The 576,716-nt window shown below is 41.2% G+C and overlaps 1 protein-coding gene, 1 long non-coding RNA gene and 1 pseudogene across 2 annotated transcripts; 2 read left to right on the plus strand and 1 right to left on the minus strand.

The window, feature by feature from the left end:
* The first annotated feature begins 10,417 nt into the window (after window positions 1-10,417).
* LOC122201110 lies at window positions 10,418-11,769 on the plus strand. Its single transcript, XR_006194082.1, has 3 exons — window positions 10,418-10,524; window positions 10,893-11,001; window positions 11,745-11,769. It is a non-coding gene; the product is annotated as an uncharacterized LOC122201110 (long non-coding RNA).
* A 5,563-nt stretch (window positions 11,770-17,332) lies between these two features.
* DDX10 (DEAD-box helicase 10) lies at window positions 17,333-290,326 on the plus strand. The gene is made up of 18 exons (XM_042907262.1): window positions 17,333-17,601; window positions 28,006-28,066; window positions 29,056-29,186; window positions 31,169-31,327; window positions 38,485-38,605; window positions 39,237-39,426; window positions 43,198-43,324; window positions 47,327-47,489; window positions 49,104-49,188; window positions 61,586-61,687; window positions 62,860-62,947; window positions 66,383-66,471; window positions 69,283-69,745; window positions 169,937-170,056; window positions 173,678-173,842; window positions 184,517-184,573; window positions 254,391-254,530; window positions 289,645-290,326. The coding sequence occupies exons 1-18, from the start codon at window positions 17,416-17,418 to the stop codon at window positions 289,820-289,822; spliced, it is 2,625 nt and encodes an 874-aa protein (XP_042763196.1). The 5' UTR covers window positions 17,333-17,415; the 3' UTR covers window positions 289,823-290,326.
* Window positions 267,979-284,282, minus strand: LOC122200210 (annotated as a pseudogene).
* Window positions 290,327-576,716: the final 286,390 nt, after the last annotated feature.

Consider the following 576,716-nt stretch of genomic DNA (forward strand, 5'->3'; position numbering starts at 1 on the left):
CTACAAACTTTTAGAATAAGAGCGTTCAGCAGGCTTATTGTATACACGGTTAGTATATACAATAGAGAAAAATATTCTTCATAACAGAATAAACCTTGTGAGGTGGGCAGCAACGAGGTGCATAGGGGCGTGACTGATACAGTAGGCTCTGAAGCTGGTCTGAGCAAGGGGTCAGTCTCTGATATTTCCCAGTCAGGCTTTGGTAGCTGCTGGTTTTCTAACTCAGACATATTAGCTTGGTTCCAGCCATAAAATTTTGTGTTTATGCTGAGGCAGTTCTGACTAAAGGCATCATCAGTTACCCTGATCTTGGGAAGGTTACGTTACTTTTCTTTTCTCTTTTCTTTTTTTTTTTATGTCTAGAGAAAGAGAGAGAGATGGGGGAGAGGATAAGAAAGAGAGAGAGAGAGAGAGAATCTTAAACACACTCCACATCCGGCTCAGAGCCCGATGTGGGGCTTGAACCCATGACCGTGAAATCATGACTTGAGCTGACGTCAAGAGTCTGACACTCAACCATCTGAGCCACCCAGGTGCTGCTTATCTTCCATTCTTAGCTATTTTCATCTCTAGTTTCATAAATTTGAAAAAGCTCTTTTTGAGCCACTTAGGTTTTCCCTCCCCCAGGATCTATATTTCGTTGACCACTGTCCACAATTATTTTTTATTGGTTTGTCTTTCCAAATACAGCATTTCTTATTCATCTTCAACATCTTAAGTTTCTTCACATATGAATGGAGATTCCAGTACAAAGTCACCCGTTCTATGTAAAGTACCATAATACTCATATTTTGCTTGTTCATAACATCTTTGAGGTAGGACAATGTGGTAGGGTCCCCTCCCTAAGGAATGGAAAAAAAAACCCCACAAGGCAACCTGGCTATACTCATATGTGACATCCCTCATGACCTTGTAACATGAGACCACTTAATCAGACTGCATGTTTGCGTGTTACCATATATGGGAGGCAAAGAAATAAAAAATGTATAAAAAAAACTACGCCACGTGGTGGTTCGGGACTCAGTTCTTCGGATGTGAACCCAAGTGAGCTGTGCCGGCACGAATAAAGTTGCTTCTTGGAAAGAAAACCTCGGTGTCATGATTCTGTGCAAGAATCCTGCTACAAGATTGATTCTTAGCTTGTTGACTTTCATTTTCTTCCCTCAGTTAAGGTGTCTGACCCCTTCTGTGTTCATTAACCTCAAGTACAAGCAGTATTTGTTTAATCCACTTGTTACGGTGACTCTTTAAAAGCGCATATTTGCTGAGCTGTTTAAACTAGTCTTCATTTCTCTGTTTTATAGCAGAAGATAAATTTTTACCGTTCAAGTGAACTGATGCAATGGGTGAATCAAGATACTAACATTATCAGTTAAAACTGTCATTTATATTCGCTGTTGTGGCTTTCATAGGGACCATTAATAAAAATGAAGCTGCGTCCGTTGATGCCTTTTGCATCAGGGCCCATAGGCTGTGAGGTGCCTACACAGCCATGTCCAAGGTGAACACTTTTCAACCATTACTCATCTTTTCAGTGTTCTTCCTGCCTCGGAGAGAGCATTCCCAGAGGAGACAATGAAGAGGTAAGGAGAAGGAGGGCCTAGGCCAGAAAATGGAAGCAAGGGAGAAGTCAAGCATTTAGAGCTTCGTGCTCTCCACAAACCTTCGTGTATCATCCTGTCTGTGATACGGGGGGACTCAGACTCTATTCGTCAGCAGCAGTGAATTTAAGGAAGGCCCTAATGAAACGTACAGAGCAGGGGAAGCAATTGTACATGGAAACATCATCTTTCTATTCCTTTGGTATTCTCAATCTCAGCATGGTGGGGGGAAAGTTTTCACATTCCTCTTCCTCTCTCTATCCCTCAATCCACCCCCCCCCCCCGGAAAAAAAAAAAACAAAAAACAGGGCACCTGGGCAGCTCAGTCAGTTAAGCGTCTGACTTGGGCTCAGGTCATGATCTCGTGATTCTTGAGTTCGAGCCCCAAATTGGGCTCTGTGCTGACAGCTCAGAGCCTGGAGCCTGCTTTGGATTCTGTGTCTCCTTCTCCCTCTGCCCCTCCACTGCTTGAACTCTGTCTCTCTCTCTCTTTCTCTCTTAAGAATAAATAAACAAACAAACAAAAAATAACAAAAGGAAACTCTTTGTAGCTTAATCAAACTAATTTCTCTTGATCTCAAAATAAAGGAGCTCTTTTAAAATTACATTCTAATATAATGTATTACATTAGACTTGGCCTAGGTGATTTTGACTGATTGATCTGATTTCTAGCACCTAAACCCCGTGAAGAAGTTTCTAGGGTTCCTATAAGACTCACAGAAGTCAAGTGCTTTAGCTAAGTTATACAAATATTGAACAAAAGAGGAAGAACTCAAATTTAGGTCATCTTCAAATGAAATTATATTAGTCTTAGTCTCTGAGTCCCAGGAGAACACTTTGGTAAGCTCCTAGAGTTGGTCTCTTCCAGGAATATGAGTGCCGTGGACATAGATTCCTACTAGTAGAAGCCGGTTCTTCCTCTGGGCTTTTGTATCATTGCTTGTGACAACAGAGAAGGTGTTATTGGGTGTGAGTCATTCTGCAAGCTGGTAGCACGTGCTGAGGCAACATTCTCAGAATTTTGAAAATATTCTAGGACATTTATATTTTGAAAATATAAATACCCTTTTGAAAATATTCTAGGACATGGGTTTTTATTTTTTGCTTTATAGATGCACATCAAATAGAATCCGTATCCATCGTGTATCCTTCATAACACTATTATAAATACTGCAGTGTCCCCCAGATCCACAGGTCTCTTGTCCTAGGCTCTCTGAATAAGAATCCAGCTCAAGACATCACGCCCATGTCAATAATCAAGTTAACTTGATGCCACATCATTTGAGCTGCTATGACAGCTCTTAGATGTGATTGTGTCTTGAGGTTACTCTTTCTCCTAAAGTATCTGTACCCTCATCCTTGATTCCAACATCAAAGCACTGAAATAAGAGTCCACAGCTCAAGCAGGATTTTACCCAAGGGATACAGGAGTGCTGATGCATAGGGGCACTTGTACCCCAACGTTTATAGCAGCACTTTCAACAATAGCCAAATTAGGGAAAGAGCCTAAATGTCCATCGACTGATGAATGGATAAAGAAAGTGTGGTTTATATACACAATGGAATACTACGTGGCAATGAGAAAGAATGCGATATGGCCTTTTGTAGCAACGTGGATGGAACTGGAGAGTGTGATGCTAAGTGAAATAAGTCATACAGAGAAAGACAGATACCATGTTTTCGCTCTTATGTGGATCCTGAGAAACTTGACAGAAGAACATGGAGGAGGGGAAGGAAAAAAAAAGTTAGAGAGGGAGGGAGCCAAACCATAAAAGACTCTTAAAAACTGAGAATAAACTGAGGGTAGATAGGGGGTGGGGGAGAGGGGAAAGTGGGTGATGGGCATTGAGGAAGGCACCTGTTGGGATGAGCATTGGGTGTTATATGGAAACCAATTTGACAATACATTTCATATTGTAAAAAAAAGATTTTTTTTTTTATTTTTAAGTCACCTGTATACCCAACGTGGGGCTTGAACTTACAACCCAGAGATCAAGAGTTGCATGTTCCACCAATTGAGACACACAGGTGCCCCCCAGGCAGAATTTTAAAGGATGTTTGGAATATCAGGGGTGAGCATTTCTCATGTTCTAGGAAGGCAGAGGAGTCAAGAGGGAGTCCTTGTCTGTCCATAGCCCCGAAAGCAGGAGGCAAGCCGGCAGTGCCATCATGGGTCTGGAATACCAGTGTCAGTGGCTCAACAAAATTCAAGTCTATTCAGTTCCCTTGCAGAAGATGCAACTGTTGATTTTAACATCTTTAGTATGTTCCTTCTGAGAATATAAACCGTCCCAATATCAGGCATTGATGGAATTTTATAAACTTAAGATTTAGAGGGAAAAGTGCCATTCAGGTAAATGGTTTGACCATAATAAAAGGAATTTAGGGAATTTGGGGAATCATAACCTTTCACTATAAGCTTGGAAATAATGAAAATGGAATAAAAAGCCATAGACGTAGTCTGATGAATGCCATATAGATATTGTGAAATCTTTGCTAGGTTCTGGGGGGTGAGCATGGGAATCAAACTTCTTGTGTGAAAGACAGCATTTAATAATGTTTTTAATGTTTATTTCTTTTTCAAAGAGCTGTCAGCGCACAGAGCCTGACATGGGGCTGGAGCTCATGAACTGTGAGATCATGACCTGAGCAGAAGTTGGGCGCTCAATTGACTGAGCCACCCAGGAGCCCCGAAAGACAGCGTTTAAAGACAGATGAGCTCTTGAAAGTTTTAGTCCCATAATTTCTCATTCTAACTGAGATCTCCTACACTTACAAAGACATTGTCTTTGGATTTCCTCAACGTATGTGTAATGTTCCTTTTCTGTTGCAGGACCCCATCTAGGGTACCACATTGCAATTGGTTGTCTTGGCTTTTTAAGTTCCTCTTGGCTGTAAAAGTGTCTCAGATTTTTCTTGTTTTTTGATGACCTGGACAGTTTTGAGGAGTACTGATCAAATATTTTCTAAACTGCTCCTCAGTTAGGATTTTACTGAGGTTTTCTTCATGATTGGACCGAGGCAATGCATTTTAGAAGAAAGAGCAGAGGAGTAAATTGCCATTCTCATCACGTCATATCAAGGATGCCTAGTATCAATGGGATTAGCCCTGTTGCTGTTAATTTTGACCACCTGGCCGGGGTAGCGTTTATCAGGGTTTCTTCACAGTGAAGTTACTCTTTTCTCTTCCGTCCCTACTGTACTCCTTGGATGAAAGTCACTATGCACAACCCAGGCTTACCAAGTGTGGAGTTATGGTGTACTCCTTAATGGTAAATATCTATATAAATTATTTAAAATCCTTCTGCATGGGACATTTCTCTATTCTCCCCTATTTATTTATTTACTTACTTATTTATTCAATCATTTATTTATATCAAAATGGACTCCTGGATATTTATTTTACACTTGGGGATACTATCCATTACTATTTTATTTTGTGGCTCAAAATTTTCCAGCTCTGGCTATTGGCAGCTCTTTCAGTTGGTTCCTGTATCTGTTTGATATTCCCCATCATTCTGGGGTTTTGCTTTGTTTTGTGTCTTGAGCTGTCACTTACTTGCTGCCCATAAAGATGCTCTAGGCTCCTCTAGTTTATTTCTTGGACCATGCCCAGAATCAGACATTTCTCCAATGAGCTTTGGTTACTTTTACTGGAAAAATTGTATTAGAGAAGAAGAACCAGGAGATGTGCTCCTGGAGGGTTACGGCTTCTAGGGCTTCTCAGCTGACAGAGCAAAGAAATATATTTGAACATTGACCCATGTATATGCTTATATCTATAATTATTTCTGTATCGATCTGTATCCATTTTAAAATAATCGAGTTCATACTGGTGTCTCCAATACTACTCAATTACTACTGGATCATTCTAACTTCCTTCTCTTGCTCGTCTGTAACTTCCCACTGCAACAGTGAGGAACTCAGCCTCCACCACCCACTAGAAATTCACTTAACTTTGCAATTCCAGTATATACGTATTGTGGTTTCAGAATCGTTACCTTCCTGGGGAACAGCTTTACCAACTGGAGAACAGTATTTATGTGTAGTTCCGTTTGCTTTGGGTTTTACAGACTCCACTCATTTCCAAAGTCACTGTGGTCAGAGCTTTCTCCTCCTTACCCATGCATACATTTGTGATACATTTAGATTCTTTTGTCATATTTTGCATTCTACTTGGGATCCCTCTGCCTCCCAAATGCTGGCTTTTTAAAAAAATGGTTTTTTAAATGTTTATTTAGTTTTGAGAGACAGAGCATGAGTGGGAGAGGGATAGAGAGAGAGGGACACCCAGAATCTGAAGCCGACTCCAGGCTCTGAGCTGTCAGCATAGAGCCCGATGCGGGGCTTGAACCCCTGAACTGTGAGATCATGACCTGAGGCTAAGTCGGACACTTAACCGACTAAGCCACCAAGGTGCCTCCCCAATTCTGGTTTTTAATTTACATTCTTTTGAGGTTTACTCTCGATTCTGTAAAGTTCTGTGGGTTTTGACAAATGCTTGATGTCCTGCATTCACCATTATAGTATCCTATAGGAGAAGTATTATCACACTAAAAAATCTCCTTTGCTTTATCTATTCAACTCTTCTCCTACCGCCCTCCCCAACCTTGGGTAACCACTGATCTATTAACTGTTTCTATAGTTTTGCCTTTACAGAATGTAATATAGTTGGGATCATTGAGTTACGTGGCTTTTTCACACTGCCTTCCTTCCCTTAGCAATATGCATTTAAGATTCACCGATGTATTGTTGTGGCTTGATAACTCACTTCTTTTTACTTTTGAGTAGTTTTCCATTGTATCAATGTGCCACAGTTTGTTTATTTGTTCATTCCGTGAAAGAATCTTGATTGCTTCCGGTTTGGGGGGCTATTATGAAAATCCCCTGTGTGCAGGGATTTGTGTGGACGTAAGTTTTCAAATCAGGTGAGTAAACACCTAGAACCACAATTGCTACATTATATGATAAGACTCTGTTTAGTTCTGTGAGAAACTTCCAAAATAGTTGTGCTGCTTTGCATTTCCACCAGCAATGAGAGCCCCCACGCTCTGCGTCCACCTCAACAGTGTTTCCAGACTTTTAGGTTTTAGCCATTTTAATAGGTAGGTAGTGATATCTCATTGTTGTTTTAATTTGCAATTCCTTAATGATAAATGATGCTGAACATCTTTTCAGGTCCTTTCTTGCATCTGTGTGCCTACTTTTATGAGATGTCTGTGCAGATCTTTTGACCCTTTAAAAAATTGGAACATTTTCTTATTTAAAGAGTTATTTATATATTTTTCATTTTTATATTATTTGATTTTTTTGAAAAGCACTTGTTAGCATTTTTAAAAGTATTTATTTATTTAGAGAGTGAGTGAGAGTGCAAGGAGGGGAGGGTCAGAGAGAGAGAGAGAGAGAGAGGGAGAGAGAGAATTCCAAGCAGGCTCCGTGCTGTCAGCTCAGAATGCGATATGGGGTCAATCTCACAAACCAGAGATCATGACCTGAGCTGAGATCAAGAGTCGGATGCTTAACCCACTGTGCCACCCAGGTGCCCCCTTGTTAACATTTAGTGAGCCTCCCTCCACGTGGCTTCAAGCTACTAGGACACGGTACTTCCGCACCCTTAATCTTCTCTCCGGCCCTTCTACTGAAGAATTCAGACTTCACAATGAGAGGCTGCTTAGAGAGCTTCTCCTTCCCCAAAACTTTGTAGTAGCCTGATTGCACCATGTCAGGGAAGATGCAGCTCCAGTCTTGTTTTTGGCAGCTTTTACCAGTGTCTGCTCACTGACCAAGGTCCACGGTCTATCAGTTGATTCTTCTTTAAGTGGCAATGCCTCATACCAACTTTTCCAAAGTAACGTGGGTGATATCTGTCGAGGTTGATCCTGTGGTGATACATGCCACCAGCACTACCCTGGTGTCCTAGATGTTTCCGGTACTTGCTAGTAATTACTCCTCCCCACACCCTGGCCAAAGCCACAAGGGCATTTTTTCAGATCTTCATCTCGAGAACCTGGTGGGGGTTCATCATCCCCCATCCCCCCAAACTGTGGCTCCCATTCATGCTGGTGTGTACTCAGCCTCTGGCAATGCATCAGAATTATGATTCAAGAGTTCCTATTGGGGGCGCCTGGGTGGCTCAGTCGGTTAAGCGTCGGACTTAGGCTCAGGTCACGATCTCGCGGTCCGTGAGTTCTAGCCCCGCGTCGGGCTCTGGGCTGATGGCTCAGAGCCTGGAGCCTGCTTCCGATTCTGTGTCTCCCTCTCTCTCTGCCCCTCCCCCACTCATGCTCTGTCTCTCTCTGTCTCAAAAATAAATAAACTTAAAAAAAAAATTAAAAAAAAAAAAAAGAGTTCCTATTAGCATATGGCTCCAGCAGCTTCTGTTCCTGGTAGGCAAATGTTGGCTGTGATTCTCTGGATTTGTTTCTTTTTCTGGATTTCAGGCTGGCAGTTAGCCCTGCAAAATCAGTTTTCTGGTGGGTCCAAGAAAAGTAATTGATTTTCACTTTGTCCAGGTTTTGTGTGTGTGTGTGTGTGTGTGTGTGTGTGGTAAAAATGGGAGTGGTAACATCCAAGCTCATTACATGTTAGAGGTGAACTGGCAATCTCCTGCTAAAGATGCAGAAATATATGGAAATAGCACATAAGTAGTGGACAATTAGATTTAAGATTATCTTAAATAACTGGGGCACCTGGGTGGCTCGGTCGGTTGAGCGACTGACTTCAGCTCAGGTCATGATCTCACGGTTTATGAGTTCGAGCCCCGTGTCGGGCTCTGTGCTGACAGCTCAGAGCCTGGAGCCTGTTTCAGATTCTGTGTCTCCCTCTCTCTCTGCCCCTCCCCCACTCACGCTCTGTCTCTCTCTGTCTCAGAAATAAATAAACATTAAAAAAAATTTTTTAAAGATTATCTTAAATAACCAAACTCAGTCTTATGTTAGAGATTAAAAAATTGACCCCAGTTGAAGATAAACTACAATTTTTGAAGATCCTAATTTTTCCTGGAATGGAATAGATGGAGGGTGTTCAGTGATAAAATAGATGAAAATTATAGATGTCTTGCAGTGCCACAAACTGGGATACGATACCTGGACAAATCATTTAATCTCTCGTAGCTTCAAGTTTTCTTATCTAAAAAATGGGTTGTATAAGGCTTAGAGATAATGTTTGTGATGAATCTAGCAATGCCTAGGACTTACTAGATGCTCAGTAAATGTTAGCAATTACTTTTAATTGAAAAAGAAGTGGTGGAAGAAATACTCCAAAAGTATTGCAGAGAATGTGAGGAGTATTAGTAAACCATGTTCTTAAAGCTCAACATTGTAAAGCAGATAAACTGACCAGGAAACCACCTGGTTGGTGGCTATAAAAACCCAGGCTGAAGTCTATCTAACCCCAAGGGAAAGCTAGCATATGATCCTAGACTGCCATCTGCTGGCCTATGATCAACTGAAAAGAACAATCTGGAAGTTCCAATTCCTCAAGTGGAAATAGTGATGACAGTTCAGTTTCTCTCAGACAAATGATTGGGGTATGAGTTTTGAGCTATTTTTACTGGTAGACCTCTTTATCAGAATCCTTGTGTGTGAGAGCCACAGTAATTTTTATTGATAACATTGGTAAGTAGAGATGATTTTGTTAGGGTTATGCTTACGAGTATTATCTATGGCTCAAATGTGAATCAAGGGCATATGGAGACTTTATTCACTACTATTTTCCCTTTACATGTTAATCTTTCATAGTTTTATTATGGTATAATTTTACTGGCATTAAACTGGAACTGATTCAAATATATAATAAATTGTAATCAGCTTCAACTGTTATGATTAATTATAATCTATTAGACCAGAGGTTCCCAAAAGGCAATCTGCAGACCAGCTGATCTGGCTGATTGCATCAGAATTGGCTCGCCTCTGTTTTATATTTGCAGAATCAGAATATTTTTGGGTAATGCTGAGAGAGTGCCATTTTAAAAAACACTCCTGATGTGATTCTCAGGAAGCTACCTTTAGAGACTATTCTACTAGATTATGAGCTCCTTGAGTCAGGGACAATTTCTTATCATTTTTGTATTTTTGAGGCTTAACAATATCAAGCACACTATAAGACACTTACAAAAACCTAGATAGGTGAATGAACACACGTGTGCATAGATAAACTAATGGATTTGTGACTCCACACAGCAGTTAGCAACACAGCAGTGGTGGTAGGATAGAACCTCTGGGCTTTCTAGTTTACCTGTGCTAGCCAATTAGGGAAGTATACTTTTGTTGTTCTTGTTCTTGACAATTTCAGAGAGGTTACACTCGGGGATTAAGGTGATTGCATGCTGGCCCTGCCAAGTTCTGGAGGGTATGAGTTGAAGAAGATCGAAATAATCAAAGCTGCAATCTCTAAAATTTCATGAAGGTATTGATTATATTCTAAGAATGATTTCAGACTGAATATAGTAATAAGGCAGAAAGAAACAAAGAGGAATCTTCTTATTTGAATAAACATATGCTTTGTTATATTATTAATTTTTTTCAATAAAAAAGTCAACAAATAGCTGAATTGATTTACCGAAAATTATTTGTCGTTTTTGCATGACAAGAGGACTTGGATGAGTCATGTTTTAGCTTCTTGAGGTCAAGTTATTCAGATCTTGCAGGATAAACAGTATTTAATTTCAGTAAAAATGTAAAGAGGCAGGTACAGGGTGGAGAGCTGAGAAACTTAAACAAAGAACTATTCATGAAGAGGTCTTTTGTGTGGCTGGGGAAAAAATGGACCCTGTAGAGGCAAAAAAAAATTTTCCTTTTTCACTCTAGGTTCTTGGGCTGATCTAATAATTAAATTGACACAAGACAGATTAACAAGAGAAAAACAAATTTAATTCTCACATATGAAAGTTTATAGAACTATGCGACTGGAAGAAGTCACCAAGGTAGGCAGCTTGTGTATCTTTCAGACAAAGAAACAATACATTTGTGAAGAATTGACAAGACATCTGGCTGATGTTACTAAATTAGTACAGAAGTAACAGGTTTTATTTACAAAGCCTTCTTAGCCTTGAATTCCCTTCTCTCTGGTGATAGGGATATCTGTCTCCTTTCTCCCTGGTACAAGAAGAGTGCCTTTCACGTGGGAGATTTATTTCCAGCTTTCAGGAACTCAAAGGACAGAGTGTTTTTATAATGGCTTTTTCTTAAGTAATTTCAATTTAAAATAATTAATATGCTAAAGTGGCCTATTTGGGGGTGTAGCAGGATTCTCGCACAGAAAGTCCTGACACCGAGGCTTTATAATTTCCAGGAAACAACTTTATTTGCAGCGGCACTGCTCAGTTGTGTTCCCACCCAAAGAACTGAGCACCGAACGTCACGTGGCAGAGTTTTTCTATTTCTTTGTCTCCCCATATATGGTAGGTAACACATTAACATGTAGTCTGATTAAGTAGTCTCCGTTTACAAGGTCATGAGGGATGTTGTCACGCAGGCGGATAGCCAGGTTACCTTGAAGTTTTCTCTCCCTTTTTTTCTCTCTCCTTAGGGAGGGGACCCTACCACAGGGGCAGCCTGCCCTGAATCCCATCAACCCATAACATTTAACTCTTAAAACATAACTTAGTAAATTGATCAGATTTGTTTAAAAAAAAAAAAAGGAAAGAAAAAAACCCCTCTGATTCTTCAGTCAAAACCAACAAGGTTCCAGAAGTGCATTACCTATCACAATAATTTAGCAATTTTAAGGTAATTATTTATTAATTACCTAATTCCTTGTTTTTATGCAATGTCATTAGGCAAAAATAACCACTGTTAAAATTTTAGCAGTTTTCTTATATGTATTCTTTTGTAAGGGTTAAATTGTAGTGTAGGGCTAACGCTTAGCTTGAAAAATAACAGCTTTGTGTTGATACTGAAGGTTAAGAGATAACAGCCTTGCTTTACTCTTGTAAACTACGCCTCATACTCTTGTAAATTAGGCTTCACCAATTAAGGAAACAAAAGTTCAAAGAAAAGAGCATCAGAGGCAGGGTCAAAGGAGATCCACTGGTTGCAACTTAGAGGCAGAAAGTCTAAAATAAACACATCATTAGGCAATTGTTTCTAACTCATCTGGCAACTATTTCTGACTCATCTGGAAACTTCTTTGTTCTATTCCCAGGTGATGATAAAACGATGTGATCGGCTATAAAAACTCTGTACCCCGGCTGTTCGGGGCCGCACTTTTATCAAGAGTGTTGGTCCCCTTCGGTCTGCCTTGCCTCTCATTGTAATAAACTTTGTTGTGACTGTCACTGGTGCCCGTAGCATTCTGTTTCAGGAGTGGTGTGGATGCAACACTTTCAAAGTTTTACAAAATTGGAGATAAAATACAAAGCTATTATATAATTTCTTAGTAGACATCAGAAAAATGATTTTAAAACTTAATGGAATCAGAAGACAAAACAGAAGATGTTACCATAGAGGGAAATGATATAATATTATTTGAATTGAATATATTTTTTTGGAGAAAATATAGGGAATATTAGAAAAAAAGATAGTGATTGCACAGAATGTAGAACTGAAAGGGGAAGTGTCAATCATGATGAATTTAAATAAAAACTGGAAGAGGAAAAAAAAATTGAATGTACATTTGTATCACATGTATTTTCTCCTAAATCAGGTACATGGTTGTATAACCTGAATATTAAAGAAGTCATTTTTGTTGGAAATTGCCTGTCATAAGCAAGAAGTCTAAATTAAAAAAACAAAACAAAACAGCACAAGTGGAAGCTTTGTGAACTTTGTTTTTACATAAACTCAAACAATGAAAAATTACCGGCTTTTACTGTACCTTGAGTGATTCTGTATTTTTTTTTAATACTGTCAATGAATGAAAAAAATCAGGTTTAAAATGCAAATGGGTGCAAAAAATGGCATTTATCATATATGCTCAGAAGCAGAAGAAAATGAAAAGTAACGTCACCCAACTGTTAAGCATTCAGAATTGAAATCTGATTTGAAAATTATTATGTATGTAACCGTTGGTGAGGTAGAATAAAGAGTATTTAAAGGGTAAAATATAGGGGCACCTGGTGGCTCAGTCGGTTGAGCATCCAATTCTTGATTTCAGCATGGGACATGATGCCAAGATCATGGGATTGAGCCCTGCATGGAGCCCTGAGTGGAATCCCCTGTCGGGCTTTGCACTGAGCATGGAGCTTGCTTGCTTAAGATTGTATTTCTTTCTCCCTCTGCCCCTCTGACCGTTTGTGCTCTCTATCTTTCAATTATAATCAAGAAAGGGTAAAATATAAAACCAAATAATTACACTATCATAGATGCACTGAATGAAATCATTTGAATAAGGCAAGATACACTAAGTATTGCTTAATTATCTTAGGTCTGATCTCCGTAAGCCCCAGGTAGAACAGTTAACATGAGATTTGTGGCTTTCTAAAGTCTAATATTTTTGCATATGAACATAGATATCATTCAGCAAATGACATAACTGAAAGAAGATGAGATCTACATATTTGGTAGACAATTTACAAACAGAACAGAATCCAAAATAATGTGAGGGGAAGAGATCTCTGTGACTTGGGAAGATGCTCTCTTCTTCTCATGACATCATGTTAGCACGTTGGCCAAAGCAAAAAGCAATAAAGGGTTTACTGAAGACTGAATTCAAAGTAAATGCTCAAAAAGCTTTTGACAGCAATGTAAAAAATTGTGGGGAAAAAAATGTAACCTGACTAACGTTTGAAATATGACAGTTTTGAGGTGAAGATGTTATGTCAAGTTGAGAATGGTATCTCCTCAAAAGAAAAAGGTATCTTGTTGTTCATAGATCTGGGAAACTTAAGTGTGCTTCCAATAATAATAATAATAGTAATAGTAATAGTAATATTATTATTAATATGATAGTACTAGTAGGTTTATCAACAATTAAAAGTCAGAGATATGACAGTGCCACGATTTTGAATGAAAAAAAATAATAGATTTTGATAGAAGATCATCAAAAGTAATTCTCAATCATTCCATATCCCATGTTATACATTCCTCAAACCTAATGGTAAAAAATATACCAAAAATCTGTTTTTTATACTTTTGAAATTTTAATTCCATCCAAGAACTATAAATCTACCTTTCAGTTAATTGAAACATGGAAGGGTTTTGAAATATTAATTTCATTTTTAAATAATTTTTAATTTTTTTAAAGTTTATTTATTTTGAGAGAGAGAGCACAAGTAGGGGAGGGGCAGAGAGAGAGGGAGAGAGACAGAACCCCAAGCAGGCTCTGCCCTGTCAGCACAGAGCCTAACGTGGGGCTTGAACCCACAAACCATGAGATCATGACCTGAGCTGAAACCAAGAGTCCGATGCTCAACAGACTGAGCCACCCAGGCTCTCTGAAATATTAATTTTGAAATCATTACAAAATATATAATATGAAAGTCCATTTGAAGCCATCCCATCACTAGTATTCACTTAGAGGCAGTAAGCAATGCTCTTTTATAAATTATTGATATTTTTACAGATAAATTACCTAGATAAAGGTTAGAATACTAGCCAAAGAAATTCTTTGAAAACACCTATATTTAAATTTATTTCCTCAGTACTAATTTACATGACTATTTTGGTGTGGACATTTCATATTTTAAACCATATTTATTGAAAATAGAACATACCTATAGAAAACTACATGAGTACAAGGCCGAATGAAATAGAAGTATTTAAGGCAAACATTCTTATAACAACTACCAACATCATCATTCTTTGAGCTCTTCTTTATTTTCTGGCACCTCGAGTTATTCTGTACTTTCTCTGGCCCAGGCCTGGAATTAGCTGTGTCTACAAAGATCTCTGGTTCATTTGATTGGGGAAAAATGGCATTTATAAACTGAGATTTGGGGGACGGTTGTGCTCATCACTACTGGAGTATTATTGCTTTCTCAAACAAGATAATCTTTTTTGAAAAAGTTTCAAAGTACAGAAAGAATATAATGGTCTCTCCACAGTTTTAGAGACATATGTAATTTGGAGAATTATGATGATGAACAATCACAACTATGTAAAAATTTACAGTAGAAAGTGATGAATAATATTAAGTAACTGATGAATAATATTAGGTAGATTTCGAGGTACAAGGAACAAATATTACACTTCACCACCCACCAAATTTTAGTATAGTTGCTCTCTGGACTGAAGTTTTGCCTATATTTGTAGTAGGAGTTACCAGGCACATTTCCAAAACTTTTTTTAGCTCTTCAGGAGCTTGCTGAATATTTGTTGGTATTGGAGAACATAGAGTGTCAATATTAATATGCTGTAAAAACTATTTAATGTCCTCAACGTCATAACTGAAAGCCTGCCCTGGACTCATTTCTACAGAAAACAAGGTATTGTAGCAAATAAGCATGGAAAACACCATGAAGGTGTCATTTTATGCAATCAAGATATGAGCTATTTGTATTACAAATTATTCCATCCTAATGACTTTGGAATGTGAGATTGAGTTCTTTATTGTGATTAGATTTTTAATTTTCTATTATTTTGTGTTAAAAAGTTGATTTACATAACAAAATGACTTCTATTAAGAGTTCTGTTTCACTCTCTGTACAGTTCTTGTTCTTGTTCACGGGTAACAACGCCTTATGTTTCCAAAAATGTTAATAATGATTTCTTTTGAAGATTTCTTTTTTTTTCTTTTGGTTTATTAGTTTTAGATTCCAACTTTTAAGTTAAAGGATTTCCTCAAACATTTGGTGGTCTTTGGTTATTCTTTCACATTTGAGTAAGGATGATTAGAAATGACAAGTGTGTAGAAGAAGTTATTAACTGGTGGGTTCACTGAAGACACAGGGGGAGCTTAGCAACCCACCATTGCTTTGGCGGCTGCCTAAATGCCATTACGTCCCGGTCTTTCTCTTAGGCCAGTTTTCCTAGAGATCTAGAGATGACCGTTCAGTTTTTTTTGCCTGAGGTGTATATGTAGCCGGTTGCTTTAGCTTTAGAAGAGTGACTGTGAGAGTTGGGACCCTCATTTGTTGTGTATAGACACTTAAAAGAAATTAAGAACAATTTTTAAAACTGTGATAAGATACAGGGGTGGCTGGGTGGCTCAGTCAGTTAAGCGACTGACTTCAGCTCAGGTAGTGACCTCATCCTTTGTGAGTTTGAGCCCCTTATTGGGTTCTCTGCTGTCAGTGAGGAGAACGCTTGGGATCCTCTGTCACACCACCCTCTCTGCCCCTCCCCTGCTTATTCTGTCCAGAAAGAAAGAAAGAAAGAAAGAAAGAAAAATTGTGGTAACATAAAAATAAAATTTGCCTCTTAAACCATTTCTGGGTGTATCACCGTTCTGTGGCATTAAGTACATTTGCATCATTGTGCTACTAGTCAGTCTCCCAGAGATGTTTTCATCTTACTAAACAGAAACTCTATACCCATTAAACAGGAACTCCCCATTTTCTCCTCACCCTGGCCTCTGGCACCTCTGATTTTGACTACCCTAAGTATCTCAGATAAATGGATTCATACGGGATTTTTTCTTTTGTGACTGTCTGATTTCACTTACCATAATGTCCTCCAACTTCATCCACATGGGAACATTGTCAGAATTCCCTTTGTTTTGAGGGCTCAGTATTATCCACTATTCCTGGATGGACACATGGGTGGTTTCCACCTTTTGGATATTAGGAATAATGTTGTTATGAATGTGGGTATGCAAACATCTCTTTCAGATGCTGCTTTCAACTCTTTCTTGCATATCCAGAAATAGAAGTATTGGATCATATGGTCATTCTATTTTGAATTTTTTGTGGATGTGTATGTATTTTTAAATAGCCTCCCTTTATAAAGCTTTACCCTCCACCATATCTAGTGACCTTGGGTTGGGGGAGGAGATTTTCCAGTTCACAGCCCCACTTCCCCAACCACTTTCTGTCTGGGGAGTGGGCATGTGTTGGGGGGTAGTCATCAGGCTACGCGGGTTTAAAAAATAATTTGAAGGTGCGAACACTCTACATGTCAGCTTTGAACCTACTGTTGTCCACGCTACAGCTGTGCCCCCACCACCATCCAGTGTATACCTATGCGCACTCTAGGTAAATGTGTCAAAAAACTAATTCACTGAAGGCCAATTCACTTAAAATGATTTATTGCAAATAACTTTGTTTTTAATTCTTTTAGTTTTCATTTTGCCTTCATAGCAAATTCAGTTCGACTATGCTTCAGCTCGCTGCTGCAGCAGCAACTGAGTCTGAAGGGCCGGAAAAAAGGGAAAACCTAGAGGGACAGTAGAATATAGAATAATCATTTTTTTATTCCTAGGTTGGTACTCTGCAGAGGAATATTTGATTTTTGGGCAAATCTTTCAGCTCCCTGGGCCGAAATACGCAAAAAGGGGGATCACAACTGTAACTCAGATTGAGCACGTGTGCCCGTGTGTGCGTGCCTACGCGCACGCTCGCTCACGCTTTGCCAAGGTAAACCCAGGGCAAGCGTGTATTAACAGCCAAAAAGTGTTAAGCGTGTGACGTCACCATAGTAACAGCAACCGTGCGCATGCGTCCATTTAAAGGGCCGGCGTGCTCCTGGCGCCGCTAGCCCCGCCTTCTTCCTCAGACCGCTCCGCCCTGCGGAATCCAAGTCGCCAATCACCGCCCACTTTTTCCTTGCAGTCCAAGGCGCGTGCCCCGGTTTCAAAAGCTCGGGGGCGGGCTCTGGGTTTCGCGCACGCGCCGTCTCCCTCTCCCCCACGCTGGTTCCGCGTCTCCTCAGAACCGTGCCTCCGCCTGGCCTGAGGTGTCTCGTGTCTGGGGGCGGTCTGGGCTGTCGCCGCCGCCGCGATGGGCAAAACTGCCGACTGTCGGGGCCCGGAAGGCCGGCCCGACCCGGTGCGGAGCTTCAACCGTTGGAAGAAGAAACACAGCCACAAGCAGAGCCAAAAGAAGCAGTTGAGGAAGCAGCTGAAGAAGCCCGAGTGGCAGGTGGAGCGCGAGAGTATCAGCCGCCTCATGCAGAACTACGAGAAGGTGGGGCGGGGGCGCGGGGTGGGCGGGCCGCGGGGCTGGGGGGTACCTGCGGCGGCCGGCCACCTATCCCGGGGGGCACGCCGTCGGTCCACGGGGCTGCAGAAGGGAGGCGGCGAGAGGGGCCCGGAGGAGGCCCCACGGGGGGTCACCTGGGTGCCGCAGACCCGGCCGGTGGACCGTCCGGGCCGCTCTTCTGCGCGTCACGCCGTTCCTGATGAAGTGATGGGAATGCACTTCGGAGTAAGGAGAGGAGTAGTGAAACAGTTACTCTAATACTCACAATAATACCCACCACGGTGGTGGGAATCATGACACCTAGATTTGGAGCCGCTAACCCATCCATAATAATACCAATTACTTACCTGGAACTGAGGTACGGGTCGTACTCCTGTCGTACAGATGAGAACAGTGAGGCTCTGAGGAGATAAGGAGTCTGGTTTTTTTTTTTTTTTTTTTTTAATTTAAAACAATTTTTTATTAAAACAATTTTTTAATGTCTATTTTTGAGAGAGAGAAAGAGAGGCACAGAGTGTGAGAGGGGGAGGGGCAGAGAGAGCCGGAGACCCAGAATCCGAAGCAGGCCCGGGGCTCTGAGCTGTCAGCACAGAGCCCGATGCGGGGCTCGAACCCACGGACTGTGAACCCGGAGATCATGACCTGAGCCCAAGTCAGAGGCTCAAGCGACTGAGCCCCCCAGGTACCTGGGTAAGGAACCTGTTTTAAGCTCCCATGTTAGTTGGTGGTGTGCGATTGGGACCTAGACCCATGTCTTTCCAGTTCTAGAGCTTTTCCTTTAAAAAAAAAAAAAAAATTTTTTTTTAACGTTTATTTATTTATTTATTTATTATTATTTTTTTTTTAAATTTTTTTTAACATTTATTTATTTTTGAGACAGAGAGAGACAGAACATGAACAGGGGAGGGTCAGAGAGAGGGAGACACAGAATCTGAAACAGGCTCCAGGCTCTGAGCCGTCAGCACAGAGACCGACGCGGGGCTCGAACTCACGGGCCGCAAGATCGTGACCTGAGCCGAAGTCGGACGCTTAACCGACTGAGCCACCCAGGCGCCCCTAACGTTTACTTATTTTTGAGACAGAGAGAGACAGAGCATGAACAGGGGAGGGGCAGAGAGGGAGACACAGAATCTGAAACAGGCTCCAGGCTCTGAGCTGTCAGCCCAGAGCCCGACGCGGGGCTCGAACTCACGGGCCGCGAGGTCATGACCTGAGCCCAAGTCAGAGGCTCAAGCGACTGAGCCCCCCAGGTACCTGGGTAAGGAACCTGTTTTAAGCTCCCATGTTAGTTGGTGGTGTGTGATTGGGACCTAGACCCATGTCTTTCCAGTTCCAGAGCTTTTCCTTTTTTTTAAAAAAAAAATTTTTTTTTAACATTTATTTATTTTTGAGACAGAGAGAGACAGAACATGAACAGGGGAGGGGAAGAGAGGGAGACACAGAATCTGAAACAGGCTCCAGGCCCTAAGCTGTCAGCCCAGAGCCCGACGCGGGGCTCGAACTCACGGGCCGTGAGATCGTGACCTGAGCCGAAGTCGGACGCTTAACCGACCGAGCCACCCAGGCGCCCCAGAGCTTTTCCTTTTAACCGTCATGCCAGGTCTGCATCCTGCATCATCGGTCTTCGTTCATCTCGTTTTCTCTCCTTAGGTTCGTGACCCCATCCAAGAATTGACTTAGGGAAAGTTGGATTCCGGGTCTGTTTCTGGCACCTGCTACCCCACATTGTTGTTGATGTCCCCAGATGAGTATCCCTGTAGTTCCCATTTTGACCTCTTGTCCTCACTGTGCCACCCCCCCCCCCCCCTGCACTGTCAGTACCCCTTCTTCTCTTCCCCACCCCTAAATCCCTTCTGTTGGCCTTCACCCGCCTCACTCACCCTCTCAGTGATTGCCCCCTTCTAGTGAGGTATAATCAGGGGTTTAATATGTGGGACCTTTCTGGAATCATGGTCATCAAGTGTCATGCTGGTATAGCTTTCCTTTAAGCGACCCTTAGGTCAACGGTAAGATTAGATAGATAAACTTTATCTTTGTCTGGGTTAAGGTAAATGGTGATTGGATCCTGGCTTTTGACGACCAGACGAGTGACTTTGGGCAGGTTACTTATTCTGTCAGCTTCCCTTTTCTTGTCTTTAGAAGGCATAGTAATATCTATAAGTTGTTGCGAGGAGTGAGTAAGAATGCGTGTGAAGTGTTCTGCCCGATGCCCGATACACATAAATGTATTCGCTGTTAAATTATTACTACTATTGCTGATGCACAGCACTTCAAGAAACCACTGTAAACTACCGTTAGATGGCATTTTAGAGTCTTGATCTAACTAGAATTGCTTAGGGGCTATATAGTCTCAGCCCTTCTTTATCCTCTTCCCTGCTGCGTAATCCCAAGGGTTATTCCTGGGGACTGGTGACTCCTTCTTGTATTCCATCCACAGTTCTTCTGAGTTCATATTCTTTTTTTCTGACCGTGCTGGATGTTTTTACCTGAGTGTCGTAGGATCCCTTAAAAACACAAGTCCAAAACTGAGCTCATTATCTTTTATTTCTAAATTCACAGTCCTGTGTATTTGTTCCCTATTTGCCACTCTAAGAAATTATTTTCTCATAGTTCTGGAAGCCATAAGTCTGAAATCTAGTTCACTGGCCTGAAATCAAGGTATCAGCAGGGCCATACTCCCTCTGGAGGCTCTCAGGGAAAATCCCACTTCTTCTTCTTCTTTTTTTTTTTTTTTTTTTTAATGTTCATTTATTTCTGAGATAGTTGGAGACAGAGTGTGAGTGGGGGAGGGGCAGAGAGAGAGAGGGAGACACAGAATCTGAAACAGGCTCTAGGCTCTGAGCTGTCAGCACGAAGCCTGACATAGGGCTTGAAGTCATGAACTGCAAGATCATGGCGTGAGCCGAAGTTGGACGCCCAAACAACTGGGCCACCCAGACGGCCCAGAAAATCCCACCTCTTGCTTCTAGTTTCTGGTGGCTGTTTGTATTCCTTGGCTTGTGGTTGCGTTCAGTCTGTGCTTTGGATAGCTTCCCTTCTGTCCTGTGTCAAATCTACTTCTAACCATTTTATTTTTATTTATTTAAAGTTTATTTATTTATTTTGAGAGAGAAAGGGAGTGATTGGGGGAGGGGCAGAGAGAGAGGGAGAGAAAATATCCCAGGCAGGCTTCACACACTGTCCCTGTGGAGCCCAACACCTTGTTCAGTCTTATGAACCATGAGATCATGACCTGAGTCGAAATCAAGAGTCAAGTGCTTAACCCACTGAGCCACCCAGGCGTCCCTTATTTATTATTTTTATTTTATTTTATTATTGTTCTTTAAAAAATATTTATTTTGAGAGAGCGAGAGAGCAAACATGAGTATGGGAGGGACAGAGAGAGAGGAGAGAGAGAGAGGAGAGAGAGAGAATCCCAAGCAGGCTCCGCACTGTCAGTGCAGAGCCGGACATGGGGCTCAGTCTCATGAGCCATGAGATCATGACCTGAGCCGAAACCAAGAGTCAGATGCTTAACCAACTAAGCTACCCAGGTGTCCCTGTTTTCATTTTATTTGAGAGAGAGAGAGAGAGAGCAAGCATGAGCTTGCACGTGAGCAGGGAAGAGGGACAGAGGGACGGAGACAGAATCTCGAGCAGCCTCCACACTGAGCACAGAACCCAACTCAGGGCTCGATCCCATGACCCTGGCTCATGGCTGAGCCAAGATCAAGAGTCAGATGCTCAACCGACTGAGCCATCCAGGCGCCTTGTACTTCTGCACTTTTTAAATAAGGATACTTCTGATTGTGTTTAGGGCCCACTCAGATAATTGAAGATAATTGCCCATCTCAAGGTCTTTAATAATGATGTGCAAAATCACTTTTGCCATCTAAGGTAATATTCACAGTTCTGGAGGTTAGCATATGGATATACTTGGGGGCTGTTGTTTAGCCCCCCACATCCTAGCCCCACCGTGTAAGCAGACTGTCAAGCTAGAGACCTAGGAGTAATCCTAGACACTTCCCTCTCACCACTTGTACTGACATCCAGTCAGTCACGCTGATAATTTCCTCTGCCTTTTAAATTTTTTAAACTGTTACTCTGTCCCACCTGCTATGTCTTAGTTCAGGCCCCATCATCTCTTGTCTGGGTTACTACAGTAGTTATTGCTTATCATAGGGATTAGGAAGCTTTTTCTGTAAAGGACAGGATAGTAAATGATTTCAACTCTGCATGTCAGAAGGGTGGAACCACTCAACCCTGCCATTGTAACATAGAAGCTGCCATGGAAATAGTTAAACAGATGGGTATCCTGCAAAACTTCAGTGAGGAAAACTGGCTCTTAGGCCTTATTCCCTTCTACTCTGTCCTCCGTATTGCTGACAGAATGATTCTTTCCAAGATGAAAATCCAGTCATCCTATTATTGATAAAAACCCTTCCTTGACTCACAATTACTTTCAGGAAAATGGTCAGATACTTTATTAAAACATTTTTTTTAATGTTTATTTTTTTTTTGAGAGAGACAGAGCATGAGTGGGGGAGGGGCAAAGAGAGAGGGAGACACAGAATCTGAAGCAGGCTCCAGGCTCCTAGCTTTGTCAGCACAGAGCCTGATGCGGGGCTTGAACCCACGAACTGCGAGATCATGACCTGAGCCGAAGTCGGACGCTTAACCGACTGAGCCACCCTGGTGCCCCAATGGTCAAATACTTTAATGTGTCAACATGTTCTTCCCTAGTGGAAGCATAAGTTATTTGTGGTCAGGCAGACCTGGCTTAAATCTCACTCAGTTTGGGTATTGACTAGCCAGTTTCTTAATATTCCTGAGTCTCAGTTTCTTTCATTAAGCAGAGATCACTAAATGTTACAAAGCTCAAATGATGTAGCCTGTGATAGGCATACGTGAAAGAACAATTTGTAGTTTTGTGAATTGGCCTTGGTCCTTGATGCTTCTTGTCCTGGTACTTGATGTTTCCACCGTTTGCAGTGAGCACCCCCATTCTCTCACTCTAGGAATACTTGCCAGGATTTAGGATTGAAACTTCTCTTCCCAACCTCCCCAGGTAGAGTTAGGGTTGCTGTCTGTAACATTTTGTATACACTTTTGTTATAGCATTTATCACCCGGCTGTGATGATTGGTTTCTTTAACTTCTTCGTTAACTCTCCCACTAGACCATGAACTTCAAGGTCAGAAACCATGGATACACTCACCTTTTCGCTTCCCAGACACTGGTAGCACAATGGTTATCCTGGAATAGGCGCTCAGTGTTGACATGTTGTTTGGTGCATGAGGACCTTTTCCAGATTGCTTTATTCTAGTTGGTAACATCAGTCTATTCTTTTTGGTCTTTTGTTTTAATTATAATTACTAACATTTATGAAGCTTTTTACATGTTATTTTGCCATATCGTCACAGTAGACAACATCATGAGACTATTTATGTTATATGGGTGAGAAGCTTTAAGGAAGAGCAAGATTAAATAATTTCTGTAAGGTTAAGTAGCTGGTAGTGAGAAACTTCTGACTCAGGTTAGTCTAGGACTGATGCCAGACTCCAAATCACTATACTTTACTGCATTGTACTGCATGGATGTTTAAATTCTAATCTTTTCACTAAATTGAAGGAGTAGATTTTTCCTGTAAGTATTGCCATGTTTTATTATTTTTTTTTACTCATAGAAATATTTTCTTAATATTTTGTCAAGAAGGAAATGCACTGTGAATCAAATACCAGGGCTAGCCGTACTAGAATACCAGCAAAGCAGATTGTTACTGTCCAGGTAACTAAGGTTCAGACCCTCGCTACAAGCTGCCTCAGATGATAACATTTGTGCATAAAACTTTTCTTACAGTGTGTTTACAATACAGGGGTGCTGCTAGGTAGCCTCTCTGGGAAAATACTGGACAATTTGATTCAGAAACATTTTGTAACAGTTTGACAAGGCACTTGTTGAGGCCTAGGTCGTAAAAGATGGGAAAAAATACATGTCTTTGTCTCTAGGGCAGAGAGTTGGTACCTATGTACAGTGCTGTGGAGTTAGAGTGGTGTAATTATGGGGACAGAAGTTGATTTATTCTGTCCCTGCCATTTCTGGCTAGGTGAATTACAAGAATATGTTTACTCTGGGCATGCTCCCCTTCCTCCACGTGGTTGCAGTCTCAGGCCTGGCTTGTGGAGCTGAGTGTGAGCTAGATTGCAGCCCCTATACCTCAGCCTTTGTAAATTTTTTTATTTTTTTATTTTTTTAAGTAGGCTTCATCCCCAGTGTGGAGCCCAACGTGGGGTCTGAACTTATGACCCTGAGATCAAGACTTGAGCTGAGATCAAGAGTCAGACACTTAACCGACTGAGCCACAGGTGCCCCTACATGCCTTTGTGTAGGGCGCGAACCGCCCAGCAGTTTGTGGTGGCCGTGAGTGGAGCAGCTTTGAATGATGTGTTCTCCAGATAGAAAAGATGGGCAAGAACATTGTAGGTCAAGGGAGCAACACAAGGATATACAAAAAGATGTGAAAATAAGTGATGTTCTCTGAGGGGGAGATTCTCCTTGAAGTGTGGTATGTGTTCCCAAGCTGGCTCCGGGAGAAGAGGGGCAGAGGTGGATTGACAATGGTTTTGGAGACTGTAGTAGTTAGAATAATGGCCTCCTAAAGATGTCTGTAGAAACTGGAAAAAGCAAGGATATGGATTCTTTCCAATAGTCACCAGAAAGAATGGAGCCCAGCCATATACTCTAATTTTAGCTGTGTGAGATCCATTTTGGACTTCTGACTTTCAGAGTTACAAGTTAATAAATTCACATTGGTTTAAGCCACTGTTAATGGTAATTTGTTTCAGCAACCATAGGAAGTACATACAGAGGCCATGTTTAGGGACTTTATTATTTTTTTTGTGTTTTATTTAAAAAATTTTTAAAAAAATGTTTATTTTTGAGACAGAGAGAGACAGAGCGCTAGCAGGGGATGGGCAGAGAGAGAGAGAGAGAGAGAGAGACAGAATCTGAAGCAGGCTCCAGGCTCAGAGCCATCAGCACAGAGCCTGATGTCAGGCTCGAACCCATGAACCATGAGATCATGACCTGAGCTGAAGTTGGATGCTTAACCGACTGAGCCACCAAGGCACCCCCATGTTTAGAGACTTTAACCAAAAATAGTAGGCAGTCTCTGGGGGCAAGTAGAGAGCATACCCAAAGGCTGTGGAGGCTGAGACCAGGTCGGAGACTTAGTATAGTGTAGGTCTTAGATCTTCTGACAGGCAAATGCCAAAGTGGGATTAAGTGAATTGGAGATTTTTTTTTTTTTAACATTTATTCATTTTTGAGAGACAGAGCGTGAGTGGGGGAGGGGCAGAGAGAGAGAGGGAGACACAGAATCTGAAGCAGGCTCCAGGCTCTGAGCTGTCAGCACAGAGCCTGATGCGGGGCTTGAACTCCTGGAACATGAGATCATGACCTGAACTGAAGTTGGACGCTTAACCGACTGAGCCACCCAGGTGCCCCAGTGAATCGGAGATTTATTGGGGGGAAGTGTCTGTGCAAGTGAAAGAGAAGGAACAGAAATAGGGAAAGGAGGGAGTTGGAGGAGCCATAGGAAGAGACTCAGGCTGCAGCACAGTCTAAGAAAGCTTCTGTTGATGGGGCGTCCTAGAGCCACCGTTGCCCATTAAGGGAATCTCCTGTCCTGCAGGAAGTCTCTGGTTGTCCTGCTGCTAGGGAAGAATGGTGCTATCACTGGTAGATCTGGAGGACCGACCGCTGCTGGGGAGTCAGGACTGAGTGGCTTATCCCTAAGGCCACCCTGTAGGGGTGTGTGTTGGGGGTTCTGAGGGAGAGTTGGGGATTGAAGCTTGTTGAGAGAGGTTGGAGATCTTTGTTTCAGTTCCCCTGTTGTCACTGCTGCTGAATGACTCCATCTGTGCACCTGGGATTCTTTTAGACTTGCTTTGAATCAGCTAGTGCTGTATAGGAACCCTGCATTCTAATGTAATTTCCCCCCTATAGTCAATTAGAATTTGGGCTGGCTTGAGGCGGATTGCTTTTCTTGTCGTGACTGCAGTGGGTGGAGCATTCCAGGATGTTCTTACACTTACTTTCTTCTCCGGCTTTGAGGATGTGGAAGCGTTATTTGCTTTTGTGAGAAACATGAGTAGTGAGAAGAGAGTTGCAAGAAGTATAGGAGGTAGTTGAGTGGTGTCCACCCTGCTTTTCCTTCCGCCCCCTCCAGCTTTCCCTGGAAAGCTGATGAGAAGTCTGGGACAAATACTGTCACTGGAAAATTGTTTTCTGATTTCAGAAGAGTGATACAGATTTCAGAGGGAGTGTGAACATTGGAAGACAGGAGTGATTTTTTAAGAAAAGAAATATCTGAAGGGAAGGGGAGAAAATGTTATTTTGTTTGTAGGACCCATAGCAGACTCTGTGACTTCTAATTATTCCTTGGATTGTAACAGAGTTTTCTTTTTAAAAAAATTTTTTTTAACGTTTATTTATTTCTGAGACAGAGAGAGACAGAGCGTGAGTGGGGGAGGGGCAGAGAGAGAGGGAGACACAGAATCTGGAACAGGCTCCAGGCTCTGAGCTGTCAGCACAGAGCCCGATGAGGGGCTCGAACTCACGGACCGTGAGATCATGACCTGAGCCGAAGTCGGACGCTTAACGACCAAGCCACCCAGGCGCCCCTAACAGAGAGTTTTCTAGAACAGACTTGACAACCGTTTTCTGTAAAGGGCCAGATAGTCAATATTAGGCTTTGTGGGCCACATGACCTGTGTCACAACGGCATAAGCAACACGTAAATGAGTGGTTGTAGCTGTGCTCCAGGTTAACTGTTTGCAAGAAGAAGCAGCAGGTGGATTGGGCCATAGTTTGACTCCTGTTCTAGTTCATGAGTTGAGTACAGATTTCCTTCTGTTTCTTTGACTTTTTTCTAAGAAAATGTTGTAAATGTTTATGGCTGATAAAGTGCTGGAACCGTTTTCATTTTTCCAGACTTTCCATTTAGGAGGGTTGACAGACTAGAGGGAGATGTGTAGCATTTCCTTGGAGTGGCCCGCTGTGCCCGGGCTGTGTCTCTGGTGGAGGATGAAGGTGTGTTGCCCGTCTGGCTCCTTCTGTAGGCATTCTGTTCTTTGTGAAAACAGCTTTTTAGCTGATTGTACCACAAGTGCACATGTGGACTTCACCTAATTTTAATGCTGTGTTTGGGAGATTGACCTTCTAATTGGGAGGTCAGTTGGCCTAATTTTAATGTTGTGTTTGGGAGATTGACCCCTTGATGGGACAAGATGTTCTAATGAACTTTTCTCTCTCTCATGTGAGTGTACTGATTACTCCTCTTTACTGTTCTCTGGAATGATTTGTGGGAATCAAGGCAATGTTTTAATGCTTGTGTTTGCAGCATGTGAGAACAGAGACTAACCATATCTGGGCTGCTTTAAGAATCTTGGAGAAGATGATGTGTAGACTGTAAAATGAAATAAAAGCTGTCATCCCTTTACTGCCTGGAGTATAATTTAAATAAATGAACCTTACAAATGCAACTTTTCCCTTTTGTGAATCATGAATAATTTGGCAGTGTATTCCCAGATCTGAACAGGAGTTCCTGCTTTCAGCATCTGTAATAAAATAATTCTCCTGAGTAACCGAAATGAAATTCAGAAAATTGGGTTTATGCTAATGAAGAACATCAGTAATGAACATTTAGATAATGTAAAGTTAAAGGGCAAAATGTTACTTATTGTGGCTTCAAAGCATGACAGAGACATTTCCTCTGGTTATTGTTAAATAATGCCCCCTCCTTTGCTATACCCCCGAATGAGGAGTTGTCTGGTTGGATTTTGCATGCCATTGACTTATGGTTAAAACTTGAAAAGGTTTGTGATAACAAGATACATTTCTCCAATTAAGTTCAATCATTTCTCCAAAGTGTGTAAGTAGAAATATTCTCATTGTGCTCTGTGGCATAGAGTCCCTTTGCTCCTTATTTCTTAAACTGATATTCCTTGAAGGATGGTCTGAAGGTAAAGTTTCTTCCTAAAATTGATGTGCTGTTGACCTACCATATTCTTAGAGGTGAAGGAGGGTGGTGGTGGTGGTGATGGTTGTGTGTGTGTGTGTGTGTGTGTGTGTGTGTGTGTGTGTTGAATGAATGAGGTGTTTTTATTTTTAAACCAATTTAAATTGTTACAAGTTTATATTTTTGATTCATGATAACTTCCTTATGGTGTATTTCCTTCTAGAAGGAACATTGGTTTTTAATTAGTAGTGATGATTGAATTCAATCCTGTAGTACCAAGAATTAGCTGGACAGCACAATGTAGACAAAAAATGGTTTTGTTGTAAGACAAATGAATTATATAGTATGTTATTTTACCTTAGCTGAACAGTCTCCTTGTTCTTTTTTCAGATAAATGTAAATGAAATTACAAGATTTTCAGATTTCCCTTTGTCCAAAAAAACATTAAAAGGTAGGAGGATGGTAATCTTGGGACATGTTGTTGGATTTCTTGATGTTTTTTATAAACAGAAAAATATTTATAGTATTTAACCTGAAAAAGATCATTTTGGCAAATAATTTTGATATCTTGAAGCTTTAACACCAGGAAACAATATTAATTCATTTGAGTTTTACTGATGTGTCATTCTCATCTCCTTTCTGGACTGGTTAAAGAGCAGTAGTGAAAAAACAAGATGCCATAGCCTGTCAGGAATTAAAATAAAATCCAATTATGTTAGTTAAAATGAACAAGAAAACAAAAGTGATGTCTTTTATATTAGTGTGTCAGGGCCACCAGAACAAAATCCCACAGACTGGGGGGCTTAGAAGAAATTAATATTCTCACAGTTATGGAGGCTGGAAGTCCAAAGATGGAGTTGTTGGCAGGTTTAGTTTCCTTTGAGAGCCATCGTGGAAGGGATTGTTCCAGAACTCTCTCCTTGGCTTGCAGATGATGACTCTCTTGTGCATCTTCATGTGGTTGTTCCTCTGGGCAGTCATACCATTGGTATCTCTTTTGTGTCCAGATTTCCCCTTGTGAGGACACCAGTCACATCAGATCAAGGCTCATTTGAACTTAATCATCACTTCAAAGGCCCTCTTTTTTTTTTTTTTTTTTTTTTAGTGTTTATTTTTGAGACAGAGAGACAGCATGAGCAGGGGAGGGGCAGAGAGAGAGGAAGACAGAATCTGAAGCAGGCTCCAGGCTCTGAGCTGTCAGCACAGAGCCTGACATGGGGCTCGAACTCACAAACTGCAAGATCATGACCTGAACAAAGTTGGACGCTTAACCGACTAAGCCATCCAGGCACCCCAAAGGGCCTCTTTCTGAATACGGTCACAGTCAAAGGTACTGGGTGTTAGGCTTCAATGTAGGAATTTTAGGGGGCGCCGTTCAGTCCGTACTACTGTTTTGTAGGAGTTTTCTACAGTATCACTTTCCTCCCTTCTACACGGCAGGTTTGCAAGAAGCCCAGTACCGTTTGGTAACTGAGATACAGAAGCAGACTATTGGATTGGCTTTGCAAGGGAAAGATGTTCTTGGAGCTGCCAAGACAGGATCTGGCAAGACTTTGGCTTTCCTTGTTCCAGTAAGTAGTTTATTCATACTGGGTCAGGTCCTCTATTACGTGATTTTATTTTACTTATTTTCTTATTTATTAATTTAAACAAATGTTTGTTTTTGAAAGAGAGAGAGACAGAGTGTGAGTAGAGGAGGGGGAGAGAGACAGGAAGATACAGTTGTTTTTTTTTTTTTTTAATTTTTTTTTTTTAACGTTTTATTTATTTTTGAGAGAGAGAGACAGAGCATGAACGGGGGAGGGGCAGAGAGAGAGAGAGAGAGACACAGAATCGGAAGCAGGCTCCAGGCTCTGAGCCATCAGCCCAGAGCCCAACGCGGGGCTCGAACTCACGGACCGCGAGATCGTGACCTGAGCTGAAGTCGGACGCTTAACCGACTGAGCCACCCAAGCGCCCCAGGGAGACACAGTTTTGAATCAGGCTCCAGGCTCTGAGCTGTCAGCACAGAGCCCAGTGCAGACCTTGAACCCACAGACCGTGAGATCATGACCTGATCGTGATCAAAGTTGGATGTTCAACTGACTGAGGCACCTAGGTGCCCCTAAACCTTTTTTTAATGTTTATTTATTTATTTTGAGAGAGAGAGAGTGCACACAAGCAGGGGAGGGGCACAGAGTGAGAGAGAGAATCTGCACTGACAGCACAGAGCCTGATGCAGGGCCTGAACCTGTGAACCTGAGATCGTGATCCAAGCTGAAATCAGGAGTTGGATGCTTAACTGACTGAGCCACCCAGGCACCCTGTTATTTATTTATTCTAAAAAAAAATGTTTATTTTGGGAGAGAGCATGTGCGTGAGCAGGGGTAGGGGCAGAGAGAGAGAGGGAGAGAGAGAATCCCAAGCACGCTCCACACGGTCAGCATGGAGCCCGATGTGGGGCTTGAGCCTGTGCGCTGAACCATGAGATCATGACCTGAGCCGAAACCAAGAGCCCGATCCCCAACCAACTGAACCACCTAAGTGCCTCTCTGTTATATGATTGTAAAGCATTCTTTGCCTAGGTACAAATCATTATGGAGAGAGTTGTTTCCTATTGGATTCCCCTGGCTAGAATGCCACTTTTATCAGACAGGGGCCCCCAGCTGTCCTGTTCTCCACCATATTCCCTCCATCCTAACGCGGTGCCTTGCACATGGTGGACGCTCAGTAACTTGAATGAATGAATTACCTTAACCAGCCTTTACATTCCTGAAGGATATGGATGTTCCTGGGTGGCAGGTTTGGATGGTTCTACCCTGTTGTAGGACCACGGAAAGGCCTCGGAGGCTATTTATGCGCTTATGCTTGTAAACCTGCCAGTTTCATTTATATTTGCCACTTGTTTAGGATAAAGCTGAAATATGCTCACTTAGATTGAATGACTCGTTGAAAAATTTTCCAGGACGTTGATATCTGTCCTTTTGAGCAGTAAAACTCGTAGGACTTTACTTCTATCTCAGTTGTGCTGTCGATCTCATAATTTAATTCTTACAAAATAATTGGCTTAGAAAAATCACATTTGAGTTTTTGTCCCAAGTATTGAAAAGTTGTTTTTATTTTTCTCTTAAATTCAATTTTTCCTAACAATGTCTGCCCACAACTAGAAAATTCAGTGACTATATAATTATAGTAACTACACGTATGAAAGTTTATTTTAATGTGGTTTCCGTTTAGAAAATGGTGACAGATATTTTTCCAAAGTGTGTTTGAATAGTTTGAGGGCTGTACATAGCTTTCATCGATTGCCATTCTTCTCTGGGCAGGGCTCTGGCAGCAGCTGAGCTGCCAGGGCCTGATTTTCCCTTCCCTCTATGACTTGAGGGATCTGGTGGCTGGAAGAAAAAGAAAAAAAAAAAGCAAAGAATTTCATTTTGCTGATTGGAAAGAACTTGTGACTGGTGTGTCTTCTGCTCAGAATGTGCCTTTGATTTGGAGGAGCACGGTTGGCTTAGGAATCAAGATGCCGCCTCCTGAAAGGACTTACTAAACATAATTTGCTGTCTTTTTTGAGGTGTTGGAAGCCTTATACCGTTTGCAGTGGACCTCAACAGACGGGCTGGGGGTTCTGATTATATCACCCACAAGAGAACTGGCCTATCAGACTTTTGAGGTTCTCCGAAAAGTAGGAAAGAATCATGACTTTTCGGCTGGTCTCATCATTGGTGGAAAGGTTTGTCCTTTGTCTTGTCCTTCTTTTTTCTGTAACGTATATTGGGGCACTGTTGGCAGTGGACAGGAAAGAGGTGGAGATTTCATCTAAACAGGTAAGCTGGCCTCCTGGTGTGGTGACTGTCATCTAGAGTTCTGGTTATCAAATTTGAAGGTTCAGAAAGTCCATTTTTTGAGGGTATCTGAGTGGATCAGATTCTCTGACACTAATACACTTTAAAAAACCTATAATTCTATTTGTTATTGTACCTGGGAAAGGTACCATTGGAGTATGTGGGCTAGTTCCTTTTAAGAAAATATTTAAGAGATTGAATAATTCAGAACATTGCTTGGTCAGCAGCAGAAAAAAGACAGGTTTACAAAATTTTTTAAAAAATTTTAATGAATTTTTTAATTGAAGTATAGTTAACACATAATTGTCTTAGTTTCAGGTTACAGCATACCATTTCAACAAGTCTGTACATTATGTGTGCTCACCACAAGTATAGCTAGCATCTGTCAGCATACATGCTATTGTAGTACTATTGACTATCTGTGACTTTCATCCCCATGACTTATCCATTTCATAACTGGAAGCCTATATCTCCCACTCCCTTTCACCCATTTTGCCCATCCTTCTTCCCTCTGGCAATCATCTGTTTGTTTTCTGTATTTATGGGTCTCTTTCCGCTTTTTTGTTTTTTGTTTTGTTTTGTTTTGTTTTGTTTTTTGATTTTACATGTAAGTGAAATTACATATGGTATTTGTCCTTCTCTGATTGATTTCACTGAGGATAATCTCTGGGTCTGCCATGTTGTTTGAGATGGCAAGATCTCATTCTTTTTTCATTTTTTCATTTTTTTAACGTTTATTTATTTTTGAGAGAGAGAGACTGAGTGTGATCAGTTGGGGAGGGCCAGAGAGAGGAGACAAAGAATCCGAAGCAGGCTCCAGTCTCTGAGCTGCCAGCACAGAGCCTGGTATGGGGCTCAAACTCATGAACCATGAGATCATGGCCTGAGCCAAGGTCAGATGCATAACCGACTGAGCCTCTCTCTCTCTCTCTCTCTCTCTGTGTCTGTCTCTGTCTCTGTCTCTGTCTCTGTCTCTCTCGCTCACATACACACACCACATCTTTACCCATTCATCTATTGATGGACATTTGGGTTGCTTTCAGTGTCTTGGCTGTTGTAATGCTATTGTGAACATAGGGATGCATAACTCTTCGAATTGGAGAGGGTTTTTTTTTTTTTTAATTTTTTTAATGTTGATTTATTATTGAGAGACAGAAAGAGATAGAGCATGAGCATGGGAGGTGCAGAGAGAGGAGGAGACACAGAATCTGAAGCAGGCTCCAGGCTCTGAGCTGTCAGCACAGAGCCCGACATGGGGCTCAAGCTCACAAACTGTGAGATCATGACCTGAGCCGAAGTCAGATGCTTAACCAACTGAGCCATCCAGGAGTCCCTGTTGACAGTTTTTATCGTGAATGGATGATGAATTTTGTCATGCTTTTCCTGCATCTATTGAGATCATATGATTTTAATCCTTTATTAATGTTGTCTATTGTGTTGATTTGCAGATGTTGAACTGTTCTTGCATCTGTGGAATAAATCCCACTTGATTGTGGTGTATGGTTTTTGAAATGTATTGTTGGATCTGATTTGCAAATATTTTTTAAATTATTTTTTTCCATAATAATAGTTGTACTCTTTAATCTCCATCCCGTTTCCCTCATCCTCCTATGTACCTTCCCTCTTGTAACTATCAGTTCCCTATAGTTAACAGTCTGTTTCTTGGTTTATCTCTTTTTTTCTTTGCTCATTTGTTGTTTCTTAAATTACACATATGAGTGACATATGGTATTTGTTTTTCTCTGACTATTTCTTTTAGCATATACTATATAGCTCCATCCATGTCATGCAAGTGGCAAGATTTCATTCTTTTTTATGGCTGGGTAATATTCCATTGTATATGTATACCACATCTTTTTTTTTTTTTAAGTTGATTTATTTTGAGAGAAAGAGTGTGAATGGGGGAGGGGCAGAGAGAGAGGGAGAGAGAGAATCACAAGCAGGCTCCATGCCATCAGCACAGAACTCATTGTGGGGCTCGATCCCACGACCCATTAGATCATGACCTGAGCCGAGGTCAAGAGTCGGGCGCTTAACTGACTGAGCCACTCAGGTGCCCCAAATCTATTTTATCTATTCTGTAATCGTTGGACACCTGGGTTGTTCCTATAATTTGGCTATTGGAAATAATGCTGCTATATAAACATCAGGGTGCATGAATCTTTTGGAATTAGTATTTTTTTATTCTTTGGGTAAAAACCCAGTAGTATGATTGCTGGATCATAGAGTAGTTTTATTTTGAATTTTCTGAGGAACCTCCATATTGTTCTCCAGAGTGGCTGTACCAGTTTGCATTCTAACCAACAATGCAAAAGTGTCCCCTTTTGTCCACATCCTCACCAGCACCTGTTGTTTCTTGTGTTGTTGCTTTTAGGCATTCTGACAGATGTGAGGTGATATCTTATCGTAGTTTTGACTTGAATTTCACTGATAACCAGGGATGTTAAGCATCTTTTCATGTGTCTGTTGTCCATTTGTTTGTTTTATTTGGGAAAATGCCTGTTCATGTCAATTGCCCATTTTGTAATTGGATTATTCATTGTTTGAGCATTGAGTTGTATCAGTTTTTATACATTTTGGATTCTAACATTTTATCAGATAATTTGCAAATTATTGGATAATTAGTCTTTTGCAAACATCTTCTCCCATTTCATAGGTTGTCTTTTAGTTTTGTTGATTGTTTCTTTCGCAGTGAAGAAACTTTTTATTTTGATGTAGTCCCCATAGTTTATCTTTGCTTTTATTTCTCTTGCCTCTGACATCTCTAGAAAAATGTTGCTATGGCTGATGCCAAGAGATTACTCCCTGCCAGGGTCCAGCCCCAGCAGGTCCAGGGGTTCCCGAAGGATGAACGGTGTTGGCGAAAATAACAAATGGACACAGACAACGGCAATGTGTTAGACTGGCCGCTTTATCGTGGCAAGTGTGGCATTATATTTGTTAGCAAATTTCTTATAGCGTGCGTCATCTATGTTTTCTGGCATTACCTAATTCTAAAAATGTTCCTTTGTGTAATCACCCATTAAGGAACAACATAGTTATTTTCTTGTAACGTTCCCTCCTGCCCTTTCAAGGTCATCTGGCTCTCAACACCTCAAGTAGAATGTTTACAGGGACGTGACTTCTTAGTTGTTCCTTTGGACCATTTGTGGCACAAGGAACAAAAGTGTTCGCTTTGGTCTGGGAGGGAGCCAAGAGGGCCCTGGGAACTCGCGCCTTATGCGCTCCCGGAGAGACAATGTATACCTAGGAACTAATGAACCATTCTGTACCTTAATCCCCCAGGTCCAGTTATCATCTGGAATGCCTCCTGGGGGCCAAGTGGGCCTAGGGGTTGGAGTAACTTGTATCCATAGATATGGTCCTTTGTTGCCGGAGTGGGGATTTCAAACCCATTTGTCCCCCTCCTTGGCTGGGAAATATATGGGGCTGTCCTTCCTTTAGGTAGAGGAGTCTTTATAGGGGGTGGCAAGGGCTGGATGCAGGGCCGCATAATTTCCCTACGGAATTTTATTTCTTTCCCCGATGGTTCTTTTCCCGGAGGGCCTGTCGTGGGCAATTCCCCAACCGACCAATCCCCAGGTACTTCATTGGTAGGGGGGCTGCCCTGACCAGCACTGAGGCCAAATTACATGACAGCAGGAGTACAAGAAGCTTCACTTTCGATGGGCCGCCATGCAGTCCCGATCCGCCCACCGCCTGGGCCCTGCCATCAGGCTGATTGGATAGCTTGGCTTCCTGCAACTCCCTGTGCTCTTTTCAATAATTTTCTAATTGATTTTGAGTTTATTTTTGTGTGTGGTGTAAGAAAGTGGTCCAGTTTCATTCTTTTGCATGTGGCTGCCCAACGGCATTTGTTGGAGAGGCTGTCTTTTTTCCATCGGATATTCTTTCTTACGTTGTCAAAGATTCATTGACTATATAGTTGTGGCTTGATTTCTGGGTTTTCTGTTCTATCCAGTTGATCTATGTGTGTTTTTATGCCAGTACCATACTGTTTTTTAATCACTGCTGCTTTGTGGTATAACTTGAAATCTGGAGTTGTGATACGTCTAGTTTGGTTTTTGTTTTTCAGGATTGCTTTGGCTGCTCAAGGTCTTCTGTGCTTCTGTACAAATTTTAGGATTTTTTGTTCTGGTTCTGTCAAAACTGCTGTTGGTATTTTGATAGGGATTGCATTAAATCTGGGTTTGCTAACATTTTGTTGAGGATTTTTGCATCTGTGTTTGTCGGTGATAGTAGCCTGTGGTTTTCTTTTTTTTAATGGTGTTATTGTCAGGTTTTGGTATCAGGGTAATGTTGGTTTTGGGAAATGAGTTTCGGAGTGTGCCTTCCTCTTCAATTTGGGGAACATTTTGAGGAAGATAGGTACTAGCTCTTCTTTAAGTGTTGGAATTCACCTGTGCAGCCGCCTGGTCCTGGACTTTTGATTTTTCAGAGTTTCAAAATTACCTATTCATGAGTGCCTGAGTGGTTCAGTCAGTTGAGTGTCTGACACTTGTCTTTTCTGCTCAGGTCATGATCCCATGGCTCAGGAGTTTGAGTCCCATATGGGGTTCCATGCTGACAATGCGGAGCCTGCTTGGGATTCTCTCTTTCTCCTCTCTGCCTCTTCCCCACTTGTGCGTGCATGCATGCTCTCTCTCAAAATAAATTAAAAAAAACTTTAAAAAATTATTTTTATTTATTTTAGTGTTTACTTTTGAGAAGGCACAAGTGGGGGAAGGGCAGAGAGAGAGGGAGACACAGAATCCGAAGCAGGCTCGAGGCTCTGAGCTGTCAGCACAGAACCTGATGCAGGGCTCAAACCCACGAACTGTGAGATTATGACCTGAGCTGAAGTCGGGTTGCTTAACCGACTGAGCCACCCAGGCACACCCCACCCCCCAAAAAAAATTATTGATTCAATTTCATTATTTATAATTAGTTTTTTCAGATTGTCTATTTCTTTGTGATTCAGTCTTGGAAGGTTGTGTGTTTCTAGGAGTTTATCCATTGTTATCTAGACTTTTCAACTTGTTGTAATGTAATTCCAGTTGTCTCTTATTATTCTTTGTATTTCTGTGTTGTTGGTTGTAATTTCATTTGTGATTTTTTTTTTGTGGGGAGTTTTCTCTCTCTTTTTTGCTTGATGAGCATGGTTAGCAGTTTTATCAGTCAAAAATAAATCTTTTCAGAGAACCAGTTTTTGTTCTGTTGATATTTTCTGTCTTTTTTTTTTGGAGACTCTATTTTATTTATTTAATTAATTAATTAATTAATTAATTTCTGATCTTTATTTTCTTCCAAGAACTTTGGGCTTTATTTATTCTTCTTCTGGTTCTTGTTGATGTAAAGTTTACATGTTTATTTTGGGTATTACAAATTTTTTTTTTCTAATGTTTATTTTTGAGAGAGAGAGAGAGAGAGTGAGTGAGTGAGCTGGGGAGGGGCAGAGAGAGGGAGACAGAATCTGAAGCAGGCTCCAGGCCCTGAGCTGTCAGCACAGAGCCCAATGCAGGGCTTGAACCCCCACTTGTGTGTGCATGCATGCTCTCTCTCAAAATAAATAAATAAATTGTGAAATCATGACCTGAGCTGAAGTCGGATGCTTAATCAACTGAGCCACCCAGGCACTCCCCCCACCCCCGTTTTCTTTTCTTTTCTTTTTTTTTTTTTTTTGTGGTAGGCCTGTATCACTATGATGGTTGATATGATTTCAGTCTTCAGTTTGAGACTTGTTTTGTGGCCTAGCATGTGATCTGTCTTGGAGAATGCTCCATTTTACACTTGGAATATATGTGTGTTTTGCAATTTTGGGATGAAATGTTTTGTATGTACCTGTTAAGTCTATGTGGTCTAATGTATTGTTTAAGTCCAATGTTTCCTCATTGATTTTCTGTGCCAATGATCTGTCCATTGATGTAAGCGAGGTATTAAAGTTTCCTACTAATATTGTATTGCTGTCAATTTCTCCCTTTATGTCTGTTGTTATTTTTTTTGTTTCACTGATTCTGTGTTTGGTGCATAAATATTTAAATGTGTGTTTTCTTCGATCAATCCACTTATCATATGTAATGCCCTTTTTTTCTCTTTTACTGTGTTTTATTTTTTTATTTTTTAAAGAGGTTTATTTTTGAGAGAGAGAGAGAAAGTGTGCATGGGTAAGGGGCAGAGAGAGAGAGAGAGAGAGAGAGAGAGAGAAAGAGAGAGAAAATCTCAAGCAGACTCTGCACATTTAGTGGAGAGCCTGATGTGGGGCTCGAACTCATGAACTGCGAGATCATGACCTAAGCAGAAATAAGAGTTGGACGCTTAACCGACTGAAGCCACCCAGGCACCCTCACAGTCTTTGTTTTAAAAATCAGTTTTGTATGACCTGAGTGAGGTCACTCCAGCTTTCTGGAGCAGAAGATAGTTTTGAGGAATGTTGATTTTAGGTGATAGTGGGGCCAGCTACTCAGCTTCTGCTCTACCTTCTGCTTCACTTGGACTGCTTGTTTGTGCTGGAGGCTCTTCTAGACTGTGAAGATAATACTTGGGTTCATATGCAAACATACATGAAGGAAGTGTAGCATCCATCCCAAACCCTCACGTACTGATGTACCTGTCACCCAGCTTTAATGACGAACATTCAAGGAGACACCTTCTAGAGTGTAGAGAGCTCAGCTTCCCTCGCCCTAGTCCACAAAGTGCAGTGTGAATGGTGTCAGAGAGTGCCTCTGGGTTCTGACTTAAATAATGACAACGATTCTACTTTAAGTCGGTTCTGGCCAATGTAAAGAGAAGTGAAGACTTGGAGCATTCATGGGAAATTTTTTCTTGGCCTCAGAATCCTGGGTATAATTAAGAATCTAGAGGCACTCTGAGTTCTTTAGGTCTTCACTGAGGACTTTTATTTGGCCCAGAAATTGGGATGTGCTGCAGAAATCGAAGGGGGAAATCCTATCTGTTTGTAGCATATCTACATTGCTGTGAGAAGTAGCATGCAGATGGCTTTTATAGTTTTGATACATGGGCTGCTCAGTAATGTGTCTGTGTAATCAGAAGAAACAACTGTTTTCAGGATCTGAAACATGAAGCTGAGAGGATCAATAACATAAATATACTTGTTTGTACTCCGGGTCGGCTTCTTCAACACATGGATGAAACAATATGTTTTCATGCTACCAATCTCCAAATGTTAGGTAAGTCTAATGAATTTCTAATGAAACAATCTCAGACTTAGGAGAGAAGCCTCATCAATTTTAATGTTAGACATTTTTAGTCTTAATATTTATTCAATAAAACATCTGAGAATAACTTGAAACAATTTTTTGGCATATGGGTTCTAAACCCAGAGAGTACAACTAGACTTTTTTTTTTTTTTTTTTTTAAACAAAATGGTCAGAAGAATATAAGTAGTTGTATATGAAATTAGATGCTTCTTTATCTGACACTGCTAGGAATTTATCTCTTAAGATACATCCGCTTCTGGTGATATTACCTAACGTGTGTATATATACTTTTAATCACGTCTTTATTTTGGAATAATTCTATATTTACAGTTACAGTGATAGTACAGAGAGTTGCTTTATACCCTTTCCCCAGTTTCCCCTAGTGTGACATCTTACATAACTGTGGCATGTAACCACATATTTCGTCAAAATGAAGATTAACATTGTTCCGTTATATAAATTCCAGACTTTTATTTGGATTTCACCGATTTTTCCGCTAATGCCCTTTTTCTCTTCTAGGATCCAGTCCTGAATACTACATTGCATTTAGCCTAATGTATATTTTAAATGTTGTAATTCACCTTGAATTTTCTTTTTTTAGTTCTTGATGAAGCAGATAGAATCTTGGATATGGGCTTTGCTGACACCATGAATGCTATTATTGAAAATCTTCCCAAGAAACGTCAGACTTTGCTTTTCTCAGCTACCCAAACCAAATCTGTAAAGGACCTTGCACGCTTGAGTTTGAAAAACCCTGAGTATGTCTGGGTTCATGAAAAAGCAAAATACAGGTATGTACTACTTGTAGCCATATTTGATTCAATTAAAAAAATCAGTGTTCTTTTTACTATAAGAATTTGGTATTTTAAATGAATACTACCTTTTTTAGGAAACTAGACGTCATTTTATGTGTTATAAAATATGAAAAGCATAGTAAAATATATTACAATTATTTAAATATTTGATGGACCTTTAAATGTGGGAATACTCTAGTGCAATATTTCTCATGTGGTCTGAGGAACACATATCTTTCTGTAAGATGTGAACAGGTGTTTGTTAACAACTACCCCTGCATAAAATGGGGGGTGGTGGGGTTGTATGGCTGTGTGGGAAATGGGTTGGGGGAAGTAGGTTTCAAAGTGTATTTTGATACAAGTGGAAGTTTGTGTTTGTATGTTTGGTATGAATCACTGTCGATTGTGGACATGCTTGACTTGCAGAAATGTTTTCTAGTGAACATAAGTAGATATGTGTTGAAGGTCTCCACATGGATTATCTCTATCTTCGATTTCTTGCTATGAAATCTTAGTCTGAGAAGGAATAGATTGGGGAAAATGGTGGATTATCCTCTTAGAAAGTTGTTAAATACTGGGAATATGGGCCTTGGGGCCCACCTTAATGTTGTTCAGCTAATAAATGTTTAGGATTAAAGAAAGCCCTAGAAGAGGCCAGACTCCATGCTTCCAGGCATTCTCAGTGGATGAACATGGTTCTCAAGAACTCGGGAGTGGCATAGCAAGAGATTCTTTATCTCCTCCTTAGCTTACTACGGAGTAGACAGTGGTTGCTGTTTGTAACGTTGTATTGAGGTAGCTATTGAAATTCTTGGTACAATTAATAATCTAAAGAGTCACTTTTTATTTTCTTTTTCTTCTTTGTCTTAAGTTTATTTATTTTATTTATTTATTTATGTAAAAAAAAATTTTTTTTTTACCGTTTTATTTATTTTTGAGACAGAGAGAGACAGATCATGAACAGGGGAGGGGCAGAAAGAGAGGGAGACACAGAATCGGAAGCAGGCTCCAGGCTCTGAGCCATCAGCCCCGAGCCCGACGTGGGGCTCAAACTCACGGACCGCGAGATCGTGACCTGAGCTGAAGTCGGACACTTAACCGACTGAGCCACCCAGGCGCCCCAAGTTTATTTATATTAAGAGAGAGAGCAGGGAAGGGGTAGAGAGAGAGCAAGAGAGAATCCCAAGCAAGCTCTGTGCTGTCAGTGTGCAACAAGACAGGATCAATCTCACAACCCTTGAGATCATGACCTGAGCCGAGATCAAGAGTCATACACTTAACCAGTTGAGCTACCCAGGCTCCCCTTGATTTTCTTCGTTTTTTTTTTTTTTTTTTTTTTTTTTTTTTTTTGGCTGTTTGCTTGCTGCCTATTTTCACAACTTTTTAGTGTCTTTACCAGATACAAATTTTTCAGTCATTAGGTAACATCTAAAAACTGCATGATTTAAGGTAATTGTACATAGATTTCTTGTTACCAATTTCTGTAGGTAACACTGGGTTATTATCTGTAGATCAGAGTTAGAAAAAAACAAATGCAAATACTGTTTATTTTATAAGTGATTTTTGAAATGCATCACTTAGAAGAAATGGGGTTTTCAGAAACCATGTCTCCAATGACAATTGACAGTTGCAGGTTATGTGATAATGACTGTAGTACTCTCTAACGTCCAGTTCACCAGAAGCACCACAGAAGGCAGATACTTTTGTGAATTTTGTCTCATATCATTATTGAAGTTTCTTCTCTAGCCATTAACTTGGTTAATACACCATGGGGAAATCACGGTCAAGAAAATTTTTAAGGTAGTATAGAATATCTACTCTAGAATCGTGCAGGACCAGAAAAATAATTTTAAAAAGTTAGATCTTTCTGAAGTTGTATATCAGAATGTACTTAGAAAAGGTATAATAGGGTGGTTTCTTTATGTTGCTGTTGCAGTGAAATTGCGCTTCTAATGATTTTTTTTTTTTTGAGAAAAAAATCGTTCTCTTTGAATCATTGTAATTTGCTGTGTTTTACAGTGAATATAAGTTGAATTCTGTGGTGAATTATGAAGCATTTCAAAATTGAAATGGCTATTCTGAGCTTATGTTGTTGCATGCAAAAGTAATTTTATATTTCCTGTTAGTGTCATTAATCATTATGAAATGTTCTTTATCTCTACTAATACTTTTTGCCTTGAAGTCTAGTTTGATATTAGTCTCCTTGTAGTAAATTTCTCTTGGTCTGTGTTTGCATGGTGAATCTTTCTCTGGCCATTTACTCCTTACATTATATACAGCCTTATATTTTAGATTTATTTGACTTTACAAGCAATGTGTGGTTCTCTTATCAGGTATGATCATTACTTTGTAACTGGAGGATTTAGTTCATTGACATTTACCTTACCCCATTATTTTAAGTTTCTTTACCCTTTTCCACTGTGTCTTCATCGTGAAGCATTTTAATTTCACACATTTTAAATTCCATAAACTGTTATTAATACTTTTTGAAACATCAGTATTTATTTAGATTTATCCAAATAGTTATTCTTTATTTCTTGTGTTCAAAAGAACTTTTTTTTTTTTTTTTTAGTTCAGGTTTACTAGTGGAAAAATTCTGTTTTGACTTTTCTGAGAACATCTCTTGTTCTTCCTCATTTTTGGAAGATATCTTGGCAGGTTTTTTTCTTTAAAGATACATTTCTGTTCTAACTACTATTGTATCAAAATTAGCCGATGTCAGAGTTAGCCGATGGTTTTCCTGTTCTTTTGAGGGTATTGTGTATCGTTTAAGATTTTCTTATTTTCGGTTCTTAGTGAAACCATGTCTGATGGTTTGTTTTTTTTTTTTTGTGGCAGATAGATGTGGTATGGACAGATGACCTTGATCTGGGCTATCCTGGCTTGTAGACTCTGGGGTTATTCTCTTTTTGTTTTGCCTGGAGTCATGAGATCTAGCCCTCTGGAAGTCTCAGCTGAAAGTCCTGGGTGTTTCCAGAGCCCTTCCCCTCTGGCAAGTTCTGAACCTCATAGCGCTGAGGCTGCCAGGGTCTCTGCTCAGCTCTCAGCTTCCTGGATGTTGCTTTTTGTTTGTTTTCAGTCATTTTGCTGTGTGTGTGTGTGTGTGTGTGTGTGTGTGTGTGTGTGTGTGTGTTGAGTTTAGGAGTTCGTCCCACTTTTCATGGGAAGATCCTGTGAAGAATTTAAGATTCAGTGTTTTATGGTTCCTGCTCTCAAGGATCTTGGGCTGAGGTGTGTAGGCCTCAGGGTTCTACTCCCAATTCTTATCTGTCTTGCAAATCAACAGATGCTTTGAGGGGAAGGTAGGGGTGAATATGGGGCTTGCCTCAGGGCATGTCTGTTTTCTTTTTTAGCACCTCAAGTCCTAGCTGCCTTGGTTGATCTCTGATGCCTTCAGTTTTTTTGATTTATATTTAATCCAGCTTTCATTGTTAGTGCTACAGGCCAAAGAATGAATCTGAATCAAACAATACCTTTATGACAGGAAGGATAGCTTTTTAATCTTAAAAGTTTTAGGAGCCAGTGATGATTATTCTCGATCCATGGTTTCATTAGGATTTGCAAAATTGTGATGATCCAATTCTAGTTCTGATTCCTAAGAAGTTCTCTTTTGGGGTATATGTATGTGTGTGTATGAGAAATTTGTTGGAGAGCCATGCTGTTGCTAATCATTTCTTTTTCTAATTTTTTTTTTTTGGTGGGGTCTGGATTTCAAAGTTAACCAATGTGGCATGTTTTTAACGTATTTCCTCCTCTTATTTTCATAAGCACCCCTGCCACTTTGGAACAGAACTACATAGTTTGCGAGCTGCAGCAAAAAATAAGTGTGTTGTATTCCTTTTTGAGAAGCCACCTGAAGAAGAAAAGTATTGTATTTTTCTCCAGTTGTAAAGAGGTACTGAATGATTAAGTAATTCTTGTTGAATCATCCCTTTTAAAATAGCAAATTTCAGTTAGATAAAAAGCAATTTCTTCTATTCTGATAAATACAGTGCTAGATGTGGTGAGGAACATGATCGATAAGCGTGGTGTCCATCTGTGAATATTGGCAGATCACGCCATTGAATAACTGGATGAACTGCAGGTGTTTATAATCTGACTCCCACCCTCTAGGAATTCTTACCTGAATGTGCCATTTATTTCCATGCCTCGGTGTCCTTGATCGTGGTGATCTCTGGAGTGCCCTGCCTGTACCCCTTTACACTAATGCTGAGGGAGTGTTGAATGTCCTTTAAGGCTAAGCTCAAATGTTACATCTGGAGGTCCCTCTCCAGTATTGCCAATCCCTGTGTTATAATCAGCTGTTTTCTCTCCTTTCCTTCTAGAGTGTTTATGTCTTTAATTCAGTTACACATTTCTTTAACATTAGTCACTTGCTATGAATAAAGGATTCAGTGATAAATAAGGAAACTTAGTCTCTTCCCTTAAAGAGGGAGGGACCTTGATTGATTTTTATGTTCCTTTCTTCTCTATATTTCAGATTAGCTAATGATATATAGTTGTTGGCATATAGTAGGTGGATTCTAGGTTTATAGTTTTTTGAGTGCTTAGCCTGATAAATATGCCAGTGAGTTTCTCTCCAGCTTACAGGGAAGTTAATAGTGGTCTGTCTGTTGTACTCTGTCCTTTTTTTGGTGCATACTCTTTTTAGGAAACCTCTTCAGTCCCATGGTTTTAAGTGCCATCTGTGTTCTAACAACTGCCGAATTGACATCTCAAGCTCTGACCGCTCTCCTGAGCCCCGGACTTGTATATCCACTTGAATACTAGAGATTTCCTGTTGAGTGTCTTGAGATTTCCTGTTGAGTATCTCAAGTTTAAAGTATGAAAAATGATTTAAGATTTCGTATCCTGAAGATCTTTTCCGTCCACCTCTTCCCCATCTCAGATGACTGAATCCTTAATTATCGCACGTCTTCATCTCATAGTCAATATATTGGTAACTCTCATTAGCTCGACCACCTCTCATTACACCTCAGGCCAAAACTAAATCTCATACACGCTTGACTTTCTCCTAATCCTGGCTGCTCTCTTCATTCTCGCACTTTCCTTGCTTATAGTTATCACACATTCTAGCCAGAGTGATCTTGGGAAGTCATCCACCTCACCGAGTTTTGTCAAGAGCAGGAATCCAAGGACAGTTTTGATTCAGGAGATGCAGACTGCAGCAAGTTTTCATGGACTCACTTGACACTTCCTGGGTGCATATGTACTTTTATGAGATTGGTTTGCCTGAGGGTGCGTCTGTCGTCCGCAGGTTCACGTTTCCCCTCTCCCCTTCTCATGGTGGCCCTTTTAAACCTGCAGAACAAAGCCATGAGTCCATCTGTCTGTACTCTTACTGGTGCATTGTCTCAGGCCATTAGAGCCTTCCTAGCACCAAGGGTTTCGCTGTTTGGAAAGTGAATGGCTCTGAGAACATGGTACCAAGTTGTTCTGCAGTTCACTGGCCTTACCATTCTTTGCTTTGTTGTTGTTGTTGTTTATTTATTTATTTTGAGAGCGTGAGAAAGAGAATCCCAAACGGGCTCCATGCTCGGTGCGGTGTCTGATGTAGGGTTCAATCTCATGATCTTAAGATCATGACCTGAGCCGATATCAAGAGTCGGACACTTAACCGACTGAGCCACCCAGATGCCCACCAACCATTCTTAACTTTTAACAAAATTTGTGAGGAGACTTAATGGACTTAATAGCTGATGGGATTGTTATAAATTTTATCTGTCATGGTTTTGACCTATTTTATAGGAGTTTAAAGAGTTAAGTTTCCTTCTAGTACATTTTCTTTTTTTCTTTAAAAAAATTTTTTTTATTTTACGTTTATTTTATTTTTGAGAGACAGAGCACAAATGGGGGAGGGGCAGAGAGAGAATGAGATACAATATATGAAGCAGGCTCTAGGCTCTGAGCTGCCTGCACAGAGCCCGACACGGGGCTTGAACTCATAAACTGTGAGATCATGACCTGAGCTGAAGTCGGACGTTTAACTGACTGAGCCACCTAGGTGCCCCTACATTTTCTTTTTTTAAATTTACTTTTTAAATTCCAGTGTAATTTACATATAGTGTTATATTAGTTTCAGGTTTATGACATAATTCTGTATATTACTCAGTGCTTACATGGTAAGTGTACTTAATCCCCCTTCGCCTATTTCACCTACCTCCCCTCTGGCAACCACTAGTTCTCTGTATTTAAGAGTGTTTTTTTTCTTTGTTTTTTTGTCTTTTGTTTGCTTGTTTTTTAGGTTTCACTTAAGTGAAATCATGGTACAAATCTTTCTGTGACTTATTTCACTTAGTATTGTTCCTTCCAGCTCCATCCATGTTGTGGCAAATGTCAAGATTTCATTTTTTATGGCCATGTAATATTTCATTGTGTGTGTGTATGTATGTGTATGTGTTTATCCATTCATCTTTGGATGGACACTGTGCAGCTTCCTTATCTTCGCTGTTGTAAACAGTGCTGCAGTAAACATAGGGGTGCGTATATCTTTTGGAGTTAGTGTTTTTGTTTTCTTCAGATAAATACCCAGAAGTAGAATTACTGGATCATATGGTAGTTCTATTTTTAATTTTTTGAGGAACCTCCATACTGTTCTCCACAGCGATTGCACCAGTCTGCATACCCACCAGCAGTGCACAAGCGTTCCTTCGAGTCCAATTTTCTGTAATTTCATGAAGGGATTTTCTTAATGTGCACATTAGAAAGAGAAAATAGGAATAAAATGATGCTTTACTCTGCCTCAGTCTACCATTCAAGTAGTATTCATTTATTAATATGTAAACTAAAGAGGAATAGAGCCAATAATCAGCTCCATTTATTTCCATTTATGAAGAGCTATAATAACTTCTAGTGTTGTATAACAAAATTATTGTGTCTATCAGTATTTCTTGTTTTGCTTTTTTTTAAATTCTAACATTTCTTGTCCTGGTCAGTTATATACTAATGTAGTAATAGCTTAGTCTGAGAATTTTTAATAGCTTTATGGCCACAGGAGATTAGAAATTAAAACTGATATTCAGTGTTTTATAGTAGAAAGTCATAAATATTGATAAGATAATCAAAAGACTTTGAAGCATAAAACTATTAAGATAAAATTCCGTGGGGTCAGGAAATTGCCATAAAAGTTCAAGAAGGAGAAGAAATGCAAAATTTCTTTCTCTTGAGGATTTTATTTTGTGTTCACTTTTTTTTAAAGACTTGATTTTTTTATAGCAGTTTGAGGGTCACAGCAAAGTTGAGGGGCCCTCTTTCACACAGGCATGGCCTTCGTAATCTTTACATATTTTAAAAATGATCGTAGGTATCAGATCGCTCTACTACTTAGAATCTACTGGATACATGTGTAAGAGGTTTGTTTTAAATTCTCCATATTTACGATATATCAGAAATTACATTTTTTGCAACTCATTACACTTGAAAAAATGTCAGCTGTCAAGTTGAAATGTAAGGGGAGCATTTTTTACAAAGTTTTTAAAATTTTTATTTATTTTGAAAGAGACATAGTGAGCAGGAGAGGGGCAGAGAGAGAGGGAGACAGAATCCAAAGCAGGCTCCGCGATGTCAGTGTCCAGAGCCCGATGTGACATGCTGGGCTCGACCTCACAAAGTGTGAGATCAAGAGCTGAGCCAAAGTCAAGGGTTGAATGCTTAACCGACTGAGCCACCCAGGCGCCCCTAAGGGCAGCATATTAAAAAAAAAATTCTTACAGGAAATAATGTGAACAAAAAGTGCTCGAAGACCACAACTCCAGACTGTGTTTCCCTTTCTCTGCCCTACATTTTTTCTTTGGTGAAACTTGTGCTCCTTAAAGCATGTTTGCTGCTAATCTCCCAAGTTTGCTTGACTGCTGCTGTTATCTGGAAGTACCAAACTCCTTTTTCTGTTACTGCCTAGGTCCAGTATCTGTACCGGGTGTTCTGTCGGCTACGTCCTGGGATCTCTATCCTTGCGCTGCACGGCCGGCAGCAGCAGATGAGAAGGATGGAGGTCTACAATGAATTCGTCCGCAAGAAGGCTGCAGTTCTCTTTGCTACTGACATTGCAGCCAGGGGGCTGGGTGAGAACTTAGAAGAAAAGATTTTGTGGTCATGGCGTATAGAATTTGCTTATAAATGGATGGATTTGGGGATTCCGTATAGTTATACTCAAATAATTGGGCCTTTTTTTCTTAGAAAAATAAGTAAATTGGTAACCAATATGATTAAGGATACATCAGTGAAAATTTTGGTTGTATTTTCACCTTCTGTGTTTATTGCTTATGGTAATAATCCTAGAATCCTGAGCAGCCCACAGAATCAAAGGCGGATTAAAGGTGTAAAGACACCTTTCTATGTTTCTTTGAAAATTGGAAACTTGATAAAATATTACAACTTACTTAACAAGAAAATTTGAAATCCCATTTTTTCACCAAATGTTTTTATTTTAAAAGCATACTTAATGTGTTTAAAGTTTCAGAAAGCCACTGTGATACCGTTTTACAGCTGGTGGCTTTGTGGTGGTGGGATGGGGTATGGAAGTAATTACAGGAAGTAGAGATCAGAACACATGACAAGAGATTAAGTAGGTGGTAATTTAAATTGTTCAGTGGCTTTGTTTTATGTTAATTACTGTGGTAGATTTTAAACATACATGAAGAATAGATCTCAGGTGCCATCAGGTATGTTACCCAGCTTTGACAACCATCCTTTCCATGATCCCCTTTTTCTTCCTGTCTCCTTGATTTTCTTGGAGTATTTGAAAGTGTATCTCAGACATTATATATGTTCACTCACATGTGACTGGAGGCAGTAGCCAAGTATACATGTTTTTAAAGCTCTCTGGCTTGTATTGTTGTTATACCATGACTTTTGGTAAAATCATCCTTTTGTATTTACCTTGTCTGGGCTGTGTGATTGTCTGTTGTGATTGTCTGTATGAGTTTTCTCGAATGTTCTAGCAGATGTCCCATACCTTCTTTGCTACCAGTTCAAACCCGGTCCATTTCTCTCTTCCCTTAGACCCTCCCCCTCTTGCAAGTTCCATCTCCAGCTCTTACCCACGCTGGTTGCTCCATAAACCTCATGCGTATTTGTCATCCTGACACTCTTCTTTCCAGATCTTTCTTCCTCTTCCTTGACTTATCAGCCCTTATCTCTATTAGGGAAATTGATCTAAAATTCTCACAGCAAAATCCACTAATGACTAAAAGTAGTTCTTTCAAGTAATTGAGAACAGGATATCTGGAAATGAGTGAAAACTTCTGTAGTCGGAAGTGAGAAAAGGGACTTAGAATCATTAATTTGAATGGAGATGGGAATAGCAAGAAAAGTAAAGTTTCCTTCCTTTAAATTGGGAAACCAGTTTTGTAGTTCACTAGGAGCCCATGAAAAGTGGGTTCTTTTAGGTTATTAAAATTTTATTATTTGTCTGACACGAAGCAATCTCTTCTGTTTCAGATAGAAAAGAATCTTTGTATTCAAACACTGTCATTGATTTTAGTTCACTCTGTCAATGGAGAATTGTTTATTATCTCTTGGTTCCTGTAGTTAATTTTATTTTTAATAAAGTTCACAGATGATATCTATCAGTTTGATGTGATGGAAAGTCCTAGTAAGTGATAATGTAAAATAAAAATAGTGTGGCATGGTAGATCTTGCAACTAGTTTCCTAACTTGATGCTCCTTCTGTTCAGATTTCCCAGCTGTGAATTGGGTTCTTCAGTTTGATTGTCCAGAGGATGCCAACACATACATTCACCGAGCAGGTAGAACTGCCAGGTAGGTGTGCTGGCTCTTTTCTTTGCTTTTGCAGTTGGGAGATGTTTGCTCGTGGTAGAATTTTAAATGTGAAGTATCTTTCTGGATAGCATGTGTTAATAATTACCAAAACTTTAGAGTTCTTCCTTTTGCCTCATGTTCCACATTTAAAAACTGATTTAAGAAAAGAGAGATGGGTAAAGTTACATAAAGATGTTCATCTCACTGACCTGTGTAATGGTTAGGAAATGGAAACAGTCCAAATAATCACAGCAGGGTTATAAGTGATTATGATTAGCCACAGACAGACTGTGTCTTTGGATTTACCTTGTACCATTTATTACCTTATCACAACTGGATGAATATAATGTGGTTGTTGGTGAGACATTGGTACTTGATGATGGAAGAGACACCAACTCTTGGTCTATCTGGGCAGCAGTTCTGCTTTTTATTAAAAAAATTTTTTTTTAATGTTTATTTATTTTTGAGAGAGACAGAGACAGAGACACAGTGTGAGTGGGGGAGGGGCAGAGAGAGAGAGGGAGACATAGAATCCAAAGCAGACTCCAGGCTCCTAGCTGTCAGCACAGAGCCCAGCGCAGGGCTTGAACTCAAGAACTGTGATCATGACCTGAGCCGAGGTCAGACATTTAAACTGACTGAGCCACCCAGGCGCCCCATGGAAGGATCTTTAGACCCAAGATTTAGACCATCTTCTAAGCAGTGATTTTCCTCCTCTTCTCCTTGCCCTGTGTCCCTTTCAGCAAACAGCCCCAAGTGGCCTCTCTCCCTCATTTGTCTAGTAAATCCCTTTGGCATGCACTGAAATTTCTTTGAATCCACAGTTTTGGACGGCTTTAAAGAAGTTTTTTTTTTTCTTTTTGGCTGTATCTGGTAGATTTTGTTGTATGTTTTAGCTGAAGTAAAGGTTTTTCATGTCCTTCTGCAGGTGCTGCTTGTCCTTCTGAGAAGTAGAGCCCTTCATTTTACTCATTAAAAAATTTTTGTAACATGTTTGATTGTTTAAACATTTTTGATTGATTCACATTTATCTTTAAATAAAGAGATATAGCCATTAAACATGGGCTATAATAAAAATGCACTCAAACGCATTTCTTTTGACCAGCATGGAGTGAATATTACAATAGTGAAAGATAAAGCTATTTAAAAATGGAATTTATGGGGGTGCCTGGGTGGCTCAGTTGGTTAAGCATCCAACTTTAGCTCAGGTCGTGATCTCACAGCTCGTGGATTTGAGCCCCACATCGGGCTCTGTGCTGACAGCTCGGAGCCTGGAGGCTACTTCTGATTCTGTGTCTCCCTCTATCTCTGCCCCTCCCCTGCTTGTGCTCTGTCTCTCTCTCTCTGTCTCTCTCTCTCTCAAAAATAAACAAACATTAAAAATAAAAATTTTTAAAATGGAATTTCTGTACTACAGGGTAAAAAGTAAGTCTTTTTATTGTAGTTAACAATATAATTTGAATAAACAGTGGAGTTAGAACTGGGTTCTATATATGGTGCTGTGGTGCTTTTAGACAAACTTGCCTGTAAAGTGGTTACATTTTGGTTTCTAATGGGGTCTAAGGAAAAAGGACCTGGGTAGATGAACAGGCTTGTTTTCCATTTTATAGGAAGATGGGTGCTGGTGTCAGTGATCTTTGTGTCGGGTACATGTTTGGGTTATCTTTCATAGCGAGATGTTCAGAAGTCGTAAGTAGTAGTGGTTGGCGGAATGAGAATTCCTCTGCTGTTTAACTCTTCTCAGTAAACGTGAGGCATGTATGAGTTTGTACTTGTACCCATGCACACATTTTCCATTTTAGAGAAAGTGGGATGTAGCCTTGCACACAGGCGTGTTAGTGTTAGTTGTGCCATTTCGTGTTGACATAGACAGGGGAAACGGATTTCTTTATGGAACACTTATAAATAGTATTTTAAAATTATTCTTCCTTAATGAAGATGATTGGACATCTCATTGCATCAGAAAACAGTTCACCGAAGAGGAATATTTCAGGGTTTTTCGTTCCCAGAGAGGTTGTTAAAAATCTTCTGTAGCTGAACATGCCAGGGTGAACACTAAATTGGTCCTAATGACTGGAGATGAAAAGGAGCTACAACAACATCATGATTGTATTTGAAAAGAAAATACTAATTTGAAAAACTGTTGTAATGCAATTTCTAATGTCATTAATTTTAAAAATACAAGTCTGTTTGATCCCTCATAACCAATTAAAAATGTTTTGAATCGACTCTTTTAGATGAGTAGTCAGTGGAAATGTTTAGGATACGCAATACTTATTTTTTCTTGGTCAGTTTAATAAAAAAATAATGAAATTGCAGTTTAAAAGTTGCCATTAATGGGCTTACAGATAATTAGAAAGTTTCTTGGGCCATGAGACTGAATAATTGAATTGAATAAAGGCTAAATTAGAATTTGAAACTAATTAAAATCCTGTGTTTATGCTGTAATTAAAACTGGGTTGCCAGATAGTGGTTACTTGTGGAAGTGAGCTATAATATATGAATATGGAAAAATGAATTCAGTGCTTTGTGGCAGAATAGCTAATGTTTGGGGAATCTTTTTTTTCCTTTCGAAGTGTTTTAGCTAAGTGAAAATAGTGATTTAGGCATTTGTCTTGAAGTACTTTGTTGTAATGTATTATTCACTTAAAATTCTCATGATCCTTAGTATTGGGAAAATTTTTGTCTATTTTCTTTAACCATCCACATCTCTTTTAACAAAATGATCTCCTTTAGAGACAGGAAGGCAAGGAATAGGAATATAATTTTATCAAGCTGTATTCTGTGGTGCATTACTTAAAAATGATTGTTTTTAGGGTTTGCAGTTTTGGGTACTCAAAAAACCAGGCTCTTCCATTTTCTTAGGAAAATGCCCATTTGAAAATAAAAAATTGGGGAATGGAGAGTAAGTAGGTATACATAGGATACTCCTCTTTTTTTGTTTTTTTTTTGAATGTTTTTATTTGGGGGGTAGGAGTCTGTGGATGGAAGATGTGAGTTATATGTAACTGTTCATATGTAAACATTTGGGAGTTTAAATATAAAAAGTGAGAGTCCAGGTGCCTGTAAGCTCAGTAGAGCATGAGACTCTTGATCTCTAGATTGTGAGTTCAAACCCCCCACTGTGACTAGAGCTTACTTTAAAACAAAAGGTGAGTTATATATCAGAGAGAGTGTGTGTATGTATATAATATAAAATATATAATAAAATATAATATATAATTATATTCCAGCTGAGTCTTGCCTGGCTGCATTTTGTAGCTCTCAGACTTTGTGAGTGATTTAGACAGCAGTGTGAGATTCCACTAGGGGGCAGCAGAGGCCAGTTCTTTGCGTTGCACACTCATGGCTGCCCTGTAGATCAACAGCAGCAAAGAGGATGCAAAGTAGTTAAAATTTTTGCTGTGATAACTTTGAAGAGTTTATGGTTTGTGGAAAATACTGGTACTTTATGGAAGAGATAATAGATTTTTTAAAAAGTATCCTTAATTGTTTTGTAAATTGAAATAATAAGAGTGAAAAGACAATTTCCATGAGCATTAATTTACTGAAGCTTACTCTGAATATCTTGGGAATGAGATAAGAGGAATCTTTTGCTAGTGAAAATTTGTGCTTCTTTAAAGCTAAGACTTGGTAAGATCCTAAATTTAGCCTGTTTCTTCTGGATGTACTGGTGCTGCTTTGTTTCTTTACATGACCGTCTGCCTTGGTCTGCTACTATTTAGAATTTAAAGTTTTTTTTTTTTTTTTAAAGGGAAAAACCAATTTTTTATTTTTTATTTAAAAAAAAATTTTTTTTAATGTTTATTTATTTTTGAGACAGAGAGAGACAGAGCATGAACAGGGGAGGGTCAGAGAGAGAGGGAGACACAGAATCTGAAACAGGTTCCGGGCTCTGAGCGGTCAGCACAGAGCCTGATGCGAGGCTCGAACTCACGGACTGCGAGATCATGACCTGAGCCGAAGTCGGCCGCTTAACCGACTGAGCCACCCAGGCACCCCCCAATTTTTTATTTTGTATCAAGAAGCAATGAGCTGGGGTAGTGTAGGGCCAAAATAGTTACAGAGGTAGGTAAGAGGACTGAGCCTTCTCAGTTGTGGGCTAGTTCTAGGCCCTTCCCCCTTGCCCTTCTGCTGTCGCTTCTCAGCACAGCAGGCAGAGTGATCCTTTTAAACACAAGTCAGATGATGTCAGTCCTCTCCGGGCTTCCTGTTCACTCAGAATAAAAGCCAATGACCTGATATTATTCAGTCCCCTCCAACCTTACTTTCTATTCCCTGCTTGTCCCTATATTTCACACTGGTCACACTGTTTCTCCTTTATGCCTACCATGTTCCCCCCGCCTCCCCCAGCCCCCCACCCCCAAGGCCTTTACGTTACTGTTTCTTTTGCTGGAATGGTTTTTCCTCAAGTATCTGCATGACTGTCTTTCTTAACCTGCCCCAACTACTCTTCCTAACCTCAGTCTGTATTTTCTTTTTTCCCCATAGCACTTAATACCTTCATGTATAGTAGAGCATTTCCTTATTACAGTGAATCTCTTTCTCTTCACTAGAATGTAGGCTCCATAAAGACTAGGGAAATATGTCTTCTTAATTGATATACCCTGAGTGCTTAGAACAGGCCTTGGCACAGAGTAGACAGCTGAGATAACACAGTGACTTTCTCAAATCAGACTCATGAATCAGAGCTTCCCTAAAATTAATTATCTCTTGCAGTATAACAGATTATCCCACAACTCAGTGTCTAAAAGCGAGAACTAGATGTTCTCTCCTGGTTTCCGTGGATCGGAAATGCAGGGGTGGCTCGTTCGGGTTCTCTGACTTCTCATCCGCATCCTTGCAGGTCTGGAGCCCAGGTCTGCGGTCGTGGTGTCACGTGGTCCTTGAAGGCTCCGCTGGGGCTGGATCCCCTTCCAAGCCCGTTCGTCTGCTTGTTGGTCAGAGGTGCCTCTTAGTTCCTTCCACACCTTTTTTCTTTTCTTGAGACTTTTCATAACAGAGCAGTTGGTTGGCTTCCTCAGAGAGAGCACGAGAGAGAGTAAGAGGGAGTAAGGTGGCGGCAGCGGTGTCTTTTGTGACTTAGAACTTGGAACCCAAACTCCATCTTACCGTAGCATCCTAGTGGTCGTACAGATCAGCCTGATTCTGTGTGGGGAGGACCACAAGGCTGTGGATGCCAGAAGGTCCGGATTTTGGGGAGCCGTTTTAGGAGCTGCCTACCACACCTGAAAGCAAGCTCTCCTGACAGTTTGAAAGATAAAGGACGGTAATGGCAAGGAATGTGCGAGGCAGGAAGAGGTCTGGGAACCCCGCTGTAGCTGCACAGGGCCATTCTCGTCACCTCAGGGTAGGCTCTGGCCAAGACTGACCTCTCAGTCACTAAGCAGTCACTAAGCCACGCGTGCCGTTTATCGCTTTCACCGTTGGGCCACCGCTAGGCTCACTCACGTGGCTGACTGCAGAGACCTGCCGCTTGAATCCACAGACTTCAGACAAACCTGGTACATCTGTTATTTAGCACCTCCTGCGTGAGGGCTCCCATGCTGGCACGCGGCGTGTTTGTTTCCTCGGAGGCCTGTCGTTAGTCTGTTTATGAGGAGATTTGACCGTGTCACTTTTTTTCAGCCGGAGGAGTCTCCGTGCCCTTCCCTGTCATTCCCACAGGGAGCGAGCGGGTTGTGACCTAACCGTTCACTTGGTAACTCTCAGGTCTCTGTTGAGTGAACAGATGGAAGAGCTCAGTCAGTCTTTATACCAGCCTGGTGGGAGAGGCCTTTTTGTCAGGAAACGACTTCTCAGGCTTGCGAGGTAAAATGTGTCTAAGATCCCTTGGGAAATACCAGGACTGGGATGTGTCCTCAGGTCTCTCTGACCCCGCAGCTCCTGTTCTTGCCAGTGTGCCCCAAAGCAGATGTTTTCAGTTAGTGAAATCTAGTGGCTGCTGCTCCCAGGCATGGTTTCCATAAGGCGAGAAAGCCAGGTGCTTGGAGAAGGAGGGTAGGTATCCTTATTTAGACTTGCTGTCATTTGTGATCATGAAGGCCAACTAAAAATGTATGCACTTTCCTTCTTTATTTGGATTATTAGAGGCAGATATCCCATAGTTGATCAACACTATCCTGGAAAGTCAAGAAATTTAGGTTTGGATCTAGCTCTGTCACCTGCTGGCTTTGTACCTTTTGATCAGTTCTTAATCTCTTTAAGCCTCGGTTTCTTCTCCTGGCATTAATCATCTCTTTCAGTAGTTTCCAGAAAGTAATTTCAGGTAGTATAATTTTTAGGTACCACTTTTATGGGTTTTCTTCTTGTTTTTAATGTATTAAAACTTAGTCTTGTTTTTAAGTTCTGGGGACAGAGTTGATAGAGTCTAATGATTTCTGCCTTTTCTGTGTGAACTCCCTAAATCCTTGTTCTTACTCAGTTTGCTAGAAGCTTTCCGTGCAACACATATTAGCCAACTTGGTTTTTTTTTTTTTTTTAATTTTTATGAACTTTGTCAAACTGTTGAGCCTATTATGGTGTACCTGTTTGTATTTCCAAAATCTTATGCTGCAGATGACTTTATTTTACCCAGAATATTTCCCGGTCTGTCCTTTTCTCTTTTAAATCTAGTGTAGAGTCTTTAGATAGGATTCTGTGAGTCAGAGATACCTCTTTTCCTGGAATAAGCTCTCCTCTGTACCACACTGTGCAGGAGGAACAGAACGTTTAAGTGTGATTCCTGTGGCCTGTCTGTATGCATCTGCTGGGCTGATGCCCTTTGGAACCTCAGTGACAGGTGCTCTTGGGGCTGGTTGCCACTGGTGAGGCTAAGGTGTAGGAGGACAGAAGGAGATACAGGGAGGAGGGAAAAGAAGGGCTGTGGAATAGCAGAGTGTGGCCAACAGTTGTCTTTCTCTCTCTCTTGATGATACTTCTATTGTGAACAAAGGCTAGTATGTTAAGAATCACAGGTATAGAACTTTAGGTTCTGAAGGAACCTGAATCATCTCATTCATCATCTAAGTGGCTCGGGTGGTTAAGTGTCCGACTCTGGCTCAGGTCATGATCTCGCGGTTCGTGAGTTTGAGCCCCGCATCAGGCTCTCCGCTGTCAGTGCAGAGCCCACTTTGGATCTTCTGTCTGCCCCCTCCATGCCGTGCACACCGTCTTTCTCTCTCTCTTTCAAAAATAAACATTTAATAAATTTTTAAAAAAAGTATATAATTTATAAATAAGAATGTAATATATGGTGATAAAATGACTCATTATCCAGGGTTGTAAAACTAATGAATAGTACAGCTAGGGCTTGAATTCAGTTCTTTAGACTCCAAATCCAGTGTTCTATCTGCTTACACAACTTCTGGTGGTTTTTTGCATCTGTTTACTCATCAGATATTTGGTGAGCAGCTTTTAGGTACAAATGTATGGTAGGTATGGAACATGCATTCATATATGTCCTCAAATTTACTAATCGAGGTAAGGAAGTACCCTAATATTAATAGTACTAAGATGTGTTAAATGAAGTAAGAATGACACAAAGATGTAGATTTTAAAAGCACATGTTTTCATTTTTTACTTCATAAGGACTTGTGTTTTGTTGTAAAAATATTGCTTATTCACTATATAGATTCTATCTTTTTTAATGTTTTATTTTGAGAGAGAGAGGAAGAGAGTGGGAGGGGCAGAGAGAGAGGGAGACACAGAATCTGAAGCAGGTTCGAGGCTCTGAGCTGTCAGCATAAAGCCTGATGTAGGGCTCTGACCTGAGCCAAAGTTGGACGCTTAACTGACTGAGCCGCCCAGGTGCCCCTCACTGTATAGATTCTAGACATTGGCAGAACCTACCAGCTACATCATACCACCTAGAGAAATTTTCATGTATGTTGTATATATATTTTTAAAATTACAAAAAGGGAATTATTCTAAATAGAATCTCTTACACCCTGCTCTATAACTTGGAGAACCAGACCGGGAGAACTGAGAATGGCCAGGCAGTTGTGAGCCCTGGCAGATCTTGCTGAATGGGCAAAATTTAAGGGACACTTAAAGTGTTAGCTAGAATGGAGTTTACGTGTTGGGGAGAAGGCATTGGAATAGCTGAGGACTAGTGGGTACTGGGTGGAACGCAAATTAGTGCCAGAACAGCAGGGCTTTTCCTCCTTCCTTTGGTCAGAGTTTGTTTTGAGGTTAAAATTACCAGTGGGACCCAGAAGTCAGTGGTCTGTCTCTCACGTTGAGCTAGAAATGCCAGTGAGCTGTATGTAGCATGTGAAGGCAGACAATCGTGATCAACCTATTAGGGGTCTGTATAGCTGATAGAGGTAATGAACTGCAAGTTTAAAGCCTCTGATACGCAATGATTAGCTGGAGATTTTTGTTTTTGTTTTGTATTTCTGTTTTTTTGTGGGTGTTTTTGGATAATTTCTTGGTCTTCCCAGAAATTTGCCTTCTCTACCAATTGCTTGTGTAAAAAAGATTGGCAAATTAATGTAAAATGAAGTTCTTCCTAAATTCTAAAGGGCTACGTAAATGTAACGTACTACTACAGATGGTGAAAATGAGATTTTTGTTGTTGTTGTGTTTCAGTTGCAGGGCTTTTATTTGGTGCCTACAATGTTTCTTATAATAACCTGTGTATTATGGAATTCCAAAATGTAGATCTTGTGAAGAACATTTATTTCTCTTTATATATATACTAAGCCTCAGTCCTTGGATATTGCTTTTGAAATATAAAAAGCTAGCTCATGGGTAAATAGACTCTCCTTGTAAGCATTTGAAAGAAAAAAAATGTGCTTCTGCCTTCTTTTCAAATGTGTATTTATTTTTAAAATGAAAGCTTACTGGAAATTCTTGGGTGTTGGTGTGTAGGAGATAATTTGTGCTTTCTGTATGTTGTTTTAGGGAAAAGATGTGTGTGATGTTCAATAGGTAAAGTGGCCAGTTATGATCTTTTCTGTAGATGCTTGCCTTATGGGGTTCGACTTTGGACATTTTTTTTCCATTTTCCTTTGGGAATTTTGTTCTTCTAAATTCCAGTGTTGTACTCTGTCTTAACCTTGTGCAGATCTATGTGTCTGTTGGCTATAGTTGTAAAAGGTTTGGATATGGCCCATGTGTGACTTGAATCCTGATCTGTTCTTCCAGATTATTCTTGGGTACCTGAAGGGGTAGACAAGATAGGTATAATGATTAGGCTTATTATTCTTGTTTATTCATCCGTCTGAAGATCCAAGGGCTTCAGGGAATGCTGTTTTGATACCTTAGAGATTTCTGTTAACCCCTTTGCCCCTGTTCTGGCGCACATTATGTAGGCCTGGTGGCATGTTTATTTTTTCTCTCCATCTCTGAATTTGGATATAGAATGTTAAAGAGATCGATTACCCTTTAAGCCACCCATACCCATCTCCCTTCTTCCTAATTGTTCCTCTCTGGGCCACATGAGATAAGCTTTCTTACTTCTGAAGATAATTGACCTCATCTCAAGAGTTTGGCTACCTTGAGGGCATTTTGATATAGTGCACAGCACGGTAGTCATTATTAACCGATATCTGTCCCCTTTGCCTTTAACCTGTTGTTGGTGAGATCTTGGAGCTTCAGAAGTTGAGATGTCTCTCAGATACCTTGTCTGCTCTGGGTTTTGCCTCACTACTTCATATAATAGTGATTCCTGCCTTCACAGATGGTTTAATACAGTACTGCTTAGGGGAATGCTTTTTCATGTTTCTTCATAGTAAATGATGTTGAAACATTTTGAATCGTAGTAGGTGTTGAAATACAGTGAGGAAGGTATTTGGTACTAGTTTCTCATTTATGAAACAGTAAAAGCTTTACTCTATCTCCTGTTAAATACCCATGCATTAGAAACCCTAGAAAAAGCTAATCAGCCTGAAGAAGACAAAACTATCCACTGGCCTCTCGTCAGATGCTGCCTTTTCTCCCTGGAAAACTGGATTCTCCCCTAATGTTTGACTAATTGCTAATTTTTTAGATCTCTGCTCTTAGAAGCCATTTGCCCAGGGCAGTTTTCTTGACACCTAGACAGCATTCAGTGGAGTTCTCTGTTACGGTTTTATAGCTTCCTGCACACCTACTAACACTCCTACCACTTTATTGTTATTTGATGTTTTGGTATCTGTCCCTAATAGTCTGTAAGCTCTGTAACAGCCACAACTATGTCAGTTTTGGTGCCTGGCATTTAGTGGCCCCTTAAATTTTTTTTTTTCATATATGAGTTAAAGATAAATTTTAGCACTTTGGATATGTTTTATTTCCTACTTTTCTGTGTGTGTGTACTCATAAAGGTGTATACATATATGTAGATATTTCTATAAAGATAGTACCCTGGAATTTCACCTTGCTTGTTGGAGTAGAGTTTTAAAATCAGCATGATGTGAAATTGCCCTTCCATGTTTATCGTACATACAATAAGTCAACACAATTTTCCCCTCCAGCGTTCATTGATAAAATTGTGTACAGTGGTATTCTGTCTCTCTATACACAGCCATCCAGAGTTCTCCAGAACCAGACTCTGATGTACCCATCTGGCAATCCTCCCTGCTGTCCACTTGGTTACCCTGGTTCGGTTGGGTTTCTCCTATCTTAAGTTAGCTAAGTTTGCCCTATGTTTTCTGGTTTCCACTCCTTAGTTCATGCCATTCTCCCGCTTTGGAAGACCCTATCTTTTCCCTTTCTGTTCACCTTCAAGGTCCTCCTCAAATTCTACCTGGCCCTGACCCACTCTGAGTGGTCTTTTTCCTCTTCTGAGTTTTTGCCATTTATTGCCCCTGGTCGTCCTTTGACATTTAGTGATGTTACCATCTTGGGGATGTTGTCTTGATTTTGTGTGTGTTTGTGTTTTCTAGTCAGCTAGATTGTTTGACCACTGAAGACAGAAATACTCTTCTTTTTTTTGTGTTCTTCACAGTTTAGGCCTGGCACAAGGTTTCTCACTAAATAATTTATTTGGTTTTAACTATAAAAAGTTGCTCCTCGAGGATGTGGAGAAACGGGAACCCTCTTGCACTGTTGGTGGGAATGCAAATTGGTGCAGCTGCTCTGGAAAGCAGTGTGGAGGTTCCTCAGAAAATTAAAAATAGACCTACCCTATGACCCAGCAATAGCACTGCTAGGAATTTCCCCAAGGGATACAGGAGTGCTGATGCATAGGGGCACTTGTACCCCGGTGTTTATAGCAGCACTCTCAACAATAGCCAAATTATGGAAAGAGCCTAAATGTCCATCAACTGATGAATGGATAAAGAAATTGTGGTTTATATACACAATGGAATACTACGTGGCAATGACAAAGAATGAAATATGGCCCTTTGTAGCAACGCGGATGGAACTGGAGAGTGTGATGCTAAGTGAAATAAGCCATACAGAGAAAGAAAGATACCATATGGTTTCACTCTTATGTGGATCCTGAGAAACTTAACAGAAACCCATGGGGGAGGGGAAGGAGGAAAAAAAAAAAAAAAAGAGGTTAGAGTGGGAGAGAGCCAAAGCATAAGAGACTCTTAAAAACTGAGAACAAACTGAGGGTTGATGGGGGGTGGGAGGGAAGGGAGGGTAGGGGATGGGTATTGAGGAGGGCACCTTTTGGGATGAGCACTGGGTGTTGTATGGAAACCAATTTGACAATAAATTTCATATATTGAAAAAAAAAAAAAAAGTTGCTCCTCACATTTGATAGCATGAACCTTGAATAGAGTACTTTGATGAGAATATTTTTCATTTTGTGTCTTTAAAAAACATTCTACGAATATCCAGTTCTGTTTTGTCTTACTGCTTGCACGTAGTGGCTGACCCTGAGTTACAGGGGAGTCTGTATGCAAGTAGCACAAGAGGTTTAGTAGCTGTGGGGGCATTGTGGCCCAGTTACGTTGAAATTTCTGGTGGTACAGCATGAAATAAGAACTTTACTAGGTGAAGGAAGAGAATGGATTGGAGGATAGCTTTTCACTTGAGCAGAGATCCATTTCTTAAAACTATAGCACTGTTTTCTGAAAACAGTGCTATTCCCAAGGTATAAAATCCCCAGAAAGATGATTTGATTCCTTAATACAGTGGGTGCCATGTTCTTACATGAGTAATTGTAACCTAATACTCTCGTGGCTTAAATGAGAAATTGCTACAGAGAACTATTTAAGAAATTCCTTTTAATTGATTTGTTTCTTAGGATCTGGCTCTCCTACCTTGGTATAGCCTAAAAGTCACTTGGAATTGTAACTAGTAGTGGAATGTTGAAAAAGATGCTCAGAGCCCTACTTGTCTGTCGTCACAGAAGTGAACAAAATGGCATTCCTAATATTTACTAATTAGGTGAACTTGCTTCTTTGTTACCTGTTTGTCAGACTGTTGAAATGTAAAATGCAGATTGCACTGATGTGGAAGAGATTATTTGTTTGTTTAGGTACAAAGAGGATGGTGAAGCTTTATTAATTTTACTTCCTTCCGAAGAAAAAGGGATGGTGCAGCAGCTTCTCCAGAAGAAAGTGCCTGTGAAGGAAATCAGGTAAGAACTGCTGGGTGTGTTGAAGTTACCGTCAGGAGAACGGAGGTGCAGAATCATCATGCTGAGTTATGTACACTTCATTCCCTCCTCCCTCTCGTCTTCCGCTGTCTGCTTTGTGACTTTTTTTGTTTGCTAGTGTTCTTCTAAACACGTTTTCTGGAAGACTGTTAATGCAGAAAATAAGATGAAATGGAGAACTTGTTAGCTTCAGCAGACATTGATTGTTGAAAAGATTATACATATTGGATAAAATTTGTAGGGTTGTATGTCCTTTTCAGAGGACTCTGCTGTCCATTGAAGATACTCAGATTGTCAGCAGATTTGATCAGGATCGGAGTTTCATCTGCACTGGGGTCCTTGAAACATCCTGGCTTTACTTGGAGGGAAGATTTGGAGGGTGTTTAGATGGGAAGTGGGGCAGGTGGGTTGGGTAAGGGTTTGATGGAACACGACTGAGTTGAAATTGTTGAGGCTAAGTGAAAGTTTTCTACCTTTTGTGTCTTTAATTTTATATATGATTTTATAATTAAAGTAAAAACCACCTCGTCCACCCCCATCTACTGCTACCCCAGCTTTGGAGGAGCAGAGTGGTTCGGTTTATAATCAGGGAAAAAAGTGGGATTTATTTTGTGAAACATAGACCCTTGTAAGAATTTCATTCTTTCCTGTAGCTTCCCTTGGTGGAGTTAAGTAGCAATTCTGTTACATTGTGCCTGATTTCCAGATAAGGAGACCATTATTTATATCTTTTGGCTCCTTGCTTATTATTTGAAATTGGCTTTATGATATTTGGCTGAAAATGGAAGTACTTACAACAATGACATTAACTTTCATTTATTCTATTGCATGGACCGATCTCCTGTTAGAGTATTTTCTAACATTATGGACCTAAGAAGCAACCAGTGATAATTGAATGTTAACCTTAGTATCTTTCACTTAGCATGGGGCATTTAGAGATGATTTCTGATCTTGATCTTTTTCCCCCCCTGCATTATGCAGAATACCTGAGAGTCAGGTTTATGTCTAGTGGAATTTCAGTCTAATCTGGCTCCTAGATGAGAAATAATGTTATAGGTTTAAAAATACTGAGGAAGATAGGAAAATGCTATATACTGTTTTCAGTTTCTAAAATTGAGATGTCTAAGTTTAACCTGTATTTTTTTGTTACAAAGAATTAATCCAGAAAAACTTATAGACGTCCAGAAAAAATTGGAATCATTTTTAGCACAAGATCAAGATTTAAAAGAAAGAGCTCAAAGGGTAAGTCGTTGGTAAATTGGATACCTTAGTTGGAATGGAGCATATAATAAAGTTAGAATTCATCATTTTCTACTACTTTACGTTTCATGGTTATGCTTCAGGTAGTCAAGTGGTGCAATTCACAGATAACCAGAACATTCTTTAACTTTTAAAAAGACTCTGTACCTCGAAGCGTCCGGGTGGCTCAGTCGGTTAAACGTCCAACTCTCGATTTTGGCTCAGGTCGTGATTTCACGGTTTTTAGGATTGATCCCCACATTGGGTTCTGTGCTGGTGGCATGGAGCCTGCTTGGGATTCTCTCTCTCTCTCTGCCCCTCCCTTGCTCACACTCTCTCTTTTTCTCTCAAAATAAATAAATTAACATTTTTAAAAAACTAAAAAAAAAAAGTATGTATTTCTTAGAACTGGGAAAATGTCAGCTTTGTGCTTCTTCAGCAAGCTTATTGTAATTTCTTATATTAGCTTAAATTTCTAGAAAGCATAGCACTTTTACTGAATCCTCTTTAAGAATGAAATTTTAATCTATAAATATGACTTAATGTTCCCAAATTACTTTTTTTTGACTTAGAAATCCTCTTGATTAGCAAATACAAAGAATTACCACTTTCAGTTAAACTTACTTTTCAGTTCCTAGAGTGCCTAGCAGTAGATGCTTTAGAAAAGGAAGAAGGGAAGTAATTTTGTGTTGTGCTAACAGCTTCCTAGTCTCTAAACGGACAAATATTTGAATCCCTGTTACAAAGCTCATCCTTTTCGCCACGCTCTTATGTACATGGAGGTTACCAGATCTACATATTATCTCTCTCTCTGCATCTCCCATAACATATCAGCAGTGAGTTAAGAGTGTCAGGATTCAGAGGTTGGATTCTGTGTCAGCAGAGAGATGAAATGAGAGGAAGGAAATAAGAGATGTGGAAAGAGCATCCTAAGTGGATAAGGAGCCTGAGCAGAGAAATGGTCAGTAGTAAGGCTTTTACGTTATGGTTTTGAAACTGGATATTCTTGGGAAAGAAGTTTTATTTAAAGAGCAGATTTTACGTTTCTGGTTAAAAATTAACTTCTGTTATATTTTATCAAGTTAGCCTCGCTCTGCTTAAAATACCATGAGTGATGAAAGCTGGAATTTAAATGCTTACTTTGTGTCAAGTGCTTAGTCATGATGTGACTTTGTTACATGGCAGTTTGATACGTGTTCTTTCTTCATCTTCCCAACAACCCAGGAGGGAGGCAATACTGATGTGACTTTACACAGGAGTAAATAGTAGATGGAGAAAATTAAAAATTGTCCAGGATCGGGGTGCCTGGGTGGCTCAGTCGGTTGAACGTCCGACTTCGGCTCAGGTCATGATCTCGCGGTTCGTGAGTTCAAGCCCCATGTCGGGCTCTGTGCTGTCAGCTCAGAGCCTGGAGCCTGTTTCAGATTCTGTGTCCCCTCCTCTCTCCGCCCCACCCCTGCTTGTTCTCTGTCTTTCAAAAATGAATAAACATAAAAAAAAAAATTAAAAAAAAATATTGTCCAGGATCACATAAGCTGTTAAGTAGCAGACCTGAGACTGATATCCACATTTGACTTTCTTCAGAAATTCCATGATACATCAGGAGGATTATAAGAAAACCAAATACTGAACTGTGCCAAGTTGGATTTCTCTAGTCTCACTTCACCTGAAATCTAATGAAAAAGACCTTTATAGGGGAGATTTTTTTTTTCCTTAATTTTTGGGTATGCAAACATTTGTGTGTGCAGATATCATCTAGCAGACATTGTTTAAATCTTTTAGAAAGTTTGGAAATAGTATGCACATTTAAAACTATTATACATGAATTCTGAGATGTCATGACTTACTGCATACCTAAGAGGTCATTCAATTATGAATCAGGAAATAAGGAACAATGGAAGGATGTTTCACTAGTTTGTGCATACAACAAATGAGCCTTCCAGAACAAAGATTATAGAATGCACATTGAAATAAATGATGTGATTTATTGGGTGTCACGCATGGTTTAGCAGAATGGCTAACTGTATTGCCAGCAGCAGCAAGCTATCTAGTTTCATAGAAGTGATTTTCTAGCCTTTGATTATAATCTGGAGAGAACAAAAACGATAGGCAACCGGGGTGATTTTTTTGTGTGTGTGAACAATTGTAGGGGAAAAATTATCCTTGAACTGGAGCCATTCATTGTTTTTCATGCCTCTGGAGACAGGGAAAATGGTTTGAAGAAAGGATTAGTATAAATTTATAACAAATATGAAGTTCAGGAAATACTGAAATGGGAATTAAATGGACTTACAAAAATTTTAAAATAAGAAACGCTTGCATAGATGTGTTTCATCATCTTTGTTGCCTGACTGTGTTACAGACTGATAAAGGATCAGGATCATGTTTAAATTTTGGTTTATATAGTTCTTGGTCTACAGATACCTTTTTTCTATATAAACACCAAAGAAAAATAACACAAGTTCATGATGACAAATTACTTGAAGTGATAATGTAAAAGGGAAGGCTTTAGGAGTAAACTTCATGTCATGATTTTATTAAGCTTCATTTAAATACAGTAACATTTTATTATGTTAGAAAAGGTATTCTTTTCTAAGAATAAATAAATAAAGAATACCTTTAACTAAATAACTAAATAAATACCTTTAACCAATAACTAAAATAATTATTACTAATAGCTAGTATTTATTGGTATTTACTATATTCCACAAGATACACCCTGGTACTCTAGATCCATTTTCTCGGTTAATTTCTCATAACATTTTAAATAGAAGGTGTTATGATCTCTGATAGATGAGGAAACTGACAGAGACACAAGAGGTTTGAGCAGCTAGTAAGATAAGGAGCTCAGATTGTCATCTGTATCATTACATATCCTACTTTTTCCCCCTGTTAGACTATACTGCAATGGACTGATACTAACTTGTAGAATAGCTTTCTGAGAAGGTGATGCTCTATGTTGAGTTGGCTTTATGAAACCAAATTTAAAGTCTTATCTAATATTACAGTTACAAAAAGGTAGTTTTTTTTTATGTAGAATGGAGATATGCTCAATTATTTTATTAAAATTTTTTTTATTTTAATGTTTACTTTTAAGAGAGAAAGTGAGAGACAGAGAGTGAGCGGGGGGGGGGGGGTGGGTGGGGGGATGGGGGGAGGGGGGTGCAGAGAGAGAGTGAGACACAGAATCCGAAGCAGGCTCCAGGCTCTGAGCTGTCAGTATAGAGCCAGACATGGGGCTCAAGCTCAGAGCCATGAGCCGAAGTCATCTGCCCAACTGACTGAACCACCCAGGTGCCCCTATATGCTCACTTATTTTTAAGATATTTCACTACTGTTGAATTTATCCCTTTGGTTAATTTTCTTTTATCTGAGTTTAAATTTATTTTCCGTTTCTGACCATTGTATGTGATACATGTAAACCTCTTACTTTTACAGTGTTTTGTCTCCTATATACGCTCAGTGTATCTGATGAAGGATAAAGAAATATTTGATGTGAGCAAGTTACCTATACCTGAATATGCCCTGTAAGTATTCATATTACACTTTTAGTTGTGAATCCTCAGAGGTAGAGGTCATTTGTCTGCAACCTGGTTCTCTGAGAGTCCTCATTGAAACTGCTCTGCCTTAACTTAAGAGAATCTGTTAAAGATCTGCAGAGAAAAAGATTACGTAAACTAGAAAACTAGGTGAGTGTCTAGTTCTTGTTGTTTAAAGAAGTTTCTTACTTGTAAGTGAAGATTTCTGAAAGTTTCACTGGCAGTTTCCTGTAGTTTCATCTTAAAGGAGGTGGAGAACGATTGGTAAGCGCTGTTTGAAATCTTTAAATGTCTGTAGTCCTCTAACGCTGGCTTGGAACACCATAGACCATTCTTTTTTATGCTTTTGACACAAGTCTCCTTGTCAGTTCTTCCTTTATTTTAGATTGATCCCTATAACTGCTTGCTTATTGCCTGAGTGTTCTTTGTGTCTTGGTGTTTCTTATAGGTACTCAGAGTTACCATGGCAAAATATCCCCGTTTAGTAACTGAGGTTACTATTACATAAAAAAGGAACTGTTGGTTTGTTTTGGCTCAGTATTTGAAGGACTTTTTTCCTAACCTTTTCAGCTATAAAGGAGGAATGCTCATTTTTTCAGTGGGGTTCTACCTGTGGGAAAAACATTGACAGAATTCTATAAAGCACCCTTGAGGTTAATCATAGGTTAAATATCAGCATAAAATTCCTAGTCAGTGATGACACATGTATTTTCAAGGCAAGGTCTGTGTATTTGCCTTGCTCTCCAGGAATTTGAATGTCTTTACCTTTAAATGGAGTCTGATAAAAACTTGTATCTGGGAGAGTTGCTGTTTTCTACTCTTCACATTAGATTGTGAGTTTAGTATAATAGGTAATTTGTCAGTTGTAACATTTTAGAATGATTGAAATTGCTAGATAACAGCATGAGGCTCCTGACTCTCTGTGTAGGTAATTGATGGAAAACTGCACACCATGGATATAACATGTTTTTGTCACTGAGCTGTTTATGTAGCAGTTACTAATTTCACCTTTTCTGAATATGATTCTTGGTTTCAGTTATTAGCTCCCTTTTAGTATTCCATGAAAAAGTTCTGTCGTGGTTTTCTGATTGACTTAGCTGAGATATTAGTAAACAGGAGAGGCACCGGGCTCTGACACTGCAGGGTCATATTAATGGGACATTTTGTTGCTATAAAAGCCAGTAAACCTCATCTGTTCCCAGTTGACAACCTTTGCTTTTTACTGGTGATGTCTAAGGAAGGCAGAAAGTTAACTTCTGAGCCTAAATTATTGGTATAGTTTAATTTGGTGGTGTTTAGATGTGTAAGTTCCTTGATCTATAAATTCCTTTAGAAGCCCTTTGTTACCTAAAGCAGTGTTATGTGTGCAGGATATAATAAATGTTTTTAGAAATTGTTTTCCTAAGGAAACATGTTTTGAATAGTATGTACAGTTCATTGTGCTCGATGTTAAAAAATTATAGATGTACGTACTCTTACCTTAAAAGGGCTCCAAGTTTTAGTAGCTGAGAAAGACACACAACTATAATTGTAATACACTGAGAGAATGCTCTGATGGATAGGAGTTTATGATCCCACCCTGTAGTCTCCATAATAGTAATAATGGGAGGTGCTCAGTAGTGGCTGCCTGTGTGCCAGGCCGTATGTTAAGTACATTGGATCTGTGAACTCATTTCACTCTTAAGACAACCCTAGGATATCAGCACTGATCATGCCGTTTCACAAATGAGAGAACTGAGGTATAGAGGTTCAGTAACATCCTTCAATCACACAGCTGGTGATGACAGTCAGGATTTGAACATCAGCAGTCCCATTTCTGAATCTGTGCTTTCCCACGTACCTCTGAGTTTTCTTGACTCATGTCTCATAGGAAAGAGGCAATGGAGCCATGTCATAATGTTAGCTGTTTATTGTAGCAGGCCCGGTTTCAGGAGTTTATTTCCCATCTGCGAGTAGGAACTTAGGAGCTGATCATAAAGTGAATCTTGATATTAGAAGGAGAAAATAATTTTTCTTTTCTTTTTTGGTCTCGTTTAGAAATCCTTTCTTTTTGGGGTGCTTGGGTGGCTCAATTGGTTAAGTGTCTGACTTTGGCTCAGGTCATGATCTCACGGTTCATGGGTTCAAGCCCTGCGTTGGGCTCTGTGCTGAATGCTTGCTCAGAGCCTGGAGACTCTTTTGGATTCTGTGTCTCCTTTTGTCTCTGCCCGTCCCCTACTCGTGCTCTGCTTCACTCTCTCTCTCAAAAATAAATAAATGTATTTTTGTAGAAGTGATTATGTCGTAGTAAAAGAGGAGAGGACAGTGGTAATTTGAGTTTGTTCTTTGCAGAGAGCTGTTTTGTCCTTTCTTGACCATGTCTTTTCCAGGTTTAGTATTGACATTTCACAAAGTGTTTTCATATAGTTAGCATGTCAGATTGTTACAACAGCTGTGAGGTGGGCCTGGTAGGTATCGATATCCTGTATTTGAGGGAGCCGAGGCTGAAAGAAGTAAACTGGAAATAGGCAGATTTAGTACTTGACCTGTTCCCTTGTTTCTGGTTTCATGCTCTTTATGTTATACCTTGTTAACCTCTTAATGAAAAGTGAGGTATCTTCAGTGTTTTCTGATGGGTATTTGGTATTTTTTGGCTTGCCTTTTGGATCATCTAATCTGTCAAGATTGAGTTGTATTTCAGAGGAGTGTTTTTTTTAAAAACTCCAAAAATAGATCTCCACTCTTGAGAAACTGTTGCATAATACCATAAGCACACCATCAGTGTGCTGAGATAACTGTTTTCGTTTGTTCATGTTTAAGATCTCTTGGTCTTGCTGTGGCACCTCGGGTAAGATTTCTTCAGAAAATGCAGAAACAACCCCCCAAAGAATTGGTGGTGAGCCAAGATCACAAACAAATTGAGCCAAGGGCTCCCTCCCTCACCAATGATGAAGTAGAAGAATTTAGAGCCTACTTCAATGAGAAAATGTCCATCCTTCAGAAAGGTGGGAAAAGACCAGAAGAGACAGAATACACACCGGGTAAGGGGACTAGTGATGAAGAGGAAGAAGAGAAGGAAGATGAGGAAGAAATGGAAGAGAAACTGGCAAAAGCAAAAGAGTCTTCACTTCAGTCTGTCCCTAGCACTGGGGAGTCCAAGGAAGCCCCTGGGCAGTTCTTAGACAGAGATGAGGACGAGGACGATGGACACGATGCTGATTTCTTTACAGTGAAGCGGCACAATGTGTTTGGGTTGGACCTTAAAGAGAATAAAACACCACAGGTAAGTTTATTCCCACTGGATGGTCTTCTGTTATTTCCCACCACTTCTTACTGTGTGTTGCTTGTGGCCTTTGGGGGCGAACTCTGGGGGCAGGAAGGACTAGGAGAAATGTGTAGAATGACATTCTTTGAAGTGAAGGCTCCCTCTTTCTCCATATTTAAAGATGGAATAAGTGCCAGAGAATTCTCCTTGTTCATAACCTAGGGAACTCTAAGAATGCTGACGAATTTAATCTCATTTGCTGCTCTTCTGAGGCATGTTTTAAAAGTAGCCACAGCCATGGTTATAACAGTAAGGAAGGCAGGTGATGGGGTTCTATGGTTTATAGCATGACGATCCTTCACTGTGATTATTAACATACTACTTTCTGATTTAAATCATTACAAATATCCCTTACAACAATTTAATCTCCCTAAGCATGGATTTAACTTGTAACGAGACATTTGCTTTGGGGCACCAACGCAGGGTCTTAAATAGAAAGCCAGCACTCCTTTTTAAAGGCCACTTATGAAGGTTTGTTAAAAGTTTCATGTAGATCCTTTGTTCCTCTATAGGTACCTGCTAGGAAAAATAAGAGAGAGAATTCAGATAAAGCATCTGTTTTCTGGAGTGTCTGTAGGTGCGCGGTTAATGTGTTTCTCCTCCCCTTCCTTGGTCCCCTTCTTATTTTGTATGCATTTATTCTTCATCATTTCTTTAAAGTGAATTGAATTAAAAACTGAAGCTGAGCTCTAATTTTTAATAAACTCTAAGACTCACAGTGGAAATTCTAAATTTTGAACTGTGAAACTCAGATGGTGTTTAAGTAACTAAATAAAAATCTTGGAAAGGTAGCAAACATCGTTATTGAGTACTTAATGTATAATTTGGTGTTTTCTGAACATTATCTCATTTGGTCCTTGAATAACCCTGTGAGGTAGGTACTGTCTCATTACACAGGTAAAGGGAAAAAACAACTGGGAGACAGAGACCGTAAGATAGTGACGTGCACTGTTTGTTGCTGGCATAGCTGGAAATTGAGCCTAGGTATTCTAATGTTTTTGGTTAAGTACATGGATAATGATCTGGTTTTTGAAGTGTGATTTATTACTCTTTGTTATAGAATTGATACACTTTGTGTTGTATCTGATAAGTCTGTGGTTAACCTAAGGCCACAAAGATTTCCTCCTATGTTTTCCCTGGGAGGTTTTATAGTTTTAGTGCTTAAATTTAGGGCTAAAGTTTATTTTAGCTTAATTTTTGTGTATGGTGTGAGGGAAGGGTTAAGGTTCTTTTATTTCTTTTCTTTTTTCTTTTTTTTTTTTTAATTTGGGTTCTAGTTGAACCAGTATCTTTGTTAAATAGTGCTTTCTCCATTCAGGAACCTTGTCCCCTTTGTCCAGGGTTGACCACGTATATGTAGGTCTCTTTGACTCTTGTCTCTGTTAGCCATCCTTTCTCCAGTAATACCCATCTTGATTAGTTTCATGGTAAATCTCAAATTAGGTAGTACAAGTCTTCGAACTTGATATTTAAAAAAATTTTGTTTTGGTTCTTTTTGGGCCACTGTATTTTCTTATAAGTTTTTGAACCAGCTAGTTAATTGGTACAAAAAAAAAAAAACCCTTATGTTATCTTCATTGAGATTTCATTGAAATCTTTAAATCTGTTTGGGGAGAATTGACATCTTGAGTTGTCTGATTCAACAATACAGCATATCTTTCCGTTTATTTAGGCTTTTACTGTGTTTTAGTGTGGTTTTATGATTTTAAGCATGTCTATCTTGCACATTTTTTTGTTAGATTCATCTTTATTTCATAGTTTTCAATACTATTATAAATTATACTGTTAAAATACACATTTCTAATCCTTTGTTTTCAGTATTTTTGTATGCTAGTCATTCTAAACTGACCCATTAGTTCTAGTGGCTTTATTTTGGGGGATTCTTTGGGATTTTCTCTGTAGATGGTAATGGGGTTTGTGAATAAAGATGGTTTTGTTTCTTCTTTCCAATCTGTGTACCTTTTATTTCGTTTTCTTAATTATATTTTATGTTGAATAGCACTGGTGAGAGTGGCCATCGTTGTTCTTTTCCTCGTCTGTGGGAGGGAAAACATTAGTCTTTTATGATTATACCTGATGTTAGCTTTAAGTTTTGTGTAAATGCTTTTTTCGGGGTGGGAAAGTTCCATTCCATTACTGGCTGGTTTAGTGCGTTTATCAAAATGGATGGTGAAAATTTTGTCACGTGCTTCCCCCCACCCCAGCTATTAAGGTGAATATATACTTGTTCTGTTAACATACTGATTTTTTTAATGTTGAACCAACATTGAATTCCTTTGATAACCTTCACTTAGTCACGATGTGTTTTATCTATTGCATGGTTTTGCTTTCTAATATTTTGTTAAGGATGTTTGTTTCTGTGTTCATGAGGGATATTGGCTTGTTTTCTTCTAATGACTTTGGGACTGTGACACATTTAAAAAACTTTTTATACATTTTGCCATACTATCCTATAGAGAGGTCACAGCCCTTGACCCTGGCCTTGTATGCCATTGCCCCTTTACTTACTCTAACAATGAATATTACCACGTTTTTACTATTTTGAAAAAGAATCAGTGAGAAATGACTTACCATTTGAGTTTATCTTTTATTGATTCTATTATTGAACATCATTTATTTCAGTTGTATAATTTCTGTGCTTGTCTTTTTCACTCCTTTTCCTGTGCTGTGATACTGGTCTTTTCTGTTGGTCTCCAAAAGTCCTTAAACATTAGTTGGTGTTCTTGGGTTTTTAAACTTTTTCTATTATCTTCTGTCACACAAAATTGTGTGTTGGCCTGCCTTCCTTACTGGATTCTGAATTCCTTGAAATTAATGTCTTACTGACCAGTATGTACTCAGGGCCTGGTACAGTGTCTAGCTCCTGTTGAATTTCAAAGATGTTCCATGAATGAATGAGTGATGTGCTGAATTTCTTATTCTTTCACTTTGATAATTTTATTTGCTGTGAATTAGATATAATTCATACCTGTGGGGTTTATTTTTGGAAACCTATATTTTGAAACTATAAGATTTTAAAAATATGATTTATCTGATTGGCTTAAAATGATTCAAAAGGTATTGTTTAATTTTCTATAAGCATGAGCATAAATAACTTTCTTTTTTTTACTCATTAAATTATATGCCTGTGTAGGCCAAGCTTTGTAATTTAGGTAGTAAATAAAAGTATCTAATAGTAATGATGTAAAGTTCTAACTTAAGAATACATTTTCATGGTGTACTATAGGAAGTTCTATTTTTAAAATACCTACATGATGTTTTTAAATGAAATAAATTGGAACTGTATGACGTATGCATCAAACGTGAGGAATAGTTTGGGACGGCAGGATTTTGAGAGGCTGGAAAAGGAATGTTTTTCTCTTTCTTCCTGCACATTCCCTAGTGCTGTATACAGCTACAGTTGAAATTACTGGTTCTTTGGGTGAAATAGAAAGGCTTACTGCCTCTTCCCCACCTAATCTTGCCAGCTTTACTTGTTATGTGCCTTAAGGCTTTCAGAGTCAATGTTTACTTGCTCTCAGATTGTTACCATCTTTCTGGTTCTTCATCTTGTTTTTAAGGCATTTTGTTTTGCGTGTGATTTTTGCATCAGCATTTGCAGTCAGGTTTCTATTTTAGCCTTTGTTCTTGCATGTTATATATTAGTATTGAGTTGTACTCACTGCAGGCTGCTTTCTTCCTCTATTACCTAATTTTAAGGATAGACCTGATAAAAGAATACCAACCAAACCATACTCACAATGGAAATAATACTATTATTTACACATAAACGCTGTATTCCCCTTGGGAGACTTAAGTACTTTTTCCAGACACGGTTGTCTTTGTTCACATATTTTTTGTTGCTCCTGTTTCATAATTGCTGTTAGGGACAACATACCAGACATGTAAGAGAACTGGTTTCATTCCTTCTATCACAGGCTATTCTTTGTCCCGATTATCTTTCTTTCCTTTCTTGCCCCCTTGGAAAGTGGAGGAGATTTGTTGAATCAGTTATAGCTTGGAGCATCGGAGGGGACACATTGGGTTGCAGATGACATGGGATTTGTTTAATAATCATTGTCATTGATAAAATAATTTATTTGGTGTTTTAACATATACCAGATGCTTACAAGTTCTCATTTTGTCCTCGTCACAGGAAAGGCAGATGATGATATTTAAATTTCACAAAGCCTTTTAAATGTCTTTTCCAAAGTTACAGTGGTGGAGTCAGTACTCAGAACCTATCTCTGATGCCAAATCACATTCTCCTGTCCTGTTGCCTACCATATGATTTGCATTTAGTTTACTTGATCTAAATGGGTGATGTCAGCATAACTGATAGCACGTTACATTTCTTTGTGCTACCCATTGTGTGCAGACACGTGGAATACAGAATTGGTACGTTTGCCTCTTTGGATCTGGGCATGAATGGAGAAGAGAGGTGCCGAGTGCAGGTGCAAGCAGTGTCTTCTGGAAGACTGCCCTGTCATAGTCCTTTTCTATTTGACAGGATGAAGGCATTGGCAGAGAAATAGATTTCCTTAGCACTGGGGAGCAAATCAAGAGTGACAGGGAGGTAGAGAGCGTAGTCAGGGTGATCACACACCAGGGCAGTTAAGAGAAGGTTGGCTGACCTCCTGTCATCGGGAAGAAATCTGTGTTTTGGCTGTTTTTTTTTGGTATTGGCAAGAAAGTTGACTCTAAGGAAACAGTGTTAGGAGTGTGAATATATAATTACAATGATGAATTTGAAAATGATTTTAAAACATTTCTTAAATATAAGAATGAAATCTCTAAGCATATACTTTTGTGTTTCTCATTTTATAATTGTTTAGGGAGGAGACTGATAGGTGGATTCCATTTTTAGCTCAGCATTTGTCCTTTTACAGCTATCTAAACAGTAAACCTAGGTCAGTCTTAAGATTTGAATGATACTCATAGATAAGTCTTTGTTTATAGTAGAATCTATATTACGTTTACTTGGAGTCTTACATTTTTGCACAGAAATTCTTGGTGTTGCAAGAACTCGCTGCTGGTAAAACATAGATTAGCTAATATTATTTTTTATAAGTATCCTCTTACAAAAATACCTAAAATTCCGAATCAAGATTCCTATATATGGAAGCTTGGTTTTTCTGCCTCTTGTCTCTGTCTTTTCTGTTTCCTCTTCCTCCTCCTTCCTACTTGTCTTTTTTCCCCTCTTTCTGGGAGCAGTTACTGAGTGCCTACCAGGTGCCAGGGACTGTGCTAGGTACTTAGTGAGTTTTAGAGGCTTATGACTTGAGTTAATGTAGCTGATTATTAAACTAGAATTTCAGTAGAGAATCCCAGCTTTCTCTTCCTTTATTCATTCATGCAACCAAATGTTTTAAAGCTCTCATATTGGCACTTGGGGGAGAAGATGGCCCCAGGGGCAATTGTACCTTAAATAACAGATAGGTGTTAATATGAGCTGGTAAAGCACTCTCAGCAAAGAGTACAGAGTGAGAAAAACCATGCCACAAGAAAGTATGTGTTTAGTTTGGGAAACTATTTCTGGCATGATGTTCTGTAGTTAAACTTTCTGAACCTTAGTGTGTGTCTGTAAAATGGGCCCAATAACAGTGTCTACTTTGCAGAGTTATGATTAGAAATAGAAAGCACCCAGCACAGTTGTGTATGTAGAAGAAGAGTGTGAACATTAGCTATGATTTCCAGCTGATAAAGTATAGTAGGAATGTACAGATAAGGGCGTGATACAGTTTTGCCAGTGCCATGGCCAGGCAGTGTCTGAGGGAGTTGCTGGGGAAAATAAGGCCTTTGTCTGAATCAGGACCAGTTGTAGAAAGAAAAAGTGATGCACTTCATTTACTTCAGGTGTTATATTAGGAAACCAGTTTGCTTTTATGATTATAGCCTAGTGGATAGAGCATTTTTAACATTCTCAGTCTTGTGCATTGATCTGGACAGTGCTAAACCCTACACTAATATCACAGGTGCAGTCAACATCACAGCCAAATATTTATGGAGAGTTTATAATTTGATATAATCAGACTATATTAGGCAGTGCCTCGTAGAAATGGATTTATTGCTTATAAATAGAACTAAAAGTGGTTTAACAGTAGGTATTTCATGTGTAATCATTAAATAAAATTATTGCATTAATTTCCTGGGTGGAGTTCTCTGTCCAGTTACCTGGCAGTATTCTTGTGGATATCAGTGTTGTGCAGTGTATTTCTAGAAGATACTATGTAGGCGATATTGGGATATGGATTTTACTTATATTTAAAGAATGCTGATTTAAATGGACATTAGAGGAAGTATTGTCGTTGTTTGGGGAATGATTGGGCATGCTGATGAACTGTTGCAGGAGAGTGCTGGTTTAGCTGTTTTTTATCCCCATAATTATTTGATTTAACATGGGAATGAACTATGGTAGCTTATTTCCTGAAATTTCTTGCAGACAACTCAGTTTTTGTAAAAGAAATGTCAGGAAGTGATGAGTATCTATTAGTTTTCTGTAATCTGTCATGCACTTTGATTATCGTGTATCATATACTAAACTCTTACCACAGTCTTATGCAGTATTGCCCCCATTTTGCAGGTTAAGAAACAGAGACTTTGAAAGGGTCAATTGCTTGCCCAGTGTTGCAGAATTAGTGAAGTGGCATAACTGGAATTTGTACCTATGCCCACCTGACACAAGCCTCAGTGTAATTGTGCTTTGTTTTGATTCTTGGCAGTTCTACATTTAGGAGTTTCTTTTAGAGTTCATTTTTACTGCCTACTAGCACTGCAGCTGTTCTTCTGCAGCCCATTACTGCCTCAGACTTGGCTTGGATAAGCCTCATAATTGGTCCCCACTGTTTTCCCATCATCTTCCTGCAGACCTCAGTCAGGTTAGTATTTTTTTCATGTGGTTGGCCTTCCATGCTTCCCTTAAGTTCATCCTTTCAACTGGGCTTCCTAAACTTGCCATGCCCCCCTCCCCCCTGCCCCCTGCCCCCCTGCCACACTGCACCACCAGCCCATTCTTTCCTGTGTGAGTTTCCACTCACACTGAAGACTCTGACCACTCCAGCATTTCACATCTTAGCTACTCTTCAGATTCATTGCTGATCATGCCTCTTCTTGAAGCGTGCCTTTACTTCTTCTTGTCGTGGACATCTGGATTCTGATTGTCTGGTTAACTAGTCTTTCTTTTTTTGGCATTTCATACTATACCTCCATGAATGTCCTAATTTCTATTTGTTCTGTACTGGGTGACCACTGAGGTTGCCATAACCTATGTGTGCAGGGGTCTTATATAATGCTTAGTCGAATGAGACAGAAGGGAGAGCTCTTTAAAACCTGAGAGTCAAGATTAATGTACCCTCACTTTTGATACCATGAAGTGGAACAGTGGTGGGATGACCTTCATTGTTGAGTAGTCTAGATAGAGTTGGTATATGTGTCTCTTGGCTTCCTACAGGTGCTTTTTCTTTGTCTTATTTCCTGTTTTTAATTCTTTAATTGCAATTCAAACTTCATTCCAATTCAAAAGGAATAGTTATTGTGTGACTTGAAAGTGAGATGTACATACTGAATTATATATATAAATACATATTTCCTTCCTTCCCTATTTGAGTTTTTTATGCATATGATTTCCTGAAGATGTAAATCGACAATGGAAAGCTAAAAGCTTTTGGCTTGATGTTTATTCTTTCACATGCGGAATCATTATTGTATCAAAATATTTTGACTTTTCCCTTCATTTCCTGCTTTTATACATCCTCAGTGTTTAAAGCATCTGCTGGCTACTGAATTTTCTAGTGAATTAATTTTATAGCCTAATTTTTAGAAACTTTATTTAATCAAGATATGTTTATCTTTGCTTTAAAGTGAAGGTAATGAAAGAAATGTGAAATAGGGCAGGCTATTTAAAAAATTTTTTATTTTAATGTTTTTATTTATTTTTGAAGGGAGAGAGAGCATGATCAGAGAGAGAAGGAGACATAGAATTTGAAGCAGGCTCCAGGCTCTAAGCTGTCAGCACAGAGCCCGATGCAGGGCTCGAAGTCACAAACTGTGAGATCATGACCTGAGCCAGAGTCGGACACTTAACCGATTGAGCCACCCAGGCGCCCCTAGGACAGGTTATTTTTAAGGGCCGTGTAAGTTGCCCTTGAGCTTGATTGTTAGGATAATCAGAAATAAGGAGCTTTTCAGTCATCAACACGTGCTTGTTTATACTTATAGCTCCAACAAATATAACTGAAGAGAATTTAGGCTAATATGGCAGGTATTCTGGTTATGAACAGGTTTCCAAATGCTGTTTGTAAGACCCTTTGTTCTTAAAGTCATAGTAATCAATATATGTCTACCTCCCTAAAGCTTTTTAACAGGAGGGCTGTGTTTGTGGAGGCACTGGATTGTACTCAACATACTATTCACCTCACAAATTTGTTGGAACAGATTTCCGTTTTACTTCGTTCTGTTCAATGTATGTTTTTGGAACAGCTTCAAAGGTACATGACAAATCTTAAGTCCAAGGCAGCAGCTGAAACAGTGCCATTTATTGGTGACAGGCAGAGTTAAATCACGTTTGCTTTGATGTGAAGCTTTGCCATGAAAGTTTACATTTCAGGTGAAATGGAGGCTTATTAAATGAACGCTTCATGGGTCTTTTAGGAAAAACTCACTCACCGAATACTTAATGAACACCTCCTAGTAAGCACCAGGTGTTGACAACATTAATAACATTCCTTGTCCTCATGGAGCTTCAATTGTAGTGGGGGAAGCTGCACAAAAAAATAAGTGCGTGTGTTGTGGGAAAAATGAAGCAGAGTAAGGGGGAGGCAGGGTTGGGGTGTGTGTGGAGTATTGCAGTTGAACATGTAATACCCAGAGGCCCCTCCCCGGGAGTACGTAGGGCACTCTTCTGCTATTGCTGGCTTAAGACCTTGATTGGTTTTTGAGCCCTGAAAATGTTGTTGTGCTCCCTCCATCCATGTGTAATTTGAAAGAAAAGTTGTACTAAATTTTAAAGCAGTGGAAGTCCTTAAGTTCTGATTTTTTCCATGTTGACTAGTTTATTGCTTTTGTTGAAATATATTATTTCATACACATCTTCAAGTACTCCAGCTTGGCTGGTGCCCTGAGCATGTGTGTAATTTGCTGGTTGGTTAATGGAGCCTGGGAGCTAGACTGGGTAAAGGGACTGTAAAGAGAATTCAGACCCTCTGGGAGCCCATGCTAGCAAGTTAATTGGCCAGAGCCAGTGACACTTCAGTAAAGTTCAGTGGGAACACGGATGCCTGTATGTTAAGAAAGGCCAGTTTTTTTCAGTGACAGTAAAATCTAAGTATAAACTGTATGTAGTTGACATTAGAAACCAAAACCAAAAGAGTCAGCCTTTTTACCAGCAAAATGAGTTTATTCAGGAATTTATTCAGATTATTGCAACTCAGGATAAACTATGATGAAGCGTAGGCAAATCCAGAGAGCAGGGGAGAGGGAAAGGAGGAAGCTGGGAGGGGCTGCTTTGAAGAGTTTCCAGGTGATGCTGGCTTCTCATTGGCCGAGTGTGTTGGTTTCTCATTGGCTGGGCTGTTGCTGGGCCAGGAGAACTTCTTCCTTCTTCCTGATTGGACATGTAAAATCAGCTTCCTCTGGTTGGGGGTGTGATTGGTGATGCTGGAGTGCTCCCCTTTCAGGGCTCCCTGACTCCTGTTCACAGCACTTCTGAGAGTGAGGTTGTCCTACCGACTTCATGATGGCTTACATTTTAAAAGTTTTCAGGGCACTGCTTCCCAAGCTATGTTTTCTCAAGGACTAGGCCTTTAATTTCCAATTCATCATACAATAATAATTTTACAAAACATTAAAGAAAAACTACTAGAGTAAGACGCACCTCTCTTTGTTTTCTGGCTCTAGCTCTACCATTTTTGCTGCCTTTTCTTTGGGTTGGATTGTTTTAATTTTGGAGCGTAGAGTATCCTGGTGTTTTTTTCTTTTTCTCCACCTTGTTGGAAAAGCTGTTTATACGGTCATCATAGAATGCTGTGGGGATATTTGTGTATGTGTGTAATGAATGATGCTTAGTGAATGGAACATAGAATTTGCCATTTAGAAAATTGTGCCGTTTCTCTTTAACCCTTCCCTGCCTTTTGGGTCCTTTTTGATGAGTGGAATTTGATCCTGTGAGGGACACTGCCACACCTGCAGTGTGAGGGTTCCTCAACCCTCTTTGGTGCTTAGTTCCCTGTTTAAATTGTGCGCTTACCCCTTCAAGGAAGGAAGGAAGGTTGAGAGGAAGAACCGGTAAGTAGGTTTTTGGTAGGCGCATTGACTGTAAAAGGAATGTGTAGCCAGATGAATCTCCTTGAGGGCAGGTTGCACTTTTTGCTTGTTGTTGCACCGTCTGCAGCATCTTTCATACGGCAGACACCTAGCACTTGTTGGTAGTTTAGGGTCATTTTCTTTCAGTGAGTCTCTCCTGCTGCATTCATCAACAGCACTTTCATTCCTAGTATCAAAATAAAGCAATAATATAGCTAGCTCTTCCTGAGTAAGTCATGATTGGAATCATCTACAATGAAGTTTTAGTAAATTGAATTTTGAAATTTTTATTTATTTTTAAAGTCAGGAGTGTTTGTTATAGGACAGAAAGTTTATCTCTGTTAAGCTAGTAGCAGATCATCAATCTCTGGACATTGCTACTCCCGGAAGGCTGTTGCTATTTTTGGTTTGTTTTCCTTTCTTTTCTTTTTGTTGCTTGCCTGCTGGCTGTTAGAATTAAGGTGACAGACGGTCCTGATACAGTGTTGGACAGAGAATCTGCTGGTTTTTGTTTGGCATTATAAATGATTGAAAACAGACTGACATTTTGTTACAGGTTAATAAAGCCAACACAGTAGTGATTATTACAGTGCATTAATTTTAAGCTCTAGAAACAAGTGCCTTAGTAAATGTTCCTGGAATATATGAAGAAAATCCTAAGCGTTTGGCACACGTAAGATAGGCATCACATATTGCAACTTTTCGGAGAGCACTTAAAGGATGCCGCTCCTGTTTTCGTGGATAATCTTTCTTGATGGAATTTTCATTACTGTTGGTCAGCTTCCTCCCCTTCCCTCACATTGGTGGAGCAAATGAATCACTTAATTTCTTAGTAGCAGTTACTATAAAGCCTACTTCCAAATAATTTCTAAGTTTGTTTTAAATTAAAAAGGCATATTTCCTGTTACATCTTTTGAGTATTTATGATTAGAATAATTCTGCCACCTGCACATATTTTCATATCTGCTGGTTTTTGTTATGGAGAGCAACAGAGTAGAGGAATGCTTTCTTCCTTGCTATGATTCCTAATTTTGGAAGGTACATTAATTTCAGAATGTTTGATATGGGAAATAGTTACAAAGTTCAAAACACTTAGTAAGAACTTGCTAGATAATGTTCTCTCCTGTGGTTTGGTTCAGCATTTTTTTATTTCCTTTGCATCTCCTGATCTATGGAGACTTTTTTCTAGCTGCTGACAACATGTCCATAAAGTAGAACTTTACACATCAAAGACTAGGTAAAGTTCTGTTAGGCTATCTCTACTCCCCACCCACATCTTCTGAGAATGACTTTTTTTTTTTTTTTTTTTTTTTTAAGAAATCTGAAAAGCTGGCTTTTAGTGACTCTTATTTCTCCTTAGTATTTTCTATTAAGCGTTGTTAGTTGACTCAATTTGAAGCACACTTAGTAATGTGTGTTAATAACTATTGATCCATTTCATTTAATACCTTGAACTAAGTATTGTTTTTTTAATGGGCATTTTTAGAAATAATACTCTATTTTTAACTTTTTCCCTTCCATGAAAAGGAGGGAGAAAGTATTTTATTGCCAAAAAATATGCTATCAGGCAGGCTTCAGGACACTATTTGGTTTCCAGCCTGAATACTAATACCATTTAGCCAACCAGATTTATAATGGGTTTATAATTATAGGATTAGATACGGGGTAGTGGGTTAATTCTCCTCTCTCCCTTTCCCCACCTCCCATTAACTAGCTCTCTTATGTGGTGGAAATTACAGATTCGTTTGGCTCTTATTTACTGAAGAGAGAAAAACAAGTTATTTCTAGGTTTCAAGAACTGTGGAGAGTCTGAAATGCCACTCTACTTGCAGATTAACAAGTAAGCTTGCCACATTTTGATTTATGTTGCTAGACAATTCATGGCACAGTCAGCTGTAGGAGCTTCAAGTTTGCTTTGGTTTTCTTGCTTTTAAATTCCATAGGGACCATGTGCATGTGGTGCCAGCTGAGTGCCATCCACAGAGTAGGTTTGTGTGAGAGCTAAGGAACTTCCGTCTTGGAAGAGGGCCGCTAGCAAACCTGCCTAGCCTTTGCCCACAGGAAACACTACTTCTATTAACCTGTCCTGGAACGAATCTGTTCACTGCCCTTGAGGGAAATATTGTTTTTATCTTCTAAGGCTGTCTGCTCTGTTGACATCCTTGAAAAGATAATCTGGAAGAGTAATGGATAGAAGATGGGCAGACACATGAGAGACCCATGGATGGTTGTCTCCTAAAGCTAGATAGCAGCAAAAAGTCAGAACTGTTTCTATCTGTCTTTTTGTTGTGGTCTGCTTTTCCCCAGTGCGAATGTAGAAAAACTACTCCCATTTAAATAATCAACATGAATTCCAGAGACACATAGATTCCTCCTTGTGAAAACTGTTAATTTTGTTTGATAAGGCCCTAAAATAGTGGGGAGTTACTTTTGCTGAAACTGAGTCAGTGCTCCAAAGTGTGCTTCCTCAGCAACCTGTGCTTACCACTGTCATACCACTGAACACTCTGCACTGTCATATTGTTTGTTTTTCCCACCTTACCATGTACCTTTAAGGAGGCAGAGAATGTATATCACTCATTTTTGTATCTGATCCATCAGGATTGCCTCTCACTACGATAGGTTCTCAGTAATTGTTGAATGAAATGTAAATGAGTAGAACTTTTTAAATTCAAATCTAGTTGGCCTTTTATCAGTTTATTCAGGTTCCTTACCCCAATTTGAGACTGTACCGTTTAATAGAAAAATGTGCTTGGAACATAAGTGGCCAGAAAATGGTTGTTGGCCAATTGGGTTAATTTTAGATAGGACCCTTGTATTGGAATTCAGAAACTGGGTTAGATAACAGTAAATATCTTGTGTGAAATCTTCCCTAAACCTCTCTTAACCATCCATCATCCTTTTCTCTTCATATTGGTTGTTTTGATCTCTGGATCTGCTTTCTTGATGTGGTCCTCTGTCTTCTCTAGTGGAAAAAATAAGTGAAATATTGGCCACCCACCTTCTTCTAAAGATGGTTGAGGAAGTCTTTAGAAAAACTAACTTCTTTTAAGGTGTCATAATTCTCAAGTATTTTTACATAGTGCATAGGTTACTTTAAAGTTTTGCTTAGTATTGACCCTTTATGAAATTGAATTGTATCTAAATGTGCTAGATCTCATTCTCTTTTCATACACATTGCCTTAGAAGGTATTAGTGTGCTCCATTAGTCTGAAAGCTCTCTACTGTAAGTGGAATGGCCCTGTGGTGTCACTGAGTAATTAGTCTCGCAGGCAGACTTTGAGACCAAGTGCAGTTTGCTTTTTGTTTAAAAGGCCAGTGTTGAAGCCCCTTTCCTTAGACACAGAGCAAGCCCCCACCTTCATTTCCATCTTATAGCACGAGCCACTTTACATATTCTGTTCTTTAGAGTTCGCGTTTCTTGTAATTGAAAACATCCTTAAATACTCAATAGCTTTTAAAATATTGTTATTTAAAATACTCCTTTATCCTAAAAATGTAATAAAATATTTTGTAAAGAAAAACTGACTTCTTACATTGAACCACTAGTAATTTATTTTACAGTGTGTTCACTTGTAGTGATCAGTTTGATCCTAACGTTATCCCATCAAAGGCTTGTTTTGTGTCTAAATGTGTATATGGTTCTGTGTAGACTTGATGAGTCTCTTCCCTCTAGTTGTGTACTTATTCAGCTGCAGATGGAGGCAGAAGCAAATGGAAGCAGTCTTCCTGTCTCTCACAGGAAGCACACAGCACACAGCACACAGCCTCCTCCACAGGGAGGCCCCTCAGGTTCTCTTGTCCCCACACTCAAGAAGCTTGCAGAAGCATTCTAAAAGCTGCTAGGTAGTAGTTGTGCTATCTCCTGAGTCATATGAGTAAGCATGATAATCAAAATTATCTAATTCTTTTCTACCAGAAATGAAAGAATTGTTTTGGCAGATCTGTGTGTTCACATTTGTGTTGGCTTTATATGTTCTTACCATGAGTATATTTTGTAGTATAGAGAAGAAAAATGATTCTTAAGCTTTTTCAAATTTGGATCTGCAACTACTTTATACTTAATTATATTGTCATTTATATCATTAATTTGAATGGCTTTAGATAGTTTTATAGAAATTCCTCAGATCAGAAGTTGAGGGCAAGAGTAGTTTCATCACAGTTGCGAAGCTTTTTTCCAGTAACATTCATTTGTTGACTTGTTGCACATTGTGTGAAATGTAAAGCCTTAGCAGATGCCACGGAATGATTGTTTGATGAGGCTATTTATGTCTCTGGTTTTCTCAGGTTGAAAGACCCTGCTGGACTACTTTGAACATAAGCTTCTTTCTTACTCTATTGAGATCTCTGTAAAAACGCCTGTAGGAACTTCAGGGACTCATTTATTCCTACTTTCACTGAAGCAGTTTATAGTACCCAGACTCAAAACCTACTGAGGAAAGAATGAAGATACTAAGCCTTTAAGCATCTGGGCTAGCCTGAGCATTTGGGATTGTGTCTGTTGACTTTAAATATTCTCTGCCATGTTTTCCCTCCTATAGTTAATCAAGTTTTTTTTTTTTTAATTTACATGATATGGACATGATACTGTACCAAATATGAATAACAGTTAGACTTGTCAGCCCTCAAGAAAGTTATATGGTTGAGGAGACAGGATATTGATATGGAAGCATTTGGTGAAATAACGATAGAAGTATAAGAAAATAATATAAATTGTTGAACTGTAGTAATAGAATGGTTTGAATTAGAACTAGAACTTTGGGCTTGAGTTCAGGGATCTTCCTGGAGTAGGTGGGACTTGATGAGTGTTGAAGGTTGCATCGGATTTGGTAGTTGGACTAAGGAGGGTAAAAGTATGAACAGATGGGGGAGCAGTAGTTGTGGTCTTTCACTTTTGGAATAATAGGAGAGCTCTGCAGGACGTGGTGAGGAGTAGTGAAGCAAGCGAAAGATAATATCTATTGATACGTTTTCATATTATCCAAGTTTATTACTGTGACCACTTATTTCAGCTTAAATATAAATCTGATCATAGTATCAAGTAAAGGAAACTTGGTACAGATTCATCTTAAAATATGACTTCTAGAAGTGAGAGTCCTTTTAAAAAATTGTAGAATACTTATCACTGAAAATATAATTGACATGGTATGTTATGTTAGTTTCAAGTGTACAACATATTGATTCAACCATTCGAGACATTACTAACTGCTCACTACAGTGTGTGTTGTCACCATCTGTCAATATTATTGACTATATTTCCTATGCTTTACTTCTCATCTCTGTGACTTATTTATTTTATAACTGGAATTTTGTACCTCTTAATCCCCTCATTTATTGCAACCATCCCCCACTTCCCCCTCTTGCAATCATCAGTTTGTTCACTGTGTTTAAGAGTCTGTTTGTTCTTTTGTTTTTTTAGATTATACACATAAGTGAAATCATTTGGTATTTGTTTTCTCTGACTTACTTCACTTAGCATAATACCTTCTGGGTCTATCCATGTTGTCACAGATGGCAAGATTCCATTCTTTTTTATGGATGAATAATATTCCACTGTGTGTGTGTGTGTGTGTGTGTGTGTGTGTGTGTGTGTGTGTATGTGTGTATCTACCACATTTTCTTTATTCATCTGTTGATGGACACTTGGGTTGCTTTCATATCTTGGCTATTGTATAATGCTGCAGTACATACAGGGGTGCGTATATCTTTTTGAATTAGTGTTTTCATTTTCTTTGGGCAAATAGCCAGTAGTGGAATTATTTGATCATATGGAGTTTCTGTTTTTAATTTTTTGAGGAAGCTCAGTACCGTTTTCCACGGTGGCTGCACCAGTTTACATTCCCACCAACAGTGCACCAGGGTTCCCTTTTCTCCGCATTCTTTTGAACACTTATTTCTTTTTGATACTAGGTATTCTGATGGGTGTGAGGTGATACCTCTCTATGGTTTTGATTTGCATTTGCCTGGTGATGACTGATGTTGAGTATCTTTTCATGGGTCTGTTGTCCATCTGTATGTTTTCTTTAGAAAAATTTCTGTTCATTGGATTGTGTTCTGGTTTTTTTGGTGTTGAGTTGTAGAAGATCTTTATTTTGGGTATTAAGTCCTTACCACATTTATCATTTGTAGATAGTCCCTTTCATTCCGTAGGTTGCCTCTTTGTTGATTGTTTCCTTCATAGCACAAAAACTGTTTATTTCCATGTAGTTTCAATAGTTTATTTTTTTCTTTAGTTTCCCTTGCCTGAGAAGACAGATCCATAAATATATTGCTAAGGCTGATGTCTAAGAGATGACTGCCTATGTTTTCTTCCAGTTTTATGGTTTCAGGTCTCACATTTAGGTCTTAAATCCATTTTTAGTTTATTTTTAAGAAGGTGGTTCAGGTTCAGTCTTTTGCGTATAATATAGTGGTCCAGTTTTCCTAACACCATTATTGAAGAGATCTTTTCTTTGTTGTTATCTTGCCTTCTTTGTAGTAGATTAATGGACATTATAGGTATGGGTTTATTTCTGGGCTCTTTCTCTTGTTTCATTCATCTATGTGTCTATTTTTATGCCAGTACCATCATGTTTTGATTTCTACAGCTTTGCAGTGTATCTTGAAACCTGGGATCATAATGCCTCCAGTTTTGTTCTTCTTTCTCAAGATGGCTTTGACTATTTGAAGTCTTTTGTGCAAATTCTAGGATTATTTGTTCTAGTTCTATGAAAAATGTTACTGTTTTTTTTTTTTAATAGAGATTGCATGGTTTCTATAGATTGCTTGGGTAGAATGGCCATTTCAACAATATTCCCTCCCCATCCATGAGCGTGGTATATCTTCCTGTTTGTGTCATCTTCCATTTCTTTCCTCAATCTCTTCTTGTTTTCAGAGTTAGGTCTTTCACCCCCTTGGTTTAATTTATTCCTAGGTATTTTATTCTTTTTTAGTGCATTTGTAAATAGGATTGCTTGGGAGTCTTTTTACAACTCTGTGAATAGTCTTAATTAAGAAACATTATAATTAGCATTAATAGTTGTGATTCTTAATCAGCAAGAAGACAGTAAAATACTCAGATATGGAACTGTTCTAGACCTTGAAGGCCTGATACAGGGTTAGATATGTTGAAAATTAATGCGTCATATTACTCCTTTCTCAGTGGGAGACTTTGAGCCCACTTCTCCACTCTCCCCACTCCCTTTTCTAATAACAGCTTTATTGAGATAAAATTCACATATCCTACATTTCATCCATTTAAAGTGCATAGTTCATTAGTTTTCAATGTGTTTGTGGGGTTGTCCAACCATTTTCTTTTTATACATATATATGTATACACATACATATACATATATATGTATAAATGTTTATTTTTGAGAGAGAGAGAGTGGGTGCAGGAGGGGCAGAGAGCGAGATACACACACACACACACACACACACACACACACACACACAGAATCCAAAGCAGGCTCGGGGCTCCGAGCTGTCAGCTCAGAGCCTGACACGGGGCTTGAACCCATGAACCCGTGAGATCATGACCTGAGCTGAAGTTGGACGCTTAACCAACTGAACCACGCTGGTGCCCCCAACCATTTTCACCATTATAGAATGTTTCATCACCTCCACAAGGAAGTTCCACGCCCTTGAGCTGTTACTCCTTAAACCCCCATTTTCTTTCCACCATAAGCAACTGGTAATTTATTTTCTATCTCTACAGGTTTGCTTATTTTGGATGTTTCATATAAGTGGTATTATATGTGGTCTCCTGTGACTGTTTTCACTAAGCATGTTTTAAAGCTTCATCCTTATTGTTACGTGTAGCAGTACTTCTTTTCTTTTTATGGTTGAATAATATTCTGTTGTATGGATATACCACATTTTGTTTATCCATTTATCAGCTAATGAGCATTTGAGTTCCTTCCATCTTTTGGCAGTTATGAATGATGCTGCTGTGAACACTCATATACAAATTTTTGTGTGCAAATAAGGATTCATTTCTTTTGGGTATATACAGTTGCTGGTCATATAACTCTAACTTGATGGGGACCTGCCACACTGTTTTACAGAGTAGCTGTACCATTTTGCATTTCCACTAGCAGTATTGAAAATTTCCATTCTTCTACACCTTCAGCACTTGTTACCATCTGTATTTTTGATTCTAGTTATCCTGCTGGGTGTGAAGTAGTATCTAATTGGGGATTTGATTAGCACTTCCCTGATGATCAATGAGATGCTTATACTCATGTTGTTTGTGGTTTGGTTGAGTATAGAGAACATAAGCATTAAATGATGGTAACAGTACCTGTTGGCTTAGGCATGTTATAGAAATGTTTTGGAGTGAGGCAGTGCAAAGCCCTGTGAGGATGGGACTTGAGTTGAAGACTTGAAGAAAGGAATTTAGCTAAGAATTGTGATCATAAGGGCTTTTTATAGCATAAACGGATTTGCAGATGAAAATGTACATGTCCGATTGTGAAGATATACATGAGGGAGTCATAGCTATATTTGGATAGTTGGGTTGTGCTAGATTAAGAGGCTCAGTATATGAAGTTGAGCCTAGATAGTGTAAATAGGGGAACTTAAAATGTGTTTGCTTAGTAGTATGATCATATCTAAAATTCTTTTCTGTAGGTCAGTCTGATTAAAATGTAAGTAAGGGATAGCAGATAGGTTTTCCGTTATGTGCTTACTGATCGGTTGGTGGTGGCAACCTGGATCTCTATACTGAAAAGGATATGTTCAGTTTGGCTCAGTTGGCCAGCGTGTGGTGATTCAATAGCAAGGCCCACTTGTAGCATAGTGTGGAAGAATTTTGACATGATCACTACTTTCTTCCCATTTCTGGAGGGTAGACTGAGGTGATAGGTGTGAATATAAGCAACATGGAGAGAAGAGGAAAGGGTGTACTATTTTTAGGCTGTGGGTTTTGTGAGCAGAATGTTGGTGACTTCTCCCCTGACATTCCTTTTGACTTCTGGAGAACTAACCTATTTACTTAACCTATGTACTTGTAATTGCTCTAGCTCACTCCCCATTTTCTTCATGCCTGCTGTTATCCTCTCCCTATTCTTTGCTTTGTACTGTTAAATTAGTCCTCTGATGTCCTTTCTCAAATCCATCCTGTAACATAGCCATCAGAATTATCTTAAATGCACATCTAATCAGTACTTTCACTGATCTTCTTTTTGAATATATTATGAGCCGAAAATTACTGTTTCATGGTATTTGTTTTACCAAACTTTCCATGGATTCTGACCTTTCTGAGATTTTTGGGTGTACTGGATTTATTATTAGGGTTCAGGCAGAAACACACACACACACACACACAGTAACTGTGAAAAAAGTTTGTCTGCATATGGGCTTCTATGGTACAGGTACAGTAAGTGTCTAATGGATTGACCATCCTGCAGGTAAGAATGGCAGGTTTTGGACAAAATATGAAACTTAAGGACTTGAGAGAACAAAAATAAGCAGGTTTTGGAGAAAGTCAAAATTCTCAAGAAAGGACTGGCATAGGGTAGATTTTCTTTTGTGGTAGTTTTGCCATAAGAATGGGCCACCATTCAAAAGTGGGAGAAAACTCACATAGGAACTATGCAGTCTTTCTGGTCCGACAAAAAGGGGATGGAGCTGGGGCAGTTTTGTCCCTCAGGGAGAGAGAATGCTGGAAGGCAGTCTGGGAAGAAGAACTCCTGAGCCTTTCATGGGACCTAACTCCTTTGTCAGCAAATGGTAGAGCAAGTAGATTCAGTACATCTATGAAGACATTGAGGACCTATCTGGCCAGCACTGTCAGCCCCTTCAGCCGAATTGTATTTTAGTACAGTACATCTGACAAGGGTGAAATAGTCATTCTTTTCCAGTTCACATGGTGTATTCATAATGCATCATATGTTAAGTCATAAAATAAGCTTCACTAGATTTAAAAGGGTTGAATTCATACACAGTATATACTTTGATTATAACTGAGTTAAAATAGGAATCAGTAAGACATCTAGGAAGACCCTAAATACTGGGAAAGCTAAATCTAATTAAGGTTTGAAGAAGTCCGTGTCCTTGCTTAGTTGTTATTTTTGACTTTCAGCTCTAATATTGTCATGGATATTAATTTTTAATAATGAGGTAAAAACATAGAGGAACATGGAATGAGTTGCATAAGAATTATTGAAGGCTATGTCTGAATTCCTCCTCCACCCCCACAGCTTTATTGAGATATAATCCTGTGGATATTATCAAAGGCCAGAGTGGTGATGAAATAGGACTCAGTTATTATACACAATTTGTGAAGTAGAGATTTGTGACAGGATACTGTACTTCTTCCAAATTGGCATGTACACTGTTACTGTTGAGAATCTTTATTCAAGGAACGGGGGGTTACTGCTATATGTATTTCACTCTTCAAGTTTGTTAGCTTATTGACAGGTTGCATGTTTTATCAGGTCAAAATTAAAGGTTCTCCTGATGCTTAAAGGTCAAAGAACTGATTTGCTTTTGTTATGCCCGAAAGAGAGAAACCATATAATCTTACTAAATGCTTGGGTTTCTCTTTTCACGCTTCTTGGAGGTGTCACTGCTATAATTTTTTTTTTCTGTAAATGTCAGTATATAGAGAGTATGTAAGGCATCATAAAGTAAACTGTAGCTGAATCACATTGAATATGTTGAGTTCTGTTAATAAAATTGAGTTATCATGAAAGAAATCATATCAGAAGTGTTTAATGATCATTTAAAGAGTGTAGGATTTCAAGCAGGTATTACTTTGGTTAAAGTAGAATTACTCGTACCTGCAAATGAATTATTAAACTAGTAATTTTCCCTTTTTGTTAACAAAGGTCTTTGTTTTGTTCCTAAGAAAATTAGGTTAAACCAAGCATTTAAGAATTGTATTTTACTAAAATCCTACATTGAATTTATTGGTTGGTAATATGATGGGCAATTCTGTAAGTACTCTGTAAAAATGATTTTTATTTTGAGCTTGTAATTTCTTTTTTCAGAGAAGAAACAATCATGATTGGTATAGTCAAAGCTAAAGTAAAATTGCAGAATCTGTATGAAGTACAGCTGTTACTTTGAATGTTGTAGTTGATGGAAATGAGAAGCCATATTAAGATTCTGATCTGAAAGATTCCACTTGAGAAATTGGCTGCCATTGTTTTCTTCTTCAGGAAACAATCAGAAAAGCTAACCTCAAGGGAATCTTTTGTTTTAGTATGTTTAGCAGTGGGTGATGTTATAACACTGCTGCTATCAGCTTGGTTTGTCCTTCATTTATTACTGACTAAGCAGATGTACTTTGGACTGAATATCAGTTACAGGGCTGGTTTAAACTTTAAGTTTCACTTGGCAAATGTGATAATAGAAAATGGGAGACCTGAATTGTAAGTTTTCTACTCAGAAGTTAAAGGATATTGAACTACTCATACAACTGTGCTGTAAATCCATCTCTCTTTAGGGTTTCTAACATCCTGTGTCTCTGTTACCCTCGTCCTCTCCTGCCATAGGCCCTTTTAGCAGTCCATTAATGCCTATAGACCCCTACTCCGAGTAATGTTTCAAACACATAAAATAAAATACATAGAATTACTTGATAAAAGTTCATGGACACCACCCTCTCCTTGACTTTTATCATGTATCAGCTGCAGATGAGTTAGATGGACTACTCTGCTTCTTAAAGTCTTTGATACTAAACTTGTGGAGAGTCTCCTTTGATGAAATATCTTACAGTAATGTAAAAATCCCTTACATTATAATTTATTGTGATTCTTTAGCTATCCTGTAACCTACCCATCTCAGTGCCCTTCAATATTTTATGTTGAATACATGGCCTGTTTATTTATTTATAAATGTTGAAACATGTGTAATAGACAGTGAATATATTAAACTCTTCTTTCAACATCCATTTGAGCAAAGCATAATGCTAGGAATATAAAGCAAAATAAAAGGTCCTTTCTGTCCTGGGACTTCAAACTGTAGTTAGGGGGATCTCTGCATCCTAAAACAACACCAAGTTTAAAGAGATTAAGAAACCAGTGAAAACACACATTTTTAAAAAAAATGTTTGTTTTTTTTGAGAGAGAGAGAGAGAGAGCGTGCCACAAGTAGGGGAGGGGTAGAGAGAGAAGGAGACAAAGAATCCGAAGCAGGCTCCAGGCTCTGAGCTGTCAGCACAGGGCCCGACATGGGTTGTGAACTCATGAACCACGAGATCATGACCAGAGCCAAAGTCAGTAGCTTAACCAACTGAGCCACCCAGGTGCCCTGAAAACATATTTTTGAGCCAGGATGTGCATCAGGAATATTTACTTAAAAGCTAAATAGAGTTATGTTCATAGTATAAAGCCTTTATATATGATATAGTATCCAGTGAGTGTTCTAGATTTCAAGCTTAAGATCTCTCTCAATGGGATGAGTTAGTGGCTGGGAAGACTTCCCAAAGTTAGCATTATATAGATTCTGAAGATTATGGCAAAGGGGGCACCTGGGTGACTCAGTTGGTTAAATATTGAACTCCTGATTTCGGCTCAGGTCATGATCTCATTGTGGAGCCTGCTTGGGATTCTCTCTCTCTTCCCTTCTCCCTGCTCACGTACACATTCATTCTCTCTCTCTCTCTCTCTCTCTCTCTCTCTTTCTCAAAACAAACATAAAAAAAAAAAAGAATGGGGCAGACGGTCAGAACAAGGGACTGGCATCATTGTTTTGAGGATGGTCAAAGTAGCTCAACTATAGTGACTAGTATTTTTTTTAGCTTTATTGAGATACAGTTGACAAATGAAATTATAAGGTATCTAAGGTATACAGGGTGATGATTTGATCTACGTGTATATTGTGGAAGGATATCTTTCTTTGAGAAATTCGTATTTATCACCTCACAGTTATCTTTTTTGGTGTGTATGAGAACATTTAAGTGCTGCTGTCTTAGCAAATTTCAGTTATACAGTACAGTGTTATCAATCGTACCGTTATCATGTTATACATTAGATCCTCAGCCCCTATTTCTCTTATAACTGAAAGTTTTTACCTTTTCTTGGGGGTGGGGGAGAGAGAGAAAGAGAGAGTATGTGCCTGTGCACGTGTGCGAGAGGGACAGAGAGAGAGGGAGAGGGAGAGAGAGAATCTTAAGCAGACTCCACGCCCCCTGCTGAGCCAGATGCCATCTCGATCTCACAGGCGTGTGATGATGACCTGAGCCAAAATCAAGAGTTTGACGCTTAACCAGCTCAGCGACTGAGCCACCCGGGCACCCCAAGTTACACCCTTTTAATCAACCTTTGCCTCTTTACTCCAGCCCCTTGCAACTATTTCTCTCCTTTTGTACAGTGACTGGTCTTTATGTTGAGGTGTTAGAGATACATTTGTGCGGGATTTGTTCAAGTTTAATCTGAGATTAAATGCTTCCTGCTCTTGTTATGCATACTTAACACAAGATAGAGAAAACCAGAAGAACTGTCCTAATACTGCGTTCAGCAAATCAGTTTTTTGGGGTATCTGCTACTTATTTCTGTTTTCTTTACTTTCTCTCCTGTGGGAAGAATTGGGTAGAGGTGACCCACTAATTAATTAATGTAGAGCCTTGATGAAATTCACAGATGTTATCACCGGATAGCATGAATGTCCGGAGGTGTTTTATCTGATGGCCACTGATGGGTATTTTGCATTACTGGATCCCTCTAGATGTACTTATGAGTGTTTGTTTTTAGTAGGTAGCTGATGAATGAATATCATGACTCAGTTGGAACACTTTTGTTGTTACTGTCTAACCACCTGATTGGATTGCCACATGCCACGTCATAGTCATTCAGTGTGGAGTGATCAAGAGTAGAGAAAACTTGTGTTTATTTGAAATGGTTTTGTATTTGTCATAGATGTGTTATGTATAACTTCTAAAGTTGAACTGGTAGAAAATTGCAAAACAAATGTGTTCCCAGCACCAAACAATGTAGCCTAACATTTTTGCCATTTTCATCATGTTAGTTTTTATATTGCCCAGGCAATTTAGTGTTTTTTGCTAGATTTTTAAGTCACTACTAGAATGTCACAAAAGTTCCACTTTTCTCCTTTGGGACCTGGCACACGAAAGGTGCTAAATAAGTGTTTGCTGGATTGAATTCGGGTAGCCAGTCTAGAATGTTGGGAAATGAACACACAGCTCTTTATCATAGACTAGAAATGTGTTTCATTTCTATTACCAGCAACTATTAGCAGTCTTTATTTCAGAAAGGAGAACTTTATAATGAATAATAATTAGTACAAACCAGATACATTTAATTGTCTGCAGATGGACTAATAATAGCAGGACTTGAGTGCTTATTAAAAATTTATAGCTTAATCATAAGGCACAAACCCTACGTAATTACTAAAGTGCTTATCCTTGGTTGGATAAAGACTATTTAAATAGAATCACTGATTTTTAATTTGCTATGTGCGTATTAAAAGATTAAAAGAAATAACAGGCATCTTAAAATATAGGTTCACAAATATACAAACCTACAAAATGTAGTCATCCACTGCAATGTGGATAAACATTACAAAAAGAAGCAGCAGCCTATATTATGTATGTACTGCCCTTCCAAGGATTTATGTATCAGTGAAAACATTTTGGTAAGTGTTAAAGGAACTCTCAAATGGCCAATCATGCCCCACGGATGAGTCAGATTTTCATTGGTTATACTTTTTATATACAGGAATAGCTTATTTTATTGGGCTTTGCAAATACTGTGTTTTTTTAAAGATTGAAAGTTTGTGGCAACGTTGTGTCTAGTAAGCCGGTTGATGGCCTTTCTTCCAACCTGTTTTTCCAACAACTTCAACTTCGTGTGTCTGTGTCACATTCTGGTAATTTGAAATATTGTAAACTTTTTCATTATTTGTTGTGGTGATCTGTGATGAGTGATTTTTGCTGTTACTATTGTAATTATTTCGGGGCACCAGGAACTGTGCCCACATAAAATGGTGAACTTGACTGATGAATGTTGTGTGTATTCTGACTTCTCGATTGACCTGCTCTTTTCCCGTCTCTCTCCCTCCTTCTGTCTCCCTCCTTCCAAGGCACAGTAATATTGAAATTGGGCCAGTTAACCCTGCATTGGCCTCTAAGTGTTCAATGAAAGGAAGAATCACACGTCTGTCACTTTAAATCAGTAGCTAGAGATGATTAAGCTCAGTGAGGAGGGCATATCACAAGCCAAGACGGGCCAAAAGCTAGGCTTCTTGCACAGTCAGCAGGTTGTGAATGGAAGGAAAAGTTCTTGAAGGAAATTAAAAGTGCTTCTACTCCAGTGAACACACGAATGATAAAAACCAACCAACCAACCAAACTGCCTCATTGCTGACATGGGGAAAGTTTTAGTGGTCTGGACAGGAGATAAAATCAGCCACATTTCCTTAAGCCAAAGACTACTTTAGAGCAGGGCCCTAACTCTTCAATTCTGTGATGGTGGAGAGAGGTGGGGAAGCTGCGTAAGAAAAGTTTCAGTCAACAGAGGCTGGTTCATCAGGTTTAAGGGAAGAAGCTGTCTGCATAGCATCAAAGTACAAAGGGAGCAGCAAGTGCTGATGTCGAGGCAAGTTATCCCTAAGATCTAGCTAAGAGAATTAATGGAAGTGGTGTTAACCTTAAAAACACAACTGCCAGTTATGTTACCAGCAAAAATGGTCTTATTTGCGAATAACAGAGAACTGCAATCTGGGACAAGCAAGCTAAGCCACAAACCGTAGGCAAGTCTGCAGAACAAAAGAGAAGAATGGTCTTTGTAAGAGAAAGGGGTAACTTCAGAAAGCTGTTAAAGACAAAAGTCCACTGGAGTAAACCGGTAGCTGGAAGTATGATGGCCTCTCATTGACTGGGCTGTTGCTGGGGGAACAGGAAAATCTTTCTTCCTTCTGTTGGGGTAAAGTAGTATACTATTAAGGTCCATCTATTCCTGTACAGTTAGTAACAAGTGGCAGGGTGTGAGAGCTCCGTCCTGACTCCATTTTAGTGAGGTTTTCTGTTACTAATTTTCTCAATGGTGGCACTAACTAAATTTTCATTGTAGATAAAACTGTCCTCTTTTGGAAGAAGATGCCATCTCAGACTTAGCTGGAGAGAACTCAGTGCCTGGATTCAGAGCTTGAAAGGACTGACTGATGCTCTTGTTACGGGCTAATGCAGCTAGTGACTTTAAGTTGAAGCCAGTATTCATTTACCATTTCTGAACATCTGTCAAGAATTATGCTAAATCTGTCTGTGCTTTATAAATCCCATTAGTTACCATTTACCATTTTGAAAATCCCTTAAAATTATGCCAAATCTCTCTGTGCTCTATAAATGGAACTACAGACCTGGATGACAGCACATCTGTTTACAACATGCTTTACTGAATATTGTAAGCCTACCCTTGAGACCTAACTGCTCACGTAAAGATTCCTTTCAAAACATTACTGTTCATTGACAATGCGTCCGCACCTAAAAGCTCTGATGGAGATGTACAGTGAGCCTGATGTTGTCATGCCTGTTCACACAGCATCCATTCTGCAGCCCATGGATCAAGGAGTTTTTTTTAAAAAAATTGTTTACTTTTATTAAAAAAATTTTTTTTAATGTTTATTCATTTTTGAGAAAAAGAGAAAGAGACAGAGTGTGAACGAGGGAGGTGTAGAGAGAGGGAGACACAGAATGTGAAGCAGGCTCCAGGCTCTGAGCTGTTAGCACAGAGCCCAACGTGGGGCTTGAACTCAAGAAACCTGAGGTCGTGACCTGAACTGAAGTTGGATGCTTAACCGACTAAGCTACCCAGGCGCCCCTCAAGGAGTAATTTTGTCTTTTAAGTCTTAATACTTAAGAAATACATTTTATAAGGATGTAGCTGCCATAGATAGTGATTCCTCTGGTGGATCTGGGCAGTTGAAAGCCTTCTGGCAGGGGGATTCACCATTCTAGATGCTTTTAAGAACATTCAGGATTCATGGGAATAGGTCAAAGTATCAATATTAACTGGAGTTTAGAGGTTGATTCTAGTCCTCATGGATGACTTTGAGATGTTCGAGACTTCACTGGAGGAGGTAACTGTAGATATAGAAACGGTAAGAGAACTAGAATTAGAAGTGGAGCCTGTAGATGCGAATGAATTGTTAAAATCTCATGATAAAACATCAGTGCATGAAGAGTTGCTTCTTATAGATGAGCAAAGAATGATTTCTCAAGATGAAATCTATTCTTGGTGAAGAGTTTATGAAGATAGTTGAAATGACAAAAGATTTAGAATATGACAAATTTAGTTGATCAAGCAGTGACAGAGTTTGAGAGAATTGGCTCCAATTTTGAGAATATTTTACCCACAGTAGAATTTCTTTCAAACAGCATCACATGGTATAGAGAAGGTGTTTGTGAAAGGAAGAGTCCATTGATACAGCAAACTTCAGTGCTGTCTTATTTTGGAAATTCCCACGGCCACCCTACCCTGTAGCAATCGCCACCCTGATCAGTCAGCAGCCATCAATACTGAGGCAAGACTCTCCGTTAGCAGAAAAGATTATAGCTTAATGAAAGCTCAGATGATGGTTATTATGTTTTTAGCAATGATGTATTTTTTAATTAAGGTGTGTTCATTTTCTTAGACCTACTGCTCTTGTACACTTAATAGACTCTAGTATAGTGAAAACATGCCTTTTATATGCACTGGGAAACCAGAAATTCATTTGACTTGTTTTATTGCAGTATTTGCTTTATTACAGTCGTCTGGAACCAAACCCACAGTATCGCCAAGGTATGCCTGTAACATGAGTGTGGCGGATTCTGTATGCACTTATTCCTATAAATACCTAGTTCAGAAGAAAATAGGAAGCTAGAGTCAGCATTTCAGATGGATAGTTCTTATGTTGTATTTTCATTTGGATATTGAAAAGCATCATGAGAAGTTGGAAGTATCGAATACATGACAAATAAAGCAAACGTATTCTCCTAGAATTAATTTGGAAATTTTTCGCAAATTTTTTTATTGACAAATTATGGAATGTGTGGGCTTCATTTTTAATTTAGTATTATTCTGAGCCACATGGTACTTGCTTCCTAGGAATAGGCTTTTCTTGAGATGCCTTCTGAATGTAAAATGCTGAATACAGAGTGGTTGTGTGTGTGTGTGTGTGGGGGGGTGTATAAAGTAACATATATTACATTTAATATTGGCTGCCTTCTCCCTTTAAAAGAAAGTCCAAGACAGTCCTTTCCCAATTTATCTTTTGTGTTGACAATTACTCTAAATCATTGAAGAATTTATTTGTAACAAATTTCGTTTTGATACTGGTTTATGTTGCAGTGAAGTCATGGACTCTCTGTAGCAGCCTATTTTTTTGCTCCGATTTGTTGCTGCTGTTTTTGCTGAAATGTATCACATCACTAAGTTGCTTACTGTTCCCGGGACACAGTATGACTATAAAGGCCCAGCCTTATGATTTTCCTGATGGGTTGTCCAACCTGGAAGAATCTTACTGTCCTTGGGGTTCTTACTGTATTTTATACATTGACATGTTCGAGTGTAGCATTCATTTTATCAGGATTATTTTGGTAGTGCCAAGTTTGGAAACTGTGGCCATAATCTGGTTTCCGAGCAGGATGTGCTTGATGGATGAGTCATTGGGATATATAGGAAGAAAATGTTTGAATTTGCATTTATATATCTTAACTCTTCATATTTTTCTTGTATATTTGATTTTAGATATTTTCACATATGTGTGTACACAAATTTCGTAAGTAATTAAAAGGATTTGGAAACCAAATAGATAATAGGTGGGTAAGAATCAAATTAGAGTGGTAGCATTGGGAATATGAGAAGAAGGTGAGTAATTGAAGACCTATTATGCATTTCGCTGTAGGTGACACAATGAAGTGAGCGATAGAAAGGTCAGAGTCCATTTTTGTTGTTGTTCATGTCTTCAGTTAGGCTGGGAGATCTATCAGAACAGAGGGCAAACCTTCTCTGTTCTGTCCCCTGGACCTAAGTGCGTGGGCAGCCAGGAGGATACCAGTTAAAGTCAGCATCAGAAAAGGTTGAGTTTTCAGATCAGTGCAGTCACATCTGTGTAATTTGTGTGTGCTAACTGAAGTGTGCTCTGAGATTTCGTTATACTTCACTGTTCTAGGAAGTCTGATTTTGGGGCTGAATGTCAAGGCCCCCACCCTAGCAGAGCAGATGGTTTTGATGGGGAGTAAATGTGGGCTGCAAGTAGACTGGCAGCAGCCCCAGTGCAAAGCCCTGTGGCTTTTTGAGACCTGTTCTTGGCAGGAGGCGCTGCTGCTTTCCCTGGGGATCCAGAAAACCCTAGAGGTGTCTGTGAGAGGCAGCTAAACTAAAGTGCATTAAAACGATGCATGTCAACTATAATTAAAAGTAAATTTCTTTTCCTGCAAATAAACCTGCTTTCCCTTGAGAAGGTCCTTGATGTTACTTCTTACATCTTGCGTGCAGATTCTTTCCTGTAACTGACTTATATAGGAGTCATGAATTTTATAATTTTTTGAAAATTTTTAATCTCCTGCTTATAAGCTAGCCTGGGTTTGGTAAACTATGGCCCCCAAGTCAAATCTGGCCCATTACCTGTGTTTGCAAATTGTTACTTTTTAAATTTTTATTGGAACACAGCTATGCTTATTTGCTTATTGTTGCTTTTTGGCTTCAGTAGCAGAGTTGAGTAGCTGTGGCAAGGACCACATGGGCCACAAAGTCCAAAATAATTATTTGGCCTTTTACAGAAAATGTTTCCCTATCCCTGAGTTCAACTCACAGATATTTGACAAAGAGTTGTTTTTTTTTTTTTCTCTTTGTTGGATGGGTTTTTGATGTTTACATGGAGAAGCTTACCTTTTATGAGGCCGTACATCAGAATGGTTAACAACATTGGTTCTGGAATAAAACCTTGTGAGTTCACATCTTGCCTCTGCTATTTGTCAATTTTGTGACTTGGGGAATGTTACTTCTCTTCCCTTTAATTTCCTTTCTGCAAAGTAGGGCCAGTAATAGTGCTCACTCAAAGGGTTGCTGTGGGAATCCAGTGAGCAGAGCATCTTGTGTATATGACACGTGCTCAATAAATAAATATTAGCTGTTTTCACTAGGTTTTATTCTTTGAAATCTGAAATGAAGGAAGAGGTAGAAGAAAGTCTTCCCAGTTCATGCATCATGTGGAAAGAAAGTGTGCCCTTACCCTCCTAACTGGCCTCTGGCTACACTGATTCTATTAGTGCTGCTGTTTTCTTCTTTAAAAATGTTTGCTGAAACCACAGGAAGGTTTGCAGTGAACTTAATTGAATGTGATTTTCTGTTGGTTAATCCATGTTTATTTTTCATATGTCAATGTAATGAAATTTAGCCTGAGGTTGTTCATTGGACAGGGTGATTCTTACATAGAGAATTTAGCAGCGCTGTGATGCCTCATGCACCTGGGTGTCAGACTTGCTGAGATCAGATTGCATTCTTTATCTGCTTTAATCAGATTGTAGGCATAATCAAGTTCAAATTTATAGTTGCTTTACGAATAAGTGAGACCACTGAATAGATTAGAGATTAATTGTTATTGACCCTATATTTTCACTCAGGTTAATTTACTGACTTCACGGAGTTGATTGTTTATTATTTAAAAAAAAATTTTTTTAAGCTTACTTGTTTTGAGAGATAGAGCTGAGGAGGGACAGAGAGAGAGGGAGAGAGAAAATCCCAGGCAGGCTCTGTGCTGTCAGTGTGGAGACTGATGTGGGACTCGAACTCATGAACCATGCGATCATGACCTGAGCTGAAACGAAGAGTCAGATGCTTCACCGACTGAGCTACCCAGGTACCCGTGAGCTGTTTATTTAGATTTTAGGCTGCTGCATGCCGTTGGATTTGTCTGTTGATTTAAGACACTGTGGAGTTTACCTTATGTTTAGTTTACATAGTACTGAACTTTGTTTTTGTAACATGGTTAGAGCTGTGAATAATTTTCTGCAGACTACAGGTTGGCTACTTTTGGAAGTCCCCTTCAGGATAGCCTGCCTGAAACCAGTAAGATAGTAAATATTCTCATGTTTTCAGAATGTCTATTTGTGCCTTCTTGATGGCTTGTAATGGCCGCTAGGCTTTTTTAGCTAAGCTACAGTGAGAAGGTATGTTCTTACATTTTAGTAAATTACAGTCAACAACCATCTAGTCATATCCTAATTTCAGATTATTTTGGTCTTAATTGAAGGAGAATAAATTGGAAAGTCATTAAGTGAAATTACCTCTCTTGGTAATTCCCCAAGCATCCTGACACACATTAATTCTCTTTCTTGACTTAGGAAAGATGTAAAACATAACAAGCAAACACAGAGCGTTTGATTTCAGCCTTGGTCTGCGTTGAGCTTCTCAGGGAAGTTGATTCTTGCCTGAGGTAGTTGGGGGCTGGGGTAAGGCCGTGGAGGGTCGGTGCTGTGCTGGGAGCCCAGTGACCTTCTGGAGCCTGTGGTCTCTGGCTTCAGTAGGGTATCTCAGGGGTAATTAACCAGCCCAGTCCCACACCTGTCCTGTGTTCTCCCTGCAAAGGATTCTCCAGATCAGCCTGTTTACATTCACCTTCATTTCTTCTTTCCTTCCTATTTCTGCCTCTAGGCCCAGCTCTGTGGAAGAAATGCTTGCTCTCCTTTCTGTGGTGCACGTTGCATATCACAATCACTTGATTTTTAAAATCTCACTTTGCACCTTTTGCGTACCTGCCTGTGTAACATAAGGTCTACCTATTATAAGTTTATGTAATTATCCAGTTAAAAATATTTACTGTATTTTTATGGTTTTTACAGTTTTGAAGATTTATTTATGGTATTTGGAGGCAGATGTGTGCACATGCCACTCTTTATTTATTATGATAACGTTCATACTTATCAAAGGTCCTAAGGCCAAATAGCCAAGACTTCTGTGGCCAAGAATACACCTGCCAAGGTGTTTTCTAAAAAATATTTCCTAAATATCCCTCTCAAGGGGTTTTCTTACCTTTCTTGGTGTCTACTTCAGGCAAGCTTCTTTTCAGTCTTGGGATTCTCTTGCCTAGATCTGAGCAAATTCTTTATTTCCTTCTGGAACCATCTGTTAGTTGCCCTCATGGAAGCCATCATACTCTCTAACCCTAATTTCTGAAATTCCCAGCCCTTATAATCTATGATCCTCCTTCCCCTTGTTTTCTGGCTTTTTCCTCATCTGCAGCCTTCCTGTCAGTTCGTTTTCTTACTACCTATCAGCCTCTGCTGCCTTTATCTCCTTCCTGTTTACTGTCTAATGTGTGATCCATTTCTTCAGCCTTTTTCTTTGTTTTCTTTTGTTCTTGTCAGTATGTTTGGTGCCATCGTTGCATTCTTGTCTCTCTACCTCATCTCGCCTTCAGACTTCACACCAAAATCCATCCAACTTCCGACTTCCACCTGCCTGAGCCTGGGCTGCCTGGTGGCCCTGCAAGGCCCAACCCTTCCTGCGTCCTCTTACCCAGATTGGCCACATCCAGTCCTCAGTGTTACTAAGCCCCCTAAGCAGTGACCGCCCTCCCCCTCTCCCGCCCCCCACCTTGTTCAGTGTTATTAAATGACTCCAGAGGGAAAGTAGCCACCATCTGGCAGAATCCCTGGTTCATAGTAGGGAGTGCGGATGGGGGCAAATGTATAACACACTTCTTGTATTCTCAACACCTCTCCTCTTGCAGGTTTGTGCACCATGGGTATTCGGGATGTTTGACAGCACTGTATCATTTATTTTAAAAATTTATACTCCTTTAGTCTATAAAGGATTTGATATAGCCCACAGGAAATGCATATTAAATAGTGAAATAAAAATGAAATGCTGGTTTGTAAAGTGACAGGGCAGAAGAAACATAGCATGGGGAAAAAGGAATAATACAGGGATTGTACCTGCTTTCTGTGGCTGCTCTAATAAATTACTACAAACTTCGTGGTTGAAAGTAGCACAGATTTATTACCTTATAGTTCTGTAGTTCCCAAGTCTTACAGGGGTCTCACTGCGTGAAAGGCAAGGTGTCAGCAGCGTGGTGTACCTTTCTGGAGGTTCTAGGGGTGCATCTGTGTCCTTATCTTTTTGGCTCTGTAGGTGCTGTCCACAATCCTTGGCTCCCTGCCTTCTTGCTGTTTTCAAAGCCAGAAACGGTGGATTGAGTTCTGACATCATATCACCGACCTCTTCTTTTGCCGCCTCCTCCCACTTGTACGGATCCTTGGGACCCTTACATTGGACCCACTTGGATAAGCCAGAGTAATCTCCCTACTTTAAGGTTGGCTGATGAGCAACTTTAATTTCCTTTTGCCATGTAACATAATAGATTCATAGGATGGATGGGTCCGTGGACGGTTTTTGAGGGTGGGTGGGATATTTCCCTGCCGACCACAGGGACTGACCATAAAGCCACTTGTTCTAGTTAGATCATAATTGTGTCTCTAAAATGCTTTTATGATAGCCAAATGGAGAATAGGAAATTGCTTGCTGTATGGTTTTTGTTGTTGTTGTTGTTGTTGTTGTTGTTGTTTTGTTTGGATTTTTTGAATTTTGGTTTTTTTTTTTTTTTTGTCTACACTAACAAATATGGCAGTTGTAGTAATGCTGTTGTTGTATAATTCCTATGATCTTTTTATTTAACCATGTTGAATTCTGTACCCTTGGAGGTTGGTACTAGTATGGTTAATACATGTAATTTAAAAACAGTAACAATGAGGGGCGCCTGGGTGACTCAGTTGATTAAGCATCCTGCTTTGGCTCAGGTCATGATCTTGTGGTCCATGGGTTTGAGCCCCTCGTTGGACTCTGTGCTAATAGCTCCGAGCCTGGAGCCTGCTTCAGATTCTGTGTCTCCCTTTCTCTTTGCCCCTCTTCTGCTCATGCTCTCTCTCTCTCAAAAATAAACATTAAAAATTTTTTTTAAATAAAAAAACAGTAACAATGATAATTGTTTATCTTTAAACTTTTTTTTTTATGTCTATTTTTGAGAAAGAGTGAACGAGGCAGGGGCAGAGAGAGAGGGAGACACAGAATTGGAAGCAGGCTCCAGGCAGGCTCTGAGCTGTCAGCACAGAGCCTGATGCAAGGCTCAAACCTATGAACCATGAGATCATGACCTGAGCCGAAGTTGATGCTTAACAGGCTGAGCTACCCAATAATTGTTTATCTTTTAAATGGTATATAATTGTCTTAAATTATTTGATTATAACTTAACACTGTGTCTAAGTTCCTCATACTTATAGCTCTCCTGTACCTCTAAAATAACAAAATAAAAAGCAAAACTAAAAACCAGTAAACTTTAAATAAACAGCATTCGTTTTGTGAGATTGATGATACTCTTTTAAGTACCTGCTAGTACCATGGTGGGTGAGGAGTCAGTTTCCTACTCTATTTGAAGTTTTCTAGCCTCTGCTGGTGAGTTTCCAGGGGGTCTGCCTGGTGCTAGTGTGGCAGTCAGTGCTCCACAGAACTCAGAATTTAGATGTGGTTGTAGGATGGTCCTCCACTAGATCCAGGGTGCAGACTGGTAAGGTTTATAGATTGTCACTGAAATGAAAATGCAAAATTATGTAAGTTCTTTTGGTGAATTTGTAGTTCATTGAGACCTCTGGACTCTCTTTCCCAGGGCCTTGAAGACTCCAAATTAGACAAACACTCAGCTAGGCAGAATTTGGTTTTGTTTCATCATCTTGCATCTTTTTTCTTCACTAGTTACAGCTCATGACCTAGATTTTCCATAAATTCCTTTAATTCAGTAGCTCAGATTAGGGTGTGGCAGTGAGACTTTTGTTGTTAAGATGGTGTCTACCCCAGATGTCATGTTTTACCAGGTGTCTTTACAAAATTATCAGGTAAGGAGGGAATTTTTTTAGGCATCCACACTGTGCCAAAGAAGGAGATATTTTTGTACGGGAGAGGTTTTTCTTACCCTTGTTCATTTTCACTGTGGCATTGAATTCATGTAGGAAAGAAACCGTTCTCATATGTTTAGAGAAGTTGCCTGCTCTGATTAATGTAAAAAAAAAAAAAAAGGGGATAACCAGCCTTAAATTGTGTGTGTGAGGGGAGGGTATATCTACCAATTCTTAAGTTTCTCATTGGTTGTTATTTTCTTTTTGAATCTGGAAATTTCGCTTTTTATCTTTCCTTTTTTGTTCATGTTTTCTGTGTTGTAGGTATATAGTTTGGGTTTTCTTAGCATTAAGTTTTACTTACATTTTAAGATTTTTTTTGTATATTGAACTGAATTTTGTTTGGGTTATGTGCATCTTTATAGGAAATTGACGTACCTCATTAGGTTACTTGGTGGGTTTGATTTGTGATCTGGTAGTGGTGGGTATGGGTGGGCACATGAAGGCTGAAGGAGGGTTAGGGAAGGATATGAGACATTAAAATGTTTCTACTCCTTTTATGTAACTTTGACAATAATTTCTGCATTTAATGTATTAAGAAAAAAGACCCCAAGCTTGTTCCAGTTCCTATATGCTTTCCTCTTAGTTCATATGAGAATGTTCTTACATTGACCTTTTAGAATTACAGGTAATTTATTTGGGCAGCATAGAAGCCTCATCATTGAAGGACTTTCCTTCATACTGTGTTTTTTTTAATGTAGTACATATAATAAAATTATCAAGTTTTTGTTTGGGCAACTAAGAGATTGTTATTGGGATTTGATTAGGACATGGTTTTACTAAAGTATAATATAGCATTTTTTGTTTAAAAAGAAATTAGAGGTTCAGGGTCTGTAATGGGAAAGATGGTTACCTTATCCTGTCTACAATCATTAGCTTACAGATGAATGATATGTTGAACCAGAAGGCTAGAGTTTAAGAACTGGGGGAAAACCTTCTTATATGCCGTTCTCAAAAGAGTTTTAAGTTTGATTTTCTTTTTTAGCTTTTGCTATTTTTTTTTTCTCATGGATTATCTTGATGGTGATTTTCTGTATTATTGGCAGAGCTATTTACCTAAATCTTCTTTGAAATGATGTGAAAAATCTTGGAGACTAGAAGATTGAATAAACAAAGTAATTCATTCACTTAAGCACATGCTGTTGGAATTCTAGCTATGTGACAAAACCGAGCTTATATGTAGTTTTTTACCAGGGCTTTTAGAAAAAAAAATGATACAAATACAGGGTATATAAAATGGAAACAATTTCCAGACTCTCATCACTTCAGAGACCTTTTATTTTGGATGGTGATAAGACTTCCAATGACTTGGTTGGTTTTCTGCTGCTTCTTCCCTAAATGTGGCAACATTATGAACATTGTTCAAGAATGAGAAAGTCGGTGGATCTCTTTTATGTTCTTTGGATTGCTCACTGCAGGGAGGTTGTGTAGGAAGCCTAACTCCATTTTGATTTTACATGAAAATCATTTTATTATGTCCTTCTGTTTTTCTTTTGAAGAACAGTCCCTCTCTTATATTTCCTTGACTTAGAATATTGTTTCTTCTGGCTTGGTGAGATTGCTATTTCCCTATTAGTGTGTTGTCTTCATTAATCAAGAAATTACCCTTTATAACTTCTTTGTTAATTGGAGATCTAAGAAAATATGCATGGACTTAACAGGGAGATAAGTGTTTTAGAGAAAGGGTCAAGTGTAAGTCCAGATGTTCTCCTTGTAAGACATTTTAGCAGCTGTAGTGGTGTTGTTTCTGCTCCACGTGGCATATCTTTTGGTTTCTTCCACTTGGAGGTGGAAAAAGAAAAGACTCTCAGATTGGGGAAGTATCTTGTAGGAGAGGTGAAACTTACTGGTAGCCTGGAGAGTTGTATGTTGTAGGAAATTTGAATATAATGTGGAAGCACACTGTGTTACCATGGAAGAGTTACTCAGAATGGAAGATAAGGTATAATTTGTAATAAATCATTAAGTAAATATATATAATATTTTTTGTAGTAATATAAGCGTGAAAAGTCAAAGTTTGACTTATTGCTCTCATTGAGAATGAGTATGATTGATGTTTATTGTTCACTGGAACTTCTCAAGCTCAGTTCTGGTAGTTGGGTTAGAATAATAACCCTTCTTTTTGGATCGAACCTGCTGTTCCTAATTTTCTTAAATTATTAAGAAGGAAGGCCTGCATATATTTAAAATGAAGAATTATGAGCGAGTCACAGCCAGCAGTACTTTTGACTATCCCAACAGTGTACATGGATAAAGGTTCATTTACTAAATCTGATTCATTTGTCAAATCTGATTATGTTGAGAACATTAATATTACTGCCTACCAGGTATGAATCAGAGGTAACTTTTCCTCAATTCCTTGTCCCAAACCCCTTCTGATTTGCCATAATCACTGTGTAGTGGGCACAGTAGAACTTCTGGTAGAGAGCAAACAACTTGACCTTATTTTAAGTATTAGTTGTATATAGCCAAAGTTGCCAAAAGGGACGTTTTGTGCCTTTAAAACATTTTCCTGTTGACTTCTATTGTAATTTAAGTGCTATGGCAATAAAAGATTTGTACCCGGTACATAATAAAAATCTGAAATAGAGTCAATTCAAAGGGCATTTAGCTTTTAATGAAATGGAATCTTGGGGCATTTAATTCTCCAGTAACATTTGCAAGAAGGTACTCAAATGGACAGAGTCTTTATGACCTTATTCTTAAAAAGGCTCAAATATGTCAAAATGACAGTTAATTTCTGTTAGTTTTTAGGGATTTCTATACTTATTACATAGTACGCTTTCAATCAGTTTCAACTGTCGTAAATATTTAAGCTTTTGGATTGATGCATTATTCCAGGAACTTGCTGTTTGCTAGATATGTGCCATACATGGATTTCTTTTCATCCCCTGCCCCCTTAATACCATTCACCTGTCTGTGCATCCCTCCACTTAAAACAATAAAGAGTTAATTCTGGCATCATTGAATTATATGCTGGCTTTTCAAGAGAATATTATAGATTGGTACATAAAATCCTGAATAATACTTGAAGATTTATGAAGAAGTGCTAGAAGTTAGAAGGACGGTATGTTATAGTAATTTTTTTTTTTTTTTTTTTTTTTTAAGTTAAGGTAGATTCTGGCACTGAAAACAAGCAACCTAGCCTTGATCTTTGGATATAATTCTAGAACTTAATAAATAGATGTAAGCAATACAGGGAAGAAAAGGGAATGAATTCTAGGAGGCCTTGTGGATTACTCACTTTCTTCATGGCTCATTTCATTTTCTGAGCAGGTCTGTTAGATTGACAAATATAGGGAATTCTTTAGATGTGTAGTGTGTTCTGCTTTTGACACATATTCTGAGCATCTTTGGTAGCAAGGTAAAGAAACTGGGAAACTCCAAAGAAATGTCTGTCTTATTCTAAAGCAGTACCACTCCAAGTATGATCTGCACACCAGTTTCAGTCCAGAAAGTATTTGTTACTGACCTTGATCCAGGTGCTGTGTTAAGTTTCTAACCTTAACCATTGATTTCTGTTTTCCTCATAGTGGACCTGAGAGAACTGGTCTCGACGATCTGTCAGCTCCCTTTCTTGCTCTAAATTTCTGATGCTTGGGGGTATTCTTACTGCTAATGATTCTATTTGGTGCACTTGTCACTGAGTGAAATGCTCAAATATATAAACAGATATGTGCTAGTGAAGTGGAAATAGACAAGCAGTCCCTATTTAGGTAACAAAACTCAACAGACTGGGTAGTTACTCCTCCTCGAGTTATGTTCCCATTTAGGAGGGCCATGTCGTCAGGCAGACTGTGTGGTTTGTATTAAGTGTGCTTGGGAAAACAAACAAGCACACAAATCAGGGACTACACGATAATAATTAGATCCCTTTTTGTTGCTGGTATCATTGTTATGATGGAAATTGGGCATTGTCAGTATAGATCAGTAGCCCAGACTTAAAACCTGGGGAACAAACATGAAAAAAGTAGGGAGGTAGGTGTTCCTGAAATCAGGATGTGACCTACTGGCCAACTAGAGGTTTTCTTTTGCACTACAAGGAACTTGATTAGTAAAGTAAAGACTTGCAGAGATGGAGGTTTTCAAAATACCTTTATATGGTTTCACTGCGTTGATGAGGCCGATCTTACTGGAGATAAGCATATTGTACCCAGTAAAATTAGGAAAGCAAAGTACTTTCTAGATCAGTGATCTCAGTTTTTTTGGCATTTATATAAAAATTATGTACATTTCTATCCTGATTTTACATATGAAGTATTTTTATACCACATACTCATGAAGAGCACTGTATTTAGCCAACAGCGAATGTTCCCTTCCTTTCCCCCTTTTTAGAACAATGTAATTCCTTAAAATGTCAAGAATAGGCTCTACTGTCTTTCTTGCCCTATATATAGAGTGACTTGATTGCCATTAGAATATTTTTTAATTTCTGTATCACATTTCAAAGAAATAAATTCTCCCAAAGCAACTGCGGTGAATGGGAATCCTTTTCTCCCTTCTCATGTTGCCACTTCTTGTGTTCTCATTGATTCTTGAACAGACTTGCACTAGAGTACATGCCTTCTTGAAGGGTGGAAGAAGCTGGTTATCCTTGGCATAAATCACCATGACTAGGCAGAGCAGGTACTCATTTAACAGATTCAGAGAAGGGCCTGGTGCTCTTCCTCCTCTGGTTTCAGTTCCTTTGCTGCCAGAGCAGACTGCACAGCAGCAGAAATATTGAGAAGTTGAAAGATCCTCTAAATGGATTCGGATGGCACCCATGTCTCGTTTCATGGGCTTTCCTGAAGGTCATCTTCACTTGGGCTTATTTTTACTTAGTGTCTCTTCCCTTGGTTTAAGTAGAATCCATAGTAACATAAATAGTTTTAAAAAATATCCAGGAAGCATTCTATTACCAGAAACAATGTGTTAATAACACATAAAACCAATACATCACCAGGTGAGAGATGTGGGGATACTTGACACTTGAGAATAAACATATTAAGGATTTACTGTACAAGTGAGCACCATGCTTTTTCCAGTGTTGCGTTTATTGGGCTTTCTTCTTAAATGGGTAGAAACCTTTGCATTTTTGAAATGTTTATAGTTGTGCTTTGATACAACCAGAGTGATTTGGTGAAAGGACAGTGCTTTTAAAATTGAATTTTAAATTGAGTTGTGAGTCATTGGATAGTACATTCTATTTTAATGGGGGAAATAAAGGGACCAGGTGGGGGAGAAAATATCTCGTTCTGCTAAAAATGTATGTACAGTGAAAAAACAATGGTTTTCTCCAGCTAGTCATGCTACATTAAACAGTTCAGGTTTAAAATTGTGTTTAAGAATAGCTGATATTTAAAGAAAACATGGTATGTTTTGTTTTCAAATATGCAGAAAATACAAATTGACAAGTGTTAACCATTCCAAATGTGGAGCATTTACTGTGTTGGGCAGGTAACAAAAGAAGAGTGAGCATTATGAGAATTGTGGTAACAGGCCATTTTTGTTTTGAAGTCAGAACATCTAAATCCTTTGGTAGATTTTAAATGACAAAAAACTTTCTCCATTTTTTATAACCCCAGACTTATGTTTGAGAACTGCCTTTGCAGGACCGTCTTTGTTGCATTAGATTAGCAGCAACAGAAAATTTGCCTCTTTCAGTTCCATGGGATAATTGAACACACCATTAAAGGAGTATAATCCTTTCTCGGAAATTTTTGGTTTTTTAGCCTAGTAGAACACCAGATGAAGAGCGGAATATGTTAACCAAGGGTTGTTAATTAGTTTTGGTGCAGGAGGGAAGTATCCTGAAGTTATTTTCTAGAAATGAAGTTCACTACTACGCAGATCACTTTGCCAACAGGCATTATGAATTAGGACATTCAAAGGGCAAAATGACATAACAAAACGAAGCTTGGGAAAAGAAAACACACGTGAAATGCTACCTTGATACAAAGTCTAATTTGAGATAGAATGAAATGGGGCATAGAATGCATTTGTTTTAGCATTATTTTCCTTGACTTTGTCTCTTAAAAATCTATAATGAGGGACTCCTGGGTGGCTCAGTCAGTTAATTAAGCATCAGACTCTTAATCTCAGCCCAGGTCTTGATCTTGTGGTTTGTGGGTTCAGGCCTGCATCAGGCTCTGCACTCTCCTCTCTACCCCTCCCCTCCTGTGTGCACACACTCTCTTTCTCTCTCTCAAAATAAATAAATAAACATTAAAAATGAAAAACAAGAATTAAGATCTATAATGATTTGAAAACTGTGCTACGGTGCATTTGTAATTGGATAAAATACCTTTTGAAGTATCATAACTATGGTGATTCTAGTATAAATTACAAAATGAAGTTAAAACTTCACATTCTATTTGCTTTGGTATAAAAAGCATGTTCTTTAAAAGCAAGTTCTTAGGACATGCAAATGTGAACACATCTACATGGACTGAAATTTAAAATTTAATACTCCTTTCTTTGTTTTTACATTGTGTATTAACATTCATGCAAGATTTTGATTGACCTTCAAAATAGGTAAAAATCTACTGAAGAAAACAGACCTGAAGGAGACAGAGAAATCTACAGTTTTAGTATTCTGCCAGTTCCCCACAGTGGATTTGTACTATGACTCTGAGGCAATGAATATAACAATCTATTACTTGCTTAAAATTGATGGAAGTGTCAAAACAGCTCTAGTGGTGCTGGGTTTAAAAACTAGGCTGCTTCTGGAGTTTTCTGCTATATCCTCATATTGTCCCTTCGTTGAATTTTTAAGCCTATGTAAGATTATAGTATTTGAATACAGGTAAGAAACATATCAGCATTCAAGTTTTAGTTACTGTGGTATTAGAAAATTATTTACAGCTCTTTCAGAAATGTTGCTTAGGACTGAATGACTAAATGACAAGGCGCTGTTAGTTTTTAAGTAAATTAGATGCTCTGTCTTTAATTTGGCCTAGAAAAATATTTGTAGCCATAGTTTCACTTCAGCTGCTGAGAGGAAATAAAATATTTTGACTGCAGTTTGAGAGATTTGACAGCCTCGTATTAAATCCAAGAGCTATTCTGTATTTAATACATGTCAGTTTACTTCTGCATTGCAAAATATGTTGCTAACCATGCTGTTCGACATGTGTTCATGCACCTTAGTTTTTCTGCGAGCATCACAAAATGACTTTTGATCTGTGTCTAAATAGATGAGGTTTTTTGAGTAAGTCAGATCTGCAGTGCAGTCAGTGAATTGCCCACTGTGTGCTTCGCATAGTACTTGCTGCAGCAAGAGGGTATTGAGTGAAGTGGAGATTGAGTTAGTGATGCTGTAACAGACTTTAAATTGCTGATGAATTTGAGCATGATTTGAGGAAATTGAAATAGCTGCTCATTAATATATTTGAGTCTTGAATCATAGGTGCTTACAAAATTGATGATTGTAAGTCACAGTTGTATTCCTAACCTCAGCAAAGCCTTATTTAAACTTAAGTGATGGCATATTGGCTTTAAAATATGATTTTGAATTCCTTTCCATGACTTATTTCCTTAGGTCTCTACATTTATAGTTCTCATTGTATTTTCATTTGTTTCTCTTAATTTTTGTATCTTCTTTCTTCCCCAGTAGATTATATGCTTATGAGGGCAGAATTGTTTTGCTTTTGTATCCCTCTTAGGACCCACCATTTTCAGAAAGAGGTAAATTAAGACATACCTACGTAATTGGTTTTGTACCATTGGTATGATGATATCCATTCTTTATTCTTCCTTCGTAATATCTGATCTGTAATTTCTTTTTAGGATGACCGTTAAAATGGAAACAAGTACATAATCCAGATAAAAGTGTCTTAAAAATTTTTTTTTAATGTTTATTTTTGAGAGAGAGAGACAGAGACAGAGTACTAGTGGAGGAGGTGCAGAGAGAGAGGGAGACACAGTATCGGAAGCAGGCTCCAGGCTCTGAGCTGTCAGCCCAGAGCCTGATGTGGGGCTTGAACTGACGAATTGAGATCATGACCTGAGTTGAAGTTGGATGGTCAATAGACTGAGCTACCCAGGTGCCCCTAGATAAAAGTAGCTTTTAACATACAGGTGACTTTGGACATTCTTCATTGAAAACCGTTGTAAACTAGTTATGTTTTTAGTTTTTTTTTAAATGATCATAATTGTTTTAATCAGACATTTCTTGAGTATCTGTATAAGATGTATACGTTTTCTCATCCCAGTTCCTTAGATTTGGAGCAAACTTAGAGTAACATGGGTGTGAGTCTTATATGAATTACTCAGAATTTTAACAAAACAATATGAAGGGAATCTTAGTTTAATGAAAGTCATGATTCTTAGATTAAATTGTAATGATCTAGGGAAGTACTATATCATATTGGGCAGACACCTTTGTTTTCATCACAAGAAACCACACTTCCTGCTACTCAGTTAATATTCACTGAGTATTTGAATGACTGACTGATTGAATAAATGTATAAACAAGCACATAACGGTTGCAGAAGGTTGGTAGAGTATTATTAACTGCTTAGGCTGGTGTACATCCATTAGGACTCGAGTTGTTTGATTAATAGCTCCAGTTTGATTTCAGGAGTATGGAAAACTTAATTACTTTGAGAACTCTTTATCAAGTAATGTGTGCTAATTGTCTGATGTCTATTAAATGTTTGTTGGGGCAAAGGAACCTTCCACTTTTGGGGTGCCAGCTGCTTTAGCCTTCACATTGGAGAGTGACAGAGAAAGCAAACATAGACTGTAAGTGATATGGGCTTCACGTATGTATTACCAGTAGTCTTTGGCATTCGTACAGGCCTTCAGCAGCCAGTGAACAGTTCACCTGTGGATTATCCTACTACTTGGTAGAAATCAGTCCCATGATTACTTATATTACACTGAAATGTTTTATGAGAAAAGGCAGTCCAAAAATGCATCTCTGTGATGGAAATTGATTTTATCCAATAAAGGGCAACTTAGATTTCATGTTCCTTTGAGACCAAACACTGAAACCCTGTCTACTTTCCAATTCAGGCATCTGAGACATATGGGGAGCATGGGACATAGATTACTATAAGGAGAGGAAGGTGGAAACAAGTCGACTGGGGTCCACCAGGAGTTTTATCTTCTACAGTGGGGATAAGGATGTCTCTTCTTGAATTTCAGTAGTGAATGCCAGGGAGATGAGGTTTGTACCCTAGCAGTTCAGAACTATAATTTCAGGCTGTGTTTTGTTTAGTTTTGTTTTGTTTTGTTACACAGACCATACTGTCTTATCCCTTTGACCTTTGCTCATCCTGTTATGTCTCTTGACAAACCTTTCACTCAACCCCTTCTTTGCCTAATTAATTCATGGTTCTCATAATGTCAGGGAGTATTTTATGTGGGGACTATATGGATTGACATGGCACTCTCATTGTTTCATGTGTCAAGTGACTCTTACAAACAGTATGAGAAATTCCCTGAGGAAGAGTGGGAGTTTGTAGGTCACAGAGGGATTTGTGTCTGTTTCCATACTGACTTGGCTTTCAGCACACTGCAGTTGCTATATTTCAGTTTGTTTTATGTATCTGGTTATCTTCGACATTCAAACTTTTTCATTACCCTGGATGTGATAAAAGCATACTTGATTTAAATCTAAAGTTAACCATTGTCTCTGCCCTCCTCTTGTACAATATGAGACCCTTGGACCACTTTTACTTTAGCTCCTTTCCAACCCAATGTTGTTGAGTATGTATGTTAGTTTCATGTATTTTTATGCCTCCAGCATTAATTGTTACCCTACCCCTTGGGCTGCAATGCTTCTTCTCTAAAAGTACTTCCACACATTTACTTATTAGTTGCTCAAATCTTGTGCCCCATTTTCTCATTTTTGATCAAGTTTTCTTCTCAAAATACCATTTTTTAGTAGCTCTTTCAGTAAGGCTGTGTTTAGTAGTAGATGCTTTGTTTTGGCTGACTGTGCTTGCCCTGTTAGATAGGTTGGGTGGTACAGCAGCTATCTTTGTTAGGTGAGGGTATCATCCCACTGTCTTCTAGCTTTTGCTATTGCTGGTGTTAGTTTGTCATCCTTTGTAGTAATTTGACTTTTTCTTTATGATTTTTCTCTGTGAGTTCATAGATGAGGGTTCGTAGTCCCTATATCTGAGGAAACTCCAACTGATAATATCTAGTATGTTGTCATTTTATTTAGTTCTCTGGGTCTTGTAATCTCTTCTTATATTCCATTCGTTTATCTCTCTGCTGCCTTCTGCTTAATCCCTCAAATTTATCTTCCAACTCATCTCTCTTCTCCTCATCTGTATCCAGTTTACTGTTTAGCTCAACCACAGAGGTTTAAATTTCAGTGCCCATTTTGATTCCTTTTTTTTTTTTTTTTTTTAAAGAGAGAGTATAAGTAGGGCAGAGGGGGAAGGGGGATGAGAGAGAGAGAGAGAAAGAGAGGGAGAGAAAGAGCGAGCGAGCATCGGAGAATCTTAAGCAGGTTCTATGCTTAGTGCAGAGTCCAGCACAGAGCTCGATCTCACGACCCTGGGATTGTGACCTGAGCTGAAATCAAGAGTCACATGCTCAGCTGGGAACCCTATTGTCCGCTCACCGCCCGTCTCCCCATTTTCATTCCAGTAAGTTATGTTTGATTTCTTTTCTAATCTGCCCTAAAAATAACTTATTCTGATGTTTATATCTTCTCTTAACACCTTTAATAATTTTTAAACTTAATTATTTGAGTCTCTACCACATAATTCTATTTACCTAAATATCTTGGGACTATAAACCCCTGTGTTTTGTGTTGGTTACTCTTTTTTATGATGGATTGTTTCCATGTGTCTTTCATAATTTTTGATTCTGAAGTTATCTCCAGTCTGCTTTTCCCTATGGAAATTCTGTAGAGTAGTTTATATATCTCCTCTTCCAAACCTGTTCTGTTTGTTTAGTATTTGAGGTATTCCAGACTTAGGGGAATCTTGGTTTAGGAGTTCTCTGACCAACCATGTACATAAACTTTCACCTGATATTGTTCATTTAATTTGTTGTGAGTTGGTGTTTTTACATATATACCCTTAATTTCAGTTTATTGAGATCTTGGAATTTGCAAGGAAGTGTTGGTAATGAAATTGTAATTCAGTCATGTTGTACTACGCTAATTGTGTGGAATAAGATTTGAACCCTCTATTGATTCTTTGTCACAGGAAGTTATTGAAACTGGGGGGAGGGGGGAGGTTTCTAGAAAAAGGAGTGAGGTTGTTTGGAAAAGTAGGAATGCTTAAGGCTAGTATTTCTCAAACTTTTTATGGTTGCAAGAACTCTTGACATTTGTAGACATTATTGAGGGCCCCAAAGAGCTTTTGTTTTTGTGGGTTGTATCTCTTGATATTTACTGTATTAGAAGCTAACACTGAGAAATTTTTGTAATAACTTAAAACAGCAAACTTAATCACGTTATCATAAAAATTTTTATGTAAAATAAACTTTTCCAAAAAAAAAAAATAGTGAAAGTGGCACTATTACATTTTTACAAATCTCTGACATCTAGCTAAATAGAATTATAGATAGTTGCATTCTAATAACAGGTTCTGAGTTCAGTCTGTTTGCATCGTGTTTCATTGAAGTATATGAAGAAAATGTGGCCTTCCACAGAATTCTACTTGGAAGAAGAGGAATCTTCGAATAACCTCTCATGTGATTGTGGATATCCTATGACACTGCACTGGAACTCACCACTGTTAATTTCTTACAGATTAGTTGTAATGAAGAATCTGAAACCACCTTATTGGCCTTTTGTTCTTTGTTACAATTCATTGGTCTGTTTTACAGTCTGAAAAGACCTTTTTCTCATGCATTATTTTTTAACTTCATGCTGTATGTGGAAAATACTTCTTCTCTGAGTTACACAGGTCTTCCAAATGGTGACCCAATTTATTTTATAATAAGACCCCCCCTACCCCACTGCCTACATTTGTTCATATCAGTGCCATTCTCAGTAAGAGAAGTGTTTAAGTATTGGGAAGCCATCTGGTGCATGAGAGATACAGGTTTCCTAAATTCCAAAATTTCTCTTGAAAGCCTGAATTTTATCATTGGCAGTACATGCTGGCAGTTGTTTTTGTTGAAGTAATAGGCTCACTTTGTTCATATTTGAAGAAATATTGCAAATGCCCAAGAGTCAAAAAACCATGGTCAGTGCTCTCTAGCCAGGCATCACCAGGAGTTCACCTGTAGTTCAACAAGTTGGGTTTATTACTTGTGTCAGCCAGAGAGAATATTCCCAGGAGAGGACCTTGGGGTGTCTCAGTAAGTATGTGTCAGAAAGGATTTATTATGGGACTTGGGTTTGTGTTAGACATTGCAAGAGAGGGTTAAAAGAAGGGGGCTTTGTGTTGGATTAGATGCTGTGGGTGAATGGGGTGATTCTGCAGTTGGGTATCTTAAATATCATGTGTAAGAAGGAATAAATGGTGAGGAAGCAGCAGTCACTCTTAGTAGCCAGTAGAGGGGGATGTTTGGCCATTTGTGGTTTGGATGATCGTATTTTTGTTTGGATTCATCATGGTCAGGGTGGCGTTATTTGATGTTGATGTTTAGTTATGTTTAACAGGAGAACATCAAGGCTTAGATGTGAGGGTCAGATTTTAGTCGCATCAAGGTCCTGCCGATAGTACCAGACAAGTTTCCATCTTTCAGGGCTGCTCTTGTTTTTGCACTGTAGCTTGTCAGTTGTTCTTTCAAGTAATAATGATGTGCGTGCAAAAGGTGTCTGGTTCTTTTTTGCAGCTCAACAGTCTCCCAAGTGCTTTTCCTCAAAATACCCGTTGTATTGCAATAGCCCTGGAAGTGCTTTATGCATGCCTCCCACTTGGTCACACACAATATCAAAGGCACTTGTTGGAATGGGCTGAATAATGGCGCCTCAAGAGATGTGTCCACATCCTCATTCCTGGAATCTCAGAATATTTCCTGGAAAAGGAGTCTTTGTAGATGTAATTAAGTTTTAAAGATCCTGAGATGAGGAGAGCATTTTGGATTATTCAATTGGATCTAGATCCAGTGAGAAGTATCCTTATGGGAGAGACACAGACAGAAGACACATTTGGAGAAGATGAGGAGGTGATGTGTGATCGTGGGACAGGGGGGAGAATAGTGTGGCTGTAAGCCAAGGAACACCTGAAACTGGAAGAGGTGAACAATGAATTCTCTCCTAGAATCTTTGGAGGGAATGTGGCTTTGCTGACATTTAAATACTATACTTCTGGTCTCCAGAACTCTGGGGGAATAAATGCCGATTTTAAGCCACCAAGTTTGCAGTTATTTGTTATGGCAGCCTCAGGAAAGGAGTATACTTGTACTTAAGGGTGGAGATGTAATGAAACCCATAATTTTTCGTGGTTTATGGAAAGGCATTTGTAGGTGCAACTCACATCTTTATAAGGAGGGTGTGGAGGTGGCCGATACAAAGATTGCTTGTTGCCAAAGCCTTGATTGGTGCTAATACACTAGCAGTTTTATCCATTGTTGCTTTTGACTGAAGTGTCAGTTGCATTTTGCCTGAAATCTGGGTATTATTATGCAGATAAGTTGGATCATGCAGACTTCCTAAAAGGGTGCGGTGGTGGGGTGTCTGTATACCACTTTGAGAACCACTGGCTAAGGAACTCTGCCTCAGTTGCAGAACCCAGATGGAACGTGAAGAACTTTGTTTGACTCTGTCTGTTAGGGCACACGGTATTGCGACCACTGTATTCTTTTCCACTACTGACGGACATGAACAGTAGCATCGTGCCTTGACACATAACGGTTCTGTTGAATTATAACTTGTTTACTGTGACGAACCTTACTGTACTAATGTAAATGAGCAGGTAAGAACAATTTATCTCCTTAGAAAGCACACCCTTGACTTGTGGTAGAAACTCAGCTCAACCCTAACTTTATCTTCTGCCCGCCAAAGATGATTGGCTGTTTTTGGAGATTTACCTGTCCTGGGAGCAGCACTTACTGTTGGTGTCTTGTGTTTTGATGAGGTCTGCCAGTCTGCCTGCCTTCTTTACATGCCATAGTCTTTGCTTTCCAAACTATAAAATGCTTGTTTTTTTAATACCAAATTGTATGTAGGAGCTCTCTGAGCCTTTTTTCTCTCCTGTGTGCTTTCTAAGCTGCGCACATGTGTGTATGCACATACACACACTAGAATGCACTTTGCACTTAGTTATCTAGTTGTTTCTCAGCTGTTCCCTGGAATCTCGTTTTGTCATTACAGTTACAGGTACTGATTTCCATAGATATTAAAGGTTTGGCATTAGTTTATTTACAGTGAAGCTGAGGAGGATGAAATACAGTGAGAGTAATTCATTTATATCATAGAGTTGCTTATAAAAAGGATTTTGAAGTTACTACGTGTTTAAAAACTCATAATATATTCTCATTTAATTGTTTTGGAATGTGTCACAGCAGTGAGATGGGAGATCTGGTCCTAAAACTCCTAGCTGGGAGCTTGAGTATTAGGCTCAGAGAAACATGAAAGAGGATATCTTGCTTATACTGAGAAGGGAGACAGCTGAGGAAGCACAAAGGAAATCACTTACTGGGTGAATGGGATAAAGGTGTTCTCATGAAAACCAGCACAACAAAAACACTAACTGTGTAAGCAGGTAAGGAAGGTCTGTGTAAGTACTTCATAATACTAGTTACTCCCCGCCCCCCCCCCCCCGCCCCACGCCAATGGCTTGGGACCAGTTGACAACCAGAAAGAGAAGTCTTAATTGTATCTAGTAGGAAGTCTAGTATCTAGTAGGAACTGATGCTGTAATTCAGTATGCAGTATGGGAGTGGATTTGCTTCAGTTTATTGCCCTTGGTGAGCTGAGAGCCATTTGTCTGCTGGCGTGAACAGGTTGGCATAGTGTGGGCATTTCCCTGTGCAGGCACTTTGATCACAGCTTTCTTCGCTGCTGACTTACCGTTGTTCATCCACCTCACATAATATTAAAATTTTGTCACTGCTTGCTGTCTACTGTTGTCTTCTCTTTCTCTTGTTCTTTGGGGGTTTATACTTTTCAAATGCTTTTAATTTATTCCTTTTTTGAGGAAGCAGAGGGTATACTCATTTCATTGTTTGCAACTGGAAATCTCTGCCTTGATTTATTACCAAGTCTTGAATTAAACCTTGGGCATTAGCTTTTTCTGCAATTCCTGGAACCCATACCTGTTTCGTATTCCTTTTCCCCCATGAACCCATGTCCCCTGTAGTTTTTCTTATACTGTTGTGTTTTTCCCCTAACCAAGAAGCTTTTTGAGCTTTGCTTTTTATAGTTTGTATTACAGAAAAATATAGGCACGTTAAATATGCTGTCTCATGCCGTTTCCTGGTATGTTTTGAGGAATGATTTAGATTTGGATCCCTTTCCTCTCCAGTGAAAATCACACATTGCTCACTGTTTAGAGATTACTACCTCTTCTGATCAGTGTCTGACTTGCTCTAGAGCCAGAAGGCACATCTGTTTATATAACTGGATGTTTGGCAGCTACTGACCCTTGGTAGTTTGTTTAAACTTTTCTTGCATGTTTGCTTTTAGTGAAAGAACTCAGTACCATGTAGCTTATGAGTGACACAGAACACAGTGAAATGTTTTCAAAGCCTGTTCACAATTGGATATCGCCTCATTTAAATGGTTGGTATTGCCGAATGCATCCAATTCTGAAGGAACTGAAATAAATGTGAAAGCTGTCTTTAGCTCATTAGTGAAATGAAGGAAACAGTGTGAATGTGAGGACGAGTTGTCATGGGAAATTAAATGGAAATGAAAAATGTTAATAATCTTAAATTGGTTTTGCTATGCATTCCGATTTTTAAATGTGTCAGGTTACACTGGCAGATGGATGCTCTGAAAACTTTGACCTTCACAAGGAAGCACACAGTTCATTTGACAATTGAATGAGTGTATCAACAAATAAATGAGTGAGATACAGTCTCTTTAATTCAGGAATTGATGCCTAGCTAACTGAAAAGAGTAGAAAGGAGAAATGTGAGCTGAGCCTTGGTACCTGGGTTGAGTCACAGAAATTCTACCATCTATCCAGTTAAGTTCAACATTTCAAAGCAATGCCTAACAATCTTGGTTTGCTCATGTTAACCGACTGTTCTAAGGAATGGATCGACTTTTTAAATTTCTCTGCCCAAACACTATTTAAAATATAAGCATATAACTGTGACATCAAAAAGACTGACATGTGCTCAAAATTACTCCTATGAATAATTCTGCGTACTTGTAGTTTTAGTGAAATACAGATTTTTTTATTTTACATTTTTAGAGGTATAATTTATATGCAGTACAGGCACATATTTTAAGCAAGTTCTCTTATGCCCTTTCCTGCCCCCTGTCCTCCTCTGGCACAACTGCTTTTTCATTCACCCAGCTTAGCTCTGTCCATCTTAGAACTTCAAATAAACATAATCCTACAGAATGTACTTTTCTGGTCTCTCTTGCTCAACATGTTTTAAAATTCATTCGTATTGTTGGACATATGAGTAGTTATTTCATTTTCAGTGCTGAGTTGTGTTCCATTATGTGAATATACTACAGTTGTTTATCTGTTTACTTCTTTGATGGATATTTGGGTTATTTTGGCTGGTATGAAGAAAATTATTGTAATCACTCATATACAGATCTTTTAATGACATTTGTGTGCAAGTCTTTTGGCTAAATGCCTAGGAATGGAATTGCTGGGTATATGTATGTGGGTGATTTTGCTGCCCTGGGGAAATTTGGCAGTGTCTGCAAACATTAAAAAACTTTTAAGTTTATTTATTTATTTTGAGAGAGACAGAGAGTGCACGGAAGGAGCAGAGAGAGAAAGAATCCCAAGTGGGCTCCACACTGTGACAGCGCAGAATCTGAGGAGGCAGAACCACAAACCGTGAGATCATGACCTGAGCCGAAATCAGAAGTCAGTTGCTCAACTGACTGAGCCATCTAGGCGCCCCTCTCTGGAAACATTTTTGATAATCACAGCTGGGTAGGAGTGGATAGAGATCCCGGCGGCTGCGACACCACATACAAGGCACAGCATAGCTCTGCTTGCAAATAATTCCTTGGTTCACAGTATCTGTGATGCTGAGCTTAGAATTTCTGCTTTGAACAAAACTGCCAAACAGTGTGCCCAAGTGGTTTGTATCATTGTAGCATATGGCAGTTTCCATTTGTTGCATGTACTCTATAAAATTTGATATTAATAGTATTAATTTTAGCCATTCCTATCAGGTATCCTATTTATGGTTTTAATTTGTATTTTCTTTATGACTAATGATGTTGAATATTTTTTCATATGCTTTTGACCATTTCTATATATTTCTTTTACCAGCTTTGAGATAACTGATACAACATGGCAAAAGTTTAGTGTGTAAGTTAGTGAACATTTTCATCACCTCCCATAGTTACTCCCTGCCTTTTGTGGTGAGAACCTTTAAGATCTAGACTCTTAGCAACTTTCAAGTATACAATACACTATTGTTAACCAATGTTTAGTATAGTTATTGTGCTTCATATTAGATGCTCAGAACATATTCATTGTAGAACTGGAAGTCTGTATCCTTTGACTACCAGCTCCCATCTCTACCCTATTCCCTGGATTCTAGTAACCACCAATCTACTATTTCTGTGAGTTTGACTTTTTAAGGTTCCACATGTAAATAAGATCATATGTGTTTTTTTTTTTTTGTCTGTCTGACTCATTTCACTTAGCATAATACACTCAAATTTGATCCATGTTGTCACAAATGGTAAAATTTCCTTTTTTTATGGCTGAATAATATTCCATTATACATGTATCTTCTGATTTCAAACTAAATTACAAAGCTATAGTAATCAAAACAGTATGGTGCTGGCTTAGGAACAGATACATGGAGTATGTATCTGTGAGGGGCACCTAGCTGGCTCAGTTGGTAGAGCATGTGACTCTTGATCCGGAGATCAAGTCATGGGTCATGAGTTCAAGCCCCACGTTGGGTGTAGAGATTACTTAAATAAGTAAATAAATCTTTTTTTTTTTTTTTTTTTTTTTTTAATTTTTAACGTTTATTTACTTAGAGAGCAGGGGAGGGGCAGAGACACACACACACACACACACAGAATCCAAAGCAGGCTCTAGGCTCTGAGCTTTCAGCACAGAGCCCGACATGGGGCTCAAACTCAGAGACCATGAGATCATGACCTGAGCCAAAGTCAGATGCTCAACTGACTGAGCCACCCAGGTGCCCCAGTAAGTAAATCTTAAAAAAAAAAAAAAAAAAAAAAGATACAGGAGCCAGTGTAACAGAATCAAGAGCCCAAGAATAAACCCATTCATATGGTTAACTAATATTTGACATGGGATTCAAAAAATGGTCAATGGGGGGAGGATAGTCTCTTGAACAAATGGTATTGCAAAAACTGGATAGCCATATGGAGAAGAATGAAACTGGACCACTCAAAAAAATTAAGTAAAAGTGCGTTAAAAGATAAATTTAAGACTTAAAACCATGAAACTCCTGGACGAAAACATAGGAAAAAAGCTCTGATACGGGTCTGGGCAATGATTTTTTTTTGATAGGAGAACACAGGCAAAAAACCCAAAAGTACACAGGTGGGGTTATATCAAACGTAAAAGCTTTTGCGTAGCAAAAAGCCAATCTCCTCATCCCTCTCAACAAGACCAGCAACAAAATGCAAAGGCATCTTATGGAATAGGAGAAAATATTTGTAAACCTTACTTCTGGTAAGTGGTTAACGTCCAAAATATTCAAGGAGCCCATACTACTAAATAACAACCCTCCCCCCCAAATTTGAATCCAATAATGGCAGAAGACTTGAACAGACATTTTCTTCAAAGAAGATATAAATGACCACCAACAGGTACATGAAAAGGAGCTCCATGTCACTAATCATCAGGGAAACGCAAGTAAGCCTCCCCTGAGATATCCCCTCACCCGGTAGAATGACTTACCAAAGACAAAAGATAAATGCTGACAAGGATATGGAGAAAAGGGAATCTTTGTGCACTGTTGGGGAACATAAATTGGTATAGCCACTCTGGAAGGCAATGTGGAGGATCCTTAAAACAACAACAACAACAACAAAAAACTACCATACGATCCAGCAATCCCACACTTTTGGGTATATATCTGAGGGACATGAAGTCATTACTTCAAAGAGATATCTGCACCCCCATGTTCATTGCAGCATTATTTACAACAGCCAAGACATGGAAATGACCTAAGTGTTCAAAATTTTTTGTGAAAGTTTCTGTTCGAGTCTTTTGCCAAATAGAAAAACTGGATTGTTTACACAATCTCATTAAATCATTTCCCCAAATATATGTCTCTTGCATATATCTTCTTTTGGTCTGTAGTTTTCCTTTCCATTTTCTTAATGGTAATTTTGGAAGTCCAGAAATTGTAATCTTTGGAGACCAGTTTGCATCTATTTCTTTTCTTTCTAATCTAGTGCTTAGTGTGCTCTATGAAGACTTTGGTTATACCAAGATATCATTAATACACTCTCTTTGGTTACTGTCTAGAAGCTTTGTATTTTTAGATTTTATATTCTATTGGAAAGGACTTTTTAAATACATGGAATGAGGTGGGGATCAAGATATGTTTACTTCCATCTGGATTTTCAGTTCTTATAGACCATTTTTCTTATTTTCCCGTAAATTACTTTGTCTACTGCCTAAACTCAATTGATCTATTTTGTGAGTCTGTTTTTGGACTTCCTATTCTCTGTTTGATCTATACCTGTCCTTATTGCCAATATGACACTTCTTTAGTTTTAGAGTAAGTCATGGAAACAGTCAGTATAAGCCCTTCGATTTTATTCTTTTTCAATATTTTGCCTATTTGAAGTCTTTTGAATTTCTATGTAAATTTTAGAATATACTTACCAGTTTCTACAAGAACCATGTTGGGATTTTAATTGTGATGGCATCGATCAGTTTGAGAATTGACAAATTAAGTCAATATTAACAATATTGAATCTTCTAGTTCTCAAATGTGGAATATGTAGTGGAATCTGACGTGGAATTTGACAGCATTGCTTTAGAATTTTCTGTTATAGGTCTTAGAGTTCTGTTGTGTTTTTTTTTGAAGCATTTTATGTATTTCTAAGATTTTAATTTTTAAGAGTAATTTTAGGTTCACAGCAAAATTGAGAGGAAGGTACAGAAATTTTCAGTATACCTCTTATGTCCCCACATGCATAGACTCCCACAGAGTGATACCTTTGTAGAAAGTGGCTTATGTTGACATCATAAATGCCCAAAGTCCATACTTTACATGGGGTGTTCTTTTGGTGTTGTACATTCTGTGGGTTTGGGCAAACGTATAATGACACTTATACACCATTATAGTATCATACAGAGTATTTTCACTCCCTTGAAAATCCTCTGTGCTTCGCCTATTATAAATTTCTTCCTATATATTTTAAGATTTTTCATAAAGTGTAACTGGTACTTGAAAAAAATTATTTTTCAGTTGCTAATGCAACAAACTCAATTGATGTTTATATTTTGATTTTGTTTCCTGAAACATTGGTAAATTTGTCCTATTAGGAGTTTTTCTTTTTTTTTTGATAGATTCTTTAGGATTTTTGCCGTGAACAATCCTGTATTCTTTTCTTTCTTTCTTTTTTTTTTTTTAAAGGTTTATTTTGAGGGGTGCCTGGGTGGCTCAGTTGGTTAAACGTCTGATTTCGGCTCGGGTCATGATCTCACAGTCTGTGAGTTCGAGCCCCGCGTCGGGCTCTGTGCTGACAGCTCAGAGCCTGGAGCCTGTTTCAGATTCTGTGTCTCCCTGTCTCTCTGACCCTCCCCCGTTCATGCTCTGTCTCTCTCTGTCTCAAAAATAAAATAAACGTTAAAAAATAAAAAATTTAAAAAAAAAAGGGTTATTTTGAGAGAAAGAGTACACACGTGAGCAGGGGAGGAGCAGGAGGGAGAGAATCCCAAGCAGGCTCTGCTCACGAACTGTGAGATCATGACCTGAGCTGAAACCAGGAGTCCGTAGCTTAACCACATGAGCCACCCAGGCACCCCTAACAACTCTGTCTTCTAAAAACAAAGACAGTTTTAATTTTTCTTTTTTGGTTTGTATGTGTTTATTCACTTTTCTTGCCTACTGCAGTGGCCAGGACCTCCAATAAAATATTAAATAGAAGTGGAGAGAGAGAGGACATTCTTGCTTTTTCCTTGATCTTTGGGGAAATGTATTTAATATTTAACTGTTAAGTATGATACAGAATTTAAATCTTTTATTCCATTTGGTCCACCCATGGTTTGTTTTGCATTCACCTAACATTTGGGTGGGGAAGAAAGACTATGATTACCATACTAGGCTTCAGAGCAGTCTCGCGTGTCCCTCTTCTTTGGGAGCCCTTCCTACATTCCATGGGTTAATCTTGCTCTTCCTTCCCTCCACCTTTCCAGCAATGGGTGTTTAGGTGCAAGGAGACAGTGGTGGGCGTGGGGGGGGGGGTGTCGTACTAGCTTAGAAGCTTCATGTTCCTTCAGAGGTATGGTCTCTTTTATAATAACTGCATAGGTATCTTTTCCATGGTCCCTGCAAGGGAAATGTCTATTATGAAGAAGCTTGGATTTATACTTTTTATCAGATTATTAGTTCTCCCAGTCTAGATGTAGTCTGCCAACCAGGGTCATTTTTTTTTTTTAATTTTTTAATGTTTATTTATTTTTGAGGAGAGAGAGCACGAGCAGGGGAGGAACAGAGAGAGAGAGGGAGACACAGAATTCGAAGCAGGCTCCAGGCTCTGAGCTGTCAGCACAGAGCCTGACACGGGGCTCAAACTCACGAACTGTAAGATCATGACCTGAGCTGAAGTTGGACACTTAAACAACTGAGCCAGCCAGGCACTGCTAGGGTCATTTTTATTGTAAGCATAAAGGGTATCTCTTACCTGGTAAAGGAGAGAGAGAGCTAGGAACTTACCCACATGTCTGTTTACCTGCATCATAGTTGTCTTTTGTCACATGGAGAAAGTTCTCTATTCCTAGTTTTGAGTGCTTTTCTTTTTAACATCATGAACGTGCATAATTTAGTCAAGTGCTTTTTATAACATCTATTAAGATGACACATAGTTTTTGTACTATATTTGGGCAGAGTGGTGGATTACATGATGGATTTTGCATTCCTGGGCTAGACCCAAATTGTAAGTTAACCTGTTTGAGCCTCATTTTCTTCTTCTGTGAAAAGGTAAGAAAATCTATCCTTCATGGTTGTTCAAAGATTAAATTATATGGTTTGTTGAAAGCCCTGGGAAAAGAGTGGATGCTTAATGTGGATGAGGAGATGAACATTATGGCCATAGCTGCAGATGTGTTTTGCCATCTTGCTTTCCAGAAGTAAAATGCCAATTTAGAGTTGATTGCTTTCTTTTAACAGGCCTTCTGTGTAAGTAGTGACTCAAAGAGGGGCAATTCTAAGTGCACACCACAGGTTAGGGTAGCAGAAGTTAAAGATTAAAGAACAAACTTTTACAATACTACCCTGTACATATTTGGTGCTGAATCGGATTTCCAAAAGATACAATTAATTGTCGTGTTCTCCCAAGTTTGTGCATCAAAAAGAAATCCTTTTGAGGTTACTAAAAGAGTGGTTTCTGGGCACTTGCCGCCGCCCCCCCCCCCCCCCCCCCCCCCCCAGTTTAGGACTACTGTTGTTTGTTTAGCTCAGCAGATTGTATTTTCTGGTTTGTTTCCAGGATAGCTGCCATTTGAATAGTCAAGAGTTCTAAAAAACCTTTATATTGGAGTCCTTTATCAAGTGCTAATTGGATTTGTAATTTTCCTAGTTTACCACATCCTCCATAAATATACTTGTCTCTGTGTCCCAAGGGATGCTATTTTGTTGCTACGCATTGAAATAACATATTTTTAGTATTCTACTCAAGTATTTTATTAATGTGGATGCTTGGGTTTATATTGTTGCAAAATGTTTCTCTTATTGACAACTTGCTCTGTTTCTATTCGGATGGGGCAGTAAATAAAGGTACTTAATTTACATAAGCCTATTAAATGAAATTCTCGAGAGGAGGGAAAATAATTTTAAATGCAGTTTACAATGTGGTGACAGCTGATCCACTTACATACACGCTCATTTAGTGGAATTGGATTGAATGAAAAAACTTTACCAGTTTTATAACATTGTTTGTGATACATATCAAATGGTGTTCATAGTATTAAGCTGTATGAGATTAGCTCCATTTCTGTTGACCCCTTCTCTTTTCCCTTCCTAACCCCCAGAGGTTAAAAAAGAGGAAGAAAGAGGGAATTTGTCTTGCCTTCAAAAATTATTCTGTCAATTTATAGTTGAAATGGCTTTCATTTAAAAGGGAGGTGAGAGAATCTGCACTGCAGTTATCAGAGGTTTGAAAGTGTAGTTCATACTGCACAGCCAAGAATCATCTCCCTTCCCTTGTTTCTTTTCTTTCTTGGATGAACAGTATGCAGACTCTTCTGATAGAAATAAAATTAGCAAGAGTCTATGCACAGGACAGCTGAGTTGTTCTGTTTTTAATATCTTTTTAAAAGTTTTTAAAAGCTGCTTCTGTAATATTTTAAGGACTTTTGGTTCCACTGGCCATTGGGAATTAAGAGCACAGCCATCAGAAGAGATTATTCTCACATATTTCTCTTTGACCTCTACAAAGGCGCATTTTCTCCTTGAGAAAGCCACTGGCAAATTCACCTAATACAGAACATGGAGTTCATTTGTTTAAAGGGCTGCAGCCTTAGGGCACAAATAGAACACATCGGCTCTTCCAATTAATTTCTGACAAGCTCAGGTGATGACTCTGATGTGTCAGATTGTGTATGGTGTGGATATGGGCTGTGGTTACCTTAGAAACCATCTTTTTTCTTAGGTTTCTGCCTAGGAATGTGATTTTTACAGGCAATTTTGCAGGACATTCTCAGATTTGAATTTGGATGTGGAAGACCCACCTGCATTCTTCAGAGAAAGCACAAGCCTAGAATTCTTGTCCCATTAATCCATTCTGCAGTTCTTGTTGAACGCCTTTTAGATCTGGTTAAAATTTATATGAGCAATTTTTCTCATCTGCAATTAAATTCCAGTTAGACTATTTCTAAATCACTTTAGATTTGCAGTTTAATTTCCCCCGGATCACTTTCTGCTTGCTTCTGTTCAATGCATTTTATTAATCTGCTGTGGTGTACTTTAGATCGCTATTCTTGCACCATATTATCCTTATAACTGCTATTTTTTTTGTATGTTAGTTTGTGCATTACTTTTATGAAAGCGGTTAATTTGGCTAATCCTGTGGAGAGAACTGAGTATTCCTTTGCTCGTCAGTACCGTCATTAAAGTTACACATGACACCTTTTTACTATGACCTGGTTTGCGTTGTCTGCTAGCTAGTAGTAGCCGCCATGGACCAGATCTTCAGAGAGCATGGAGAGTGTGCGGAGGATGAGGGCACCCTCTTGGGAATAGAAGCGGAATCCAACAAAAAGGGGGGGGAGGAGGGGCGGAGAGTATGAAGAAAGGGAAGAATGGCCACTGGGATCACACTCTGCCGGACAGGCTCATGGATTTCTCCTGGGCCCATCCCCTGCTTCCTGCTCACTGCTTCGGTATGAGTTTAGGTCATTTCTCTATTCTTTATGCACATATGCTCTGTTTGAAATAACCTTCTTTTACTGTCTGTGATGTTAAGAATTTCTGGGGCGCCTGGGTGGCTCAGTCGGTTAAGCGGCCGACTTCAGCTCAGGTCATGATCTCTCGGTCCGTGAGTTCAAGCCCCGCGTTGGGCTCTGTGCTGACAGCTCAGAGCCTGGAGCCTGTTTCAGATTCTGTGTCTCCCTCTCTCTGACCCTCCCCCATTCATGCTCAGTCTCTCTCTGTCTCAAAAATAAATAAACGTTAAAAAAAAAAAAAATTAAAAAAAAAAAGAATTTCTGTTAAACCTTTAAAACAGATTATTCACTGCTTCTTGGAAACCATTCTCTAGCTCAATTCCCTACGCTTTCCCCCCATCATGTATAGGCCACTGTCATTGAACTTATTTACCATGATTTACCATGTCCTGTGACTGTTTCTCTCATTAGACTCTGAGCTTTTTAAGATGGAGACTCTTTTTTTTTTTTATTTTATTTATTTTTTAATATATGAAATTTACTGTCAAATTGGTTTCCATACAACACCCAGTGCAAGATGGAGACTCTTTTAATCAACTTTGTACATCTAGTGCCTAACATATACTTTGGCTTTAATGGAAGCTTAAAAATAAGCAAAAAAGAAATAGACCTAAAAGAGGTCTTTCATTTTAGCTGTGAGGTAGTGATTGGTAACCTTTTCCCAGAGCAATTTTAATCCAGGAGGGAAGGTGGAAGCCGTTTCGAAGTGGGTGGAGAAATGAAGAGCTGGGTGGCCCACAATTCAAGAAGGTTGGCTGTGCAGGAGTGGGTGTTGTGGTTGTGGCTGGCAGGGAAAGGAGTATGTGCTGCAGGTTTTATTGGTTGTAAGAGCTGGGGGATGTGAACATATTTAAAGGCTTAAGGGAAGGAGCTCCTGAACCTCACTGAAGAGAGTGGGGAGTGGCAGGTTGAAGAGGAATAGGAAAGGTTGAATGCAGGGTAGGGAGGAGAGGTGAGCCTTGAAGTGCCAAGCTGTTCACACTGCTTGGAGAACAAAAGGAAGAAAGATGTAAATTGACTTAGAAGTGCATTTGGAGGCAGAATCCTTTATTTTTTTATTTATTTATTTTTTAACAGGCTTAGTTTTTATACAAGAAAGGTAAAGTAAATTCTGTGGTGACCATACTGCAGTCTGGGGTCTCTGCCTAGGAACTCTGGTATGGGTCTTTATGAGGTGGTTCCTGAATTCCTAATTAGCAGACTTGGTGACCGTTGTCTCTTTGCAGAGGTTGGTGTTGAGATGGCTCTAGGTCTTAGAGATGGCATCGAAAGTGGCCCTGATAAAGGTACCCATCAAGTGGTCTTGATGACAGTGCCGTCTGTGGCCAAGGTGTAGCCGTTGTCAGTACCCGCCATTGGCAACAGTTTACTGGGCACAGGAGCCTAGACGGTGCCAGTGCCACTGGGGGTGAGGGTGAGATACACCCCACGGAGCCTCAGTGACTAGTGACATTGAGAGGGACAGTGTAGGGCTTGCTGATCTTGTTTCTCCTGTAGCTTTGCTGCACAGGGTCGATGGAAAGCTTGTCCAGGATGATGGCTCTGTGGACACCAGTGGCTCCCTCCTTGCCTCCTTGCTTAACACGCAGACTGACAAGTTGGTTGTAGTCCCCATGGTGACAAATGCCTGGAACCTAGTTTGTGGCCCAATGTGGATCTGCCTTCAGATGGGCAGTCTTCAAAATCTTGGTCTTAAGGAACACCCCCAGGAAAAGTCAGTGACCTCAGATTGCTTGACCGGCAGGGAGAAGAGAGAAATTTCCTTTAGGGACTCAAGTTTCTTGTCTTGGACCAATGTTTCAGTTTGGTGATGGGGATCCATGCCTTGGCCTTGACTCCACATAAGCTGTCTCAGCCTCCTATTCAAGGACCCCTGGGGCTGCCTGGATGTCCCATAGCACTGGTGTCATCTGCTGTTTTGTATTTTCTTGGAGGGAAAAAAAAATTTTACATTCCTTTAAATCAGGTGCTTCCACCTTTTGTTGTACCTTAAATCAGAGCATCTACCAGTAGCATAAGATTGGTGGCAGTTGCTTTTTGTGCATTTAGATAATTTGGATTGAGGACAACAAAGAAGGAAATGTCATCTGTGTGTTGTTTCACTTTTTGAGACTGTCCTTATTTATTGCGGACTATTATAGGTCTGTCTGGGAGATAGTTCTTAACAACATTTGTGAAAGATATATGCACAAGATGGTACTGTCTTACAGACTGCTGCATCATTCAGTTTCCAAGAAGAACCTCTAGTTGTTTGGAGACGCAGTCAAGCACACACGCACCTCTCTGTTCGCATATTCTTAAGTTAGGTATTTTATAAGCGGTGGGAAAAGATCTTTTCATGTACAGTAAAATGACATTCTTTGCTGGCTTCTATAAAATTGGCTTGTCCTTTGTCAACAGAACGACTCTGTTTATAATACCAGACTTTTATCCTGAAAATTTTGTTGCCAGGTATACATACATGTAGGACACTTTTCACTGCAGGTAGCAGAAAAGCAGAATTGGCTTAAAGGAAGATAAAAATTTGTTAATTACATAATGAGAAACCTGATGAAAGATAGTTCTAATGTCACTTCAACAGCATTGTCAGGATCAGTGTTCTATCCATCTTGCTGTTCTGACAACCTTAGTTTCTGTTCAGCTGACTTTTGTCCTTAGAGTTGCCCCCTAATGATTAAAAGACATTCTTAATTCCTTTTTTTTTTTTTTAAGTTTGCTTATTTATTTTGAGAGAGACAGAGCACATGCACAGGACGGGGAGAGAGAGAGAGAGAGGAGAGAGAGTCCCAAGCACTGACAGTGTGGAGTCCGATGCGGGACTTGAACCCATGAACCTGAGCTGAAACCAAGAGACAGATGCCTCACAACAGAGCTCCCAGGTGCCTCTAAAAGATATTCTTAACTCCAGACTAGTTAAGTGAGAATTGCTCCTGCTGCGGATTGTGGGATGGGTGGAAGGTGGGGAGGGAGGGAGCCCTAGCATTGGTCTTTTAAAAGTTCCCAGATGAGTCTGGCATGGAGCTTGCAAAGACTGAGAACAGAGTTCTACCAAGTAAGATTCACTGTGAAGATTATATACCTAGTGCCCCGCTCATTTGACAGCTGAAGAAAGCAGGAGTTCTTTTCAGCAGGGAATAAGAAAAGATATACCCAATGCTGTCTACCCTGCTGCTGCTGATTTAAAGTAAAAAAACCCCACAAAACACTATGTTTTGAATTCATGTGTGATCACTGTTATCGCTTTAAAAAGAGCTATATAAGTTGTTCCTACCCTTTGTTTTAGAGAAAAATCTCCAGATAGGCAGTTTTATTGAACCCAGTTAACTATACAGAGAATGTTTTGGGTAGAATGGAAGTAAGAGTATTAAAGTACATTTTTTTAGCCATTTTATCTGGAGATAAATATCAATCATTTATATAAATATAAAGTAATGGTCATTGTTGCCTGGTCTCAGGATTGTAGCAGTTCTTGATTAGTTAGAATGGAGTCTGTCCTTCATGGATTGTATAAAATGTGCCCTGTGTTTTGGCTCTTGTCCTTTAAAATTTTCAGATGCATTCTACCTTCACTAGCATGTGCCAAAACAGAATTTATTATTGTCCTTACTAAACTTTGTGTCATTTAATGGCATCACCATCTTTCAGAGGTTTCCTGAATGTATTAATCATCAGGACATTTCACTGGCATATTGAAGGCATGTTTTCTCTTCATTCTTGCTCACAAACATGCCACCTGAGGGTCTGTTTCGCTTTTGACTCTTGAAATACTACCCTAATAATTCTTGTCTCCCCCTTCTTCCACCTACACATACCTTTTTGTCTCTCTATTTTAGTCTATTCCTAGTAGTGCTTTTGGAGTTATCACCCTAAAATACAGATGGGATCATGTTGTTTTGCATTCCCTTAGTAGACCTCTTGACCATGATTGTTTTTTGTGCTTGGTTCAATTTGCGAATATTTTGTTAAGGATTTTTACGTAAGTGTTTATGAGATTGATTGCTCGGAAGCTTGCTTTTTTGGTAATGTCTCTGTCTGGTTTGGGTATCCGGGTATTGCTTGACTCATAGAATGAATTCAACAGTGTTCCTTCTTTATTATTATACACAAGTTTGTGTGACATTGTTATTTCTTAGATGTTTGGTACAATTCCCAGTAAAGCCTGGGAATTTTGTCTGTGGGTAGGTTTTTAAACTATAAATTCTTTTCCTCTATTAAATGAAGGACAATTTGTTTATCAATTTTTTTTTCTTAAATGGCCGTCATTGGTTTGTACCTTTCAAGAAATTTTCCCATTCCATTTAAGTCAACCAAATTTGTTGACATGAAGTTGTTGGAATTTCCTTATTACCCCTTTAATATCTGTATGAACTGTAGTGATGTTGTCCCTCTCGTATCTGATATTATGAATTGTGGTTACTCTCTTTTCCTGATTTTCAGGAAAAAGGGCTTATGAATATACTGACTTTTCAAAGAGCCAGTTGATTTTCAATAAAAACATTGTTTTTATGTGTCTTGTTTTGTGATGGGAGAGCTATCCTTATTCCTCATGAACTTTATAGTACAGATCTCCTGTGTTCTAGTTGAGTTGTACTTGTGTTTTACCCCTTCCCCCCTCAGTGGACAGCATGCTTTTTTGGAACAACACCTGTTATTCATCTTTGTCTTTTTGTCTAGAGTCAAACTGGACTCAGGAATAGTAGATAAATATCACAGAAATTGGCATAAGTTGATTTATTCTTCTATTAACTGTCCGATATAGTATTCAGTAGTAAGTTAAAACAAAGAGGTATGGAGGCAATGCTCATCTTGGAAGGCACATTTAGCCTTTTTAATAAAAAAGTTGTTTGTCTCTGTAGTGTACAAATAAATTGTATTATGATTCACATTCTTGTTAATATGCTTTAGATGATTCTGGTTTCCCTTTCCTTTGGCATGTGAAAGGAGACTAGTACTTTTATCTGATTCAGGACTTTCTTTTAACCTCCCTCTAAGCTTTTCTCCCTAGCGGTAGTGGAGATAAACGCAAAGAAATCCGCATGAGGATATAGCAGATAAATGAATTCCGTTACAAAAGATCCACTCTGGGAGATAGAGCTCTATTTAGTAAATATGAGCTTACCTAGTACATTTAACATATTGACTGGAGTTATCACAATTTTATTGATATAATCTTTCAGAAGTGCACCTCTTATGTAACTTGTGAGGAGAGCTGTGTCATTATCATAGCAGTTCAAATTCTGGGAAGTATAAGTAGTCCCATTGTGTTTGGCCAAAAGCAAATAACAGAATAGATCTTTTAAGATGAGGAGAAGTATGAGTAAATAAAACACTTTTCTGATTCTTGATAAATGGCCTGGAGGCTGGGAGAGTAATAGAAAGGGCCTTATTCTGTATCTTGTACAGTTGACTGCCCCTTGATCTCCTTGCTCAGCCACTCCTACTAAATAATAATCCCAGGGGAGCAGACTTAGGCTGCCTCCTTTCTCTCACCAGGCTGAAAACCTTCACAACCATCTTTGAATTCTCTTATTTCTTGCAGTCTTTCTAAGCTATTTTCCTTGACTTCTTACTTCCATCTCTTGCTCCGTTCCATTTTTAATATATTGATGTCCTATTAATCTTGCTGAAATACATTTAATTAAATCACTGTTTTGGGCCCAGGTTTGGTTACAGATTGAAAGACTCTAAACTCCTCTAACTCTCCGAACATGGTTCTTTTGGTTGCACCTTCCTGGAACACGGATGCCTCCTCAGCTATTCACCATTTCAGTCTCAGTGAATTTATTAGAGATCTATTTTTATAAACATTTTATTTTTATAGTAATGTTTTAAAACTCACACAAGATGAATTTTCCCATCTTGACTGTTTTTAAGTGTACACTTTAGTATTGTTAAGAATATTCACATTGTTTTGCAGCCGGTCTCCAGAACTGCATCTCCAGCCTCCTGAATTGCAGAACTGAAACCCTGTACTCATTAAACATTAACATCCCATTCTCCCCTCCCGCCAGCCCTGGGCACTCACTAGTGTACTTTGTATGAATCGGACTGTGCTAGCTACCTCATGTAAGTAGAATCATACACTACCTGTCCTTTGAGGCTGGCTTCTTTCACTTAGCACAGTGCCCTTGAGATTCATCCTTGTTGTAGTGTGTGTGTGAATTTCCTTCCTTTTTCGGTCGAATCTCTTTTTAAGAGCAGGTTGTTTATGGGAAGAGGATCGGCAATGTTGGAATATTAACAAGTGAGAAGAATTACTGTAAGTTCATGGGTAGGGCTGGGGGAAAACAGATTCTGAGGTGTTTGAAGTTTCAGCTTGGCGTAGCTTTGCTTGTGTGGTGTACACAGTATGTGGCCACAGACGGTGCTGTGAGGCGTGAGGGTTATTTTGAGTTTAATGCACATAAATAACAGCAGCTGCAAGAAGGCCACTCTGACCTTCCTTTTTGTTCCTGAAGGCAAGAGGGGAACCTCATGTAAAAGGTGCCCTCCTGATACCCGGAGAAAGGAAGACATTGTTCTTAACACTAGAGATGGGAATAGAGGCTGAGAAAAATCAGGTTGTGCAAACAGGTTGTGCAAACAACCCTTATTAAACTAATCCTACCTTCCTGGTCACTTTTCCATGGTTATCTGCCCCAGCCCAACACCTCAACTTGTCACATCTTCACAGTTTGTGAAGCCTTTGTCCAGCCTAACGTATAAGCTTTTGGCCCTAATGGCTTCTTTGCGTCTTCCATTTTTCTGTGAAGGCTTCCAAGTACATAACAAATCTGTATGCTTTTCTCCTGTCACTGTGTCTTATGTCAGTTTAGTTGTTAGAGCTGGCTGGAGACCCTAAGAGGGTAGAGGAGAAATTTTCTCTCCCCTATACTTGTTTCGCTATTTACTTGTTTCGCTAAGTTATCTCTAAGTATCAATAGTGCCTGAGTTTTCATACTGTTTTTTATTTAAGTAAATTCCCAAGACCCAGTTTTTCTTTTTTTAAATGTGTATTTATTTATTTTGAGAAAGAGGCAGGGGGTGTGAGTGGAGGAGGGGCAGAGAGAGAGGGAGACACAGAATTTAAAGCAGGCTCCAGGCTCTGAGCTGTCAGCACAGAGCCTGACACGAGGCTTGAACCCACGAGACATGAGATCATAACGTGAGCTGAAGTTGGACGCTCAACTGACTGAGCCACCCAGGCGCCCCAAGACCAGTTTTTTTTTTCTAATTAATAAGCATACTGATTTAGTAACTGTATCTGTGATCTTAGGAATTACCTTTTCTTTGCAGTCTTTGTGGTATGTGTGTGTGTGTGAAATTGAAGAGCTGTGAAAACTAAGTATCTTTTTGGACTCATGATAATTCACATGGTCTGAACAATGTTTTTTTTTTTTTTTTTTTTTTTTTTTTTTTTTGGAGTTCTTTACATCACTGATAGGAGTGTGTGTGTGACCAAGTTTACTTGTTATATAATAAAACATTTTTCAAGTAGAAATGTTCATGTTCCAATTTGGATAGAACTTTCTGTCCTACTTGCTGTGTGGTAAATATGATAGTGTCCTAGAAAGTGTTGGTTCTTGGCCTCTCTGAACCACGCCCATCCTAATAAGCTCTTTGGGACGAATCCAGTTACTTTACAAGTGCACAGTATGCCCCTACCCTTTTCTGTACATTAACTATGAAGTCCTCAGCATGCTGTCGCAAGTGCTTTGCAGTGTGATGCACAACTAATTCCTGTTCTGTCTCTTGCCAGAGTCCAGTTCTGTCCCCACTCCCCTTCTTCCCTAGTTCCACCTCCACCAGATGACTAAGATTTCTCCAAACCTGGCTTACCCTCTCCTAGCAAATCAGATTCTCCCTGCCTGGGATATACTATGCTTGTTTCTGTGAAATCTGGTGATTTCTGTGAGATCTGGTGCAATCTCACTATTTGATTGAAGCCTCTGTCTGCCAGGTTCCTTATCTCAACTTCAGAACTCATTGATTTTAGTGACTTTTTCTGAATTTTTCCATGGATGATCTATGAATTATGATCCTATATGTATAAGAATGAAGGTAACTCATTACCTTCAATGTATGCATTAGGGCATTGTTTTTGGAGACCCCTCACTAAAAAAGGTCTAGTCTCACTTCACCCTCCTATTAACTTTTGCACACATTCCACTCCTCTGGAACATTTGCTGCATTGTAATTACTCATTTGTATATTCAGCCTTTCCATTTAGGCGGGGCATCTAGAGGACAGAGCGTCTGTCTTATTTGTTCTCACACTGCAGAACTTGGCCCCATGCCTGATACAGGGTTGATGCTCAATAAATATGAGGAGATTATAGGTAGGTGCAGATACTCAGGATTATAGTCCCTTCCTAACAGTAGTTCAGCTTCACTTGTTTTGGCATGACCATAGTCCACATTGTCCAGTTGCTTTTCCATCTTACTTTTGCCTTTGCGCTCTTCCTCAAACGAGTACCTTAATATTTATCGCCCTGTTCTCCAGGGGTGAGTACATTCACTTAAGCACTTTCTTGTTCCTTGTGGCTGCTTTGCCCGCCTAGATGGAGCTAGATGCTCCTAGTGAGAACCTGTCGGTATGGATTTTTGGAAGCTCTAATGTCACATTTATAAGAAATAAAATTCTCGTTGATTATTGACACAGTTACATGGAAAATTCCATCATATGGTGCTTTTGCCGAACTTCATTGGGCAAAAATAGGGTTAAACCGTTTATTTGAATAGTAATGATGAGAACAACGGCAAGAAAAAGGTAGTTTGAATTAAATCTCCTTACAACTTTCAGCCCACTGATAGATTGTTGAGACTGGCAGAGCGTGACATTCCTCAGGGAGTTCATGGCTGCCTTAAATGCCTTCATGTTTATATTTCATTAACGACTAAAAGCACCCTTACGTTGACAATAGCTAAGTCTTCAAGGTCCTGTGACACCCTGCTTTCAGCATACAGAAATTCCTTAGGAACCTACGTTACCTCTACCTCCCCTCCTTCCACAAACTTAAAAATATATCATCAGTTGCCCCTCACATTTGCAGGTGCAGCTCTTTCCGCCCATAGGTCCTGTCCCCATGCTGTAATAAAATCACCTTTTGGCACCACAAAGTTTCAAGAATTCTATCTTGGCCATTCACTCTCAAACCTGAACCTCAAATCACAATAATGTTGCTTTTGTAGTATTTATAGTTAGTATGTTATCCTTGTTTTCTGAGTTGGTGTTAATTTCTACTATACATTATTATACTTACCCTTTCAGTGTTAGCTCTATAAATTGATTATTAATTTGTCATCAACTTCCCCACATTCTTTTTGCCTCCTTGTCTGTCCAGTATGTAGAGGTGGATGTGGATGTTGGTTGTTACGTGATGGCTTTTGTCATGTACTATATGCTGTGACGATGAAGAATTAATCCTTTGAATTGGCAGAACTGCAGACTGTGCCCAGGGGTCAGTTCTCTTTCTCAGACTCTGGAAGATGGTGATAGTGCATCTTCTCATCATAGGACAGACCCTAAAGTTGTTAGGCTATGTACGTTGGAATGTTAGAATGGGCACTTAAAATTTTTTTTTAATTTTTAATTTTGAGAGAGTGCAAAAGCACAAATGGGGGAGAGGGTCAGGGAGAGGGGGAGAGAGAGGGAAAGAGAGAATCTTTATTTTTATTTTTATTCATTTTTTATTACATTTCTTTATTTTTGAGAGGCAGAGAAAGGCAGAGCATGAGCGGGGGAGGGGCAGAGAGTGAGGGAGACAGAATCCAAAGCAGGCTCTAGTCTCTGAGCAGTTAGTACAGAGCCCGATGAGGGGCTCGAACCCACGAATGGTGAGATCATGACCTGAGTCGGTCATGACTCAACGACTGAGCCACCCAGGCGCCCCAAGAGAGAGAATCTTAAGCAGGCTCTACACTCAGCGTAGAGCCTGATGCAGGGCTCAATCTAGAATGGGTACTTTGAATGTCAGGGTGTGATTGTTTCAATTTTGTTGAGAAAATATTAGATCAGAGTTGTGTTTGATGATATTAGAATAAAAAAAAAATTATCTCCCCCTCTCCTTACCTGCCTAACCTGTGAATGGAAAGGACACAAGCAGTATTTTCTAACTGCTGTGAAATCGGTACTGAGTTTTTGGTTCTGTTGGCTTGTCTTTCTCCTCTTCTTAAAGCTTGAGATAACTGTGCTTTTTTGAGTGTGTTTGGGAACATGTTTTCTGAGTGTCTGAACTTGTGTAATGTTAAACTCTCCCAAGATTGACAGTAGCTTGGTGTGTGGAGAGAAAACAGCATTTTGCTGGACTAGATGTGAGGAGAGCTGTGGGTCCTGAATGTACTGAGTTCTCTTCCCTCACTACTTACAGCCTTTGTGTCTTGTGTGCCCTGTTGGGAAATGAAGTGCAAGCCCAAGTGGAAATAATCCTAAGCCTGTATGGTGCAAATGTGAAGTGGTGTTAGTTTCTGCCTTTGATTTCTGTGTTAGTAAATCAGCTCCCACTTTCTCTTGCTTGAATACATTTTCCAGGCTCTTCTCACCCCTTTAGAATGCACCCAGCCCTGAAACCCTCTTCCTCTTGAAAAATTTGAGTGTTTTTTATGTGCTAGATGCTGCTAAATAAAAACACAACAAGTAAATATCAAAGTTAGAATTCAGATCCAGGTCCGTTTTTACTCCTGAGCTTTTGCCATTCACTAGTATGTATGTTACTAATTGTCAACATTCTTTTGTCCTCAATAACAAAACAGTGATCTTCACAGTCTTATTATTTAGAGGTGGCTGTCAAAAGGGTGCTATAGGAGGCTTAAAAGAAAAATGTGGAAATTCCCATCCTGGCACTGTTTTAGTGGGTTTATTGGTAGTCAAAACAAAAAACAGAAAGAAAAATAGAAACCGTGTATTGAGTACCATGTGGCCTATTGTGGCTGATCAAGCAGAACACATCACTGCTCTTGTTTCGAAACTTCAGAGGGTAGGGGCGCCTGGGTGTCTCAGTTCGTTAAGCGAACGACTTTCGCTCAGGTAGTGATCTCGCATTTGGTGAGTTCGAGCCCCGCGTCAGGCTCTGTGCTGACAGTTCAGAGCCTGGAGCCTACTTTGGATTCTATGTCTCCCCTCTTTCTACCCCTCCCCTGCTCATGCTCTGTGTCTCTCTGTCTCTCAATAATAAATAAACGTTGAAAAAAATTTTTTTAAGAAAACTCAGAGGGTAAATGTACAACATCCAAGTAATAGTACATTGATGTGATTTAATAAAATGCACAAAATTCAATAATACTGTAACTTGAAAGATGCCTGTTTCCTGACCCCCCTCTTTAGAGCAATCTTCTACATTTTTATTACTACTACTCTTTTGCTTTATGTATCAGAAGAAAAAAACATCTGGTTTCCTCTATAAAATTTGTGCCTGTGAGATAGCAGCATATTAGTTCCCTTTAGGGATAGGTCTTTCTCTCAAGTCTGGTCTGTCATGCTTAGAGTATGTGGCTTCCCTTTTGTTATTTTCTGAAACTTTATGAAGTTCTTTTCAAAGATATTACAAGATTTCCTAGAGTTAGTTGCTTACATTGCATGGTAAGGGCCTCCATCCTTTGTTAACAAACTGAAGTTTTGAATGCCAGAAGTGCTAACCCAGAATAGTCATTTCATGAATTTATCTTTCTAGACTTGAAATTTAATTATATCAGTCACTCAGACTTGGATATAGATATAGCTCCAAAGTAATACCAGCAGAGGCAGCCTATGAAATTAATGTCTGCACCTATCATTTTTAAATCCAACATTGGAAAAAGGAAAAACATAATTCCCAGAAAAGATAATCAGATTTGAATTTCTTCTGTAGAACTGATAGTTTGCTATTACAGACACCTGCTGTCTCCAGCAGCCTCCGCCCCCCGCCCTGCTGCCCCTCTTTTAGCTGCCTTCAGTTTCTTCTTACTTTCTTTTCTAACAAATGATTCTTCACTAGCAGCATTCTTTCAATATATCAAATTTAGTTCAATATTGTAAGGTTTTTACTACCATTGTTACTCAGGGTCATTTCTGCTCGGATGAATAATATTACGCAGAAGCAGTATTTTAGAACCTTCAAGGATCTTTGTTTATCATTGCTGTCTTCCTCATTATATCTCTGAGGCATCTATTACATAAATCAGTTACCTTTCGAGGTCATGTGAAATGCGTGTAATATGTAGTTTTATGTTCTCATTCTTGTATATTTTTAGTAAGTAAACCTCAGATATTCACTTCAGAAAGTTTTTGAGTTTTAATATTTTACTTATAAAGTAATTTCTAGATAACAGCAACTGAGAAATAAAACAAATCCTGTTGTGTTGGAAATAAATATCTTTGGTCATTGCCTCTGAACTGTGTCTTCCTTCCGCTAACCTGTGAGGATCACATGAGATAATTGCATTCCTCTGGTATTTTCTCACTTTCAGGTTCTGTAGTCTCTTCTCTTTTTAGAGTAAGGTATTGCTGATAGGTCTGATTCCAAAACAATTTCCAGTTCTTCTTGTGTGTGTGTGTCTATGTGTGTTTGTGTGTGTGCGCACGCCTGTTTTTATTATACAAGTGAAGTGTGAGTTTCCCGGAATGATCAGACTCTCACAGTTAATTCTCAGTAAGCATTTATTGAGGGCCTGGTATATTGTGTTAGTCCAAGTACATTGAGGAAGTAAAAATAACATCAAACTAGAGAGCAGTTTTCTATTGCTGCATGACATATTTCCACAAATTCAGCAGCTTAAAACAACACACATTTATTATCTCGTGTTTTCTGTGGCTTGGGTGTCTGGGCACAGCTTAGCTGCGTCTTCTCTTTGGTGTCTCACAAGGCTGCAATCAAGGTATTGGCCAATTTACTTTCTTACCTGGGGACTTGAATGGAGCAGTTGCGTTCCAAGTTCATTAATGAGTTGTTAGATTTTCTTTGGCAGCTGTATGGCCATAGGGCCCTGCTTTTTGCTGGCTATGAGCTGGGGACCACCCTTAGTTCCTAGAGGCCACCCAAGTTCTTTGCCATTTGGGCTTCTCCAACATGGCTGCTTACATCATTAAGCCTGTGCAGCTTGTCTGTGGCTCCAGCCTGCTGGTAAGAAGGAATCTCATCTAATCTGGTGCAATCATGGGCGTGATATCCCATTACCCTTTCATATTGTGTTGATCGGAAGAAAGTCCTAGGTCCTGCTTACACTGAAGGAGACGGGATTACACAAAAAGGCATTGACACCAGAAGGTGGGATTGTTGGGGATCTTTCTGCCACAGACACGAGGTAAATAAATGAGTGACGATTAAACCTCAAGTAATTAAAAATGGTACATTTTATTGCTTAGATACTGTGTTCATGCCAGGACTGGATTAGCCAGATTTGAAGCTGGGCCATTACTGCGCTTGGCAGGAGAAAGGCTGCGATGATGGGAATGTGCATATTGCCTCACAGTTATTTTTTCCAGTGAACTTCGTTAGAAACCATGTGTTGGTGGACAGGGGTGAACTCTTGGAGAATGTAGTATGTAGACTACCTATGTGATTTAATGTTTAAGTAAAAACAAAATGCTTCATTAATTTTTGGGGGCAGATAACATGACGTAAGCATTTATTACTTAAGTGTGGGTTTGTGTATATATTAAAATGATATCCACTTGATTGGTGCTGAATTTGGGCAGCTACATGGGAACATGTAGGTGTGCTGACTTTGAAATGTCAGAAAGATGTTTACCTTTAGGACCCTTTAGTCACTCCCTTCCCTTTCTCCCAGGTGTTTTGATTTTATACCTGGAGTTTTTTTGTGCTACCAATATTTGATCCTTTCTGTAAAGAAAAATACAACTGTTGCATCATTTTGCATTAAGGGCATCTTTATATCATTTAATTATCTCGTTGGACATATTATATGGTCAGGAAGAAAACTCGAGGAACTTATTGGGACTCTAGGCTAGAGTACTTCTGCTGTGAGGAAGGTATACTTCATTTTAATGTTCCATTCCAGTAGACTCATGATGTAAAAATCCTCTGAGATCTTTTTAGGCAGGAAAAATTTAAGTAGCTTTGTTTTAATGTGTATTTATTTTTGAGAAAGAGAGAGAGAGAGCAGGGGAGGGGCAGAGAGAGAGGGAGACACAGGATCCAAAACAGGCTCCAGGCTCTGAGCTGTCAGCACAGAGCCTGATACGGGGCTCGAACTCATGAACTGTGAGATCATGACCTGAGCCGAAGTTGGATGCTCAACTGACTAAGCCACCCAGGTGCCTTCCAAATACAATTTTTTAGGTACCCGCTTAAACTAACAAAGGACCCATGTGATTTTTGTTGGCCCAATGGAGAAATTTCCCCTTATCACTGTAGAGTAGTAGTACTACGTATTGACAGATCTTCCTTATTTTTATGAATTTAATACATAGAATTGAAAACACTTGTATTATATAGGCAGTGTGTGTAAAGTACAAATATTACCCTAATCTTTAGTCTAAACAAAGGAATTAGTTTTATTTTTAATTTTTGGCAAGAAGATTGGTTTGTACTACTTAACTATCTAAATGACATAGCTGTTCAGTTCTCTCAGATAGTACATGAATTATTATTCTGCCTGTATCGGAGTGTGGTAGGCGTTTTGGGGATTTGCCTTGATTGCTCTGCGTGTTGTCCTTTTCATGTATATTAATACCTCTAAGGTTAGTCCTTTGTAAAAGTACAGCAACAGTTTAGTTTTTAATACAGCATAGTTGTGCCAACTAAAAGCACACAGATACACTAGCAGCTTTGTGGAAATAGGAGTGAAACTTTTTGTCATAGGAATACGTAAATCCTATGTGTAAACCAGAAAATTAGTGCTTTGTAGTCCTTATTAGGGCTGCTCCCATCTTCAGTTAGTATCCCACCGATGATATCCCAGTTGGAAAAGTATTAGGCTACATTTTGAAAGACAGCCAGCCAGCCAGCCAGCCAGCCATCTATCTGGTCAACCATGCTTGTGTCTCATCAGAAAAGATTTGAAGTGGCTCACTTAAAAAACAAAAAATAAAAGAGAGGTGGGGGCAGAGAAAGGTAAAGAAGAAAATGTAGTAAGTGAAAATCTGGTATAGGGAATATCTGTCTTACTGAACACAAAGTCAAGGGCGTGTGTGTGTGTGCCATGTGTGCGTGCAGACACACAGAATGCCTATATGTTTATAATTAGGTTATGTATGTAGTTTTTACAATTGAACAAAAAGTTTATGTTTAATATTCCTGACGGTCAAATTGAAAAGGAAGACAAAAGTTTTGACTTCAATCTAACTATAATAAAAAATAATTTTTTCTTTCTTTCTTTCTTTCTTTCTTTCTTTCTTTCTTTCTTTCTCTCTCTCTTTCTTTCTCTGTCTCTCTCTCTCTCTCTGTCTCTCTCTCTCTCTTCCTTCCTTCCTTCCTTCCTTCCTTCCTTCTTAGAAAATACTGGTTTGCCCTAGCATTGACGTTAAAATATTGTTTGGGGCAACTTTGAGTGACATTGTGGTAGACAGTTAAAATGGTGAACTATTAAAGGAAATTTGAAATGGGCTTTCATGGTTACTTAAGTATCCATTCACACACATTTAGTGAGTAATGTCACTGATACATTGGAGTGGTGAGAGGCAGGAGCCATATTGCAGTGGTTGAGCGGTGAGTAAACGATGAAGATGTGGAGACACTTGGGGTAGACTTGTAAAAGTAGTTTGATTACAAGAAGATAATGAAGAGGATTGGAAGAGCATCCAACCCCTGGCTTTTTAAATTGCGTTTTTGAGCATACTGATCCTGGAAGTGAAGATAGCGTCACCCATGAGAATTAGATATGGTATAAAATCTCTACAGGTGTGAAACACTTCCAGATTTCACTGGTTATAGGCCTTGGCTAAGAAATGGAAGGGAAGCAAGGAAATAAAGGATAGGGGTAGTGAACACTAATAAAGATGGGGGTAGGAATAGAAGAATGGGGTCTTAAGGAGCTATCTCTGTCTGTTTGCTTGATTCAGTCAATAAATGGTGAACTGTCTGCATGTATCAGGCAGTGTGTAAGGACTGGAGATACAGGTGTGGCCCAGTCCCTGCCCTCATGGAGCTCATATTCTAGTGTATGTGTCCTCCACGTATTGGCCACTTTCTTATGTAGCAGTGTCTGGCATGGTGTTTGGCGTACATAGTAGTTGCCCCCCAAAAAAAGTAACGAATTCCTTTGCATTTATTTGTTCTAACTGATATCTGCAGTTATACAGCCTTCTGTCTTTACTTCTTTGGCATAGCAGGCATCTCAAAAATTTGTTAGTTTAATATACAAATAATGTAACTTGTAAGAAGTAGTAATAGAATTTTTTTAAAAAACTAACATCAACACTATTGGTAGACTTTCTTTTATGAATGGGTACTGTTTGAAAAGTTTTTGCAACTTGGAATACATTTTCCCTTAGGTCATCGTGAATGTTTATTTAGTGTTCTCCATGTATTAAGGACTTGTCTGGAATATGAGATGAGTAAGGTCAAACTCTATTTGGATAGATGGACGTTTTTAACCGCAGGACATAGGATAATATAATAAGTATGAAAATAGGTTATGAACAAAGTGATATGGGCACAGGGGAGGGAATGATTAATTATGGTTGGTTATTTGTTTCCTTTCTTAATTGATAAAAATCTGTTCTATTTGTAATGCAGTAGAACTTGCAAGTTTTACTAGTTAGAACCTGGGGACTCAGGACAAAGAGTGGAGATGATTGCTTTTCACAGGTTTTTCAGAAATTTGGAATTATTTGATAATGTTTTGAGCATGATTTATTAGAGCCGTAGAGACAACCTATCTGGGGAAGAGTAGGAATGTACCCAATTGTATTTATAGATGATTTATAAATTTGTTTTGGAGGGCTGGTGTGTGAGATAGAGGGGGAGATCAGGGGATGGAGTAAGGAGAGTAGAGATTGAGTAGAGATGGTGTTGAGAGGTGTGCTAACTTTTTGTTTAGAATTGGTTGATGTGGGTGGGCCCCGTCTCTGAAATTGGGACACTGGACTAACTTCAGGCTCCAGTTGAAGTTCTTAAGTGTAAACTATTATTTTTCCATGGAATCTGTACTTGTTTTATTCTGAATTTTTCCCATACTTGAAAAATACAGGAAGTAAATGCATGGCTAGACACTCTGGGAATTTTAACAAACCGTTGACCCTGGTTCTCCACCTACCTGCAAAACGCTTACTGCACACTTGTCGTTCCTCCTTTACCCTACTATATATATTCTCCCCATAGCACATAAACCTTTCAGTCATTATTTCTGGTCTATCTCCAGTGCAATGTAAACTCTCCAAGGGAGACATTTTTGTCTGTTTTGTTTACCTTCACAGAAAAAATGAGGAAAATGTCTTCTACGAGATATTTTTGCTCACCTCCTACAAGCGATTCCTAGATTTTGTGGACTTCAGTCAGTTATTGGGCCATTTGATATACTGGATAAGTGTATATTGACCATCATTTTTGTACTCAGCAGTTTGCCCAGTGCAGTGTATGTCTGTGTTGGGATGGTGGCTGTTGCTATATACGCTCTCAGCCTGTCACACCTCTCACAGTTACATTGTGGATATAGGTAATATGTTTAAAAATTAGGAAATGACACAGGACCTTATAAAGTTAAGATCTAAATTATACAGTAGGAATTGATCAATTTGTTGGTTGGGTAGGAGAAGGCTTCATGGCTTATGTGGAACTTGAACTTTAAAAGGAAGAGGCAAAGGTGAGGAAAGATGTTCTAGAAAAGGAACCCTCATGATACCTCCTTTTTGAACTTTCTCTGAAATTACCCCCATCCCTCAGGATTTATTTTTAAAAAGGAGACAAACTAAAAAGTTACTACCTTGTATCATGATCTGGCATATACCCTATAATGAAAATTTAATGCTATTTTGTGATGTATCTATTTGTGTAATATCTTCTCTCAAAAGAAAAAAAATGTGTTGGACATATCATTCATATTACCTTAGAGGTACTTGTTAAGAAGCAAGCAGACAAGAGTGTGTTTTTCAGTGAGTAGGGAAGAATCCTAAGAAAACTGAGAATGGCTCTTCTAAGTGCCCACTTAAAGTTTCTCATTAATTTCCCACCAGTTTCTCATTGCCTTTATGCCATGGAAATGACAAGTGATCCTACTGAATTCAGTTAGTTAGGACAAAGTCCTAACTGGAGTCCGTGCTGGAGGATACTCTCAGTTGGATGGTAGAGTGGGGGAGGGACCAGAGTGGAAGGGCACATCTGTGATCAGAACTGTTCGATGGGTTTTGGGGTTAGTAGACGACATAAGTGACATAGAGCTTCTGGGTGCACTCTCTTTCTCTTCTGCTCTCTGCTGCTCTTCCCAGCTCTGGCACATTGTGCTTTCTTCACTGCCATGGTGGTAGTGATGGCTAGATAGGAAGCTTTTACTGTGGTAGACACTTTGCTAAGCACTTCACTTACATTTTCTAGTTTAATCCTTAAAAGAGCCCTATTAAAAACATATTCTTTTTTCTAGATGAAGAAATGGAAGATGGGGAGGTTAAGAAATCTTGAGCTAGTCAGGGTAGAGCTAGGATTTGGACATAGTAATAAATAGTTCCAGAACTTGGGTGTTTAATCTCTGTTACGCTGACTCATTCATGAAGCAAGTCTTTTGAGTCAGTTTTCATTTTTTTGTTAATTTGTTAGACTTATAGTACATTAGTACCCCTTTAATACACTCATGTAAATGTTGGCTCATTGGGTCTAGTTTGGGTGGCACAGTAAGTTTATATAATTAGGTCTTTGTATAGGTCTTCTAGAGTTACCCTCTAACCCCCCTGTCCATGTGTATTAACAGTCAAAAATTAAAAAAAAAAAAAAAATCCCTGAATAGATCCGTTCTTTTTAGCCCCATGGTTTCTTTATTATATCTTGAAGTTATTTTTTATGTGGGTGATTTTTTTTTAATATAACACTTACCAAAACAGAACATACTAGGTATTAATAATGGAACACTTACATTGTTCCTTTTCATGCTTTGCCCACAGATTTAGGAGGCAAAATCTTCTGATTTGACTTTAGGAAATTACGTAATTAATCATTAGATGAATTTATATGAATTGTCCTTAAAATGATTCTTTGAGGTAGTTTAAAATAAAATAGTAGACAAGGTAAGCTAGATGGAAGCTTACCATTATTTTTGGATGAACTAGATTTTTAAAATGAATGAGTGCTATTAATGATCCCAAAAGCTTCCTGGGGAATAGACATTTAATGTTTAAGATGTTCAGAAGATCTGTATGTCCTCCTGTAAAATGTGCTTAATTGCTCTCATGGTTGTAAAATTGAGACCATCAATCAAATTGTTTTATAAATGATGAGATTTCTGTGGGCCTTGTTAACTATTTCTTTTACTTACTCACTTGAATTTGAATGGTAGTAAACAATTGACTTATCATTTTCTCCCTCACCATTAAGATGAGGTCAAAAGGGGTAAGCTTGTTACATTTCACTTGAAAATTTACAAAATTTAATTTTATTTATTTGGTTAGAGACAGATTGGGTTTAAAATGAAACAACAGCATGGTTGGACAACTAAATTTCAGTGTATTTAGAATTTTGGAATTTAGTATTTGTCTTTATAGTTTCCTTTTTCTTTTTTAAGTTTATTTTATTCATTTTTTAAATGTTTTATTTTTCAAGAGAGAGAGAGAGAGAAAGAGAGCGTGAGTAGGGGAGGGGCAGAAGGAGAGAATCACACACAGAATCTGAAGTAGGCTCCAGGCTCTGAGCTGTCAGCACAGAGCCCTGTGCAGGGCTTGAAGCCATGAACGTGAGATCATGACCTGAGCTGAAGTTGGATGCTCAATGAGCCATCCAGGTACCCCAGAGTTTATTTTTTTATTTTGAGAGAGAGAAAGAGAGAGAGAGATTGAGATTGAATCCCAAATAGGCTCTGTACTGCCAGCACAGAACCAGACGTGGGGCTTGATCCTACAGATGATGAGATCATGACCTAAGCTAAAATCAGGAGTTGGATGCTTAACCAACTGAGCCATCTAGGCGCCCCAGTATCTGTCTTTAAAATAACTTTTTAATATATTTCTACCTTTGAAGTTCTTTGTTAATTAGGGATCTGCTGCTCAACACTGTAATTTACATGTGTTCTTTAGATAATTTCACACACGTTTAATAAAATCTAGTCTATTACTCTTTCTCTTCTAGACATTTGGCAAGAATTGTCTCCCCCTGAAAGTTTCATCAAGAAGTATAGAATAATGTATATATCAGAAAGGTTACATTTCTCTAGCTACTTACATGGGATAGACATAGAATAAGAAATGGTAGCTTTGGCTTTGTGTTGTAAATGCAACATGGTCTTGTCTAATTTTTAATTTTTTTACATAAACGTTGTTCGAAAACTAATTTAGAAGTTGAAGCTTTCCTTCTTTGAATATCAGTCCCTGTTTGTAAATATGTCATTTTTTCATTTTTAATTAATGAAATTTGTGAAATGTTGATTTTGTTTGGATCCTAAATCAAAAAGGACTGTTTTATCCTTACAACATTATAAGCCCCAGGTGTAGGGAATTTACTCTCAGCTCTCGTCTCCAGCAATTTAGGATGACAGATTGTCATAACCATGGTCATGATGTATGTTTTCTGCATGTATCATAAATTACCATATTACAGTGAACACAATCAAAGTGTAAAATGGTTTGTAAAAATACTAATATAGATTAGAGATTTTCTGATCCATAAAATCTTGAAATTTTCCAGGGTACAAAAATACCTCATAAGTTTTTAAATCGGTTTAAAAGAAAACATCAATTTCTGGGGCACGTTTGTGGCTCAGTCAGTTAAGCATCTGCCTTTGACTCAGGTCATGATCTCGTGGTTTGTGAGTTCGAGCCCCACATTGACTCTGCTGACAGCATAGAGCCTGCTTTGGATTCTCTGTCCCTTCCTCTCTCTTTCTCTCTCTCTCTCTCTCTCTCTCTCTCAAAAATAAACAAAAATTTTAAAAAATCAGTTTCAAAGAAAAATGATTTGGGTAATAAATTGTAAATTAATTATTAGGAAAAAAAATTGCAAGATAGTGGGAAGTTTGTTACAGGAATAAGTGGAACCGACTAAAATTTACTAAATGTCCACAATTTACTGTGTTTGGTGCCCTTGATTTAATAATCTGGTGAGTTATAAATTCAGATAAACTGAGAGTTATAGTAGTCTCTAGGGCCATAGAAGAGAGCAACCTGAACCAGCCTGGAGGAATGAGGAAGCAAAGGGGACTCAGGTAAGCCTTACATGACATTAGAGCTCCTCTAGAAGGAGAAGTAAGAATTTTGTTCTTCAACATTTTTCATGGCAAATAAAACCTTATTTTATTACAACCAGTAATTTTTGCTAATTATTTGCTCTTCAGCCGAAAATTGGGAAATAAGGAAATACATAATAAAGAAAGCTACATATCTGCTATAATCATCTGATACACTTTGATAAAACTATTCTTACCCTTTGGTTTGTGTACCTCTGTCTTTTTCTGTATGTCTGTGTGCACATACACACAATCTTTCCACCCCGAAAACATTAAAGTTACAGAGCAGATAATCATTATGGACTGATTTATAGCCTTTGTAAAAACGGAAATAATGTTGGGAAAATTTTCCTGGTCAGTAAGTGCACTTGTATAAGGCTGTAATTTAATAGCTAGATTTGTTCTTTTGTGTGAATCGGTATCTTAACACATTTTATTCATGTGCCCCTTACTCCAGTGCTTTTGGATCCCTTCTGATTTTTCTCTAATAAATGCAATGATGTGATGCGAATATTTATAATCCTTGATTACTTTCTGGGAAATGTAAAAATTGGTATTAGGTATTTCAGTCTAGCACATACAGAAGTCACTCTTCACTTACCTACACTCCAGTTGTAATAACACTAAATGTGGTTCTGGAGCTTCACCATTTGGTAGTTGGGGATAACGAAGAGAATTCCTTGGAAGAGTAGCCTATACTTAACTGTTTTCACTACTTCACCCTCTATTTCCTCTTGTACCTTTTCTGCTCAGATTCGTATCCCTTCCACTCTATTGAAATCTCTTTTCCTCAGGGAAGGAGCAGCTCCTATTTTGGCAAATTGAAGAATCAACTCTCAGGATCCCATGTCAATCAAAATCTCAGCAATGTTTTCTCTCTGGAAAGTGTTCTTTTTGGAATGCCTTCTTCACTTGGCTTCTGACGCACCACACTTGCCTCCTTTTGCTCTTATCTTAACTGATTGTTCTGTCTGGTTTTCTTTACTGGTTTCTTCTTTTTCCATCCTAAATGAGGGAGTGCCCTGAAGCTGTGTCTTAAACTAGTTTCCATCAACATATGTTCCCTGGCAAACCTAGACATTGGATTTGTTGGTGAATCCACATATATGTCCTGGACCCCTTCTGCTTCCCTTAAACTCCTTTTAACTAGCTTGAATGTATAATGCCAGTCACCCGGTTCAAGAGCCTGGGAGTTATCCGTGAATCCTTTTTTACCTTCCCTTTCTACTCTTGGTGCGAATCTTGTTACCCTTTCTTCTTTTTTTTAATGTTTATTTATTTTTGAGATGGGGGAGGGGCAGAAAGAGATCAAGACACAGAATCCAAAGCAGGCTCCAGGCTTTGAGCTGTCAGCACAGAGCCTGATACGGGGCTCGAACCCACAAACCTTGAGATCATAACCTGAGCCAAAGTCGGATACTTAACAGACTGAGCCACCCAGGTGCCCCTCGTTACTCTTTTTTAAAAAATATACCAGATCCTACCATTTTCTTCACTTACTACTCTGATTCAAACTATCATCTTGCATGTAGACCAATATTTTACCTTTCTAATTGCTGTAGTATCCTCACAGCAGAAGAAAAGCCCAAATTATGCCATGTTTCTTGCTTGAAACTTGTATTCCTTCTCATATTCAGGGTAAAGTCAAGCTGTAGTGTGTTCTACAAGATCTTACATAATCCCGAATCTTCCTGTATCTCTGACTTCCTCTCCTACCACTCTCCACCTTGCTCACTCTTGTCTAGTCATTCTTTTTTTTTGTTTGTTTGTTTTTCTTTTTGAAAACAACGATCTTATTTCCACTTGCAGGCTTTTGGTGCTTACTCTTTCTTTTACTTGGAATTCTTACCTAGATCAATGACTGCTTTCACATCGTTTAAAAAAAAATTTGTTTTTTTAACCTTTATTTATCATTGAGAGACAGAGAACCAGAGCATGAGTGTGGGAGCGGCAGAGAGAGGAGGAGACACAGAATCTAAAGCAGGCTCCAGGCTCTGAGCTGTCAACACAGAGCCCAATGCAGGGCTTGAACTGATAAACTGAGATCATGACCTGAGCTGAAGTTGGACGCTTAACCGACTGAGCCACCCAGGTGCCCCCACATCATTTTAGATCTCTGCTCCAGTGACCCCTCTTCAGAGAGCCCCTATCTAACTATTTAAAATTTCTCCATTCCACTAGTCACTGTCTCCACCATTACTCTGCCTTTGTTCATAGTGTTTAAAGCTCCTTGACATACTCTGTGTGTGTGTGTGTGTGTGTGTGTGTGTGTGTGTGTGTGTGTGTGTTTGGGTTTTTCTACTGGAATGCACCTTCCCAAGTGCCTAGGATAGGACTTAGAGTATTGCAGATACCCAGTGTTTGTTGAATAAATGACTGAGCCTCCTTTATTCTATTTTATTCCTCCTAATCCCACAAGGAATTAGAAGTAGCTTAAGTAGTAGTTAGAAGTACTTCTAACTGTAATAAAATAGAAAACATCAGGCATGCAAAATATAGATAGGATAGAAATGACTGGTGGGAGATTTAATATGCAGGGTCATGCAGGGTTTTACATGGTTCTTAAATATGGATCAGGAATTTGGCTCTGAGGTCTTAACTGCCAAAATGAAAAGAATACTTTTCCCATAAGGAGCAGACATTCTTCTACTCCAGAGAAGCACAGATTTTCCTTGCATTTCAACAACTGTATGATAAGACATAAAATGCATTTTATATGGAAATGCTTGATACCCATCCTTAAAGGAAACAGGCGAGGCAATGCCAGCATGAAGTTCAGGGAAAGGAGCTCTCTGGAAACTGGTGAGATGGGCATAGCGAATCTGTTCCCTCTCTCTGTTTCTCCATCCCCTAATTTACATGCATGCTTCTCTGAGGAAGGTAGAGCCATTTTAACATGATCATCAACATATGACCCTTTTGTAACAGAGCAGCAAGAGAGAGTTGACTCATTATTCCTAAAATGGGCAGCTCATTCCCAAGCAAGTTGAAAATTAGCCAGATCCCATGCTTTTTGTCAAGTGAGGCTTCCTGTAGGTACTCAAAAAACAGTAACTACTGTTTTGATCAGATCATTCTCTGATAGTTTGTGACCTTTTAAAGGAAGGTTTGACAACCAGAATTTTGGATTCAGAACTAATGAGGCCAATTATGGTGAGTTTCATAATATAACCCTGGAAATCTTGATGCACTAGTGGAAAATTAATTGCATTTTAATGGAGAAAATTCTCATCAGTTCAACCTGTTTACTTGATACAATTGAAGCTGAATGTATTCAAAATCAGTTTGATGTAAATCTTTTATTAGGATCATCATGTTATTTAATGCTTTCATTTATTAACGACTTGATCAAATCCTTCAAATAATTACATGGTTTAAATAATTGAAGTATTTGGAGAAGAAACAGTGTAGGTATGTTGTAAATAGTATTAGCCAGTGAAAGTATACTGACTTGGAAATGATCACACTGAGTTCCAAAGATTAATTTCATGTTCCAATATAATCTCTTCTTTTGGACTTAACCACTCCTAGTCTCAGATCTAGACATTCTTTAGGTGTAATGGAGAAAATACTAGGGAGATAGATGGCAGTTATTATCCGTCCTGTCAGTGACTGGTTAAAAAATTCTCAAAGTTTTCTGTTTTGGTTTAATCATTTGGTTTTTCCCATTTAGAGTTGATAATTTGTAAGATGTTTAGTAGGGGAAAAATGGTTTGGAAGTATGGTGCAAAGTTTTTTTTTACAACACATCACTAATTGTGAGAGGAATCTGTTTTCAAAGCACTTTCCCTCTCCCTTGTTCCTTCCTTTCTTGTGATTTTGTTTTCAGATGGTCTCCTTTCATTACCCTGTCTTACTCTGCACAGCTCCCCTTTCCTCCTGCTTTGTTCTTAAATGCTGTCTCTTTGGTCCCGTAGTCTTCCCTGAATCTTGTCACAGACCTCTTAGTACCTTTCTGATTTTTCCTCCAACTTTATTTTAGCTTCATGTGTAATTACTAATTGTCTTTTCCTAGAGTGACAGAAGAAGTTCAGAGCTGGCCTGTGTCCCTTCAAGCTGGATAATTGGTTAACTTATTTTACTGTCAGTTTCATCACCTGTGAGATACAAGCAATATCTCAGAAGGGTAGTTGTGAGTAGTAAATGATATATAAACATCTAGCATGGTGTCCAGTCCTTGGCATCACTAATTAACTACTTACTGTTCCATAAACTTCTCAAAAAAAGTTTAGTGACCTTTTCCTATGCCCCGTAAACCTATCTGGATTGCCACTTGTCATGTATTGGAGCTTAGGACAAATTTCACAATATAATGGCATGGGTTAAAGAATGGGCTTTGTTGGGAAAAGGATATTCTATGGGGAAAAGCCAGAATCGGCAAGAAGTAAGGCCTGAGTTTTCCATGTCATTATTCCACATAGAGGGGTGCCAGGATTTTAGCAGTTTGCTCCCTATTAGAATAGCATAGGTTTTTTTTAATTCCAGTGAAAGTTTGCTGTCATCTCTTATTGTCCCTTATTATAGAAGTGGTAGGCCAGCCTTATCAGTGAGCAGTCACCTGAACTGCTTGAGAACCAGCCAGTATAGTTGTGGGTTCATGTGGTCATCTGAGAAATGCGTCGGTCCGGCCCGAGGAGACCTGGGGTCCAGGGAAGTTGCATCTGCCTTGTGAAGGGAAGAAGCCAGGAGGCTGTCAGTAGCTGAACACGGTCACAGCCTATCATGCTGGGAGATGGGGATGCTGGAGTGACTTCAGCTCCTGGACTAGGCACCCAGAATGACTCCTGACATCATTTTCTGATAGTTCTACTTTGCTTGCATCACACTTTATTATTGCCCGGAGTCAGTGGATCTGTTTTCTCAACAAATAAGTGTCAAATTTGAATGTGCAATATTATGGGTTTGTTTTTTTTTAATTTCTGTGCTGTTTAAACAAGTTGATGTCACAATAGCTAACTGAAGAATGTGTTTCAGAGTCTTTGAGTCAGTGTTCCTCTCAATGAAAACTGTCTTGATTTGCTTAGCTCAGCTTCACAAATAATTATTGATTTGTTCAGATGCAATATGGGCACTTAACCCTAGAAATTAAAAGGTAAAGACAAAGTCCATATCCTCAGGGAGTTGTGTCTAAGAGGGGTAAAATAGAAGTGGAAGAAATCTCCTACCAAGAGTATAAGAAATACCATAGGAGACATCACCAGGAGGCTGAGGGTAGAAAGGAAGAAAAGCTTCTCAAAAGATAGCCAGTATCAAATCTTAACTTAAATTTGTCTTCTGGGTGAGAATTTCAAGACTATTGATAGCTCCTGCATTTTCTAGTCTGTGGATGAGACAGTTGGAGGGAGAGTGATGAAAAAAAATGTTGAGTAGCTAGGTAAGATACAGAGTTTGGAGACTAGGGAAGACTTCATTTTAATCCTTAGTAAGTTGTAATTACAAACATTACATTTTTAAAAAGTAATTATTAATTTACTTACTTTGAGAGAGAGAAAGAGAGAGAGAGAGAGTGCACGAGTGGGGACGGGCAGAGAGAGGGAGAGAGAATCCTAAGCAGGCTCTGCATGAGGGCTTGATCTTGTGAACTGTTAGATCATGACCTGAGCCGAAACAAAGAGTTGGACGCTTAACTGACTGAGCCACCCAGGTGCCCCTCCAAATATTACATTTAGTGTTACAGATTTCCTAACAAAATGGCAGGGACACATTCTAAGATGGGAGAAAAATTAACGAGCAATCACCTGTCAACTGCTTCTAATGGCTGTCAAAATTTGTTTTTAATGTTTAAGTGCCAAGGAGGGCAGATGGAAATTGTATTAATCACTGCATGCTCAGCATGCAATTTGCCAGGAAATCAAAGGACAGCATAGAGCGTTGAGAAGAACTTTTTTCTACATGCTATTCTTTTGAGAGAGAAGAATATTAGAGGTCAGGTTTTGTAGTGGTATCTATGGTCCTTCTATGAAAGCGGAAAAGGACACTTTTAAAATGCCTTCCTTGAAGGATTCTTTTCATTTTAAAGAAAACATTTGCCCTCCATCAGTTCTTAATTTCAATTTTATGGAGTCTCTGAGTATTCTTCAGGAAAATTGTGATTGTTGGAGGAAATTGTAGTCTCTGAGATGTTTCTAAGATACTTTTGTATGTGGTGTCAGGGTAAGAGCACAGGTTGGCTTTGCCCAAAAGCTTGAGTTCCAGCCTTAACTTTGCTGGTACTGGCCGCGTGATCTTGAAATCCTCTCATCCTGTGCGTGTGCTCGTGGTATTTGTTTCTCTGAGTAATCTTGGATGGCCCTTTCATCCTTCCACGTTCTGTACTTAATAATGGCAATATCTTTTATCAACATTAAATGGCCTTGCAGACCACCATTTTATAAATGGTGTGTTTTTTAAGAGTATCTCATTTGAAATAATTAGACATCGTCTAAGTACGTTTTGATGAAACCTGGTACGGTAGGCTGGCCTGTGACTTTTCATTTGGTATTTTTTGCTTAGCTAACATTTGTAGACAATAGAAGGCAGATCTTGGAAATTTTACTGTGCCTGTAGTTGTGGACATGGCTTGGGCTGGCCATGATAGTGATACTTGTTATTTCTCTTTTAGTTAAGGTATATCCCATGCGTATCTTGTGATTTACTAATGTAAGTCAGTTTAGAAAAATGGCAGACACTGGAACCACGTATAACCAGTAGCAGTGATTGCTTTGTTTTGAGGGGCTGAGAAGTCAGAATTAGCATCTCCTACTGTCTTACAATAGTGTGTCAAAAATGGCTAACTTAATCAGGCACAAAGCCCAATTTGAGTTTAGTATATGTCTTAGTTCTGTTATTGCAGTTCTTTGTGAAGGGTTTAAATCATCCAGAGATTCTGTTTGTGTAATTTAGAGTATAGATGCATGAGTGTGTTTGTGTGTAATTTTTTAAATTGGTGCTTCACTGAATAAGCACTATTCTGTGGCCTGTGTTTGTTAGACTTTCATGATGAATGAATTTTCAGAAACTCTGCTTTAAATTACACAAGCCAGGCTGCCAAGTAATTTGTTAATATTGTAGGTGCTGGAGCCAACTATAAAGTTCTCAGTTAAACCTGGAACTAGATATTGTTGAAGGCTATTTTGATGCTATTTCATTTTATTCACACAAATTCTGGTAAATTAGCTCCTGGTGCATTCTTGCTGAGTCTCTGCTGTCACTTGGAAGGAAGGCGGTAGAGGCGTAAATGGCAAAGTATAGTTGTCATGTTGCCTTATGAAAGCGGCATAAATGCTGCCCCAGGTCTTTTTACTTAGTTCATTACCACCGTTATTGTGTCCCTTAACCCTGTTACCTGAACGGCCATGTGACACAAGATAGCTTTTCCTTTTAATGTTACTGGGTTTTTTGTATGCCTGTAGTATTTCTAAGTTCTGGAAGAATTTCACAAGTTGTAGGAGACAACAGAAATAGATGTAGCCAATTTGGGCACAAGTTAGAAATGAAATCTATACTGTCATTTTTTGAAGTCTAAAAAGAGAGGAAAAAAGTATGTATCAGGCCCCATTTCTCTAAATTGCTTCCAGCTGCCTGCTTCCTAATATAGAAATATTTATTAAAAGTGGCAGGTTAAAAATTGGATTCCTAAGGCAAAATATGACTGGTTCCATAATTTTGTTAAAGAAAGGAAGCATCTGAGATTTCACATTTATGGTCGCCTTGTTTTTTTCTTTCTTTAAAATTTATTTGTATTTTTGGGGGGTGGGGTGGGGAGAAGGGTATGATGTGGAACAAATAATACAAATTTCCTGGCTAGCAAAACAGAATAGTAAACAGCTTGGACAGTTTCAGTGAACTAAAGAAAATTTCTTAAGGTACCAGATGAGAAATAAGAAATTATTCTTTATGTGTTCCAATAGTATAAATGTGTTCAGAAAGGTAAGAAGGAAACATTTAAGGTAGTAAATAGACCAAAGACAGTGATGGATCTGGGTGGCCATGAAACTCGGGGATGAGGCTTGAACTCAGGAAATAAGCAAAATAAAATATGGCATGGGTGGAAAAATGAAACTGAAATCTTATCTAGACTAATTGGAGGCAGTGAAAGATTTAAAGAATTATTAGACTGAAATGCTATGAAAAGGCTTTTTAAAATCAAGGAAAAATTGGTTGATTTTGACAAATTGTTGAGGAAGACAAATATATTGAAGGGAAAAAACCACTGATGTTTGAGGATTTGGTGGGGGAACTTGTATTTGAAGAATAGGAGAAGGAACAGAGGAAAATAGAAACTGTATCAGGAATATATTTGAAACTTACTTTTCTGAAAGCATTTAGTAGTTAAGGTGGCAGGTACATACTAGTCAGAAGAGTTTATTAGGTTAAGAGATTCTTCTCGAAAGTATCCCAGATTAAGCGTGTGGATTCAGGAAGTAGAAATCCGGAAGGAAGAATCTCTTAATGAAAAAAATATTGTGTAGAATGATTGTGCCTTATTATCGTCCATAAGCAGGAGGGAAGTCCAGACAAAGCTGAGATCACTGCATATCTGCATGGTTTTTGATCTGTTGGGAAAAACAGAAAAATATTTGTCTGTTTACCTGTTTAGGTTGACCTGTTAAGATGATTTTTTAAAAGAATCATGAGTATTTTGTAATAAATATTTAGTCATGTTGCTTAATGTATTGTAGTATTCAATAACTATTTTCATCAACTTATACTTTAGAATTGCAGTTTACAGACTTCAAAGAAGTCTTATTCAAAGAAAATAAGTCTTATTCAAATTTTCTTATTCAAAGAAAATAAATAGTGCCTGGAGTTATTGACGACACAGAATAGAGACTTTTACTTATGGTTTGCTTCTTGATGTAATCAGAAGGGCTAATCTGATACTCTGAAATATGAAGAACTTTGACAGGATGTGTGGGCTCTCATTTATATGATTTTATGTTTGAAATAAACATGTATTATCTATAATATATTAAAAATTGGGAAAGATTTCTAGAATGGTATTTAGGCTGTCTTCTAGGTACAATTTATGAAGTGTCAGTATTCAAGTAATGACACAAGTATCATACACAAATTCTGTAACAGCTGTGATTCTCATCAGAAGGGAAGTAGGATTGGGGCCTTGTAATTTGAAGTGGCATATTTGGTATTTAAAATTGATACTTGGATGTGAAAACAGTTATTTTAAAAACCAATACAGATACTGCATCAGAAAGTAGAATATGAAAAAATCTTCCTTAATGGACCATGAACTGGAAAGTTGAAAAACGGTGTAAAGTTTCTAAGAATAGCAGTTTTCAAACATTCTTTCAAAGTTGATAGAAACGTAAAAGGCACATATTGAGGAAAATTATGATGCTGTAACTTAAGACAGTTTGAACAAAAATCACCTAAGCATTGTAGAATATAAACAACAAAGTCAAGTACCCTTTGATTTAAATTGTACAGCCTTGAACAGATTGCCAAATTTGTCAAACCTTTGGTTTTCTAATTAAAAAAATCCTCAGGGCCCAGATTTGACTCATAGTTGTTATGAGCAGTAAATGAAGTAATGCTTTATTCCACTGGGAATTGTTTCACTAATTCTTGGTTCAAGAAGTACTTACTGAATGCTTCCTGTGTGCCAGCCTCTCTGTGATGCTCTGGGGATACAAATGGTAATACAAACGATCTTACCCTGGTGAAGATTACAGTCCATCAGGAAAAACAAATCAGGAACCCAAGTGGTGACTGTGGCTTTACCATAATGGGGGCAAGGGCGCAGGCCAAGTTTGATAACAGGCCGCTGCAATACAGTCAGCCGCAGACTAATGTAACTGGGACTTGGGTAGAGGCGGCACTGGCTCTCGTCATTCTCTCCAACTCCTCTGTCCCCGATTTTAGCAGTATGACTCAATTTATGCATATTACCAAGGTTTATTGTAGCTTGCCTTCCATTAAACTTTAAACAATGACATTGGTAAATGTGGACATTTGAAGAAAAATCCTGTGGATTGGTTAGACCATTTTATAAGATTATTTTCATAATTTATAATTTATAAGCACTCTGTTTCATAGCATTTTAGTTGACCGGCACTTAAGGGTCTCTTGTGTCCTTCCCGTTCCTTGCATTGCCTGCCTTGGGCCCCGCCCTCCAGCTGCTGTGGAATTCTGGGACTGCTGCTTGACTTAAGTTTACATTTGTGGAGGAGCCCTGAAAAGAGAAACTGCTTCCATAACAGCATTTTAAACTGAAGTCTAGTTACAGTCTAGATGGCTCTTTATTTTTAATTGTAGTAAAATACATAGAAAATGTACCACTTTAAGTATAGAGTGCAGCACATTCCCGCAGTCATGCAACCAATCTCCAGACCTCTTCTACACCTTTTAGGTGGCTCTTAATTTTAAGACTATAGGTTGTGCGAAGATTTCACAAACATACCTATTCTACTTACTGGTGGTGGTGTTTTTATTTTTTCCCCTAGCGTTATTGAGGAATAGTCGATCAATAAAATTGTATGTGTATACAACGTGATTGTGTTTTCATGTGCCGTGTGAAATGATTATCAAGATCAAGATAATTAACGCACCCATCACCTCACAGTTAACTTTGTGTGTGTGTGATGAGGATGCTTAAGATCTGTTCTCCGCAAATTTCACGTATACAATACAGTGTTTTAACTATAGTCACCATGCTATACATTAGATCTTCAGTTTACTCATCTTATAACTGAAAGTTATGCATCTCAATTTCTCCCTCTTCCCATCCCCTGGCAACAACTGTTCTGTGTTTCTGTGACATCAGCCCCCATTTCCCCTTTTTCTTCTCTATAAATACTCTACATATAAGTGATACCATATAGTATCTGTCTCTGACTTATTTCATTTAACATAATGCCTTCCAGGTTCATCCATATTGTCACCCATGGCAGGATTTCCTTCTTTTTCGTGGTTGAATAATACTCCATTGTATATGTGTACCACGTTTTCTATTAATCCATTTATCCTTTGACAGACACTTAGGATTGTTTTTATGTCTTGGCTGTTGTGAGTCATGATGCAACAGACATGGGGGTGCACATACCTCTCCTAGAACTGATTTTGTTTCCTTCGGATATATACCCAGGAGTGAGTGGTATTGTTGCATCATATGATAGTTTAAATTTTTAATTTTTTTGAGGAACTTCCATTCTGTTTTCCACTGTGGCTTAACCAGTTTACATTCCCACTGTGTACGACAGGTCTCTTTCCTCTACACCCATGCCAACACCTGTTACCTCTTGTCTTTTTGATGATAGCTATCTAATAAGTGTGAAATGCTATCTCATTGTGGTTTTGATTTCATTTCCCTGAAGATTAAAACTCCCAGAAGAGAACATAGGGGAAAAAATCTCCTTGGCATTAGTCTTGACAGTGATCTTTTGGACAAGATGCCATAGGCACAGGCAACAAGAGCTGAAATAAACAAGGGGTCTGTATCAAACTGAAAAACTTCTGTATAGCAAAGGAAACAAAAAGGCAGCCTAGGGAATGGGAGAAATATTTATAAATCATGTTTCAGATAAGGGGTTTCTGAGATATATATATATATATATATATATAAGGAACTGATACAACCCAAAAGCAAAAACAAAGTAATCTAATTAAAAAATGGACAAAGGACTAGAATAGACTTTTTTCCAAAGAAGACATACACATAAATGACCAATAGGTGCATGAAAGCATGTGCAACATCACTAATCATCAAGGAAGTTTATTTATTTATTTATTTATTTATTTTTATGTAGGTAAAAATAACTTTTTTGTAACTTAAATTTTTTTTAATTTTATTTTTTTAAATTTACATCCAAATTAGCATACAGTGCAAAAGTGATTTCAGGAGTAGATTCCTTAATGCCCCTTACCCATTTAGCCTATCCCCCCTCCTACAACCCCTCCAGTAACCCTCTGTTTGTTCTCCATATTTAAGAGTCCCTTTATGTTTTGTCCCCCCTCTCTGTTTTTATACTTTTTTTGTTTCCTTTTTTTACTTTCATCTGTTTTGTCTCTTAAAGTCCTCATATGAATGAAGTCATATGATATTTGTCTTTCTCTGACTGGCTAATTTCACTTAGCATAATACACTCCACTTCCATCCACGTAGTTGTGAATGGCAAGATTTCATTCTTTTTGATTGCCAAGTTATACTCCATTGTATGTATGTATGTATGTATGTATGTATGTATGTATGTATGTATGTGTATACACACACACACACACACACACCACATCTTCTTTATCCATTCACCCATTGGTGGACATTTGGGCTCTTTCCTACTTTGGCTATTGTGGATAGTGCTGCTATATACATTGGGGTGCATATGTTCCTTTGAAACAGCACACCTGTATCCCTTGGATAAATAGCTAGTAGTGCAATTGCTGGGTCGTAGGGTAGTTCTATTTTTAATTTTTTGAGGAGCCTCCATACTGTGTTTTCCAGAGTGGCTGCACCAGCTTGCATTCCCAAGGGAAGTTTATTTCTTAAGAAAATATTTTGTAGATGGGTTTCAAATCAAATGCCACATAGTACATCCTTAATTTATAGTGTAAAATTAGACTGTGTGAATTCTTGTAGCTCAGTAAATTTAGGATGATGAAGGAATTATGCTTACATAGCAGGTGTGGTTTTTTTTTTTTTTTTATATTGGTTTTGTTTTGCTTTTTAAATCTTCAGTTCTAAGGTATGATTATTTTTGGACTCTGAGGCAACAGTACTTATAAATGCTATGAAATGCCCATACTTTTTTTTAAATTTTTTTTTTTTTCAACGTTTTTTATTTATTTTTAGGACAGAGAGAGACAGAGCATGAACGGGGGAGGGGCAGAGAGAGAGGGAGACACAGAATCGGAAACAGGCTCCAGGCTCCGAGCCATCAGCCCAGAGCCTGACGCGGGGCTCGAACTCACGGACCGCGAGATCGTGACCTGGCTGAAGTCGGACGCTTAACCGACTGCGCCACCCAGGCGCCCCGAAATGCCCATACTTTTAATGTGAGGTCTCAGGTTATAATAAGTAATCTGTAAGGTTTTGACCAGGGTTGAGAGTTCTTTATTTTGTAGGTTTCCTTCACTTTTAGGTAAAATTGTTATTATAAATCATTAATTATTCCATGATGCATATGGGAGCTACTTTAAGGAAGCATAAACATCTGATTTCTTTAGAGTATCTTCTTTTAATTCTGACTTTCATCTCTGTATGGTTTTTGTTTTTCTTTTTTTTTGCAATGATACTTTGTTTTTTAATTTTTTAATGTTTATTTATTTTTGAGACAGAGAGAGACAGAGCGTGAGTGGGAAAGGGGCAGAGAGAGAGGGAGACACAGAATCTGAAGCAGGCTCCAGGCTCTGAGTCATCAGCCCAGAACCCGACGCAGGGCTCGAACTCAGGAACCATGAGAACGTGACCTGAGCTGAAGTCGGACACTTAACCGACTCAGCCACCCAGGCACCCTGCACTGTTACTTTTAATTTACCTCTAGGATGTATAGTAGTAATGCTTATATTAGTTTTTGTTTTCACTGATTATATTTGAATCTTGTTGTAGCTAGTGTTAAAACTAATACGGTCCTTCTCGGAACCTTTTATCTTCCAAGTTATTTGTGGCAGCCTCCTACAGCTGTCACAAGACCTTGAAAATTACTTGATGCTTTATCAATTTTGTATTTTATGATATTTTCCTTTTTGAATTTTATTCTGATGTCTAGCATACATGTCATGAAGGAAGTGCAAATGGAAATGAAAATTGTGTTTTGATGTTTTACATCTTGTCAGGAAATCTTTTGTTAAACTCTTTGGTTTAAAATTTACAAATTTCATTCTTTTACCAATAATACAAAGTCTTGTAGTAAAAATACAACTTTTGCCTAACAATAAGTATACTTGATATTTTGAATGACTTAATAGAAACTTAAAGTGTTAACAAGCAGCACTTCCCCCCCTTATCCAAGATTCAGTGTTGAAACTTTTACAGAAAATAAAATCTGAATTTTAAGAAGTTAAACTGTTTTTTGAAAAGTCATATAGTGTAAAACATATTGGTAAGTATGGTACAAAAAAAATCCAGAAAATTTTCTTATTTTAAACATTGATTACATAAAAATTAAAAATACATGTTTAGCAAAAAAACAAAACAAAGTCCAGACAACAAAATATTACCCTTGTGGTAGAAGTCCAAAGGTAAATGATGCAGTGGGAGAAAATATTGACACATTTTTAACAAATGAAAAGATCTCACAAATTAATAAGTAAAATGCTAGGAATTCATTAACTGTTGATAGTTGATAATACTGTTGAAGATGATACACAGTGCACAGGAAAAAAAATGTCTTTGGAAAGATGTTCTACTATGCTTAAAACAAGATAAATGCAAATTAAAAATTTCATGAGATACTATTTTTTCACCTAATTGGCAAAACATAAAGCCTAATATCTACTTTCTGAAAATAGATGTGGAGAATCAGTTACTCTCAAATTTTTGGTGGGACTGTTAAATTTTGTTTGACTTCTCAGGAAGGTTATTTGGAAATATTGAGTTGAACTTTAAGTGTACATACTCTTTGAGTGCTTTAACTTTTAGAGATTTATCCTGGGTAAGTGAATGCCCATGTGGATAGCTCATTTAGTACTTTGGTGTTCTTCATGTATGCTTGATTGTGGGTAGAATGTCTCTGGAAAGGATATAGAGAAAGGTATTAATGCCATTTGCTTCTTGGGAGGTAAACACTGTGGCTGCAGAAGACATGAATGGAGACTTTTTAACATGATTAAGACATGAATTCATAAGACATGAGTATCCTTTACAAAAAGATGAGTATGTATTAGCTGCTAAAGGTAATGTTTAAAAAAAAACTTTTTTTAATGTTTTTATTTATTTTTGAGACAGAGGGAGACAGAGCATGAGCAGGGGAGGGTCAGAGAGAGAGGGAGACACAGAACCTGAAGCAGGCTCCAGGCTCTGAGCTGTCAGCACAGAGCCTGACGCGGGGCTCGAACTCACAGACTGTGAGATCAGGACCTGAGCTGAAGTCGGATGCTTAACCGACTGAGCCACCCAGGTGCCCCATAAAGGTAATGTTTTAAAGAAGGACATTGTCCTTAGTTAAGCTAAGCCACATGTGAAACACACCATCAGTGGACACCCAGAAGATATTTGTTAATGCCACACATTGTTTGGGTGTTTGCCACTCATTTGAGACATTTGTCTCACACGGAAATTTTCCTGGACTCCTCTCCTTATCCTAGACTAGCTAGGGCAGGTACCCTGTTGCATAGATTCATTCATCCTTTTTATTTTTTCTGAACACTTAATACATTTGTGATTAAATAGTTAAAGACATTAAACAGTGGAAAATATTTTTTTCCCCATAGAGTTAGGCCAGGGAGGGTTGGGAGTCCCCGTCTCTTTCATTGCTCAGTCTCCAGCGTGCACTGTGGTGTCTTGTGTGTGGACGATACTCTAGGGCGTATTTGAATGACTGAAGAATAATTCTCAAGTATTGGAGTGAATCCCCAACCTGTCAATGAAATAAAATAAACATGTGTCTTTTCACCCATTTTGCAATTTCGGTTCTTTACAGTGGCTTCCCTAAAATGAACAAATTTGATTTTTTTTGATGCAAAGATCCCCCAGTGTTGTTACATAATTTCAGTGGTTTCATGGGTCTCCCTAAAGCTCTTGATATAGACCTGAATCATCCCAAGGTTCCACCATGCAGGGCTGGTTTTCTTTTTTCTTTTTCTTTTTAAATATTTATTTATTTTTGACAGAGAGACACACACAGAGCATGAACTGGGGAGGGGCAGAGAGAGAGGGAGACCCAGAATGCAAAGCAGGTTCCAGGCTCCAGGCTCTCAGCACAGAGCCAGATGCGAGGCTCGAACTCATGAACCATGAGATCATGACCTGAGCCAAAGTCAGATGCTTAACTGACTGAGCCACCTAGGCTCCCCGAGGTTGGTTTTTTAACTGATGTTTCTTCTATTTTGGCAGTTTTTGGTATTTTTGCTTTATGACTTTTTCTCTCATTCCTGGGACCAGGCCTTTTTTGTATTTTGTTCTAAAAAAATTTCAAACATAAAGAAAAGCTGAAGAAAGTGCACTTTGTACACCAAAATATTCACTACTCATTCTATAATGAAACTCTTACCATATGGCCTTTATCATGTAATTCTCCAACTATTTATCACACTTTTAAATTTAATGCACTTCAGAGTAAGTTGCCAACAGTATTACCCTTTGTACTGTATATACTTCAGCCTGCTTGGCATTCATTTAAGTTCATTACAGGACTGTTTTTTGAGGTAGAAATTTATGTGCAGTAAAATACACCAATCTTAAGTGTAACATTTGAGGTTTGACAATTATATACACCTGTGTAACTCAAATTCCTATCAAGATCTAGAGTATTACCCCCAGAATGTTGGCTCTGATTGCTCCTCAGCGTTTTTTTTTTAAGTGGTGATAACTTACTCCTGTATAATTGTTATTTTTACGTTGTAATGATCCTCTGAGTTTGCGCTATTTGATCAGCGTTCTCTCTGATGACAGAACATTAGCCAACCCATGATCCTCAAGAGTTGATCTAACCCTAAAAAGCAAGAAGATCAAGTAGGAATAACTCCGTCACCAACCCTGGCGATTGTGTTGGTGGTGTTCTTTGATAATTGTGGAGAAAGGTGGGGGTAGGAGTACTGGCTGGGAAGAAGGAAGTGGGGGTCTTATTAATGCCCTGTGTTCACAAGGTGACCTACAGGTGGCAACTTAACCTCGGTTGGCATTCAGCTTCCTAACACCCTGGTCTCTTTTAATGTAGAAGTTTTAATGCTACACAGCTTAGTTAATTACCCTCAGAAGTGAGAAAATAAGGACTGTATTATTTCCTAAGGAGAATAATAGTAGTGTATCTCAGAGCACAGTGGTGGGGAGAAGGTTGTGAGGGATGGACAGAGCAGTTTAGGGCCTTGTGCAACCTGGTGGCAGCATGCATGCAGTTGGGTCCGGTGGGGGTTGGGAGGAGTAGATGGAATATCCCATGGGAAGAAGAAATTTGAAACAAATTGAATTTATTTTCATAGAAATCTTGTGAGGTGCAGGTATAATGGGATTGTAACATTATTGATATCTCTCTGATGTAACAAAAATTACTTTAGAGAAGATGAATCTTTTCGTAAGCGTTTTATAGATTTAAAATCTTAGTATTTTTTTTTTAATGTTTATTTGAGAGAGAGAGAGAGAGAGAGCGCTCGCGCACACATGCAGGGAAGGAGCAGAGAGAGAGGGGGGGGCACAGAATCCAAAGCCGGCTCCAGGCTCTGAGTTATTAGCCCAGAGCCCGATGCGGAGGCTCGAACCCACGAACCGTGAGATCATGACCTGAGCTCAAATTGGACGGACATTTAACCCACTGAGCCACCCAGGTGCCCCCCAAATCTTAGTATGTTTTTAACTTTGACTTGATACGTGGTCTGAGAAATAAGTGTAATTAGATGGTATAGTTTTAGGAACCAGAACTATAAAAAGCAGTGTTAGTAACACCCACATAACAGAGCCATTGTACTTAAATTATCATGTTGCAACTTTCTTGTACGTAAATTATCATATTGCAGATACATTAGCTAATTTTCATAATAAGCATTATTGTTATCTAAAAACGTAATGTATTAATAACTTGCTACAAACCTCTGTTGTAGTAAATTTGTTATTTTTGATGTCATGGTACTTTATTTTTAAGCATTTTTGTATTCATTATCAATAATATAAACTGTTTAAAGTGAAGTGTTCTTTCTGTTTATTGATTACCATAATATAGCACTTATAAATAATGTACATCTTCTCAAAGCTTGTGATAACTCTTGTTTCCTAGATCAGTCCCTCCTTTCTTAGTTTTTATTGGGTGGTTACCTATAACACAGTGCTAAAAAAAAACCAATCAGTTAGGAAGCTCCAAGTCTGGGATTGATGCAGTTCATACAGATGCAGTTGGCATGATCTCTTTAGGTAGCTTGAAGAGGTCACTAGTGGTATTTGAGGTTTATTTAATACTTTGATTTTGTATATTTTACATTTATTATTAAATTCTCCCAGCCAACCCTATGAGACAGAGGTACTATTGAGGGTCAGTTTATAGCTAAAGCACAGAAGTTAAGTAACTTGCTCCTACATAGCTCATAAGTGGTAGTAGAGCTTGAATTCAAATTTGTTGTCTTCACTCTTGCACCAGAAACTTCTCATTCTGTCTACTTACTCACCTGATGAAGCCTGCCTTAGATTAGTTTACCAACCACCGCCGGTGGTATTCCTGGATCTAATGTAAGAAACATGGTGCAAATCCCTCTTAGTGGTGAGTTTCTTACTGTCCCTCTCTCATCTGTGCAGGCTGTGGTATGACCTCCACAGCTCCCCATTTCACATGGCTCCTCAGCATTCACTTAGCATAAGTAAGCAGTGGCTTCGTATGTTCACTACCTTGCTGTGGTGGTTTGAGGATGTTAGGTGGGTTCTGATCAGGGTATCCTGCTGAATTATTCTGATTCCATCTCACCTTTGGGCACAGCTTTGTTATCAAAGGCTTTTCCCCGTGTTCATATAGTAAATTAGTGTAATGGGAGGAAGAATGTGGAATTGCAAACAATGTATTGCAGTAATTTTGCTTTCCAGGTAAACATTCTCCTACTCTGAAAATTTAAGTTTGCACTTGGAATTAGAGCTATTTAAAAAATGTGTTCTGTGTTTTAGCTGGAAGAGAGCTTTATTTACCTTGGATGCCCATTTGTCACATTATCATGAGTTTCTGCTGCTTCAGCATTATCAGGGTAGCATGGTTTCAGTAATGGAAGAAATTTTAAAGGTTGCTTATGGCTAACATTTATCTTGTTTACACTTAAGCCCCTATAGTATTGGGGGTATCATTCATTAAAAAGTCTAATAACTTTATTTCTGGACAGTACTTTTGGTGCTTATTAGCCAGTGAGCAGGAAATATATTGAGTTTTATAAAGCGTATTGCCAGAGTGAAATTCCTAACGTAAAGCAGCCATTTAATCTCTTTTGTTTGTATATTTTCACATAGAAGAAAGAACCTTCTAAATCCAGTGTCAAGAAGAAAGTGACCAAGGTCGCAGAAGCAAAAAAAGTAATGAAGAGAAATTTTAAAGTGAATAAGAAGATAACATTTACTGAGGAAGGGGAGGTAAGATTCTTAAAGGCTTCATCTCTGAGATACCTTCCGCTTAGTGTAAAGAGTTTGACTCTCCTACTGACTTAACATTCATTAATGAGAGAAAGAAAATGTTCCTTTTTCTTTTTTTTAACGTTTATTTATTTGTGAGAGAGCACACGTGCGAGCAAGCATGAGTGGGGGAGGGGCAGAGAGTGAGAAGGAGACACAGAATCCCAAGCAGGCTCCAGGCTCCGAGCTGTCAGCCCAGAGCCCGACGCGGGCCTTGAACTCACAAACCGCAAGATCATGACCTGAGCTGAAGTCTCAACCCACTTAACACTTAACTGACTGAGCCAGCCAGGTGCCCCAGAAAATGTTTCTTTAAAGCGTGCTAAGGCGGTTCCTCTGTTGTCTCGGGCATTTCGTCAGCTGCCATCTGTAAGCAGGAAGGCCTTACTGACAGTAAACTGGGACACTTGTTGGTGCTAATGACACAGAGTTGGTTTTGAACTTTTTAAATTCCATTTTTACAGATTAGACTTTCCTGTCAAGGTGTCCATCAACACGTCCTTTGGGAACAAATGCAAGAATCGTAACAAAACCACTTGCCACAGCTTCTTTTCTGGGCCCTCAAAAGTCTCTGCTTTGCGGTTCCTCAGTCTAGATGCTGTATTGGCGTGTTTCTTACTGGTCTGGCTTTGAGGGCATTTTCTGCTTTCACATCATATCAGATGCAGGTGCCCAACTCTCTTGTCACCATTACCTCGGTCTTAGTGTAAATACATACTTGCAGAGTCGGAAAGCTTGCTGGTGAAAAGTCCCTCTGTCATATAACCTTGTTTTTGAAGAGGAAAGAGATGTGGAAAGTCCGTGACTGACGTAAGGAGTAATGTCGGGGGGCAGCCACAGCAGGGTCTAACTTGTGTCACCCCCCAGGTTTCCTGTGCTTTCTGGTAGAGTGCTCAGCGCCCCATGCCCCCTGTCCTCTCCTTTCCTTGCCTTGTCTTCTTCTGTTTTCCTCACAGCACTCTTGTGGCTTGACATCCTCTATTTACGTGGTTATTGTCGTTTTCTTCTGCTCCAGTGGAATGAGGGCAGCTACCCAAGGGAGGGTGTCTGTTGACTTTGCTCCCTACTCCATTCCCAGCTCTGAGAACAGAGCCCAGCATACAGTTAACCCAGAAGTTTTTTAAATGGATGAACTATTTTCTAAAATCCCAATAAAATAACAGCTTTTAAAATACCGTCATGTAGCACATCATGTATTTCATTGTCATTAATACAGATGCTGTGTAAACAGGCTGCATACACTGGAGTATTTTTTTTTTGAAGTTTATTTATTTATTTTGAGAGGTGGGGCAGGGTGGGGGGGTGCAGAGAGAGAGAGATTGAGAGAGAGAGAGAGAGAGAGAGAGAGAGAGAATCCCAAGTAGGCTCCGTACTGTCAGCACAGAGCTCAGTGTGGGGCTTGAACTCACAAACCATGAGATCATGACCTGAGCTGAAATCAAGAGTTGGACCTGAGCCACCCAGGCACTCAGAGTATGTTTTAACTGTGGAGTTAACAGGTGTGGATGTTACTTCGGGGGAAGGGAGCTTGGCACCAGAAGCCCAGATTTACACTGACAACATGGAGTAAAGTGGTGTATGAATCACATGAAAAAAGCGCAATTTAAAGTTGTTGGAAATTGTAGACAAAGCCTATAGAATTGATAAGTAATGGATCTTCATGAAATTACTAAAAAGAGGTCAGCATCTGAAGCGAGCTTAACCAGAATATAGTTGTATTACGTCAGATGCTTACTGTAAAGTAAGATTAGTGCTGTTCGTGTAATGAGGATCCTCACTGTGCTCGTAAGTTTAACTACACAGATTACTTTGCTCCAAGAAGGATACAAATCCTGAACTGTAAAATGTTTCAGTGTAAACTTATTGCTGATAGGAGCTCCATATGGCTTTGAGCCACGTTGAAACTTCTGCTCTAAAATTCTGAAAGAACTTTGCATTCAGCCCACAGACACAGAAGCTTCTTTCACATGGTCACGAGGCAGGGCTGAGGAGTCTGAGCATGGATGCCATGCCTGTTCCCTCTCACTCCTTCCTCATTGTCCGTGGCCTCCCATCGTGGCTGCACAGGCAGTGACATTCGTGATCCCTGGTCCCTGCTGCGGGGATCCCATCTGGAAGAATGGCCGCAGTGGGTGGTGACAGGAGTGAGAGGAGGCAGCGATACCTGTGACGCGCAGGCCTACAGCTTCTCTTTGCACGTTCATGAGCAGCCTTTCAAAACGGTGGCAGCTACTGAAATCCTCTGGCAACCAATTACTCGTTCAAATAAGAGAATAGGTTTTGTCTGAATTGCCTTGAATTTTACAATGTTAGACCTGGAAGATTACTGAGTCCACCAGACCTTTTCTTATTTTTCAGAAAAGGACCCAGATGCCCAGAAATGAAGGAATTTATTCAGGATTCTGCAGTCGGGCTAGCAGAAAAGCTGGGACATTAAGCCAGGTCCCCTGACTCCAGATCACTGCCCTGATTTCTGTGTTACCGTGTTCCTAACCATAAACTGTGTGTGTAAATTCCATAGATTTGAGCCAGCTCCTGAAATCTAAACTAATTTTTTTCTATGCTTAGTTATTTTAGTCTTTATGTGTAGTACTGGCTGCTAGGTGATTTATCGATCAATTCTGAGTATCTGATAATGTGCCAGATACTGTACCGGGCTCTGAGAGTACATGAACAAGATAGATGACTGCCCTCAAGGAGGTAAATTCTAGTCAGAAGAACAGGGAAGTAAAACCACAGAGGATGGTGAGAGAAGTGATGGGGGTGTTGGCAGTCGCTGGCAGAGATGATTTGGAACAGAGCTGGTGGAGCACAGCACACTGAGAACACTGTTTGAGATGATGTTGAAGCAACTACGTTTTCCTCCAAAGTATTTCATGACATTTTCCTTTAATCCTTCCGTCACTGGATCATGGCAGCGTTACTTTATCCTGACCGGGACAGTCTTTTTTGCGGGTTTGCCCACTTCAATTCTTTTTTTTTTTTTTTTTTAACGTTTATTTATTTTTGAGACAGAGAGAGACAGAGCATGAGCAGGGGAGGGGCAGAGAGAGGGAGACACAGAATATGAAACAGGCTCCAGGTTCCGAGCTGTCAGCACAGAGCCCGAAGCGGGGCTCGAACTCACGGACCGTGAGATCATGACCTGAGCCGAAGTCGGACGCTTAACCGACCGAGCCACCCAGGTGCCCCTGCCCACTTCAATTCTAAAGTTTGTTAGAAAGCTTAAGAAATATAGGTTGTGGGGCGCCTGGGTCGCTCAGTCACTTGAGCGTCAGACTTCGGCCCAGGTCATGATCTCTGAGTTCGTGAGTTCCAGCCCCGTGCCACACTCTGCAGTGACAGCTCAGAGCCTGGAGCCTGCTTTGGATTCTGTGTCTCTCTTTCTCTCTCTCCACCCCTCCCACACTCATGCTCTGTCTCTCTCAAACAAACATTTAGAAAAAAAATAAAGAAGAAATATAGGTTGTAAGGCAGAAAGTGGGAAAATACACCATTTCAAAATCATTCTGCAAAGGGAAATGGTTTTCTGTTGATGTTCCCTGTTTCGTGCACCATACTAAACCTTTTCCCTGCCTGCAGTCGGTTCAGCAGTGGCCTCAGATGCAGAAGTCTGTCTCCAAGGATGCCGAAGAGGAGGAGGACAGCACTGGGGGCATCAACTTAGATAAAGCAAAGGAAAGGCTTCAGGAAGAGGACAAATTTGACAAAGAAGAGTATAGGAAGAAGATCAGGGCAAAGCATCGGGTAAGTTTTCCATCTTGGATTAATACTGAGTGACATTTACTATGTCCCTAAATATATCTAGATATTTATTAGTTGTTCATCAGTAACCATGTTACTGTCTTCTTTGCTTTCTCTAACGCTTCTTTTTCTGTGGATATTTTGTCATTTTATCTGGTCTCCTTTTTTGATTTTGCTGGTGGAATCTTTGTGGAGTCACTGGTGTCTGAGAACATTGCCCACATCTGCTTTTGGTTGAGGTAACCCAAATAATGTTAGTGATTTCTTTTTAGTTAAAGCTTTGATTTTGAGATTATTATAATTTCACATGTTGTTGTAAGAAGTAATACACTCTGTTACTCTCTCATCCTATGTGCTCCATTTCTAGAATTTTTGCCATTTCAGGAATGTTATGTAACTAAAGCATCGTAATATGTATGTAGCCTTTTGAGATTTGCATTTTACACTGAGCAGAATTCTATGTAGATTCACCCAGGTTGTTGTGTGTATCAGTACCCGGTGTGGATGTACCACAGGCTGTTCACCATTGACCTGTTTAAGTGACATTAATGTTTCAGCTTAAACTTTATCATTGAATTTCTTCCCATAGCAGTTAGTTGATAATGCATGGAAGATTTACTTAGTGTATTAAAAAAAAAGAAAAGAAAGAGAGATAGAGGAACAAAGAAAGAAAAAGAAAGAAAGTAATTAACCTTGTTAAAGAGAGAGTGCTATAGCATGTGCACTGTTAGCCTTACACTTGGCAGTTTTCTGTTATCCCTGAAGTGGACTACTCCATTCCAGTCACTTAGTGACATTACTGTCTTCTCAGACTACTTAATTCCCATAAAAGTGGGTATTTCTCTAAATCAATGAGTTAGTTAATGAAATAAGACAGATTTAACATCTTTAAGGATGTTTCTCTAGCATGCCCTTGAGACAGGAATGACTTCAGGGGAACATAGTATCATGGCTAAGGCTGTCTGCCATAATATGAAATTCTGGGTCAAGAACTTGTAAGCCTTTGGATGTGGACATTACTACATCCTGAGAAGGATTTTTGTGTTTTTTGATTCCTGTTTGACCTTATAACGATTCAGTGGCTCAGTAAACTTTTCTAGAACAGTGGTTCTCATTCCTTCAAGCTTTGATGCCACTTTGCAGTAGCGTTTGATGAATAAAAAGAAGCAGACATTGAAGATAGCTTCAGGGATGGAAATACAGGTGAAAAAGTCATTCCAGAAATGTGGGGAACAGATGAACCTCAGATATACTGTTTGCAGTTCAGAATGTTATCACACAAACAAAACATTTCATGCATTGCTGTTTATTACAGTACTTTAAGTTGAAAGTTAGCACTAATTATGTTATTAAAATTTTTAATAATGTTAAGAATGCCAGCAGTGTGTCACGTTTCAGCTTACACTTCACTTAGAGTACTTATCTGGGGAGACTGAACTAAAGGACCTTTATCCTTTATTTTTATTTTTTTAAGTTTATTTTTGAGTGAGAGAAAGAGAGAGAGAGTGAGAGAGTGTGTGTGTGTGCGTCCGAGTTGGGGAGGGGCAGATATAGAGAGGGAGACACAGAATCCGAAGCAGGCTCCAGGCTCTGAGCTGTCCGCACAGAGCCCGATGCGGGGCTCTAACCCATGAACCGTGAGATCATGACTTGAGCCGAAGTTGGATGCTTAACTGACTAAGCCACCCAGGCACCCCTAGACTGACTGACTGACTGACTTACTTACTTTATTTATTTATTTATTTTTAACATTTATTCATTTTAAGAGTGAGAGAGACAGAGCACGAGTCGGGGAGGGGCAGAGAGAGAGGGAGACACATAATCAGAAGCAGGCTCCAGGCTCTGAGCTGTCAGCACAGGGCCCAACGTGGGGCTTGAACTCACGGACTGGGAGATCATGACCTGAGCTGAAGTTGGACGCTTAACTGACTGAGCCACCCAGACGCTCCATATTTTTAAATCTAGCCAGCAGTAAAGGCAGCAGGAGGCATTTACATAAAGGAAAGCTTTCCCACTCTTGCCCTTTCTTGTCTCCCCCTCCCTTCCTCCTCTCATGTGTAGAAGTTACTGCATCCAGGTTGTGGAATATTTTTTCTGAAACCTTTAGAAACTTAATTTCAGTTTGACTAATTGTGCATTTATTACACAGTGTGTGCTAGGCTTTGTGAGGAGAGAATACTTAAAATATATGAGTTTCTCTGTCTCTTGGAAGATTATAATTAAACCACAGTTAACTGTGGATATTCCATCACTGCACAAAAGCTTTTTATACCTTTTTTTTTACGTTAACATTTTCAAAATGAATAATATATTCACATTGTTCTAAAATAAAGATCATACAAAAGCTAATGTTGAGAAATCTTGCTTCTGCCGATGCCTGTCATTCTCACTTATACCTACCCCTGTAGGTAGCTATTTTTATTAATTATTAATGTATCCTGGCCGTTTCTTTATGCAAATGCAAGTAAACAGAAATAAATACAGATCCTTATTTTCTCCCTTTGTTACAAGAAAGGTAAGTATACTATATGTAGATTGTTCTGCACATTTCCATCTTCAGTTACTTTTGTGCTTTTAAATAATTCATTTTCTTTGCACCATTGTTAAAAGTAGCATATGATATTTAAGCTATCGCTGTGATTATCTCATGGCAAGGTTGAACAGAGCAGTTTGGGCTGACACAGCTGTGAAAGAAATCACAAGAACTTCACATACTACTAGTTTCAAAGTCAGTACCTTTCTAACTAAAATAGATAGGGGTCTTTAACAGGAAGCCACAGCTGGTGATTTTGCACAGAATGGCTGTATTCTGCACACAGGTAACCCGTGGCATCCTTTCCATATCAGAAGTTGAAAATGTTGTGTAGCCTGAAAAAAGTGCAAGGAAATAACTAAAATAGTGTTCTGTCTGTTCAACTTGAATGTAAATGCTATCTGAATCAGATACGATTACTTTCTCGGTATTTGCATCAGTAGAAATTATTACTTACACAGGTGTAAGTATTTGTGTATTAAATTAGAAGATATCATGTTTGAGCACTTTAGACTTAGTAAGTTTATTATAATGGCATATTTAAGACAGTGCAGGTGCTCAGGTCAGCCATGCACCAGGCTGCCGTGGACTGCATTTCTGCCTCGAAGACACGGCAAGTTTGAACGTTTGGCTTATTTGGCAGGAAGAATGTGATAAGGAGGAGTCCTTGCCTTTGAGCCCTAAGTCTGGCATTGCCTGGTCCGGGTGAGATTCCCAGTCACCAGTTTGGATTGCACTGTCTTGTTGTGTAAAGGGGAGAAATGGGAGTTCCTGCCAGATGGTCAGGGGGCCCCTCTGGCTCTGTGTGTATAGGGAGGATATGGGAATAAAAGTACCCCTTTTTGTTTGGAAAATGGAATTTTAATTGGTCATCTTTTCCTGCTGACAAGAAGGGTTTCTACCTTGATGATAAGGCCTCCTTCTTATTTGCTTATTTTCCAGTGGTTACTAAAATATTATTTTAGAAATGAAACATATTATCAGTCCTGCACAGATTATTTTATCTTAATTGCCTTATCTGAATACATTATTGGTTTTGAAATCATATTTTTTTTTCCTAATTGAGTATATTACTTACTGTAATGACAATGCTTAGTTCTTCTAGCATAAGGTTTTACCTTGGGCAAATGTAATTATGTTTCCCTTGAAGTCGTCCCTCATAATTTTGTTATTTCTTTGGAAGAATACTGAGAAGAATCGTATGTCCCTAAAGAACTCTTGAAGTACTAACTTAGGGTCTGGGGATAACCTTTACTTACTTAAGATAGAAGGAGATGAAGAAACTTGACAAAAAATTGAGTAGGGGATGTGCCTAAAAGAATCTTACATGTAAAAAGAAAACTCTACAAAATCTGTATTTTATTTTTTATTTTTTTTAGAGAGAGGGAAAGAGAGTGTGAGCAGGGAAGGGGCAGAAGGAGAAGGGGAGAGGGAATCTTAGGCAGACTCCACACTTGGTGCGGAACTTGACACGGGGCTTGATCCCATGACCCTGGGATCACGACCTGAGCCGAAGTCATTAGTCGGACGCTTAATTGACTGAGCCACCCAGGTGCCCCACAAAATCTGTATTTTTAAAAATACCTGTCAATTTTAGGAGTTTTCATAATTTAGGAATGTTCTTTCAGCATGTTCACAATGTTTCACGATTATATTCTGGTTTAAAAGGGTAACATTTAATATCTGTGGGTTTTGTCTTAATGATTTTGAAGCAGTTGTTTGCTCCTGCTGTTTACAGTTACCAGCTCTGCCCCTGGTTTTGAACGTGCTCCCAGTCTCTGTGGTCCAGGACTCTGCTGTTCATTGTCACTCTTCATGCTGACAGACCAATTCTTGACTCATATTTTCATCTACCAAACTCTGAAAGCTCTGTAATTTCTACTGTGGCTCAAGTAAATATCTTCTTTGTCCTAAAGGTTTAGAAGCTGAGCAACAAGAATTTTAACTAGTTTATAACACAAACAAAAGAGCTGGTACTGTGTCCCTGGGAGTAAATTTAGCTTCCTGCTCCTGGAACTCCGAGCTGCCCGCGCTGTGGACGTCAGGGGACCTTGTGTAACTTTTCTGGTCACTGAGTCGGCAGCCTTATTTATCTTTGCTGAGTCTTCATTTTTTTTTTTTTTTTTTTTTTCTGAGACCATTCCAATCCTCACCTTTCCCTGGCGGCTCATAGGAAGCTGTACTTAACTAGGCCTGTTACTCTTTTCTGTGTTGAACCTTTTGAAACCACTCATCAGAAGTAAGATTATAGCAGGAGCTATAATCTTTTTTTCATATAGGCCATTAGTAAACTAGTATACCCTAAAGGCGAAACCAGTACATTTGCATGGAAACAATGTGTTTTCTTGCCATTCAGTCAGAACCCTCAAAGGTGGGCTGTGGATCACGTCAGTGAAAGACGTCTTTTACTTGAATGGAGTGAAAATCTGCTTTGTGGTGTGTGTCATCATTCTTAGCTCTGGAAGATAACTTGTATTTAGGCTGATAATATCCGCTAGAACAGCTGGGAGTGGAGAGAAGCAATACAACATGAAGTTCTCTTTCATTCCCTGGAAATTTGCTTTGAGTGCTTTATCGGTTTTGGATTATAGGTTTAGATAACACAGCCGTGCCAGGATGGGGCTTGGACTGCTTGCGAAGATGGTACTACTAGCGTGAACGGAAGGTTAGAAAAGAGTTAAAGGGACCTTTAAATTTTTTTTTTTTAACGTTTTATTAATTTTTGAGATAGAGAGAGAGACAGAGCATGAACGGGGGAGGAGCAGAGAGAGAGGGAGACACAGAATCGGAAGCAGGCTCAGGCTCTGAGCCATCAGCCCAGAGCCCGACGCGGGGCTCAAACTCACGGACTGCGAGATCGTGACCTGAGCTGAAGTCGGACACTCAACCGACTGAGCCACCCAGGCGCCCCATGGGACCTTTTATTTATTACTTATTTAGTTATTTATCTATTTATATTTATTTTTATTTATTTATTTATTCATTTATTTTCAGTGTTTATTAATATTTTGAGAGAGACAGAGTGCGAGTTGGGGGAGGGCAGAGAGAGAGGGAGACACAGAATTCGAAGCAGGCTCCAGGCTCTGAGCTGTCAGCACAGGACCCGACGCGGGGCTCGAACTCACAAACTGCGAGATCATGACCTGAGCTGAAGTCGGACGCTTAACTGAGCCACCCAGGTGCCCCAGGGACTTTTCAGGAAGTCTGTTTCATTTTTGTCTTTGTTGACATGGAATTGAGTTGCCATTGAGTCCACGTATCTAAAACATAAATGTATATGATATCAGGAAGGAGGGGAGCAGTAATCAGGCATCTGCAGTGCTGTGCTTTGCATGTGTTATTGAATTAGTGCTAACAGTTAACTTCTGAGAAAAGTGAGCTAGCTTCAAATTACAGATGATAAAATAGACTTAGAAGGAAGGATCAAGTAATTTTCCATGGTCCCATGAGTCACAAATGGCAGGCCTGGGACTCTTACCCCAAGGTCTTTGTTATTCTACAGACTCTTTTTTTAACTATTCGTTCTGTTTGAACTACCTTAAACCATCAGGCATTCTCTTACAACAGCTAACTCTGAAACAGTGAATGAAAGGGTGAGAATAGGAGTGGAGGATTTTGAGGAAGGAATGACAAATAATGGAAATTGTTCATGTTTCCAGAGCAAGGCCATTGTTGTCAAATACATTAAGGAATAAAGTAAGCGTGGTGGTTAGTAGCTTAGTTTAGGACCCAGTACTAATAATGTCTTTGCTTGAGTGTTCATTCAGTATCTATATAATTACTAGCACCAGAGTCCATTTTTAAGTAATTGTGCGTCTAAGAGCCTAAGGCCTTGTCGAAGACTGGTCTGGCTCAGATGACCTTAAGAAATTTTACTGTTGTCAGCAATGTCATCATGAGAATAAGGGACTAAACATCTGGTGCTTAATTCCAAATTGGACTTAATGAATAAAGCTTACTTTCAGGGGAGGAAAGGAGATCCTCTTTTTGTATATCCCCATCCCTTTTCCAGTTTCAGCCCTTCCTACTACCATCACAACAAAGTGTACTATAAAAAAGGAGCCCTGGGGCGCCTGGGTGGCTCAGTCGGTTAAGTGTCCGGCTTTGGCTCAGGTCATGATCTCCAAGTCCGTGAGTTCGAGCCCCGCGTTGGGCTCTGTGCTGACAGCTCAGAGCTTAGAGCCTGTTTCAGATTCTGTGTCTCCCTCTTTCTCTGACCCTCCCCCATTCATGCTGTCTCTCTCTGTCTCAAAAATAAATAAACATTAAAAAAAAAAAATCTATTTAGAAAAGGAGCCAGCCCGTTACTGTGGAACCTTTCTGATTTAGAGATGTCTGCCTGAGAGGTTTCTCTTTATATTCTAGAGAGCTTATACCATTTTGTGATACTCAGTTCAGCAGCTTGATACATGGGCCCTCCTTCATATTCAGCATCCAAAATAAGACATTTAAATACTCAAAATTGCATAGATCTCATCAACTGCGTGGCAAGTGTTTGAGCTGTTTATCATCTCTATTTTTTATTGTTGAAATAAAGTGGGATCATGCGATTTTTTTTTTTTTTAAACACCATATGATGTTGGAGAGGTGAGGTGGTGGTGGTTAGATTGATGGTTAATGGCTGGAGATTGTGGTTAAGGAACATGGGCGGAGCTTGGTGCTAATGTAATCAATGTGTCTGACAAGGCCAGGTCATAGACTAAAAAGACCAGGGGAACTAGACTGTTTGGCCAACCCTTAGAAGCCCACCATGGGGCTTGGCACATAGTAGCTCAGCAGATGTTTCCAGATATACTTACTTTTCTCCCTGTCTTCATATCCTTGTTGGAGTTGTTACAGATTTATATACGGAAGAGGGAACAGATCAGAGAACCTTGCTTTGTTCGGAGTCCCTGGGAAGGATTTAGGTTAACTGGGATTTTGTTGTTGGAGGATAGGGGGTGTCTTCAGGGCCAGAAATCTTTGTAATCATTCTTTTATTCACTTCTGTTGAGCCAATTTTCTTCCCTGAAAAAGAGGTTCATGTAATACTGAAAGAAGGATAGATGTTTCCTGCTGCTCTCTCTGACAGCTGGGAAATTGATTCCTTACCAAACTGACACAGTCACCTGATACTCATTCAAATAGCTTATGCTTCCACTAGCTCCTGAGTTGTATTTCCAAATCTGTGAATTTCCAAGATTGCCATAGAATGAAATGATTTAAATAACGTAGTCCTGTCTGCTGATGAAATTCATACTTCATGGTATTTGCTTTTCTGGAAGCTAGGGATCTATAGTTTGTGAGAAGCCAGAAGAGGTATAATAACATCTGTAAAGAGGGTGTTTTGTACCTTGAAATGTGATTTTTCTGTTTTCCTATCCCTTGTGTATTTGGTTTCTATTATTGAATTTCACGCTCTTCTTACATTTAATCATTTGTAGGATGGTAAGACTAAAGATAAGATGTTGCCTTATTTTTGTGTGGCATAAAATAGCTTTTGCTACCAATGTGTCCTCAAAAATGAAATAGGAAAATAAAGGATTTGAAGCATTTGAACCACAAAAAATTAAGAGATGGAGAACCTCAATTGCTCAGTCTAATAAAATTTAATTATTTTATTAAAATAAAAGTCATTGTACTCCAACCTTTATCTTTTTGTCTTGTCATTTTTAACATCTATAAATCATATGTATATATTTTTAAAAAGAAATTTTTTCTTGCTTTAGTAAAGGAAAAAATGTACTTTCTTCTTATATCCATTTCCTAAATTTTGGATTACCATAAATTCTACTTTCTGTTTTTTCCTCTGTTTGAAGACTGATGTTTACTCCTGCCTCTTTTCAGGTAGAGTGCTAATAGCTTTTTAAGATAAGAAGGAAAAGTTTTCTAATTTTCCTTGTTTCACTGAGTATTGAAAGTTCTTTTTATTTATACTTAAGCTCCATGTCCTGCTCGTGGTCACTCCCTATTTTAAAGGTTTTGGATGTCCCTCATGCATCTGGGACTTGTGGTAGAAATGTTACAAGGAAAAATTAGCCCATTTGTATGCCCATGTGAATTCTGATGGCCAGGTAAAATTTGAAATTTATAATGTCCTTCCTTGACGATAATGAAGTAATACTAGAGTTCCTTAGCAGTGGAAAATTGTCAATATGTTCTTTTCTGCTAGATTAAAATGACTAGACGAAAAGGGCCAGAGTGGAAATTATGTTTACTTGAATAGAAAGGGTTTTTCCGATGTGAACATATTGAGGTTATTGTTTGGAACTTTGAAGTGCCATTTTCAGATCCTCTAATGCGTTGGGAGAAGGCCAGTTACTGAATAATTACAACAAAAATTTGTGTGACTGTTAAATGTGGTTAATTATCTTCTTTTTCCCCCTCTGCACAGAGACTGGCAAAAATTAATTAGATAATGTCCACAAAATGCTATCGGGGGGGAAAAATGCTATTAGGATGAAAAGACACATACGGTAGCAGACCATTATTAATAAAAAAAGAAATGGAATATTTGTCTTAAACATGTTGATAAGACAAAAACACTATGCATCCACAAAACAAGTATGCTTTCTAATGGAGGCGAGAGTGGGGAGAGGTGTGCTGGAATTGAAGGAGGGAAGGGGGGAAGTGTCCTGGGGTTGAGAGAGTGAGGATGTTGGCTCCTTAGACCTGGTTTTAGTCTAAGCTTCATCATTGGCTGGCTGCGTGATCCCAGATGTTACTTAATCACCTTGGTTCAGTTTTTTCATCTATAAAATGGAAAGAATAATACTTGCAAAGTTTTTTTAAATAGCTTAAAAAGTATATGTAAAATGCCTAGTATACTGCTGTCTAATTCAGAGGTATTAGTGTTTGTAAGAAATACAGTGTAATAATGGTGTGTTAATGGGCATATGTTTTTATAAAAGTTCAGTTTCATAACTCTCATTATTTGATGTTTTGCATGCCTATATTTTATGTAGCTTTAGTTTTAAAATAAGTTTGAGCAGCATAGCACTTGAAAGTCACTGTGACCTTCAAAAACCCAGAAACTTCTTTTTGTAGGACATAGAACTGAAGTGTGTGTAAGAGAGAAGAGGGATGATATTACAGATACGTGTATCCACAAACTAGAGCCAACTCTCAAACTAAGCCTGATGATTAGTTGCTGTAAATCCTTTTCTTTAATATTATTTTGCTACTTTCATCTGTTTTGTAGCCTGTTTTGTAGACAGAGACAGAGTGTGAGCACGCGAGGGGCAGAGAGAGAGGGAGACACAGACCCCGAAGCAGACTCCAGGCTCCGAGCTGTCAGCACAGAGCCGACATGGGGCTCGAACTCATGAACCGTGGGATCATGACCTGATCCAAAGTCAGACACTTAACCGACTGAGCCCCTCAGGCTTCCCAAGACGAGCCTTTTTATTATTTTAACACTTTGTTTTTGAAGGGAAAAAGAGGTTGTTTTTATTTAAAAGAAAACTATTTTCAACTTTAGCTGGGTTGTTTTGTTTTGAATTTTAATATTGTGCATACTAATTTATTGTGCATACTAATTTTTTCCTTACTTTAAAAAATGTCAGTGTTGTGTTTTGTGCCTACTTACGATCATTGGAAAACTAATGGAGCAATTATAAAACAATATAATAAAATAACAAGCTTTGTAGGAATGAATTTCTGTTGTTATCTGTTTGAGAAAATGTAGCCACTTTTCTAAGAACAGATTTCATATCCTTATAGATTTTGCTTTAGATAGAGGAAAAGGGAAATACCATGAATGCATTTTTTTCCTATTTATTCTAATAGCTGACATTGATTGTGTACCAGTTATACGTTGGGCATTGTGCTAAGCACTTATGTATAGTATTTTATATAATTCTTAACACCAGTTTTAGGAAATGTGTGTTCCTGTTATCTTCATGTTTCAGTGAGAAAATGAGAGTTACAAAATGCAAATAAGTTGCCCCAGATTGCACAGCTAGCAGGTGGTAGAACTGTGGTCTGTCTCCACATCTTAATGATTATGATAACTTATGCCAGTCCCATCGAGGGCATTCAGTAAGTATTTATTGAAAAATGAATGCCAGGTATCAGTTGGCTTTAAAAAAAAAGGTCAAGAATGTGTAGTCTGATTTACATGTAATCAAAGTTTATATGCTGCTAATTCCCCCTTCTTCTTGTAGGAGAAAAGACTGAAGGAAAGGGAAGCCAGAAGAGAAGCCAGTAAGAGACAAGCAAAGGTAAGGATTGATATTTTTTATGAGAAAAATGTTGGTAACATTGAATGGGATTTAAATATTCTGCTTGTCCATATGCATTTTTATATTTATCTGTATATCATGACATTCAAATTGGATATAAGTCCACGTGTCCTTGTCATTTACTTTCTCCAATTATTTCTTTCCTCTGTGATGCAGGATGAAAAATGCATAAGATAATTTGTTTGCTGGCCTTTGCCCTATTGCTCCCGCCACCTTCTCCCATTCTATTTTGTGCCTATTAAATACGGGAGAAGGTTGGCTTTGTGGACCAAGCTTGGCAGGATTTTACACTCTGTCGTCTTTTGACCAGGCAGACAGCTGTGTGGACCCAGCTTCATAGTAGATGACTCTGAGAGCACTGATTGCTTCACTTCAACTCCTAGAAGCTAGGGGAGAGCACTCCGTATCGGGTACCTTTAGTATATCCTATAAACAGACAGCACAGTATCGCTTATGTACGTACCGTTGTGAACACCATCCATGTGCAGCTATAGTTTTTATCTGGTGTGTTGGACACTGAGAATGGTTCAGCTTCTACATTCTGAGGTCATTGAGCACAAATGATTTGCTAGAACCAGGACCCAGTAAGATATGTCATTTCTCATGCCATATCTCACTGTGCTATGCCTGACTAGCCATGATTTCCTCTTGGCAGTTAGCAAAGATCTGACTCCCTTGAGTAAGCCCATAATATTCTTTGTCATTTTTTCCATGCTGGCCATAGCACTTAGAGAGCAAGTCAGAGATGATAACTCATTTTATAGGTCTGAAGTGGGAAGCAATTACTCTGCAGAGTAAGATGAAAAGACTGTTTATATTCAGTATTAAATATCACTCTGTCTTCAGACGTGCCCGAAAACGAGAGCCATTGTGTGTGTGGCCTGACTGCGAAATCAGGTGGTGGATTCTGCATATGCTTTTAAAATGCAGACGTGAACTGTCACGGCATAGAAATTACATCTTAGGGGCTGTCGTGGGAAAAATTTAAATTTAAGAAGAAAACTTTAAATCTAACAAATGCATTTGATATTTATGAATATTGCATGTTCATCATAAAACTAAACTTACTTTATTTCACTGAGAAGCTCTCTTTTCTGCATGTAAAATTATGAAATGAAAGATGTAATCTGGAGCCAAAAGAAAGCTTGGTTACTGTATTTCCTCTGTGTGGATTCACACATATTCGTGTATATTACTAAAATGTTTTGTGGTTGTTGTTGTTGTTGACGATGTGTGCTTCACCTGTTGTAGTGGTTTAAGTCATAAGAAGTTGCTCTCACCTGTGGGCCTGCCTCTTGTGCCTCTTATTTTTTTGGGAGTTGGTGTATGCGTTTGGATTTGGTACTGTGCCAGCAGGGAACTAAGCCTAAAGCTGGAAACACTGTCAGTTCGGTTTTTCTATTGGGGCAGTTCTCTAAAATGCACTCCTCCAGCTCAGCCCACCCTTCCACTTTCTACCCCTGTAAATGTTCATCATCTGTTTCCTGGCATGTGACAAGAAAGGAAGACACCTCATTTCTGTCTGACCAGTAAGGCTTATCCTGGAAACAAACAGAAGAGGCTCTGTGGCCACCATGGCTCTGCTGCTCAGCCAGAAGTGCTCAGTAGACAGAGGGTATGCTTCACTCCCGCTCTGGGTGGTAGAACCGCCTCCCTTTCACGACCTCGACTGCGTGCTCCGAGGCGGCAGGCCTCCTGTAGGAGTGATTCTAGCAGAGGGGCAAGCGGCTGTTTGTAGCCAGGCCTCTAGCGTTCCCGTGAGACAGCAAGGGCTGGCAGCGGTGGCAGATTCAGGCTGACCGTCGGAGCCTGAGGAGTTAGCTTGGGTCAACCTTTTTGTGCCCTGCTTCTTTTCAAATGAAAGCGGCAGGATGGAGATTCTCGTGGCTTTTCAGGTGCCCTTTGGAAATAGAACCAGAAGATCTAATTTAGAGAGACGGTGTAAAAAGGGGTGATGGCCCTATCTTCTGTAATGTCTAAGAAGAAATGCCTGGTGTGAATTACCAGATTTCCTTATTGTCTTTGTGCATGTGCTTTAAATGATGGATGAGTCAGTGTTAGAGTAGATTTTATCCCCTCTTGAGTATGTTTCCATGTAATCATTGTGTGACTTGTGGCTCTGTCTTCTGAGGCCCTTTGTTCAGCTTCAGGCTAGAGCATCTTTCAGTTACTCAGCCTGCAAGATATCTAGACGATGCCTTAGTGGTGAGAGGAAGTAGTCTTCTCAGACCTACTGTACCAGGACGTGTAATGTCACCTGGCCAGAGCTCTGTGAAGAGTCTGCAGGCCACTGACTGTGTGAGAAAGGGAGATGCCCATGGCTCTTTGTGCCTGGTTTTGTGCTCCATTTGGCAAATACCATGCCATACAAGGAGGAACATAGAAGACAGAATACGTATTTTTTTAACTGGCAAAAAAAAGCATTCAAGTGAAAATTAATGGATTTGTCTTTATTTCCCAAAAAGGTGAAAGCTTAATGATAATGTGTGGTTTCAGTTTTATAAATGATGGTTGGTGGTTCTCTCTTCCGACATAGAAAATATTACTAGGAAAAGTTGCTTGAAAGATGGAGTGCAGTGAAACCCAGTCGGAATGGACCTCTCAGCATTCTGATGCAACTCTTTGTTAAAAGACAGATGTACGACTTGCCTAGAAAATGTTATGTGCGATGCCAAGAGTAGGAAAGAAACATGAACTTCAAACTCTTGAGATTTTCTGGGAACCCAGTACTTAATGATTTGGAGTATGGAAGTGTTGTGAGTATCAAAAGTTTGTTCAGCAGAGAAATATTTGAACTGCAAAATGGACTTTTTACTTTGACAGGATGTGTGTGTTCTTATAACTTAGAAATTTTAAGCTAAGAGATGAAACAAGCAGTTGTAGCAGTGATCAATAGACCACATGTCTCTTGAGGTTCAGGGAGGTTCCATAATCCTGGAAATGCAGCCTCACCCCTTCCTTCAGCTTCCCTCCTGTTACTCTGATAGTCACACGTGCTTGTACTAACCTCCAGTGTCTGCAGTGATTATGCAGAAACGTAAAGAAAAGGACAACAGTGCTGAAACTTGAAGAAATAGATCCCCGGAAATATCTCTGTGCTATGCTGCTTTCGAAAAGAAAGTAGAATTTATTAAACAAGTATGAGGTTGATAAAACTGAACAATGACTATGAAGGAATAAAGAGTAGGAAATAGCTCACAGGCACTTAAACAATGGAAAGTTAGGTGTTGCTTGAGTATATTACACATGCTTTGGTAGTTGTTATTTTTTAGGTGTGGGGAAAGTTCTATTAAAATAACTAAAATGCCCTATGAGTGTGAAGTTTTATACTAGTAAACTTTAGCTTAATTTTTCTCTAGTTTTTATTGCTTTTTTTTTTTTTTTTTTAACTTTAGTGACCCTGGGACACTTTACTTATTTGCTTAACAAATAGTAGTCTTAGAAAACAGTTCTTTGGATACCTCAGGTGGTCTCAGTTATTTCTTTGAGGACATAGGATGCAAAGAAATAGGAGTTGTATAACTTTAGAACATGAGTAGACCTGAGAGATGGTCTGGAGTGATTTTCTAATCTTTTGGTCTATAATTATCTTTTTTTTCTAGCCACTGATAGTTTCACATAGCAAAGCTGCATTTATTCACTTTGGTAGAACATTCTATTGTTTTTGCTTTGGATTGTCTTTTTATTTATGAAATATAATGATGATTTTAAGAATCATCATTTCTCGACAAAGTCAATCCTTCAAAATCTTTTTGGACATTTCTTGGTTCATGACATTTAAGAGTATGGCCTCCACTGACCTGCTCCAGTAGTTTGAGTTTTAAGTAGTACATTGAATAGCCTAGGTGTCTGTTGGAGGTATGCGGGGCAGGGCTCTGGGCTACCATTTTGACTTCAGTCAGAGCAGCTCCATGTTTTTCTTCATGTATACTAAGCTTTTATTTGAAATAATGGTTCTACTTAAATATATACTTAATATTTTAGCAGTACTCAGATAAATTAAGGCTAACAGCAAGTAAATGACTTACTCCCATCACTGGCTTCGTTGGTGGCAGAAATAGTATGTCTACTCAAGCTTTCTGGATCCTGTTACTGTTATTGCCCCATGCTGCTTCAGTATGTTACTCTTTACCCCTTTTATTTTATATTGTTTTTCTTTAAAAGAAACCTGATTTATATATGTGGGCTAATAGCTGTTCATAGAAAAGACTAATAGCAAATCCGATGAGTTAAGGTAGACCTCTGAACTGACACTAGAAGGTAGGCTGTGTCCATTGTTGCTGGGTGACCCCTGATATGTCATTTCCCTTTCTGGCTTCTCGCCACATATAAAATGAAGGGTGTATATGACATAGTCACTTTTAATCATGCTTACATTTTCGTGGTCCCATGTAATCTTGATCTGAGCCGAGATACCTAACAAAAATGTATGCATTGTACTCACTGCAGTTCCTGATAGGGATCCACAGCCTTTCTCAACATTCGTGGATAACTCTTTTGTTTTCTCCTATGTCTTAAAGGGTTATCTTTCCTTAGAGAGCTACTAATACAAGTTAATAAATGTTGGTAATGGTCATTCCTAGGTCCTAAGCCTTTGTTTTTATGTCTTTTTGGTAGTGTTTTATTGACTGACACTAAATTAAAAATTTTAATTTTGGGGAAAATTTGTCCTCATTCTGTGTATTTCATATAAACCTTCCATCCACCACCCCCCCTCCTTTTTTTTTTCTGGCATTTCATAGTATTGAAATTTTACTGGTCCGTTTCTTTGTTTTTAATACAGTTAGAATTTCAAGGGCTTTAGAGGGTCAGTTTATTTTAAACCAAAGAACTTTTGATAAAATTAAAAACAAGATAATGGAAACATAAGTTTGTTTATAGTCCCAGTTCCCAGAGAAAGCAAAGGTCCTCTGTGAAAGTAAATTGCTCTCACATCTGAAGGGACTTGAACCTTTCTAGGGTGCCCTCTGCTGCTCTGATATAATCACTTATTTAATGGTGCCCTAAATGAGTCATTCTGTTTCTCTAGGCAAATTGCTCAAATAGTACCTTGTTTTAGTGCCATTATAAGGCCCATTATGCTGTCCTTCTCCTTTTTAAATAAATAGCACTGAGTCTTTTAGATGACATGCTTTTTTCCCATTAATATCTACCTAAGTGAACAATGAATACCCAAGGAAGTTTAGCTTTTACTGTGATTCTAGTGTTGGTTTGGTTTGTGGGAATATTAATATAATGATTCTGTTCTTTTCTTTTCACTCCCTTCCTTTTTCTCTCTTCCCCACCCCTCCCTACCTTTCCTTTCTCTTCTGTCTCTTTCTCTGTCTCTCTCTCTCTCTCTTTATTTCTCTATCCTTCTTGGTGATGAAGAAGAAGGGATTACTAAATTTGAACTTTTAACTATCTTGGATCACTTGAGAGATAGTTTCAGTGTTTTCTTGTCAGAGAATTGTTCTCTAGTCGTGAAGATTTAAAGTTAAGTATGGGAGAAAGAATCCTGCTGGCTATGATCTCTTCCACATGGTGAATACATGTGTTCTTTTAAGACTCAGCTTATGGGTTCTCCCTTTTATGCGGACTTTTCCGATCACCTCAGGTAAAATGGACTTCTGCTTTTATAACTTGCACTCCATTCTCCTGTATAAAGCATCCGATGGTTCATGGCACTTCCTTGGATACGTGTCTGTGTGTGTGTCTTCCTGCTCAGCTCTAAGTCTTGTTCTTGGTGTCTCCATCACAGTGCTTGTTTCATGATGAGCTCTCGATAAATATTTGATGACTGACTGAATGGGTGAGTGAATGGCTTGCTGGGATACAGGCACAAACTTAAAAATTCTTTTAAAATATTTTTTATTGCTATAAAATACACATAAGATTCACTATTTTAACCATCTTTGAGTATAATGTTTGGCATCAATTGTATTCACACTGCTGTGCAACCACCACCAGTACCCATTTCTAGAACCTTCTCAGCCTGGATGAAAATCGGTGCCCAGTAAACACTTACTCTCCATTCCCACCTCCCTATCCTCATCTCAGAATACAAACCTGTGAAGAGAAGACTCTTCTATTCCAAATCATTATTTTTCATGTGAGGAAGTGAAGAGTCTTTATGAATAGGTGATTCTTCTGAGATCTTACAGTTAAATAACAACAAAACCTGGCCAGACCCCAGGTCTCTGGGTGCTTACGTGTGTGTTTTTCATTCTCCTTTAAAGTCCCTTCCCCCAGTATAACAATATAGGAAATAACAAAGAGCAGTGCATGTAGTTTAGAATTTTCTTAGATTTATTTAAGGTATCACAGGAATAAGGAAGTTATTGACACTATGCTCTCAGTCACAATCTCAATACTTTTTAAAGACTGAAACCCAAGTAATATTGAAAGTTTCATTAGCACCAGTGTTAAGTATATCAAGCAATTTTTATAAAGAATATCCCTTCTTTTTCCTGTAGCATACCTAAGAATCGTAATAGGAATGTGAGTTTGGGGTACAATTTTTGTGAACATTGTAAAGCATAACAGTAGTAGCTGCTGTCATTCATTGACTGCCTGCTATGTTACAAGTACTGTGATTAAATGCTCTTTGTGCATTACTGCTTTAATCTTCACAAATAGCACTGTGAGTTAACTGGTATTATTATCTTCATTTTGTAAATGAGGAAGTTGAGGCTTAGGAAGTTTATGCAACTTTCTCAAGATCACATGGCTAGGATAATGGCACAGCCTAGACTCCTGTCTACTTCACAGGACTTCAAAGCCTTAATACTTAAGCATTGGGTCATACGGTCACCTCATTTCCAAGGCAGTAAAGAGTATTCACATATGAGAATCTTAAAACCTAAAGCAGAAATTACACGTAAACAGATTTCCTCATGAAATTGCTCTTAGTGTCTACATTTAGTTCATCTTACAGTAGGTACTAAGAAACAGACCAGTTAGATATATAATCATTGGCAGATACAGACTAGTGTTAATTTCCTATTAGTTTCTGTAAATCACCATAATCCCAGTAATAAAGTCTTTTCATGTGAATGAACTATTATGAAGTAGATTACCATTATTTTTGGCCATGCAGATCAGTTAAACACGCCATATTCTCCTTTACTTCTTTTATACAAATTTCCCCTCTCTGTGGGATGTCCTCACCTTCACTGCTTCTTCCTTCTAGGTACTGTTTCCTTTTTGAAGACTGTCCTGGGGCACCTGGGTGGCTCAGTCGGTTGAGTGTCCGACTTCAGCTCAGGTCATGATCTCATGGTTCATGGGTTCGAGCCCTGGATCAGGCTCTTTAGTGACAGCTCAGAGCCTGAAGCCTGCTTCAGATTCTGTATCTCTGTTTCGGTCCTCCTCCGCTGCTCACACTCTGTCTCTCTCTCTCTGTCAAAAATAAACATTAAAGAGATTGTTTTGAAGACTGTCCTGCCCCCTTCAGGCAGAGTTAGGCATTTCTTTCTGCCCTACTACCCTTTTGTACACTGTTTTGCCTTAATTCTTGGTGGTTTTGACTCCCATTGCTAACCTGTAAACTCTTTGAGATCAGGAATTGAGAGTTTTCCTAGTAGCTGGCAGGTAGTAAATGCTTATAAATACTTATTGAATATTTAAGGAAATGCAGGTATATTCATTCTTAAAGTTATCATTTACATGTTAATGCTGTGTCAGTCATAGCCTTCTTGAAACACAGAGACTTGGGGGCGCCTGGGTGGCTCAGTCGGTTAAGCGTCCGACTTCAGGTCAGGTCACGATCTCGCAGTCTGTGAGTTCGAGCCCCGCATTGGGCTCTGGGCTGATGGCTCAGAGCCTGGAGCCTGCTTCTGATTCTGTGTCTCCCTCTCTCTCTGCCCCTCCCCCACTCATGGTCTGTCTTTCTCTGTCTCAAAAATAAATAAACGTTAAAAAAAAAAAATTGAAACACAGAGACTGTACCCATAGAATAGAGTGGAGTTGCACTCTACTGATTTAAATTTTTGCCAGACTGAATGCACCCATGACACCCAGGGCTCTTCAGATTGCTGCTCCTTCCTTCCCCCTTCTCGTTTATTCATCACCACTACAAACAAATCCATTAACTTATACCAAGGTTATAGAACAGCGATTCTGCTACAGCTTCACTGTTGGCAGTGTCATGGTGAATATTGTATTTGGTGGTTGTGAACATGGGTTGCCTGAATAATTAGAACCTAATTCAAATGTGCTTAGACTGTTAGAGAGCTAGGACTCAGATGCAAGCCGGTCTCTACCTCCTGACTCATGACCACTGAGAGTTGTGCAGTGGGTGTTAAGATGAAGGGTGATCATAAACCCATCCTGTGCAAGCTGTGAACCTTGAGAAGAAGATAAAAATTTTCAGACAAGTCAGACTTGTTGCTTTTAAACTTGCAATGCAATAAATAACAGGTTAATTCAAGACAGAATTTTAATGACTAATTCAGGTATTTCTTTTAATACTTTTTAAAGAACGTTGTTTCTTTTATAAAACTTGTAAAATAAAATGTTATAAGCAGATACAATTTTGGGAAAAATAGACTCAAAACACATTTGAATAAGATGCCAGAAAAAGAGCTCGTGTGTTCGTGCTCTCTCTCTCTCTCTCTCTCTCTCTCTCTCTCTTACACGTACATACGTGTATATACATGTGTGGGTATATATGTGCATATGTATGTATACATATTATCCCTTTCTGTGTCTTGTAAATCATTGTATTATTAAATGCTCTGATGGACTCTGCTCATTTGGGTGGTCATTTAGCTCAATTCCAGTACATGAGGTCTTTGATTTCACATTGGACCAAAACAGAGTAGGTCAGTCCCTGTGATGCCCTTTATACTCAGTTGTGCCTTATTCTGCTTAATCACAAGTTAGAGATAATTTGACACTTATATATTTGAGTTAGTGGTTTATAGGAACATCTTCTCTAGCAGAACAAATTAACTTTATCTGAATCCTTGTAGTCAGTTGGTAATTGTGTGGTCATTAACACATACCCTACTTTGTAGAAACTCTTGTGAGCATGTGTACATGTATGTGTGGCCATTATGACTGTGGAAGCTGATGCTTAGAATCATCGACCTTTATTTTCATATGTATTACTACTCACTAATGATGTGCATGATAACTTTGATTGGCTGTTAATAAAACTATTACTATCTTTTGGGAGTTCATACTATCATAATTTCTTACAGTAAACAAAAATCCCAAATTACTGGGGAAAGAAGTGCACGTGGGTCCTTTTCTCCTTTTCTGTTAAGATTTTGCTTTACAACTCAGAATCCTTTCATTTATACTAGAAACTGAGGACAGGTCTAGAGAATTACCATAAATCTTGATTTTAATGATTTTCCGAGTGTGGTATAAGAATCTGTGTGGGTTTTCCATGTTATCAGTAGAGATTTTTTCCAGTTCTTATAAATTTCCAACATTGGCTATCCCAAGAATAAATTATCTGTAATCTATATATTATATGATGCAGGTAACTTATTATATATAATTGTTTAACGTATGTAATATAATTGATAAAAATACTCTTTTTTTTAAGTTTATTTATTTATTTTGAGAGGCTGAGACAGTGCAAGTAGGGGAGGGGCAGTCAGGGGGAGAGAGAGAATCCTAAGCAGGCTCTGCACTGTCAGCACAAAGCCTGACGCAGGGCTCGAACTCATGGACTGTTAACTCATTTGCTGAGCTGAAATCAAGAGTTAGACACTTAACAGACTGAGCCACCCAGGCACCCCTAAAAGTATTCTAAAAGCTATTAAGATGATCACAATATGAATTTGTATTACTAAATTCATAGTACCTTCTTGTTGTTTCTTAAATGACACACCAAATGTAGAATTGTCATCTTGCACATAGTTTGGTGTTAAATATCTTCTTTTATCAGAAGAGATGGAGATAAACAGAATGGTGTGTAAACAGAGCCAGTCATACTTGTAACACTTAGTCAGAATCTAACACAATTACTGGCAGGGAGAACAGGGAGAAAGAGGATCCTGGTATTTCTTAACAAGAAGGTTGTCCTCAGTCTTTTAAACGAGGAAGTTGGAAAAAGGGAATAACAGAAACAAAAGTGAAATGAAACACAGGAAAAAGAAAATGGGAATAAGTTCTGTGCTAATTCCTAAAGACCATTCCTGATTTTGGAGATCAGTGAGGGAATAAAACCGATTCCTAATTTTTAAGTATTTATGATATCCACTAGTCCTGTGTGAAATAGTTTCTTGTTCAGTGAGAAGGAATGAAATCCTGCTGTGTGCAACAACATGGATGGAACTGGAGGGTATTATGCTAAGTGAAATAAGTCAGTCAGAGAAAGACAGATATCCTGTGTTTTCACTCATATGTGGAACTTGAAGACCATGGGGGAAGGGAAGGGGAAAAATAGTGTCCAACAGAGAGGGAGGCAAACCATAAGAGACTCTTAAATACGGAGAACAAACTGCTGAGGGTTGATGGGGGTAGTGGGGGTGATGGGTATTAAGGAGGCCACTTGTTGGGATAAACACTGGGTATTGTATGTAAGCAATAAATCATGGGAATCAACCCCTGAAACCAAGAGCACACTATATACACTGTGTGTTAGCTAACCTGACAATAAATTATATTTAAAAAAGTAATAAAAAAGTAAAATCAAATTAGTGAATAAAAAAATACTTTCTTGTGAATAAGGAAAGCTCTTTGGGGGGATGATGGTGTATGTGAGCTGTAGAGTAGCCAAGCTTACTGTAAGCCCTTTCTTGAAGCCATGAAGGCTTGTGTTGGAGAGCGCTGTAAGCAGTATTCAAAAGAGAAAAACTAGTGGCTGGAAGAATTTGTTCCTGGAGATAATCAAATATACTGAAAATAGCCTTGAGAACTTGTTTTTCTCACTGACACCTTCCCCCTGCCATCCTCTAAAAGAATTAAATATATATGAAATGCTTTGTAACCATCCAGCTCTAATTAGCTAATTTATTATTATTATCCTTGCAGTTACTATTACCAGCAACATTAACTAATTACTGTTGGCTGTATTTTCTTTCTTTGGGTAAAATTGTAGCCAGGTGTCTGCAGTGTTTTATGCAGGGATATTTTTCCCTTTGCTTAGTAACTCTTTATTATTGACACACACACACACACACACACACACACACACACACACACACACACACACACATATATATACATTACAGGGTCCAAAGATTTCTCGACTTGAAGAGAACTCTAGAATTTGTTCTTCATTGATGGTGTTGTTAAAGATTTTCGGTACCATCACAGTGTTTTATCCTCTTCAGGGTGCTTTTATCTAGATTTCCCTCCTTGATTCATCAACTTATGTAATAATTGGAAGCATTCAGTCATCTGACAGTTGAAAAATCTTTCCTACGGAAACTGCATAAGTAAATGACTTGGTTAAGGTCATATACCTAATTTTGTAGGTTAAAAAACCCTTCTGGTTTCTGTCTCAGGACCTGACAGACAGAGGTCTTCTGACACTATTGAAGAGTTGATCGGTCTTCTGTCCTTCAGATTGTACACTGATGAATCTCAGCCTGATTGCCTTGAGCATTATCTGCAATGTTCAGGAGGGAGTGATATTAAATTATGAAACCTGGAACTTATCTCTAGTTCTTGTCCTAGATCACTGTATATTTAGGTACAAAATCACTGTAATCCCCTAAGGTTTACTTTTCCTGATTAATAGCGCAGCTCCTTGGGAGAGATGTCTGGTCGTGTCTACAAAGCTGGATGTGTGCCTACCTGGAGCTCCACACTGGCACTCTTAGGCATATGCCCAGGAGGAATGCAGAGACGTCTGCTACAAGATGCTCATACAGCAGCACTGTTCCCAGTCCTCATGTTCGGGAAATAACCCAAGTTGTAGAATATGTAAATTCTGTGTGTAGATATAATGAGATGTTATGTAATTATGAATTATTAGTACATGCAGTAACAAAGACAAATTTCATGGATATTGAGCCAAAGAAGCCAGACACGAAGGAGTAAATACTATAGTATCCCATTTATATCAAGTTGTTTTGTTGTGCTTTCTTTTTCCAATTCTTATTTAATTTCTAGCTAGTTACCATACAGTGCACTATTGGTTTCAGGAGTATAATTCAGTGATTCATCCCTTACATACAACACCCAGTGTTCATCATAAGTGCCTTCCTTAGTGCTCATCACCTGTCTAGCCCATCCCCCCACCCACCTCCCTCCATCAACCCTCAGTTTGTTCTCTATTGTTAAGAGTCTCTTATAGTTTGTTTCCCTCTCTCTTTTTTTCTGCCCTTCCATATGTTCATCTATTTTGTTTGTTAAATTTCACATGTGAGTGAAATTACATGGTATTTGTCTTTCTCTGACTGACTTAGCATAGTGCACTCTGTCTCCATCCACGTTTTGCAGATGGCAAGATACTTCATTGTTTTTGATGGCTGAGTTATATTCCATTGCATATTTATGCCATATCTTCTTTATCCACTCATCAGTTGGTGGACATTTGGGCTCTCACCATAGGTTGGCTATTGTTGATAATGCTGCTGTAAACATCGGGGTACATGTACCCCTTCAAATCTGTATTTTTGTATCCTTTGGGTAAATACTTAGTAGCGCAATTGCTGGGTCATAGGGTAGTTCTATTTTTTACTGTTTGAGAAACCTCTATACTGTTTTCCACGGTGGTTGCACCAGTTTACATTCCCACCAACAGTGTAAGAGGGTTCCCCTTTCTCTGTGTCCTTGCCTACACTTGTTGTTTCTTGTGTTGTTAATTTTAGCTATTCTGACAGGTGTGAGGTGGTATCTCCTCATGGTTTTGATTTGTATTTCCCTGATGATGAATGATGTTGAGCATCTTTTCATGTGTCAGTTAATCATCTGGATGTCTTGTTTAGAAAAGTGTCTATTCATGTCTTCTGCCCATTTCTTTTTTTTTTTTTTTAATTTTCTTTAATGTTTATTTTATTTTATTTAAAAAAAAATTTTTTTTTAACGTTTATTTATTTTTGAGACAGAGAGAGACAGAGCATGAACAGGGGAGGGGCAGAGAGAGAGGGAGACACAGAATCAGAAGCAGGCTCCAGGCTGTGAGCCATCAGCCCAGAGCCCGACATGGGGCTCGAACTCACGGACCGTGAGATCGTGACCTGAGCTGAAGCCGGACGCTTAACCGACTGAGCCACCCAGGCGCCCCGTTTAATGTTTATTTTTGATATATATAGAGAGACAGAGTATGAGTGGGGAGGAGCAGAGAGAGAGGGAGACAGAAATGGAAGTTCCAGGCTCTGAGCTATCAGCACAGAGCCCCCTGTGGGGCTTGAACCCACAAATCGTGAGATCATGACCTGAGCTGAAGTTCAATGCTTAACCAGCTGAGCCACCCAGGTGCCCCTCTGCCCATTTCTTAATTGGATTATTTGTGTTTGGAGTGTTGAGTTTGCTAGGTTCTTTCTAGAATTTGGATACTAACCCTTTATCAGATCTGTGATTTGTCTTTTCCCATTTTGTAGTCTGCCTTTTAGTTTTGTTAATTTTGTTGTTGTGCTTTTTATCTTGATGAAGCCCCAGTAGTTCATTCTTGCTTTGTTTCCCTTGCCTCTGGCAGTGTGTCTAGTGAGAAGTTGCCGAGGTCCAAGATGTTGCTGCCTGTGTTCTCCTCTAAGATGTTGATGGTTTCCTGTCTCACATCTAAGTCTTTCATCCATTTTGTGTTTATTTTTGTATATGGTGTAAGAAAGTAGTCCTTTTTCGTTCTTCTCCATGTTGCCATCCAGTTTGCCCAACAGTATTTGTTGAAGAGACTGTCTTTTTTCCATTGGATATTCTTTCCTGTATTTTCAAAGATTAGTTGACCATAGTTGTGGGTCCATTTCTGGGTTTTCTTTTGTGTTCCATTAATCTATGTGTCTGTTTTTGTGCCAGTACCATACTGTCTTGATGACCACAACTTTATAATATAGCTTAAAATCTGGAATTGTGATGCCTCCAGTTTTGCTTTTTCTTTTTCAGTATTTCTTTGGCTATTTGGGGTCTTTTGTGATACCATACAGATTTTAGGATTTTTTTTTCTAGCTCTCTGAAAATGCTGATGGTATTTTGATGGATATTGAATTAAATGTGTAGATTGCTTTGGGTAGTATAGGCATTTCAACAGTGTTTGTTCTTCCCATCTATGAGCATGGAATGATTTTTCATTTCTTTGTGTCCTTTTTGGTTTTTTTCACAAGTGTTCTATAGTTTTCAGAGTATAGATCTTTTACCTCTCTGGTTAATTTTATTCCTAGGTATCTCATTGTTTTTTGTGCGGTTGCAAATGGGATCAATTCTTTCATTTCTTTTTCTGCTGCTTCGTTTTTGGTGTATAGAAATGCAACAGATTTCTGCACATTGATTTTATATCCTGTGACTTTGCTGAATTTATGTATTAGTTCTCGCAGTTTTTTGGAGTCTTTCCAGTTTTCTACAGAGTATCATGTCATCTGCAAGTAGTGAAAGTTTGTCTTCCTTGCTGATTTGGATGACTTTTATTTTGTTGTTGTTGTTATCATCTGATTGCTGAGGCTGAGACTTCCAGTACTATGTTAAATGGTAATGGTGAGAGTAGACATCCTTGTCTTATTCCTGACTGTAGGGGAAAGGTTCTCAGTTTTTCCCCATTGAGGATGATATTAGCCGTGGGTCTTAAGTATGTGGACTTAATGATGTTGACTTATGTTTCATCTATCCCAATTTGTTGAGGGTTTTTGTCAAGAGTAGATGTTATATTTTGTTAGTTCTCTTTCTGCATCTGTTGAGAGGATCATACGGTTCTTATCCTTCTGTTCATTAATGTGGTGTATCATGTTGATTGATTGCAAATATTGAAGGAGCCTACAGCCCAAGGATAAATCCCATTTGATAGTGGTGAATAATTCTTTTAATGTGCTGTTGAATTCGATTTGCCAGTATCTTGAGAATTTTTGCATTCATGTTCACCATGGATATTGGCCTCTATTTCCTCCTCTTAGTGAGGTGGGGTCTTTGTCTGGTTTTGGAATCAAGGTAATGCTGGCCTCCTAGAATGAGTTTGGATGTTTTCCTTTCATTTCTACTTTTTGGAACAGTTTGAGAAGAATAGGTATTAACTCTGCTTTAATTATCTGCTAAAATTCCCCTGGGAATCTGACCCTAGACTTTTGTTGGTTCGGAGATATATTTTTTTTTTTTTTTTTTTTTTTGTTTATTTCTTTTTGAGAGAGAGGCAGAACACAAGTGGGGGAGGGAGAGAGAGAGAGGGAGACAGAATCCAAAGCAGGCTCCAGGCTCTGAGCTGTCAGCACAGAGCCTGACATGGGGCTCGAACCCACAAACTGTGAGATCGTGACCTGAGCTGAAGTCGGAAGCTCAACCAACTGAGCCACCCAGGCACCCCCTCATTCGAAGATCTTTGATGATTGTCTCACTTTCTTTGCTGGTTATGGGTCTGTTCACATTTTCTGTTTCTTCCTGTTTAAGTTTTGGTTGTTTGTGTGTTTCTAGGAATTTAAGCTAGTTTGAGTATTAGTTAACCTTAATTAAGTTAATTAACCTAGTTAATTCCATTAATCTAGGTGTAAGTTTAGGTTACCTACTTGAGACCTTTCTTGCTTCCTGAAGTAGGCCTGTATTGCAATATGCTTCCCTCTTATGCCTTTGCTGCATCTCAAAAGTTTTGTACTATTGTGTTTTCATTTTCATTTGCATCCATGTACTTTTTAATTTCTTCTTTAATTTCATTCTTTAGTAGGATGTTCTTCAGCCTCCAATTATTTGTGGTCTTTCCATATTTTTTCTTGCGGTTTCTTGAGACTTCAAGTTTCATAGTCTTGTGGTCTGAAAACATGCTTCAGTCTTTTTCTACTTTTTGAGGGCTGATTTGTGACCCAGATCTCATCTGGAGAATGTTCCACATGCACTCAACAACAATGTGTACTCTGCTACATTAGGATGCAATGTTCTGTATGTATCTGTTAAGTTCATCCAGTCCAGTGTGTCATTCAAAGCCATTGTTTCCTTGTTGATTTTCTGCTTAGATTATCTGTCCATTGCTTTCGGTGGGATGTTAAAGTAAAATCCCCTACTGTTACTCTGTTATTATCAGTGAGTTTCTTTATGCTTGTTATTAATTTATTTATATATTTGGATGCTTCCAAGTTGGTGGCATAACATTTAAACTCGTTAGATCTTTTTGATGGATAGACCCCTTAATTATGATCTAATGCCCTTCTCCGTCTCTTGTTACGGTCTTTGTTTTAAAGTTCAGTTTGTCTCATAAAGGTATGGCTACTCTAGCTTTCTTTTGGCATCCATTAGCATGATAGATGTTTCTCCACCCTCTCACTTTCGATCTGCAGGTATTTTAGGTTTAAAATGAGTCTCTTATAAGTACCATATAGATAGGTCTTTTTTTTTTTTTTTTTTTTTTTAAATCCATTATGCTCTTCTGTTTTTTGATTGGAGCATTTAGTTCATTTACATTCAGGGTGATTATTGAAAGATATGAGCTTAGTGCCATTGTGTTACCTGTAGAGTTGGTGTTTCTCATGATGTTCTCTGTTCTTTTCTAGTTTTTGTTTCTTTTGGTCTTTTTTTTTTTTTTCTCCCCCCCCCCCCCCCCCCAAAGGGTCCACTTTAATATTTCTTGCAGGGCTGGCTTAGTGGCCACAGACTCGTTTAGTTTTAGTTTTTGTTTGTCTGGTAAACTTCTGAATAACAGCCTTGCTGGATAGAATATTCTTGGCTGCATATTTTGCCCATTCAGCACATTGAATGTATCCTGCCACTCCCTTCTGGCTTGCTAGGTGTCTGTGGATAGATCTTTGTGAACCTGATCTGTCTTCACTTGTAGGTTAAGGATTTCTTTCTCTTGCAGCTTTCAGGATTCTTTCCTTCTCTGTGCATTTTGTAAATTTGACTGTGATACGCTTTGGCACTGGCTGGCTTTTGTTGAATTCAGTGGGAGCTCCCTTTGCTTCTTGGATTTTGATGTCTGTGTCCTTCCCTAGGTTAGGGAAGTTTTCAGCTATAATTTGCTGAGATAAACCTTCTGCCCCTTTTTCTCTCTCTTCATCTTCTGGGACTCCGATGATATGAATGTTATTCTGTTGTAGTAAGTCACTGAGTTCCCTAAGTCTTCCTTTGTGATGAATTACTTTTGCTTCCCTATTCTTTTCAGCTTCATTATTTTTTATAATTTTGTCTTCTCTGTCACTAATTTGTTCCTGTGTTTTGTTCATCTTTGTTATTATGGCATCTGTTTGGGTTTGCATCTTAGTATATAGCATTTTTAATGTTGGCTTGAATAGATTTTAGCTCTTTTATCTCTGAAATAATGGATTATCTAGTGTCTTCTATGCTTTTCTCAAACCCAGCTAGAATCCTTAACATGGTTGTTTTCAGTTCTAGTTCAGACATCTTGTATCGATTAAATATCTGTATTGATTAAATCCCTGGCCATCATTTCTTCCTGTGCCTTGTTTTGGGGTTGAATTCCTCCATCTTGTCATTTTGGAGGGAAAAAATAATAATAATTAAAAAATTAAAAAGAAAAATCAAGTAAAGGCTAGATTACCTAGGTGTGTTTTGGTCTGCTTGTTGAGAGAAGATTGATAGAAAAAAGGAAAAGTAGAAAAAGTTAAAAAATAAATAAAATAAAAAAATTTGCTTGCTGTATCCAAGAAAAACATCAGAAGCAAACAAAACTAGAAGCAAAGACAAACAAATAAACCCAAAGGATGCTAGATCCAGTTTCTCCTAGAGCTGGAGCATTGCAGCAGTCTGTGGTCGATAGGTTAAGCTCCTGGAAGGGATTTGTGCTGGCCTTCTGGGGGAGGAGCCTGTTGCCCTGCTTCTCAGGCTGACTTGCCCTAGTGGAGATGTGGTTGGAGGGCACAAGGGGGCGGGACTTGGTGTAAAGGTTTCGCTCCGCTTGGTGGAGCTGTTTACCTCACTGGGGTTGATCAGTGTTGGTGAGCTAATGGTGAAAATGGATGCACCGTGCTCTTTAGTTTTAGTCTCCAAAACGGGAAGTTTGTACCCTTGCACTCGATCAGTCACCCCTCCTGTATCCCTGGCTTCCCGTCAGCTCCCCACCTTCACCCTGTATGTGTCCGAGTTGTCCACCTGCCAGGTGGTGCCTCCCTCCAGAGTTTGATCTCAGGCAGGGCTGTGTTTCACAACTTCAGAGAGCTCTGTGGGTGGGACATCTGCTGATCCTGTAGGGTAGGGTCTCTGGAGCTGTGGCAAGTATGGGCTTGTCTCACGAAATGTTTGTGCAACTGCCCGGTGACAGTGGCTCAGGGTTTACGGTAAATCATAACACGCAGCTGGTGTAAGGTGTGCTGCCCCCAGTCAGTGTCTTTGTTCCTCTGGCGCTGTGTAGCGCTATATGGCACCTGCTGTGTCTTCTGCCCGCAGAGAGTTCCTGTTGCCTCTGCCAAACGCACTCTAAGCAGGGGAATGGCTTTTCCCGGTGGGACCCAGGGTTCTGCCCAGTCATGAGTCTCCACCCTGCTTCCTCCCCGGGAGCACCTTTAGGCGCTGACCTCCAAAAACTTCAGACTGCATTCTACTGTTTTTTACAAAAAACTGGCAGTGCTGAAACCCTCTCCTTTTTCCCTGTCAGTGGTTTTGGAGAGCAGTTTTCCTGTGCAGTCCCCTGCATGTGTTTTCACGCTTTCTCTCTAGCTGCTTTCAGGGGGAACTGCTTTCCTTGTGTGAACCCAGCATGCTGCTTAGTCTCCCCTTCTCTTTCTCCTCTTTGCAGAATGGTCTCCTACCCCTCTGCAGCACTGTGGCTTTTCTCCCCTCCAGTTCACCTCTTTGCACTGCATACCTCTCACATAATCTCCCTCAAATTATGCTGATTGTTCTGTTTATCCTCAGATCGATTTCCTAGGTTTCAAAATCGTTTCACGTTGATCTGGTTGTGTTTGAGGGACAGGACAAGCTCAGGATCCCTTCAACTCCACCATCTTAACTCCTGGTTGTCTCGTCTTTAATTCAGAACAGTTTTCTAGCCTCTTCTATGTATTTTATGACCCTGACATTTTTGGAGAGTCTGCATCCGTTTTATAGAGTCCACATGAGCTGTTTTGCAGAAGGTCCCTCAATTTGAATTTGTATGATGTTTCCTTGTGTTTGGAAGCAGGTTATGCATTTTTTGGCATGAATGCTACATATGTGACGTTATCTTCCCAGTGTATCTGTTTGTTTTAAAGTAAAACCAGCATTTGGGATAAGAGTCAAGATAGTGGTATTACCTTGGGGAAAAGAGGAGATTATTACCGAGAAAACAAGTATGAGGGGGCTACTGGAAAACTTGGGAGCGTTCTGATTTCTTGCTTTGGCTGGTAGATACATGGGGGTATTCTCTTTATGAAATTTCATCAAGCTATATGCCTACAGTTTGTTGTACTTTCCTGGATATAGGTCATACTTTAAATTAAAAAGGTTCTTTTGAAAAATGAAGTGGTAGGCTAGATCTTTATATGTGCTTTCAGTCTACAGGTTTTAATTTGTGGATTTAGGAATTTATAGGGTATTATGGGTAACTCTTTAACTCCAGAGCTATTAGGAGTCTTAGTCCCTCGAGTCATCCATGTTTTATGACAGCTATGAAAGAAAGTTAATAATGTATATCCCTCAGATAACACATTTCCTTTTTAAATATCCTTGTTCCAAGAAGTATTATGTTTTACCTCCTAAAACTCATAAAATCTCTAAAATGAGAAAATAATATTTTGACTTCCATGCAAATTAAAAAGAAAAATGTATGTTTTCTACAAGGGGCATAGTAATCATTGTGCCATTCAGACACCTTTAACCTCCTCGCTACCCCAAAGAATTTTCCCGTTTCTGCACTAAAATTGTTCCGCATTTTGGTGGCCTTGGAATGCGGTCCCGTTCTCTCCTATTTCTTCCAGCTGAGGGGAACCTCAGAGCTCTTGAAATTGGACTTTGTTTAAAATAGTGAACACAAGAGTGATGAAATGGACATTGGCATGAATGGTCCCTCTGTGTACTATTGTAACTTCATAAATTGAAATAAATACATAATCACAGAAATAGAAAAATATTCAGAACTTGAGGGATTATTTAATCAAAGACATGATTTTATCTTCCCATGAGTAGATTTTTTCATTTGGTTTATCTTGTTGCTGTAGAATCTGGTTATTCAAATATAGTACTTTCCATGCACATCTTATGTGAATTAAGTGTTCTCTCCCTTACTTTCACCATCTACAGATAAATATCATTTGGCAGGTGCTTACTCAGCATCTGTCATGTACCTGGTCCAGTGGTAAGAGTTAAAGGACAGAGTAGGCTCCTTTTGTAGCTTCATTTTATCTTACTTGAGGGAACAAATCTCTTGCAATTCCAAGTCAAATGTTAAGCTCTGAGAATGTTGGAGAAATAGTGTATTCGTGATCCCAAAGTTCCTTTATCAAGAATCATACTGTTTTGTCTGTCTTCGGACTGTAATCACTGCTAGAACTAAGATCAATTGTTTTATTTTACCCATCTTGGTTTTCAGCTGTGTACATCAATTTTCCTCCTTACTACAGACACATTTGATTTTTATTTCATAAAATCATCTCATTTCCTTCGATTGGAAATGATATACACTCTCAAGCTTACCCATTTATTTACATTAGTGCAGCTTTCTTTGGAAACAAGAAAGTATATTTCATAGGGCATCAGCTTCACTGAATTGGTTTTAATATGATTCTTATCTAAATTCTAAACATGACTGCTGTTGATTGCTGTCTCCTGGCATCCATCCAACCCTGAGATTTTTGCCCTTCTCAGTATAGCTGACACATGGTATTTTTGTGTTGTTCCTTTGAAGATAACAAAGTGAAAGAAAGAAAGAAAAATATTGAGTTCTATTTAAATAAAAGAGAAAACTAAGAGTGAATGATAGTACAGTCTGCATTGTGAGTTCATCAGTAGTGTTAGAGCATAGATTTTGAGCTTAAGGTTAGATTTTTATCTTGAACTGTCCTTTTGTTAGAATTCTTGCCAGAGAGCATGAGGTTTGGAAATAGAAGACCCAGGATCAGTTCTTGCCAGTAAGCTGTGGACTCCACAGCAGCCATCTTTCCCTGAGCCTGTTTCCTCTTCTGTAGAATAACAACAGTGTCGTTGTCTGCATTTTCAGCCTTCCAGGTTTCTTGTGAGGATAAGAAATGTGTCAAGAATGTCAGCCATTGTTGTCAGTATTATTAGTGTTTCCTTTTTAGCAGACTTGTTCTGAATTACCTAAGGTCTACACCAGTAGTTTGATCAAGACTGGAGTGTGTTGAGTCCAGATCACTGAAAGATGTCTCAAAATACACGTACCTAGCTCTTCCTCACCCTCTTCCCATCGGAAACTCTGGGGAAAGGGCTTACTTGCATGCGTTCATGTGGTATAGATGTGTGTAATGAAGGCGATATATGTGTATAATGAAGGTACGGCCACCACTGCTTTAAGAGACAGTGGTCTAAAGTCAGATACACATTTTTGTACTTGCATAAAACCCTGAGCTGCTAAGCCTTTTCCAGTTTTGGTTTGGCTTATGCCACTCTGGCAGAATGTCTGCTAGAAACACATGCATAAATGTAAGCTTAGTCCCTTGAGTCCATCTGTAACCCAGCTCCACGAGCTCTAGTTCTCCCTCAGTGTGCAGGTTGGCATCAGAGAAGAATCTCCTGTTGTTCTTGCCTTGAAACCTAATGAACAGCCTCAGTTCTGGGGTGTAAGGAAAGGAGAGTATGAAGCTATGTTGCTCAGAACCTTGTAAAAGAAAGGACTGCCAGGAGTTGGCTTCTCCGTGACGTGTACATAGGAGTCCTGTGTCTGTTCGGCTCACTGGAGGAGAGCGAGGGTCTTGCAGGCGACCATACTGGGAGGAAGTGGCCCTGGTTTGTTAGGTGGAATCAGTGCTGACCTAGAGGGCCCGGTGGGCCGTGAGCCTGAGTTCTGCGCTGCCAGTAGATCACAGTGTGGCCTTGAGCAAATTTCTCAACTTCCTTCAAGTGTTATGTACTGGGTGTTCTGCTTGGCCCCTTTCAGCTCTATAATTCTGATGTTCTTTTAAATTCAGGAGTTGATAGATTATTCTCTATTATTTTTAGGTCCTTTCTGACCTTCCCACATAATGCTTGCAGGTGTGTTGTCTATTCTGTGTATTATCTTCAGCACTGATAGAAATACAGCAAGAGATTGCAACCATTCCAGTATAAGAGGTTTGACTGGTGTTCCTGGGGCCTCTGGGGAAGAGAATGATTTGAGAGGGACTGTCAGTTTTTACTGGCATAAAGTGGAATGACAAGGGCTAGAGCTGGAGAAAGTTGGTGGCTCAGAGAAGATCTTGAATGCCTAGTTAAAGATTTGGCCTGATTCTGGAGACTTTTGGGGGTGTGGTAAATTAAAGGTTTTGTGGAGGGGTGTAGCTTCAGTGGTATCATGTCCCTAGAAATTCATTGGCTTATTTCACACCTATTTCTTGAGTGCCTACTATGTGTGTTCCAACATAATTCCAAGATAGAATTAAGCTGCCCTTGAGGAGCTATAAATGTAATGGAAAACATTTGTAAGTAGTATGGTGTAATGAATGCTGTGACAGACAAGTAGTTTTGTGAGGTATGTCCATATACAATGCTCAAAGCCAAAGGGGAAGAAATGAAGCATTTTATATTGTGCTTTCCATGGATTAAAAAAAAAATATTTTAGTGTATGAACTTCAGCCCTTGAAGTTATAGGTAATGATATTATCATCCCCGTTTAACAGATGAAGAAATTTCAGCACGGGAACGTTGCATACCTCCTTGTCTATGGTGATTCTGGATTCCAGTGCAATGTGACTCCAGAGAGTGGATGAGAGAGAGAGAGAGAGAGAGAGAGTGAGCGCGCGAGCACGCTGCAGGTGACAGATCCTTGGAACAGCAGCCTTTGTAGGGCAGGCAGATGAAAAGCAGTCAGGGCAATTGAGAACATAGTATCGGAAAGATCAGAGGAGAGGAAGGAAAATTGGTCTGTGGGTCTAGAAAGTATAAAGAGAGAAATGAAAGAAGGGCCTGGTTAAAAGTGTTAAATGCTACAGACAGAGAGAGAGATAAAATAAGAAGAGAATTGAAAACAGACATGTCTTGATGATTAGAATATCATTATGATCCGTCTTATCAGGATTAATTGTATTATTTGCCATTGAGTGGTTAGATTGCAGGCCTAGGACAGCTTAGGAAATCAGGAGACCATTTCAGGAGTTGAGGTGTTAAGTAATAACGATGGCCCGCGTATCACAGTGAGTATAAGAATAATAAGGAAAGGACATTTTATTCATGATAGTCAAGAACAGAATTGTCACGTCTTGATGGCTGAAGTGGGGGCATGGGGAGACTGCAAGAGAAGGGTCACATTAGTCACGTTGCCCTGAGGTTTCCTAAATTTGGCACCTCTCACAACTGACGGCTTTAAGGAGTGTAAAGGTCAGGAAGGGGCCACTTTTAATAGCCAGTAGTAAACTGTTGTGTACCACACGCTGGGCTATTTATTTAGGCAGTTTATTTAGTACTCTAAATAGGTACTTTGAGAGATGAGGGACCTACAGTTTACAGAAATTAAATATATTTGCCCTAGGACTAACATTCAGTAAGTGACTGAGTCTCAAATCCTGCATTTTAACTTCTGTTCTAGGAGGCAGATCTAGTGAAAGAGATAAAATACTGGACATGATTATAGTGGCAGACCCACTCTTGATTGATACAAGGTGCAAACGTTTAGAAGTTGGAGAGGTTATTTCTGACTTGCAGGATTCGAAAAAGAGAGCATCCCAGGAAGAGGGCCATTTGGAGCAATAAATCAGGATAAATGTTCCTAAAAGTCTGTTAATTGTAATGTACCATGGAAATACTATACTGACGCTAAGTGGGGTTGAATGTGCTAAGCTGGCATGAAACAGAAGCAGGGGAACGTTAAGTCACAAGTTGTTACCGACAGAATTGTCTTGGGGTGGGATAGAGGTTCTCCAAGTGGGGAGCCGTACATGTTGAGGCTGGAAATAGAGGGCCTTGAATATTCCAGCAAGTAGAATGGGCTTTAGTAGTGGGTGGCAGAGAGCCATGGAGAGTTGAGAGCAGACATGTGTTTGTGAATACAGCTCATGTTTTAGTATTTTTGCATATATGTAGATTGAATAGTTTGAGCAGAAAGTTGGAACTTTGAAGAATGAGCCGAAACTTCATTTGATTCTTCACTTCGGGTGGGTTTCGTATACATTTAAACAGATAATTTTAAAAATTGAAACCTAATGTTACCTCTGATAAAGTTTCCCACTTGTTTGAAATTTGACCACCATTGTCAAGAACGAGGAGTGATCAAAAAAGCCTGTGGTCAGTGTAGAAGGCCCAGCCCCCGGGCGCTCAGCCTGTGCGTTCTGCCTCCAGAGAAGGCCTGTGCCGTCTACACACAGATTGGCATTGTAGCCACACTTCTAACAAACCTGGTTTTGTGAGTTATGAAGCTACTGAAGTTAGACAGCAAAGTAGTTTCTTAAAGGACACTGCCCTGTTTCGTCAGTGAAATGAGATACCTCACAGCAAGGAACTTGAATAGAAAAACTACTGATAAGACAGACCTCATGATTGAAAGACTGTGGTGTAGGGATAGAGGGCCCTCAGGAATCTCAGTAGACCCAGAGGGCACCACTGTGTTCCTGAACTGATGGTTGTAATTTTTGCCTTCAGACATCAAGGAAATACTAAGTTGTATTCTTTCTTCAGGCAGCCTCCATATATGGTTTGACTTAAAGGCCTCTTTCATATGAATTGTAGTTTCCGCACACAAGGCGATAGGCAGCTCCTAACTTGATAGATATTACAGCTTGGTGTCCACTGGGTTCATTTTTCTTTTGCCTCCAGCTTAAGTCTGTTGATACTTTACCTTGTCATACGGGCTTGCAGTCAGAAAAGAAGAAAAGGCAGAGAAAGTCTCGTGGTGCTTCATCTAATACCTAATACCAAAGGATTTTGATCTGCGATCATAGCAGCACTGGGAGATGGCTATTTGTGTCACCTCTAGTTTTCAGATAAGGAAAGGAGTCCCAGAGAATTTAGGTAGAAGGGCAGTCTGGGCGCAAGGAACGTGATGAGAATGGCCAGATGACGGAAGATGATGAAGTACGGTTGTAGGAGAGCGAGTGGGTCGCTGTGGACTTTGCCACACTTGGCTGCCGGGACCCTCAAGTAAGAAACTCATTTTACATTCCTACCCAGTATCATGTACTCACAACATTGAAAGGGAAATTTCACAAAACAATACTTAAACTTAACCGTGTGTCATATACTTAGAATTTTCTCTTCTATTTCCTTTTTGAAAAATGATAGTCACAGTCTACCCAGTGACTTCCTGATTGACTCGTGAGTTAAGCTGTACAGTCTGATGGACACTAGTCTGATGTGACTTGGAAGCAGATTATTTTATGAGGACATGAAACCAGAGAGATGGATTGTGGTGATTCTGTTGTGCCTGTTCTCCAGTGCCAGGCCAAGGAACTTGTCTTGATGTAACAGGCAACAAAAAGTACTTGAGGGGGATAACAAGCTTATGTCTTCGTGCCGGGAATAGGACGGGGAGACCCAACAAAGTTCTTAATAGGTTATATATAATTAACTTCCACATACATTATTTAACTTGTTCTCAGTAGTAACTGTCAGAGGTAGATAAAAACAAGTATTCATTACCTTCTTGCAGATGAAGAAACTGAGGCTTAAAAGGTAAAACCTTTGTGTCAAGTTTAAAGCTGCAATTGGGAATTAAGCTCAATTTTTCTGACTGTTGGATTGGTGAGAAGGGAAAGCTTAGCTAACTGGCCTTTTCAAAAGTCTGGGTGAGAGGTAATGATAGTGATGGAATGGAAGGGAGGGGTCATTGTAGAATTCAAGGAAAACCCAAATAATTGCTTGAAGAATTTACTTTTATGTTGAAAGCCACATGCATGCATCCTGAACTCTAATTCTTTTTTTTTTTTTTTTTTTTTTGGTCAGGATAGTTTTTCAGTTACGTTGTAAAATTCCAGCCCATTTACCCTGCAAGGCCAGGGAATAAAATTGCCATTATGCTCTGTCATGGCCTGTGATAGTTTTCATCACTCACTTTGTCTTTGGAAGGAACTGAGTTGAGAAAGCATTTTTCACTGTTTAATGTTCAAATCTGAAAATACTGATATTTAAACTTCAGAAACAGATCATTTGAAATAAGACCTGTCAGCAGGTCTTCTGTCGAGTGTGAATTGTTTCGGAGGTGTCTGAGTTCTTCCTTTTTGTTACAGTGCATTCTGTATCTTCATTGAAAAACTTGCAGTAACATCTGAGTTTTAAAAATATCTTATCCTTCTGAAAGTCATTAAAAGAATAATAAGTTTGTCTCTACATTTCAGTATGAACAGACTGCACATCATCCGTGTTAGTCTGAAATGCAAAATGAAGAAACGAATCCTTACATTTGTAGCAAGTAAACTTCAAAATCTCAGTTTTTAATTTTCTGATCTTTAATTCTGCCAAAAGAATTTTTGTTTCTTTTACCAAGAAAAGTTTGATATATTTGATACATATCCTGCTTTTTCTAAAAAAAAAAAAAAAATGATGATACTTTCTGCGAAATGTGTTATTTTTTTTAAAGGTCATTATTGAAAGTTTGACAGATTTTTAGCTTCATTATAGAGGATTATGGTAAAATGTGGGTATTAATTAAGAGAAAGTTACAATAGAAAAACTTCTCCATCATCATTTGCCTGTTTTCTCTTGCCGCGGGAGAAACATGGGAGCCATTTTTAGCCTCTTCATACTCACAATGCTCATGATACACAGTTAAGCATTGAGTTCTCACGATTCTATGTTAAAAATCTCTTTGAAGCTAATTGTCCCTGACCCTGGAGAGCAGTGCTCTTGTAACCAACTGCCTGTTGGATGTCTCCACTGGAACTTTTAGTAGGAATCTCAAGTCTAACATAGCCAAATACAAACCCCAAATTTTTATCTCCTCAATTTTTTTTCCATGGTCTTCCTCATCCAAGGAGATGACTGCTCCATCTTTCTAGTTGCCCAGATGAGACCTCACAGATGACCTTGGCTTCTCATTCTTATACTCTATTACAATTAATTAGTAAGTTACGTTGCCTTTGCCTTCGAGTGATCCAGAAAAATTGGTGAATCCAAGTTAAGACTAGTTAATAGTAAAATGCCAGTGTTTGTTTCTTAGTTGTGACAAATACACCATAAGATGTTAATAATTGGGGAAACCTGAGTGAGAGATATATGCCAACTCTGTACTATCATAACAAAGTTTCTGTAATTCTAAAATTACTTAAAAGTACTTTTTTAATAAATCCAGAATCCAGCCATTTTTTAACACTCCCATTGCTATCATTTCAATTCAAGTCACCATCATCTCTACTGTGGATTATTAATTTTAATAATCTTCTAACTAGTCCGCTTGTCTTCTTTTTCTTATCTTTCTTGCCTGTCCCTGCCCCCTACCCCAGGTTATTCTTAATAGAGTAGTTGGAAGGAGCCTTTTCACATTTGTGAAGTACCCTCTGCTCAGAACCCAACCCTCAAAGTGCTTCTTTGTCTTATTCATAAAACTACAAAGCCCTCCATACATGACCCACCTTCCAGCTGCTTCTTTGGTCTATATCTCACTGTTCTGCCGTTAACTCACTTAACATCAGGCCCCTCCTGATTGTTCCTCAGGACGCTAAGCTGATCCTTGGCACCCCTGACAGCTTTGTGATTTGCTTCCCTTATCCCTTCACTGCCTCCTGCCCTGTACACTCTTCTTTGATTTGTTTTTCTCCACAGTGCTTACCTCTCCCAGACAGTATATAAAATTGTGCCAGTTTGCTGTTGCATATCTTACCCCCATTCGAATGTGAGGTGTATCACCAGTGCTTAAATTAGTGCCCGGCAAACACCAGGCAGTCCATATTTAATAAGTGAGTGAGTGAAGTAGTTCCTCGTTTTCACTGTGACACTTCCAAAACAATGATATGACAGAATTATAGTATGCTCTTTATTGGGAGGCAAATAACCTTGGGGATATTTCAGGTTCATTTCAGAGGAAGAACAGTAAAACAAAAGGAAAACAAGGAAGGGGGACTAGACAGCAGTGTTACTGGGCATAGACAGGAATTACTAAATACAGGCAATCTCTGACTGTGTGTATACTTTATGTCTTCAGGTTCGCTTGTAAGCTGGAACATTTTCCCCTGGAAAACACATTACACACTGTGGTTCATTTCCATTGTTACTTAGAGTGACCATTTAAAGCAGCATACGAAGAGAGAGTGAAAATGGGTGCAGTGAATAATTACGCCTGGACAGCTGGTTCTGGGCAAACCTGAGACTGTCCTTGGCAAACCCAGGCCATATGGTCATCCTTGTTGTAACTCACAGATGCCTTAGCCTGACCTCCTGGAGGTTTGGGACTCTGGAAACATAAGCTTCTGCTGGTGGAAAATACGAGTTGTAATGTAATGAATGCTACATTTGGCTTCCTCTCTCCTCTCCTTTCCAGCAAAATTGTCACCCTAGCACTGTGGGAGGGAGGCTCTTTTCCCTCCACTCTTCTAGTATTTAGAATAAATTTTAGCTTTCCCTCCCCTGTACCAATCACGTGCCCACGTCCCAACTCCATCCTCCTCACCAGTCCCAAGAATTAAAGAAAAAAAAAGTTGAGCTTTGATGATAGATGAATGTGTCACCCTTATTATGTGTAAAGAAGTTTCAGTTAAGTACTAAGGAATTTAAAAAGTTTACAAATGATTACGCTAATAGTAGTGATTTACTAAAATAACACACTTGGCAGCATTCTGAATTTGTCCTAAGCTAACTATTTTGCATTATCTCGATTTTTCCTTTTGTACAGCGTGTTCTTAAAAACTCATCTTGTCAAATGTTCCTGTGAATATCAAACACTGGTATAATGTTAACATCAGCAAGATAAATCACAAATATGTAAGAGATTGATGACTAACTTAATTTTACATAATTGATTTTCCATTAAGTGGTTATTTGCCCTGCATATGCTTTAAGACCATTGTGTTCTATCCTAATGTGTGTAAAGCAAGCAGTTTCTTCACTGTGTACGGCTCTTTCAGAGACAAGCAGACTGGTGTAAGCGTAAGTTATTTAGGAAAACATTCCTCATTTCCTTAAAATGAGCACTTACATAAGTGAACGTAGGGGGTAGAGGGATGGGGGTGTAGTCTATAAAAAGTATTTGAGTCGCACAGAACCGGGGTACTTTGAGATAATATTCTCCCCAGGTTTAGACAGCTTTGGTTTGCAAAACAAGCTTATTTTGACAGCAAAAAATATGAGTACATTTTGGTTCCGTGTGCTAGCTCCTTAACTGACTTCTATTATTTCTGGCATGATTACTATTCTGCTCGTTTTAGAAGAACTTCCAAGTATATTGTGGGTACTCAGTGGTGTCTGGTAGTGCGTGTGTGTGTTTGAATTTGTGGAAATACTTGTCATTATTACCCTTCAGCAGTGTTTTCTGGTGCAGATACAAGCTTGTTGTTTATCTCAAAAATATGGATACGCATTTTTCCTATCAGCTCCCTCATTCACCTATTTCATTTTCTCTCATTCCTATTCTCTCTGTCTGTCTCTCCCTCTGTCTGTCTCTCCCTCTGTCTCTCTCTCCTTCTCCTTCCCATTCAGTTGCTCATGCTCCTATCCCTTCTGCTCCCATACTATAAAGGTTTCTGAAAACTAGGAGTCACCCTCATTAAATATGGGCTCTGCTGTCATTTAAAAGCTGGAACCACTTGGAAGGAGACCTGGAGTGAGTTCTGTGAGTAGAGGCTCTAAAGTAACATCACGGACATAAGTCACAGTTAAGTCATACTGATTGTTTATGTAATTCTTTGTGACTATCTCCTGAGTCAGTGGAAGGTTACCCTGAGATGTTGCATTATCACTTTGGTTAGCATAATTATTATGGTATTTAAGTTTGGACTGAGTGGCCATATTTTTCTGTTGGGAAATGCATAGACACAGTGTGTTGCTTTTCTAAGTATGTGGACAGGGTATCTTCATTATATGAAGGTCAACTGTGAGGAGAACTTGACACTGTGTCCCTGAACAGCTTGTTTATCAGGGATGAGTGTGGTGTGTTAGTCTCCATGGGAAAAAGCTTGTAGTCTCCTTTCCTTCCTTCCTTTTCACCATGAGCTTTCCATCTCCAGACATGGTGTGCGTGATAGTTCAGGAAGATCTTTTATCCTTTTGACTGATTGTGCATCTTATTTATATAGGAGCTGACCATCATGGGACTGCTTTTTCTCCTAGTCTTTTGTTCCCTCTGTCTTATAACATTGTCCTGTGTGTTCCAAGTAAGAACGTTTTATTTACCTGAGAACACCTTCTGTTGTGGACAAATTCTTCTGTGGTCTGGATCTGCTTCTCTTTTTCCCTTAGAAAGAATATTGAATTTCTTTCATAAAACCTCTTTCCAAAGAGGTTAAATGATTGATTTGCCAGAAGGAGAACTCAGACTTAATATGCTCTGACATCTACACTATCTATGCTTTCTGTTTGACCTAGAACATCCCTTAAATATTTTTCCATGATACAAACCTGCCTTGTAAGAAAATTAAGATGTCATTATAGTTTTATCAAAACAGATTATACAACAACGTAAGAAGTTACATTATTAATCTTTTATCCTTCTAGGTATTGGTCTAAATTGGATAAAACAGTACCTGAACTGTGTTTCATTCAGATAACTCCAAAGGGTCTGTTTCTATTAGATGTTTGAACTACTCCCAGCAGCTCTTAAAGGAAGACACATTCTATTTCATTCATGAGATCGCTGAGGATCAGAAGAGATATTGCTTTAGGTGATAATATTGTGTTTTCACGGCAGCGGAAAAAAATCCCCACGTTTTATAACCATAGAAGTGCAGCAAAATTGGGGACTAGCTCCAGACGACATGGCTTATGAAAAAGAAACCAAAAAAATATTCTCTATGATGAAGAGCAGAAGTCTCCCTGTGGAAGAACGTCATGACAGTCACAGCTGTTGAGAAATGGAATGAGCTGTCTCATTCTGGTAAGGTGTCGTACCCTCCACTTTCAGATCCTGTTCTCTGGGAAGCAAGGGATTCCTGCCCTCCTTGGTATTTTGGAACTGAAAGCTGCTAGGGCCTGTCAGGGTACTCAGAAGCTCCTAATTGTGTTGATTGCGTGGTGAGAGAAATCAGAGGAGACCAACAACGTGCTGTCTGTCAGCAGAGGGCTGGCTGTGAGAGTGAAGTACCGCCAGAATAGGCGCTCACATATCTGAAGGTGCTTGAAGATAGTCCCATCTGCTTAGCAGTTCAGCCCTGACATCCTTACAAATCCAGTCTTAGTCGATAACTTAGCATTTCATTTCAGCTAGCCTCTTTTTAAAAAAAAAAAACAAACCGTCAGTGTCAAAGCAACGGGGCCTAAATTCATAAAGCATCGCTCAGTTCCTTTATCAGCAGCAGTAGAGCAGAGTGACAGAGGACTGGCTCTGGAACCAGACTGTCTGGGTTTGAGTTCTTGGGCAAGATACCGAAACCCTTATGGTGCATTTCCCATTTCTAAAATGAAGGTGATAGATAACATTGCACAGCACTGTTCAGGGGATATAGTGAGGTAGGCATGTAAGTTGCCACAGCTAAAGTTAATCATTCAATAAAAGGTTGTTGAGCCAGGAGCAGGTATTAGGGCAAATGGTTTTCCTTATTTCAAGAAATAACTCGAAAGAAGAGACAAAGTTTCTGTGAAGCCTTCATTACTGTGCACAGCATTTTAATTCTTTGTTAAAGGAAAAGATACTGGCTGATTTTGGTCAGTCTGTGCTGGTTGTCTACTGGCACACACATATTTTCTAAAGTTTCAATTCATGTATTTTAAAAATTAGACTTCCTGAGTCTTAGGCCTTTGTCTGCACTGAGACCATAATGGTTTCCTTCTGTGCCACGTTGGTGGATAGAACGATGAGGGGATTTTGAGGTTATGACATAACAGGAATGGTTACGGAGGAACTGTGGTTGTTTAACTTAGCGGAGAAAACATTTAGGGAGGGAAAACAACATTGACTTTTGAGTCAGGCAGACTTGGATTAAAACCTTCTTACTATTTCTTGAACTCTCAGAGTCTAGTTTTTTCATCTGGTAGATGGGGCTTTTGATACCTAAATCTTGGAGTTACTGAGAGAAATAAGAAGTACCCATTAATGCTTGACGTGCAAGAACTTCTGCACAAACTGGTTCCCTTTCCTACAACATTTCTCTTCAGAAGAGAGCAAATGCATCCTTTTTTGTTTGTTGTGGAAAGTCACATTAAAGACCATCGTATGAATGTTAATCATAGTTTCTTAAAGCTTTCAGGTAAAATAATACTGTCACAACTACCAGTTATATCCAAATAAAAGGCAGAGACCCTTTTGTTGTAAAGAGAATTCTTAGTTCAGTAATGGTTAGTCCAGTTGGATAAGATAACTGTAAGCACAGAGAACAAAGGGCCAATATTTGTCATGTTGTCTTCATAAACCATCAAAATATTCTGTAACAGTAAAAATTTGGATAAATTTCTATGATTGCTTTTTCCCGTAAAACTTGAGAATGTCTGGCTCCCGTAGGGAAAAGGCTCAGTGAAGGAAACCCTGGCTGCCTTGTGACTGTTTTATGTACACATTTAGCTTCTCACATCAAAGCATGGTGCGAACTTGAATAGAAATAATTTATGTGGTTGTTTTATTTTCATGGTTCTTTGAAACTCATTAGCACCATTTGTCTTTTTTTTTTTTTTTTTTTTAAATCTAGATGTTCTGGGAGGAAAGTCGAGTGAGTTAAGTGTGTTTATAGTTCTTTAAATGTATGTAATGCCTTTGGGTATAGACAGCACAGGTGGAATCTCATTTTTAGTGACCTGATGAGATTTCAGAAGGCTTACTTTATATCCAAATCTCAACCACAGTTTGAACTATTGTTACATCACCATTGCTATGAAGAACTTAATTGACTTTGTAAAAAACCATTTGTATAAAAGCAAATGGGTATTTGTTGTGTTGACAGCCAGCAACTAAGAGGGGTTGGTTATGCATGGCTGATGTGGAGGAGTGGGGACGTGCCTTCTGAAGGTAAACTTAGACTGTGCACATCTGATATTTAAAAGGTGTACATTCGATAATCTAAACTGGTGGATCTAGGTGCCCATAAACATTGTCATGGGAATCCTGTAGAAGATACTTGTGTAGCTCTTTGGCTTAGAGGGTTTTGTCTTGATACCTGGAAAGTAGAAAAACACAGTTTGCATTTGATGTGCCGTTTGCTGTAGCTTTCCCAATTTGGCAGAGTTCATTTGACCATTTGAAGTAAAACAATCTAGCCCAAGGAAAATAAATTTCACGTCCGGAAAGCTTATTAAGGCACAGCCAGATGATGCTAGCTAATGTTTCTTTTTCTTTATCTTGCTTCTATTTGTATCTTGGTGATTTCTTTTTCACTTCTTGTCTCCTTCTCTTTATTTCAGCAGAAGGAAGATATTTAAAGGGAGGCTTTTAAAAAGCTTACTTACTATTTGAAAGTAATATCCAAAACAGAATACCAGATTTTACTGTCTTTGAACCTCCATGTTATTCACAATTAAACATATTAGGTTCATATGCATGACAACTTTTTTTTTTTTTAAATACAGCTTTGCAAATATGGGGAAAAAAAGGTGGACTCAACAGAAATTTTTGTTTGTTCATTTTTTTGTTTCTCCCTGGAAGAAAAAGCAGCTAAATTGAGATGCCCTGAAACATCATCTTATAAAGAACCAGTTGTCTCAGTGAACTTTAGATTGCCTGTCAAAAGTTTTTTATAAATTACTTTGTGGATATAGATGTGTATCACACCATTGCTACAGAAGGTTTTTGTATTTTTTTTTTTTTTTTAACCTCTTTCTCTTGGCCAACTTTTGTTTTTTTCACTGAATATGATTGCTACACTGCTTCTCTTTTTTTGCTTTCTTCTGCTCATCTGACATTCCAGTTTTCTTCTGGGAATGAAATTATGATGGCCTGCACATCATTCTCCCTTTTCCCTACAATAATCCCTCAGGTGTTAGGACACAGCTTCCTTTAATGTTTCACTTCGTTTCTGAGAAGGTCTTTATATTCGACCTAATGTTAAAATGGGATTCTCTTTCTTGGGGATTTCTTGGGTTCGTTCCAGGATGAACTGGTTTGTATTTGTACAAATACTTGCCTTTCTTTGTCAGTTGCCACAGCCATGGTTTAGTGCAAAGAACTTGGGCATTGCTGACAAACAGGCTTATTTTTATTATCCCAATTCAGAAACTTAATAGGTCTGTGAACTTGTATAAATTACTTCTCCAAACCTCAGTTTAGTGACCTACAAAGTGATGCTATCCTCTGAATAGAACTGAAATATTTCTGCTTTTATTACAGCCTTCATAGAGTTGTATTGTTGGCAGTGGGGATAGAAATGCTGGAATTAGAGATGGAAAAATTGTTTTCTCTTAGAATTTTCTAAGTCATCTAAACACTGAGTTCACTTAATTGGCTGCATTCTTCCAAAGATAAGCAGATAGTTTCCTATTTACATGAATAACAGCTTATAGTCAAACTTAGATTCCTCTTCAGACTGCTGAGAAGGAACCATATTCATAAGTAACATAATCTTCCTGAAATGGTAACTTCTGCTTTGCTCTTCCTGATGGAAGATCATGGAATAAGAATTGCAGTAAGCTTCAGAAACAGGGATACATGGTTACATAACATTTGGCTTGGCCCTTTTGATGCAGAGGCATGCTGAAGTACAAGAAAAACCAACAAAAATCCTTTATTTTCACGTCTCTTGTTATTGCATTATGGTAATAAAATAGGTAACCCTGCTCCTAACCTGGCCACTCTGGCCAGCACTGGATAAGTGGCAGGAATAAATTATGAATCATCACTATCTCTGCACATAACACTTGTTAATTTAAAAAAAAAAAAAAAAGTTGCCTTCTAACAGGGTCACTCTGACATGGCTTCATCAAATTAGCCTGGTCAGAATGTCCTTTATTTCAAGGTGACCATCATATCATAATGGTTTTTTGCTGCTTACACTTATCAAGACCAGGTTTTTATGGAAGCAATTGCATACTTTTCCAACTTTAAGACATGTTGTTAAAAATTTGTTGGAGGGAACAGTTGAAATAATTGAAAGAATTTTACTAATTTGTGGATCTTTTAAGACTGGCTTTGAAAAAATGCTTGACTTGACAAAAATACTTTCTTGGCATTTGTGTTAGTCAGCTCAGCTGCCCTAACAAAATACTGCAGACTGGATAGCTCAAACAACAGAAATTTATTTTCTCATGGTTCTGGAAGCTCCAAGTGCAAGGTCACAGTGCTGTCAGGATTGGTTTCTGGTGAGGCCTCTTCTAGGCTTGTAGATGGCTGTGTTATCGCTACGTCAGCCCATAACCTTCATCTCTGCGTGCAGGGATCGAGATTTCTGGTCCTGTCTTCCTCTTCATATGAGGACACTAACCCTATTAGATTAGAGTCCTACCCTTACAACCACATTTAACCTTAATTATCTCATTAAAGGCCTTATCTTCAAATGCAGTCATATTGGGCATTAGGGCTTCAAGATAGGAAGGGGGAGTCACAGTTTAGTTTTATCCATAACGACATTGCATTATTGATGTATGAACATTGCATTGAATGTATGAACGTTAATTGGACTTCATCTTTAATTTTTAAGAGGCTCATTCTCTAGTGTGGAAGCCCAATGTATAAGCAGATAATCAGATTATAATTCAGTAAGTATAATAGCAGATATATTCAAATGACAGTATCACTTCAGCTGGATAAAGAAACTACTGTAGCCTTTGTTATGAACAAGGAAGATACAGGCATTCTGGGAAAAGGAAGTAACATCACCCTCCAGAGCTGAGCTGTACTTAATAGGGAACACTGTAGAGTTTTAAACAGGAAAGTGACATAATCTGATATGTATTTTAGAAAGATAGCCCTGGTCATCTGGCCCAGACTCCAGGCAGATGTGTAACTCTTGATTCTTTAGGCACTTAATCCAAGCTATTCCCACGTGGTACATCTAACTATATTTCTGGGAAGAGTTTTATTCTACCATGCTTGGAGTCTTTTCTGATATTGACCTTGAATTTTCCTTATGCAACTTAAAGCATTTTTACATTGTTTTCTTTGACATGGAGGAAAAAAAAAATTTTTTTTATCACTCTCACTACATAGATAGACCCTTACATACTTTTTTGTTTGTTTTCTCTGAGCTAAGCCATACATTTCAGTATTTAAAACTTCCCCTTAATTTTTGAAGTGCTCTTTAAACTCTCACTTTCTCTGCATTGTGAGCAGAAAATTTTACAGCCTCAAAAAAGGGTTCAGTATTTTTATCCTGTAGGAAGCTCTGTGAATAGTCAAACTGGTAGCTAACTGGGAGTTCTCATCTCCTACAAGATGGAAAAGGCTGTTAGGTTTCAAAATATGCTTTCCATGGGAAGATTGGCTTTGTGGAAAATTTTTTCATTATCAGTTTGGTGATGTGGAAACCTTAGATGTAAATTAAAGATGAGTTCACACCATGTGGTTATAATGGCAGCCCTCATATTTGTGGTAAAACAGTCTGGGAAAATATACCTTATAAAACAAGGTTAAAGGAATTAAGAGTGTCTTGCCTACAGGAGAAAAGACTTTGAGAAAATGTAAAAACCACCAAAAGTATATATAAAAGTGTATTTTTCAGATGTTCATGATTGACTCCACTTTCATTTGGTACAGGACAGGGTGCCTGGGTGGCTCAGTCAGTTGAGCGTCCAACTCTTGATTTTGGCTCAGGTCGTGATCCCAGGGTTGTTGGATTGAGCCCTGCATCAAGGCCCCATACTGGGCTCCGTGCTCAGCGTGGAGCCTGGTGAAGATTCTATTGGTCTGTCTCTGCCCCTGCCCCATTCATTCTCTCTCACTCTCCCTTTACCTCTCTCTTTTTCTCAAAAGAAAAGTACAGGACAAAACCATGTTGTCAGAAGGAATTAGACCACAAGAGCTGTGGAGTCTCTGGAAATGTCAAAGGAGGAGGATCAGGCACCATCTTTTCTGGAGAAGGGTTGACTGCATGCCTTCTTAAGTGCCCTTTAAATTCTAAGTTTTAATATGCTGTGGCTGTTGCAGAGTCAGAGCTTGTATTTTGGATAAGATCTGTGCTTGATGGAAAGGAGAACAGGTGGTTATGCTGGTCAGAGACCAAAACTATTAATAGTTAGCTCTTTGCTGCAACTTTTTGTTTCTGCCTGTTAGGATCATTTTTCAGTGATTGATTAGTTTGAATATCATCTCTCTTACTGTTAATTACAAACAGTTTAGAATCACCAACAAACAATTATTTTTAACACCTGCCAGCTAGAAATAAGGATTCCTTGCCTTACTTTCAGGTATAGGGAACATTCAGTAATTTTAGGCTTAAGGGATTGATTGAGACCACCCCATGCTTCCTTCCTTAAATATATTTGGTATTTCCTTTGCAGCCTTCTTTCCCATTGCTGTTCACTCCAGCTTGAGATTTCTGTTGCATCAAACCACACTGCTATGAAAGCTTTCTAAATGGCTGCAAACTCTTGGAGTTATTTTCCAGGGGATGTAATTCACAGATCACGTAGTGGGAACGATGCCTCTGGAATTGTGCATCTCATGGCAGCCCTGAGGCCCCCTTCGGTGGTCTTGCATAGTTCTGTATAGTTAATCCTACCAAAACGCCCTTCTCACTGGGTTAGTCTGTTGTTTAAGAATCTTCATATTTTTCCTTTACTTATTAGCTAAAATCAGAGCTCCTGTTTGGAAATCTTGACACCTCCCTCAGAGATTATTTTCACTTTATTTTGTGGTTTCCCCCCATATGAGAGCTACTCATTTTCCTGAACGTTTCAGACTCTGAACTTCATTTCTGAAGACGTACCATGCTTCACAAATACCCCTTCCCATTTTAAATATGGTGAGGGAAAGTGAAGAGAAAAGAAACTACACTGTGTGCTCTCTGTGGGCCAGAGGCTCCCCACGCGTCATCCCATTTAATCCTCTTTCCAAATGTATGACATCCGAGTTACCATATCGATTTCACAGATGAAGAAATAGCTTCAGAGAGATTAAATCATTTAGCTGAAGTTATACACCTCTTAAGAGTTGGGATTTGAAGTCGTGGACTGTGGGGGAGAAAGAAAACTGAAAGCATCCCACCCTCTCCCAGCTAGATGAAATAATCAGTCCAAATTACTCAAGAGTTCTCTGAAGTCATTTTCTTGTTTTTCTTTATTATCTTCCATGAAGTAAAGTGTGCTCACAGTCTGCCCCCACCTGTTGTATAAAACCTGGGAGCAGGCAGAAACAGTCCCATTTTTGTGTGTGCTAATTTTAATAGATGATCTTCAGTCATTATGATGTCATGGTGTTCCGTTCATGTTGTAATTCCACATCTCACCCACAAGTGGAGGCAGCTGTTAGAAAGAGCAAGTACCTAGTCCATGGGCATGGGGGTGAAATGAGGAGTTCCGCAATCCGTTCCACGGAAGACTTGTGTGTGACTCCGTGTTGTGAAGAAGACATTCTAAAACCTCATTATAATAGCACGTTGACATCCATAATGTAAGCAGTGAATCCTCAATTGTGTAGGTAAAAGGTAATCTGAAACCTGCTCTCAGGCCGTTATGTAGTTAGAGTGTAAGATTTGTTGCTTTTCCTTGATGGATGGGAGGTCAGATTTTTAAGTTTCTTGTGTCTCTGTCAACTTTGGTTTCTATTTCTCTTAGTGTTTTAGGAAATTACAGAAAATATGTATTAGTATTGTACATAAGTATTCCAATAAAGGATTTGGAACAGTAGGCTGGAATTAAGACACCGTGTTTCTTGATTGTTCTGGACCAGTGACATGACCTTGAACAAATCATTTAAATCTCTGGGTCTTCAGCATTTTCTGTTTTGTTTTGTTTTGTTGTATTGAGAGGGAGTATGTGCAAGCAGGGGAGGGACAGAGGGAAAGGGAGAGAGAATCTTAAGCGGGCTCATGCTGAGGGCAGAGCTGGATGCAGGGCTTGATCCTAGGACCTTGGGATCATGACCTGAGCTAAAATCAAGAGTTGGACACTTAAATCGCTGAGCCACCTACACACCCCATTTCCTCATTTATTTTTAAAATGTTGCTTTCCCATCTAAATTTCTATGTTTCAATAATGTCTTTGTCTGCATTTATTCTTTTTTGCTCATACCATTTAAAATAATAATTATCATTAAAGTCCTTAGAGATGGATTTTAAAAGAGCATGAGTGGATGTATTGTGTTTACCTGCCTGTCTTCCTTCCTCCCTCCCTCCTTCCCTCTTTCTTTTCTTTTGCTTTGCTTTGCTTTTCTCTCTCTCTCTCTCTGTTTCTCTCTCTCTTCTGACATACTTTCTGTTTAAGGGCACATTATACTAGTTTCCATTAAAACTTGAGGCATAGTATGTTAACTATACTTTAATTAAAATAAAAACTTAATACAAAAACCTTTGAGTTGTAGCTCACTCAGTGGGTTGCTAATTATGTTTGGTTGGTATACCAAAGAAAACTGAAGATACCTTTTTATCTATATGGCTCATAAGAGCAGTGATCATACTAAAAGTCTTTATTTTCTCAGTAGTATTAATAATTATAAGATTTACAAGCAAATTAATAGATTTTTTTTGCCTTCAGACCAGTCTGTAATGGAATGAAATTCCAGATATGATATATGCTATTTTCTTTTTTTACTTTTAGAGAATACATAGACTGGGAGGGGGTGGTCACGTGATACAAATAATTTTACAGTTTTTCATCTCTATAGGAATATATGCAAATCACACTTTATTGAGGCTTTATTATAGGAGTTGCAGTCTAGAAGAGTGAACACCAAAGGAATAAATGTTCCAACTCTGTGTTCATGGGCTGTGGCTGTCACCTTAGGGAAGATTCCCACCCCACTCCCCCAGTTCTGTGGCCTCCTCTGTGCTAGAAAGAGATTGAACTAAATTATTTTTGATAATAATTACACTTGTTAACATTTCCCAAGTACCTGCACAGATATGCAGCCTGAGGAGGCAGGTTCTGTCATCACACTACCCCATTTAAAGAGAAACCGTACTAGAGACAGCCTGTCCATTCCCTGCCTCTAAAACTCATGATTAGACTAGTTTAGTACACTTCCTTCCAATTTAAGCAGTTCATGATCCTGTGAATTTCTAATACAGAAATGTCTATCTTAAACAATTGTTTGGAATCTCAAGATAACTGCCCGTATCAATTAGTTGCTTCAATATTCCTACGTAAATCTTCTACACCCCACACCATATCACTGTGGATTTCTGACACTTACCACTGTTTCTAAATAACTTTAAAACACTTTGTACATATATTCACAACACTCCAGGAGGAAAGTTGGGCAACTAAGTATAATACACATGGGAAAGAAGATTTGGCAGGTGTTACTTAGGTGTGAACTGGCAGAACCAAATCTAGAACCCACTTCCTGGCTGCTCCTATTTCGGAAGACCATACACCTACAATGATTGCTTTGAAAGGTTTGGGGGGGGGTGGAAAGAATAAAATAACGTAAAAGCTCTATCAGATTACTGCTGAGAAAACAGTAATAATCGCAGAGATTATATTATATAATATTCCTTCCTGCATCTATGCCTTTCTGTGTGTTACTGTGAACAAATCATCCCAGCTTTAATCTAAGGCCCACCTCTCTACTTGGGCACTGGGTCCCATTCCTTCCCTTTGATTCCAGAACTTTGCTCTTGAATTTCCCTTGTCTCTTTTATAACTGATTTCTCCTGCTTTACCAGATCATTCTTTTTTTTTTTTTTTTTTTTTTTTGGAACCAGATCATTCTTAATAGCATGTAGTCATGTTCTGTCTCTGCTCATAAGTGGGGTAAAAATCCCTCCCTAGATACTGTATTCTCCCTTAGTTTTGTCACATTTATCAATTTCCCTTGATAGTAAAACTCTACAGAATTTTCTGTGCTTCTCTGTCCACTTCCTCACCCCTCATCTCTTTAGGCTACTTAACTCGGGAAGCTATGTGTTTACTTGTTTCTTTCCACCTCCCAGCAGTTTCCCTCTTGTTAAGCAGTCAGTTCCCAGGCTTCATTTTACTGGAACCTCCCATCATTTGACCCAGTTGTTTGTTCTTTGGTTCTTGAAATCTTTCTTTACTGAGATTTCAGAGTATCCAGGTCTAAAAATCTCCCTGGGAAACTCTCCATCTCTTTTACTAACTTCTCTTCTGTACTTCTAGTTGTTAAAATGTGTCTGGGCTCAGTCCTTAGACCTCTTCTCTGTCTTTACTTGTCCCCGGATGATTTCCTTCCTCAGCACTTAGGTCTCATCCTTATGTTGATGGTCCTAAATCTGTATCTTTAGCCTCCACCTCTCTCCTGAGCTACTGGTTCATAACTTTAACTGCCTGCTTAACAGTTTCAGTTGGGTGGCTTTTAGGCATTTCAGATATATCATGGCTCTTTCCCATGAAAGAGAGAGTGGTAGGTGAATCATTTTTGAAACAGACCTATTGACAGAGAGAGTCCATCCTTAACAACTGAGAGACCTCCTGTACCTAGTAGTCATTTCATCAGTGCCACCCATTGCAGTTAGATGAGAAACTGGAAAGGCAAGACACTTTGAGTTGAAATGCAAGCTAAACTTTTGACTTAAAAATCCCTGCTCAGTATGCACCTCTCCAAGCCTCACCATTGTGGTTTATGATTCACTTAGTTGACTGGGCCCAGATGATAGGAGTTGTGTGAAACCCCCAAGCTCATTGCTATCCCTGGATCTTTACACTTGATGGTCCCTGTCCTGAGAATGTTCTTTCCCTAAATCCACAAATGGTCCTTCCTTTCTTTTTCCTAGCTTTTCCCTTTGCCCTTATCTCCCCCCGCCCCCAACCCATCCCTCTCCCCCAACTTTCTCTTCCTTCCTTCCATCTCCCCTTCCTCCCCTCTCCCCTCCTCTTCTTCCCTCTCCTCCTTTCTCTCCCTGTCTCCCTGACACCCCTGTTCTTTCTCCCTCTTTCTGTCCCCTTCCTCCTGTGGTGATGAACTCTGAAAAATTACATACACATTCTTGAAAACACATTTATTTTTTATTACCAGGTTTCTGGTGAACAGGAAGTGAAAATCCTCTCTCTTCTCCCTGGGCTTTTCTGAGCGGACTGTTGAATTTTGCCATGGAAGACCCATCCTCCTTTGAGTGCTGTTTGTAATATTGCTTTGTTTGCTTTGACATCTGAAAATGTCAGTGATGTCAGGGTATCAGACACCAGAAATCAAGTAGCTTTTACTTTCTTGGAAGGAAACAAATCAAAACTGCAAGGTAGCAGTTTAAGAGATACATTTTTTCAGGACAGCTCCAACAAACATTTTTCAGCTGTTTAACCACTGCCATATTAAGATGATTGTTCTTTGAACCTGTGTTCCTTTGTTGTTGTGACTGTTTACCAGCCAACATTCTTTTAGCTAGGTAAAACTAATCTTATTAGATGAAAATGCACATGATTTACTGGACATTGGAAGGTTCTTGTTTTTATTACCACTGTTGAACTTAAACATTTCCAGATTTCGTCTTCTGGGCAACCTTGAACACCATCCTCCTTTCTTCTTCCATTGACCACAGCAGTCCCTACTTATCCATGGGGGACACTGTTCCCAGGTTCCTCGTGGAAGCCTGAAACTTTGCGTCATACCAAAGCCTATATATAGTATTGTCTCCTATATGTATATATTTGTCATGAAGTTACATTTGTAAATTGGGTAGTGTAAGAGATTAAAAACAACAACAACAACAACAACAGCAACAACAGGGGCGCCTGGGTGGCTCAGTCAGTTGAGCGTCCAACTTCGGCTTAGGTCATGATCTCACGGTTCATGAGTTCAAGCCCCCCGTTGGGCTCTGTGCTGACAGCTCAGGGCCCTGAGCCTGCTTCAGATTCTGTGTCTCCCTCTCTCTCTGCTCCTCCCCTGCTCACACTCTGTCTCTCTCTCAAAAGTAAAAATAAAAGTTTAACAACAACAACACCACCAATAATAAGATAGAACAGTTATAACAATATACTGTAGTAAAAGGTATGGAAATGTGGTCTGTTTCTCTCTCTCTCTCCCCCCCCAAATACCTTATTGTCCTGGACTCACCCTTGTGTTAATATGAGATGATAAAATGCCTGTGTGATGAGGTGACGTGAGGTGAATGACGTAGGCACTGAGGTAGCGTTAGGCTACGACTGACCTTTGGACAGTTGTCGGGAGAAGGATCATCTGCTCTAGATCATGGGTGACCACAGGTAACTGGAAAGCAAAACTGCAGATGAGGGAGGGACTGTTGTAACTGTTGGAAAATAATATATTGCATGGAAACATTAGAAACGGAATAACTGACTAGTTACTTGTGTTCTAGTTTAATCTACAATTTAACAAAGTTTTATATTCATGGAGAAACATAAGGTTAATTTCTTTACTGTCATCTTATCAATAGACCATGTAGGTATCAGGTAATATATTGCTTTACCCAATACAGAAGTCAAGGCAGTTAATCACCAAAGAACTAATTGATCTTCAGAATTACTTATTTCCAAAACAGAAGAATGTCAAAGCATCCTAAAATCTGAGAGGTTTTTTTATTATTATTATTTATTATTATTATTATTATTATTATTATTATTATTATTATTTTACCTCTGTTTGTGTGGCAATTTACTTGCTTAGGTGAGGATTGTTCTTATTTTTGTTCTGTTTTAGTTTTGTCATGCATTTTCTTTTCCCCTAAGAAAAACTGTTGGTGGTACAGCAAGTTTGTTAGGCTCAGAGTGGATAACTAGTGAATTCTCTTGATATAGAGAATAAACTCATATTTGAAGTAACCTGAAAAGCATAGTCTGCTAAGGACACTGATTAGAAATAAATTAGAGATTTTCCCCCTCCTTCTAGTTACTAAATTACTCTTGGTTTTTATAACTTCCAGTCAGCAGAAATGGATATTGCTTTGTTATAAATAGTGTTTTTAATGCTTATAAGCCTTATTTTTAAGATTAGATGACTCATGGATTTTAATAGCCTTGTCAGTCACTTCATAAACAAGTCTTCTCAGCAGGGGAATAATGATTAGAATGAAAACAAAGATACCAAACGATTTATGATATAGGCACTGAACTGTAAAAATCATCTGTCTGTAGGGAATGTCAAATTAGATTTAAATAAGGGATGACAGTACTATCAACTTCTAATGTGATTTTATTGATAACATATCTGCAGATACCATGCATGTCTGCAATTATCTTAAAATACACACACACACACACACACACACACACACACACACACATATATATATATATATATACATATATATATATAGCACTATCCTCTTAGTATTGTAGTTATGTTTGTCAAAGAGGCTATGTAAAATTCATTTTTTTTTATTATACAAAAATCCAGTGATGGTTTAAGTACATAAAAGATACTGTCTTCTGGTTGTAAAATTCATATGCCATTTTCTTCCGGTAGTTGAAGATAGTTGCTACTATTACCATATCTTGACTATTTCTGTATATATTCTGCATGAGTGCAATCTGCACACACAGATTTCTGAACAACTACAGCTGTATCTTTATTCTTGACTAGGGTTTATGCTATAAATCCCTGTTTACTTTTCTAATTGGGTGAAGTTCACTGAAACCACATCATTTTACCAGGGAAATTGGATATGCTGTACTGGTCGTGCACTAGAAATGGGACATAGATGTCCATATATCTGACAGGATTTATCAAAGTCCCCCTCCATTTAAAAAAATTTCTGGGGGCGCCTGGGTGGCTCAGTCGGTTGGGCGGGCAACTTCGGCTCAGGTCATGATCTCACGGTCCGTGAGTTCGAGCCCCACGTTGGGCTCTGTGCTGACAGCTCAGAGCCTGGAGCCTGTTTCAGATTCTGTGTCTCCCTCTCTCTCTGACCCTCCCCTGTTCATGCTCTGTCTCTCTCTATCTCAAAAATAAATAAACGTTAAAAAAATTTTTTTTTCTGAAGTCTGCTCGGTAGATTTTCTTGGTGTTTATCTCTATGGTTGGAATCCAGTTTTCTGTGACCCAAGATACTGTGATTTAGTAGTAACACAGAACTTGCAGTTAAAAGACCTGATTCCAGGCCAGATCGTGCTATTTACCAACATTATGGCCTTAGGCTGAGATATTTAGGATCTTGGAGTCTTATTTTCTTGTCTATAAAATAAAAATAAAGTCCCCCAAGTAGTTTTGTGTGAGAATTAAAAGTTGGCATAGTAAACATGCTTTTATACTGATTATGCAGATACCAGAAGTCTTACAGATACTCTCTTAGTAATTGAATATCTCTCTGTGCTTCTATGTTATCTTCCTCCGCTTTTATGATGATTACTTAATCCGTAGAGGTCAAAATGACAGGAGATAGAACTAAATCTGTATGACCCATAACACAAATTGCTTCTTTCACCTAAAATTCACTGACCCCCAATTTTTACTTAATTGAAGATTCCATTTAGTCATGTTTGAATAATGGAAATTTTAGTTTATTTATGACCTTGAAGGACTTTCAGCTTATAAAACTTGAGTGACAGCACAGTTGACCACAGAAAAGATGCTAAATTCTGTAGCCCACATCAAAACACCTTGAATTCTGGCAATATATAAAGAAACCTTGAGTCAGTCAGGCAGAGAAAGACAGATACTGTATGTTTTCACTCTTATGTGGATCCTGAGAAACTTAACAGAAGACCATGGGGGAGGGGAAGGGGAGAAAAAAAAGAGGGAGGGAGGCAAACCATAGGAGACTCTTTAAAACTGAGAATAAACTGAGGGTTGATGGGGGGTGGGAGGGAGGGGAAAGTGGGTGATGGGCATTGAGGAGGGCACTTGTTGGGATGAGCACTGGGTGTTGTATGGAAACCAATTTGACAATAAATTATATTTAATAATAAAAAAAAGAAACCTTGAAAAGGTTTTTTATAGCGATAGTAATTGTGTGCTCTTATTATTTATTATTTTATTTTGATATTTACTGTTGCTATGAAACCAGATTTAAAGAACAAACTCGCAATTTCAGCAGAGCCAAAAGTGAGAAGGAAAAGCATGAGAAAGAGGAAATGTTTCTTAGAAGTTTGGCTTAAAGAGCCACATCATAAATATAAATGATTATTCTCATGACACATTGAGGTATTGGAAAAAAAAATCCAATGTGTAACATACCAAGTCTTTCATAAGTAGATATTTTCAATAACTAAATAGGTTAAGGATTAACCGTTATATTTCTTTTGTAGCAGAGATTTCCAAAAAGTAGGTTCCGATTATTGAATCTCCTAAAAGAGAGTAAAATACACAAAACTTGGCGTGGGATCAGATATTACAGAATAGGCCAGTAGAGGTTAGGTGTGTGTTAAGATGTACGTGATGGCTGCCTTAGACAAAGTTCTTCCTTGAGAATTTCACTGTTCTGAGCATTTGGTAAATTTACTATGTTGTTTATAAGGGCAAATACTACTTGATAGAAATGTCTCTAGATAATCATAATCTACTATAAGAATGAGAAAAGAGTAAAGACTTAATATGGTACCCCCATTCTGTGATTAGAAGATAATATCCCTATAAACAGTCCATCAGTTCACAAAGTATTGATCCTTGTCACTGTGATAAACTGCAGCAGAGAGGAGCCTTCTGGCTCCTGGTGGCTTGTTGGGAATGATAGCTGGAGCCTGTTTAGGATCTATGGACAGTGTGTTGCAAATGCTCTCAACTCTTCTAAAGCTGTTGCTTTATTCTTGGTATCTTCCGATGGTCACCTGGTACCTGTAGTGCTGAAATACCTGCTCCAACTCCTGCTTCTTTTTTTTTTTTTTATTAAAAAATTTTTATTGGTTCAGCATGGTGCTTACTGCTAGAATGAATGTTTTAAATGCTTTTTTTTTTCCCAATGCCACCACCCTGCCTAAGAACCTTTGTAGACCCCATTTATTAAACTGTTCTTGACCATGGTGGGTCCTCCATAAGCTGTCTTATGCCTGCATTCCCACTACAGGTTGGTTTACTTGTTTATTATACTAAGTTCCATTCCACAGAGAATTGAGGGATCCCATGAGAATACTCGAAATAAAATAATGGGTAAATATGTTTAGAAATGAGGGAGGAACTATGGAAAGACAGAAGGAAAGGGCAGAAGATTGAGAGTGGGGAAGAGAACCCAAATGTACAGGCTGCCTGTGCTGTGACTGAGGTTAAGGTTGAACTTGGTGTTGCTTAGGTATCACCTGTTTTGTCCCCTCCACCGTGCATGTGCTCTCATGTAAACTCCTGCCGTGCCTTGTTCGATCACACGTGTGTGTGTTTGCTCCCCATCCTTCCGTACCCTGTCATCCATTGTTCAGAGTTCATCTTAGATCCATTTCCCACCTTCCATGAAGTCTTCCCTGTGTGTGCCAGTCCAGTTGGTACCTCTGATTTGACTCCTACAGCGGTTACATTCAGTGCACGATAGTGTGCGCTTTTCAATACTCATCTTTTTATGGTGGTCAAGATTATGTTTTAGACTAGCATTCTCAAATAGATTTTAAGTATAATGAGAGTTTTTATATATCTAGACGTCTGTCAGTGACTTCCTTCTTTTTCGTCGTCACTCTGTAATGCCTGTGCAGCCACCATTTTCAAAACACAACTAAATGGCTGAACTCAGTAATTGTCTCATATGTACATACTAGTAACTTGAAAGTACATGTAGTTCCTATTAGAGTTACTAAAAATGTACACTCTAAAGGGGTTTCTACATTCATAATAATTTTTTATTATGGTATTTTTGACTGTATTCCCTATGCTGTACTCTTTATCTCTGTGACATATTTTATATAAGTAAAAACTGGAAATTTATGCATCTTACTCCCCTTTATCACTTTATCAGTTTCACCCATCCCCTCACCCGTCTCTTCTCTGCCAACCACTCGTTTGTTCTGAAGAGTCTGTTGATTTGTTTTGTGTTTTAGATTCCACACATGAGGGAAACCATATGGTATTTGTCTTCGTATGACTTAGCATGATACCTCCATGGTCCATCCCCATTGTTGCAAACAGCAAGATTGTGTTCTTTTTTATGGCCTTGTAGTACTCCATTGTATATACAAATACATAGTGCGTATATAAAGGAGATATATGTAAATCCATGGCAAATTTTGTTATTACATGTGGTCTCAAAGATGACACAGCACAACTCCTATTTCTGGGGAGAGATGAGGGTGGAGCTCTGTACCCAGTTCTTTTTTTATGATCAAAGAAGTCCTTGTTTTTACAAGGCTGATAATCTTGGGCTCATAATTTATGAAGTTATTTATGATTATGCAATTAATATAATGTATGAATTTATTCCAGGTTTGCTTAGCAGGCCCTTCCCAAGCTGGCTCTTGCATACTTGTTGAGCCCAGGCTCTCACTATGCTCCCGTCCTTCATTGCACTGAAAGTCCCTGTTCTTTTCTGCCCCTCCCCTTTCTCTCTGCCCTATAAACTCTAACTCGTCCTCAGGACTACATGACATCTGTCCCGCGAAGACTTCACAGTCCTTTTAGATTCCTTCTGTGTGTATATGTACACACTAATAATTGACTACATAGAAATCTTTCATCCGCTAAACTGCATATAGTAGGTGATTAGGAAGTACTTGCTGAAGAAAGAAGGAAAAGGTGATGTGCACGCAAGAGTTCATGATTGTACGGGAGCTCTTTGGTACAGTGAATATTGAGGATTTATACTGATTTGAAGATGGTTGTTTACTAACATTGTCTGACCTTCAGCTCAGAGATGTTTGACTAAATTATCTTTTGTGAGGGGGAAAATTTTGTGTTAATTTTGTATTAAAACCCAAATATTTGGTTTCTAGCTCTACCACTAACTTAAATTCTTTAATACTGTTTCCTTGTCTGTCAGATGTGAAATTCTAACACCTTTTCCTCCATTTGTTCATTTGTTCATTAGACAAATATTTATGTTCTAGGTAGACATGGTTATTTTTACCTGTCAATTTTAACCTTTAAATAATTATATTGGTTTTTCTACTCATTGCCCACACTTTTAGAAAAGTGCACTGAAATGTTGTTTTATCATTTTTTCTGGTAGTAACTTATTTACCTGCCTTATTCTTTTGAAAAACTACACAAAATAAACTGTCTTTCAAATATATGGTCCCTAGGGATTGTTGTCTCAACTCTTTATCTCTAACTATATATGGGTAGGCGGTTTTAAATCTTAGCCCAGTACCTGAATGATGTACAGAAATTGCTTTTGCCAGTCCCTTATCAGGGCAGCATTGATTGCTAAATAGAATATTAAAGAGATTGATATGCGAGATTACCTGTTTTTTTCCAAACAGAGAAAGTAATAGAGGATAAGAAATTTCATGCAAATTTATGCAGGGGATGCAGTAGCTGTGATTTCCAGGTATTCATCTTCTCAAAATATGTTTCTCCTGTGTAAACAAAACATTTTCTTTGCTTTTGTCCTGATGAATGGAAAATTGATTACCTTAATTGAACCTCTATTCAAACTCACTTACAAATGACGGTGACAAACTGTAAAGAGATAGAATAAGGAATTTCAGCTCTTGAAGCTTTCACTGCACAGGTGAATTTTAATGAAAATCTAATTTGATATTAAAATCATGAACTAGTTAATTGATTTCTTGGCAAAAAAAGGAAAGCTTGTAAGTGAGAGCATGAGGATAATACACTTTGACTGCACATGTCGTATTGTTGCACAGGAGGTAATAGGTTGGTCCTGGCATGTATTATATCTAGCAGCGAGAGTGAGAATTAGGACCCAGTAAGTGAGGTTGAAGTATCTGAATTCATTCTTACTGTCTTCATGGTGGAGGTGGTAAGATGCAGGAAGGTGATAGTAAGAGATTTTTATTCTTTGGTCACATACACTTTTGATGGAGATTCTTATGTAGAATTTAGTAAGATGTATTTTTACAGTTTAAAATGAGTTTTGTCAGCCATTGTTCATGATTAGAAACCATTGTTTACTATGTGCTGCAGATGATGATTTTTCTTATTTTGATTTATAATTCATTTCAGCTACAGTTGAAAAAAGCCTGAAATGAAAAGTGAAGCACATTGAAGAAAATATTATCATGGCTTATCTTAGTGCTGGTTTATTCATGTTTGTAAATAAAAATTTAATTATTTTGGTGCCACATTGTCATGGGGGAAGTAACAAAGTTAAGAGAATTCAGAGTGCAGAATGTCTTAGAAAGTGGTGTTTTCCTCATTTAGGCATACTCTTTGGTATTCTTTTGTAAAATACTTCAATATTAAAAACATTAAAACTTCCAGTAAGGGACAACTATATGACTTTTTAGTTAAATACTTCACGTGAAATATTAAGGGAACTCAGGGGCAATTTAGAATATTTATTGAGTTTTGTTTGTTCTCTCTCGCTCTCTCTTTCTTTCTTCTCTCCTTCCTTCCACATCCATCTGTCTGTCCATGGAAATTTCTCACCCATGTAAACACTTTTTGGAATACTGGATTTGGGGGTGCCTGGGTGGCTCAATTGGTTAAGCATCCAAATTGATTTCTGCTCAGGTCATGATCTCTTGGTTCATGAATTCCTGCCCTGCATAGGTGTGAAGCCTGCTTGGGATTCTCTCTTCTTCTCTCTCTGCCTCTCCCCTGATTGTGCGTGTGCTCTCAAGGAATATTGGGTTTGTAGTTGGTATTTGTACTCTGGCCTATTTCAGATCATGACTATTTTGGGCATTTCAAAATACGACAAAGATGGAATTTTAGGTAGTTTGTTATTTTAGAAGTATCTGCTTTGTTTAATAGAAACAACTTTGAGCTGGCTAATTAGAAAGAGTGCATACAGGGATCAGTCTTAGAAATGCTTGAACAATAAAATGTATTATTTTAAAAGGTGTAAGATGAGCCCCTGGGTGGCTCAGTCGATTAAGCGTCTAACTTCGGCTCGGGTCATGATCTCAGGGTTCTTGGGTTTGAGCCCTGTGTCGGGCTCTGTGCTGATAGCTCAGACCCTGGAGCCTGCTTCGGATTCTGTGTCTCCCTCTCTCTCTCTGCCCCACCTATGCTAGCGCTCTGTCTGTCTCTCTGTCAAAAATAAATATTAAAAACAAAAATTTAAAATGTGTAAGAGTTTTCTGAAGGCGATGCAATTAATACTCTTCAGAAACCTTTTCCAGAATATGAAATGACATCTAATGAATGATTTTTTTTTTTTTTTTTTTTTTTTTTGCTTGGTACACAAGCCATGACATTTTTTTCCCTGTCGTTTTTCAGTCCCATTGTATTGTATTGAAATCTTGTATGCTCTCCTTGGAATGTAAACTCGGTGACGTTAGAAAACTTTTCTTTAGTTTCTTGTTAAATGAGCTTTTCCCAAAATTAGAATGCTATTTCTTAGTGAATATTAAGGATTCTCTAATTTTCTTTTTGTTATATGTTATGTTATATAGCAGTTGGACTCTGATTCGGCTTTCAGACATAAAGGAATTATATTTCTATATTTTAGTAATACATTCATATTGATTTTAACATACATCTTCTAAAATTATCACGTGTTCTTTATGTCCTAACTTAGATTTCTTTTTATAAAAAAGGAAATGATAATATAGGTTTATGTACTAATATTGTTCTAGCACTAGAATATATCTCAAGAATATTTCAAGAGGTTAGAATCCCAAATCCAGTAGCTGTGAATAATGCAAAGGTAGGAGCCGAGGAAACGTCTAAGTCCCACTTTAGGCATAAATGCTCAGGCACTAGACATGCACGGTGCTGACTTCCAGCTGTCTTGCTTTCAGAAAATTCAGTAAAGCTTTTCCAAATGAACCAAAAGTTATCAACCTGCTGCCCCAAATACCAAGTTGTTTTCTTCTTTTGGTGTGTATAAACCTGTAGTGCCATGAAGAAAGTTACATCAGCATCCTCCTTGGAGCACTTCTCCACTTAGCTGTTGTGGAATGTTTGTATACGTGATGCCTCCCCAGTGCACTTGTTCAGAGGAAGTGAGTCCGAACCCTAAGAGGCAGGTTAATTGAAAAGGACTTCAGTAAGAGATCCATTTTGTTGTGATTGTATTCTGCTGTGTCCATATATCTCTGAGAGCCTTTGCTAATTTTAGATCATACAGATAAGAAAATAGCTACTAAGGAGATTGGTTATAAAGCAGTTCTTGCTAGTTTTTTATGCATTTTAAAGAGTGCTCACGTGACCACCTGTACTTTTAAAAGGCGGAACAAATGAACACACATATGGGTGAACCCAGAACTAAGGATCTCTGCAGCCCCTTTCTGATACTTGGAACTAGTGATTGATAGAACAGTAATCCTTCGCATTTTTTCTTCCTGCCAATGCATGTTTTAAGTTTCTCCCTCTGGGCCCCATTTGGGAAGAAATTGGCTTAGGCACATTTCCTGCAATGGGGTGTGTTCTTGCTAGTAATGGTAAATGCATGCGTTGGTATCTGTCGAGCCACATCTGTTTTATCCTAAACACCAATTTTAGAGTTGGAAGTTGTCTGATACTGAGGTAGAAAACCAAGTCTCTGGTTTATTGATGAAGCAATTATCATACCTGGTCTTCATCAGAATTGTCTCTGAATTCCATTTTGAAATCATAACAGTTCTATAACTGATGCTTACTCAGAGGGGTTCAAGTCAGGTTAGAATTATAAGTCCCTCTTAATGTCTGATCTTAGTTGCCTTTCTGTTGGGAAAGAAAGAATTTTATTGAGTGCCTATCTCTTGCCCAAGTGCTTTGTACACATGTAATTTTTACGTGAGAGTGGCCTTGTCTGGCCTTGATTGGAAGACTAAAAGACTAAAGATTTGGCTTGGTTCTGCCATTAACTTCTTTTATGATTTTTAGGGAATTTGCTTAAACTCTGTAGGTCAGCATGTGTTTGCTTGTACTTACTTGTGATCAGTAGAGTACTAGCTAATAATCTTTTTTAATTGTAATAAAATACCCAACACAAAATCTATCATTTTAACCATTTTTAGTGCACAGTAGTGTTAACTATGCACACATTGTGATGGAACTGATCTCAAGAACTTTTTCATTTTGCAAAACTGCACTACTATACCCATTGAACAGTGACTTTTCTCCCCCCGCCCCCCTTCTCCCAGCCCCTGGCAACCTTCTGTTTTCTGTTCCTAAGAGCTTGACTCATCTAAGTGGAATCACACAGTTTTTGTCTTTGTGACTGGCTTATTTTACTTGGCATAATGTCCTCGAGGTTAATCCATGTTGTTTGTAGCATGTGTCAGAATATCCTTCCAATTAAGGCTGAATGATATTGGATTATATGTTTATACCACATTTTGTTTATGCATTGACCCATCAATGGACATTTAGGTTGGTTCCACCTATTGGCTGTTGTGAATAATACTGCAGAGAACATGGGAGTCCAAGTATCTCTTTGAGATCCGTGTAATCTTTTTTTTTTTTTTTTTTTTTTTAAATGTTTATTTATTTTTGAGACAGAGAGAGACAGAGCATGAACGGGGGAGGGTCAGAGAGAGGGAGACACAGAATCGGAAACAGGCCCCAGGCTCTGAGCTGTCAGCACAGAGCCCGATGCGGGGCTCGAACTCACGGACCGTGAGATCATGACCTGAGCCGAAGTCGGCCGCTTAACCGACTGAGCCACCCAGGTGCCCCTAGATCCGTGTAATCTTTAACTTGCAGTTCTGATGCTGAAAGGTGGTGGTCCACTGGGTTTTTGTTCTCCTAACCACTGTCATACCTTAATGACCTGTGATAATAAGGAATTGGAGAGGATCAAAACAGTGAAAAGTTGAAATAGTACTTTTTGTTTTCAGGAGGTATGTTTTTTTGTTTTTAAGTTTAACCATCTGTATAACAGCAGCATTACATTACAGTATACCAACAGAACGCAAGATACAGAATAGAGACAGTAAGGTACTCGTAAATTAGCATCAGTAGCAAGTGGTTCAATAGCTTATGAAATCTTTCATAAGTGAAGAATATGAGCTTGCACATGATCTGTACGCCATGTAAACTTAAAAATACTGTGGCAACTTTATTACCCTGTGTTGATGATGGTAGATGGCAAGTTATTCAAATAATATAGCTTCTCACAGATGGAGTATCACCAGTTACATGTCACTGTATAAGAAAATTGAGGAAAACCGAAGCATATATCTTAGTATAATTACTTAGAAAGTTATGTGCCTAAAACACGCAAACATATGTCACCTCTCTGTAATTAATGAAGAAACTCAATTGATAATGATAAAACTAACTGAGTTTCATAATTGAAGAAAAATAACAATTGAAAATTTTACCCAACCTAAGGCAAGAGGATAAAGCTACGTAACAGATTTTTGAGTACCCGGTTTTACTAAGCCCTAGTAATTTGGCTACACAGATTCCTAGTAAATAGCCTTTCAAGTTGCATGAAAAGATAGTACAGGGAATTATTAATCATTTTCCTTAAAGAATAGCAGAAAGATCTTGTATTTTTTAAAGAGTTTGTAACCCATTTCAGCTTCCTAGTAAACCACACACTGTCCATACATATTCTGAGACTCCTGGCTCTAAGACACTGGTTCTCCGTGTACATGGACCCTTCAAGGCTGTGCTGTTCACTTATGATCACTGTACATAATTCACCTTCCCTCAACAACTGTAACAAGCACACAGTTAAAGCAGTGGCTGACTGAAAGAAAGTTGAGGAGAGCATATGATGTGAATTTAAAAAGACATGACTTGCTGCAGGTGAGAGAGAAGAGTCACAGGGTCAGGCCACCCACTGCCTACGTCAGTCACATGTTAGGTGGGAAAACCAGAAACTTCACCCCGTGAGCATATAAGCAAATACAGGCCTGGCAGGTCCACTTACACCTGACCCAGCGCTGAGGACTGACCTAATCAGCAGTCAAATAATCCATGGACATTGTGTAGATGAAGCACCGTGCCTCACACTTTGATACGTGACATTTATAAAAGTGCTCTGTAGGAGTAATTGTATTTAATTGTGGACATTTTTAGTGTGTGGTTTTTTTGTTTTTTTTTTAATCTTACTATCTTTAAGCAAGTCCCCCGTAATTCCAGTGTTCCCAAATGTTCTTTGAATACAAAGTTCAGAAGTTCAGCTGTTTTAAGTTCCTGCCTTTGGGTATCTCCTTAATACCCTCTATTTTATCCCCCCCTTTCCACATGCCTCTGGTTAAGTTTCTAATCCTCAGAGATGGGCTGGTCTCTGTCAGTCCTTTTCTCTGCAGTGTTATTTTGGAACTACCTTTATTTATTTATTTTTACTCCTCTGTGTTAGGTTACAAATTATTTGGACTTTTCTGGAGGCATCTGTTAGCATTATTTGTTTGTAATCTTGGGCTGAAATTTATGACACCCTTAGGTAGGTTACAAAACCAATTACAGAGATCTCAGGAGTATATTGAGCATAATAATTCCCAAACTTTTGCATTTCAAAACAAATAGAAAATGAGGAATGTACACAGTGTTATCACCTCTTGTTATTTTTCCATTAGGCACATTTAAAAGCACACAATCATCATTATCATTATTTTACAAAAAAAAAAGATAATTTTCATTAGAATAAAATGAAGTTCTTTCCTACAAAGTTGGAAATTTTGCACCAACATAAAGACATGCACAACAATACTGAGAACTATTTTGTAATCCTAAACTTTACCTTTACCTGGCTAAAAAATAGCTAATACAGATATTTTGTCCCCTCAGCAACCAAAAATGTTTTAGCTCTGGATCCCAGGTCTGTCCACTTTCTAGAATAATTTGCAGTCCTTTGCTTCCCTTCTGCCAAAACAACTACTTAGTGTCATTTATTGAGTTGCCTGCATTGGCCAGTTCGGTACAAGGCACTTCATTTCCTCATGAATCCATAGCATCACTAATTAGTTCTTAATACCATATTAATTCACAGACAGTGAAGCTCTGCTACCGGAAGCTTGTGATTTCCCACTAGTCCTGCATCTGGAGCAGTGGGTGGACCCAAGATTTAAAAGAAACTGCTCGGTCACCACCTCTGCTGCCCCTGTACTTTCTTCCCACACAAACCCCATCCAGTCCTCCCCCATTCTAGTTTTAGTTGTGGGAGAATGCCTGACCTAAGGAGTTCCGTGGAAGCTAACCCCCGGTGGAGGTGGTCTTCTGCTTCCCGAACTGTGCCAGACTCTGGCAAGGCACGGCATCTGTCCCGAGGACGGGGGCAAGGGGGTGGGAGGGTGGTGGTGGTGTTCCATGTTCCTTGATTTTTTCAGGGTCGACCTTCTGTGTGCCTATACAGTTTATGCCCTGTGCCTTTGCTTATGTTATACCTTCAGCTGAAATGCCCTTCTTCATGTCCTTTACACATTCCAATCCTTATTTGGCCTGAGCAGAACTTAAATGACACTCTTTATAAAACTTAACATCTGCCACCACCACTGCCCCATCCCAGCCTTCCATTCCTGCAGAACATATATATTTCCTTTCCTTGTATTAGAATTACCTGTACTTTGTGCTTTTGAGATATTTGTGCTGACTGGCCTACCTGTTCCCTTGTTTGTAATTCAGATAAAGACTGCGGAAGGATAATTCCTTATAGAGTAGTTACTTATTAGCAAATAAAATATTTAAGACTGCAGCATACATTTATGAGCTTTTCATTTATTCAGAGCAAAGGGATGCTTTGTAAAGTATTTTCGATAAATTTCAGTACAACCCCAGAGTATTCACGAAATTGAAAAAATAGGGTAAAGTATGTCATAAGGTACATGTAGGGTCATATATAGTGCTTAGTTTTAATCTTGGAAATAAATGCTGTAATAAAAAGCTAGCTACAAATATAGAAGCTAAAATTTAAAGCATATGAATGTTTTCTAATACAAACCTTGGTTGGGGGGGGGGGGGGGGGGAGGAATGTGTTGGCTGTCTCACTTGGTCCAGGGATCTGGGATCACAATTAGCTACTGCATTACATTTTTGCAACAGATACTTTCTGAATGTTTACTATGTGCAAGGTGCACATGATAAGGGGCTTTGAGGGATACAAAGAGAAATAAAATCTGTTTACTTCTCGTAAAGTACTTCTAGATTAATAGAGTCAGTAATGTAGGGACATATATACAATTGTTCCCCCTTACCATGGCAGTATGTCCAGGACCCCCAGTGGATGCCTGACATAGTGGATAGTACCAAACCCTATTTGCACTATTTTTTCCTTGTACATACCTATGATAAAGTTTAATTTATAATTTAGTCACAATAAGAGATTTATAACAATAAAGTAGAACATTTATAACACTGTATTATGATACAAGGTATGCAAATATGGTGTCTCTCTCAAAATACCTTATTATACTGTACTCTTATTTTTCTGATGATGTAAAATGATAAAATGCCTACGTGATGAGATGAAGTGAAGGAAATGACATAGGCACTGTGATGTGGCGCTGGGCTTTGTTGACTTTCTGACAGTATGTCACAAGATCATCTGCTTCCAGCCCGTGGTTTGCTGCAGAGAACTGAAACCATGGACGAAGACTCCTGTACTTCCTTTCTTTCACTGATGAGTGACATTTCATTGTATGCATATCCTACATTTTACTTACCCATTTATCATTTGTTAGGGCATTTGGGTTGTTTCAACTTTTTGGCTATCATGAATAATACTGCTGTGTGCAAGTTTTATTTATGTGTTAAGTTTTTGTCTGGACATATATTTCCATTTCTCTTGGGTGTATACCTAGGATTGGAATTACTTGTTTGGTAACTCTCTTATTAACTTTCTTAAGAACCACTTGTTTCCCAAAGCAAAGTACCCTGTAATCTCAAAGTCCTTGTTTGATCTCTCCTCCTCTCCCCTGGAGTCATTGATGTGATAATATTGGGAGTGGGAGGGAGGGAAAACAAAGAAGAAAAAATTTTTATTACTGTGATTTTTTGTTTTAACAGACAGCTTATGTAAGATCAGCCCATATTGGAAATGATCTAATTTTATTAGGAAGCAGACTCTCAGAACACGGCAGTCTTAGCAGAAGTGACTGAAGCCCCTCTCTATAAAATGCTAAAAGGAGAAATTGGTTTCGTTTGGGAATGTTCATTCGCTGACATCTCATTCAGTGATATCAGAATCACCTGTTTCCTTGGGAAATACACCATCATGATTTGTAACTTTTACATCTGTAGGGGATGCTTCACACACTATTAAGCATTTTTACCTTTTTGAATGCTCACGGTTAGTGAATTTTCACGTTCTGTTGGGTTCATTCATATGCATTTGTCAAAACCTGAATTCATTCAATTTAATGATGATTTTAAATTGCTATATAATTTTCACCAAACATGTGCCAGTTTTAGACCCTGCAGGGAGTAGTTTTCCACTAGCTCACTGAGAGAAGTTGAGGTTGCCCTTGGATTTCCCCTTGGAGAAATGATGAATGGATAGAACAAACCACAAGGAATGTAATAAAGCTAATCATTCACATGACTAAAAACCCATCTCGTCACTGTTCTGTTGCTCTAAAGCTAGAGCCTAACTTGGCTCTGTTAGAGAAATGAAAATTTTGGTCAAAGATTGCAGATATAGCCATGTGGCAGAGGGGTACACAATCCCACTCATTCTTTGGCTGCTTTATGAATTGCTGTTAGGAATTCTTGCCCTTAAAAATGTTGAGTTTATGACTTCTCTGTTTTTCTGCTTGTCAGCAGCCTGAAACAGTTCTCAAGACTGGCATATGTCATTAGGTAATTGAAACCTAAATCACGTTCAGGGCTTTCAGGGACGAATGATCCTTCAAGATTCAGAACTGTCTAATTTGAGGCTTATGTTTGTAGAATCAATTCAGTCCCAAGAAATACAGTTGTACCAAGCATTAGTTCTTGATCAGAGACAGGAGGCAGGAGGAATGGTTGGTGGCTCATGGACTGTTAAAAGTTATGGCTCTTCTTCCCTCCAAAATGTGTATATGTCTATACTAATAATTTTTTGATACTGTTTCATTAGTTTTGTGGCTTCCAGGAACCCTATGTTAAGAACTTCTAATCCACGGCCCACCCTGTTACCATATTGGAGAGGCCATACAAACTTCTTGTAGAGTCTTGCAAAAACAATATTTCATCTCTTTGACTTCAAAAACATTACTTACTCATTGTAAGACACTTTTTGATTGAAAGAAGGAAAATTCTGTAATCCATGTCCACCACCCAAAGCTTCCCCAATACATTTTTTTTTTTTTTAACTATATAGTCTTTATAATCTACTGTTTCATTGTGAACACCTTTAGACACCATTAAAGTATTCTCTTGGGGGTCCTTTATTAGTATACATGTAAAATTCACTGTGGTGTTCACTCAGGGATTTTGACAAGTGCATAGGTGTGTTCGCCTGCCACCATCAAAGATACACAATAAGTTCATCATCATCTCAAAAAATTCTTTCTTGCTGACCCCGCCCCCCAACTCCTGGCAATCACTGATCTGTTTTCTGTCCCTGGTTTGTTGTTGTTTTTACCAGATTTTAATATAAGTTGAATCACTGAGTATATAGCCTCTGAGGTCCATTCTCTTTCACTTAGCAAGGTGCGTTTGAAATTCACCCATGTTGTTACATCTATCAGTCCTTGTCACTGTTGACTAATAGTCCATTGATCAGACTATTTACTACTTGGTTTACAAAATAATATTTTTATTTATTCTTGAACTACTTTTGCTAACATTCTAACATTGATACTTTGAACTCTTTGTGACCTTAATCAGTTGTATGGTTTCAGTTCTATTCTCTTTTGTGTATAATCTCCTCTTTATTTTTTTGTTATGAATAACATCCTTTCCTAAAGAGATTAAATCTATTGCACATTTCTGCCCATGTTAGAATTATGTTTGGAGAAGGCAGAGGATACTTAAAAAGGATAAGATGACCAAACTGCTGGAATGTTTTTTTGCTGTTTGTACGGTTCTGCTACTATTGATGATAAACATTATTGCAGACTTCTTGTTGTGCTTTTCTCACTGGACGCTCACAGCAACATTGAATGGTAGATGGCAGCGTTTAGATTATACAGATGAGGAAACAACCTCCCAGAGTTAGTAAATTGCCTCAGGACACACAGCCAGCCAGTGGCGGGGCAGTCAAATCAGGGTCTTGTGACTTGTTTTATATTAAAGCATTCATTATGACAATAGTGGCAAACAAATTTGTATTTTATTTAATATCTTATTTGGTGTAACTTTCCTCTGGAAAGAAGAGAGTGAGAAAGATGATCCATAATGGAAAGCACTATTATTTAATAGGATGTTATGAAATTGTAGCATCCTCCCTATCTTTCAGAGCTCTGTGAGAGAGTCATATATTAAGTAAGCAAGTAAATAAGTAATTTAGGAAGAATAATGAATTTTGTGCAAGGCAGTTTTAGAAGGAATTTCATTTTGTTGAAAGTCTTATTAAGGTTAAAATGCTGAATCATAGTCTCTTCTGTCAGTGCTGTGTTTCAGATTACATTCTTCTATAGCAGTGCTCAATGGCAAGTGTGTGGTAAATAGTTGTTGATTGAATATTCCAAATTCTGAAGATTCTTTAAAATTTGGGACTTGCTCTTGAGGCTTTGAATATTCATGTGCGAGCCCTTTGCCTGTCATTCTGAACTATGTTCACTTCATGTATTAAGTATATTGCCTCCTTATAGTCTTTCAGTCAAATATTTCTTTTGTTTTGGAATGCTTGAAAAAAATTAAGAAGGTACTGGCTGGAATTCAGGTAAGCTCAACTGGATTTAAGAAAGAAATTATCTAAACAGATGGCCTTTGCCTGAATTCTCCTGCTTGTTCCCCCTGATGTCCTTTTTTTATCATCCCCAACATCCCGTGTTCCCTTCTCAGGTTCCTATGTGATCAGGTGGCCAGGGCTGAAATGTGTTGCCTTCCTCTGATTTGCTAGGTTTGTCTCATAAATGCTGGAAATTAGGACAGACAGATATATTTCTGAGCAAGAACTCCTCAATTGTAGAGTCCAGAACCCTTGATCAGAGTTGGGGATTCGAGTGCAATTCAGCCAGTGTACATATTAGAAGTGCAGAAAATACCCACTTTGAACAGATACCAAAGAACCAAGTAGACATATCAGCCTTAGGCCAAAGCCCAACGTTAGCATTATGAAATAAATTTCCAGCAGCTAGAAACTGAAAATATTCTGAAATATTTTAATTAGTACACCATCGTCATTAAAAAGTGAAGGAGTCAGGCTATTAAAATTTGGAATTGTGGTTCAGGAGCAGGGACCTGTCAGCACTGTCAGCTGCTCCTGTGTTTACCATGCTGTACATGTGTCTCAGTAGATAGATGCTTTCAGCCTTTAATATCATTAACCTTTTTGTGCTTCTAGTTCAGAAAAACCATTTCCATAATTTCTTCACTCAGGAAGTTCGTACCTGGGATTTATAGCTTGGGTAAATCTCAGAAAATCAGTCCATCCCTAACTACTGAAGATGGTTGGCTGTCTTCATCAATCAGAATCTTTATTTTAAATTTCAAAACTATGAAGTATTAATCCTTTCTTAGAAAGTTATTTTGAAGTTTTATTAGTGAGAACAAAATGTGTTTTGAATACATCATTTTTCTCTAAAATTTTGTTTTCTTCACCACTTTTACATTCTTTTACAGGATCAGAAGTAGTTTATTATAAATTTTGGAATTTTCCCCTTATGAAATTTTGATGTGTCAAAGCTGACATTCTGCTTTTTTTTTTTTTAATTTTTTTAATGTTTATTTATTTTTGAGAGAGAGAGAGACAGAATACAAGTGGGTTAGAGTCAAAGAGAGGGGGAGACACAGAATCCGAAGCAGGCTCCAGGCTCCAGCTGTCAGCACAGAGCCCGATGCAGGGCTCGAACTCATGAGCTGTGAGATCATGGCCTGAGCTGAAGTTGGACGCTCAACTGACTGAGCCACCCAGGCGCCCCTAGGAAGGAATACGGACATTAAATAATGAATTCACTCTAGGTGTAGCACTGAAGAGAAATCCACAAGAAATTTTACTAAGGATGATGTTTAGAAATGTTTAATCTGAGACTTGATGACTTGGAATGAACCACATGTGATATAATAAAAAATCTATTTGGTTTTGTTCTTGGTTCTGGACATTGAACTTCTAAAATCCTTGGAATTTCCTGAGTGATAGGAGTATTTTATTACTCATAAGGAGCCCCTGTCCAGCACACTTGAGTTTATGTTCACGAGGTAACTCAAGGAGGAGTCTCTAGATAGCTTCAGAAGGGGACTGACTGGTCACCAGAAAGAACGCATGATTAGAGGGTGGGAACTTTTAGCCCCACCCCCCCATCTCTTGGGAGGAAATTGGGCCTAGAAATTGAGTTATAAGAACTCATGAACATGGGGCACCTGGTGGCTCAGCCAGTTAGGTGGCTGACCGTTGGTTTTGGCTCAGGCCACTGTCTCACGGTTTGTGGGATTGGGCCCCTCCTCAGGTTCTGTGCTGCTGTCACAGAGCCTGCTTGGGATGCTCTCTCTCCTCTCTTTTCTGCCCCTCCCTTGCCTGCCCTCTCTCTCTCTCTCTCTCTCTCTCTCTCTCTCTCTCTGCCACTTTCCTGCTTGTGCTCTCTCTCTCAAAATAAATAAACATTAAAAAACAAAACAACAACAAAAATTCTCGAACAGCAAGATTCTGAGAACTTCCAGGCTGGTGACTATGTCGACATGCTAGGAAGGTGGCCCACCTGGAGAGGGCCTGGAAGCTCTGCACCCCATCCTCACTCCATACCTTGCTCTATGCCTCTCTTCCCTTTGGTTGTTCCTGAGTTGCAACCTTTAGAATAAATAAACTGGCAGTCATAAGCAGGGCAGTTCCCTGAGTTCTGAATCGTTATACAGAATTATGGAATGTGTGAGGGGGGGTCGTGAGACTCCCTGAATTTGTAGTTGGCCGCGGGGAAGCACAGGTAATTTGGGGGCCCCATCTGCAGCTGGCATCTGATGTGTTGGCAGTCTTGTGGCACTGAGCCCTTTACCTGTCGGTTCTCTGCTAATGCTGCATGGTGTCAGAGTTGAATTACTGGGACACTCGTTTGGCATTGGGAAATTGGTGTCGAAAGGATACCACGTTTGGTGTCAAAAACCACCATACACCAGGCAAGGGGAAGTGGAAGAGGAGTCCGTGGAAAAATACCCGGTGGGAGGACATTGAGGTGAGAAGGGGCTTGACTTGGTCTAGGACCTGAAAGAAGCTGTGTCCTGAAGGTTGTAAGCAGGTGATAGACATGATCAGATTTGAAACTTAAGAAAAAACAACCACAACATTCTAATTACAACATAGAGAATTGATGTGACCAGAGAGGGGAAGAATGGTTCTGGGGAGTCTCATGAGGAAGCTAGTGTGGGGTTGCACGCAGGAGACACTGGAGATGTACTTGGGAGACCAGGGCATTCAGAGCGGAGGTGGGTGCATGCAAGTTGCATGGAAAGCAGTGCTCCATGTTTTAGGAAGCTTATAAAATATGCCCGCTTCTGAAGAAATGTTTGTATCAGCAGCAAATCCAGAGATTTTTATGGGGGAAAATTGAGATTCAGGGTGATACAGGAGAAGACCTGTACATCCAGGTTCATGTGACCTTGGTTAAGTTATTTTGTCCTCTAAATCGCAGTTTTTTCAATTTGAAAACGAGAACAGTGGTTACCTTCTTACTTCATAGGGCTTGCGAATCACATAAGATGAAGTACGTCAGAGCCCTTTGTGATTTGTTGTTGGAGTGCGATACTTCGCATCTGTGTTTCTTGCCATCCTCAAAACCAAAAACAAAATAGAAGTCAGTTGAGTTACATTTCTTTTTCAGATATTTTCTTCTGTCCTACTTATGATTGAGTCTTCCAAGTAACTATTTTAGGAAAAGCCATTCTTACTTGAGGTGAAATATTTTCCTCAGAGGTTCTGAAATTGTATTTCAGGAACAGCCGGTTCATAGAGGTGACCCTGATCTCTGTGTGTGTGAGGCCTTACTTGTCGGGCCTTAAGAGAGAAGAGAGGAGTGCAGGTGTGACAGTAGGGGTTCTGGTTTTGTTTTGAGCTGGGGTTGGGGAGAAGAGGTGAGAGAGTGATTAGTTAGGTGCAGGAGTGCTTTCATCTTTCAGCCTAGAAGTAATTCAAGAGAAGCATGTTGACAGTTAGGATCCATAATCAATCAGCTACATGTTCAAGGTCCCATAACTTGGAAGACTTCGTTCTGTAAGCTATTAGGCATTTAGCAGGGCCAGTGGAGTCCATTCACTGTTGCTTGGCTATTCCCCAGAAATAGCAGAACCTGGCGTTCATGCTAACGCTTCTCCACGGGTAACTATCCTAGAACAGTTCGTTTTATGGTCAAGGTAGGGTATGGTCAAGTGTCTCATTCACTCTGCATCCCCAGAACCTAGTCATGTGGACTTGAATAAAAGTGTTTTTGTAAGGCATCTTCACAGTATTTACCAAGTTGCTTTCTTAAACTGTATTTGACATATACTGTTATGCTTCTGTGCACATTGATTCCCAGGAATTATTATTATGTACCCATTTAGTCCACAGAACCTGATTGGTTTTCTCTCCTTAACATCTCTCAGGCCTGTCCCCACCTCCACTTCCGTGGCTACTTTCTTCCTCGAATCCCTCGTTCCACTTGGATTATTATAGTTTTTAAATTGATATCCTACCTTCCAACCACCCTTCCCATTGCTGTCAAGGTGTAGCATTTCTAAGGAAAAGATTTAATTACTTTCCTACTAAAATGCTTAAACATTCCCTTTGCCGTAAGTTTCTAGCCATGGGGTCCTAACACACAGGGGTACATCAGAGTATTTGTGTTCTCACAAAGGTGAACCCAAAAGGAGATAAAGATGAGTATCGTGCCTTTTTTATAAATATTCTTTTAAATGATTTGTGGAACCACAAAGAAAGACAAAATCGGCTACATTTTTTTTTTTTTTTTTTTTTGCTACCTTCTATGGCTAGAAGGAGCATACTTCTAAACTAGACCTCACGAGAAAGACACGAGAAAGTACTTTTCTCCAGAATGTTTTCATTATGGCACTACTCCTAGTGACTTTTATTTATGCTTTGTATTTGTTGTAAATGATAATGTTTTTGTTTAGTTTTTAATAAATTGAAGGCATCAAAGAAGCACATTATATTTTCATATTACAGATTTATAGTTCTGTATTTCTGACTGTACAAAGAATGAGCCAAATAAGAAAGATCAATATAAAAATGCCTTTTTTCCCCATCATCCCTACATTTCTAGTAGTTTGAAATTGTGTTTTCTGAAAGGAGTGATTGTGAACTTAAATTCATCTGTCATTGTCTTGAATTAAGGTGTCATTGCAGTACAGACAGTATGGGATAGGCATCAATGCTGTGATTGTCTTATAAATCAGGAAGCAGCAGAACCCAAATGTTGTTAATTGGAAGAGTTATATTAACACAAACTTTCATCGTTCTGAGTATTTTCCTTCAAATAGTTAAGTCTGTACACTGGAGTATTGAATGAGATATTTATACTGAGTCTCACTGTCTAATTTCTTTCTCCTGTTATAGATATCTTATGGCCACGTGCTTTATAATAAATGCTAAAAGAGCATATTAAATGGTATTAGGTGTTAAAATGCAGTTAAATGAAATATTCTGCTTGAAGTGTCAGAGCATAGGTCTCATGCCCACAGAGCAGGTGGAAATTAGAGTTATTCCCACCCACAAGGAAACCATAGAGAGAGTGAGCCTAACTCTGCTTAAATCCTTGGCTGAGTGTCACATTTTATAGGCTCATAGGAAGCCAGGCTAAAAAAGTAGCAATTGGAAGCCATAAGGACAATACAGAGATATAAGCAGCCAAGCACCCTGAGTTGGAGTTTGTGGTTTGAATCCAAGTAAGATAACTGCCTAATAGAATATAAATCCAGTAGTCCTCAGAAAAATGGGACAGAATTCAATTTCCATATCAGCCATGTCTATTTTTCTACAAAAATACTAGAGATGGAGTTAGGCAGGAAAATGTGACCCATACTGAAGAGAAAGGCATTCAAAGAAACGATTAGGCCAGATTTGAATTAGGCAAAGGTTTCAAAGCAGCTATTTTAAATATGTTCAGGAATTAAGGTATGTTCAGAGAATTAAAGGAAAGTATAATATGAATGAATAAGCAGAGAGATGATCTCAGAGCAATGGAAACTATGTTTAAAACAAAACAAACTTGGGGCACCTGGGTGTCTTGGTCGGTTGGGTGTCTGACTTTGGTTCAGGTCATGATCTCACAGTCTTTGGGTTCAAGCCACACATTGGGCTCTGCACTGATAGCTCAGAGCCTAGAGCCTGCTTCAGATTCTGTCTCTGTCTCTCTCTCTCTGCTACTCCCCAGCTTGCACTCTGTCTCTCAAAAATAAAATTAAAAAACAACAACAACAACAAAAACAAAAAACTTGGAAGTTCTAGAACTGAATTACTTTTAAAAAAAATTGCTGGATGGCTTCAAAAGTACTTTGGAAATATCGGAAGAAAGGAATAGCAAACCTGAAGACAGGGTAGAAATGACCCTGTCCAAAGAGCAGTAAGATAGGTGCCTGGCTAGCTCAGTTGGTAGAGTGTGTGATTCTTGATCTCCAGGTTGTGGGTTCGAGCCCCACATTCGGTGTAGAAATTTCTTAAAATCTTTTTTTTTTTTTTTTTAATTTTTTTAATGTTTATTTATTTTTGAGACAGAGAGAGACAGAGCATGAACAGGGGAGGAGCAGAGAGAGAGGGAGACACAGAATCTGAAACAGGCTCCAGGCTCTGAGCTGTCAGCACAGAGCCCGATGGGGGCTCGAACTCACGGACCGCGAGATCATGACCTGAGCCGAAGTCGGCCGCTTAACCGACCAAGCCACCCAGGCGCCCCAAAAATAAAAAAAACAAAACAAAAACACAAAAAAAAATTGAAGAAAAGTGAACAAAAGCTCAGAGAACTGTGAAGTAGGCCAATATACATGTCCTTGCAATCGTGGAAGGAGAGATGACAAAGAGGCATACAAATATTTGAAGAAATAATGGCCAAAATTTTCCCAAATGTAGTGAAAAACATGAAATGATAGATCCAAGAAGCTTGCAGAGCCCCAAGAAAGACAAACACAAAGAACACCTTGCCCCAGACATAATATGGTAAAACTCTGTGATGAAGAGAGATGTTTGAAAGCAACCCGAGGAAAATGATACTTCTTGCTTGCATTTCAAGGGAAAAATCAAAAATATTTGCTGTTAACCATAAAATATGAAGAAAATATTTTGGAAAGCTTGTATCCACCAGTAGCTTCCCCATACTTTTTTTGCAAGGCACTTCTTATGATATCAATGTGATATTAACAAATGTGACCTAAAAAAATATTGTATAATAAAATGTGTCAACATTTTAAGATCCATGTAAGGAAGATCTGCGTACTTCAGTGAACCAGTATTTTCCAAATAGCTGATGCATGATGTTATGCAATCATTCACTGGTAAAGGATATGTTCAAAGTGAAAAGTAGACCAATAGATTTTAATGTGATAGTACAGAATGGCTTCAGATTCTGCGTTACAACTATTTGTTAAGAACCGGAGTGCCTGGACGACTCAGGTGCTTGACCATTCTCTTGATTTCAACTCAGGTCATGATCCCAGGGTTGTGGAATTGAGCCATGCCTCAGGCTTCACGATGAGTATGGAGCCTGCTTAAGGTTCATAATCATTCTCTCTCTCTCTCCCTCCCTCTGTCTCTCTCTCTCCCTCCCTCTGTCTCTCTCTCTCTCTGACCCTTTCCCATCTTTCTTTCCCTCTGCCCCTCTTCCCTGCTCATGCTTGCTCTCTCTTTCTCTCTTTCTGTCTCTCTCTCAAAAAAAAAAAAAAAAAAGTACTCACCAGGGTTTGTGTTATCAAAGAAAAGTCAAGTGCAGTTACCTGGAAAGGCTATTAAATGACTCCTCCCTTTCCTATCTCAGAGAGACTGGATTTTCTTCATATACTTGACCTGGAACAATACACTGTGAAGGCAGAGTACATTTGGGCCTCCTGGTGTCTTCTTTTAAACTGGTTATTAAAGAAACTTGCAAAAATATAAAACAGTGTTCTTTTATTGTGGGAAATTATGGCTGTTTTTCATAAAATATGCCACTTATGTTAATATGTAGTGAATTTTATTGTTACTTTTAAATTAGTTTTTTAAATCTTAATTTCTAATACAGTAAATAATCCACGTTCACAGAAGATCTTTGGAGTCTTTCATACTTTTTAAGTGTAAAGGTGTCCTAAGCCCGAAAAGTTGAGAGTCGTTTTGAGTCTGCTCTGTCTTCAAATTCCTTTGAGAGCATCCAACTGGAAAATTGGAAAGATCTTGTAGCCCAGGAGATTAGTGTTTTTGAGCATATGATGATATTCACTTTTTGTTGATATCCTTGATTATTTTCAAGTAAACCATATAGTCTGCTGTGGAGGATGCTGCTTACTGCTTCTGATGACAGCCCTCCCCAATTTTGATACATTTTTTTCAGACCTGTTATTGTCAGCAGGGAGAGTTACCAGGAAAGCAGTAGGGGCCTTTTGCAGTGGTGACTAATCCTTCTTTTCTTTTCTTTTTCTTCCTTTTGTTATGTTTAGAGGTTATCAAGGGAGAGATGTTCAGAAAGTGTTAGAGGGCCTCTATGGCGGCCTGCACCCTCCCTTGCTGTGCTATTCTGAGTTGTTATTCACTTTCTGGGAAAGAACATTAAACATTTGAAAACAGAATCATTGACGTTTGTCTCACATGGTGTGAAGAGGAATTATAAAGATGGTAACGGAGAGAATTTCATCCAGAATTTTTTTTTAGTCCTACTTATAATCTGTTAAATGCATGTGGCGATGCTTGGTTTTGTAACCGAGTAGACAAGAAGCACAGTGTGCCAGAAATAAATTTTCTATAAGGGTGGTCATTACATAAACGTGTAGTAAGTTTATTTTAACATTATATTACTTTGTTCTTTGACAAAAATAACCCACTATAAAATAAAAGCAAAAAAAGCCCCCACCTACGTACCTGCTTGCATGAAACTGAATTATTCCCAACCTCTTCCATGTATTACTGCATTTCCTGTCTCTTGGTATTTCTCTCCTTTTCCATTGTTTTTAGTGACTTCATACTTATACTGGAATTTAGAACACTCGTTATTAATGAGCTTATATAGACCTGATTGTTAATTTTAACACTTAGATTACTGTGGTCATAAGGCCATCAGGCAACAAAGGAGTTCCTGTACCTTCTCTTCTGGCCTTTTATATTTTCACATAATATTTTTGGGAAGTTTGAAATTCACTTGTGTGTGAACAGGATCACTAAGACAACTTTATTTATACTTTATTTCTTTGACAGTTAAGTTCTGTGAAAAATAAAATTTTTCTCATGTTGTGCTTAAGGTACTTAATGGTGATTTACTTTCTGAACCATATTTTCGTTGTAATTTTGAAATGACATGGGGTTTCTTTCTCTTTGCAAATGATTATCGTTCAGAAAGTCACATAGAGGCTTTCACCAGAATAGAAGCCTTCAATTTGAGGCTGTTAATTAGAGAAGTATTTATTTGGGTCTAGAAATAAGACTTGATTATTCATCAGCTGTTTTCTTAAACCACAATTTCCCTTGTGTTTTCTTAGGCCAGAGATGAAGAGGAAGCTTTTCTGGATTGGAGTGATGATGATGATGATGATGGATTTGATCCAAGCACACTTCCAGATCCAGATAAGTACAGAAGCTCTGAAGAATCGGACAGTGATGATACGGAGAATAAAATTAGGTATGTTTTTACTTCTGGTAGCACTAAATATATGACTCTTCTCCTTTGAATCCAAAGGGTGTGTAGAGACCAACGTCGTGTAGTCTTCTCATTATTTTAGGGGCTCTCTTATTATTTCTGTAATCACTGTTAGTTTTAAGAGTATTTTAATAAGAGTTGTTTTTTTCTTTCTCTATTCTTCCCGTCTTTCTCCTTCTGGATCCTTTATGCATAAGTACTGGATGCACTAGGGTATATTTAATACAAACAGAGGCAGAATTTTATTTTGATTTCACTGTCAAAGGACTCTTGAGAGTGTTATTAAAAATTCTCTCTGAATTTTGAAAAAGAGCAGTTATACTTTCATATTCTTTGATATAAAATTAAGTAACAAATACATAGAACAATGGAAAACTTATACATAAACAGTGCTTGACCAGTCTTCTCAATTTAAAATCTGTTCATCTGCAATGTGGACTTATTTGCGACCATGCCAAAAACAGATGGAATGTGATCAATTGAATAATAGTGTGATTTGCTCAGCATTTGTTTTCATAGTAGTGTGTATTAGATTAAATTGAGATTGCATTGATTTAAAAGTTGAGGGCACTACACTTCATGGACATTCTAAGCCAATGATCCTCCTTAGGCAGAAGGGAGATACTAATGACAGATGAAGTCATGACAGATTGAAGGAAAGCTTGACCACTAGCTGGAGATTTTGGAGTTGGAGAGAGAGGCCACAAAGAGCTAGAATCTGGTTTTGAGTAAGACCATTATGAAAAAATCTCAAAAAAAGATTATCCTCTAAGGAGATGGTGCTGACAGGGGACATTTCAGAGTTAATCTTTATTTTGATCTTGTGTTCGTTTAAACATAGAATTATTTTTATAATACTGAAATGACATCTAAAGTGCAGTCTTCCCAAGTGATACCAGAAACTTGAGATATCAGCTATTGGACAGCTGGGTAGTGGACATAGCAGTTTCAATACCACAAGAGGCACCAGAGGTGAAAATAATTTGATTATGATTTAAAAAAATATTTAAACGTGTGTCATAAGGGTTAAATAACTTCATTTTAGGGCATAGTGCTGATATTGAGCTTTGAGGGTGAATATGCATACTTTGCTTCAGAAAGTTCCTTGGTATACATGTTGAGACCTTGATGAACTATCAGTATGGTTAAGTGTGCTGTCCCTTAGTTCTAAAATAAATGTCCCTTTTTCAGAGTTGGTTTGTGGGATCTCCATTTTGATAGATGTGATCTAACTCAACATGTATGGTTTGACACGATTAATTTCTTTTAAAAGAGAGAATTCAGTTGAGTAAAATTTAAAGATTTTAATGGATTTTCTCAACAATTCATGAATCAGGCAGCATCCCATTAGCAGATACAGAGATCCTCCAAAGAGCTTTAAAAAAATGAAAGGTATAGGTAGAGGAGAGCAGGAAAAGGAATTTTTTTTTTTTTTAATCGAAGAGTGGATTATTTCAGACAAGGTCACCTTCCTGTTGGGGATGGAAATGGTCTTTTGGGCAGATGACCTCACTAGTGCTGACCAGGTGATTCCATATTGACTGGCTATCAGTCACATTCCTAGGAGAGACTGAAGCTGCAAGTAGGTTAAATATCTTGGTTTGCTGATATGAGGCTTGGCGCAAGTCACTTCATTTTGGGTATGTTGTCTCGTCTTTAACTTGGAACTGTTTCTGAATAATTTTACTTTCTGGAGAGAACATTCATTGGTTCTTACAGTTTGTTGTTCAACATATTTTGCATATCTGTCTAACATACCTTTAAAACACAAAACCAACCTTTGAAGTTTTTTTCCTAACATTTTTTATGATAGCTTCTGGGTCATCCTTAATTTGTGTGCAGTAGAAATTTCATTTCATTTTTCTGGCATTTCTTACCCTCGTAGTGACATTGCCCTGCTACCACCTCGTTAATATGACTTGTTCTCTAATAGCTTCACGTGTTTCATCCTCTTAGCCTGTAAATGCCTCAGAGGTAGAAACTGTCTTTTGTACCAACACATGCAGCTCTTGCCTCTACTCCTGTGTCCAGTGTTATGGTCATAAGCACAACGAAGGCCCTGAAGTATTTGAATCAATTAATTGACTGATAAAGGAGATTTATAGAGTGAAAAAAGAGAAGTATAATTATAAGCAGCTATATGATTGGCCCTAATAGTTTAAATGATACAGGAGATGATAGAATAGACGGTTGGAGCAGCCAAGTTCAGATAGTGTAATAGTGAGGGAAAAGAAGGTCAGAATACCTTGAGATGCCAAAGCATCTCAAAGAAGAATGTTCATATGGAAAATAATTAAGCATTCAATGAAAATTAAAATAGTTTTAATTTGGGGCACAGCTAGTAAGTCTGCTTTAACAGGGATTGAAAGGAATTGGTAAACTTGTCTTAAACTGAAGAAAAATCGTCCTTTGTTGAAGAGTATCATCAACACGGACTAAGGAACTTACCAGCAGTTTTGTTTTTGTTTATGATAACAGTGATTATCTAGTCTGATGCTCTCTTCTTGTAGATGAAGAAATCAAGGCTTTAAGGGATAAAATAATCTGTGATCACAATACTAAGTTAGAGGCAGATCAGCATAACCTATGTAAATCACATCGACTCTGTAGATCTAATACTCCAGTGAAATTGTATAGAATTATTCCAGCATTAGGACGGGTAGCTTCCTTCCAGTTTTATGTCATTTGGGTAAAGACTTGATCCATGAACTAACTGTAGGGTAGGTTTGACTAAATTGTGGTTTCCCAACTTCCAACATTACTGACATTCTGGCCCAGATAGTTCTTTGTTTTGGTGGGTTGGGAGTGATTGTGGACTGTTAAGCATCTTCCCTGGCCTCTACCACCAGTACTGCCCCAGTGCTTCTCCAGTCGGGACAACCAGAAATATTTTCAGACATTGCCGCGTATCCCTCAAGGAGCAACATCTCCCACTGGACTAGACCCAGGATGACAGGTCCATATTACTGGTGGTTGATGTCTCCATGCCCCATCTAGGATTTATTCCTTTCCAGTTAGCCCAAGCAGTCATTCTCAGTATGGCCTGTGTCAGTCTGCTGGGATTCCTAGCCAAGGAAAAACCAATTTGCCATTCTTGAACAAAGACAGGATGTGGGGTAGTTACAAGTAACAGCCTATGTGTGAAATTCCTATATATGCTCTACTTCTCTTTTTCTCCCTCTTCCCTTCTCTGTTAAAATGACCTCCTTGAAAATGAATAAAGGTAGTGTAAAGTAAAACCAGGATTGTTTTTAGATAAATAAAAGTATTCGCAAGTAAATCCATATACACTACAGTTTTGACGGTAGGAATTGCCGTTGCTACTGCTATTTATAATAATAGCACTAATGCACTTTTACTGTCTTGCTCCAGTTCGGCTGCGTCTTTTTTCCTTTACCTCTCATAAACAAGAATAGATGCTAGGATTTTGTGATGTCAGCTTTAGAGGGCTCTCCTGGCATGTTCCCAGGTTTTATTTGCTGCGCTCTTCTAACCTCAGCTCAATAATTGCAGGAACAGTGAGTGTTTCAGCTTCTTGGTCATCTCCTCTCTCCCAGTAGGTTATTCCTTGGTTATTAACTTTGCATTTTCCAATACGAATTTACTTTTATGGGACCAGATAGCACCAATTAGAAAATGGCTATTAGTCTCAAAGTAAATAGCATGAGCTAGTTTCTTTGAAAGTTTCCTCTGGGTATTTCTTTTTCCTTCACTTCACTGACACCCATAAATATTCAGCATGAGTAACACTTTTGTCTCCCTACATGGAAAGACACTTAAGTCAGTAGGAAATAGGCAAAAGAGAGCCCAATGTAGTGGGGAATGACTGAATCTGGGGTCAATAATTCTTCCTCAGGGAGGCGTGATAGTGTTTTAAATAGTGTACCTCCATCTTCTCAGCACAGTGCACAGTGCAGAATTTAAACCATCCTTAACCCTCTGTAGAATTATCAAAATTGTCAGCTCTACCACTGCTTCCCAAGGCGTTCTGATGTACAAGATTTGGCTCCTTTAAATTAGAATGACAAAGAGAGACCTCTTAATAAATATGATCCCAGGGACAATGAAAATAATGTGACCTTGAGTTCCTTTGAAGGAGCTCTAAGAAAGCTCTCATTAGTAGCTCATTTATCCTCAGAAAGAGAGTTGTGAAATAGGAGGAACAGTACTGTACCTCATGGTACAGACGAACGTCAACTGGCTCAGCAGCAGCAGCCAGAACTCCATCAGAGGCTCTAAGCTTTTGTGTGCTCCTTTTGAAAACGGAGAAGAGAAAGCTTGCTTTGACGCGGTGTGTTTTCTTTCCTCCTCTTTCCTTCTTACACATTGGCCCAAGCTGTGTTTTACCCTGTAGCTTTCCTTTTGGTTCCTCCTAACCGTGGAATTAGCATAGGTAGAGTTACTGCAGCGTGTTAGCATCTGTCATGGTCGTCAATGTTGTTGTTGTTGTTGTTGTTGTTGTTGTTGTTGTTGTTGCTATAACAGAACAGTTTGGTAGGAGACCTAGCTCTTTGCTGCAGGGGACTTTGTGACATCATAGAATGCAGTGGTCTTCTAGGAACTGCACAGAACCATGTTCTTGAGTCTAGTGAGTTTTGATACAGAGGAAGAAAGGTAAAGATTTCAGAGGAAGAAAGACCTCAAATATTATAATTGTTTTTGTGCTACTAAGTGATTTTTTAAATTTATCTCCCCAACAGGCTATACATGCAATGTATTTATTTATACTGCTTTCGCAATAAAAATATTTGGCCATGTTCTATATGTGGTGCCAAGAACTGGAGTACAAACCTTCTGTATTATTTCAATCACATTCTACTTATTTAAGAATTAAAAATGTCCACTTACCTGTTAATCTCCAGCTTGTTGTAATATTTCTTCCATCCATTCTTTCACCTAAGAATTTTTTAGTAAGTTGTCATGTGCCAGGCGTAGTGAGTGCAGGTACAGAGGATAAAGCATAACGAAAAATCCCTTTCCTGCTGTCACAGTTTTTAGTTTGGCAGAGGTTACAGACAGCTCTGCATGTATTACAAAAAATGTGGTGGATACCTGCTGTGATCTGTGCCCTGGGGGAGGCAGTAGGGAGCAGGGTAAGTAGGGGATGAGCGCAGAGAGCAAGTGATGTCTCACCTGGGCTTGGTGAATCTGGAAGAGCTTCCTGAAGGGAGTGACGTCGAAGCTAAACCTGAAGGAAGCTTGAAGTCTTACCCGAGCCAGAGGAGGTAGCTTGCCCTTCTAAAGAGCGAGGCAAGAGTATCTTTAACTGTATTCCAGTTGAACTCTTCTTTCAATAACATTGTTCCTTTTAGCTGTGCCTAACAAGCTGAGAGATTTGGTTCTGAGCATGCAATATAAGATTAATTTTTGTATATCTGGTAGCATTCATCATGTTTGGTTTATGGCCATCTTCATGTGAATTGCTAATGATGAAAATCTGCAAAGTAGTGAATACGATGAAAAAGAAGCAACTGGGGTGTTCAAGATATTCATTATCCAGTCAAATTAAGTTTTTAATATTTATAATCTTGACCTTTTTCAAAAAAAAAAAAAAAAAGGAAAGAGAAAAAGGTTGTGGTGAGACTTTTACTGCCTAATATTTCAGTGTTTTCTTCACAGACCACCGTCCCTGGCCATGGCAGGTTGCTTTATAAAGAATTGTTATATCAGTGGAGTGTTTGTTAGATTATTCTGGGTGACATAAGACCCATTACATCTTTAATTTGTACTGTACTGAGACTATTGGCATAATTTAGACATGATAACTTCTATATGGATTGATGCCTTTTCCTATGCAGAGTAAACGGTTTTACATCTACTCTCAGGAGCTGTTCTTTTTGGCTTGTGTGATACAGCTCTGCATCAAAAGATTGATGAAGGATTTTTATCTGTTTTTTAATTTGTTTGAGGTTTTGTTTTATTTTTAAACTGTGTTCCATTTTGGGGCTCCTGAGTGGCTTCGTTGGTTGAGCAGCCGACTTCGGCTCAGGTCATGATCTTGTGGTTCGTGGGTTCGGCCCCACGTCGGGCTCTGTGCTGACAGCTCAGAGCCTGGAACCTGCTTCAGATTTTGTCTCCCTCTGTCTCTGCCCATCCCCTGGTAAGCGCTCTTTCTTTCTCAAAAATAAATAAACATTTAAAAAAAATTTAAACTGTGTTCCATGTTAGTTTTCTGTTTTTGAGTGAACTTGCATGTCTTTAAGAGTTCTGTCCCGCATGAAGGAGGTGATCCACGTTAATCTGTATGGTTTCTTCTCATGTTGTTTTATGATATTTCTTCAGTAAATCTTGCTTTGCAACTTTTCTGTTAAGACTTAACAGTCGGCTTTGTAATATGTGAAATGCTCTCCACCTGCAGTAGAAATGTATATGACTCAGAAATGAATTTCTGGGCAAGGAAAGTGCCTGGAAAGCATTTTCATTTCTTTTTAACTGTTTTTGGTTGGGACTGGGTATGGCACATTACATATTTTATATGAATTTTAGAAGAATTGTTGGTGTTGAATCTAGGGGAGGGTTATTTAAAAAAAATTTTTTTTCCCCTCAGGGTCTAGGTGATTATGAAAAGAAAAATACTATTGACTGCAGTTTCCATTTACTTGAATCCCTGTTCATTGGTGGATCCAGTTGTGGGTGGCAGATGGGGAAAGAAGTCAGCTCAGCTTAATGATATATTGACTTTATTGTGTGCCTGCCATTCTTTTCTTTTACTCTTTTTAACTTCAAGAGATTTATCCCTGATTGTAATATGCCTAGCAACTTTCAAGGGAAAATCTCCATCATCTCTTCTTATTTGTGAAGTACAAAGTTCTATGAACTATTGAATTTCATAGGGCTTTGACTAGAACTCAACATGAATTGTGGTTGACAAGAAGTTAATTTAATTTAGTTTTACTTTCTTTAAGTTGTGTTCATTTTATCTTTCTCCTTTTTGACATTGCCCTAAAAACAAAACCCAACAGAATATCCTGAGCGGTGTGTAGCATGAATGGAGAAACTTGTAAGGCAGATTGTTGGGTTGGGTGTGGGGAAAGCAGTATCCTTTATCTTGGGACTTACAGGGGAAAGGGTGCTACCCATTGAGGAAGGAAGGTGTTATTTTCTGGGGTGGGGCTTAGGATGGGGAAGATGTATTTGGAAATTTAGGAGGTTTAGGTTTAGGCTAAGGAGGTTTAGGAGGCTCCCAGCTTGACCTTACGTACAGTCCCAGTTTTTGCTCTATGCTTTCTGTTTCTCTGTCATTTAGCCACCCACTGAATAACTGTGACTCACTGAAAGTTGGGACTTTGTCATGTTTCAGGAGTATTAAGATCTCTAAGAAGGTGGATGAATGGCCTGGATGCCAAGAAGCCAAGAACCATGTAGCAAGGGTAATGAACCATCTAGGAGGGCTCTCTTGGCTGCTGCCCAGAGTGTGGTACATGGCAACTTCGTTTTCACTGAAGACTGTTGAGAAGGACATATTCTTAGGGTGATCCTTTTCTTCATTTCACATGACTTCATGTAGAATGGTTCATAACTAATGACTGTATAGCATTCCATTATTTATACACTGTAATTTCTTTATCCACTCCCCTTTTAGAATTCTAGATTATACCCATGCTTAGGTTTTTTCGTTTGTGTTGTTTGGTTTTGTTTACTTCTGTTTCTGCCATTATAAGTATTTTTTTAAATTGAAGTAAAATTGGCATGTAACATTATATTACTTTCAGGTGTACAACACTATTATTTAACATTCATATGGGATACAAAATAATTACCACCAAAAGTCTAGTCACCATCTATCAACATACAATTGACCCCCTTTACACATTTCCCCTATCCCCTAACTCCCTTCCCCTCTGGTAACCATTAGTCTGTTCTCTGAATCTTTTGAGCTTGCTTTAGTATTCTTTTGTTTGTTTGTTTGCACATATGAGTGAAATCATATACTACTTGTCTTTCTCTGACTTTTATTTCACTTAGCGTCATACACTCGGGGTCCATCCATGTTGTCACAAATGGCAAGATTTTGTTCTTATTTTTGGCTAATAGTAATCCATTGTGTATTTATACTGTATCTTCTTTATCCGTTTATCTCTTGTTGGTCATTTAGGTTTTTTCTGTATCTTATTGTAAATAATGCTACACTGAACCTATAGCAGTGCACATACCTTTTCAAATTAGTGTTTTTGTTTTCTTTGGATAAATACCCAAAGTGGAAAAGCTGCATCATACGGTAGATCTGTTTTTGGATTTTTGAGGAATCTCTGTACTGTTTTCCATAGTGGCTGCACCAATATACATTCCCACCATCTGTGTACAGGGGTTCCCTTTTCTCCACATCTTCGTCAATACTTGCTATTTCTTGTTCTTTTGATAACAGCCGTTTTTACAGGGGTGAGGTGGCATCTTATTGTAGTTTTGATTGCAGTGATTACTGTTGTTGCATATCCTTTCATGTGTCTCTTGGGCATCTCTCTCTCTTCTTTGAACAAAAGATCTATTCAGATCTGCTATTTTTTTTTTTTTTTTTTTATTGTCAAGTTGTAAACGTTCTTTATTTTGGATGGTAGCCCCTTACTGGGATTATCTTCTCCTATTCAGTAGATTGCCTTTTCATTTTGTTGATGGTTTTCCTTGCTGTGCAGAAGCTTTTTAGTTTGATGTAGACCATTTGTTTGCTTTTGTTTCAATTGCCTTTGGAGTCAGATCTACAAGCACATCGTAGAGATTGATGTTAAGCAGCTTACTGCATAAGTTTTTCTGTAGGCATTTTATGGTTTCAAGTCTTCTATTCACATATGTAATACATTTTGAGTTAATTTTTGTGTATAGTGTAAGATAGCAGTCTAGTTTTATTCTTTTGCTTGTGGCTGTGGCTGACAAGTTTTTCCAGCACCATTTATTGGAGAGACTGTCCTTTCTCCATTGTATGTTCTTGATTCCTTTGTCCCAAACTAATTGTATATATGTGGGTTTACTTTGGGGGTGTTAGTTCCATTCCATTGGCCCATGTGTCTATTTTTGTGTTAGAATGGTATTGTTTTGATTACTATTACTTTTAGTGTAATACTATTACTGTTACTTTTAGTGTAATTGAAATTAGGGAGCATGATACCTCCAGGTTTGTTCTTCTTTCTCAAGATTGCTTTGTCTCTTTGGGATCCTTTATGGTTCCATACAAATTTTAAGATTATTTGTTCTATTTCTGTGAAAAATGCCATCAGAATTTTGATAGGGATTGCACTGAATCTATAGATTGCTTTGGTTATATGGACATTTTAACAATACTAATTCTTCCATCCATGAGCATGGAATATCTTTCCATCTATTTGTGTTCTTCAAATTCTTTCATTGGTATCTTATAGTTTCTAGTATTCAGGTCTTTCACCTCTTGGTTAAAAATTTTTTCTAGGTACATATCTTATTCTTTTTGATGGAATTGTAGACGAAATTGTTTTCTTAATTTCTCTTTCTAGCAGTCCATCATTAGTGTGTAGAAATGCCACACATTTCTATATAGTGATTTTGTGTTCTACAACTTTGCTGAATGTATTTATTAGTTCTAACAGCTTCTTGATGAAAATCCTTTAGGATTTTCTATAGTATATCATCTGCAAAGAGTGACAGTTTTCCTTTTTCCTTTTTGGTTCTTACTACTTCTGACTTTTATTTCTTTTTCTTGCCTAATTTCTCTTGCCTATATCACTAAAAGTGCTATATTGAATAAAAGTGGTGAGAGTGGGCATTGTTGTCTTGTTCTTGATCTTAAAGGAATAGCTTTTGGTTTTTTGCCGTTGAGAATGATACTAGCTTTGGGTTTGTCAATATGCCCTTTATTGTGTTGAGGTACATTCTCTTTATACCCACTTGGAATGAGAGTTTTTATCATAAATGGATGTTGAATTTTGTCAAATGCTTTTTATGCATTGATTGCAATGATCATATGATTTTTTATTTTTCATTTCATTAAAGTGTTGTATCTTGTTGATAGAGTTGCAGATGTTGAATCATTCTTGTATCCCTAGAATAAATCTCACTTGATCATGCATGGTGTGTGATCCTTTCAATGTATTGCTGAATTTGGCTTGCTAAATTTTGTTGGGGATTTTTGCATCTATGTTCATCAAGAATATTGGCCTGTGAGTTTCTTTTTTGTGTGGTGCCTTTGGTTTTTGAATCAGGGTAATGGTGGCCTTATAAAATGAGTTCTGGAACATTCTCTCCTCTTCAGTTTTTTGGAAGAATTTGAGAAGGGTGGGCATTAAATCTTTAAATGTTTGGTAAAACTCACCAATGAAGCCATCTGGTCCTGAGCCTTTGTCTGTTGGGAGGTTTTGCTTAATGATTCAGTTTCCTTACTAGAAATTGGTCAGTTCAGGTTTTCTGTATCTTTGTGAGTCATTCCTTGAAGATTGTGTGTTTCTAGGAATTTATCCATTACTTCTAGATTGTCTACTTTGTTGGCATATAATTAGTTTCTTGGGGTCCTTTGTATTTCTCTGGTATCAGTTGTTAACTACTCTTTCATTTCTGATTTTGTTTTTTGAGCCCCTCTCTTTTTTTCTTGATGAGGCTGGCTAAAGGTTTATCAATTTGTTGATCTTTTCAAAGAACCAGCTCTTAGTTTCATTGATCTTTTCTGTTGTTTTAGTCTCTATTTCATTTATTTCTGCTCTTATCTTTATTATTTCCTTCTTTCTACTAACTATAAACTTTATTTGTTGTTCTTTTTCTAGTTGCTTTAGGTGTGACGTTAAGATTGTTTATTTGAGATTTTTTCCATTTCTTGAGGTAGGCCTGTATAGCTGTGAACTTCCCTGTCAGTACTACTTTTGCTGTATCCCATAGATTTTGGTATATCATATTTCTGTTTACATTTGTCTTTGGGTAATTTTTTATTTCTCCTCTGATTTTTTTTTCAGTGACTCATTGGTTGTTTACTAGCATGTTGTTTAACCTCTCTATGTTTTTGTGGTTTTGCTCATTTTCTTCTTTATACCATTGTGATTGGAAAAGATGCTTGATGATTTAAATTTTTGAATTTATTGAGACTTGTTTGTGGTCTAACATCTGAGTGCTCCTAAAGACTGTTCCATATGTACTTGAGAAGATTGTGTATTCTGTTGCTTTTGGATGGAATGTTCTATATATATTTACTAAGCTCATCTAGTTTCATGTATCATTTAAGCTTCGTGTTTCTGTATTGATTTCCTGTCTGGATGATCTAACCATTGATAGAAGTGAGGTGTCGTAGTCCTCTGTTCCTATTATTGTATTGCTATCATTTTCTTCCATTAGGTCTGTTAATACTTGTTTTATATATATTGGTGCTTGTATGTTGGATGCATATATATTTATAAATGTTATATATTCTTGATAGATTGACCCCTTTATCATTATGTGGGTCTTTGTCTTTTATTACATTACTTGTTTTAAATTTGTTTCTCTTTTTTCTTTTTTTTTTTTAATTTTTTAATGTTTATTTATTTTTGAGAGAGAGACAGAGCATGAGCAGGGGAGAGGCAAAGAGAGAGGGAGACACAGAATCTGAAACAGGCTCCAGGTTCTGAGCTGTCAGCACAGAGCCCAACGTGGGGTTTGAACTCACAAACTGTGAGATCATGACCTGAGCTGAAGTTGGACGCTTAACCAACTGAGCCACCCACGTGCCCCTAAGTCTGTTTTTCTGATAGGAGTTTAACTACACCAGCTTTCGTTTCCATTTGCCTGGAATATCTTTCTCCATCCCTTCACTTTCAGTCTGTGTGGTCTTTACTTCCTTAGTTAATTTTTAGGTAGCATGTAGATGAGTCTTGTTTTTGATTTTGTTTTTAATCCATTCAGCCACTCTGTCTTTTGATTGGAATATCTAGTCTTTTTACCTTTAAAGTAATTAATTATTGATAGATATATACTTACTGCCATTTTGTTTATTGTTTTCAGGTATTTTTGTAGTTCTTCTTTGTTCATTCTTTTCTTACTCTCTTCCCTTCTTGTTGATGAATTTTTTTAGTGTTAGGTTTGGATTCCTTTCTCTTTGTTTTCTGTTCTCTAGTTCCTCTATTCCTTTATTTTTCTCTCTTTTCTTGTGGTTTGAAGGCTTTCTGTAGTGTTTAGATTTTTTCTCATTTTTTGGTGTGTATTTACTATAAATTTTTGCTTCCATGAAGTTCACATATAATACCCTTTGTATAGAATGGTTGATTTTTGAGTTGATGGGAACCTAAATTTGAACACATTCAAAAAAAGTTTATATTTGGAGAGGGAGAAAGAGCGAGCACAAGCAGGAGAGGGGTAGAGGAAGAGTGAAAGAGAATCTTAAGCAGGCTCCATTCCCAGTGCAGAGCCTGAGGTGGGGCTTGATCTGCAAGATCATGACCTAGAGTCGGACACTTAACCAACTGAGTCACTCAGGTACCCCAAAAAGTATATGTTTTTAATCTCCCCATGTGCATTGTGTGTGTGTATATATTATATAATATATATAATTTTTTAAATTTTATTTATTTACTTTGAGAGAGAGAGAGAGAGAGAGAGAGAGAGCAAGCTGGGGAGGGGCTGAGAGAGAATCCCAAGCAGGCTCCACACTGCCAGCACAGAGCCCAGTGTGGGGCTTGAACTCACGAACCGTGAGACCATGACCTGAGCCAAAATCTAGAGTTGCTCGCTCAACCAACTGAGCCACCCAGGCACCCCTGCATTTTATATTTTGATATCACATTTTACATCTTTTTATTTTATGCGTCCTTAACTAATTATTGTAGTTTTTGTTAGTTTTACCACTATTATCTTTTGACCTTCCTACTTGCTTTATAAATGATTGATCCATGGTCTTGTCTTTCTTTTTTTCTTTTTTAATTTTTTTTTAATGTTTCTATTTATTTTTGAGACAGAGAGAGACAGAGCATGAGCAGGGGAGGGGCAGAGAGAGGGGGAGACACTGAATCTGAACCGGGCTCCAGGCTCTGAGCTGTCAGCACAGAGCCTGACGCGGGGCTCGGACTCACAGAGTGTCAAATCATGACCTGAGCTGAAGTCGGATGCTCAACCGACTGAGCCACCAGGCACTCCTATCCACTGTCTTTTCTATATATTCGCCTTTTCCTGTGAAATTTTTACTTTCATATATTTTCTTATTATTAATTAGTGTCCTTTCTTTTCAGCCTAGAAATTCCTTTAACATATCTTGTAGGTCCATTTTAGTGGTGGTGAACTTTTAGTTTTTGTTTATCTAGAAAACTCTTAATCTCCCCTTTAATTCTGAATGCTGTGTTGAGTAGAGAATTTCTTAGTTGGAAATTTTTTCCTTTCAGAAGCACTTTGAATATGTCATGCCACTTCCTTACCCCAGCAGAATTTCTGCTGAAAGCCTTATGGGGTTTCCCTTGTACTTAACAAGTGTTTATTCTTGATGCTTTTGAGATTTCCTCTATCTTTAACACTCTCCCACCCCTACCCCCAGTCAATGAAAGAGTGAAAGGGCAACTTTATTAAGACTCCAGGGCCTTGGGCCTCAGGCAGGAGACTACCCTGTGGGCAAAGGAAGAGCCAGTGGAGAGGCCTTGTTTTACCTTCTTTTGGGGGTGCAGTTTGTTGGTGTGTCCACACTTCTTGCGACAATTCACAGCACAGGGGTGCAGGTAAGCATAGCATTGAAAACAGATCTTCTTGTTGCAGTTGCTTTTCTGGGTTAGCTGGAAAAGGGAAGGATTAATGATGCCACCCCTCAGATGAAGCACCAGGCTCAGAGTAGATTCTTTCTGGATATTGTAGTCTGAGCAAATGTGGTTATTCTCCAGCTATTTGCTAATCAAAAGTCAGATGCTGTTGGTCAGGCAGGATACCCTCCTTGTCTTTGATTTGGGCCTTGACATTCTCAGTGGTGTCACTGGGCTCATTCTCAAGGGCACTGGTCTTGCCTATCAAGGTCTGCGTCTCTGTCCACAAGGCCACTAACCCTGAGCTACTTGGCCACTTCGTGAGAGTCTCTTACTTTTGCCATTTTAACTATAATGTGTCTTGATGTAGATCTCTTTGGATTCATCTCTTATGGAACTCTCTCAGCTTCCTTGATCTGAATTTTTGTTCCCTTCCTCAGATTAGGGAGGTTTTCAGCCATTATTTTTTCAGATAGTTTTCTGGCCCTTTCTCTCTTTTCTCCTCCTGGATCCCCTATAATGCAAATGTTATTCCACTTGATATTGTCACAAAGGTCCTTTAAGATATCTTCTCTTATAAAAATTTCTTTTTGCTACACTATTTAGGCGAATTCCATTGTTTGCTATTTCAGCTTGCTGATCTGTCCTTCTGCTTTATCCAGTCTGCTGTTGAACCCCTCTAGTGTGCATTTCAGTTTGGTATTATTCTTCAGCTCTGTAACTTCTGCCTGATACTTTGTTATATTTTCTGTCTCCTTTGATGTTCTCACTGCATTCATCCATTCTTCTCCTGAGTTCAGTGAGCATCTTTGTGAACATTACTTTGAACTTCTTATCAGGTGGATCAGTTATCTCTGTTTTATGAAGGTCTTTTACTGAGGCTTTTTCTTGTTCTTTCATTTGGAGCATATTCCTCTATTCCTCTGTCTCCTCATTTTCCTGACTCTGTGTGTGTTTCTTTGTGTTAGAAGGTAGGTAAATTACCTACCTCTCCCAGCCTGGAGGGAGTGCCCTTGTATAGAAGATGTCCCATGGGGCTCAGAAACAATATCCCTCCTGGCCACTTGCACCAGGAACCTGGGGTGGGGCATGTTTCCCCGTATGAGTTGCATGTGCCTGCCTGCAGTGGTGGGGCCACAACTGTGGCACAGGAGTATGTGGGGATGTTGCCCCGCCCAGCTGCATTGTGCTGCTGTGGTGCTGGGGTGGGCAGGTAAGACCTGGCCTGGCTGTGGTATGGAGGTGGGCAGGGCACTCAGCAGTGGGCACCCTCCAGTGCCAACAGGCTGGAGGAAGAGTTTCTAAATGGTGCCCACCAACAAGTTAGAATAAGACTTCAAAAGTGACTCCTACCCATGTCTGTATCCCTGGAGCGTCCAAACCAAGTTCCTGCCTCTCTAGCAGACTCTTCAAGATGACTAAGTTGGTGGTCGTCACATATGGCCCAGGCACTTTTCAAACGGGTGGCTTTGAGCCAGGTCCCGGAGTGAGGGAGTCCGTCATCAAGCCCTTTATGAGCAGGTTCTCTGTTCCCTGCAGATTTCCTACATGTAATGCCCATTGGTTTTTAATGGCATTTTGGGGGGCTCACCTCTCCTTTGCAGGATCTAGGGGTTGGGTGCCTGATGTGGCAACCCGATCTCTCACTTCTTTGGGAAAAATTTTGTATCTTTGAGATTCTTCCTGATCATGTATCACCACACCTGGGCTTAGTTACTGTTTTGTTTTGTATTGTTGTGGCAAGACTGTGTCTCTTTCTCTACTTGTTTCATTGCTACTCTTTTATCCTTTGTTGTGGAGGCTCTCTGTTCATCTGGTTATCAGGTCTTTTTTAGAGGATATTATTTCATATGTACTTGAAAATTCGTTGTGACAATGGGAAGAAGTGAGTGTGGAATCTTCCTTTGCCACCATATTGAACCCTTCGCTCCTGTAAGTAGTTCTTCAATGGACAGCTTTGTTGAAGATTGGATTTTCTCTCTCTTGAAATCATTTGAAAGACTAGTGAAGAGTAAGACTAAACTGTAAATCTTTTCCAAATACCTGGAACAGTGGGGACATGTTTGGGTAGGGGTTGATCTTCAATATTGAAAACTAAGGAGTGAAAAGTAGTTTGAGGAGAAAAGCTGACTGTGCTTCTGGGAAGCACAAAATGTTCTACATACACATTGGCAGTGAGAGGAATACATAATATAAACCCAACCGATATGGGTGTTTAATTTTTTTTTTTAATCTGAGAGAAGAGAAATAATTATGTACGTTATGTCTTCTAAATTACTGCAGAACAGGGATTCTTAATCTGGACTCTATAGATGAGCTTTAGAGGATTCTTGAACGTCTTGAAATTATATGCAAAATTATGGTGTGGATGCGTGCCACGTAGACACTCTTGTGCACTTATTTGGAAAAGGGGGCCATTTATTTTCGTTGAATTCTCAGTGGATTTATGAACCAGAAAAATAGAGATGAGGGGCCAGAACTTTTTGCCAATCCCAAATGACATGTGTGCGTTTTTCAGAAGGAAACATGCAAATGGATTGTTAGTGTGATTGCAGTCTCTGCCTTCTCTTTCCTTTTCACCACCCCCAGCGTTTTCTTGTTATTAGAATTTTGATCTAAGAGGACATCCTTTGCTCTTTTACTTGTGTTTGTTCAGTGAATGCTGAATGCCGAGCCAATCAGTCTTTTCTTGGACAATTTTCTTTTCCTACAAATCTGTTTTTAGTGCTGAGCAGCTAGGAAAGAAACATTAAGGACATGATGCATTTTAGTTCCATTTCTATATGCGGAAGACTTCACTATCACAAGGAAGCTGGACAGATTTTTTGGAATGTACTGCCGTAATTAATCTTCATTAGGACTGTTGCCATGGCCCTGTAAATTAAAATTTATGATAAGGGGGAAAGTCTCCGGGACAATATGTTTGAATGCCAGAGTGCCTATACTTAGGGAGAGGTACAAAGATTTCTGAGATTTTTTTGATGGTCCCAAGCTTATTTATTATTAGCTTAACGTACTTTAGGGCAGAGTCCAGGTTACATTAATTGATATGAATGCAGAAGGAGAGCTTTATACAAAAGGGACACAAAGTGGACACTCAGGTGCTGACTCTCGGCTTTCCACCATAATTCAGCAGCATGTTGTAAAAAGAAACTCCAGGGTTTCTGTGGAAGTGAACATTCACTGCTCCCCATCTCAGTCCTCAGCTTCCTCATAGTTATATTAGTTAGCAGTTTCACCTGATTTCTTTCCTTTGCATTCCAGAAAAAGAGTAAAGCAAGAATTTGAAAAGCATGCACAGACACTATAGCAAAGGGAATGTGCTTTCTTCAGTCTACACCTCGTCCTGGTTTTTGTTAGATGTCTGAATAGGCTTGTGCGGTGATGGTGATCCTCTGTTTTATGATGTAACAGACCCCTAATTGTACATGAATAAATGCAGCTGCTACAGAAGTTAAGCGCTCTGACATGAGCAAGCCATCATGGTGCTTTCCGGCTGCAGGCTCTTTTCTAGTGTCAGGCTTACAGAAGCCCCAGTGATTCTGGCTGCCATTTTATCACTTAATAATGGGAACTGCTTGCCCCAGTGTCTTTGGAAGTTTAGTGCTCACTCGACTACACTGTGTTTCTGCAAAGCCTGCACACTCCAGGGAAGAAGTTGACAGGATTTCCCAGTAGATCTTTTTCTTCTCTGGTGCCTTGGCCACAGCCATAACAGACAGCGCTTGGAACATTCTTGAGGCTTGGAGTAGTGCTTCCGACTGCAGCATTCTTGCAGCCCAGGGAGCATGGTTTCCAGGTTACAGAGGACGTTCTGATCTCTTTTTATTGGAGGTAATTCACACATCATTTATTTAAAGTATGCTGTTTAACAACGAGCGGTCTTCTTGTTCGCGGCAAATACTACTGATTATGTTCTGTCTTTTTTTACATTTATTTTTCTTTTTTTGGTAATGTATTATTTGTCCTGTCCCTTTCCACTTGTGTAAGTCTGGCTAAAGCGTCGTAAGGGGCAGAGAGAGAGTTAAACAAAAAAAAAAAATCAAGTGGTGTAAGACCTAGTACTTTCCTTTACATGAAAAAGTAGTATATCAGTGAATTAGTCTCTCTCCTTTTGCCTTTCTGTTTTAATCCGTAGGAATTTAAACTGGGTCTGCTCCTGGAAGGATGGTCTCAGAGGCATCTGTATCTCAAAAATAGTTGCTCTAGCAGGTGTAAAATAAGAATTACCCGAACTTCTGTGGATCAAGAGACTGAATGCCTTATTCACATACACCACTGCCTTTAATTTGGGAACCTTGATCTTTGTGCCATATTATCATGCACTTTGCAACATGGAAGAAGTAGTTTTGTGAAATTAAGTTTATATGAGAACAGCAGGCTAATTGGCCCTGTGGGAAAACTGGTTTTTGGAATCCGATCTGAGTTTGAATCTTACGTCCTTTTTAAAATTTTGAACAATGGACAAGGTACTTAATCTCTGTGACCCTCAGTTTTCTTCACCGGTCAAATGAATATAATTCTTACCTTGCATGGTTATTGTGAATCTATTGAAGGTAAAAAGAAAGTGTATGATACATCATAGGGCCATTAATATATGATAATCCTTTTAATTATTAAAAGCAGAGCTGTGATAGGAATTTTTAAATGCATATGTTTTTACAAGAATAAAATTTAATGTCCTCTGGGATACCTGCTTTCCATTTTCTTCCTCATGAAAATCATTCATTATGATGTGGCAGGCCTTTGTTTAAAACAGTCTGCAAGAGCAACATGGATGGAAATGGAGGGTATTATGCTAATAAGTGAAGTAAGTCAGGCAGAAAAAGACAGATACCATATGTTTTCACTCATATGTGGTTCCTGAGAAACTTAACAGAAGACCATGGGGAGGGGAAGGGGAAAAAAAAAGTTACAGAGAGGGAGGGTGGCAAACCGTAAGAGACTCTTAAAAACTGAAAACAAACTGAGGGTTGATGGGGGGTGAGGGAGAGGAGAAAGTGGATGATGGGCATTGAGGAAGGCACCTATAGGGATGAGCACTGGGTGTTGTATAGAAACCAATTTGACAATAAATTATATTTAATGTAAAAAAAAAAGTCTGCAAAAATATCCCATAGACTTGACTGACGTAATAAATGATACGGTGACGAAAATGTCAGTGTCATGTATTCTGTTGATCATATGGATAGAGAGTCCATATTGCTGAATGGGAGTGTGGGAAGTGCCCTGACTCTGTGCCTGGTGTAGAGCTGTAAAGAGGACAGACTGGATCCCAGTCTTCACAGAGCTTCGCCTCTGGGGGAGGTTGGGGGCGGGGTGACAGACTTAAAGAAGTACACAAAAAGACGAAAAGAATGGTTGCTCAGGACCCTGAAAGCCATGAGTGAGGATAAGGACAGAGGATCTGGAAGCGCTGACTTTGTATGAGATGGTTAGGAAAAACCTGTGTGAGGGGAAACCTGAAAAATTACTGAAAACCTTTAAGTAAAGAAGGAATATTCATTCCGGCATTCTAACCCTTAATTGCTGGGACAGTTAACAGAATTTAAATATTTTCTCTAATAGCCCAGTCGTGGCTCTACCCTTACACGTACTCCTGGCAGAGGAGATTCCTGGGCTCCTTCTCATCCCGTGTCTTCCAACCACGTGTGTGTCGTGACCGAGATGCTAGTTGGTTTCAGGCGAGTGATGAAGGTAAGAAACAGCTGCCATTGTAGCCCAGAGCGTCGCAGCTCCCTGGAAAGGTGTATGGCAGCATGACGTCTATGAGAACAGGAGAGTGGATGTGAGATGGTCCGACCGAACACTGGCCAGTCACTTCAGGTGATGCATTACGGCAGCGTGTTGTTCTTTGGGGAAGACAGGAGAAAACTAATACTTGAACTTACGTTGATGGTGTAGCAACTCTTTTGCACTGTGCAGATCTTTTTATGAATAGGCTTTATTTTTGTAGCAATTTTACTTTTTACAGTAAAAATTTAATGAAAAGGAGTTTCCATATGTCCCCCCTCCCCCCGCAGCCTTTTCTATTACCTTTTATTAGTGTTTGTGACCATCCACGAACTTGTGCTGACACATCATTGTCATCCAAAGTTTATAGTTTACATTAGGATTCATTCTTTGTGTTGTACCTTCGATGGGTTTGCCTCCCTCTCTGTTTTTATCTCATTTTTCCTTCCCTTCTCCTATTTTCATCTGTTGTTTTTCAAACTCCACGAGTGAAATCATGTATTTGTCTTTCTCTGACTTATTTCGCTTAGCATAATACACTCTGGTTCCATCCACGTTGTTGCAAATGGCAAGATTTCATTTTCATGAATATTCCATATTGTGTGTGTGCGTGCGTGTGTGTATACACCACATCTTTATCCATTCATCAGTTGATGGACATTTGGGCGCTTTCCATACTTTGACTACTGTCAATAGTGCTGCTCTAAACCTAGCATGCCTGTGCCCCTTCAAATCAGCATTTTTGTATCCTTTGGATAAATAGCTAGCAGTGCAGTTGCCGGGTCATAGGGTAGTTCTGTTTTTATTTTTTTGAGGAACCTCCACGCTGTTTTCCAGAGTGGCTGCACCAGTTCGCATTCCCACCAATAGTGCAAGAGGGTTCCCCTTTCTCCACATCCTCGCTAACACCCGTTGTTTCCTGAACTGTTAATTTTAGCCACTCTGACAGGTGTGAGGTGGTATTTCCCTGGTGATGATTTGTATTTCCCTGATGATGAGAGATGTTGAACATCTTTCCATGTGTCTGTTAGCCATCTGGGTGTCTTGTTTGGAAAAGTGTCTATTCATGTCTTCTGCCCATTTCTACACTGGATTATTTTGGGGGTGGGGGTGTTGACTTTCGTAAGTTCTTCATAGATTTTGGATACTAACCCTTTATCCAATATGTCATTAGCAAACATAAGAAGACTATTTTTTAACTTTTTATTTTCTCCTTGGGGAATAGTGAGCATGGAAATCATTATTGAATGGCTTTCTTACAAGCCTAACAGGTAAAACTAAAAAGTAGAACTAACCAAACTCAGAAATTTCTCTCTATTGTCCATGCTCCATGGACCACAGTTGTTGAGTCTAGAACAGTGGCTTGCAACATTTTCATCATCACAGAGAACTTTTGCTTTCAATGTTAATGGCTCCTATGTTGTGAAAGATTTTTGTCTTTTAAGAATGTTAATAAAAAGTTAATGTTTCACATTTGTTTTTTTGACAAAGACAATTTCCAGTTCAGTCAAGTGTTTGCAAAGCTCAGTTATTAAAATTGGAGCTAGAACTTGGTCTCGGGCATGTAGTTGTGGGTGTTTTGAAATGCTGAAAGTGACTTGTCCCCCATCTGTCCTGACAAGAGAAATCTCCCCTTTCCCCATACCTCGGTGGATCCAGGGGCCCACGTTGAAACGTATGTGGCACACCTACCCTCATGCTTCTGAGCTTTGTGGAATTACAGAGAATAATTGTAATTATTCTTTGCCCAGAACTACTTTTCCCTTCAAATATAACTTTCTTTTTTATTGCATAGAGTAATACAAGCTTGTTACAGAAAAATGAGAAGATACATATACCAGCAAAAAAAATAATCTAAAAAAATCTTCCGGCTCTTTTTCTCTGCAAACATACATACAAGCCTTTGTTAAAGATGCTTTAACAAAGAGTTCTTTGTTAAAGAACTCTTGTTCTGTATTGGTTTTGTAACTGTTTTCAGTGTCAATAAAGAAATTCCTGCAACACTGTTTTTAATTGCTGCATAGTGTTTTCATTTTTAATTTTATAACTTATTTCACAAATGAGTCCCTTATGATTGGATGTTTGGGTTTTCAACTTTCTGAGATTACAAATAGTTTTGCCTTCAGTGTTCTGTAACTAAATCTTTATACACATCCTTAATTATTTCTTTGGGATAAATTCTCAGAAGAGAAACTGCTGGGTAGGCATACTTGAAAGACTTTTGAAAGGTGCCACCAGATTGCCCTCCAGAAAGCTTAGTAGTAATCTGTATTCCCACCCAGGAGTTTTTACATTCTGATTAGGAGTTATGATGCATACAGGTGAAAAAAAAAAATCTTTTTAGTGTTAGAAAGTAGTAATGCTAAGTGCAAAATTACGAATCAACAATTAGAGTTGTAGGCATTCAGAGGAAAGAGATCATTTTTAATAAGGGAGTTTGGGTACCTTTCATGGAAGATGAGAAATTGAAGATGGTTTTTTTGTTTTGTTTTGTTTTGTTTTTTATGTTTGTTTTATTTTTGAGAGAGAGCGAGCACAAGCAGGGGCAGGACAGAGAGAGAGGGAGACACAGACTCCGAAGCAGGCTCCAGGCTCTGAGCTGTCAGTACAGAGCCCAACGTGCGGTTCGAACCCCCAAACTGTGAGATCATGACCTGAATCAAAGTCGGCGCTCAATCGACTGAACCATCCGGGAGCTCCTAGAAGTTGAAGATGGTTCTTGAAGCAAGGGAGGGATGAACAGGAGGGAGGTACCCCATTGACAAGAAGGGCACAGGCGGGACATACAAGAGGGCTCTCTGATCTAAACAAGGGCCACATTTGAAGAGTCCAGGAAGAGGGGCCAGGAGGAAGGTTGACCTCATCAGGTTAACTCCAGGTGTTCCTCCCTCTTTTGTTTCTCATGAATGTACTTAATACAGGCTATACTCATTCTGGGTGACTAGGCAGCTACAAGTACCTGAAAAAGTTCCTGAAACCAGGAAATCAAACCTACTGTAAAATCTGTTCACTTTCTGGGAGAATTGAGTTTTGGGTTTAGAAAACTTAGAAAATAAGAAAGTTATATTCCATTTAAAACTCGGTAATATATTTATTAACATGTTAAAGTTGAGTTCACATTTCAGTGTTAAATCCTTTTTTCTTATTATCAGTGAATAAATTGGTTCGCATGTTTACATTGGGTATTGTGATGTGCTTCCATGTAATCATTTTCACTTAAATTTCAAAGCCATTGAAGTAACATTTCCCTGTTATTGTTGGTTCAGATTACATATTACAACATGATATTTTTCTTTGTGTTTTGTTGTATGATTAGTTCTTTAAATGACACATCAGACATTACTAATTACGCCTCTCTATTAATTGGATTATTGAAAGATAAATAGTTCTGAATTATTTTGCTTTGGTGGTTTTGTGTTTAGAACTATAGTGGGGCTTTTAGTGCCCTGAGCCATACTTTTGCTTTTTAAGCTGTGTTATATCAGCCAATATATTGTACTGTTACAATGTTGAGCAGTAAGATGGCCCTTTTTGACACTGAGTTTATAGATTTGAAGTATGTGGAGATAGTTTGACACTTTACATCCCATAGAAATACTGAAATAAAAATAAAACGCAGAGCTCAGGCCCAGACTCTTGGCCCTGTTTTGTAGGCCACCTCCTAGTTGTCAGTTCATACTGTGAGCTTCCTTACCTCCTTCAGTCCAGTGGAGTGAACTTACTCCGAGAAGAAGATTCACAGGTGTTACTGCTGTCTCTCACCTGTATTGTGGTTCTTCCTTCCAGCAGACCTATTTTCATAATGTCCCAACATGTGATTGGTAAACTGTATCAATGATGTGCTACCACAGGTCAGCTAACAGAACTCTTGATTGGGAGGCACAGGAGCCCCATCCAGCAATTGCAGATAATAATTAAAGAACCAACAAACTAGAACCAACTCACTGTTACATGCAGTATTAGGCTGTCGACCAATCCTAAGGACATCCGAGGTCTTAATTAGATTCAATAACTCCCTGGGGAACATTAACTATACAAGGTCAGAACCCTTCCACTTGATTTATCAGGATGTAAATAAAATAGAGGTTTCTAGTGCCACGCAATTTCCCCCAGCTTTATTGAGATATAGTTGACATAGAACATTATGTAAGTGTAAGGTATACAGCATGTTATTTGATATACTTATATGTTGTGAAATGATTTTCACCCTGGTATTATTAGCAAACCCTCTATAGCATTACATAGGTATGTTTGTGTGTGTGTGTGTGTGAGAGAGAGAGAGAGAGATGATAACATTAACCATTTACTATCTTAGCAACTTTCAAGTATCTGATAAAATATTGCTAACTATAATCACCATGTTGTACATTAGATCCCCAGAACTTACCTTAAAACTGGAACTTTGTACCTTTGACCAGCATCTCCCCATTTCCCCTACCCCTCGGCCTCTGGTAACTACCATTCTAGTGTTTGGTTTCTGTGTTCACCTTTTTTTAGATTCCACATAGAAGTGGTATCATACAGATTTCATCTTTCTCTGTCTTATTTTTATTTCACTTAACGTGATGCCCTCAAGGTCCATCCATTTTATTGCAGATGGCAGGATATCCTTTTTTCTCACGGTTGAATAATATCCCATTGTGTATATATAATATGCTATATCATCTATCCATGACACTTAGGTTGTGTCCATTTCCTGCCAGTTGTGAATAATGTTGAAATGAACACGAGGATGTAGAGAACTCTTGAAGATCCTGTTTTCATTTCCTTTGGGTAATATACCCAGAACAGGGATTTGTGGATCATTTGGTAGTTCTGTTTTTAGGAACCTCCATGCTGGTTTCCATAGAGGCTGTACTGATTGCATTCCCACCAACAGTGCACAAAGATTCCCTTTCCACGCTCTCACCAACACCTTGTTACCTCTTGTCTTTTTGACGACAGCCATTTTACCAGGTATGAGGTCATATCTCATTGTGGCTTTGATTTGCATTTCCCTCTTAATTAGTGATAATTGAGCACCTGTTCTTGTACTCGTTGGTCATGTGTATGTGTCTATTCAGTTCCTCTGCCTGTTTTTTAATCAGACTCTTTGAAGGGATTTTTTTTTTTTTTTTTTTTTTTTTTTTTTTTTTTTTTTTTTTTGCTACTGAGTTATAGGACTTCCTTATGTATTTTGGATATTAAACTTTTATCATAAATATGGCCTGTAATATTTTCTCCATTTTGTAGGTTGCCTTTTCATTTTTGTTTTGCAGCGCAGAAGCTTTCTACTGTGATGTAGTCCTACTGACTTTTGCTTTTGTTTATTGTGTTTCTGGCATCATATCCAGAAAACTGTTGCCTAGACCAGTGTCACAGCGATTTAGCCCTGTGTTTTCTTCCTGGAGTTTTATGGTTTGGAGTCATCTTTTTAAGTCTTTAATTCATTTTGTGGTTATCCAGTTTTCATACCACCTTTTATGAAAGAGACCATCCTTTCTCCATTGAGTATTTTCTGCTCCCTTGTCAAGTATGAATTGACCATATGTGCAAGGGTTTATTTGTTCTCTGTTGTGTTGGTCTGAGTGACTGTTTCTGTGTCAGTACCATACTACTGGTTTGATTACTTTAGCTTTGTAGTATAGTTTGAAATCAGGATTGTGATACCTCTGGATTTGTTCTTTCTTAGAATTACCTTGGCTTGTTGGAATCTTTAGTGATTTTATGAATTTAGGATTATTTTTTCTAGTTCTGTGAAAAATGCCATTGGAATTTTTATAGAGATTTCATTGAATCTATAGATAGTTTGGGGTAGTATGGGCATTTTAATGTATTAATTCTTCTGATCCATGAATATGGGATATCTTTCCATTTATTTGTCTTTTTCACATTTCTTTCATCAAAATCTTACAGTTTAGAGTGTATTGATAATTCACTTCCTTGATTAAAGTTATTCCCAAGTATGATTTTGATGTTGTTATGTTTGTAGGGGGTAATTTTTTTAAATTTCTTTTTCAGATAACTTGCTTTTAATGTAAAGAAATGTTACTGAATTTTGTATGTTGATTTTTGTATCTTGCGACTTTACCTAATTTATTTATTAGTTCTAACAGTCTTTCGTGAAGCCTTTAAGATTTTCTATATATAAGATCATATCTACGAACAATTACCATCTTAATTCCTTTCTGATTTGAATGCCTTTTTTTCCCCTTGTGTGATGCTTTCATTAGGACTTCTAGTACTATGTTGAATAGAAACAATGAGAATGGGCATCCTTGAATTGTTCCTGACCTTAGAGAAAAAGTTTTCAACCTTTACTGAGTATAATGTTACCTGTGACTTGTCATATATGGTTTTTATTATGTTGAGGCATATTTGTTCTCTCCCCAGTCTGTTGAGCTTTTGTCAAGAAAAGGTTGCTGAATTTTGTCAAATACTTTTCCTGCATCTATTGAGATGATTATATGATTTTTATTTTTCATTTTATTAATTTGGTATATCACATTTATTGATTTGGGTATGTTGAACCATACTTGCATCCCAGGGATGAATCCCAGCTGAATCATCGTGTGGGATCCTTTTACTATGCTGTTGAATTAAGTTTGCTAATATCTTGCTAATAATTTTTGCATCTGCATTCATCAGGAATATTGACCTGCAGTTTTCTTTTGTTACTATTTTTATCTGGCGTTCACATTAGGTTAGTGCAGTCCTTGTGAAACGTGTTTGGAATATTCTCTTTAGTGTTTTAGAAGAGTTTGAGAAGGATTGGAGTTAATTCCTTTTTAAATGTTTGGTAAAATTCACTAGGGAAACCTTCTGGTTCTGGACTTTACTTTGTTGGCAGAATTTTGATTACTGATTCAATCTCCTTATTCCCTACTGGTCTATTCAAACTTGCTATTTTTTCATGACTCAGTGTTGTTAGGTTGATGTTTCTAGGAGTTCATTCATTTCTTCTAGGTTATCCAAATGGTTGGTGTATAATTAATCCGCAGGGGTCTCATGACCTTTTATATTTTTGTGGTATTGGTTGTTAAGTCTCCTTTCTAGTTTCTGATTTTTAATCTTTCTTTTTTCTTGAGTTAGACTAGCCATATGTTGGTCAGTTTTGCATATCTTTTAAAAAAATTATTGTTTTTTTTTGATCTTTTTTTTATTTTGTTTTTCTGGTCTCTTATTTATTTTTTTCCTGATCTTTGTATTTCATTACTTCTGCTAACTTTGGACTTCATTTGTTCATATTTTAGTTCGCTGGAGGTGAAAAGTTAGGTTGTTTGAGATCTTTCTCGTTTCTTAAGGTCAGCTTTTAACACTGTAAACTTCCCACTTTGGGAAGATGCTTTTGCTACATCTCACAAGTTTTGGTATCTTGTGTTTCCATTTTTAGAGATTTAAAAAAATGTTTTTTAAAATTTCTTCCTCCACCCACTGGTTGTTGCGGGTCATGTTGTTTAATTTTACGTTTGTGAATTTTTCAGTTTTCCTTTTATAACTGATTTGTAGTTTCATACCATTGTGGTGTTAAAGATACTTGATAAGATTTTAGTCTTCTTAATTTGCTGAGAGTTGTTTTGTGACCTGTCACATGATCTGTCCTGCAGATTGTTACATATGTGCTTGAGAAGAACATGTATTCTGTTGCTGCTATATGGAATGTTCTCTCTATATATGTCAGGTCCATTTGTCTGAAGTATAGTTCATTTTCCACATTTCCTTATTGAAATGTCTGGATAATCTAGTCATTGTTGAAAGTGGATTACTGAAGTTCTCTTTTCTTGTTGTATTACTGTTTATTTCTGCCTTCAGATTTGTTAGTATTTGCTAAATATATTGTATTGCTCCGATGTTGGGTGTATATATATTTATGATTGTTATATTCTCTTAATGAATTGACTTCTTTATCATCATGTTATGATCTTTTTCATCTTTTGCTAATTGTTTTTGACTTATGGCATATTTTGTCTCATAGAAGTATAGCTATCCCTGCTCTCTTTTGGTTTCTACTTGCATGGAATATCTTTTTCCAGCCTTTCATGTTGAGACTTTATGTCCTTAAAAGTGAAATGAGTTTCTTGTAGACAGTATATAGTTGGGTCTTATGCATCCAGCCACTCTATGCCTTTTGATTGGAGAATTTAATTCATTTTAATTTAGGATAATTATTGAAAGGTAAGGACTTACTAATGTTATCTGTTTTGTCATTCCCTTGATTTTTTTTCTTCCTCTCTTGCTGTCTTCCTTTTTGAATTGATTTCCTATAGAGATGTGCTCTGATTCCTGTCTCTTTGTCTTTTGTGGATCTACTTTAAGTTTTTACTTTGTGGTTACCATGAAGCTTACATAAAACATCTTATAATAGTCTGTTTTATGCTAATAATGGCTTATTTCAATTGCGTACAAAAATTCTATCCTTTTAGTCTGTTCTTAGGTTTTTGGTGTCACAATTTACCTATTTTTATATTGTGTGTTCATTGACCAATATTATAGCTATTATTATTTTTTTATGTTTATTTTTGAGAGAGAGACACAATGTGAGTGGGAGAGGGGCAGAGAGAGAGGGAGACACAGAATCCCAAGCAGGCTCCAGGCTCTGAGCTGTCAGCAGAGAGCCCGATGCAGGGCTCAAACTCACGAACCATGAGATGATGACCTGAGCTGAAGTTGGACACTTAGCCAACAACCACCCAGGCACCCCCTGTAGCTTATTGTTATTTTTAATACTCGTGCCCGTTAACCTTTAACCTTCCGTAACCTGGGGTTATGTGGTGAACACACCACCATATTACAGCCCTAGCATATTTTGAATTTAACTATATACTTGAATTTTCCAGTTTATTGGATAGTTTCCTATGTTTTCTTGTACTATGAATCCTTTCATGTCAACTTGGATTCTTTCATTTCAACTTGGATTCTTTCAGCTTTTGTTTGTCCAGGATAGTCGTTATCTCTCCTTCATTTCTGAAAGACAGCTTTGTTGGATACAGTATTCTTGGTTGGAGGTTTTTTCTTTTCATAGCCTCCTATTCTCTCTAAGCCTGTAAAGTTTCTGCTGAGTAATCTGCTGATAGCCTTATTGGAATTCCCTTGTCAGTTGCAAGTTTCTTTTCTCTTGCTGTGTTTAAAATTCTGTCTTTGTCTTTGATTTTTAATAGTTTTATTATGTGTCTTGAAGGAGATTTCTTTGAATTGAATTTGTTTGGGGACCTATAACGTTCATCAACTTGGATATCCACGTCTCTCCCCCAGATGTGGGAAGTTCTCAGCTATGATTTCTTTAAATAGGCTATCTGCTCCTTTCTTCCTCTTGTCTCCTTCCAGGATTCCATTGATTTACAGAGTGTTGGGTTTTTTTGTTTTTTTTTTTGTTTTTTTGAATGTATGTCATAGGTAATGTAGGCTTTTTTTCACTCTCTTTCATTCTTTTCCTTTGTTCTTCTCTGACTAGATAATTTCAAAGTTTCTGTCTTCTAACTTGCAGATTCTTTCTTCTGCTTGATTCCTTCTGACTTTGATCCTCCCTTCTGAAGTTTTATTTTATTCATTGTATTCTTCACCTGCAGAGTTTCTGGGGCTTTTTGGTAAATGACTTATGTCTTTTTGTTAAACTTCCCATTTTGTTCATACATTGTTTTCCTGGTTTAGTTGACTTTTCTTTTTTTTTTTTTTTTTTTTTTGTACCTTGTTGAACTTCCTTAAAATAGCTATTTTAATTTCTTTATCCAGTAAATTGTAGATCTTCATGTCTTTGGGATCAGCTACTGGAAAATTCTGTGACCTTTAGGTGGTGTCATGTTCCCTAGATCAGTCAGTTCCTTGCTGTCTTCACATTTGTGGTAGCAGTCACCTCCCTTAGTCTTTACTAACTGCCTTCAAGAGAGAAATGTCTTCTGTCACCCCTGGGTCAGACAGGGATTTTGAGGTTTTCTCACCTGCTCCACACTTCTTGGCTCCCTCATGTGCAGAATTTTTTAACTTGTATGTCTTCTCTTGATCCTGCAACACATCAGGCCAAATGCTTCCAGCCTCCCTTTTGCTTTTCCAAGAATGGCACTAATGCTGAGGTGGTCTTTCCCTGACCTACAGATTTGGGTGATGCTCAGCAGATACCTACCAGAGCTTACTCCCACCACCGTCATCAGGAGCATGCACAGGGAGCCGGACGCAGGTGTAGGGGGGTATAGGTAAGGCACACAAGTGCTAGGGAGTGCCCATGGGCCACTTGGAGGGATCTGTGTGCAGGGCATCTCCACTGGTTCATGGGCAGGGTTCTTGATGGAATCCATGACACAGGAAGATTCACATTCCTTATTCTGAGAGTCCTGTCTGCCACTCTCCCAGCTTTTACCTGCCTCCTGCCTCCTGCCCCCAGCCATGCAGCTCATGATTTAGTATTCTGGATAGAGTGAGAGAGACATGGGCCTTTTTGGGCAGCATTCTGCACAGCGGGGAAAGCTGGGCACTCGCTCACCTGCTCTCATTGCACCATGGGAAAAATTGCCCTCAGTTGTGCCATCTAGGGGGAGGGGTGATAGTGAAATCATACTATTCCTCCTCCCCTCTCCAGCGTGCTGGAATTTCCCCCCTGGAAACCTGGATTTCCACAAGTGTTCCTGTCCATGGGTGTTTGTTTAAGATGGTGTTCTCCCACTGCTGAGAGGGGCTGGAGCCAGTTCACAACTTGGAATGTAGTCTGTATACCTATTACCCAAAGCAGGGTTGGGTGAGACTCCTCTCAGGTCTCTTGGTGTCTAGTGCTGGATCCCACAGCTCCCACAAAAACACTTCTGTCCGTGGAAGGTTGCCACATGTTGGGAGGGGACACGAACCGGGGATGTCTTCTTCAGCCATGTTGCTGACCTCACCCTCTAGTACTGCACCATTTGGAAGGGGCCTTTTCTGAAGAGACCACATTGTGACCATATTTTGCTTCCTTGCTTACCGTATTATTTTCTAGACTCATTACATTTTCCCCCTTTTAGGTGACTTACCTATTGAATATCCATATTGTTGTTTAATAATTAATTTGTTATACAAATTGCTACTTATTTGCTATGGCAAGTAGGATAAAATACCTTTCTAGAATTTGAACTGGTCCACAAAGCAGCAAAGCTGCTAATTATGAAAATATTTGTGTTACATAAATTTCCCATCTTCCTTTTATTATCTGAACCAGCTATTTCCTGCAGGGAATATAATGTTCAAGAGCACATTAACAAAGGATGCATTAGTAAAGCCTACTAATTAGGCTGTTTCTGATGAGCTGCTCTGAGGTGCTCTTGAAATACAGGCAGGGCAGAAATCAGTATTACCTTGTACCAAATAAATTCTGGTACTCTAGCCCAGTGGAGCTTAAACAGGATGGGCAATACACAATCAGATTAAGACTCAATATATTTTCTTTTTTAAGGCCCTTTCCACTAAGAATTAACTGTCTCTGCTAACTGAATTTCCCATTATGGGGAATTCTTTTCACGTTTATCTCTTCAAGTACCCTTTGAAAATGCAGTTGTTTGAGGCTTGAAGTAATCTCATAGTGCTGTCTCATTTGTCTTTCCTCCGATGGTGGGAGAGAATGGCTGCTGAGTCAGAGCATTGAGCATTTCTGGGAGGTGAAATGGGAAATTATTTACGGCTTTGCTTCAAGCTGGGCATAAGTAGATATGCTGATTAGGCAAATTCACTCATAGCCAGGCATGCTTCTTAAGAAGTAATATTCTCCATTGAAATTTGAGCACTTTGTTCTTTTTTGGAATATATCATATGCTTGGAATATGATACTTCTGTGGATTTTTTTTTTCTGCTTTTCTATTATATAACATCAGTGTAAGAATTTATTTGAAAGGAAGTAGTTTATAAGCAGAAAGGAAATTAACATGTATTGAGTATTACTATGTTCTTGACTTTATATAATTTTAAGTAATTCTTATAGCAATTCTGCTAAGTAAATTATATAATCTTCACCTTTACAGATTGAGACTAATGCTTAGAAATGTTAGTTGATTGGCTAAGGTTTGACTGTGTTAGTGCCAAATCAGTGTTCTTTCCACAGCTAATTATTTTCTTTCTTGTCTTTCAAATACTAACTGAAGCTAGTCAGCTTATTGCTTTCGGTAACCTGGCTTTGGAGCTAAATTTAGAGTCCTTGGGTTCGAATCCTATGTTTATAATCTGGGTACAGTCATTTAATCGTAGAATGAAGCTAATGCTCCCCAACCAAGGATTTTCCTGAAGATAAATGATGTAGTCTGTATAAAGCATGTAGCACAGTGCCAGACCGTTAGCAAGCCTTTGACGAAGGGTTGCTACTATGAAGGCTATTAGATGGGCTTTTAGTTTTGCTTTAATCCTGCATCCAGTAATTGGGTCATCTTTGAACATGATGATGGTATCTCACAATACTTTGAGAATGTTTTGCTGTTTTGCTTTTTCTTTTATTTTTAATGTATAAAGTGATTTCCTGTACCTTCAGAAACTAGCTTTATGTTTATGGTCTGTGCCTCAAGTGTATGCAGAACCCTGCAGTAACAATGGTGGTTTGGTTTTTTTAAATTGAAGTATAGTTGACACACAATTTTACATTAGTTTCAGGGGTACAACCTAGTGATTCCACAACTCTGTACCTTATGCTATGCTCACCACAAGTGTAGACACCATCTGTCACCATACAACACTATTACAGTAACATTGATTATATTTCCTATGTTGCGGCTGTGATTTATTCATTCCATTAGTGGCGGTCTCTACCTCCTACTCCCTCATTTCACCTGTCCCCCTGCCCTCCCTCTGGCAACAACCAGTTCTCTATGTTTATGGGTCTGTTTTTGCTTTTCGTTTGTTTTGTTTTTCAGATTCCACATATAAGCAGAATCATATGGTTTTTGTCTTTCTCATTCTGACTTCATTTAGCATAGTATCCTTTAGATCCATGCATGTTGTTGCAAACGGCAAAAGCTTTGTTCTTTTTTATGTCTGAATAATATTCCTATCTGTATATCTGTGTGTGTGTGTGTGTGTGTGTGTGTGTGTGTGTGTGTGTATGCCACATCTTTGTCCATTCATCTGTCGATGGACACTTAGGTTGCTTCCATATTTTGGTTATTGTAAATGCTGCAGTAAACATAGAGGTACATGTATCTTTTTGAATTAGTGCTTTCATTTTCTTTGGGTAAATACTCAGTAGTGGAATCCTGTGATATTTCTATTTTAATTTTTTGAGGAACCTCCATACTGTTTTTTATGGTGGCTGTACCAATTGACATTCCCACCAACAGTGCACCAGGATCCCTTATCTCCATATCTTGCCAACATTTATTACTTATTTTTTTTATACTAGCCATTCTAATACCTCATTGTAGTTTTGAATTGCATTTCCCTGATAATTAGCAATGTTGAGCATCTTTTCATGTGCCTGTTGGCCATCTGTATGTCTTCTTCAGAAAAATGTGTATTTGGTTCCTGTGCCCATTTTTAAATTGGATTGTTTGGCTTCCTTGGTGTTTAATTGTATAATTTCTTTGTATATTTTGGATTTTAACCCCTTGTCAGATATGTAATTTACAAATACCTTCTTTTCAATAGGTTGCCTTGTTGTTTTGTTGGTGGTTTCGTTCAACTGCAAAAGCTTTTTAGGTTGATGTAGCCCCAGTGGTTTATTTTTTGCTTTTCCCTTGTGTGAAGAGAGACATGCTTGGAAAAACGTTCCCAGGGATGATGTCCAGAAGATCACTGCCTGTATTTTCTTCAAGAAGTTTTATTGTTCAGGTCGCATATTTAGGTCTTTAATCCATTTTGAGATTGTTTTTGTGTATGGTATAAGAAAGTGGTCCAGTTTCATTCTTCTACCTGTAGCTGTCCAGTTTTCCCAGCACCATTTATTGAAGAGATTGTCTTTTACCCATTGTATATCCATATTTCCTTTGTCATGGATTAATTAACTATATAAGCTTGGGTTTATTTGGGGACTGTCTACAGTACCATACTGTTTGAGTCCTATAGTTTTGTAGTTTATTTTGAAATTTGGGGCTATGGTATCTCCAGCTTTGTTCTTCTTTCTCAAGACTGCTTTGGCCATTTGGGGTCTTTTGTGGTTCTATAACAAATTTTAGGAGTACTTTTTCTAGTTCTGTGAAAAATGCCATTGGAATTTTAATAGGGATTGCATTGAGTCTGTAGATTGCTTTGGATAGTAGGAGTTTTTAACAGTAACTCTCGGTCCATAAGCATAGTATATCTTTCCATTTATTTGTGCCATCTTCAAATTTCTTTCATCAATGTCTTATAATTTTTAGAGTATAGATCTGTCTCCTCCTTGGTTAAATTTATTCCTAGGAATTTTATTTTGTTTTGTTTTATTTTTTGGTGCAAGTTTAAAAAAATTTTTTTAAGTTTATTTATTTTGAGAGAGAAAGAGAGAGAGCAAAAGTAGGGGAGGGGCAGAGAGAAGGAGACACAGAATCCCAAGCAGGTTCCATGCCACCAGTGCAGAGCCTAATGGGGTACTTGAATTCACGAACTGTGAGATCATGACCTGAGCCGAGATCAAGAGTCAGATGCTCAACTGACTCAGCCACCCAGGCGCCTCTTTTGGTGCACTTGTAAGTGGGATTGTTTTCTTAATTTCTTTTTCTGCTTCTCCATTATTAGTGTATAGAAATGCAACACATTTCTGTATACTGATTTTGTGTTCTGCAACTTTACTGAATTTATTTCCGATAGTTTTTTTTTTTTTTTTTTGGTTGAGTCTTTAGGATTTTCTATCTTTAATGTCATGTCATTTGGAAATAGTGACAGTTTTACTTCTTCCTTAACCAATCTGAATGTGGAAATAGTGACAGTTTTACTTCTTCCTTAACCAATCTGAATGCCTTTTATTTCTTTTTCTTGTCTGATTGCAGCAGCTAGGATTTCCAGTACTATGTTGAATAAAAGTGGTAGGAGTGGAATACTGTAATAATGTTTGTTTTTTCAAGACAATGTTTGGGTCTTAGATATAGACTTTAATTTTTATTTGTTTGTTTGTTTATTTATTTATTTATTTATTTATTTTTGAGACTGAGAGAGACAGAGCATGAGAGGGGCAGAGAGAGAGGGAGACACAGAATCCAAAGCAGGCTCCAGGCTCTGAACTGTCAGCATAGAGCCTGACACGGGGCTCGAACTCACAGACTGTGAGATTGTGACCTGAGCCGGTCGGACGCTCAACCGACTGAGCCACCCAGGCACCCCATTAAATGGAGAAAGTTTATTTGATGTCTTAAATAATTTGACATTTGAGGTTCTCTTTTACTCTAAACCTGTATATCACAACTTCATACAACAGATGTTAGTATCTGGTATCCTGGTATCTGTTAGCTTACAGATTGCTACCAAAACAGTAATCTAACTTTAATACAGGCAGTTTGCTGTGGCAGGACAAGCACAGATAGGAGCCAGAGTGCAGGCCATCAGTGTCCCCAGGTTGTGGATGATATAACTGTAGCTCCCTAGAATTGTGAGGATTGGATGAGACTGCCTGTGCAGTGCCTGGTGCATGGTAGGCCTTCTGCCCCCATCTGTTAATAGGAAGGTACTTATGACATACAGATATCCTGATGCTGTTACAGTTTCTTTCTCTCTTGAGTAATAATATCACTTTACCAACTCTCTGTTATTGGTGATTTTGTCCTATTTTAAGTGTTTGATTTCATAATGGATTTAGTTGTTTATCAAGTAAATCGTTGGATTTGTTCCCACCAGTGATACCAAGAAGAAGCAGGGAATGAGGAAAAGGAACAACAGCGAAGTGGAAGACGTGGGACCCACGAGTCGTAACAGAAAGAAGGCCAAGTGGGAGACCTTAGAGCCTTTGGACACAGGCCTGTCTTTAGCAGAGGATGAAGAGCTGGTGTTACATCTGCTCAAAAGTCAAAGCTAGATGCTCCGTGCTCTTCTCCTTGAGACCTCTGGTCATGATTATGTGGACAAGAAGTTGAAAAAAACAGTTGGCTTTGGGGCACTTAGGTAACATGAGCCCCGTGCCCAAAGGATCTGTCCTCGGACCAAAGCAGTTCTGTCTCTAAGCCCCTTTCACGGGACATGCTTGTGCCATCCCAGAGCAAACTCAGAGTGAGGGTGGATTACCAAGTTTCTTGATCCCATTTTCCAGCATGTGCTCTGTTAGATCTTATCCGTGGATTCCTACATCTTGTCACTCGAAATGCTTCCTTTGTTTTACCGACAACTTCTGGAGACCTTGTTTCATTGTTAGAAATTCCTATCTTGCTTACCATACAGAAATTTCTGTGTATTATTAAGCAAAATTGCTCACATTTTTGATGTATTTAATATCTCTAAAGAGACAGGGTAAGATGGACCAGTCCCGAGAAAAGAGTATTTTTGAATTGCAACGATCAATAATAAACATATTTCCTATAAAATACTAATGTTTTCATTGTGTCCAGTAATATAAGAGCACTCTCAGGGCAAGATCCCTGAGTACAATGCTTAGCCAGTTCCGGACAGTGAATTTATCATGTTCTTAAATTAGCTTTCCTGAAGATAATCGCTTAGCTTGTACTGGCAGATTGCGTGGCCGCTTTTGAAACCTGTACCATTCCTACACCTGGAGACTGTGCTCCACATCCAGCCCTGTAGCGAGCACCCAGTAGGCTGTAGGTCTCTCTTTTTTTTTTTAATTTTTGTTTAATCTTCATGTCATTTTTGAGAGAGAGACAGAGAGGCAGAGTGCAAATGGGGGAGAGGCAGAGAGAAAGGGAGACACAGAATCTGAAGCAGGCTCCAGACTCCAAGGTGTTAGCCCAGAGCTCGACGTGGGGCGTGAACCCGTGAACCATGAGACCATGACCTGAGCCGAAGTTGGACACCTAACTGACCGAGCCACCCAGGCGCCCCTAGTCTTCTCTTAAGTGCCTTGTTCGGCAGGCACCACGGAGCCCCCCACCGAGCCAGCTCCTGGTAATGAGTAAGAAGCAGAACAAGACAGAACCTGTTTTTGGTTATTCTTTGTGGGGAAAGAAACCTGGCTTTGGCATGCCGGTTCTACCATAGATTTGTCACCCCCTCGTTGTTCTCTGCCCTGGCTGCTGCTCACTCCGTGCACAAACATACACAAATAAATTTCAATAACTGAGTGCAAATCACTCACGAATCCAAGGAAGTATCCCTCCTGCATATCCCACAGACACTTCCAACTCAGCCTGACTCCGTAATGTCTCTGCTTGGTGTGATCGGTGTCCCTCAAGGGCAGCACAGAGAAACTCGACCACCCTTCACTTGGCTGGTTCCGTTGATTCCTCTGCATGTGACTCTTCTATCCACTGTTTTTCCTTTATCTTCCCAGCTTCTGTCTTCAGTCAGAGTTCAGATTCTCCTTGAGACATTACTCCAGTGACCGCCAGCTGGTGCCACCAGCCTCCCATTTCTGTAGCTGAGCGTTCCACTGTGGCCGCAGTTGTCTGCGTAGCGCTGAGCTGAGCTGTTTCTTGCTTCTGTTACCGTGCTTATCATGCAGTGTTCCAGATGTTGTTTATAAGCCTCTTGCCCCTGTTATGTGACAAATTTCTAGACTGTCTGTGCTTACCCATCCTGTGCACTCCCAGAGCTAAATACAGCACCTGCCCTTTAACAGGTTCTCGGTAAGGCTTATGGAATTAATGAACGAATAGCAAGAGACCAAAATGATTTAAGGTATGTTGTGTGCATTGCCCCCTCTGGTAGGAAGGATATAGGGTGTTAAGAAATTTGACACCTGGATGAAATGGCTCTTTTGGGGAAAATTGATGGGAAAGGAATTTAGGGTACGACAGCCAGGGAAGATTTCGAAATTAAATGATACGGTACAGGATTTCTTGGCCTTGAATATTTCCAAAGGACAGAAGTATGTAAACTGAAGGTTTACCTATTTCAGTTTGTCAAGAGTGTATATACACTGAGGGTTCACCATTGAATTCACTTTGTGCAATTTTGGATTTTGTTTGTTCTAACCCAAAAGAAGGATTAAGGCAGTTTTATTCCGTGTTTGTGAACATTCAATAGATATATTGCCACGCCTTTAGTTCATAAAGTAGTTTGAGTTGTATTCTGTCCCTCGAACTGAATAGATCCTGACTAATCTATACATTGTAGGGGATTTTAGTTTGCTGGTTTCGAAAACTAGTTAAAACCTCAGAACAGCGTTGATGGAAAACTCAGGTAAACAACACAGGGTAGATTTTGTTCGGTGTTTACTGTATAGTATTACTTTTTAGCAGATATTCACTACACCCCCCCCCCTTCCTTGCTTTGCAAAGCATAATTTTCTCCGCCCCTCCTGTTGGGCCTGCCACATGGCTTACTCTAGCCCATGGAATGTGTGGAAGTGACTGTGGGCCAATGTAAGTAGAGCCTTTAGGGTGTATTGATGTTCCGTCAGCCGTCTCCCTTGATACTAGGACCAGAGAGAGGGTACTGCTTCAGTCTGGGTCCAAGTGAGAAGACATGTTAGACCTGTGGCCACCACATCCCCTCTAAATCTTGGGGAGCAAGAAATCCTCTAAGACTTGGGGAGAAAGACTTTTTTCAGAGAAAAAAGATAAGAGAAACTTAATAGCCAATGAGTAAGAGCATTCATCCTTTCAATAAATGTTAATAAATTCAGCAACTACCATATGTCAGGCTCTTTGCTTGTGAGAAATACAGAATGTTCCCTCCCCTGCTCCCATATAGTGGGGGGAAGGAGAAGCAGGCTCATAGTTTTCGTGCATTATGAAAGGAGGTGGAAATTCTGCGTTAGCATTGTTGCTGGCGTGCAGGAAGGGGGGACATAGATAGTGACTTGGCCGAGGACCCAGAGGCTAATTCTTGCTTGATGCGTAACTGAGGCCAAGAGGCTATTACCCACTCGTGTAAAATGATCCCTGAAATTACATGAGCCTTTTAGAGCAGATACACCCAACAGCCCAATCCTTTGGAAGGCTGCCGTCTTATAAGCTTAACGTGGCATTTTAGATTTGTTGGGAGCTATAAAAAATGGGTAAGTTTAATTAAATGTAATTAATTTTGTTATACAACATTTGAAATACCCTGAACATGAAGAGTCATCTCCATGCGTGTCAGAGTCTGCCAGAGGATGCAGATGTTCCTGAGAGGTGTGGGGGGTGTGGGGGGGAGCAGGGATGGGAGGTGGTGATGTAGGTAGAGGGGAAAGAGCCTGCAACCAATATTTAGAAACCTTGTTTCAGCTCTTTGAAGACTATTTTATTCATTTAGTTTGAGAGAGTGAGCGAGAGCGATTGGGGGAAGGGCAGAGAAAGAGGGAGAAGAGAGGATCCCAGGCCTGCTTGGCCATGCTCAGTATTGGAGCCCGATGCAGAACTCCATCTCACAACCATGAGATCAGGACCTGAGATGAAATCAAGAGTCGGATGCTCAACCGACTGAGCCACCCAGACACCCCTAAGACTATTTTAACCAGAAGTGTGATCACAGTGTGATTTTCTTCCCCAGGCCCTGCTGATCGGACCCGTCTGTATACCTGGTACCTGCTGGAATTGGTCAGGAATTGGCAGCTAGCCATGAGCCTGTTAGAGAGGCTGAGACCGAAAGCTCTGTCCGAACAGGGACACGTTGGGCAACGGAAGTTTAGGTAGTCCACAAAATAGGGTTAGGAGACAGACCAGGGAGCACGATGGGCAGAAAGTGAGCTCAGATTGGGAGTTAGGTGGGCACAGCTGTGAGTGAACAAGAACTCTGGAAAAAAGAGTAAGTGGTGAGGGGTCCCCGTTGGTCATGGAACATGAGGCAAATCCATGGAAAATCCAGGCTGGAACAGTGAAGGCCTGCAGACCCCTCTTGCTGAGATCTCTGGGGTCCACACGGCCCTTTAGGGTCTTCATAAGGCTTTACCTTCTCCGTGGTCCTGTCAGAGTTCTGCGTAAGTCTGTCTCCTTCACTGCCTTGGGTAGAAGACCCCCTTGCCTCAACCAGTCTGAGTGAGTCTTTGGGGTTTTTGTGCCCAGAAGAGCTTCAGTAAACGCAGAATACTCTAATGCCGTGCTGCCTGGATGTGAGTGTGCCAGGGAAGCACCAGGGGCGTCTTTCCAGAGGGCTAATCCCGGATCAGGACGTCTGAGGTGGGGTCTGAGAGTCTGCGTTTCTTTCACGCTTTCAGGTGATGCTGTGCCACTGTCCCCCGGTCACATTTGAGTAGCGAGGCACTAATGGAATTCAGAGAGTTATTAAAATCATTATTCACAGATAGGGTTCTGTCAGAGTCCCAGCAGGAAACAGATGGCACACACAAATTAGCATTATTCTAAGGGGATTCAATAAAAGGATTATTTACACAGGCCAGGGCAGGGTGTGAGGAAATCATGACGGAGAGTCTACCTGAGGCTGGTTGCTGGAGTGTTCCCACTCCTCCCCCTGAAGGAAGTGGGGGTGCGGGCGCGGGGCCGGGAAGGAGAGACTGCTGGGCTTTGACCTTTCCGTGCAGCCAGCCGGAGGTGACCACGGGGAACTGGCCCAGAGAATGAATCCCGGGACCTGGCGATTGCCCCTGTAGCCAGAAAGCAAGCTGCCTTGACAGGTGAGCTGTGCAGTCTCCCGAGACGCGGAGCAAGGTGGAGAAACCTAGGGCGACAGAAGAAACGGGCACAGAGATGTAGGGCGTAGATGGGTGGGAGGAGAGGAGCGGCCCGGGCCTCTGCCCCTCTGGCCTGCGCTGCGGGCCAGGCACCGCCCTGAGAGCCAGCTGTGCGTCGAGGACGGGCAGCCAGCCAGCCAGCCAGCCTGCATGGTGCCAGTGGGGGGTGAGCCAGGGGAAGAGGGTAGCTCAATGGCCAGGGGAGTGACCGTCGCGGGGAGGGCCCGCGGATCTGCTGGCAGGGGTGAAGTCCGAGGAGCAAGGCCCACTTCCCAAAAGTGTTGGGGGCACCCTGGCGGCAGGTGCCGCCTGGACAGCCCCCCACCCCCACCCCCACCCCCACCCCCAGAGCATTTCTGACCACCGTCACGTAGTGGCCTTCACACTCAGTGCCTCCTGCTCTCTGAGACCACTGTTCCTCCCGCTTCCCTCTCAGACCTCCAGAGCTTGCCCTTCTTCACTCTTGGCCCGTGATTTTACTGAGAAAGTAGAAATAGTCGATTTTAATGTTGATTAATGTCGATTTTACTGAGAAAATAGAAATAGTCAGGACACCTTCCCTGAACTGCACACCCGCCTGGCCTCCCCTCCGGCCGCTGGGGAGGGATGGGGGGGACTGTCTACGCTCCCGCCCTGGGCCAACCCCCTGCCCGGGCTGGGTGCCCCCTGCCCTTCCACAATTGTTCCCTCTCCACGGCATCCTCAGCCTTCCCTCCCTGCTGGGCGGCAGGGTCTTTCACTTACACACCAGAACTTAAATTGCGACCACAACTGGCACCCCGCCCACCATCCCTTGGCAGCCACAGCTCTGTTGCTCTCTCTCTCTCTCCCTTTGTGGTATAGATAACTCTGATCCCTGTCTATACCTCCTTCCTTCCCAGTCTTATGTGCAAGTGATATTGAATAAACTGCTCATGTTCAAGTACACGGTTTGATAAACACTGGCATGTGCACACATCCCTACACATGCACGACGGACAATGGACATACACATCTGTAGCCCCTAAAAGTTTCCTCCTGTTGTCCTCTCCCCACCCCCAGCTGTTTCCCAGACAGCCCCTGAGTCACTATAGATCGGTTTACGTTTGCTAGAATTTTCTGTCAATGGGGTCACGCAGCGTGCATTCATTTTTGTCTGGCTTCTGGCACTCAGCATCATCTTGAAATTCATCCAATTTGCAGTGCATATCAAGCGTTCGTTCCTTTTATTGCTGGGTAGTAATCCGTTGTGCGGACCATACCTGTTTATCCCTTCACCATTTACCAACGGGGGCAAGACTTGCATTTTTGGCAATTACAGATAACATTGGTAGGAAGTGTATAAGTCTGTGTGTGTGGTCCTATGTTTTCACTTGTCTTGGGTAAACACCTGGGAGAGCAAACGGCTGTCTCACGTGGTAGGCATATGTTTAACTTTTCAGGAAACTGCCAGGTGGTCTTTCCAAGAGGCTGGACCATTTCACATTACGCCCAGTAGTGTATGAGAAGTCCCTGCTTCTGCACACCCTCGCCAACACTTGATATTATCAGTCTTTTTAATTTTAACCATTTTGATGAGTGTGTAGTACTATCTCATTGGGACTTTAATTCACATTTCCCTAATGGCCAAACACACTGAGCAACTTTTCGTGTCCTTATTTGCCATCCGTATGTCTTCTTTGTGAAATGGGTGTTCAAGTATTTTGCCCATTTTTAAGAATTTGCTTGCTTGTTTTCTTACTGAAATTTATAAATTTATCTGATACTCTGCTGGACACAAGTCCTTTATCAGATACATGATTTGCAAATATTTGCTCCCGTTCTGTGGATTGTCTTCTCATTCATTCTCTTTCATTTTCTTTTTTTTTTTCAACGTTTTTTATTTATTTTTGGGACAGAGAGAGACAGAGCATGAACGGGGGAGGGGCAGAGAGAGAGGGAGACACAGAATCGGAAACAGGCTCCAGGCTCCGAGCCATCAGCCCAGAGCCTGACGTGGGGCTTGAACTCACGGACCGCGAGATCGTGACCTGGCTGAAGTCGGACGCTTAACCGACTGCGCCACCCAGGCGCCCCTCTCTTTCATTTTCTGATTGTCTTTTGAGGAGTAGACCTTTAATTTTAATGATGTTTAAATTATTCTTTCTTTTATCAATCCTGTGATTGGTGTCATATCTAAGAACTCTTGGCTTATCCCAAGGTCACAAAGATTTTCTCCTATATTTTCCTCTAAAAGATTTATAGTTTTAGGCATTCCATTCAGATTCATGCTGCATTTTGAATTAATCCTTGTATATGGTGCAAGATGTGGATTGAACTTCAATTTTTTTGCATTCAGATATGCAGTTGATCCCACAGCATTTGTCAAAAAGTCTGGTTTTTTTTTTTTTTTCCCCTCCACTGAATTGCCTGTGCATTTTGTCATGCCAGAAAGTAAGAAAATGCTCAAAACAACGTGGTGGTATGCCAAAGGGGTATGGGAGCCTACTGAAAGCATTCTCAATGGCCAGAGCTGAGAAAGTTCGAGCAACAAAATAAAGTAGGATTGAATTATAACCCCATATATATAAGGGTCCCTGAGTCCGTGCTGATATAACTCAAGGACTGAAAAAATAAATGTGGGACAAGGGACAAATCTCCCATGCAAAAGAATCCCAAATAACTTACGCAGCTACTCTGCCCTCCAGGAAGTGGGCTGTGCATGGTGATTCCTCCAAAGATGACAGAAAAAGGAGTAGCTTCACAGCAGAAAACCTGACAAACCCCCTCAGCCAGTGATCAAGACAATAGCTCGTACTCCGTCGTATCATGGGATAAGAAGGGTGTGCTCCATCTGTGGTCTTCCTCTCTGAAATGCAGAACCTCATTCTAATCATGAGAAGAGACATCAGACAAATCCAAGTTGAGAAGCATTCTACGACACAGCTGACCAGTACTTCTCAAAACTCACAGCGTCGTCAAATGAGGGAAGTCTGAGACTCACTCACGGCCGAAAGGAGCGTACGGACACATGCTACCAAAACAGGATGTGGGGTCATCCATGGGACCCTGAACAGAAATACGACATTAGATGGAGACTAAGGAGATCTGAATAAGGCATGGAGTTGAGTTAATAGTAATTTGTCAGTATTGGTTCTTTATTGTGAGAAATGTACCATAACAGTGTACGATGTTAAAAATGGGGGAATATGGAAACTCTATACTGGCTTTCTACAAACTCTACAAGTCTTTCTAATGCTGAAGAAGTTTTAAATGAGAAGTTTATTTTAAAAATGACACCCAGCAGATGCCGCCTATTTTATTTAATCCAATCTCTTATGATTGGACATTTAAGTCGTTTCTAAATTTTTGCTCTTTATAACACATTGATGAGAAACTTCCTTACGATTAAATCCCTGCACACATCTGTTAATGTTTCCTTCAGAAGAAGTTTGTAGAAGCGAGGTTGTAGGCTAACAGGTGTGCATGTTGTAATAGTATTAAGGATTTTGATGCAATATACCTAATGAGGCACTTTCAACGGAAGAATGTTAACTCCAAATAATGAGGGATGACCTGTTTGGGAAAGAGCTGTGATATTGGGCCTGTCCAAGCCAGTCGCATCAAATGCACACAGTAGTTCTGTCAACTCCCTGAGAAAGTCACTTGCCAGGGTCTGAACTCAAAAGGCCTGTGTTCAGAGGTGTGCCCTGCCTTGGGTGTCTGTGCGTGCGACAGATTAATGAGCCTGTTAAGGCACAGGTCTCTGTCAGAAGATTTCATTTCCTCATGCTGAGTTGGGCCAACTCAGTGTAAAAAAAAAAAAAAAAAAAAAAAAAAACCAATGAAAGCAGGAAAAATAAAGGTGCAGCTCTCCAGATATCCAGAGGATGTGACAAAGCCTTCCTGAATTTTATCAGTCAATGAAACAAAGACCAATACTATAGATCAGTGGTTCTCAAAGTGTGGTGCCTAGAACCAGCTCCATCAACATCACCTGGAAATGTGTTAGAAATGCAAATTCTGTTTTGTCTTTACTATCTAAATGTTTATTTTAAATTCCCTTTAAGGTGAAAAATAAGAGGAGAGTCATATATGCACAACGGGGAAAGGCAAAAGAGGAAACATGCAAAATGAAAAAGCCAAGATTTATGCCCCAGGAATTCCATGGCTAGCTGAAAATGCCAGAGAAAAGGGGGAATTTCTAATGTGTTTGGACCCATGCTGGAGCTTTCCACATAATCACATTTTCTTTCTTCAATTATACTGATGACAATGTTCTAAGAGTCTTATAGTACCTTCCCTCTTAAACAGAATAAAATAAAAAGAATTTCACCTTTATTGCTGATTTAGGTCACAATGGCATCCTTCTCCAGTGTTATCAGTGAATTTTTGGGCTACTTGAGGCTACGTGATTCTGTACCTCTGTTCGGCCCCCACCACTCTGTACCTCTCAGACCTCAAGGTTTCTGGCTCCATTATGTGGGGGGTTTGGAGAGAAATGCAAATTCTTAAGGTCTGAGCCTAGATCTACTGAATCTGAAACTCTGGGGCTGGGACCCAGAAATATGGGTTGTTGTTGTTTTTTTTCGAGAAGTATATGCTATCAAACATTTAAATAGCCTTATAAGATATAATTCACATGCCATACACTTCACCCATTTAAAGTACAAAATTTGGGGCACCAGGGCGGCTCGGTCCGTTGAGCATCTGACTCTTGATTTCAGCTCAGGTCATGATCTCGTGGTTTGTGGGATTGAGCCCCCACCTCAGGCTCTGCGCTGACAGTTACGGAGCCTGCTTGGGATTCTCTCCCTCCCTCTTGCTCTCTGCCGCTCCCCCACTCACGACCTAAACAAACAAACAAATAAATAAATAAATAAATAAATAAATAAATAAATAAATAAAAACAGAGTACAAAATTCTGTGGTTTTTAGTTATTCACCTATTTTTATTCTCTCTCTCAAAAATAAAATCCCTTGTAGAACCAAGGCAGCGGGATCTGTGGGTGCGAGGCCCGCCAAATGATGTCTCTGTCGCTGTGGATGGAAGGAAAGGAAGCCATGGCCACACTGGACTTGCTCACTGTTTGACCACGAGGCCAGCCCTCGCTAATTTACCAGTGTTTCACTGTGTCCTGAAAGTCATCGGGGCTCTTAAGTAGTGAACCTTCTCTTCAGAAGGAATGCTTTACTGGCCCCTTGAGTTCCTTCACTTTCTTCACTTTATGAGGGTCATAAAGTGTCTCTCTCTGCTTACCTCTGCACACTGTCAATGTCCTCAGGTACAGCCAGGTGTCTCCGTTTGACAGAGGAAGCTACTGAGGCATCGCGAGAATTAAGGCCCTGCCCGAAGTCACCGAGCGGGATGTAATAAAGAGGGGGTCAGCTCAGTTTCCGTCCCCCCGACTTCCCTCCCACGGTGCCTCTCAGTCCTCGTTACACGTCACCATCACCGGAGGGGCTTTTTGAAAATACCGATATTCAGGCTGCATACCCAGAGACCTGATTTAATTGGACCGAGATGAGACCCAAACGTTGGTTTTTTTTAAGGCCTCCTGGGAGATTTTTTTCCCCCTAGTGACTTTCTTCTTTTATCTTTTCTGTTTTTTTTTAACTCTTCCTTTTGAAATAATTTGAGACTTACACAATAGATGCCGAACAGCAAATGAAGTCCTGTATATCTGTCCTCCCAGCTTTCCTAAACGTTACCATCTCGCATAACCACCACATAGCCATCAGAGTCCAATAGTAACATTGATACAGTGCCTTTCGCTCATCTACATACCTCATTCACATGTCATCAAGTGCAATTCTGGATCATTGCAGTTGTCCCATCTCCTCAGGGCCCTGTAATCCTTTCGAGTGATTTTTTTTTAAGTTCATTCATTTTGAGAGAGAGACAGAGCACACAGCAGGGGAAGGGTAGAGGGAGAGGGAGACACAGAATCCCAAGGAGAATCCAGGCTCTGAGCTGTCAGCATAGAGCCTGAGGCGGGGCTTGAACTCACCAGCCGTGAGATCATGACCTGAGCTGAAGTTGGACGCTCGACCGACTGAGCCACCCAGGCACCCCTTCCCAGGTGATTTTTACGGTACATCCAGGGTGAGAACTGTTGGGGTAGACAGCGGAGCCCACGGTTAGTGTTCTGCACGCGGACTTAATTGGCTCTCCGGTGCACTTCCCCACCCCTTCTCTGACATGTGGGAGCCATATCTGAAAATCCAGGGTAATGCTAGGCTGGGGTTAGGCTGCTGGGCTGAATCACTGGAAGATTCCTGGCTACGTTTTATATGAAGCGTCAGTTGTATATGCCGGGAGGAGAAATGAGGCTAGTTATATTCATAGCAAGGTTACCGGCCCCCCAGTGACCATGGAAAATGGTGCAGCGGGGAAGGAAGAGGTAAAGGGCTTTCACATATTAACTTGCAATTCAGAGGTATAGGTCTCTGCTGAACAGAATGACTTTCTTCGGATGCAAATGTCTCGAATGCAATTTAGATTTTAATTAGAGATGTGCCGCACCTTAACGTAGAGGTATTTATAGAGGGAGGCCAAAGACGCGCAAACGAAAACCTTGCAGTTCTTCCAGATGGTTTATTAAATTAAAGAGCGTCTCCCAACCTCTAGTCTTGACCCTGCCGTGGCAAAGATGAGTCATTGAAACATCAGCCTGTCAGTTATCCTGAGTGATTGGCTGGGTACTCCAGCTGCCAGCGTCTCCCGACAACCCACCAAGCTGGAGAACTCGTGAGGGTTCTTATTTTTATTTTCTCCTTCAGTCCAACTGCCTTTATCCAATTAGAATTTTCATCCTCATCTATTTATTATCTCCTGCTCTGAGTAAAAACAAACCTGTGCGGCTCTGCTGTGTGCAAATTAGCCTGGCTCGGGAGGCCCCAAGGCTTCACAGAAGCCCGTCCACGAGTAAGTAAAAATGTTATTAAATTTGAAACCGCATCCCCATCACCGGATTTGGATTCCTCTAGGCCACAGATGTTCACTGTCAGCGAATATTTCCTCTGTGAGGCACCTGCTTGGATGCACTTGAACCTAATAGCGTTATATGTATGCTTGTATCCGAAATCCTATGCACAGATACATCGATTGCCTTCAGACTCTCGGAGAAAGCAGTTGCTTATGCGGCTGCTGGGGCTCCTGGCCCTGTGGGTCCCGGCACAGCCGACTCTCGTGGCCCTGGCTGTACAATCCGCGGCTCCCTCTGCCGAGAACGCCCCTTCCCCCCTGTACCTTCTGACTTCTTCTCCTGACTCATTGGTGCCACCACCTCTCAGAAGCTTTCCTTCATTTCCACCGCCCCCCCCCCAACCCCCATCCGAAGTCTTCTGCATGTGTTTGCACAATATCTAGTGCTTCTATGTGCTATAGTATAATTGTTGATGTGTCTGATGTCCCCGTATTCTGGCACCGAGCCGGCACCTGCTCCGTAGTGGGTGCCTGAGACGGGCTTGTCTGAATGGGTGGGTGCTGAAAGGTGCTGCTCATCCAGTCGAACTTCGTGCCGCGCGCTGGGCTAAGCCGTCAGCATCCACTGTCTCCTTTCATCCAGGGAACAGTTCCGAGAGGAGGGGATTATGTTTCCCGTTCCACAGACGGGGACGCTGGCTGAGACGCCAGGCGCCTTCCTGCCAGGACCTCAGTGGCGGGGAGGCAGTGCGCCTGGCCCCGGGAAGAGGGTGTGCTCTCCTTGCCAGGGGGTATGGACTGTTCCCAGTTTGCACTGTTGCTTGGGAGGATGGCCTGGGACGTCCGCAGGCAGCAGACGGCCACCTGGGCCCGCGCCTGGAACCCGGAGCTGCCTGCAGCTCGGCCTCGCTCGCTCAGCACACAGCAGACAGTCCGACTGCTGGAGAAGCACCGTGAGCCACACTTTCTGACTGACCTCTTGGGCTTTGCAGGCAGTTAGTTCAGTCTCTCAGAGGTCCTGGTAAGGGCTGAGCCGGCCAGCCGAGCCCTGACCTTCCACAGGGGGAGGAGAGTTTCCTCCCCTGCCACGAAGGCCCCACCTCGACAAGGGAGAGGAGGACTGGTTTTCAGGAGTGAGCACTCCCGTGGGGACAGAAGCCCCAGCCTCGGCCGCCTGCACACAAGTTTTGCCCCCGGCTCTTCAGCAGAGTCATCCTCTGAGCCATCCCCCTCTCGGACACATCTCTGGATGTTCTGGAAGATAGCCGCAGGGGGACAGGAGAGACCCCTTTGTGTCTGGAGCCTCCCGGCAGTGGTGGGGGGTGGGTGGGGAGCCTGCTCTTGCTTCCTGGCTTTTCAGATAAGTAGATAATTCACCGTGGAAACGGTACGGATACTTTTAGGGTTTCAAAGACCCCAGATGGGAACCTCTTCTGGAGAAGGCTCTCCTCGCCTTGAAATCCTGCTGTGTTCTGACCTCTTCTTTCTGTGCCTCCTACACCTGACAAGCAGAACGTGTGTGGGGTGGTTCAGGTCTCAGCACGGGCTGTCTGGGTTATTCAAATTTCCTTTTCTTTGCTCTCTGTTAGAGTATCAGTCCATATATGGAGGTGTCTCTGGCCTCAAGAGCATGATCCTGGCAGAACCTTCTAAGTAGAGACAGCTGTCCTTCCTCCCACCTGTGTGGAAGGCTGGGCCTCGTAGGGACCTCTGCTCCTTCAAGCATCATGACTGCCGCTGACCAGAACAGGGCCGAGGCCCAGCCTGAGGCCAGCAAACTCTGACTTGGCTGATAGAAGAGAGAAAATAAATGAGCTGGGTCAACAAGTTCCTCGAAAGGGAGTTTAAATCAGGAGCCACTGAACCGTGGCCTTGGGGCTTGTGGTGGTCATAGCCGGAGCCCGTGGTGTGGGGCCCCGAACAGGTGCCGCGGACCTTGTCTGATCCGGGACCGGGAGGAGCCACGGGCAGGCACAGCTAGACCGGTAGAGACAAGTAACAGCTTGGGTGCCTTTTCCCTACAGTTTGCATCTCGTGCACAGTCCCACACTAGAAGAACCACGTTTCCCCTTTTGTTTTCTTCTGATCTAAAAATGCTCAAATCACTGCCCTCAGCACAGCCTCCATGTTCCTCTGAGGCCCACGACAGTCGGTGGGGCTTATCTGCAAGCCTGTCTCTTTTCAATAGGCTGTGCCCCCAGCCGAATAGAGTAGACACTTTGCCACGTTATCCAAGCAAGTCTGAAGATCTTCTGGAACTGACTGCCTTGCTGGAGAGTCACCACAAAGCTTGCTTTTGTGGGACGCCCAAGGGCACACGAGTCAGAGACAGGTCTGGGCACCTTCTGTTCGCAAGCAGGGAAGGGAGGCCGGGAAGGCCAGGTGAGCTCTCCCAGGGTCCCGCGGCCCCTGCTCGGAGCACCGCCGAACAGCAGCCACCACAGGCCTTAAGGTCACCCTCTAGGGAGGCGAAGGAGCTTGGAGGAAATATTGGGAAACCATGGTCCACTGTAAAAGAGGGTTAGGAAAAGAAGCATCATCTTCAAGAGCAAAACGCAATACTGGAAACCGCGGTCGGGGGCTTCGACATGATTGCAGCTCAGACTGTTTCCAGAACAAACACAAACACAGAAGATCATCCTTATTGTTTCTCAAATGAGGAGACCCGTGGGCGTTTATAGGGTGCTGGACAGAGTTGGTTTTTTCCAACTTTGTGACTAATTGAGCAACTTGGGAAAAAAGAAAAGCCAACAAACGGGACCAGCAAGGGGAGCCCCGTGTTTATGGGGACAGACACCGTCGCCCCACAGCTTTATTCGAGGCAAATGCACGCGGACACTGCTCGGGGAAGCCGCTGAAGCAACTTCAGTCGTCGCTCCTGCCCCACCATTAACTCTTTGCAGAGATCTGAGAAGAGACCACCCCCCCACCCCCGCCCCGCCCCGGCCAAGGAGTTTTAATTTCGGTTGGATTTTCTTCTCTGTGTTGGAGAAGGTCAATGACTTCTCAAAAAAACAGACATTAGCCCTGCTCAGAGACTCTCAAGAAGCAGCTTTTAAAAAGATAACAGAAATTATGGTTTTTCTCTGCCTTACTAATCTTTATTCTGTATCGGGGACAGCCGGCTGCGTCTGTGGATTGCTGCCCGGGCACCGAGAGTAGGGAAGCCGGCTGAGCACCTGTCTGAGAAGGTGTTATGACCTCAAGTACCCTCAGGGGCATCTGGGCTCAGTCTTCATGTCATAGACCCTGTGCAGCATACGATAGCAATAATTAGAAACCCACCCTGCCTTAAATTCTTTTTGACTGTTTCTCAAGGACAACTTGGCAATATCCATCGAAAGCTGTGAACCATGTTTCTTATTCCCAGAAATTCCATTTTCATCAATGTTTGCCAAGGAAATAATAAAGGATATGGAAGGGTCTTCATTTCGGCCTTGTTTATAATCATAATATGTCTGAAAACAACATAAATTCCCAACAATTGAGAGTAGATGCCTAAGTTATGGCAGATTCAGCTAGTCTTCGTAGAGTACCATGCATCCGTTAAAAAATGTATGTTGTAGGGGCGCCCGGGTGGCTCAGTCGGTTAAGCGTCCAACTTTTGGTTTCGGCTCAGGTCATGATCTCGTGGTTCTTGAGTTCGAGCCCCACATCAGGCTTCATGCTGACGGTGTGGAGCCTGCTTGGGATTCTCTCTCTCCCCCTCTCTCTGCCCCTCCCCTGCTCACTTTCTCTCTCAAAATTAATAAATAAACTTAAAAAAATTCTGTTGTAAAAATATATTCCTTGATAGGGAAAGATATTTACAATAGTGTTACATTAAAAAAATCAGAGAGAATGATGCAGAATGAACCATTAAATAACTTGCATGTTTTGGAGCTGCTGGGTGGTTCAGTTGGTTAAACATCTAACTCGGTTTTGGCTCAGGTCACAATCTCATAACTTGTGAGTTGGAACCCTGCGTCAGCCTCTGCTGACAGCGCGGAGCCCGCATGGGATTCTTTTGAAAGGGCAGGCCTACGCCGGCCGACTCCATCTTGTTCTGTGTCCTTCACCTTGACCACACCTCCTCCCCTTGAGTAACCCCTCCCTCACCTGCCTAACAGGACTCGGACCCTTCCCCAGCCAATCGGCTGAGGCCACAGCCATTACCTCACCAACTGCCCCTAGGCCCCAATAAAACCTTTGTCCTTTTGAAACTTCTCCCTCTCCCCGGTATCTCACCGCTGCGTCGGTGCAGGTAGGGGATTGAGCTCGAGCTAGCTCGAATAAAGGCTCTTTTGCTTTTGTATCGGACTCGGTCCCTAGTGGTCTTTGGGGATCACGAATTCTGGGCATAACAGGCACCAGCAATGCACCACTGGTGGCCTGGGAGCCGGGTGCAGTCCGGAGGAACGGAGAAGAGGTGCAGGAAGTGGAAGGCAGGCCACTGTCTGCTTCCTGTTGGCATATTAGATGACTGCTCTCCACGCGCAGGTGGACGTGTACAGGTGGGCCAAGCACTTATGCTCACAACCCCCCGTGTGCCCACGTCAGCCCTTTCTCTCCTGCTTGGGAAAGCGTATTAGATTTTGGGTTAATTTGACGTCAGTACGAAGGGGCCTCCGCGGGCTCCTGTCACGGCCCTCCTAACTCATCTGCCTTCCGCCCCCCTTGCTTCATGCTCTCCACAGCCGCAGAGACCCCCTAAAACCAGTAGAAGCACCTCCTTGACCCGCATTCAGCCCTGCAGAGACTCTCCAGTGTTCCTAGAGTAAGGTGGAAAACCTCTACCTTGGTTCCCAGCGTCCTCTGCAGCATGGCCCCTGCCCCCTCCGTCCTTACCTCCACCGCTTTGCCCTTCTCCACCCACACTGGTTGTAGCAACTCTTGAGTAAAAGAATCATTCTCTCCCACCTCAGGGCCTTTGCACATGCTGTTCTCCCTGCCACCACCACTTCCAGAGCACTCCTCTTCTTGCTTTTCTCCTGGGCAACCCCCTCCCCCATCCTTCAAGATCTTTGAGCAAACGCCACTCCCCCACAGGAACTTGCCTGTCTCCCCACCCGTGCTGTCCACATCTATCCCGCCTTGCACTTTTGGAGCCCCTATAAAACCTGTAACTGCTTGCGTAATAACGTCTTCCACACTGGACAGGGTCCAGGGTCCAGAGGACAGGGTCCAGATCCATCTGTCTTGTTAGACTCTGTGTCACATGGGTGAATCAATAAAGCATTTGGATGCTTTGGGCGTGGTGGGCCCAAATGAAGGGCTTTAGAACCAGGTGGGAGTTGTCTTGGGGAAGGGCTGACAGCCTCCGGAGAGAGGCTTTCTGTGAGGAATGTTCAAAGGTAAGCAAAGCATTCACTGACCTTGAGGAGGAAACGTGAATTTTAGATACTGAAGAAGCTTAAACAGGTAGAAATCAGGTATTGCCTAAGGCGTAAAAAATAAATGGTCTGACCTCGTCTTCAGAGCATCCCTGGCCTCCAGGATATGTTTGTATGTAGCTGTCCTTTCCTATTTATAAATTAGCCTGGAGGGGCTGTGGGTAGGTAGGTGGACTGAAGGATGTTGGTGAGTCGAGGTGGGTGAGAGAGAGGAGGGGAAGAAGGCAGAGAAGTGTCTTCTCTTCAGTATTTCATACATCCATTTACAAATCGTTTCTGGAGACTTACCGGTGTGCCCGGCTCCGTGCGGGGCACTTTTGGAGGTGGGAGGGGCAGGTGCTACAGAGACACTACAGCATTGAAGGCTCAAGGTCGGTGGAAACACAGAAAAGGTGATGTCTGCGCATGTCAGGTGGGAGAAGGTGTCACCGAGGGGGTGAATTCGAGCCGAGCCTTAAGGACAACTTGGAATTTTCCAGTGGAAAAAGAAGCAAAAGAGCATTCCAGGGAAGGGTCTGAAAAATCGCGGAGTGTTGGGGCACCAGTGAGAACCTAGCGTGGAACCTGCGTCAGGAACCCGGGCTGCAAAGCGACCATGATCGTGGTAACAGCCGACGCTTAGCAGACACGTCCCTGTGTGCCAGACCCCGCTTAAGTGCTTTCCCGTATGATCCCAGCTTGTTGGGCGAAGCCTTAGGGTTCTAGGCCAAAGCCGTCTAACTCCAGAGCCACCCTCCTCAGCACACAGCCGGGTTGTCAGGGAAACCGAGTGCTGTGCCTGGACGCCCCCGGGGAGGGGCTGAGGTTTGGGAAAGGTTTTACCACTTGGAAAATGGCCCATTCAGACCGAGCTTTAGAAAGAGCCTGCGGGGAGCTGCATGCAGCTCAGAGGTGCAACCCCTCGGGAGAGGCAGGAAAGGAGGGAGGTGGCCCTGCCCTCAGGAAACCAACAGCTTCCTTAACAAGCAAAACTCACAAGTGAGCCAATGAAATGCGAAAACTGTTGCCACGGAGGAAGAAAAACTAGCGAGTTCTAAAAGAGCTTAGAGGGAGAGGGTTAACCTGGTTGAAGGGAACGCATCCATTTTAGCTCGATGCTTCCTCATCGGGAGTTTCTTTGCCTCTTGGTGGTGGAATCACCCCATTTTTGCTACCAACTATACCGCTTTGTGCCCCCACCGCCAATCCGTGCTTATCCTGAACCTCATAGCGTGACCTTATTTGGAAACAGGGTCTTGCAGATGTAATTACAGAGATGAGGTCATTCTGGGGGCACCTGGGTGCCTCAGTCGGTGAAACTTTTGACTTCGGCTCAGGTCACGATCTTGCAGTTTGTGGGTTCATGCCTCACGTCAGGCTCTGTGCTGACAGCTCAGAGCCTGAGGCCTGCTTGGGATTCTGCGTCTCCCTCATTGTGCCCCTCCCCCCTGCAAAATAAATAAACATAAAAAAAAAAAAAAAGGTGAGGTCATTCTGCAGTGAAGCGGGCCCAGGAGGAAGAGCGACAGGGACAGAGACCCGCCCACGGGGAGGAAGGCGTGCGAGGGCAGAGGCAGAGATTGAAGACCATCACCAGAAGCTGCGGGAGCCTCCCCGACTGCCCGCAGAGGGAGCGTGGCCCCCGCTAACACCTTGATTTTGGACTTCCAGCTTCTCGGACCATGAGAGAATCAGCCACCCAGCTTGTGGCGGCTCTAGGAAACCAGCGCGCCAAGGGAGCTGAGAAACCAGAAGCCCAGATCCTCTCCGCGCCCCCCGTTTTATGGCTGTGGCATCCACGGCGGGTTGTGGAGGTTGGCCAGCCTCAGAGGGCGTGTGAAGGGCACGGACTCTGCGTTTCCAGTCCCCCTCCTCCAGGTACTGCTGGGCGACCTTACACAAGGTGCTCCGGTGCCGGCCGCCTTGGGTTTCTTCCGTGGGAGAGCGGCCACCGCTAGTCCCTCCCTCCTGGGGCTGTTCTGAGAATGAAGCGAGTCGATAACACCTTAGCATGTAGAGTGCTGGTTGCTGTTACTTACTATTCACGATGGCATCCTTCATTCGCTCTGTGCTGGGGAACCAGAGCCCGGCCCTTCGGGACCTGTCCCCCTCGCCCTGCCCAGGCTCCCGCTGCCCGTGTGCACGGCGCCCTCCGTGCTCCGTATCCTCGCTGCCCCACACCGGCTCTTGTGACGAGGGCTGTGGGCACTTGTGCACAGACCGGGCGTGGGGTTGATCACGCGCTCACGTGCATCTAAGATTCAGGCCTGTGAGTGCCAGCCTGGGGTCCTTCTACCCAAGAGCCATCTGTGACCTGGACGGTGTGGCGTCCCCGGGGCCTGCGCACCAAGCCTGCTGTGAGGCCCTTTGCTCCAGAAGAGGCAGTGGGAGTTGCCAAGCAGACAGACGGGCCGCAGCTGGCGGGTCCCAGGAATCGCACCTCCTGGTCTCGCGAGGCCCGTTTCAAATGCAAGGGCCCGGGAAGAGCTCCAGAAGTCCCCTCTGGAGCCTCTCTTTCCCAGACCCGGCCTATCCCACCGGTCACAGGACGGAAACCGCTGAGCATCCCAATCCTGAGTTTTGTGCTGGCAGCAAAAAAGAGTTGAGACCTGGCCATTGCCAGTGGGATGTACGGTCCGTATTCTTGGGTTTGGGCCGACTCTGTCAGGTTTGGCCAGTACGGTAAAGGCAGAGTGACCCTGTGCCGAGTCCCCAGTTATTTCTTCTTCTGGCCTTCTGGAGGACTCACTTATAGAGCCCTGAGCAGCCTGTGAGGACCACCACCCACCCTGCTGGAGACCCCCTGGGGAGGAAGACGGAAGACGTGCCAGCTGAGCCCAGCCTTCCAGCCGGCCCTGCTATGGTGCCAGGCATATGGGCGAAGCCGTCCGGGACCCCCGAGCCAGCTCAGCCACCAGCTGAATACGTCAGAGTAAATCCAGTCGGTGCCACGCAGGGCAGAGGAATCGCCCCAGTTCCCCATCCACAAAACCATGATACATTATCATAACACGGCTGTTGTTTTAAGGCACTCAGCTTTGGGGTAGAAACTGGAATGTGTTCTCAGAAATAGACAAATGGGACATTGACCCAGTCCCGGGTGGAGAAGCCGGGACCCTGAGAGCAGATGTGGGCTGGGCAAACAGGCAGGCGCTTCCCGTCTGCGCTGAGGGAAACCAGGCTGGCGGCCTGAGGACAGCCCAGGGGTCCCCCGAGCAAGCAGGGAGCCCATGGACCTGCCCCCGCAAAGGGGCCCAGCGCGTGTCAGCTCCTCGCCATGTCACCAATCAGACAAACCCTCCCCTGGAGGCCTTCTTGAGAGAATGCAAGTGACTGCAAGGGTTCCTTCTGGGAAAACCTGAAGGTAGAGGAATAAGTGTCATGTGCCAACTGGACAAACCAAACAACGAACCAGAAACAGCTTGTCTGCTTTGACTTTGCAAGGGAAAGACATTCTTGGAAGTGGCAAGATAGAAGCTGGCAAACCAAGGGATTTTTCCCTCCCCGGTTGGCCAGTAACCCAGAGCAGTCCGGGGCCCGTTAGACACGCTCTCGGCCCTTTTTATTTCTCCCTTGGAGCTCTTTCCACTCCTGCAGTTAATGATTCATTGGATTCCGGGTTTGACATCTGCACCTCCCTACCCGACAGCTCCATGTGGGGAGCGGTTCTTCCCACGAATCTCGGGGGCCTTGCTCGTCACCGATGCCCCGGAAGTACCTCCTGAATGGCCAAGCAAATGAACAGGGCGTCCCCAACGTTCCCCCTGTGGAGCCCTGACCTCACCTGCTCTCCACGCCTCCCCCTGAGCCAGCAGCTCAGCGCTCCTGTCCCCCAGCCTCTCCACGGAGGCCTCTCGGAAGGGGGCTCCCGCTCCTGGCCTTGTCCTGTGGCCCCTTGTAAGGGCCTTCGTTGTCGTTGCCTCAGTGTTGAACTGCGTCAGCGTGAGGAGGAGAAAACTGCGAGCGCCAGGAGGCACATGTCCCTGTCACCGCCTTGTCCCGCCAAGCCGGCCGTGGGACCCTAGGCAAGTCACCTAACAGGCTGAACCCCAGCCTTCGGTACATACCCCTCCTCTGCTCTGCTCTGCCAGCCTCGCACGGTAGTTGTGGGAGCCAATCCGAAAAGGAGGCTAAGACGTTTTGCCAAGCTGTCCTTCAAGCCACTAAGATTATGCAAACTTTCTCCGTGGCTCTAGGTTTAAAAAAAAAAAAAAACACAAAACCCAAACGGCTTTATTGACATACGATTCACGTGTCACGTAATTCGCCATTTTAAAGCGTACAGCTTAGTGATTTTTAGTATGTTCACAGAGTGGTATAACCGCCACCGTGACCCGTTTTTAATCACTCTTGCCTCTCCCCAAAGAAATCTCATACCTGTTAGTATCGCTCCCGTATGCCCTCGGACCTCCCCGGCCTGAGGCAACCACTCATCTGCTTCCAGTGTATAAATCAGCCTGTTTGCACATTTCATATTCGTGTCACGGTACACTCTGTGGCCTTTTGTGCCTGGCTTCTTTCACTTAGCCCGACGTTTTCAGGGCTTGTCCCTGTTTTCCCTCATTCCTTTTTATCACCCAGCAATATTCCATTCCATGCATATGCCACATTTTGTTTATTCATTTATCAGTTGATGGACATTAGGGTTGTTTTCACCTCTCGGCTGTTACGAGTCATGGCGCTATGAACATTCACCTACAAGCCTTGGTGAGCACGTATGTTTTCATTTCTCTTGACGATCCCTCTAGGAGTGGATCTGCCGGTCATCATGTAACGCCACATTTAACATCACGGAGAAGGGACTTAGAGCTTTGGGAACTGACAAGTGAGGCCGTTCCGAATGGCAGGCACGCACGCGTGAACGTGTGTGTGAGCACAGGTACACGCACACCTACGGGAGTGGGGCTGCTCGGGTGGAAGCCGCTTGTGAACACCATCTTGTATTCAAAGTGACCCTTGGCCAGTCAATCTCTCGTGACCCTGACGTTTCTGCCTCTCTGCTCCCTTGTTTGCGGATTATCATACCTATGGGGTGATGGTGCTCAGATAGTTCATCAGTTCTAACACTTTGACGAAAGCAAAAGCATTCCAGAAGCATCGATTATAGAGAGTATCGTGTTGTTACCGGTTGTCACTCATATGTTATGCACCTTTGGGATCCATACAATTCGTAATCAGCGTATGCACACACACGTGTGTATGTTTTTGCCCCCCAGAGAGCGGTTGTGGAATGTGGACCAGCACCCACTGTCGAAGGAGCAGGCTCCTTGACTTGTCTGCCAGTGTCTGAGCAGCTGAACCAGGAGCTTCGGCAGAGAGGGAGGGAGGGAGACAGAGGGAAGGGGAGATTTTAAGTTCCAGGACAAAGCTGAGTGACTTCCAGTTATAGACCGTGATCCTTCCAGATTACAATCCCCGACACTTCCTTTTGGGTCTGCTTCCGCTGGGCCTGAATTTCCCCCCATGACTCTGAACCCCTCTCCCCTTTAAGGGAACTGAATTTAAGTCACGCTGGCCTGAGCGGAGGATAGGAAAGGCCTGCGTTGCTATCCTGGAGCCCCATGCTCCGTCTCCGGCCAAGTGCCCATGACAAACACACATCAGGATGGCTCTAGAGGGCTTCTCCGTGGGCGAAATGGGCCCTTTGGGGAAGAGTCTCTGGACAGACATCAGAAAGATAGTCGAGTGTCCTTGCCTTGACTGCACAGCGGATGCTGGAGGCCTGCTGACGTCACTGGAGCAGGTGCCTCGAGGAAAGTCAGTTCCCAGTGGTGACTGCCTCTGACCACACTGTTAGTATTTTCCCCCGAGCCACTTCCAAAGGGCTGATTCTGGTGGCTTTTTTTTTAAAACGGTGGGGCTTAGACCTTATTTCACCTGTGTATTTTTCCTTCACACAAGTGTGCTCCTGGAGGACGCCGGTGCCGTGATATTTCCCTGCCTGCCCGAGCAGGGCCTGTGGCTCTCAGGTGGGAGCTCTGTTCCTCTGTGTCCTGCCGGCTGCCTCCCAGGGGGCTCCTGTCACTCAGCCACAGTCTGAGCTCAGAGGGAGCTCTGCGGCCTTTACACTGGAAGCTTCGCAGGACGCAGGACGGTGGTGTTAGGGAAAGTGGGGGTGGTGACAGGAAGCCACAGGTTTTCCCTCTGACCTCAGGCTGGATGGTGAATGCTCGCATTGCCTCCAGCTTCCCAGAGCTTTTCCAGCATGGCCTGAGATCACCTGCTCAGGAAGAATAAAGGCTCCTGCCATTGTGCCTGTTGCCGGAGGCTGGGACTGCTTCCCAGTCCCCCACCTCCTGCCTGCATACCACAGGTGGGCCTGGATGTTGAAATGTCAACTCTGCAGAGAAAGAAGGCTCTGAGTGACAATTTTGAGAGAGAAAACCCTGTTACTAAATGTATAAAGATTTTTGCAGAACCCATAAGATTCACCCAATGATTAGTGCCATAAAAAAAAAAAAGGCACATTGATCCCTTTGTCAGGGAAATACATTGATCAGGTGCTCACATCATGCCATTGGTTCGACTTTATTGCACTTGATGAACTGAGAGCATTCTTCGTTGGATAGCGTGTTAACCCCCTAATTGATATATTCCCTAATTTTATTATAAGCCACAGGATTGCTTCTGGGGATAGCAATTTATTTTTTATTAAGAGCTTCAGAGGAGAATGTGTGTGCTGTTTCCCAAAAGTGATTCAAACCGAGCATGTGAGAGCAACAGGAAAACCCCTTGAACCTTTGGATCCCGAAGAGGCATCCCCTGACCAGCGCTGGTCCATGCAGTTCACATGGGAATGAGCATCTCCGTACACGGATGAGAAAAGGCCCAGCAAATCCGAGGCGATCATAAGTTATAACTCTGATTGGCTTACTGTAGTTGAGTTACAGTGAGTCACTCTCTGGTCCCGGTTTCCTGTGCATAAGGAGCTGCCTTCTCCCAGCCACTGAGTCACCACTTTGCCGGCATAGTTTGCCTCCCCCGTGTCATCAGGGAGACCTGGAGCTTTCTAGGATGCTGGAAACTAGGGCAGACCCATTTCCCCTGGAGGCCTGTCTCCAAACAGTGCTGACAGTCCCCGTGCCCCAGTAGTGGAATGGAGGGCTGGCTTACCTCAACCTCCATCCCAGCCCTCCATGGCGATGCCATTCAAACCTTGCCCAAATATTTGCAGGCCACCTGCGCGCCTGTCCTGCACACCTATCCTGAGCAAATAATTGCCCACAGAGTTAAATTGTTGGTAGCATGTAGCATTCTGTGCGGCTAGCTTCCCTCACATGCTGTCAGAGTTCTAAGTGCACCCAGCGGCAGGCACGTTTGGGAAGTTGCCCAGAGCAGAGAAGCAGAGCGAGCGTGTGTGTGTGTGTGTGTGTGTGTGTGTAGAACTTCTGGTCCGTTCCAGCCCTCCCCAGGTCCCCTCCTCACCGAGCACCTGATGTGATTATTCCGTGCTAAAAATAGGAGTGCCATCACGGCTCTTGTGCAGGTGGGAAGCTTTGTGAAAAGAGATCGTCTTTGTTTTTTTCCGTCCCTTCCCAAGTCCTTGAGTGCCAGATGGACGGCTGCTGTTTGATTACGTGTGTGCATGGTGGACTGGTGGGGAAGGGGGGTGGGAGCCACAGTCCCCTGGTGCCCACGGTCAGGGGCAGGGCCAGCACAGGCTTCCCTGCTCTCCTGGACCCATCATCTCAAACTGCAAAACAGCACCGGTATGTGGTTAAAAAAATTATCTTAGAAAACTGCTGAATGTTGCTCTTCTCTGGCCATACTTGGGATAGTACTTGGAAAAAAAGGAGGATAGGGAATAGTAGAGGTACATACAGGAGAATCAGCTCTTAAGTACTTGTTCAATTCCTACTCTGAACAAAGCAACAAAGGTTCCCCAGCTACACAGCCCTGGAACCAGCTCCTAATGAGATCTTCTGGCGACATCCAGGAGTCAACGTATAAACATAAAAGTTATGATAATGTAATAAACAGTGTATACTAACAACTTTTTAGCATATAGAGGACTTTCTCTTCTTCCTTCTGGGATAATGGTCTTGGGACATAACTGGAGCACTTAGGTAAATGTCCCCAACTAACCCAGCAGCCCCTGTTCTGGCAGGAACGATTAGCAGGTGGCATTAGGGAAGGAAGTGAGCTAGGGGCGGTTGGATTTTGCTGGAAGCAACAAAGCGGGCCCTGAAAGAACTCTACCCCTGTGCTCCATCCAAGTACATCTGCATTAGGGTCACCTGGAAGCCAGCCAGCGCTGTGGGTTTACTGGAGACATTTTGCCCCAGTACATTTTCCTTTCTCCTGAACTGCCACCATGGGCTTGATGACATCCCTGTGCCGGCCAGGACGTGTCTGTCAGCGTGTAACACGGGGTCAGGCCCCAGGAGGCTTACCCTGTAGGGCCTAGGGTGGCTAAGCTGCCTACGAACAAATCCCCTCCACCACGTGGGTGACCACCACACTCGCCCTCTATTTCTCACTTGTGCGGTAGTTCAAGGTCACTCCCTCCCGCGCATTCATCCAGGGACCTCACCCGACGGCCGACTTTCCAAGAGCGGTGTCTTGCTCGGGGCTTTCCCCTCAGAAAGCAGAGTCCAAGGCAAGAGTGGGTGCAGGCGCTTTGTTTGCAGATGAATTGTGAGTTCCAGGGGGACCGTGAGAAGGTTGCCGGGAAAACGGACACAGGGACTGGGGTGAAGCCAGTGTCGGAGTAGACGATCAAGTCGGTCTTCAATGTGGGAAACTGAGGCACCCTTTCACTGGGATGTTCTGGAAAGCTGTCTCCTAGTGTTCTAGGGCTGACTTCACAAAGTGCCACAAGCGGGTTGTGTCAACGACAGAGATGTATCGTCCTGCCGTTCTGGAGGCTGGACGTCTGAGACCAGGCTGTTAGCTGGGCCGCTTCCTTCGGGGGGTGAGACTGAGGCTCTCCGCGGCCTGACCCCCAGCGCTTCCTGGTTTGCTGGCAATCTTTGGAGCCCGTTGGCTTGTAGAAGAAGCATCGCTGATCTCTGCCTATATGTTCACCTGGGGTCCTCTGTGTGTCTGTCTCCGTGTCCAAATACCCCCTTTCTGTAAGGATGCCAGTCACACTGGATTAGGACCCACCCCAGTGACCTGCTCCTAACACAGTCATTGGCAAAGACCCTGTTTCCAAATCAGGTCACGTTCACGGGTACTGGGGTTAGGGCTTCCACGTCTTTTTGGAGGACATAATTCAACCCCAAAGCAAGCCATATAGACTCTACCTCAGAACTGTCAGCCTGAGGCACTGAAGAGGGAAGCCTCGGCTCCTGACCTCTACTGTCAGGGTCCCATGAGGTGTAAACTTTGCCGCTCTCCCAGATGACACCCGCGTGAGTGTCTTGTGGATGCTGCTGGCGTCCCATGCAGCAGCTGCAGAGAATTTCCAGGACAGAGAGTGAGACACATGTTGAGCAGTAGTCAGGGCACAGCTGCGGGAAGGTGCCGGGGTAACAGCTGGCCTTGCAGCATGTAAGGTAAAGCCAAGAGGTATGTGATGTAGTGGGGGAGACGTTCCTATGATCGGAGCTTCAGGAGGGCAAGTTCATGCTGGTCTTTCTCACTATGCCATTCTCGTTGCACAGCTGAGTGCCTGGTACATGACAGCATTACACGGGAGGTAGGGATGTGCGTCTGGTCCCCATATCTCCGCCACGCTGGATGTTTTGGAGGCCAAAGTTAGCTACTTAAGTGAACCAGGGAAACAGGATTCTCTCTCTTGTCCCTCTTCCAATGCACAAACCAATGAGACGGTTATACAGCATCGCCTGCCTCTTCTAACTGCTGAGGGATGGAGGTATAGCAAGTCATTTTGTTTGTTTCCTTGTCTTGTTTAGATTCATGTGTGTCAACTATCTTTTTTTTTAATGTTTTTATTTTTATTTTTTTATTTTTATTTATTTTTTATTTTTGAGAGAGAGAGACAGAGTGTGAGCAGAGGAGGGGCAGAGCGAGAGGGAGACACAGAATCCGAAGCAGGCTCCAGGCTCTGAGCCGTCAGCACAGAGCCCAAAGCGGGGCTCGAGCTCACAAACCGTGAGATCATGACCTGAGCCAAAGTTGGACATTTAACCTACTGGGCCACCCAGGTGCCCCCCCCCTTTATTTTTTCAGAAAGAGAGAGAGAGTGGGGGGAGGGAGAGAGAGAATCCCAAGCAGGCTCCACGCTGTCAGTGCAGAGCCAGACGCAGGGCTTGATCTCACAACCTGAGATCATGTCCTGAGCTGAAATCAAGAGTCAAATGCTTAACCAGCTGAGCCACCCAGGTGCCCCTCAACCGTCTTTTTGATGAGACCACCTCATAATGTGTCTTTTAGCTATTTTCATGACCAAGTCTTTTTGGACAGGATCCATTGTTCCTCAATGGAACAAATAGTGCTATAGCAAGGTCACTGCGTATTACCATCATCACTGTCTCCTTTACTTCAACACGGGCTTGCAGGGAGAGAAGAGAGGTCATGTGTAAAATGCTCATTTAGAACTAATTTCTAAGCATCTGTCCGCACTGGGTGCTGCATTGGGTACTAAGTGTATGGAGCGTGTTCATCTGGGGTCCTAACCAGGTCATGCCGAAGCACTTACCCACTCGGCTCAGACTGGGTAGATGGGGACACCATGACCTGCCTCCGGGAAAAGAACTATTTCTGTTCTGACCTCAAAGCACTTGTCAGGCCTCTGCACTTGCAACACGGGCCAGGCATATGCTCACTGGGGGCTTGGTCCCAGGCTCCCTGAGGACCAGACTCGAATCCCCACCCCCCTTCCTCCACCTTCTGGTTGTCTCAGGGATAATCCGTGCAGCCTGGGGCTGAATGGGCTGTTCCAGGACTTGTGTGACTCCCTTCCCCCCTCATCACTGTAAAATCAGGGCATATCACACGGAGTTACAGTGGGCCAGAGAAGGTTCTCCACGCCCTGGCCCCCTCGGTCTCCCAGGCCGAGGATGCTTTGCAGGTGTAAACCTGTCTGGCCACAGTGGGAGTGTAAGGGGGACGTGGCCTGCGCAGGGGAGATGGCTGTGTATTGTTGGGCCAGTCATCAGGTTTACCCCGCCCCCTACGTGTTTAGGCAGCAGAGGGTGAGAATCACCAAAATGTGAAGGCAGAACGTCATTTGTGGATCTGCAAGGAGGGGGTTGGAAGGATGTGGCAGCAAATGACTGTCACTGCATGAAGCCCCTCCCTGACCCCCTCCTCCACCTCGACGAAGGCCATCCCACGTGTAGTGGGTGACAGTGTCCTACTTAAGGACAGTTGCCCCTGAGGCCCAGGTTGTCCCACTGCTCAGTGCAAACGGGAACCAAAGCCCATCAGAGGTTCAGCAAGGGGCGTATTGTAGTGGCTCTGTCGTCGGGCTTGGAGACAGACAGACCTGCCCGAATCCCAGCTATTAGCTGGAAGACCTTGCTCAAGCCACTGGACCTTGCCGAGCCTCAGTTTCCTCCTCTGTAAGACGGGAATTATAGCAGAACCTGCTTCAGAAGGTTGTTGTGGAAATTACATTTAACAAAAGCAAACCAAACCCCTGTTAAGCTGCTAATCACAGGACCTGAGAAGAAAACCAGATTTTAATAATCCGTTCTTGTTTTTGACACGGGGAGTTCTCAGGGGGCGTCTCTCTTGGCCCTCCCTACCGTCTTGCCTTGGTGATTAGCTAAGACAGTGCCGTTTCGGGACGGGCCTGGGAAGCAGGTGCGCCGGCGGCCATGCTGAGGACGTGGCGTCCCGTCGGGGAGGAGAGCCTGGTGGTCTCCAGGAGGGAGGTGTGGAGGCCTCTCCAGAGCTGCCCCTTTCCCCTCAGGGCCTAACCGCCAGGCTCTGACCCCGCCTGGAAACCGTGCCTTCTCAGAAATCTAGCTTGTTGCTAATTCAGACAGTGCCCTGACCTGGTTGTCTGCGGGGCCCGAGCAGGAAGGCCTGGGTGACTTCTGACGGGCAGGGTGGGGCCAGAGCAGTTTAGGAAGGGCCGGGAGCCCAGGACTGGACTCATCAGTGGATCTGGAAAGCAGTAAAAGAGATCTTCAAAAACAAATAGACTTCCACATCTTTGGGAAAAATACACGTTGAATAAATTCTCTATGATATTTGCTTCAGAAAAATTCCAGAGACTGATGAGCCTCACCTGTGTTTGGGGTTTCTCTTCTTTTTCTTAAATTTTTATTTATTTTTGAGAGAGAGAGAGAGAGAGAATGAATGAGTGGGGAGGGGCAGGGAGAGAGACACAGAATCCAAAGCAGGCTCCAGGCTCTGAGCTGTCAGGACAGAGCCTAATGTGGGGCTTGAACTCACGAACCGTGAGATCATGACCTGAGCCGAAGTCAGCTGCTAAACCGACTGAGCCACCCAAAGCACGCTTCTTTTTTCTTCTTAATGTACATATTTTATTCACATCATACTTTCAGATTTATTAAGGAAATAAAATTTTTCCAATTTTATTGAGAAAAAAATGGACATACATCAGTGTAGAAGTTTAAGGGGAGCAAATCAAGACAAAGCTCTGAACTGCAGAGAACATACCGATGGTCACCAGAGGGGAGGTGGGTGTGGGGTTGGGAGAAACAGGTGATGGGGATGAAGGAGAGCCCTTGTCGTGATGAGCACCAGGCGTTGTATGGACGTGTTGAATCACGATATTGTACACCTGAAACTGATATTACACTGCATGTTAACATACTGGAAGTTAAATAATAACTTTTTTAAAAAAATTAAGGGATACAGCATGGTGGTTTGATTTACGTATCATGAACTGATTATTGCAGTAGGTTCAGCTCACACCCATCATGTCATAGTGATACAATACAAAGAAAAGGTAGAAGGAAAACAGGGAAAACAACTCTGCCCTTGTGATGAGAACTTTGGGATTTACTCCCTCAACAGCTTTCCCGTCTACAACAGCGGTATTAGTTAGCTGCCCCAACACGTCACACATCACGTCCACAGTACTCAACTTCTCTTGTAACCGGAAGTCTGTACCCTTTGACCCTCTTCCTTCAGCCCCCCTCCCCCGCCTCCCCCCACCCTCCACCTCCGTTCTGATCTCTTTTTCTAGGGTTGTTGCTGTTGTTGTTTTTAAGATTGCACATATAAGTGAGATCATAGAATAGTTCTCTTTCTCTGTCTGACTTATTTCCCTCAGGGTCCATTCATGTTGTCGCGAATGGTAGGACTTCCTCATTTTTTAGGATGAACAATATTCCATTGTATGTATATGTGTGGCATCCATATATATATATACCACATCTTATCCATTCACCCATTAATGGACACTTAGGTTGTTTCCATGTGTTGGCTGTTTTGAATAATGCTGCTGTCAACATGGTTGTGGAGATGTCTTTCTGAGTTAGTGTCTTTATTACCTTTGCATATATTCCCAGAAATGGAACTTCTGGATCATATAGTAGGTAGTTTGATTTTTAATTTTCTGAGGATTCTCCATACTGTTTTCCAGAGTGGTTGTACCAATGCTCAACCCCACCAACAGCGCACAAGAGTCGCTTCTTCTTGACATCCTTGCCAGTATTTGTTACCTCTTGTCTTTCTCGTGATGGACATTTTACAAGGCGTGCAGTGGTATCTCCTTGTTTTGATTTGCATTTCCCTAATGACTAGTGATGTTGAGCATCTTTTCATGTACATGTTGGCTTTTTGTACATCTTCTCTGGAAAAATGTCTATTCAAGTACTTGGCTCAGTTTTTAAATTGGGTTTTGTTTTTGCTGTTGAGTTGTTATGAGTTCCTCATATATTTTAGATATTAGCCCTTTATCAAATACATGGTTTGCAATTTTTTTTTTCCATTCTGTAGGTTGTCTTTTTACTTTGTTGATAGTTTCTTTTGTGGTTTCTTTTGCTTTTTTATTTCTTATATTGTTGCTTACACTTTTGGTGTCTTATCAAAAAAATCATCACCAAGGCCCATGGCAAGGAACTTTATTCTTTTTTTTTTTAATTTTTTTTAATGTTTATTTATTTTTGAGAGAGAGACAGAGAAACAGAGTGTAAGCGGGGAAGGGGCAGAGAGGGATGGAGACACAGAATCTGAAGCAGGCTCCAAGCTCTGTCAGCACAGAGCCTGATGCAGGGCTCAAACCAATGAACTTGAAGATCATGACCTGAGCCAATATCAGAGGCTTAATGACTGAGCCACCCAGGTGCCCTGGAACTTTATTCTTGCGATTTCTTCTAGGAGTTTTATGGTCTCAGGTCTTACATTTAAGTCTTCAATCCATTTTGAGTAAATTTTTGTGGGTGGTGTAAGATATGGCTTCAGTTTCATTCTTTTACATATACACACATTCAATGATCCCAGCACCATTTACTGAAGATACTGTCTTTTCTCCATTAAGAATTCTTGGTTCCCTTGTCAAATATTAGTTAACTATATATGCTTGGGTTTATTTCTGGGCTCTTGATTCTGTTGCATTGGTCTGTCTGTTTTTATGTCAGTACAATATTGTTTTGATTACCGTAGCTTGAAATTAGAGGGTGTGATGCCTCCTGTTTTATTTTTCTTTCTCAACATTTCTTTGGGTATTTAGGGTTTTTTGTAGGTCCATACAAATTGTAGGAACATTTTGCTACTTCTTTAAAAAATACTAGTGGAATCTTGATAAGCATGGCATTGAATCTATGGATGGCTTTTGGTGGTATTGACATTTCAACAATAACAATCCATGAACATGGAATACTTTGCCATTTATTTGTGTCTTCTTCATTAATTTTCTTTAATTAATGTTAGGTTTCAGAGTAGAGATCTTTCTTTCACTGGTTTGGTTAAATTTATTCCTAAATATTTCATTGTTTTTGATGCTGTTGTAAATAAGATCAATTAAAAAAATTTTTTTTCTTAACGTTAATTTATTATTGAGAGAGAGAGACAGAGCATGGGCTTGGGAGGGGCAGACACAGAATCCGAAGCAGGGCCCAGGCCCTGAGCTGTCAGCACAGAGTGCAATGCGGGGCTCAAAGTCACAAACTGCAAGATCATGACCTGAGCCGAAGTCGGACACCTAACCGACTGAGCCACCCAGGCACCCCAAGATCAATTTTTTTTTAATTTCTTTTGCAGAAAATGTATTGTTAGTGTGTGGAAATACTACTGATTTTTCATATGTTAATTTTGCGTCATGTAATTTTACTGAATTCATTAATTAGATCCAACAATTTGTTTGGTTGAGTCTTCCACATTTTCTATATATGAAATGATGTCATCTGCAAATAGAGACACGCTTGCTTCTTTCTTTCCCATTCTGGTACCTTTTATTTCTTTTTCTTGCCCCATTGCTCTAGCTAAGACTTCAAGTACTACGTGAAAAGAAGTAGTAAGTGGGCACCCTTGTTTTAGTCCTGATCTTAGAGATAAGCTTTCAGTTTTTCACCATTGAGTATTATATTAGCTATGGGCTTGTAAATAGCCTTTATTATGTTGAGATATGTTCTTTCTATGCCTAATTTGCAAGAGTCTTTTTTCTATCATGAGTGGACGATCAGTTTTGTCACATATTTTTTTCTGCGTCTATTGAGATGATCATATGATTTTCTTCATTCTATTAATGTGATATACTGCATTGATTAATTTGTGTATATCAAACCATCGTTACATCCCAGGGATAAATCCCAGTTGATTATAGTGAATGATCCTTTTAATGTGCTGCTGAATTCAGTTTGCTAGTATTTTACTGAGAATTTTTATATCTATATTCATCAGGGACATTGTCCTATAGTTTTCTTTTTTATTAGTGTTCTTTTCTGGCTTCAGTACCAGGGTAATGCTGACCTTGTAAAATGAGTTTGGGAGTGTTTCCTCTTTGATTTTTATAAGAGTTTGAGAGGTATTGATATTAGTTGTTCTTCAAATGTTTGGTAAAATTCACCAGTGAAGCTCTCTGGTCCTGGGATTTCTTCATTGGGAGATTTTTGATTACTGACTCAATATCCTTACTAATGATTGGTCTATTCAGACTTTTCTATTCCTTCCTGAGTCAGTCTTAGTAAGTTGCTTCTAAGAATTTTTCCATTTCTTGCAGGTTGTTCAGTTTGTTTGTGTGTTCTCTCTTCTTTCTGGACCTTGGATGGACTATATATCCCAACCTTTATTGCCGTTAGGTAGGTGGGTAGGTTGGTTGGGGTGGGGGACACATAACTGAGTTCAAGCCAATGGAATGTGAGTGGAAGTGATGTGGGCCAGAAACACCTACCACTTTTGATCCGTGTTCTCTCTCCCTGTTCACAGTGGACTGGGGGCGACTCTGAGGATTTAAATGAGGGCAGAGTCACCAGATGGAAGGAGTCTGGGTCCCTGCATGACCACGTGGTCCCTGTCTCATGAAATTACGTTGTAAGGAAGAAACAAACGATCGTTGTATTATGCCACTGGGATTTTGGGTTGGTGATACAGCAGCTAGCTTTATTTATTGGAATATAGTTTAGTTAAGATGATACTTCACTCACATGCTGCTGGCTGGCCATCCTGATTCTGGGTAGACTGTGTAGGTGAACATGATGGCGTCTTGTGTTTGAATGTGCACTCATTTTCCTTTGGCCAAAGTCACTGATGTTTATCTGTTTGGTTGTAATGCGGCTTCAAACATCTTTCATTTTTTTTTAACGTATTTCCCCACTCATCTCTTCTATTTTCCACTCCCTTCCCATGCCCTACTGCCACCAAAATGGCACTGGATTCAGACACACTTGACATGTGTCAAAAGGAACACATGGAGAATCTGAGATTTTTAAGCTGAAATGAAATTGATAAAATATTGAAAATCAAAACTGATGATATAAACCTAAAGAATAATTCTCTTTTGAATATACCTTTCCAGCTTCCTTCTAATACACAGACATGTATGCGTACACGCCCAGTTAGTGAGCAGAGTATCAGCCAGAATTTGCAGAGAGATTACCATGAGTGAGGTAATTTTAGATATCTCTAATTCTCAGAGTAGCCTTTGGAATGAGCATTATTCTTTCCATTTTAAGATATAGAAACCGGGGTTCAGAGAGATTAAATAACTTATTTTTTAAAGTAATCTCTACACCCAACGTGGGGCCCGAACCCACAACCCTGAGCCCCAAGTCGCACGCTCTACCACTGTGTCAGCCAGGCGCCCCAGGGAGATTAAATAACTTACTTAAGATGACATAGCAGTGGGGCACCTGGGTGGCTCAGTCGGTGAAGCAGCCGACTTTGGCTCGGGTCATGATATCGTGTTCGTGAGGTCCAGCTCCACATCGGGCACTGTGCTTTCGGTGTGGAGCCTGCTTGGGATCCTCTCTCTGTACACCTCTCCTGCGTGTGCATGCACGCACTCTCTCTCCTCTCTCTCTCGCTCAAAAATTAAAAAAACTTTTAAAAAATAATAAAAAGTAGATGACACAGCAGCAGTGGGGCTCAAACCTACACCTACTCTTACCTAGATCTCGCCTACTGTACTATGCTAACCTATAACACATTTTCTCTCTTCTGGGAGAAATAATTTGGGGGGCCTCTGGTTAAAAGCCTTGACCCTAAGGATGGTGACCCTCCCTTTTCATGACTTGTCCAATAAAAAGGTACAGAGAGACTGGTATGCTCTATGTTAGACTTCTCTGTGGGGTGTCAAATCAGGCCCCAAGGCCTCTGTACCCATCTGTCCCATCTATGCCTTGTCCAGCCTTGGTATTCACGAACTTTCATGTCTTTCCCTATCAGCGCCCTGGCCCTGAGTGGAGCCCTGTGTGACAAGGGCTGCGGGATAACTGGGATGGAAAAATGTAAGGCTCTCTTAGGTCAGCGATCATGTGGGAGGACCACAGGAAAGATGGCTAGAAGGTAGGATAGACTGTACACTCTAATCACTGTTTGGCTGAGGCAGGTGAGGAGAAAAAAGGAGTAAAGGGTGTTCCCAGGTTTTTGTGTTGGGCCACTGGGTGGGCAGTATGTGCTGGAAAGAACCAGCGTTAAGGGAACATTATGAAGGAAGTTTGGGTCCGTATGCACTGCCCATATATACCACCCATTCTTCTTTTTTTAATGTTTATTTCTTTTTTGTGTGTGTGAGAGAGAGAGCATGAGGAGGGGAGGGGCTGAGAGAGAGGGAGACACAGAATCCGAAGCGGGCTCCAGGCTCTGAGCTGTCAGCACAGAGCCCTATATGGGGCTTGAACCCACAAACTATGAGATCGTGACCTAAGCCGAAGTCGGGCCAGGTAACGGACTGAGCCACCCAGGCGCCCCATACCACCCATTCTTTAGATGTTACACAAGCTAATGAAGGCTTCGCTGGGCCACATCATCAGAGGACAATTTGCAACAGCTCCCAGGACTCTTTACTGCATTTTAACCAAGTACAACATAAAAACTAAAGGATGATTTGGTTCATTTCTCCATCACACAATGTGTCTGTTTTATGAAGCTGCTTTATGGCAGTGTGTAACTTTGCTGGCTTCCATGGGTGTTTTCCTTCTGTGAAGATTGTTTCCTTACATATCTATATTTATTTTATCACATTTATGCACACATACGAGGCATTCTCTACAATAGTTCTTTTTTTAAATGTTTATTTATTTTTGAGAGAGAGACAGAGCATGAGCAGGGAAGAGGCAGAGGGAGAGAGAGGGAGACACAGAATCCGAAGCAGGCTCCAGGCTCTGAGCTGTCAGCACAGAGCCCGATGCGGGGCTCGAACCCATGAACTGTGAGATCATGACCTGAGCTGAAGTCGCACGCTGAACCGACTGAGCCACCCAGGTCCCCCTTTCCAACAGTTTCTTTTTAAAGGAAACCCAGAGACACAATTTGAAATGAAATTAAGATGAATTTATTTTAGCTTTTACTTTTGATATAATGGGAGTCGTTTTTCCGAGGTCCTAATTATCTGAGCTAGTCGTTCCCATGCACAACGGCTCATCAAGATGAACTGTAATACTTTTAACAGATAAAGCTTCCGGCCAGGACCTCCTCCACCGGGAGGTTCTGATTCACTGGGGCTGAGGCATCTACGTTTTAGACTCATTGCAAAATTCTGATCAGCAGTCAGATATGGCCATCACTCATCTGAGTCCCAACCCCTGCTTTGGTTACTTCAGCATTTCATGTTTTAAAAATTTTGAAGAAAAGGTAGGCATTTTATTTATTTTTAAACGTTATTTATTTATTTTGAGAGAGAGAGAGAGAGCAGAGGAGGGGCAGAGAGAGAAGGAGAGAGAGTCTCCCAACATGGGGTTTGGTGACCTGAGCAGAAATCAAGAATCGGAGGCTTAACCCACTGAGCCACCCAGGCGCCCCAAGCTCGGCATTTTAGTATAGAGTAAATGGTGTCTTATTAGCAAAAACTAATGTTACATTACTGATGATTTGCTGTTGCCAGGCACAATAATTTTTAAGAATTATTTTACTTAGCTCAGCTTGGTCGTCATTGATGACTTGTAGAATATCGTCATGTTCTAAAGCCAAGGAATCTGAAGCTAGAAACGATTGAAGAGACTATTTGAGGAGCTGGTTTGAGTGACCAAGTGGAGGAATGTGGTCAGAACCCAAGTGTCTCTGGTCTAGAAAGAAGCCTGTCTCTGAACCACCACCCTTGGTTGCTATTGTATGGGATTAGTGATGATTCCAAAATTGCTCAGCTGCCTTTTGTCTTTTGGAGATGAGACTCTTTTCCTCTGTTATCAGTGGGAGGGCAAAAAGTCAAAGGCGACACCTCCCACGGTCGGCAAGTGCTCTGGTGAAGAAAAATCTTGCCTACGCTAAAAGAACCAGAGAGAAGGCCCTTGTCAGGAAAAACAAATAACAAAAAGCTATGCTTTCCTAAATACTGGAACTAACTTCAGATCTCTTATTCTTGTCTTTTTTTTTTTTTTTTTAAGAGTCGGGATTGATTTATTACTTACGTATTAATGTATCCAGCTAACTACCCCCCTAAGATGCTGCCTCTGTTGGTGCTGTCATAAATCAATGAGAGACTGTTAATAGTAACACTGGCTTACTCACTCTGATGCCTCTTTTTCGCTAATGGGGACTATAAAAATAGATGGAGGTGTGAAGAAATGTGTTTTCTGAAACTTGCCAGGCTTGGATGAACACAGTGTGGACCCGGAAAGTGAGGCCATCAAAGCCTCTGGGATGCGATGATGGTAACCACTCTCTCACCTCGCTTCTGCGGGGCTCTTTACCTCGCTTTACCTTGCACACAGCCCTGCGAGGCAGGCATTTAGGCCTCCACCTTCGGGTGAGGACGCTCCGGCAGCCTCCTTAGCCCAGAGTTCTCCTCCTCCTGCAGCCCAGCTCCCGGTCCTGATGGACACATGGGCTCCCCTTTCGCAGCCCACTCCCCGCCAGGGATCCCCATGGACCCTTGAACCCCGTGTGGTTTTCCTGTGTGCTCAGTGAGCAGGGAGCCCGGCTGACTCAGGAGCCACTTCGAGCCCCGCAAACACACTGCGGTTGTTGGTAAAAAGGGAACAGAGAAGTTGAATGGTCATTAGGCTCCTCAGAGAGGGGGTTTGCCATAGATTCTCAGCCTTCTCAGTCGCTCCGCGTTATTAGGACGTGAGCCCAGATATTTTTCTTCATTTCCTATGTTGGTGCTCACCCAAGGATCATTGTTTTGTAATATTTAGTTTTCTTGGCTTCGTAGCTCAGTTAAATGGGACTTAGGGGGGAGGGAAGGGGAGGAAAGATTCCTCTCCTTGGAATCTACCTCTGGGCCCGGTTTCCTATATTTAATGAACGCAGTGGCGAGCCCAGGAAGTGACCCGCGTGCTGTGGGCCTCCACAGAGTCAGGGCTCGGCCTTGCAGAAATGAAGGAAGATAGCACAAGATACCAGTTGAAGTGTTTCTGAAATCGGATCGCTCCTCTTTTCCCCAGCAGGCCCGTGTTGCAGGTACTCGTGTGATTTTCTTTCTGGAACCAGGCTGAGGCTGAGGTGAGGGAGAGAGACAGATGAAGTACTTTTTTTTTTTTTTTTTTTTTTTTAGGATTTTTGTGTTTTATTAACCTGAGTTGGTTACTTTTATGAAACTCCAAATTCCAATTTATCTGCACGTCTGGGACTGAATGGAGTGAACGAGCGCTGGGTTCATTGGGGCTGGAGACTTTAGCACTGGGTTCAGGTGGGGCGGGAGGCTGTGTGGAAGAGAGCCCTGACAAGAATTTTACCTCAGAATTAGACACAGGTTTTGCCAAGAGTTCTGGAACAACCAGGAGAATTCTGCAGAGCGTGGAAAGTAGTCGATCTCGCCAGGTTCCTTGGCCCCGAAAGATCTCAGTACCTTAAGGAAGACGGGTGACATCAGCCTGGTGGATGCTTCTCATCCCCACCACTACCCGCTTGGTGCCTCAAAAAGTGAAAAAGAGACAGAGAGGCGGCCTAGGGCCTCTGTCTTCGGAGGTTGACAGGGTGCTGGGCACTCTTCTCCTGTGGTCTCAGCAGGACCTGTTTTTGTACAGCTGGTCTCGGAGGAAGGACCCCTTCCTGTCCACAGCCAGACCCGACCCCACTGACCCAGCAGAGAAAAAGAACATGCAGACAAGACATCCCAGCAGCTCGAGAGGAAATGGGGGGTCACAATGAGCAGAACACAGCTTCAGTAAAACAGAGGCACTGGAGGGGGTAGGTGGGAATGTAATAACAGAACCTAGAGGTTTCAGTGCGATGCCCAAAGAATTTCTAGTGGAAAACATCCTCGCTTGTCACTCCGGTAGCTGTAGCTCAAAGAGTTAATGGTCACCATCAAGACCCACATTGATGACTCGGAAAACCGAAGCAAAAGGAGCAAAATGTCAATGTGAAAATCAAAAGGGAAAGAAAGAAAGCCAACTGGGAGGAGAGAAGCAGAAGGTTTAACCTGCCAGTAAAAGGGTTTGCAGACGAATGGAAGGAACAGCTGAAGAAGAGGCAATAATTAGACATACAATAGAAGAGAATTTTCTGGAAAGACCTGACTCTTTGTATTGAAGGGACGAGCCAAGTTCCGGGTCAGATTAGTGAGAAAAGTGAGACCCAATGTATTCTGGTAAAAATTCCTGAGCTCTAAGAATAAAGAGAAAATCTTGTAAGTTTTAGACAGGAAGAGAATGTCACTTATGAGGGAAAAAGAGCCAGATTGGCCTCAGGTTTCCCACCCAGATGCTAGAGGATCCTGGAGCAAAGTCTGCAGAACATGTACAACCCAAGAATCCTCTTCCCAGCCAAGATCTCGTTCACCTGTTAAGGCAAAAAAAAAAGTGATCTGAAGAAGATGGTTAATACTTGAGTGTTTCACTCACCTTCACTGTCTCAGCAAAACACTTGAAAAGGACCCAAGCAAACAGCACACGGATCCACCCGGAAGATGAAGCGGAAAAGAAAGGCCAAGGAAAGAACCTTGCTCTTTCTGCCCGTAGATCCTGAAAGACACAGCAGTCTCCGGCCCGGGGGGCCAGTAGCTTCTGTAAGGAGCATTCTGACTGCAGGGAAGACAGCACGACTCAGGGAAAATTCCCCATGAAAACAGGCCCCAAGACTAGATGGGCTGAGGCCTCCGATTTATCCAATACCCAAAGAAAGATGGTTGCAGTGTTGTTTAAACTCTTCCGGAAAAAAAAGAAAAAAAAGAAAAAGTTGAATTCACTTAATAAAGCCAACCTAATTCTAATCCTGAACTCTAATAAAGAAGGTATAGCTGGAAATTTAAAAGTACCAACCAATCTAACTTGTGAGTATTGATCCAAAATAGAAAATAAACAGCAAGAAGAACCGAGTGAAGTTTTAAAGTCGTATTATACTGTGACCTAGTAAGATTTCTTCAAGGAATGCCAGAATAGATGGAAATAGGGTATGTCTATCACCAGCATCGATTCCATCAGAGAGTTCAAAGAGAAAAATCATAGGATTACAGGAATAGATCTTGAAAATGCATCTTATAAAATTCTTATGAAAGAAAGCCAAGTAATACATGATAAAAGTAAATAACCTAAATACGATAAAGACCACTCACCAAAAGCCACCAGCAAATATTTATCCTAAGCGGCAAAACGCTTAATTTACTTCTGTTAGAATCTGGAGCTAAAACAGAATATTTCAACGATCGTTCTGCCATATTGTGTTGCAGTTTCTAGTGAAGGAGATAAGCCAAGAAAAGAAATAACTGCTACCCAAACAATTTCTTTTTACTGGTGACATGTTGTTTAAAGCCCTTCAGAGTCCCAAAGTTCACTTTCAGGTATTAAAAAAAAAAACGACTCAGTGGGGTGCCTGGGTGGTTTAGTCTGTTAAGCGTCTGACTTTGGCTCATGTCATGATCTCATGGTTCGTGGGTTTGAGCCCCACGTCGGGATCTGTGCTGACAGCTCAGAGTCTGGAGCCTGCTTCAGATTTTGTGTGTGTGTGTGTGTGTGTGTGTGTGTGTGTGTGTGTGTCTTTGCCCCTTCCCCACTTGTGTTCTGTGTGTCTCTCTCCCTCTCTTTCAAAAATAAATATTAAATAAATAAAATTAAAAAATGAGTCAGGTTAATGAGAATGTGTAAGGTAGCTAGAATAACATCTGTTCTCAGATACCCAAACTTGACTTTTTTCTGCAAGTAAGGAGTCAGAATGGAGATGGAAAAATGAATCTTTAATAGCTTTAAGTACTATGACATATTTATAAGTAATTATGTTAAGAAAGACTCAGAACCTATGTCAAGAAAACTCCAAAACCTTATTGAGGAACACATAATCTCAGCACATTCAGGAAGCCTTCCTTTTTTCAGAGGAAAAAATTTAATAGAGAAAGGGTAATTTAAACATTTTAGGAGTTCCTGTCAGTATCCCAATAGGGAGTTTTTGTCTTGGGAATTAGGGAAAATAATCTTATAGTTTATATGAAAGAAGAACATTTTTTAGACTAGCTAAGAAAAATATGTGAGAGAAAAATGAAGGAAAGTTTTCCCTCAGCAGGTATTGTCACCCATTTTTAAGAAAATGAGGTTTTATCAATTTATTACTGGAATAGTGTAGATAATAAGATTAGTGGAACAGAATAGATAATCCAGAAATAAGCTTGATTTATTTGAGAAGTTGGTCCATTCCAGAGGAGGCATTTTACTTAAACAGCAAAATTTTTACCTTTTTCTTTCTCTTTTTCTTTCTTTTTTCTCTTTCTTTCTTTCTTTCTTTCTTTCTTTCTTTCTTTCTTTCTTTTTTTTCCTTTTTACCTTTTTTACTGACTGCACTTAGTGCTGCTATATGGTATCTATGAAAATTGTTAAGAGAGTAAATCCTAAGAGTTCTCATCATAAGAAGAAAAATTTTTTTATATCTATATGAGATGATCGATGTTCGCCAAACTTACTGACATGGAAGTCAGATCACTGGGCGGCTTGCCTTAAACTTATGCAGTGTCGTACGTCGATTACATCTTAATAAAATGGAAACAAGGAACATTAAAATAAAAATGGTTATCAGAGTTTCCTAGACATACAAACAAACAAGGAAAAACAGGAAAAGCTGAATTTAATCATACAGTCTTAGGATTCCTGGTTCCCCATCTGGAGGAAAGCAAAATTGGATCACTGTATGTCGCTTTCTATAACACGATAGTCATAGAAAAAATTTCAATTAAAAAAACAGGATTAAGAGTCATACATCTAATAATATGCAAACAGTTCTTGCAAATGGTGAAGGAGGGACAAAGTACCCAGTAGAAAACGGGCAAATGATTTGCAGAAACTATTGGCAGAAGAGCAACTTCAAATGGCCAAAACTTCACGAGAAGATATTAAAAGTCACTGGTGTTCAGGGAATCTAATTTTAAGTAACGGTTAGATATAAAATGGTCACATTTTAAAAAGCAATAACATACATTGCCAGAGGGGAATGAGTCCTCTAATACAGTGCTGGCAAAATGTAAATTTTTATAGTCTTTGTGGAAAGAAAACTGTTAAAACCATTAAAATTAATCCTACACATTCCTTTCTGTTCAGTAATCCTGGTACTGAGACTAATCCTATTCAAAAAAGAAAACACTACTATGTAAAGTGCTTATGACGGTTAATTTGGTTTATCAGCTTTAGTGGGCCACAGGATGCCCAAATATTTGGTCAAACATTTTTCTGGGTTTATCTGTGAGAATATTTTTGTCTGAGATTAACATTTGAATCAGTAGAGCGAGTAAAGCTGACTGCTGTCTTCTATGTGAGTGGGCTGCATCTAATCAGTTGAAGACTTAAACAGCAGGAAAAGGCTGACCTTCTTGAGAGTTAAGAGGCAACTCCTCCTGCCTGACTGCCTTGAACTGAGACATTGGGCTTTTCCTGCCTTCAGACTTGAATTGAAACATGATCTCTTCCTGAATCTCCATCCTGCTGGCTTTTGGACAAAACTTATACCAAAGCTCTCCTGATTCTCAGTCCCTCAGACTTGAACTGGAACTATGCTGTTGGCTCTCCTGGACCTTCAACTTTCTGACTGCAGAACTTGGGACTTCTTAGCCTCTGTAACATGTAAGCCTGTGTCTGTAATAAATCTCTTCCTCGCTCTATGTATGCAGGCTATTGACACTGTTTCTTTGGAGAACCCTGACTAGTGCAGGTTTACACATGGAAAACAAAGTGACTGTTTACAGGGAGGGGAGTGGTTTTATCAATTACTGTGTCTTCATCCATACCATATCTTATGCAGGCATTACGAAACTAAAAGTGAAAACAAAACAAACCTATAACCTCATTGCCTGGCTCGGAGGGATTTCCAATAAGGAGAAAAGCAAGATGAAGACACGTGTTTACAATAGAATTATTTCTGTAAAACAAACGATTCCATATCCCTTCTCTAGGTATATGGTTATATACATATATGTGGGTGTCTGTATATTATTATATGAGCTGAGGAAAGCACATGTGTTGGGTAGTTACCAAGAGATTCCTGTTCGGTGGGGGCGGGGGGGAAAGAGGCCATGATGTGAGTGAAGCCATAGGGAGAACGGAAGCAGGGTTGCAAAACAAAATGAAAAACCTAACGCGCCTGATAGGACACACTTGTGCATTTAATCATAAATGTCTCTTCTATGTATAAGGAAAAATAAACATTTTTAAAGATTAAAAAATTTGTATTTTATTTTATTTATTTTTTTAAAGTATTTTTTGATGTTTATTTATTTTTGAGAGAGACAGAGACAGAGCTTGAGTGGGTGAGGAGCAGAGAGAGAGGGAGACCCAGAATCTGAAGCAGGTTCCAGGCTCCCAGCTGTCAGCACAGAGCTCGATGTGGGGCTTGAACTCATGAGCTGTGAGATCATGGCCTGAGCCGAAGCTGGACTCTCGACCAACTGAGCCACTCAGGCGCCCTCCCAAAATTTGTATTTTAAAATAAAATGTAAAAAAAAAAAAAAAAAGGAAGAAGAAAGAATTAAAAAAAAAAAAGTGGGTGGGGCTACAAAAGGCTCTCAGGATCTAGCATTCACTGTCAAGAACAAAGCCCAAGCTGGGGCGCCTGGGTGGCGCAGTCGGTTAAGCGTCCGACTTCAGCTAGGTCACGATCTCGCGGTCCGTGAGTTCGAGCCCCGCGTCGGGCTCTGGGCTGATGGCTCAGAGCCTGGAGCCTGTTTCCGATTCTGTGTCTCCCTCTCTCTGCCCCTCCCCTGTTCATGCTCTGTCTGTCTCTCTCTGTCCCAAAAATATATTAAAAAAAAAAAAAAAAAAAAAAAAACGTTAAAAAAAAAAAAAAAAAAAAAGAACAAAGCCCAAGCTGATGTTGATCAGGATGGAGACTCCGTGGCACCCACTCGACCACCACTACCATCGGGTAGTTTTGTCCATCGTATGAGATAAGCCACCTACCTGACAGTTGTGACGTCACCAAAACCGTAAGCTGCGTTAGTTTCAGATTTAAAACTACAGATGGAGTTAGATGTATCAGATGTAAGTAGGGCAGATACCAGAGGACTCTACATCAAGTTTTAAAATAATCAAGGTGCTAATATGCTAATAATCAAGGACCAAAAACTTTGTTTGGGAAAATTAAAAAGGCCTAGAAAGTTCCTCTTGTTCCATGGCCCTAGACTAGGGTACACCTTCCTGCGCTGTTCCAGTCTTAACATTAACTTACATTTACAAGGGCCTCCAAGGGGAAAAATCTTCTGTTCGAGTGCGGAATAATTCTTTCATAATGCCGAGGTTTTCTTGGTGAATAAAAGGGAGCCTGGTGTGTGGATCGCACCTTTATGACTTTGGAGTCCCAGAACAGATTTCTGGGTTTATTTATAGAAAGAGAATCCATCTCGGTGTCTCTGTTACGCCCGCTGCTGACTGCTGCTCAGCACTGGGAGAATGTTGCCGGGGTTAGTCAGGAAGGGAGACGCGTCTGCCCTTCCAGTAATTACCTCCGGCCTTGCCCTGAGCACTTGCAGGAAGAGCCGGTCTGCTGGGGGCTGCAGGGAAGGAGGGAAGTCCTGAAGCGGAGGTCAAGGGACTTCTGCTGCATCGTTGGTGAATCCGCCTGGCCCTCTAGACGGCAAGGGACCGCTTGCGCCGCGTTCGGGGTGGGAAAATTGCACCTGCACAGCTGCCTCTTTGGCTTCTGAGGAAGAGGTCGTAGTGATGCTCGCTCAGATGGCTGCCTGCAGGGGTCCGGCACTCCCCACCTGCCTGAGGGGGGCCCTGGGTTCCCTCCAGGTGAATTTCTTGTTTGCCTTGGGCAAGTACAGCCCCAGCACCGACCGTGGCCAAATTTTCTCTCCCGCTGGCGATCTTGTTCGTAAGATGATGTTTTATAAAAACTTAAAAAGGTCTTAAAAATTCCTTTTGTCCGACATAAAGTGCACACTCTGTTCTCTTTGATCCTTCTACATCTTGTAACCCCGTGTCCCAGCCTCCTGCCCCTCTCCCTACCCTGCAGTGATGGACAGTGCTATGCAAGACACTTCTGTACGTCTCTGTGAGGTGTTTGCTGCTATACCAGTGACAGACATCTCAGAATGACTCCTGGAGACAAAATAAATTCTTGTTGTTGAGTGTTACTGATTAGTATTCAGGGGATCTCTTCACCAAAACCAGTGTGGGGTGCTGGGCGTTGTAAATTTTATTGGAAGAAATGCCAAGGCTCTTTGATTGGTACCAGCCTGGATAAAGGAGTAAGAGAAAGAAAGAGCATGGCAAAGGCACGGAGGGCACATGAGGAGGTCCAGTCCTCAGGATATCCAGTTTTCCAGACTGGAAATTGGGACACAGAGTCTGGCAAATGCGTTTGTTATAGTGGCAGCGATAAGGCCCACTGTTTTACGTTTGGGCTGTCCCAGAGCTTAGAAAGCAGTGAGTATTCCATCTCGGGACAAAGAACAAGGGGAGCAGAGAGAACCTTGACATTTCGATTTCAAGGGAAACAAAATTTTGGTTTTACTGTTGCCTGTAGAAATCCCATTGGTTCTTGAGGATTTCAGAGGTCAGAGCCTCACTCTGTTGACTCATGATTTACGGGAGTCACATCACGGTGTAACTTCTGCCTACGTTTAAAGTGTATGATTAGAAAGTGATTTGGACAGATTTCCGGCCAGTTTTATGGACCAAGTCTCCAGGTTGCTAACATTTGAAGGAGCCTGGGAAGGAAGTAATTAAGGACATCTGTTGTAGGTTGTTGCATTGAGTCCTGCTTCTGGGCACATCCTGCACTTGAAAATGAAATTGGAATTTCCAAAACACCATCAACAGCTCTGCTGTTTTCCAGCTTCTGCCTAAACCCTTGGGTTTCTGTTCTTTGCACTCTTGGAAATGGAAACGGACTCCTTGGTTACTTATGGCTCCGAATTGTTGCTCATATTCCCACTGAGAGAAATGTTAATTGCTCTTACAGAACCAGAAATATGAGCCACCAGGACTTTTTTCAGGGAAAAGGGCCAAATTGTCGTTAATGTGAGAGTTCTTAAAATCACTCATAATGGACTGAAACAATCTATTTTGAATTTGGGATACGGGAAGCAATTATTTTAATGGATTGAATTTCAATCTTTTCTGACAAACCATTTTTATTGCGTTTGGTTGTTTTAAAAACCAAGTGTAAATTGTGCCACTTCTTGGTTTGTGTTTCACGGTTAGAGAAATAGGCGTTCTCCTCTTAAGCTCTCGGATGAGGGGGCATTTCCTAGAGCTGGAAGAGACCCATCGGTCACGTTATTCATCTCTTTTGTTTTCTAGATGAAAAAAAAGCCTGTTTTTCTAGATGAGAAAAAAAAGCATGTATCACATGTATCAGAGGGGCTGTGGTGCCCCCAGTTTTCACAACCAGGTCACAGGTCAACAAGACTAGCACCTGGGTTTCCTGACAGTCTGGCCCTCTTTCCACTTCACTCTATTGCTCTGAAGATCGCACTGGCCGCCCGGTCCCTTCGCTGAAAGAGCGAGCTACTCGGTTCAGTTCAGAGCTGCTGTGGCTCTGGTCCGTTGGAGAAGTCTTCCAAGGACTCCCCGTTTTTTATCTTTACAACTATCACTTCTATTCATGGTTCTCTGTCTAGAAAAACATCATCACGCACTTGGGACTAGAACTGGGACTAGTCCCATCATGAACTGGGACTAGAAGATTTGATCACCGGGGGTAGGACCTACCACCGGGGGTAGGATCACCGGGGGTAGGATGAGGTAGGACCTCATCCAGGTGAGCTGCTCAGTGTGGCCTCTCAATGAGTGGTTCTTCTCTTTCCCTTTGGAGGCAGACTTGCCCGAGGCCCGAGACAGGCATGACCAGGCACTTTGTCCTTCTGGTAAAATGACCGGTGAGCTTGAGCCATTGAGAATTTCTGTTGGAGGAAAGGACCAGAAGTGAACCGCATGGGAACACGGGCATCCATCTCCAAAACTTTCTTCAATGGCTCCCGGAAAAAAAGAGCAGAGACATCTTGGGGCAGGGGCATCCTGCTGATGGCCTTCCTTCAGGAAGCTTCTTTCAGGAGCCAGGTTATGTTTCTTGCTAGATAAAGACCCGGATCTTTTTTATTCTGTGATGTTATGGACTTAGGCACTTGTTCAGTGGGTTTGGAGTAGAAGCTGGTCCTTGAACCCTCCCACTCACTCCCCTTCCTTTTGGGGTTCCTTCTAGGGAATCCGTACATACAAAGAACAAGGACCACGTGGGAAACACAACACCGGCATCAGCAGTAGGAATACAGCTTGGCAAAGCCCCGGGACCAGCCGGTGTTCCCCCATTGCCCTCTGTGCCGGGCTTCTCTCTTGGAACCCAGCTGGGCAGGCCACATGCCTTCAACTTGAGCTGAAGTGTCCCCCTTCTGCCTCCTTCTCGCCGCATCTCTACTTATTCTCAGCCCCCAGACCCCAGCCTAAAGAAGGATCTTTGAATTGTGGACCAAAGACAGGCTGACGCAAAGCACACCAGGAGAAAAGGAGCTAGACGTTAGCCAGGGACACATTTATTGTCAGTGTTGCCCAGAGGGGGTTTATGCTGAAGGCCAAGTTGGTAGCCCAAGTCAGGCCGCCCAGTGGGAGAAGAGAGGAGATGGATGGGCGTTTTCTCGGGTGGCAGATGAGGCCATTGCTTTCTAACTGTTGAGTGCCGGGGAGTGCAGAAGGCCGGAGCTGAGCCTGTTGTCGGTGCAGGAGGTAGAAAAAGAAAGAGTAGTATCTTTCCTGTTGGAGGCACAGTCACACAGCCCCTGGCGCCGCGCGGGCCATCAGGCTCTGAGCAATCAGGGAGACAGCCCCTTCTCGTGGAGAGGGCTAAGAAGTGGAGGGAGGCCAGAATATGAGCACAAAGACTCTTTTCGGCACTGTGGGCCGATGTGGGCCAAAAATGTGGGGAAACTGAGAATTTCCTTTCTGTTTTTAAAAACTCTTTTTTGGGGAGCCTGGGTGGCTCAGTCAGTTAAGCGGCCGACTTCGGCTCAGGTCGTGATCTCACGGTCTGTGAGTTCGAGCCCCGCGTCGGGCTCTGTGCTGACAGCTCGGAGCCTGGAGCCTGTTTCGGATTCTGTGTCTCCCTCTCTCTGACCCTCTCCTGTTCATGCTCTGTCCCTCTCTGTCTCAAAAACAAATAAACATTAAAAACTCTTTTTTTAAAGATGTTTAATTATTTATTTTGAGAGAGAGAGAGAGAGCACAAGTCGGGGAGGAGCAGAGAGAGAGGAGAGAGAATCCCAGGCAGGCTCCGTGCTGTTAGCACAGAGCCCGAAGTGGGGAGAATCTCCTTTCTTAACAAAACCTTACCATTCATAAAATAAAGGCTTATGGGCTTACAGATTATTAAGGATAGAGCTCATATGAGTTCATGTGAAGCCTACGCTAGAAAAAAAATTTGTGCCTTTCTATCATTTTCTAATATGACAAGAACTGGTAGGTAATAGGCATGATTTTGCCTACTGAATTTCTGCATTTGTTAACAATGCCATCAAGAAGACAAGTGTGACCTTGGGTGAGTCACTTCACCTCCCTAGGATTCATTTTCCTCAGGTGTAACATGAAAGTTTTGAATTGGATGCTACCCTTTCTGATGTGAAGCTGTTATGACCCCATGACTTGGAATCACTTACACCTGCACAAGCCAGGGTGCATTCCGGAAGATTCACTATATGCTGTGTTACAACTGTTCCAGGAAAGTGCTCACACTGACTGCTTTTGTGTATAAAGGGTCACAGGGACAAGTAAGGGACTCCTCAGGAGGGAGGTGGGCTAAGGTGGCCTTGGGAAGAGATGAGGGGCAGTTCTGCTTCAAACTCAAGGGGATTCAGAAGAACATTTCAGCAATTATCCAGAGATCAGTGGGTTGGGCCCTGGGTGGATTTCAAGTCAGCCAGTGACACAAAGAATTCCAAGCTGGGAGGGTGGGGGGCTTTCACATCTGTCCCCTAAGAGGAGATAGTCTATAGGACACTGCACATATATTGAGTCTGGCAAGACCCTATCTTTTTTTTTTAATGGTTATTTATTTTTGAGAGAGAGAGACAGAGTGTGAGCAAGGGAGGGTCAGAGAGAGAGGGAGACACAATCCAAAAGAGGCTCCAGGCTCTGAGTTGTCGGCACAGAGCCCGACGTGGGGCTCCAACTCAAAAACTGTGAGATCATGACCTGAGCTGAAGTCGGATGCTCAATCGACTGAGCCACCCAGGCGCCCGTGGCAAGACTCTATCTTCATACAGCATGTTAAAAAAAGGAGACTGAGGGCTCTTGGGTGGCTTAGTCAGTTAAGCATCCAACTCTTGATTTCAACCACGTCATGATCTCACAGTTTGTGAGATCGAGCCCCACATCAGGATCTGTGCTGGCAGCGTGGAGCCTGCTTGGGATTCTCTCTCTCCCTCTCTCTGCCCCTCCCCCACTCATGCTCTCTCTCAAAATACATACACTTAAAAAGAAAGCAGACTGTATGTTTATTATGAACATGAAGATACTACTCAATTTTTTTCTTCCAATAAACCCTTTCTCTGTAACCTTTTAATAAGACTGTTTTCAAGTAAGGGAAGGGGAAAAGACATTACCTTTTAGTATGGTATGTTTTTTCCAGATCTGTTAGATGGGGGTAGATCTTATATTATTTTTAATTCCGAAAAAAAGGGTAAGCAGGGCCCTTGTGACAGGTTATAATCTACAGTAGCATTTAAAACATTTTTAAGTTCTTGCTTTTAAAACCCTCAAGACTCTCAAAGTCAGCATTAGGAAGCTTTTGTTTGAAAAGCAATTGAATTTATAACAACAATTTGCTGGGAAACTGCGTTTTTATGGATATAGCCAAGATAAACATGGCAAAAGTTCACATTAATGAAGTCTGAATTCACGAGGGTTCTCGCCGCTCAAAGTTATCCGTTTAACTTTATTTCATGCCAAATTGCGAGTTAAGTTTAAACTCTTGTAACCAAACTCGGGCTCGGTCCCCGAAGTTTTCACACAAGAGACCCCCATTCTGGTAGGAAACTAATTCTTCTATCTCTAATTTCTAATTTGTGTTGTGCTATTTTAGTGTAAGGATAATGACATGAAGTAGAAATTGTCTTTTAATAGACAGATGAAGGTAATTACAGTGATTATAATAGATGCTGGCAAATATTGCAATACATTGACTAATTTAGTTCACGCTACGGAAACTACCAAAACGGCATTAGATTCTTTTTTTTTTTAATTTTTTTTAAACATTTTTTTTATTTCTGAGAGACAGAGCATGAGCTGGGGAGGGAGAGAGAGAGAGAGGGAGACACAGAATCCGAAGCAGGCTCCAGGCTCTGAGCTGTCGGCACAGAGCCCGACGTGGGGCTCGAACCCACGAACTGTGAGATCATGACCTGAGCTGAAGTTGGACGCCCAACCGACTGAGCCACCCAGGCGCCCCCGTGGCATTACATTCTAAGTGTACAATATTTATTAATCACACAGCACAACTACCTTTGAATTGGTAATTTTATAGAAACCATCTCACATCTTCACTGACCCAAATTCTTGATGCTTGTTTGGAACTCGATACCTTCTAGAAGTTCAAGCCCAACAGCATCCTCTGTACCCTTTTCTGTTCTCTCTCTCTCTCTCTCTCTCTCCTCCCTCCCTCCGTCCCTCCTTTTCTTCCTTTTTCTTTCCCTGAGGCCTTCATGCCAGGGAGTTCCATGCCTAAAGCCTCTTTCTCCCTGAGTATTCATGCCAGGAGTTCCATGCCTAAAGCCTCAGGCCTTGACTGGGGTAGAGGCTTCAAGAAGTGGCCACGCGCCTGGTGGGGCTAGGTCCGTGAAGCGTCCGACTTCGGCTCAGGTCATGATCTGAGTTCGAGCCCCACTTCGGACTCTGTGCTGACAGCTCAGAGCCTGGAGCCCGCTTCGGGTTCTGCTTCTCCCTCTCTCTCTGTCCCTCCCCTGCTCATGCTCTCTCTCCCTCTGTCCCAAAAATAAATAAATGAACTTAAAAAAAAAAAAAAGCGGCCACACGGTCACAGGCTAGAGCTTGAGAAGGAAAACAGTCTTAGCAATTTCAAAACGGGTCTGTCCACACGCTTCCCATACTGCTGATCTTCCTGGAGATGAAAGGCATCGGATGGTATCAGTGGATCAAAGAGCCAGTATAACAGAGCCAGGGTCGTCTTGCCCGCTTTGAGGCTACGTTTTACTGGCAGCAGATCCTTCTGGCCGGGTCTTTTTTGGGGAAGTTTTCATTTTCAGGGCCGACCCGGCCTGATTTCATCTGGAGAGCTCGGCCCGCTCAGCCTTTGCTCTCCCTTCCTACTTCCTTCTCAGAATTGACGCTTCGTTTTTCAGCAACCCTCGCGAATGCCTTTGCTAAAAATGTTCTCAGCAGAACCAGGATCCTAATTATCCCTCTGAAGCAGATGGCCCAGTGCCACCTGCTCCCCGTCTCCTCTCCTTTTCCAAAATAAATTTTCCTCTTGACCAAACTCCCTTGATTTTGCATTGGCGTTTCACAGCATTGTGCAAATTGTGCACTTAAATCACACCTAATTACGATTCCTGCCGGCAGGGTTTGCTACCCAGAATGGAAATGGGAGAGGCCCGAAAGAGACCAGAGGGGACTCAGCCATCTGAAAGGGGAATCAAGCTCTTGCCGTTGGCTGTCTTCCGTGAGAAAGACCAAGAGCCCAGGCTATCAGTTCTTAACCCACCCACAGCCTAGTGAGTGATTCCAAAAACCTTATTGAGACTGGCTTGTGGAAGTCATACCATGTGCCTCTGTCTGGCAGGAATAGCTCTCGAGTTCTTTGAAAAGATTCATGGCAATGGAGAATGCTTGTGTCTAGGGAAGGGGCTTGGGGCAAGGAAGGCCACGGTCAAGGTCTTGTAGAACCACCTCCTTCCACGGAGGAAGTGGATGATTGAACTCCAGAGAATGTCCGATGACCTGGGTTTTCGTTATCTCTTTATTTTAAAAATTTCCAACCTCTGGATGAGTTTGCTTTTATCCTCCAGTGGTTCTGAGCCGGTCCCCCCTCCGCCAACCCCCCGCTTTAGGTTATTAGTTTGCAGAATGCTCAGGAGATGTAAAATAAGTTTTAATATACAAGTCAAATATAATTAGGTATTAAGTCTTGCAGAACAAACTTGAAATAATTGGCAATATAACCTGTGTATCCCCAGTTCTGGAAGCTGAGGGAACCACAGTTAAGGGTGGGTGGACGTAGTCATGAAATTGTCAAACTGTCTGCTGTGCTGATGGCATCCTTCTTGCTCCCAGGCCGTGGAATTTTCTCATTTTCATGGGATTTGGGGTTTAGAAATGAAAGGCAATCTACCATTTGGCACCACTGCATTCATTAAAAAAAAAAAAGTTTTAATGTTTATTTGTTTTTGAGACAGAAAGAGGCAGAGCACGAGTGGGGGAGGGGCAGAGAGAGGGAGACACAGAATCAGAAGCTGGCTCCAGGCTCTGAGCTGTCAGCACAGAGCCCTGCGTGGGGCTTGAACCCACGAACTGCGAGATCATGATCAGGGTCAAAGCCAGCACTCAATCAACTGAGCCACCCAAGCACGCCCAGCACTACCACATTTGTGTCCCCATCTTTGTGCATTCTGTCTCTCTCTGAAGTGCCTTTTCCCCACCTTCAGCAGCTTTTTCTAATGCACCATCCACCTCCCTGGCTGCAAGTTCAAGGTCCCTTTTCTTGCTCCCGAGTTACTGGGTTTCTTTGACGTGGTTGCACTGCTGTTTCCTTGTCGGCCTCTCGCCACGAGGAAGAGGGTTCCTGGAGATAGCCGCCGAGTCTTCTTGTCCCAGTTGTCCCTCGGTCCTCAGTGGCCCTCAGAACGCTGGGCACGCAGGAGGCACCTACGAGGTGGCATCAAACTGCGGAGAATAGCAAGCCTGCTCCTCGGCTCAGCCGGGCTATCTTTCATTGCCTCCTTGTAAGGAAGTGTCCCTCTGCAGCAATGGGGAGCTGTTAGGAGTTGTGCTGGGCTGTCTTTAGGGTCACGGTGACTGTCTGGGCTCGAGTGCAAAAACAACCTTTTAAAGATGTCTCAAGGGTCTGATCTGGAGAACGACATCCATTTTCTCATCCGTGGAGAAAGGCTGAGGCACATCACCATCACACCTCCAGGTAGCACCTTTTGTTCTCTGTTTGAAGGAATAAAAATGATCGTTGAAACATTTATGAAATGCAGCAAAAGAAGTAAAATTCTGTAAAAGAAAGTCGATAGAACCATTCAAATGGACTTGTTGCTAAAGACCTGTGGAACTCTGAAAAAATGTTAATTATTTTGCATCCTGCAATATTCGATGCATAAAATATGTGACACGTGCATGTTTTAAGACATGTGAATAAGTTAAACACCAGGAATTCACCACTCAGCTTAAAAACTAGCATATTAAGAATATTTTTTCATTTCTCTGTCCTTCTCTTTCTCAAGCCCCTGTTTCCACCACGGAGGCAAGTGTTCTCTTGAGTCTGGGGTTCGTTGCTCCTATTTGAGTTTGAATTGATAGAGAAGAAGCCATGTCGGCATGTGGATGCTATGGGTCCACATCGTTTCTGTAAGTCTTCAACTGAACTTCTACGCAGTTATTTCTATGGCTCGTTCATCCATTCCTTTATTTTGTCAACGTGCCTGTGCTTTCTATGTGCCAGGCGTTACACTCAGTTCCGGGGACGCCACCACGGACGAGCCGCGCGTTCGGGGCCCTCGCAGAGCTCCTGATCTGGTGGAGGACGCGGACGGCTCAAAAGGAAGGCTGGACTAAGTCCGAGGGAGCCGTTATTAAGCAGCATATGCTTTTTGAGCACCTTCTATGTGCAAAGCACTGGGCTTGGCCCTGGGAATGTAAAGAGTTAAAAGAACAAATCCTCGCGTTTGAGGAACTTAAAACCGTCTCGGGAGACGGAACATAGGTGTGGGTTTGCACACACACAGAGAACACAGAAGCGACGCCGACAGTGCAGAGATGGCCGGGTTCTCACTCAGAGTCTGGTTACCAAGGGCCACGTGAAACCGCGAAGACATGATCGAGACTGAGGACGTTCACGGCCACCTGATCCAAGTCAGGTCCCCCTTCCGGACGTTTGGGCGCTTGGCTGGCAAAGGCAAACATCGTCGTACGTTAAACGAACTGTCACGCTTCTGAGTTCTAACTCCCGTGCGCGGTGGTCACGGGATTGCTTCGTTCCAAACAAAGCTGTTTTGCTGTCCCAAAGCCACCGGCTGTCTGGAATAGCGCTGAGACAGGACTGTCTGCGGTGACGGCAATATGCCGGGAGGCTCTTCCACAAGCTGCTTACAGGTGAGGTCTAGGAAAAGCAGCGGTAAATGGGGATGAAAATGGGGGCCGGTTTTCAATGAGGAAGGCAGACGAGCTCGGTGTCCGTGTACGTCGCAGGCAAGTCTGTCCCTGCAGGCGAAACGCTTCGCGGGGCCCGGCGTCCATGGGCCTCTTTCCCCACCACGCCCTGTGCTGCCCTCAACGTTCTCGCACCTCCGTTCCTTTTGCCTCTCCTGTTGCCTCCCTTGTGAAGGTCTTTATCCCCATCGTGTCATCTGCTCAGCCTTCGCATCCCACCTCTTCTATTCCCGAGCAACCAGCAACAACCGTCACCTCCTCTGAGATCCCAAGCGGTGTGCTTATAATTCCCCCAGCATTTATCACATCTTGTGGACGATTGTGAGGGAGGTCGTCCCAATATGCTCTCAGTCCCCTTGACGGACTCGCTTGTTCGTCGCCGCGTTTTCTTTGTTGCCCGCCAACCGGGCGGTGATAGGCACGTAGCGGGTTCTCAAAGGAAAGATCTGTTGATGTCGGTGAGGACACACGCACTCGGGGTGCAGGGTTCCATGGAGTCTGCTGCAGTTCCTGGAGACCCGGCACCCTCAAATGTCAAACACCCAACATATCAGAGCAAAATGTCACTTGCCTTTATATATTCCTCCCTGTTCTGTATTTCCAGCAGATCTAGAATCTGCCTTGACAAGCAAGCTGATTAGCTATAGGCAAGACTAAATAGGCTCGGGAAAGAAGAGTGACTTGAAGCCTTTGATCTCCCCAAGATTAGTTTAAGCCTTTCTTTGTGGTCTGCAGTGAGAACAAGAAAAACAAAGGGAAAAATTCATTGCCTGCCAATTCAGCTTGTACAGTGGGACTTACAAGTCCGTGCGAATTCATTCGATTGAAACAGAAGCCTGAAGGACTCAGGGGCCCAAGTTAAAGAGTGAGATGGCTGAGGGTCCTGGAAGGTAGATGGGTATTTGTTCCCAAATTTGTGGCTGACAGCTTGTGGTCAGTCTCACTATGGTTCAAGGGTACCGTTGGTTCTGTCCTTTGAGGACACCTTCAATGATGCATTGGTTGGATCCAACAGATCCTCATTCAGGCTGGGCCAGTAATTAGCTGGGGTGGCTGGTGGCTCAATTAATAATACTAATCACTAATATTTACAAAGCATTTACTTTGTGCCGAGGGCTGATCCAAGCTCTTTCTATGTGTAAACCCCCTTAATTGTCATAGAAATCCTATGTCCTAGGACTGTTATGATCCCCATTTTGCATCTGAGAAACTGACCCCGAGAGGACAAGTAACTTACCTAAGGTCTCACAGCTTGTGTCTGGCTGTGCAGTTGTTAGAATCTAGGTTGTCTGTCTGGAGTTGGCACGTGTTGAGGACAGTGCTGGTCTGACTCCCCAGCGGGGTCACAGAGGGTTGGAGGAAGTGTGCACATTCCCAGCTTGTTCCTCTGGATGGAGTAATGGGATAATTGTGCCTTCCTCAAACTCCTATGTGGAAGTCCTAACCCCAGGTACCTCAGAATGTGACTGCATTTAGAGAAGAGGTTAGTTAAGTTAAAATGAGGTCAGGAGGGTGGGTCCTAATTCAATATGACTTGTGTCCTTATAAAAAGAAGACATTTCTTTTTTTAATGTTTGTTTATTTCTGAGAGAGAGAGAGAGAGGGAGAGAGAGAGAGGAAACATGAGCAGGGGAGGGAGAGGGAGACACAGAATCCAAAGCAGGCTCCAGGCTCCGAGCTGTCAGCACAGAGCCCGATGCGGGGCTCGAACTCATGAACCGTGAGATCAAGACCTGAGCGGAAGTCAGAGGTTTAACCGATTGAGCCACCCAGGTGCCCCCGAAAGGAAGAAATTTAGACACGGGCAGGTACAGAGGGAAGACCATGTGAGGGAGAAGAGAATCATCTCCAAGCCAATGAGAGAGGCCTCAGAAGAAACCAGGCCTGTAGACCCCTTCATCTCAGGCGTCCAGCCTCCAGGACTGAGAGAAAATACATTTCTATTGTTGAACCCCCAGTGTGTGGTACTTTGTACGACAGCCTGGCAAACTAATTCATATGATCACAGGTGCTCAGGGGTCGTGCCCACCCGTGTTCTCCGAAACTGTGTTGCTAAGGAGCTGGGTGTCCCTGTCCATCTGGTCTGGGCGGAGAGTCAGGGATTCCTGTGGCGATGCCCTTTGTTGGGTCAGCAGAGCCCTCTGTCCTTGCAGTCTTGGCCCACTCAACTCCGGTCGCTACTGGACTTGTGGGTCCTCCTTAAATCATAATCAAGGGCAAGAGTTGAACTGCAGGGGGCTGAGAGGGTTTGTGAGGGCCTTTGGGGTCTTTCTTTCACAGCACAGGGCTCCCTGGAGACTGAAACAGGCTTGAACAGGCTGGAGCTCGCACTTCCTGAAGGCTGATGGCTGGGAAAGTCCCTCAGGTGATGGGAATTCACACTAAATGGCTCCTTGCCTTGACTGCCCAACACAGAGCAGCCCAAAGAGAGGAAAGTTCTTAGATCCTCTGATAGAGGCTGCCTCCTAAACACTGAATGTTTTCTCCCCTCAACTCATTACAGTATATGGAAGATTAGGAAATCCAATTAAAACAAGATCCCACATGGCACCCTCTTAATGTGCCTGAGCTTGGTATCAGGTAGGCCTGAGGAGATGGGATCTAAATTCTATTCTGTTTGCTTTCTTATGCAAACATTGCTCCTTGATTTCGTGGACCAAAATATCTTTTGAGTAGGCCTCCAGCCTGGAAAAATGGTGTGCTGCTAAATGGAGGTGGTTTCTAGTGTCTCGTCTGTTCACCTTGGCCAATGAGGAGAAAATACCCACACAGGTGGGTGTGTGCACGCACACACACACACACACACACACGAGTAATTCGAGTTCCACTTCAGTATCTCTGTAAACCACACGGAGTTTAAAACCCACCCCTCCTCCTTGATTCGGATTCTGGAGCAGAATTGTTTGCCTTTATCACTTGGAAGCTAGTTTTAGGGTGTTTATACCACGTTACTAGCTTGTGTTAAAGGCTGACACTTCTCTCGGGCAAGGCAACAATGTGTGTTCAAAGCCTCCACTGTGCTGTGCTGAGGACGATGTAGAAGAGGGGAGAGGTAAGGCTGGTCCCCGCCCTTAACCTTGGATCTGCTGACAGGAAGCTCCAACCTGAAAGGGGATGAGGGGGAAATCCTAACTGCAGATAAGGTAGTGCAGCCACGGGAAGCCACAGCGTGGACCTCTTGGGAGGGTCTGCTCGGCTCTCAGTGGCCCTCGCATCTCTGGGAACCGCACCTTCCATCCACAGGGTCACAGCGTGGTTCCACAGGTGTACCCTGGAACCCACATGCTGGCCTCACCCGTGAACACAAGGATGGACACCTGAGCCAACCTGAGCCAGCTGGAGTTTCTCCAGCTAGTCTGTGGGGCTGATCCTGAGGCTGTGGACTTGGGGCCATCTTGAGGCGATGAGCCTGGGGCCAGCTTCTACTGTGGGGTAGAGAAACACGGAGAGCCTGCCTGTGGAGACACAGAAGAATGGAGCAGGTATTTGAGTAGAAGCTGTCGGTGGCCAGTCTCAGTCCTACACGTGGGACAGACGCCTTTATCTTTTCAGTGAACTCACTTTGACTTACGTTCCTCCATTTCAGTTCTGTAATCGGCAAATAAACGGTTCTAACCAGGACACCTGGTTCATCAGACAAGGAAGTACATTCGGGCTGCCATTGGGGTGGAGGAGTTTATGGGGAACACCACCAGATGAAAACCCAGTATTTTAAGGCAAGAGGGGACCGTCTAGATTCTCCTGATGGGAAGGGATCTACAGTCTGGAGAATTTTCTTACTGGGTTTGTGAGGAAGGACTGATCTTTTGTGTCTGGTCTATGGGGAATATTAACCGTTATTCTTGGCTTCTGTCTGCCCTGGCACCATGATCCCTGCCCTTGTCTGTAAACTTTAAGTAGAAATATTACTTTTAGAAGAGGCTGAGACAGCTTTTTAGTATATTCTGTAGAATCATATAAAAAATTGGCATTGTTGCTGCGCTTGGCTGGTTCAGTCACGACAGCATGCAACTCTTGATCTTGGGGTTGTGGGTTCGAGCCCCATGTTGGCTGTAGAGATTATTTAAAAAAATAAGTCTTCAAAAACTTTTTGCAAGAATTGGTTCTGTTTTGCTACTGAAAAGTGGGAAGACAGAAAATTGGAAATATACAGAAAAGTACAAAGAAGAAAAAAATCACCTCAGTTCCTACTGTATGGGAGGTAACTGCTTTAAACATTTTTTTTAATAATAAAAAAACATAGCTGTGGCTGTCTAGATAACTCTATGGATTTAAGTGTCTAGCTATATTTAACAATCTAGCCAGCCATCTACCTTCCATCTAGCTGTGTAGTCAATTTAAAACTGACATTTTCTTAAAAATGAGATCACACGGTACTTCCTGTTTGGTGATCTATCTTTTCTCCCTATGAAATGTATCATTTACATTTTTGTCATGCCATAAAAATTTTCTGCTATAGCATCATTGAAAGAAATTTCAATTCCAGTGTAGTCGACACACAGGGATATAGTGGTTTCAGACGTATGATAGAGTGATTCACCAATTCCTGTGTTACTCAATGCTCATCAAGATAAGTGTATGTGCTCTTAATTCCTTCCATTTGTTTTAAAGTTTTTCCTAAATGTTTACTTATATTTGAGAGAAGGACAGACAGAGTGCAAGCAGCAGAGGGGCAGAGAGAGGAAGACAGAATCCGAAGCGGGTGCCAGGCTCTGCGGTCAGCACAGAGCCCGGCGCGGGCCTCAAGCTCACGAACAGTGAGATCGTGACCTGAGCCAAAGCCGGGCGCTTAACCAACTGAGCCACCCAGTCGCCCCGATCCCCTTCATTTTCAATGGCTGCTTGATATCCGTTTATAAGGATACACCATTAGCTACTTCTCCAGTCCAAATTATAAATAATGTTTATCAAAGATCTTTATAGAAGAATCTTTGTACATAGTGATTCCTAGAGGAAATAATATGCTTGAAAAACTGTATTAGCCAAGGGGAAACTGCAAAAGCCAATGCATTTTGCCATCGTGCCTCACACAGAGGTTGTACCACGTAACCTTCCCACTGGCATACGAGAGTGCCTTTTTCCCAAACTCTTTCCAACACCAGGTATAGACTGTTGTGCAAACAAGCTTAGTTCTATTATTTACTGGTTGTTGATTTAGCTACATATCTTAGTTTCTCATAGTCTCAGCATATGAGACTAGTTTCGTTGGTCTGTAAAGTGGAGAAAAGAAAAAAAATCCTATCTAGAGCTTTGTAAGGGTCACGGAAGATCATCTGGGCATACCACCTAGCACCGTACTTGACAAATAGAAAATATCTGATAAATGTTTAGTCCTCCAGAGAAGGCGGAAGGGTAAAATAATCAGGAACATGATTTTGGAGCCCAAATATCTGAATGGAAATTCTCTCTTCAGCACCGTCTAGCTGCGTGAGTCTGAAGAAGTTCCCTCCTGTGCCTTACTCTCTTAACTGTAAAATGTACGGGATAATAATAGTAACTTCCTTGCTGGTGTGCTGCAAAGATTAAATTCATGAATTCATGTAAAGTACTTCAAAGAGAACCTGGATCAGAGCAATTACTCAATAAATATTAACTATTTTTTTTGCTTCATTTTGCCCAACATATATATATATTTTTTTTTTTAAGTTTTTATTTATTTATTTTGAGAGAGACAGACACAGCGGGAGCGGAGGAGGGGCAGAGAGCGAGGCAGAGGAGAGAATCCCAAGCAGGTTCCACGCAGTCAGCACAGAGCCCCATGCGGGGCTCAAACCCACAAACCAGGAGATCGTGACCTGAGCCAAAACCAAGAGTCTGATGCTTAACCAACTGTGCCATGCACACGCCCCCCCAGTTTATATATTTCTAAGTGTTTAATTTTATTTACGTTGATCCCATTACTAGTAAGGCGAAACAGTTTTTAAATTGATGTATATTACCCACTTTTATGTATTTATTTTTGCAAAATGCCTATTCATGTACATTGACCATTTTTCTACCGGGAAGTTTATTTTATTTTGGATTTAGAAGACTTTATGTGTAATGCATATAGGACCTGTATCTGTCATACATGCTTCAAATATTTCTTGATTTGTCTCTCGCCTTTTATTTTCCTAGCCTGCTAAGGAACCGAGACATGGCATGACTCAATAAAAAAGATAAAGAATCCGTCCATCCCCAGCACTTCTCTTACAGAAATAATAGTTTAGTACAGAAAATGAGTCACGTACAGATGGAAATACAGCAGGTAATGAAAGGCAAATAAATACTAAATAAATGGTTTCGATGATAAAGGTAATGAACGTCAACTTCGCAGGTAGCCTGTTCCACTGTTAGGCAGTTCAAATGAGCTATTTTTGTATCTTAAGTTGGTCGGCAATACGTGCCATTGATGTGTTTGTCAGGAAACGATGCTCACCTTCGAAGTCATGATTCTTTACTGTCATCTTTGAAACAGCCATTTTGAAGGTTTCTCTTCCCCCGCAATCTTGCACTCCTAAAATTCATTCCCCATCTGCATCACAGCTGATCTAAGTATAAATCTAATCATCAGCACCGCGAGGGTCTTCAGGATAAAGTCTGAATCCATGGCCCCGCATCAGGCGGTGGCCCCACCCTGCATGCCTCTGGCCAGGCGCCTGTCCCACACGCTCCCCTGATTCCCTCAGCTCCACCCCTTCCAGACGGCTTGACGGTCCCAGCAAACCATGCCCTCTCTCACCTCAGACATGCGATTCCTCTCCCCCCTTCTCCGCTTCCCTACTCTTTGCCAATTTCCCTTTTCTCCCCCTCCTGTCTACTAAACCATTTAGCTTCCTCATCTTCCTTGCGGCTGGGGCAGCCATGGAATACTGTTCTGGAAGTAGGAGTTCCTGGCAGAGGGCACCCATTCCCCAAGAAAAAAGGCGAGTTTGTCTACGGAGGCCTTTGTCCCTTCACTTAGATCTATTTCTCCTGTCTGGAGAGCAGACAGGCGATCTGGAAGCACAATAGCCATCTTGCAACCGCGAAGGGAGAGCATAGATGCGGAAGACAACATGTTGAGCCTGATGAGGCAGAAAGAGGGAAAGAACCTCGGTCCTTGAGGACGTTGCTGGGCTCTGGTGCCATCCTGGACTTGCCTCTCCTGGGCTTCTGATTGAGCTTGAGAGAGAAACCCTATCTGGGGCGGTTATTGATCAGTCTCCTTTGACTGCTTCGGAACGCGTGCCTAATGGACACAGACCACGCTCTGGTATCACCCCTTCCGGGAACATCCCTGTCTGTGGATGTCTTTCATCTGTTAGCCTACATAATCCTGGACTTACCCCTCGCCTAGAGTTTATCCTGTTCTTCATTATCTGTTTCTCACCCTGGAATCTGAGCTCTCTGAGAGTGGAACGTGTACTCCGTTTCTCTTTGCCCCTCTGGCATCGAGCACAGTGCCTGCTTTGCACTGTCCCGTGATGGCTGTTGAGTCACGCAGTAATGCTTCTGCCGGAAGCACTGACCTAGGACGGGGAGAGCATATTGTGTGTGGACAGAGTGCAAGGGGCCAGTGGAGAGAGGGATGGAGAAAGGGTTGGAGACCGGAGGGAGACATTGGACTACAGAAAAAAAAAAAAAAATGGGTGCTGGAGGAGATGAGAGGGGTGGAAGTGTTAGTCTTGACAAAGAAGCAGGACGCTTCTCCGACACGAGAGCGAGGGAAGTTCTGGAGATATTTAAGACAAGGCGAGGAAAGCTGAGAGAACAAATCACATAAAATTGATATAATCTTCCCAGTAAATGTGAAATGACCTGTAGAAAGTAAGGTGGCACATTGGAGTTTGAGGGTAAGGACAACAGGGGGGAGAGGTGGCCATGAGGAGAGTTGCTCACAGGGAGAGGGATCTGAGAACAGCATGGAAGGTTCTCAGCAGAAGGAGGGGCCCCTGCTGGGATTGGTAGCATGTGTCTGATTTTACATTGACCAAGGCTGGGGTTGTTTTTATGACTCTCTTACAGAAATAATAGTTTTTCAGATTGCTGGTATTTTCCGGAGAAAGTCTTGGGAGAGAGAGTGTTGCTTAGCTGTGGAGGGGCTACATTTTGATGGCAAATGAGATTCTAGAGTGGAAGCTATTGCCTTGGTAAAGTCTATTCTCTATGGGATGCGGGTGAATGAGCCCCGGCGAGGGGTGGACTGGGAAGCTAATATAGGTGAGGAAATAGAGATCACAAAGCGATCCACCTGCAAGGCAGAGTAAAGGACCGGGAATCGGGACAGTAAGACTATGAGATGTGCTCTGATGCTTTGCAGCTATTTGGAGCAATGATGACGTCTGTGGAGCTCCTACGTCCCTACCAGTCCCTGTGGAGCAGAGACCGAGGTCCCTAGCTCTGTAGAGAAACTTAGGGGCTAAGGAATGAAATGGATTGTTAATAGTGGTGTTGGAGCCTTGGGGATGATGACGGGGGCATAGAGGAAGGTGGCTGTGACGACATCCTGAGGAGAGGCGTAGGCTGATGGCCCATCACCTGCTGTTAGAAAGAGACGAACTGTTGACCCAGAGTGGAGAATGGGACAGTCGAGTGCCTGTCTCCTATGTCTGGGCAGGAGGAGAAGTGCTTTCGCCAAACAGGGCTGGGAGGAAAGCAGAGTGAGAACAGCGTTTCCATTATGAGAACTTTGGGGACAGACCGGAACATGGCCTCTGGGGTCAGACGGGCCTGCTTTGAATCCTGACTCCTGTAAGCGCTCCCTGGCAATTCAACCTCCTCACTTCTCTCCTCTGAGAACGGGGATACCGGTGTTTGACTGACAGCTTAAGTCCAAAGCTATAGTGAGAATTCTGGGAGAAGATACATAAAAGTGGCTGCGAGGGATGGGGTCTCCGTGGCAATGGTTGGTTGCAGGGATTGGGGGGGTGGGTACAGAATGGGGAGACAGCAACAAAAGAAGGGCCGGCACATCCCAGCTGCTGTTGAAATCCTGGGAAGGGAGCCATGGGGGTGGGCACCAGCTTGGTGTGGAGAGAAGCCATCTCTTGAGCCGTCTGCAAACCTGACACGGTGAAAGGACGGTGCCGGCGTTCAGAAGCCCCCGGGGCTGACTGAGACCTGTTCCTTCCACCTCAACCAGCCAAAGGTCGGTGTGACCCAGAGAAAGCCACGAGATGAGGCAGTTCAAGCGCTTTGTCGCCCGTTGAGCGCTGTGCACTGTGGGAACGGGGGATGTAGGGAAGAGCCCTAGGGCCGTGTCAGACGTGAACGTGTGCACGTGGGGGGAGCGTCACATGCTGACATGCTAATGAGTTTGGCGACCCTAAGTTTGACCTCTTTTTTTAAAAAGATAGACCTTATTTACTAACACATTTTCAGTTTCAGGCCCGTTTTAGGGTCACAGCGAAATAGGAAGGCACAGAGATTTCTTGCAGCCCTCCTGCCTCCACTCGTGCACAGCCCCCCATTATCAGTATTGCCCACCAGAATGGTACCCGTGTTATAATCAATGAACCTATGTCGGCTCATCGTTATCTCTCAAGATTCATGGTTTACGTTACAGTTCAGCCTTGGTGCTGTACATTCTTTGGGTTTGGGCGAACCAGTAATGACATGTATCCATCATTATAGCATCATACCGAGTGGGTTCACTGCCTTAAAATTCCTCTGTGTTCCTATTCATCCCTCCCTCCCCCACCCCCTGGCTACCCCTGATCTTTTTGACCGCCTCCACAGTTTTGCCTTTTCCAGAATGTTGTATGGTTGGACTCAGACCGTAGATGGGGGTCTTGGTTTTAGAACTTGCAGAAGAGAGTCCTAACTGTGGCAACTTGTGAGGCAGGTATTGTTGTCCCCATTTTGTAGCCAGGACGCTGAGCCTCATCTAGCGTAAGGCCGCGGCGGGGGGGGGGGGGGGGTGATCCCAGATCTTCGGATCCTCTTCCTACAGTTGGGTCTTCCCGGTGTGGAATGGGGGGAGAGGGCTCCTATGACGGTGACTCAGTGGTGTCCTGTCTGGGAAGGCTTTTCTCTGTGGCCCTGCATGAGTCTCCCTCACCTGAGAGAAAAACATATTCCAAATATGCAGTTTTTCTTCTGCGTTTGTTTCGGCCATGGAGCTGATTTTTCTGTTTGCTCTAAAGCTCCTGTTGGAATACTGCTGTCTCCTCTTCTGCCAAATCAGTCCTGAAAGACACTCCTGCCTGTGTGATCTCCGCATGCCTCCCCCGGGGCCAGCCACTCTCCACTGGTCCCCCTCCCTGTCAGTGATGGATTCTCATCTGAGCCCCAGCACGCAGCCGTCCCCGGGATGGTGATGTTCTTTGTCCTGTCATTGCTTTCATTTTCCCACTTTTGGATGTGCTATCCTGTGACTCATGACGTTTAGCCAGGCTGTTTAATACATGACTTCTCTAATGGGACAGACACGTCCTATAAAACCCCAGCTTCATTGTGGAAAATGCATGGTCGACAGAGGGGGCAGGGAAATGGGGGTGGGAGAGTCCGAGCTGGTGTTCTGGGAGGAGGGCATCCCTGTTATGGGCCTGCTGTGTGTGAGACAGCAGTGCGCATGGACTTGGGGCTAGACGCTTTTCTGGACTCTATCACCCCCTGGGTGATGAGGGATCAGGGCTTGCCTTTAGCACAAAGAAAGCAGAGATTTGCGGTGGCCAACGCTAGGTATTTTAGTGGTTCCCTGTGGGGACCAATGACCAAAGTCCAAGAGGAGCCTCCTTGATGCTCTGGTTCTGCAGAAGACCCCAGGATCTTTGCACAACCCCGAGGACAAGCTCCTCAATTGATGGAGACTGGCTCTTTGGCCATCATTTTGAAGGGGCCTCAGCAAAGGATTGAAGCTGGCTTAAAACACCCGCAGAGATGGGATTTTCTTGCATACCTGAGTTTGTAGGCAGAGGCTCATCTCTGGTGTATCCTAATCCTGGGCACAACACACTCGAGGACCTGGGCCAGTTTCTCCTTAAACACTCCCTCTTCAGCTTGCCTTTGCAACATGGCCAAGCACTTGCGGTTGCAAACAGAAATGCTTTTCCACCTCACTGCCTTTGCTCAGGGCACCGAGCAAAGCACCGAGGAGAAGCTTCTGAACAAAGCCAATTAAGTGCACCGCTCTGTGTGCAGGTAACTCAACCGGGAACAGGCATCCGACACACGGACACGCATCCAGGTGCCCGAGAACACCACTCGGCAGGGCTGTGCTGGACTGGAGGGGGGCTGGCCGGTGCGCAAACTCAGCAGACGGGAAGAAGCCAAGGCACACGAGGAGAAGGTGGTGACAGTGGCTGGACATATGGAAGGACACGAGAGAGGCAGACAGAGGGGGAGAGAGGCATAATTACCAGGGTGTTGAGTCACTAGAATAAGGGGCGATGGATCCGCTTCTAACAGAACTGGAGATAATCGAGTGCTAAGAACTGTGGTGATTCTTGAATGTTCCACGTGAGGTCCGTGTCTGTGTATCTTTGTAGTAAGTTCCCACGAACTGAAGCCACCTTTCATCATGCAGTCTGGAAAACTTGAACCCAGGTCCTGTCTGCCTAGATTGTTCTTCTCCCTTCTTCTACTCACAGCTGACTTCTAGCCCTCTTCTTTTTAATGTTTGTTTATTTTTGAGAGGTGGGGGAGGGGCAGAAAAGGAGGCAGAGACAGAGGATCTGAAGTGGAGAGCTCATGAGAGATCTCTGAGATCATGCTGAGAGATCATGACCTGAGCAGAAGTCGGACACTCAACCGACTGAGCCACCTAGGCGCCCCCGAGCCAACTTCTCTTCTGGCTGTGAAACCCCGGCGAGGTTCCCCCTCCTCCTTCTGTCTTCTCCCTGCCCCTCCCCACCTCATCTTCCAGGCTCCTGAGACCGCGTGTCTCCATCACCTTGCTGGGCTCCCGTGCTGTGATCATCTATGTATCATCCTCATGAGATCCCTGCCACTTGATGGCAGGGATTAGATCTTACTCGTTTTTAAATCCAACTAACAAATGTCAGAACTTGAAACTGAACCCAGGTCTCTGGGTCTCTGCTTAAGCTCTTTACGACAGCCTTACCCTGCCTCCTAGCAGATATTTTTCAGCATGTTTTCCCCAGCGTCTTTAAACTCGTGCAAGTGTGGCACGCTCTGCTTGGCTGCAACCCTGTCTACACCTCAGAGTGAGGGCTTTGCTTGCTCATTTCGTAGTTGAAAAATAAAACACGCGGTGATTTCTTTCTTCCGGAAGAGTGGGAAGGTGGACAAATGTATGTGGTTCAACAAAACTTTTAAGATATATTCTCAGGTGCGAACTATGTCAAAATATACCAAATGTATGTGTGGTACAACAAGGCCTGGAGATTTGCTCTGGGCTATGAGTGAATCGAGGAAATAAGATTCTGGAAGCATGGCTAAACATGGTCAGGAGGAGGAATGGGGAGCCTATCCACAGGGAGGGGAACCTATCGACGGCAAGCAAGGTGCCTACGGCTCGAAATTAAAGAAGGCCACGTGTGACAACCTGGGCAAGACACTTCCTTACATTTGGCACCCCACATGCCTTACTTGCCTTGGCCTTGGCCTTACCTATGAAGGCCTTATTTCAGAACCGAAACAACCTTCTTAGAATTTGTATGTCCTGTGACTAGGAGGCTTTGAGAGACGAAATTGTGTCCGTCTTCTTCTGTGCCCTGCCCCCAAGACCTAGCACAGCGCCTGGCATACTATTGTTGGCACATAAAGAGTTTTGCTGAATGAAGAATTTAGTAAGATCTGGGGAAACCAGAGTCGATTCAGCAGTGAGCGGTGTCCATGTCTGTTAGAGCAAACTTCCATTTCAGAACAGAGTAGATGAGAGACAGGTCGTCGTACCTCCGGAGCAAGGATCGGTTCCAACTCTTCTCTTCCACTGGGGGTCTTACAAAGAAAGCACTGACATTTAAATTCTTTTTTTTTTAATCTTTATTTATTTTTGAGAGAGAGAGAGGGAGAGAGTGAGGAGAGAGAACCCCAAGCAGGCTCCATGCTGTCAGCACAGAGCCCGACATAGGGCTTGATCTCGGGAACCATGAGATCATGACCTGAGCTGAAACCGGGAGCGGGACGCTTAACTGACTGAGCCACCCAGGCGCCCCCAAAGCGCTAACATTTAGATGAGCTAAGTGTAGGCTGGGGAGCAGGAACTAGATGACGCACACTGTGAAAGCACCTCCAAACCTTTCATCTGTTGTTATTCATTAATCCATTTTTCCAGCAATGATTTACTGACTGCCTACTTCGGAGATATTTATAACTGACATGGCCTCATTGCTGCGGCATCATTGAAGGCCCGGGTCTAATATAAGAACCCTCCCGACCTGCGTGTAGGAATTCGGGGCAGGTGGCAGTATTATCCGGGGGAGGTCTGCTGCAGCTGGGCCATTTTGCACGTAAAGATCCCACATGATCAGGACTGGCTGTTGATTTGTTCATTGAAAAAACTGATTTGAAGTGAAGGAGCAGAAAACGTAACTCATGGGTTCCCTCGACATGTTATTCTAACTTAAAATGCATAAATGTGCATTGATTCGTTGATGTTTTGACACAAAACCAAAGCCTCTGAGTGTGGGATCTTCACTCTACAGAGTTTGGGGTTTTTTTTGTTTTTTTGTTTTTTTTGCACAGCCAAACCCCAGTGCATCATCGGATACTGCCGGGTTCAGTTTCTGTAAATTGGGGTGGGGGGTTAACACTTGGAGGGAATCTGCACATAGAGCCCCTCTATATGTTTATAGTCTCCCCCTCCTCCAGCCTTTTCAAAATTTCTCATCCACCCCCAGTTCACCAGCAATTTTCCATGACTCAGGCTTTCAAAAGCATTTGACTTCATTTTGGAAACTAATGTCTTCAGGGGGCTGGATGGCTCCGTTGGTTTAAGTATCTGACTTTGAACTCACAGTCTGTGAGTTCGAGACCTCTGTCAGGCTCTGTGCTGACAACACGGAGCCTGCGTAGGATTCTTTCTTCCTCTTTCTCTGCCTCGTCGCCCAACACATGCACATGCTCTCTCTCAAAAATGAACATTAAAAAAGGAAACTAATCTCTTTCTTTTCATGTTCATATTTAATCAGTTTATAATGTATAAGTATATACAAGTATATAGGTATGTATACATACGCTCATATACTATTTAAATGTATAAAATAATGTTTAATTAAATTACATACAGGCAGACCTCGGAGATTTACAGGTTTGATTACAGCCCACTGCAATGAAGCCAATACTGCAATAAAGCAAGTGAAATTTTTTTTGTTTCTGAGTGCGTATAAAAGTTATGTTTACACTATACTATAGTCCATTAATTGTGCAATAGCATGATGTCTAAAAAATTATACACTTTAATTAAAAAAATATTTCATTGCTAAAAATGCTGTCACCTGAGCTTTCACTGGGTCATAATCACTGATCACCAGATCATCATGACAAATACAATCCTAACAAAGAAGTTTGAAATATTGTGAGAATTACCAAAAATGTGACCCAGCGGCTTGGAGGGGAGCAGATGCTCTTGGAGAAACAGCTCCAAGAGAGTTACTTGCCGCAGACTTTCACTTTGTAAAAAAAACGCAGTATCTGCGAAGCGTGCTAAAGCAAAGTGCGCTAACACAAGGTGTGTCCCCGCACAGCCGGGAGAAGTGTGCGTGGATGAGACCTTGCTCCTGGCTTCACCACCGTGTTCAGGGTGCTGTGGCCACCCGTCTGCATGCTCTAGGAAGTCCTGGAGCAGATCCTGTCGGCTCAGCCGGTAGGGTTTGGCTAAGAAGATATCTGTGAATCCACGTTATATGACCAGTTCCAGAATTGGGTCTTCCATTTTGGATGCTCAGAAACTCACTATCCATTTTGGATACTCAGAAACTCAGAAACTCACTACAGAAACTCACTACTACGTAGGAGCAGACGGGAAGGAGACTTAAGATACGGGCTCAGACTAATGAATTCACAGAGGCCTGAGGTCCGTGGCTGTGTTTTAGCGGTTCCTTCCGGTCTGCACGGTGAGAGTATTCTATGTTATCTGAGCTGTTCTTATGTTTTTTATTCCTGCGTAACATAACCTGTCGAGATTTGTAATTATTTTAGTGCCTGCTTCTCTGGCAATTGCAACTGAGGGTTGAATGAGGGTTTTTAAACTAGTTTTAATAGGCTTGAATTTTTACAACAATTTTAGGATCACAGCAAAATTGAAGGGAAGGTCCTGAGATTTCCCATATACCCCCTGCCACCACATGCACGGCTTCACCCATTATTTTTTTATTTTTATTTTTTTTAATTGAGCTGTCTTTTTTTTTTTTTCTAATGTTTATTTATTTTTGAGAGAGACAGAGACAGAATGCGAATGGGTTAGGGGCAGAGAGGGGGGCACAGAATCCAAAGCAGGCTCCAGGCTCCAAGCTGTCAGCATAGAGCCCGATGCGGGGCTCGAACTCACGAGCTGTGAGATCATGACCTGAGCTGAAGTCCGACGCTCAACTGACTGAGCCACCCAGGCGACCCTCTTTTTTTTTTTTTTTTTTTAATCTTGATTTACTTTTGAGAGAGAAAGAGACAGAGTGTGGGGGAGCGGGAGGGGCAGAGAGAGAGAGAGAGAGAGAGAGAGAGGGAGACACAGAATCCGAAGGAGGCTCCAGGCTCTGAGCTTTCAGCAGAGAGCTCGATGCAGGGCTTGAATTCAGGAACCATGAGATCATGACCTGAGCCGAAGTCGGACACTTAACCACTAAGCGATGCAGGCGCCCTCGGCCTCACCCATTATTAACATTCCCCGCCAGAGAGGTACATTGGCTGCAACCGATGAACCTATACTTTCACCCAAAGTGCATGGTTTACATTACGCTTCACCATTGGTGTTATACGTTCCATGTGTTTGGACAAATATGTATAATGACATGTATCTACCATCGTAGTATCCTACAAAACCAGTGTTTCACTGGTTCCTCTCTCCTTCCCCTTTAGCCCCTGGCAACCACTCATCCTTTTACTTTCTCCGTAGTTTTGCCTTTTCCAGAATGTCATACGGTTGGAATCACACAGTGTGCAGCCTTTTCAGGTTGGCTTCTTTCACTTCGTCGTATGCATTTAAGTTTCCTCCATGTCTTTTCATGGCTTGATAGTTCATTTCTTGTCAGCCCTGAGCAATATTCCATTGTCTGGATGTCCCACTCTTTATTTACCCTTTCGCCTACTGAAAGATGTCTCGGTGGCTTGAGGTTTTGGCTCTTATGCATAAAGCTGTTGTAAACATATGGGGTGCCCGGGTGGCCGACTCTTGATTTCTGCTCAGGTCAGGATCTCAGGGTTCATGAGGTCGAACCTGCGTCGGGCTCTGCCCTGACAGTGTGGAGTCTGCTTGGGATTCTGTCCCTCTCCCTCTCTCTCTCTCTGCCCCTCCCCTGCTCATGTGCTCTGTTTCTCTCTCTCTCTCTCTCAAAATAAATAAATAAACTTAAAAAAAGGCTGCTGTAAACATCCACGTGCAGATACTTGTGTGGACACGTTTTCAGTGTGTTTGGGTGAATACCAAGGTGAATTGTTGCCATTATTATTTTTCAGTGATGAAAGAGACTTGATGAAGTTCCAGGCTATTGGGAAGGACCCAGGAGAAAATAAGATGCTGAAAGTCAAGGATGGCCTGGATAATACAGATACTAAGCTCCTGAGCAAGGACCCCAGGGCTTAGTGCAGTGATCATTCTTAGACAGGAGGAATGATTCTTTGTTGGTTGTAGTTGAAGGGAAAGAGGAAGGGAGAGGAGTCGAGGTAGGAAGAAAGGCCAGTGAGTTGGCATAAAGTTGAGAGCATTCTCCTCAGTAGCTTCTATTTTCCTGGTGAAATTCGAGGTAATGTCTTGAGGGTTTCAGAGGCATGGTGGAAGCTTGGAAGAACAGTTCTGGGGAAGGGCCTCCTCACCCTGGAAATACTCCAGGCTGGCTGGCTTTTTGGAGCCCACTTGGGGCTGGAGGCCATGACTGGTTGTGGCCGTGGTCTCTCATAGCCCTCAAAGCTCAGGCAGAGGCATGAGAAGGTGGACATTGGATTGTTTTAGGGTAACCTTGCTGGCTGGGTGAGTGAAGAGAGGCTGGTAAGAGACTACCGCATGTCTGAAAACATCTCGGGAAAGTTGACTGGACTTTCCTTATAGTGAAGCACTCCCGAAATGCTGCTTGTATCTTTCAGGACTTGGCAGTTTAACAGTTTAGGTAAATCAATACTAACTGAGAATTTTTTGTGGGCCACTGCCAGTGTCTGAAAATATTAAAATGAATATTAAGGAACTTCTTTGTTCCAGAAGCTTATAGTATAGTGGGAGATACAGGTAAGTAATCCTCTGAAGAAATTATAATGTGTTAGGTCCAAAGATAAAGACCTTTACCTGGTGTTGTGGGTTCCCGGGGAAGGCTGGATGCTGATTCAGTCATTTCCCCACTGCACTGGAAGAGCTATAGGCAGAAAAACGCTGAGTTTTGCCTCTCTGGTCGGAAGGGAGGCCCTGGAGGGCAGCAGGTCTGGGCCCCGCTGGAGTTCTGGTTTCCTGTCTGGATGTTGGGGCCAAGCTGTGAGCAGGGGGATGCCAGGTTCCCTCAGGGAGCTGCGGAACCAGCAGGGGTGAAGCTCAGCCTGGTCGCCTGAGCACCGCAGCGTGGATTTTCCATGGCAGAGAGCCCAGCAGGAGCAATGTTGAGCTTTGGCAGATTGTGTTCTGCATCCGAGCTCGGGGGGTTGCTGCAAACCCTCGCTCGGCAAGGGATCTGTCAGGGCGGTGTTGTCAGGAAGGGGCTTCTGGACCGGTCTTCTCAACTGTAAAGCTTTGGACTCATCCCCCCAGCTCACATCCGAATAGAGCCTTCAGAGGCTATGTGACTTTTTGGAATGGACGCTCAGGTAAGGCTGGGAGGCAGCACATTCCGAGGCCACATTCCGTGGGTTTCATTCTTGCCATCTGACGAGGGAATGGATTAATGGTAATGATAATAATGATCGTAGCAACAAACACTATTACGACAACCACCGACATTTATTAACTTCTTGCTTAATGAGTGACACGGATTTGCTGTGTAATCGCTACAACAGGCTATAAAGTAGACGTTAGGGAGTCCATTTTAAAGACAACCACCCAATGGGGCGCCTGGGTGGCTCAGTCGGTTAAGCGGCCAACTTCGGCTCAGGTCATGATTTCGCGGTCCATGAGTTCGAGCCCCGCGTCAGGCTCTGTGCTAACTCAAAGCCCACGCTCTTCACCACGACTGCCCACTGCCCCAGAGACATTTTACATCTGTGCTTGGCTGTCCACTGTTCCAGTCGCTGTTCCCTTCATTAGCTCACCTTAACTTCAGAGTACTCCTGGGAAGCAAGCAGAACAGATCTTACTGGCCCATACCACAGATGTGGAGACTGAGGCTAGGTGACTAGCCCAGTAGTGCATGGCTGGTTTTTAGCTGAGCCTCTAACCAGTGTTTGCTGATTTGTATCCCACTCCTCTCTGTCTATTCCAGTCTCGCTGCATGGTTCAGTCTCCCTCACAGGACTACAGGAAAGATGAGAGGGCACAATGTCTTTGGAGGAGCTTGAGTGCCTTTGGAGACGGCCCAAACCACACAGGAGGAGGAAGCAGCCCCGAGCTGGGGGTGTGCTTCCAGTACCTACAGTTATTAAGGTAATTCTCAGGTGGCCAGTCATTGAATTTGAAAGACAGGGCTGCTGAGGTCGGGGTCTGGGATTAACCCCTGCATAGACCGTATGGCTGGTCCCAGAGAGAAGCCGATCCAAGAAACGCTCACCTGAGACTGGCTTGTTTGCGTTCTGATGTACCCCTCAGTGGCCCAAGGTTCTTGGTGCCCTTTGGCTCTCGCTCTGCACTCTCCTTCTTCCTCATTACCAATAATAGCCTCTCATACTTGGGCAGCACTCTGCACTTGACAAAGTGTGCAAACATGATTTTTGCACACATGATCTTCTTGACTTCCCATGGTAGCCATGAAGATAGCCAGGAAAGTCATCTTATAAATCATTACTAGAGGGCTCAGATGACTTTTTCTTTCTTTCTTTTTTAATGTTTATTTTTGAGAGAGACAGACAGACAGACAGACAGAGTGCGAGCAGAGGACTGTCAGAGAGAGAGAGAGAGACACAGAATCCAAAGCAGGATCCAGACTCCGAGCTGTCAGCACTCATCCTGATGCGGGGCTCGAAGCTACAAACTATAAAATCATGACCTGAGTCAAAATGGGATACTTAACCGACTGAGCCACCCAGGCTCCCCTCAAATGACTTTTTCAAGATATATAGGTATTAAGTGATAGGACAAGGACTCAAACATAACCCCATAGCTCTAAAGTCTATCATCTTTTTACTGCCTTTAATGATTTCCAGGAACCCACCCACCCTGCTTCCCATCTCCTCAGGGCTTCAAAGTTCTCAAGCTTATGTATTACTTCTACTGCTATGTTTTAAGAAGATTCCGGTGACGAAAATGGTCAAATGCTTAAAATTTGGAGGGAATACCTGGGGAAGGTGAGTTACTTGGCCCTGGAAACCGTTTATGAATGCCCTTCAGTCCCTGATCAGTAGGTGTATCCTCACTTTGTCATTGCGTGGTCCAATTTCCAGAAGTCCCATGGTTTTACCAATGGACCTATCACATGCCAGGACACATGGTTGCTCATCAGTGCAAATGTACCCTCACTGCTCTGCAAACGTCTTACTCCGCCATTGGTGGGTCAGAGGCTCCACCTTCTAATAGGAGAAGCACTGCAATTGTTATCAGTTTATCAATTTGAAGAACTACTTTTGGCAACTGCATGGCTGTACTTACTCTTCATGGGTGAGCCGGCCAAGGCAAGACACTGAGGGTATAAGGATGGGGCGTAAAAATTATGTTCTAAATTTTACAGGTAGAATGAACCATAGAGATATCGGTCTGACCCTCTTCTTTTATAGATGTTTGTATCCCCTGGGATACTTCTGGCTGCAAGTAGCAGAGAACCTACCAGCCGGGTCTTTCATCAGAAGGACACATGCCATTTACTTAAGAAGCATGGAGGAAGCTGTAGTGTAGGTTATTTCATTGGCCCCAAAGATGCGGGTTCCTCCAGTCTTACCCCTCTGTCGTATCTGTACGTGAAATGTCTTCCCTTACACTTGCAAGATATCTCCTTCAGTTCTAAGCATCGCATCTCTTATAGAAGGTCTAAAGAGGAATCAAGAAAGTGTTTGGGGAGTGGTGAGAGAGTGTTTTCCTCTTCTGTCTCTGTTTCAAGTTAAGACTTTATTGTTTTTTTAAATGTTTATTTATTTTTGAGACAGAGATAGAGTGTGAGCGGGGGAGGGGCAGAGAGAGAGGGAGACACAGACTCTGAAGCAGGTTCCAGGCTCTGAGGTGTCAGCACAGATCCTGATGCAGGGCTTAAACCCACGAACTGGGAGATCATGACCTGAGCCGAAGTCGGACGCTTAACCACCTGAGCCACCCAGGCACCCCAAAACTTCATTTTTTGAAGAGCAGTTTTATCATCTGACCCACACATGCATGGCCTCAATGTCACTCACCAGAGTGGAACATTCACTACATAGATAAACTTATTGGGGCTCCTGGGTGGCTCGGTTGGTTAGGTGACCAACTTCGGCTCAGGTCACGATTTCACGGTTTATTGGTTTGAGCCCCGCGTTGGGCTCTGTGCTGACAACTTAGATCCTGGAGCCTGCTTTGGATTCTGTGTCTCCCTCTCTCTCTCCCGTCCCCATCTTGCACTCTGTCTCTCACTCTCAAAAATAAATAAACTTTAAAAAAAAATAACCAGTAGATAAGCATATATAGTCATATCACTATCACCCAAAGACCATAGTTTACCTTACAGTTCACTGTTAGAATGTTGTACATTCTATGGACTTAGACAAATGTATAAAGACATGTATCCATCATTATGGTATCATACGGAGTATTTTCACCGCTCTAAAAAATCCTCTGTGTTCTGCCTATTTTTCCCTCTCCCGTCCCCCAACCCCTTCCAACTAGTGATCTTTTTATTTTCTCCATAGTTTTGGCTTTTCTAGAATGTATACAGTTGGAATCATACAGTTTTTAGACTTTTTAGGTTGGCATCTTTCACTTAGTAAGTGAAGTTCCTCTTTCAAGTTCCTCTGTCTTTTCATGGTTTGACAGCTCTTTTTAGTGCCAAATAATATTCCATTGTCTGATTGTATCACAGTTTATTTATGTATTCACCTACTGAACGTCATCTTGGTTCCTTCCAAGTTTTTACAAAGATTCTTATAAACACCCATGTTCAGGATTTTCTGTGGACATAACCTTTCAATTCCTTTGGGTAAATACCAAGGAGTGTGATTGCTAGATGGCATGTTTAGTATGTTTTGTTTAGAAGAAACCACCAAACCGTCTTCCAAAGCACCATTTTGCATTCCCACCAGCAATGAATGAGAGTTCCTGTTGCTTCACATGCTCATCAACACTTGGCATTGTCAGTGTTCAGATTTTGGCCATTCTGATGGGCATGTAGTGGTCTCTCGTTGCCTTAACTTGCATTTCCCTGAAGACATATGATGTGGGGCATGTTTCCATAGGGCATCTGCCATCTGTACATCTCCTTTGGTGAGGTGTCTCTTGAGGTCTTTGGCCCATTTTTAAATTAGGTCGTTGTTTTTCTTGTTGTTGGGTTTTAAGAGTTCTTTATATATTTTGAATAACAGTCCTATATCCGATCATCTCTGTTTTTCAAGGATGAAACTCTTATCCGAAATCCCTTCAGCCAATTTCCCCATATATCTCATACAACCTTGACTGCAAGGAAGGTTAGGGCAATATGAATTCATCATTTTTAGCCTCTGTAGTAGGAAGCAATCAGAGAGAAGGGGGTCTGAAATGCCTACTGAGTGGCCAATCACTGGTACCTAACTAAGGAGATCCTGTCATCTGGAGAAACACTGGGACTTCTCTGAAGTCACATAGCCAGTGGGAGCTAGGCCTAAATCTACATTTTCAGTTAGGTATCCAAAATGGGCAACTGAGTGTGTAGAGAGGAATTCGTGTACCAGGTCATCTCTTCTGTCCTGATCCATGGAGATGACATGTCCTAGCTTTTGGTCGATCAAGATCCCAGAACTGTCATTTGGAGCCTGATTCTTGGTAGAGCGAGCTGGCCTTGGTGGCCAAGGGACTATCAATTTTCCTTTTGTCTCTTAGCTTGTGGGCAAGGACACCTGGCTGGTTGTCTGGCAATCACAAAAAATGCTGATGTTTCTTCTGTCAGAATTCATCTTTTGCAAGGTGTTGGTAATTTTTTTTTTATTGGTCAAAGGACAAAAGAAAAGTACTTGAGTCTCTGATTCCCCTAAGGTGAGCTATTTTAGAAATCCTCACAAAGTCAGGTAGGAAAAGACCATAGCCCAGATCAATAACTGCTTCCTGGACTGAGAGCTGAAGATGGTTTATTTATGTGCCTGGGATGTTGTTGAGTGTATGCTCAATACCCAGGCCTTTGATCACATGGACGGACATACACCAAGCCGTGAATTATTAAAACCAAGAGAGACTAGCTTGGTTCACATCTACTTCTGTGCTGATGCTCCAAAAAGCAACTTCTGCTCTCTTGACTTCCTTGAAAAACTTCCCAGAGCTGTGATTTGGAATTGCTTTTGCCAAAGATCTTGAGTTCCATATAGGTCAAACCCATCACATACAATAAGTGTGTATTCCTAGGAGGGTATGTGTAAGTGCTGTTTGGGAAAATCACATAGCACTTTATTGCAAGCACTGGAGAAGCAAGCAAGTTAAAGAAATCTTGAAGCCCAATCCTTTGCAAAGAGAAGGCTCATTTTTGTAATGCTATTTGTAATGCCAACAAACCCCACCCTACATATCTACTTGGTGTGTGATATACTGAGTGGGAGTTTCTGGGAGATGGGGCCACACTGTGTTGCCATAGCAGGAAAAGATAGATCCTGAAATATTTGTTTCCTACACCTTGAGCCATGAGGTTCTGCCTAAAGTAGAAGGGCTGAAAATGTACCAGGAGCTACTGTAACACTACTAGTGTGATTGAGAAAGTCTGGAATAGGATGGTGGAAAATTAAGGTTTGTGTGGAGAATGCAGGGAGGCATTTGGTGTGCATAAGGACACTGTGGTCCTGTGGTCAGATAACATGGATGTCTTGCAAGACAGACATCTATTTGTGGGCCCGTGATCACTACCTCTCATTGTAAATGAATAAAAAGTTGTCCTAGTTTGGTGTATCAGTCTCTCTTCGGTGTTGATATGCATTCTCTCTGTTCCTACTGCCCCTTTCCAAATTTTTAAATTTTGTTAGTCCCAAACCCTATACAGTGCAGGTTCCTGGAAGATTTTCATTTACACCCTTCACCAGATGGAACTTGAACTCCCCTCTCTGTTGCTCCGAACGTGTTTCTTGGGCATATTCCAAACATAGGAATTTCCAGAGGAAGATGGGTCTGTTTCCATGATATCTGGTCCTTTTTTTTTTTTTTTTTTTCTGGGGATTTTCTAGCATCTCAAGACCCTATTCCTTTCTCAGCTAAGGCAGGACCAGACACCTTCTCCTCATCTTCAAACAACCAGGCCTTTTGGACCTCGGGGTTTTGCTCACCCTAAGCCTTTCTGGAATCTGCCCACCCCAACTGACTGTCATTGGATACAAGCCTTTGGTTCCAAAGTTTAAAAACCAAGCAAAGCTGGCTTAAACTAAAAGAGAGAGAGAGACAGAGAGAGAGAGAGACAGAGAGAGAGAGAGAGAAATTCACTATAAAGACAAATGGGGGGGTCACTTAAAGACCTCAAGGGTGGTGATGTAACAGAGCCTCGGGAAACAGGAACTGAGAGGGTGTAGACATTCTCTGTCTCTCCTTGTTTCTCATGTCTGCTTTTTTTGGGGGCATCAACTTCGTTCTTTGCTTTCTGCTGACTGGCTCCCTTTGCTCCCCATTTAGGTGGTAGGAGACATGGCCTCCTTCCAGCTCCCAAGTTTACAAGCCATGTACTCGTCTATACAGAAAGGCTAAAGTTCTCTTTCCAAATGCCAAGGAAGATACTCTGATTGGTCCATTTTGTGTCAATCACCCATTCCGGGACCAGTCAGCTGCATCTAGGGGCCAGGACCAAGCAGCAGAAAAGTAACATACTGCTGTTAGGACAGTGCCTGTGGGATGCACGGACAGCTTTCAGAGAACAGGGGTAGGCAAGTCAAAGGATGTCTGTGCTTTCCCTTTTCCATGCTTGTGAGATAAATAGTCACTTTTCCCTCCCCCCCTCCCTTCTTTCCTTCATACAGTAAGTGTCTCAGGTAGAATGCCGGTTGCTATAAATACAGCTCTGAACAAAACCGGGTCCCTACTTCAGAGGCCCTCTAGATGAGCAGAGAACACAGGTTAAGAAAGTTCTTGCTTAGCTTTTACAACGCAGTTCAAGTATGACTCACGTTGGTTGGAGAAGTCTTTTCTGATGCTCTCCCCGCCCCATTTCTCACAGCATGGTCTGTGTTACTCTCATTCTCTATTCCCTGTGACCCTGTGTACCTACCGCTCTTGTAGGAATCCCGTTTCATTACAAGTTTATTTCCATGATTCTGTCTCAGTAGTCTGTACGTTGCTGGAGAAAAGAGATGGCCTTTGAGTTCAGACTAATTGGCCCAAGATCCATGTTTAATGAGTGTCTGTTGATTGAAAGAACTACTCTCCACACGTGGAATCTAAAAAAATAAATAAATAAACAAACAAGCAAATCAGTCAATCACACAAATAAATAAACGGACAAACAAAAAGCAGAATCAGACCAAAAAACACAGAAAATAAGCTGGTGGTTGCCAGAGGGAAGGGTGGGGGGGGATGGGCAAAATGGACCAAGGCCAGTGGGAGATGCAGGCTTCCACGTATGGGATGAAAAAGTCGTGAGAATAAAAGTCACAGCAGAAGAAATATAGTCAATGATACTGTGATGGTGCCATAGGCGGACGGATGGTAGCTACCTTTCCGGTGAGTGTAGCATAACGTTTAGACATCGATTCTCTCTGTTGTACACCTGAAATTAATGTAACACAGTGCGTCGACTCCACTCAAATAAAAAATTAATTAAAAAAAAAAAAAAGAAGGAAGGAACCGCTCCCCTTTAGGAAAGAGCAAGCCCGGAGGCCTCTATTTCCCCTGCGACATAAGGCTGAGGAGGGGTCTCTGATAGCTACATGTATCATCAGGGCGGTGACCTGGCATCTCTTGGGAAGACGGAACTACCACGAAAGCACCGACTATTGAGTCTAACGGGACCTGCTTTCCACAAGAGCGGTAATTGATAGCCCTCAATGGTCCCTGCGGGAAATGCTTCCCAGCTTGTTTTTATTACACAAAATGCAGGTCAGACCATTCATTTGATGACTTTGTTGAATCTTGGAGTTTTCCTTCCTAAAAGGGAGGCTTAGAACCGAGGTCTCCCCCTTCGGACTCCTCCATTAGCCATCATTTCCTTTCCCCATCAAGCCCCTTCTCCATGATAGGCTCCAGCCGATGCAATCAAGATTCCCAGTTTATTGAAGGGAAAATCAGTAAAATAGTTTGCCCAAAACCTACTTGGAGTGAGTCACACAACAATTAGCAGTACCCAGGTTTGATTGAAACGATAATTTTTTTTTTTTTAATTAGAAAATTTTTGAAGGATTTAGCCAGCGCTTGTTATGCTTACAGAACTGACTCATGGTCCTTTTGAATTTTGGAGTGAATGCGATTGTTCGCTTTCAGTTTTCAACAATATATAATTGGCACCCAAGAGCTTCACCTTTCCCCCTTTTCCCATGAGTCAGTTGTGAGTGTGTGGGAGGCAGGCGCATTTCTCCCAGGTCTGTGCTTCTTTTCTCTGGGCGAGTCTCATGTTCTGCTGGTTGCTCATTCTTCACTGTCCTCGCTGGATTATACTCTGGAGGTGCTGGAGGTGTTGGGAGGGGAAGTTTCTATTGCATTTGCTCATTCTTTTCCTTTGCGCCTTCTTTCTATGCCACATTTTGGGGAGAAAATCGGAGAAAATAAGTCCCTTCTCCTTCTCCTTCTCCCCACCTTGTTTTGGGCAAGGGGCTGGTTCAAATGACGACTGCGTAAGTTAGCAGAGAGTGTTCTCTCTTCAAGATGCCTTTGGTTCCCTCCTCTGTAAAGTAGCAGAAGGGACTACATGAGGTTGTCGTGAGAAATAAAAAAGAAAGTAAATAAAGGAATCCATGCAAGCCCTTAAAATGCTGCATAGCACTTGGTGAGTGCTCAGGAAATATTAGCCATTGATAATTTTTCTAAAGCTTTCTAGATGCTCACTGGTACTTCAATGCAGAGACAAGCAAACGAATCAGGATTCATCCTTCTGCCCTTGCCTGGTCTCTTGTGCCACCGTCCTCAATGGGCACTCAGAATCCTGAGAAGACATCATCAATGGGCCGGGGACATAGCTGCGGTCCGTCTCCCATCTTCCAGACAAAAAGGGCTCGTCTCCCAAACTTAATATCTAAAAGTAAACGGAAAGCCCCTGTATGTACGTGTTTTTAACCTACTGACAATGGGTTTTTGATTCCACTTATCGTTCACTTAAAGGGGTCTTTTAAGTTAAACGGTGAGCAATTGCTGAAAAAGAACAGCTAAGAAATCTGGATTCGAAATAAGTTTAATTGTTAGGTAACTCTGAGTCACTGCTTTTTTGTTCTGTTTTGTTTTTGGTAAACAAGGGTAAGAACGACAAAGATTAATGAAGGTCGTCAAGACTGGTGGAAGGACAAAACTGAATTTTCCATAACGATATCTTACGAATGCACTATTTTGCTTCATTTCCTTGTATGAAGCCTGTCAAAGGTAGAACGGTTGGTTCTGTTTTCATGCGTAGGAAAACCGAGGCACGGAGGAATAGTCTCTTTCACACAGCTTGGACTTGCGATTCCTTCCGCGTGCCCCAGCCCTCCGACGGAGCCCTCCCTCTCTGCTCCGTAATGTAATTGCCTTTTTCTTGCATCCTTCTCCCCACCAGAATGGGATCTTCCCGAGGGTAGAACCCTGGCTTGTTCTCTGTGTCTGTGTCAAGGCCTCGCGCGCGCAGTGTGTATGTGCTCAATAATGCTGCATAATGAACGAATGCGTGAGTGCACGAAGAGAGCCAGGGGCACACATGGGATCCAGTGATACTTAGGCAAAGGCTTGTTGACTCCCTTTGTGCTGCTTCCCATCCCACAGTGGCCGTGAAGTTATCAGAGGAAAAGGAGAAATGGTAACTTACAAAGCTAGAAACAGAAAGTACTAAACCAGGACCATAGACTTTTTTTGTATTTGATTTGTTTTTTAAGATGGGTCATTAAAAAAAAAAAAGCCTTCCAATTTGACAACATTAATCATTCGCCATAGATTCATTGAGGATTTGCTCTGAGTAGGGCATTGAGCTCAGTGATGCAGGCTTGCTAGCTAGTTTGGGAGGAAGGAGGGATGGGTGGGAACGGCTTGCCCAGAGTCCACAGTGAGAAGTGAAGGCCTTAGAGAGACAGAGGCAGGAGAGGGGGTGACCTCATGGAAAGTGCTGGATTTGTCCTGGGTCCAAAGGGGGGCGTCTAGAGGGCCTGAATAGCAGAGGGGACCCGAGGAGAGGGAGGCACCAGAGTGGACAGTGCAGGGTCTGTTTGGGGACTACTGGGGAACATGTTCTACCGGAATCTTGCTGGAAAGCACAGGACCTTGTGGGTAGATGATAACTTCCCTCATGTCTTCTACTCCAGGCCGGCTCATGGTCACTCTATACTGGCTTGAGATGTAGCCCTCTAAGGCCTTTATTCACCCAACAGAGTTGTTCTTCTGTCAGAGGAGTCAGTATTAAAGATGCCGTGGGCGAGAGAGAAGAACGTTGCTTGAACAAAGCAAATGGTACATTGAAACGTGCTGAATCTCTCTCTGGACCTCCCTCGTCACCTGCTTCCCGGCACGGCCGTTTCAGTCGGACACAAAAAGGTTTGGGCTGACGTTTTTAAAAACCTGACACTTTCTAGATAAGCTGAGCAAGTCGATTCCACCACTCTGAGCCTTAATTTACTCAGTTCTACCACAGAGGAAAGAAAGCTGCCTTGCAAAATTGCCACGAGGATAAAAGGAGAAAGTGGAGGGAAATGCTTGGTGAGTAGCCGGCACACAGCAGGTGGTTCATTGGACGCCTTAGGTTCAAACTCAGATGCCTACAGAGAGGAGGCAAGTGATGTGGTTGCATAACTGAAAACTAAGCATCAGATATGTCCGCGGGACTACGGGCAAAAGAGAGGGCGCGTGTGCTCTCTCACAGAAGCTGCGCATACTCAGTAGAGCCATCTAATTGTTGTTACGTTGGAATTTGATCCCTGTGTTGTCAGATCTTTGTGTTTTTTTAAGAAGTCAGTAATCTAGAATTTTCTATGAAATCCTTTGTTTTCAAAGACGGCGAGTGTGGCTGAGATTACTGATTGCCTCCACGCTCCACTATTCCTGTCTTTCTCTGTCATGGTTCTATGTAGTTTGTCTTCCAGCTTCCCTTGTGGCCACGTGTGGCCACTGATCCACTTCCGTTCGATGGAGCGCGAAGATGAGTGAGGTACAAGTGTGTGGTCCTGTCCTGAAAAAGAAGCTCCGTGAACTCCCCTTCTTTTCTTTCTCTTCGTATGGGTGGTGAGCCTGTGTCAACTACGGGATGGGGTCATCACTCTGGGGACAGCTGGGAACAACTAGGTAGGAGTAGAGTTGCTTATACCCTCGGATCGCCTATCAGTCTGCACCCTTACGGGGAAAGAATTAAATGTCGGTCTCAATGAATACACTGTTATTTGGTCTGCAATGTTATTTGGCCTGCAGTGTGATTGCAGGCATTATTATAAGGTACGGTATCACTACCTTAAATAATACAACTAATTCACAATTTGACAAAATAAAGGAAATGTTGTTTATATAAAAAATGTATTTATGGCTGAGTTTGCTGAGGGGATATTAGTCTTTCAAAGAATTACACAGTGTAAGACCTAATCCACGCTGACCAGAAACTTTAGTCCCTCTGGGAATACAATGCAATCAGCCCATGATACAAAGTAAAAGTGTATAGACTCTGAGCGCCATTCAAACAAATCAGGTACCGACTCAAGTCCTTCTACATCCTTTGCTAGGTCACTGGCAGTACACTTCCAGCCAGGAGCCCTAGTGTAGCACCCGTCAAGGTGGCACAAGTTGGACGGGGGACAGGTTCATTCCATGCCTGCTGATCCTAGTGACCCTCCAGGAGACAGAGGGACTAGAAGACGTGGGCAGGTGGAGTCCCTGCTTTCGAACACCCACATTTGACATTCGCTGTGTCATTGAAACCGCCCGACCTCCATTTTACAGGTGAGGCTGTGGCTGAGAGATGAAATAAACTCTCTTGTAATAACCGATAGAGCAGGGATGCAAATCCATCAACTGCTTGGCGCAGAGTATTTCCTTCTTTCTGCTGCCCGGCCATCGTGTCTTCCTCCGTGGCATCCCGCGGCAGGCCGAGTGCCGTTGCTAATTGTGTCAAAGGCGACGCGGAAGAAAAATCAACTGTGAGATCTCTGCTTTTTTTTTTTTTTTTTTTTTTTTTAAGTTTAATCACATTGGGTGAACCTGGAAGTAACACATGGTGTTTGGAACATCATTTTTTTTTTGAGGTTCCCACAATGCATTTTGATCTCCAAGAAGAGAGGCTCATTAAACAAGAAGATTATCTGCTTATTTGGGATGACAAATTTGCTCTTATAATCATAGCTGCAAGTACTTGGGAGCCTGATCATAAACACATTTTCATAATCCTTGCAAAGATTAATGAATGATAATTAACTTTATTCAATGGCAAAAACTTTGGTTTGGAGTACGTGCCATTGTAACAATTTCTGCTATTCGTATTCCAAAATGAATCTACATAATGCATTACTGATAATCCCTGTGCCTCCCCCCTTCCCTTTAAATTCACCGGTAGACTATTTTAATTTTATTATTTACTTTACTTATTTTTTTAATGATTGTTTATTTTTGAGAGAAGGAGGCAGTGTGAGTGGAGGTGGGGCAGAGAGAGAGGGAGACACAGAATCCGAAGCAGGTTCCAGGCTCTGAGCTGTCAGCAGAGCCTGATATGGGGGCTCGAACCCACGGACCGTGAGATCATGACCTGAGCCGAAGTCGGACACTTAACCCACTGAGCCACCCAGGCGCCCAGACTCTTCATTTTTTAGTATAAAATAATTTAACTATTTCTGTCCGTTACTGCTTTAAAAAAAAAATCACACATCGGGCTTTAGTTCCCTGGTGAGCCAGGGCCATTACTCAATATTTGTTGACATTGTGGCTGCAGGAGCCTTTGTTTCCTTTAACTTAAATGAACTTCTGTTTCAATATTGAAGTTTTAGGAACACCAAAAAGCAGTTCTGAAATTACACAGTTGATGCTCTTAACTGCAGCATAGGGCCTGGAGACCATCGCTGAGTTGCAAATTAATAAAATCCTTCTGAAGTGGAAAGGTCATATTCAGACGCTGGAGAACTTAAGGAGACCGCACAAAAATCCAGGAAGGCATCCAGAGTTGCACAGGCAGAATTCTACCCTAATGCAGCCCCAATAATTCGGAATAAAAGCAGGAGTGGTCTGGGCACCCAGGACAAGGTTAGCCACGGGAGAGACTCGAGGTGAGCGAGCGTCTGGCAGAAATGTGGGGGAGAGACCGTGTGCCACATTTGTCCCCGATCTTTCCTCCACACCTGGAGGTGACAGACACAGGAGCTTCTCTTAGTGAGAAGGATGCAAATTCTGCTAACCCCACTTCTCAGCACAAACGCAGCGTGGGAAAGCGGAGGCCGTGGAGAAGGACTGGGGCTCCCCGCTCCACTCCTCAGTCCCTCCATCGGTCCTTCTTGCAGCGGCGAACTCACATCTGCAAACTCCTGCAGATCTTACAGAAGGCATTATTCAAGTTGGATACGTAAAATACATCCTTATAATTCTCTTTCCACTGAGTGACCTCCGCGTTTCAGCTCATCCCAGGTTCTTGGCCCACAGCAACTTCACATTTTCCTTGTTCTTTTCTCTCCCTCCGTGGCTTTCCCGCATTTCCGTGGTGATTGGTTCCAGCATTTCTGCTTCACAGACTCTTTGTTTCTTTCTCTCCATTTCTTCTCTTTCTCTTGCTTTCTCTCTTTCCTCCTTCCTTCCTCTCTCTCTCCCTCCCTTTCTTTCTTTTTTCTTCTTTCTGTCTTTCTTTTCTTTCTCCCTTTGTCTCTTTCTTTCTTCCTTTCCCTCCCTCCCTTTCTTTCTTTCTTCCTCTTTCTTTCTTTCTCTCTCCCTTTCCCTCCCTTTCTTTTTCTCTTTCTTTCTTTCTCTTTCTTTCTTCCTTGCTCTCTCCCTCTTTCTTTCTTTCTTTCTTTCTTTCTTTCTTTCTTTCTCTTTGTTTGTTTCTTCCTTCTTCTCTCTCTCCCTCCCTCGGTCTCTTTCTTTCTCCCTTTCTTTCTCTTTGTTTCTTTCTTTCTTCCTTCCTCTCCCTCCCTCCCTCTTTTTGTTTCTTCCTCCCTCCCTCCCTCTCTTTCTTTTCTTTCTTTCTTTCTTTCTTTCTTTCTTTCTTTCTTTCTTTCTTTCTTCCTTGTTACAAGGTCCCTGAAATACTTCCTTTTTAACTTTTTGCTCTTATGATCTGTTCCTGTGACCTTACCTTTCTGACTCCAAAATCTTTCCTTTTTAGGGGCATACCCTCTGGTAAGGGTGGCCTTTTCAGCCCATGACTCGAGACCATGTTCTCATCTCCCTAAGAAGCAGATAATTCTCTGGGCTCTCAAAATTTTTGAACCTCAAAAGGGGAGGGGGCAGAGCCTGGGCTTTTAGTTCAATCTCTGTATGTTCCAGGTTCCCCATTTTTGCCCCGTAAAATGGAAGCCCACCCTTCTCTTATTATGGTATGCAGTGTATCCAGCAATTTGTCAATGTTGAGGCAAAATTCAACTCCTTCCCTGGTTTCGACAAGAAATTCAAGTAGGTTTACTGAGTATCTGTGGGGTCACGGGCTGGGGTGGGGGGAGCTCTTCACAAAGCACAGATAATTTCTCTCAGGAAATCTGTTAGTTTTTTTCTTTCCTTTTCTCTTCTGCTTTCCTTCTGCACCTTCTCCAGGGGTTCTGCTTTTCTGTGGGTACTTAGCCCCCCGCAGAGTTCCGTTTCCTAATTTTCTTGGCACCCACTGTTTCCTCTCTTTATTATGTAAAGTAGTTGTCTCTGCCCCCCTGAAGGAAGTCTATGCCCAACCCAGTACCCTTGCCTGGGAGGCTGATGCTTCTGCATTTGGATGAATGGGTTTATCCCCTTTTCAACAAAGCTAGCTTTCTCCTTGCAAGCATTCTCTGACCAGCTGCTATTAACAAAAAGACAAACCTTTTTGCATATCATTACTCATAAAATGGGGGCTATGAATACTTCACCGGGTTGCTGGAGGATAAAAGGAAATGGTGAACACAGAGGCTTGAGCGCACTGTACTTTGTCACCACCAGCACTAAATGGAAGCTGATTACGTAGTTTTTGTCTCCTCTCTCTGGATCTGTGTGACCCCCTCCGTTCCGAAACGTTAGCAGAGTTATCTGAGCTTGCTCCTGGCTTCCATCTCCTCAAGGGTACAGGCTTCTCCTTATCCATCCTTGTATCTCCGGCACCTGCTGCAGTAGCTTGTGCAGAGTGATGCGCGATACATGTTTGCCGAACAATTGAATCTCTTGGCTTGTGGGGATTCTGGCACATTCTAAGAAAAAAAAATGCTGCATGTAGAGAAAAAGATCTGGGGAGGGATTAAAACTAAGGTTCAGAGCCATGGCTGAAAACTATTCGGTACATTGCAAGCACTTTGCAGAGCAGGGCAGAGAGGGGCAGACAGGGACAAGGAGGGGCAGGGAGGGGCAGGGTCGGGCAGGGAGGGGCTGTGCTCGCTCATTTGTGGATCCCTAGAGCCCAACACCACGGTGGTCAGAGAGATGCTTAGGGTCCCTGCTAATAATAGACTTCTCACGTTCATTTTATTGGTTAGCAGCTCATGTTTAATTTTTAAAAACTTAGTAAATTGTTTTAATCATTAACCTTTAATGTTAATGAATGAAGTTTTAACCATGTGAACTATTTCTCCTAAGTCCCCTACTCGAAAGCACAAGAGGATTAAGTCTAAGAGCCTCTGCGTTTTCACCAAGTTATCCCTGTACTTTGTCTCTCTGGTTCTCTTTCCATTGTTTGAACAAACAGTCATAGCTTAACAAGAAGGAAGGAGAAAGGCTTGGCTGCCTGGGATCTAATTGTGTGAGATTCCTTTCCTGTAGGATCTGTTTCCCTAGACCCAAGAGGTGGGTGTGTCTTTTAAAATTTTTTTTAAATGTTTATTTATCTTTGAGAGAAAGAGAGAGAGAGAGAGAGAAGCAAAGAGAAAGGAAATTGCAGAATCCGAAGCAGACTCCAGGCTCAGAGCCGTCAGCACAGAACGCGACTTGGGGCTTGAACTCATGGACCACGACATCATGACCTGAGCCGCAGTCAGATGCTTAACCAACTGAGCCACCCAGGTGCCCCTAATTAAAAACTTTTTTTTTATTAATTTTTTTTTTTTAATGGAGGAGGGTGTGTATTGGAACAGCAGGGCTAAAACATGCAGTGTCCGAGGAATATGCTAATAATGTGATGTCCTATCAGTCTGATACTCTTAAGCATTTGTTCTTCGGAGGCCGAGGACCTGTCTCATGGGGAAAGGATGCAGATTGCAGACGGGGGAAAAGTGTAGATGATAGCTCTGAGCAATTCATATCAGCCCCAAAACTGTGCACCCAATTTGGGCAGGAGAAATGTCTGCATTGATCCAATCACCCCTTTTAGAAGGCAGCTCTGAATGGGCCATTCATGTTGCTTGAATGTGTTCCTGGGTCATGAAGGGCTCATCCAAGCCCAGGTGGTTTTTGAAAATATTTCTTCCGATCACAGAGACAAGCGCCCTGGAAAGGGTTTTTGTAAGATACATTTTTCCACCTCATTAAATTTCCAATGGTGTCTTAGCATCCATTACTGATTGACGCTCTAGCTGATGTCACCTTGATGTTTCACATTAGGTCCACTGTGTCACAAACGAAGGCAAAATTCACTGCTTTCCCTATCTTCCTGGTATTCCCCTAGGATGTTGATTGTGGAATGAGCTGGCCTTATAGCAAACCCTCTAGCTTGGGAGGTAATCGAACCCTGGCCCAAGAAAAGTATCTTATAAATGTATAAATCTTGATATAATCTGTCATTAAGTTTGACCACTTCAGTTTTTTTGGTATGTAATAGTGTTTTGTTATTCCAGCAATCGGTTAATTGTGAGGTTCTGAAATGCTCCTGCAGGTTTTATGTCTTTGAAAAGGAGGTTATGGAATAGCATTCTAGAGCATTCCTCACCAGAATAGCTCTGGTAAGTGTGGTCCGGCTGACTGAATAAATACATGAATAGAATACTCTCTGGCTGAGGAAAGATCTTGCTTTTATTTTGAGCTCTTATACCATAAGCTACTGCTCAGATTTACACAACTGTAAAATGGGGATGCTGATTTCTACCATGTTTCTTTGAAATGGGCGAAATCAGTTTATAACTAATCTCATTCCAACATATGGAATGCAGAATTTTGGTGCTGACAGACCTGAAATCTCTTCCAGCCACTTTTACAGGTGAAAACCCTGAGGCCAGAAGTTAAAAGACTTGCCTAGGGTTATCTGTCATACCGTGAGGGCTGTTTCCATTTCGCTCTGTACTGGTGACTGTCGATGTTACTGTTTGCCATTGTCAGCATTGTATTGGGTTTTCTCTAATCGTAGTAGCATGTCTGAGGACTCAACTCATTTGGTGGAATTTAAGTTACCCTAAGCCTCATGGCAATCTCCATGTGATTAGGCTAGCCATGGAGGGCAAGGAAAGACAATAAAACTCAATCCTCTTGTAGGAAATTAGCAAACTGATGAACTCACTGGCCGTAGGGGTATCCTGAGATCCAGATGGACACCTGAAAGAATCACAGCAAATTTTCATGGAGGCAATTAGTTCCCTCCAGTTGGAACCATTCAATTATAAACTAACAATTAAACCCCAGCCTACAACATTAAAATGTGATTAGCTCTTCACTAATAATCCATAAGAAACATCAAGGTGATTATGAGGGAGGAGTGAGAAGGTCTGAAGTACAAGAGGATTGAGTTTCAGATTATTTGCTCGGCATCCCATCACCACGCCACTGGACCAGATGGCGGAATTTCTTTGGCAACATACATCTGCCATTTTTAATTGTTGATAAGAATAGGGAGTTCTGAATCCTGTATCTTTGATTTCTGGCAAGGAATTTTCTAAAACTTTATGTCCTATTCTGGTTCAGATACCAGGCAAAAAGACTTCTCAAACAATGCTTGACGTGGGTGAAATGACATGAAGAGACAGCTGAAGGTCCTCTAGAGTTTTCTGCCACGTACATTGGTAGTGCTTCTAGGAATGGCGGCATGTTCTTCGTTTCCACTGAAGCCAGCACAGACAGAAACTAGGTTAAATTTTAGTGGGTTCTGGGGTAAAAATTAATTACTGTTAATTCAGGGTAATATTATTCAGAATTCTTGGTTATAAAGGAGAGAAACCCAACTCAGACTTATTCAAGCGAAAAAATGACTTATTGGGTTTTTTAACTGACAAGATCACAGGCTCTCCACTTCAGAGAAGGCTTGGTAGGAGTTCTCAGTCATGTCATCAGGATCCAGTTTTTTCTCTCTTCATCTCCTGCCTGGTTTACCTGCCTGCCTGCCTGCCTTCCTTCCTTCTACCTCTTCTTACTTTCTTTCAAAATAGTTTATTGAGATGAAATTAACATGACACACACCGACCATTTTCAAGTGAACAGTGGTGCCACATTCATAATGGTGTGGAACCATCATTTCTGTCTTGTTCCAAAACATTGTCATCACTCCAAAGGAAAAGCCTTTACCCACTAAGCTGTTTCTCCCTATTCACACCCCACTCCACCAGTCCCTGGCAACCACCAATCTGTATTCCACTTCTATGGATATCTATTCTGGATGTTTCATATAAACGGAATCAATTACCATATGCCCTTTTACGCCTGGCTGCTTTCGCTTAGCATCATGTTTGGGCGATTCATCCATATTGTAGTATATATCAGTACTTCATTCTGTTTTATGGCTGAATAACATTCCATTGCATAGATGGATCACAATTTGTTTACTAATTTACTGTTGGACAATTGGGCTGTTTCCACCTTCTCGCTGTTGTCGGTAGTGCTGCTATGAATACATGTGTATGTGTACCTTGTGTGATTACCTGTTTTTAATTCTTTTGGGTGCATACCTAGGAATGAAATTGCAAGATAATATGGCGATTCTATGTTTAGCTTTTTGAGAAAGCACTGCGCTGTTTTCCACGGTGGCTGTTTTCCATTTTCCATTCCTGAATATCTACAGGTCCAAATTTCTCCACATCCTCACCAACATTTGTTAGCTGTCCCTACTTCTTGCTGGGTGGCAAGTGGCACCTTATTGTGGCTTAGGTTGGCAATTTTCCTAATGACTCATGACGTTGAATACGTATTCATGTGCTTATTGGCCATTTGTATTTCTTTGGAGAAATGCCTGCTTTCTTTGACAGGGGCTGCTTCTCTTGCAGGCTTTCACCAGGTAGTGTGGCCAATCATCTCCGTTTGGAGTGGAGAGACAATAGCTTAAATACCAACAATTCCTTTAAAAGTGGGGAGCTCTCATCTTTTGCTTGAGACGGAGGGGTTTCCCGGAATGCAGAACTTTCCATTGTACAACCAAGAAAGTCTCAAACAAACCAGGCAAGTTGGTCACCAAAGAGGCGGGAAAGATGGTTCCTGGAATCTTGAGCTTATATGATTTTGCACATTAGGCATCAGAGCAAGAAATAAGATGATTATCCCTTAATCCCGGGAACAGTCGTGGTGACCGTTTGGCCATTTTAATCACCCTGACTTGGAATACAGATCCATCCCTGGACTCTCTGTGGCCAGAGAGATGAATTACTTTGACGTGTTGAAGCATGTGTTCACCTCGAATTGAAAGCCTAGCTTTTCAAAAGTAGGGATGGAGTAGGATGGCTATGGAATTGGGGAGGTGATTTTTCAAAGGTCACGATGCTCTGCAGACACATAAGTGTTCATCAGAGGCATCTGTATACACTAACTGTCATGCTTGATGCTTACACATGGAGTTATTTCATCCAGTGCTCATAGTAACCCTACTGGGTAGACAGTAATATCCCTTGGTAGATATTAATTAATGATTAAAATCAATACTTGGTAGATATTAATGTTAGATGTGACAAAGTTGAGCCTTAGAAAAGTTAACTTACCATGCTCAACATCACATAGTAAGTAAATGCTGGAGACAGAATAGGTTAATATACTTTTAAGTGAGATATAATTGACATATGACATTGTATTAGTTGTAGGTGTGCAAAGTAATGATATATATATATATATATATATATATATATATAAGCATGATGATTTTTCCATATATAATGATATATACATGATGTAATTTTTCCATATATAATGTAATGATATATACATCATATATATAATGTAATTATTTTTCCATATATATATGATATATATGGAAAAACGATTTAGGTTAATTTGTAATATAAAAAAAATTTCCAGGCAGCAAAGAGAATTGAACTTCAAGGCAGTTAAAGAAGCTTCCTTCAGAGGACTTTATGTCGGTCAGGGCCCATTCAGGAAAAATGAGCCACATGTTATTTTAATAGAGGATTTCATAAAAGGAATTTGTTAAAAGGTATTTAGGTATTTAAAGGCAAAAGGGAATGCTGAGGTAACAGGTATAGCAGCTTGGGGAAAAAGCTACTTCCTCCACAGCTGTGGGAACAGAGCCATGAGGTTGGGGTTATTAGACTCTAGAATCTCGGAGAAGGGGTGTCAGACAACTGGCTGGTACTTGTATCTACAGCTGCTTCTGGAAGTGTGGAGAGCATTTGAAACCTATTACTGTAAGTACAGAGAGCAAAAAAAGGAAGCAGAATCTTCTTCCTTCCGCCTTCCAATCTTCCTGTTAGCGCCCCCTGTAGGCAGACCCTAGTAGATCATCCGCTAGTAAAACAGAAATAAAGTTTGTGGGCCGCGGGCTCCAGAATTGCAGAGCTCAGCAGGGCAGGGTAGGAGGAGACAGACAATAGCTTAATTATCCACACTGCCTTTAAAGGTGGGAAGCTTTTAGTTTTCAGAGTTCTCTTTAAGACTGCTCATATATAAAATCACACTTTAAAAAAAAAAATAATCCCAGAAACTTTTTATTTTCTGAAATTAAGCTTACTTTTCTAGATTTGAGGAATTAGCATAATTAAAGTTTGCCTTCCTTTGTGCAGACGCTTACTGGGCCTCTCCCTAGTTCTACCCCAGATAACATCATGAAACTTTCAGACCCACGTTCATTTCCTTTTTTTTTTTTTTTTTTTTTAATATTTAAATAGGCTTCACACCCAATGCAGAACCCAATGTGGAGCCAACGGTGGGGTTTGAACTCACAACCCTGAGATCAAGACCTGAGCTGAGATCAAGAATCAGATGCTTAACCCACTAAGCCACCCAGGCGCCCCTCAGCTTTATTTCCATTCTGTAATTTGCCCGTTAAAGTATTGCTCAGAGCTGATATGGAAAGATCCGGGGCTTTGGAATTCAGTCAATCTCATCTCGGCCATTTTGCTTGTGGTTTAACCCCTGATGAGTTAATTTCCTCATCTTTTACAGTAGCACAAATAATACATATCAATATCATAGGATTTTTGTAAGGTTTCCATGAAATAATATATAAAAAACTGGCATGCTAACACAGCAATGATACGTAATAAAAACTAATTCCATTTCTTGTTCTGTTATTCAACCGTGCTACTTGAGGTCAGACGTGAGTTTCAGACAGATCACCTCCCTGAAGGCAGATTCTCACTTTTGCAGCACCGGGACCTGGACAGGCATGAGTGTCCCCCACATAATTCCCATCACTCCTTTCTTAAATCTCCTCCAAATAACCCAATGATTTAAGTAGTAGCAGTAGCATAGTGTTGCTGAATATGTAATTACAGACAAGACAAGTTCCCTCTTTTCTCCTTCTAACCAGATTGCCATCCTTCCAACCAGATTGCTTCGTCCTCCTCTGAGAAAGTCTGGACCCAGAGACTGGTAGTTGTCTCTTCCTGGCTCCCCTAAACTGCCCTAAGGCGTCTTTATTGAAAACTGGGGCAAAGACCCACCTTCAAACTCGGCAGGCTGGACTTGGGTGAATTGTGGTGCGTTCCAAGTACACACTTCCGAGGGTTGGGAGGTGGTATTTCTGAACTAACAGAAGCATCCTCTCTTCGGGAAGTGAATTATGGGTAATGCCGGCCAAAGTGCCCGCTATCTCTCGGGCCACGTCTTGATGAAATTATAACTGGATAAATCGTCACAGATATATGGAAGTCTTGGGGACCTGCCTTAAAATAGTCTCTGGAGGGTACCAAAGAATGCTATAGATAGTTGCTTTGTCTTCAGGAAATTATTGGACTATAACTTGTGTTTGCTCGTTAGAGAGTATAAACTTACTGTAGCTCCCCTGCCTTTTACTGGGCCAGCAAAGATTAGATATATGTTCCCCAAGAGTTTTCCTGAATGCAGGGGTGAGGTGGGGCACTGTTTCCCCAGAGGACCCTCACCGGCAGGGTTTAACACATGCTGCTACCCGCTTTTCCAATAGGAAAGCACATCGTGGACCTAATGCTTCCAGTCCTCATAGGCCTCTTTGCATATGGGAGTTAGTAAGCTGTGAAAGCTCAAATTTGAAAACAAAATTAGTAAGTCACACGAGGGCGGAAAAGCAGGGCAAATGCTCTAGCTGTCTTTGTTTTTTGTTTTGTGTTTTTAACGATCTGTTTCTTTTTTCTCATTTCTATTTGTTTGTTTCTTCTCAACTTTTTATCCTTTCTTTGAATCAAATTGCTTCCTGGATTGCAAACTCACGACGTTGCTTGTCAGCCTTGCCTGAATTTTTACAGCAAGTCATAAACCTTTGGAAATAGGATTTATAATGGAAACGCTGATACAGGCCTAGCTAGCGCAGACAGAGAGGTGTTCTAATAATGCTGCAGAGTAATATTCTCTAAATCTAATACCCTATAGATTTTTCTTGCTGTGATTCATACTGACCCAATTCTTTCCCCAGCTTCCTCAGTGCCAAAGCCTGTGGCCTCCGATGCCTATGGCAAAGTCAAATGCCCCTTGGGCGCGTCTGGGTCACATGGGTATCTGGCAGGACGTGATACAATTCCCACAGGCACAGACTTGGGGGAGGGCGAGTGCTGGAAGGAGACCAGATCCCTGGAGTTAGGCAGGCTTGGGGTAACGGGGGCGGGCCCAGCTGACTGTGGCTGCTGAGCCAGTAGGCAGAACCTTGTGGGATGGAGAGTTTCCAGTTAGGCAGACAGGCTGCCCTGACAGGTGTGTGGAATATAGTGATGGGGGAACCAGGAAGGACGCCTAGAGACCCAGGCAGGTGGCTTCCTTAAGGGAAGTCTGATGGCAGATAACTCAGTTTCAGTCCCGGCTGTGGTTCCTGGAGTATTGGGGTATAATTAAAAAATATGTGTGATCTTTGCCCCCAGTTTCTGGCACAGGCTTCAGAAACCCTTGGAATTTCTTGATTGATAGGACTCATTATTCACAAAGAGCCTGATTATATGCTAATGAGATGACTCAAGGTAGCCTCTCAGATAGTTTCTTTTTTTTTTTTTAATGTTTATTTATTTTGAGAGAGAAAGAGAAGTAGAGTGTGAGTAGCGGAGGAGAAGAGAGAGAGGGAGAGAGAGCATCCCAAGGGGGCTCTGCACCAACAGGCCCGATGCTGCACTTGAATGCACGAACTGCAAGATCATGACCTGAGCTGAAATCCAGAGTCGGACGCCAAACAGACTGAGCCATCCAGGCTCCTCTTTTTTAAAAAAAAAAAAAAATGTTTATTTTTGAGAGAGAGAGAGCATGAGCAGGGGAGGGTCAGAGACAGAGGGAGACACAGCAGGCTGCAGGCTCCCAGCTGTCAGCACAGAGCCCGACATGGGGCTCGAACCCACAAACTGTGAGATCATGACCCCGGGCCAAAGTCAGACTCCTCACCCACTGAGCCACCCTGGCACCCCCAGTCACAGGCTTTTCTGACTGAGCCAGCCAGGTGTCCCCTCAGATAGTTTCACAGGAGGGTCTGGCTACACATGGTGATTAGGGTTGGAACTTTCAAACCACTTTTTTTTTTTTAACCTTTATTTCTTCTTGAGAGAGAGAGTATGAGCAGGGGAGGAGTAGAGGGAGAGGGAGACACAGAATCCGAAGCAGGCTCCAGGCCCTGAGCTGTCAGCACAGAGCCCGACGTGGGGCTGGAACTCATGAACCATGAGATCATGCCCTGAACCGAAATCAGACGCTCACTCGACTGTGCCACCCAGGCGCCCCTCAGACCACTTCTTAACCTCTGGGGAAGGGATGAAAGCTGGAGATTAAGTTCAATCACCAACAGCCAATGAATCAGGCCAGTGAAAGGAGCCTCCACAAAAACATTTGAACCACAAGGTTTTGGAACTTCCAGGTTTATGATTGTGTTGATGTGCTGGGAGGGCAGGGCACCCAGAGAAGATCCCAGAAGCTCTGCACCCCGTCCCCCCTTCCCATGCCCTGCCCTAGGCATCCTTTCCATCTGGCCATTCCTGACTTGTATCCTCTATAATAAAACTGCGATCCTCAACATAGAGTTTTCCTGAGTCCTGTGAGTAGTTTTAGTGAGTTATGAAATGTGAGCATGACCCATGGGAGCTCCCAAATTTTTAATCAACTGGGCGAAAACGCAGGTATTCTGGTACCCCATTTATAGTTGGCATTTTTGTGAGACCGAGTCCTTTACGTGTGGGGTCTGTGCTAACTCCGATACTTAGTGTAAGAAGTGGATTGTAGGACACCCAGTCAAAGAATTAGAGAACTAGGATGTCGGGGATCAAGTGGAGGAGGGGACTGGCAGGAGCAAGCTGGGGCTCAAATCTCAGAAAGAGGAAGACTCAGAATCAAATGCTAATTTCATTTATTTACTAGATGTGGGATGGCAGACAAGTGATTGAACTGTTTTGATTAACCAGGCTTAAGAAAGCCTGGCTTTATACGGGCTTTTAATGACAATTTTGCTAATGTTGTAGTTGAATGAAATAGATCACAGGTGGTCTCCGGAGGTCTCAGGATGAAGAGCCATTTGGTGGAGGGCAGCAGTTTTCCCACCTGTAAAACGGACATAACATATCGGTTAATTGGTTGCAGTCTCTATTTTAGGGTGGGTATGTAGTGGACATTCAAATATACTTGTGCAGTGAATGAGTCAAAGGCTGTGTAAATAGTAGGTAACCTACAAGGTGCTCAGACCGGGGGGAACATATCTGGAGCTTCGCTGTACATCTGGGGTACACAGTCAGGGTAGAGCCAGAAGGGTGTCTCAGTTCGGAGTAGATATACAAAGCCGCTTACGTCGCTTTTCCGCCTTCTGCCTGAGATCAGGATTGGGTGTAGATTCTCTGGAGCCTGCAGGTGAAAGCTGCACGGGGAGAAGGCCGGGGAAGCTGGGGGGTGGAGGGGTCTGGCTTACAGTGTAGCAGAGGAGCGGCCAGCGCAGGCTCGGTCCCCAAAGCGCCTGGGTTCTCACCCCAGCTGTGTGACATCAGGCCAATTCGCTTCTCGGACGGTTCGTCATGTTTACACAGCGGGTCGAGCGCGGTTCTGACCGCATGGGTTGTTGTGCTCCGGAGAACTCAGGAGTCCCCCCTGGGAGACACCTGAAACCGTCCCCCGTACACGGAGGATGGGGGTGGGTAAGGAGAGACCCAAGCGGTGGCCACTCCACACGGTTAGGTGGCAAGTTGGACGAACGGTGAAGCTCCCTTTCGTGGCTCGCCTGGGGCCGCAACAAGATGAGCAAGTCTCTGCACCTGCCCTCCAGAACCTGGAAAGTTTCCGGAGAGGTCTTACCCGGGTCGCGTCAGGTGCGGTGCGTGGAGCCTCGGGCACGCGTTTCCCAGGAAGGGGCTCCGCTGTGGGCGTGGCGGGCGGAACCTGTGGGGTCAGGGAGGGGACGACGAGCTTCCGGGTGACTGCACCTGCGCCCGGCTCCGCCGACGGTCGCCCCCGGAGGACCTCGTGCAGCCGGGCGCGCCGGGCCCGCGCCTCAACCACGGGAAGTGACGGCCACGTGTGATCACGTGTCACTGCGGCCGTGGGGTCAGCCGAGAGCTCGGGCGGGGGTCTGGGGCGGCGCTCTCGCTGTCGGGGCCGGAAGAGGCGGGAAATCCAGAAGCTTCAGCCTCGGCGGCTTCCAGAAACCCCGGAGCGGCACCCGGGAAGAGCAGCCGTCGCCCCGGAGCAGCCCCGTTTCATCCCGCGACCAGCGGAAACGTGACAAGGTAGGGCCCGAGGCGCCGAAAAGAGCTTCCCGTTGCGCGTCATTTCCTCTCGCGTGGTGGCGGCACTGCTTCCTGCCGTGGCTTCGTCCCTGGGCGAGTGTGTCCCTGGTCTCTTGGGCGAATCTGTCCCTTGTCTCCTGGGAGAGTTGTCACCTGGGCAAGTTTGTTCTTGGCCCCCCCGGCGAATTTGTCCCCGGTCTCCTGGGGGAGTGTGCCCGTTGTCCCCTGGGTGACTTTGTTGTCTCTTGGGGCAGCCACAGTGGGCCCTGCCCCCAGCTTGTCGTGCTTGTGGAGGAGCCCAGAGCCTTGTTAACTGCTGTGCAACAGGAGGGCTGGTGGGTGGGGGGGGGGGGGGTGGCCGGGGTGAGGCACGTGCGAACACCTCTGCTTCCCTCTCCGTTCGGGAGCCTCACAAGGCCCTGTCATTGCCCCCCGCCAGGGGGAGAGCCGACTGCTTGGGCCCCGAAGATTCGCCGGGACTGATGGACAGTAAACTTGACTCTCTCCTTGCAGTTTGGGGCCTGATGCTTTAGCAAAAGATTTGGAAGACGGTCTTTGCAAAGGCATTGCAAACGAGACCGTCTAAGAGGCAGGTGCTTGGCCACCTTTGCCCGGCTACTTAAGAAACCTGGTAGGGCCTCGCTTTCATCAAAGAAGGGCAGTGATGGGCTTTGTGTAGCTAATAATGAGAAGGACGCTGAAAGAACCTTCGAGGGTCATACATAGAAAGCAGTGTGGGAGCCGGATGGACCCTTGGGCAGCACCGGGTCTAATCTCCCAGGCTTCTGGCAAAGGGCTTGGGGCCTAGCGAGGAGCCACTTGCCTAAGGACCCTAATTTACAACACTGTTGGGAAAACCACCTGCCTGTTGGCACAGCTGATTGATTGATTGATTGATTGATTGACTGGAGAGCAAGCAAGGAAGGGGCAGAAAGGGGGGGTGGTGGAGAGAATCCTAAGCAGGTTCCACTTTGTCAGCACAGAGCCCGGCACAGGGCTCGAACTCGTGAACCGTGAGACCTGAGCTGAAGCCAAGAGTCGGACGCTTAACCGACTGGCCCACCCAGTGCCCCACCGCTGTGTTTGTCTAGGCTTTTCATGACAGTATTGCTGACGTTGTGTTTGAACGAAGTAGATGAAGGACACGTGGAGAATAGCCAGTTGGGGGGGGTGGGTGCGGCAGGGCGCCCACTGGAGCTCATTAGCCTCCTTGGAAAGACGGAAAGACCGTGGAAGCTGTTTGGAAGGAGGCTCCTGCAGGTACAGATTGAGATGGGTCACAGTTGTCTCTGATTCCGGTCTTGTCCTATCATGGCCCTTTCTAGGATTTTGTGAAACCTCCCCCCAGCCTTTTTTCCCCTCCTGGTCTTTGGCTCTTCTGATTGTCCTTAAAAACTCGAGGTAGGCGAGAGCGGCGGTTGAAGGCTGCGTGTTTTTCTCCTTGTTTAGCCTGCAGGCTGTGTGCAGTTCTGGCAGTTAACCTCGTAAATTCAGGCTTTTGAAGAACGTGCTTGTTTTTGTCCAACCTGGCAAGTCTGGAGATGGAGCATTTTCACAGGGATGCTTCATCCAGTGTAGAATGGGAGAGATTGAGGCCTAAGAGCATTCTACGTCTTCTCCTTGTGGTGATTTATTTGGGCTTCCATAGGACTTAGGCTGCTACCTATGGCCGCCTAGGCTGTGCACTGCCCAACTCTAGGGTCACAATTCTAAGATGTGAATGGAACAGCAGTGCGTAGTCCTAGGATCCTGGGCTTGTGTGTCACTGAAGTGCTTCGTTTTCAGAAGCCTCTGCAGTTCACTAATGACTGAGCTACCCTACATGTTTCTGTTTTTTTTTTTTTTTTTTTTTTTTTTTTTTTTTGGTGTTTTAGCTTTAGCTGTGCCCTGTTCTCTTCTGGGCTCATGCTGTCTTCTGGAAGGGAACCCCAACCCAGGAGTTGATCTATTCTGGGTAGCAGTCATGAACCGCATTCTCTTCCACTCTATCAGAAAGAACATCTTGTCCTCTCAAAGTGTTGTTTTTCCAGAAGTGGCATACCTTTCAGGACTGTTGGCACTTATAAGGATACATCTGGAGACAAAATAATAACCTGAATGAAAAATTATTGATGGTGTGGGGAATAGGAGCATTTTGGAAGCAGAGGCAGTTTTGGAGGAATTCCGCAAACTATCCCGATTATGATTACCTCTCTGTTCCCCCGCCCCAGGCCTCCTTCACTGAAGAGAGGGATAGTTGTCCATTTAGTGCCCACATACCTTTTCTGTTTTTGCATCCTCCCACCTGAGGGCACAGCCTCTCCATTAATTATCCCCAACACTACCCAACTGAGTTAGGGCTCTACTCTTTCCCATAAAACTGAGCTTGGACACAGACTTCTCCCCTACCCACTCTTCAGGACAGCCGAGAAAGGAATGCTCTTATAAAAAGAACTTTTGAGGTGTCTATGTTGGTGAACCTTCAATAAGAGACCGAAGGATCCCTACTTAAACATTTTTTTTCTATAATTTTTATAAATGGGCAAGAGAGGAAGAATCCAGGATTGAAATGGACTAATAAGGAAGGTTAAGGAGGAAAGATTATCTAGAAAATAACAGTTAAAAGAAACAACCAAAATGGAGCCTCCAATTAAATATTGAGTTTCCTATGTCAGCTTCACAGAGGAGGCACCATGACTATGTGGCTATAATTGAGGGGAGAAAATTCATTTGTTTGAAGAGAACAATTTTTCCTGTAATTCCAGTGACAAAACACATCTCTAATGGGGTCTATTTTTGAAAATATTGTCATGTGGTTTTTTCCCCCCCTTTCTGAGTTCATGACTCTCTCCTCACTCAGCTAACTATATCCATCTGCCTGCAGGTATGTTGGGGATGTTACAGAAGGAATACAGAAAGAATGTGCCAGGTTTTCAGCTTCTGGCACGCAAAATAGAAAGCAGTAAGAAAATAGGCTTGAGAACCAGGCATGTTAGAGCAATAATGGATCTGCTGGATTAGTGTAGGTCCTAACAAATTGAGGTCTGAGGTTATAGGATTCATATCACAGAGTTCTGGTACAGAGAGAAAGTGCCCTTATTTAAGAGAGGATTCAGATCAGAGAGCTGTTTCATTGTGTAGGGAACACCAGTTTGGATCTCAAAGTGTGGTCCCCAGACCAGCAGTGTCAGCATCACTTGGGAACTTGTTAGAAATGCAGATTGCCTCGTTCCACCTCAGACTTGCGGGAACAGAAACTCTAGGGATAGAGGTCAGGAATCTATTCTTTAACGAGTCCTCTAGGCGATTCTGATGCACACTGAAATATGAGAAATATTGATGTAGAGAAAACTTCACTCCTTCCAATCCAGAGCGTTTGGGAGGGTGGAGGAAAGAGGCATGAGAGACGGATATTCCTATTTTTCTCTTTTTCCAAGCTTCGATCCAGAAAGGGAGGAGTTTTAAAGATGTGAAAGATCACAAGGAGCAGAGTTCTCTCACCCATGACCCTTATTTGGAAATCTGCAGTGGCCATCTTTTAGGTTGGCTGACACCGACTGAGGTCATCTAACACAGAATTTGGTATCGCTCTGTGGTTACCCGAGAGGCTTTGTAGGTTCAGTTTTTCCCAGCCTTCCACAAGACCCCCGTGTCACAGGCAGGTCTCAGACTCAGCTGAGAGTCCAACAAGTCCCGTGTTTGTCCACAGGAGTGGCTCTCTTGGGGGCGGCGGGGCAGGGGAGGGGATCAAGTGGTTTTGAGCAAAGATGGCGGGTGGGTTTTCCAGGTCAGTACAATTGGAGGAACAGTCTTATCTGAGAAGGTCTTTAGAACCAGAAACCTTAACCAGGTTGGTACAGCGGTCTTGTCGAGCTGAAAGAAATGACACCAGCTACCGGTGGACAAGGGACATTGCTCCAGAGTCCAAGACCAAGTCTCCCCTCTCTTTCCGTGTTGCTTGAGTAACTACATTCCCTTTGTACTCGTTAGTTTCTGTCACTTGCCGTGGAAAGTTTCTGGAAAATCTGCATCTCAGACTCACTGGTGGAAAGTGAAACTCCTCTTCGCCTATTCTGGTCCCGTTCGGTACTCCATTTCCTTAACGGCACCACCGTCGACCCCATAACCTAGGCCAGATACCTGGGTTTCGGCACTGACTCTTTGATCTTACTTCCCTTCTCCTCCTCCTCTTAGGAATATGATCACTTTTCTTCGCCCTGGTTCAGGCCACTGTATTCCGTCCCCTGGGTTGTTGTGATGATTCCCAGTTAGTGTCCCCTCCATCCTAGCTGCCCCTTCCATTTCATGGTCCACAATCCAGCAAGAGTGATCTAAGGCAGAATTTCATCATGTGATTCACTGACCTGTCCAGGCACTTCACCTTCAGTATGCACTGTAAATCTCTCGGAGGCTTTATTGGACACGTTTTGCTAATAGAATTGACCACGAGGCTTTTATTCATGAAATATTTCACGGGGATACTGTTCTGCCGAACACAATTTGGGAAACAGTAGTCTAGAAGAATTTAAGGGCAAGAGGTACCAATTCTCGCCTCCACTATTAAAAGACTCTGATTCTTACAGAATGCGTCATTTTAATAATATCTGACATTTATTGAATTCTTATTACAGGGCAGGCAATTCTAAGTATTGTAAATGCATTATCTTATGTAACCTCCAAAACAGCCTTTGAGGTTGCTATTATTATCTGCGTTTTATAGATGAGGAGTAGAAGCTTAGGTTAATTTGCTCAAATTCACATGGGCCATAAACGGGAGAATTGGGAATAAGAACAAAGATTTTTAAATTCTGAAGCCTGTATGTTTAACCACCAGCTAGTATTTTTCCCATCATGTTTTATATAGCTCTGGAATTCTAGCTATGCCTCAGCAGCAGCTGCAAAGGAAGGAACAGGGGGAGCAGGTGATGAGGGGGAGACCAACTCTGTGAAATGGGGGATCCCTGAGGGCCACTTGAACCAGGGCTTGTATGCCTTTCTCTACTTTATAAATGGGGTCTCTGCAGAAAACTCACGTGCAAATGGTTGGAACATGGTGGCAACTACTAGAAGGGGACATTTTCTCCCTCTCCTCCCCATTTCTTGTGAGTCTAGAGGCTGCATTTCCATGACGACACTGAAGGAGCATTTGAATGACGCCTAGAGCTAGCTCATTTAGCTCGTGTCTGTCTTCGGTAGTTCCTGCTTAGCAAACCAAAGACTGCACTGGCTTCCTTAGCTGTCTTTGAGTTTCAGGAAATAGAGTGGGGTGGGTATAAGAGAACACCCCCTCCAAGCTTGCCTGTGCCTTGTCTCAGATACCAGGTTTAGGGGGTCGTGGTTTTTTTAGGGGAGAGCTGGCATAGGCTATTGAGGGATATTTAAGAGACTGATGGATCCCAGGAACTTAGATAAAAGTGAAACAAAGAAAAGGAAGAGAGACTGAGGAGAAGAGTTTTCAAAGGGCAGGTTCCTTAAGCATCTCAGTAAAATTAGTGGGGAATTTGATTCATCATGAAATCCCTTTTGTCTCAGATAACCTATCCTGGAGCTGCAGACTGTCCGGCTTAGATCTCTGCCATCTGGCTTGGTGGCTTCTTTCCTATTCGATTTACCTTCACTTAGACACCCTCTTGTTTCCTGCCAGTCTGAAGTGGTCTGCCTGAACCTACAGCTCTGCCCTGGCTTCGGCACTTTCCCCTCCCTGATGTAAACCTCCTGCACTTCTGGGGATTTTGACTTCATTTCTCTTTCCTGTCTGGGGTCTGGACCCAAGCCAGACTCATTTCCCCAGTCATGGTGGTTAACACTTGGGCTTCAGTGAAGACGCAGAGGTTCCTAGCTTCGGTCATCCTGGTAATTCCGTAAATTCCAAGTGGTCTGTTCTTTAGTAACATGCCTTTTAACTGTGCCCTTTGGGAAGCCTTTCTGATTTGGTATTGTTTTGGCGCTTTGTTAAGTTAATTAATGCCCCTGATGAATTCGATGTGTTTCACTGGAGGAGTTGGGTACCCAAGTCCCCTTAATGTTGGGGAGTTGTCCAAATTTGTGGGTACAAATCTCAGGAAGAAGATCGTGTTACGAGATCTCCTAGGTCTTTTGATCGGTTCATTTATTTTGCCACTCTCTCCGTCTACACAGCTGTTTGGGACCATGCATTTCAAGTGAAGTAGGAGGACCACCCTTGGTACCCTTCGATTCATAGGCGATACCTTAAGGCACGCTTACACAGAGTTTAGTGTATTCATAGGTACAAAATACGGTTGCAGGTTAGAGACAGGTAAGGGGAGGACGTGGGGAGTTGGGAGGGGGAGAGGCTGCCAGGTTACTCCCCCTCCCCTGTGCTGGTGTGTGGCATTACTTACATTGCTGTGATGTCTTAGCTATTTGGATGTGCAATGGTGAGAAAAAGTATTGTTGGTGGAAAGTGCTTGTTCCTACTGTTGTCCTCTTCCCTTAGATACTTTTGTAAAGGAAAGTTTCTTGAAAGCCCCGAAGAGACTTCAGGACCAAGTGCGTCTGATGAGTGGTGGTAGCATCTGTAATCTCGGTGCCTCTCTTGGTTAAAATAAAACTGAAGAATGTCAGATACCCAAAAGCACGACACAAAATTAATCAAACTTAGCACCTCTTTTCCTCAGGGATTCCTAAACCCTAAATCTTAGCCTTTTTAAAAGTTACTGCAAAGATCATAAGGGATAAAAATGGTCATATTAAAAGCCATGGAAGAACATTAATTTAAATTATGATAATATGACCTATTAAGGAGATGTACTCTGGTCTCCCACCAGACTAGGCTAAAATAAATCAATTCTTGTGAATCTTTTGGGAAGAAGATAGAAGTTACTCACCCCAGTGGTCAGAAATTAAAAACAAGTGAGAGTCGCTACAATTTATTACCTTTCTCTCTAGTGGTGTTTACACAGGGAGTTATCACGGCTGCGGTTTTCTCAGGCTTTCTGCCCTTCTTTAAGCTCTACACGTGGATGCAAAAGTTTGAAAAGCATCACAAATTCAGAGAAATGCCAAGCAGATTCCTTGCCCTCAACAGGAGAAACAGACAACTTGACACAGGTGTTCATGCTGTACGGAAAGTTTACATAAAATTAGCTGTTAGAGCTGCTAATTAGAACTAGACAAATACTTTTCAGGAAAATTCAGGTCTGACCAAAACCCAAGCCAGCCTCTTATTTAGGACACATTTACAAAGGGACATAGCCCACATCAGAACCCCTCCCATCCTGCCTTTAATTTCAATAGGCAAAGTCATGATGTTGTAAACGGAGAACTTACGATCAACGTTGGAGTAGCTTTACCCAGAATGCAGCATAAAATTTTAAGATACTAAGATTTGGGGAAAAAAGATATTAAGATCTGGGTAGAGTCTGAAGCAAAAAAATCTTTAAGATGGGAGTTAGACACTGAAGAAAAAATGAATGCCTGTCAAAAGGTGCTAAGATCACAGAGATGATTGCTTAGAAATAATCCATGATACCATATGGATGTAGTTAGTATATCGAGGACTCTTGACTAATATGGGTATAAACGCAAAAATATTTCTTAGTGTTGTAGTCATCTGGACTCCACTGAATTTACTTATTCATTCTACAAATATTTATTGAGACCATTACTTGTCAAGTGCTATTTTAGGTGCTGATGATACAGTGATAAATAAAATCAAATTTTTGCCCTCATGAGTCTTGCACTCTTTTAGATAATAGTTCCCTTTATTGTGCTGATTCCATACTTTTTCAGAGACTTTGTTTTATCTTAAAGCTTCTAAAGATCTCTTTGCTTTGGGTTAATTTATATGCTGTACTTAATGCTAGGTACAGTATATAAAGTGCAAGTCTGTCCATTCTAGTACAAATGGAAATACAGAGGTACATTTTTGGTTTTGGAATGCAGGCAGCAAGGCAAGCGACCGCACAAAGAGATAGGGACAGAAAGATCATATAAAAAGCACAAGATAATAGGATAGTAGTGATACGGGTGGGTGCCACGAACTGGTAGGTGAAAGCAAGTGAGAAATCTAGAGTTGGGTTGGGAGGAGGCTTGGTAGTGAAGACCCATTAAGAAGTTCCTGAGCTGGGGCACCTGGGAGGCAGTTGAGTGTCTGACTCTTGATTTCTGCTCAGGTCATCATCTCGTGGCTCGTGAGTTGAAGTCCCGTGTCGGGCTCTGCACTGCCAATGCGGAGCCTGCTTAGGATTCTCTCTCTCCCTCTTCATTTAGGACACATTTACAAAGGGACATAGCCCACATCAGAACCCCTCCCATCCTGCCTTTAATTTCAACAGGCAAAGTCACGATGGTGTAAGCGGAGAACTTACGATCAGCGTTGGAGTAGCTTTACCCAGAATTCAACATACAATTTTAATATCTTAGGAGTTGGGGAAGAAAGATATATATGCTTTCTCACAATAAATAAATAAATAAATAAATAAATAAATAAAATAAACTTAAAAAAAGAGGCAAGTCCTTGAGTCAGTCTAGTGTGAATTGTGCTAAGGGAAACAAGTCAGACTGAGAAGGAAGAATACAATATGGTTTTAGTCGTGTGGAATCTAAAAAACAAAGCAAATGAATAAACAAAAAGCAGGATCAGAGTCAAAAATGCAGAGAACAAACTGATGGTTGACAGAGGAGAATGGTGTGGGGGGATACAGGTTTTCGCTTATGGAATGGATAAGTCATGGGAACAAAAGGTAGAACATAAGGAATGTACTTAAGGAACACGGTCAGTGATACTGTAATAGTGTTGTGTGATGACCCGTGGGAGCAACACTTCTGGTGAGCATAGCATAACATACAGTTTATGGAACGGCTGTGTTGTATACCCAAAAGTAATGTAAAGTTGGGTGTCAACAATACTAAAAAAAAAAAAAAAAAAAAAAAAAAAAGCCCCTGAGCCAAAACACAGTAGGGAGGTTGGAAGATCGGCATCAATAATGGGTAAAACTCAGGTGTGGGCGTCAGCAGGTAGAAGCAAGAACTAGGGCCCGGGGCAAGATCAGAGATGAGCGGGAACCTAAAGACAAGGGTAGAGGCTTGGAAGGGCCAGGGGAGCTGGACTGAGTGGACTGTATTTGGGGGTGGGGACCACATAGGGTGGACGGGGCTTCTAGGACCAGTCACGAATACAGACGGGGAGATGAGAACATGTCAGCTGGAACTGGCAAGTGCCGCCGGAAGCAGTGTGAGTATTAACACTGAGAAATGCGAAGCAAAGACAAAAACCGGTGAGGTGGCCAGGAAGGTGGGACTCTGGGTCCCAGCGTGGTCAGGAAGTTCAGGGGTCTCTTAACAGAAGGTGTAGGCTACTTCAAAAAGGGCCGGCAGAGTGACTGTCCTGGGGTCCAAAAATCTTGGTTGAAACGAGGCTGGCAAGTTAAGAGCAGTGTTTTTGAGGGGGCGTCTCAGAGCTTGTGGGGTCCCTTCACTGAGGGCCAGCCTTCCTTGAAAAGGACCCAGAAAGAAAGCTAACATTTGTGAGCAGTGCTGTGCATCAGGCTGTGTTAAAGACACTGTGCATATAAATAACGATGGACATTTTGAATACGGAGCTTACTGTTTCTACTCTGTTCCTGCTCTCCACACGGCAGGGAAAAGGGTTGTTTTAAAATAGGAGTCAGGGTTGCAACTTCTGCAATAGTGACACGAGGAGTTTGGTGGATTCTTGGTGTGGCAAAATAGTACTTTGCAGATTAGACACACACACGATCGAAAGCCTCTGGAAAGTGTCCTTAGAACGTAAAATAAAAGGAGATACATTTCTTTGAGAAAATCTGCCAAATCTCAGTGAGAACAATGAGCTTGTGGCGTTTGGAGCCGAACCGATGCCATCTCGTCTTCGCCCAACTCCATGTAACTAAAGCTCTAACAGACACACGCTGCTTTGAGCAGGTGCAGCCCAGAAGAAGGGGACTTTTTTGACTCCCAGCTGCTAGGGCTGCTGTTTCATTTCAGCAGGGCTGGCCCGTTGTCTCTTACTTGGCTGCCCCCCTGCAGCCTGTATCACGAAGGCGCTTTTCCAGGCAGGCGCACCTGACGGGATGGGTACTTCCTTCCCTCGTCCAGCTCCCATGTGTGTGTCAAAGGCTGTTGCTGCCCCCAACTGCAGTGACGTGGTACAGAAATTCTTCCCAGAATACAGGAGTACTGATGCATAGGGGCACTTGTACCCCGATGTTTATAGCAGCACTCTCAACCATAGCCAAATTATGGTAAGAGCCTAAGTGTCCATCAACTGACGAATGGATAAAGAAATTGTGGTTTATATACACAATGGAATACTACGTGGCAATGAGAAAGAATGAAATATGGTCTTTTGTAGCAACGTGGATGGAACTGGAGAGTGTGATGCTAAGTGAAATAAGCCATACAGAGAAAGACAGATACCATATGGTTTCACTCTTATGTGGATCCTGAGAAACTTAACAGAAACCCATGGGGGAGGGGAAGAAAAAAAAAAAAAAAGAGGTTAGAGTGGGAGAGAGCCAAAGCATAAGAGACTGTTAAAAACTGAGAACAAACTGAGGGTTGACGGGGGGTGGGAGGGAGGAGAGGGTGGCGGATGGGTATTGAGGAGGGCACCTTTTGGGATGAGCACTGGGTGTTGTATGGAAACCAATTTGACAATAAATTTCATATATTAAAAAAAAAAAAAAAAAAAAGAAATTCTTCCCAGAAAGAGAGCAAGGCCTAAGGGACAGAGCACTCCACAACTCTGCCTCAGAGGACTGAAGTTACTTGGAACAGAAGATGGAGAAGTTCATGCCGAGGATTTTACTGAAAACAGTATATATCTTGGCGGTGTGCCATTAAGAGGGCTGGTAGTTCCGTGATTCTAGTAGTAGAGAAAGAGCTAAGCAAAAGGAGCCTCCCGGGGTCACTCTTATGTCTGGGATCCAGAAGGCTGTGCATCTGTGCTCGTACCCACTCAGGAGCAATCTAAGCAGAATGTGGGGCAGACTTGAAAGCATGAATTAAGCCACTCTTGGTTTGCAACTCTCTTGGGATCTTCCTAGGTACAATCTAAAACCAGCTCCTGAACATAGTGGGCCGAGAGAAAATGAAGAAAGAAGTAGGACCCTCCTCCCCCAGATTGGTAGGTGGTAGTTTTAATAAGCAAAGGAAACTTCTACACAAGGCTTGTCTTAGCCAGCAGCAACATGAATGGATCACGACACCTGCCCTCCAGAATTTAAAAGTTTATAGAGAGGCCCTGACTGGGCTCATTCACATACACTGTGTAGGTGTTCTCAATGGCACATCAGCATCTCAAGGCTGTGTCCTTGGGGAAGACTCTGGGAGTGGGAAAAGCGAGTGGAACCCATATCCCAAGGGCAGGAGAGGGGGTGAAGAGCTTCCAAGTGCTCGGGACCAGCTCAAGGTTCAGTCGGTGGTCATACGTGTTCGATGACGTTCCCCAACACCCACGCATAGATCGATCAGCAAAACGTGGAAGCCTTGCTGCCTCGGGAAGGAAGCACAACCTCTGGCTGAACAATAAGCTACTCTGATCCAGGAGTGACTCTTAAGAAGTGAAGCTTCAACATAAAATGATACTCTTCCCTAGTTGTCTGGAAGTTGTCTGGCATATACAAGGTCGTGCCCTCTCAGGAGTGAATGATGAGGGAAACTGAGCTAGTAGCTCCCAGAAAAAGTTGTAAACTCTCTAAACTACACAAGCAGTCTCTAAGCTGCACATAGGTCTAATGGTAAGCATATATATCTAAGTTGCTGAGGGGGCTGATGCACAGTCTTTGACCAAAAGGTGGTTCATACAGACCCATAGGTAACCCCCAAGGAGCAGGAGAAAAAAAAGACAGAAATGCAGATACAGACATCAGAGGTTGCAGAAAACAAAAAAACAAAGGAAACAAATTGAGTTCCCTAATACTTCCCAAAGAGGGAGAGGGGTCAGTGTTAAGTTTCTACAATATATTATCTAAAATGGATATTTTCCAACAAAAGAGGAGACCTACAAAGAAACAGGAAACTGTGATACATAGGGAAAAAAGCAGACAATAGAAAATACCTTGTGAGGGGTCCCCGATGATGGACTTAGCTAACAGACATATTTTTTTAAAAGGTTTATTTTCATGGGGGGGGGATGGAGGGGGAGAGAGAGAGAGAGAGAGAGAGAGAGAGAGAGAGAGAGAGAACATCAATGGGGGAAGGGCAGTGAGAGAGAGGGAGAGAATTCCAAGAAGGCTCAGGGCACTGTCAGTGCAGAGCCCGATGTGGGGCTTGAACCCACTAACTGTGAGATGATGACCTGAGCTGAAATCAGAGTTGGACTTGGGGTGCCTGGGTGGCCTAGTCAGTTAAGCTGTCATCTTTGGCTCAGGTCATGATCTCCTGGTTTGTGAGTTCGAACCCTAGTTGGGCTCTATGCTGACAATTCAGAGCCTGGAGCCTGCCTTAGATTCTGTGTTTCCTATTCTCTGCCCCTCCCTCTCTCCCTCCCTCTCTCTAAAATGAATAAACATTAAAAAAAATAGACTCTTAACCAACTGAGACACCCAGGCACCCCAGCCAACGTAGATTTTAAGGCAGCTATTATAAATATGTTCACAGAACTACAGGAAGGCATGCTTAAAGATTTAGAGGCAGGATGGTCACCGTGACTCATGAAATAGTATCAAAAGACAGAAATTGTAAAAAGAACTGGGTGTAAATTCTGGAGTTGAAAAGTACAATAACTGAAAGGAACTATTCACGAGAGGGACTCAACAGCAGATTTGACTGGGCAGAAGAAAAATCAGAACTTGAAAACGGATCAATAGAGATTACACAATTTAAAGAAGAAAAAGTAAGAATAAAGAAAAAAGAACAGTCTCAGAAATGTGAAACACCCTTTAACGCATCAACATACATGCAATGGTAGTACCAGAAGGAGAGGGGGGAAAGGTGCAGAAAAAATGTTCAAAGAAATCATGGCTGAAAACTTTCCAAATACAGTGAAAAAACACTGATACACACATCTTAAGTAGTTGAGCAACTCCTAGCAGGATCCACCGGAAGAGATTCATACCGGGAAACGTTGTAGTCAAAACATTTAAAGCCGAAGATACAGAGAAGCTCTTGAAAGCAGCAAGAGAAAAATGACTCCCCACTAGAAGATTAACAGCTGACTTCCTGTCAGAAACAATGGAGGCCAGCAGGCAGTGTGACAGTATACTCAAAGAAAGAAAAACTCTCAATCAAGGATCCTATATCCAGTAAAGCTGGTTTTCAAAAATGAAGGTGAAATGAAGGCAATCTCAGAAAAATAAAAAGTGAAAGAATTTATTGTTGGCAGAAACTGCCTTATAAGGAATATCAAAGGAAAGTTCTTCAGGTTGAAAGGAAGTGACATCAGGCAGTAATTTGAATCTGTGTGAAAAAGAGCTCTGGTAAAAATCTAGATAATGATACAAAGACAGTATCATTAAATATTTTTTCTTGTAATTTAAAACAATTTCTGTAAAACTGCCTTATTGGACCTATAACACAAAGAAATACATTTGATAATAACCTCAGAAAGGTTAGAGTGGGGATGGAACCAGACTGGCTTGAGGAAATGACACCAGAAGTTAATCCCATCCATAGGAAGAACTGAAGATAACCCCAACTGATAAATAAGAAAATTAATGTTTTTTAAGAAACTCCTACAAACATAGTTGTGCTCTCATTTCTTCTCTTAGCTTACATAAAAGTATTATAAAAAGCAGTAATTCCAACACTGTATTGTTGGGTTTGCAACTTATATAGGCATTCATATGTATAACAGTAATAACCTAAAAAAGGGGACGGGGGTGCCTGGGTGGTTCAGTCGATTAAGCTTTGGACTTTGGCTTGGGTCATGATCTTGGGGTCCGTGAGTTCAAGCCCTGCATCGGGCTCTGTGCTGACAGCTCAGAGCCTGGTGTCTGCTTTGGATTCTGTGTTTCCCTCTCTCTCTGACCTTCCCCTGCTGTCTCTCTGTCTCTCTGTCTCTCTCTCTCCCTCTCTCTCAAAAATAAACATTAAAAAGAAATTAAAAGGGAAAGAGAATGCAGCAATAGAAGGGTTTCTAGAAGTAAGTTAGTGTAAATCTAAAAGAGATTTAATAAGTTGAAGTATATATTGTAAGCCTGAGAACAACCACTAAAAAGATAAGTTAAAAAAAATATATAGCTTAAAATCCTTAAAGGAATTTGCATTTTTTAAAATGTTCATTCATTTTTGAGAGACAGAGACAGAGCATGAATGGGGGAGGGTCAGGAGAGAGGGAGACACAGGATCCGAAGCAGGCTTGCTCTGAGCTGTCAGAGCAGAGCGTGATGCGGGGCTCGAACTTACCAACTGGGAGATGAAGACCTGAGCCACCCAGGTGCCCCTAAAGTCCTTAAAAGAATTTAAAAAATACGCTAGGAGCTATCCACTTAAGTCAAAGGAGGTGGTAAAGGAAGAATATATGAAAAACATGGTTATGAGACATATGGAAAATCTAAAGCAGAATGGTAATTAGCAATCCAACCGTATCAATAATAATGTTAAACGTGATTATACTAAGTCATCCAATCAAAAGAAATTGTCAGACTGGATAGAAAAAAAAATGACTACATGTTGTCTATAGGAGACACCCTTTGGATTCAAAGATACAAATAGGTTGAAAGTAAAAGAATAGAAAAAGACGAGCCTTGTAAACAGTAGCCATAAGACATATAGACTGATAAAATACCCGATAAATAGACTATAAGACTGAACACAAATCAGATTTTGCCTCTTCTCTGGCTCAAAACCTCTAGTGGCCTCACATTTCTGAGAATAAAATTCAGATGTTCAAACCAGCAATAATCTTACCTCTCACCCCTCACCCCTCACCCCTCACCCCGCCCCCGCAATCTCATGCCATCCTTCCCTGAAGATGCGTTTTTACTTTATCCTGTGTTTTGATCTTAGTTTGAATAGGTATAGAATTCTTGATTGGAAATAATTTTTCCTCAGAATTTTGAAGGCACTCCTCTGTTTTCCCTTCGGAAGCTTTAATGATATTTAGGATATTTCTCTCCAACCCCAGTGCTCTGACATGGCATGAAAATATGCCTAAGGATGGATCACTTTTCTTTCAATATGCTGGACACTCAGTGGGCCCTTTTAATTTACAAATTCATGTGTGTGTGTCATTTCTCTTTGTCCTTCTATTCTCCCTTTCTAGGAGAGCATTTTACCAAATGTTTTTCTAACATCAGCCATTTCTGCTCATGTGTCGAGTTTTATTAGTTCTGGCCTCAGGATATTTTCTTGTCCTCTGCTGATGTCCAGGATGAGCTTACTTACTACAGTCCCAAGTGATGCAAACCTATTCTTTTGATCATCATTTGACATAACAGCTGTGCTTAATAAGTATTTATCTATTGTCATAGTGAAACTAGTTAGTAGGAGCGACTACAAGGTGGACTGAAACATGATGGGCTGTACGTTCGTCACTGCTTAAGGTCGGTTGAATGGCCCCGGGTCCCCTCCTCGTGTCTACGTTTTCTTTTGTTGGCCTCTGTGGGCTCTTGACTCTGATTCCCACAGATGGGATAGCACTTTGAGTTGTGTCTTGATGCCACCGTTAGTCCCCCATTCCCCAAAACCGTCTGAAGCACAGTCCCTGATTTCTCCGTCTTGGTCTGGAGTCGTGCATTTAACCATTTGGTTCTTCTAGCCCTAAAAATTCCCCAGATTAATAACCACCTGAACTGGTGTTTGTTTCCATTTATTGAACTAAGGATAGATTGCACAATCTCTTTCACATGAGGCAACTGAAGCTTGCCTGGATGATTGAAGGAGGCTTCCAATCCAGGTCTCATTCCAGGGCTTCATGATTGTCAACCTTCCACCTGTCTCTCAGACGTCCCAGTGTGGTCCTAAGGGTCAGATGAGGCGAGCAGGGTTAGAATTTGCACAGACATTGGCTAAGGTAATGGGCATGCAAGTTCTCCCTAGAGTTTTCTTGTCTTGAAAGGTGATTTCTGGAGTTGGAGTGTTTAACACAAAGGAACAAGTCTCTGACGGTAAGAATGAAGGTGTGCTGGCAGATACGGGGAAGGTGAGAGGGGTGGGCGGGCTGAGTATCTGGGGAAGGGGGGCCTTCTGGCAGTGCCCTTAAAAGACCTCATCCAGGCGCTGCTTGGACAAGCCGAGCTAGGTGATAACAGCAGAGCTTTTGTTGGCTTTGCTTCTCCTACAGATGATAAAGCCAAGGACAGTGTGTTCCAGCTTCAGGGGGGAAGCAAGCTGTGCAATAGGAGGTAAATCTCTGGCTCGCAAATGGTTGAGTAAGATGCTTCTTTAAAAAGCTCACCAGTTGGCTAAATTTAGGGTGGTGAACACCATCAGGCCAAGAATATACTTTGGCCTTGGGCCCATAGCATTTTCATTTGACTGGGAGTTGGCTGCATTTTCATTTTCTCTAAGCTTTTCTCTTGACTCTTAGTACCTTTGTCTTTGGAGGCAGGAGACTGTGCTGATAGTTGGGTGGAGCCCTGTAGCTATGAGTAATATCCCTGTTGATAATGACAATTAGGGATAACCCTGAGTTATGGGATACATTTTCAATGAGTGGTTGGGTGTGCACTGTGATGTTTTTACATAATTTTGTTTCATCAGTCATCCATCTACAGGGGCATTTCTTGACATTTCTCTGTTCTTCTTTCTCCTCTGCATTCCCTTCTCTGCACCTCCTTCTTTTCTCTGAATCTGTTTACAAAGACAAGATCTTTGGCAACAGAAGCCCTTTGCCAGCCATACGTAACGGGTCTGAAGGCCTGTTCGTGTGCTTAATGATTCACTGCAACCACTTCATGTCACCTGCCACAACTTCAGGGGTGTCTAGCTTCCCAGCTAGCATGCTGACAATCAGAATGTGAAAATAAACATCCGACCCTATTGGAGTTGAGAAGCAATGAGGCAGAGCGAATAAAGCCTGGATTCTAGCATCAGCTGGTCCAACTTCCTGCACCAACTTCACCATTTACTGGATGCATTTTTTTTTTTTTTTGCTCCTCTGAGCATTGGTTTCCTTGTCTGTAAGGTGGCCCACAGTTTAGTGGAGAGTTAGACTAGTCAACGTGCAAGTAGGGTAGAACCAGCTGATGCTAAGATAGGTGAAGACACATCTTGGGGAAGGTTAGAAAGGGCACCTAAGCCAACCTTGGGGAGTCATTAGGGCTTCCTGAAGAAGGGCATATTTATATTAGGGTCTAGGGATGAGTCAGAATTGGCCAGGCAGAAGCATGGCAGGGGCAGAGTGGGTGTGAAGGATGGTGAAGGTGGATGCAGCCATATCTATGCAGCGTGGAATGGCCTGGGCCTTGGGAGAAATTGAGCCAGTCTTGGTACTGTCTGCCTAGAAGCTCCTGAGAGGTTATGAGGCCTGCATGTGTTTTAGAGAGACAGAGGGTCATGGAGGATGACTGATGAGAATTGTTCTTTTGTGGAGTATTTTAAAAGATAACTTTATTACTTTTTAGATGGTATTCTGAAATCGTCCCAGTGTGATATTCTTGTTGGTTAGTGGGTAGGTGTTTGCGTGTGCATTTATGAGTGGAGAGGTGCAAGGTGCAGGCGAGAGTCACTTCTCTCAAGTTTTATGGCATGATATTAAATGTGTTTTCTTTGTAGGGGTTCATTCTCGAGGCCCACACAGTTGGAAGAACAGGCAGTGATGCCTTCACCCCAGTTAGCCCCAGCTACCCATCCCCACTCGCGTCGCTCATAAAGCTCTGATTGACTTTAAATGAGACGTGGCTACATTAGACAGGATTTAGGCTGGCTGATGGAGAGGCAGGACACGTCCATGGATCCCTGCCCAGACATGAGGGGCACAGAAGGGTGTTTTATTTATTTATTTGTTTGTTTATTTATATATTTTTTAATATGAAATTTATTGCCAGGTTGGTTTCCATACAACATCCAGTGCTCATCCCAACAGGTGCCCTCCTGAATGCCCATCACCCACTCCCCCCCCACCCCCCCGTCAACCCTCCCTTATGGTTTGCCTAGAAGTGTGTGTTTTGAAAGCATGTGGGAGGCCAACATAACTCTGAAGCTGGCTGGCACTTTGCATCTTCCTTTTCTAATGTTTCTACCCTGCCTGTCTGTTGCGTACGGGGAGCATCTAGGTGCTTCATTGTGGAGTCTGACCTGGATTAGCCAGCTGGCGTCATGGTGGCTCAGTAGTTTCAAGTCCGTCCCGGTCAGGTAGGAGGCTCTTCCATCCCAAACTTGGAGCCACGATTTCAGAGGAGGAGGAATTGTCCCTTTTATCTTGTTCTCCCTCCTGCCTTCACACCCCAGAACCCAACTGCCTTTGAGTATAATATAAAGTAGTTGTGTTTGATCCAGAGGTTTCAGATCCTGAGGTGGCCAGTAATTCTGACCCTGCTTAGCAATTCTGGTGGCCCCCAAGGCTGATGTCTCTCAGTAACCCCACTTTGATCTGTTTCCATCTTTGAACCCTAAGTCCCCTATTGCCAGAGGGCGTCTTAGAGATGATCTAGTTCATTTTGCATGTGATGAAGCCCATGCATCGGGGAGAGCACAGATCTGTCCAGAGTCACAGTGAGCTGTTGTGAGAAGCAGGTCACTAATTATAGCCCAATATTCTTTCCACTAAACACCAACAGCTTTATCTGACTTTCCTATGTACAGTCCAAGCACTGGCTGGAGAAGTGCGAGAGAACTGGCATGCGTGCTAAGGGACTTACACATACTCACCTGATTGAGTCGCTGTTCCAAACCTTCAAGTAGGGTGTGGGCAAAGGAGGGGAACAGACCCTGAGAGGGAGCCATGTTATTATCCACAGATAGAGCTGGTGTTGCGAACAAGGTCCAAACCCCACCTTCTGTCTTCCAGGCAACTTGACCTCAACCTGCCACACTTGAGATTTAGAACTGAAAGGCTTTGGACGGGGCTCAGGAGTGACTGTCTTGTGTTATTAACACTACATAGAAGTTCGAACCAGGGTCCAACTCTACATTTTCATGGCTGCCCTCTACATTGAGGCCTTTGGGGCTTAGTCCCTCCCCTAAGACAACCTTGCCACAATCCTGACTGAGTTCAGAGTCTTGCCTACCTGACTTCTGGGGAGTATGTATTTTTTTCAGCCTTCTTGATTCTTCTCAGATTTATTCTTAGCTTTTGGATTAAAGAATATTTGCCGACTATGGGAGGAGTAACTTTGAAATGCAAACTTACTGATGACCGAGATGGATCTGGAATTCTTTCTAGTAGCCTTTCATAATGTTTGACTGAAAAGACCTCTTGTAGGTCATCCACTTAATTGCCATGCAGACTCCTTGTTTACTAGCAGAGGCACTCGGAAAAGGTGGGTATGACTGAGATTGTGGTTGCTCTTTATATGTGAAAGTTCTCTCTCCACGGGCGCCTGGGTGGCGCAGTCGGTTAAGCATCCGACTTCAGCCAGGTCACGATCTCGCGGTCCGTGAGTTCGAGCCCCGCGTCAGGCTCTGGGCTGATGGCTCGGAGCCTGGAGCCTGTTTCCGATTCTGTGTCTCCCTCTCTCTCTGCCCCTCCCCCGTTCATGCTCTGTCTCTCTCTGTCCCAAAAATAAATAAAAAAAAAAAAAAAAAAAAAAAAAAAAAGAACTCTCTCCAGTTTCTGAATTAATCACAGCTTATCTGGAATTTTGTAGCCCTGTATTCAATTCCCCTATGCATGGAGGACCCTCCAGGATGCAGGTCATTATAGTAAAGATGGTCAGGCTGGGGTATCTCTAAATGTCTTTTGACTGTTGAAAGGTGGAGAATTGGAATGTAAAGTTTAAGGGGGTCAGTTCTGACACTATTTGTTTTCTTCGATTCAAGTTATTTGTATCATGTGTTGGGCCTCTGTGCATTTTGAGTTTGATGTGCTTGACTGTGCTGTGCCAGAATGTTCTCATAAGACTCCACAAGGTTTATGATTTTCCTCAAGTCATCACATATTTCTTAAACATACTCCTTCTTCACATCCAGTCTCAGCTGCCTTTAACTTTCGTGACGGAATTTTGAGGACATCCCAAATCTCAGCAGCTCTCCTTCGAGGCACACACGGCACGGGGCCCGGCAACTCCCCAGGGCCGGGCTCCATGTCGAGGACGATGTCCTGCGGGTGCGGAGTGTGCTTCTTTCCTGGCTTGTGCGCGGATGCCTCTGACATCCCGCAGCCAACAGTTCTTTGGTTTTTTTCTGCATTCCTGATCCATCGTGAGCTCTCACATTATCTTTTTCTCCCAGACCTGCTGTGGACTGATTTTTCAGCTCCTAAGACATCAAGAGCCAGAAGGGCACTGGGGAAAGAGTGCAGCTCGTTTGCCCATGAGATCCCTCTGCGGTTGGCTGGGGGATGAGATGTGGGAAGACGATGGCTCTAGCTCTGCCCTCTTTTCAGGCAAGACCTGTTCTTTGGGAAGCTTTTGCAACTCTTAGGAACCCTCCTGATCATGGAACGCTCTAAGAGGCTGTGGGCCTCTGAGCAAGTAAAGCGGATTTTTGGCATGTAAGCGTGCATTAGTGGACATCAACGTGGGACTTGTCTTCATGGAAGTGTCTTTCTAACCCTCCCCCCATACCTTAAGTCTTCCTCCCTCCACTTTGCCAGCTTTATCTACTACCCCTTCCTGATTTCTGCTTTATTCGACGTAACTCACCTCTCCCTCGGAACTAGTTGGACTCTCCCTGCAATGTTCTTCTGAGATGGTTTTCGGCTCTGGGTTCCAGAGTGCCTTACGGTTCTTATTGGCTTGTAATATTATTCTCTAGAGTCTGATGGCCTAAGTAGAATTCATCTCGGTTTGGGGGTTAAACTAAACTTCTGTGTGTTATTGAGTTATTTTAAAGATCGCAAATACCCCAAGGGTATGGTCTAGCCTGTCCTTATAGAAATAATGCTCATTGCCTCATAGTATGTGATTATGACTGGTTCTGTGAGGGTCTTAGTCATTTGTCTTATATAGAAGCAAACATTGACCTAGTACAAAATGCCAGGGATGGGGTGAGTAGGTCCCCGAGGTGAGATGACAGGAAATTGTCTCTGTGATGACATCTGGCCTAAATTACTGAGATGGAAATGCTTGTGGGGCTGGCTATACAGTCTCTCTCTTTAATCTTCCCTCTTGAAGCTGCTTAGTAAATTGCAAGAGTAAGGGGAGAATAGTGATGTGGGCTTACTTCTCGGGAATCCATTTATTCAGTAGAGAGGATTCCAGAATTAGGTGCTTTTTCTCCTCTTGATTTTTTTGCTAACAGATTTTCTCTCCCCGTTACAGCATAAGATTGATTTCTGTCTTCAAAATGTGTTCATGGGGATGAGGGCTTTTCAGTAAAAGCATTACAAATCATCCACAAACATCAGGCATCTTTGGGAGAAGTGAGGCTGTGTCTACAATGCTCATTTTTCACGGGGAGCAGTACCACCTGACATCTTCCTGAATTTCCAATTTCAGATTGTCCTTGTCTGTTTGAAGCTTGGGTATGTGAATTCCAGATGAGCTTGTGCAGGCTTTTAAAATTTGCATGGTTTGAGGAGAAGGAGCAGTGACAGCTGATTGATACAGAAATGGCTAAGGAATCCAGGCTGCATCAGAAACCCGGCATCTGATGAAACCCCCATCTTTGCTGAGTGCTGGCTTGTCACCGGTGAGACCATATTTTATAATGATTTCACAGGCATTAGTTCATTGACTCCTCCCAGCATTTTCTCAAAGAGACAGAGGAGGAAAGATAAAGTCCACTTGGCAGGAATGGACGTTGAAAGCTTGAATGTTTTTGTGGCTTAGCCTTAGCCGAAAGCAGGTTAGTGGCAGAGAGGGGATAAGAACCTGATTTCTTTTTCTTTAATTTTTTTTAATGTTTCTATTTATTTTTGAGACAGAGAGAGACAGAGCATGAGCAGGGGAGGGGTAGGGGGAGGGGGAGACACAGAATCCGAAGCGGGCTCCAGGCTCTGAGCTGTCAGCACAGAGCCCGACGCGGGGCTTGAACCCACAAACCGTGAGATCACCTGAGCTGAAGTCGGACACTCAACCGACTGAGCCACCCAGGCACCCCAAGAACCCGATTTCTTTACCAATGTATTTAGAAAACCAAGGCCTGGGGAAATGTTCCCTAGGAGTCTATGTAAAGTTTCTTAGGTTGTATGATAGCAAGGAACTCAGACGGGATCAGAAAATTAGTCCTAAGAGATCTGGATTTTTAAGTAGCAATAAATTTGCCTTTATATTCAGTTCCTAGGATGGTGTTTGGCCCACAGTAGGCACTCAGTCCGTGTTGGTTCAAATAATAAATTCTCATCTCCAAGCCCTAAGATCTGAGAAAACAGAGCGCTGAATTAAGTGCAGGGTGTAGAGAGATGAGCTGGCACACCCATGCAGGTGCAGCCCAAGGGCCGTGAAAAGGACCTCAGTGGCAGAAAAGGTGTGGTGTGCAATGATCCCCACGGTGCCTGCATCTCAGCCACACAAGGTTTCAAACGCACCCTTCCAGGGATTTTTTTCCCTTCCATCTTTCATTTAGATTCTGGAACACACTTCCCAGGTGGCCTAGGACACGCATGGCCTGATGTCTCCCACCTTTGTAGCCTCCCACCGGCATTTGAGCCACGATTTTCCGACTCGGAAGCCCACCACGTTGCTCAGCTAGGATTTCTTGCTCTGGATTTTCCTGATGCCCTCGTGCCTTGGCAGTGGTGTCCTCTCACAGAATAGCTGGGTATGCTCTTTGGCGTCTGGTTTCTGCTAGCCTCTGCCCTTTGACTTGAAACGTGTCTTAATTTCAGCTTTGCTATTAAATTTTTTCTTAATGCTTATTTTTGGGGGAGAGAGAGTGTGAGTGGGAGAGGGGTAGAGAGCCAGAGACACACAGAATCTGAAGCGGGCTCCAGGCTCTGAGCTGTCAGCACAGAGCCCGATGGGGGGCTCGGACTCACAAACCATGAAATCATGACCTGAGCCAAAGTTGGACGCTGAAGCATCTGAGCCGCCCAGGCACCCCCATCTTGCTATTTGTAAAAAGGCTTTCACCTGACCACTCTGATCATTTCCATGTAGAGGAGAAGTTATTTTGTAAGTTGAGAGCAGGACAAATGATTGAAATACCAACTGGTAGAACTTGGAAGTAATTTTTGTCAAACTGTTCAATTTGTGATGAGGAAACTGGCCCAAAGAAGTTGAGTGAATTGTCTGGGCTCAAAGAGAGTTGATGGATGAGTCCAGTGTAGAGCTCACGTGTTTTGTTCCCCCACTGTGTAACTATGGTGTCTCCTGTTTTTCTTAAATTTATAAAAACAGCTAAACTCCACTGGCAAAGAAAAGGACCAGTAGAGACCTCTTTTCTGATGGAATGGTACACACTCCTTTCCCGTATCCCCTGCCCTTTTTCATCAACACTTAAGGTCCTAAGGCAGCAGAGAAATTTCAAACACAAGTGCTCTGATTGCTTAATGCTTCTAGTCTCCCAAGAGTCAAAAGACTGTGGGCCATTAGCAAAAGCATTACATTTGATTCCCACAAAGAAGCATGAGGTGATCCCCATGGCAACCATGACCAGAATGGAAATGGCTGTTTGGATTGCATCCTGGAGCTAATTGTTGGCCATAGAAGACCACGGACCACAGTTGTAATGAGCTCCATGGGACCCATGGTCTCACGCTGGTGGCATTGGACGCCAGCCAGAGTCTGTAAGTGAATGAGCTTGAACAAACGTGATTTGTTAAGCTGTATAGATAAGAATCCGAGTCAGAGAAATTCACATTTGAGATTTGGCCTGGTAAGTTGTCCTGGAGCCCTCTGTACCAGGTTTGGTGCGGGCTACGAGGGGCTGGCTTCCTCGGAGGTGACAAATGGGGCTGTGCCCGGGGGCGCCTTACCTGGCTGGGCCAGACTTGTGTCGCATGCTGTCTCTCCTTTAAAGGTGTAATGCCCCCTTGAGTTCTATCTTAGGGAAAAGCTCATCCTTTTTAGGACCTCCCCTTGGCTCTCTGTCCTGCAGGAGGAACAGCTAGGCCCAGGTGTAATAACTTGGGGTGGAGTTCACTTAAAGGGGTGATGGTCTCAGATGTGAATGTGCTCTGGGCCCAGTTCACTTCCTCGGCCTCCATTTTTTGCTGGAAATGACTGCAAACCCAGGAATCTCAGGCCAAAGGTCAAGTTGCTGAAAACCATGAGAGAAGCGGGGGTGGTTTTAGACACGGTCAGATATGTGTTCCCGTCGTCTAGGCTGCTTCCTGCCCTAAGTACCATGGTGTTGCTTCTCTGCTCACATTGTCTTGTCCCCCGCTGCTAAGCTTTCTTGCTTCTACTTACTTTCTTCTCTGTCCAGAATGGCAGCCCTTTGTAGGTGACATTTTCATAGCTTCAGCACCCTGTGGCAGACACGGCTTGACTGGCTTGTTGGAGGAGATGCTGCTGGAGTGGCTGCCGCAAGTTAAGACTGGGAAAGACTTGGAGTAGGAAACCTCTTTCATTCAGCGTTCAGTGCTCAGCATACCTTCACTGAGGCCTGTGACGGGCCAGGACGCATAGGTGAATGATGGAAAGCTTCCTGGAGGAGGTGCTCCCTGAGCTGTATCTTACATATGTGAGCCCAGAAAGCATGGAGGCATGAAACAGTGGGGTTACAGGACGTCACAAGCATTTGGAATTTGCTAGTTTATGAAGTGCATCGAAGCGGGAGGCTGAGACAGGAATACGGGAATCATTCTTAATCATGAGTTGGTCACACTGTTGGTTCTATCACTGTCGTTATTTGAAGTCACCTTAATGAAAGCTGTTTTCTTTTTTTTAATTATATGTTAATGGGGCTTTAGACGTTACAAAATGATGGTTAATTCTCAAGTCACTTAAATCTGGCCAGAGAAGGTGGGCAGGAGAGAGCGTGGGAGTAAGGCCTGGTTTCTTCTCTTTTTATCAGAAGATCCATTTGAGGGATGTGGGATCTGCTTACAGCATTTCCTTTGTCCTTGTCTCTGTGCAGCTGTGTCTCACTGGTCCCCTGGGGCCAGTCTTAGAGTCTCACCTTCCTCCCTCTGGCCGCCTGCACTGGCTGATCTCAGACTAGTCGGTTCACCTTCTGAACTTCAGTTTCTCCCATTGTAAAGTGAAAGGATTAATAGTCCAAAATCCTGGTGGGGAGCTTTGCTCTGCTCTGAATGCCCCTAGCTTCAAAGATGGTGCCAGCTATGGTTTTCCTGAATTGTGGTTTTCTTTTATTAAAAAAACACACCCTGGAACATTACAAAAAATCCAATTATATATACAGAGTTGTATATACAAATATAGTGATACACGTATGTAATACATATTTAGGTATGTCACATGTGTATAATATATCCACACATACATACACAATTCAGGGTATTAGTGCAGCTGTGTCGTTCTTCTTAGCTCACATTTTAAAGTCCTCTTTGGATTTTGGATATAAAGTAAGTAAACCAATGGAGAAAGCTGAAATGGAAATTGCCCCCCGATCCTTCTTTTTTTATAGTACAACCTAATTGGAATCTATATTTACCATGTCTTTTGGGTATACAGGGTGGAAAAGATCTCTTCACAAAGAAGTAGGTTAGTGTGAAATGGAACGTGGCCTGAAGACATTCCCGGGGCCAGCGTGCTTTAGCTCTCAGAGGTAATGAGGAAGCCGTTCAGTATATTAATAATACAATAGCTGCCTTGTATCGGGTATGGTGACCCTGACGCATTTTCTCTAACCTTTATACAAGCTTGCAAGGTATGTATTATTTCCCCCATTTTGCGTGTGAGCACGCTGTGGCTGAGAGAGGCTCAGCATTATGCCCATGGTCACAAAGGTAGTGCACGGGAGGTGGAGTGTGAACTAAATCTGGCGGGAAAGCTGGTCCCTCCTTCTTGGTTCCTCTGCCCCAGCGCTAGAGTGACGTCAGTGTGTGTGTGACATGCACTGTGGGTACTCGACTGCCTGAGAGTTCTGGGACCATCTTGGAAAAAGGAATGTCTCTGTCTTCGTCTGGGAGATGGATGTGCAATGATTTCTTTCTTTCTTTCTTTCTTTTTTTTTTTTTTTTTTGAGAGAGAGGTCGCAAGTGAGTGAGGAGCAGGGAGAGAGAGAATCCCATGAGGGGCAGTGAAGGGGGGCGGACGGGAGGGAGAGAGGGAGGGAGGGGGAGAGGGGGAGAGAAAGAAGTGGAGCTCACCAGAAGCAGGGCTAAGCTCGCCTGATTCGGGGCTTGAACTCACGAACCGTGAGATCGTGACTTGAGCCAAAGGCAGATGCTTAACCGACTGAACCACCCAGGCATCCTGGACATGCGATTATTCTTGAATACAGTTATGTGAAGGGCACGATGCTTACAGTTGAGGACAGCTGAGGTTCTATTCTGGGTGCAGTAAGATACCGTGCTGTTAACCCAATCATTGTAACAGGTAGCTAGTTGACTTTGTTGCGTCGATACTCACTGTTGGGACGATCTGCAGCTGCTGCTGTTGGGAATGGCAGTCCCCAAATGTATCTCTGTGGTTGTTGCCAGAGTGGCTGTATGTTTTCATGACCTCATCCGTGCGACTACCATTGACTAGTACAAGGACGGACACCTGATCCGAGTGGGGCCAGTGCAAGTAGCCTGCTGTCTTGGCCACTGTTGACTGGCCCGCGTTTGGGAATTTGTCCGGATCTGGGCCCCAGACCTCCTTCTTTATGGGTTTTTAATTGGGATCAGAGAAAGCAAGAAGTCGGTCTCTGAGTTCCAGACTCTTGAGACCTACAACTCTGGGGCTGTTGACCATGGTTCTTCCACCCTGGTCCACATGGAGAGAGAGAGAGTGAAGAGGGAATAGAAGGAGGAATAGAATGAATAGAGGGAAGCAGAGACGAGTGCACGGGAAGCCCTCTGTTGGCGCTCGTGTTCTTGCTTCGTGTTCTTGCTGAGGCCGGAAGATTCCTGGTGTAGGTTCCATGAGACACCTTAGTATACTACTTCGAAAGTATTTCTGGTTGTGTTTCCATCACCTGCATGCTATTAGCTTTCACATTCTCACTTGGTAACTTTTTTTCAGTAAACCTAATGTTGATGAACTGGTTCCACAGAAGGCTGGTGATTCACGTGTGGAGAACGCTCGCTCGGCTAGTGAAACCAAGGATTTGCAGTGTATTGAGATGCGCCGTGCCACACTGGCCAATTCACTGCTTCTCGGCTGTTCTGTAGGTTGTTGGGCTTGTTTTTGTAATAAAGTTGAACTTTGGGCCCATCTCTTTAAAAAGGGGGGAGGGAGGATGCTGCAGGACTCTAAGTCCAAACCCTCAAGCCGTAAAAGAAAAGCGTGCTTGGTAAATCTCTGGACCGATGACAGAAACGTTCTGGACTGATAACAAAATGCTTGCCTCTTGCTCTCCCGCTTTGAGTTTGGTGCTCTAACTGGCTGTATTTGTTTTCTGACCTCTGTGCTTGGGTCTGAATGTGGCTTTTAACCAGCTCCATCTGTGCTGTGATTGTCATACGTTGGTACCCTAAGTACTATCTGGTACCCTAAGTTCCACTTACTAGATGATCAGTTTCCTTTTTCCTTTTCGGGGACCTGGGTCAGTTGGAGCCTTGTGTGAGTTAAGTCTTAGCTATCACCTTTGGCAAGAAGAAAAAGCATTTACAAGTGTTGGTTAGGGGAACCTGGGTGACTCCGTTGGTTAAGCCTCCGACTTCGGCTCAGGCCGTGATCACGCGGTTCCTGGGTTGGAGCCCTCCATTAGACTCTGTGCTGACAGCTTGGAGGCTGGAGCCTGCTTGGGATTCTGTGTCTCCCTGTCTCTCTGCCCCTCCCTCGCTTGCACTCTGTCTCTCAAAAATAAAATAAAAAACATTAAAAAAAAAAGTAAGTGACGAGATCAGTTAAAATTCATGATTACTAGTTTTGATCACAGGTCAGATGTCATTTTTTAAAAATAAAAAGCAGCCCCCATATTCATATTCAGGTGAGTTCAACTTGCTCTAAAGTCTAGATGAAAAACAGAGATAGCAAGAAAAGATAAGCGCCTTCTTTCCCCTTCAGGTTCCTGGGAGCACATAGAGCTCCTTTTTCAAGTCACATTATACACAACGTGTTTTCTCTGTTCTGATTTTTAAGCATATTGATGTACATTTGAAGTAAAAAGAGAAAGTAACTTTTTTTTTTTTTTAAACCAGTTGATAGTCTACTAGTGATTTTATCGTGTACATCTCGAGCATCACTTTGGACGACAAACTATTTCCAACGCAGTCACGAGTATTTTACTCCATACAGTTCCCGTTTGGTTTTAGAAAGCATTAATGCTTGACTGAACACTGGATGGCTATTCTGCAAAATGAAAGTAAGTAGCTGATCACTTCTGGATCATGTCTAACAGCACTTGGCTATTACCATTGAAAACTACCTTTGGGAGGGAGGGGGGGTAGTGTAATGAGACTGGCCGTACAGTTCCGTGAAGACCCAACCCCTGCTGGCTTTAAATGCTCAGTAAATACGTGCAGAATGAGTATATATAGAAAGCACAGCATTGGTTTATTGAGGTGTATCCCAAATTGGGTATGCATGTGAGAGTCCTGCTCAAGGGACGTGCCCCCAGGTACCACAGGGCCTTCTGGATTCAAGTTTCCAGGGGTTTGCCGAATGCTCTGGGCCAACACAGGCCTTTTCTACCCAGATTATTGGTGTGATGTCATGCTCACGTTGAAGTGATGCTGTTCATCATAATGTATTATCAGTTACTGTTACTATCTTTTTTGTTCCCCCTTTTTAATTTAAATTTTAGCACACAGGGCAATAGTGGTTTCAGGAGTAGAATTCAGTGATTCATCCCTTACATACAACACCCAGTGCTCAGCACATCAAGTGCCCTCCTTAGTCCCCATCACCCATGTAGCCCATCTCCTACCTACCTCCCTCTGTCAACCCTCCGTTTGTTCTCTGTCATTAAGGGTCTCTTGTGTTGTGTTTCCTTCTCTACCCATCCCCCCATGCCATATGTTGATCTGTTTTGTTTCTTAAATTCCACATATGAGTGAAATACTATGTGTCTCTCTCTGATTGACTTACTTTGCTTAGCATAATAAATTCTAGCTCCATCCACATCATTGCAAATGGCAAGATTTCTTTCTTTTTGATGGCCAAGTAATACCCCGTTCTATATATATAACACATCTTTATCCATTCATCAGTCGGTGGACATTTGGGCTCTCTCCATAATTTGGCTATAGTAGATAGTGCTGCTATAAACATAGGGATGCATGTGCCCCTTCAAATTAGTATTTTTATATCTTTTGGATAAGTACCTAGTAATGCACTTGCCGGATCCTGAGGTGGTTCTGTGTTAAACTTCTTGAGGAAACTTCATACTGTTCATGGGGTGGCTGCATTCCCACCAGCGGTACAAGAGGATTAAACCCTCTTGCTGTTGTTTTCAAGTCTTGAGAATGGGAGTGGTGTTGAGGAAGAGAGCAGAGGCAGCACTGGGCAGAAGGTGTGAGGGTGTGGCTCATGGAACAGGGCACTGTTTGACGAGGAAAAAAGGAATAGGGTTCCCTTTAGGATATCAACGATGGGGCTTCTCTCTTCTGTGTTCGAAGGTAGCAGGCAAGGCCGTCTTGGTTCCCTCGACCCAGCCTGTCTCTAGCCTTATCTCTGCTCTTAGGACTTCTCATTACGTGTCTTAGTTTTTGGTCACATTATTCTCTGAAGAATGGGGGAGGCTACACACTATTGCTTACACCTTTTTTTCAGCCTGGACTGCATTTACAAACACTTGACCCTCTGTCTCTTTCTAGGTATTATCTCCAGTGTCCAAAGTCCAGTTCACATGTTACTTGCCTCTGCTATCCTCTGATTCCCGTAGATGGAAAAAGACCTTTCTCAGAAATTCCATGATTCTTTGTATCACATCTTGCCATTTAGATAGACGGTATCGAAGGGCATGTGTTTTTCTGTGACTTGCTTTCCCTTGGTATTTTGTTTTTGACATTGATCCACATCGATGTGGGCAGCTGTTCATTTGCTTCACTGCTGTAGAATATTCAGTACTTTTAATTTGCGACAATTTATCGATTTCCTTGGCGATTAGCATTTGGGTCATTTTCACATGGTTACTCTTTACACACATTACTGCTCTGTTTTCTAGTGCACCTGTGCAAGTGTTCCTAGAATGTAGAACTAAAAGCAGAATTGTGGTTCCTACGGTCTTTTCAGATTTAAGGGTAATGTTAATGTATTTTGCAAATGGATTGGGTTCAGTTATTGTCCTGCCAACCAAATATACGAGCGTTCCCATTGTCTTGCATTCATACCAAAAATTGATACCGTCAGCTTAATTTTTGCATTTCTGATGATACAAATTTGCCTTTCATTGCAGTTAGAGCTTGTATTTCACTGATTACTAACAAAGTTGACAACTGTTCCTTATGTCCATGATCAACTTTTTCTCTGTAACAGGACTGGACAGACTTTTGGTGGGTCTTCAGTTAGGTTGTGACTTTCTTATTGATACCCATGAATTTATTACAGGTTCTGGGTACAAATTCTCTGTCAGCTATATGTGTTGCAACTCTCTTTTTCCTAGCTTGTTGCTTTTTTTTTTTTTTTTTTTTTTTTTTTTTAGTTTTTTAAATAGTATGTTTTGCTTAACAAAAGTGTCACATTTGTCATACTGAAATACAGCTATCATTTTTTGTGTTTGTATGTCATTATTTATGTCTTGCCTAAGTTTATGGAGATATTCTCTGGTTGCTGCTCGAAGTTTTGAAGTTGGGCATTTCACAGTTGGGTTTATAATCTACTGGAAATGGAGTTTTGTGTAGGAAGGGAAGAAGTTCAGATTTAATTTTCTTCTATAGAGATAACCAGTTTTAATAATGCCAGCTTTTAAATAGTTGTTCTTTTCCCACTCACAGGACCACCTCTTTCATATATTAACTTGCTATATGCACATGGCTCTCTTTCTGCTTGGTCCATTGGTCTATTTGTCTGTTCTGGTACCAATGCCACACTGACTCTATTACTATAATTTCATAATGAGTTTTGGTATTTGAAATGGTGAGTTCTCCTCCTCCATGTTCAGCACTGTTGTGGACCTTGGTTTCATATACAGTTTTAGATTGAGATTATTGTCATCAATAAAACAAAAAAATAAAACAAACATTAACTATTAATTAGAATTGCATTGAAGCTATATAGATCAATTTAGGAAAACTGATATTTTATGATACTGAATTTTCTTATCTGTGAACATACATCTTGCCATCTGTTTGGGCATTTTTCAAAGCCTTTCAAGAAAGTTCTATAATTTTTGCCATAAAGGTGATACACATTTTTTTGTTATTAGATTTGTTCCTAGGTAACTTTGCTTCCTGTTGATACAGTAAAGATGATTTTAAAATTGCTTTTTGTTGCAAGAATATAGAAATGGAATTCTGCATATTGATTTTATATTAATTCTCCTAACTAAACTGTGTTATCAATTCTAATTTGTTTATAGTTGCTTTAGCTTTTCTGTGTAGCATGCGTTACTTTATGAATAATTAATACTTTCATTTAATAGACCTATACTGAGTATCTACAATGTGCTAGGCTCTGTTCTAGGTAATACTCTAGGAAGTTAACAAAACAAACAAAACTCCTTGCCTTTAACCAGCTTACATAGTTTTTCCCCCATTCCTTGTACCTTTTATGACTGGGAAGCAGCTGGTCTGTAACCCATCCTATTCAGGGAAGAAAGGAAAAAAAAAAAAAAACTCAAAAGAATTAAACTACCTGATCAAATCTCTTTGTAAATATAATGGAGAGTCCTTGTATGTGGAGTGCTTTTATTATGTCTGATAGATGTCGGTTGTTTATGGTAAACCAGTTGTTTGTAGATTTATGGGGCATGCTCCCTGGAAAATGTCAGTATCAGCCATGTAATTTCTGGTGTACAAAATGGACATGTTTCATGGTAGAAATTACTCCTCTTTTGTGGAAGTGATTTCCAGCACGCGTACTTCCAGCATGCATCATTACAGAACCCAGCTTAACTCTGGACCAGGGAGCTTTCTGTCACAACACAGCATGGAGAGAACTGGAGGCTGTGATGGTAGCTCTTGAATTCTCTGTAATTGACCTGCTTTTTGTGGCTACCTTTGTTCTTTGAGTTATTAATAAAGTTTGATGTTATGTAAGATGTCTGAGTGTTGTGGTTTGATTTGGCTTTGACTCACACAGCCTTCATTTTCTCACTGTAGTGAAGTAGGATGGACTAGTGGCTGTCCATGTTGCTTCTGATTTTATATAGAATATGGCTAATGTGCCTGGATTTAGAATGTTCTCTGTATGTTCTTGGTAGATATTCTTAGCAGGTCAAGGAAATTCCCTTCTATTTTTTTTTCTTTCTTTTTATACTCATGGATGGCTATTGGTTTGTTTTGAATGATTTTTCTCCATCTACTAAGATGATGAATTTTTCTCTTTTAATCTGTTAGTGGGATGAATTGTTATTACTAGATGTTAAAACAAACTGGTACTCCAGTCTCAGACTGGTCATGATGCAGGTACTATCAGGGTTGTCCAGAGAAACAGAACTCATAGGAGACACCCATAGGAGATACATATATATATGATTTATTAGAAGAATTGGCTCATGTTGTTATGGAAGCCGAGAAGTTCCATGTTCTGCCAGCTGGAGAACCATAAAAGTCACCAGTGTAATTCAGTCCAAGTACGAAAGCTTGAGAAGCAGGAGACTCCAAGGGTCCAAGAACCAGGAACTCCGAATTCAGATGGCAGGAAAAGAGGGGTGTCTCAACTCAAAAAGAGAGCGTTAATTTATCTTCTTTCACCTTTTTGCTCATTTTGGCCCTCAGTGGATTGGATGGTGCCTGTCCGCATTGATGAGGGTGGATTTCTTAGCCCACTGAAGGAATTGCTAATCTCTTCAAGCAGCATCCTTATGGACACACCCAGAAATAATATTTACTAGCTGTCTGGGCATCCCTTAACCCAGTCATGTTGACACATAAAATTAACCATCACAATATATATCTCCTATGTATTATTATATTCAATTTGTAGTATATATACAATATATAAGATAAAATATATATATATACACACACACACACATATGTAGGATTTATGTATGTATAGGATATATGTTATATATATATATATATATATATATATATATATATATATATATATATATATATATATATTGCATGCTTGCACTCATATAGAAACACAGGTATGTGTTTTGGAGAGAGATTGACTTCTCATACTTTTCTGATTTTCATAGGAAGATGATATATTTTTAAATATGAATTGTGAATATTCCTCTGTTTTATTTCCTAGATGAGTTTTTAAAGGATTCCATTTATTTTTCTTTGTGGAAAGATCATTAACTCCTAATTCAGTTTCTTTAATGATTATGGGACTATTCAGGCTTTCTGTTTCTTCATGAATCACTTAACACTTTTGCTTTTTTCTCAGGATTTGTCAGTTTTATATATTCTAAAGCTTATTGGCTGAAGTCATTATCTTTTTAGTTTTTTGCTCTATCTGTACTATGGTCCCCTTTCAGTTTTGCTATTGTATGTTTCTGCCTTCACTCTATTTTACTTGATTAGTCTAACCGGAAGCTTAACAGTTTTATTAGTATTCTCAAAGAAATATCTGAAGGATATTTGAGTACTGTCTATTGTTTTTCTTTCTCTGTTTATTTCTGCTTTTATATGTGTTATTTCTTTCTCTTTCGGGGATCCCCCCTTTTTTTGAGGGGCCTATTTCCATCACACACTAATCAGATAGTTCAGAAATCACCATGACATGTACTTATTTGATAATAGGAAGTCTCATCTAGAAAAATTGTGCTGTTGGAAATTTTTTTCTAAGCTAGACATTCAACTTTAAAACTTTCAACCTTTTACAAGCATGACAAAGTATAAATTTCCTCAAATTATTATTTTAGCCTTCCATGAATTTTGATGTATATCATTACTATTTAATTCTAAATATATTTTAATTTCCATTATATTTTCTTTGACTCATACATTATCTAGAAATACTTTAATTTCCAGTCATAAGGGGCTTAAATTATCTTGTAACTGACTTGTAATTTAATTGTGGTCAGAGAATATTCTGTGTGTGATAGGAATCATTTGAAATGTGTCGAGACATATTTTATGGCTTAATGTGGGACAATTATTAAAAATGTTCAATGGATCTTGAGGATAACTTGTATTTCTTACTGTTGGATGCATGGCCCTATAAATATCTACCAAATGGAGCTTTGAATGTAATTTTTGTCAGCTTGAGTACTAATTATCTATGGAAGAATGTTGAAAACTCTTGGTATGATATTTATACATTTTTGAGGTTCTGTTAACTTTCATTTTATGTCATTTGAGGTTATTTTATGGGGTGCATATATGATCTCTATTGATTGAAAATTTTTATCACTAAGCAATGAGTCTCTTTATAAATGCTTTTTGTCTCAAAATTGAATTTTTTGATCCTGTTTTGATTAGTACATGTCTAATGCATCTTCATTGTTATGTTTAAAAATTTTTCAGGTTTGTACATTTTATACTTGGTTCTTAGAAATAACATATAGCTGATTAAAAAAGAAATCTGACAGGGGAGCCTGGGTGGGCTGAATTGGTTAAGTGTTAGACACTCGCTCTCTCTCTGACCTTCCCCCCCACTCTCTCTCAAAATAAATAAAAAACGTGACAATCTGTCTTTTAACTACGAATTTATTATTATTACTGATATATTTGAACTCATTTTTACTCCTCATGTTGTGTTTTCTATTTGTTTCTGGTGTTCTACACTTCTTTATGTCTCCTTTCTGACTTTATTTTAGATTACTTTTTTCTTATTCAACTCTCCCCATCCCATTCTCCTGCCCTGTGCTTTTTAGGATTATATATACCATTTACCCCTGTTTCCTGGTTTTCCTTATAAACTCAAAGTTGAAAATTAGTTGCTGAACTTTTGAATAATGTAAGAGTCTTATGGTTTGGTTTGTTTTGGTTTTGTTTTGTTTTTGTTTTAAATCTCTGATTACCCTTGTCTGGGCCTAGGGCTATTGTTATTCAAGAATTTATTTCTAGCTTAAAAAAAAGTTTCACAATTTAAGTATTAATGTTTTATACACAAAGATTTAAAAAAAATTTTTTTTAACGTTTATTTATTTTTGAGACAGAGACAGAGAGAGACAGAGTATGAACGGGGGAGGGGCAGAGAGAGAGGGAGACACAGAATCGGAAGCAGGCTCCAGGCTCTGAGCTGTCAGCCCAGAGCCCGACGCAGGGCTCGAACTCCCAGAGCGTGAGATGGTGACCTGAGCTGAAGTCGGACGCTTAACCGACTGAGCCATCCAGGCGCCCCCACAAAGATTTTTAAAATTCGTCTAAATCCTTACTAATTGCTTTGTTCACCATTCTTTGTTGTATCTCAAATCTTAATTTTTGAATCATTTTCGTTGTTTTTGAAGTTTGTCATTTAGAAGGCCTTTTTTTTTTGAGACAAGTATGATATCATAGTTGATGGTTATCTGAAAAGTCTTTATTTTGCCATTGTTCTTCAGAGTATTCTTATGTATGTGATTCTAGAGTTACAGGTATTGTCCTTCAATATTTGGTCATGACATAAGATTCTGGCTCCTCTTACTACTCTGGGTTTGATGTCAGTCTGCTTTTCACTTATTTAAATATTACTTGTGTGTGTGACTGTTTTTAAGATCTTCTTTTTAAGATTTTTACATGATCTTTCATGTTTAGATTTCATTTTAATATTTCGGTCTTTATTCTGATTTTAATTCATTGGGATTACTGAACCTGAAAATTGTGTTTGGCAACTTCTGAAAAATTCTTACCCCTTCTGTCTTCAAATATTGGATCTCCATTTCGTGCTTCAGCTTTATTTCTACAATATCAATAATAGCAGTAAGACTCTGTCACTTTATCCTCTGTGTCTTAATTTTTGAATTTTTTGAAATATCCCTATCATTTATTTTTAATTATGAATAAATTCTTCAGTTCTCCTTTCCATATGTTAATTATTTTTTCATCTATGTCTAATTTTAGACTTTGAGTCTAAGACGTATTAGGGGCACCTGGGTGGCTGAGTTGGTTAAGCGTCCGACTTCAGCTCAGGTTCTGATCTCCTGGTTCATGAGTTCAAGCTCCGTGTCAGGATCTGTGCTGACAGCTCAGAGTCTGGAGTCTGTCTCCTTTTTTCTCTGCCCCTCCCCCGCTTGCACTCTGTTTCTCACTCTCTCTGAAAAATAAATGAGTATTAATATGTATGTATATCACACTTGGGAAATTTAAGACTTGGATGGTTACATATTTTATTTCCAGTATTTTATTTGGTTCTGTTTACAATTAATTTGGCTATTTTTGGTAGTCTCTTGTGTAATTTTTGACTCCATTAAAAAGATTTTTTTGAGCGTATTATATGGAGTATTTTATATTCTGAATCAGGTAATTCTGAATAGCTGAAGTCCTTGGTAGGAAGTTGATATTTTCTTTTCTTCCTTTCTGACTTCTGCTCTTAGTATCTTATTTCTTCACTTGCTTAACAATTTTTATTTTGAGTCTATTTTAAAAAAACCCAAAAACTTAGTCTATGGAGAAGTCTTGGGGTTCAGTTTTGGTGTCTTTACCTGGAAAGAATGACATTTATTTCTGCAATATAACTGAAAGCATTAACAATTAGGATACAGTTCGATTTAGTCTCTGGATTTACAGGTTTCTCTGATTGTACCCATCAGCAAGCAGACCTGTGATGCTGGCTTATAAATTCTTAAGGGGTAGCTATCATCCATGGTAATCTTACTTTATTGTGTGCTACTACAGCTGTAACAGAGGGAGATAGGTTTCCTTGTGGGCTCACTGTCGTGGGAGACAGCATTTTTCTAGCTCCCTCTTGTTAATGGGGAAGTCTGGTCTCCTTTGGCAAGCCAGTGAATCCTGTTCTTCCTTCTGGCAATATTTTTGAGTGCACGAATCACATAGGATTACAAATGATTACAATTATATTGAAATACAGTTGCTATAGGCTAAATGTGTCCCCTCCAAATTTACATGTTGAAAAATAGCCCGAATGTGATATTTTGGAGGTGATACCTTTGGTGACTCGGTCATGAGATCAACGGCATTAGTACCTTTATTAAAGACATCCCACTGAGGGCCCCTTGTTTTCTTCTGCTGTGTGAGGACATAGCCAGATGATGGACTTCTTTTGACCTGCAAGCAGGTTCTCACCAGACACCAGATCTGCTGGTGCCTTGATCTTGGACTTGCCAGCCTCCAGGAATGTGAGAAATAAATTTGTATTGTTTATAAGCCATGGTATTTATTATGTAAATAAGTCATTGTATATAAGTCTACGGTATTTTGTTACAGCAGCCCAAGCGGACAGAGACAGCAGTTAACAAAACCCTAAAAAACAAATGTGTGATAGATTAATATATGTGCTGCTTTATTCATACACCAGATAATAAGATTGGGTGATCCGTGTAGTAACTACCATAATTGCAAAGACAGTTATAACAAGTATACACATTATTTCAAGTTATCTGCAACAGTCGGAATCTGTGATTTTTATTAGAGGCAAAGACATGTTTATCGATCAAACTACTGTGATTTGTTGCTTACATTCAATTAAAGGATATTTTAGTTAGATATGAAAATAAAGATGTAATTTTCCCCCCATCCAAGTGCATGGATTCTCTGAATTCCCTCATTAATACCTTGGGATCCCACAGGTTTAGATCCCTGGAAAGGACTAGCCTCCCGTTCCTTTTTTGTTCAAAACCTTAGGCTCCTGGGCTTGGCACTTTCTCCCAGTTACTGCTGCCTTCTGCCTTACAGGTCATACTCTGGATTCAATCCCACCTTCCTTTTTCCTCCTCTTTCAGGATTCTGTTAGTTTCTCGGAGTTGAACAGTATGTTTCAATGTTTGCTTTTGTTCTTTTTTTTGTGGGAGCTGCTTGCGTATTTCAGGGCTCTTCATTATATAAATGTGGTAGATACATGGTTTCCGCGATGCGGAAAAGAGAATCCTAGGCTTCTGCCCTGATAAGATTGTAGAGGCTAGAGACTTCACTTTTTGTTGTGTTGTTAAACCTGCAGCAGTGGACAAAGTGTCTACATGTAATAGATACTCAGTAAATATTTGTTGATGGGGTAAGTCAATCCATGAGTGTGGGACTCAAAGATTACCTGTGGTTTCTCATTTTCCAGAGCTAACTCTGAACTGTTAAAGGAATTTTATAGTTTCAAGGTTTTAAGATGCAATCCTCCTGTGAATACTATGTGACCTATGTTCACAGAGAATATTCTAGCTACAGATCTATATATAGAGATAATGAGTGAAGCATATACCAGGCACGGCTATATATAGATTTATCTCACTCCAGAGAGCGAGGGAGATTAGAACAAAGCTCTTACACAACTTTAGCAAGATGGTAACATTTCCTACATGTCTAATTGCTCTAATAAAATCATTTTTAAAGCGAAACGTTTTACAAGATTGTCTCTGAAACACTCCACTTTAAGTACCACACTTCTGTCTGAAGATAGATTAGTTTTCATTTTTGTTTAATATCTTAACCTCAAGGGCAGGATTGGCCAGACGTCTTGCTCCTGCTGCTTCATTCTCCTTGGCTGCCGCATCCAAGACGATGGGCTATAAATCAAACTTGAGGACAGCTTTAGAACCAACGTAACCATTTCCCCAACTGTCATTATCTCAAGCTACTTTTTAAGAATAAGCAAAAGCATCCGGATGTGTTAGTGACATTTTCTGTTGTGAAAGCTTAAAACCAAGTGCTTGCTATGTTTGGTTCCTACTGTGATTAGTCTTTGCTTTAGAAAACAGCCTTGCTGCGGCACTCCCCTGCCATTTGTTAAGAGCAAATTATATATTACCTTTAGCATTTCACTCACCTTTTATCTACAAAAATGTGGCGCTGATTAAGAAAAAGGACATTTTGTTCCAAATGTGCAGTGTTCTCAAATGCCAAGTCTCTACAGACAGAAGAAAAATGGGCCCAGAAATAGGGAAACCACAACAGAACCATTTCAGATTTATTATGTTCAAGCATAACACATTTGGACACGCACATACGCATCTTTTTAGAGTGGGAAACGGTGGAGAACTCACACATCCTTCAGCTAAAAGATCAGAAAAGAACCTTTTTCTCTTTGTTTATTGCCAGATACATAGTTTCCTCTACTGTTGGGGGAGTTATACAAGCAACATTCAAGATTAAAAAAAAAAAAAAAAAGATAAAGGGAAAAGCTGGCAACATTTCCTTGGATTGAGTTTTGGGAGATGAATAACTGATCTTTAGTAAATGGTGAACGGTTGAAAAATGAGCAGGAGTTGTGGAATTTGTTGCAGGTTGAATTGTGTGCCCCTAGAAAACACGTTGGAGTCCTAACTTCCAGCACCTGGGAATATGACCTTGGTTATGAGCAAGTCTTTAAAAATGTAATCAAGTAAAGCAAGGTCATACTAGATTAGAGCAGACCCTAGTGCAGTGACTGGTGTCGTTACCAGAAGAGGGAGAATAAGAGAAAAAGAAAGGCATCATTTCACATGTTGTTAAATAAAAATAATGGGTTATTTCTATGAATTTCTGAGGCCTTTGGGGTAATCTGTGCATTGGCGTGTGGGCTAAGGCATTGTTTCCTCCCTACCAGCTGTTTCCAGGCCAGGCACTGCCTGGTCTCCCTATCTCAGTGCCAGAATACTCTGGGCTTTACCTCTTTGAGAGCACCACACTTCAGTGCAGTGGTGTTTTTTTTTTTTTTTTAAGATTTTATTTAAGTTCCAGTTAACAAACAGTGCAATAGTAGTTTCAACCCAAAATACAAGTTTTGGGTTGATGGGTTGTGAAAAGGTTTACAGCTGACGGGCAAGAAACAATTCTTTAAGATCTCTTTGGTGCAAAAAGGTGATTTTATTAAAGCATGGGACAGGACCCATGGACAGGAAGAACGGCACTGGGGTCATGATGGGTAACTTATTATATACCCTCAGTTTGGGAGGGGGTCAGGGATAGAGGAAGTCTCTAAACTATTCTGGAAGCAAGGTTTCCAGGACCTTGAGGGACTAGCTGTTGCTAGGGAAATGCCCTTTATTACCATTTAATTAAACCTCATTATGAGACCCTTCAGATACATATCAGGGGGCCATAAGCTTTGAGTATGATTGTCTGCCCGTATCTTGCAACGGTTGAGGTACAGGAAGTAGACTTACAGGATCCTCGAGGTTGGGATCATGTTAAGCTGAGATTGTCTTTGGCCTCTAGCAAAGTATCATCATCAAGGCAGCTGAGCTCCTAGAGGGAGGTCACTCTGCTGGTCTCAAGGACTTGTCAATGGTCTGCAGGCAGTAAGGGAATTTAATTTTTCATTTGCCTTAGTTTCCCACATTACCATGCAAGCACTTAAACCCCTTTCCTTTGTTCTTGGGTAGCCAGGAATGTCTGAGCAATACCACACATATTCCTCCTGGTGGTGGTGGGGGGTGTGCCAGCCTGGATTTTGCCCTCGGCTTGCCCCATGCTCCCTCATCACAGGTGTACAATATAGTGATTCAACACTTGCCTACGTCACCTGGTGCTCATCACTACAAGTGCATCCTTAATCCCCATCACCTGTTTCCCCCATCTCCCCACCCGTCTCCCCTCTGGTTAACCATCAGTGTGTTCTGTGTAGTCAAGAATCTGTTTCTTGGTTTTTCTCTTTTTTTTCCACCTTTGCTTGTTTAATTTATTTCTTAGATTCCACATATGATTGAAATAATAGGGTATTTGTTTTTCTCTGACTTATTTCACTTAGCGTAATACTCTCTAGCTCCATCCATGTTGTTGCAAATGGCAAGATTTCATTCTTTTTTATGGCTGAGTAATATTCCATTATATATGTATACATACACACGCACACATGCATACACATTATATATATATACACAAACATACGTACATATACATACATACAAAGCACATCTTTATCCATTCATCAGTTGATGGACTCTTGGGCTGTTTCCATAATTTGGCTACTGTAGACAAAGGTGCTATAAATGTAGGGGTGTAAGTATCCCTTTGACTTAGTGTTTTTGTATTCTTTGGGTAAATACCTAATAGTGCAATTGCTGGATTGTAGTGTGGTTCTATTTTTAACTTCTTGAGGAACCTCTTTATTTTCCACAGTGGCTGCACCAGTTGGCATTCCCACCAATGGTGCAAGAGGGTTCCTCTTTCTCCACATCCTCACCAACACCTGTTGTTTCTTGTGCTGTTGATTTTAGCCATTTTGACAGGTGTGAGGTGATAGCTCATCGTGGTTTCGGTTTGTATTACCCTAATGATGAGTGATGTTGAGCATTTTTCGTGTGTCTGTTGGCCATCTGGATGTCTTCTTTGTAAAAATGTATACTCATGTCTTCTCCCCAGTTTTTAATTGGATTATTTTTTGGGGGGGGTGTTGAGTTTTACAAATTCTTTCTAAATTTTGGATACTAACCCTTTATCATATATGTCATTTGCAAATATCTTCCCTTCCGTCGGTTGCCTTTTAGTTCTGCTGATTGTTTCCTTCACTGTGCAGAAACGTTTTATTTCGATGTAGTCCCAATAGTTTATTTTTCTTTTTATTTTCCTTGCTTCAGGAGACATAGCTAGAAAAAAGTTGCTATGGCTGGTGTCAAAGAAGTTACTGTCTGTGTGCTAGGATTTTTAGGGTTTCAGTCTCATGTTTAGGTCTTTAACCCATTTTGAGTTTATTTTTGTGAGTAGTTTTTTTCTTTAGCTATTTTTCTATCTGTCTCTGGTCTCCCTCACGCGCGCGCTCTCTCTCTCTCTCTCTCTCTCTCTCTCTCTCTCTGCCACTAGAGTCTAAGGGCCTGGGGGCAGGGTTCCATTTGCATTCCGTCTTTGAATTCTTTGTTTTCAGCATCCTGCCTGGCAAAGAGCAGGCTCTCAGCCTTGGAACAACAGAGTCTCTGCCCTCGAGGGCCCCGTAGTGCAATCTGGCACACTTTTTCAAAGCAACATTGACAAATGGCAATGGCTTTCCATTCGAGCTCACATTTGTTAATGCTGCTTTTAACAAAAGGTGCCAGCATGTTATCCTGGCACCTATTCCACCATAAAAACAATACAAAGTCATCTCCACAAAAACAAGGGTTATCCTGTGATAAGCCCCTGCGTCCAGGGAGGGAGCTGCAGGAGAGAGGAGTCAAAAAATTTACAGGTATGTTGAGGATACAGGAGAGCTCTTCAATTTTCTGGTTATTTATGTTCTCCCCCCCAAGTCTCTCCCTAGCAGTGACTTTAGCTAGCTGTGGATGCCCTGCCTTTAAATTAGTGGTGGTGCTGCTGTTGACTTCAGGGAGCAAATCTGAGCTACTCCATATTTTAACTGATCTGTCAGGTGTTGCCAGCAGCTGCAAATTAATCTAGCCCCCCCCACCCCCTTACCTAAGGTACTTGCCGCCAGGATTTACTGGCTGCTGCTGTTACGCGTTAACACGCTCCTTGGAGTGCGACGGTCCTGGCGATAGTTATTTATTTTCAGGAGGTGGCCTTCTCACAGGAGCCCATCCGTCCCTGTGTCAGGTCAGCCTTGTCCACCAGCTGCTGCGGCTGCCACGGGCATCCCGCCAGCCGAGCACTGCAGACGCAGAGTGGCTTTCTTTGCTTCCTCTAAGTCCCCTTCCCCTTCCCCGCCATGTGTATTTCCATGATAAATCACCCTAGAAAGATTTCCAATGCGTTTTGACAGGATGAAACTGTGTGATTCGGCTTGATCTCGTTAAGAGCCCCATAGCCAAATCCCTCTGAAGCACACAAGACAAGGAAAGCTTGCAAACTGTGGATGGCTTGTCTTTCTAGCTGAGAGGGAGGCACAGAAAGACCTTAATTGACATGGCCGACTTCCTGCCCTTGACCTAAAGGAAAGAGATATTTGCTGCAGGTGCTCATTTGCAGAGTCCCTGTGGAAGTGAAGCCTAAGTCACTAAGTCTGCAGTAAGGAGAAGTACCCAGGCTTCTGAAGAACGTTCTAGTCCTCTTCATTCATTCATTCATTCATTCACTCATTCCACAAATATGAGAGTGCTAAATGTAATAGGCACTGGGCTAAAAAGACAAAAATCCATGTCCTCAAGTAGCTCACAGTGTGGTGGGGAGGAGAGATAGGCAGATGGATAATCATATATCAGCATTAAAAAGCACCGGGTATTACAGTGAGTGGGGACATCACGCTGTATCTTGAAGGGGTGGTGATGAGGATGAGCTTCCTGGCGGAATTGCTGTGGAGACGGGTTTCATAGGACGAGCAGGTGTGAGCAAGGTGGATTTGGGGTGGCAGAGGTGAGCTGTCGTGGGCAGAGGAGGCAGCCATGAGCAGAGGCTTCTGTGTCCCTTCCTGTCGACCTCATTTGCAAATTTTGCTCTTGGGCCGTGATTCTCCTGTTTGTTGCTTATGTGTTTTCCGTTTCGAGATGTGTGTTCACCGTTGGCCCTGATGCCATGTAGGTTTCTTTGCATGGACCAAAATTTTTTATATCCCTGCCTGAATGATCGTGACTATCTTAGCCCACCCCTTGATTTTAGGTTCATTACTGTCCTCTTGATACTAACAGCCTGTGGTGAATTCACAACCACTAAAACATCAAAGACATTTCCTCAGAAACAAGATGCCCGTGCCCTCTGTTTAGGTTGACAGGACATTTACGTTGGGTTTGTGTTTTCTCCGTATCTTTATTCCCAGCTGCCTAATGCATAAGAGGGGGTCACTCTGTCTTGGTTGAGAGAATAGACCAATGGATGGTCCAGGTAATAGGCATCCTATGTATTCAGTGTCTTTTATTCTGTCTCTTCAAAGGACAGAGAACAGTGGTACCGAAACCAGTTTTATGGAAGTTCAACTTATCTGCATAGTCAGAAGGAGACCGTAGGATTCAAGAGCCCGTAGTCAGACGACCGTGACTGTGTGTGTGACTTGTAGGCGGCACGCAGAATGGAGAGGGTCCAACTGAAGTACGTGTAGGAACCTTGTGCACAGAGACCTCAGGCTGGAAAATCAGGGCAGAAATGATGATGGAGGGGAGGTGGCTGGGGGGATGGGTGAAATGGGCGACGGGCATTAAGGAGGGCATGTGCTGGGAGGAGCTTGGACGGGTGTCATATGTAAGTGGTGTATCACTGGGTTCTGCTCCTGAACTCAGTACTACACTGTATGTTAATGAACTTACATTTAAATAAATTAAAAAAAAAAAGAAATGATGATGGAGATGGATTCATCCTTATCCTGTCTGCAGTGGCTCATATTCAGGACTCTTTGCCTTGGCCAGACAGGAAAGAACTTCTCTTCTGCATATGAGAGAGGCGGGAATGCTTTTTCCAGGCAATTAGCTTAAAAAGAGAGCAGTTTCTTGGCTTTCCAGAAATGACAAAAAAGATAATGAAGTCTCTGAAGATCAGACAAAAGCCACGGTGGTAAATGACATTTTATTCATTAGGACGGATACCCAAGTATCCTGTGCCTCTGAGAATGCTTTGTCCTTGGTACGTGGGCTTAGAAACTGTGGGGTACCCTTAGTTCCCAGTAATAGCAGTAACCCCACCTGACACCTGCCTGGCACTCTGCAGGTGAACCATGCTTTGACGCATGTCATTCAGATTACAGAAGGGACTTCTTTTGGGGGCAGGGCAGGTGGAAAGAGGAGGTTTTCAAAGGAAGATTGACTGTTTCCATCCTTTAGGAAACGTAACAATCGGCTAAAGCTTTGTCTCTGGAGTCTGATTCAGGCTCCGCTTAAATAGTTCTCAGGATACGGCTTCGTAATTACGAACTGGAGCTTTCTTGGCTCTCCCCACCACCCTGTGCTCCAGTGCCATCACAAGGAGAATCTTGAACCCAAGTCCTTCCTGGAAAAGCCTGAGATTCTGCAGTCAACCCCCCGATGGTGGCGTTGGCTTCTTGCTGTCTTGGCTTCTGCCCCTGGGGGCTCAGATTTGAGAAACTTCTTGCTGAAGGGCAGAGCTTCATACTGTCACTGATTGGATGGGGGCCTCCCGCCGGCTTCCTTGGATCATGGTTCCAGAACCTCTGCCACTGAGACCATTCTCTCGCTGGACCCTCCACTGGACTGTGTCCTGCATCTTTCTGTAGCCTTGGTCACTGTGGTCATCGCTAATTTTGAGGCCAGTGATTGCACTTCAGTCTCCATTGTAACCACCATGACCGCCATTTTGTGCCTCTTAGATCACCTGTGGTATGTAGGCAACTCAACAACTGATTTCTTTGCACAACTTGTATCTCTTGGGTTTGTCTCATTTTTTAAGTCCTTGGAGCCAAGAAAACAGGGTCTCATGACATAGCTATCCTACTTGCCCCTGAACTTGGCTTTGCTTTCAGAGCTACCTGTCCTGGCAGAAGTGAAGGGCAACACTCCCCCTTTCCCTCAACCAACCCATGCTTGATGAAGAAAACATAGTTGAACACAGGAAGACATAGGGCAGATTTTAGTTATGTACTCTTTCGATGCAAGAGTATATGGTTGTAGTCCCACTTTGTGATCCTGCCAGCAGGAGGGAATAATAGCTTCCTCCCAAGGGTGAGGCCAGTGATAGGCATTGATTCTAATTATCACAACAAGGGATCGATTCTAAGTACCACAACCACGGTGCCTGTGTTACAGATGATACTGAGGCTCAGAGAGGTGATGTAATTTGCCTAAGTCATGCTGATAGTAAGGGCCCAGGGCTACATGTTATGCTCAGATTTTTCTGGCCTCTAAGCCTGTGTCCTTTGCACTCCATGAGGTTTCCCTTTTCCCTTTCCTTCTATAGTCAATGGAGAGCACTCCTTCGGAGAGGCTTCCCAAACAGGTTATCCAAAGCCATGTCGTCTTTTTTTTTTTTTTTTTTTTTTTGTCCTTAGTAATTTTGATTGATGTCCCCAAAGTTAGAAAGCTAACAGGCCATAGAGAATAAGGTTTCTTTAGGCTCTCAGGATCAACTGCCTGTGAATTGTATTATTATTATTTTATGTTTATTTTTGAGAGAGAGAGAGTGCGCGCATGAGAGGGGGGAGGGGCAGAGAGAGAGAGAGAGGCAAACACAAAATCTGAAGTAGGGTCCAGGCTCTGAGCTGTTGGCACAGAGCCCAACGTGGGGCTCGAACCTGTGAACCGAGTGGTCTTGAACTGAGCCGAAGTCAGACGCTCAACTGACTGAACCACCCAGGCGCCCCCAAATGTCTACGAATTTTAAAGTAATCCTCATTTTAAATCTGATTGCAAAAATAACTTGTATTTCTTACGGAAGAAAAAACCCCCACAAGGAATAAAATAAGAATCACACATAAATCTGACTTCCAAAGATCCTGTGTTCTCCCATCTGCCTGTGTCAGCAGGACAGACAGATTTTGTGGTTTCTGTGTGGGGATGACCCCATGTACTCTGGGACATTATGATGCCCAGCCAGGACCTGGGTGTGCTGAGGAGGGTGACTATGAATTCCTACCTTACCCCTCGTGTGATCCTCATGGCCTCATCACAGGTTTGATCCTGTGTCCTGATAACTTCACCAGCATTCGCTCTTGTCTCTGAAGACCAGGTTCTACGCACTGCTCGGGACTGGTGACTGCCATGACACTTTGCCAGCTTGGCAGCTAACCAAGACTTAGGTGGTTTATGCTCATTTGAAGATGTCAGGAGTTTCCTCCAGTAGAAGAGCTCAAAGAAACAAAATGTTGACTTCCTTTAAAAGCGTGTACTTCCCTGGGGGGCCTGGGGGGCTCAGTCGGTTGAGTGTCCAACTTTGGCTCAGGTCATGATCTTGCCGTTCGTGAGCACTGCGTCGGGCTCTGTGCTCACAGCTCTGAGTCCGGAGCCTGCTTTGGAATCTGTGTCTGCCTCTCTCTCTGCCCCTCCCCCACTCGTGCTCTGTCTCTCTCTGTCTCAAAAATAAGTATAAACATTAAAAAAAATTCACCTTCCTTAAAACTTGAGAGAATGATTAAGAATGTCTTTGGGGCACCTGGATGGCTCAGTCGGTTGAGCGTCCGACTTTGGCTCAGGTCATGATCTCACACTATGTGAGTTTGATCCCCGAATCAGGCTCTGTGCTGCCTGGAGCCTGCTTTGGATTCTGTGTCTCCCTCTGTCTCTACCCCTCCCCTGCTCATATTCTCTCTCTCTCTCTCAAAAATAAATAAACATTAAAAAAAAAAAGTCTTCCAAAAGTTGTCTCACTGAGGCAAAAAGTGTCTTTATAATGAAATTAGATTGTGATGCACCAAATGGACAGTGATAAGGTCTTGATGGTCATTAACTGATCGTTTTACTGGAGGGCAGTGACTTATGCATCCTCAGCTGAGAGGAGAAGGAATCAGGGGTGGGCACCCACCCAGGGTCAACGAGGCAATGGAGGTGGTAGGATTGCAGGCTGAGGAGGTAAGGTGAGGGTGGCCTGAGGCCTGTGCAGCTCCCTAGGATGGATAATCTGATTTCTCATTTGTTCTCCCCAATTTCTTACAGTCTCCATTTCTTTACTTGATCCTGTTTGGCTTCATGGAATGTAGTGGAATATTTTGATCACTGCCTGGGAATCTGAGCTTCTCTAATTCACTCAAAGACTCCAAAACAAACTGATCAAAACTAGATTTTTGAGATAGAGCATCTGATGGAAATTCGGTTTTATGTTCTCATGGCCCTTTGCAGGCTTGACTTGAACTCTGAAAAGCAGTCTGACTTGCTGGGCACTTACATCTCTGCTTCTCTTTCTGCCCTTTTCTTTGTCCTTCCTTGTCCTGCACCCACATTTCTCAACCTCTGAGAGGCAGAGCCGTGCTTTTCAAACTTGATGGTGGGAGCTGATCACCAAGGGATCTTGTCAGACTGCAGATTCTGAATCACTGGGCCTTGGGTGCCACCTGAAGACCCCTGGTGGTGGTGCTGTCACTCCTGTGAGGACCACACTGTGAGGTCCTCAGACCGAGGCTCTGAGCCTCTGTGGGGTTGGCAGAGCCTTGGGGGAGGCTGCAAGCTTGGCTGCAGACCAACCCAAGTGTCTGGCTCTCAGAGACCTGTTGTCAATCTGGTGTTGGCTTAGGGTGACCCAAAGGTGTCGGCATTGAAAGACGTAACAGCCACTTGCCCCTTTCCCCTGTCCGCTTGGAGCGCTTATGTGACTCGACTCAGACCCAGGGCTTTCTGTGTGCCCTGCGACCCCACTGTGCCAGCCCTTCTGCACTTGGGGCTTCTGGGGTCTCAGCTTACCGAGCATTGCTGCAGCCATAGGGAGGGACACAGATTGTTCATATTATACTTCCTGTTTTCTCTCCCTGGCCTGGTTTCTCGTTATGAGAGAACAACTTCCCTCCAGTTCTAGGGGCAGGAAAGCAATGCTAGTATGAGAGTTCCAGAATGCACCGAAGTGAAAAAAAAAAAGGTGGAATCTGGTGTTGTAATCATTAAGTAATAACTCTTGATATTCAGGTTCGACATTGATGGACTTGACTGTTTTTCAACAGTTAGAGACAAACTGTGTTGATTATGTTCCTCCCCCCCCCCCGCCCCGAGGAGTCTGTTCTTCCAGGCTTATTACCTGACTATGGTTGGAAAAGTTTGGTATAGCTTGGGTAGCCCTCTGTGATGAGACGAACTGCCGTGTGATAACGGTTTTAACCATACTATCATTTAGGAACCTGGGTGCCCCTGTGGCTCCTGGTGTTACTGGATCTCCCAGGAACCAAGATGCTGGTTTTCCAGTTTAAAAGGGCCAGTCTTTAAAATACACTTGCCCTTGAAAAATTTGCTGCCACATAGCTGGAATCCCAAATAATTTTTGACCAAATGTTTAGGTCACTGGTTCTTAGGTAGATTCAAATGGAGACCAATCCTGTGCCAGAAATCTGAAAGATTCTTGGGTTCTCTGACAGATTCTGAATGGGATAAAATAGAATGTGGTCTATGACAGGGCTTTATAGGGGGCAGGGGGAAGATGAGTGCGTTGGTTGTTGGGGTCTTTGGTGGAGGATGGGGACCAGACCTGACTCCGCAGGAGCAATCCATCAAGCCTGGGAGCTGCAGGAGAAGGCCTCACCTGAGGACTGTGACCAAAGACCCTGGTGGGAGGTACCAGAGAGGGGGCTGGTGATGTATTTCAGGGGAAGCTGTTGGCTAAGAGTGGAGTCGGGAGCAAGGGGCGCAGGGCCACACACCCTGCCTAAGTTAGTCCGATGGCACCCCCCCCCCCCCCCCCCACAGCCCTTGCTCACAGTGGCAGGCCTGGGTACCACAAACCTCAGCCCTTGGCTTCCTCCACCTTCTGCCACAGCTTATTGGCTCAGGAGTGGACACCTGAGCCAACGATGGTGCTCTGCAGTCTGACAAGTGGCTCTGGACATGTGCGGGGGTGAGACCCCGTGCAGAGATGAGCTGGTCAGCGGGAAGAGAACCGGGTCCTCCTTCTGGTGGGTCTCTTAAAGGAACTGTAGGATGGTGATGAGGAGCCAGGTTTGTCTGGACACAGAAATGCAGGCACCAGAAGGTGCTGAGAGAGAACAGAACAGTCTTCTTATTTCCACGCAGCCAGATTACATCTAAGGACACTCCTGGCATCTTTCTGACCCCTCACCCACTCACTTGGAGAGAAGGGGAAGTTGTTGACCACCTGGAACCTCCCCTTGCCTCTGAGGCAGTCGTAGGCGAGCTTGCTGGGTCTGCCTCCGCAGGGGTCTCTGCCGTGACTGGTAGCTAGGTTTAACTCAAGGGTAAACTATTAGGGAACCAAGAGCTTCCCCTGTTGGGCCTGACCTCAGCTCCCTTCTGCAAACAGCGTCATCAGGAAGAGAGATGGTATTTTAATCTCTGTCTGCTTGGCGCCTGTGTCTCTCTCTCTGAATTGTTTCTGAATTTGACAGAGAGAGAGGTGATGATTTCTTGGTCGCTCATGATCTGGAGACCTTGTGCAGGAGATAAGATGTAGAATGTGGGGATCAAAGTAAGTGGTACCTCCTGGGCCGGCAGCTGTGGTCCCGGAGCGTTAGTGGGTGTCGGCGGTGACCCGTGTATTGCTGTGTGGTAGCTCGACGAGTTGGGTCATTGGCTTCCGATAGGCCCGGCTTTGTAAGTGGCTTCAGGCCCTGGGTTTAACAAGTCAGTGAGTCGTACGGGCGCCTGATGCTAGTGTGTTGCTACCTACCATAGCAGATTTGTCTCAAGTTGAGCAACAAGACCAGAGCTTGTGGCAGGTGGCAGGGAAGGCTCAGAGGGATTTAAGCTTCGAAAGAGAGCCTTGAGTCCCGCTGGAGACTTTGCCTGAAGCGGGAGGAGTCCCGGTAACAACTTCTTGCCTGTCTTAATGTGCTCCTCGTCAAAGTCCACAAAGGTAGCTACGTGCCAAGTGGGCTCACTAGTGTGTGAGTGGCCCTCCCGCTACGCATCGTGAGTGCCAGACCGAGGGAGTTTGTTGGGACTTGGTGCCTCAGATTCCATTATTTATGCTCGGGGACACGGGAGACTTGGGAATGTGGGGAAGCCTCCGGAATTCTCTGTCTGAAGAGTTGCTCCTCCGGCGCTGCTCCGCCTCAGCGTCGCCCGTAGGCTTGGTTTTATGTCTCTCGGAACTGAGTCGAGGCTCGGGCTGGGCTGGGGACCCGTAGGTTTTTTTGAGATGAGCCCAGGAATGCAGCGGCACCCTCTGGGCCCTGAGTGGAAGGTGCCAAGATTGCTGCTCTGCAGCCTGAGAAGCTGGACCCACTGCTTCAGTGGAGAAGCTTCTCCACCGACCCCTGTTCTCACGGATCGTGAGCACCCGTCTCTTTCCTCTGCACTGTGCCGTCACAAGGACGGAGTGACTTTCTGAACCTTTGGAGAGAGTCCCGAAGCCCAGCAGCCCTGGGAAGTGCCTGAGAGAGAGGATACGGGGGACAGGCCAGAACTGTCTACCTCAGCTATGTTCAGACCAGAAAGTCTTGGTGGGGCAGGGAGTGTGGATGGGGCATAGCTTCTGCGACAACCTGTTAGGTATATAAACTCTGACCATGATTTCCGAGATCCATAAAATAGCAGCCGATCTTCAGAATAAACAAATGCTTGAAGTCCTCATTATTGCAGAGAACACACCATCAAAAGGAACTAAAGTAAAAATGATCTCGATAAAATAACGTCGAATCCAGAGGCTAGAAAGGCTTTCGCCTAGAATCCTCAGTTTCTAGAATCAAATTAGCTCAGGAAATCAAAGAGGAACAAGAGGAGTCTGAGAGTATATTTCAGTTTTATTATCAGAACGGGAGCAAGGGAAAAAATAAAGTAACAGAAGAAAGTATGATTAAAGTGTGATGGAAGAGAGATCGCCTCGGGAGATGTGTTGCAGTGGAGAGGACAAATGAAGATAATTGGAAATTAGACGTTTGAAAGCCAGGATGGACAGGTGTGGAAGGGAAAATGAGATGTTGCTGGGTGTAAGTGCTCTTGAGCAGGGCTTTAGAAAAGAGGGAAATATTTTAGATATTACTAAATCAGAAAGAGTGACGGGCAGCCAGTAAACGTAAGAGAAGCAGTGTCCTAGGGAGAAAACCGGAATGACTTATCAGAAGATGCCGGAATTCAGAACACAACTGAAAAACACTCTCAGAGCGGCACATACTCCGTAGTGAGAACAATGGGCAACCATCTTTGCAAATGGGGACAGCTCTTGTCAGGGGTGTGGAAAAATTGAGAGGAGAATACTAGGAAGAGGAATAGCTTGGAAAGCTTCAAAACGGTGCAGGAATCACCTGCACCTTGAGGGAACATAACCCAGTAAATGGGTAGAGTTGGTGCAGTAAGAGAAGGCACAGACAAAAAATGGGAATATTAAGTGAGAGCAGACAGATGATAATAGACGAAGTGTTCTTGGTGAAGGGGATTTGAGCATCCCGATGAGGTTTTGAAGGTGGGAAGGTTTGTTTGAACAGCGGGTGATCGCAGTAGACGCAGATTGTCTTGATCTCATATTTCTTGCTCTAGGAGAATGTGCAAGACAAAATTTGAAGGAGTATATTCTCAAATCACATGTCTGAGCCAGGAGGGAAAGTAAAAGGCAACAAGATAGGCAGAGTTAAGCACTACCTGTGTTAGAATGGAAAGCGATGTCCTTAAAGAGCATCTTGAACAGTTTAAAACTCAAATGAGCCTTCCTGAAAGGAAGAGGGGAACAACAGATGGAAATAGGACTTAAAAACGGTGCTGGATGTTCTCCACTGACTCCTCCGTCTGTACTGTCCAGCCTTCCAGTTCCTGCTCTGTGCTTCTGGAGGTCCAGTTGCTATCACTGAAGCTCTGCCCTCTAGATCTGGTTGGGTTTGGTCAGTGGACATCACAGCAGGGATCAGAGAGCGGGAGTGGAGAGAGGCTGAGGTACTAATCCCCTGGCTCCCTCCCTGACAAGCTGCTGCTCCCTCTCCTTACCTCTACAGTGTAAGTTGGTAACAGCTTCCATGCATGGTTCCCTTCAGCTGCCCACAGATCCTCATAGTGCTCAAAGAAACAAAGAAAATTTAGACGTTTTTAATTATGCAGGTAAGCAAAGAAAGTCACTTCAGATGAGATCTGTTGGCTGATGCTATTATCACTGCAGACCTCTGACCTTTGTACTAATAGTTATTTCTTGCAAGAATGTCTTGAATGCCTTTTTTTTTTAAAGAAGAAAACATTTTGTTTCGTAATCTGTTTGGATTACCTCTGAGGAGATGAGTAATGATATTCAGGATTCGTACACAGGAATGCCTTTTAAAAGGCTGGACTCTGCACTGCTGGTGGGAATGCAAACTGGTGCAGCCACTCCGGAAAACAGTATGGAGGTTACTCAAAAAGTTAAAAACAGAACTACCCTATGACCCAGCAATTGCACCACTAGGTATTTATCCAAGGGATACAGGTGTGCTGTTTTGAAGGGGCACATGCAACCTAATGTTTATGGCAGCACCATCAGCAATAGCCAAAGTATGGAAAGAGCCCAGAATGTCCCATCAACGGATGAATGGATAAAGGTGTGTGTGTGTGTGTGTGTGTGTGTGTGTGTGTGTGTGTGTGTATACTCGGTAATCAGAAAGAATGAAATCTTGCCATTTGCAACTATGTGGATGGAACTAGAGGGTATTATGCTAAGTGAAATTAGAGAAAGACAAATATCATATGACTTCACTCGTATGAGGACTTTAAGATACAAAACAGATGAACTTAAGGGAAGGGAAGCAAAACTAATATAAAAACAGGAAGGAGGACAAGCCATAAGAGACTCTTAAATATGGAGAACAAACAGAGGGTTACTGGAGGGAGTGTGGGAGTGGGGATGGGCTAAATGGGTAAGGGGCACTAAGGAATCTACTCGTGAAATCATTGTTGCACTATATACTAACTAATTTGGATGTAAATTAAAACAAATAAATTAAAAATATCAAACTAAAAAACAAAAGAGTGTCTAGGCTCTAGGACATCTTCGTCTTTCACAGAACTCCCCCCTGAATATTTTTAGAGAAAATTCTCTGCCATATTCTTAAACACTGTGAAGGAAAGAGAATTAAGAAACTCCATGCATAACCAGTCCAGTGTCTAATAAACTTCATCATCAAAATTCTTTAGTCTGAAATGTTTTTTTTAAGTTCTCAGGTTGCAATTTGTATTTTCTGTTTTTTGCAGTATAATTAAATACAGTGGTATATTCATTTCGAGTGTACAGCATAAGGATTCAATAATTCAACGCTTTGTTCAGTGCTCACTGTGGTAAGTGTAGATACCACCTGTCGGCAAACAACATGATTACCGTATTATTGGCTGTACTCCCTATGTTGTACTTCTCATCGTCATAACTTATTTTATAACTGGAAGTTTGTACCTCTTGATCCCCTTTATCTATTTCACTGTATTCCCACCTGCCTCCCCTCTGGCAAACTCTTGTTTGTCCTCTGTATTTAAAAATCTGGGAGGTGGGGTTGTCTCTTTTTCTCTTCCTTCATTTGTTTCTTAAATCCCACATATGAGTGAAATTATATGGTATTTGTTTTTCTTTTGACTGATTTATTTCACGTAACATTATACCCCATAGGTCCATTCCTTTTGACACAGGTGGCAAGATCTCATTCTTTCTTATGGCCTAGTAATAGTCCATTGTATATATGCACCACATCTTACTTACCTATTCACCTATCAGTGGTCACTTGGGCTGCTTCCATATCTTGGCTATTGTAAATAACACTGCAGTAAACATAGGGGTGCATATATCTTTTCAAATCAGTATTTTTATGTTCTTCAGGTAAATATCCAGTAGCAAAATTACTCTTCCAGTGGCTGTACCAATTTGTTACCAGTGGACAGAGGATGGCTATTTTTTTTTTTTTTTCATTTTAGACATTGAGAGGGATAAAGGGAGAATCCCAAGCAGGATCATGACCTGAGCTGAAATCAAGAGTCAGATGCTCAACTGACTGAGCCACCCAGACACCCCTAATTTTGTTTTTAAATTCTACATATAAGTGAAACCATATGGTATTTGTCTTTCTCTGATTTTTTTCACTTAGCGTAATAGCCTCCCTTGGTCTATCCTGTTGTTGTAAATGGCAAGATTTCATTCTTTTTTATGGCTGAGTAATATTCCAGTGTGTGTGTGTGTGTGTGTGTGTGTGTGTGTGTGTGTGTGTGTGTGTGTATACACACACACACACCACATCTTCTTTGATGGATGCTTGGGTTGCTTCCATATCTTGGTTATCGTAAATTATGCTGCAGTAAGCATAGAGGTGGAGGGTGCCAGACTGGCTTATTCAGTAGATCATGTGACTCTTGATCCTGGGGTTGTAAGTTCAAGGCCCACACTGGGTATAGAGATTACTTAAAAATAAACACAGGGGTGCAATATGCTTTTGAATCAGTGTTTAACAACCCTTTAAGTCAACATTTGAGAGATACTTGGGGTGCCTGGGTGGCTCAGTCGGTTAAGTGCCTGACTTTGGCTCAGGTCATGATCTCATGGTTTGTGGGTTCGAGCTCCTCGTTGGGCTCTGTGCTGACAGCTCAGAGCCTGGAGCCTGCTTCAGATTTGGTGTCTCCCTATTTCTCTGCCTCTTCTCTGCTTCACTCTCTCTCAAAGATAAATAAACATTACAAAAATAAAAAAAAATTACTTGTTCAACATTTTTATAAGGGATGGGGAAAATTTATATTTTGCTAAGAAAATGCATTGTGCCAAATGTAATCTAACATTTTAACTTACTTGGTTTATCTTGCATTTCTAGATTTTTATAGCACTCATGATTGGATAGGTTTAGTTACTCAGACTCACTAAGGATGGAAGTAATTTACGTAGAAATACTTGCTAAGTCTTCTTCAAAATATTTTGAAAACTTTTTTCCCCCTGGCTTGTATGTAGGCAAAGTATTTAACACTTGTTGGTTGTTTCTGCTTTAACTTCATTTTTCTTTTGGAATTTTCTGATCCGGACACCTTCTGCGGAGTAATTCTCAAAGGTTTCTAATGTAGATGGTAGTAAAATGCTCATTTGCAGCACAAGGCATTATGCACTGTCAGCTGGGACTGGTGGCTTCGGATTACTGCAGTCACATTGTGAAATGTGTATATTTACCTTGTGGAAATAGTCACCACAGAGGGCTCAGCACCAGCTAGGATCACTTTCTGAAATTTTTACTCCAGAGTGTACTGCCTTATTCTCTAGGAGCTGGATCACATCTTGCCTGTGATGTAGTCATGTGTGGAAACTGATAGTACAGTTGCTGTGTGTTTCCTGAGGTATTAGTGTCCCTTATAGACTGATCGCCCTGGGCCCCTACCTTTTTGGCTCCTCCCTGATTCAGGGACTGACCAGGATACAACAGGAGAGACTGGCGAAAGAGAGGCCAGGCCTCAAGTTAGTGGCACTTGGATCGTTCAGTAGAGGAACAAGTTCTCATGATGGTGGGTGGCTAGGTTAGAAGCGGTGGGCTAGAGCATAATGTGCAAACCTTTTACTGCAAGGTCCAGAGGGTTTACCAGGTAGAAAAATGTGGGGAGGATTCTCATGATGAACTGTTGACATAACGTGATGGTTTTTGACTTCACAAATACAGGAATTAAAATACTACATAGCTAGGGTTCCCAGAGCAAATTAGTGCAGTGTTGAAGTAAAATAAAGTCAAATACTTTGCATTACTGAGATGCACTGAAGACAGTAAGTAGTCTTTAAGGAAACGACTGAAAACTGTTGATGTGTAAGCCCTGTTGATACTATATCACTTGTATTAGATTAAACTTACTGAAACTTGGCATTAATATGTAACTGGCTTATTGATACCCATACTCTCCTTTAAAGTCAACTTTCTCCTGAGAAAATCAGAAATTACCATCTGCAAAGATAATTGAGTGAAGACACACTGAATTATTTGGGTCACTTAGGAACCAACTGAGTTAACCACCCTGGAATCTCTTGGTCCTTGTATTCAAATGTATCACTGCTCTTTTACCCCATCTCATCAGGTGCAAAACGTCACCTGAAAGCACATTAAAACTGAGGGGTGCTCATGTCCTGCGTCGGGCCCTGTTTCACCAGTAATTAACCAGGAGTCTCCTTCTCAATCTAGACCTTTATTCCTCATAAAATTTGTGTCCCTCTATTCATTGGTGGTACTTTGTGCAACTTACCTTCTTCTTCAACCTTGGAAGGTGGACAGAGGCCAAATATCACTACTTTATACCTAATAGTTGCATAAATTAGGGAATTCACTTAGTACAATTAAGGATCATGTCTATTTAGTCTCTACATTCCCAGCATAATTTTTTAGCATAGGGTATATTCAGCGAATGCTTGGTGAATAAAGGAACATATTTCCGGTCCTTCGACCCACCAACGTATTTTATTGAGGCACATTAAGGTTGTTAAAAATGTATCGGCCTCCATCTTGTTTTAAATGGCAGAATGAGCCATGAATGAAATAAGTGGTATCTTCATAATCTTTAGAAGGGTTCAAATTTGATGACTATCTGACATCATTTCTGAGTGTGGCTGTGGTATAGACTGATAATGTAAAACCAAGAGGGGTGAAATTGGCTGAGATTTCACTGTGTTCAGCAAATCAGCTTTCTAGTCATTAATAGTTGGCAGTAATGTGATGAAGCATTTGGACCCAGGATCTGCCAAGTGTCTTTTCATATCTGGTTTACACATGGAAAATCTGACAAGTTTTACAAGTAATAATTAATGATAAATCTTAAGAAAAGACAAGAACCAGGAATACTCACATTTGTTATGATTAGTTTTTCCCTCTTAACTCTCTTCTTCAGATGGGGTCACTTTCTAGGGCTCTGTCTTCAAGTTTACTGAGTCATTCTCCATTCAGTTCCAGTCTCTTGTTTAGACCATTGAATTGAATGTTTCATTTCAGATGTTGTAACTTAGTGTTCTAGACTTGCTTTTCTTTTCTTTTTAGAGACTGCTAGCAGGGGAGAGGGAGATAGGAGGGAGGGAGAGAAAGAGAAATGGAGAGAGGGAGGGAAAATCTTAAGCAGGCCCCATGCTCAGCACAGAGCCTGACTTGGGGCTCAATTCCACGACCCTGGGATCATGACCTGAGATGAAATCAAGAGTTAGTCACTCAACCAACCGAGCTAGCCAGGTGCCCTTAGAATTTATTTTTATTGTTTGTAGCTTCCGTGTTTCTGTGAAGAATCTCCATCTCATGACTGATTAAGACTATATTTTCTTTTTTTTTTAAGTTTTAATTTTTATTTATTTTGAGAGAGAGTGAGTGGAGGAGGGGGAGAGAGAAAATCCCAAGCAGGCTCCACCCTGTCATTGCAGACCCTGACGTGGGGCTCAAACTCATGAACCATGAGATCATGACCTGAGTTGAAGGTCAAGAGTTGGATGCTCCACCGACTGAGCCACTCGTACCCCAACCGATTTTTCTTTGTCTCCAAGATGTTCATAATTGCTAATTTAAAGCCACTGTCTGAAAATTCTAACATCTGTATCACTGCAGGTCTGTTTCCATTCCTAGTTTTTTTTTTTCCTTGATTACAGTCCACATTCTCCTGCTTTTTTGTGTGTCTAGATGTATTTATTGTATGCTATGTATTGTGGATGATACGTTATAAGGAGTCTGGATTACATTGTCTTCCTTGAAAGAGTGTTGAAATAGCTAATTTCTGGGTGTCTCTCCTTGATCTTTTCAGGCTTGATTTTCAGCTTTGTTATGTCAGGCTATCTAATAAACCTTTCTGTGATGATGAAACTATTACATATCTGTGCTTTCCAATGTGGTTGGCACTGGTCACATTTAGCTACTGAGTATTTGAAATGAGGCTAATGAGACGGACAAAGTGAGTTTTATATTTTATTGAATTTCAGTTAGCTAAAATTTAAACTTCAATTGCCAAATGTGGTTAGTAACTACTATACTGACCAGTGTGGGTCTAGATTAAATCTTATTCTTGCATATGGTCCTTCCTTCTAGACCTTTCTGGAACCTTAGTGAATTTCTGGGGTTTTGACAAGTCTGGGCCAGAGCACCAGCATCTCCAGGAATTGTGTAACCTCTAGTATCTTCATTCTACTTGTAAATCCGTAGTTCTCAGCCAGGCTTTATTGAGTCTCACCCTGCATGTGGGCACCCCAATTCTTGGCCAGAAACCTCCAGACAGACTGAGGCCATTGACTTGCCATAACTAGGACTTGGAATTTTTAGCATATTTTGGTGTTGCATATTTCCTTGTCCTGTTACTGTGCATAAAGATGAGGTCCTAAAGTGATCCTGAGGACTTAAAAAGTAAGAAAGTCTGTAATGATAGCTTTTTGGCTTCTTCCTTCCTGTTCCCAAAGCACTTTTACTTCCCCCTTTATATCTCTTACCACATTCCTCTAGTGACTTACCTCCACGTCTGTCCTCCCAGAAAGTCTACAAGCTCCTTAAGAGCAAAGACTGGCTTTTCCACTTTCGTGTCTTTAGTACCAAGAATCTGATTGCTGCATAGTGATGCTGTACTTATTGAATTTTAGAAGGACTGACAGAAGGCAGGAGGAACTGAGGTTTCAACAGGCCTGACAAAACAGCCCTGCAAAGGAAGTAAGTCCCCAAGTGAGCTGTCCAGAGCTGTGCAGTCATTGCCATCACATCACCGCACACTGAGAGTCTTTTAGAAAAGTTAGGAAATTAAAAAGACTGTGTGTCCTAATATTATTCCACTGTTCAGTGGGGTCCTAAGAGGGCAGATCTTGATGGCAGCAAATAAAAGTGGGAGAGGCACACTTGTAAATGGATCCTCGAGCCCATCGTGATGTTAAGAGCTGACGTAATTTGACTAATTGTTGTATGTCAGATTTTGTGTAAGTCTTTAACAGCGACCCTGTAAGGTGGATGTTGTTATTATCTCTGTTTAACAGATGAGTAAACTGGGGTCTAGAGAGAAAAAGAACTTGACCAGTTGATAAAAACTAACACTTGTCAGAGAAGGGATCCGGTCAGGCCTTTAGCCATTATATGATGTTGCCTCTCATGTTCCTTTTCTGGATGATTATCTTGACATAAGGAAGAATGATGAATACAGCATTGCTAACCAGCACTTTCAGCATCCGTGTTTTCAGCAGACACATCTACTCTAGAGGGCTCTGCTAGACATCGGTAGTTAAAAGATGAACTTTACAGAGCCCCAGTGTAAGAAATTTGAAATCTTGATGGACAGATAAGACATAGAGCTAAAAACGGAACAGTGGTGTAAAACATATTCTAAATATAAGGAACAAATGGCTATTATCAAGATTGATTATTAGGTAGGATACTTGGGTCAAATCATCACATAATGTAACCATATTACAGGTATGAAAAAGCCCTTAAACATTCATTTGTCTGTCTCTCCATCCATCCATCCCTCCCTCCCTCCCTCCCTCCCCAATATTTACTAGGTATCTACTTTGTTCAAGGAACTGTGCTTAGGTCCTAGGTATCTGTGTAAGTAAGAAACAATCCTTATTTTCAAGAAGCTCCTAATCTAGTGGAGAGGACAAGCACACAGCTCTTAGGACCATCTAATAGTCTATATAATATTTTTTCTTTTGTTTATTGTTTGTTCTCCATTACAGTTGAGGCAGATCTATCTATCTATGATATATATCTATCATATATATATATATATCATACATATATAAATGTTACATATGTATATATAACATTTATGTATTTATATAAGATATATGATTTATATCATATTTAAATGTTATCTATAAAAATGTATTTGTATATAACATTTTAGCTTTTATTTTTTGTTATAGTTACAGATTTATCATGTTTTATATATATAATAACATTTTATATATATATATATATATATATATATATATATATATATATGTATAATTTTTTTTCCTGTTGCTTCTCTCCTGTGTCCCCGTCTCAGGCAGATTTATTAACAAAAATTAGTTCTGAATGGCTATTTGTTTGGAGTAATATACCACATTTAAAGTACATATTTATAAATATGACAATGTAAGCATTACAAATTTTAGAAAAATTCATAATTCTTATGCCTGTCACTGTTGCCACACTTTGTCTTCATATAATTTTTGGCCATCTACTCTTTGATCATTTCATTTATTTTAATAATTTTATAATTTTTAAGAGAATAGAACTCTAAATGTTTCAAGGTTGACAAACTGTTTTTTCTTACTGGAGGTTTGGAAAAATTTCTTTCACCTTTGTAGTCGTTACTTTGAGATCATCTGGGCAGCTGTAGACATACTTGGTGTTTGTAGTATGATTACAGGTTTGTGTCCTACAAGCACAGGGCTTTTGACAATGACAGTTTTGCATGATTCCATTCTAAAAAAACCCAGTAAATATATGGTGCATTTTTAATTGTATGAATTACATTATTGTATGTATTTTGGAAAGAAAAGGATTGTCTTCTCTTGGTGTTGATGAGGACCAAATTGCTTATAATTTTCCACATTGGATTTGTGGACAGACTAGTTTCTGGCAAGTATGTTTAAACCTCGTTTCTCTGCCACATACGTACTTCTGGTGCTGGGCACAAAGGACATGGTCATGTTGCAAGGCCGGGTCTGGCCCAGAGTCTCTGTGCCTCCGCGGCTGATGAGTTGGCACAGTGCACAGTGTATTCCTAGAAACCATTCCTCCTGCAGGAAGGCTAATAGATGAACTGTATACAAAAGTGACTGTAAACCTAAACTCGGGTCCCCTAAATGCCTGCTGCAGCTCCTGAGGTGGGGTGCCATCTGTGGAGGTTAAGTGTGGGCACGGTGGTGCCGGGCAGTGTCTCGACCTGCACCCTGTAGAGAAGGGCAGGCGGCGACACTGAAGCAGGAACCAGTGTGACATGAAGCTTGAGTGCAAGGCAGGCTTAGAGGCCTGTGAGTGTTCGGCAGAGGCCGCTTGCAGGGGCATCTGTCATCTCAGTCCAGTGGTCCTTGTGCATCATCGCAGCTGCTCGTTTGTTTGCAAACAGGTGTTTCTTAGCCCTTAGCCCCACAGAAGCTGCCATTGTGGGCCACAGTAGGCTCGCCCCTTCCGCGTGCTCTTCTCATAATACGGTGTTGACGCTCTGTGTGTTGAGGGGTGAGATGACAGGGTGAGGCGTGCTTGGGTCCCCAAATGTTTTTCCATCATGACACTGAACGTAGCAAAAATTTCCTTCGCAGATAGGATTGTATTAATTAATAAAACATTTTAATGTTTATTTTAGAGGGAGAGAGGGAGAACGAGCAGGGGAGGGGCAGAGAGAGAGGGGGCGAGGGAAGATCCAAAGAGGGCCCTGTGTCGATAGACAGCCTGATGTAGGGCTTGAACCCATGAACCCTGAGATCGTGACCTGAGCCGAAGCTGGATGCTTAACCGACTGAGCTGCCCAGGTGTCCCGGGATCGTACGAATTAACTTGTACTGTCTGGTTCCTGATTATAGGCACTTACTTTTCTTTGGTCTCGATGACCTCTCTACTTTCTCACTCGTGTAGTCACAGATGCAGGACTGCCAAGCTCGCTTTCACTTGTTCGACCAATAGTTACTGACCGTCCGCTATGGGTCAGCCACTTTTCCGGGCACAGGTGGTACAACCATGAGAAAACCAGCAGTTTGTGTTCTCATAGAGCTTGTACAACAGTGGGTGGAAATGAATACACAAATGAACGTAATGTTAGTATTAGGGAGAAAAAAGTATTGTTACATAGAAATTCTGTTACAAAGGAAAAACAGAGAAAGCATATAGAGTGTGATGGGGGTGGTTCTTTTAACTAGGGGGATCTCAAATGGTCTCTCTGGGGGGGAAATGTTTGAGGAGAGAATTGAATGGACTCGTGAGCAAACCATGACAGTATCTGGGGGAATAGTACTCCAGGCAAAGAGAACAGGTACAAACACCCCTAAAAGTACTGCATACATTTTTATCCTCTCCAGGGGACCATTGCCTGAGATGCTCCGGGGATAGGATCTGGGTCTAGCTTCTCTGTTGCTGTTGCCATTTGCCAGCTGTGTCCTCTTCAGCTTCCCAAAGGAAGGTACCAGCGGCCTACCCTGGAACAGAGACCGAGAAATGAGTCCTAGGTTCTAGGCATTTTCATCCTTTGACTCACATGCACGTCAAGACCATTGCAGCAAGGGGTTAATTCTCTTAAGTGGAGCTCTTTGGAACACTGGGGCCAGTTTTTGTCTCTAAATACGTTGATGATGTTCCTGTCTCTGCTGAAGGCTCAGCCCCAGAAGTCTCCAGTATCTTACTTCCCAGCAATATTACCTTTCACTTGTTAATATGGGTTTTTATTTGCATGGAGTATTGGCCCTAGAAGCAGGTAGTCTCTCTTGTGTTTAATGAGGTGTTTATTGCATCTGGTTGCTGAGATGTCTAGTAGGGAACAGTCTGGGCATTCTGGGAAGAGTATGGGCTCTTGGAGGGCAAACTTATCTACCACTCAATAGCCATATGGCCTCAGGCAAATAATGCTTCTGTGGGTCTCAGTTTACTCATCTGCAAATTGGCTATGAGTCCTCCTTGATGTAAGTCCTTAATTCTGTTTACCAATTCCTGGACAAATTGTGGGTGTGGTAGTGTTAAATTGCCCCAACTTACCTGGAAGATAGGGTAAGGGACGCTGAAGTGCACAGTGAACTTGCTCCCTAGATGGCATTCTGCTGGTAGACACATTAATTTTAATGATCGCTCATTCACTTTTCCTTTTGGCAGTCAGACAATAGTTACTTGCTCTCGAGAGAGCCGTGAATCCTGTTATTGGCTACAGAGGCTGGGAGAAGAAACATAGTGTCCAAATTCTAAGGGATGGCTCTCAGTCATTGCCCAGTAAGTGTTTTTTTGTGGATGCAGTGGCACTTGGAAGCTTAGACGCCTGGCTTGGAGGGTATGTCTGACCATCTAAAGTTTCAGCTCTAGAGCCCCTATGGTGAGAGTCGCCGTGAATAATTGTGGAAAGCTCCTGGAGGCAGCAGTGTGTTTCCAAGGGATAGCAAATAATAGATGGGGCCCGTTTTTTTCCATCCAGTATTTCAGTTATTCTTTCTAAAAACTTTGTGAGATGATACGCCTTAAATGATAGCCTGCCAAGCCTGTCTTTACTAAACACTGAAATGTCTCTGAGAAAGGCTTTCATCCAAAAGAGGTTTGCTTTGGACATTATCACTGCCTTGCAGGGAGACACCTGTGCCACTATCTAAACAGAATGTTGTGTGTTGACACCCGATGAGTCTGTTAATGTATCCTCCTTTAAATCACATGAGGGCACAAGTAAATGCCTTAAGTGATTCGATTCCTAGCCTAGAGGACTTAATAGATCAGAGGTTTGTACCATAGGGCTCTTAATGGTTCCCCAAATGAGTAACAGTTTTTTTCCCACTATCTTCATCTGTGTTTTCTCTTACACGTACTTCCACTGTTGCTGTGGTATCTGCCTCCAGCGTAGCCAGATAGCCCTCAGAAAAGCCACCTGCATGCGAGTGCAGCCCCTTGCTGACCTTTCAGGGCCCTTTGTGGAAGAGGGGGCAGGTGGGGTTGTAAGAGCTAGTCCCGAGGGGCGAAGTGGGAGATGATGTCGTCGAGCGGATGCGACCGCCAGTCGACCCGTCAAGGCCCATGAATCTGGGCAGTTGGAGGCTCCTCACCTCCTCTCCTGTCCTTGGAGTGGACAACCCACCATTCCCGCAGCCGAGCCATTTTCAAGGACACAGGCTTGCGAGAGCAGTGTGTTGTTGGGAACATCTGGGTAGTCCGGGAGACTGGACCCAGCTAGGTCCTCTGTGTAAACTTCTAGGAGAAGGTGGGTGTGGAGACAGACACTCATGCTCTCAGTTTAGGATTGTGCAAGACAAGCGTCATATGTCAGTTCCCTTGCTTCTTAAACCTGCCACCTACCAAGAAACTACAAACAAAATTTTATGAGGAAGGCAGAACAGATGTTATTCTTTTCATTTATTCATTCATACATCCAGCTGTCATTTCCCCATACCGTGTCTCAAGCAGGAATAGGTTTTTTCTTTCATATATGTTAACTCCATTTAATTCCGAAGATGCCTTAAAAGACATTCTCAGAGTTTCCCCTTCGCACATGAGACCTCCTCAGGAAGATGAAGTGCTTACCCAAGGTCCCCAGACTAGGAAGGTTCAAAGCAGGGCTGATAGTCGGCAGGTGCACATCAAGGGAGCTATGCTTTTTTTTTTTTTTTTTGTTAAAACATCAAAATATTTCCAAATCTTTGAGAGTCACTGCCTGGGGCTTCTCAAATGCCCCTACTCCTCTCCTCTGCTCGCCTCCTGCCAAACCCTTCCCGTGATTGACTAACGAACTGGTCAGTGCCTGGCACAGTGGGGAGCCAGGACCCACCCCAGGGTGACAGCCAGTACTGGTTCTAATGGGTCAGTGCCTCTGCCGTGCTGGTCAGTGAGTATTTGAATATCATCTCTGGATAGAGGGGAGATCAGTTTCTTTTTTTAATTTTTATTTTTTTATTAAAAACTATTTTTAGGGTATTTATTTTGAGAGTGAGCGAGCAGGGGAGGGGCAGAGAGAGAGGGGGACAGAAAGAGGGAGAGACAGGATCCCAGGCAGGCTCTGCACCGTCAGCACAGAGCCCCATATGGGGCTTGAGTTTACGAACCCATGAGACCACATCCTGAGCCAAAATCAAGAGTTGCACGCTTAACTGACTGAGCCACCCAGGTGCCCCGTAGAAATCAAAGTTTAAAGAGATGAAGAGGGTTGTCCAGAGTCCTAGGGAGGACTCACACCCAGGTTTTTTGACTCTAAGTTATTTTTCATTTGCTTATTTGTTTCACCAACACTACCCTCTCTCTCAGTGAAAGGATTGGAAATGCTGAGTCTAGATTTTAGGTTTTTCTGTCTAAACAAAAATTTAAAACTTTATATGGCTTATTTCTCAAAAGGTTATTTAATATATATGCCCAACATCAATTGGTGTAAACTTTAATGCTTTTATGAGACAGAAGCAAATAAGGGAAGTGTCACAAAGAGTTTGGTTATGGAATTTGTGGGGGATTAATAAGTCTAAGGTGGAAAATAGCACACTCTTTATCAGGAGTATGCTTCTGATTCAAGTATTATCTCATTTCCTCCTTGCACTGCTCTGGACAGAATCTGCCCATAGCAGGAGCATCCCTGAAATTTCTGAGCATTTTTAGTGGCATGGCCACTGTAGGCAGGCTTTTTCTAAATGCAGAGTTCACGATTGGAAGAAAGAGTTCCAAGTTCGGGCAGAGTACTGCCTAAATACAGTGCTTTGTAGTGACTCAATCTCAGAGCTAAAGAGGCTTTAGAAATTCCCTAATTCATTCATTCAGAATGTTTTAAGTGGCAGCTGTGACCTAGGTGTTGGGAAGCTCTGAGGATGCAATGTCTCCTCCTGATGAACTGAAAGGCTCATTGAAACAGACCAGGACAAAGTTCTGACTATATACTTAAATGTAGCTGTTGTGGTAGGTGAAAGAGGGGGCCTTGTGTAGAAGGAAAACGAATTGCCAAGAGTCTAACCACTTTTCCATGGTTGCAGTGACCCCCCCCCCCCCCCATTTTGCAGCAGAAGAGGCCAACCCCGGGGTGAGCCAGGACAGGATATTCCTGGGTGGGGGCAGGATGAAAGGATCAGAACATCTTAAGTATTAGCCAAAGAGTGGTTTACATGATGGGTGACAATGTGTAGGCTGGTTACAGAAGGATGTAAAGCTGACATTTTGGGAGAAAGTGGAGGTTCTGTTCCCTGGATGTCTTAATGAGGTCACAGTTCAGGAGCAGAGGAGATGATGTTGGGATTCAGGAGAGAGAAAAAATGGTCCAGGGAGGGACCCTGTTGGACGGATGAGGTCCATTTTAATAATATATATACATGTATGTGTGTGTATATATATATATCTATATCTATCTATATATATATATACACACACATACACATACACACACATATACATATATACATATGTGTATATATATATTAATTTACATCCAAGTTACCCTATAGTGCAACAATGATTTCAGGAGTAGATTCCTTAGTGCCCCTTACCCATTTAGCCCATCCCCCCTCCCACACCCCCTCCAGTAACCCTCAGTTCTCCATATTTATGAGTCTCTTATGTTTTGTCTCCCTCCCTCTTTTTATATTATTTTTGCTTCTTTTCCCTTAGGTTCATCTGTTTTGTTTCTTAAAGTCCTCATATGAATGAAGTCACATGATATTTGTCTTTCTCTGACAACATTCACTTAGCATGATACCCTCCAGTTCCCTCCACATAGTTGCAAATGGCAAGATTTCATTCTTTTTGATTGCTGAGTAATACTCCATCGTATATATACACCACATCTTCTTTATCCATTCATCCGTTGATGGGCATTGTGGGCTCTTTGCATACTTAGGCTATTGTTGATAGTGCTGCTATAAACGTCGGGATGCATGTGCCCCTTCAAAACAGCATTCTTCTATTCCTTGGATAAATACCAGGTTTCTGAGTCATAGGGTAGTTCTATTTTTAATTTTTTGAGGAACCTCCATACTGTTTTCCAGAGTGGCTGTACCAGTTTGCATTCCCACCAACAATGCAAAAGAGATCCTCTCTCTCCGCATCCTCGCCAACATCTGTTGTTGCCTGAGTTGTTCATGTTAGTCATTCTGACAGGTGTGAGGTGGTATCTCATTGTGGGTTTGATTTGTATTTCCCTGATGATGAGTGATGTGGAGCATGTTTTCCTGTGTCGTTTGGCCATCTGGATGTCTTCCTTGGAGAAGTGTCTTTTCATGTCTTCTGCCCATTTCTTCACTGGATTGTTATTTGGGTGTTGAGTTAGATAAGTTCTTCATAGATTTTGGTTACTAACCCTTTATCTGATATGTGTTGGCAAATACCTTCTCCCATTCCATCGGTTGCCTTTTAGTTTTGCTGATTGTTTCCTTTGCTGTGCAGAAGCTTTTTATTTTGGTGAGGTCCCAATAGTTCATTATTGCTTTTGTTTTCCCTTGCCTCCGGAGATGTGTTGAGTAAGAAGGTGCTGCAGCCAGTGTCAAAGAGGTTTTTGCCTGCTTTCTCCTTGAGGATTTTGATGGCTTCCTGTCTTCCGTTTAGGTCTTCCATCCATTTTGGGTTTATTTTGGTGTATTGTGTAAGAAAGTGGTCCAGGTTCATTCTTCTGCATGTCGCTGTCCAGTGTTCCCAGCACCACTTGCTGAAGAGACTGTCTTTATTCCACTGGATATTCTTTCCTGCTTTGTCAAAGATTAGTTGGCCATACATTTATGGGTCCATTATTGGGTTCTCTGTTCTGTTCCATTGATCTTTGTGCCTGTTTTTGTGCCAGTACCATACTGTCTTGATAGTTACAGCTTTGTAGTATAGCTTGAAGTCCAGGATTGTGATGTCTCCTGCTTTGGTTTTCTTTTTCAAGATTGCTTTGGCTGAAGGGTCTTTTCTGGTTCCATACACATTGTAGGATTGTTTGTTGTAGCTCTGTGAAGAATGCTGCTTTTATTTTGATGGGTATTGCATTGAATATGTAGATTGCTTTGGGTACCATTGACATTGTAACAATATTTGTTCTTCCTATCCAGGAGCATGGAATATTTTTCCATTTTTTTTTTGTGTCGTCTTCAGTTTCTTTTATAAACTTTCTATAGTTATCAGTGTATAGAGTTTTTTCACCTCTTAAGTTAGATTTATTCCAAGGTATTTTATGGTTTTTGGTGCAATTGTAAATGGGATCGATCCCTTGATTTCTCTTTCTGTTTCTTCATTGTTGGTGAATAGGAATGTAACCCATTTCTGTGCATTGATTTTATATCCTGCCACTTTGCTGAATTCATGGGTCAGTTCTAGCAGTTTTTTGGTGAAATCTTTTGGGTTTTCCATATAGACTATCATGTCATCTGTGAAGAGTGAAAGTTTGACCTCCTCTTGGCCAATTTGGATGCCTTTTATTTTTCTGTGTTCTCTGATTGCTGAGGCTAAGACTTCCAATACTGTGAATAACAGTGGAGAGAGTGGACATTCCTGTCTTGTTCCTGACCTTAGGGGGAAAAGCTCTCAGGTTTTCCCCACTGAGGATGATATTAGCGTTGGGTCTTTCATAAATGGCTTTTATGATCTTGAGGTATGATCCTTCTATCCCTACTTTCTTGAGGGTCTTTATCAAGAAAGGATGCTGTATTTTGTCAAATGCTTTCTCTGCATCTGTTGAGAGGATCATGTGGTTCTTGTCCTTTCTTTTATTGATGTGACGAATCACGTTAATTGTTTTATGGATATTGAACCAGCCCTGCATCCCAGGTATAAATCCAGCTTGGTTGTGGTGAATAATTTTTTTAATGTATTGTTGGATTTGGTTGGCTAATATCTTACTGAGGATTTTTGCATTCATGTTCATCAGGGAAATTGGTCTATAGTTGCCCTTTTTAGTGGGGTCTTTGTTTTTGGAATCAAGGTAACTAACGATGGCTTCATAGAAAGAGTTTGGAAGTTTTCTTTCCATTTCTATTTTTTGGAACAGCTTTAAGAGAATAGGTGTTAACTCTTCCTTAAATGTTTGGTAGAATTCCCCTGGAAAGCCATCTGGCTCTGGACTCTTGTTTTTTGGGAGATTTTGATTATTAATTCTATTTCTTCACTGGTTATGGATCTGTTCAAATTTTCCATTTCTTTCTGTTTCAATTTTGGTAGTTTATATATTTCTAGGAATTTGTCCATTTCTTCCGGATTGCCCATTTAATTGGCATATATAATTTCTCATAATATTCTTATTGTTTTTATTTCTGCTGTGTTGGTGGTGATCTCTCCCCTTTAATTCTTGATTTTATTTGGGTCCTTTCCTTTTTCTTTTTGATCCAACTGGCTAGGGGTTTATCAATTTTATTAATTCTTTCAAAGAATCAGCTTCTGGTTTCATTGATCTGTTCTGTTTTTGTTTGTTTTGTTTTGTTTTGGTTTTGATAGCATTGATTTCTGTTCTAATCTTGATTATTTCCTGTCTTCTGCTGGTTTTCGGTTTTATTTGCTGTTCTTTTTCCAGCTCCTTAAGGTGTACGGTTAGGTTGTGTATCTGAGATCTTTCTTCCTTCTTTAGGAAGGTCTGGATTGCTATATACTTCCCTCTTATGACCGCCTTTGCTGCATCTCAGAGGTTTTGGGCTGTGGTGTTATCATTTTCATTGGCTTCCATGTCCTTTTAAATTTCTTCTTTAACTTCTTGGTTAGCCCATTCTTTCTTTAGTAGGATATTCTTTGGTCTCCACATATTTGTTATCTTTCCAGATTTTTTCTTGTGGTAGATTTTGAGTTTCATCGTGTTGTGGTCTGAACATATGCACGGTATGATCTCGATCTTTTTGTACTTGTTGAGGGCTGACTGGTGTCCCAGTATGTGATCTATTCTGGAGAACATTCCATGTGCACTGTAGAAGAATGTATATTGTGCTGCTTTAGGATGAAATGTTCTGAATATATCTGTTAAGTCATCTGGTCCAGTGTGTCACTCAAAGCTGTTGTTTCCTTGTTGATTTTCTGTTTAGATGATCTGTGCATTGCTGTAAGTGGGGTGTTGAAGTCCCTTACTGTTACAGTGGTATTATCAATAAGTTTCTTTATTTGTGATTAATTGATTTATATTTGGGTGCTTTCACATTTGGACCATAAATGTTTACAATTATTAGGTCTTCTTGGTGGATAGACCCATTAATTATGATATAATGCCTTTCTTCATCTCGTGTTATAGTCTTTATTTTGAAGTCTAGATTGTCTAATATAAGTATGTCTACTCCAGTTTTCTTTTGTTGACCATTAGCATGATAGATGGTTCTCCATCTCCTTACATTCAATCTGAAGGTGTCTTTAGGTCTAAAGTGGGTCTCTTGTAAACAGTATATAGATGGATCTTGTTTTCTTATCCATTCTGTTACCCTATGTCTTTTGATTGGAGCATTTAGTCCACTGACGTTTAGAGTGAGTACTGAAAGATATGAGTTTATTGCCATTATGTTGCTTCTAGAGTTGGAGTTTCTGGTTGTGTTCTCTGGTCCTTTCTAGTCTTTGTTGCTTTTGGTCTTTTTTTCCCCCGTCTTTTCTCCCCTCAGAGAGTCGCCCTTAAAATGTCTTGCAGGGCTGGTTTAGTGGTCACAAACTCCTTTAATTTTTGTTTGGGAAACTTTAATCTCTCCTTCCAGTTTGAATGACAGCCTTCCTGGATAAAGAATTCTTGGCTGCATATTTTTCTGATTCAGCACATTGAATATATCTGGCCTCTCCTTTCTTTCTGGCCTGCCAAGTTTCTGTGGATAGGTCTGCTACAAACCTGATCGGTCTTCGCTTGTAGGATACGGACTTTTTTCCCTTGCTGCTTTCATGATTCTTCCCTTGACTGAGTATTTTGTGAATTTGACTATGATATGCCTTCTTGATTGCTTGTTTTTGTAGAATCTAATGGGTGTCCTCTGTGCTTCCTGGATTTTGATGTCTGTCTTTCCCCAGGTTAGGAAAGTTTTCTGTTATGATTTGCTCACATAACCCTTCTACTCCTTTTTCTCTCGTTTCATCTTCTGAGATCCCTATGATTCTGATTTCTCTAATTCTTAAATCGTGCTCTTTTGCCTGAGTCTTCCTGTTTGTTTTCTGCTTCATTTTTCTCCATAAGTTTGTCTGCTCTATTGCTGATTTGCTCCTCTGCCTCATCCATTGTTGCTGCCATGGCATCCATTTGAGATTGCAGCTAAGATAGAGCATTTTTTATTGCATCCTGAGTAGGTTTTACTACTTTTATCTCTGCAGAAAGGGATTCTAATCTATTTTCAACCCCAGCTAGTATTCTTATTATTGTGATTCTAAATTATGTTTCAGACATCTTGCTTGTATCTGTGTTGATTAAGTCTCTGGCTGTCACTTTTTGTTCTTTGTATTGGGGTGAATTCCTTCATTTCGTCATTTTGAAGGAAGAAAAGGAATAAGATAAAAAAAACTAAAAAAACTAAAAACAACACAAAAATCAAATAAATGATGCTAGATCCTGTGTGTTTTGGTCTGGTTGTTGAAAGGAGCTTGATTTGTGAAAAATGGGAAAAATGAGAAAGAAAAAAGAAAAGAAAGCGTTTGAAAATTTGAAAAAATGAATACAATGAAATACAATAAAATGAAATGATGGAAGTTAAATAGAATTTGAAAAATTTACAAAAAAGTAAAAAATATGGTAGAAAAAATTAAAAATATTTTTAATAAAAAAATTAAAATAAAAATAATTTTTTTCTCTCTCTGTATTCAAGAATAAGAAAAAAAATTGAAAAGATGGACCAGCGAGCAGACTGAAACACGATTGAAATTATGTTGGTTTCCCCAGAAGTCAAACTATGAAGCACTTTATAGTCTGTAAACTAAACAGGTAGAGAGACTTGTGTTTCTGAAGAGCAAGGTTGGCCCAGTTGGGCGGGGCTTGGTGTAACGGCTCTGTCCTCCACTAGGTGGTGCTGCCTAGCTTACGGGGGTGGATCTTTGTGGCACATGCAGGTGTGTGTGTGCATACCTGGGAGACGTGAAAATTGTGTCACCCAGCTACCCAGTCTAGAGTATCAGAACTCTGTGCTCTCCCTGACTGACAGTCAAGCACCTCTCCTTTGTCTCTGGCTTCTGTCCACTTGCCGCTTCTACACCGTGTCCAAGCCAGGTTGCTAGGTGGCACTTCTCTCCTGAGGTGTATGTCACATGCGGCTGTGTTTCCCGACCCCTCACTTCTGAAGGACAACAGCTTTGTGCCGCTCGGACCTTCTGGGGGAGAGTCTCACAGAGCAATGGCCAGGCGCCAGCCCGCCTACAGGAATGTTTGTGGGACTGTGCTACTGCTGATGCCCAGAGACTGCAGCTGGGTGCCAGCCCCCACAGAAAACATTGACGTGATTGTGCAGCAGCCGTGTTTCAGGGATTATGGAAAATCACAACACACATCTGGCACCAAGCTTCACCCTTAATATCCTTGTTTCAGCACCAGCGAATGTGGTTGTTTTCTGGTTCTCTTTTGCCTGTGGGGCGGCCACACAGCCTCTACAAAATGTCCTCCCAGCGGGGGAACTGCCTTTCCCCTTGTGGCTCTAGGACCTCTCAGAGCTTCCTGTCTGCTCCCGCAGGATTCACCCTCCCACCACAGCTAGTCCAGGTATTGAGCTATGGAGTTTCAGACTCTGCGCTCCCCGTTTATAGAGTCTTGATGGAATTTAAACCATTTCCTTTCTCCTTTCTCCTTTTTGTTGTTCAGTCCCTTGTGTACCCTTTCTTCTCTCTCCAGCTGCTTTTGGGTGGGGGGGGGGATGCTTTCACATACTTCCTACACCGCCCCCCCATCTCCATCCTCTCTTGCCAAACAAAAACAGCTCCCTGCCCTCTGTGGCTTCTCTGTCCCCTCGTTCATCTCTCTGCATCACGTACATGCTCAGTTTTGTGGTTCAGGTTGTGCATGTTGTTAGGTTAGTCCTCAAGTCAGTTTTCTAGGTGGGCAGGATGATTTAGCATTGATCTGGCTGCATTTCATGTACGTGAGACACAAAAAACACTTCCATGCTGTTCCGCCATCTTGGCCCCTCCGCAGCAGCACTTCTATGGACAAGCCAGGCTTTAGTCAAGGCGTGATGGAGAAGACGGCGTTCTGTGAAGAGCTTGAGAATATTGTAGGACATAGAATGGAGGCAGAAGAGGAGGGAGGTTGTGGCAGGTTGAAGGTTGTAATGGGAGGGAAGAGAACACAGAGCAACCTGAGAATGAACGTGTGAGATGGGCTAAAGGATGGGATGGCTGGCAATTGGGGCAGGACTCAAGGATACGAAGAATGCAGAGCTGGCCTCAGTTGCCCAAATGAAGTACTCGCCGAGGTTCTTTGCCTGCCGAAGGTGCTGAGGTCCCAGATGTGCTCAGGGACCCGGAGCCCATGCAGAAGATGTGCCTTCATTTCAGGTTCCAAATAGGATGTGGTAGAGGTGCCAGTGTGCCTCCATAGATGTCTGTGTCCACGTGGGCCAGAGAGAGGATTGCTTTGTTCCCACAGTCTCCACCTTGTGTTGGAGGACTCCTGTTTCTGGGAAGAGCCGACTGAGGCCTGGGTGAGTTTGCTGTAGGGGGGAGTCCAGCCTAAGTGTGCAGACAGTGGCGTTTGTTTGTTCCCAGGGTCTTCCTCTCTTGCATCATCAGCCATCAGCCACCGATCATAAATGTGTTATGTGTCAAAGTTGAAACTTGATGAATAAGCGCCCCTCCCCCAAAAAGTTACAGTTTCTGGGAAAGTCTAGTTACATTCAGACTCAATCCAATTTAGTTCAAAAGCGTGTGAGCTAGAAAAATGTCATCTCTGTTGTTAAGAATCCCTGCCTTGAGAGGAGGACATTCTATTGACTTTAGCTCATAATTTTGGAGGTGTCATAGTTAATTCAAACTGAGACCAGAAGTCATTCTCTCAGCAAATGCTGAACTCTTGCAGGTTGCTTCAGAAGGGGTATTCAGTACATGTTTGCAGAGCTAGTAGTAAGTTTTTGACCATTTCATGTTACAACAGCCTCTACTTTTTCTGTAATAATACCTCTCTTAGTAGTCCTTTCTTTTGCTGACTCTTATCCCCGTGATAGTGCAGGTTCTACTATCTCACACCCTGTGTGGGCTTCTTAACTAATGTCCCTTCCTCCAACATCTGCCTTCTCCAATCTGTCCTGAAGCTTCTTATCTAATACCTGCCCTAGAACATTATGTTTTCCATGCCAATCTGTTGTGTAAAAGCCATCCCTGGACCTCTCCTGTTCCTAAGTGGTAACATTTAGAATTCAGGGTATGGCATTGGATGTCTACCATTATGTGACCAACATTTTCTCAGCTCAGTCTTTTATTTATCCTTTAAAGGAACCTAACTTTCCAGCCAAACTGATCTGTTGACTGTCTTTTGTTGATGGCTTGCACTTTCTTACCTGTATTTCATTTTTTTCATGTTCCACCTTGCATAGAATAGCAAACTATCCCTTCTACTCATTTTCTGATTTCTGAAACCAATGCCTGTTAAGAAATTCTCTGGTGTTAGCTATAAATACAATGAGAATTCACTAGAGGTGAATGGTTTTTAACTCAACCGGTATTTATTGAGCTTGTTTACTGTGTGTTAGCTACTGTTTTAGGTACTTTGGGGCAACAGTAATAATAGTTAAAACATATATGTCAGGTACTATCCTAAGTGTTTTACATATGATTGCTCGTTTAATCCATTTAACTAATGTAGCTCAAACAGTATTTCTTCAGTGTAACTGTAAACCAGGTAGTCTCGTGGTCTTGTTGGGGGACACAGACTTGAAGACAATCATGATCCAGTTTGGGAACAGGCCTAACCACTTGGTGTTAGGGGATTACATATGGTATGGTATTAGTTTTATGTTACTGTGGAGCAAATCTCCGCAAAGTTAGTGGCTTAAAACAACACAAATACATTATTTCACCGTTGTTGTAGTTCAGAAGTCTGGGCACAGCATCACTGTGTCATTTGGGTCTGGTCTTACTTGCCTGAAATAGAGATGTTGGTCAGGCTGTGTCTCATGTGGAGCTGGTGATTCTCTTCCAAGATTACTGGTTGTTGGCAGGGCTCATTTCCTTGAGGGCATAGGACTTGTCCCTATTGTCTTGCTGGCTGTCAGCTGTAATTCTCTTTCATCTCCCAGGGGCCTCTCCCAGGTTTTATCCATGTGGCCTCTTCCATCTTCCAAGGAACATCAGAAAACAGCTTCATGCTTCAAACTTCTCACTTCGTTTTCTGCAACCAGCCAGAGAAAACTCTGCTTTTAAAGGATTCATGTGATTATGTCAGGCCCGCTGAATAATGTCTCTTCTAATTAACTCACAGTCAACTAATTTATAACTTTAATTATATCTACAGTATCTCTCTGCCACGTAATGTAATATAATGACAGTAGTGATACCCTGTCATATTTACGGGGGTGGGAATTATATGGAGGAGAGAGTCACTGTGGGTCATTTTGGGATTCTGCCTGTGGACATATGGGATGAGCGCTTCCCCTAATATGGGGATTGAAATGGGAGCAGGTCAAGCAGGAAAAAGGTTTTCAGAGGAAGTGCTATCTCAGCAGAGAGCTGAAGGGTTTATAGAAATTAACCAGGTGACCGGTGTGGTAGGGGTGATGTTTGATACCCACCAATGTTCTTTTTGTTCTGTATAATTCTTTTCTGCACCGAAATCTTTCATTTATTTTGTGTTTTTGTTCCTGATATTTTCCTCTGCACCGTAACCCATCCATTTATTTCAGGTGGCAGCTAGGGCATCCTGGGCTTACAGCTTCAGGGAAGGGATGGGTCAATATTTAGCTTTAGTGTTCCATAACAGGCTTTGAAATCCATGGCAGAGCCAGTAGATAAAAGGCCAATGTTTTTTTCCAGCTCAAAAGTTAAAACCCCAAAGAACTAAGACATAGAATTTTGAGTTGTTAAGACTGAGAATCTGTCAGAACCAGTTTTTTCAAATGAGAAGAGAGAACTTATTCCTAGGACAAGAAAGGAGAATGGATTAGAAAAGAAATAGAGTTGGAAAGTAGTGTGGGTGTCTGATAAGGGGTGATGTACCCTGTAGTTGGTCTGAGCCCGACCTGGGTGAGAGTAGTAGACTCCCCATATGGAGTGGAGGCTCTGAGAGCAGTGCGGAGCTGAGTCCTGCTTCCCTATTTGGAGTCTTGGGAATCCGAAGTCTTAGCAGGGTTCCCTTGCCTCCAGGACAGGAGGGCATTGATGAAGAGACACCCCAGAGAGGCCAGGAGTATGACCCAGCAGACCTGACTGGGCTTTGTGGATGGAAAGCAAGATGCCGCCCAGGATTCTGGGTTAGTCTGTAGAACCAGAAACACATGGGAATTCAAGCCTGAACCAGATATAAGTGGGGAAAGACCCTGACAGTGAGTCAGGGTCACCTTCTCAGCAGGTGCCAGAAGCAAGAGTGGACAATGCCAAGGTGTTAAGATCCTCCTCATCTGTACCCCAACCTAAGCATTAGGTATAAACCTTGTTGGAATTTAGATGCAACTCCATGCAGAAGAGGAAGCTGGAAACACACGAGTGAGAGATCTCTGATCTGAGTACGGAAAGCCTAACAGCACCACGATTAAGTTAATACCTCTAGTTGGTATGGAGGCTTGAGATGAAAATTACATTTAATTACAGGAAAATAAAAGAGAATTACCTTCCTGGACACCTGTTTGTGGCCTGGGAAATTGATACCCAATGCATAATTGTGAAAATGGGGAAATCTTTGTGCCCAAGGAGTCTGCAGAGGGAGGGACTTGAGCTGGACTTTTACAGGATTTGCAGGTTGGAGAGGACAGTGGGTGGCATGGGAGGGGAAAGAGCATGGGGAGCCAGCAAAGGGGTAGAGGGAGCAAAGAGGGTGAGGAGGGCTGGGAACCTAGTTGGGGCACAGAATCACGTGCAAAAGTTATTGGGACGCGTGGTTGCGTGTGGAGGGTGGGGTCAGATCATGAGGATCGTATCACCTGAAGTTCACTAGAGAGGGGAAAGCAGGGTGACATTTCTTGAGAGCTTTTGGAGGGCCAGGCACTTGGCTAATTGTGTCCCAATTATTGATAACAACCTTTAAGGCATGTATTATCCCCATTTTAGGAATGAGTACACTGAGGCTCAGGGATGTTAAATTCCTTATGTAAATTCAAACAGCTGATGGTTGATGGAGCAGGGATTTGGGCCCACGCATTTCCCACTGTGTGGGGAAAAAATCTTCCTTCAGTAGGTTTTGGAACAGTGGAAAAGCCTGGGAAATTAGCATTTTTGAAAGATTGGCCTTACATAGTTGTGAAAAATGGATTGGAGAGGGGAGGGGTTGGAGAGTAGAAGCTGGAGCCTTAATTTGAGAAGCAGGTGATAGGGGTGGATTTGGGAGAAAAGATGCATCCAAGAAATGATGTAAAGGAATAAGCTGTATAAAATGGACCTGATAAGACCGGTCGGTCCGTCCTTCCTTCCTTCCTTCCTTCCTTCCTTCCTTCCTTTTTCTCCCTTCCTTTTTCTCCCTTCCTTTCTCCCTTTTTCTCCCTTCCTTTCTCTTTCTTCCTTCCTTTCTCTTCCTTCCTTCCTTCCTTCCTTCCTTCCTTCCTTCCTTCCTTCCTTCCTTTTTCTTTCTTTCTTTCTTTCTTTCTTTCTTTCTTTCTTTCTTTCTTTCTTTCTTTCTTTCTTTCTTTCTTTTGTCTAAATGATTTAACTCCCAGTTTTCAAATTTTTCAATTGCATTCTCCATAATGCTCCATAACTGCGGCCATTAAAAAATAAAAAAAAATCATATAACATTAAAAAGTCGTAGCCCAGGGCTTTTCACTTTGGGCAGGTTTATTTAAGGACACCTCGTTCTCGTAATTAGTTTGCAGAAGGTATGAGCTCTCCTTACAGCCTTTGAAAGAAACAGTTGAGCTTTCTGTAGGCTTTTTGATAGGAAAATTGACTTCGCCACTGTTAGGGCTTGCCACACATCCAGAGCTATACAGACTGTTCTTTTGTAACATATGGGAAAAGAACAATGAAAGCACAGTCCTCTGAGATGTCTGAAATTTATGCAGTTTTATGCCCACGTTCTCTTGGAATTTCTGGTAACGAGACATCTGGAAGCTTGCTATCAGCAGTCTGCCACCAGCAACTGGTCCCTATTTGTGAGGCAGGTCTGCATATCAGGGGCTTTCACCGTTGTGTGAAGAATTCATCTTCTTCCTCGGAGGCCTTGCCGTCACCTGCAGGTACATGGCAGTCCAGGTCCTACGTAACGTCACATTTGCTGGTTGCAAGCTGTAGAAACAGATGCTGGCTAGCTTATGCCAAAAGAGAAAAAAGGAGAAAAACAAAAAAGGAAAAGCAGTGGAAGATTCCTGAAGCCTTTCATGTGACTGAAGGAAGAACTAAAAAGTTGGTGGACAGGGGCAGATCTGGAGGTCTCAGCAGCAGGACTCTGATCTCTCTTGAGATGAATGCTGCCCACCAAGGAGGGCTGGGATCTCTTCCATTCACAGCTTACCTTCCGAGGAGAGAGTCCGATTGGTGCATTTAGAGGTAGGGTTCTTAGTATGTATCCAAGGTGCTTCTCACATGGGAGACTCAGTGTGAGTCAGGCTGGCTCTGATCTTGTCCTGTAATACACTGTCAACAGGGGACGTGGACTCGGGCTGATTTGGGTAAATCTCAGCTATTCTCCACTCGTTCATTCATTCATTCACAGATATTTATTGAGAATCTACTGTGTCTAATACGTCCATATTTTATACCTACAGGTGTTCAATAAATGTGGGTTTCCACTTTCTAGAGAAGAAATAAAGAGATTGTATCTGTGTAAGTTCTGATAGTCATGTTCGTCATTCAAGAAAGAGCTTATAGACCCCAACTCCCCTTCTATTAAGAAGACAAACCAGGGACGCCTAAGTGGCTCAGTCACTTAAGCATCTGACTCTTGGTCTTGGCTCAGGACATGATCTCATGGTGAGTGGGTTCAAGCCCCAGGTAGGGTTCCAAGCTGATGGCATGGAGCCTGCTTGGGATATTCTCTCCCTCTCCCACCCCCTCCACCTCCCTCCTGGCTTGCTCTCTCTCTCAAATAAACTTAAAAAAAAAAAAAAAGAATACAAACCACAGATGACCCTTGATGTAAACACTTAGAGGTATTTAGTGTATCAAGTGAACTACTAGGTGAGACTTCAAGATTGAGTCTATAAATGAGAATTTTTACATTTTTCAGGAGGGTGAATTGTAATACACACTAAATACCTTAAAAAATATTTATCTTTGACTCAGAGATTTGACTTGTAGGCATTTATCCACTGGAAATAATATCACAGGAGTAGGATATTATACTATAAAATACTCAACATGGCAGGTTTGAAATTAAATAAAAAAAAAAAAAGGGTGTACTTCAGTGCAAGGCAGCCCCAGCATGGCCAGGTGTCTGGGCCAGGTTCAAAATTTAGAAATGATCTGAATGTCAACAGAATGGGATTGGTTAAACTGATTATCATATTATACATGTAACAAACTGCCTAGCCATTAATATGTTGTAACAGACCATATCCATATGAAAGATGCCTAACACTGCAAAGCTTGTAAAACTATATTATTCTCAGGGTTTTTTTTTTTTTTATAATTTGAAAAAAACCCACAAATATGTTTCTAAAAATATTTATTTTGAGAGAGAGTGTGAGCAGGAAAAGGGCAGAGAGGGAGACTGAGAATTCCAAGCAGGCTCCATGCTGTCAGTGCAGAGTCTGACTCGGGGCTAAAACTCACGAACTGTGAGATCATGACCTGAGGTGAAACCAAGAGTCGGACAGGTAATTAAATATTTTTTAAAAAATCCCAGTGATGCCAGTTTGCTGTTTGGGAAAACTGCCAGCACAGAGGCCCCAAATTGCTTGGTTTCTTATTTCAGTGAACCAGTCAGATCCTACTCCATTGCCTCTGTCAGAATCTTGAAGGAAAGCTGACCTTTCTCTTCTTTTTTTTTTTTTCTTTCTTTTCTGCCTCTTCATAACAGGAATAGCCTTTGCCTAGTTTCCCCTCGGTCAAGTCAGAACTTGTGCTCTTGGGAAACGTGTGGGTGGGGGGGTTGGTGAGCAGGAAAGAGGCAGTGCTGAGGGCAGGCTGGCGGGGGGGGTCTACAGATGACAGTAAATAAATGGCGTGGCCAATGGAGCACCTGCTGGAGCCACAAGGGTCTGTTACTTCCCTGTCCCGCCATTAGGTGGTCCGTGGAAGCCCACGGATTTATGTGTCTGCTGTTTATTTCTTCCATTAAGCGGGTCTCGGAGTATATCGTGCCTCTCTTGAGTCACAAAAGCAGGACAACAACTCCAGTCTGCTGCTTCCCTGGGCTCTTTTAACTTGATCTTAAAGAGTTCAAAAGAAAGGGAAAAGAGGACTCTCTCAGAATATCTACCAAATGCTTTTCTTCTTTTCTTCTTCCTCTTTTTTTTTTTTAAGATAAACTTAATTCTTTGCTGTTTACTTTGAAATAATAATAAAACGCTCTTCAGCTCTTCCTGGCCGTTGCGTGGGAGGAAACGATGTGCCTCAGCTTCCAAGCCCTTGCTCAGGCAGTGAAAATGCTGACGTAGCTTCTGTTCTGCGCTGGGCCGGGCTTTCCTGACTCCAAGGCTTAATGCAGGAAGAGCCAGCTACATGCTCAGGCGCCTCCTTCCTGACCACTCAGCAACTCTGTGTCTCAGTTTACTCATTGGCAAAACAGAGGTCACAATACTTCAGCATTTTGAAATTTACAGATCAATTATGTAAAGCACTGAGCACGTTCCCTGGGACTAAAATATCCGGTGACAATGTCATGACTCGGGACCCCATGTTGCGTCCATGGAAAATCCAGATCACAGTGGCTTGCGTAGTAGACAAAATTCATGGGCCGACTTGTGTGAAAGGACCAGGGGCAAGAGCAGACTCATGTGAGATTTGGTCCAATAAAGGGGAGCCTGGGTGGTTCAGTCAGTTAAGCGTCCACCTTCGGCCCAGGTCATGACCTCGCGGCTCGTCATCAGGCTCTCCGCGGTCAGCGCAGAGCCGGCTTCCGGTCCTCTGCCTCCCCTTCGCTCTCTCCGCCTCCCCTGCTCTCTCTCTCTCTCTCTCCCTCTCTCTCTCTTTTAAAAATAAATAACCATTAAAATAGCACCATAGAAAGTTTTTGATTCTCTCACCCATCCCCCACCTGCCTTGACCACCGAACTGCCCCTCAACATGATACTCTAGTCTCTGCTCTACTGTAGTCCGAGTCTCCGTTTGTCACTTTCTATCCAATAAGAAAGAAAAAATCTCTTCTGGTATTTGCAGTTGAAGAAAGAAGAGATGGCTTTCACTCGAAACAGTAGCTTCACGTTGCAGCATTATGTTTCACTGGCTCTGATTAGGTTTCATGGTCATACCAAATATCCTGGCCCAGAAAACGGGATATGTTAATTGTGCGAGCTGTGTCAAATTCTGTCCCCAGAGTTCAGGTTGAGTGGAATCCACCCAGAGTACACAGCTGAGAATTAAGAGGTGGTTTTATAAAGAAAGTTTGATGAAGGTTTTGTGATACTCCCAGGAGGATGATGAGATGTTCAACTGTAAACAACAGGAGTCTACTACTGTGGTTTTAATTTGCGCTTCCCTCATAAATAACGATGGCCGGCAATTTCATTGTGCCTGTTGGCTTCTCTTCTCTTGTGAAGTGACTGATCAATTACTTTGCTCATTTAAAAATTATTTTGCCCTTTTAAAAAATTGGTTTGTAGGAGTTCTTTTTGTATTATCGTTAGAACACAAATATTTTGCCAGTGATATGAATTGCAAATGTCCTCTCCCATCCGTGGCTTGCCTTAAATGAATCTACTGATGAACAGAAATTCTTAATTTTGAATAAAGTTCAACATCTCACTGTTACTCCTTTTGATGGGTACTTTTTATGTCTTGCTTAAAAACTCTTTTCCAATCCCCAAAAGCAAATTCCAGGTCCAAGTGGTTTCATATACAAATTTAATTCTAGATGGATTGCAGACCTAAATGTGGAGGGTAAAATAAATAATAAAGGAAACTTTTGGAGGAAAGTTTTTAATTATAAATTCAGTACCTAATAGGTATTCACATATTTTATTTCTTCTTGTGTCAGTTTTGGTAAGTTGTGTTTTTCCAGGAATGTGTTAATTTCACCTGAATTGTTGAATTTATTGACATAAAGTATTAAGTAATATTTCCTTATTATGTTTTAATGTTAAAACTTGTGTATTGTTTATTTTTGAGATGGAGAAAGAGAGCGAGCACACATGCGAGCGAGCAAGGGAGGGGCGGAACAAGAGGGAGACACAGAATCCAAAGGAGTCTCCAGCTCTGAGCTGTCATGAACCGTGAGATCATGATCTGAGCTGATGCTTAACCGACTGAGCCACCCAGGCACCCCTGTGTTTTAATGTTTATAGAAGGGGTTGGCAAGTGTTGTCTTCTTTTTTTTAATTTTTTTTTTTAATGTTTGTTTATTTTTTTTGAGGCAGAGAGAGAGAGACAGAGCATGAACAGGGGAGGGTCAGAGAGACAGGGAGACACAGAATCTGAAACAGGCTCCAGGCTCTGAGCTGTTAGCACAGAGCCCGACGCGGGGCTCGAACTCACGAACTGTGAGATCATGACCTGAGCTGGAGTTGGACACTTAACTGACTGAGCCACCCAGGTGCCCCCAAGTGTTGTCTTCTAAAAGGCTCGTTATTCAGTCTTTTAGCCTTTATTAACCATTTGGTCTCTGTCAAAAGTACTCAACTCTGCTGGTGAAGTATGAAAGCAGTAATATATACTATATAAATGGTAGCCTGGCTGTGTTCGAATAAAACTTTATTTGTGGCCACTAAAATATAAATGTGTTATAATTTTTATGTGTCACAAAATATTGTTCTTCTTTCTTCCTCCCTCCCTCCCTCCCTCTCTCTCTCTCTCTCTCTTTCTTTCTTTCTTTCCTTCTTTCCTTCTTTCCTTCTTTCTTTCCTTCTTCCTTCCTTCCTTCCTTCCTTCCTTCCTTTTTCTTTCTTTCTTTCTTTCTTTCTGTCTTTCTGTCTTTCTTTGTCTTTCTTTCTTTTTCTTCCTTCCTTCCTTCCTTCCTTCCTTTCTCTTTCTTTCTTTCTTTCTCTTTCTTTCTCTTTCTCTTTCTCTTTCTCTTTCTCTTTCTCTTTCTCTTTCTCTTTCTCTTTCTCTTTCTCTTTCTCTTTCTCTTTCTCTTTCTCTTTCTCTTTCTCTTTCTCTTTCTCTTTCTCTTTCTCTTTCTCTTTCTCTTTCTCTTTCTCTTTCTCTTTTCTCTTTCTCTTTCTCTTTCTCTTTCTCTTTCTCTTTCTCTTTCTCTTTCTCTTTCTCTTTCTCTTTCTCTTTCTCTCCCCTTCAACCATTTTAAAGTATAAAAGCCATTCCTAGTTTTCGGGCTCTATGAAATGGTGGTGGCTGATCCGGCCCGTGGGCCCTAGTTTGCTGACCTCTGCTTTGTACCATCTATAGCACCAGCTTCTCTTCTGTTCTCCAGTTGGTAACTTGCACTTTCTCTTCTTTTCTTCCTGATCATTCTTGCTGGAAGTTTTCAAATTTTATTTGTCTTTTTAAGAAGTGATTTTTCGTTTTGCTGATTATCTCTATACTTTGCCTATTTTTGATTATATTGATTTTTGTTCTTAACCTTATTCTGTCTTTGTACTTTCTGTTTAACTCTAGGTCATCACCTTTAAACCTCTCTTCTTTTCTCATACAAGAATTTCAACCTATATATTCTCTCTAAGCATTACTTCAGGTGCATCCCACAAATTTTGTATTTTCAAATTTATTCAGCTCACGGTATTTAAAAATTTTCCTCTGTCTTTCTCTTTATGGTGGAAATCTTTCAGATGGCACTTAGGTTTCTTCCCTTTTCCCCCCTTTTTTACTGTATTTTGACAATACTGTCTTAATCATAGTATTCTCTGTGTTTGTAGCATCTTCTCTATTTCTTCTCTATTTGTTTAATCAGTTTTCTCTTTTTCTTTTCCCAATCATAGCAATACCCACTCATAGGTTTTAATTTAAAAATGATCACAATAATTCTAAGTAATACCCATCAGTATACATAGTTACAAACTTTTTAAAAATTTTCTTTGTTTATGTACTTAATTAATTTTTGAGAAAGCACAAGCAGGGTGGGGAGCAGAGAGAGAGAGAGGGACACACAGAATCTGAGTCAGGCTCTAGGCTCCGAGCTGTCAGCACAGAGCCCAGTGTGGGGCTTAAACCCACGAAGTGTGAGATCTTGACCTAAGCTGAAGTCTAACCAACTGAACCACCCGGGTGTCCCACAAACTTTTCTCTTGGGATGAGAACTTTTACTATCTACTCTCTTAGCAGGTTTCAAATTATAATACAGTGTTATTACCTATACTCGTCATTGCTATAAATTATATCCCCATGACTTAATTATGTTATAACTGCAAATTTGTAACTTTAGACCACCTTCACCTGTTTTAACTACTCCTACCCCATGCCCCACAACCACTAATGTATTCTGTGTCTATGAGTTTTTTAAAAAATATTCTAAATATAAGATCATAAGTATTTCAGAATTTGTCTTGATCCATTTGACTTATTTCACTAAGGATAATGCCTTGAAGGTCATACATCACAGTTGCTTTATCCATTTATCCATCAAAGGACATTTAGGTTATTTAGATTTCTTGGCTATTATAAATGATGCTGCAGTGAACATGCATAGATTTTGCTTTTGTATGTGTTAGAAATTCTGCGTGATACAGTGCTTTTATTTTTGCTTTACCAATAAATTCTTAAAGTTTTTTTAATGTTTATTCATTTTTTGAAAGAGAGAGTATAAGCAGGGGTGGGGCAGAGAAAGGGGGGACACAGACTCTGAAGCAGGCTGCAGGCTCTGAGCTGTCAGCACAGAGCCCGACACTGGGCTCGAACTCAAGGACTGCGAGATCATGACCTGAACCAAAGCCGGATGCTTGACCGATGGAGCCACCCAGGCACCCAATAAGTTGTTCTTTAAAAATTAAAAGAAAATATAGTTAAAAAATTGATCTATGTATTTGCAGTTTCTAGCACTATTCTGTTGAACGGAGTTTCCATTTGTATTATTTTTCTTTAGTTTGAAGACTTTAGCATTTATTGCAGTGTAGTTGCACTGGCAACAAATTCTTTGAGCTTTTATTTACCTGAAAATATTTGTTAACCCCTTCTTTGTTAGGGTTATTTTTCCAGATAGGAAACTCAAAATTAACATTTTTAAAATACTCTAAAGAAGTCATTGCATTTTTTTTTTTTTTGCCCTCCATTGTTTCTGGTAAATGGTAGCTTTCATTATTTTAATTTTCGCTCCGTGTGTAATGTATCATTTTTCAGTGACTGCTTTGAAGATTTTATTTTTCGTTTTCAGCAGCTGAGCTATTATGTAACTTGGTGTAGTTTTTCTTCTTATTTATCTTGCTCTGAGGTTTTCCACAGTTTTTGGAACTGTTCGTTGATTTATTTTACCAATTTGTGAGACATTCAGCCATTATTTATTGAAAATAACCACACCAGTCTCTTTCTTTTCCCCTTCAGAGATTCCAGCTACTTGTATGTGAAACTACTTGCTGTTTTTCCAAATGTAGTTGAGGCTCTGTTAAAATCTTTTCCTTTCTGTCAGTGTGGATACATTTTATTGATTTGTCTTCAAGTCACTTTACCATTTATTCTGCATGGTCCAATCTACTTTAGGCTCATTTGGTGAATTTTTCATTTTAAGTATAATTTTCAATTTTAAAATTTCCATTTGATTCTGTGTGTGTGCGTGTGATAGTTTCATTTCTTCGTTGGGATTCTCCATCTTGTTCTTTAAATCCCTACACATATTTCTAACAGCTGTTTTAAACTTATCTGTTAATTCCAATATCTTTGATTTCTTTGGGTCTTTTTCTTTTGACTTCTACTTCTCTTGGTTCTGGGCCACTGTATGTGTCTATATTGTTTTTTTATTATATGCTGTACATCATGGGTAGTGTACTGACAGGAGTTAGATTATGTGACCTCTTGTCTCCATTCAGCCCTCACTCCCCTGGGAACCTCTGTCTGCTAAATGTTGTAGAATCTCATTCTGCACACCAACAGCCCCCCATTTAGCCAACGACTTGAGGGAAACCTCCTCCACCATAATGTTCTGAGGCATTTACTTTGCAAAGCTTTTCAAATTGGAGTCTCTTGTCCCACAACATCTAGTCACTTCAGAAGTCATCAGCTCTGATGCTGGATTCCTCAACTCCGAGAGATAGCTTCTCTCCACTTGCTGTCTCACTATGGTTACCCCCTCCCCGACTTGGGGAAATGTCCCCAGGCAGAAATCCATAGCAAATGTGGGTTTGACCTGAGTTTTCTTTCTCTCAAGGACTGTGGTTCTGTGTTTCTTATTGTCGATTGCATGATAACAGTTATCTTATACATTTCATCCAGTTTTATACTTACTTGTGGCAAGAGAATTCTCGTCTCGTTACATTAGTTGTTCCATTATGTCCAGGAGCAACTGTTCCAATATCATAAAAGTGAAAAATGATTTCTCTGGTGTTTTGAACTATTTGTCATCGTCATTTTCTTGTCTCTGTACTTAAACACACACATTTTAGATAAAGGTTAAAGCCATTAGAGTTTTGCTTGTATTTCAGTGGTTCTCAAATTTTGGTATGCAGAGGAATTGCCTTTAAAAACATGCAGGCTGTTTAGACATGACGTGGAGCCTGAGATGATGCATTTTCAGCATGCATATAAGGAGATTTGTGATATGTTTGATCTTAGCTGCATACTTTTGAAAACCCCTTCTATGTCCTGTTGGATAATAATAGCTTGTTTGTCCTCGTGAAGTTTCACCTTCAGGAAATCTGTAACACTGATAGAGAAACGTCATGGAAATTCACATAGATTATCTCCTCAGAGGGATGTAATCACTTACCATGGTGGTGCAGCATTTTTGTTTTGTTTTGTTTTGTTTTGTTTTGTTTTGTTTTGTTTTACAGACATTCATCAGTCTAGAGAACTGATATGTAATTAGGATTTTTATTTCATAAATTGGCAGGTTATTTTCTTCTGATAGGCACAGGTTCACTACATGTAACTTAAGACTGACTTTAAAATCTAGGAATCCTGGAAGTATTTAAAGGTGACACATTATAAATCCGTTTCCATTTTGTTTCTTGTGATAAAGACTAAATGTTCAGGGTTTGGAAGTCTGCTACATTTAAACTTTACATATTGCTCTCCACAGGAAATGTCTTGCCCTAGGCTCTGGTGTGATCCTCTGTAATTGGGTTTGACAGAAGGAATCCATAAGGTTGTTTGATTGTTTGTTTTTTTGTGTTCCTTCTGTGGCACATTTCTTTTCGGAGGTAAAGAATTTTTGTTGTACTCTTGGAAGGAAGTTAATCTTCCTCATTACTTGTTTAATTTTCAATCTGTCCTGTTTGCAATGTATAAACACTGAGCTCTGTTTATATGTATCCAGAATAGAAATTATACAGAAACATGAGCACATATAGCCCTTTTTTACTGCTTCGTAAGACATTTTCTGGCTCTGTTGAATAATGAAAGTCAGTGTAGCTCAGGGAAACATTAAATAGAGTTCATAAAATAATGCTGTCCTTAGGGAGTCACTATTTGAATTATAGTCTTCGTATATTTAGCATTTATTTACCAAGCAAACACTTATCTCAAAGGCTAATAAATCCCTAAGAGTTGATAACAGAAAAAGGGATGGAGACAATAGTTTTCCATGGATGGTAATGTATTATTTTCTGAGTGTGGTTACGAGGGACCTGAGTCATATGCTGTGGTGATTTTCTTTCTTGAGGAAGTATGAGCAAAGTAGTCCTCTTCACTGAGAGTTCTTTCAGCGTTGATTTCAAGAGGATCCTGTGAGTTGATTCTGTTTCAGGCATTGTATCTGGAAGGTTAAAGCTGAGACTGAGTGTCTTACTCACCACTGCATGTCCATTGGATAACAGATGCTCAGTAACTGTCTTTGGGAGAAAGGAGTAAGTGAAGTTTCAGTCCTCAAGGAATCTAGAGGGAAGCCCAGAAATGTAAATGAACTCTTAGGGTAGAAATTGAGTTGTGTTCAGTAGAAAAGGATGCAAAATGCTATGTGATGAAGCTGAAAGAAACAACTAGCTTTGGAAGGGTAAGTGGTTTCTCTAATGCAGTCATTTTTGTAGGTGAGGACCATTAATCAAGGACCATTAAGTGCACCAACTACATTAAATTAGGAAAAAACCTGGGCTCCTGTTGTTGGAAAAGTGGTTGACACTGGAACACCTAGTGGTGCCAGAAAGTAACTGCTAAAAATAATTTTTAAAAGATGAAGAAGATATATTAAAAGGACACAGGGGCCAACCTTGAAACAAAACAAAACTCAAACTGGCCAAAGCTGGAATGGTTTGAGCAACAAAATCAATAACAATAGTATTGGATTATAACTCAAAGAATAAAATATTCATAAGTGCATATAAATCACTGAGTAAAACATAAAGGGATAATTCTCCCTTACAAAATAAGTCAGTTAATTGATGCAGAAAGAATGAGGGACATGGAAATTCACCTTTAGAACCCCGTAGTAATAATTGCTGCAGACAAGATCCACTGATGAATGTTAAAATCAGCGGAGGAAGATTTTTGCATAGTCTTGACTCAGTACAAAAGGAAAATATTTACTAATCACAAGTAAATTTTCTACCAAAGTGGAAAATCGGGGCACGCTCCTTCTTAACAAGGTGATCCATGTTGATGTCACCAGTGACAACTCCTAGGGGTATCAGGCACCCTCTTTTAGGATGCACTGAGCAGGCCCATTTTGTCTGTTATTCCCAAACATGGATAACCTCACTGTAGTCAGGAGAAGCCACCAGACAAACCCAAACTGGGAGACAACACCTGACCGGTACTGTTATTCTTCAGGAGCGTCAAAGTCACGGAAGACTGAACAGTCACAGACTGGGGAGTGTCCAGGAGACCTGACAACTAAAAGCAGCATGGTATCCTGCAGTAGTAAAGGGCTACTAGTGAACATCTAGAAAATCTGAATGATGGGGGGTGGGAGGGAGAGGGGGGTGATGGGCACTGAGGAGGGCACCTGTTGGGATGAGCACTGGCTGTTGTATGGAAACCAATGTGACAATAAATTTCATTAAAAAAAAAATACATTGTGGAGCCGGCACTTTCCCTCCTAGACATAAGGATATCTGAGCAAATGTAATGCAAAATTTGTGGTAGCAACTGAAGTTTTATTACTAACATCAATAAATGATTTCAATATAAAAAAAATGAAGTCTATGGTTTAGTTAATATTATTGTAGCAATGTTGATTTCTTAGTTTTGGTAATTGTACTGTGGTTATATGAGATTAAAACATTAGAGGAGGGGCACCTGGGTGGCTCAGTCTGTTGAGCGTCTGACTTCGGCTCAGGTCATGATCTCACAGTTCATGAGTTTGAACCCCGCATCGGACTCTGTGCTGACAGCTCAGAGCCTGGAGCCTGTTTCAGATTCTGTGTCTCCCTCTGTCTCTCTCTCCCCTCACCCCTTGTGCTCTGTCTCTTAAAAAAAAAAAAAATTAAAAAAGTTAAAAAAGAGGAAGCAGGGAGGAGAGTATATTGGAATTCCCTACTATTTTTGCAACTCTTTTGTAAACCTGAAACTATTTCAAAGTAAAGAGTTAAAAAATTAGAACCTCCGTAGTTAAGCTTGTTTCGTTCCTTTGGGGACAACTGTGTACTTGGTCCTTATGGAATTGCTCTTTGCTCATTGAGGTGGAGACACGGCTGACACATGGATACTGGTAGGTGGGGGACTTGGAGGAACCAGTTAGAAATGCCTCAGGTTTGTATGACCATCAGTCAGTAGGAATGAAGCAGCTCTTTCATATTAGGTGTCTCACTCTTGAGTTAAGGCAAAGGGTAGCCGCTGAAGATGGGAGCAGTTCTATACCTTCAGCAATGTAAATGCTTTTTGATTCTTCCTTGGAGGAATTGATAAATGCTGTGAGCGCAGGACAGAGATGGTTTGCGTTGATCATCATTGTACTCCTACACAATATTCTGTCGGGGGATCTCGGAGACAGGGAGATAATAGATTGTCACATTATATTTTGACTAATAAATTTTGTCGGATGTAGGAATCTGGGAAAGAACAGAGTTACCCAGGGTTTACAGATGGAAGGTTTTACAGGCCCTTCCTAGGAGGAACAAAGTTTTCTAATCAAGAAATGGATAAATCAATCATTTTTACCAAATGAGCAAGTTTTTATGGAGCAGTTACTATATATCAGGCACTTTTCACGTGCTAGCCCATGGAAACATGAACAAACACTTTGAAGTACAGGTGAGGACGTGAAGATTCAGAGAGGAAAGTCGCCCAGAGACACAGACTTAGAAGTCTTACTTGTAGGTGGGGGAGCATTCTGAGAATATCAGGTTCACGCATTAAATTAGATAAAAAGGCCACGGTACCATATCTCAGTGTGTCCTATACTCTGACTGAAGTGTACAGATTCAGAATGTCTAATTTTAAAGTGAAATGGAGGCGCTGGGATAATAACCCAGGCTTGTCCAGATGAAAACCTGATCACCTCTGTATCACATCAGATGGATTTTGTAGGGGTTCAGATGGAAGATGGGAAACTTGGACTGGAACTGGATGAGCGGATAGGATTTGGTTGGAAGAAGAGGTGGAGGTGAAGTCGTGTTGAAAGTAGACTAGTTTCTTAATGGTCCCTTGATGATTTAAAGCATTTGCCCTCACGTCGTGCCTGGGTGACTCAGTTGGTTAAGCGTCAGACTCTTGGTTTTGGTTTAGGTCATGATCTCACGGTTTGTGAGTCTGAGACCCATGTCAGGCTCTGTGCTGTCAGCATGGAGCCTGCTTGGGATTCATAGTCTGTGTCTGTCTCTCTCTCTCTCTCTCTCTCTCTCTCTCTCTCTCTCTCTCTCTTTCTCCTCCTCCTCCTTCCTCCTCCTTCCTCCTCCTTCCTCCTCCTTCCTCCTCCTCCCTCCTCCTCCCTCCTCCTCCCTCCTCCTCCCTCCTCCTCCCTCCTCCTCCTTCCTCCTCCCTCCTCCTCCCTCCTCCTCCCTCCTCCTCCCTCCTCCTCCCTCCTCCTCCCTCCTCCTCCCTCCTCCTCCCTCCTCCTCCCTCCTCCTCCCTCCTTCTCCTTCCCCCTCCTCCTTCCCTGCTCGTTTTTGCATGCATGCGCTCTCTCAAAATAAATAAACATTAAAAAAAAAAAAAGAATTTTCACTCACCTTCTACCATTTTTTCTCTTGAATATGTGTATTTCTTCAAATAAATTCACCTGAGTATCTTTAGGTCAAACTGATAAAATCTTCTGGCTTCTCACATGGAGGAAAGGGTAAGAGAGCCCTCTGGGGTCTCTTTTATTAGGGCATTAATCCCTTTATAAGGTCTCCACCCTCATGACCTAATCAGCTCCCAGAGGCCCCACCTCCAAATACCATCGCATTGGAGATTAGGATTTCAGCATAGAAATTTTGGGAGAACAGAAATATTCAGCCCATAGCAGGTCTCTAGCAGAAGTGTTTCCTAGAGTTAATATAGACCAGCAAAACAATTTTCTGGGTGAGAAGTTATTAAAAAAATTGATTTAAAGGCCAAACTAATCCCATAAAGGCAAGAGAGAATCATAAATGAAATCAGCAAATTCTAGGGCACTTGGGATGTTGGCGACTTTTGTGGAGCTAGAGATGATTTTGATAACACTGATAAGACATTGATGCTGGCTTGATCACCTGTATTTTGTTTTACTGTTCCTTTTTAAATTTTGAATCTGAGTGGAACATCTTTTATGTGTGAAATCTCAGAGGATAGAGGCATGTTCTGCTTCAGTTTGCTTCAAAAGATACCATATGAGTACGTTTTCATGGTAAAAATACAAAACATGAAAAGTAATCTACTTTTAGGTACAGCTGGTGGCAAACCAGCTGCCCGTTTTGAATGTTGGCGGTCCTATGTCTTGTGCTCTACATGGTGCATACATAGATTGCATTGCATTAAATTAAATTCATCAAACATTTATTGAGAGCTTGTTATTCACCAGGAACACATCTATCAGATACACATGGATTTGGGAAACTGAATGCAAGGAGGAGGAGTGTTGGTTTCATTCGCACTTTCTGTTAACACAAATTCGGGGGATTTTAACAATTCATAAACCCAAGAATGACAGAGAAAAATACAGATTTTTGCCTATTACATGTAGCTCTTTGAAACAAATTATCATCTTAGCAGCTGGCACCAAAATTTCTCTTAAACAGGAAACTATGTATTTGGAAAAAGGCTTGAAAAACAAAGTGAGACCCTGAACCGATAGTTTAGTAGAAGGCAAAACAAGAAAAGGTGTAAAAAAGCTTATCGTTAGATACGAACAGAACTTGACTGTAATAAGGAAGCCAAGAAGGTAGCAGTGTGGCACAGTATCCTGGGATGGTTCAGAACAGAATGTCTAATACTCAGTTTTAAGTTTTTGTATTGTGGTAGAATAAAGACCTGTCTCTGTCCTTCCTCTTGAGTAAACTCTGCTACGCACAAGGCTGTGTGTGTGTGTGTGTGTGTGTGTGTGTGTGTGCGTGCACACGCGCGTGCACATATAGACAGAGATGGAGAGGGACTGTATTCCATGTCTGTGATGACCTCCAGGATTGAAAAGAGACAAGGCAATTAGGTGAATTAATGTATAAATGGGGCAAATTCTGCAAAACTGTGGTAGAGGTGACCAAGAGAATTGGAGATACCCCTACCTCGAACCTTGAACTTAGAGATATTTTGGGGAAGCCACTGGACATGTGAATCCGTCTAACCTGGATCTCTAGTATCATATAATCGTGTTTTCAGCCCTTGATATTGCCTGAAATAATCTTATTTCATTTGTATTTTTCTTGCTTTCTGTGTCTTTGCTCTCCTCCCCAACCCCATGCCTTGAATATAAGCCTCTCAAGCGTATGATCTCCCCTGTGGTTCCCTGCTGTAACCCTAGTGCCGGGCACGTTATTTAGTACAATAGTAGGTGCTCGATAAGGATGTGTTGAATGAAGGATCTTTGAACTATCGGGGTTACATACAGCTCACTCTGATGTTATACTTAGAAATTTGAATTTTGACCACTGCCATGGTCAATGTTACCCAGTTTTGCCTATATTTAGACTATATTTTCTTCAAATGTGTTAGCCAGTGACTATTTCTTACACCTAGTAGTTTTTAAAGTCATTTTGGAGTAAAAAACTGAGGCATTGATACTTTTATCCTGATTATTAGAAAATGCCTTTTTAAACTCTATCCCTTAACCCCTCTTGACTTCTGTATCAACATCAGCATGCGTGTTTCTGTTTGTGCCAAGATAGTGGGGGAATTGGAAATGGTAATTTATTTAGGTGGATAAGGGTTTCATCTGGAAAAGAATTATGTGTCAGCTGGTGGGATCCGGTGAGTGTAGGTGGTAGATCTTATCAGGAGAACGCTGTCTCTATTTCCTTTGCATTTCCCTCTTGTTCCCCGTTGATGGAAAAGATGGTGGGGAACTGGAGGTGGTTATGGACCCTCCACAAAGATCAGATCCACACAGGAATGGAATGGTTTGCCTTTTTTTTCTTTTTACTTTGATTTAGGAATGAAGGCTTATATTTGAGAATTCCCATGGACACGTTCTTCCTGATGTTGAAGATTCCTCTGTTGGGTATTCACATTTTTGTATGAAGTTGGATCATCCAGTTTTGGACATTGGGATACTGTTCATTAAACCTACACTTCTATTGTCTCAGAGTATTACTTCATGTTTCAAATTTCTCTCGGGGAAAGTGTTGTCTTAGATAAAATACAGAATGCTGAGTTACATTTGAATTTCAGATAAACGAACAGGTTTTCAGTGGAAGTATGTCCTATGCAATATTTGGGACATACTTGAACTAAATTGTGTATTGTCTGTCTAAAATTCAAATTTGACAGGGTATCCTGTGTTTCTATTTGGTAAACATGGCAACCTTACTTAGAGAGAAACATCACTTGGGACCGAGATGCTAAAATCTGCATTTTAGGACATCTGTAGGGTGCACAGCAGTATGAGCCTGTCTCGTGCTGGGAAAAGAACACTAAACCACTGCAGTGTATCACCCTGGCAGGAAGTGAGCTTCTTTGCCACAATTTTCTTTTCAAAACATGTGCCAAAGTAATTTTCTAGATTGAGGTAATGAATTCCAGATCTTTTAATACCATGTACTGTAATTAGCTGGATAATAATCTGTAACTATTCAGGGAAAGTGAGCCCATGTATAAATTATTAGAGTTGTAAACTATGCTCTTTCAGTGGAAGAACTTTTGGCCTCTTCTAATCAGCAGTGGCATTCACGATCCTGTGATGTGTATTGGGCCATCTCTGCTGGACCGCCAGCCTTCTGTCTTCAACGTCCTCCTAGGCCTCAGTCATTTTCTTTGGAGAGACCGGGCAGATGATGCTGGGTCTGCCATGTCCGTAGATGGCACGGAGCCCAGACCAGGCACACAGAAAGCGGGGTGAGTTCCGTGAAGCACAAGGCCCTTCCACGGTAGTTAGGGATGCCGGTGCCCACGAGTATGTAGCCTGCGTGTTGCACATCAGTCAGATGGAAGGCCGAGGGTGTTGTGCATGAAGCGCCCTTTGGCGAAAATCACCTTCCACACAAGCCCCTACAGCGGGAGATGCTTTCTTACACGCAGCACCTCTGTCTGGGCAAATATGGTCAGAGCCGTGAAGTTACTGAACATTTTTCTCTAGAGCTCACTAGCGTTTTCGTTTTGTTTGGTTTTTGAAAGGTAAAGTTTTATTAGCGCCTGTCTCTAAAAGGATTGGGATCATTTTAAAAATTTTATTTAAATTTAAGTGAGTATATACAGTGTTGCCTTGGTTTCAGGAGTAGAACCCAGTGATTGATCTCTTACATGTGACACCCAGTGCTCCTCCCAGCAAGTGCCCTTCTCAGTGCCTATCACCCCCTTAGCCCATCCCCTGCCACTTCCCTCCAACAATCCTCTTTGCTCTCTGTATTCAAGAACCTTTTATGGTTGGTCGGTTGTGTTTCTTAAAATTCCTCATATGAGTAACATCATAGGAGATTTGTCTTTTCTCTGACAAATTTCATTTAGCATAATACCCTCTAGTTCCATCCACTTTGCTGCAGATGGCAAGATTTCTTTGTTTTTCATTGCTGGGTAGCATTCTATTGTGTATATACACCCCATCTGCTTTAGGCATTCATTAGTCGGAGGACATTTGGGCTCTTTCCATAATTTGACTATTGTTGATAGCACTGCTATATACATTGGAGTGCATGTGCCCCTTCGAATCAGCATTTTTGTATCTTCTGAATAAATACCTCGTAGTACACATACTGGGTTGTAGGGCAGTGCTATTTTTAACTTCTTGAGGAACCTCCATACTGTTTTCCAGAGTGTCTGTACCAGTTTGTGTTCCCACCAGCAGCGCAAAAGAGATCCTCTTTCTCTGCATCCTCACCAACATCTGTTGTTTCCTGCATTGTTCATGTTAGCCACTCTGACCGGTGTGAGGTGTTATCTCAGTGTGGTTTTGATTTGTATTTCCCTGATGATGACTTTGAGCATCTTTTCACGTGTCTGTTGGCCATCTGGATGTCTTCTTTGGAGAAGGGTCTATTCCTGTCTTGTGCCTATTTCTTCACTGGATTATTTGTTTTTGGAGTGTTGAGTTTGGGTGTTGTCTTTATAGATTTTGGATACTAACCCTTTATCTGATAGGTTATTTGAAAATATCTTCTTCCATTCAGTTTGTTACCTTTCAGTTTTGTCGATTGTTTTCTTTGCTGTGCATAAAGTTTTTATCTTGATGAGGTCCCAATAGTTCTTTTTGCTTTTATTCCCCTTGCCTCCAGAGACATATCATGTAAGAAGTTGCTGTGGCCTAAGTCAAAGAGGTTGCTGTCTGTTTTCTCCGGTAGGATTTTGATTATTTCCTGTCTCACATTTAGGTCTTTTATCCATTTTGAGTTTGTTTTTGTGTGTGGGGTAAGAAAGTGGTCCAGTTTCATTCTTATTCATGTTGCTGTACGTTTTCCCCAGCACCATTTGCTGAAGAGACTGCCTTTTTTTCCATTGGATACTCTTTCCTGATTTGTGGAAGATTAGTTGGTGATACATTTGTATGTCCATTTCTGGGTTCTCTGTTCCATTGATCTAAGTATTTTTGTGCCAGTACCATACTGTCTTGATGATTTGTAATACAACTTAAAGTCCAGAATTGTGATGCCTCCAGCTTTGGTTTTATTTTTTAACATTACTTTGCTCTTCAGGGTCTTTTTATGGTTCGATACAAACTTTAAAATTGTTGGTTCTAGTTCTGTGAAGAATGCTGGTGTTACTTTGATGGCATTGAATGTGTAGATTCCTTTGGGTAGTATCAACATTTTAAAAATATTTGTTCTTCCAATCCATGAGCATGGGATGTTTTTCCATTTCTTGGTGTCTTCTTCGTTTCATTTCATAAGCTTTCTACAGTTTTCAGCTACTAAAGAATGAATGGGTTAACTGGGAAATTAAAGAAGAAAATAGAAAATAAAAGGAGGCAAATGAAAATGAAAACACAATAGTCCAAACCCTTTTGGATGCATAAAAGGCAGTCCTAATAGGAAAATACATTGCAGTTTAGGCCTATCTCAAGAAGCAAGAAAGGTCCCAGATATACAACCTAACACACCTAAGGGAGCTAGAAAAATAAATACACATCTAAAGGAGCTAGAAAAGGAGCAGCAAATAAAGCCCAAAGCCAGCAGAAGAAGGAAAATAATAAAGACTAGAGCAGAAGTTAATCATATAGAATCCAAAAATACAGTCAAACAGATCAATGAAAGTAAGAGCTGGTTTTTATTTAAAAACAAAACAAAACAAAACAAAATTGATACCCCCCCACCCCAGCCAGACTTGTCAAAAAGCAAAGAGGACCCCAATAGATAAAATCATGAATGCAAGAGGAGAGAACACAGCCAACACCACGGAAAAACAATTATAAGAGAGTACTATGAAAAATTATATGGCAACAAAGTGGACAATCTGGAAGAAATGGACAAATTCTTAGACATTCACACTCTACGAAAATTCAAATGAGAAGACAAAGAAAATTTGAAGAGGCCCATAACCAGTGAAGGAATTGAATTGGTTCTCAAAACTCTCCCAACAAATAGAGTCCTGGGCCAAATGGCTTCCCAGGAGAATTCTACCACACATTTAAAGAATTAATACCTATTCTCTTCAAACTGTTCCAAAAAACAGAAATGGAAGGAAAGCTTACAAACTTATCCTATGAAGTCAGCATCACCTTATTCCAAAATGAGACAAACACCCCACTAAAAGAGAATTACAGGTCAATATCCCTGATAAACCTGGATGCAGAAATTCTCAACAAGATACTAGCAAATGGAATTCAACAGTATATTAAAAGAATTATTCACCACAATCAAGTGGGATTTATTCCTGGGCTTCAGGGATGGTTTAATATTTGCAAATTAACATATACCACATTAATAAAGCATAAGAAGCATATGATCCTTTCAAAAGATGTAGGAAGAGCATTTGAGAAAACACAGCATCCTTTCTTGATAAAAACCTTCAAGACAGTAGGGATAGAAGGAACAGACCTCAACATAAAAGCCCTATGTGAAAGGCCCACAGCTGCTATCATCTGCCCTGGGTAAAAACTGAGGGCTTTCCCCCTGAGATCAGGAACATGGGAGGGATGTCCACTCTTACCACTGTTGTTTAACATAGTGTTGGAAGTCCTAGGCTCAGCAATCAGACAACAAAAAGAAATAAAGACATCCAGATTGTTAGGGAAGAAGTCAAACTTTAACTCTTAACAGATGACTTCTTACTCTACGTGGAAACCCCAGAAGACTCCACCAAAAAAACTACTAGAGCTGATACACGAATTCAGCAAAGTTGCAGGATATAAAGTCAACATATAAAAATAAGTTGCATTTCTATACACCAATAATAAAGCAGAAGAAAGAGGTATCAAAGAGTCAATCCCACTTAAAATTTCAACAAAAACAATAAGATACCTAGAAATAAAACTAACCAAAGAGATAAAAGCACTTTTGTTTTTGATAGCCTTCTTATTCCTGTAATGCTCCCTGCTTGCCTGCTTAGTCACTAACAGCTAGCTTATTATCACTCTCTGAAGAATTGAAATTAAAAAAAAAAAAAGAAAAAAGGAATCTGGCAAGGTCTGTTTCTGAGACTCTGATCCAAGAAGCAAGTCTTTTTATCCAAGCAAGCGAAATTTCAAACACTCTGGAGACTCTTGGAGAAATATGTGGGAAGTGGGAACTTTCTGGTGTTCCTTGGTTCATATCACATGAAAAGCTGATATAAGGCAAATCATGTCTTGATCTTGGTGTCGCATATGGGGAGGGCCAGGTGCAGTGACAGATTGTCCCAGCACTTATGCCCGTGAGCTGCCATCATAGTGGATTCTTGGTCCTCTGATGGAAGGTCCGACCTCCAGGAGTCTGACAGTCTTTAAAATCTCGTCTAACAGATTTTTGTGTGTTCCTTGTTAAAGGATCCTGATAGCCTGCTTTATGCATTAAACGTGAAAGGGGAAAAATCGCACAATAATGCTTATGTTTATTGAGTGTCAAGTAGGTGTTTAATTTTCACAACATCCCTATAAAAATATCTTGGGAGTCATTTTACATTTTACAGAGTGAACCTCACGAGGCTAATGATGCGTCCAAAGTTAGGGAGTGGCAAAGTCAAAATTTGAACCCGGGTCTGTCTACATCCTTGCTGTTTGTGGATGGACTCCCATTATGTTACTTGTTAAGGGTGGTCCTAGAGTGGTACTCGGCAAAGAACCTACCTCAGTTTAAATTTTACAGCTTGGAGATTCCTCAGAGACCACCTCGTTTCCTATCAGTACTATTTCCTTTTAATTAGCTCATGACTTTTGTGCCATGTTTCAGTTACAAGATAGGTTTTGGTTGAGAATCAGCTATATATTGATCTTGGTAAGGAACGCTCCTGCCAGTGTGCCTAATGCTGTAACCTCTCGTGGGACAGGGATCAGTTCTGCCTTGTTTTCTTCTTGCACGTCCCATCAGGAACAATGAGAAGCTTCATGGTGGTGGTGATGATGGTATCCTTTTAGGAGCTTTTGATTGAAGACGTATAAATGTGTCTTCCAGGCAATACAATTATAACCAGACACTAAAGTATAAACAGTAAAAAACAAAACAAAAGCCCACCACTCCTCCCTTTATACATTAGTGCTTAATATCTGATGAGTGGGTTGGGTAGAAATACAAATCAGTTTTGAGGGCCACGTATTTAGTATTTGTGAATGATTTCTATTGCCTGCAGCCTGATTTCTTTTAGGCCCTGGGTTGTTGGTGATACGTATCGACTATTGATAGTTTTCTCACATACCATTTTAACTAAAGCATACAGCTGTTCGGATGACCAGGAAGACAGTTTTTTTCCTTCCTTTAAGACTCTGTCAGATACCGTTTCTAAGAACTCAGTCAAAGACCCATTCAGCATGTACAGACCCTAAAAAGAATACTGAAATAGGAAGCGCTCTTACTGATTCACCTCAACACACAGTTACTGACTTTCTGCTACAGCGTGTGCATTGAGTAGGAGGGAAGGGAGATACAACATGCGGTCCTTTTCCACGGCACATTTATAACGTAATTGGCAAACGTGTCTGAAATCTGCATGATGAAATGGGATCGAGTCAGTGACAGATGAGCATTGTGCCTGGTCAGATCAGAGGAGGAAGGTCACTTTGAGCTGGCGTGGGAGCGGAGGCCTCGTGAATGAGACAGCACATGAAGTTAACTTAGGATATTAGGACAACTAAGACACATAGGATAATCGGACAACTAGGACAACCCACTGAGATGACCAGTGTGTTTGCCACATTGTGAAGAACAAGTGTGGGATTCACAGTGGCCTTGGTGCGTTGGAGAAAAGGTCAGAAACCGATGAAGCAGAATCCAGGAAGGTACTGACCCTTCCCTCAGGCAGAGCGGGCCGAGAGGGAGGGTGTGGTTCATGTTTTCGTTCAGTCGGTTTTTGTTGAGCACCTCTCATGTGCACAGGGTACATTGGTGACCAGAAACAGATACATCCTGATGAAGGTCCAGAGAGGAGGACACGCTTTTCTGGGTTCTGTGCATATCTGAGCCTCCTCTCTAAAGTCTAGATAACGAAGGGTTGAAAGCCTGCATTTTTAGAGACACAAAAAGGTACGGGGACACTGGTTGGTGCTTTTGGACAGAGCGAAGGCGAGAGATCAGAGTGTGTGCGGCGGCTGAAAATAGGTCGGTGATACGGCCTTGCCTTACTGTCGTCATTGCCGTTGTTTTAAAAGCAAGTTTGGCGCTGGCTTTGCACAAGGAAAACCTCACTAGGTAAGCAAGTGGTCATAGTATATGAAGGGAGACACTCTTTTGCATCCTCAGTGTGCAGAAATAGTGTTTGTGCATGGATTAGACCACAGAAAGGAAAAGAAAAGAAAACCGGGTTCACTTGTCCTGGTCCTATCCTACTTTCCTTCCACTTTCAGCCCCCTCCTCCTCTATGCCTTCTCTTAAAAATAAATTAAAAGGTAGATACCAGTAAGATGCCCTCTCTTAACAGGCATGTACCCGCAAGATTCTCCTGTAATGTCAAGCTGTCACTTTTCTTTCCTGAATTTGGCCGGCAAAATGCCCTCAATGTTACTGCCTTCCTGACTTCCAGCCGGAGAGCTGATGTGTCGTACCAGTAACTGCTGTGTTTGTGTCTAACAGTAGAAGCCGGAACCCATTGTCTATGCGGACAGGGGAGTTCGGAGAACGATGGCTGTAGGAAGTGACTGTTGGCAATTTGGTGGAAAACAGCCTTGCTGACTTGTACGGACTGGAAGATAATTGAGCTCTGGAGTATGAGGAATAATAACCAAGTCCTTTCTTGAGGACCCCCATGAGTAAAAGCCACGGCCACAGCAGCTGACTGTGTGAGTTCAGAGAGCCTTTGAGAGGCTGTTACATAAGCTGTGTCAGTGCGCTGTTTTCCATTGTGTTCCTTTTTGCTGCACGGACACACACAGCCCACCCAGCTCATTACTCGTGCACTTCAGGGCTTGGGAGGGATGCTGTCTGTCACACACTCGGCCTGCTGCCCTCCTGCTTTTATGGCCACTACATTTTAGGTGAAGGGACACATCTTTGGGCTAATTAAGAAGGATGGAAATTAGTCACTAGCAGCCTGAAAAAATAATCTCTCTAGAATAAGTAGCTTTTTTTTTGTCTCCCCTGTGATATATCCATGCCTTGTCAATGGATTTTACTTAAATTTTGTTGAAATAATAAAATATTTTGACCTTTGAAAAATCTGTCATTTTTTCCCAGGGAGTTTATGTCCATTGGATAAGGAATTGAGGGTATCGATTAAGGGTGATCAAAGGGTCAGCTTTGTCACTGGTGACCTCTTCGATGAGTGGGGGGTCAGTTTCCTCACCTGTGTGTAGCTGCGGGGTGTCCCGTGGCTGGGGTGTCCCAAACATCACTTCGGCTGGGGGTCCTGGCAGCCGGCTTTCCACTGGGCCTGTTGTCATCAAATGACATTCATGAGGACCTCTTTGCCCTCCTCAGTTGAGAGAGAAATGAAGGACCTTTCTGTAAAGGTGCAAGGGTGATGACACAACAGAAGATGAAGGGACTGAAGGGACAAATAACTTGGATTGATTTTGAGCTCTTAGAGCAAGGTGAGTTAGAGTCAGAAGCTAAAGAAACAGTTTTGGGGAGAGTCTTGGTGAATCTCTGTGTAGGCAGTGCTGCTTAAGGGCTCAGTGGGCCCAGTACAGCTCAGGAGTAGAATAAGGAATGTTCTCTTCTATCAGTCACATGCAGCCATTCGAAAGGGGGCAGAATTCAAAGTAAAGCCTTCTTGGGTTTGATGAGGTTGACTGCTCTTTCAGGTAGAGGTACCAGGAAAGGCAGTGCTGGGAAGGGATCTTGAGCCTCATGCTTGGGCACAGAGAATCCAAAAGATGGCCCTTTCTGGAGAAAAAGGTTAGATCGTATCAGCCCTGGCCAGGTTCCTTGGCTCTATCACTCCTGCGGCCACAAGCCTTGACGTGCCATCAGAGAAATCCATTTTTATAATGGAGAAAAGGGTGAGGAAATTTGATCCGCCTCTTGTAAAAAGAATGAGGTCAGAAAATGAAGGCTTTCGTGGAGATTCTCTTTCAGCCTTAAAATCCTCTGAACTTTGGCTGAAACATGCCTCCTGAGAGGCATGCTCTGGAAGGACAAAAAGGAAGGATGTTGACAGTTGGCAGTGGCTTTTCACTGTAGTCTGTCCATCTGCTCTGGCAGACATTGCCTGCGTTGGTCGGACGGAGAGCTTGGGTATATTTAACAGAAATAGGAAAAACTGTAGGACTGTGCAGGTTTTAGTTTCTTAAGCCTGACCACCTGGAAGGAATGAATGCTGTCTACCTGTGTGTGTACCATTGTTCTTATAGAAAGCCATAGTCTGTTGGTTTTCCAACTGTGTTCCACAGAACCCTCAATTTTCCTCAGTGCCTACTTAGGGACCCTCCATTGGCGCTCAAGAATGGAAAATGGTCATGGTGTGAGGAAACGCCAAGGGGATGGGACTCCTCGTCTCCTACCTGTGCTTTGAATATTGGACCAGTGCTTATGACTTCGTGTAAACAAAGCCCTCCTCGGTTAGCCATGGCCATCGTGATAGAGGCTGTGGCTAGAAGTGCCTTAAAAACTCTCTTGTTAGGAAAGCCTTAATGCGGGGCTTTGGTGCAGGCTCAGGCTCCAGTGACAATATGAATAACCTTCTGATTCTCTGGGCCTCTCATGGGCTTGGAGACAAGACGAAGAACCACAAGCCATGTGGAGTGGCCGCTAAGGTCCTGCGGAGTTGAGGAGATAATGCAGTATGCACCTTCACATTTCAGTGCTGTCCGGGTGGATGGCCAAGGCCACCCAGACTGCAGGGAGCATCCTGTAACCCTGAAGCATGAGTGTTTGTGAAACAAGAGCCAGGGACTTCTTGAAGCAGAAAAAAATCCACTGCTTTGTTATCGTTGCGCAGAGGATGGCAATTTCTTGACTTTTGTTTTCATTTTAGAAACAGAGAAGGGGGGTGGAGAGAGAGAGAGAGGCCGAGGGAGAGAATGAATGAATGAATGAATGAATATGAATCCCAAGCAGGTTCCACACTCATCACAGAGCCTGACGCAGGACTTGATCTCACGACCCTAAGATCATGACCTGAATGGAAAACAAGAGTTAGACGCTTAAACTGTTGGAGGAGGATGACTATTTGTTAGAGTGTTCGTAAACGGCAAGTTTAGGGGATGTTAAGGCGTGATCCAGAAGCAAAGTATACTAGAGAGTATGGGAACTGTATACCCTGGTCTTCTTAACCCACCATCCCCCGATTGCCTAAATTCTCAATTCACAGCTAGGACAGCCTAGACCCCGATTGCCTCACATATTCGAGGACTGATGGAGCTTGTGAGGAAGGGGGTATTGGAGGCATCTGTATTCTCATAGCTGTTTGTGCCCAAACCCTGGAATCTTCCTTGATCTCACGTCTAGTCCATCACCTGGTTTTGTGATGTCGGTCCTCAGTCTGGATTAAGATTTCTGCCACCTCTCAACACTTCGCTGACCATCACTCTGGTGTCAGTCTCCTTTTTGTTTTATCTGGATTTCGGCAACAGCTGCCTAACTTTCATTCCAACTTACACCATAAGGTCTCAGTAAAGAAGCCAGAACGATCCTATTATAAAGTGGAAGGAACACAGGTCACATACCTCTGCGTAAAACCTCGTTTCCCTCATAGTAAATGTACGTTTGGTTTCCTCTTAATGGCCAACAGGGCCCCTCTGCTTGACCTGATTTTCCATCCTTTCTCTGAACACCTCCTCCTGTTTGCTCCAGCCATGTTCCTTGACCTTTCTGGACTGACTCCTATCTGAGGGTCCTGCACTGTCTGTTCCTTATGCCTGAAATACTCTTCCACTGTTGTCCACAGGATTAAGGTACTTCTAGCCTTCAAACTTTGTTCAGATGCTATTTCTCAATGAAGTCTTCCCTGACCTTTCAAAGTTGTTCCTAGCCCCTGCTCTATATGCTTGCTGCTCTTCCTTACTTGGTTCTACTTTGTCTTTTCTTTTTTTTCCCCAAAGCATGTTTAATGTTCTGTAAAGTTCACTTCTTGATTATGTTTATTTTGTATCTTTTCCTGACTGAAAGTAAGTCCCACTAGGATCGGGATTCTTGTCACTTTGTTTTGCTACTGTATCCAAAGTGCCTAAACTCCTGCCTTGTTCATAGTAGGTGCTCAATACAAATTTCCTGAATGAATGAATAAATGAATGAATGACAAGGGGAGCTGACCTAGACTCTCTTTTTTAATTTATTTTTATTTTTTATCTTTTAAAATTTACATCCAAATAGCATGTAGTGCAACAGTGCCCCTTACCCATTTAGCCCATCCCCCCCAACCCCTCCAGTAACCTTCTGTTTGTTCTCCATATTTACGAGTCTCTTCTGTTTTGCCCCCTCCCTGTTTTTATATTCTTTTTGTTTCCCTTCCCTTATGTTCATCTGTTTTGTCTCCTAAAAGCCCTCATATGAGTGAAATCATATGATTTTTGTCTGAGTGACTAATTTCACTTAGCATAATATCCTCCAGTTCCATCCATGTAGTTGCAAATGGCAACATTTCATTCTCTTTGATTGCTGAGTAATACTCCATTGTGTGTGTGTGTGTGTGTGTGTACACACACACACACACACACACACACACACACACACACATCTTCTTTATCCATTCATCTATCAATGGACATTTGGGCTCTTTCCATACTTTGGCTATTGTTGATAGTGCTGCTATAAACATGGGGGTGCATGTGTCCCTTCAAAACAGCACACCTGTATCCCATGGATAAATGCCTAGTAGTGCAATTGCTGGGTCGTAGGCTAGTTCTATTTTTAGTGTTTTGAGGAACCTCCATACTGTTTTCCAGAGCGGCTGTACCAGTTTGCATTCCCAACAGCAGTGCAAAAGTGTTCCTCTTTCTCTGCATCCTTGCCAACATCTGTTGTTGCCTGAGTTGTTCATGTTAGCCATACTGACAGGTGTGAGGTGGTATCTCATTGTGGGTTTGATTTGTATTTGCCTGATGATGAGTGATGTGGAGCATTTTTTCCTGTGTCGGTTGGCCATCTGGGTGTCTTCTTTGGAGAAGTGTCTATTCATGTCTTCTGCCCATTTCTTCACTGGATTATTTGTGTTTTGGGTGTTGAGTTTGATAAGTTCTTTATAGATTTTGGATACTAACCCTTTATCTGATATGTCATTGGCAAATATCTTCTCCCATTCTGTCGGTTGCCTTTTAGTTTTGCTGATGGTTTCCTTCGCTGTGCAGAAGCTTTTTATTTTGGTGAGGTCCCAGTAGTTTATTTTTTGCTTTCGTTTCCCTCGCCTCCAGAGACGTGTTGAGTAAGAAGTTGCTGCAGGCAAGATCAGAGAGGTTTTTGCCTGCTTTCTCCTCGAGGATTTTGATGGCTTCCTGTCTTACATTGAGGTCTTTCATCCATTTTGAGTTTATTTTTGTGTATGGTGAAAGAAAGTGGTCCAGGTTCATTCTTCTGCATGTCGCTGTCCAGTGTTCCCAGCACCACTTGCTGAAGACACTGTCATTATTCCATTGGATATTCTTCCCTGCTTTGTCAAAGATTAGTTGGCCATACGTTTGTGGGTCCATTTCTGGGTTTTCTATTCTGTTCCATGACCTAAACTGTTGATACTATCTCGTCTCCTTTAATACGGTGTGATTCTGTCATGAAAATAGCATTTCTCAACAACCTTTGTTTTCTGGTCAGAAAAAAGTACTAGATTTAGTGAGTAAGATAACCAGTCTTTTCTGATTGGACAAAGACTCTTGCAACAGGCATTCAGCACTATTATGTGGTTAGCGGTGGCTTTTAATGCCCCCACCATTGGATTTTCATGTTGGTTTATTTTTGAGAGACAGAGAGCAAGTGAGAGAGAGCGAGTGAGCGCGCTAGCAGGGGAGAGGAAGAGAGAGAGGGAGACACAGAATCTGAAACAGGCTCCAGGATCCTAGCTGCTCAGCACTAGGAGCACGTGGTAAGGTAGCCGCCAAATAGTCCTGCCTAACATGCATGTTCTGGTCTGTGTTGGCTGATACTTCTAACTGTAAGTTGATAAACTGGCATTCATGCCTCCAATTCAGTCTCATTTGTGTTTTCACGAATGAGAGTTCGGTTCTCAGCCTAAGCAGAACCTGGAATATGGTGACCCAGTTGTGGTTGGGTTTTTTGAGGTTCTGCCCAACCCCTGCTAATGCTATATAATATTGACACATCATTCAATCTACTGGTTTGATCAAGAACATACCTGTTAGGATGGGATGATTTCTATCTTTATTAACTGGAATTATTGATGAGAAAGTTCTTTATGCATAAAAATGAGTTTAAAAAATCAGTGGTTGTGACTGTTCCATCTGAACCCCAATTTTACCATTTCTACCGACTTCTGTCATCCTTCAGAGAACCCAAATGAAAGTAAGAGAGGCAGTACATGTGGTCTGTTCTTCTGTCCCCCAGCTTTATTGTGGTATAATTAACAATGAAAAAGTGTATGTATTTAAGGAGTATACACTGATGATTTGATGCACATACTTATTGGGAAATAAGCACCACAATCAAACTAAGTAACACGTCCATCACCAGGTATACAGTGTGTGTGTGCACTGTGATCTTAAGATCTACCTTCTTAGCAAATTTCAAGCATACTACATAGTATTGTTGACTATAATCTCGGTGTTGTACATTAGATTTCTGGAATTTATGCATCTAGCATAACTGAAACTTGGTACCCTCCTGCCAGACACATCCTCATTTCAGCCCACAGCCCTTGGCAACCACTACTATGAGTTTGACTCTTTTTGATTCCACCAGTGAGTGAGATCATGCAGTATTTGTCTGTGTTTGACTTATTTTACTTACTATGTTTTCCAGGTTAATTCAGGTTGTTATAAATGACAGGATTTCCTTTCTTACAGGTAAATAATACTCCATTATACATATGGAAACGTATTCTTTATTCACCCATTGATGGACTTTTAAGTTGTTTCCATATCTTGTCGCGAATAATGCTGAATTAAACACAGATATCTTTTTGAGATCCCCATTTCATATCCTTTGGATGTGCATTAACAAGTGAGTTTGGTGTGGCACCTGGGTGGCTCAGTTGGTTGGGCCTCAGGCTTCGGCTCAGGTCATGATCTCATCCTTGGTGAGTTTGAGCCCTGCATCGGGCTCTGTGTTAACAGCTCAGAGCCTGGAACCTGCTTCAGATTCTGTCTCCTTCTCTTTCTACCCTTCTCCTGCTCTCACTCTCTGTCTCTCTCAAAAATAAACATTTAAAAGAATTAAAAATAAATGAGATTGATGCTTCATAAGGTAGTTCCATTTTTAATTTTTTGAGGAACCTCTATGCTATTTTCCATAATGCCTGTGTCATTTCACATTCCCACAGTGTGCAAGGATTTCCTCTTCTTCACATCCTCACCAGTGCTTTTTATCTTTCTATTAATAGTATTATAACAGATAATGAGGTGATATCTCATTGTGGTTTTGATTGCATTTTTCTGATAATTAGTGAAATAGAACATCTTGTCATCTACCTGTTGGCCATTAGTATATCTTCTTCGGGGGGGTTCTACTTAGAGACTTTGTTCATTTTTTAATAGGGTTAGTTTATGTTTTTACTACTAAGATGTATGAGTTCCTAATATATTTTGGATATTAATTCCTTACCAGTTTGACATGGGCTATTCTTCACATTAATATCTGGAAAGCAGATTAAACCGAGCTTCATAATAACCAAGTTCTCCTTTAAAATCATGGGTCACTCCATAAAGGTACAGGCAGTCAGGGATAAAGAGGCAGCACTCACATACCAGGAATCAAAACCACAGGCAGGCATCCGGGGAGTTTCTGGGCACAGTGCGTGGTCATGTCCCCCAATGTTGATGACTGTTGAATCCCACCTTTCAGCCTGAAGGCAAGGTGTTGTGTGTATTAGCCATTTTTCCAGGTCCTAGACTGTTTCTTCTCTCTTCAATATATACTTTGCTCACAGACTGGATCCTGGGAAATCGATTCCATCTTTTCCCTGGCTACTTGATGATAACGGTCTTTGCATCTGAGCATTGGGTGAATGATTGCAATGACCCAGTTTGGTGTAATATCATGTGCATGACCGTATTGTGTGTTGTTACACTGCATTAGAGTACGGTGATGGCTCGATTTGAGCGCAAGGGGCATTTTCTAGAATCTCTGCTGTGTGATTTGAGAAAATTACTATGCTGCATATGGACTTGCCTCAAGTACTACAGTGCAAAAACAGCAACACAAAACTTCCACTAAAATGTAAATAGTCGAAAGTGGAACGATGCAGTCTGAACCTTGGTTTCTTTTATTTCCAAGCATGTACCTGTAAGAATCGCTCGGAGGAACTGAATATATAAATTGTCGAGCAAAGCAGGTTTTATGAACGCAATCTCTTTTGGTGGGTATGGGTCAGACCAACCCTCTTAACCTCACTTGGTCAGATTGAAAAAGCCCTCTTGCTTCTTATTGTATATTTCAGCATTTGATGGTATATGTGGATAAAATACCCAGACTGCGCTTATCTTGAAAGTATTCCAGGAGCTTCCAGCATATTGGCAAGGGCGGTAATGATATAAAATCCCTTGTCTGCTGGATGATTAGTGAGGCTCATTTTGTACTCCTTCTTCTAATGTATCCTTTCTCTTTGGGGCCGGCTTTAGACAAGTGATTTGACAGCTGGCTTATTAGTTGGAGGATTTAGATTGTAGGTTTAAATTGTTTATCGGTGGCCTCTGCATTTGAGAAAACAACATCTTCACATCTTCCAACAGAGAGATTGTGCTTCCGTAGTCCCTCAGTCAGTGGCGGTGGCTGTTCTTGTTCCCCTCCGTATCTCCCCTGCATGTTGGGCAATTCTTGGTGGCAGAGATGAAAATATAAATAGGGAATCTGGGGAGAAATGAAAAGCAGGGGTTTTCAGTTCATCAGGCAAATAGCACACAAAGGTATGCAAATAGTTGCCGATGAGCTTCTGGGTTGGAGGTCTAAAGGCTGGCAGTGGTTGCGGTTTGTCTTGAAACAACTTGGGGCTTGTCACCACTTGTGGCTTCAGTCCGGTGGTCCATTTGGCCCTAGGGGCATTAGAAGTGCCCTTGGGCTTTTGGTCGAGAGATTTCTATTCCTCATTCTACCTACCCTCTACCTCCTGGTTTCTGAAGTTGAGGGTTTTATGGATGGTCTGGTCTTCCGGTCCTGCTGGGTAGAGCTGGGGAGGCTGTGATGCCGGGTGAGTTCTAACCAGAAGGAAGTGGGATTCTCTGGGGCACTGTGCTTTGGGCAGACCTGTGTTTGCTCAAGAGCCTGTGTCTCAACACGGGTCGCTGAGAGAGGGGGGAAGATGGGCTGAGGTTTGGAAGAATGATGTGTAGATGTATTGGAGTTTGGGGAAGAAAAGTGGGATTTATATCCTCACATCGTGAAACTAGTCACTGGAAATCATCATCTTGTCCTGTTCCCGATGCAGATAGGCCCACTGTCATTTGGGCTGATCTGGACCAGGGCCGAATTCCAATCCTGCGTCCCGGGGCTGTCCTATACCTTTGCTCATTCACTTGCTCAGTTGTTCATTCATGTATGCACTCCATTTACCTGTCCGTTCATTCGACCCCTGTGTGCTAGACTTTGAGTTGAGCTCTTTTGACGAAAAGCAAAAAGACACGCTTCCTCCCGCCTGTTCTAATAGGAGAGACACAGTGTCTCTGGTGATTAAAGCTTTGAGTGCTATCGTGCTAACGGGCAGCACTGTGCTGTATGGGGGGTCAGAAGATTCCACAGTCTTGGAAATGAGGCTTAGAGGATGAGGAAGGATTAGCTTGCTGAAGAAGGAGGAGAAGGGCCTTCTGGGCAGTGGGACAGTGTCCCACCCTCCGCCTGTAGATGCTGTTTCAAAACATTTCTTCTCTGTTTTCAGCCTGACTGGAAAGGGACTGGTATTGTGTGGGGTCAAGTTTCTTGCGTGTTTACTGAATTCACCTGACATCTCTGAGTCTTGTTTGCTGTAGTGATTGTTCAGTTCTCAGGAACCAACATGGGAGGCCCTGCTCAGCTGATTTCAGGGGCGACTGAGATGTGTGTGCTATCTGCACAGACACCTTTCTGGAGATTCTGCTTTTCTTTTGAAGGAATTCACAACAAGCTTATAATGAAATCATTCTGGTTAAAATAATCTCTACAAACTGATAAAAGCCTGGGTAGTCTTGCGGATTTCCTGTTAAGACTACTTTTCCACAGCGAGACCCGAGGTCAGAAGGCGACTACTCAGGAAGGTGGTCGCAAGGGCATTGTTAGAGAAGCGTTCTCACAAAATGCAGTCGAAGCCATTGGCCGGCAAACTTCTTTGAAAGGAAGGCCCAGCTTTGATCCCTTCAGGCCGAACAGCGGTTCACAGCACACGGTGTTTTATCATTTATCTTGCTACCCAAGTATAACATTCTTCCCGTAGCTCAGCCCAGAGCCCACATTTTCGTTTTTGTCTTTCTCGAGACGCCTGAGAGGGCTGAGGTATCACGTCACAAACAGCCAATTCTCTTTCTGTCAGAGAAATTGCCAAAGGTGGTAAAGAGACCTTTTCCAATATCACACTACAGTGTCTAGATCCTTTTCCCTCTCTTTTTTGAAGTGGGAAAGAAAAAAAGAGGCGAAAACTCCTATCAAGCACAGGATCGCCGTGGTGAGGGAGCTGTTTTCCTCCTAAACCCAGGACTTGTGTTTGGGTGAAATTTGGTGGTAAGCACCAACAACAGGTGACGGGGGGTAACTCGTGTGCCCTAATCGATGCCTGCTCTGAAAATTTAGAGGTAGGTCCTGATTTTTAGACAAAGACACCTAATTTATGTTGAGGCATGGAGAAACTGTCTAGAGAAAACTCTCGAGTGGGCTAGAGGTAGGGCATGATGCACCCTGTGCTTATTTGAAAAAGGGAATTGAATCAGCAGATGAAGGAACTCTGAGCTTCCACGGAGATGGAACCCGTGACCTTGAATCCCATTCCAGCCAAACCCATGCAACTAAAGTTCTCAAGGTGTTGAAGGTGGGAGTGGCAGAGCAAGGGGCCTGAGTGTGAAGCATGCTTACTGGTGTCAAACAGGTCTGGATTTCAGATCTGGGGCTCCTACTCAAGAGCCGTGTGGTTTAGAAAGGTCACTCAACCTCTCTGTTCAGTTCCTCTTATGTAACGTGGGGAGAATTAATCTCAGGATGGCTAGTAAAGGATAATGAATGAATATTGAGATGAAAAGAGGCAAGTACAAAAATGACTAGTACAGTGCCCAGCACTCAATAAAAGATACCCTCAAATAGTAGGAAAGATGAGCCAGAAAGTGATGAGTGTGGGTAAGACAGGGCTGAAGCACAGGTGACTCCTAGGACAATGGGCAACTTTTATAAGGCAGTTGACCACACCCTTGACCATCTCCACTTCAAAGGCAATAATAATAGCAGTAAAAATAATAACAATTTGGGCTTTGGTAGGACTTTGAAGCTGTTAAATGGTATGACTGACTCAGCAGTGCTCAAATGCTAACATTTTTCTCCCCTCTCACACCCCCTTTGGGGCCTGAGCTTGAAGCTTAATGAGCACTGCCTTCCTTCCAAGTCTTGGGATCCGAAGCACTCTTATTGGCTACATGGATAAAGTGGTTGAAGAAATGGCAGAGATAGCTACTTGGTCTGCAGAACACGATTGGACTCCGGCCACCCCCAGCTGCATACCTATCGGGGCGGTGGAAAAGCACTGAAGAGAGATGGCAGGCTCAGCACTGTGGACAGTGTTTTGTCCCCACAAGGTGCATACCAGGAAAGAGAGGTCACAGCCCAGAGGGATTCCTACCCATTAGGAAGACAGGGACTGACCTATCCTCTGCAGCAACTTCATCCCTGGAGGACAAGGGGCAAGGGAAGGGGCTCAGAGTTACTCTCCTTGACAGTAGGAATGATAACCAGCATTTGCTGAGTGCCCATAGGCAGGACTGTCTGGCTCCAAATCTCATTTAAAAAAAAAATGTTTGTTTATTTTTGAGAGACAGAACACGAGTTGGAGGGTGGGGTAGGTGGGCAAAGAGGGAGGGAGACAGAATCCGAAGCAGGCTCCAGGCTCCCAGCTGTCAGCACAGAGCCTGACACGGGGATCGAACCCAGGAACCATGGGCTCATGACCTGATTGGAAGTCGGACGTTTAATGGACTAAGCCACCCAGGTGCCCCTCCCAATCTCATGTCTTTAACTTAAATGCCAGGAAGTCCCAAGAAGGCAGAAGGTGATGCCTCTCTGATCTCAAGGACAAGAGCATGAATCTTCTCGGTGACAATTACCCTAGATGAGGCACATCCTAATGTTTTCTTTTTGCCTTACCATTTAAGCTTTCAGAGTGTTTTTAATCATATCATACTTCAGGTGTTCTTTCTCCAGCTCTCAGCTTTTTAAACTACCCAGCTTGGTAGATAAGCTACTTTATTTTCACCTTAGAAATCTATATTGAGAAATTTGCATCTGCTCTATTGTCGGGTAAGCCTTCATGTTCTCATTGCAGAGAATCAATTTTATTACATGTTGATAGAGTTAGGTGTGGGTGACGAGTTCTGATGTCTTATTTAGGCAAATACAGGCTTGTGATGCTCTATTAGAATGCACTAGGGTGCAGACCTAAAACAAAAAAGATCCAGGTATGTCGTTGGATTCTGATTACACAGGCACAGTTCTAGAAAACTTCTCCATCCATGTCTTCTCCTAGGGGAGGGAGGAAAAAAACCCAGTTCTGTCACAGCAGGTAGACACCTCTATATTCCCATAGATGCAGACTGCGGTCTTGGATTCTCTTCTGTGTTGTTCCAGCAGAAGCCTGATGGCTTGATGCAGAGGTTTTATGTGTAGGAAAACCTCACCCTGGCATTACCTGTTCTTCCTACTGTCACTTCATTAGTAATTCAGTTCTACTCAGAGAATGTTTGTTAAGCAGTTTTTGCATGCCTGGCACATTCTAGATGTTTTCTTGGGGAATTGTTTGAAAAAGAAAATCACAAGAGTTAATTCTGGCCCTCAAGGAGATTGTAATTTACTGGAAATACCTGGCACAAGTACCTGGCATTCATGAATGAAGTAAATTAGAAAACTAAAGTGCTCAATTAAATGTAGAGAAGCTTGAAGAAAGGGTTTTGGGGAATAAGCATTAGGAACACAGTTCTCAAAGTGTTATTATTACACACTCATGTGTCTGTGTCACAGTCAATTGTAAGATTTGTGGCAGGTAACTTATTAGTAGTAATGAGTGAAGTCTTAAAGCTTGCAAACTAACTTTTTCCCCCCTGTGAATTAAGGTAGATTCAGCGCAATCCCTAAACCACCCCACTTGTTTGCATGCTGAAGTGCCTTCTTGAAGGAGAGAGAATCAAAGGGGTTGAAGCTAGCAAGCTGTGATCCCAGGACTGCTCCCTGCCTAGAGCTTGCACCCTGGCGTCAGGTCATCTGAACTCAAGTCCCAGTTCCCTCACTGAGACCTAACATTGCTGAGATTGTTCCTTTTTCTCTGAGGATTCAAGGAGATCATCCCAGTACCGCCGCACTTACCTTGCCACGAGGCAACCGCTGCATAATGTCAGCCAGTGTCACCATTAATTATGTGCAGTGATGGGTGCACAGCTATTGTTCTAAGAGATCAGAAGAGGGAGCAGGCACTGTCACCTGTGGTTGAGAAGGAATGCCTAACCACAGAGTTGGTGCAGAGAACAGAGGGTTTGTTCCATTTTTGGCTGCATAACCCCATGCTACCCCTGCACTCCCTGTTTTCCCCCGTTACTGATGAGCCATTTTCTCTGGGCTTAAGAGTTTGGCTTGGTCCTTACGGGATTGGGTTGTTTGGCTTTGGGAAGGTGTGTGATGCCTTGATTCTCTTCTCACACTCATGGAGAAAAACGCCACTCCTGACCGATTTGTCATTTCTATTCCTACACCGATACAGACTCGGCCCCACCCAAGTGGGGACCCTCCCCCAGAGCTGGACCTTTGCACTAGTCCTCTTACCTTTTCTTTGCTGATCACCCCAATTCCTGTTTCCCTCATTAGCTACAATCATCACTTCCCTGAAGCTCACTACTTGCACTCGGATTTTTTTTTAAATAATTGTGTTATAAATATTTTAAAAATACATCAAAGGGAGGATAATGAAGCTCTACAAATTGGTATTCATGTTCAATAATTTTGAAGCTTTTGCTGTATTTGCTTTCTGTCCCTTTTGGTTTTTCTCTTTGAATTATTTTAAAGCAAATTTCAAGTATGTTATTTCACGGCTATGTGCTTATAAGCTCCTCTTTAAATATTATGGACATTCTTTTATATAACCAACATGCTGTTATCATGTTTAGCAACATAAAAAGTAAATCTTCGGTATCATTCACTACCCAGTTATCAAAAATTTTTGTAAAGTTGGTTTGCTTGAATTAGGACCCACACAAGGCCCACAAATTATGTTCAGTTATGTCTTAAATTTCCTTTAATTCAGATTAATCTCTTTGCTGCCCTGTTCTACCCCACCTCCTCTTTTTTTTTTTTTTTTTTCTTTTTGCCATACCGTTGGCTTACTGAAGAGAAAGCAGTCATCCTTAGGAGTGCCTTCTCTTTTTAATTTACCTGTTTGTTTCTTTGTGAAAGCTTGATCCCTCCATTGGTGTCCAGTCTTCACATAAGAGCACGGAATGCTTTCCATTTGTTGAAATGTGCTTTTTCATCTTTCTGTAGTGTTTAAAATTTTTTCTGGGGGGATGTTACATGTTCTTTGCTCAGCATATGCCTAGGTAGTTTGTCTCTTGAAGCTAGAGCCTTGTCTTCTTTTAAATAGCATAACATTCTAGTGTTTGTTTATATGGAAGCTGTTGATGCCATATATTAATTTTAAATCCTGTTAATTGCATTCTCTCATTTTTGTAGTAGTTTTTCATTGATTCTGTTGAATTTTCTTAATATGCATACCCATTTCTTTTTTTTTTTTTTTTTTTTTTTTATTTATTTTGCATACCCATTTCTTAATTTTAGTACCCAATTGCTGTATTTTGTCTCATTCCATTAGCTGATTTTTCCAGTATCATGTTAAATAGTTGTGGCAGTAGTGGGCGACTTTGCATTGTGTCTTATTTTAATGGGAACGCTCTTAAGTGTTTCCTCATTAAGGTGCATTTTTAATTGATTCTTATTTTAGTGAATGAGTGTGTATGTGGGACTGTCTTTGAATGATCAGAAATAAATGTTGAATTTTCTCAAATGCTTTTTTGGTAGTGTTGTAGATGACAGTATGATTTCTCCTTTGACCTATTGCTATGATTAGTTACATTAATGGATTTCCTCACACAGAATCATCTCCTATTCCCAATATAAACTCTTTGATCATGACATATTTTGACATAAGATTCTGTTTTTAATTCTTAGAATTTGTATGTCAGCTTTTATACATGAGAATGATACATAGCTTTCTATTTTATATTATCTCTATATGCCCTTTATATCACTGAATATATTTGACATAAAATATTTGATTTTCCTTCCTGTTTTGCGCTCTGGAACAGTTGAATTAGACTGTCTGGTTTTTAACTGTTTTGTAGTATTCCACTATAGTTCGTAAAGCCATCTGGTCCTGGTGCCGTTTTGAAGAGTAGCTTGTGGAAGACCCTCTCAGTTACTTGTATGATAATTGATCTGTTGGGATTTTCTATGTCGACTTTTTATTTTGACTGGAGTTCTCTTTTTCTCGTTTTCATCAAGGTTTTCAAATATTTGCATAGAATTGTGCCAATATAATTACATGAATTTAAGAAGTGTCTTGTTTTAATGGTTACTTAACCCTTGTCATGTTTAGTTTATATATTTGTGCTTCCTACCCTTGCTTACTAAAAAACCTGTAAATGTGTCCATTTTATTCATGTTTTTCAGAAGATAAGATTATTTCTTTATTGATGCTATATATTCCATTTTCTAATTTATTTCTGCTTTTATCTTTAAAAAAATTTTTTTAATGTTTTGTTTATTTTTGAAAGAGAGAGAGTGTGAACATGGGAGGGACAGAGAGAGGGAGACAGAATCTTAAGCAGGCTCCAGGCTCTGAGCTGTCAGCACAGATAATTCTTTCATTTTGCTTTCTTTTGACTTTCTTTGTAGTTCTTTCCCTCCCTTTTGTAGTTGAGCGCTTAACCCATTTTTTTTTATTGATACAGATAATAAAGTAATGAAGTTTTATTTGAGAATTTACTCTAGGTGTATCCCCTGGGTATAACATATTGCATTGTATTTATTGTTGCCCACCAGAAGTTCTGCAATTCCTTTTTATATTTTTTCCTTGACATAATATTTAAGTGAGGTTTTTTGTTTATTTACATCACCAAGCGGAATGCCTTTAAAAATTTTTTTTTAATGTTTATTTATATTTGAGACAGAGAGCTAGAGTTGGGGAGGGGCAGAGAGAGGGAGACAGAGAATCCCAAGCAGGCTCCAGGCTCTGAGCCATCAGCACAGAGCCCGACACAGGGCTTGAAGTCACAAACTGTGAGACCATGACTTGAGCTGAAGTCAGACGCTTAACAGACTGAGCCACTCAGGCACCCCTGGTTGGAAAGACTCTTAAAAGATCTTACTAATTCCTAGTTTTATTGCATTATGGTCAGAACACACTGTTATCTTTACAAATTTATCACTTTCTTTGTGGACTACCGTATTAATTTTTGTAAATGTTCCATGTGTACTCTTAAAGAAGGGGCATTCTCTACTAGAAAATGGGATTCAATATATATCAATGAGATCTATCTTGTTGGTTTTTTGTATCTTCAATGTCCTTAATAACTGCTTTTGTCGACTTAATTTATCTGGGTCTAAAAGAAACCAATAGGAGAATAGTTTTGCCTGCCTGCCTTCCTTCCTTCCTTCCTTCCTTCCTTCCTTTCTTCCTTTCTTCCTTTCTTCCTTTTTGTATGAGTTAAGCCCTCATGCACTTAGTGACATGATGGGGGGTATGTTTGGTGTTGAATTACGTTGCTTTCACTTTAAACTCACATCTTTGCTTTGTATTGGTGTTTCTTTTGTTATTTGAAAGTTTCAGTATTTGTTAAAACAGACATTTCTTTGTCAGATACTTTGGGTCACCTCTTAATTAGGTAACACCTATTGATTTTCTGGTATGACCAGTACTGAGGGTAACTACTAACCATTTCTTTTTTTCTCTACTGTCTCTCCCCTATACTCCATGTTAGACCATATTCTCCAGGTTCCAGGTTGTCTGTGACCTCTAGATTGAAGAAAATTTTGGATAGATTTGAAACCCTCATTTATAGTTTCTTTCTTTGAGTATGTTAAGAGTACTACATTGTTGACCAGTGTGAAATATTGTAGTGAAGTTGGATGTCAAATCTGCGCTGATGTTCTTTGCCAGTACAAGATTTAGACTTTTTTTACAGATACCCATGGGACCTTTCCTTGTATTTAAAGGCTGTGGCTTTTACTAAGAAATGTTTTTGTGTTGACACTTCTGGATCAGGTTTCCATGGCAACACTATACTTTTCAATATATAGATGCAAGTTTTCTGTTACTTTAGGAAATTTTTCTTGAAGTATAATTTTAAGCATTTCTATTTTATTTTTCTTTTTTTGGAAGGGTACAAATTGCGTGTTTACTTTTTTTTTTAAATTTTTTAATGTTTATTTTTGACAGAGAGAGAGAGAGAGAGACCGAACATGAGTGGGGGAGGGGCAGAGAGAGAGGGAGACACAGAATCCAAAGCAGGCTCCAGGCTCCTAGCTGTCAACACAGAGCCCGACGTGGGGCTCAAACTCACGGACCGTGAGATCATGACCTGAGCCGAAGTCAGACGCTCAACCGACTGAGCTTCCCAGGCCCCCCAACTTACTTACTCTTCTTTAACCATATAACAATTTGAAAATTTCTGACTGATTTATTATTATTAGTATTAGTATTAGTATTTTATTTATTTCCCTTCTGTTTTGTATTTCCCCTAAGGTACATTTTTTATTTTAATTCATTCTGGTGTTTCTTTAATTCATTCTTAGATTCTGAATTTTCTTAGATAAGAATTTTCTGAAATGTTGCTTCTTTTTATATTCTTCTTCCTAGTCGTACAATATCTGAGCTTTGCTATTTCTTGTGCTGTTGTTTCAAATCTTTAATAATTCTTGAAATTTAGGTGACTTAATTTTGATTCAATTGAATAAAGTTTTCTGCTTTGTGGCCACATTTTAAGATGTGTTTTCTTTCATTTGTCCACGTGTTATAATGTTCTTTTCCAACTTTTTTTTCATGTCTTCATTTTGTATGGAGTTAGTATTTTGTTGTTGTTGTTCTACTTGTTTACTGTGTTATTAGGCAGTTGGGAGAAAATGTCCATGGCAGAACTGACTTGTGGTAATAGTGTTCTGGGCTCATGGATCAAAGTGCTCCCTCCTATGCTGTTACCATGAAGACTGCAAGGTCTGGCCTCTCTCTGAGCTGCGTTGAGTTGAGGAAAATTTCGGACTCTCTATAGACCTTGCATTCTCTGGTGATGCCCTCACCTGTAGAAGTTAAACTTTGCTGGTATAGAGCTTTTTGGGTTTGGGTTCCTCTGGGTCCCATGAGGTTAGCCATCTCTCTCGTACGCACAGCGTTTCGGCAGTGCTCAGCGCGGTTCTTTTTTCCGGTGGCTTTCCCTCAGGTACGAGTCAGCTCCTCTGAGAGTGTTTCTTGGATCACTGAGAAATGAGCTGAACTACTCGTTGCCTTCCCGTGTCTGGGGGCAGATTTGTGTCCTGACTGCATCACAGAACTGCTGGGGGCTTTCTGAGTTTCATGTATCATTCCTAGATCTGCGTGCTCAGGGTAAGGTTTTCTTCTTCACTGGTCAGTATTCGGGGGAGCATTTCAATTTCTACAACTGGAGGGTTGCCTGCCAGTCCCCTTTTATCTCCTTCCTCCCTGGCCATACGGCTGTAAACCCTACACAGGCCAAGGTTGTGGTTTGGTGGCGCTTGCCCACACCTTGGGTCCAGGGGAATCTCTCCTGTGAAGTGTTGTTGATGCTGCCCCCTGTGGCCTCCCCCTGGTGCCCCGCCAATATCACAGCCGATCTCTTCAACGGGTGTTACGAGGGCTCTCAGAAACTCTGTGGTCACCAGATTGTGCTGTCCTCCCTGCCCCTTATTAAGATGAACTTCCTGTTTTAACGAAAAAGTTTAAATCGTGAAGTATTTCCTCTCTGCTTGCCCCATGTACAAATGTATCTGTATCCAGATCTATCTTTCCATCTGATCTTCAGACTCACAAGAATGTTCTAAATACAACCTAAGGGCAGACTTGTCAACTCTACCTGCTGCTTTGTTTCTCTATCCCATTGCTGCTTCTGGGAACTTACTCCATCATTTAGCCCCCACTCTCTCCTTTATCTTGAGCCTCTCTCTTTCCTGATTCCTTTTTCTGATCACATAAACACATGTTAAAAGATTCAAAATTTTATCCAAAATCTATAAAGAACTCACCAAACACCACACCCAAAAAACAAATAATCCAGTGAAGAAATGGGCAGAAGACATGAATAGACACTTCTCTAAAGAAGACATCCAGATGGCCAACAGGCACATGAAAAGATGCTCAATGTCACTCCTCATCAGGGAGATACAAATCAAAACTACACTGAGGTAGCACCTCATGCTGGTCAGAGTGGCTAAAATGAACAAATCAGGAGACTATAGATGCTGGTGAGGATGTGGAGAAATGGGAACCCTCTTGCACTGTTGGTGGAAATGCAAACTGGTGCAGCTGCTCTGGAAAAGAGTATGGACGTTCCTCAAAAAATTAAAAAATACACCTATCCTATGACCCAGCAACAGCACTGCTTAGGAGTTTACCCAAGGGATACAGGAGTGTTGATGCATAGGAGCCCATGCACCCCCGTGTTTATAGCAGCACTTTCAACAATAGCCAAATTATGGAAAGAGCCTAAATGTCCCATCAACTGAGGAATGGATCAAGAAGATGCAGTTTATAATGGAATACTACTTGGCAATGAGAGAGAATGAAATCTGGCCATTTGTAGCAACGTGGATGGAACTGGAGAGTGTTATGCTAAGTGAAATAAGTCAGGCAGAGAAAGATACCATATGTTTTCACTCATATGTGAATCCTGAGAAACTCAACAGAAGACCATGGGGGACTGCAAGTGGGGAAAAAGTTTCAGAGAGGGAAGGAGGCAATCCATAAGAGACTCATAAAAACTGAGAACAAATAGAGTTGATGGGGGGTGGGGGAGAGGAGAAAGTGGGTGATGGGCATTGAGGAGGGCACCTGTTGGGATGAACACTGGGTGTTGTATGGAAACCAATTTGACAATAAATTTTATGTGGGTGTGTGTAAAACAAACCCACAAATCCTTCTTGGACACTATCTCCTTCAAGGTAGCATCTGATCTTTCCTCCTCTTTTTACCTAAATGTCGATGATTTACATTCTTCATTTCCTCACTACCAGTTACTGTAAGAACTCATTGCAAACTGCCTTCTCTTTCACCGCCCTCCCCTTTTTTTGGAAATAGATCTTGGTATAGTCACCATTGAGTTCCTACTTGCAAATCCAATGAATGCCTCTAGATTTATCTTATTTGACTCCACTGTCATACCGAAACTGGTGATCATGGCCTCCTCTCTTCCCCTGTTGTCCCTGTAAATCCCCTCTGACCATTCCTTCTCCATTTTGTCACTCTTTCTTCTCCCCTTGCCCACAGTTGACTATTCCTGCTTTCTGGGGCTCCTGCTTTCTGGGGCTCCATCTAGCTCAGATGTCAATTGTCAACCTATATTTTCTTACTAGTGTTGTCATCTACTTTCCTAACTTCACTGCTCCCAGGCTGGTCACCCCTGAAGCCCAGTTCTCTCCTCTGAACTTAATACTTCTTAATCTTTCTGTGGGCTCGGCGTCCCCAGACAGATGTCACAAACGTTTCTTACAGTCAGTCTACTTTAGCGTGAACTTGTCTTCTTTAGGATTCTTGATCTTGGTGGTTGCAGTCACACAAATTAGAAAGCCAGGAATCATCTTTAATGATCTTTCTTTTTCAATCATCTCCACTCATTTATACACCAAACCCCGTAAAAATCCATCATTATCTCTTGCCTGACCTGACACCAACTGGTCTTTTTGCTTGCAGCCTTGTCTCCCCCAATTACCAGCATGATCCGTCTGCTCATGTCACTGCTATACTTGAAATTTTCTGTGGGTCCCTGTAGCCTTTGTGATAAACATCACATTCTATGGCTTGATGTGCCAGGACCCTGATGGTTTGACCTTTGACTTTCTCGAAGGTTTTTGCTTTTATCCTTCCTGGAGTGCAGCAACCTGTTTGATCAACTGCTTCAGCTCTCTGAACATGCCATGTTGTCTTGCTGTCCCCCCCCCCCCCCCGGCTCCACTTTGTTCACCCAGGTGACTTCTATTCATTCTTGAGGACCCAATTCAGATAGGAGGTCTTTCGTGAAGACTCCCGTGACGTCTGGCTGGAGCTGGGTCACTTCTCCTTTGTCAGCGTTGCTCAGCAGCCTCAGCTCACTGATGTCGTTGCAGCGAACGTACTGTATCGCAGTGAATTTGACGTGTCTTCGCCTCCTTCCCCAACTCTTCCTTCGGATTCCCATGTTCCCACATAGAAATCACTTAATACATATGCGACTCAACAGCAAAAGTATCCATTTGGATTTGGCTCTCTGGCTACAAGCAAGAATGTGATTGTTTCATTAAAAAATTTTTTTTTTAATATCATTGATCATACTAGCCCAAATGCCTTGCGCACAGTTCACGCTGAATAATTATTCTGTGCTAGATAAGACTGATGGATGTCCCTGCTCTTAAGGAACACAGTCTTTGGTGAAGTGGTGGGACCAGAGGGAAAAGCTGCCAAGCTTAAAATGTGAAGAAACGTGGCTTGGAGGAAAAAACAAAAAAGTCCCTGAATGAGTTTATCTGGAGAGCAGGTAGCTCTTCCCCGCTAGTTGTGACCCTGTGGGGCAACCTTCCTGAATCCGTGAAAGGAAGGGATGGCCTGCATGAGTGCTGTGATCCCTCAGGGCTCTCACATTTGGTTCTGAGTAAGAGTCCAGCTTGTGATTTTCAAGAAGCCATTTCAAATAATATGGGACAGTTTGCAGCTACCCTGGTGCGGTGGACTGACAACTTAAAGGAAACCCAAGACAAAATCATGAGCATCAAATAGCTTCCCTGTAGATGCAGATTCATGAGTTCTCACCAGATGCGATGACCTGAATTTCATGCCAGCTCTCCCCCACTTGTGAGCCCCCACTCATCCTGTTCCTCCTACCCACAGTGTTTTTCCTTTTCCCTCTGCCTCCCCACCCCACCCCCCCTCCCTGCAAGACCCAGATCACATCCTACTTCCCTGTCTGCATTTCTCCTTTCTCTGTGCTTCTGTTCGCTGGAATGAAGATCATTACCACGCTTCTTGTGTTTAATCCTTCCCCCAGCATTTAATGTGACTAAAGTTTACTTTTATGAGGAAACTTTTTAAGCTCCTAGAAGACTGAAGTATGTGCCTTGGAAATCTTGAAGTCCTCATCAGGGACCAGTACTGTGTCAGGTTCATGATGGGTCCTCAGAAAATCCTTGCAGGCTGATTAATATATGATGCCAATAGTAGAAAAGGTGAACGTTGAGTGAGGGCGGTGGCATTGTGGGAAAACTTCCAGCTGAGTCTCCTCTTGGAGAAGCTTCAAGTTTCGGACCAAGACCTTGACTGTGAATCCAAATCCCGCTGCAGATATTTTGTATAGTTTTTTTATTTTCAGGTTGTTAGCACTGATTGAAGATGATCATTAGCTCAGGGGGGTTGGAAAAGATCTATCTGGGACTTGAGATCCTTCTCTCTTGAAACCACAGGAGGCTTGCTTATCGGGTAGAGCAGCTCTGGAACAAAGCCTGCCGCTGTTGTTAAAGATGCCTCAGCTGCAGTTGGACAGATGCCTTTGCTCAAAATGAGCTGCCCCAATCCTAATAGCTTCCTGCTGAGCTGGTCTGACGGCAGCTGCTGTTTCTCAGCGTTCCATAGCTTTGCCACGCCACTTGAAGCTTTGCGCTAGATCATTCTTAAAGCATTCGGCGGCTCTCCCTCGCAGAGTCATGGGCAAGCTGGTCTGCGTGACACCCTCTACGTCTATTGGCAGATGGAGTCACCAAAAGTAGCCCTTTTGGAGGTGTGCCATGGAGCCAGAATGGGAAGTACATCGGCCGCACGCCAGCAGGGCAGTTGCTGAGGATGACAGATGTGCCGAGTCAAGGAGCAAGAGAGGGCAAGGCACCGTCCTGTGGAATTTGGCTGGGGGCTCGTCCCACTGTCAGGAAACCCTTGGCTTCTCTCAGATGGGGGTCTTGAGGGTGTCTTTGTCTCCAGTTTACTTAAGCATTTGCTACCAGATGCAGTGACATGTTTTCCCCGAGACTCTTTGACATAAGGTTCTTATTTGCACCTTTAGTGAACACTTTAGAATGTGGCTCTACTCCTTTAAGATCTGGTATTCGATTCAGTTCATTCTAATTCAACAAGTATTTGTTAAGATACTGGGTTGCTGGGACTATATCTGTGAAGAAGATAGTCGTGGCATATGTTCTACGACCTTATACTGAAAATTTCTCTTGTGTTCTTCCGGAGCTTTTAAAACGTTTTTACATTTAAATCATTGATTGGCCTGGAATTAATTGTAATATAGGGAATGAAACAAGGATATGATTTTATCATTTCCTAGATGGTGACCCTGTTTGTTTATTTTTTTAATTCCAGTCAGTTAACTTACAGGCTTGTATTAGTTTCAGGTGCACAGTATAGTGATTCAGCAATTCTATACATTACTCCGTGTGCATCATGGTAAGTGTGCTCTTAATCCCCTTGACCTATTTCACCCATCCCACCCCTACCTCCCCTCTGGTAACCCATCTGTTGCTCCCTATAGTTAAGAGTTGGTTCTTTGGTTTGTCTCTTGGTTGGTCCCTTGTTTGTTGGTTTTGTTTTTAAATTCGACATAGGAGTGAAATCATACGGTATGTGGCTTTCTCCGATTGACTTGTCTTGCTTTGTCCACCTCTCTAGCTCCATCCATGTTGTTGCATATGGCAAGGTTTCCTTCTCTTTTATGGCTGAGTAATATTCCGGTGTGTATATACACCACGTCGTCTTTATCCATTCCTCTTTTGATGACGTTTGGGCTGCTCTCAAAATTTGGGTATTGTAAATAATGCTGCAGTTGACGTAGGGGCTGCATGTATCCTTGAATGAGCGTGTTTTTATTCTTAGGGTAAGTATCCAGTGGCGGAATTACTGGATCGTATATGGTAGTTCTATTTTAATTTTTTGAGGCACCTCCATCCTGGTTCCCAGAGTGGCTACACCATGTACATTCCCACCAAGAGCACAGGAGGATTCCTTTTTCTCCACATCCTTGCCATACTTGTGGTTTTTTGTGTTTTTGATTTTAGCCCTTCTGACAGGTGTAAGCCGATGCCTTGTTACGGTTTTGATTTGCATTTCCCCTGAATGATGAGTGATGTTGATCTTTTCAAGTGTCGGTTGGCCATCTGGGTGTCTTTTTTGGTGAAATGTTAGCTTGTGTATTCTGCCGTTGTTAAATTGGGTTATTTGTGGGTTTTGTGTGTGTGTGTGTGTGTGTGTGTGTGTGTGTGTGTCAAGTTGTATAAATTCTTTCTCTAACCCTTAACAGATAGGTCATTTGCAAATATCTTCTGCCACTCAGTAGGTTGCCTTTTAGTCATCATGATTGTTTCCTTTGCTTTGCGGAAGATTTTTGTTTTGATATAGTCCCCATGGTTTATTTTTTGCTTTGGTTTCCCTTGCCTCAGGAGACCTGTCTAGAAAGATGTTGCTATGGCCGATGCACATTGTTTATTTTTTGAGTAAGCCATATCTTTCTCTCCTTTTACAGTGCCCCCTTTGTTATGCAGAATTATTCCCTTGTGTTCCGATGGTATTTTGCTCTAAGTGGAAAAATCTTACTTTTTCAGTGGCAAAAAATTATGGGGTGACCCAAGTCTCAAGACTTTGTTAAAACCATCTCACACCTTATTGAAATCAATGCAATAACTTCAATAATTAGTATTTAGCTATTATTACATGACCTAACAGGTTTCATTAGTTAATTTCTCTGTAATATGGCAGTGTACCTGTACTCATTATCCTCCTTTATACCTGTTGGTTGCTGTTGTAATCTTAAAATAATCCTGACATACAAAGCATCCATATGATTCTGAATATTTAAGTAATACATTTTTTAGGTAAAAAGAAAACAACGAACTCTGTGTAAATGAAGAACTTATAAATACATACTGGAATGTTGTGTTTACTTAAAACTCTTTTCGTGTTTGTTTCGAGAGAGAGCGCCTGCGTGCGCATGCGTGGGGGAGGGGCAAAGAATGAGAGCATCCCAAGCAGGCTTAGCACTGTCAGGCAGAGCCCAGGGCGGGGCTCGGTCCCAGGAACCGCGAGACCGTGGCCCGAGCCGAAATCAAGAGTTGGATGCTTAACCATCTGAGCCCGCCAGGTGCCCCTGTACTGGAGTATTTTAGAGGAAAACCCGGTAGAATACTCACCAAGTACACAGTTGTGAAGAGTCTGCCTTTCGGCTCCAGTTCCATGTGCCTCTGTTGCTTGGAGGGAATTCTCATTGATCTGAAATAGGGTGAGGTCTTCTAAACCAAAGCAGGAGTACTAGATGAAATTTTGTATCAGTTGAACCCTTATCATTTGAATGGCGATACCACAAGACAGGGCTCTGCTTGTGTCTCCTGGACTCATTATCCCGTTGCATTATCCATCTGCTTCTTCACCACTGTCATAGTCTTCTAACTACTCTAACTTGATTATATGCTTTACTGTCAGGTAGAGCTATTCCTCACTCACTACATTTCTTTTTCCAGAATTTTCTTATTCCTATGTGTTCAGCTCTCCAGATGAACTTTAGAAACACCACTGTTTAGTTATTACATGTATCTACTGATATTTTATTGAAATTTCCTGAGATCTGGAATTACTTGTAGTGAATTAATTTTATGTCGATACTGAATCTGCCAGGACAGAAACAAGTTAAGTTCTTTTATTTACTTATATTTTCTTTTTGATACAGAGTTTAAAAACTTCATATAATATAATCTTGTACATTTCTTGTTAAGTTTATTTCTAGGTCTTTATTCTTTTTTTTATTAAAAAGTTTTTAAAAATGTTTGTTTATTCTTGAGGGAGAGAGAGACAGTATGAGTAGGGGACGGGCAGAGAGAGAGGGAGACAGAGAATCCAAAACAGGCTCCATGCTCTGAGCTCTCAGCACAGAGCCCGACGAAGGGCTCAAACCCACGAACTGTGAGATATGAACCGAAGCTGGACGCTCAACCGACTGAGCCACCCAGGCGCCCCTGTAGGTCTTTATTCTTGTAGCTACTATTTAAACAGTATCTTTTTTTAACTGGTTATTATTTTGTACACATTATGTACACATTTTGTACACATTATGCTACTATTTGTTACACATTTTCAGATTTTTCTAAGCTTCCCAGTTATATTATTATATAATTTTTTCCATTGATTTATAACATTTAGGCATTAACATATCTAGTTAGTTTTTATGTATTATGAAAACTTTGTTTTTATTAAGAGTGGGTTTGGGGGGGCACCTGGGTGGCTCAGTCGGTTGAGCATCCGACTTCTGCTCAGGTCATGATCTCATGGTCCATGAGTTCGAGCCCCGTGTCGGGCTCTGTGCTAACAGCTCAGAGCCTGGAGCCCATTTCAGATTCTGTGTCTCCCTCTCTCTCTGCCCCTCCCCTGTTCATGCTCTGTCTCTCTCTGTCTCAAAAATAAATAAACGTTAAAAAAAATTAAAAAAAAAAGTGGGTTTGGAATTCTATCAAATGCCATCTTTTTGTCTATGTAGAGAATGATATGATTTTTCTCATTTGACTTATTAGAATTATTAATACGATTTATATGAAGAAATTTCTAGAATTGTCTGGGTGGCTCAGTCGGTTAGGTGTCTGATGATGGCTCAGGTCATGATGCCACGGTGTGTGAGTTTGAGCCCTTTGTCGGACTCTGTGATGACAGCTCAGAGCCTGGAACCTGCTCCGGGTTCTGTGTCTCCCTCTCTCTGCCACTCCCCCACTCGCACTCTTTCTCAGTCTCTCCATCTCAAAAATAAATAAACATGAAAAATTATTTAAAGAAATGAAAATTCTAATACTGAACATTCTTATATTCTTGGAGTTAACCACACTTAGGTATGATTTATTCTTTCGGTGGACTGTGTCTTCCGTTCACTGATTTTATTTACGATTATTGCATTGGTATTTCGTAAGTAGATTTTTATGCGTGCCATCTTTTGCCATCATTATTATCCTAGCTTCTTAAAAAGAAGATCCTGAAATAGTTTAATTACACAAATCAAAGATTGATACCATCCCCTCTGAAACATCTAGACACCTAATGTTTCTGTAACTTAATGTTCACCATCAATATTTTTTTCATTTACCTCCCTGTTGGTTTAAATTCAACTTGTAGTAGATCTCTACTTCAAGCCAAAGTAGCTTTTCTCCTTTGGTTTTGCGCTTTTGGATTTTATTTTTCTTGTCGACGTTGTGTTTCTATGACAGTTCTCTGATGTGGCAGAGTGCGGGTGACTCATCCGAGTCTATTACTTCCTGGCCTTGGGCACATACTTTCTTCCCCAGCCCGCCTTGGAGTTGGATGTGCCGTGCATCTGGCTTCCGGACAAAGGAATATGAATGGAACCGATGTGTACCGATCGTAGGCCGAGCTTTGCAAAACTCTGCACGCGCTTACTGTGGGCCACGTACCGCCCTGGGGACTCGGGATAGGGCTGTCCAGGAAGACCAACTCCTCGTTCCCTTCGACGCTGCTACTGAGCTTGAGGGGGCGGGATGTGAAGGGAAGGAAGCTCTGGGCAGATGGCGTTATTGAAGCCTGGGAGTGTGGACTTTGGCCCCACGTAGCTTGTAGCTCCGTGACCGGAGCGTACATGGTGAGAGGTGACGGGGTGCGGTGTTGACAAGTAGGAGCCGGCGAGGTGGGCGGCGACCAGATGGCGCAAGGCCGGGCGAAGGGGTTGCGTTGGCGAGAAAGCGGTGTTTTCAGGTGTGTGAGGTCGGTTGCCTGACGCTGTCGGCGACCCAGAGAGCGGCCTGGACTGGTGCTTCCCAGGAACCCAGGCGACCGCGCAGTAAGTGTTGTGGCAAGAGATGCTGAGGGCAGGAGGGCAGGAGGGCCGGCTGGAGGGGAGGGCCTGCTAACAGCGTAGAGGCAGTAAACGTGTCGCTGACCCGATGTGAGGGACGAGAGAAAGGAGGAGCTGAGGGTGAGCGCCAGGTTCTTGGTGCGGGCAGACGGAGGTGCCCACGACCTGGACAGGGGTACACAGGGCAGGTTTCGTGCACGTTCTGCTCCACGGGACCGAGAACATGTTAATTTGCTCAGGAACAATTGGCTCAGAACTTTGAATTTGCATCGGTGAAATGGTTGCTTATCTAAAATTTAGGGAGAAACTCTTGATGACCTCTTTAGTTGGTGTTGGGTGTTGGGCTTTTCACCATCAACAGTCTGTATGAACACTTCTTGGTATTTTTGTCTCTTGCCCGTTGGGCAAAATGGAATAAAAGGTACAGGTTCATTTTGTTTATTAAGAACAAATTTTCCAGATGTTGTTATACCTTACTTTGATGAGGTTTGGTGCTTCTGTTCCCAAATGGTGCTCTGTTTACCTTCAAGCAGAATTGAATAAGCAGGATTTCTAAGCGGATCGTTTATTCACAGCTTTCTTTAGAATTTAAAAAAGGTGTCAAAGTTGCCAATAGAAAGTGTCGTATGTCTTCTATTAATGTCTTTTCACACTTTTTACTACAGGCTGTTACATTCTTACAGGAAGTGGATGTTATGAATCTTACGTCTCCTAGCTCAGCATAACGGTAATTGGCATTTCAGAAAGGTATCTGTCAAAGGTAAATTAGGACACATATCTGCAGGATATTTTATATTCGTAACTTTTGGTGACACAGGTTTTTAAGGTATAGGGAAACTCGTCTGTGAAGGCTCCCTAGATTTGACTTGTAGGATGGTAATAAGAGATACTTATTTCCTTATTGTTAGCATCAGGTTCAGAAACATACAAAGGTAAGAGGAGAGTAGATTGCTTCTAATATACTTTGTATTTATTACCTTCTCTTGTTATCTTTAAAAATTCACATTCATTGAGAATTAACCCAAAATGTGGTAACTGAGATATTAAAAGCAATTCACAGTGCTAAAATTACACCAATATAAAAATTCTGATTCATGACACTTGGATGCAATAAGGCTTTTTTGTTTGTTTGTAAATAAGTCTCATATTAAAATATGGAGAGTGTTGTTTTCCATTAGTGTTTGTTTTGAAACGTAACTGTATGTGCTTCACCTATTTTGGAACTACATGAAGTTAGAAAGATACTTTTAATTTTTTTTAAGTAGACTCCATCCCCAATGTAGGGCTTGAAGTCGTGACTCTGAGATGAAGAGTCACATGGTTTACCACCTGAGCCAGTTAGGTGCCCCCAAAATAGTTGTAATTTCATTTAGAGTTTTGTGTATTTTTTTTTAACTCTTCATAGTCCTTGAGTTGGGAGATTTGCTGTATTATGTATGAGACCAGCACTTTGCCTTTTTTTTTTTTTTTGATAAGTGTAGCTATTTTTTTTTTTAGGATTCCTCAAACTAAATGTTTACTTTTCATAGCATAGTTCCATAATTCCTAGGTAATCCTTCGTGTGTGCTAGGCAAAATAAATCTTCCATTCCACTAAAACATGATTCTGATTTTGGTTGGTGACATTCTTTCCTTGCCAGGGTTTTTCATATTTAGGTCTATGAATTTTTTTTTTTTTTCCAGAACACCATCTGTCTATTCTTCTATTTTCTTTGAAACTGCCAGCATTCTTAGCCGAATGTGTAGGGAAGTGAGGCATAGTCCAGAAAAAGAATGTGTGTTCTAAGATATTCAAACCAAACTACAAGGCTAAGGATATCAAAAGCTGATCTAATACAAGGCAATAGCGTTAAAACACATTTCCCTTTCCTTACTGTCAATGTCATTCCTACAGTTTTGTTTTGTTTTGTTTTGTTTTGGTGCATTACTTTAAAAAAAACTTTTTATTTTGAAATTGTTTTAATGTTTATTCAACTTCTGAGAAAGAGACAGAGTGTGAGCAGGGGAGGGACAGAGAGAAAGGAAGACACAGAATCTGAAGCAGACTCCAGGCTCTGAGCTGTCAGCACAGAGCCCTACATGGGGCTCGAACTCAGGAACCATGAGATCATGACCTGAGCTGAAGTCAGACGCTTAACCAATTGAGCCACCCAGGTGCCCCCAAAAACTTTTTATTTTGAGATAATTATAGATTTATGTGCAGTTGTAAGAAATAATACTGAAGGATCCTGACTACATTTAATCCTTTTTCCCTCCAGAGGTAACCTCTTGCTAACCTGTAGTACAGTATCACAACCAGGATATTGACATGGCTACTACCCATGAATCTTACTCAGATTTCCTTGATTTTAACTGTACTCTTTTGTGTGTGGTGTATGTTTTTAGTTAAATAAAATTCTAACACAGGTAGGTTTCTCTATCTCCCACCACAGTTGAGATACAGACCATTTCTATCACCACAAAGATCCTTTGTGTTCCCTCTTATAATGATACCTCCCTCTTTTTTATTTTGTAACATTTTGTCATTTCCAAAATAAGTGGAATCATACTGTATGTAATTGACACCCCCCCCCCCAATTTGTCCCAATTCCTGGAGAGTCATCCAGATTGTTGCATGTGTCAATAGTCCTTTGTTGTTGTTGTTGTTGTTGTTGTTGTTGTTGTTGTTGTTGTTGAGTAGTAGATGTACCATAGATTGTTCGTTCATCCATTGAAAGACACAACAGCTCTTTCCAATTTGGGTCTGTTATAAATAGAGCCTCTCAGAGCATTTGTGTACAGGTTTCTATTTCAGCATAATTTTCTCTGTGATAAATGCCCAAGAGTGCAATTGCTGGGTTGTATAGTAATTGAATATTTAGTTTTATAAGAAACTGCAAAACTCTTTGCCCGAGTGACTGTACCATTTTTCATCTTTACCAGCCATGTATGAGTGCGCCCGTTTTTCGGCATTTTGTCAATCTTTGGTGGCGTTACTACTTTTTATTTTAGCCATTTACATAGGTGTTGCTGGTGATTTGTGTCTCCTTGCTTTTTGTATCATTGCTCTTCTGTACTTTTTTTTTAAATTTCATTGATTTCTACTCTTCACATTTTCTTCTGTCTTGCTTGGTTTGTGTTCACTTTGCTCTTCTTCTTGTAGTTTCTTGAGGTAGGAGTTTGTTAGTGATCTTTGTTCTCTATTAAAGCATTTACATAAATACCCCTTACAGAACAGCTTGAGCTGCATCTCATATATTGTATGTATTTTCAAAATTGTATTTCCGGCTTTCTTCTCTTATCCATGGATTATTTAGAAGTGCGTTCTTTAATTTCCAAGAGTTTAGAGATAACCTTCATGTTGTCCTTCTCTTGATTTCTAGTTTGATTCCATTGTGGTTAGAGAACTTTACATGAATTAAGAATTTTTTTTTTTTAATTATCTGAGGTTTGTCTTATGGATGAGGACATAATCTACCTTGGTGAATGTCCCATAACTACTTGGAAAAAAACATACGTATTCTGCTGTTGTTGGGTGAAAGGTTCTCTATATGTCAATTAGGTCCTATTGGTTAATTGTATTGTTCAGTTCTGTATCCTTCCTGATTTTCTATATAGCAGTTCTCTTATTTTCTGAGAGTGAGACCTGAAACTCCTAATTGTCATCTGGCATAATTTGCTGCTTTATTTATTTACTTGTTCTTCTGTCCCTTTAGAATGTCAGTTTTCTGAGGGCACACATTTGGGTCTATTTCATTCCCTTCTTTATGCTCTGCCAGCAGTTTATTGGACCCAGTAGCCTTGACTGTAGTCAAAAAGAATTAAGGCATACCTACATTTCCATTTGAGGGACTATCTCTCTCATTCATGTTGGATTTAGTGCTTAGAACAAATACTAGTTTGAGTAGGTGTTTAGTGACATGTTTGGAATGAATAGATGCCTTTCCTGGATGATCTATTCCCACATGCTTGGAGGCATATTAGACATGTTGTTTCTCTAAGCATTCCAGATCTGATTTGGCCCCTACAAAGTTGGTATCTTTGCTTGGTAAGCTCTCTGGAGAATGGCCATGGCAGGTGGCTTCCCTGAAGGCAGGAGCTGACACTTGAGATCTGTCTCTTCCTTTGCTTTATAAAGTTTTCATGGCACAGCTGAGAATATTTACAGAATTTTCCCCAGTGTTGTCTAATTACATTTTAGAATTTGGTTCACTATTGTGCAATTATGTTCTAGAGCTTCACCATCTTATTATGTAGCAATAATAAGAGGGGTGGTTGGGAGTAAAGGTTATGGATGATGATTCTGGTCAATTTTGGGTGTCTATAATTTTCAGTGTGGGCTGGAGAAAGCTTTCAGGGAGTTTAAAGAGCAATGTGTTTTTCCATCCTAAAAGACATAATATTTTACCATTATAAAAGGGCAAGGATACCAGGAGGGCGCTGACGATCGGCAATGGATAGAAAGCAGCCACTCAAATCAGGCAAATGAGGTTCAAATGCCAGCCCTGCTATGCTGTAGTTGTGCGACCATTAGTTAGGTAATCTTTTTTAGTTCACCTCCTGCCTCCATACGCAGGGGATAGAAGCTTTTTAGTTGGCTCTAGTCCCACTTGCTCAGTTAGGATTTTGCTGCTTGTGTTTTGAGGTGTTCTATCCAGAAAATCATTACCCAGACCATGTCAAAGAGCAGTATTCCTAGAAGAACTTCCTTCTAGGAGTTTCATGGATTCAGGTCTTATATATAAGTCTCTAATCCATTGTGATTTAATTTTTGTTTGTGGTATAAGATCGGGATCCAGTTTCATTCTCATACATGTGAATATCCAGTTCTCCCAGCACTATTTATTGAAGAGACTGTCTTTTCTCCATTGAGTATTCTTGGCTTCCTTCTCAAATAATAGTTGATAGTATACGCTTGGATTCATTTCTGGGCTTTTATTTCTGTTGCATTGGTCAGTGTGTTTTTATGCCAGTACCGTACTGTTTTGATAACTATAGATTTATAGTGTAGCTTGAAACCGGGAAGTGTGATGCCTCCTGAAAGAAACCTCCAGCCAAGTGAAAAGACAGCCTACAGAATGGAAAAAAAATGTAAACCATGTATTCGATATGGGACTAATAACCGCAATGTGTAAAGAACTTACACAATTCAAGAGCAAAACATCAACCCAATTAAAAAATAAGCAAAGGACCTGAGTAGACATTTCTCCAAAGAAGATAAATGAAAGTTGCACAGGTACATGAAAAGATGCTCAACATTACTAGTCATTAAGGAAATGCAAGTTAGGGGCGCTTGGGTGGCTCAGTCGGTTAAGCGTCTGACCTCGGCTCAGGTTATGATCTCACAGTCTGTGAGTTCGAGCCCCGCGTCGGGCTCTGTGCTGACAGCTCAGAGCCTGGAGCCTGCTTCAGATTCTATGTCTCCCTCTCTCTCTGACCCTCCCCCATTCATGTTCTGTCTCTCTCTGTCTCAAAAATAAATAAACATTAAAAAAAATAAAAATAAAAAAATAAAAAAAAAAAGGAAATGCAAGTTAAAACCACAATGAGCCACGTCCTTAGACCCGTTAGAATGGCCATCATCAAAAAGACAAGAGGTAAAAAGTGCTGGTGAGGATGTGGAGAAAAGGGAACCTTGTGAACTGTTGGTGGGAATCTAAATTGGTGCAATCACTATAGAAAACAGTATGGAGGATCCTCAAAAATTAAAAATACAACTACTATATGCTACAGCAATTCCACTTCTGGAAATAGGACCAAGGGAAATGAAGACATTGACTTGAAAAGATACCTATATCTTTGTGTTCGTAGCAGCATTATCTGCAACATCCAAGACATACAAACAATCTGGGCGTCCGTCAGTGGATGAAGGGATTATGAAGTTGTGCTATATATACAGTGAAATATTATTCGTCCATAAAAAATAAGGAAATCCTACCATTTGTGAGAACATGGGTGGCCCTTGAGTACATTATGCTAAGCGAAGTGAGAGAAAGACAAATACTGCATGATCTCACTTATCCGTGGAATCTAATAAAAATAACAACAGCAGCAGCCAAACTTCTAAAGAAAAAAAAAAAGACCTCAGACTTACGGTTGCCAGGGGTGGACGGTGAGAAAAGGGGGATTGGAGAAAAGTGGTCAAAAGCACAAACTTCCAGTTACAAGATAAATAAGTTCTAGTGTGTGAGGCACAGCCTGATGACTATAGCTAACACTGCTGTAGGGTAGATAGACAAGCTGCTAAGAGAATAAATCCTAAGAGTTCTCATCACAAGGGGAAATTAATTTTTCCTTTTTTCTTTGCTCCTTTCTTTGTATCTATATGAGAAGATGGATGGATGTGAACTAAAATTATTGTGGTAATCATTTCATAATATTTATAAATCACACCATCATGCTGTATGCCTTAAACTTCTGGAGTGATGCATGTCAGTTATTTCTCAATAGAAGTGGAAAAAATAAAATGGGGGTAATTATTGAACATGTTACATTACAGAAAGACTGAATGAGAATGAAATGTCTACAATGGAGCCTGTCATAAATTAGGCACTTAATCAATACTAATTTATTTAATTCCTACCCTGTTTTTGATGCCTGAAAATGAAGAGGTCTCTGCATCTCCAAGAGCATTTATCTCCTTTGTCCGTGTTCTAATTTGGCATCGCTCGTGGTCAGATGTACTGTGGGACTCAGAGAGTCTGGCATTGACAACAATTAGTGGATATTCAGACACTTCTGATGAGAATAGACATGCAAGGGAAATGAGTAAAGAAAGTTAATGTGGGCACATATCCCTGTCAAAGAAGAATCAATGGAATTCAAAAGTAGTTCCAATAGATACAGTCCCAGAACTGTCTGTGTCTGCTGATTACGTGGTATCCGTTCAGTTTTGTTATTAGATTTCAAGTGTCCTTAAGACCAGGTCTCTGTCATATCTATAATTTGACATTTCCTAGACCATAGAAAGTATCCACTGGATGTTTAATAGGTAACATTTCCATTTGTTTTCATCTTTTGCATTGCATAAGGACCACAGTGCTTTTTGGGAACTTGGAAATGAAGGAACAAAAGATTTCCCTGTTAGGCAAGTAAAATATGAATGCATAATGAACCAGGACAAACATATGTAATTCTTTATCAAAGTCAAGATTTCTCCTAGGAACTGTAACCTGATTTAAGGCTGAGTTGCCCAAAGATGTCATTAAAATTTAGAGTCACAAAACACCCTTTGACTGTAGGATTATGAATCAATGGTCTGATGATAGTTATTTTCCTCCATGGCATGCTAAAAGAACAGTGCACTGGCTAGAGGATCAAATGGGTCTGATCCCCTTGGAAATTTCATTTCCTATTACTAAGATTGCAGTTAGTGTTGCAAACTTTGTTTTTGTGCTACACTCTCGATGTGCAGACAAAATTAGGTTTCTGGACTAGGCTCTTGACCAATGCAGTTCTTTGGGGGAAATCCTCTCTGGGAGGCCTCTAGTGAGGTGACATGTTAGTTTGACATGTGATAGCAGCTCATCACTGGTTCTTCTAGAAGGTGCTTCTTGACTCATGAAACAATAGGAGTACAAAAAGTAGCCAATTAAAAAAAACCCTAAAAGATGTAGATCTGGAAGTGACTTCATATTCTTTTTTATATTTGCCAGCGAAAATACTGTGAAGTCTGGAAGAGTAATAAGATAGTGTGCAGCATGGCCTTTACACTTGATTCGGGAATCCTTCTTACTGTCTCCAGCAGGTGATAGGCCTCGTTGTGTCTTGAAGCAGCCTCTGTATTTAAAAAATACGTTAACTTTCTATATAGTGAAGTATGCAGATAGGAAGTGATACTTAGATGAATTTTGATAGGTGTATGTGCCCATGAAAGCGGCACTGCAAACAAAATAGCATTATCTCCTCATTTTCCAAACAGATAGGATTCTTAGAAGATCATTTCGTATGTTAAAGTACCATCTATTTGGAACTTCTTCACGCCAGTCCTATTTCTCTCCTCTGGAGCACATGAAATCCACCTGACTTCTTTTTTCCTCGACAGTTCTTGAGATATTTGAGAACTGAATATGAGATTGTAAACTCTGCAGAGTATAAAAAGTACTACATGTTTCAACATGATTCCAGAGCATAAGTCAGTGTATTTATTTAGGAAGTCTAGTGAATGGGGCCTACTGCTTTCATTGTGTTGATCGTGTGATCTTGGAAAAGTCTCTGTGCTTTCCTAAGCTGCAGTGTAAAATGAGGGCAATACTTACTCTATGGAATTATTGAAGGAAAAAAAATTATAAAGTGTATTTAAAATGCTTAACATATTTCCTGGCCCTTAGTGAGGTATACAGAAGAAAGTACCAGATACTAATTTAGGCAAAGTATATTTGAGTATTCTTGAAAAATGCTTGGATAGGACTTGTTCGTAATTCTATCTCCTTTTTTTTTTTTTTTTTTTTTTTTTTTTGACAAGGATTAAGGAGTATAATGTAGTGAAGAGGAAACTGGATTTAGAATCAGATTATCTGGGTTTTCATCCTGGGTCATCTGTTTATTAGCCTGTGACCCTTAACAAAGTATTTAACCTCCCTGGCCCATTCTCACATTTCTAAAGGAGGGATAGTAATACTGCCTAACCGACATCGTAATGTTGAGCGGTTCAAGATTAAAATATGCTGTGACTTAAAATTCATTTTAAGCCGCAATTTTCTATAATAAGTAAGGGAGAATAAAATGATGCTCGTAGGGAGGCAAGGTAGGAAAGGTCATCCTAAAAGTCCTTCAGGCTGCATATGCTAAATAGGCTTTCATGGCATTACAGCTACACATCACATGGTGATGGCACCAGAGTGCAAGTTACAAGCAGGTGGTCGGTACTTAAGGGCTCCTCCTGAAACACCGCGTGCATTAGCACATACTTCTCCTGAAGCTCCGTGGAGGGTGATGTTTAGGTTGTGGATGAATACACGTACTCCACACTCGCTTTTATCCCCTTGATCATCTGGGATATACTTTTGTTGGGTAAGAGATCCTGGCTGCATTTACTTACTTCTCATGGGAGATTGTTGGCTCCAGTTGAACCTGCCCACCCACTCTCCTGTGCTGCCATGACTTGGTAATAGGAATCCCAGTCAGTACTCATTGTCCAGGCAGCATTTCTGAATTTTCTGTCTGAACTCAAATTGAGGATTTCAGTTGCCCAATCATCTGTTTGATGTGCTCAGAATATCTTCAATTTGTAGGTGGAAAGGATGCAGCATGAAGTATCATTAATGCTCGGGTGACAGTGACCCCATGTGTCCTCCTCCTGGAGTGCAGCATCCCTGTTCTTCGCAGCACTCCATTCCCCTCCTATTCTCCTATCCTAGATCTTCCCCCGCTATTGGTGGCAAAGCTCCAGTACAGACAATGTACAGGTAATGTCATACTTAATGGAAACAGATGGCATGCTTTCCCATAAGATAAGGAACAAGAAAATTTGCTCTTACCACTTCCATTCAGCATTGTTGTAGATGTTCTGGATAGTGCAATAAGGTAAGGAAACGAAGTAAGAGATACCCAGATTAGGAAAAATACCGAATAAATAAAACTGTTTTTATTTGAGGATGGCATGATTGTCTATGCAGAAAACCCAATTAAATCTACAAAAAAAGTCTGGAAATGATGAAACAGGGCATCCGGGTTGTAGGATATGAGATAAATACACAAAAATCAAGTGTATTTTTGTATACTGGCAATGACGTGTCCTATATGTTCAAGGAAAAATGGATAAATTGAACTTTATTAAAATTAAGATCGTCTGTTTGTGAAAAGATGCCACTAAAAGAGTGTAAATACCACCGATTGAGTGGGAGAATGTATTCTCTGTGTACGTATCTGACAGAAGACCCATATCCAGAACGTATCAGGAGCTTGTGTAAATTTTAAAAATAACAGATAATTTAAAAATCGGCAGAAACAAAAAATATAAACAAACACTTCCCAGTGGGCCAAGAAACATATGAAATGATGCCTAGCTCAATTTATCAAATTAAAACTATCTTGTGTGCTAAAAATGGTAAATGCCAAGAATTGGGGAAGGTGTCGAAAAAATAGCAAGTCTTTGGGTGCCTGTGTGGCTTAGTTGGTTAAACACCCAACTCTTCATTTCTGTTCATGTCACGATCTCACGGTTCTTGAGCCTGAACCCTGCATCGGACTTTGCAGTGTCAGCACGCAACTTGCTTGGGATTCTCTCTCCATAACTCTCTGCTCCTCCCCTGCTCACACTCCTTTTTCTCTCAAAATAAATAAGTAAACATTTAAAAAGTTGTGAGTCTCATATTCTGCTGCTGGCAATATAAATTAGTATTTTCACTTTGGAAATTATTTGAAAAAAAAAGAAATGATGCATATTCTGTGGCCCAGAAATGTCTAGCAGAGTTGAGTGCTCTTGGTATATGGTTCACAAAATGTACATGATTGTTCAAATAACATTATTCGAACAGTCAAAACCTGGAAATTACACAAATACAGTCCCACAAAGGAAAACTGTGTAACAGTGGGAATGAAGTGATGATATGTAGCATGGATCAATGTCACAAACAATATTTGGTAAAGGAAGCTAACACAAATGGATACTTACATTTTTTATTTTAATGCAAGTTCAAGTAGGAAAAACTATGCTGTTAGACATCAAGAGCACAATTAATCTTGGAGGAGTTGCAGTGAACTGGTTAGTACAAGTTGTGGTTAGTTCAGTTTGTAAAAATTCATCCCCATCTAAAATTATGATATGTACACTTTTCAATATGCATATTATACTTAAAAGTTTTTAAAAAAAATTTTTAGTTCTTATTTTTGGGAGAGGGAAAGCAAGCGAACAGGGAGGGGCACAGAGAGAGGGAGACACAAAATCTGAAGCAGGCTCCAGGCTCTGAGCTGTCAGCACAGAGCCCGACATGGGGCTCGAACTCACAAGCTGCGAGATCATGACTTGAGCTGAAGTCAGACATTTAACTGACTGAGCCACCCAGGTGCCCATGTACTTAAAAGTTTAAAAAAAAGGGGGGGGGGGGGTGGAATATATTCCAAGGCAAAACAGTAATTTTTTGCCAGAAGGCCTAAAGTAAAAGAAATCCTTAAATGAGTTTTTCATGGGACACCTGGGTGGCCCAGTCAGTTAAGCATCTGACTTCGGCTCAGATCATGATCTCACAGTTCATGAGTTCGAGCCCCGTGTCGGGCTCTGTGCTGACAGCCCGGAGCCTGGAGCCTGCGTCAGATTCTGTGTCTCCCTCTCTCTCTGCCCCTCCCCTTCTCATTCTCTCTCTCTCTGTCTCTCTCTCTCTCAAAAATAAATATTTAAAAAAAAAAAGATTGAGTTTTTCATGCAGAAGAAAATGATCTTAGACGGAAACATGAAAATGCATAAGGGAATGATGTATAACAGTGCAAGCTACAAGGACTGGAAGAAGACAAAATTGTTTCCTTAGATGATATAACTGAGAATCTATGGGCAAACTGAATAGAATCAATAGGCAACTTTAGGAAGATCATTTTAACATAAGGTCAATATGCAAAAATCAATTTTATTCTATGCATCTGTAACCAGCATTTAAAATACGAAGTTTAAAAGTAATAACATTTAAAACAGAGTCAGTCACACCAAATACCTAGGATTAAATCTATCAGAATATCTATAAAACCTCTACATAGGAAAATGCATAACATGGTTGAGAGAAATTTAAGAATTTCGATATTGTATTAATTTTAATCTTCCTAAATTGACTCCATGTTACAATGATTTTAATCTTCCTACGTTGACCTAGAAGTTCAACTCGATGCAAATCCCAGTAAATTATGTTTTTGTTTTTGAAATTGACAAGTTGATTATAAAATTTGCACGGAAATGCAGGGCTCAGAATAACAAGACAATCTTGAAAAAGTTCAACAAATTTGAAAAGCTTATGCTATCAGTTATCAAGACTTATTTTATAGTAATTAAGACAGCGTGGTATTAGCCCAGAGAGATAAACCAGTAAGACAGAGAAGTCCAAAAATAGACCTAGACTTAGACATTCACTGGATTAATGACAAAAGTTATACTGCAGTCTTCTGTGGAAAGAAGACTTATCCACAGAGGGTACCTGAGTAATTGGAAAGCCATATAGAAAACAAAAACAAAAAAACAAATCTTAACCTCCTACTTCATACCAAACTAAAAATCAATTTGAGATGAATTATAGATAGAAATATAAAAGACATAATAGTAAAGTTTCTAAAAGAAAACATGATGGGGGTGGCTGGGTGGCTCAATTGGTTGAGCATTCCACTCTTGATTTCACCTCAGGTCATGATCTCATCACTGAGCCCGGCATTAGGCTCAGTGAAGAGCACAGAGTCTGCTTGGGATTCTCTGTCTCCCTCTCTTTATGCCCCTCCTTAATTGCACATGTGCTTATGCACATGTTCTGAGTGTAAATAAATACTTAAAAAAACACGATGGTGTATTTTCATGTCTTTCTGATAAATAAATGCTTCTGAAAACCAGAAAGCACTAAAATGTAAAGGAAAGACTGACAGGTTGGATTTCCTTAAAATTATTTCTAATCGTGAAAAGATACCACCAGGAGAATGAAATGATAAGCCACAGACTTAGAGAAGATATTTGTGATACGTATATCCAACAAAGGACTTATTTGAATATATACTCATAGGAATCCATGAGCCATACTCATAGGCATCCATGAGAAAGAGTCATTCCCAAAGAAAAGTGGACAAATGTGTGAACAGGCATGTCACAGAAGAAGATATCCAAACAGCCAAGATGTATGAGAAAAGGTACTCAACGGGCCATCTAGGAAGTTCAAGTTAGTAGTCCTACTAATTTGCACGGAAAGGGCTGAAATGAGAAGGATGGACAAGGAGCCGATGCAGACACCTGGGAGGGTCATACACTCTGGTGGGATGGAAACCTGTCACAAGTGCTTAGGAAAGCTCTCTGGCTGTACATGTGGGAGCTGGACAGATGCATACCCTATGGCCCAACAGTTGTGTTCTCATTTTCATGGCTTCCAATGAAGCATACACGTGTGCAAGAATTTCATAGCACTCTTATCTATCATATACTGCACCTGAAAACCAAGTTGTCCCTTCATGATAGAACGTGAAACCTACCATACAGCACTGCAAAGGAATAAATGATTGTTATTTGCAACGACCTACATGAATCTCATAAATAATGGCAAAGGAAGGAAGTTAGACGCAAAACAGTACGTGCTTTTGAGCTCCATTTCTATCAAATTCAAAAATAGGCAAAACTATCTTGTTAAGAATCAGAGTAATTTTACTCTTAGAGAATAGATGTAGTTATTACAAAGGAGAATTTGTGTTAATACGGTTACTTTTGTATTTGGGGGTAAATAAACGAGTGGGTTAAGTTTGTATAAACTCATAAAACTGAGTACTTAGATTTATGCCCTTTATTTGCATTATGGTTCAATCATAATATTCTTGAAACAGCAACACAAAATTGCTTTAGTAACTTACCTTCTACCTCTAGGTATCATTTTCACCAGATCATTTTCACCGCAGGAAAATGATCACCATTTTCACCTTTTCACCACAATCCTTGTCTACCCCTGACCTGTATTATACTTAGAATGCCGCCAAAATCCCATTTTAATTTTTCCATGTCTCCACTTTGCCCTGAGAGCGGACAACCCCTTGTGTGGTGCTACCGAGGTCAGTTGCAGATGCCGTAGTATCCAAAGGCGAATGCCCTTGAGGTGAGGGGAGAGTCTGCAATTTTCCTTTATTCAGAAGCCCCCGCCGAAGACCACCGGCTCCTCATTTCTGTACTTCTAGTGACAACAACACAGACAAATCTCAATCAGCACCTTGTGTAGATACATCACTGGCATTTTGTGTATGTGTGCGTGTGCATATATTTTCATCTCATTTTTTAATTTTTAAAATGATGACACGAGAAAAATGTATAAAACATATGTGCTTGTTTTAAAAATCCTTTTATTAAAACAATTTTTTTAATGTTGAATCATTTTTGAGAGGCATAGAGAGAGGGGGGCACAGAATCTGAAGCAGGCTCCGGGCTCTGAGCCCGACACAGGGTGCTAGCCCAGGAGCCACGAGATCATGACCTGAAGTTGGACGCTGAACTCATGGAGTCACCCAGGCGCCCCTAAAACATACGTACTTAACAACCACCAGCAAGGTCAAATTATGGACCATTACCAGATGGCAGAAGACCCCCTCCGCCCTGGCCCAGATGCCCCTCCTTGGTGTCTGTATATTTACTCGGATGTGTACGTGTGTGTAAATTTGCATTGATGGAGCATTTTAATTTACCGTTCATATTTCATTTTATCAGTTGACCTGATCATGTCCTTTATGACACTTTCCCCTCCAGCATCGGACCTAGCGTGGGGTCAGTGGTTATATTCAGTTGCCATGTCCCTTTAGGCTCTTTTAACCTGAAACATTTCCATAGCTTTTCTTTGTCTTTCATAACATTGTTACATGTAGTCCTTCTGCCTTTACAAGAACATTTCTCACCTGGTGTTTAGTGTTTCTTCTAGTCGTGGTTAGAATAAGATTATGTAGTCTGGGCTGGAATACTGCACACGTGATGTTGTGTTCTTCTCAGTGTATCACATCTGGAGGCACATGATGTCCATCTGTCCCTCATCTGTCATGTTAATTTTAGTCACCCAGACAAGTGCTGCCTGACTTCTCCACTCCGTGCTGCTGTTTAGTCTTCTTCTTTGCCACGAATAAGCAGCCGGTGTAGATTCACACAGATGTTCTGTTTGTTACTAAGGTTCCCCTTGAATTAGTAGCCATTAATGAGTTTTGCCTGATCCGTGCTTTAGCATAATGATCACAAAACGATTATTTTTGATCTCCTGCACCCAGATTCCTTCCACATTGACCAGTTGGCCCCCACCATTTTATTGTAAGCAGTTATTTACTTAATGTCGGTATAACTTTTTATTGATTGACTTATGTAATTATTACCTGTACAGACTCATAAATTCCTTTTTTTCCTATTGTTCAGAACTTAATGCTGAACTTAATTCTTTTAAATATTTTTTAAGTGTATTTATTTCGTTTGAAGAAGAGAGAGAGTGTGGGGGAGGGTCAGAGTGAGAGAATCCCATCATGGTGTCAGTGCAGAGCCCGACATGGGGCTTGATCCCATGAACCATATCATGACCTGAACCCAAATCAAGAGTAGGACACTTAACTGACTGAGCCCCCAGGTGCCCCTGAACTTAATTCTTTGGATGCTGACATTGTTATAGGTTTGGCCAGTGGAAACCCCTTCAAGCTGGCTACTGTATCATTGTATATTCTTGTCATGTGTGGCCCCTCCTCCACCTTTGGAGCACTTTCTTTCCTGGTATAAGAAATCCAGTCATTTAAGATCTAATTCAAATGTCATCTTTTCCAGGGCAACCTGCAAGATTAATTCTATTCCAAAGATGCTTTTAGTCAGTTATTTATTTATTTATTTATTTATTTTAGCACATAGATATATAGATTATACTGAATAATTGCTGCTTACACTTAGAAGTGATTTCCAATTGTTTCATATATTTGATGTATCTCTTTAATAGATTGTAAGTGTTTTAACATCAAGGTCTGGCCATTTTCTACCTGAAAAAGGTCACCCTTGGAATCTTAGATTGCTTTAGTTATATAGTAGGTTCCAAATAATGATGTTCTTATAAATAAATGAAAGGAAGGAAGGAAGCAAATTGTCTCCTTGAAGAGTGTTTCTATTTTATACTTTACACGTTGATTGCAAATGAAGCTGAATGTTGGAAGGTAATTAGAGTTAGGGAAGAAAGCACTGGGAATTAAGTGTGTCTGTACCAGTGATATAAAAAAAAAATCAAAACATAAAGGGACCCCATAAATGAATATTTAATGATCTCAGTTATCTAACTGACTGGTTGATTTATTCTTTTGTTCATAATTTGAGGCAGTTTTATTGCATTATTATATTTCATCAAGTGTTCAATTTTTTGAGATGACGTAATTGATATTTGTATCTGTTTTGCTGAAGAGTATCTTTGTTTTTATTAAAATTCATTTCTTTGTTTTTATTGAATGATATAAAAAGTTATTGACTGTTTTGCTGTTTTGTGGTGGTGAACACTTAGTTTATTGTCAGGAAGTGAATAGTAGAAGCCTTCACCCTGATGTTATTTCTTGAACTGATCCCGTGATGTCCATTTCTGTCTGTTGGCCCTGAACCTGAAGAGATAAGATGAAGTAAGTCTGTAAGTATGAGTCATTTGCCACATGCCCCACTATTAGAGGGTACGTGGATTTATTCCAGTTATCAAATTCAGCAAAACTTCCTAATCTGAGCTAGTGTAGAAAATACAGTGGATATTAGAGACTACTTATGTAATGAAAATTTTATTTTACTGTTTTTTTATATTTATTTTTAAGAGTGAGAGACAGAGAGCAGGGGAGGGGCAGAGGGAGAGGGAGACAATCAATCTGAAGTAGGTTCCAGGCTCTGAGCTATCAGCACAGAGCCCGATGTGGGGCTCGAACCCACAAACCATGAGATCATGCCCTGAGCCGAAGACGGATGCTTAACTGACTGAGCCGCCCAGGGGCCCCTGAAAATTATATTTTTTAAAAGTAGTATTATAAAAATAAGTTCAGAACAGTTAAATTCAGTGTGTTAAAGCCCTTTGAAGACTTAATTTGTTAAAACAAGTAACCCATTAATCATTGGTATGCAGTCAGCTGTGTTTTTCATAGACTTCAGGAAGGATTGGGCTGGATTTAACTGTGGAGGCAGACCCATTCATCTTACAGATAAGGAGTCTGGGACCCAGGGAAGTCTTTGAGAGTGAGTTAGTACAGTCGGGAAAAGAACCAGCTTTCTTCTGACTCTTGGTTAAGTGTTCTGTTTACTGTACCTTAAAGTTATAAGGTGATAAGGTATTAAATTCTCTCACCTCATTGACACCCCCCCCCCCCCCAACACACACACCCACCATCTGCTTCATAAGCCTGGATAATTAGAGAAAGCATGGAGACTTCAGCCAGCTGTGAGCATTACTGTGCATTCCAGAAATCCAACATGTAAATAGTTCTCAGTAAGCCATGAGAAGTTTCAGATACTCTTTCGCTGGGTAGAAAATGAGTTAACCAGGCAGAAAACGAGCCCTGTAGAAATTTCAGCATTCCATAAAGGCTTTCAGATTGATTTGTTACGTGTTTAGTTACCCTGCTGCATCACAGTGAACATGGGTATTAGCCATAGCATATTCACTGTGCTGAGGTCAGGCTGCGTCTTGCCCATCAGCTCTTCCCTGCTCCCCTGTCCCCCAGCAGCTGCAGAAATTCAATAAATATTTGAGATTTGTTATGTGCCACAGGCATTGCTTATAACGGGGATATGAAGTGACTTGCGGAACTGAGAGCACCTGCCGCAGAGCTTGGTAGACAATTGAAAGCTCAAGCTACTCAGTGAGGGATTACGATAGAGGAGGAATATGGAACCACGAAACACGGGTGAGGAGGACCCAACGGTCCCAGGAAGTGATGCTGAAGTGGAGGAGTAGCCAGACGAAGGGGCAGGGAGGGATGACTCTGGGCGGAGGGAACATCACGGGCGGACAACCGGAGGCAAGAGAGGGAGCTGAGCAAGAACAGTAGTGGCTGGAACATGGCCGGTCAGTGGAGTTGGAGATGAGACTCAAGGCAGAGAGCCTTGATTCCAGGGGTTCTAGAGGCCCTTGAAGGCCAGTTGAAGGAGCTCTGATTTGATCCTAAGGCAGCAACAAGCCAGTGAAGGATTCATACTTTTTTGGGGGGAACGCTTGTCTCACTATATCACGCTCTTGGTTTCATAGCGCTCTCTGATAGACTCTGCACTCCTCTAGGGATGGGCTTTATCTTTCTGTCTTTGTGCCCTGAGTGCACCACGGCATGCCTGTCACAGGCCGAGTGCATTGTGACCTGGTGAAGGCTGAACGAATGATACAGTTAACGAGAAATAACTACCATCACTTTTCGGGCCGGTGTCTGAAAGAATGCAGGCTTACTTTGCACGTGTGCTTAAGTAGAGCTCGGTGATCTCTGTAGAGTAGAGAGGATGAATTTCTGAGATGTTGTAGAGACATGTTTATAGGATCTTTTTTTTTTCACTGTGTCCCTAAAAGACAAGTACTGGAAGTTAGAGTTGGTTCCTAGGTCATTGGGAAAATGTCTGCCAGCCGTGAGAAAATGCTTTCTTTTGTGTTCCCCACAGCAGCTTAATTTTCAGTCTAGATGATGGAAGTGATGCTTGTTTATAGTGTTTATTGACAAAGCCCTGCTTGCTTTGGGTCACTCTTGACAGGGAAATGTTGACGTCCTGAAGACCACTTTCATAGGTGACCCTCTTGTTGTAGCCACTTCTGATGCTTACAAAGCACTGTTCAAGGTGTCCAGATTCAGGCACGCCGGCTTGGGGTCAGCCCCATATTATCTCATCTCCTTGTCATTTCTGTAGGTCTGTTGGGGTTCAGCATAAAATCATCATACTGCTTGCTGACTCGGTAAATTCCCTGTTGGTTGTTGTTGTTTAATCTGGGTAAAAAGCCACAGTCTCAGGGCACCTGGGCAGCTCCGTCAGTTAAGCATCCGACTTCAGCTCAGGTCATGATCTCATGGTTTGTGGGTTCGAGCCCCGTGTCGGGCTCTGGGCTGATGGCTCAGAGCCTGGAGCCTGCTTCGGATGCTGTGTCTCCCTCTCTCTCTGCCCCTCACCTGCTCATGCTTTGTCTCTCTCTTTCTCTCCAAAATAAATAAATGTTAAAAAAAATTATATTTTACAGCTGCATATACTAGTGATAAAATTTACTGTATCTTTTCCTAGTATGTCATCTTAAAAAAAATATATCCACGAGGGGTGCCTGAGCGGCTCAGTCGGTTAGGCATCTGACTTGAGCTCAGGTCATGATCTCATGGTTTGTGGGTTTGAGCCCCGCGTCAGGGTCTGTGCTGACAGCTCAGACCCTGGAGCCTGCTTTGAATTCTGTGTCTGTCTCTCTCTGTCTGCTCCTCCCCTGCTCACACTCTGTCTCTTACAAATAAACATTAAAAAAAAAAAAAGGCCCCAGTCTCATACAACAGTTGTTTTTGACAGTGGTGGTACCATTGCAATTGGTTTTGATAATTATTTTTTAAACATTAAATGAGGTATTTTACTGATTTCTGACCCTTTATTTAGGATTGGTAGTAACAGCCCTCCATTCTGTATTTATTGCCATGGAAACCAAATCTAGGCTAACCCTGCTGCTTGACAAATGCTCATTGGTCTGTGGGTTTCTTGGTGAGGCTCTTTGCTGATACTGTGATTCCTTATGATCTCTTTCCATTCACACGTGTGTGTGTGTGTGTGTGTGTGTGTGTGTGTGTGTGTGTTTGTGTTTTGTGTGCTTCTTCACTTGAAGGAGTAGTTATTTTGAGCTGAATCTGTTTCTGAAAGTACTGTGTGGATTAGTTCTGATCAAAGCAGGCCAGTGTGGCTGTTGCCCACTCGTGTATATGTGCATGTATGACTCTTGAAGAAAGAATATAAGTGGGAACTGCCATGATTTCCTCCAAAGGTGTAAAATGTTCAGTTTGGGCATCTTTCTCTAGAAAGCCTAGTGCTTGTATAGTTGATCTTGATTGTGTGTGTGTGTGTGTGTGTGTGTGTGTGTGTGTGTATGTGTGTGTGTGTGTACAGGAATGTGTGTGTGTATATGTCAGACTACTTGTCTCCACTGATAATGTATGTGACTCAAGTTATATGAAGAAATACATTTTTTGGTGTGTTTAATATTACAATTCTTTTTACGTTTTCTTGATTGAAGGGAGCAAATACATTGTGGATGGGATTTGCTAACGTCTTTCACTTACATCTTACAGAATACTGAGATGCGAATCATGCCTACATCTCTCTGGCCTTACCAAATTAGATGTTCCTTTCAATGAGTAGGGGCTTATATTTCAGGCAGAAACAGGGTCTGAGTGGAAAACAGAAAAGCAGAAGACAATGATGCCATTCACCTTATGAGTATGTAGAAACAATGTCGAATACACTGTGGTATAAGAGAGTTGTAGCACGCTCCAGATTAAGCCCACAATGCCTGTCTTGCCTTCTGAACAAACCAGACTGCTGCACATGGGCTGTGCTGCCAGGGGCTCTCTGTTGACTGACAACAGAACGATGACCGTTTCTTGTGTCAAGACGATGGAGACCAGATGCCACATAAAGCTGTGTTGTAAGGGTAGTGCTTCATAAATACTGCCGGGAGAGAAGAAAAGTGGAGACAGAACCTAATGTTGACCTTGCCTTTCTTCCTTGTTGGCAGTTTGCCCTTCGAAAAGGGAAGAGTGGATGTACCTCTCTGGAGGCTTTCCTTCAGTACACTTTGCTGCCTTCTTTAACCTTCTGTCTTCTTTCTTGAGGATTTCCCCAAGTCCAAGGTCATGAAGTTGTCTTCTACTTCTCTGTGATTTCTCTCTCGATGATAGGATCCATTATCAAGACTTTACCTCCCATCTGTCTGCAGCCTTCCTTTCTCTCCTAAGCTCTGGCCTTTATTTCCAGCTCCCTTCTAAATGATGGTGTCTTCTAAATGTCTTCTAAATGACTGATGTCCTACTTGCTTCTTCCCTAACCTAACCCAGCAGGTCAGTTCTTTGTCATTTGTAGTGTTGTTAAAGAATTACCACCATTTCCTGAGTCAGTTATGCTTATACATAGGTCTCTTCTGTGACTGTTGTTTTCTTCTTTCCCCAAACTCCTGTTCATACATTACCCATTTTACTTCTTTAATATTTCTTACATTCTGTTCCCAGTTAGATAACTATAGTGCAGAATGCCCGTTATCTCTCATTCAACATTTGTTCTAGTTTAAAAACCAGACTTTCAAACTACCAGCCTCTCCTTTTCCCAGCCCATTCTGCAAATTGCTACCAAATTATTTGTCCTAAACCTTATCCCTGATTAACCCACTTCTTTATCCAAGAGTATTCGGTGGCTTCCCATTACTTCTTAGCCAAATTCCACAATGTACGAGTCTCAGATTCATTATATCTTCCAGACTTACTCCCTGGGATTATCCTGAATACTTCATGGTGTCTATTGAACTGGAAAACTTGGCTTGTATCCAAATGGAATTTGTGTCAAACTAGCAATTTTTAATTTGTTCGAGTTTTTATCTGTCTCACTTGCTAGACCATAACTTCCAAGGGCAGGCAAGTGCTGTGTCTGTTTTTTATCACAATTTTATCCTCTTACCATTGAACCTGGCTCATAACACAGTAGGTAAATTTGGAATGAGTGAATATATTATGTGATTTTGAACGACAGAATGTTGTGAGTGCATTTCTCTTGCCTGGGATATCTTATTTGTACAACTTTGCGTATTATAATACCTTCTGTGCTTCCATACTGAAATATTACCCTTTATTAATTGTTTCCTGATCTTTACCTTTTCATCCTACCTTGTTTCCTTTCTTCATTTCCCCAGCTGAATGTGTTCTTTTCCTCCTCCTTTTGGTTGCTCTGAAGTTCTCGTATATCACTTACCGTGTAATAGTGTCCTATTTTGGACATTTGCACATGGTTAGCCTTAGCTCCAACTAGCGATGGATGTTTTATGCTGATTCTCTTTGGACTCATTCTTCCCAGTGATTCAGACAAATGTGTAGAAAGCATGTAGAAAACATTTGCAGATGACATGAAACTGGGCAAGAAGCCAATTGCCTTGATATTCAAGAAAGCCTTGAGAATCAGGAAAAGTAGACTGAATCTAAATTAAAGAAAAATGGGGTGCCTGGGTGGCTCATTCAGTTAAGTGTCCGACTTTGGCTCAGGTCATGATCTCGCAGTTCTCGAGTTCAAGCCCCGTGTCAGGCTCCGTGCTGACAGCTCAGAGCCTGGAGCCTGCTTCAGATTCTGCCCCTCCCCACTTGTGTTCTGTCTCTCCCCCTCTCTCAAAAATAAACATCAGAAAAACTTAAAGAAAAATGCATTTTATGCATATGGACTTTAAATCAGCTATACAAGTAGAGGATGGGAAGCATGCAGATTAGCAAAAAGTTAAAAATGTTGGTTGCCATTTGCTTCAGTATGGCAAAGGTGATGTGGCCGCCCAAATGCTGAAGCAGTCTTGAGTTTTGATTGTGGATATATTATTAGAAACAGACTCCAGAATAACAGAGGTGATAGTTTTCCTTAATCTTAGGTTGAACTGTCCACAGATATGGAAACGCTGGGACGTATTAATAAGCAGAAGGGTGAGGATTTTGAAGCATCTGGAAAACAATCAGACACGGGCTATATAAGTAACTAGAGACATTTCACATGGAGTGGGGTCACGATAGCTGCGTCTTAGATGATAGAGTAAATTTATTAAAGAAAGATAAAAAGCCGCAGGAGCCTTTCAGGGAATAGGAAAATGATGGGACATTCTGTTGGCCAGAGCCGTCCCAGGTACAATTGATGTCTTCCAGAGAGTGAGTTTCCTGTCCCTGGGAATGCTCAAGTAGAAGCTATAAAAAGCAACTAAATAGTTTCTAAGGTCTTTTATACCTCACAGTCTCAAGATTCTAGATTTTCTTATGTGTTCTTATTTCTTGTGAGGAGAAAGGGGAGATTTCTTCTATATTCATTTATTCAAGCCTTAATCAGAGACTTTAAATGTCCTCAGTACTCTGTTGTGCCAGGCATTAAGGATACAATGATGAATGTGTGGTTTTGACTACTGCAGGAAATGAATGTTAAACTATGGTAATACATTTTGAGGAGAGTCATGGGAGTATTTAGGAGATGGCATGGGAATGTAGAGGAAGGGCATATATCTTTTCCTGGATGACCTAGGGAAGGCTTCACAATGGAGTGACACTGGAGTCATCTGAGACATTTCACTGAATGGGAGCCTGCCAGGAGCACAGAAGGTCTGTAAGCTCTGGGCCACACTGGGTGCGTCAGTCTCAGTAGATTCAGGTGAATGTGTACAGGGGCAGGTAAATTAATTCTCTTTAGAAGTCCAGAGATTTAAAAAAAAAATTTTTTTAACGTTTATTTATTTTTGAGACAGAGAGAGACAGAGCATGAACAGGGGAGGGTCAGAGATAGAGGGAGACACAGAATCTGAAACAGGCTTCAGGCTCTGAGCGGTCAGCACAGAGCCCGACGCGGGGCTCGACCTCACGGACTGCGAGATCATGACCTGAGCCGAAGTCGGATGCTCAACTGACTGAGCCACCCAGGCGCCCCCAAAGATTTTTTTTAAGATCAATTTCTTTTATAAAAGAAATACTTGTTCATTTTAGAAAATCGAGTAAATAAAAAAAAAACATAAAGAAGGAAAGAAAGAAATAATCTCTAGTTCTGGGTACTGCATTGTAAAGTAAGGAGGCTTGGTGGGTGGGGTTGCCGTTTCAAGAGGGTGATCCGGGAAAACTTTGCAGAGGTAACGGCAAGGAAGCAGAAACATGCAGGATGCAGACTGGCCCGGCAGTGGGGAAGTGGAGTGAGAAACTTCCCCCATGGAGAGAATAGTAAGTACAAAGGCTGAGAAGCAGGAAACTTGTTGCTTGAGTAGGAAGAAATCGAGTGTGGTTGGGATGTGTGAGTGAGGGGAGAAATTTAAGTGAGGCTGGTCACTTACAATTGGCTGGACCCAGAATATACCCAGCCCTGGAGGTCAAACAGACCACATTTGCATTTCATTCCTAGTGCATTGGAGACCCCCTGGGAGGATTTTTAAAGCAAGACCAACATGATCTGTCTATGCTTGAACCTTGTCTCTGACTGCTGTGGGGGGAATGGACTGAGGTGCAGTGTGGGACCCAGGTGAAGCAGCGACTCGTTGACAGGCTGTTAGAGTAGTCCCAGCCAGAGCTGATGATGATGGCTCAGACAGGCTTAGTGGGAGAGGGGCAAACAGTCTGGAATTTTTAAAAATAAGAGATAGGGGCTCCTGGGTGGCTTGGTCCGTTACACATCCGACTCTTGATCTTGGCTCAGGGCATGATCTCACGGTTCATGAGTCTGAGCCCAGCTTGAGGCTCTGCAGTGACAGCGTGGACCCTGCTTGGGACTCTCTGTCTCCCTCTCTTTCTGCCTCTCCCTTGCTCACGCTCTGTCTCTCTCAACAAAATAAACTTTAAAAATAAATAAATCAAGCAAGCAAGCAAGCAAGCTAATACGGCTTGGTGATTACATGTAGGGTATGGTGAAAAAGTGAAAGAAAGAGCAGCTGATCATTTTATATCAGAAAAATCTTGTATCTTTTCATTATTTTCATATTTAGTACAGTTCTCGTAAAGTAAAATCTACGTAGTTCTCATTACAGAGTGGGGATTCAGTCATTCTTAACTGTTGTTTTTTAAAAACATACTGAGTTAGCCAATCTCTCTAGATAGAGTTAAAGTATATACTTGGTCTAAATGGGCCCTGTCTGACATCTGAATTCAATACTCTTTTGCTCAGGTTGTTTAAATCTTCCTCTGAAGCTGAATTTATCAACGTTTTTGTATTTTGTTTTTTGTTTTGGTATTTTTTTCCTATTAAATGAGTAATTATTTGGTTAATTGTAGAAAGTTTTAAAGAAAGTGGTAGAGCCTAAAAAAGGATCTTGGATAATCTTATTACCTGGATATATACCTGTTAACATTTTGTAGTAGAAATTTTCAGACAAGGGCAGATTTATATGGAGCTAATGAAGCTTACCTAGGTCCCTCTCTGGTTTCTGACAGGAGTTCAGGTAATTTTCTACTCTTTTCCTAAAATGGTCTATCCCCATATTGTCTAAACATTAGGCTGTACAAAGCCAGGATCCAGCCCTATTTGCAGATTATTTACAAGTAAATTTCACTCTATCAAAAATAGGGTCCTACTTCCAGAAGTTTTTATCTTCTGAAATAATATCAGTGTCTTTCTATGCTCTTGAATATCATGTTTATGGGGCATTGTCTTTTGACATATGCCTGTACCATAATGTGTTGATTAAATGACCACTTTTGAGACTTTGACACTAAATAAGACTTTTTTCTATTTGTGTTTGATACTCAACAATTTCATGCTGTGGATCTCTTACTAGAAGGGACGAATTATTTAGAATGCTGTGGTCAGGAGTTCTGGAGTATTTCTGTCTCCATGGCTTTTCCTTGGAATAGAAGTAAAATACTTGGTGAGTCATTTGTTTCCTCACTATTTCTCTTCCTGTCAGAGTAGTATTATGGCTTTAGGTGATGTTTAGGGTGATGCGTGTTTTATCAGTTAGTTAGAATCAACTAGAGTTTCCACACTATGGAAATAAGTAAATTAAAAATTCTGTTTGGTAATGTTTCTTTAAAACTGTTTCAATTCATCGCATGCTCATTAGAATTATTAAACCAGTTTAAAATATTATCTCTGGCTATTTCGAAAAGATAAAAATAGATTGGGTAGATGAGCTCTTACAGGATTTGCAACATGTTTATTATGTATTCACTTATAGCAGCAGGGAATCTTAATGAAGAAGCCAATAGTCTAAAAAACCTATATGGAGATAATTTTGGGATTCCAAAAAATGTGTAAGAATGTGATTTCATCCCTGAGAGTATACAGTTATACCCCCAGAATTTAAAGTAACAAAATATGTTACAAAGATGAAGGAATTGGTTTTCAGATAATCAGGCATGATCAGATACCATTGCATGAAATGACTTAATACTGACAAATGTTAAGACAGCCATTTGAATGTAGCTGTTAAAAACGATTGCTCTTCAAAGGGTTTGGGGTATCTTCTGGTTTATGAGCTGTCTCTATGGAGTTTGCTACTGTATTTTTACCCCTGGTGTGATGATGAAATATGGAGGGTCATTGACTCCCAGGCAGTATGGTAGGCTGGACCGGTGAGGATAGTGTGGAGAGAAAATTTCCAGCTCAGGGAGTTGCTACAGTGTAATCAAGTTAGAAAGCCTGTAATCCAGCTCAGAAGCAAAAAAGAGAAATTCTAAGGAGATAGAAGCTAAGAGGAAACAAAGTCAGAGCTGGAGAGAAGGTTACATCTGAAAGGCCCTAGAAGCTATTGAAACAAACATGACAGAGCCTGAGGGGCTAGAGTTTAATCAATGGTGGGGAGAGTGAGTGGAAGCAAGGCCAAGGGTCCGTGTACCTGAAAGTGAGTCTTCTGCCTGTGCTTAGAGCTGGGAAAGACTTCATCATGGCAGCTGTGTCCATTGGTCCAGGGACACAGCAACCACAGCAGGTCACTTGGGTAACAGCTACGTAGAAAAAGTCATCTGGGAGGAAATGGAAACTTGGCCCTTTTCTGGAGGTGTGGGAGTTGAACCAAGAATTGTTTTCAACAGGTGCTCATTTGCTGAGTATTTATGTTAAGAACAGCCATGTACTGTTTTAAGTTCTGCACAAATATTAACTTATTTAATCCTGATAAGGACTTTCTGAGAAAAAATTGGTTTAGTGAAAAGAGGCAGACGCCAAAGTGCCCCATGGGGTCTCCTCCGCAGTTTAGGCTGTGTGGGACTCCCGCAGGAAATAACTTGTGCGAAGACATGCTAAGCTGGAGATTACAAAGCGCGAACGAAAACGACCATGACGGGAAATCAGCAAACACAATAAACCAAAGAATTCGTTTTCATCACAGATAATAGAATGCTATGTGGAAGTGATTCCATTTTCTAGGTGATGGAAATTGAAGTTGTGATTTTTTAAATGACCTTCATCATACAGGCACTCCATGGAGAGCCACGATTACAACCTGAACTGCACAGACCAGTTTCTTAATCACTAGCTTCTATTGTTTTATTTTCCTACCAAATGAAATGCCCCACAAATTCCGTATAAACTCGCCGAACTCTGGATCTACAGATATCTCTAGATACAGATAATCATGGAGACACATTTTTGTCAGTAAATAACCGTAGTTAGGTTTAAAAGTGTTAGTTAAAGCAAATACACACCTAAGTCCTGGTAAACTCCCTCTCAGTGTAAAGTATACATCTCATTAATTTCTTGATCAAGTTTTCTCTTCTGCTGGTTCTAAAGTCACCCTGACTTCTCCCCAGAGGAGGAAACCTCAGGAGTTGCCCCATGTCCTACCCCAGACGCCTCAAGCCCTTACTCATCTCCTTGGACTCGTCAGAGCAGAGGCGTGGTTTTTTCCTCCGGTCTTAGGTAATGTCAAAGCTTAGCTTCAACGATGGGTATCCGTGTTCCCCCCTTCACCATCTGTACAGGAAAGTGTTTCAGCTGTCCGTTCTCTCTCAAATTGAATTAAACCCTGTGAAAGAAAGCAGGGTACCATGGTCTGAACTCGACTTCTTCAGATTTTCTCCATCACCATCGGCTTCCTTGGTTACTGCGGGCAGACACCAGTTTCTACACTCATCCTGTCCACATCTCTCCTTTGATAATGCCTCCCTACCTCCAGAAAACTTGTTCTCTCCAGACTTTGATTTGCAAAGGCCCTGAGCTATCGCTTGTGTTGCCTAGAACGGTTGTTAGGACACAGTGCTGAGTCCCGTCTGCAACCACTTATTTCCCTTACATCTCACTTGACCTCCGTCCTTTACCTTCTCACCATCCTGCCTTGTTGCCCACTCTTTGGCTTAATCCACAGTGCACCTCAAGATACTCCTCTAATCAGAGACCTTTCTTACCGTGTGGTTCTCATTGTCCTCACTCCGTGGAGCCCGGCCCTCTGCGTCATCAGGCAGACATGCTGAACTCTTTCTTGTCCTTGATCCTTTATCACCTTTAAGCCACTATAAATATTGCTGTGCTCCCAGCCTAACCTGGGATTTCTTCCTTTGTCTTTAGTGCTAACCTATTTTTTTCTTTCTCTGGAAAACCTTCATTTTTAGGATTCAACTTCCAGGTTTCATTGAGTTCCTTGTACGGGCCAGCCCTGTTGGTTCTCACGGTGGGCAACCCCAGAAATCCCCTCTCATCTCACCCTCTTGCCTCCATCAACTACCAGTAACTGCCTGAAGAACAGGTGACCTTCTGAAGGCCAGTAGGATGGACAGGGTTTCCTCAGAACCTTCCTAGCACCTTGGGGAGAACACGTGAGAACGGGACAAATGCAGAAGGACGCTTACTTAAAACAGGCCTACGCTGAAATGTCTAGATAAAGCTTTTTTTTTTCCCCCCTGAATTTCCTGCCATCATTGGAACGGGGGGGGGGGGGGGGCCCGGGCAAGGGGAGAGCATTTAAATAAGATAAAGAATGTTATTTTTTCTGCACATAGAAGGAATTGTGTATAATTTTGACCTAGCTTCCCCTGGTCTTCGGGAAGATTCAACAAGGAGACTTGTAAAAAGTGCCTTGCTCAGCAGGTGGTACTCAGAGTTCAATGAAAGTTGATTTATTCTCATTTATAAATTGATAGGAGGTCCTGACATTTTTAAGAGGCTTTTTCTGCTGATGAAAACTCCGGACATCTTGTCTGACAGCCAGGTAAAAGCTTTTCTTGAAACAACCAGGGCCTCAAAGAGGGGCAAAAATAGAAATGAGAATCATAGGAATAGCACACAACTTCCCTCTTCTCTCCTCTTACAGCCGCCTGAATAAATGAGATCCGTTAGCTGATGCGGATGGCTTGTGAGTGGCTACTACAGGCATTCCAGGTCATCGCTATTTCTTAGGCTTTGTGGCTAACCACACAGCTCTTCCTGAGCCCCGTTACGGTCTCAGTGTGGAGCTTTGACGGCACTCACTTTTTACTGCCAATTAGGAAAGGGACTTTCCCCCAGAGGGTCATCCGGGGTCCCTAAAAGTTTCTGAAAGAATGCTTTGAGTCCTGTAGGAATGGAGCTGTTTGCAGTGATGCCATTGGAGACACATAGCTTTTTATTGGATCTGCTCTCAGAAAGTGTTCAGCATCAAAGATAAAGGAAGAGAATGCCTCATCCGCACACTTGACCGTTCCTGGCTGTCCCGAGGGGTGCAAGATCAGCATATGCGGTGGTTGGTGACTTATTCTCAATGTAGATACAGTCCCCTAAGCAAGGTTGAACAAAATTAATCGGGTCCGGGGTCAGAAAGAGCCATAGACTAGGTGGGCTGTGTTGCAAGAGCGTTTCTCGCCATGTGTCATTGTTGCCCTCCAACTCCGTGGAGCCTGGCTCTCTGGGGGTGATGCCTGACTGGATGCTCCTTGTAAGTTACAGGACTGGTAACTATGTGGCACCTTTCCCCAAGGGAATGTATCTAAACTGGGCCTCGGGGGTGAAGCTCAAGGCTGGTTGGTTTGTTTTTTCTTTTTTTTTTTTTTTTTTTTTTTTTTTTTTTTTTAATTTTTTTTTTTTTCAACGTTTTTTATTTTTATTTTTGGGACAGAGAGAGACAGAGCATGAACGGGGGAGGGGCAGAGAGAGAGGGAGACACAGAATCTGAAACAGGCTCCAGGCTCCGAGCCATCAGCCCAGAGCCCGACGCGGGGCTCGAACTCACGGACCGCGAGATCGTGACCTGGCTGAAGTCGGATGCTTAACCGACTGCGCCACCCAGGCGCCCCTGGTTTGTTTTTTCTTAAAGATTTGAATGTATGTGAAGCCTGCTTAAATATATATATTTTCTGGAATTTTCATAAATCTTGGGGATAGTCTATCTTTGGTGCGTAATTTTAAGGTGCTAACAGTTTAGTGATTATATGATCCCAAATGAGAATATTTGAAAGGATCTACTTTCTGAGTCAGGTACTGGTCTGAGAGAGGTCATTGATTTCCTTTATGTATTCTTTTAAAGTTTTAGTTAGTAATTTTGAAAGAGAGCATGTGTGCGGGAAGGACAGAGAGAGAAGGAGAGAGAATCCCAAGTAGGCTCTGTCTTGTCAGCACAGAGCCTGATGTGGGGGCTCGAACCCACAAAACTGTGAGATCATGACCTGAACCGAAGTCAAGAGATGCCCAACCGACCAAGCCAACCCAGCTGTCCCTGGGAGATGTCATTTAGATGTCACACTACTACATTTTCTCTAGACTTAAAAAATATCTTGGGGAATAATAGGTACCATAGTTGCAACCAGGACTTGTCCAGAATTTTGGACTAATTATTGCTATTTCTTTCATCTCTGAGTTTTCAAATTGGCCTATTTCTTCTGAAGTAGGTGTTTGAAGATCAGGTACAATAATATTTATAAAAGAACTTTCACATCACTGGCCTGGTGTGCAATCTCGAAGTTCTACCGAAAACTACTACTTGGTACAGTCAGAGTATTAGGGAGCTTATTAAGAAAGGGTGGCCAAGACTGTGTGGGAAGAAGAGGGAACCAGTATATTTAAGGGCCTGAAGTATGCCTGGTTATTTGTCACCCGTGCTCTCATTTAATCATTAAACAGTCCCTGCTGTTAATCCTCACTGTATATGCAAACTGAACCTCACACTCTTTGATATGCTGTAAATCTGGGACTGGGACTCCACAGCCCAGGCTTTTCCCAGGGATGCAGTTCGTACAGCGTCAGTCTATCGCTGTCAGTGAAGAACTCCTCCATCGTTTGCTGGGTTGAACTTCTCCTTATAGTGCCTGGATCAGCTGCCAGAGCACTGTTTTTGACTTGTACAAGGTGGAAAATGCTCAGTTCTGTAGGTGCTTAATTTTGGTATGAGTTTCATGGCTTTTGTCTGTACAGACTCTCTTCTTTCAACTAAAAACTATGAAATGTTTCACGTACCCAAAAGAATTTATCGAGTATATAAACTTGATGACACAGAGTCACAAGCACCCTCCAGTTTAAGACGTGTTTCCTTTTTTTTAGAGTATTTTCAATACTAGCTTAAGATATAGAATTAGTTTTGAGATAGAATATTACCAATTTTTAAGACCCTTGTGTTTCCTTGTAACTTTCGTCTTTATCCCAAGAGGGATCTACTAATCTGAATTTCTAGTTTTGTATTTTCTGACTTTGGTTTTATAGGTTTCCCTCTGTATGAATCCTTACACAATATAATTTTTAGTTTGAATGTTTTTGAACATGAAGTCAATAATATCTTACAGTATAAATTCTTCTGTTACTGGTTTTCAGCTTCCGGTATTGTTACTAAGATCATCCCTGTTTTCATATGTGGATGGAATTCATTCTTTTTCACTGTTGTATAAAATTGGACGAATGAACCATCATTTATCTGTTCTATTGTTGATGGACGTGTGGGATTTTCTCCTGTGCTATTATAAATATTGCTTTAATGAATATTGTTTGCATATTTCTGAGTCCATGTTTATATAAATTTTTTTCTGGAGTATAAATCTAGGAGCAGAATTACTGCTCCATAGATGAGATAAATGTTCAGGTCTACTAGAAAATGCCAAATTATTTACCCAAGTGGCTGTATTCATTTCAGTATACACTCCTACAGGCAAGACATAAAAATTTCTTGCCTCCACATTTCTGCCAGCAATGAATTGGACTGATTTGCCAAGATCATTGTGATTTAAATTTGAATCCTCTGATTATTTATGAGGTTGAAAATCTTTTCATATGTATATTTGTCATTCATATTTATTTTATTAAAGTCCTTGTATCTTTTGCCCATTCTTCTGTTGGGTTGTGTTTGTTCTTATTTTTAAGAGTATTTCCCCCTTGGATACTAATTCCTTGTTGGTTTTACGTGTACAAATATTTGCCCCTAGTTGTGACTTGCCTTTCTTCTTTCGTTAAGATACCATTTGATAAACAGAAGTTCATCACTTTAATGCAGCTGGAGTTAACAGTCTTTTCTTTATGGACCACAATTTTTTGTGTGTTTTAAGAAATTTTTATGGATGTAAAGTGAAGAAGCTCTCATTCTGTATTTTTTCCTAAGAGCTTTATCATTCAGATCCATTTTATTTCACCTTGATTTTTAAAAATATTTGTCTAGTATAAATAATTGATCTGGATTTATGTTTTCTGTACAGACATCTCCTTTCCCCACCTGTTTGTTGAACAGTCTACCCTTTGTGGATCTGCAGTACTGCCTGTTTCATCAGATTTACATCTTGAGTCAGCATTCAAAGATATTTATTGAATTCCTAACACGGGGTAAGCATTATTCTAGATGCAGACACTTGTTTACTGGTGGGATCTGTATTATCTTCTTCTGATCAGTTTGTCTTTTTCTTCATCAGTATTAATGGTCTTGATAATTGGTAGTTGTATATTAGTTTGGTCTCTCTTTTTTTGTAGTTAAATGACACTTTGGGTATACAGTGCCACGTTGTCAACAATTTTCTGTCAGATCCTTTGAAAGCGTTGTTCCATTTTCTTAGTATCCCCTAGGGCTGTTGACAAGGCAGAAGGCATCTGATCTCTGATCCTGTGCCTGATCAATATATTACTCCCCTCCCCTCACCCTGAAAGGCTTTACAGTCTTTTTATTCTCAATTTTCTGAAATATGATGATGCCTTGGTATGCGTTTATTTTTATTCATTGCTCTGGACGCTTAAGAGACACTTGTGATTTGGAATATCATGTTCATTATTTTCAAAAAGTCTTCTCGTGTTATTCTATGATGATTCTCTCTCTGAAGAACCTGTTAATCAGATGTGAGACCATCTGAACTTGTTCTCCAGTTTTCTTACCCTGCTTCAATTTGCTTTGTGCTAAAACTTTATCTTCCAACCTCTCTGTTGAGTTTTCCATTGACACCATTATGTTCTTAACAGCCAAGGCTGGTTTCCTGTCTTACGATGTTCTGATTTTATGTAGCATGCTGTTCTTGTTTCATAGATATCTTATCACTTTGATGATTTAATGATAGTATATTATTAAAAAATTATTCTTAAAGATTCTGTTTTCTTCCAACTATATATCTTTGAGTGTGTTTGCTCTAGTCACTGTCTGATGCGACAGGCTGTTTTGAGGTGTCTTGGAGTCCTTGTCTGTCCACAAGGCTTAATGGCAGGAAACTAAAAAGCAGACTTAAAACTCTTACTCTGTAGGGACACCTGGGTGGCTCAGTCAGTTATGGGACTGACTTTGGCTCAGGTCATGATCTCGTGGTTCATGAGTTCGAGCCCTGCTTCAGGGTCTTCTGTGTCTCCTTCTCTACTGCCCCTCCCTGGCTTGTGTTCTCTTTGACTCTCAAAAATGAATAAACGTTAACAAAAAAATAAAGGAAAAAAAAAACCTCTTTGTGTGTGTGCGCACACGCACGTGTGTGTGAGTGTGTGCGTGTGAGGGTGGGGGGAAGCAGTGTTTTGACAGTGATTTTCATAGTAGAGTGGGATTTTAACTGTGATTACAGGGAATTTATTAATTGATTTGGAGAAAATTGGTCTATTTGTAATTTTGAGTTTTTCCGGTTAATGAACAGATTTATTTTTCCATTTAAGGCTTATAAAATATATTGCAATATTAGGTTTCAGAATTTGCCATGTAGGGGCTTGGTTAAGCTTTGGACTCTCGATTTTGGCTCAGGTCATGATCTCAAACTTAGGGGAATTGAGCCCTGCTTTGGGGGATCTGTGCTGACAGTGGGGGATCTGTGCTGACAGTGTGGAGCCTGCTTGGGATCTTTTCTCTCCCTCTATCTCTGCCCCTCCCCAGCTTGTGTGGGCACACACAAACGTGTGCACATGCTTTCTTTCTCTCTCTCAAAATAAATAAATAAACTTTAATAATAAAATTTTCCGTGTAGAGATAGTTCACATTAAACAAATTTTTTTTTTAATGTTTGTTTATTTTTGAAAGACAGAGAGTGTGAGCAGGGGAGAGGCAGAGAGAGGGAGACACAGAATCTGAAGCAGGCTCCGGGTTCCAAGCTATCAGCACAGAGCCCAACGCAGGGCTCCAACCCACGAACTGTGAGATCATGACCTGAGCCGAAGTTGGACGCTTAACTGACTGAAGTACCCAGGCACCCCTTCACATTCTTTAAAAAATATATTCCTATGCACCAGATTTTTTGTTGTATTATAAATGGTACATTTAAAAATTCAGTTTTCCAGATTTTTGTTGCTAGACCATAAAAAAGGAATTGATTTTTACATTTTCACTTTGCATTCAGCAAATTGCTAAGCTCTTTTATTAACTTTGATACCTTACATGTAGATCCATTTGGATTTCCTAGATATATAATCATATCCTTTGAAAATGTAATCTTTTATCCTTTACAATCCTTACATCTTCTGTTTTTCTTGCATTTTAAGTACCGTGTTGCTGAGAATTCCCAGATGCAAAATTGAATAGAACTGGAGATAATGGGCATCTTACTCTACTTTCTATTTCAAAGGCAACTTCTCAAGGTTTTATCTTATTAATTCACTTGTGGTGCATTTGTTATACATAAATATTATTACATTGAGGAAATTTCTTTTTCCTGTCAAAAATTTCTATAATGAATGGGTGTTAACTTTTTGGATTTCTTTCTTTTTTTTTTTTTTTTTTTGCATTTATTGAGAGGATCATATCAATTTTTCTCCTTTTGTCTGTTAATATGGTGATTTGTGTTCACTAGTTTTCAAATGTTAAGCTGACATTAAACTAACATTCCTATGTTATATCCAGTTGGATCATGATACATCCTCATTCACATATCTTTTGGGCTTTGTTTTGCTAACATTTTATTTAGAATTTTTGTTAAGCTGTGTGTACAATTTCTGTGGCACACAGCTGTCCCCCTTTCTTCTTTTCACTTGTGTCTTTCAGTTTTTCCCCCTTCTTTCCTCTCTTCCAGCCACTTCCCTGTCCTTCCCTATCTCTTTCATCTTTTCTTTCTTTCCCTTCCTCCTTCTCTTTTTCTGTCTTCACTCTGATTGGTTCCAGAGCAGCTCTCTGGGGTGAGATATGGAGGAAGGTGCTGTGCATTTAATCCTGCTTCATAATTACCCAGAAGTTACAGCCTTCAGGGGGCCCAAGTAGAAGTGAATGGTCTCGTAACATTCCTTACCTCTGTTCAGGTCTGCCCTTGACTCGGTCATGTTTGTCTAGGTAGGTCCCATCCCAAGTCAAATTTCTTGACAGTGGTACATGTGAAAAGCAGTTCACCGCTCCTTACATACTCATTTTCCCTTCCAGGGTTCCACCTTTCTCCCCAGCAAGGCCTGGAAGTTTCCAGTACTTGCCAGCAATTCAACAAGTTGTGTGTGTGTGTGTGTGTGTGTGTGTGTGTGTGTGTGTGTGTGTGTGTGTAATCCACTGTCACTTTTATTGATATGGAAATACATTATCTAGCATTGCTTTTAGCAGAAGTGTTGATGTGAATAACCTATTACCAGAAACAACAAATTTATAACATGTTTTTAAAAAAAAATTTTTAGGGGCGCCTGGGTGGTTCAGTCGGTTGAACGTCCGACTTTGGCTCAGGTCACGATATCACAGTCCGTGAGTTCGAGCCCCATGTCGGGCTCTGTGCTGACAGCTCGGAGCCTGGAGCCTGCTTCAGATTCTGTGTCTCCCTCTCTCTCTGCCCCTAACCCACTCACATTCTGTCTCTGTCTCTCTCAAAAATAAATAAACATTAAAAAAAAGTTTTTTTTTTTTTAGTATTTATTGATTTATTTTGTGAGAGAGAGAGAGAGAGTGCGAGCAGGAGTGGGCCAGAGAGAAGGAGAGAGAGAGAGGATCCCAAGCAGGCTTCACGCTGCCAGCACAGAGCCTGATGCGGGGCTTGAAGCCCCAAACTGAGGTGATGACCTGAGCTGAAACCCAAGAGTCGGATGCTTAACCGACTGAGCCACCCAGGTGCCCCCAGATTTGTAGCATGTTTTTAATGATTGATTATTATGACATTTTTGTTGTTCTACAGCACAGGGTTTTCAGGAAGACTGTTGTTGGTATTGCCGAAAGAGAAAGTTTTCTTTCTCTTGGCTTGATTGGTTCTTGAATGTGGGGGGAGCTTTGTAAAGTATCTGCTGTAAATAATAATACTTGAAAGTAGAAGTGACCACCTCGGGGACACTCTGAAGAGGTGGGTCTGGTTGTAAATTCATCTCTCTTCGTTCTCTTTTTGGGAAAAGGTATGGGGATCTTAAAACTTCCTTTCATGTTCTGGGCCCTGAGGCCAGTGCTGGGATATACAGCGCTGGTTAATATTAATATGATGGAGGTCATTTTTGAACTACATAAAGTTTATGTCCATAGTGTAACGCATAAAGGTATTAGGATGAAAATGAGCGTGGTTAGACCTGGTTTCAAGTGAATATTGAAAGGAAAGCAGCCAAGCAGCTTTTTCAGCAGTGGGCTGATGAGCCTGTCTTTTCCTGGCCTTTGATCTATACTTTGATTGTCCATGGGGTTGCAGGCGGTCTCTTCTTGACTTAGCTCTTACAACACTTGGAATGCTTTGATTCTGGCTTAATTTAGGATTTCAAATGTCTCTTTCCACTCAGCGTTCACTACCTTGTTACTTTATATTTACACATTAACTCGTCCGTTATTTAGCTGTAAATGCTTGCTTTGTTCTGGGGGACAATGCTCTTGGAAGTGAAGGGGACTGGAAAGCTCTTCTGGATAAAGAATTAAGTTTACGCCCACTAGTGACCTATGCGAAGAGACACCCGAAGTGTGACACACAGGAAGAATCCTCACTGATCAGGGTGGTGGCCTCCAGCTGAGCAGCTGGAGACCAAGGAGAGCCAGGGAGGGAGGAACAGAGACCATTACCCTTGTTCACGATGGCGGTGTGGCCGGAGCAGACACAGCGAGGGTCTTAACAAACACCCAGCCTCCTTGTGGTTGCCTTCACCGTTTCTTTTTTCTTTTTTCTTTTTTCTTTTTTTTATCCTGCTTTGATTTTCTCACAGGCTTCTGACTGTCTGGGACTCTTGGCTCAGATGATGCCACTCTGCCGAGGTCACCCCGTCACAGTTAAAGGTTTGTGCTCTCACTTAGGTTTGTTTTGCCCTTTGTGGTTGCCCTTGCCCCACGCCAGCAGCATCCTCAAGGAATGACAGCACCTCAGCGTGGAGAAAAGGCTGGGCTTACCCTTGCCCCCCCCCCCCCCCCCCGCCCCCGACTCACGTGTCGCCTTGGCCAAAGCACTTCCCTCTGATTTCATATCCGCAAACGGGATGGGCCTCTAGCACTGTCTGTCTGCTTTACTCATAGGCTTGTGCAGAGGATCAGGGATGGCACATAAAATACTTCTCTTACCCACATCGGGTTCCTTAATCCTTGGCTTCATTGACCCATGAACTTGGTTTAACAGATCCTGCTTTGCTTAGGAAAAAAGTGTTGCTCTAGGAATAGTGACGGAAGAAGTACTTCTCAGTGGATAGGTCGCATTGCGGTTTTCTTTCTTAAAAGTAAGAATTTCCGGGGCGCCTGGGTGGCTCAGTTGGTTAAGCGTCCGACTTGGGCTCAGGTCATGATCTCACGGTCCGTGGGTTGGAGCCCCGCGTCGGGCTCTGTGCTGACAGCTCAGAGCCTGAAGCCTGCTTCGGGTTCTGTGTCTCCCTCTGTCTCTGCCCCTCCCCCATTCGTGCTCTCTCTCTGTCTCAAAGATAAACATTAAAAAAAATTAAAAAAAAAAAAGTAAGAATTTCCAAACGCATTCCAAAAATTCACTGCATTTGAATCTTTTTTAGCTTCAGAGTCTTTCTTGATTAGGCAGGGGAATTAAAAAAAAAAAGTGATATCCTTTGTTTTCATGTCTCTGCCCTTAAACATTCTGTTCAGAAAAGGAAGGCGGTTTTAGAGTATTTCATGTGTTTTATTCAGACACTATTCCTGGGATCATTAGCAAAAGATAGCGGACGTCCCAAAAGGGAGCATTTTGCAGACTAGAAGAATCTTGTACATACCTGATATAATTAGTTCTTTACAAATCAGGGTTCTCTCAGACGACCGACCCCTCTAGGACAAGGATGGGCCTCTCTTAATCTGTGAATCACTTCGTGATAGGGGATTAATACTGGTTTATTAAATTAATAAATGCATGTATAGGATTTCTGGAACATCTCTGGAAGAGTAGATTTAGGCTTTGAACCCTGTAGCTCTCTAAGTTTGCACACATTTGGAACATATTTCTTGAGCTCCTGTAGTGGGCAAGAATCTAAGAGCAGAGAATACCCTGTCCCTTTTCTGAGAAAGCCTAATTACTGGGGAGAATGTGGCACAGATAAGGTATGAGCTGCATTGTGGGAGGAGTAGGAGGAGTGTCGAACACTTCCTGGTTGGATGTGCAGAGGCCAGAGGGTGATCCAAGTATGTAGTAGAATTTTCCAGGAAGACAAGGAGACTGAGCAGTCAGTCCAGAGAGAAGGCACCACTTCCAGAAGACTAGAAACCTAACACATGACCTGTCTCTCCTGCTGGAGTGATTCGTGAAGTGGCTCCTTTAAAGGTAGTTAAGCACTACCTGCCGTTCTCCATGCTAGCGCGGTGAGAAATTTCTAGGGCACCAGCAACAACGATGTATAATTACATTGGTGTTAATGTTTACAGCGTGAATCTTTGGATTTTATTGTTTCCTCGAATGTAAATTCTATCTGTGTGAAAAGCACTGGGTTAAAAATTGTTAGAACTTAAAGTTCCTTCTACACAATGCAATACAAAATTGTTTTCTGAAAATACTAAACATTCCCCCAAGCTGTGTACTTGGTGCTAATTTCACTGTAGTTTCACCTGTTGAGGATACTCTCAATTTTAAAATGTCTTATCCCTTTTTTTCAGTAGGTAAAAAAATGGTACTTCATTAAAAGTTTCATGTTTGTCTTAAAAACACATTTAAATGCCTTTCACATACTAACATTTTTTCTTGTCACCTATGTTTATATCCTTTATTCTTTTTCTTTAAGGAGTTGGGGAGGTAGATAGGCTATGTTAATATTTTCTCATATTTAATGTTAATATTCACATAGAGTGTCTTGACTACTTCCCAAATACGTCTAAAATGCAAACATTTAATATTTTTCTGTTGTCAAATATGTCAGCATTTTAAGATTCAGGGAGATTTAAGTCTAGAATGCCCTTTCCTACTTAAAAGAATAGACACATTTTCAACTAATTTCCTTCTCCTTGTATAGCTTCAGTTCGACCTCCAACTTTTTGACCCTTCTGGAATTTGAATAGCGTGGCATAAGAATTGAACATATTACGGTATTTCCCAAGTAGCTAAAAAGCTGGTCCCGCCACTATTTATTGAGCGCCTCTCCCTTTTCTCCCTGATTTGTGATTGTATGTTAATTTTCTCCTACCTACTAGCTCTCATTTCCTGGTTACCTGTCGTGCATAGATTGGCCCAGCTACTTTCATACCAGAGCCACACTGATTCGCACAGCGAGGCCATTACTTTTTTCTTACTTTTATTTCTTAGCTATTCCAGATGAGCTTTGGAATCGTTTTGTCAAAATATTTAAAAACACGGTGGGGTGTTGATTTGGGAACATATTAAATCTTCAGATTAACTTGGAAAGAATTACCTTGACTGCCCAGGTTCTTTTTTTTTTTTTTTTTTTTTTTTGAATTCTTTTATTTGTGTACAGTTAACATACAATGTTATACTGATTATAATATAATTATACTTATATACTTATATGTATACTTATATAATTAAAATAATTATTCTATGTTATACTAATATAACATAATGTTGAGATGTGATTCAACACCTCTGTCCCTTATGCTGTGCTCACAATAAGTGTAGCTGCCATCTGTCACCATACAACGCTGTGGAAATACCATTGACTATGTTCCCTCTGCCGGTGCCTTCTATTCCATGAGTTACTTATTTTGTGACTGGAACCCTCTATCTCCTACTGCCTTTCATCCATCTTGCCCACCCTCCACCACCATCCCCTCTGGCAAATCTGAGTTTGTTGTCTATATTTACAGGTCTGACTATGATGTTAGTTTTGTTTATTCAGTCCTTTTAGGTTCTACATATGATATTTGTCTTTGTCTTATTTCACTTAGCATAATACCCTTTAGGTTCATCCATGGTATCACAGGTGACACAATCTCATTTATGCCTGAATAATATTCTTTGTGTGTATATGGGTCCATTCTTCTGTTGATGGATACTTAGGTCACTTTCATATCTTGGCTATTGTCAATACTGCTATAGTAAACATTGGGGTGCATATATCTTTTCGACTTACTGTTACATTTTCTTTGGGTAAATACCCAGCAGTGGAATTACTGGATCACTTGTAATTCTGTTTTTAACTTTTTGGAGAACCTCCATCCTGTTTTTCATAGTTGCTGGACTAGTTTACATTACCACCGGCAGTGTATGGTGTTAACTTTTTCTTTGCTCCCGCATTGACACTTGTTACTTTTTTTAAAATTATAGTCATTCTGACAGGTATAAGGTGATGTCTCATTGTGGTTTTGATTTGCATTTCCCTGATGATGAGTAAAATTGAGCATCTTTTCATATGTCTGTATGTCTTCCTTATAAAATGTCTATTCAGGTCCTCTGCCCATTTTTTTAATCAGATTGGTTTTTAGGGGTTGAGTTGTACAGGTTCTTTATATATTTAGGATTTTAACCCCTTATCAGATACATCCTTTGCAAATATCTTCTCCCATTCAGTAGGCTGCCTTTTTATTTTGTTGATGATTTCCTTGGATGTGCAAAAGCTTTTTATTTTGATGTAGTCCCAATAGTTTATTTATTCTTTTGTTGCCCTTCATTAGGAAATAGATCTAGACAAATGTTGCCTGGCTGATGTCAGAGAAATTACTGCCTGTGTTCTCTTCTAGGATATTTATGGTTTCAGGTCTCACATTTAGGTATTCAGTCCATTTTTGTGTATGTTGTTAGAAAGTAGTCCCGTTTCATTCTTTTTCATATAGCTGTCCGGTTTTCCCTGGACTACAGATTGAAGAGACTATCTGTTGTATATTCTTGCCTCCTTTGTCGTAGATGAATTAACAGTATAAGTGTGGGTTTATTTCTGGGCTCTTCGTTCTGTTCCATCGATCCATGTATCTATTTTTGTACCAGTACCATGCTGTTTTGATTAGTACAGGTTTGTAGTATATCTTGAAATCTAGTGTGTGGTATCTGAAGCTTTGTTTTTCTTTTACAAAGTTGCTTTGCTTATTCAGGGTCTTTTTGTGGTTCCATAAAATTTTAGTATGTTTTGTTCTCGTTCTGTGAAAAATGCTGTTGGTATTTTAATAGGGATTGCATTGAATATGTAGATTGCTTTGGGTGGTATGGACATTTTAACAATATTCATTCTCCCAATCCATGAGCATGGAATATTTTTCCATTTGTGTCTGAATTTCTTTCATTAGTGTTTTATACTACTCAGAGTACAGGTCTTTTACCTCTTTGGTTAAGCTTATTTCTAAGTATTTTATTATTTCGAGGCAATAAATGGAATTGTTTTCTTAAGTTCTCTTTCTGCTACCTAGTTATTAGTGTATCGAAATGGTACCAATTTCTGGGTATTAATTTTGTATCCTGCAACTTTATTGAATTCATTTTTGACTTATAGTAGTTTTTTTTGTGTGGAGTTTTTCAAATATTTTATGTATAGTATTATGTCATCTTTAAATAGTGACAATGTAACTTCTTCTTTACCAACATGGATGTCTCTGATTTTTTTTTTCTTGTATGATTGCTATACTTAGGACTTCTAGTACTGTGTTGAATAAAAATGGCAAGGGTGGGTATGCTTGTCTTGTTCATAATCTTAGAGGAAAAGTTCTCAGTTTTTCACCATTGAGTTATGTTGTGAATTTTTCATATATGGCCTTTATTATGTTGATGTATATCTCCTCCATACCCACTTTGTTGAGGATTTTTATCATGAACAGATTTTGAATTTTGTTTGCATATATTGAGATGATCGTATGATTTTTATCCTTTGTTGATGTGTTGTATCACAGTGATTGATTTGCAAATACTGAATTTTCTTCCATCCCTGAAATAAAATCCATTTGACTGTGGTGAATGATCCTTTTAATGTATTATTAAATGCAATTTCCTAATATTTCACTGAGTATTTATTTTGAGGATTTTTGCATCCATGTAAAATAGGGAGATTGGCCTGTAGTTTTTTTTTTGTGTGTGTGGTATCTTTTTCTGGTATTGGTATCAGAATAATGCTGGATTCATGGGAAAAAATATATATAAAAGATTTTATTTTTAAGTAATCTCTACACCTATTGTGGGGCTCAAACTTATAACCTCAAAATAAACAGTCACATGTCCTACCGACTATACCAGCCAGGTGCCACATGGCTTCACAGAGTATGTTTGAAGTTTTTCTTCCTCTTTTGTTTTTTGGAAGAGTTTAAGGAGGATAGGTATTAACTCTTGAAATGTTTGGTAGAATTCCTTGTGTATCCATGTGATGCTGGACTTTAATTTTTTTTTTTTTTGTAGTTTTTTAATTGCTGAATCAGTTCTGCTGCTAGTAACTAGTTCAGATTTTCTATTTATTCCTTATTCACTTTTGGAAGATGGTATTTCTAGGAATTTCTCCATTTATTTTTGGTTGTTTAATTTGTTGGCCTACAGTTTTTCATAGTCTCTTAGAATTCTTTGTATTTCCGTGTTGTTGGTTGTTAATTCACTTTCATTTCTCTCCTCTTCCATTTTATTTATTTGCATCTTTCCTCTTTTTCTTGATGAGTGTGGCTAAAAGGTTCATCAACTTGTCGTTTCAAAGAACCAGCTCTTGGTTTCAGTGATTTTTTTTGTTTGTTTGTTTGTATCTATTTCATTTATATCTGCTCTGATCTTTATTACTTCCTTCCTTTTACTGATTTTGGGTTTCGTTTGTTCCTTTCCTAGCAGCTTTAGGTGTAAGGTAAGACTGTTTATTTGTGCTTTTTTCTTGTTTCTTGAGGTAGACCTGTATCTTTATATATTTTTAGAACAGCTTTTGCTGTGTCCCAAAGATTTTGGACTGTTGTGTTTTTATTTTCATTTGTCTCGATGTATTTTTTGATTTCTTCTTTGGTTGCTTTGTTGATTCGTTGTTGTTTAGTATCATGTTGTTTAGTTTACACATGTTTCTATTTTTTCTAGGGTTGGGCTGTGTGTGTGTGTGTGTGAGAGAGAGAGAGAGAGAGAGATTTCTAGTTTCATGCTGCTGTGGTCGGAAAAGATGAATGGCATCAATTCTAAAAAATTCTAGCCACAAAATCTTTTCCTTCTTTAAAATAGGCTGGTTTTCAGACACGTGCAGAAGTAGAGAGACTAGCATACTACCCCCCTGCATGTAGATGCTAGCTCCAGCCATTATTAGCACGTAACCGGTTTTGTTTCATCTGACCAGGCTCCACCACCACCCCTCCCCTACAGGGCTCTTTTGAAGTAGATCTCAGGCATCTACTCTTTCATCCATAAATACTTCAATAAGTTTTTCTAAGAGATGAAGGATCTTTTAAAAACATAGCCACAATACCATTATCACACCTAAAAATGACCATAATTCCTTAGTATACTCAAATATCCAAGCAGTGTTCAAATTTTCTTCATTGTGTCTTCATTTTCCCACAGTTGGTCATTGGCAGATTTTCTCTTCCCCTTGCGATCAAAGCACCAGTTATCCAATGACCCCTCCCTTTGGGCTGCCAGACTATCATTTCTTGGTCCTGGAGGCAGGATGACTTTCTGACTCATCAGGTCTGTGTCCTTAGGTGATTGTCTGGGGAGGGGAGAAGAGCTACCAGGGAAGAGGTCCAGGAAGCTTGTCTGTGCAGGGGAGGGGGTGCTCCCTGGCCCTCCTGAAGGTGTTGTTTTTAAGATTTTTTTGATTTGTAGATCTTCCTCTCCCTTGTTTTTACACATTATTTCTGAAAGTAACTGGGTTCTTTGTCCTGTAGAGCTCCCTGTGTTCTGAATTTTACACTGTTGTGTGGTTTGGCATGTTCCTTTGTACCTGCACTCCCTATAAACTAGCACTTAGATACAGGCTTGATCAGATTCAGTTTCAATATTTTGTAAATAATGTTGATGTTGTGTTATTATTAGCAGAAGGAATATGATACATGCTTGTCTCTCTTTGTGATTTTAATATTGATCACTGAGTTCAGTGGTCAGCCTGCTACATTCATTTTAAAATTCCCCATTATCTTTTTACATAATGGATTTAGCAGCCTAGATGCATTGCATAATTTGCCTAGATCCTGCCTTTCATTAAAGGCTGCAAAATGGGGTGTATTTAAATTTCCCTTTTTCGTTTGTTAAATAAATTTTTCACTAAAGAACACTTATCAACTGCTTAATCTGAGTATAGTTCATCTAGGAAAGGCAGGATTAATCCTTGATTCTGTCCTTTTATGTTCCAGTTTTCAGAATAAGTTGATTCTATAACAGTCCCCACCATTGGCTAATGAGATTTTAGTATTATTAACGGATTTTTGAGATCTTTGATGTGTTTCAGTATATAACATTTATTATTATTTTGGTGTCCAAATTATCCTATTGGCCACAGGGATACCTTCAAGTTGATGCCTGAATCCTTTTGAGATGTGTGTCTGTACCCTTTGGAAGGCGACTTGATTTCTCTGGGACTGGAGGTACTGCCAGGTTCTTAACTGGTTCTTTCTTTGCCCATATGTACAATCAGTCTTTTTTCCTGTGCTAGACCTGATCATTTTGATCACTGTGGTCATTGCTTCTACACTCTTTCAGTGGGTAGAACTAATTGCTGTGATTCTTTTATAAAGGAAGTACATTTGGGGCGCCTGAGTGGCTCCTTTGGTTTAGCATTCGACTTCAGCTCAGGTCATGATCTCACGGTTCATGAATTTGAGCCCCGAGTCAGGCTCTGTGCTGACATGTCAGATCCTGGAGCCTGCCTCGGATTCTCTGTCTTTGTCTTTTATGCCCCTCTCCTGCTCACACTCTGTCTCTGGTCTCTGTCTCTCTCAAAAATAAATATTAAAAAAAATGTAAATACATTTCAGTTCCAGTTAATATCTAGGGGTACAAAGCTTTTTAACGTCTTCGATTTCATTCTTAAATATCGTTTCCTTTGACCTAAAAACCTCGGTTCCTAATAACCTTAACATAGGCATTTTATTATTTTTTAATTTTTTTAATGTTTGTTTATTTTTGAGAGGGACAGAGCGCGAGCGGGGGGAGGGGCAGAGAGAGGGAGACACAGAATCCGAAGCAGGCTCCGGGCTCCGAGCCGTCTGCACAGAGCCCGACGTGGAGCTGAAGCCCATGAACCACAAGATCATGACCTGAGCTGAAATCGGACGCTTAACCGTCTGAGCCACCCAGGCGCCCCATTTCGTTATTTTAAGTTAAAATCGTTGTGTTTGAGTAGACTTGACCCACCATGTTACGTTAGTTTCAGGTGCACAACATAGTGATCCAGCCTCTCTGTACGTTTTGCTGTGCTCACTGCTAGTGTAGCTGCTGTGTGTCAGCATACGACACTATCACACTACCATTAACTCTCTTCCCTGTGCCGTGCCTTTTATTCCAGTGACTGACCGACTCCGTAACTGGATGCCTGTGTCTCCCGTGCCTGCTCACTTTGTCCTCCACCCCCTTCCCTCTGGCACCCATCGGTTCTCTGTATTTATGGGTCTGATTCTGCTTACTGTTTGTTCACTCATTTGTTTTTTCGGTTACACATATGAATGGTGGAATCATACGGTATTTTTCTTTCTCAGTCTGACTGACTTCTCTTAGCATAATAACACCCTCTAGGTCTGTCTATTTTGTTGCAAATGGCAAAGTCGGATCCTTTTTAAAGGCTGAATGTTATCCCATTGTGTATCTGTGCCCTGTCTTCTTTATCCATTCATTTATCATTAGGTACATAAGTTGCCTCTGTATCTTGGCTGTTGTAAGTAATGCTGCAGTAAACATAGGGGCGCATGTACTTTTTCCAGTTGGTGTTTTCATTTCTTTGGAAATACCAAGAAGTAGAATTCTTAGAGCATTGTTTGAATTTTTTTGCTTTCCCCTGCTACCACTAACACATACACGTACACACATAGACAGTGTTTTCAGAAAAAAGCTCTTCTACATATTAGTTCTACACATTACTTAATGACATGTTATTAAAATAGTTTAATGTTCTTTGAGTTCTTTTTGTTTTTAAGAGCTGTCTCCACCGAAGATCTGCAGTCATATCATTGTTTTAAAATCACTTGAAATAACTCATTTCTCTATGGTTGCATACTGGTATAATTTATTTACTTGTTTTAAAGTTATCAAACATGAATTCAAAGGTAAATATACATTATAAGGTCTAGTTTTCTTCCCTGACCCCTCACTTTGTTTCGTTCCTCTAATCATTTTTTATTAGTTTGTATTTTATCCTGCCATTTATTAAAAAAATAAATACACACCTATATATACACACACATATATTTGTTTTACTCGTTCCCTTGTAAAAAGTAACATATACGCACTTTCCTTTTTTCAACTTAGCAATATAGTAGTAGATAGAAATATTCCACGGCTGCTTTTTTATAGCTGAGTAGTACTCCACTGTGTGGCTGCAGCATAATTTCTTCAGCTAATTCCTTTTGATGGTTTTGGGTTGTTTCCAATGTTTTAGTATTACAAATAGTGCTGCACTGTATAGTCAGGTGTGCACATCTTTTTTGCTTTTGGTTTTTTATTAGTGTTGATTTAATTTTGAGAGGGAGACAGAGCATGCACGTGAGTCGGGGGGGGGGGCACAGAGAGAGGAAGACTGAGAGAGGGGAGCCCAATGGGGGGCTCAAACTCATGAGCCATGAGATCATGACCCAGCCCAAAGTTGGATGCTTAACCAACTGAGCCACCCAGGCCCCCCTACTTTTGCACGTATAGTTGTATTGTTGGGTTAAAAGGTAAGTTCGTATGTAACTTTCTAGATATTGCTAGATGATCAAATAAAATATTTGGATTAAAGTTAAATGGTCTAACAAAAGGCATCATTAAGAGAAGTGAGAAGGCAAATCACCAAGCAGAAGTTATTTGCAAGTATAGGCTCTTACCCGGAATGTGTACATGTATGTACATGTACGTAAATCTTAAAAATTTACAAGAAAAAGACGACCTAACCCAGTAGGGAAATAGGTTCAATCTCATTAAAAGTATGAATATGAACTGAAATAAAAACTTGTAATGCTGACATGAAAAACACTGCTAAAACCAAGTGTTGGAAAGAGTAGGGAGTAGTTGGAAAATTGGTGGGATTATGGATTGGTACATTCTGGAAAAGAGTTTAAAGCTGAAAACATACAGCATTCCCTCTCCTGGGTATATGCACAAGTAAAATGTGTGCACATGTGTGCTAAGAGACATGTTCAAGAATGATCATAGTAGCGTGCAGACACCCACATGTAGCACGATTAATACTGGCACGTTGATACAATGGAATGTCGTACAGCCATGAAAACCCCTGCCCGTAACATTGTGAAGCTTTCTAACAGTGAGTGAAACAAGCCTGACACGCTGTCTGCACGTGTGCATGATTTTAGAAGATGGGAAGATTCCCTGGGAAGAAGGAGTGGTGTCGCTCTGGTTTGTATCCTGGTGTCTTCAGTTTCCAATTTTGTGATCTTGGAAGCCTCCATTCCTTTTCGTGACTCGGTGCCCTTCTTTGGACGGTGGCGATACTAATTGCGACTGCTATCTGCTGGAGGATGCGGAGAGTTAATACATACGCTTAGAACAGGGCTCAGCACAAGTTAGATCTCAGTATACATTAAACTGTCCGTCTCCTCTTTCCCTCTCCTCTCCTCTCCTCCTCTGCATTGTTAGCATTATTCCCTCAGGCCATTGTTACTGTAGAGGCCATAAACTGTCTTTTTAAAACAAGTTTATTTATTTTGAAAGAGAGAACGCAGGGGAGGGGGAGAGAGAGAGAGAGAGAGAGAGAGAGAGAGAGAGAGAGAGAGAGAGAAAGAAAGAATCCCATGCAAGCTCCATGCTGTGAGTGCAGAACCCTCTGTGGGGCTTGATCTCGTGAACAGTGAGATCGTGACTTGAGCAGAAACCAACAGTTTGATGCCCAACCAACTGAGCCACTCAGGTGGCCCTAAACTATCTTTTAAAGGAAGAAAGTAAAGGGGTGCCTGGGTGGCTCGGTCGGTTAAGCGTCCGACTTGGGCTCAGGTCATGATCTCACAGTCCGTGAGTTCGAGCCCCGCGTCGGGCTCTGTGCTGACAGCTCAGGGCCTGGAGCCTGTTTCAGATTCTGTGTCTCCCTCTCTCTCTGCCCCTCCCCTGTTCATGCTCTGTCTCTCTCTGTCTCAAAAATAAATAAACGTTTTAAAAAAATTAAAAAAAAATAGAGTTCTCTCCTCTCTTAAAGTTCTTTTTAAAAAAAAAATTTTTTTTTTTCAACGTTTATTTATTTTTGAGACAGAGAGAGACAGAGCATGAACAGGGGAGGGGCAGAGAGAGAGGGAGACACAGAATCTGAAACAGGCTCCAGGCCCTGAGCTGTCAGCACAGAGCCCGACGCGGGGCTCGAACTCACAGAATGTGAGATCATGACCTGAGCCGAAGTCAGACGCTCAACCGACCGAGCCACCCAGGCGCCCCATCTCTCTTAAAGTTCTAAACCCACACCAGGACATTGACCTACAGAAATCATGTTTTTCTTTCAAGAGCCATTATTACATCTTGAGCCTTTGGGCAAAAGCTGTTGTTCCAGATGTTGTAATGCAGGTGTCAGGGAGGGGTCTAACAGGCTCAGCTGTTCCAAATGTAGGTCTTGATTTAATTTCCTTGCTGGTTGCCCCCATTGGCCTCTCTGACTCATTGTATTTAGTTGCCTTGAACTTGGAGCTTCTCCACAGCACCCCTTGAGCAGGACTGTATTCCCCTTTGGTATGTGGGACAGCTCTTTTCTCTGATAAGGCTTCTCTGTCTCCCTGGTCCCAGGGACTTCCATACACTATAAATTTGTCTACCTTTTACATCCATTGATTGAATTCTTTATCATTGTCTAGTGCCATTATGGTTTTGTTCTTTAAAAATGTGTTTCTTTTTGTCATGTCAACAGACCGCGTGGAGGGACGAGGTAGTCATACGTGCTTACGTTGCTCCCTTGAATGGAAGGACTCTTATTTCGTGTTATTTGTTTAGAATTAGGCTGTGTTTGACTCTTGTTACTTGTTTTCTAACAGCCAGGTCCCCTGGGATAAGAAGATGCTGTATCTTCTGTCCTTGAGTTTAGCTTAATTTCTGCTGGCTTTCCCCAGACCTCCTGGCTAGATCTCCTCCTCTCTTCCTGGGCACCATATATGGTAAACGTCTTGCAGGGGAGAACACCTAGTGTGATGCCTGGTTGGACACTCCATGAGTGTTCGAGTGATTTGGATTGAATATGATGTCTTTTTTATTTCCTTTATATTTCTTAAAAACGGATCCCATTATTTCTCCCCTGGATTGTCAGTTGATACAAGTCCTTGGTCACTGTCTGTCCAACTTCTATATAAAAAGTCCCCAAGCGGGAGGAGGTGCGGATGCCCCTGGCAGCAACCTCTGGGGCGTGCTTGATTTAACATTCTGCTTACATATGGTTCCTCTCATGGGATCAGAGGCCTCTTGTTCAGCCATGACTTCCCAACCTTCAATAGCTATGTCTCTTCCAGTTCCCAGCGGTGGCTCAGAGAGCAATTTGTGGCTCACAGATCCTCTTACAATAGTTTGGTGGAGGCAGTGAAGTGGTACGGGAGATGTAAGTTAGGAGTAGGGACAATTAGGGCATCTGGGTGGCTCAGTCGGTTACGTGTCTGACTCTTGACTTTGGCTCAGGTCATGATCTCACGGTTCATGGGTTTGAGACCCCTGTCGGGCTCTGCACTGACAACGTGGAATCTGCTTGGGATTCTCTCTCTTCCTCTCTGCCCCTCCCCCACTCGCTTGCACTCTCTCTCTCTCTCTGTCTCTGTCTCTGTCTCTGACAATAAATAAAAAAACTTTAAAATGTAGGGATCATAGCTACAAGTCCTTCATTCTAGTCACAAATTTTCAGAGGGCATGGTAAAACGTGGCTGAACTGAAGGTTGATTCAGTATCCACTGTGTCTGACATTTGATAGGGGCAGGGTAGTAAAAGCCTCTGTGCAGGGATGATAGTCATCATCAGGGAGATGGATGGGTCCTCATTCTGGTTGTTCTCTGGTACAGAAGACAGGTTGCAGAGAAAGGGTCTGTTTACAAGGCTGAACAACAATCGTGAGCTCAGGCCAAGTAGTCTGGGGTTCAGGGGACAAATACGGCTTTTATAGGGTATGGAAATACACAACAGAAACCACAGCAACCATCTTAACCCCAAGACTGGGCAACCCCAGCAGAAGGTTGCAGCCCATGACACCCAGTAGTTACCTAAGACTCACACAGACTTCATTCCCAGGGCTTCCGCGTGTGCCCTCAAGGCTGGGGAGGACTGAGTCCAGCTAGTCTGGGGTTTATCCTGCAGAGAGAGTCTGGACAAGGTGGGAATTAGCATGGAACCTTTGTTCCCTCCACTTATTTCTCTGGTTTTCAGTGTCGCTCCTGTCTCTAAGACGTGTTGCTCTTTGCACATGGGCTTCTTTATTTGCCAACCAGGAAGGTCCTCCTTCCTGAGGAGGGGTGACAGGTGAAATGGACTAGCTCTTCCTTCCCGGCCTCTCGTCGCCTGAGAGCAGCCACGTGTAAGCAGAATGTTAAATCAAGCAGGCCCCACAGGTTGCTGCCAGGGGCATCGGCACCCCTTCCTGCTTTGTGACTTTTTATATGGAAGTTGGACAGACCGTGATACTACTGGGCGCCTACAGACCTCGCGGGTTCATCTTGCCCACTGCTCCTGCCAAAGCCGGAAGGTGAGGGAGCCACAGCCAGTGCCGCCCCCACAGCTGCAGCCATCTGCCAGAGGGTGAAGTGCATTGCCAAGAACGGTGCTGGAGGAGGAGGAGAAGAGAGGAGGCACCACACCTGAGATGAACCGGCTGCTCCACGTTGACCCCGGAACCCAGCAGAGCTCAGGGGTGCTTCCTTGCTTTCCTTTCCTAAGGGAAACTGGCCACACCTCCCCGCCTGCTGCACTTCTGTTTCCTGGTGCCCGTTCTGATGCCCAGCAGTGCCCACTTCCTCCTCTCCTCTTCTGGCAGTGCCTGACCTGGTCTGGGCACCTTAGAGCCTGCCATCTTCCAAGCCGAGATGAGGTCACCGTGGCACCCTGGGGTTCCCCCGATCTTTAGTCTTGTCGATGAAAATCAGTTGTCTTCTTCCACGGATCCTTTTCAATCCCACCAAGGAAATTTAGGCTGCTCGTGTTTGGGCCTCCCGTGGAGGAACGTTACCATGAGTTTGCTATTAATAGGCAGGTCAAGGAAGGCTGTAAAAAAATTCCAGGGTGTTGACTGAGTCAACTTTTCTAGATCTCAGTGTTTATATTTCTTAAGTGGGAAATAGGATTCTACCGTTTATTGGGCACTTAAGTACATGTTGGCATTAATTGAAGTACTTCATATTAAGTTATTTAATCCTTATGACAGCTCTGAGAAGTATTGATATTATTATCCCTGTTTTATCGATGGAAAAACTGAGTCACAGGGAGTTTAACACTTGCATGCATCTAGCCGTGATGGAGGTAAGGTTCACTTTGAGACAGCTGGGCTTTGGGTCTTGTGCCTCCCTCTACCGTATCATGCTGCCTCTTTGAACTCCTTTCTAGTTTCAGGCTTCTCCAATTTATTGAAGGCTCTGGCTTTTCTCTTCTTTTTTTCTTTTTTCTTATCATGGAGGACACAATTGTTAGAGTGCAGGACTTGAGATGATTATGTATTCCTCCTCCCAGTAGAAACGTACTAAGTCTTATCTGTATTTTTAGATTCTCTACTGACTTCCCACCTTTTCTTGCCTCTCCAATGCCAGGACCTGCCCACCGTCTATACCATGCCATTCTTCCTGAACCTCCAGGAGCATCCACTGACACTTGGGATCAAGTGTCAACCTCTTGCTGTCTTCAGAGCTTTCCAACTGTATGAATCGATGTTCCCTGTATGTTATCGTTGCTTTCTAGCACATTCCTTCTTATAATAACATTGCATTCTTAATTTCCTATTTTCCCACTTTATTTTGCCTTGCACGGTCTCTGTTTTCATAAGGAAACTGCGTTTTTGCTTTTGTTTGGTTCTCACTATATCGCATTGTTTCACATTGATTTTCCTATGGGCTCCCCAAGATAAACCCATGAGGCATCTACCTGGATTATTACAATCACAGATTGGTCTGTCTACCTCTAGACTTGCTCACCCAATTTCTTGTCAGAGGAATCTTAGAGAAGGAATAAATCTGTCCATATCACTCCCTTGATTATACCCTTCCAGTGGATTCTCATGCTCATATAGGATCTTGCTGCTTTTCACCTTTCCAGCCCTCCCCTCCATCCACCCTCCCCCACCCCTCATGTCTTCCCCTCACCACAGGACTCAGCAATATTGCCTAAACACAGTCCCCAGAACTCACCACAACGTCTTACACCTCTGAGCTTTGTTCTTTCCTTCCCTGGGGTGTCACCTGTCCTTCCCTTTGGTAGCCTGTCTGGTTCCTATTGTCCTTCCCAATTCTGCACCCCGCCTCCCCCTGTCCCAGTGTCTCTGACCATCTCTCTGCCCTCAGGTCACATTCCCTTGTGTGCCCATCCACACCCTAACACTTACCAGTTTGCATTGAAATGGTCTCTTTGGTGCCTTCTCTCCCAAACTAGAATTTTCCTGCACTGTATAAAGTATATCACATACTCCTTTGAAACTTTTGAGTCCCCAGGTCTTAGCGCTCCTGAATTCTGCTAAATAAAATACATCAACCCGAACTGAACCGATCCCCATTTCATTCATCAGTAAACCGAGTCTGAGAAAGGTTAAATTAATTTCTGCAGGTCTCATGGCTAGAAATTGGCAAAGCTAGGACATTTCAGGACTGTGAGTATATTAGAACTCTTGGCCAAGTTGTCTGAAATCCTCCTATTTTAGGGGATGAATCTCAAGATCTCTTTTCTGCCTATCTTCTCTCTCAGCTCAAGTTTATAAGACTATTTACTGGCTTGCCTGCTTTATATCAAGTTTTCCACGCTTGTCTTGAATCTTTAGGTCAGGATCTGCCTCTCTTTCTTCTCTACTTCATTGCCTGATGAAGTGCAGCCAGTGGGCCCAGTCAGTGCTTGCCTTTTGACCGAGATACATCCAAATAAACCTCAGTGCACGTGGACAGCACACTTGCCTGGTTTGTGGAAATAGTTACTAAGCCCCACTCTGTGCATAGGAAATTAGGCTCTCCCTCATTTCTTCCAGTGAAAGCATGCTGTCAGCTTCCTACTGCACCCCCATTTTTCCTAGACCTCTCCCCTGGGCTAAACATTTCTGGCATCTGACAGAGGCTTAGCAGTATTTTCTTCTTCCTACTGCATGGTGGAAAAAGCAAGGCCCTTGGAGTCAGAAGATCTGGGGTTGTGTCACAGCTCGTGGTTCCCCATTCTCCCATCCAAATGTTGGGAGTTAAAATAGCATATGCTCTATTTAAGTTCCAGCATTCCTGTAGGATAAAGTAAGATACTATATGTGAAATGTACTTTGTAAATTTCAAATACACACACCTATCTGTAACACGGTTGATCCTTATCATTTGCGGATTCTGTATTTGCAAATTGCCCTAAAACTTATTTATAACCTCAAAATCCGTACTCATTGTGCTTTCGTGGTGATTATGGCCATGCACAGGGCTGTGAAGAATGTGACTCATTCCACATGCGTGTTTCCAGCTGGGGTGGAACACGGCAAGGCCCTGCCTTCTTGTTTCAGCTCTCCTGCTATAAACGAGTGTTCTTTTCACAGTGTGTTTAAGTGCCATGCCTTCTGCATTTTTGTGCTTCTTGCTGGCGATTTCACATGTTAAAATGGCCCCCAAGCCTAGTGCTGAGATGCTGTCTTGTGTTCCCACATGCAAGAAGGCTGTGATTTGTCATATGGAGAAAATACATGTGTGAGATAAGCTTCATTCCGGCATGGGTTGTAGAACTGTTGGCTGTGAGTTCAGTGTTAATATACCAACAATATATAATTAAACTAGATGCCTTCAAATGGAAGCACACATAAAACAAAGTTATGTCTTTATTGGTTGATAGCAATGTTAGGACCACAGGTTCTGTGTTGAGAGGAGCAAAGGTTTAGTATCTGAGAGTTCAGTATTGCAGGAACTTCATAGAACCTAACTAATAATAATGAGAACTGAGTATATGATTTTAAGAGAATATTCTTGCTTAGGCCACTGCTCTTCTGTCTCTGACTGCTCCCAGTTCTTAGTCCAGTGGTTTGCAGACAGTTTTTGCTCCTTCAAGATCTTGGAGGATCCTGTTTAAATCCAAATTGCGACCATACCCCCAGAATTGCAGTTTGAGGAGCTTTTAATACAGGTAATGGTCCAGGAGCACCTGTGGAGAGGCCCTGACTCAGAAGAAGACTGGTGGAGTAGTGGGGTGGGGTGGGGCTGGCAGGATATGGACAGCCATGAGCTCATCATATTAGAATCAGTCAGTCTTCTGAAGACTTTCTATAAAATCTGATGCTCTGGGAGTCTTTTCCCTTGGCCTGACCCATATTCCTGTAGGTGCCCTTTGTATCTCTTACTGAAGCTGCTGGAACCAGGCATGAGAAGAAGGCCTAGGAAAGAGGAGGGGAAAAGCCACACTTGGTACCAGTCACACAGGTCTTTGATATTTTGGAGGATCCCAGACACATCATGCTCTTCAACTTGTTACCAAATGGTCTCCTGAGACATGGATGAGGAGAAAGCAAATTGTATTCCCACCCCCCATCCCTCCCCCAGCCTGTAGACACCAGACTCAACAGTACAAGCTACATTAATGCGTCACACCAGGGAAAAGGCAACACTGGCCAATACTTAAATCCATTGTGTTTTGGCAAGGGAATGCCAGTGTCTCCTACAGGGATTCACTTTTCCAATTAATATCTGCTCCCAAACATGACATGAATTTTTACATATATGTCGTATACACACACACACACACACACACACACACACACACGCGCGCGCGACAAGGATGTCAGGTTGTGTCCAGTGGACAAACAAAACACTTTTTCAGATATCTGGAAGCCAGAGAGCTGGTGGGCCTCATGCTCAGGGAAGGCAGAAGGACTCAAGGAAAGACTAGTTGAAAAGGTGGTTGCGATGGAAGAAGGTGGGCTTTGGACATCAGACTGCTGGGATTCAAATTCTTGCTTTGCTGTTTTCTAGCATGTGAGCTTAGAAAAAATACTCAACATCACAGATCTTCATCTTTTAGAAAAATGGAGACAATGACATTTATAGGGTTAGAAAGTAAAGGTTCCCAGCTCAGTGCACCTTGAAACATAAGCGCTCCATAAATGATAGTTTCTTCTGCTTCCTTCTTCCCACCCTCCTATAGACGGCGGGAGGTCTTTTCATTTCTTGTCTGTCCCTGTGGTACTGGCTGAGTTCCAAATTCTAGATGAAATGCTTCCTCCCCCCCCCCCCCCACCTCCTTTCTCCCCACCCCCTTCCTTTGAAAATATGTTCCATTTCTTTAAGAGCTTTTCATGAAGGTGACCTTAACAGATGACCCAATTCTATGCTGATGTGATCATAGTAGGGTGTTTATGCATCCCCCTTCCCATGTGATGTAGTTCCATTTTATCAGAGATTTTCTGGAAATGAAAACAGGGAATTTCAGAGTGACTTAATTTGAGAGTAGGGTTTTTTGTTTTTGGTTTTTTGTTTTTTCCAAGCCAGGAGATGTTTAGCAGATGTGACTGGGCTGGCCTGGACTGAAACACCTCATTCATCTGAACTTTATCGCTGGAGGATGATTCCACTTTGCAGAGGGAATGCTGGGATCCTGGATTCTGAAACAAGACAGCCCTATACATAAATCTTCCTTATCTGTAAAGTAGGGATAACATGACTTGTCAGCGAGGATAGGCAGTATTTTATGTGACTGTCTGGCTCATAGTACAAGATCGACAAATGGCAGCTACTCTTACAGATCAGCAAAAGGTTCAGCCGGAGATGCCTAACAGCTAGTAGGCTTAGTGAATGCGAATGATATCAGTGGTTTTCATCTAAGTTTTACTAGTTTTTACTAGCAATTTCACAACTAGTTGTGATAGTCTGGTGTCACATTAATTTTAAGATGACTCATAAATAATTTTTCTCTGCTAACCAGGAACCAACATTTGGGATCACTCTTAGAATATTGCTTTCATTTACTTGTCTTCTGATACATTTTAAGTGGGAGGGAAAGGTGTGGACTAACAGCCAGGTACCAGGAAAGTATGTGTATGAAAGTGTATCCTGTATGGAAGCATCCTTGACTGTGTGTATTAAGATATAAAAACAGGTTGGAAGTCACTGAGGTAAGTCATAGGGCCAGAAGACTCAGCTTGTCAGGTGGATACTGACAATACCCTTTGGAGGATGTGTTTCTCTTTGCCTTTAGATAGTCATTTGAGTGCTCCCTGTTGACTGTATGACCCATGCTCTCTCTTTCTCCACACTCCTGGTTTGGCTGGTGAGAAGCCATTGCTCAGATCTTTCTCTGGGTATATACTGGTTACAACTTTGGTTCTTTGGATAATGCCCGGCAGCTCTCTGATGGACGAGTGCCTGAGACCCCTGGCTTTACTCAACTGGACTTTGACATCATCCTCTGGTATGTTAGCTTGAGAGTTACCATTAGTAGAGTGAGTTCATTCTTAGATATAGTACTTATCTGTCTCATCGAACAAGTAGCAACCCATCCTTCCCTAAATTTATTCAAATCAAGTAGTCTCTGAGCTTATGTTGAAAGCAAAGAGAAGTCACTTGGCCATCATGAAAGATCCACCTTCCCTTGGCTGAGTTGGGTGTAACTTATATAGGAACCTAACGTGTTGTCTTTGCCTCTTTATTTCTTTCTGTCTTCTTATTTTTTCTTGGTAGCTCAGACATAGGCACACAGGAGACACCAAGCAAATGCTTCTTCAATGTTTAAATAAATGACCAGGGAGGATTATGTTTGTTGAATCTAATTCCAGTGAGATTAAGCACAGGAAAACTTGTTTAAGGAAAATTGCAGGAAACTGTTGAGAAGGGTTTCCAATTACACTAAGCAAAACAAAGCAAAGTAATAAACAAATGAAAAAAGAAAAGGTTACTGAGTTCTAATTGCTCCAGAAATGATTGCCCCAAGTGACATTTATGGGTGATTAGGCAATAGGGAAGGAAGGAAATAATGGTTATGGAGCAAGCACTACAGATTGGTACGGTGCAGCCATCTTTATGTATTTTTTTCTCTTTACTTTACAGATGTGAATACCAAGACACAGAGAGTGCAAGTGATTGGCCCCAATTCACACAAGTAATAAGTAGGAGATCCAGATTTGAAACTAGTTTTAACTTGCTTCCCTCAATCTGCCCACGTAATCTACCTGCCTAATTCTGTGAATGAGAGAATGTGACATCAGAACCCCTTTACTTGTGGAGGATGCTATTAGGCTGGGTTCCCTCAGTCTACTAAAAAATTTGATGTGCCTCTAACTTGATATGAGGTTGGTGAAATACACACCGTTAGGCGCTTGATGTGTTGGATTACATCAGTCCTGAAGACTTCTTTTCAAGGAAGGGTTAAACAGAGTGAGCTGACATGATGGACTGGGAAGAAATGTTTCTGATGTCTAGAATCAAAAAGCAATTCATGTCTAAAATATACAAGGAACTTCTCCGTTCAACCGGAAAAGGCAGGAACCACAGTAGTGAATGGGCAAAAACCAAACCAAACAAAAAAACACCCTGGACTTTTTTAATGGGTGAGATGGTTCCAGCTCACTAATAATCAGAAATGTGCAAATTAAAACAATCACTTTTTTCAGTTTTACTAACCGTGGGTGTAAATTGAATACCACTGAGTGTTAGCAAAGACGTGGGGAAGAAGGACACTTATTCGACTGGCAGATCTGTCAACTAATGCGGATAGTGTGTGAAGCATCTGGGAGTCCTCAGTGAGGTCAAGTACCCCTCGGCCCCATGACCCAGCAATCTCATTCCTGGGGATATGTCCCAGAAATATCCCCATGTCCACGTGAGGACATGGCTGACTTACGGGAGTGAGGAGTTGGAACACTTCCTGTGTGGATGCTGTCTGTGGACTGTACTGTAACAGTTAGAGGCAAGAAACACATGCAGCAGGATGGGTAAACCTTAAAAATGAGATGTAAAGTGTAAAAGGTAAAGAGAATGAGGTCTGTTATGCAACACTGTTCAGGTAGAAAAGATATTAGACATTATTCAAACATTTTTTATTTTTAATGTTTCTTTTAAAAGAAGAGAAAGAGGGAGAGTGCATGCAGGGGAGGGGCAGAGAGAGAGGGAGAGAGAGAATCCCAAGCCAGCTCCAGACTGTCAGAGCAGGGCCCGATGGGGGGCTCCAGCTCACGAACCGCGAGATGATGACCTGAGCCAATATCGAGAGTCGGATGCTTAACCGACTGAGCCACCTAAGTGCCCTGTTATTCACGTATTTTTATGAGAAAATGTTTTTTTTTTCCCCAGCTTTAGTGAGATATAATTGACAAAGCAGTAAAGTATCTACAGTGTGCAGTGTGCTGCATGTACACACTGTGAAAGGACTGTCTGCATCTGCGTGAATGAACACATCCCTCACCGCACATCTTTATATCTCTGTGTCTGAGGTCACTGAGATTCTATCTCAGCGAATTTTAATTAGACAATACAGTGCTATCAACAGTAGACGTCACGTTATATATTAGTTCCTCAAACCTTGTTCGTCTGATAGCTGAACATTTGTTTCCTCCTACCAGCCTCTGTTTCTTTTACCTGTCAGTCCCGTTTTCGACTCCCTGTTTCCATCAATTCGACTGGACACCACTTTTTGACTCTTTGTTTCTATGAGTTTGACTTTTTAAAAAATTCCAAGTATAAGTGATACTGTGCAGTATTTGTCTTTCTCTGTCTGGCTTATTTCACTTAGTGATGCCCTTCGGATTCATCCATGTTGTTGCAAGTGACAGGAGTTCCTTATTTTTAAAGGCTGAACAATATTACATCACGTGTGTGACATTGTCTTGATGTTTATCCATGGATGAATATTTAGAGTGTTTCCATATCTTGGCTATGGTGGATAATGATGTAACATGGGAGTACTGGTGTGTGTGTGTGTGTGTGTGTGTGTGTGTATAATTTTTTTTGAGATAATTCTTTCCTTTTCTTTGGGTATATGCCCAGAAGTAGAATTGCTGGATCATATGGTAGATCTATTTTTAATTTTTTGAGGAACCTCCCTACTATTTCCCATAGCAATTTTACCAGTTTATATTCCCACCGGTAAGTATACAAAGGGTTCCCTTTTCTCCACATTCTTGTCCGAATTTGTTTTTGGTAATAGGCATCCTAACAGCTGTGGCTTTGATGACGTTTCCCTCATCATTAGTGATATTGAGCACCAATTCATGTAACTGTTGGCCATTTGTGTGTCTTCTTTTGGAAAAATGTCTATTTGGATACTTGCCCTTTTTTAAATTATGTTGCTTATTTTATTCCTATTGAGTTGTTTGGAGTTTCTTGTATATTTTGGGTGTCAACCCCTTATTGGATAATTGCACATATTTACTCTCATTCATTGAGTTGCCTTTTCATTTTGTTGTTGGTTTTCATTGCTGAGCAGGTGCTTTTTAGTTTGATGTGGCCCCACTTGTTTATTTTTGCTTCTGTTGCCTTTTCTTTTGGTGTCAAATCCAAAATAATCATTGTCAAGGAGCTTACCCACTGTGTTTTCTTCTACAAGTTTTACAGTTCTAATATTCAAGTCTTTAATCCATGTTGAAGTGATTCTTGAGTATGGTGTAAGATGGCATCCATTTTCATTCTTTGGCATGTAGCTGTCTAGTTGCCCAACAATATTTATGGAAGAGACTGTCCTTTCCCCGTGGTTTTTGACTCCTTTGTATAAAAAATCAATTTACCTATTATGAATGGGTTTACATTTGGGTTCTCTGTTTCATTGATTCATTGTGTCTGTTTTTTAAATATTGTTTTGATTATTATAGCTTTGTAATAAAGTTTTGAAATCGGGAAGTGTGATGCCTTCAGCTCCATTCTTCTTTCTTGATATTGCTTTGGTAATTTAGGAGTCTTTGTGGTTCTATAGAAATTTTAGATGGTTTTCTCTACTTATGTGAAAATGGCATTGAAATTTTGATAGGGATTTCCCTGCATCTTTAGATGGCCTTGGGTAGTATGAACATTTTAACAGTATTAATTCTTCCAGTTAATGAGCACAAAATATATTTCCATTTATTTGTGTCTTTAGTTTCTTTCACTAATATTTTCTGGTTATCAGTGTACAGATTTTTCATCTCCTCTTTGGTTAAATTTATTCCTAAGTATTTTTTTCCTTTTTAATGTATTATAGATTCTCTCCTTGTTTTTAAATTTTTGGTAATTTATTTATAATGTACCTTATGTTAGGTCTCTTTAGAGTCATCTTATTTGGAACTATCTGGGATTCCTGATCTGTATATCTGTTTCTTTTTTCCCGGTTAAAGAAGTTTTTAGCCATTATTTCTTTGAAAAGTTCTCTGCTCCTTTATCTCTTTCTTCTCCTTTTGGAACCACTATCATGTATATATTGATCGTATTTATGGTGCTCCCTAAGTCTATTAAGCCATCTTCACTGTTTTTCATTCTCTTTTCTTTATGTTTCTTTACTGGATGAATTCCACTGCCCTCCCTTTAGTTACTGATCC

The sequence above is a fragment of the Panthera leo genome, chromosome D1, assembly GCF_018350215.1.
Source record: "Panthera leo isolate Ple1 chromosome D1, P.leo_Ple1_pat1.1, whole genome shotgun sequence".
In the NCBI taxonomy this organism is placed as follows: domain Eukaryota; kingdom Metazoa; phylum Chordata; class Mammalia; order Carnivora; family Felidae; genus Panthera; species Panthera leo.

Excerpts from the sequence above, each read along its gene's own strand:
- DDX10 (XM_042907262.1), top strand. The coding sequence starts at position 17,416 with ATGGGCAAAACTGCCGACTGTCGGGGCCCGGAAGGCCGGCCCGACCCG. Across the intron at positions 43,325-47,326 it reads TTTTCTCCAGTTGTAAAGAG|GTCCAGTATCTGTACCGGGT; the intron begins GTACTGAATGAT and ends GTTACTGCCTAG. Across the intron at positions 66,472-69,282 it reads CCTATACCTGAATATGCCCT|ATCTCTTGGTCTTGCTGTGG; the intron begins GTAAGTATTCAT and ends TTCATGTTTAAG.